The sequence below is a fragment of the Lissotriton vulgaris genome, unplaced genomic scaffold, assembly GCF_964263255.1.
Source record: "Lissotriton vulgaris unplaced genomic scaffold, aLisVul1.2 SCAFFOLD_744, whole genome shotgun sequence".
Taxonomy (NCBI): domain Eukaryota; kingdom Metazoa; phylum Chordata; class Amphibia; order Caudata; family Salamandridae; genus Lissotriton; species Lissotriton vulgaris.
The window spans coordinates 47,170-623,885 of NW_028241174.1; the positions used below are offsets into that span (position 1 = coordinate 47,170).

General features: G+C 46.3%; 1 protein-coding gene across 2 annotated transcripts; it reads left to right on the forward strand.

Annotated features, from left to right (window-relative positions):
• Positions 1–60,028: 60,028 nt before the first annotated feature.
• On the forward strand, positions 60,029–468,977 carry LOC147672094 (E3 ubiquitin-protein ligase TRIM11-like). Of its 2 annotated transcripts, XM_086948040.1 has the most exons (8): positions 60,029–60,445; positions 104,655–104,750; positions 421,113–421,343; positions 449,378–449,400; positions 452,785–452,834; positions 456,084–456,114; positions 460,058–460,080; positions 468,446–468,977. In XM_086948040.1, exons 1-8 carry the CDS (start codon positions 60,029–60,031, stop codon positions 468,973–468,975), a joined length of 1,401 nt encoding a protein of 466 aa, XP_086804166.1. In that variant the 3' UTR covers positions 468,976–468,977. The 2 variants fall into 2 exon arrangements, with proteins under 2 accessions (XP_086804166.1, XP_086804165.1); XM_086948039.1 differs by lacking the exons at positions 456,084–456,114; positions 460,058–460,080.
• The last annotated feature ends 107,739 nt before the right edge of the window (positions 468,978–576,716 follow it).

Genomic DNA, 576,716 nt, shown 5'->3' on the forward strand with positions numbered 1-576,716 from the left:
GTTCGAAATGAGGCTGCTGGAGCGCTGGCGTCTTCATCTGTTTTGCCTGTCTGATTCTGTTTTCTTTTTCAGGTTCTGTGGCTGGTCCTCGGGCTGCTTTCATTACAGTTTGGATCGTGGGCCATTCCTTCATTAAGAGAGCTCAAGTGCAAGCTCGTCAAAGTTATTTTGGTTCATCATTGGGTTTCAATGACCGTTTGTTTAATGTTGTTTGGAAGGGTAGGGGGGGTATGTTATGGAAGGAACTGATCCCTGCTTTGAATTCTTGGTTGGTAGGGGGGGTTTGCCCGGATGTTTTGGTTCTTCATTTAGGAGAAAATGACTTGAGTTCCATCAAGGGGGTTGTCCTGCTTCGGGCGATTAAAAAGGACTTGGCGTTATTGCATCAACAGTGGTCGGGTTGTCATGTCCTGTGGACTGAAATGGTGCCAAGGAGGGTTTGGAGGAATGCGGTGAAACCGAAGGCGGTGGATAAATCTCGGAGGAAAGTGAATTTGGAGGTTTCCCGTTTCTGCAGGGATTTGGGTTTCGGTCGTATCGTCCATAGTGACATCAAATATGATGCGGTGGAATTTTTTAGGGGGGACGGTGTCCATTTGTCCCGGATGGGTATGGACTTATATCTGCTGGAGCTGCGGGAGGTTTTATCTCGCTGTCTGACTGTGCAACAGTTTGTCGGTGAATAAGTGGTCGTTTGTGTTGTAGGATTTGGTTTCACCTTTTCTTTTCTGGTTTCCCCCCCCCATCCCCCCCCCCCTGTTTTTAGGTCTGTGTGGGGGGCAGAAAGGTGGGGCTCTCTCCGAATCAGTCTTTCACCCCACGGCTTTCTGGATGGCGGTTTTGCTATGTGATTGTCAGTTTTGGGCCAGGTTTGGACCCGTTAGTTGTAATCGGATCTTGTTAGGGGATGTTTTATACTGATTGAGGTGGGGTTCGGAGAATATGGGTCGGGGGATATGAGCAGTTGGTTTATAGTCGGAGATGTGATATTTTGTATTTGATAGGTGATGTTATAATGTTATAATGTTATTGGGGTTTGTATGGTTTTTGTGTTGGGTATGTACGGGTGGGGGCGGGTGTGATGGAGGGTGTGGGGTGGGGGCGGGGTTTGGGGTTTGAAATAAAAACGAACAAAATTTTGGTTGTGGTTTAGATTGTGAGGCGGTTGCCGAGTTTGTGTATTTGTAAATGTGCACCTGTTCCAATAAAGCGGCCTTTTTCACACTTCAATGGTTTTTGGGTCTGCTCACTCTCCCCCACCCCTCTCTCCCAAGGGGGGCTTGGGGGAGGGCAGCCGACCCCTGGGAGGTCTCCTCCCCCGGGCGGTTTGGGAGATCTGGGTGGGGGTATTTCTTCTAGCAGATTCCATTTGGGCGTTTTTGGGCTGGTTTTTAGTTGTATTGTGCGGCCCCCTATAAATGGGCGGGGCTCCTCGCTCCGGGCACCATTTTGGGCTTGGTGACCTGGTGGCCGGTTGAGCTTAGAATTTTTGTCCCTCCCTCCCTTCCTTTTTGGGGTTTTTTTCGAGTATTTATTTCCTTTTTGGCTGCTGTTTGGGACATGTGTGCATGGGGTTTGACGTTGTTCTTTTGTCGCTTGGGACAGGTGCGTGGCGGTTTTGCTATGTGATTGTCAGTTTTGGGCCAGGTTTGGACCCGTTAGTTGTAATCGGATCTTGTTAGGGGATGTTTTATACTGATTGAGGTGGGGTTCGGAGAATATGGGTCGGGGGATATGAGCAGTTGGTTTATAGTCGGAGATGTGATATTTTGTATTTGATAGGTGATGTTATAATGTTATAATGTTATTGGGGTTTGTATGGTTTTTGTGTTGGGTATGTACGGGTGGGGGCGGGTGTGATGGAGGGTGTGGGGTGGGGGCGGAGTTTGGGGTTTGAAATAAAAACGAACAAAATTTTGGTTGTGGTTTAGATTGTGAGGCGGTTGCCGAGTTTGTGTATTTGTAAATGTGCACCTGTTCCAATAAAGCGGCCTTTTTCACACTTCAATGGTTTTTGGGTCTGCTCACTCTCCCCCACCCCTCTCTCCCAAAGCTTGTTGCCAAGGTGATTAGGCATCTGAAGGCATTACCCGGACCGATGAGGGTCCGTCAAAAAAGGGGGTCTGTGGTGGTTTGAAAAAGATATATCGGGAAAAACTCGAGTGGGAACAGGCAAAGTTACGGGTATAGAGCATGTGGAGGTCTCAGGCTTTGTTGAATCCATATTCCCACCCAACAGTGAGATATACATGGTGAACATGTTATATTGACCTTTTACACAAAACGGATTGGTGAAAGATGGTACAGAACGGGAATATCGTCGTAAAAATATCGACTAACATAAATATCGCTGCAAAAATATATACAGGAAAAAATATCGATGACTAAAATATAGTCTGACCAGAATATCGACAGACAGGTAAGTAATATCGATAACATTAATATAGTTCTAATAAATATCGTTTACAAAAACATAGATTACAAAAATATCGTTTTTTAAATAATTATAAGTAATGTAGTGTTTTTAATGAGTATTTGTAGTGAAAGTAGTATTTTGTGTAGTATTTTATTAGTTAATGATGTATTTTATGTTGAATTTAGTATTAATAGTTCCGTAGCAGGTTGTGGGTTTATAGGGGAGTAGGGTGGGAAGTAATTTAAATATAATAAAATAATAGATTAATTAATTTTTTAAATGAATATAAATAGTGTAATAAATAATAGTTAATTAATTTCAATTAGTTAATTGATTAATAATTATGTAATTAATTATGTTAATTGTTTAATTAATTTTAGGTGTGTGTACTGGAATTTGTTAGTGAAAATGTAGTAAATTAATTACATTTTAATTGATTAATTATTTAATTAATGATTAATTAAATAAAAATAAAGGTTTCTTACTTTTTAAACGAGTAAATACATTTAGTAATTTTTACCCCTACACTATCCAACGTTTTCCCTACTGTTGCACCCTCTGGAGTGGGAATAGTAATTTTTACCCCTACGTTATCCAACGCTTTCCCTACTGTTGCACCCTCTGGAGTGGGAATAGTAATTTTTACCCCTACGCTATTCAACGCTTTCCCTACGGTTTCACCCTCTGGAGTGGGAATAGTAAGTTTTACCCCTACGCTATCCAACGCTTTCCCTACTGTTGCACCCTCTGGAGTGGGAATAGTAATTTTTACCCCTACGCTATCCAACGCTTTCCCTACTGTTGCACCCTCTGGAGTGGGAATAGTAATTTTTACCCCTACGCTATCCAACGCTTTCCCTACTGTTTCACCCTCTGGAGTGGGAATAGTAAGTTTGACCCCTACGCTATCCAACGCTTTCCCTACCGTTGCACCCTCTGGAGTGGGAATAGTAATTTTTACCCATACGCTATCCAACGCTTTCCCTACTGTTGCACCCTTTGGAGTGGGAATAGTAATTCTTATGTAACTATCAAAATAGGACTAGCTTGGTTGTGTTCAAAGGGAGACTCAGTACGTATGATGGCAAACCATTTGGTTTGGTTATTAAGCCCTCACCCACCGACCTAGTCGGTGGCATGCTTCATCATCGGGCCCACCACAGTGACACCGAATGCGTCCCGGGTGTGCTTCGACTCCAGATTACTGAGGAGCTGGTATACTTCTCTGAGTGTGCTGTGAGGGGGTGTATAAGAAAGTGAATTAAAAGCTATGCTGTGGGTCCCAGTGCCCGAGGGTATACAGAACTTTAAAAGCTGGGCCCACGCTAGCGTATAAAAAGGCAAGCGGACGCGGTGGAGCGAATTATGAACTCCCGCGTCCTATGTGGTCGACATGTTTCAGCCAGGCCTTTCTTGTTTTAAAACTGGCTTTCCTCAGGACCAATGAGAGTGTGAGTGAAAAATATAATTATTATTAAGTGAAGTGAGTTTTAAAATGTGTAGTTTTAAAACTACCTGTAGTCCTGCTGCGGTGTCACTCGGGACACCGCAGCAGGACTACAGGTTCATGGAGCTCTCAGACCGGTAATCTCGGTCTGCTCTCCCCTGCCTGGTGACCCATGAGGCTTTAACAGCTAATAGCATGTTAAAACGGAGGGAATCCCCTTCCATACACGTATAGCACCTTAGCGTGTGCGACACATTTTAAAACTCACTTCACTTAATAATAATTATATTTTTCACTCACACTCTCATTGGTCCTGAGGAAAGCCAGTTTTAAAACAAGAAAGGCCTGGCTGAAACATGTCGACCACATAGGACGCGGGAGTTCATAATTCGCTCCACCGCGTCCGCTTGCCTTTTTATACGCTAGCGTGGGCCCAGCTATTAAAGTTCTGTATACCCTCGGGCACTGGGACCCACAGCATAGCTTTTAATTCACTTTCTTATACACCCCCTCACAGCACACTCAGAGAAGTATACCAGCTCCTCAGTAATCTGGAGTCGAAGCACACCCGGGACGCATTCGGTGTCACTGTGGTGGGCCCGATGATGAAGCATGCCACCGACTAGGTCGGTGGGTGAGGGCTTAACAACCAAACCAAATGGTTTGCCATCATACGTACTGAGTCTCCCTTTGAACACAACCAAGCTAGTCCTATTTTGATAGTTACATATTAACTTGGGGATCCGGACTGGCTTATCTAGTCCTCTCTCTCCGTTTTGATTTGCTAATAGTAATTCTTACCCCTACGCTATCCAACGCTTTCCCTACTGTTGCACCCTCTGGAGTGGGAATAGTAATTTTTACCCCTACGCTATCCAACGCTTTCCCTACTGTTGCACCCTTTGGAGTGGGAATAGTAATTTTTACCCCTACGCTATCCAATGCTTTCCCTACTGTTGCACCCTTTGGAGTGGGAATAGTAATTTTTGCCCCTACGCTATCCAACGCTTTCCCTACTGTTGCACCCTCTGGAGTGGGAATAGTAATTTTTACCCCTACGCTATCCAACGCTTTCCCTACTGTTGCACCCTTTGGAGTGGGAATAGTAATTTTTACCCCTACGCTATCCAACGCTTTCCCTACTGTTGCACCCTCTGGAGTGGGAATAGTAATTTTTACCCCTACGCTATCCAGCGCTTTCCCTACTGTCGCATCCTTTGGAGTGGGAATAGTAATTTTTACTCCTTCACTATGAAATGTTTTAACTAATAATATTTATAATATTTAAATTAAATGTATGTATTATTGTTGTTATATAATTTTATGTGTTAAATATATGTATATGCACAGAATTATTAAGTTTTAATGAAAAAGTGTAGTTAATTTGTTAAAAATAGTAAAAAAATTAAAGTAATGTAATGTATTTTGTTAATAGTACTTGTATTTATTAATTATTTAATGTAATTATAATTAATTTAAAAAGTCGATATTTTTAACATCTATATTTATTACATCGATATTTTTGAGTCGATATTTATGTACTTACCTGTTTAGGTATGGGGTGTCGATATTTATGTAAACGATATTTATACAACTATAGTTTTTTACAACGATATTTGTGTAATCAATATTTAAACACCCTACCGTGAAAGATATATTCAATGGGCACTAATGCCGGACAACATCTACTAACGCATTGTTTGTTCGGCAAACGTTGTTAATTACATTTTTCACAAAAGCAAACACTGAAAAATATATGTTCATTGGTTGAAGGCATATTTTGTGCACAGTAAGCATACATAGCGAGCACTCTCCCAAACCGCATTATGTATTTAAAAAATACGATAAAAACTCAACATTGAAGTTTGCAGTGAATACATAGGGAGACAAAGAGGTGCAGTTAGTCATTGTTTCACACTATATATACTTTGAATTGGAATGATGTTTATTTAAAAGAACTAACCTCCAAAGGGAAAAGGCTGAAGTAACATCGTGTTTCAATGGATCCCATCTACTGACAAGGACCGTTATGCACAAAATGACATATATGTGATATGCTAGATTAATATTTAAGAAATGGTTTAGGTCCTGTATGTAATTGTCTCTTATGGTAGTACGGAGGTCAGTGTAATCAGCTTTATTCTGCATGTAGACCAGCCATTTGGGCATAGGTGGCATCTTGCTCGTTGAGACCATTCATCACTGTGTGTAAAGCAGCTGCTTCCCTGCTCTCTCTTCTCATTGGCAGTCATAGGCAGGGCCCCTTCTTCCTAATGCAATACAGTTCTTGGACTCTGATTGGTGGAACAGAAGCCCTCATTCGTCCAATGGGAAGTTGTCTCAGCGCCTAGTTTTCAACCAATCAGATGCACCTGAAGTCTTTATATTACCTTCTCTCTGTTGTGTGACCAAGAATCTCCAGTGAACGCCATGTCTGGACGAGGAAAGCAAGGAGGAAAGGACAAAAAATGCTCTTTCAGAGCTGGGATGCAGTTCCCTGTGGGTCATGTGCACAGGCTGCTCCGGCTGGGAAGCTATGCTGAGATGGTCAGCTCTGGTGCCCAGTATATCTGGCTGCAGTCCTAGAGTACCTGACCGCTGAGGTCCTGGAGCTGGCTAGTAAAGCGGCCCGGGACAACAAGAAGACTTGCATCATCCCCAGAGATCTCCAGCTGGCCATCCGCAATGACGAGGAGCTGAAAAAGCTGCTTTTCAGAGTCACCATTGCCCAGGGAGGAGTCCTGCCCAACATCCAGGCCGTGCTGCTTACCAAGAAAACAGAGATCCACAAGGCAGAGGGTAAAGCAAGCAAGTAAACATCCGCAGACCATCGTTGAAGTACATCCTAAACACAAAGGCTCTTTTCAGAGCCAACCACAGACTCCATCAGGGAGCGTATCCGTGCCAAGGTGTTACTCTGGTGGCTTCTTGAGCTCCAGCATAATTCCCACCATAGCCTCATAAGAGGGGAGGGCATGCCCAAGCCCTCAGCCATACACGTACATGTTGCCCCATCCCAAAGCCAAGCTTGAGGTCTACAATCTTATGTTTAAATAATATATACATATCTATATATTTATAAATGGTATTTATATCCGGACGTCTGAAACTGACATTATTCGTCATGTGTACTTATGCATTCAAAGAAAACTTGAGTTTCTTTTAAATAAGCACTTTTTTAGCATTCAAACAGTACTCTATTGATTTTATGGTTTGTTTTTAACATTGATGTACAGGTTTTAACGTGATATTTTAGGAATGGTATTTATATTTATATTAGTTCATGTAAAATTTACCGTTCACAGGATAAATATGTACCATAAAATCTGCTGTCTATTTTTATACCTTTACCATATGGCTCCTTGCACTTTGAGAAACCTGCAAAAATATTTGAAAAGAAATTGTGCAGATAGGAACCTACCTTCCTGTCGTAATTTGACGGCGATTGGGTTAGCGTTTCCTTCTTATCTTGACCACGTTTACGGAGGCCATTTTGTATCACTGGCTTCCATCTTTATGAACATGCTGCCTCGTGGTCAGCATGCCCCTTTTGTCCTTTCTCTGTACCAATGACCATCTGACTTGCCCAGCAACAGGCTATTTTTAGTACTGGTCAAGCTCGCACATGCGTAGTAAAATTCTTTGTATTAGTGGACGGTCATCGCTTAGGAATGTTCCCCAAACTGACCAGTAGCACTAAACTCCTCCCACATGTTGGCTGTGTTCCAGAAATGTCCTTATATGTACCTAAACTTAACAAATGTATCCCGCCTATTCTTTTTATTACTGTAGAGATGTATAAAAGAGGTCGCGCAGCGATGTTCGGTGTGATACTTCTTGCATTACCGAAGGGTGCTGTAGGAATGTACCACCACCCCATGGGGTCTTAATAAACTTGTCTTTTGCATTTTCCAGTTTCCGTGCCAATCTCTGTGTTATGATGTTGTGGAGTTTATGCAGAGTACGTAGGTCTGAAGAACCCAATACCACAAATTGGCGACCACTGTGAGAAGTTGGCCTGGTATATAATGCTCACTAATTCTAGTGATCACTTTGTACCATGCCAAGCAACCCTTATGATGATTGGTTGTAAGTCAACCTTATAGACCAGTTATCCTAGTGGTAACGTGGACAAAGCAGTCTTAGGCTAAACTCTGAAAGGCATGTGAAGCCAGCTGTTATACCATACACAACCCCCTTGAATACCAAATGAAAGGGACACCACACAGATATATATTGAAAATATATATTGATTTATTAACTATAAAATCCCCTGGACTCTTTATGAGCACAGAAGCACAAGCGTTAAATCACAAGACAGTTTAAAATACACAAAAGTTGCACAATATGGATGAGCCCTAGGGGCCACCTAAACCATATACTAAGAAAGTGGTATAAGAGATACCAGGGGGAAAGTGAAGAGGCCTAGGGCCTTGGGAATCGCTGGAGCTATTCGAGACTAGCAGTGACTAAGTCGGGAGAGGCCCACGGGACTCGGGTGCAGTGTTCAAAGTGCACGCACTTTCCAATACAAAGTCTATGGTGCGTAAAAAGTACAAAGTTAGAAAGTTAGGAACCTTCCGAGTGACCTACGGAGCTGAAACTTAAAACACAGGCCCTTGGGATGTGTACCAGTGCAGGAGCACCGGCGGAGCTGAGTTACCTCACCCACAGGAAGCGGGTGCACAGGGTCGAAGTAGTGTCGGGTTTCGTCACGCTGGTCGATGGTGCTTGGAGCTGAAGATGCTGCAGGCGGCTCGATGAGAAGAGTTCCGGTGGATCCAAGGGTGGATCTGAAGATGTGAAGACCTGAAAGCAGAGGGGACAGTGTTCAAAGTCACTAGCCAGTGACTACCGTGGAACCAGATTGGAACCAGGCGATGTCGGGTGCAAACAGGCGTTGTCGGGTAGCTTCTTTCTGCAGCCACGTGGATACCCTGGGGTCGAGGACGTCCAGGAGTCGGTCACGAGCTGTCCCACGCAGGCTTCTCGCTGTTGGCGGTGTCGGCACCTTGATCGGAGCAAACAGGCCTTGGCAAAGGCAAGCCAGGCAGAAGTTGAAAGATGCTCAACACTCGGACCAGCAAGGTCAGAGCGGGTGCTCCTTTTTACAGGAGCTTGGGTAGGTCTGGAGCAACCAGACCTGCTGTGTAAATCTTCGGTTTCGTCGCCAAGATGGCCGCTGACCACGTGGCTAGTGGCCGGGATGGCGCGTCGAGTGGCACAATGCAAAAGGGCCCCACGCAGATCGTGGAGATGCTGGAGGACTGATCTTCGGTGCAAGGGCTGCTCGGTGGTGGGGGTTCGCAGTCCCCAAAGCACAACGTCGAGGATGCCTCAGAAGCTGCACAGTCAGCTTTTCGAGTGTCTTCCAAGAGGTCCAGTCCCACGTCACTTGGTGCCTCCACGGGTCCCTTCTTCGCAGGGACTGTGGATCGGGCTCTGAGAGGTCTGGGAGTCTGGTTCTTGTCGGGCTCTGGGCTCGGGCTCCGGCGGGAGGCGGCGGCAAAGCAGACGTCGAGTTGCTGGTTGGTACCTGTGTTCACAGGGTGGCCACTCCTAGGCCACAAGGGAGATTCTCTTCAGTCTTCTGTGCAGCAGAATGTCGAAGTCCAGTCTTCTTCTTCGTGTAAAGTTGATTCAGGATGATCTGCTGTGCAATGGCACTGCTCCCACTCTTATTCCCAATCTGAGGGGTGGATCACCTACTAGGTCCCTCCTCTGGGAGGAACCAGGAAGGGGGGCGGTTACACCCCCTTTCCTTTGTCCAGTTCCGTGCCAAGCCTGGGTCTGGAAAGTCCCAGGACCGGTTTGGACTGGCCTATGCACGGGGACACCTTGTGTGCCCCGGGCATGTCTGATTCTATTCAGCCCTGTCCTACCCAATACACAAAACCCTGTCTGGGGTGGTGCTCGCACCTCCCCAGGCAGGAAACCCTTTGTCCAGGCCCTCCTCGCTGGAAGGACTCCCAGTAGCAGGAGGTCAGACATGTGTCTGTGGTGGCAGCATCCATTTTGTGATGCTGAGGCTCTGTTTAACTTTAACCGGGGTTAAGGCTACACACATGTCGTGTCCCTCTAGAAGGGTGGAATGCTATCCCCGTCGCCAGAATTGGCGAGGGGATAGTATTCCAATTCGTATGACACCTTACTCGACATGTTTTGATAAAGCCAAACCAAAGATAGCATTTAACCGCGAGGATTATAATGCACTTAAGAGTATATGGTATGGCAATATCCCGGAACAGCTTAGGGAGTGGTTCCCGACAGCTGCAGACAGGCTCAGCTCATGCTAGAGCACCATCTCACATATTTCCAAGCACTCTGCCTCCAGGATTGATGAGGCCTTCCATAGGAGTGGCTGATAGGAACATATGTGTCCTGTTTAGGGTTAGGCACAGGCATACTGTACCTAAGTAAGAGGTGATTACACCAACTTACCCCAGCTGAGTGATCAGCCAGTTGTGTCAAATATGGAGGCCAGGCAAGGGGTGGCACAATACATGCTGCAGCCCCTGGTAGGCCTTGGATACACCTATGCCCTGGGCACCTAGGGTGCACTAATACAGGGGCTCATAAGGTGAACCAGTTCCAATTCGTAATGCACCTAGGGTGCATTGGCAGTAATTTAGAGAGAGAACAGCAGGCTGTGGGTCTGATTAGCAGGCCCACAGCCACATTAAGTCAGAAACCAGTGAAGCAAAAAGCAAAAATTTGGGGTGACCATAGGATAGCAGACCCTACTCTCCTACATAACCACCCCTCAAACGCAGGGACATTAGACTAACCTTGACCAGTTGTGTCTTCATGTTCTAAGTGGAAGTACCTGGAGAGACCATCTGCGTTGCCATGGTCAGTCCCTGGGCGGTGCTCCACTGTAAAGTCCATCCCCTGTAGGGAAATGGACCACCTGAGTAGTTTGGGGTTTTCACCCTTCATCTGATTAAGCCATAAGAGGGGCTTATGGTCGGTCTGAATCTTGAAGTGAGTACCAAACAAGTATGGCCTCAACTTCTTCAGGGCCCACACCACAGCAAAGGCCTCCCTCTCTATAGCTGACCAACGTTTCTCTCTGGGGGTCAGCCTTCTGCTAATGAAAGCAATGGGCTGGTCCTGGCCATCTACATTAAGCTGTGAAAGCACAGCTCCCACCCCCAACTCAGAAGCATCTGTTTGGACAATGAACTCTCTTGAGTAGTCAGGACTCTTCAGGATAGGTGCAGAGCACATGGCCTTCTTCAGGTCATCAAATGCCTTTTGACAGATTTCTGTCCACTGAACCTTTTTGGGCATCTTCTTAGATGTCAGATCATTAAGAGGAGTCACAATGGACCCATAGTTCTTAACAAACTTCCTGTAGTACCCAGTCAGGCCCAAGAAAGCTCTGACCTGAGTCTGGGTAGTTGGAGGGGACCAGTCCTTGATGGTCTGGATCTTACTCTCCAGTGGTTGAACTTGGCCTCCACCTACAAGGTGGCCCAGGTATACAACCTTGCTCTGCCCTATCTGGCACTTTGTTGCCTTGATAGCGAGGCCTGCCTTCTGCAGAACCTCAAGCACTTCCTTCAGGCGGACCCGGTGATCCTCCCAGGTGGAGCTAAAGACAGCAATATCGTCCAGATAAGCTGCACAAAAGTCATCCAACCCAGTGAGGACTTGATTCACCAACCTTTGGAAGGTGGCAGGTGCATTTTTCAAACCAAAGGGCATCACCACAAACTGATAATGCCCACTGGGGGTAGAAAATGCTGTCTTGGCTTTAGACTCCTCAGCTAACCTGATTTGCCAGTAGCCAGCTGACAAGTCAAATGTGCTCAAATATTTGGCAGAAGCCAACTTGTCAATGAGCTCATCTGCCCTTGGAATAGGGTGTGCATCTGTCCTGGTGACAACATTGAGTCCTCTGTAATCCACACAGAACCTCATCTCTCTCTTGCCATCTTTGGTGTGAGGTTTGGGGACCAGAACCACTGGGCTAGCCCAGGGGCTCTCTGATGGCTCAATGACACCTAATTCCAGCATCTTTTGCACCTCAGTCTTTATACAGTCCCTGACGTGGTCAGGATGCCTGTAAATCTTGCTCTTTACAGGAAGACTGTCACCAGTGTCCACCACATGTGTACACCAGTTAGTCTGAGTGGGTGTCAATGAGAACATATGTCTGTATGCCTGTAGAACTTGTCTGCAGTCATGTTGCTGATGTTCAGTGAGGCTGCCACCTAAGGCCACACCATCAACTGAGCCATCCTCAGGGTTCTGAGTGAGCAGGTCTGGGAGAGGGTCACTCTCTTCCTCCTGTCCCTCATCTGTAGCCATGAGCAAGCCCATGTCTGCCCTGCTGACATATGCCTTCAATCTGTTTACATGGAGCACCCTGTGGGGGCTCCTGGGAGTTCCTAGGTCCACCAAGTAGGTAACCTCTCCCTTCTTCTCCAGAATTGTATGGGGTCCAGACCAATTGTCTTGGAGTGCTGCTGGGGCCACTGGCTCCAACACCCATACCTTCTGTCCAGGCTGAAATTCAACAAGGACAGCCTTTTGGTCATGCCAAGCTTTTTGTAATTCTTGGCTAGCCTCAAGGTTTTTGGATGCCTTTTCCATGTACTCTGCCATCCTGGAGCGGAGACCAAGTACATAGTCCACTATGTCTTGCTTAGGCTTTTTGAGAGGTAACTCCCATCCTTCCTTCACTAGACACAGGGGTCCTCTTACAGGGTGCCCAAACAACAATTCAAAGGGGCTGAAGCCAACCCCCTTTTGAGGGACCTCTCTGTAAGCGAACAAAAGGCAGAGCAGTAGGATGTCCCATCTTCGCCTGAGCTTTTCAGGTAATCCTTTAATCATGCCCTTTAGGGTCTTGTTAAATCTCTCAACAAGCCCATTGCATTGTGGGTGATAAGGAGTGGTGAACTTGTAGTTGACACCACATTCCTTCCACATAGCTGTCAAATATCCAGACATGAAGTTGGCATCTCTATCTGATATTACCTCCTTAGGAAACCCCACTCTGGAGAAAACTCCAAGCAAGGCCCTGGCCACAACACGAGCTGTTGTGGTCCTAAGTGGAATTGCCTCTGGGTACCTGGTGGCATGATCCACTACCACCAGTATGAATCTGTGCCCAGATGCTGTAGGGGGATCCATTGGACCAACAATATCAATCCCCACTCTTTCAAAGAGAACCCCCACCACAGGTAGTGGTATCAGGGGGGCCTTTGTTGTTCCACCTGCTTTACCACTGGCTTGGCAGGTTTCACAGGAGCGACAAAACTCCTTGGTGTCTTCAGACATGTGAGGCCAGTGAAAGTGATGGACAAGCCTGTCCCAGGTCTTGTTCTGGCCTAGGTGTCCTGCTAAAGGAATATCATGGGCCAAGGTGAGTAGGAAGCCCCTAAATTGCAGAGGTATAACCAACCTCCTGGTAGCACCAGGCTTGGGGTCTCTAGCCTCTGAATAAAGGAGTCCATCGTCCCAATATACTTTATGGGCACCTTGAGCATTCCCAGCAGCCTCAGCAGCAGCCTGCTGTCTGAGGGGTTCAAGAGAAGGACAGGTTAACTGAGCCTGCCCCAAGTCTGCCCTAGAAGGTCCCCCTGTCCCCAGAAACTCAACCTGATCAGGTTCAAGTTCTTCAGAGACAGTTCCTTCAGGGGTCTCAAGATCAGTTTCCTGTGAAGCCTGATCCTCACTTGTAGGGAGTTGGGAAGGCGCAGCCTTAACCCTCCTGTTCTTCTTCTTGGAAGGTCCTTGGTCCATTGTTCCAGGATCCAAGACCTGAGGTTCAGAGAGGCACTTTTTGGCCTGTGACCTGGTCACAGCAAGGACATGTGATGATATCCCTAACATCTCTGCATGAGTCCTGTACTCAACTTCTGACCATAGAGAGTTCTCCAGGTCATTGCCCAACAAACATTCTACTGGGAGATCAGCACTAACCACAACTTTCTTTAGGCCAGTTACCCCTCCCCAGGAAAAGTTAACAAGTGCCACACTATGTGTAATAGTGACATTGCTGGCATTGGTCACCAGGTAATTATCGCCTGACATGTATTGTCCAGGGTCCACAAAGTTAGGTGTCACCATAGTGACACTGGCACATGTGTCCCTGTAAGCTTGAGCCACTTTATTGTTGATCAAAGGTGTCTGTCTGTATTTGCCCAGGTTACTGGGACTTATGTCAGGGGTCAAATCTATGTCCCCTTCACAAACCAGCACAGCCTGTGTAAGGGTTCTGACTAGGTCAGAATCTCCTTCAGTTCCCAAAGTGATACCCACTAATCCCTTGGCTTGAGGACCAGCACTGCTAACTGTACTAGTGGGTGCAGGTGCCTTAGGGGCTGCAGTGCTGGGGGCTCCACCCTTTTTACACTCACTTGTCCAGTGAGAGGTGTTCTTACAAGTTTTACACCAGGGTTTCTTCTGACCTTCTTTCTTCTTCTTCTTGGAAGTTTGGGACCCACCCTCTGTCTCAGTTTGGGGCCCTGTTGAAGACTTCTGGTCTTTAGCTTTCTGCTCCCCACCCTTGTGGTCTGTTTTCTTCTGGTCACCACCCTGGTTCTGGTTCTTTTGCTTAACTCTGGTTCTTACCCATTTATCTGCCCTCTTTCCCAATTCTTGGGGAGAGGTCAAATCTGAGTCAACCAAATGTTGATGCAACTGCTGGTTCTGACAATTATTTAAAATTTGTTCTCTTATCAGCAAATTATACAATCCTTCATAGTCTGTAACCTTGCTTCCCAGCAACCATCCCTCCAGAGCCTTAGTGGCACACTCAACACATTCAGACCAGTCCTGAGTCTGTGTCTTCTGGGTATCTCTGAACATTAACCTGTACTGTTCAGTGGTTAAGCCTAACCCATCAATCAGAGCACTCTTCAGGACCAGGTAGTTTCTAGAATCCCCATCACTAACTGTGAGGAGTCTGTCTCGGCCTCTACCTTCAAAGGAGAGCCACAAGATTGTTGCCCACTGCTCCTGAGGGATCTGCTGTACTCTGCAGGCTCTCTCCATTGCAGTAATCCATTTATGGATATCATCCCCAGCTTTGTAGGGGGGCACAATCTTACTCAGGTTTCTGTTATCAAAAGACCTGTCTTTATCCTTGTGGATATTGCTGCCACCAGTGGGTTCTATTACCCCACTCTCTCTAGGCTGTCTTGCTCTAGCAAGTTTCTCTTGGGCCAGGGCAATCTCTAACTCTTGTCTCTGGACTCTCAATTCAGCCTCTCTAATTTGAGATTCTCTCAATTTGGCCTCATGTTCCCTTCTCTGAGGGCTAGTCATCCTTCTTCTGGAGTGACCATGAGAACCTCTAGAAGCATGGGAGTTGTCAGAGTCACCTGAGTGAGTCCTTCTCCTCCTAGGCTCCTGGTTAAGTCCACCTGGGGGTCTTAATGGGTTGTTACCAGATTCATTCCCAAGTTGGCTTAAGTTAGCCTGGTTCAGCCTACTGACCAGCACCTGACTATCTCTGTCATCATCTGACTCACTGCTTTCCACCTCCTCCTCTTCCTCCTCTTCCTCTACATCTACCTGAGGAGCTCCAGTGGTGGAGGCTTCCTCATCTACCAGGATGATAGGGGCAGGGGTGTCTACAGTGTCATCCTCTGAAGGATGGCCTCCTTCAGCATCCCCTGTGGGGTTTGCCTTAGAGGGCTTTAGAGTCTCAGACTGGTCTAAGAGCTCTCTTAGGTGGTCTGTAGTAGGGGAAGGCCCTGTCTTCAGACCCCTTAAGACACAAAGCTGTCTTAATTACTTAAAGGAAAAAATAGCAAATTTGGATGGTGCCCTTGGAGGGTCACTCTCAACAGGAGTAAGTCCACTGGACCCCTCTGCTCCAGACATTGCTCTAGTGTGGGTGGATGTGTTGCAATCTACCTACACTGGTGTTTACCTACTAAACCTATCTAGTAGTTGTAGCTAGGGTGTGCTACTCCCTTTGCTCTACAACACCTAAGTTCAGTAGAACTTAAGTATACTAGTCTTGTTTTATATGTACCTAGCAGGTACCTGTATGATCTTTCAAATTATAATCTCAAAGATTGTAATGGTAAAACAACAGCAAGCTCAGATCCCAATCCGCTGCTCACCAATGTGAGAAGTTGGCCTGGTATATAATGCTCACTAATTCTAGTAATCACTTTGTACCATGCCAAGCAACCCTTATGATGATTGGTTGTAAGTCAACCTTATAGACCAGTTATCCTAGTGGTAACGTGGACAAAGCAGTCTTAGGCTAAACTCTGAAAGGCATGTGAAGCCAGCTGTTATACCATACACAACCCCCTTGAATACCAAATGAAAGGGACACCACACAGATATATATTGAAAATATATATTGATTTATTAACTATAAAATCCCCTGGACTCTTTATGAGCACAGAAGCACAAGCGTTAAATCACAAGACAGTTTAAAATACACAAAAGTTGCACAATATGGATGAGCCCTAGGGGCCACCTAAACCATATACTAAGAAAGTGGTATAAGAGATACCAGGGGGAAAGTGAAGAGGCCTAGGGCCTTGGGAATCGCTGGAGCTATTCGAGACTAGCAGTGACTAAGTCGGGAGAGGCCCACGGGACTCGGGTGCAGTGTTCAAAGTGCACGCACTTTCCAATACAAAGTCTATGGTGCGTAAAAAGTACAAAGTTAGAAAGTTAGGAACCTTCCAAGTGACCTACGGAGCTGAAACTTAAAACACAGGCCCTTGGGATGTGTACCAGTGCAGGAGCACCGGCGGAGCTGAGTTACCTCACCCACAGGAAGCGGGTGCACAGGGTCGAAGTAGTGTCGGGTTTCGTCACGCTGGTCGATGGTGCTTGGAGCTGAAGATGCTGCAGGCGGCTCGATGAGAAGAGTTCCGGTGGATCCAAGGGTGGATCTGAAGATGTGAAGACCTGAAAGCAGAGGGGACAGTGTTCAAAGTCACTAGCCAGTGACTACCGTGGAACCAGATTGGAACCAGGCGATGTCGGGTGCAAACAGGCGTTGTCAGGTAGCTTCTTTCTGCAGCCACGTGGATACCCGGGGTCGAGGACGTCCAGGAGTCGGTCACGAGCTGTCCCACGCAGGCTTCTCAATGTTGGCGGTGTCGGCACCTTGATCGGAGCAAACAGGCCTTGGCAAAGGCAAGCCAGGCAGAAGTTGAAAGATGCTCAACACTCGGACCAGCAAAGTCAGAGCGGGTGCTCCTTTTTACAGGAGCTTGGGTAGGTCTGGAGCAACCAGACCTGCTGTGTAAATCTTCTGTTTTGTTGCCAAGATGGCCGCTGACCACGTGGCTAGTGGCCGGGATGGCGCGTCGAGTGGCACAATGCAAAAAAGCCCCACGCAGATCGTGGAGATGCTGGAGGGCTGATCTTCGGTGCAAGGGCTGCTCGGTGGTGGGGGTTCTCAGTCCCCAAAGCACAACGTCGAGGATGCCTCAGAAGCTGCGCAGTCAGCTTTTCGAGTGTCTCCCAAGAGGTCCGGTCCCACGTCACTCGGTGCCTCCACGGGTCCCTTCTTCGCTGGGACTGTGGATCGGGCTCTGAGAGGTCTGGGAGTCTGGTTCTTGTTGGGCTCTGGGCTCGGGCTCCGGCGGGAGGCGGCGGCAATGCAGATGTTGAGTTGCTGGTTGGTACCTGTGTTCACAGGGTGGCCACTCCTAGGCCACAAGGGAGATTCTCTTCAGTCTTCTGTGCAGCAGAATGTCGAAGTCCAGTCTTCTTCTTCGTGTAAAGTTGATTCAGGATGATCTGCTGTGCAATGGCACTGCTCCCACTCTTATTCCCAATCTGAGGGGTGGATCACCTACTAGGTCCCTCCTCTGGGAGGAACCAGGAAGGGGGGCGGTTACACCCCCTTTCCTTTGTCCAGTTCCGTGCCAAGCCTGGGTCTGGAAAGTCCCAGGACCGGTTTGGACTGGCCTATGCACGGGGACACCTTGTGTGCCCCGGGCATGTCTGATTCTATTCAGCCCTGTCCTATCCAATACACAAAACCCTGTCTGGGGTGGTGCTCGCACCTCCCCAGGCAGGAAACCCTTTGTCCAGGCCCTCCTCGCTGGAAGGACTCCCAGCAGCAGGAGGTCAGACATGTGTCTGTGGTGGCAGCATCCATTTTGTGATGCTGAGGCTCTGTTTAACTTTAACCGGGGTTAAGGCTATACACATGTCGTGTCCCTCTAGAAGGGTGGAATGCTATCCCCGTCGCCAGAATTGGCGAGGGGATAGTATTCCAATTCGTATGACACCTTACTCGACATGTTTTGATAAAGCCAAACCAAAGATAGCATTTAACCGCGAGGATTATAATGCACTTAAGAGTATATGGTATGGCAATATCCCGGAACAGCTTAGGGAGTGGTTCCCGACAGCTGCAGACAGGCTCAGCTCATGCTAGAGCACCATCTCACATATTTCCAAGCACTCTGCCTCCAGGATTGATGAGGCCTTCCATAGGAGTGGCTGATAGGAACATATGTGTCCCGTTTAGGGTTAGGCACAGGCATACTGTACCTAAGTAAGAGGTGATTACACCAACTTACCCCAGCTGAGTGATCAGCCAGTTGTGTCAAATAGGGAGGCCAGGCCAGGGGTGGCACAATACATGCTGCAGCCCCTGGTAGGCCTTGGATACACCTATGCCCTGGGCACCTAGGGTGCACTAATACAGGGGCTCATAAGGTGAACCAGTTCCAATTCGTAATGCACCTAGGGTGCATTGGCAGTAATTTAGAGAGAGAACAGCAGGCTGTGGGTCTGATTAGCAGGCCCACAGCCACATTAAGTCAGAAACCAGTGAAGCAAAAAGCAAAAATTTGGGGTGACCATAGGATAGCAGACCCTACTCTCCTACAACCACGAAGTGATTTATCGGTGACTCGGATGCCCGAAGTAGAGGTCGTGACGAAGGATTGGAAACTCGCCATGGACGCGTACGCTGCCACTGAGTGACCCGAGTCTTGGCACCCACTGTGTTTTTTTTCCTTTCCTTCTGATCTGACCTTCCAGGTGGCGCCGGTCCTCGACTGAGATCCTGATCGGTTTGGTTGTCGTAGAGTGCCTGTTTGGCTGATTCGGTTAAAGAACTTGGCAGCTGGAACCTGGATACTTGAGAATGTGGTAAGCTTGTGATTGGTAAGATAGTCTAACGACACTTACTGTGGCTTTTTGGATTTGTTTTGAGTTAGCTAACATTTGATTCTATGATTTGAGTTATATGTGGAGTGCACCTCACATAGGCAGGCAGTGTGGAGATATTTCTCCGATTTTGTATTTGTTTGAACGGCACATCATGTGAAAAGTCTATGAAGTGCCATTTTATGTAATATCGCATTTCTGTGATATTTTGACATGCCTGTTTTAAGCACACTTCAAGGAATGTGCTGTCTTGGAAAGGGTACCAATTATCGATTAAATTAATCTCAGCCGGCTCCCCCAGAGGGGACACCTAATCGCGAAATGTATGTAAAATTTGGCCTTCCCCCTATTATGTATAGTACATTGAGGCACAAATATACAAAATCCGATCATGAATTACAATGGCCACTACATGGGTCGTTTGATTTACGAAAAGTTCAATACGTGGAGCAATGTTTGTTTCAGCGCAGGTCTAGACAGGATATGTTTGATTGTGTGCGTATGTGGGAGAAAGCGGTGCATGAACGAATGAAGCGTGAACAAGCCTTGGCGGACAAGGAGCAGCGAAAGGCTGCTCGTGATAAAGCTTTACAGCTGGAGGAAAAAGAGTTACAGGAAAAGAAAGAGAGGGAGGCACGAGAACGTAATTTGCAGATTAATGGTCAATTTCCTATTCGGCGTCCTCTTTATCCTGTCCTTACTAATGAATCTGATGATTTTTCATTGTTAGACGGTTGCCCACCTCCGTACGTTCCACCTACGGCCCGACTGAGGATTCGGACGAAGACGATCAAGGGGATAGTCGTACCAGGCTAAGTGTTGATCAAGCTGCGGAATTGCGTGGGTTTGCTCAAAAACTTAATAAGAAATCCATAACTATTTCAGAGATTGATGAACAAATGCGTAAGTGGTCTGAACGAGAACGGTTGTATTTCCTGAGCCATTTTGGAGATGAAGTTGTAGAACGGTTTAGAAAATATTCCTCTGAGTTGGAGCCAAAGGATGCATCAGTTGGTCGTGAGAATTTGCGTAAAGGTATTTTTGTTCTTACAGATGCGGATTCGTTTTTCCAACGGTTGGTCAAGCTGCGGGATGAGGCGGGAAAATTGCGAGCGGCGAAAAAGGCATCAGACTCGGCTGCGTCTGGATCGACAGAGACATCCAAAGAGTGTTCTATCTTTGGAGCAGATAAGAGTTCTACAATTCATATTATGCCTATGCGAGAAGCTGCGCCTTTATATGTCCCTCCTAAAGAGCAAGGTACAGATGATGATAAAATGTCTGTGAATGCAAAGGGTTATTTTATATATAACTGGGTTTACACGCCGTGGAATAGGACGGATGTTATGGCGCTTAAGACTGCTCTGCCTGACCCTCGTAAAAATCCAGCAGCTTTCCATGAAGGAGTGGTAGGGGCTATTTCTTTGTGTGTTATGACATTAGTTGATATCGATCTTTTCTTTGGGCTAATATTGCCTCCTGATATGTGGAGGGCGATTCGTAAGTTTGACGATTGAACGATTCTGGGTGCAGATTGGAAGGACCTAGCTCAAGCCGATTTAGATAAGGAGCCAGCGTGTAAGCCATGCCAATTAATTTTAGATCTTCCCGGGGCTATTCTGAATAAATTGAAAACGCTTGTTCCCCCTAAAAAGATTGATTGGACTATGTTAGCTTCTTGCAAACAGAAACAGGATGAATCGGTTTCTGATTTCTTTTCACGTTTTGAGGAAGCATTCCATGATTACAGTGGACAGTTATTAACAGAGGACACGGGCAGGCATTTGTTCGTCGACAAGTACGTGGCAAATCTCCTACCGGAGATTGCAAAACGATTAAAGACTAGTGAGAGTTCCTGGACCACGGCGACCCCTGCTTCTTTATTGACCATGGCCCAGTATTATGAGCGACAGGAATTGGAGGCTAAGGAAAGTAGTGATAAGAAAGCGAAGGAGTTAAAGACGAAGGTGATGTTGGCTCAGGTTTACACTACAAAGCCGAGAGGGAATGTTAGGGGTAGACGCGGATCGTGAGCCTTCCGCTCGTTCCGATATTGCTCAGGACCAGTGTGCATACTGTAAACAGTTTGGACATTGGGCTTCAGACTGTCCAGTGCTTCGAGAACAGCGTAATCAGCGTGGTCGAGGAGGTGGAAGGACGCGGAATAGTTATTCAGGGTCCAGGGGTGGAGCCAATGATCGAAGTAGGTTTGAAGCGAAGGGTCGTGGTCAGGTTGATCATAATACTTTTGATCGACGGAATCAGTATCAGATAGCTGAGGGAGAGTTTACTGAGTCACAGGATTATGTGCATGCATAGGATTGCGTAGGATGGGGTGTGGAATGGGTTGAAGTACCAGTAGATCAAAGGGGTCCATATGTATCAGCGCATATTTTGGGTTCTACTGATCCGTTTCAGGTCGATACAGGAGCTACTCGTAGTGCTCTGTCCAAACACTTGGTTCCAAGGGCTCCTCTGTCTGGCGAAATAATTACATCAATAGGGTTCGATGGAACACCCTCTCTTAGCCCATTGTCGCAGCCCCATGTCCATTCTTGTTGTCACCAAACGCTCCAGATAATATCATGGGATTGGACATGCTTACATATTTTCGAGCAACTATACGTTGCGCTCCTAAAGGGGTGCGGGTTATATTGATGAAAATGACCCAGATGTAATGAGAGTGTGCCTCATGCAAGAGACCGAGGCATTAGCCTCTCTTCCAAAAACGTTATGGGCTACTTCGGACACAGATGTGGCACAGATGATTATCCCAATTATACGTATCACTGTTAAGGAGGGGGCATCTTTGCCTCGTGTACCACAGTATAAGATTTCCAGGGCAGGTGAAATTCCTTTGATGCATATTGTACATGACTTGATTATTGCAGGAGTGGTGGAAGAAGTACCCTATAATGTTTGTAATAGCCCTATACTTCCGATTTTAAAGAAAGATACAGATACTAAAATTTATTGTTTCATTATTGATTTGAGAGATATTAATAAGATAGTAGTGCCTCAGTACCCAGTGGTGTCTGATATTACCACCTTACTTACTTTGATTCCGCCCACAGCCACTACCTTTACTGTTATCGATTTGAAGAACGCTTTCTTTTCAATCCCCATCCATCCCGATAGCCGATATCTGTTTGGCTTCACATTAAATAACAAATCATATAGATTTTGTAGAGTTCCTCAAGGTTACACTGAAAGCCCTAGCATTTATAGCCAGGCTTTAAAAAGACAGCTTGATTCTTTTGATTTACAGTCTGGAGTGGCTCTTATACAATATGTGGATGATATCTTACTTGCAACAGACACGCAGGAACAATGTGAAGAGAACAGTCTTTCCCTGCTCTCTTTTCTTGCCCAGAATAATCACAAGATTTCTAGGAAAAAGTTACAATATTGTAGACCAAAGGTGACCTACCTCGGTCATCTTTTGTCTAAGGAGGGACGAGCATTGACATCTGATCGAATCCAAGCAATTTTAGATACACCAGTCCCTCGCACTCAGAGAGATGTTCATGCTTTCATAGGTTTAACATCTTTTTGTAGACAGCGGATAATGGGGTTCTCACACATTATAAAACCTTTGTTAGCATTGTTGTCCAAAACTACACCGATCCCCCTTGAATGGACAGATGAATGTCAGAATGCCTTTGAACAATTGAGACAAGCCCTTTGTTCTGCGCCAGTGTTAGGTACACCAGATTATACAAAGGTCTTTACACTATATGTACACGAGAAGGATGGGTGTGCATTGTCAGTCCTAGTGAAGACACACGGGGATAAACAGAGACCTTGCGCGTATTTTTCAGCAGTACTTGACCCCGTAGCACGAGGATTACATGGGTGTTTTCGAGCAGTTGCAGCAACAGCAGTGGCTATACGGCAGAATGAGGGAATAGTTTTGTCACACAAATTGGTGGTGTTAGTTCCCCATGCGGTAGACGCCCTGCTAAACCAAACAAAAACCCAGTATCTAACGAGTGCACGTTTAACAGGATATGAGCTAACACTGTTGGCGCCACATATTACACTGAAGAGATGTGCCACTTTGAACCCTGCTATTTTATTGCCGTATCCAGTTACTGAGGGCCAGGAGGAAGAACACCATGATTGTGTTTTCCTGACTGAAGAACAAACAAAGGGGCGTATTGACTTACAGGATACCCCACTTCCAGATGTGGATGGGGAACTGTGGGTTGATGGATCGTGTTTAAGGTTGCCAGATGGTACAACTTCTGCAGCCTATGCGATCACGACGCTTAAGACAGTGGTAGAAACAGCACGAATACCTCAGAAATCGGCCCAAGCAGCTGAATTGATAGCTTTAACAAAAGCCTGTGAATTGAGTGCTGGTTTATGTGTAAATATTTACACTGATAGCCGGTATGCCTTTGGAGTAGTGCATGATTTCGGCCTACTCTGGAAGGAACGTGGATTCATGACTTCACATGGAGTGCACATTATGCATGGAGAAGTAGTACGTGGCGATAATCAAATGCAGTGCACATAAGAAAGTGACAGACAAAGTAGGACAAGGAAACGCTTTTGCAGATCGCATAGCGAGGGAAACTGCTATGTTACAAAATATCTCGCCTATGTATGTGGTGAAATCACAGGCTGAGCGATGGCGTGATGCTAGAGAGGAGATATTAGATATTCAGAAATCAGCGTCTGAAGCGGAACTTGCAACCTGGGCAACGGAGGGAGTGTTGGATGATGAGGGTTGTTGGAGGAGCAAGGATATGGAGAGATGGAAATTGCCTGCCGCTTACTTGCAAGCAATGGTTCAAATGACACATGGATTGGCACATGTTGGAGCTCTTGCAATTACTAAATTGCTTACACGAGTTTGGGAGCATCCTGAGATTGCCAATACGGCCAAAAGAGTAGTGCAGACCTGTCTGATATGCTTACAGTACAATCCTGCTAAAGGGACGTATACTCCGAAAGGAGGGTTTGTTCCACCTACTGCACCGTTCGAAGTACTACAAATGGATTACATCCAGCTTGAGCGTTGCAATAACCTTAAATATGTCTTAGTGGTGGTTTGCGCTTTCAGTAAATGGATTGAGGCCTTCCCCACGAAGGATAATACAGCATTAACAACAGCTAAGGTACTGCTCAAAGAGTACTTCCCACGCTATGGTGTTTGTAAATTTTTGTGGAATGATAACGGTCCCCATTTTGTCGGGAAAGTAGTAGAGTATGTCCTGAAAGGATTGGGAATTCAGCAGAAGTTTCACGCTGTAATCCACCCGCAGTCAGCAGGTCTGGTAGAAAGGTATGATGCCACATTGAAGTTGAAGCTAGCAAAGATTGTGGCATCTACGTCTTTGAAATGGCCGGATGCCCTGCCTCTAGCATTGTTATCTATCAGATCAGTACCATATTCCCAAACTGGCCTCACACCTTATGAAGTGGTGTTTGGAAGGCCTATGAATATATGGGGAGTTCCTAAGCCTCGTTTGTTACATGATGTGCCTTGTATAATGATGAACGATTATTTGGCCCTATTAACAAATGATTTACTCTCTATTCATCAGCAGGTTCGAGAAGCGCTCCCCGATAATTCCATTGGAGAGACTCACAATCTCCGACCTGGGGATCATGTAATGATCCGAGCATTTGAGAGATCCAGCAGCTTGGAGCCGAGGTGGCGTGGCCCTGAGCAAGTGCTGTTGGCGACTCGAACGGCTGTGCGAGTCACGAACAAGAAGCGGTGGGTGCATTCTACTCATTCTCGTCATGTCTCTCCGGATCTGGTGAACCCCACTGTGCTGTCTGATTATCGAGACATCTTGGATGCAGAGAAGAGCCCAGCTACTAAGTCCACTGAATCGGAGAGAGCCTTCCCGGGCCACACTGTCTCTGGTGGAGAAAGATACAATCTACGGCCAAGGAAAGCAGCTATTTTGTGCGAGACTGGTTGAGTTACCGCTCTGGGGTTTGTGAAAACAGAAGCCGGGAATATCAAGGGGGGGGGGGGATCAGTTCTGACCAGTGTAGCGACACCCGTCTTGAATCTCGGAGAAGAAACCAGCGGCTACCTCGGAGCTCAGCACTCATATTTTTATTTTTTAGTTCTTTTTGAGACATTTGTACTTTGAACTATGGCACCTGCTACGATAAGAAATAAGAGAATTCTTGGTGCAATGCTTTTTGTTATGACTATTGTGGTAATAGCTGTAATAGCTTGGGTTGTAGAGCGATTGGTTCTAGCGAGAGACTATTTATTGCCTACTACTCCAATTCCATCTGAACATTTTCATTTTACTTTACCTTATCATGAAGAACGACATAGACAGACATACCTAAATAATAGTTTCATTCAAATTCTCCATCACACCCATAATATGACAAACACTTTGAACTGTTGGGTATGTGGAATGTTGCCTGGACATCAGAAGAAAGGAGGCACTCCGCTTATTCCTCTTCCGTTCTCTCATAATGGTTCTTGCAATGCTTGGTATACTCTTTTGTTTACCTTGAGATGGCCGACAAAAGGTGGACTGCTTTTCCGGCTTAACAAAGTCTGCTATAATGACCGAGATGGCTATCCGCAAGCAGAAGGAACTAAATTTGAATCGGAAGAATATCGACCAGATAATGCGTCGTCGCCTCGAATTTATACCAATCGAAGACACATAAATATGTCCAGTTTGCATGTGATTACGGTTATTGATACCAAAGCTGATTTATGTGTCCGAAATAAAGGTACTATCTCAGTAGGAAGAAGTGAATGTAATACTACTCTCACCTTTGACACTCCAAATGGTATCGCCTTTGTAGCTTCACGAAATACTTACTTCATTTGTGGAAATAAAGGTTATCACTGTCTTCCTATTGGCTGGTTAGGAACATGTTACATATCTTTTGTATTACCCCCTGTATTCATTGCCCCACCCATGTATCATAATGACTTTGTGGTATACCATGATTTTATACTAAATAGAGTGAAGAGAACATTAGAAATTGACAACGTCGACCAAACAGATACATCTTTACAGCAATATGTCGATTTTAATTTAGGCCTCTTTTCGTTTGTTGGTGCTGCCCTAAATAGTAGGAAAATAAGAGGGCTAACACGTGTTGTGGAAGCTGTCGCTAATGAGACAGTTTTTCCCTTAGGGAATTTGACTGAGGAACTTCAAATTACCAGAATTGTAACGCTTCAGAACCGTATGGTTCTAGATGTAATGTTAGCTGATCGTGGGGGTGCATGTCGCATTATCGGCAGTAGTTGTTGCGTGTATGTCCCTGATAATTCGCCTTCTGTATATGATGCTATTTCTAAATTACATAAAATAGCTGCTGAAATACATCCTGATAACGGTACATGGACATTTTCAGGCTGGTTCTGGACTTTGCTCAGTACTTGGGGTTGGAAATTGTTAACAATCCTTTTATAATAATTGGGATACTCTTCTTCCTTTGCCTATGTATTCAATGTGGCCCTGTGTTTTGTTCTATGTGTATTTCTGCCTGCATTCCATCCAAACGAGCCATTGCAAAGAATGAGCAAATGATTAATAGAGAGATAACGAATATTATGCTAATCAATACTGATGATGAGTATCCCGATTACGTCCATTATGAGGTAGCTTCAGCTAAACGCTAAAAGGGTCATCTGTCGTAATTTGACGGCGATTGGGTTAGCGTTTAGCTCAGCTACACGATTTCCTTCTTATCTTGACCACGTTTGCGGAGGCCATTTTGTATCACTGGCTTCCATCTTTATGAACATGCTGCCTCGTGGTCAGCATGCCCCTTTTGTCCTTTCTCTGTACCAATGACCATCGGACTTGCCCAGCAACAGGCTATTTTTAGTACTTGTCAAGCTCGCACCTGCGTAGTAAAATCCTTTGTATTAGTGGACGGTCATCGCTTAGGAATGTTCCCCAAACTGACCAGTAGCACTAAACTCCTCCCACATGTTGGCTGTGTTCCAGAAATGTCCTTATATGTACCTAAACTGAACAAATGTATCCCGCCTATTCTTTTTATTACTGTAGAGATGTATAAAAGAGGTCGCGCACCGATGTTCGGCATGATACTTCTTGCATTACCGAAGGGTGCTGTAGGAATGTACCACCACCCCATGGGGTCTTAATAAACTTGTCTTTTGCATTTTCCAGTTTCCGTGCCAATCTCTGTGTTATGGTGTTGTGGAGTTTATGCAGAGTATGTAGGTCTGAAGAACCCAATACCACATTCCGGTAAGCATGTCATGTAATCAAGACCCTGTAATGGCTACCGAGGCTTCATGAGGTGTCAATAAAGAATCATTTCCAGCATTTAAATGTGGTCTGTGCTCCATTCTTCACCATCCACCGAGGTTCGAATGGAGTGCTGCCGATATTAATACAGCCGGTTTTGGACTCCTCCGGCTCTACACGGACCCCCTCGAACTGGGCGCTGCTGCCACCAAGGAGTCACAGCTTGCAAACCAAGTATGAAAAAGGAACCCAGAAGGATTCACGGCGCAAGGCCCCCCAGCAAGCTGAAAACCACAACGACGGAACCCCGCAGCATTGGAGAGGTAGGCGAACACGGGTCAGAGGACGTGTTGGGCGCCTAATCTGGGACGAGTAACCTACGGGGGAAGCCAATGATCAATTGCGCAGCTGGGTGTGAGGTGTTGCATGGATACAAGGGGGAAACAGGCACAAGCGCACAAACTTCACCAAAGGTATCCAGTTCAGAGAAGACCAATAACATTTTCTCATCAAGCCAATATGACAACCAACGCGCTCAGAGACAGGGAAGCGCCGGTGGATGAAATGTTTGACAGCAACAAAGCACCCAATTTACACTCAAATTCCCACAATGCACCTGTAGCTGAACGAAATCCTACCCTAAGGGAAAAAAATCAGCAACTTGTAAAACTTATGAGGACTGAACAGAACAAATGGTGGGAAGCCAGATCCCTCCAGAATTATTTAGATGTTGGCAGGGTGCCACAAGGACTAAGGATTTTAATTGCCCCAAGTTATGAGACCCAACATAGAGAAATGATAAAACAATGGGAGGAAACTAACTTGGAATCATCAAGAAGACTATTAGTTACACTGGTCAAGTATGCGGAAAAAGACTGTGTGGTGTTAGCAGAACAGATTTAGGTAATCAATAGTGAACTGAGCACTATGGGGCAAACAGATGAATTATCCAAACTAAAAGAAGAATTGACCAAAAGGTTAAAAAAAGAAGACAAAATATGTGAGCGAAAAGCATTTAAACTCCATCGAGATAGAATGGATTACAAAAGTAGAAGGATTTTCACTTTTGCAAAGAAATATGACTCTCTTAAAGTCTCTAAGTATGGGGGGAGCTGTAAGAAAGTGGCTCTGTATATACTGGACCAAAGTAAGGTACAGTGTGCACAGAGTCCACAGTCCCCAGAGGTATGGCAGAGGCTAAAGTTAGATATAACCTTACTCCCTAAAGTGGTAGCTTGGTCGAGCAGTAAGGCAGTATCAGAGGACAGTGTAAAGTATTTGTTGTACACACTCAGTCAGCAAATGGTCTCAGACACTCAAGAACTGAACTCTAGGACAATTGTTTTGTAAATACAAATATATAGTTACTTTATTTTAGAACCACAGTAGGTATCAGAAATACTTTCTCAGAATGAGATGTTGCAATTGAATACTTTCAAATAACAGTAGTGTTCGGAATGCAATAGTTACAGTTGTTGCAATATGCAACACAAGTTTAAACACAATTTTTCATTGAGCTCAATGGACGTTTTTAGGTAAATACAATGAAATCATTTTACATATGTTTTTTTAACTCTGGTCTGGATCCTGGATTCAGGCCTGGTGCATTTCCTGAAACAGTTGAAAGACATCTTTTTTTATACAGGCGGTTTTTCTGGAATATTTGTAAGTTTGAAATTGGACACTTAGAAGATTTTCTGGTGAAAACCAGACAATGGATTCCTATGGAGGAAATGGAGTTAACAGTAAATCACTGTTATAATAATTTTTCAGGTTCAGTAGTGGGCTGAAAGATACAGCACTGGGATCTCTCCTGATAACAGGTGAGTAATTTGGAATTCGTTGTTGGGCGGATTTTTAGTGAATATTTTAAAGTTGCAAAACTCCACACTTAGAAGAAATTCCTAGTGAAACCCAGCCAATGTGACCCTATGGAGAAAATGAAGTTATCGGTCTTTGGGTAAGTACTCGGCTGGCAGAGTTAAGTTTCTGGGGGTAGACTCAGGGGTCTCCCAGGGTCAGGTAAGTACAGTTGCTTCACCCTCAGCAGCACAGGGGCAGCCGGGTGCAGAGTGAGTAGGTCCAATGTTAGCCTATAGAGTATAGGAGGCCTTCGGTTGGTGGCTGCTAGCAGGCAGACCACACGGTTGTGGGAGCTGAGCTCCTGGTCACTTGCACAGGGCAAGTGGGGAAGTAGAGTAGGGTAGTTGCTGAACTCCCAGACGCACTCGGGCCTTGGGCCTTCGGGCACCCAATGTTATTTAATGGGAGACTTGGAAGTTGAACAAAGGCTGTAGGCTCGGGGACGGAGATTTTTCAGGTGCGACCACCACTTCGAGAGGTAAGTTGGGATCTTGGAGGATAGGCAGACACCCAGGAGTTGGGCACAGGGGGTCGTGGGGCACCGTTTGCAGGGGTGTCTTTGGACGTCGGGAAATCTTACCCTCAGCTGGTCGCGGTTGGAGGGGTCCCTTGTTGTGAGGCTGCAGGCGTCATTAGGATCGTTGAGGAGGGTCTTTGGGCACTGGATTCTGGGTCACAGTCACCGAGGTGACGTCCTCATGGTCTTTGTCCACTCAGGCACAGGCCGGGCTTGGCGGTGCAGAGTGTGCTGGATTCGCAGTTCCTGGCTGGCACCAGGGGTTGTTGCTGTTTGAACAGAACCACTGCTCATGGGAGTCCCAGTATTTATATGAGCAAGGCAGGCAGGTCCTCTGGGGTTTTCGAGGTTGCTGTCCGCAGGAGACGCCGGGGTTTTATCAGGAGCAGGTTCAAGGATCAACAGGCCGGTAGGGCTGGGGCCAAGTCAGTTGGTGTTGTCCTCTTGTTAGCAGCTGCAAGGCAGGTCTCCTTGTTTCTTTTTCTTCTTTCTGGTTAGGGGTGTTACAGGTAGGGCAAGGGCAGGGACCAATGGGTCCCTGTCCTGGGGTGAGTACATCCCCTATCCTGTCACCCTCCAGTGGGAGGGGGCAGGGACCTAGCTCTGATTGGGTAGGGCTCCCTATCCTCAAGATGGCGGTAGCACAGGAGCTGTGCTTCACTTCACCTCTCCCACCTGAGGGGTGGGGTTGGCAGAGGCTGGCACACCCCCTTTCCTAACTTAGGGTTTCCCGCCTGTCTTCCCACCAGAGTTGGGGTCAGAACCAGTGGGGGCCAGTTGCTGAGTACAGCAAGTGTCCTGGAGAAGCTCACAAGGTGGCATGCCTTTGAAGCTTCCCCTGCCATATTGTTTCAGGCCCCCGAGAGCGGCAGGCACTCGACCCAGGGGTGCAGAAACATGTCTGGAGTTGGTTAGGTTTCAGGGGGCATCTCTAAGATGCCCTCTGTCGTGCATTTGCATTAAATCCCACACTGGCATCAGTGCGGGTTTAATTTGCTCAGAAGTTTGATATCAAACTTCTCAGTCTTCAGTGTAGCCATCATGGTGCTGTGGAGTTTGTGATGACAAACTCACACCACCATATACTCTTAATGACATCACTGCACTTACAGTGCCCAGGAATGGCCCTGGGTACTGTGGGGGCACAGGGCTCATGCACCTGTGCCCACACCACTGGCATAGTACACCCGCTAGAGGGGTGACTGATGTCTGCCAGGGCAGTGTGTTTGTGGGCATGGCACACAGGGATGTGTGCCATTTTGACTCAATTCAATTCATACAGCTTTATTCGGCACATATAAAATGACCATAAAAGCACAAGGGAAAAAAACCCACAAAAAACATTATACACAGATGTTACAAATTTCATATAAAGAGAATACCACAAAAAAGAATACAGACATGATTCTTAAAAGAGCATTCTTTTCCGTGCATTAATAGACTGATTTCAAAAAGTAGCAGTATAAAAACATATATCGACAGATTTCAAATTCATTAATAAACTCATTGCCTGATTAACTGTACGTACACTATATTTAACAAACATAGGTTTCAAATAGGCATTACGAAAATTCATATAGAGTTTACAGAATAGTAAAAAGTGCAAGGTGCTCTGTTTAAATACGCCATCACATAAACACGGCCCTGTTGGATGTTTCTTAAGGTTCGTGATGTGCTACTCCAAATCTCAGTCTGGTTAGCACAAACTCATGGGATGGCCTGGTCACCATAACTAGATATAAGGGAAAACCTTCCGTAATGGTATATCTACTGTAAAACATAACAGTGGACATAGATCCATTTACTAAAGCCCGCTTTCTGGCTCTACTAGCCAAAAATTTTGTTTTCAGCTCTGCTTTGAGCATCAGGTATGCAGCACTTGGGTCAGTTAAAACGTTTAAGTTAAATATTTCAGAAAAACAATCAGCAACGTATTTTAACCAGGGATTTTTTCGGTATTTATCCAGTGATAGACAGTCATCAATTATAGATCTATTAAAAGATTTTTCATCCTGGAGCCAAATAGAACGCCAAATGATAAGTGGCCTTAAAGATAATAGATCAATTAAGAAATTGATATCCAATTCCCGGTGGATCAGCTCAGTGGGAGCAGTGGGGGGTAAACACAAGAGCTTTTTTTAAAAAGGTGTTTTCCTCCTGCTGCATATTTTGTACACAGCTATGACCCCAAACACCAGCCCCTTTACAATGCTATTGTGACACATCTTGCTTGGTAGATTTGGAGCATGTCCTTAATACGTCTGTCTCCAATTTTTGCCGCAAATCTAAAAACACCATGGGCATTTTTAGCCATTTTATCTATACTACTATAATAAAGGAAGAACTTTCAGCCTTTGAGGCGGGTAAACTCGGGAACCACAGCGCCAATCCACACACCCGATACACCGTTGGAATCGTCAGGGTGTGTAGATGGTTATAGGCTATATAAATAATATAAAAAAACGTTATTTAAAAAATTAACAGTAAAAAAAAGTGTAGTCCCTCCGAAGTAGCGCCGGCCGCGACGTGCATGCTCACGTCAGGAGCGCGGGGAGGAGCAGCGTCCAGGAGCGCGACGAGGAGCGGCGGACATGGCGCGGGGAAGGTGCGTTGACGTGAGTAGCAGGGGGCAGGCCAGTGGCGCTGCGAGCAGCGGACAGGCGGGAGGAGCGGCGGCTGAGGTTAGGGGACCCATGTCGGGGCCGGTGGGGGTCGGGCCGGCAGGGGTCGGGGCAGGCGGGGGACGGGCCAGGTGGGGACCCGGGCTGCTGGACAATGTCGGGGCGGGCGGGGGGCAGGGAAGCCAGTTGCTCCCAGACAAGGTCGGGACAGGTTGCTAGTTACTTATAATATTACATTAATTTGTCAATTTTCTATCTTTTGAGAAGGTTATACCAAGATAGCAAAATTTATCTACTTGTTGTACCTTTTCACAATCAATAAAAAAGGTATTGGAGGATTTGCTTTTTACCCCACAGGTCATTGTGTGCGTTTTCCCCTTGTTAATGATCAGTTTTCTATCCTTGATAAAGATGGAAAATCTGTCAATCAGGCGCTGTAATCCAAGGGGGGTTCTCGAGAGCAGTATGGCGTCATCAGCGTATAGTAACACCGGCACAGAGACACCATTGATCTGGGGGGCATCAGCTTTTAAATTTTTTTAAATTACGTCGATTTCAATAATAAATAATATAAAAAGTAGGGGGGCCAGTACACAGCCCTGTCTAATCCCTCGTTTAACACAACATTTTGGGATACATTCGCCTTTGGTACCGTAGCGCGCACTACTTAAATTATTATTATTATATTATTATTATTGGGACATTTGTAGAGCGCTGCGATTACGCACACCGGCGTGTCCACGCGCTGAAAGTGGGAATAGGCAGATGACAGGGAACACAGGAGACTGCGCGAGCCATTATTTAGTGTAGAGATAGGTTTTTAGTTTTGCACGGAATCTAGTCTCCTCTGGTTCCAGACGCAGGTTCGTTGGCAGTTTGTTCCAGTTGGTTGCCGCCAGGTATCTGAAAAACCTGCCTCCCATGCGGGCCTTCTTAATTCTTGGGATCCTCAGTAGTCCGCCCCCTGTAGATCTAAGCGCACGTGTTGGTATGTACGCTTCGATCAAATTCGTCAGAGGGGCGGGTGCCCTGCCATTCAAGATGCGATGACAGGTGCAGAGGGCTTTATACTCCACTCTTCTCCTCACCGGGAGCCAGTGTAGCTGCTGGAGGGCCGCCTTAGAAGGCGCCCTTTTAGGCAGTCTGAGAATCAGACGCGCTGCCGCATTCTGCAGCACTTGCAGGCGGGCCATGCTTTTTTCTGGAGCCCCCAGGTACAGCAGGTTCCCATAGTCCGACCTAGCTGTCACCAGGGCATGAACCAGGGTTTGACGTGCTTCAAGCGGGAGTAAGTCCAGGACCTTTCTCAGCTTCTTCAGGATCCCGAAACAGACTCCCACCACCCGATTAATCTGGGGGCCAAATGTGAGCCCTACGTCAAACCACACCCCCAAATTGCGCGCCTCTAGGCACGGGGTTGGGGTAGGTCCAAGGCAGGAAGGCCACCATGCCGGCGACCAGGCAGACTGGGCTCTCCCCACCACCAGCACCTCTGTCTTGCTGCCGTTCAGCTTCAAGCAATTGTTGGCCATCCATTCGGCTAGATCTTTCATGCACGAACGGAAGCCATCGGCCGCAAGACAGGGCGCCTGCGATAGGGAGATCACCAGCTGCGTGTCGTCGGCGTAGGAGACCAGTTGGAGGCCATGGCTCTCCACAATCGAGGCAACAGGCGCGACATACATATTAAAGAGGGTTGGGCTCAATGACGAGCCCTGCGGCACGCCTTGGCCCAGAGGCACCCCCTTTGAATAGCAGTCTCCCTGCCTGACTCGAAAACTTCTCCCATTGAGAAAGTCTTGGATCCATCTCAGCGCGGTGCCAGAGATGCCACCTCTGTTCAGACACTGTAGCAAGATGTTATGTGCTACAGTGTCGAACGCCGCGCTGAGGTCCAGCAGGATCAAAGCCATAGTTTGGCCTGCATCCACGCCCTCTCTCAGATGTTCCATGGCCATGAGAAGGGCGGACTCGGTGGAGTGTTGTGGCCTAAAGCCAAACTGCGTCGCATGGAGCAGTCCCCTTTCTTCCATGTGCTTCATAATTTGGGTATTGACCACCTTTTCCGCCACTTTTGACAGAAAAGGCAGGAGGGAGATGGGCCTCAGATTTTCTAATACCTCGAAGCCTAAGTGGGGTTTCTTCCGGAGCGGGAGCACTACCGCCTGTTTCCACCCGTCCGGCAGCTTTCCCGATCCGAAAGATACGTCGAGGATGTGCCTTATATAAGGCTCCAAGACTTCCAGACTGTCTACCAGGCGTTTTGGCGACACTGGATCCCACGGGGACCCGAAGCAGAGATATAATGAGCCACCTTTGGCTTCAGTGTATTTACTAATCAGTAAATCGAGGTTGATACACTGATCCAGTGTTCCCCGACAAAATGCCCTCTCGCTGAACCCACTCTTCTAATCTAACCATCATAACTCTACTCATGATCTTGACTGAGGAGTCTAGAAGAGAGATGGGGCGATAATTTTTTACATCTGACCTGCTGCCCGTTTTGAATATCGGGATTATAATTGATTCTCCCCAGGTTTTCGGGGCCTCAGTACATACTGCAGATTTAAATACAATAGCCAAAAGAGGGCTCCACACCTCTGGGGCTGCTTTGTAAACATCAATAGGGACCCCATCAGGTCCCTGGGCTTTCCCCCCTTACTTGCACGTATGCCAAGCTCAACCTCATTAATAGTGATATCCAGTGGTAGAACGGTCCACCTACTAGGGTTAGTATCTACATAACAAAAATGTTAGAGAAATGTGAGACCCAGCCATCGCTAGGAACATTAGAAGTTAACTCAGGTATATTTTCCTCCCTCAGAAAAGGAGAGTTTACCGTAGCCCAAAATAGTGTATTATTAGATAGCTCAGCGACTTGGTTAAGAGAGTCCCAAGCCTGCTGCTGTAACTCACCCTTCCTACGTTTCAATGCTTGCTTGTACTCTAATCTTAGTTTAATAAGTAGATTAGTGTCCCTGGGTTTTTTGGCAAGTGCATATTTTAACTCAGTTAATAGGGTGGTGCACAAATGATCAAACCAACCCGGTCCATTTCTACGATGTGCACTTTAAGAGCTGGTGAACCTGGCACTGATAGATTTGTTAATACCGTTAAAAGCAGATAAAACCCGTTCGGGATTAGTATTATTTTCCAGGATAAGGGTGATATCTATCAAACACTCTTTAACAATAGAAGTTAATTTTTTAGCTTTCTCCCCTATCCATCTAAGTCTGACTCCGTTTGGTCTGTATGGTTCTGCATTGGTAACAATGGTTCCTACTCCAGCAGAACTTTCGCCGCAAAGGGTACATTGTAAAATAATACAATTGTGATCACTTAGAGAGCTCACTTCAATCCTGGGTGAAGCACAGTAGGGGATAGTATTAGAAGAAACAATCACATGATCAATGACTGAACTGGTCTGCCGGTTCTTGAAAGTAGGGATGGTCTGACCCTTTTCATCTTTGGAGAAACCCATAATTTCCATATCATAGCAGCCCATAAATTTATGTAATATTTCTCCATAGCTGTTATGTCTAAAATGCAGGTAATCCGTGCCAGCATTATTTTTGACCCCACAGACTTTTTGGGTTGACAGTTCACATAATGAAATATTAAAATCACCCACCCAAAATCCAAAGAAACATTTATTTCAACATTTAAATTATCAATGGTGCTAGCCAAGTCACTTACTACCGACGTCCTAGAGTTATCAAAGACATTGTTGTAGAAATGTACTAACAATATGTTACGACCTTGGTCCTCATGGAGCCAAAGAATCTGCGCATGTACTCCCACAGTCAAATACCTTTTTACTACAATTCGCCGGTTAATAGAGACTAATGTCAAAAGGCCTCCTTTTGCTCTCCCTGGTGTAGAACCTTGCGCCAGCAAATTATAGGAGGCAAACCCCTCGTAATTAACATCTTCCCTACTCCATGTTTCCTGGAAACAAAGAATATCATGGGTATTAATAAAGTTATTCCAACCCAGAACCGTCCCTTTATATTTCAATCCGGCAATGTTCCAGGTAACAATTGTTATGCCTTTAGTACCCCTTATTCTAATACTGTCCAATATAATGTCTTCATTTGGGCCGTCTCCCACATTGGGGTTTCCATTAAATATATCCCTACTATCATTAATCAGTTTTAAGTCGGCCATCGAGGATAGCTCCGGGTCCATAGGCTTCTCTCTTAATTCAATCACCTGGCTATTTGTGGACACACACAGGGGAGACCCACAGACCTGGGTATGTCAATCATTTGAATCCAGGGAATTCAGGGCTTGGTATCTGTTTTCCGTTGGGACCTCTAAAACTGGGCGATGAATAGGTGTAAAAGGTCTACTTCTATTGTTATCAAGGGGTGCTTTAAAAAGATGACTATAGAAGTAGCCAAGTAGGCGCGCACATATATTATTCTCATGATGAGTTAGGGAAGCTGCTCTTAACAGGACAGTTGCAACGTGTTGAGGGTGTTTAAAATTAACAATAACATAATCTCCCCTACAGATCTTTCTAGAGTTGCCAATCCAATTTACCCTTCTAGTGGTTAATATTTGATCAGAGTAAACAGTTGGAAACCCACATTGCTTATGCAACCATGCGATTGTTTTATTTTTAAGGGATTCATGTGATTCCTGTTGATGCTGGGTCGGGTATTTTTCAGTGGCAGGTACATTAGTTAAAACGACCACATAAGGTGCACAGTCGGGGGAGATTGATAAAACCTCTTTTCTTCACTTCTATCAACCCTGTCTTACTCTCTGGTGCTATTAATGCTATTTTTTTCTGACATACTATTGGCAGGGGATCGGGTGTAGTTACTTCAGTTACAATTAACCCCCCATTAGGTGGCTTTGATACATCTTTGCTGACTCTAGAACCCTTATCAACAGCCCTGTGTCTACCGGCCAGATTAATGTGGGTGTCCAAAAGGCCTCCTAGACTTAGCACTTCTGCTGAGATCAAATCTAGTTTAACCACTAGGGCTTTGATAATCTTTTCTATCTTAGCATCTACAATACTGACTAAAAGCTCAAATTGCTCAGTATTCATTTTAACTGTACCTTTCTTATCCACTGGCTCCACGTCACCCTCAGTACTTTTAGGTGGAGTTTCTGCTCTTTTGTTGTTACGATTTCCCCCCGTTTAGTTTGTACTTTTCCTACCTTCCTACATGCCCTCAGTGCTCTAGGGACCGGGGTATGCTGTACTGGGGTATCATAGGGTGTGTCCTGTGGATCCTGTTTAGACGCTAATTGGGCTGGCACTTCCATTATTGAAATCAAACAGAACGATTCCCTTGGGTCGTGTACAGGAGAAGCTTGGAATTAGCTATAACCACAATCAAATATAAACACACTAACTAAAGAAATTAATCAAAAATGAAGTTACATAACAATTTATTGAAACAATAAAAATACAATTTACAATTACACTGGAAAAAATGTTAAAAAACAATTAAAATACTATATAATTTTGTGACCAGCACAAAAATGAAGGACAGACAAAACTCAATTGTAAAACATACAAATTAGAAATTACAAAGCGTACATTCACAATTAAAATTTCAACGTCCCCTGGTTTTATAACCTTACAATCTTATATACACCGGGGGGGAAAAAAGATGAATTGTACAGAAAATTGCGTCAACGCGTTTCGGTGGTTTGCGTATTATTATGTGCCACCTTTATCAAGACTATTGATTTGTTGTCTGTCGTGTTACTGGATCCTTATGGTTGTCCTACAATAGATATACATACAGTTAATTGACTGAATTGAGAGAACACTATACTTTACAGCAATTCACAGGTACAATGTCTAGCCTATTAATAAACGGTATTATTTAATGGCTGCTCTTTATACGTGAGTTATATATTCTATTACTTCACAATTTTCTCTACATACAAACTCTCAGGAACACAGGGTCCCTCGGTTGTTGGAGCTTAATCTGGTTATGGTATTTGAGACTTCTCTAATAAAAACCTAAATTTCGACACAATGATAGAGACTGTTAGCCTAGTAGGCGTAGCTAGGTGAGGGCAGATACTAACGTGGCATACTCTCCCTAAGTCAGAAAAAAGATTGTGCTTATGGGATGCTAGGCATATGGCTCTCTTTACGCTCTTGCTAATTGTAGAGTATTAGTCTATGCAAAATAGAAGAAGGCATTGACTTCACATCTGTATGTGCATGTATCGGCTGTATCTCTGCTACTAAAGTTCAAAGAGACTCAAAAAAGCTTCGTGGGAGGTAAATACACTTAAAATTGTGTTTCCCTACTCAAGTTCTGCTTTTACCTGTTTGGTCAGGTGGGATTCCTTATTATGTAGGAGATAAAAATTCTTTCAGGATGTGAGGAGATATTCTTATTGGGCGGTAACTATCTGGAGAGAGAAGCTGAGCGCTATATTCAATTGACTGATACGCGGTAGGGAGGAATGTGAAATCGAATGCTTTATTGAGTTCTCACTGCGTTCTTTTAAATGGCGAATTATTCGTTAGCTATATTTATGCGCTCATAAGCGGTATAAACACACTTGAGTACTTGGTACCTGGGCTTGTGTTTCTGTATTTATCACAAAGGAGGGAGGAAGATTGATCTCTTGATCAGCGGACACAAATTACCACCAAGGATGGTGGAAGGTCCAGTAACAGCTTGTGTCCGGTACAGAGGATGCAAAGGGGAGGTTGCTGTACTGTTCCTATGTAGAAAGGAGGGAAGGTTTAGCTGTCATGACCAACGGTGTTTGAGTAGCACCTTGGGGCATCCATTGTGTTGGATGTATTTGCCTCACACAACCCGAAGGATGTCATGCTTCATCATCGGCGTTTGCTCCTCGCCGGGGAGGCGGTGCAATCCCCGACGGGCTCACCTCAAGAGGGGCTCTTTGGCAGAGATCTTTTATCCAACAGCCTTATGGTGAAGTGGGGGTGTGTGGGCAGGATGGTATGTGATGATTGAATGATTGCTAAAATGTAGCTAAGGGTACCGGAATTCACTTTATTCTGGGGGTCCCCTGGCTGCAATTAAAACGTGGGGCTAGCCTACTAGATGTCAACAGATTAGGTTGAGTGACACTAGAAAAGACTAGAAATCAAAGTGGTCAACATGTTTCTCGCTAGGGGTCGAGTCACCTGCGATTCATCAGGACCTTTACAAACAGTGAGAAAAGGGGGGAACATGCTAGTGTCATGTATGTGGTGCGTGTTACCTCTGTGGGGTCTCCTATGCCCGGGGGTCAGGGACTAGAAACCACATGAGGGTCGGCGGGATTGGATAACAGGGGCGAGCCCATTAGTTGAGGCTCTGCAAGCCCGTCTCCTTGCCGTGAGACCTACCCGTCGCCGCAGAGCTCGAGATTCAACTGGACAAACCCCTATTCTCATTCCGTCGCAATAAGACCATAAAAAACAGTCTAGGTCACACCTATCCCATCGCAAAAGAACAACAACTAACTCTGTCAGGAAACCTTGCTTCAGGTAATTTCAAATGTGGAACATGTTCCATTTGTCCACAATGTATTGTAGGGAGTAAACTTGAACACAATGGCAAGAACCTTAAACCTACTACTTTTAACAACTGTCGCAGCCAGAATGTAATATACTTGCTGCTTTGCCCATGCAATCTAGGTTACGTAGGCGAAACAGGTAGAGAATTGCGTATCAGAGTTCTAGAGCACAAGTCAGCGATACGTACTTCTAAAATCAATGCACCCCTAACAGAACACTACAAGGAAAAGAAACACTCCTGTGATGACATTAGATGGTTCATATTAGAGAAAGTGAGACAAAATAGAAGAGGGGGAGATGGAGACAGACTTAGGAAAAGAAGAGAGCAATGGTACTTCTGCTACCTTAACACAATAGACAAGGGCCTTAATACTAGAGAGGATTGGGCCAAATGTCTGTGAAGAATACTGAATAAACCCCCAACGATTGTTAATCCTGAAACTGGGATCCGCCAACAACATCCACACAGTCCCACTCCCTGGGACGAGGGAACAGGCCTTATAATACATGGGAGCCTTATGCTCAACAATCCACCAATCCCTGCCTAGTCTCCAACCTTTGGTTTTTCTTATTTCCCAGGGATTCTTTATTATCAGCAGGAATTTAGTGAGTCCTATACCCATATCTTGCGACATTTTTTCATGTCCGATTAAACAACTACAAACATATCCATTTAGTGATTAGCCAAGGCTAAATTCTTCCCTGCTTTTGAGCCTCATAACATAGGATCAACAATAATATACAACTTTAATACGTATTTTTTTCAGTATAGCCCCCATCCCTTGAGCAGACTAAAAAAGTGTTTTATTCCCATGTTTAACCTGTTTACAGAAACACAAGCCCAGGTACCAAGTACTCAAGTGTGTTTATACCGCTTATGAGCGCATAAATATAGCTAACGAATAATTCGCCATTTAAAAGAACGCAGTGAGAACTCAATAAAGCATTCGATTTCACATTCCTCCCTACCGCGTATCAGTCAATTGAATATAGCGCTCAGCTTCTCTCTCCAGATAGTTACCGCCCAATAAGAATATCTCCTCACATCCTGAAAGAATTTTTATCTCCTACATAATAAGGAATCCCACCTGACCAAACAGGTAAAAGCAGAACTTGAGTAGGGAAACACAATTTCAAGTGTATTTACCTCCCACGAAGCTTTTTTGAGTCTCTTTGAACTTTAGTAGCAGAGATACAGCCGATACATGCACATACAGATGTGAAGTCAATGCCTTCTTCTATTTTGCATAGACTAATACTCTACAATTAGCAAGAGCGTAAAGAGAGCCATATGCCTAGCATCCCATAAGCACAATCTTTTTTCTGACTTAGGGAGAGTATGCCACGTTAGTATCTGCCCTCACCTAGCTACGCCTACTAGGCTAACAGTCTCTATCATTGTGTCGAAATTTAGGTTTTTATTAGAGAAGTCTCAAATACCATAACCAGATTAAGCTCCAACAACCGAGGGACCCTGTGTTCCTGAGAGTTTGTATGTAGAGAAAATTGTGAAGTAATAGAATATATAACTCACGTATAAAGAGCAGCCATTAAATAATACCGTTTATTAATAGGCTAGACATTGTACCTGTGAATTGCTGTAAAGTATAGTGTTCTCTCAATTCAGTCAATTAACTGTATGTATATCTATTGTAGGACAACCATAAGGATCCAGTAACACGACAGACAACAAATCAATAGTCTTGATAAAGGTGATACAAACAAACAATGGTCCTAGACCTATAGATTTGGTACACTGCTCAAATCAGAAATTGAAAATTAATCAGGAAATAGCAACTTCCATTAGTCTGCTATCTTTAAAAGACTGAATCTTTTGAAAACAGAGACCTTACACCACGGTACTTTAGAAAAAATATATTCTTATTTAGTTTTTTTATACTCAAATTTTTACACAATTTTGTCAATTTTGTCAAAACATATAGGTTGCCCCAAAATAGGAGAGTGCAAAGAAAAAGTGTGATTTTAAAGGGGTGAGCAAGTGAGGTGAAAGGAAATAGCACAAAGTGGTTGATAAGAGACAAGTTTATAATTTAAACAATCAATACTGAGTACGCAATTCCATGAAATACCAGTATTAAACACCTAGCCAACAAACATCAGTTCATTTGAAATACGAATAACAACATTGTAGGGTTCTCATAGCAATGTCCACAGTTCTGCACTGCCTACAAAGTTGTGGAGGAACTGGTCTAAGGTGTATGTGTATAAAATGTCGACGTTTCGACTCGACTTATTCCCGACCGGTAATTTAGACCTGGGGATTGCGAGTCTTCATCAGGACAGGGAGCAAAAAACGACGAGGCAACCAGGGAGTATTCAATAACCCCTTTGTGGTAGAGAGCATGAGCCAGGTGATCCAATTTCACCAACGTCTCAAACAGGACTCCTTGTAGTATTATTTAGTCCATGTAAAGGGAGTCTCTTACGTGGATGCAAGGGTAGTACCTTGACTGTATATATGCCCAGCCTCACGAAGGGAAAAGTCCAAGTTATCACTCTGGAGATGTACCCTGACTATGTGCTGCTGAAGAAATTAATTCCAAAGAGCTTCCAGATATAATCCGGTATCAAAACAATTTGGGCGTCACCATCCGAGCCTCTCAGTGCTTCCGGATGTCGAGTTGTGGTGGAGATGAGTTCCACTAAGTACTGAGCGCCATGTCTTCGGGTACCGGGTCTAGCAATTCCGAGCCTCTCGGTGCTGCGGTATGTCGTCCGTGACATCTGGAAGCTCTTTGGAATTAATTTCTTCAGCAGCACATAGTCAGGGTACATCTCCAGAGTGATAACTTGGACTTTTCCCTTCGTGAGGCTGGGCATATATACAGTCAAGGTACTACCCTTGCATCCACGTAAGAGACTCCTTTTACATGGACTAAATATGACTACAAGGAGTCCTGTTTGAGACGTTGGTGAAATTGGATCACCTGGCTCATGCTCTCTACCACAAAGGGGTTATTGAATACTCCCTGGTTGCCTCGTCGTTTTTTGCTCCCTGTCCTGATGAAGACTCGCAATCCCCAGGTCTAAATTACCGGTCGGGAATAAGTCGAGTCGAAACGTCGACATTTTATACACATACACCTTAGACCAGTTCCTCCACAACTTTGTAGGCAGTGCAGAACTGTGGACATTGCTATGAGAACCCTACAATGTTGTTATTCGTATTTCAAATGAACTGATGTTTGTTGGCTAGGTGTTTAATACTGGTATTTCATGGAATTGCGTACTCAGTATTGATTGTTTAAATTATAAACTTGTCTCTTATCAACCACTTTGTGCTATTTCCTTTCACCTCACTTGCTCACCCCTTTAAAATCACACTTTTTCTTTGCACTCTCCTATTTTGGGGCAACCTATATGTTTTGACAAAATTGACAAAATTGTGTAAAAATTTGAGTATAAAAAACTAAATAAGAATATATTTTTTCTAAAGTACCGTGGTGTAAGGTCTCTGTTTTCAAAAGATTCAGTCTTTTAAAGATAGCAGACTAATGGAAGTTGCTATTTCCTGATTCATTTTCAATTTCTGATTTGAGCAGTGTACCAAATCTATAGGTCTAGGACCATTGTTTGTTTGTATCATCAGATACCCAGGTCAATACCTTCAGGGTCACCCCATTCTTGTAATGGTCTTGATAAAGGTGGCACATAATAATACGCAAACCACCGAAACGCGTCGATGCAATTTTCTGTACAACTCATCTTTTTTCCCCCCGGTGTATATAAGATTGTAAGGTTATAAAACCAGGGGACGTTGAAATTTTAATTGTGAATGTACGCTTTGTAATTTCTAATTTGTATGTTTTACAATTGAGTTTTGTCTGTCCTTCATTTTTGTGCTGGTCACAAAATTATATAGTATTTTAATTGTTTTTTAACATTTTTTCCAGTGTAATTGTAAATTGTATTTTTATTGTTTCAATAAATTGTTATGTAACTTCATTTTTGATTAATTTCTTTAGTTAGTGTGTTTATATTTGATTGTGGTTATAGCTAATTCCAAGATTCTCCTGTACACGACCCAAGGGAATCATTCTGTTTGATTTAGGTTTAACACCCCAATTCCCTTGTTTACTTCAAGGGGTTCCTCTCTCTTTTCATAACTTCCATTATTGATACATCATGGTTACCAAATTCGCTTCTATCATTTAATGGTAGTACAGCCAATGGGGTAGATGGTGTAGGGGATATAGCAGATGGGCTTCCCCGGCCTAACGATAATCGCCGCTCCTTATTAATTTTATTTATCACTTTCACTAGGTAGTTATCCAGCGTAGCTGACACTGGCGGAGTTTTTGCAGCTTTCTGTTTAGACATTATTAAGACTAGCGACAGATCCTAAAATATTATAAAAGAAAAAAAGCTATCATGAATTCCAAATTGCAATGATGATAAAATGTATGGCTCAAGTTCCAAAAGCTTAGTAGCTCAGTTTATACTCATACACGCTGGGGGGATTCAGAAGTCTCACTTGGCAGGTAATATCAATTCCTCTACTTATTGGCCCTAGATCTGTGGCCCAGCCCAGCCTCGGCCTGCCCCGGACTGCCACAGTCTGTCCCGCCCTTGTCCCGGGCTTCTCCCGCCGACGCCCGCGCGCGTCCCGCGACACGGGGACCGGTCTGCAATTTGAAGCGCCTCCGGGCGCGTGATTGGCGGTGGCGGCTGCTGCCGCTAGGGAGCCTGGGGCGGGTAGTCTAGCTCCTCCTCACAGCGGCCGCTGAGGTGGTGTAGCGGCGGCGGGAGGGAGGACCGAGAGACCCAGCATCCGACCAGAAACAAGGTGAGGTGAATAACTGCCCCCACACAAGTCAGGAATGCCATTTTTTCCAGTGTAATTGTAAATTGTATTTTTATTGTTTCAATAAATTGTTATGTAACTTCATTTTTGATTAATTTCTTTAGTTAGTGTGTTTATATTTGATTGTGGTTATAGCTAATTCCAAGCTTCTCCTGTACACGACCCAAGGGAATCATTCTGTTTGATTTAGGTTTAACACCCCAATTCCCTTGTTTACTTCAAGGGGTTCCTCTCTCTTTTCATAACTTCCATTATTGATACATCATGGTTACCAAATTCGCTGCTATCATTTAATGGTAGTACAGCCAATGGGGTAGATGGTGTAGGGGATATAGCAGATGGGCTTCCCCGGCCTAACGATAATCGCCGTTCCTTATTAATTTTATTTATCACTTTCACTAGGAAGTTATCCAGCGTAGCTGACACTGGCGGAGTTTTTACAGCTTTCTGTTTAGACATTATTAAGACTAGCGACAGATCCTAAAATATTATAAAAGAAAAAAAGCTATCATGAATTCCAAATTGCAATGATGATAAAATGTATGGCTCAAGTTCCAAAAGCTTAGTAGCTCAGTTTATACTCATACACGCTGGGGGGATTCAGAAGTCTCACTTGGCAGGTAATATCAATTCCTCTACTTCTTGGCCCTAGATCTGTGGCCCAGCCCAGCCTCGGCCTGCCCCGGACTGCCACAGACTGTCCCGCCCTTGTCCCGGGCTTCTCCCGCCAACGCCCGCGCGCGTCCCGCGACACGGGGACCGGTCTGCAATTTGAAGCGCCTCCGGGCGCGTGATTGGCGGTGGCGGCTGCTGCCGCTAGGGAGCCTGGGGCGGGTAGTCTAGCTCCTCCTCACAGCGGCCGCTGAGGTGGTGTAGCGGCGGCGGGAGGGAGGACCGAGAGACCCAGCATCCGACCAGAAACAAGGTGAGGTGAATAACTGCCCCCACACAAGTCAGGAATGCCATTTTGACTCTTTATTTGGTTCTGCACCAAGACACTCAGCCTGCAAAGGTAGTGTGTGTATGTCAGGGTACAGGGTGGGACAATAAGTACTGCAGCCCATAGGGGTCTTCTCTGGTCACTAGGCCCTGGGTACCTAGGGTACCATTTACCAGGGACTGACATGTGGCCAGCAATGCCAATGGGTTTTGGTTTCAACACAGTTTTAGGGAAGGAGCACAGGCCCTGGACACCTGATTGGTAGGAGCCTAGGGCACCCTCAGTCAAAGTACATCAGCAATTCAGCAAAAAGTGGGGGCATACCAAGGCAAGAAAGATGGCACTTTCTCACAGGAGCAAAAACTGCTAAACAAACTCATACAGAGGCAAGAGTGAAAGTTGGCATGTCGTCAAATTCTGAATTCAGCTCAGCACTTGAGAGCAAGGCTTAGGTGGAATCTCGCAAACAAAATCTAACACAAATACCAGCAAAAATACCAGCAAAAATCAGTCTGACAGAGGAGGTGGATTTTTTAGTCCTCAAGAGCAGGCAAACGCTGTGCCCCAGAGGTCAACAAATATAATAAGCAAGAACAGAACAACAAAGCACTGGGAAAGGAGAAGGGCCAAATGACGATCAATCAGGCAACAAGAAATAACAGAAATGCCAACCAAAATAGAATTGGAAGCAGTAATAGAAAATGAACAAGCAGCAAATCCTACAGTAGTTAATCTCACGGACGTTGTGCTCAATAAGGCAGAAGAACAACTGCTGTCCCTAGGTCTATCCTATTGCCCATTAAGCTCCTTCAATTATGCAGCTACGCCAATGGACATTTACAAGAGTTTTAGAAAACTGAAACTCAAAAAATATTTCTTGCAACAAAAAACTACACGACCAGATGAGTTAATACCTTAGCAAGAATCACAAGTAAATATGTCCTCCCAGCTGAATCTAACTCCTTCTGACCTGCCATTGCTACAAGATCCAGTAGGAGTGGGTAGGTCCACAACATAGTGCGATTGGCACAAACTGCATGAGGAACCCCTTGTGCGCAGAACCTACCGGGTACTGTGACGCCTGGTTTGTTCATTAGTCTGGGTAGTTCCAGTACTACCAGGTATTTGACCATTAAGGTCTATGGTGAATGTGAGTGTGCAGCCACAAATTCCACTTTTAGTTGTAGATAGTTTTTTTCTCCCACTCTTGTCCTGACAAATCGCCGGTAGAGTATTCACTTTGGCAAGAAACATGTTAACCAACCACTCTTAAGAGCGCCATAATCTGAGACGTTACCTCAGCCTTGAACCTTATAGCTTTGTTTTTACTTAGAGTAGGAGACCCCTTGATTAAAGTTGTTTTCTTAGGGACTCCCAACCCTATTTTACATTCACTACCAAACTGTACACACATCTACACACACAAGGCCCCCCCACCCGCACTTCACCTTATGGCTGTTGGAAAAAGATCTCAGCTAAAGTGCCCCGACTATAAGGGGCCCGTCGGGTATTGCACCGCTGACCCGTCGGGGAGCAGCCCAATGATGAAGCATGACACCGGACAGGTTGTGTGAGGGCATTATAATCCAATATAATGGATTCCCAACTTTAAACCTCAGTGGTCGGGTTGACTCCTAACTCCCCATGTCCTTGAGGAACAGCATCATCTCTTTGTGGAAACTATTGTCTTTGGGCCCTTATGCTGGACCTATCTAAAAGCCCACTGTCCCGTCTTTGATTATCATTGCTACAAGATATGCAGGACTTGATCACTGAAAATAGATCCACTATCAGAAGTTCAAATGAAGATGCAAATAACAGTGCAGCCGCCAATAAATCAGTTGAGGTAACACCATTCAAACCTCGCTCAACTTTGAATCTAAAAGACAATATTGACATGTTCCATGAACAAATCACAACCAGCTTTAAACAACCTAATCTAAAGATAAATAACACCACTAAACAGAACCAACAAACAGGGACTACAATATCATGTTCAAATGACCAAGCTTAAATCAGATCATGAAATCGGTATAAGAAATGCCGACAAAGGAGGCAACTTGTTACTGTGGAAAAAGGAACATTACTTAACGGTAGCTATGAGTCAACTGAGGGATACAGATTGTTATAGACGCAGTGTTCAAATAACATTAAGAACTTTTTATGATGACTATAAAATGAAACTTTTAGCGAGGAAACATGCGGATTTGTTGACACTTGATGAATTTAAATTCCTAAAAAATGAAAACCCAGTCACTCCCATCTTGTACTTTATCCCTAAAGTTGATAAAAATCTAGAACAACCATTTGTTCTGGAAAAAAAAAATCTAGAACAACCACCTGGAAGGCATATCATTTACGGCCGAAATAGCGTTCTTGAGAACACATCAAGATATGTAGATTATTATCTACAAAATCACGTACAGCAGCTCACATTGTAATATGGGGGATTTTCTCCTCAAGATGTTTAACTTCAGTTGGCAGAATGTCTTTTTCCTCATTACGCTTGATCAGGGCCAGACTGGGAAGTGAAAGCAGCCCTGGGAAATTTTGCCAGACAGTACAACACGTGAGAAAGTGGAAAAGGAATAGAAATGCGACTGAGAATGAATTCATTGTTGATCCTGCTGCTTTGCACTTCTGGGTTGTGGGTGGTGTGGAAATGGTACAGCCATGTTGCGTTTGTGCTTGATTCACCTTCTCGCCCTGGGGTAGGGCTTGCCTCCCGTGGGTTACAAGGCCCTCGCCTCATGATAATGGGGAAGAGCAGTGCCCCTGCCTCGCCTCCTGCTGGGATTAGCACTAATCTGATCATCGGACATGATGCTGAGCCCTGTTTGCGCGAATACTTCATTTGTTTACTCTGACATACTTATTTCCTACTGGTGCCTATTCTTCTCTTGAAACCTCTTAAACTACAAAGCAATTCAGTCGCAAATATCGTCCAACTCGCATGTTTCAAACCTTTGCGTGGATCCTCTGAACCACCCCACAAATAAATTAACTTCCACGTTCTAACACTGCAACAGAACTGGACCTTCTGTCCATGGGCATACCTATTGCGTCCAACGGGCATGGGTGCACATTCAGGATGGTGAGTGTGAGCATTCAGGACAAAGGGTCAAAATTCAGGACAAAAACTCAGGACACAATTTAGGGACAAAAGGTACGTTTTACAGACACATCTGAGGAGGTCGCACAATAGTATATAAGTGGTAAATAGATACCTGGGCTCAAGCAGTTTTAGCCAAAATTATGGTACTTTATGCACTACACCTGCTTTAACTACTTTTGCCAGAAAATTGGGAAAAAGACCCCCTGTAGAACTCCTAAAAATCTATAAAGCGAAGTGTGTTGCAGCTGCAATCTATGGGAGTGGGGGCTGGGGTTTTGCAGATATCCTCCCAATCCAGAGAGTTGAAAACTCTTTTCGAAGATATATTGTATGCTTACCAAAAGGTTCCTCTGCAAGCGTCTGCCATGCTGAGCTAGGGGTTGCATTTATCGCTGATCTGATCAGACTTGAACCTGTGCTTTTATGGCACAGATTGTGGTCAAAAGATGAGGCCAAACTAAATAGAGAACTTCTGTCAGATATTTTGAACGTGGAAGGAGCTATGAGGACACCATGACTAAGTTATGTGTATACTTTTTTTAAAGATCTTGGCCATCCTGAGTTTTTTAATGACCCTAGTACCTTAAGTTTACTTCGAGAAAAAACCTAAGGAAAGAAGGTATGCTGCTGCTAGACTCTAACAGAATTTTGTCCGAGATCTTAAAACCTACTGTTCTGCACAATTAGATGGTTTTAACCATTTGCAACATTCAACCATATTTAACCTATGTACAAGGTGTTTATGACTGGTTTTAACTGACTCATTTTAGGCTTGAAGTCTTCCATAGACTAGTCACTTTTCTGACAACCAATGACTGGTCTCAAAGTCTCCAAGCCTGCCCTTGTGATAATTCTTCCCCACAGTCCACAATTCATCTTACCCTCTTTTGCAAACTTTATACTGCTGTAAGGGTCTTGTACTTACTGCCTATCCTAAAATAATATGGGGTATGACAATTCCGACCAGCCTTATTGACTTTACAATTTTTAGATAATGAGCACACGTTTTTAGGATATTGACTTTCTTGTAAAAAATCTTGTCCCACAGGAAGCAACTGTCCATGATCTGAAAGACAGCCAAGAGATTTTCTTAGTTTAATACTGTTTTAACTTTTCAAATGTTGGAGTATTAACTTGTTTTTGTCCAAAATACTTTTGTATGAATTATAGTATTGTATTTTTATTGTGCTTTTATGATTGTCTGTTTAAACAATTGAATAAAGCTTTCTTGACTGACTGACTGACTGATAACCACTTAAGTACAAGTCCAAATAAGTTTATATTCGGTTCAGACAATTGTGTACTTCACGGTTTTTCAGTATGCACACAGCTTTGAGCTGCACTGGGTTGTCCAGTGTGACATTTTGTTTACAATTCATGGTCCTGAGCAGGCATGTTTTGTTATAGAAATGGTCTGGAAGATCTGCTCGGTAAGACATTGTGAGAAGGAAAGCGGCACGAATAGGATGGAGCTATTTGGGACTTGCAGTGCTGGACTAGAGTGCAGTCCTCCGAGTGACCAGCTTTACCTGTCAGATCGCTTCAGGTATTCCATGTCTGTCCAGCTGGTGATGACTGGTATAGTATTGAGTGATGGATAAGACCCATAGCGGAGAGGTCTTGAATTAGGGTAAGAGCATTAAGCAGGAAAAGAGAGTTATTAAGCAGCCTGCATGCGCTATGATTTGCTGCACACTGCTGAGTGTTTGGTATTATTGTGGGTCAGAGCGGTTGGATAGCGGTTAGATAGGCGTTGGCATTACTATATATTGCCCTAGCTAGCCTTATATATATTGGAAATAGTATACTGCTTGAGCTGTTTCATTTCTGTGAGCTGTAAACTGTAGATTCTCATTGATGCACAAAAGTGCTACAGACTCGAAACTGTATACACTGTTGAGGCATTATTGTAGGGCAGAAGGAGGCTCTGTCTTTTACATGCAGAACATTTTCTATGGAAATGGAAGCAAAATATCATCATGCAGTTTTACTGATAAATCTATATAGCGCACACATACAGATGTGTGGAAATGTGTTCAGCAAATATGTATCAAATTAACATCACCAAGCAAAGTGTGTTGATTTTTTTGATCCTATTAAAACTCTGTTTCCAGCACACTTCTGAATTACAAACACGTGGTCCATTTCTGGGTTCCTAGCTGCTGATATATTTTGAAACATTTGCACAGTTTAATTACAGATATTTAAAAGTTGTTGTGTGTTACAAACTGACAGCTCACAGCCTTTGTTTTCGCACCCCCTAGAATATTTGGGAAAATATTGTGCATTCTACAACACATTTGTCATTAGATATCAATTGTATTAGCTTCTAAAGCATAGTAAATAATGACTTTACTGTGCACCAGGATACAGCAATCTTTGATGGGGCTCTTCAATGATTCCCTCACATTCACCAAAGGTGCCTCATCTCTCCACAGCCCCTCTCTCACAAGTATTTAATTTGTTTTATAGCCCTTCTCATACCAGTTTAAGATATCATAGACTTTACATCGCACACACTTACAGAGACAATGAATCTTACGTATGTTAATCAGTCTATATAACATTGTACATAAGGCAAAGGGCACTACAAGATGTAGAATACATGTCACCTATACGGGTAGGCATTTTTTAAGAGTTCTTGGTCTGAAGAAGCACAAACTCGGGATGCAGAGTAACAAAATAATCTCAGTGACAAAAGTAGTAACCTACAGAGATATGCACATAAAATACTATTCTTTGATATGCATAGTACACATTCTTTGCAGCAGGCATATTAAGCCTCTGTGCTACCTTTGATGATTCAAAACTCCCATCTCGCTCCAGCAGGTACATTAGTCAGCAGACACTGGTGAACCACACCTGAATATAAGGTAGGCCACTTTTATAGTTGCCTGTAAACTGCTGTATATACAAGGAACCCTGCAGTGCCAGCCCCCAGTAAAAAAACTGCGCCTCCACCCTTTCAGCCTGCCAGGGAAACACTTGATGCTCGGTCCAGCCAGTCTGGCCTTGCTACGACCCTCCAATGGTGCCCCTCATGTTCACATAGACCCTCTCTCATATGTATTTAATTTCTTTCATAGTGCTACCCATCCAAAGTATGTAGGACAGGGTTTCGGAGTGTGTTACATCACACACATTAATAGAGACAATGACTCATATAAATGTGAAAGTCAATCTATAGGAAATGTTACTTAAGATAATGGGGGTTACAAGGTGTAATTATACTTTCCTCCATCATTCAGTCTTTCACAATTCATTCTGTCCTATCATCTGTGTGAACATCCATATCCCAACATATTCAACCATTTGCAAACCTATCCATCATGTATCCTTCCATCCATCATTTCAACCATCCATCCCTCCATCCCTTTCACTCATCCATCCAACATCCATATACTCATCCACCCACTCTTCAGCCATCCATCCATTCACTCATCCATCCAGCCATTTACCCTTTCACCCATCCAGCAATCCATTCACTTACTTATTCGTTCAAATAACTTTATTCAATTCATTAGAACCATAAAAGTTTACACAATAAGACATCTAAAAACAATTACGAAATTCGCACATATTCCCTTCCATAGATCTTAATAAACCAGCAAAATTAATCAATTTTAAAATCATCATAGCTATCTCCTCCTCAGTCTGTACAATTGACTAAAAAGAAAATTCTTAGTAAAATGAATAAAATTAGATTCATTTTCACACTTCATAACGTTTCCTGATTATAAATGCGGTTCTAATGAAACTAAGTACTGCACTAGAGATTACAGCTGTATATAGTGCCCTTAAAAAGGCATAACCCTCTTGATAAAAGCAGGGCCTAATAATGTTCAATATAGGTTTGATAAAAACGTTCTCTAGGGTATTTGTACAGGGAACAGAGCAACATAAAATACATTGTAGTCTGTTTGGCCAGATTATTACAAGGACAGGGGGATAGTCTTTCACACCAGCCAGCCTGTTTAGGACAGGCCACTAAAAAATGCAGTGTTCCCAATCGAAATCTGTTCAACAGAAAACGCGATTGTACATGCGAAGTGAACGACAAATAAAATTGCTGGGGACCTAATGCCCCATCATGTAACGTTCCCCTGCCCTGGTCAGACATCCTTAATTCAGTGCGGCATGCTTTTTTTATAATCATTTTCTTATTGGACATTATAACATTCCTCTAGGCCAATCTTATAAAAAGTATCCCTAACATAACGCAGCCAAGGGAGTGACATTGCATTATCCTGATTCATACCATCTTTAAGGATACTCCTAGTGAATGTCAACGTTTCTTAAGACCGGATTTTCGCCCATAGGTTAAGGGGTACAATGTTTATCCTATCTTTCACATATTCACATGAAAAAATGTGGTTGAAGTACTACTCGGAATCATTAAAATACTTTTTTTTTATTTGTTTTCTGAAACTTGAATCTGATAACTATTATGAGAACGCCATAATCCGGCCCCAAAAGTAGCAACAGATAAACATTTGGATTTATATAAAATTATAATTTCTGTAAACTGTTTATGTCCCAATTTACAGGCAAAACAAAACATCCCCTCTGTTATTCTACTGGTCTGTTGGGCCCTTGTCATAATTAGTTAATCCCAACTTAATTTGCTGTTAAAAATATTACCAAAGTAGGTAAAATTGGGCACCTTCTCAATGATTTTCACAATTAACTTCCTATTGTTAGTTTTTTCCGGACCACAAACCATAATAAATGATTTATCAACATTTACTTTGAGGTCCAGTCCTAACATAAAATCAGTGAAGGCGGTCAGGGCCTTTTGTAAACTATTAGCCATCAGGGTCATTAATACTGTATCATCCGCATAGGACAACAGAGGGACCGGTCTACCTTCTACTCTTGAAAATCCAGTTGCTATTTAGTCACAAATGACTCTAGACCATTAGTATATACAAGAAATAGGAAGGGGGCAGGATACAACCCTTGTGCACCCCTTCTGTGGAGGCAATGAGCCTGGTCTTCTCACCTCCTGGTCCAAAGCTCACAGCCACAGTGGTGAATTCATGTAGCCTGCGTAATAGGGTAATAAAGGGCTCTTCAAAGTCCATTTCGTCCATCATTGTTCATAGCTTTCCCCTACAAACAGTGCCAAATGCACTGGACAGGTCCATGAAGGCCAGGTGAATCGAGACCCCCCTGGCCTTCATGTACTTGCCCATAATCAGGGACAGGATCAGACACTGTTCAATTGTGCCCATCCCCTTTCTCAAACCATATTGGCTATTGGTTATTAATCCGGAAGCATTAGCCCATGACTCCAAACGTGCTAGAATCCCCCTCCCCACAACCTTACATGTGGCATATATTAAGGAAATTGGCTGAAAACATGTGGGGTCATTCCCATTTCCTTTTTTAAAAAGAAAAATAGGTACCACAACTGCTTCCTTCCATGAAGATGGGATTTGACCAAGTATTGCTGTCTTAAAAACATTTGACAGCAAGCATGCCCACAGGTGAAGATTACTTTTGATCAAATCTAAGGGTACCCCATCTGGACCGGGCGCTTTCAGAGATATACCATTATGTATTGTATCTTCCACCTCCCTCACGGAAATAATTTGGTTTAATTCATGAGCAGTTTAAAAATTAATAACTGTCTCATCCCTTTGGTCTTGTATTGCTATTCCACGTGTATTAACTATTTTTAAGAAATGGGCTTCCCAAACCTCGCCCAAATCAATGGCCCCTGCATCATTAGAGAAAATCAGACGATTTATAATCTCCCAAAAGCTCTTCGAGTCTTGAGGGAGCGAGCTTTCTCTAAGTCCTCCCATGCTATACTTCTTAATTAATTTTTTCCACTGTTAATAGCTTGTTTATAAGACTGTCTCTTTATTTTTATCTCAGCCATTATTTCGGGGGGCTATTTGCAGAGGTTGCCTAAGATTTCTGTGCGCCCTGGAAAGCTCTGCATTAAACCACCTAATTTCGGGGGTATCCCTTTTCCTAATTGACTTATTTAGTTTTTTAGCCACATTGGCACAGATAAATTCAAAGGACTGTATTATTATGTCAGGGGGGAGTCAACAGTTAGGCAGGTCATAAAATTACCTAAATGTTATTTAACAATGGCCTCCTCAAATTGCTTTGGGTCCACTAGATTCCATTTAAGCCAAACTCCTTTATTATGATTATATTTTATCAGACATGCATACCCCATCGCTTTCTGTGCTGTAACATTCATAGAGAGAATTAAAGGATTATGATCACTTACAGGGTTTGGTTTAACTGCGAAATAATCAACCAACCATGTATATTACTAGTAATTAGTATAAAATCAAATGTGCTCACACTTACTCATCCATCCACCAAGTCCCTCATCCTTTCACCCATTCACCCTTTCAGTCATCTATTCATTCATCCTCCCTTTCTCTCTCCATCAATCCTTTCACTAAACCATTCATCCTTCCTTCCATCCACCCATTCACCTACTCATCCACTCATAAATCCCTCCATTGACCCTATCACTCTTCCATCCTTTCACTCATGCAACCATCCTTTCTCTCATTCATCTACCCTTTACTCCTTCACTCATCTATCTATCCTTTTGTCCCTCTACCATCCCTTTCACGCATTCATCCATCCTTATACCCACCCTTTCACTCATCCGTCCATCCATTCACCCTTTCACTTATCAATTCATTAATCCATCTATTATTTCATTCATCCATCCATCCATCATTTTACTTGCCCATAATTCACCCTTTCACTCATCCATCCATCCTTTCATTCATCCATCCACCCCTTTACACATCCATCTACCCATCCACTCAAACATCCATCTATTTACCATTTCTCTCATCCATCCATCCATGCATCCACTCACTCATCGATCCATCTATCCTTTCTCTCATTATCCATCCATTCACCTTTCATTTATCCATTCACCCTTTCACTAATCCATCCAGCCATCCGCCCATCCCTTCACCTACTCACACACCCACCTTTTTAGGTTTTGCCTCGCCAAAAAGATGCGCTCTGCGCATCTTTTTTGCGCAGGCAAAAACCTAATGAGAACTGTAGTGTGGGTTTGGGTCGGCCCTCGTCATTCATTGCCTGGCTCCATAAATGGAGCCTAGCCATTGGACGAGGGGCCTGTCCGTCAATGCCGGACCAGACACGGGGGCGTTCCCGACATTCTTTGGCTTTTGCCGACGTCACGCGACGCCGGGAACGCCCCCGATTCTGTTCCGGCATTGCCGGCACCTCCCTTGCTCCCCCTCCCGCTTGTTTCCTGGTGCCCGCCTTCGTGCTCCGGCCGGCCGTCGTCAGCGTCTCTCCTCCCCCTTTCCCGCCCCCTCCCGCTTGTTTTGGTGCCCGTCTTCTGCTCCGGCCGGCCGTCGTCAGCTCTCTCCTCCCCCTTTCCCGCCCCCTCCCGCTTCTCTCTGATGCCCGCCTTCCGGTGAGACACTGTGATGAATGCGCGCTCCCGCGTCTCACTGACCTCCTCTTAATTTGTCTGTGAAATTAATTGAAATTTAGCACCTGGGGGATTGCGTGCTACCTGTAAATGTGAAGCAATGTAATTGTATGTTTTACTTTCACATTTCTGAATTAAAAAGTGTGTTTTCGTTTATGTGAACAGGCCTCTGACGGCACAGACGTGACTGTTCTCACTGGTGGTTACAATCGCGGTTCGAAGTGCGTTTCGTAGACAGCGCCTAAAGTGAGTGGCTTCGTGGCGCGGGCCGGGCGTCAGGGAACTGGAGGTCAGGAGAGTCTCAGAAGCCTCCTGTTCGGCAGACCTGACCCCGGCGGCACCGGGATCGGAATCCGCAGGGTTAAAAGGTGAACTTGCGGTAAACCTGCCCCGTCCACGGCCGGGCATTAAACATTCACGGCCATCTGAGCGGGAGGCTGTCTCGGAGCGGCGCTGTCTCCTGCCAGACCCGGTCTCGGCCACTCTCCGTTTCACCGATGCCCTGCCAGGAACCTCGTTAATGGCTTCACTCCTTGCCAGGCACAGCAGCTCCTGGTTGATGCTCGGTGGATCAATGCACCGGCTACTGCCAGTGCAACCTCCACGGGAAACGACCCCCATCTCGGCAATTCAAGAGGGCGGGCGGGTTAACGCACAACATGCAGGGCTCTCGGTCTAACGGGAGCTCGCAGGGTCCGATCCGATTCGGATAACTTGGGCCTGATATATATAAAGGGATCACTCTGGTGCGTTGATAAATCTATAGGGATCACTCTAGTGCGTTGATAAATCTATAGGGATCTTTGTGAAACCTATAAGTTAAAGGTTACATTTCTGGTGAAATAGATTAGCGGGTTAATGCACAACCTGCCGTCGCAATGTGTATATGCTGTGCATCTGTAAGGGCCAATCAGATTAACATAGCTCAGTGTGACAATATACCTGTTGTCGGAGCTGCGAGTCACCTACAGGTTACGGCCCACACCCTTGGAGAGGGAGCCCACGAGGTGGCGCATTAACCCGTCGGGCAGGTGCGTGTGTCTAACCTGCAAGTCCCAGAGTTTATAAGTCCAGAAAACAGCTCGTGCGCAGACCTGCTTTTGGCCCAAAGTTAAAAATATATATATAAATGGGGAGCGCGTGTTGGTCACTGGACACCCAGAAATTGGATGCTTTAAAACCAAAGTTAGAAGCAAGACCTTACCTCACCTTGCCGACGTCACAATCATCTGCAGTCCGGTCTGGACCCCGTCGGTTGTTAACCTGCTGGGCATCACCCCTGCACAGCAAGTGGCGTCGCTCCACCCGTCCTGCTCCGGTCTGCTCCAACACTCCGTGTAAACATCACCTGCTAGAGGTGCACCTTCGGAAATTACAGAAGGGGCATGGCCAGTGAGCATGAGGTCATTAGGGAAGACGCAAGCGTTTCAAGGACGACCCTCCCCTTTTGTCTTTCTCAGTCATACACTACGTGGCGGCTTTTACACTCCTCGGGCTCTGCAGTAGCCTGGCTGTTATGTCATAAACGAAGAATACCTTTTTACAGTGGCCGTTTGTAATGCAATGGGCTGAGCACGCTACATTCTAATGACTGATGTCATAGGCTTAGAATGCTACATTCCAATGACTTGTGATGTCATAGCTTACAACCCTGCATTACACTGGCTATGTGAGGTCAGACTAACAGTGTACCGCCGACTGGCTGTGATGTTCTAGGCTTAGAGCGCTCCCTTCCAACTGTTTGTGATTTGATGAGTTTAGAATTAATCATTCCATTGGCGGCTTGTGATGTCATCAGGTTAGAACGCTTAAATGTAATGATTGTTTGTGATGTCATGAGGTTAGACCGCGTCACTCCAACAGCTGTTTGTGATGTCATGAGCTTAGAACGGTGCATGTCACCGGCTGTTTGTGATGTCATTAGATTTGAACGCTTCATTGTAATGCTTGTTTGTGATGTCACAATCTTAACATGCTCCATTACAACTGGTGCTTGTGATGTCACGAGCTTAGACCGCTTAATACCCACGCCTGTTTGTGATGTCATATGCTTAGAACAATGCCCTCCATTGCTGTTGGAGATGTCAGAGGAGGTGCGTGGTGTATTGTACCGGCAGTTGGGTATTACCCAGACGAAACATTGCATTACTTCGTTTGTGAGGTCATAGCGGCGCTCCCGCAACTTTCACAGCGTGTAAGGTCAGAGAGAACAATACACTGTACTGGCTATTTTTTACTTCAGTTGGGGCATGTACATCCCACAAACAGCTGAGGATGGCAAGGGAAAGGGCAATCTCCATGCACCTCACTAGAGACACATGCTTAAATCTGGGGCTCTCTGTTACCACAGGCTCCCTGTGATGCAGAGTGCAGAATGCGCCGAGTGCAGGTTGTGAGTGTGCAGAGTAGTGAGTGCGCAGAGTGCAGAATGCGCTGAGTGCAGATTGTGAAGTTGTGAGTGTGCAGAGTAGTGAGTGTGCAGATTGTGAAGTTGTGAGTGCACAGAGTAATGAGTGCGCAGAGTGCAGAATGCGCCGAGTGCAGATTGTGAAGTTGTGAGTGCGAAGAGCAGAATGTGCAGATTGTGAAGTTGAGAGTACGCAGAGTAGTGAGTGCGCAGAGTGCAGAATGTGCAGATTGTGAAGTTGTGAGTGCCCAGAGTGTGAAGTTGTGAGTGCGCATAGTAGAGAGTGCGCAGAGTAGAGAGTGACTGCAGAGATTAAGCTAATGGCAATGTAAATGACAATGCCATTTATTTATCTGTTTTCAAAACCAACACAAATACAAATTGTCATTTACAATGCCAATAGCTCTAATTTTTCCAAAGGCAAAACCATTGCATTGTAAATGCTTGTTATATTAATGATGAGCTGAGCCTCTGTCTGCAGAGTTGCTGACAGAAGAGACCCATCAAGAACTCCACTCTTGTAGTTCCTAAAGCAAGGGGGGGAAGGGGTCACTATGCCCCTGCACATAGGTAATCTGAAAAAGTGGAAGTCTTTCATGATGCACGGTGCAAGGACTTTTGGTGACTGTGATATGGTGTTGTTTCCAGGGCTTTAAGTGGGAAGAAATAACTGGAGGTCTCTCCAAAGGGGGTGTTCAATGTAATTAAAGGCATGGCTTAAAACACCTAAACTGAAGATCTGTGCTTAGAATAGTGTGCTGCCCGACTGGTATTCTGCTACTTCTGTCATTGCATCCAGATATATAACACAACAATTAACTTTACACCTACAACAAACCAGGACTATTGGCTTTGTCAATGGTTGTTAGTTGCATAAAATAAAAAATCACCAACCATGGCGTCATTGACTATAATATTGAAAATGTATCAGTTCTAAAATGATGAGACTGTGAAAGACGTATAACTCCTTTCTTTTACCTTCTTTCACCGGCTTCTTTTGATGAACTGGATTCTCACGTAGCAGCATTGGCGTTTTTGTACATTTCTTCCATCTGACAGAATTTCCTGCCCTAGACCGAGGCAGGAGGAGGCCCACTTAATGCTTTAACAGCCCAGACTGCCCCATTGTCATTCTGTCTGTGGCAATCAGACGCAGACAGAATGACAATGGGCGGGGTGGGGCTGCTCTTGTGCTCAGAGGAGAAGTGCGAGGCGACCCCATCAGGGAGTTCAGACTTCTTGCAAAGGAACAGTGCGGTTCCCAAATGCCCAAAATCACGGCAAAAGGCGTCTGTAAAAGGGATCGTCACAGATAACGGACTTGAGGTCCAAATCACGACAGTCCTTGAAATTTATGGACGGTTGGTCATCCTATGGGTGAACCAGAGACCTGAGGGCGGGGACAGCCACATTGATTATCAGTGAACCATCACCTGTCTCTGCCTGGTACAGGATGAGACCAAAGGTTGCTCTGAGCGGGACACACCTTAAGTTACCACTGATAAGGATATACCTGTCAGAGGAGAGACGCCGGCACGGCTCAGAGCAGACATGGCGGCCGCAGACCCCAGGACCACGCTCTTGAAAGAAGCCACCTGCTCCATCTGCAGGGAGCTGTTCACTGACCCCGTGACCCTGGACTGCGGACACAACTTCTGTCTGTCCTGCCTCAGGACATACATGAGTGAAGAAGACCTGGAGAAAGCCTGCCCGGAATGCAAGCACGACATTGACCCAGAGAAGGAAATGAAGTCCAATAAGAGATTAGCAAACATGGTGGAGCTGGTGAAGGAACTGCCTATAGCGCCTAGAGGCCTCGCACCAGGAAGTCTGTGTGAGGAACACGGGGAGAGGCTGCAGTTCTTCTGTGAAACTGATGGTGGACTCCTATGTGTGGTCTGTAGAGCGTCCCGGCCACACAGCGAGCACCGCGTGACCCCCGTCACCGAGGCCGAGCAGGAGTACAAGGTAAGAGGGCTGGTGCCAGAATAAAGAACAGCGGGTCATGAGTGAGTAAACACACTTGATAGCGCCCCTGTCAAACTTAGGTGCTTCGAGGAGCTGAGCAGGAGTGCAGGGTAAGAGTGTTCAGAGTCTGAATTTAGAACCAAGGGTGTTGAGCGAATAAACGTTTTTGTGTAGAGCCCCTTTCACACTAAACTACTACAAGGCAGGGTCGGATTGGGATCACAGTTCGGCCCGGGCACTGACGAAAAAAGTGGCCCACATTCAAGAGGCGTGGCCCATATTTAAGGGGCGTGGCCCACATTCAAGGGGCGTGCCCTTTCATGAAACACCATTTGCACAGACAAGGAATGAAAGTGGGAGGATACTGTTCTTGCACACGACACAGGGCCAAGGTGACAATGGCCTACATGCTGAGCAACTAAAAAAAATAGCAAGGCCCCTTTTTGGCACAAAATTATTCCAGCTCTCCAGCACAGGAGCACCTGAAAAGCAGCGAAGCCCCTGCTATTACTAACCTACTCAGCCCTCCCCAGACCTTCAGCTCAGGAGCACATGAACAGAGGTAAGGCCCCTGCAATAAGTAAATTAATCAACCCTCCAGGCCTTGGGAAAATGTCCTGGCAGGGAAGCACAAAACACAGCTTTCTGGGTCATCCAAGGTAGCCAGGTAGCCAGGGGGTAGGCTGAGGTGAAGCTGGTGCTTGGGAAGTGCCTTCCCAGTGTGTTCTGGCAGTTTGAGTATTTACCATTTACTGTAGTATTACTCTTGTACCTGTGTATGGTACCCTTTTGTAATTTGCACAAGTCACTTTTCTCTTGTAACACACTGTTTGCTACCTCTCACTTTTGTTTCCTTTAGATACTTGCACAAGTGCCACTATTGCCTACGTAACGTTTGTTCTTGTGCTGGAGTGTCTGCCATTAATTGCAGTATTATACCTCTACTTGTATTTTGTACGCTTTTGTAACCTGCACACATATCTCTTTTTCCTCCTGTAATGTATCGTTTGCTCCTCTTTTATTTTGGTTGCTCACTATTGTCACTTTTGATTCATGTAACTTAACGTTTGCTTTTGTAATTTGTCCACTTATAATTTTCTCCTCATGCATTATTGCTGTTCTTAGTGTGAAGCGCTCTGACACCTTCGGGTAAAGTCTGCGCTATATAAAATCGCATAAATAAATAAATAAAACAAAAAAATTCCAAACATCACCAGGCCCCCACAGCAAGACCCATTCTTCCTCGCCCACTATGCCCTGAATGTGAAGGGCTGTGGGCGAGGTGTTAAGACTAACACCATTTCTGGGCTGCATGGGCCCCAGGGGGCCGAGGTGCAAATGGCTCAAAGGCCTGAGAAACACCTGGCCCCCAGGGAGGCCGATTATTGCAAACAATCACCCCTCCCCAGCCCAGCCTCAGCTTGATTGCTTGGCAGGGTAGGGGTGAAGGAGAGCCCACAGCTGACAATCGCTGTCTGGCCGCATAGCGAGGCTGCTTTCATTTTTCTGTCTCCGTGCACTCTGTGGGCCGTTTTTTTTCTCCCCTTTCCTCGTCCACTCTCTGTGGACTGGGACAGGGGAGAAAAAAAACGGCCCACAGAGGGCACTGAGGCACCGGCCCTTCGGTCCATTACTGAATGCCCGCCTTGCCAATCCGCCCCTGCTACAAGGAGCTGAGCAGAAGGACTAGGTAGCAGGAACCAGAGGCAGAATCTAGAACAGAGCATCATGAACAAGTAGACACACTTGTATAGCGCACATTTCACACTGAACTACTTCTGAGAGAGAGTGAAATATGAGAGAGAACACGCTATGTCCCATGGACTATCATTAGAAAGCTTTGAAATAACCAGTGCAGCTGGCCCCTCCTGCCCCTGGACCTAGGTGCCACTGCACCCGCTGCACCACTGACAGCTAAGCCCTTGGAATTAAGTTCACTTTGTGGCATCTGCTGTACCTGTTGAAACAGAGTAGGGAACAGCTAAACCATACAAACACAAAAAAGTGTTTGTGATGCACCTCCCTCAAAATAAAGACACTGGTCCTTAAATTATATCCCTCATTTATTCAAACAAACACATGAGACTTATGCCCTCGCAGTGTGCAACGCCACTGCCCCTGCTGTTTCAGAGAGGCGGTCAAGACGACCAACATAAACTTTGCCAACTGTAAGTTGCACAACACAATCCAAAAGTCCATAAAAAAATAATTATTGTTATTTGTTTATGGACTTTTGGATTATTAGGTGCTGTATCTGTTTGGCGCATAGTGAGAGTGAGAGCTGCTGACCATTGCATGCCCTCTCTGTGTACGAGGAAAGCTTGCTCTGCTGCTGCAGTAGCTGTGCCCATTGCATGGTCTCTCTTTGTATGAGGGAAGCTTGCACTGCTGCTCCTGCTGCCTATTCCATTCCCTCCTTGTGTATGAGGGAAGCTTGCACCACTGCTGCTCCTCATTGCAGGTCCTCTCTGCATAGGACGAAAGCTTCCACCACTGCTGCAGCCCATTGCATGCAATCTCTGTGTTTGAGGAACGCTTGCACAGCTGCTGCCCATTGCATGCCATCTCTGTGTACGAGGGAACCTTGCACTGCTGCTGCCCACTGCACGCCCTCTCTATGTATGAGGGAAGCTTGCACCGCTGCTGCCCATTGCATGCAATCTCTGTGTTTGAGGAACGCTTGCACAGCTGCTGCCCATTGCATGCCCTCCCTGTGTATGAGGGAAGCTCGCACAGCTGCTGCCCATTGCATGCCCTCCCTGTGTATGAGGGAAGCTTGCACCACTGCTGCTCCTCATTGCAGGTCCTCTCTGCATAGGACGAAAGCTTCCACCACTGCTGCAGCCCATTGCATGCAATCTCTGTGTTTGAGGAACGCTTGCACAGCTGCTGCCCATTGCATGCCCTCCCTGTGTATGAGGGAAGCTCGCACAGCTGCTGCCCATTGCATGCCCTCCCTGTGTATGAGGGAAGCTCACACAGCTGCTGCCCATTGCATGCCCGCTCTATGTATGAGGGAAGCTTGCACAGCTGCTGCCCATTGTGTGCCTTCTCTATGTATTAGGGAAGCTTGTACCAATGCTGCAGTAGCTGCTGACCATTGCACGCTCTACATAAATGAGGGAAGATTGCACTGCTGCTGCTGCCCATTGCATGCCCTCTCTGTGTATGAGGGAAGCTTGCAAAGCTACTGCAGTTGCTACTGTCAATTGCATGCCCTCTCTGTTTATGGAGGAAGCTTCCACCACTGCTGCTGTCCTGCACAGTCTTTCTTTATCCTTTTCACCGCAGCGGGAATTCTGCCGAGGTGTGGCCGACTGCCACACATGCGCAGTTTGGACGGCCCCCGGCCATCCGACGCACATGCCCACCGTGACATTGGACGGCCGGGGCCGTCCGACGCAACAAAAAGGTTAAGTAAAGGTGCACTGTTGCTGCATGTGCTGCACTTGTTTGAAGCTCATTTTTCTGTGCTGCTGACTATACTGTATCTCAGCTTTGTGACTGAGGAATACACAACTGTCCTCCAGTGCTGCTTCCATCCTGTTTGTGAGTGGGGGCTGTATTGTTAGTACTTGTGCTGTTCATATTGTGTATGTGAATGATGTGCTTGCACTGCTGCTACAGATGCTGTTGCTGTGTGTGAGAGAGGAATGCATTGTTACTGCTTGTTGTGTTCACATGGCGGCAAAGACCTGGAACGAGCTCTCGATCGACATCAGATGCTCACCCTCCCTGAACATCTTCAGGACACTCAAGACCTGTCTCTTTGACTGAACAGAGCTGTTTACTCCCCCTGTCGCCTTGAGACCCTCACGGGTGAGTGGCACACTTATAATTCCCCTGATTGATTGATTGTGTGTGTGTGTGTGCTGGAAGTGTAGTGTATTTGAGTAATGTGCTTACATTCCTGTGTGTGAGTGAGGGCTGCATGTTACTGTGCTTTTCATTCTGTATGTGAGTAATGTGCTTACACTGCTGCTGCAGGTGCCCTTTCTGTGTGTGAGAGGTTTGCAATATTTCTGATTGATCTGATTGTTCTGTTCACTGGCACTGACATTTTAGAGAGCTCAGCGATCCTCACTTCCTCACCCCATTCGCACTTCTGCTCCTGCAAACGCAGTCTTGTGCTCGGGATGATCAGCTGCTGCAGAGCAGGGCTGATTGGTGGGTGGGAGGAGCTAACCAGCTATCTGCCACCCTAGTTATCACGCTAACAATAGAGACTCAATGTGCTGAAAACATCGAGGGGGCAGCTGTGCTGGGAGCAAAGATCTGCTCCCAGTCCTCTTGCCTAATCCTACTGGTGGTTTACAGTCCCCCTCGAACGGCCCCAAAGTTCATTGAGCTCTTCGCCATGTTAGTTAGCGATCTCTGCTCTCTGTAAAAAGAAAAAGCTTTATTCGAGGTATATACTCATAAAAGCACAACATACATTTAAACACATCACAATTAAATATTTAAATCACATTTATACAAATACATATTTTTAAAACAGTTGTGCAAGCTCAATCAGTATAAATATTAACACATATTTAAAACAGGGATCAAGTCACATTTGTAGAAAGGGCCCTCCGCCTAATGGACCAAGCCCACCCCAAATACTTAGCTATACCCAGAACAATAGGCTCGTCAGTGGAGGTACAGATGATTCTCATTGCTTCGACACCACTAGATGTCCCAAGGTTCTTGCACACAGGAGCTAACCATACCCTCCTTGGGGTGGCATAGACATTACAAACAAATAGGAAGTGGCCAATGCTTTCATTGGCTGCCCCACACGCCGGGCAACACAAGGTGTTCGAACTCTTCCACCTGCCTGTTAGATATCTCAGGGGGAGGGAACCAGATCTCAGCTGGAAAAATAACTTCCTATCCATAGGGACAGTTATACTGTCCCAATACTGTTCTAACACGGGAGATGTTTTAATTTCCAGAAAACGACCCCCCATCGAATCAGATTTTGTACCCCTCCAGAGCCTACCATCTATCCAATCCCAATATAAAGTCTTGAGGGTATCTTTACTTGGAAAAACTTCCCCCGCGGGATTGTCCCAAAGGTTAAGGAGGCCAAGTTCACATAACATAGCCCTTACATTTTTCAACCATGATATTTTATGGAAGGTGTCAACTTTAATTGTTGCCAAAAACCCTTCTGCATAGTGCTTGATCTCGGGGGTGGTCCAAAGACGTCTCCAATATAAGATGGGACGCAATCGAGCTCGATCGCTAACAGATCTTCATCCAAGATCAAGCCTAAGCGGGATTAGTGGGGTGCTCTGGGGAAGTCCCGTAATTCCCCTAAAAAACCTGTTCTCTGCTATCTGTAGGGAAATATGCCTTTCGAAACCCCACAGCTCTGCCCCCTATAGGGCCTATCCAATTGCCTTGGCATCATATACGGCAAGGAAGGTTTTATGGGTTTTGTTTTTGATTTTTTATGCTCCACCCGTAGTGCCCCTGAAATTTGCTGGTGTTTCAAGACCGCTTTGTCTATGTGATGGGACCAACCTTGGCTATTTGCTATCTGTACCCCCAGGTAGGTAAACTCCCTAACTACCTCAAGCTCGATGTTATTTAGGTATATCCTAGGGCGAGGTTTTCATTCTGAGGAAAAAGCCATCAGCTTGGTCTTACCAACATTAACTTCGAGACCATGCTCCAAGCAGAACCCATCAAAGATATTTAAGGCACGTTGTAGCCCAGAAGGGGTCTTAGACATAATTAACGTATCGCCAGCGAACATCAGGATGGGGACCCTGAGGCCTGCTAACGAAGGTGCATCTACACTAGCATCTAGCATCCTGCCGACGATTCCGTTAATAAATAATGAAAAAAGCAAGGGTGCCATTGCACAACCTTGGTGAACCCCCCGTTCGACTGGAAAGTCGACGGAAGATTGTCCATTCAGACCCCACTGGACTTTGGCGAAATTGCTCTCGTGCAACCTCATGATTAGGGTGAGCAGTTCTGCTGGGATACCTATTTTATTTAAGACTGTCCAAAGCTTGCTCCTGGGGACCAGGTCAAAGGCAGCCCGTAAGTCGACAAAGGCGACGTACAGGCTGCCCCTGCCAAGAAGTACCCTCCCCCACCGCAGCATAGTGAAACGAAACACCTGATCCACGGTGCTAGAAGCCCTCCGGAAACCTGCCTGGTAAGGGGAGAGGGAATTATTCTCATCCACCCAATCCATACTTTGTTTACCACCATCTTCCCTATCACTTTTTGGATAGTGGCAATCAAACCTATTGGCCTATAATTAGCCGGGAGAGACCGATCACCTTTTTTATAGATCGGTATGATAATTGCTCCCTTCCATTGTTCTGGGACTAGCGCACCTTTTGCAATGGCATTCCCCAATAGGATCACATACCGTACCCACCTATTTTTATCATTTTTGAAAACATCCGATGGTATCCCGTCTAAACCCGGGGCCCTTCCCCCTTGTATAGAGCATATTGCAAATTCAACTTCTTTGGGGGAAAACAATTTATCAGTAGGAAATACTGCTGGAATCATTTCCCCCATCACCACCTCCTTTGTCTCTGCATATTAGGGTCTAAAATAATTTACCCAGGCAGCCTCAGCAACATTATTGTCTGGTTTATTTGGGATGCCACCTCTAACCCACTTCACTATTTTCCAGAAGAGTCTGGAATCCTTGGCTCCAGAGGCCTCCTTTAATTCAGCCCAATACTTCTCGTCCCACATTTTTTTTGCCAGGGAGATGCTTGCATTATAATGCTTCCTTGCTGCACTAATCGCAGCTTTATCCCTGGTTCTAATCGCACTACCCAAGGCTAATCTACCTGCCCTACACTGTTGATTAAACCACCTGGCTGGTTTGGGAGGTAATGTACGATTTGCCTTGCGTGTTCTCATAAAATGAGGTCTTAGAAGGGAAAAGAGATTGTTGTGGATGTCAGTAATTACCCTGGACCCTGGAACTATGGAACTTACTAACTCCATAGAAGCGAGAGCATTCTCCACCTCAGAACTAATGAAGTCCATGGATTCCGCATTCGCCAACACACATGGCCATTTCAGTCGGTGCATATCATTGGCCATGTCAGGGAGTAAACCATCGCTTGCCTGCAAATTGTGCTGGGCAGGCATCCACCAGTTATGGGTCACACAAAGGGGGTTTTGATCACTTTCTAACCTACCCTTAATTTCCATGTCACAAACCCTCTGCTTTCTGTATTAGTGCATGTTGGTGATGGGGGATTTTAATTTTCACTGGGATCAGATGCCCAGAGACTGCTATGCCAAACAGTTGGAAGAGGCACTATTTACCTTGGAACTCAAACAACTTGTAAATACCCCCTCATGACAAGGGTCACACCCTTGACCTGGTTTGGACCACCCACCCATCAGCCAGCCTGGCAGATATCAGTCCCTGCGCCTGGTCTGACAATTTTCTGATCAGGGGCCTGTTTCCACTCACGGATCGAGTGGCCAATCCTCACCTTGAGTGGAAAGTGCTGGATGGATGGAAAAAAATAAAAGAATGTGACCTTGTCGGGACCCTGTGTAAATCAGCCCAAATGAGGCTTGCACAGGGAAACCTTGACCAGGAAATCGAGTCCCTTTCACTTAAGCTGATTTTGTCCTAATTTAGGATTTTGTCTTAAATTAGAAATTTGTCTTACGGTAGGATTAGACAAATTTAAGTTAAACTTAAGTTTAATTTAAGACAAAATCCTAATTTAAGACAAAATCCTAATTTAGGACAAAAACCTAATTTAAGACAAATTCCTAAATTAAGACAAAATCCTAATTTAAGACAAAACCCTAATTTAAGACTCCTAAAAGCCTTCTGTGAACACCAAAAGTAGTAAGTTTAGGATTTCGTCGTATATGAGTTCTGTGAATCGGGACGATAGTGTTTTAAGCAGTTAAAAACAGTGTCAACTAAAAATATGTTGTCTTTTCACCTACTTCTCTCTTCAAGGGTCAAGGATTTGATTGCATTATTGCAGGATATGACAAAACAGTTGTGTGGGGAGCAGTTGCGCTGACATGGCTCGTGGGTGGGGGGCGGGGGCGATGGGGAGTCATGGAGGTAGTCGCAGGGGATGAATCGAGAGAGGGGTCGTGTTGGAGGGAGTATAATAAAAAAGTAATCTTACTTTGAGGCCGGGTACTGCATCTTCTCTGCTGCTGTTCTCCTGCTATTGACTCGGACAGGAACAGGAAGCAGGCAGCCAGGCTACCTCCCCTAAGTCAATCACAATGCTACAATGTAGCGTGGTGATTGGTCTGAACGCCATGACATGATGCTGCACCAGGGGCTGGAGGGGTGGGCATGTTCTCCATGCAGGCTGTAAAGTCACTTGAATGGAGAAGAGGAACGTGTGCATGACTGGTTTGGGCGGCCCGAGAGGGCAGACCAAATAGTCATTGCGCACTTAGGAGTGGGCAAACCACTCTTCCCCTGCCCTGCTCTGTTAGCAGGACAGCCCCGAAATAATCCTGCTTGCAAAGGAAACATAAAATGGTAATAAGTAAAAGTTATTACCATTTTATGTTTTTGCTTCTCGCACTGCAAGAAAGCAGTGGGGTGAGTCTCCTCCGCCATAGTGGAGGAGCCGTCACTGTTGGGGGGGCTGAAGTGTCTGTTGTGACCTTAAGTGTAGTGGTGTGTGTTGGTGTGTTGAGTAAGAATGTAGCAGAGTGGCGGGAGCACATTATGTCAAAAGAGTGCCGTGCAGTGAGATTGTGGCCTAAACAAAGGGGGAGGGACCATGTTCCTTGCTTGCATGAGGGCCCATGTTCCTTGCTTGCATGAGGGTCCATGTTCCTTGTTTGCATGAGGGCCCATGCTCCTTGCTTGCATTAGTGCTCCTGGCAGTCTTGGTACTGCCCTGCTTGATTCACTCAAGGGAATACATGGAACCAAACATGTGTGAAAGATACTTAGTGATTATCTCTCTTTGTGTAGCATTATGACGTGTGCATTATATAGAATTGGTGTCATTTATACATTTCGTACATCTATAGACGAATATAGAACTATTTTGTTTAAAACAAATTTCCTGTTATGTGTGGTTTTTGAGGATTTGTAAATATGCCTCGCTTTAGAATTTAACTCCATTTCGACAAAGATGGATACTTCTCTCTCTCTCCTCCCCTGACCTCTCCCTTCTCTGGCACCATTGGTCACCCAACTACTATGGGTCATTTCAATTAGTATAGTTTTTAGGTCTTGCTGAGTCAGCGCATGTGCTGCTCTTCGAGATATTTTGTAAGTGGCTTTTGGAAATTCTTCCAAAGGCTGTTACCGTCCACCAGCTTTCAGTTACGCACAAAAGCGGGCGTGCCTCGCTCCGCCTCTGCTATCTGCTGCGTGCGCATCCCTCCCAGGCTGAGCACAAAGCATGTCATCGCAATCGTGATCACTTTCGCTTTCACCGCTATAGCAATGACTTTCGCTTTCACGGCCGCGCAGCGTTACTTTTACGGCTGCGCGGCCAATGCTTGTTGTATTTAGCACTCAGATACTAGAGATGTTACTGTTACATGGTTTACAAATTGTAAGTATTTTGAATTGAAAAGATGAACTGAACCTGCTGTTGTCCAATGTATTATCAATTTTAGTGGCACATTCTCAAATCTGCTGAAGGGACTTTCTCTCTCACACCGGACCTTCTTGTATCACATAGAGCAGTGTTTCCCAAACTGTGGTCCGCGAACCCCCAGGGGTCCATGACACATTCCCAGGGGGTCCGTAGGCAACAGTTTCAAAAGCACAGAAATGTTTCTTGTATAATTAGCAGCTTTCCAGCAACAATAAGAGTGTCAAGAGAATGCCAGTGATTAATGTGAGAGTTTTGTTCAGTGGCTTCTTTGATTTAACTAATGTAGCACAGAGGGTTAATGTGCCTACTGCAAAGAACGTGTAACATGCATCTTAAAAGCAGTATTTTCTGTGCCTAGGTTCGTGGTTACTGCTTTTGTCACAGAGTTTCTTTTGTTACTATGCACTTCATAAGTGACAATCCTAATCTAGCAGAGGGACCTATAAACTGTCATCAAAGAGCTGCTTGCAAACTGCATGGTACCAGTTAGTAACTTATATTTTGTCCCAGTTATTCATTAACCTGATGCTGCTAAAATGATATATTTGAGTGGAAATACATTTTTAATGTTAAAGTCAATGCTAGCCACTGTGTTATGTTCTGAATCCTGAGTCAGTGCTTTTCCAGACGAAGCACTCTTTAAACATTTTATATACACACTGATTTACATGTATGATTCAATGTTTCTATATGTGTGTGATGTAAAGTCCTCTGACATCCTACAGTGGAATGAGAGATGCTATAAAACGAAATACACGTGACAGAGGGGCTATTACTTCAATATAAAATCCTAAGGGTCAGATGTACGATCCGTTTTTATATGCGCGAACGGGTTCGTGAACCCGTTTGCGCATGCAAAAACCTATTCGGCCATGTACATAGCCTATTTCGCGAGTCGCAATTTGTTTGCGACTCTCTAAATAGGTTTTGCAACTTGCTATTTGGAAGGGGCATTCCCTTCCAAATAGCGAGTCTCAAAACCATGTACAAATGTTTTGCGGTCGCAAAACAGTCACAATTACCACCTACTTCAAGTAGATGGTAATGCATTCGCAAATGGGAAGGGGTTCCCAGGGGACACCTTCCCCTTTGCAAATGCATGCAAAATTATTTTTTAATGGCAGGCAGTGGTCCCAGGGACCTCTGCCTGCCCTTAGAAAATGAAACGAAAACGTTTAATTTTCTTTTTTTTTTAAATGCATGGTAAACAGGTTGCATTTTTAAAAAAAAAACTGATTTATTTAAAAGCAGTCCGAGACATGGTGGCCTGTAGAGCCCAGCAGGCCACCATCGCTGGGAGGGCTGGCATTCCTAATGGGCTCGCAAATTGCGAGAGGCTCATTAATATTAATGAACCTCGCAATTTGCGACCCCATTGGGAATCCCAAACAGTGTTAAACACACTGTTGTACATTTCATTTAGTGACTCGCAATTTGCCACTCGCAATGTGTCGCCAATTGCGAGGCGCTAAATGAAATGGTCGTACATCTGGCCCCAAAACCCTTATGCCCAGATGCATCAACCTTTTTAGGAAGTGCAAATGGTGCGATTCGCATAAATCGGCCTTTTGCACTTCCTAAATTGGTTACTGGGATGCATCAAGCATTTTTTGGAAATCGCTTTTTTTGCGAGTTCCAAAAAATGCGATTGCTGTTAAGGAATCGCACATTTGCGATTCCTTAAGAGCAATGCATCATCCCCAAAACATTTGCGATTTCCAAAATTGCAAATGCAAATTACCACGAAGTTGAACTTCGTGGTAATTTGCAAAAATGTTTAAAAACGCATGAAAATGCATTTTTTAAACGTGTACGTTACAGGCACACATGTCCTTAGGACATGTGTGTATGTAACTCACATGTAAAAGTGCATTTCATGAGTGCAGGGGGGGGTCCTTTGGACCCCCCTCTCCACCCTTGAAAGGCTTTGATGCATTCCGAATTGAAATTGCGAATTCGCAATTCCCATTCATTCCTATGGGCATTTCAGCCCATAGGAATGAATGGGAATATCGGATTTGCTATTTGGAACTCGCAATTTTATTGGAATTCGGTAAAAATTGCGATTTTTACCGAATTCCAATAAAATTGCGAATTTAATGATGCATTGCCATTTGCGAATCCTTAATTGCGATTCCTTATTTTTCGCAATTAAGGAATCGCAAATGACAACGTTGATGCATCTAGGGGTTAGTACTTTGAGTATTTGTTTTGTGTGCACACATGTGTATTTTTTCAAATTACTGTTTTAATGTTTGGAATTTAACCCCTGCAAATTGCTTGGGGGTCCCCTGCTTCCAGTGGTGACTCAAAGGGGGTCCTCAGGAGTCAAAAGTTTGGGAACTACTGACATAGAGCATTCAAGTCTGTCGTCCCAGTTGCTACTAAACACACGTTGTACAAAAGGGGGTGGTGATGGACGGAGCATCTGAATCAATCAAACACTCACACCCAGTCAAAAGATCTGGGTTTAATCCATCACCGTACACACACGTTGGCCACTAGGTTGGGCTGCAACGCTGCAAAATTCTAGTGAAGTTACCTTTACCCACGTTATATTTTAAATCGCTCTCAAATGGTGCAGGAGTCACTGTATGCCTACTGCACCCTGTAGCAGCTCCAAGGCTATGCTGCGAAGTCGAAATGAATGACGTTTTTAATGTGGTTAACTCTAACTTTAGTTTCACAATATTTCTTATTCAGAATTCGTAGCAATGTTTGCCGCCCGACGATCTGACAGACCCACTGGCTGTTTTGGGGGATCCCGGGCTCTTCTGCGTAGTGTTCGGCAGTGATCTTGTCAGATAGGTTTACCTCTCTTCCTGTCATTCAGCATGGGTATGTGTGCGGTGCGGGAAGTCCCACTTCCGTTCCATGGCGTTGACCTCTCGCTGCCGCCCGTGATTGGCTTCCCCACTCAAAGAAAGATATTATTTGCATAACGGGTGACAATTCTTTACATACTCGTCACTAAAAGCAGCTCATCCGCGTGAGACTTTCCTCATCTATATTAAGTGGTCAATAGATTGCACACCATATTTCTCAGATACTAATATCTTCAAGTGCATCCGCGCCAGACATGCCTTGTTACAAGAAAGCTGCTAAGTTTTGAGTAAAGTTCATTTGCCAAGTGTAAAAGTACACACGGTCCGATTCCAAGTATGGCCGCGAACCTGCTTTCCCTACCTTTCTGAATGACCGCCACTCAGTCTGCAACCACTTTACTAACAGGTCATACATCACCTCTGGTTTTGTGATTTTAGTAGTCCTTATGGCATCTACAACAAGCATTGGCATAGCCAATAGGTCTCGCCTTTGGGACCTTATAAGTATGTAATTATGAAAGGGGTCCCAAAGGCGAGACCTATTGGCTATGCCAATGCTTGTTGCTGGAGGTGATGAAGCTTGCACACAAAATGTTGCTGATTTCAAGGGTCTTATGCTAGTTTAGTATGGTCTCTTTATTCCCAATAGTTTTGCTGTTGTTCATGTAAGTGATTCTTCCTGTCGCTGCCGTGTGACAGTAGGCCAGATTCAATATTAATATGAAATGTGATGGAGCAAGGTGAACAACAAAATTTTGTTCTAGCCTGTGAAGTTAATCTCCCATAATGAGTAATCAAACTAATAAGCATGTGGTGAAATTATTAATCAACTTAGTTTAAAAATGTAAACATCAGTACACACGGGATAAACTAATGTGCTTTATGTTGCAAACGCAAAAGAAAAATAATAAACTAACCTTGTCTATTGTCTTTGTCAGTATTAAATGCGGCTGTTTAACTAATGGCATGTGCTTATTATGTGTGCTTATGTTATGTCTTTTTGTGACAATAGCCTTTGGAGTTTGTGCAGTTCCTGGAGGAAGAGTAAATATAAAAGCTGCATATTCGTGCTTCTGCTAGGTAACACAATTAACAGGGTTAATTAGTAAAGGGGGAGGGTAACAGAATGGGTCTCAATTCTTTAATTAATTGATGTCTTGTGTTTGTTTAATAATAGTTTCCAAAGTGAGGCCTGAAAAAAGGGTCAGAAAAATATGGCTGACAGAGATGCAGACGTAAAACCTTGTCCAGAGTGGAGCCTTGCATTTAAGCAGTAGTGGAGATTTTTGCTGCACAAACATTATTAATTGAAAGAACAGTTCTTTGCTTGAATAGAATGTGCTCACGGAGAGAAGGCTCAAGGACAGGAAGAAAGTGTCTGCCAAGATTGGAAAGTAATGTTCTGAACTCAAGAGAAAGTAACTTTTCAGAGGAAACCGAGTAACGTGGAAATGAATAGACAATAGGGCTCATATGAAGCCTGGACTTGGTCAAAATTCAGAGATGACCTAACATTGGACTGACATGGGTCAGCCAATGAGAAGCCTGGATTTCATTGAAAGAATGTAAAATGTAGAAAGTTTAGATAAAAAAGGTATAAAACCTGACATCATGAGCAGGGCAAAAACTCTTGCTTCCCGAATCCTGATTGATGTGACGTGCTGTTGGACTTTTGGCGCACGTGAGGACAGGAGACTTAAATGATATTTTTATTTTCAGGTGAAGTGAGAAATAGACAGGGAAATAGATTTAGGGTATGGAAACTGTTATTTGCTAATATTTCATGTTTCTGATTTTGCTTTGATAAATGTCAGTATATTAATTCATTGCCTAATAAAATGCTGCTTTCTTATTTGCTAATAAAATAAAGATTCTAAAACGTAAATGCTCTTTCCTAATGAAGAATAAAGTCAATAAAAATTAGATTATAAAAGACAAGCTGGTCTTGTTTATTCATGGTCTAGTTACTATCAGTTGATCCAATCGCCTTAAGTGGTCTGATTTAATAAATGACAAATGCTTAAAACCATGGTAAAAGATGATAAACTGCAGATGTATATATAAATGTAAATATCATGTGAATAGTTTCATAAATCATACCACTAGATTCAGTTGCTCAAAAATTGTCTCATTGGTGTTATGGGCCTGTATAAGTGTTTCATGATTAATGGTGAGTATTGAGGTGATAGGTAGCGCATGTGAGACCGTTTTTCTACAGGAGCGCTGGATCACATGTAATGATGCTGCATTCATATTGGCTGAGAATATGAAACTATTGATCATTTGTAATTTGTAATTTGTATTTATATAGCGCATTATCACCAACGGTCTCTAAGCGCTTTGAAAGAGGGGTCTGCTTGAGGTTAATGGTGGGGTGGCGGTACTTTACTGTGAGCCCCAGGCTTCCTTGAACAGAAGGGTTTTGAGTTGTTTCCTAAATAGTAACAGGGAATGTTCTTTACGGAGGTTGTCAGGCAGTCTGTTCCAGATCCGTGGAATGATGGACGAGGAGGCTCTGCCTCCCATGGACGACAGGCGAAAGCGGGGACAAACTAGCATCCTGGCTTCCGAAGATCGGAGTACTCTGGTTGGGGCGTAGTTGGTTAAGCTGTTTCTGATGTATGTCGGTGCCTTGCCATAGATGGCTTTGTGTGCAATGCACAGACCCTTGAACTTAATCCTCTGTCAGATAAGGAGCCAGTGGAGCTGGCGCAGAAGAGGAGAAGCATGAGTGCGACGTGGGACTTTGAACACAAGCCGAGCCGCGTCGTTCATAGTGGTCTGGAGTCTGGCCAATTGATAGTCTGGGAGTCCCAAGTAGAGCGAGTTACCATAATCCAATTGTGATAAGATAAGTGCTACTACCACACGTTTGAGGGTCTCGAAAGTAAGCAGCTGGGCTAGTTTTTTGCAGCTGCCTTATTATATTGGAGCAGACCCCGATTATGGTGGATACCTGTGGCCGTAGGAAGTAAATCCCTGTGGTTTCTATTTTCATCACAAGTCAAATATATTGGCTATTGCTAGAACAGTGTGGAGGACTGCTGTGGGGGAGTGCCAATTGGAATACATTATGCATTAAACATTAAACATTAATCCCATTGAGTGTCACACTTGAATTCAAGAACCAATTGAACTTAAATTTATAAAAATATATCACAATTTATTAAGGTGCATCCCTGTTAGGGTTACACTCTAAATTAAAAACATTCGTTTAAAAAAAGGGTTAATTTCATCATAAAAAACAATACAAATAAACATAAAAACAGTCAGAAAGCAAGAGTCGACGCGGCGTTTTGGTGGCTTTGTGATGGTTGCACCTTCATCAGGACGTTTTGACTATATTGACTTGAAGTCTTTAAATTGAAGACTTTTTTTGGGAAGAAAGACTTTTCCTCAAAGTTGTCTTGAGCTATTGTTGTTCTTAGGGCGATACTGTGCCTTTTTAGAAATTTATTCGCTCGTATTTCGGCACGGAGGAGCCACCGTAGTTAATTAAGTGGTCTTGTCCAAATTGACCTTGTTGATTCCTTCTTCACATTGGAATCACAGAATAAAGACTTTGTATATATTCTGAAAGTGATGCGATGGATGATTGGTAGTCCGGTCTCAGGGGGTCACTCTCTCAATGCTTTGCCTTATTTTCTTAAGTCGGCCTCCCTGCTCCTCCGTGTCTTCATTGGATACGGACACGGAGGAGCAGGGAGGCCGACTTAAGAAAATAAGGCAAAGCATTGAGAGAGTGACTCCCTGAGACCGGACTACCAATCATCCATGAATGAATGAATGAATGAAGAGATTCTTATTGTGCGCAAACTTTGCCCAGTGGGCGTCAAGGCGCCTATATCAAAAATAACAGCTTGTCACCACATGTAGCATTCTATCATTGGTAGGCCCTCCTGAAGAACCAAGTTTTAAGTTCCTTTTTAAACAGGTCAATTGAGGGAAGCGTTTTTATCTCAATTGGGATGGAGTTCCAAAGCTGTGGGGCAACAACTGAAAAGGCCCTGGCTCCCCATCTAGTCAGCCTAAAGCGGGGCACGACAAGTTGGAAAAGTCCAGCGGACCGAAGACCTCTTGTTGGAAAGTAGCAGGTGAGTAAGGAACTAATCGCACTCGTTGATCCCTCCGCCAGTGCTCTATACGCCAAGCAGAGAATTTTAAAAGAAATTCTGTTCTGCACAGGAAGCCAATGAAGGTCTTTCCTGGCCTTGGTGGCAGATGATGTCTTAGGAAGAGCCAAAACAAAGCTTGCAGCAGCATTCTGCACAATTTGCAGCCGATGTATGAGGCTCCTGTTAGACTCCATATACAAAGAGTTGCAATAGTCTAACCTGGAGCCAACAAGAGCGACTGCAACCTGTTTGCGAGCCTGGGGGGAGAGATAACCACGGATTCTGTTAAGTATCCTAATCACGCCCCAGCACGTGGCCACGGTGTGATTAGGATACTTAATGTAGGGGACACACAAGGTCTTTGGTATCTGATAACACTAATGTTGTTGAAAGAACTCTGCTGAGGATTTTAAAAGGCATGCCTAGAGTCAGGCGTGTGACTCCAAGCTCCGGCGCTCACTGCCCACGGATGGGATTAACCTGCAAATCCCGGGCATGCATGGATTCAGGCGCGTGACTCCGAGCTACGGCACTCACACCCACTGATGGGATTAACCTGCAGATCCCGGGCATGCATGGATTCAGGCGTGTGACTCCAAGCTCTGGCGCTCATGGCCCACGGATGGGGTTAACCTGCAGATTCCGGGCATGCATGGATTCAGGCGCATGACTCCGAGCTCCGGCGCTCACGGCCCACGGATGGTATTAACCTGCAGATCCCGGGCATGCATGGATTCAGGCGCATGACTCCGAGCTCCGGCACTCGCGGCCCACAGATGGGATTAACCTGCAGATCCCGGGCATGCATGGATTAAGGCACGTGACTCCGAGCTCTGGCGCTCGCGACCCACGGATGGGATTAACCTGCAGATCCTGTGCATGCACGGATTCAGGCATGTGACTCCGAGCTCCGGCTGTCGCGGCCCTCGGATGGGATTAACCTGCAGATCCCGGGCATGCATGGATTCAGGCGCGTGACTCCGAGCTACGGCGCTTGCGCCCATGGATGGGATTAAACTACAGATCCCGGGCAAGCATGGATTCAGGCGCGTGACTCCGAGCTCCGGCGCTCGCAGCCCACGGATGGGATTAACCTGCAGATCCCAGGCATGCATGGATTCAGGCGCGTGAATCCGATCTCCGGCGCTCGCACCCTCGGATGGGATTAATCTGCAGATCCCGGGCATGCATGAACTCAGCACATGACTCCGAACACTGGCGATCGTGGCCCACAGATGGGATTAACCTGCAGATCCCGGGCATGCATGGATTCAGGCACGTGGCTCCGAACACCGGCGATCGCGGCCCACGGATGGGATTAACCTGCAGATCCCGGGCATGCATGGATTCAGGCGCATGAATCTGAGCTCCAGCTCTCGAGCCCAAGAATGGGATTCACCTGCAGATCCCGGGCATGCATGAATTCAGGCGTGTGACCCCGAGCTCCGGCGCTCGCGGTGCACGGATGGGATTACCCTGCAGATCTCGGGCATGCATGGATTCAGGCGCGTGACTCCGAGCTCCGGCGCTCGCGCCCACGGATGGGATTAACCTGTAGATCCCAGGCATGCATGGATTCAGGCACTGGACTCCAAGCTCTGGCGCTCGTGGCCCACGGATGGGTTTAACCTGCAGATCCCGGGCATGCATGGATTCAGGCGCGTGACTCCGAGCACTGGCCCTCGCGGCCCACGGATGGGATTATCCTGCAGATCCCGGGCATGCATGGATTCAGGCACGTGACTCCGAGCTCCGGGACTAGCGGCCCATGGATGGGATTAATCTGCAGATCCCAGGCATGCATGGATTCAGCACCGTGGCTCAGGCGCTTGCGGCCCACGGATGGGATTAACCTGCAGATCCCGGGCATGCATGGATTCAGGCACGTGACTCCGAGCTCCGGCACTCACGGCCCACGGATGAGATTAACCTGCAGATCCCGGGCATGCATGGATTCAGGCACGTGACTCTGAGCTCTGGCGCTCACGGCCCACGGATGGGATTAACCTGCAGATCCCAGGCATGCATGGATTCAGGCACGTGACTCCGAGCTCCAGCGCTCACGGCCCACGGATAGGATTAACCTGCAGATCCCGGGCATGCATGGATCCAGGCGCGTGACTCCGAGCTCTGGCGCTCGCACCCACGGATGGGATTAACCTGCAGATCCCGGGCATGCATGGATTCAGGCACGTGACTCTGAGCTCTGGCGCTCACGGCCCACGGATGGGATTAACCTGCAGATCCCAGGCATGCATGGATTCAGGCACGTGACTCCGAGCTCCAGCGCTCACGGCCCACGGATGGGATTAACCTGCAGATCCCGGGCATGCATGGATCCAGGCGCGTGACTCCGAGCTCTGGCGCTCGCACCCACGGATGGGATTAACCTGCAGATCCCGGGCATGCATGGATTCAGGCACGTGACTCTGAGCTCTGGCGCTCACGGCCCACGGATGGGATTAACCTGCAGATCCCAGGCATGCATGGATTCAGGCACGTGACTCCGAGCTCCAGCGCTCACGGCCCACGGATGGGATTAACCTGCAGATCCCGGGCATGCATGGATTCAGGTGTGTGACTCTGAGCTCCGGCGTTCACGGCCCACAGATGGGATTATCCTGCAGATCTAAGCGTAGGATAGCCATGGACTGGAAGTCACCCAGACTGCCACAGATAGCGGTCCGGAACAGAGATGTTATAGCATGGGCTGGGGTAGAGGGCAGAGCATTGGTGTGGGAAGAGGCCAAAGGTGTGAGATTGCGCTCAATTGCAGAACAATGGAGAGAGGTACTGGCCGAATTGGCGAATCCAAGGGGAACCAGCAGTGAAGGGGGAGAGGCGGAAGACGCCTTTATCTATGCCCAGCGCACACGATTTCCCAATGCCTAAAGTGACCGCCCTAGACAGTGCGAGGTTTGAAAGTACCCAGTCCTCGTCTGTAATGGACTAGGTGTAGGAATTAAGGTGGCCCGGGGGCGGGGGGTGTCACCCTGAGACCACTGCTCCCAAGATGTTTCACGATCCACTCTCCACAGTGTAAAGATGAATAGCTGCTCGCACACCACTCCTCTGCATGAATGGTTTAGTTTCTTATTATTTATTTTTGGTTCTCTTCTTTGTTTGTTCTTTTTGTCCTTAATTGGCTGTACTTTACTGTTTCAGTTCTCCTTCATACCTCGTATCGACTTACGATTCTGAATAAAGTGTTTGGAAGGTAAAAGTATACTCCTGAACATGGACAAATGTTATTAGTGCATCATGTTTTGTTTCTTTGGTTATTCTTTTAGCATCTAATGTAAAATAAGTAAAAATGCGAATAAAAATATATATATTTTTAAATGTATATACAGCGTTTTTCACAAAACTGTTCATATTTGTTTGAAAATGTATATGTTTTAAAGAAAAGAAAAGGAAAATAATAAAAATATATTTAATAAATACATTTGATAAACATCATCAGTACTACATGTTTTTCCATTTGGTATTCACTTAATTTTGTATGTTCTAGCTTTTTCTGCCCATTCCTGTATAGTTTATTGCCTTGCCTAGGCTTTCTTTCTCAATTGTGATTTTCCTTGTTGTAGGCAAGTCTATCTTGTTTACAGGGGCCCGTTGTTTTCCAAAGCACAACGTGATGTTCTCACATTATCCCCTGCTTAAGTAACACCTGTGAGGTGGGAAGATGCCTTCTACTGCTTCTTTGGATAAGGGATACTGTCGCATCGTGGCAGTATTGCACCTTGTTTCAGTGTTATCTTCACAGGCTCAGTTCCTCTGATGAGTCCCACATCATTTGGCCCCTTTGTCCAAAGTCTTTCTGGTGCCACTGCCAAATTCCTGTCTCTTATAGTACTGTCTTGTGCATGTTTTGGCACTGTTCTGCACTGCAATCCACTTTAATGGGAATGTCCATTTAAAATACCATTGTCTCAATTAATGGACTGTCATCAAACATCTCTTCATCAGATATGTCTTACAGTTTGACCCACTGATGCCCATGTCACTTGAGTCCTTTCAAATGCTATTGGTAATGCATATTGAGGTTTTATTTCAAGGGCCATTATCTTGAACACCATGTCAGGTTCTTCTATAGGATCTATAGGCCTCTCAGGTCTGAACAATAGCTCTTTAGGTATCTGCACTGTCTTTCCCAATAGTGCTGGTGTATGAGCTAACAAAGCATATATACCAGGCAAAAAAGCTTCTGTCAGCTGGAAATAGTGTTTGTAGTTTTAATGACACACTAGCGCCTACTTTAAAAACATTATTTGCTGAACTCTAGCAACTTTACTGTAGACTTGCCTGCCCTGGGGACACGGTCGACTCTATGACCGGCATCAGGCAGGACTAGCATAGTCAGAAGAGTCAGGCAGCGGCTATCTTTGTGTGGACTCGCGCTGCATGTCGCGCTACCGAGCGCTTATAACCAGGAAAGGTTCGTGAAAACCCCTGATTGCTTTTACTTGACTCCTGAGGCTTGAGCCGGGAGGTTGTTTATTTTAAAATTGTTCTCCGTTTCTTTCACGAATTTCCTGTGTGTCTCTCTCTCCCCCCTCCACTGAACCAATAGTGTTTGTAGTTTTAATGACACACTAGCGCCTACTTTAAAAACATTATTTGCTGAACTCTAGCAACTTTACTGTAGACTTGCCTGCCCTGGGGACGCGGTCGACTCTATGACCGGCATCAGGCAGGACTAGCATAGTCAGAAGAGTCAGGCAGCGGCCATCTTTGTGTGGGCTCGCGCTGCATGTCGCGCTACCAAGCGCTTATAACCAGGAAAGGTTCGTGAAAACCCCTGATTGCTTTTACTTGACTCCTGAGGCTTGAGCCGGGAGGTTGTTTATTTTAAAATTGTTCTCCGTTTCTTTCACGAATTTCCCGTGTGTCTCTCTCTCCCCCCTGCACTGAACCAATAGTGTTTGTAGTTTTAATGACACACTAGCGCCTACTTTAAAAACATTATTTGCTGAACTCTAGCAACTTTACTGTAGACTTGCCTGCCCTGGGGACGCGGTCGACTCTATGACCGGCATCAGGCAGGACTAGCATAGTCAGAAGAGTCAGGCAGCGGCCATCTTTGTGTGGGCTCGCGCTGCACGTCGCGCTACCGAGCGCTTATAACCAGGAAAGGTTCGTGAAAACCCCTGATTGCTTTTACTTGACTCCTGAGGCTTGAGCCGGGAGGTTGTTTATTTTAAAATTGTACTCCGTTTCTTTCACGAATTTCCCGTGTGTCCTCTCCCTCCCCCCTGCACTGAACCAATAGTGTTTGTAGTTTTAATGACACACTAGCGCCTACTTTAAAAACATTATTTTCTGAACTCTAGCAACTTTACTGTAGACTTGCCTGCCCTGGGGACGCGGTCGACTCTATGACCGGCATCAGGCAGGACTAGCATAGTCAGAAGAGTCAGGCAGCGGCCATCTTTGTGTGGGCTCGCGCTGCACGTCGCGCTACCGAGCGCTTATAACCAGACGTAAATGTCTCCGCGCAGCGGACGCGCATTGCGGGCGCGCCGGTCGCGCGCCGGAGTCTAGCCAGAGTCCTGCCCGTCTGCGCCCGTCCGTGATCGACCGGGGCAAGGGGCAGGACACCCTGGACCAATTAACACAGTTCTGGCAGCTAATAGGGAGTACTCCCAACAGCGTATCCTATACACACGCGCTACTCTACTAGAAATAGGTAAGACCCCCATTAAGCCATTTTGGCACTCCATGGACCCTAACGTGCTTCCACTACAATGTACTTTATGTAATCATTTATTCCAGACTGTTCCAAACTGCAACTCCCATGTGCCTAACCTAAAATTGATGCTATTAAACTGTAGATCCATGATAAAACATAAAGCCGAACTAAGGGACCTACTACAGAAACAAGACTTTGACGTTCTGTTTCTTACGGAAACTTGGTTAGAGGAATCTTCATCCCCCGATATACTTGAGACAGTGCCTTTGAACTACAGCTTATTGAGAATCGACAGACCCAAGCAGCGGGGTGGAGGTCTTGCTATGATTTTCAAAAAAGAACTGGAATGCACCCTTACTAATAATACCATTACTAATAGTGAAAGTGGAATATTCTCTATAAAAGTGAATCCGTTAATGACCATTACTGGTCTTCTCATTTATCGGCCTCCGGGCAATGCTACCCCTTTCTGTAACCAGCTCATAGAAACAGCCACGCAATTAGCCATAAAATATAACAACTTCATGATTCTAGGTGACCTGAATCTTCGCTTCGAAGATATCAATGCTAGAGAAGCCCAATTACTCAAAACAGCTCTCCACGCAATGGGAATTACATTGCTTTCTACCTTGCCCACTCATCAACATGGTCACCTTCTTGACCCTGTTTTCGCCACCTGGGAAGGTATCGAAATACACCCCCCCCCCGTTCCAATTATTTGGTCTGATCACTACATGATTACTTTCAATATACCCATTAACAAGACTATGAATAGTGTGAACAGACCTCTGTACACTAAGCGCCGTAACTGGAAATATTACACCCCTGAACGTTTCATCATAGAATTAAAAACCAACCCTCCTCCAACAGGACAACCCCTACAAGACACCTGGAACAACTACGAACTTTGGCTGAACAGGGCACTAGATAAAATTGCACCATGGACTTCCAAGCCCCCAGTCAGGAGAACAAAATCTGACCCTTGGTTCTCAGAAAAATTAAAAACAGCTAAAGCCCGCTGCAAAACGATTGAAAGAAAATGGAGAAAAAATTATTCTACTGAACTTAAGGAAACCTATAAACTGGAACTAAAATCTTATCAGAGATTAATAAGAGAGGAAAAAAGTATTTTTTATCAGAGCAGAATCGAAGAAGCCACCAATCCAACAAAAGAACTATTCCGGATCTATAAGGAACTGACAGACACCTCTAGACTTGATACTCAGGACACTTACTCAAATGAGTTATGCGAACAAATAGCATATTTCTTTGTCAATAAAGTAGAGAAAATTCACGCTACCTTTCCCATCCCCTCTACTTCTGGAAAGGAAGCGCCCCCCTCTCAAAAAACCTTCCTCACCGAATTCAATACTCCTGACAAAGCATACCTGTCTTGCATAATCAATAGTATCCACTCTGGCTCCCCTAACGATGTGTGTCCTCTAGAAATAAGTAAGGATATTATGGACCATACTCTCATGGATCAAATAAGCCAGATGATAACCCTCTCTTTTAAAGAATGCTATGTTCCGGAAGCTTGGAAAAATGCTCAAGTTATTCCTCTCAAAAAAAAAACCAACATCCCGGTTACCCAATTTCAAAATCTTAGGCCAATTTCTCTCTTGCCACAATGTGCCAAGATAATCGAAAAAGTAGTGCATAAACAACTGATGGCTTTTTTAGAATCAGAAAACGTACTCCACCCTACTCAATCCGGCTTTAGAGCCAACTATTCCACGGAATCTGCTGTTTTGTATTCCACGGAATATATCCGCATGATGGTGGACGAGGGAGAGACAGCAGCGTTGGTCATGTTAGACTTAAGCGCAGCTTTTGATACTGTGCTACATGCCACGCTGCTGTCCCGACTCTCAGACATCGGAGTGAAAGACCATGCTCTGGCGTGGATTAAATCTTTCCTTATGAAAAGATCTTTTCAGATACACTGCCCACCCTTTAAATCATCTCCTCGTGACGTGAGCCATGGGGTTCCACAGGGCTCCAGTTTGAGCCCCACCCAGTTCAATATCTATATGGAGCCCCTGGCGCAGGTCGTTGAGAACTTCGGGGTGGGCATTGTCAGCTACGCTGATGACACCCAGCTCATGTTTAAGCTCACTCCTGACACCGAGAAATACGCCTCCGATTTCTCGGACTGCATGGCTGCTGTAGCCAGGTGGATGGATAACAACTGCCTCCGGCTGAATGGAGAGAAAACAGAGGTGTTGGTGGTAGGAAATAAAACCTCTCTATGGTCGCAGGCGTGGTGGCCCACAACATTGAGCGACTGTCCCCACCCTGTTGAAAAAGTGAAAAACCTTGGAATTATGATCGACTCTGATTTGTCAGGAAAATCCCAAGTCAACAAAATAATAGGCAAATGCATCGGTACGCTAAAAAGTTTAAGAAAAATCATTGATCTCATTCCTACTGAAGCTAGAAAGACCATCGTACATGCGCTAATCACACCTCATTTGGACTATGGAAATGTTCTCCTATTAGGACTGAACCAAAAACATCTTCACCAGCTTCAATGCTTACAAAATGCGGCCGCTCGCATGGTACTGGGCTTACCCAAAAGAACATCCGCCAAGGCGGCCTTGTCCAAATTGCACTGGCTCCCTGTTAGGGAAAGAATCAAATTTAAGAGCCTTTGCTATGCCCATAAGATAGCCCACAACAAAGGTCCCACCTATCTAAGAGATCTTTTGACTATTCACCGCCCAACCAGAGACCTTAGGTCCTCAGGAATGTCACAATTCAAAATCCCACGTGTCCACAAAGCGAAAATAGGCGGCCGCTCTTTTCGCTACCTTGGAGCAAAACATTGGAATGCTCTACCTATTCATCTGAGAATGGAACCCTCAGAGAATCTTTTTAGAGCTAGACTGAAAACTCACCTCTTTCCTTAATAGCTGTCTTCTCTGACCATCCCTTATCTTTTCTCGGTGAGTTTTGTAGGCAATTAGCGCGGGGATACACAGTTGTGCAGCCAGGCGCTTTACAAATCTCTTATTATTATTATTATTATTATTAATCGATCTGCCTTGTCCCAAATCCTCGTGAGCAAGGAGTGACAACCTCCTACCTGGTGTACTGCCTGGCCTATAACATACCATTGACCCATCCTCCCAAAAAGAGATGGTCATATTTAACTTACTCATCAGTTCTCTTTCAAGAATGGTGCCTCAGGGGAGCATGACAATGGCTCTTCTAGCTGTGCGTCTCCTACTGTCATGCTCACTGACTTAGTGAAAGAACCCTTCTGGCAGCCCCAGAAAACCCTTGTGTGTCCATTGTCTTGTTAGAAAGTGTCTGTGCTCCTTCCTTTACACAAGATTTAGTGGCCCTAGTATTGGTTAAAAAGCTATAGAGGCGACCTTCAATGACTATCGTCACAGTGACTCCTTGTCCAATGACAACCAATGTGTATTACTTAGCTTTCATACAAAGCTGGAACTAGCTTTTATCAAATGTCTACACCCACCCTGTCAGTGTGTGCAAGGAATCCCCAACCTTTGACCAACACCTGGGTGATATTGGGGAGGGGGGACTTTAATTGCCAATACGAGCCTCTACCAAATATGAATGACACAACCCCTACAGAGGAGGATGCACATTGCACATTGGTCAATCCCTGATACACTGATTCCCCCCAATTGAGGCTTGGACCCCGCTGGCAACTCAAATCATTACATTTACACTGACCCACTGCCTGAGAGCATGTAATGGTCATACAGCCTAGGACACTCCCAGCAACCTAACATTTAATAGAGTGGGCCAAGCCTTTCTCCTTGATTATATTTTGGTGGAGACAAAGCTTTGGCATAGAGTTCATGACTTCCTTGTCCTCACACGCCATGACAGTGCTACAGCGCGGCTCCAGAAATAATTTCTAATCAATACTCACCATTTCACTGAAACCTTAAAACTCACAAATCATGCATCAGTGGGGCCCATAACACTGCGCATTTACCCTGTTCACTTACACTTGGCTTCAAGGCTTTGGTGAATCGCAATGGAGAAATGCTGTAATATTTGGTGGAGCGTCTAAACCTATTTAACTATTTATTATTTACACCTGCAGATTGTTACACTTTACATGGTTTTATTCAAACATTTAATTTATTCAGACACACCACCATAGTGGCAATGGATCTGCTAGAAAGAAAATTAGGCGTGGGAAAATCACAAGACCAGCTTTTAAAATTCCATTTTCCCAATTTTATTAACAACAAAACTTTATTATGTCTGACATTTATGCATTAGTAAATTCTTTATTCAGAAAAACTTAAACTTTATTTCAAAATGACCATTTTATTTAGAGCTCGGAAAAGAATCGCTTTATTTTAGAAAACAGTTAAAGTTTAGCAAAGAACAGATAGTTCCAAATTCATTCTCTCCTAACATCCCTAACTAACACCCTCATCTTATCCTTCAGTCCTGCAAAGCAAACAAGTAAAAATCATTAAAGTCTTACATCCAGGAATCGGTCAGCAATCGGGCAGCATCTCCAGTAGAAATCAGAAAAGCGACCCCTTCTACTCAAATCCAGGGTTTTTTTATACCCTAATTCCCTAACTTAATCTATCTAAAAAGTAACTGTCACTTCTTATTCAAAATTTCATTGGCCAATTTTCGGGGTGGGTGAGCATCATTTCACCATTAAAACATAATTTTCTCGATGGTTCAGCAGAAAAATAAAGGGTCTTTTTTTTAAGGCAGTCCATAGCATTACTATTTCTTCTAGTAGATACATTGGCACCCTTTCCCATGATCACAACGTCCAAGCGTCCATGTTTGGCACTCATCCTAGGTTCCGGGCTAAGGCAGCCTTGAACCTCCTCGAGCACAGGCAGTTCACTCTGACTTGCAGGTTTTGGCGCGCCTGCGCTGTCCAGCTTTTGCTCACTGTTTACCCGAACGTCCATTTTAACTAGGCCTCAGAAGCCACTTTTGGAACTATCATAGAAACAAACACAAATTCATGTTAGTTATTGAATTTAAACCCGTTCTGTTTACCTCCCACCTTACTAATGTTTCCCCATTAGTTGTTAACTAGCAATATAAGCTACACAAATGCGTTTTATACTTACATTTTCGACCTCTCCACAGCACAAACGAAGACTATAAGCACATTTAAATTGCATTTTGTTTATATTTAAGCTGTGCCTTAATTCACACCACAATAACAATACTTATTAGCTAGTTATTATTGCAACATGCAAGCAAAGTTAATATTCCCGTGTATAATAATAAAATAATGTGTGCATCTTACTCTATGGTTAGTTAATTTCACAAAACATACAATTAGTAAATATTAACGTTATGGGACATTAACTTTGAGAGGGGTACACAGAATTTTGTGTTTGCCACCTTGCTCCATCAATTCCCTCATCTGGTGATTCTATCACCAAGTAACTCTCAAAATGTTGGACAATTTAGCAGAACATGTTTCAAATTCTTTTGTTTAATGTCATCTATACTTTTGTTTCTTTCTCCTTTGAATATTTTGAAAAACTTTTCTTGTATTTATTCCATTTCTATTTCATTCTTTTCTCTCATTCTTGCCTGCTGTTCCTCATTCCTTATCCTTATTGACTTTCTAAAATCTCTTCTACCTTTATATATACAGCATAATCTTATCATGAAGACTACTATCACTAGAATCGTTATTGGAATTAGTATTTTACCTATAATTGAACTACCTATTTCTTGAAACCAATGCTTAATTGCTGAGAAACTTTTACCCAGCCTTTCAAGGACACCTTCAACCTCCAGTGGTTCAATTTCTCTATGCAAATCTGTAATATTTATAATATACTTTTCAATGTTCTGACTTTTATCTGGAATATAAGTACAACAATGTTGAACTTTCAAAATTCCACAGACTCCTCCCTCTTTTGCTAAAATTATATCAAGGGCAAGTCGATTTTGCATAACCATAGCTCTCAAAGCGACCATTTCAGTACTGACCATCAGGAATCCTCCTGCTGTGTCTATTGATAATCGATCAACGATTGTGGACAATTTTCTGATTCTATTTGCATTGAACGAAATTCCCACTGCTGGTATCAGTGCTCCAAATACATCACCTATTATTACTAACACACTTTCTCTTCTTTTTCGACTTAGAACTTTACCTATCTCATGCTTTCCATTAGTACCTCTATCTACATGGAAAATTTTAGGAAAGACCAAACCCACATAACATGTCCCATACCAATGGTCCGGGAGTCTATAATAGGCTCTATTCCCACAAATGAAATAAATTCCAGGAAAAACAGGATCATTTCCTCCTTTAAATCCCCAACCCCCTATAATTCTATAGGTATCTTCACATTGACTTGCACCCACAAAATAATTGTCATACATTGAATTATCTCTTCTAATGCAAAATGTTCCCAACATTGGTGCATCTATGTTGATTGCTACATTCACATTCTTGTCCTCAATATTCTCATCATCAAACGTATAATATTTTGACTTTGCATGTTTCATTTTCTCATTTCGTTTATAAGCAATTCTTCTTTCCTCAACCATGTTTAAGAATGTTTTCTCCTCAACTCTCATTTTACATGTCAAATTATGATTAAAAGCGTACTTGTGCGTTAACTCATCTACCTCTAGAAAATATTCTCCAATTACCTCTGCATGTTTTCTTTTATTCAATGTATTGTCAATCTTTAATTTTGCAAATATTTCATCCACATTAGAATAATGATATTCCAGTTTCCCAGTCTTATAAAACAAACATGCAATTACACAATTACACCACAAGTTACTCCATATGTAAGAGGAAGGTGGTGATAGGTCACCCCTTCTGACACTGATGCTGGCAATTTTACACAAACATAACAGTCATCAACATTCATTGTTTTAATGTACTCAAGCAGTAACTTTGAAAAAGTGTTCTTGGTATAATCACTGACGGACCTATTTATTTATTTATTTTGAAAGTTTTATATAGCGCGAACAAGATCTTTGCCGATATCAGAGCGCTTTACAAATACAGGAGGTAGGAAACAAGAGACATGGGAGAGATCAACAGTCTTTTGAGCATACAATACTTGTAGGTAAAAATTGAAAGGCAAAATAGGGTGGGTACATGGGGTGGCCTAATAATTGACTAAACCAATGATACAGATCGACAATCGAGCACACAATAGTGCAGATAGGTGTATATCTTCAAATAGAGCGAGCGTAAGAGTTCAAGTGAATTTAGTCATGAGGATAGCTTTTACTTCTTTTTTAAAGAATGTGGAGGAGGAGATAAGTCTGGTTTCGGGCGGGAGTGAGTTCCAGATCCTGGGTGCCATTCCTGAGAAAGAGCGCTTAAATGTTTTTTCCTTCCGGAATCTACGAGGTTTCAGGAGAAGATTCTTTGTGCTTCTAGTGGTTCTTGAGCCACCAGATATTGTCAGTTTCTGAGTGAGGTAGCCAGGTGAGTTGTGGTGTATAGCTCTGTGCGTCATGCAGGCAATTTTCAGATGTATTCTGGCTTCAAAAGGCAGCCAGTTCAGGGATTTTAAGTCAGGGGAAATATGTAAGTGTTTTTTTTGATCCAGTGATGAGTCTTGCTGCAGCGTTCAAAGAGGCTCTCATGGGTGCAGTTGTAGAAAGAGGGAGTCCGCAAAGGGCGACGCTACCGTAGTCTCAGCGAGGAATTACTAGTGCTTGAACAGCAGTTTGGAAGTCTTTGGCTGGGAGGAAGGGTTCAAGTTTCCTCAGGGTATTAATTTGGAAATTAGCTCCCTAAGTTGCTTTACTGATATCCTGCTGCATGTTGAGATTAGTGTCAAGTGTAATGCCTAAGGATTTCGCTGAGTCCACGATGGTAGGTTGGACATTGAGTGCAGATAGGTGTTTAAGCCAGGTTTGGGTGGTGGAGATTTTCGCGGGAGGTGAGATCAGAAGGAACTCAGTTTTCAGAGCATTGAGTTTGAGGTGATTATCGGCAAGCCATGATTGGGTGTTTCTGAGCGTTGAGTTAAGAAGTTTGATGTCTTTAGGGGATTGTAATTTGAGATAAAGTTGGGTGTCGTCGGCGTACATGTGAAAGTGCACATTAGAAGCTTGTAACAAGGTGGTGAGAGGTTCCATGACCAGATTGAACAATGTAGGGGATAAAGAAGATCCTTGTGGGACGCCTAAAGTTACAGGCACTGGTGAGGACATCAAGTTGTTGCTCTTGAAGTTTTGAGTCCTGTTATGTAGAAAGGAGGTGAACCATTTGAGAACAGTCCCAGATATGCCCATTCTGGTGTTTAACAGCTCGAGTAAGTTCTCGTGTTTGACAGTGTCAAATGCTGAGGAGAGATCAAGAAGGATGAGAAGGCAGGTATCGTTTTGATCTAGGATTTGGAGTGCGTCATCAATTATGTGTGTCATAGCAGTTTCAGTACTGTGCCCTGCTCGGAAACCTGATTGATGAGGGTTGAGGAGGTCAAACTGATCAATGTGATTTGTTAATTGGAGTTGTACGCATTTTTCTAAAAGTTTTGAAAGTGTCGGAATATTGGTAATAGGACGGTAATTGTTTAGGTAAGTAGGGTCCGCTGTTGGTTTCTTGAGAATAGGTGTAACTTGACCAATTTTGAGTGAATCAGGGATGAGCCCTTGTTGAAGTGAACTGTTAATAATTTTGGTCCAGAGTGGGAGGAGTAGTGGGATGAAGTCTTTTACAGCGTTGGCAGGAAGAGGGTCTGTGAGATGATTAGAGGGTTTCAATGTGTTGAGCAGTTTTAGAATTGTTTCTTCTGAGTAGGTGTCAAAGGATGACCATGCAGCATTGTTTTTCGTTTCATTGGGTGTTATGTTGCGAGGGTTGGAATAAAGGAGAACGTCATTGCGAAGATCACTCCTTTTCTTTCTCACTTTGTTTACTTTAACTCACATTTGGTTTTAATTTTGTTAAATTACTTTGAAAAGGAATCACAATAGCTAAAATTACCCACAATATCATTAACAGCCCCATAAATATTGTAAAGCATCTACACCATTTTCTAAAAATAGAACATTTAGTTTTATGATTATTCATTGCCATCTTCCCTAACACCGTTTCTTCGACCTTATGTCACCTATACATTTCACACCACTCAGCACTCTAACAAATTTTTCTTCAACCATGTCTCAAATTCTATTCTAAATGATACTATAATTAGATTTTCTAACAAGTTTTCTTCGACCTTATGTCAACTCCGACCTCTTCTACAAAAACCGTCTCACAGGACTTCAGACTTTTTACTTGAATATCATATACTTTGAACACCTAACTTTCCATTTCTTAGTAGACTTCTTTACTCACTTTTCCCAATTGGTTTTGGGTTGTACAGGTTTTCTTGACTGCTATTAACTTCATCAATTGGTGGCTGGACAATATATGTCCACTCAGGTGATTTGTACCTCTGATTTGGACGTCTTACTCTTTTAGGCCTTTGAATAGTCTCTATTTCTTTCCCAAAGTTTCTTTCTGACTGGTGATCTCAATTACTTGGTCTTCTTGCTCTTTTGTTTTGTTCACTATTTTGAATCTCAATCCTCCAGTTCCTTTAGGCCAATTGTCTCCTTTGCAGACTTTCTTAGTCTTCGGCTCTATTGTATTATGCTCCACTCTCCAAGCTTTTTTTCTTGTGCTTTTTCTTAATGGAGTTTCATCTGCACTGTGATCAGTTTCACTTTCAGTGTCTTCTACTGTATCATTTCTTATGATCTTCACAATGTCTTTGTCTTCATCAGTTTCTGTTTTTTCTACTGTTACTCTATAAGGAACACCTTCATAACTGGTACTTGGAATCCTTGTCGTGAGTTAGTTCCTCTTCCCCAGTTTCAGGATTTCCGTTCCTGCTTTCAGAGTCTTCAGATTGCTTTTCAGTTTTCTTCGTTTTATCAACTTTCTCTTCACTTTCTTTTGCGTCTTTACTGGTGCTTGTCTTTACCGATTCTCGATCTTCAGATTGATCTTCTGAATCTGGTATTTCAACAATCTCCCTTTCTCCTTCACCTTCAGACGCAGAACTGGCTTCTGATATTTCCAGATGTCGACGTTCCTGTCAACCTTCAATATCTGGATCCTTCTATGGTTCACCTTCAGAATCAGAGTCAGTTGTACTTTCACCATCGTATGGGTATTCAGGTTCAGGCACATGGATGGTGTGACTAGCATGAACCCACCTTTTCAGTCCAGCACACTTAACTGCAGTAGTACTGACCAAGATAACTTGACGTGGTCCTTGCCACCTTGGTACCAAACAATTCCTTCTGCGATAAACTTTCACTCGTACCCAGTCCCCAGGGACTAGATCATGAGCTGGCTTTTTCTTTTTGGAATTTGATTCAGTTCCCACCTGGTGGAGTACAGAAGTTACCACATCAGATAGATTATTGCAGTAATCCAGTATGATGTCATCATTAATTGTTAACAATTTATTAACTGGTACATAGGCCTGTCTCATCACCCTGCCCATCAAGATCTCATGTGGACTTAATCCAGTTTTTCTGTCAGGTATGCTCCTCAATGTTTTTAATTGTTCCATTCAGCTGTTCCACTACTCCTGAAGCCTCAGGTCTATATGCACAGTGTAGCTTCTGGCGAATGTCCAGAGCTTTGCAGACCATCTGCATTAATTCATTTTGAAAATGCGGGCCTCTGTCCGATTCAATCATCACCGGAAACCCGAAGCGTGGTATTATCTCTCGCAAGAACAGTTTATGTTTAACTCTTTTTATTTGAAACTGCACCTGAAAGGCAAGTCACACAGGGTAGACAGTACAACATCAGCATCCATAATGTACATAAGAAAGGTACAGATAGTGCACAGGAGAAGCTTTAAGAAAGTCCAGTACTCATTAGATCTGTTGCTGCGTTGCTCCGGAAGGAAAAGTGCGGCTTGTCAACCAGGTGAAAACTCCCAAACCCTCTCCCAGCAACTCCCGAAACCCCCCCTCCCCCTGCCCCCCCGTCCAGTGCCCAATTCAATCCCCTCCTGTGTTGCCTCATCAGGCCTCCGATCGGAGTCTCGCCCTTGCCCTCCAGCGCTAGACCTCGCCCTCCGGCTTCGAGAGGCGTAATAAGCGGAGGTACCGTGGGCACGTAAGTTCTCTGAATTCTGTGATAAGTAGAGTGCGGAATGGCTGCCACAGTTCCTCAAATTGATCTGTGTCCCCGGCTAGTGTGAGGGACATCTTCTCCATCCCCAACACCCCCCATAGTCGGTGGAGCCAACCTGTAGTGGAAGGGGTAGTTGCAGTGCGCCAGTGTATCAAGATGTTTTAGATCGCCGAGCCCAGTGCAATTGCCATCTGGCGCCCTCTCCGAGTGCATAGGGGGTATGTTAGGGGGTTGGGGAGCCCAAGTATAATGTAGGCAGGAAAGCGGGGCAATTCAGTGTGGAAGTGTGTATCTACGTCATCAAGTACCTGCGTCTAATACGGTCGAATCAGAGGGCAGTCCCATAGGATGTGCAGTAAGGTGCCTAATTGTCCGCAACCCCTCCAGCAACTTTTGTCTTTGCTATGATCCATTTCATGAATGCGTTCTGGCGTATAGTACCAGTATGTGGTCACTTTAGTCAGAGTCTCAGTCAGCCCTGAATGATATGCCGAGTGTCGTGCTCGGTAGGATATGTGGCTCCATTCTTTGTGGCTCAGGGTCCTGCCCAAGTCCCTCTCCCAGCGCTCCCTTCCCGGATTGTAAAGATGGGTTGATTGTGGTTGGAGGAATTTGTAAATGTCAGATATGAGTTTGGAGTCTGAGGTGCGAGTCAGGAGCCATTTCTCGTACGGTCGGAAGAGTCGGTCCGCAGTCTCCCTCACCTGCGTCTGTAGGGTCCAGTTGTGAACCTGAAGGTAACGCATGCGTTCCGTTTCAGGGCAATTGTATTCTTGTCGGAAGAGGGGGAAAGGGAGCACCCCCTCCGGGCCATATACATGGCAGAGGCAGCGGCATCCCGCCGATCGCCAGTGGGCGTAAACTCCCTTCGCCATACCCGGGGTGAAGTCTGGGTTGTCGACTAGAGGTGTTAGCGGTGAGGGGAAGGTAGTGAGATCGTGTACCACATTAGTGGCGTCCCACACTCGCAACGGGACCCGTGTAACAAATGAAGCGTAGTGATTAGCCGGACGGGCTGCTTTGTGAAGGAATGGGATTTCCTGAAGAGGACGTCCCGCTATCGCTTTGGTCCTGGAATAGCCAGGGTTTCTCGTCTTCCCACCTGCTCCATTCTACCTGACATCGCAGTTGCGCTGCTTGGAAATATTTGCGTAGGTCCGGTATTCCCAACCCCCCCTCCTCCGGGGCAAGCATGGACAGGTTCTTTCGCATCCTTGGCTTCCGGCCCTGCCAAATGAAACGGGCGAGATCTGCCTGCGTTTGCTGGAGCCACCCCGTGGGTGGTTGAAGCGGCAATGCACGGAAGAAGTATAGAACTTGAGGCAGAATCGTCATCTTCACAGCCGCAATTCTGCCCTAACACGAGAGGGGAAGGCTTCTCCACCGGTCTAGTTCCCCACGGACCTTCTTCTGGAGCGCGGCGTAATTAACCGCTGTCAATGCAGGAAGTGTGGAGGTCAGTAGGATCCCCAGGTAAGGCACAGCCTTAGACGCCCACCGGAGGGGAAGGGTAGTCTGCAGGTATTCCCTAGTGGAGGGTGTCAGGGAAAGGTCAAGGGCCAGTGATTTATCTGCATTCATCTTGAAGCCGGCCACTGCCGCAAACTTCTCTAGTTCCGCTAGGCTTGCGGGGAGGGCCGTCCGTGGATTATCAAGAGTGAGCAGGACATCATCCGCATAAAAGGCTGATGGTATGAGTGTAGCCACCGAATTTTATCCCTGTCACCGCAGTGTTGTGGCGGATCCTTTGGGCCAGTGGCTCCATGTAAAGGGCAAAGAGCAGGGGCAACAGAGGGCAGCCATGCCTCGTGCCCCTCTCGATAAGGAAAGCTCCGGGAGCTGTAGCTGTTAACTCGGACTACTGCTGTAGGAAATGTGTATCAATTGAAGATGAAGGTGCAGAACTTTTCGCCGATGCCAATTTTCTGCAGGGCCATCTCTAGATACGGCCAGTGGATGCGGTCAAATGCCTTTTCGGCATCAACCGCCAGTAGCACCCGTTCCCCGGGGGTTCGGGAGGCCTTCTTTATAAGGTGAGTGACCCTTTTGGTGTGGTCGAAAGTTTGGTGGTCCGGTATGAATCCCGCCTGGTCTGGGTCTACAAGGCCTGGCAAGTGGGGACTCAGGCGGGCCGCCAGAATGCTCGTGTACAGTTTGAGGTCGATGTTCAACAGCGAGATTGGATGGTACGAGCCACATTTAGACCTGTCTTTCCCCGGCTTGGGGATGGCTGAGAGAGATGCCCGTAGTAGGTCCTGGGGGATAGCCCCTGGCTCCACGAAGGTGTTAAACAGATGGGTGAGGATCGGGGCCAGGATAGTGCAGAAGGACTTATAGAAGAGACCCGTGAAACCGTCAGGTCCCGGGGCCTTCCCTGGTTTGATCTTAGCTATGGCCGATATCACCTCTTCTATGCGGATGTCTCTGTCGAGGTATTCCGCCTGCGAAGGCTCCAGAGAGGGGAGCGCCACCGAATCTAAATACTCGGCCGCCACCCGGTGGTCGAGGCAATCCCCGGCATAGAGAGAGGAGTAAAACTCTCGGAAAGTGTCCGCTATCTCTGCATCGTCCGTGACCGTCGCCCCATCAGAGCGAGAAAGCTCTTTCACCGTCTGTTGGTGCCGTAAGACTCGGAGTCTGCTTGCTAGCAGCCTACCTCACCTGTCCCCTCCCGTGTAGTAGGCATGTCGCAGCCGCAGGGCTGCGTATTCCGCCCAGTCTGTATCCAGTGCGGACAGGAGGTGCCTGGCCGTTTTAAGCTGCTTCCAGATTGGGGTGCCCCCGTCCGCTGGTGGATACGCTCTAACTCCCGCACCTGGTGGGTGAGTTTGTCACGCTTGAGCAGTCTATCTTTATTCTCCGCTGCAGAGATGGCTATAAATTGCCAAACTATTGAGAAACTCATCCTCCAAACCAGCCGGTCACTTAGTGGAAATTCACAGGGTGCAAGCCAGGGGTGCAGCAATGTATGGAGCTGAATTATGGGGTCACTGTAACTGTGGAGAAGTGAGTAAGGCAGAAAATAGTTTTATGTGACAGGTTCTAGGTCTCCATTCCAGGACCCCCCTCATCCCTTTATGACTGGATTTAGGAATCAGACCCATCGGGGAGGAGTTAGGTCTCAGACCCCTAACCTTCTGGCATAGACTATGGGTGATACCGGAGCTTGCAGCTTACAGAGAGGAATTGAAAGAAATATTGAGCATCCAGGAGTAGCAAAAATTCCTTGGTTCATCCATATAAAAGAAGAATGTTGTAGGATGGGTAAAGCAAGTCTATGGAGCAACCCTGAAGACGCATGTTTTTTAATCTCCCCCCGAACTAGTAAAAGCCTACCGGTTGAACAAGCTAGCAGAGGTGCAAGAGAGTCCGTCAACAGGACATCTGACGGCTACATTTCTATCTGTGAAGGATGACTATCGATTTGAGCCCTTCTTATATGATATTTACCCATTTCTGGCAAGAAAACTATACGTCCAGTTCAGACTCATTACCCTGCCGCTCCGTGTTCTTACCTTCAAATGCTCAGGCATGGCTGGGCTGGGGTTGTCCGGCCTGTAACTGCGAGGAAGAGTCAGAGCTCCATGTTATTTTCTTTTGCCCTGCTTACAAACTTGCGAAGAACTATTGGTATGTTCCATTGTGTAGGAATCTGGGGTTTGTACATTGTATTGAGGCATTTAGAATTCTAAAGCATGATACCGGTAAGCCCATTGTTTTTGCTGTATCGCGATTCTCGACTTCAATGTGGCGTAGGCACTGGTCTTTTGTAAACATGCCTGTGCAGTAATTAAATGCCCTGTGCCCCACATTTTATAGAGTTTTTAAAACTTTTTCTTAACTTTTTACCACTTTTAATTTCCAATCCTATCAAGTTTTTTAAAAAACTGTAAATTCCTTGTTTCCGCCATGGAAAGACATGAGACCGCCATGATACCAATATGGATGGTGGTGCCTGCAAGGGCCCCGCCTCCATATTGCTTTGCTTTTCTGCCCGGTATGCAATCAGGCGAATTGCCTACCGGCGGAGAACCGGCTGCTGGTCTACCCATCCACCGGGGTCCCTCCCGCCATCATAATTTGGCGGGGGAAAAGATATGCAGGCTGTGACTTTTGGCAGGCAGATCGCCACCGCCATACGGGCAGTGGCGATCCGCCTGCTATACTATTAGACCCCTAAGTCTTGTAAACATATTGATGGGTCTTATAAGGTGCTGCATTCCAAGGTTACTGTCTCCTGTTTTGCACCTTCCCTGTACATGTTTTTATTCATTTTAAGTTATGAACTTGTGCAGATCTCACTCTCTTACTGTTCATTTTTAGGTATCCTTTTATGGTGCAACAGACCAAAATAAAGTTTTTGGGATTGGATTGGCATATAGCATGACATTTTATTGGCAGTGCGGTGTACATTCCTACACTCAGCTGGTTCCCGATTGGAGGGGACTGTGCTCAATGGAAACCTAGCACACCCCGACCCTGGTCCTTCCCAGAGAAGAGCTAACCAAATTGTGCCAGCACCCGTTAAAGAAAGAGATCACCTTGCTGCACCAATATCGTGAAAAAAGAGCGACAGACTATTTAATCTAGGCTCATTTGAAAGACATTCCAAAAGAATTCAGGCTGTTCATAGAAGCACAGCTGGAGGCAGGGAAGATCGATACCCTTCTTCTACCTGCAGACAAAAGCTTCTGGCTACTGGCTGCAGGTCACCCGGTGGGAAATGCTTAAAATAATGAACAGCACTGAGTTTGGCCTCAATTTAATAAAAGAGGAAATACAAACCATCCGACTCATGGTAATGCAGCATTGACATGTGCTGACCTTAATGACTGCAATGGAGTGAGTGGTCTGCGCCAAGATCACCGCCGCCTGCTGCACATTCATTTCAGGGAACATTGACAACGGAACATTAGCATTTGCCATTTAGGCACTGCATAACCTCCAGAGAAGCATGCATGAAGAAGGGGGTGACCCTACCAGAAGGTTTTTCAAAATTGGTTTTCCTGGCTCCCAGGATGGATATCCAGTTTATGCAAATCACTGTTGCAAGTTATCATTGTGCTTCTATTGCGATGGTGCGTTATACAATTGCAGATCACCTGCTGTAAAAACCGAGTCCTGAAACTGGGTAGAACGCAAGTGATTAGGAAAGTTGCCATAGTCAAAAGCGAGCATAGGGAACAACAGGACCCAGGTTAAATAATGTGACAAATGCAAAAGTTAGATTGTGTAGTTGAAGAATCAACTAGAGGGGGGGATGTTAATAGGGAAATCAATGCGTATACCCATAAAAAGGAACTTTTTTCTTGGATAATGGAATCGCCCGTTCTGAACTCCACATCTACCTTGACACACAAGTACCTAGTGAGGTAGGCCCTGAGACCTATGCCTGATTGATGGGTCACAGGTGGGAGGGTGCATAGCTAGCAGGCAAACACTAGGGCAGGAAACTCTGATCAACCTCACAGATGTGCGCAGCAACATTACAATGGTCAGGGGACATTGCCTCAGTAAAGCACACATGGCTGGAGGGAGTGGGTGCTCTCCTAAAACCACCATAAAATCATATGCCACATGAGTTAGTAACTCACAGCCTATTAGTATCTAGCAAACATAGTGATAATGCGTTACCCATGCCGGACATCTGGACACGTTCACCACTGGCTACACTGTGTCCATGGAAGGTCAAGACCCACCTGTAGTAACCATTTGAACATTTAATTTATGACTCTAAGGCAGCAACCAACATTCCTCACCATATACGGTATGCTGGAAACCTTTATTGCTTGTTGTAATTGTGTATATAAGAAGAGCACAAACCCAATGTAAATTGAGACAGTCCTCAGACCTTGTCCCTGTAGTAACTGTTCTTCCAGCCGGACTGTTTAATTAAACAAACAATTCCTGTATTACCAAATGTTTCTTGTCTTCTGTTTTTTTAAGAAATTCAAACTGATGCAACATGAGTTAAATATAATAAATGGATAAAACACAATTGAAAATATATATTTGTTGTCTATGTTGCTCTGCATATAACATCAAAGACTGCTTTGATAGTTAATTCACTAAACTACTTATTTAAATAAATGACATTCTAAATCAGACAGACCAATAAGGCTGCTATTTTAAGACAGAGTAAAAACAGAACATCCTCTTTTCACCCTAGACTACATTTTTTTCCTTCAACCTTCACACCTCTTTCTACCTTATCTCTTGCCTGCTACACTCTTTATGTTGCCCATTTTCCTATACTTCTTCTCATTTTGCTCTCTTTCTCTACCTCTTATGTCTCAGTTTTTCCTCAAGTCTCTTTGTCTATGTCTACCTCTCAGTGCCTTAATCTCTTTCTAATGTACTTCTTTTTCTACAATACCTCTCTACCTCACCCCTTTGAGTACTGATCTCCTCTGCTTCTGTCTGCTTCTCTCTTCAGCTCCTTAAAACACTCTAAAGCCTTACCTATTTCTCTTCCTCTCTCTATCTACCCACAGCTTTCTCTTTCTGTCTCCGCTTTTCCTTTGCAGTGAGGGCTGAGCCTCGTTTGCGCACATTGCTATGTTAGCATAGGCTTATTACAAGTTTAAACACCATTTTACCTTTTGCTGCTTTTGCACACAATACTTCATATACCTGTTGTTGTAAGTTACGCTGCCTGAATTGTTTCACATGAGAAAGGCTTGTTTTCAGCATCCCTAGACTTACATTGCGACCTTAAACTGCACAGTGAGTGCTAAAGCCTCCAAGGTTATCATAACAAGGTATCTGTTGTTCGGACTGATCGGCTCACATTTTTAGACATAACATACATGCAGCTGCAGTCCAACGGAGATTCTGGTGCCTTTAATATTGCACTGAAGGCATGATTTCATGCAGTTGGAAGATTTTCCGTTTCCAGAGAGACAGAGAGCTTTTGCAGATCCTGATGTGATTCACTCTTGCTGATCTTAGAGGTATGGGGTCCCTTGCACAAGCCTAAGAGACCTTCTATATTTGATAAAACATAGTACCTATATAGGGCGGGTGTTATACTAGGCAATATAAGACATCTCTTCACCATCATTGTAATATGATTTCTCCTTTTGAGTTTTATGGAATTGTAACAATGCTGATCATATTATTTCAAATCATATGTCTGCTTAGAGCACGTTGTTAAAATAAATATTTTAACCTTTCCTGTGTCTCTTTTTATTCCTGTTGTGGATTGGTATGAGAGTATAACGAAAGAGTGTTCTTGCTTCCCACCATCCCTGAGTATAACATAAGTCGCATTTTCTGGGTTGTCTAATCATTGGTTCCTTTGCTATGGGACAAAGAGCTAATGTGACACTGTTGCTAGCTGGTTAGGGTTTCTAGGTATTGAGGTGAGGTTTTTGGTCCACCACAATTCTCTGAGGTCATGGATCTCTGTGCACAGTTCTGTGTAGGAGCAGAATCCCTGCAACACTTTCCTTCGGGCTACCTCAACATTCTCTATATATTTTACATTTCTCCTTACATCTCATATCTTCCTACATCATCTCCGTCCCTACCCCTTCTCCATCCACTTCACATATTTTGTTCTACCTTCCTCTTTAAGTCTCTGCCCATCTCTAATATCCTGTCCCATTCCATTACTCTTACGCAACAGGGAGCCAGGGAACAGTCTAGCCAACAAAGTGAAATAATATAAAGAGCAAAGGAACAAGGCAGGGAAGAGAAAGTAGGAGAAAGATATTACATTTTAACCAACAGAATGGGTGACATAGTCCAAGCAGTGCTTTGATTTTCACTGCTGAAGAAAGAACGCCAGTGGAGAAGGGTGAGATATTTGTGATAACATATATTTGGTAACTAAAGCTACAGTGTCACTAAACATTTTCCTACAATGGAAGAAACAAGTTGGTTAGTTACTGGTTTCTACCAAACAAATAGTTTTTGCAAGAAGAAAATCTGGATCCGAACTCCAAAAATCCTATAGCAGTGCTTGTTCAAGCTTTCTTTTGTTACTTTTTCGGTTGGCGTCCACTAGACAGCTTGAACTTTTGTTTGTTTTTGTGTGTGCCCGGTTCTGAAGATTTAAAATATAATTCATTATTGTTTCTCAAGGTTTAACATATCATTCATAATGGTTTCTGAATGTTTAACATATAATTCACTATTGTTTGACATTGTGAAGAGGCGTAATAAATTTAAAGTTCTTCCAAACAGAGGGCCCTAATGTACATATTGCCCAGAACCCTACAAATCCTGAAGATGCCACCACCTCTCTATCATAGGCCCTGTAAGGAGCAGTTGGTTGCTCCCACACTGAGGGGGGGGAGGGGTAGTACTGGTTCACTAGTGCTTGCTGCTTGTCTGTCTGCTGCCGGACCCTAACAAGCCGCCTCCACCACGCCGGGATCCAAGGAACAGCCCTGGAATGGATCGCATCCTTCCTCTCCGACAGAACCCAGAGAGTCCGCCTCCCTCCCTTCTGCTCAGCACCCACCAAAATCATCTGCAGCGTACCCCAAGGCTCCTCGCTCAGCCCCACCCTCTTCAACATCTACATGACCCTCCTCGCAGCCATCGCACGCCAACACAACCTAAACATCATCTCCTACTCCGACGGCACCCAGCTGATCCTCTCCCTCACCAACGAGCCCGCCACCGCCAGAGCCAGTCTCCAGGAAGGAATGAAAGACGTCGCGGAATGGATGAAGCTCAGCCACCTGAAACTGAACTCAGACAAGACGGAAGTCCTCATCTTGGGATCATCCCCCTCTGCCTGGGACGACTCCTGGTGGCCCCCTGCTCTGGGCACCGCCCCAAACCCACGGACCACGCACGTAACCTAGGCTTCATCCTGGACTCCTCCATCACAATGATCAAACAAGTCAACGCCGTCTCGTCATCATGCTTCAGCACCCTGCGCATGCTCCGAAAAGTCTTCTGGTGGATCCCCGCCGCCACCAATAAGACGGTCACCCAGGCACTCGTCACTAGCCGGCTGGACTACGGAAATGCCCTCTACGCCGGAACCACAACCAAACTACAGGAAAGACTCCAACGGATACAGAACGCTTCTGCACGAGTCATCCTGGACATCCCTCGACACAGCCACATCTCAGCCCACCTGAGAGACCTGCACTGGCTCCCCGTCAGCAAAAGAATCAGGTTCAGGCTCCTCACCCACGCTCACAAAGCCCTCCACAACATGGGCCCCAAATACCTCAACAACCGCCTTACGTTCTACACACCCACCCGTCAGCTCCGCTCCGCCAGCCTCGCCCTCGCCACCGTCCACGGATCCGCAGAACCACCAGCGGAGGAAGATCCTTCTCCTACCTGGCTGCCAAGACGTGGAACTCCCTCCCTACCCACCTACGACTGACCCAGGACCATCTCTCCTTCAGGAAGCAACTCAAGACCTGGCTCTTCGAGCAGTAGCAGCACCCCCACACCCCCTCCCCCCGTCCTCCCCAGCACCTTGAGACCCCTATGGGTGAGTAGCGCGCTTTACAAAATGACTGATTGATTGATTAATAGGCTGTTGTCTGTTCTCGCTGGTTATGACTACCTTCTCCCTGACACAGACCCTGTACGGAGCTGGTGCCTGCTCACTCTTGCAGACCCTGTAAGATCTGTTGCCTGCCTTCCACAGAGCCTGTAGGGATTGCAGCCTGCCTCTCACACACCCTGTAAAGGCTGCAGCCTGCCGATCACAGACCCTGTAAGGACTGCCGCCTGCCTATCACAGACCCTTTTTAAAGACTGATGCCTTTCTATCACAGAACCCTTAAGCACCGCAGCCTGCCTATCACAGATACTATAACGAGTGCAGCCTGCCTGTCCCAGACCCTGTAAGGACTGCCGCCTGTCTATCACAGACCTTGTAAGTACTGCAGCCTGTCTATCACAGACCCTGTAATGACTGCACCCTGCCTATCACAGAACCAGTAACGACTGCAGCCTGCCTGTCACAGATCTTGTAAGGACTGCTGCCTGCCTGTCTCAGACCCAGTAACGACTGCAGCCTGCCTATCCCAGACCTTGTAATGACTGCAGCCTCCCAATCACAGACCCAGTAACGCCTGCAGCCTGCCTATCACAGACCTTGTAAGGACTGCAGCCTGCCTAACACGGACCCTGTAATGACTGCAGCCTGCCTATCACATACCCCGTTAGCACTGCAGACTGCCTCTCACAGATACTATAAGCACTGCAGGCTGCCTATCACAGATAATATAAGGACTGCAGCCTGCCTATCACAGACCCTGTAAGGACTGCAGCCTGTCTATCACAGACCCCTTTAAAGAGTGATGCCTGTACCAAGGCTGCCTGTGCCCCTCTACAAGATTTAGTGGTAGATGTGACTGCTCTATAGAGGAAAATTGTGATGTCTTTTAAATGATATTGGGATGAAAAATGTTTTGAGGTTCTGCACACACAAAAAAGGCTGCAATAATAGGGCTGGTGAGTTTGAGGGGCGGTAGCTTGTGGCATATTCAGGAATCAATATGACTGTTCTGGTATTTTAATGTTGTTTTTAGTGCCCTAGAAACCACTATCAGGATATGTGTGGCTGGTACACGTGACATGGAAACATGTGGCCTGGTACTGACAATCACTACATGTGAAGCAGGAAGTTAAACTATGCACATATGTGGCCTAGTACACATGATCTGGAAACATGTGTTCCAGATACTTATATTTCAGATGTGTGCCTGATACTTGTAATCTGGATATCTGCAGATAAAATGTGTAATCAAGATATATGTGACGGGCATTTTAAATGTGAACATGTGCGGTTGGTACATGAAATCTGCATACGAATGTATGTTGATGTAGAGATTATTTTTCTATGAACAACTTCACTTTACAGATCAACAGTTGTCACTTTTGTGCTTTCCTCTTTACAGGTGAAGCTCCAGGACTGGCTGCGATCTCTGAGGAATGAGACTAAATACATTCTGGAGTCTAAACTCAAGGGAGAGGAACAATATAGCAACATGAGGGTGAGTGTACTGCCCTGTGTTCTTGGTATTTGTACACCTTTTATTCTGTATGTTCAGGTCTCTACATATGCCGGCCTAAGTTAGAGATTCCGAGAAGACGATGGTTCACCCTCCTAACTGGGTTTTGCCTCCACCAGGTTGACATATTGGCAATAGAGTCACTGCCCTGGGGGTCCAGGGATCCATAACTTTCCACGGGTCTTCATGCAAGTCGCAAATTAATGATTTACTCTTCCAGCCTTAACCCCTTCCGCGTGGATGACAAAGCCAGCTCGTCATGGGTGTTACCTGCGCTACGCGCATGACGAGTTGGCTTTGTCACGTAACCCGCGATTTTCGAATCTTCAGCGCACAGCGGGAAAACGCGGTAGCGCGGAAGCGGTTAAGGCAGCAATCACAGGCTTCCATGCTGTATTTTGGAGGATGTATGTACAGATCTAAGCCCACTGGTGCTGAGTGTGTGCATGTGTGTGTCTGTATTTGTGCATTTATGTGCATGTGTCTGTTGGTGTGTTTGTGGGTGCATGGTTCTAGTCATCTGTGGGACTGCATTTGTGTGTCTGGGCCTTCATCTGGCACCGCGACACTAGTCTCACCTACGACGTCATCCGGCACTGTCACCGAGCCGCTGCTCGCACCGCGGCCTGGGGGTACCACCACCGCACTGCAGCACCCGGCACAAGCGCTCCCGATTCCATCAGAGAGGAGCTCGAGCTGCAAAGCAAGTGACTTTGAGGGCCTCAACGCCCTGCATTTCTCACAGGTACTGTTTGCCTCCGTATCTGGCCCGCGACCAGCCAGAACTGTTGGATTTGTTGTTCACGGCGCCGTGATAGCCCCAGACGGAGCTACCGACATCAAGGAACTATGTTTGAAACGTATTTGCAGGATTTTAAGTATAATATTGGGGATTTTTATCATATTGGTCTTCTCTTAAAGTATATAAAAATATTGGCTATTTTTCTAAACTGGTGTGGTGTCCTTTTGTAGTGTGTACACTATATTACTGTTGGTTATTTGCAAATGCTTTACACACTGCTTCTAAGATACGCTTAGCTGTTCCTGCCAAGCTACCAAGGGAGTGAGCAGGGGTTATTTTAGAAGTGTAACTCCCTTATCCTGACTAGAGTGGTGGTTTTGTCTGGCTTTGGACCACGCCCTAGTCTACCAAAACTTCCATTTCTAACAATGCAGATATGCAGTTGTGTATGAAAATGTCCATGCATTTTTCTATCTGCGTTTTTACTGTTGCTCAGCAGTTAAAATTTGAACCCGAAATGTCAACAAGCCCAATGTTTGATGCCAGAAATCAGCTACAATGTTCCGGTGCATTAAGTATCAAAATGGGGCCAGCCCTAGAATATACTCGGAGTAAAGTTAGAACAGCAAATTAAATAATTTCAACATTTCGGTGTGTTATTAGGTGAATTGAGCCTTATTGTTGTTGACATTTGTACTTGTTCACCATTTTCGATCAAGTTTATGACTTTAAGCCTTGTGATGGTGCGGGCTTGTTTCAGAGTTTTCTGTGGGATGTGAAGTTCAGCTCATTGGGAAAGAAATGTTTGTCTCAGACCCGAGCTAGTCAGGAAAACTTTTAGTCATTGATGGGTCTTGAGGAACTATTGGACAGCTCAGATCCATTTAAAGTGATTATTTCCTGATCTTGATCGGTATTGAAGAACTACTGGATTAGCTTGTCATATGCTTTATACTTTCTCAGTAAAACTGTGCATTGTTGAACAACATAAAAGTAAAAACTGCTCGAGACTGAGTCCATACACACCAATAGGATTTGCTGGCCTTTGCCAAGGCTAGCTCACAGTGCACGATCTGTACCCCTTACCCAACAACCACGACCCCCCAAGGAAATCATGGAAACAGATCTAAAACCTTTTAGTCGGTAACTCATGCACGTTCAAAGTGAGACACAAGAAATACTCAGATTGGCATTTAAATATTTATTGAAGAAAAATAATTATTGCGTAATGTACGTGCGCTGCAATGATCAATAGACAGAAACAAAATAGTGTAAATAGCATTATGAGAATGGTGAAGATTATAAACAGTTCAACAAGTGTGCTGTTACATAGATAATACGTTTGCATATAAGTTCTGCTATATTTTCAGCTCCTGCCTAGTGCTCCCTATCCCAGTCAACTTAGGGTGGGTGAATCTGCCAGAATCCCTGAAGGGTGAGCTATCTCCCCCATTGCCTATGGGTAAGTGTCATCAGGGAGTCCTTCTTGATGGAGAGCTGGGCACCATCCCTCTGAGTAGATAAACAAGATTCATCTGGGCTGGAATTCCAACACGGGGCGACCTCGTCAGTGTCAGCAAAATCCTCCTCTTTCTAAACGAAGGAGTGATGCCCTTTATATACTAAACTTAACCCATGTTACCAAGCCAAAGCTCCAGTCAGGCCGACATTATTGATGCTATGACCACAGAGCTGTCGCAAGTATACAATATGAAATGACAACATTGCGCAGTAAACTTAGCCCTCTCACAGAGAATGTTCACGGCTCTTTCTGAAATGCCTACAAAGAAATGTAAACGTAAGGGATCACTGAAATAATATCGAGGGACAGAATATCGACGTGCAAAAATATTGTTGCCAAAATATCGACAGTCAGAATATCGAGTTGGTATCTACAAACAGGTAAGTACAAAAATATTGAGAACAAAATATTGTTTACAAAAATATAGTTTAAAAAAATATCGACTTTATTAAAAACAGTGTTAAATTAAATTAATATTAAAATTTAATTACTAAAATATACTTAAAAATACTTAAATTAACTTATAATAATTAAATAATTAATGACATTAATAAAAAAAATGTTTACAATCATATTTGTTAAAACATATATATATATAGTAACGTAATAAAATTCAATAATATACAATATTGTTACCGTACGATAGCAGAAGTGTAAAAAATACTATTCCCACTCCAAAGAGTGCAAGCGTAGTGAAAGGGTTGGATAGCGTAGGGGTTTAAATTACTATTCCCACTCCAGTGGGTGCAACAGTAGGGAAAGCGTTGGATAGCGTAGGGGTTAAAATTACTATTCCCACTCCAAAGAGTGCAACAGCAGGGAAAGCGTTGGATAGCATAAGGGTTAAAATTACTATTCCCACTCCAGTGGGTGCAACAGTAGTGAAAGCGTTGGATAGCGTAGTGGTAAAAATTACTATTCCCACTCAGTGGGTGCTACAGTAGGGAAAGCGTTGGATAGCGTTGGGGTTAAAATTACTATTCCCACTCCAAAGAGTGCAACAGTAGGGAAAGCGTTGGATAGCGTAGGGGTAAAAATTACTATTCCCACTTCAGTGGGTGCAACAGCAGGGAAGCGTTGGATAGCGTAGGGGTTAAAATTACTATTCCCACTCCAAAGAGTGCAACAGTAGGGAAAGCATTGGATAGCGTAGGGGTAAAAATTACTATTCCCACTCCAGTGGGTGCAACAGTAGGGAAAGCGTTGGATAGCGTAGGGGTTAAAATTACTATTCCCACTCCAGTGGGTCCTACAGTAGGGAAAGCGTTGAATAGCGTAGGGGTTAAAATTACTATTCCCACTCCAAAGAGTGCAACAGTAGGGAAAGTGTTGGATAGCGTAGGGGTAAAAATTACTATTCCCACTCCAGTGGGTGCAACAGTAGGGAAAGCGTTGGATAGCGTAGGGAAAGTAAATACTTCATATATTATGTAAAAATTTATAAATGAATATCTATTATTAATTAATTAAAAATAATTATAAAATTGTATACAATATAATAATTAATATATTAAAAATACTAATTAACAATAATTATTTCGATTGATCACCTATTAATACTAATTAATTAAAAAAATTACAATAAATTATTTAATAATGAAAAAGTATTTAACAATTATTTCAAATTAAAGAAATATAAATACATTTAATTAATTAATAAATTATAATTTAATTACTTCCCAACCAATTCCCCTATAAACCCACAACCCGCTACATAAAATAAATTATTAAAATTAACGTAATTAACAATTAATCAATTAAATTTAATTAATTGGCAAATAAATTTTTTATAATTACCCATAAATACTTCATTGATAATTCCTTCTAAATAAATACCAAATACCAATAAATACCAATAAATAATTTTACATATTTAATTAATTATAATTTAATTATTTCCCACCCAATTCCCCTATAAACTCACAACCCGCTAAGGAAAATAAATTAGTAAAATTTAAATAATTACCAATTAATCAATTAATTAAAATTAATTACCAATTAAAATTTAATTAATTAACTATTATAAATTAATTAACAATTAATTAAAATTTACTATCAAGAAATAAATTTAAATATTTAATTAATTATAATTAAATTACTTCCCACCCTATTCCCCTATAAACCCACAACCCGCTACAGAATTAAATTACGCAATAATTATGAAAACAAAAATCATTAATAAAAATTTATTATAACATAAATTCACACTTTTCACACATATAATAACATAAAAATACACAATAAAAAAATGAGATATTATTAAAAAATCGATATTTTTTACTATCTATATTATATACTTCGATATTTTTACTTTCTATATTTTTAACAGTCGATATTACATCACTTACCTTAAAAACCATATTTTGGTTATCTATATTCTATCCTGTCGATATTTTGTCCAGTCTATATTTAAAACTCGATATTATGTCTAGTCGATATTATGTCTGTGCACCAAACGTAAGCAAATGTGAACATGTAAGCTGGTGGTGTTCTCGCCCTGGCCTAATGTGACCACATGGCACCTGCTCCTTGGGCATAAGGTGATTAAAAAGCTTCCTAAATACTATGCTTAAAAATACAAGTTTAAAGTATTAAAACCTAAAAAGGATTGTGCTCTTTAATAATGGAAGAATAGTGAAAGCCAAATCATTTAAAATGGAAAAAGGTAGAATAAAAGGGAAAGTTTGTTTTATAAAGCTATTTTGGGTGTAAAAACATGAGCAAATTAAAAAGCTCCACAGCTTGAAACTGCCAGATTGTTTACATGTTCTGAGGAGTAGCCAAAATATTGCTGTTCCCAGCTGCTGCAGACGAATGTCCCGTTGACACCCCTCTCACCAGCTTCATGAAGCAAATTTGTTCAAATCCACCTTCCTCAGCAGTTGCTGAAGGTAGGAAGGGCAGTAGTCAGCTGCAGAGGATGAGCCAGGATCCAAATCACCAGGTGCTGAAGCATCCCAGGAAGGCTCATAATGTATGTTTAGAAGCAACAGCAATTGTGTAGTACAGATGAGACTATAGGAGACCCACCAGCTTTTCTATGTCCATAAAATGGACCAGTTGCATGTCCAAGGATATGTCCAGGGCACACTAGAAAGTGTACAGCTGACATCGGAATACAGGATGCAAGTGTAACCAGACGGGCTGGAAGAACAAGAACCAGTTGCCATTCAGTTCTTGAAGCAAGGGTGCGCCAAAGGACTGCATCCTTCTCTCACAACACAATAGCACATCTGGTAGTGCCAACCCCATTTGGCCGAGTGACTGAACATCCATTGCTGAGCAGATAGATTCAAATCAGAGCCCTGACAACTAGGAACAGGACTAACAGTAAGCCTCCAAAAATGCTTCCAAGTACGGAGTGTATGAAAGATGGAATAACTCAGAAGATCATCTGCAAGGTACTAACCAACCTGTGGCCAATTGTTTTTAAAAAGTGCATTATCCCTGCAGTATTAGAATTTTTGTTTAAATGTAGTGCACAAGTTCCCTGAAATGGCGTGGGAAGTTGGTGAGGAGTAGTGACTGTTTCTCAGAAGAGGACCCTGCAGCTTGAGGATCAAACATCTTCCTTGCAGACTCCTTACATCAAGAAGAGGCCTCACAGAAATTGCTTCTAGATGCGGCTAGAATGGCCTGGCACGCTACCCAGAGTCGCATTTGTCAATGGGGGGGGATACAACTAGTAAATCTCTGCACTAACACAATGCGTTGCACACATATTGCATATGTAACAGTCTGGAGGGGAGTCAGGCATGCCAGGGAATGGGCCATGACCCAGTGCTTTGCTACTTTTGTCACTGTGCTAGCAACCACCTGGGATGAAATTTGAATCACTCTGCGGGGTGTTGGAGGACTTGCCCATTCAGCCCCTGTCTGACTTAGACTGAAATGTGCTGGACAAGGACATCATCTGCAAGAAGCTGGGGTTAGCTATGCCTCAGCTCAACCCGGGAAGGCCCCCAGGTCCCAACGGTCTCCAAGTGGAGTTCTTAAAGATTATCAAGGACTGCTTAAGGACCCTCTCTGGAGTATGTTCCAGTGTAACATCAAAGTTCACATTTGAAAATTAGTATTGTAAGCCAAATTGTCGCATCCCTAACTGTGCGGGCAGGTGAAATTTGCACTTGTGTAAAATAGGTCAGAACAGCAGAAATGGTGACCAGATATGCAATCCCCGGCTTCATCCGGCAGCAGCATTGATCATTCAACATCAAATAACTTCGATTTGAAAGCAAACTGAAGACGACTTAAAGCAGCTGGGGTGTTGTATATTTCCTACGAGTCCCCCAGGACCTGCGTATTTGTGATGACTTAAACCGAGGCCTTGGTGTCTAAACAGACTCTGGACATCCCCGCAGGTTATGTCAGCCATTAGGCCAGCTAGCTCCACAGTGCCACCATTCTAGGTAGGTAGTTTCTGGCAACCACTGAACATGACAACCCTCTAGGGTTGTGGAAAACAGTACAGTGCTTTTCGCTCAGTCATTCGTGCTCACTTATTCTCTTATATTCTCTCAGGAAATTCACAAGATGGCAATTAGGATGTTTTCAATAAGTATTTATTGTCCAGCGACAGTCTTGTGTAAAACATATGTGCTGCGATAATCAGGAGACACAAGCATACGAAAGAAATTGCTAGTACCAATATAGTAAATAGTAGATACATTTCTACCATAGTGCTAATAAGATGAACATTAGCAGTTCAGATAAAGACAGTAGCACTTGCATATTCCAAATAGCGCCCCCTAAGTAATTTGCCTAAATGTACCTAGCCTGAACCTCCATAAAGGCTTTCCACTCAGAACTCCTACAAGTTAGATGCCCAAAACATACCATACGTAGCATTGATTTTGTAGCACTGGAAATGTGCATCTGTGTATATAGCCAAGAAGTCCATAGGGAAGCTCCAACCCCCTCACCTGATGGGTGAGAATGAAGGACCCCGCAAGGGATGTCAGACCGCTGCGTGTCAAAGATTAAGCAAGCAGGACGCTGTCTCAGCTTGGAAGGAATTCTCCTCTAGATTGTATGGAGGAGTGAGGGTCTTTTATACACAAATGTGATTGTAGTGAAGATCCTATATTCCCAATAGGCTCTGCGCATTGGAATAACATAAACGATAGTTTAGACGTAGGACTGAGGTTAACTAGGTCTCTATTGAATATGTTAGACTTAATTATGAATGCTAGTTAGCTCAGAGGTCACTAGAAGCTTTCTCGAGTGAACAGGAAGGAATCAACTTTCCAGAAAAGACAAGAAGGGATTAGTTTCTGACAACCGCCTAAACATGACAACTTTGCTCCCTCCAGAATAAGGAGTATATCTCCAGAGTCGCTGAAACAATAGATGGTTATTTCACTCAGTCAATCGTGCATGCTTAGTTTCACCAGGAGTGCAGAGAAATAGAGAGACGGGCGCTTTCAATAAAAGTTGTTATTTATTGATCAGTCCCCTTTCTCTTGCAAGACAAGTGAATTGCCACAATTGCATTACTTGTCATAAAGTAAAGTGCGTACAGTAAAAAGAGTATTATGAAATAATACTGTAAATAATTTATATGGTTTCTGAGCCATATGATACTTAAAACGGATAAAATACATACAATGATAAAAGTTGACTAAACGTGCTCAACGGGTGTTTCTAAAATACGCCTACCCCGGTGTACCTAACCTAAGCCTAGTACGTGGGAAGGAGTAAGTGAGTTAAGATAGTTTTGCCAAGAATCTGAATCAAGAATTCTCTAAGGATCTAATCAGCTCCGTACCTTGGTTATAGAATGAAGGAGGTCTTGTATCTCTCTCAGGACTCGATCTCCCAGCAACCCGCAAGGGTGACTGGAAACACTGGAGCTGGATTTCTCGGCAGTAGAAAAGACAGCGTCTCTCTCAGTGCATCAATGGGAGGGTCGGCTTCCTTCGGCACTCGTATCAGCAGGGCGTCAGGCAAGTAGATAGCCGATCTGCTCCAAACCACCGTGTGTTTGCTTAAGGCAAATGCTGGTATATTTATACCTGGAAGATGCCGAGTTTGACGTAAGGTTGGACATAAGACGTCACTAAGAACTTACAGTTCTTTCTGGACTCCAGGAGTACTTGGACAAATCAAAACAAAAGCAGGGGGGATTCCTGGGCTGCTGGAGGCTTGGTTTGTTTAAAGAACGCGTTGTACTTTCTAGGAGTCTAGGGGAGTAGCCTTGCCATATTTGGACTGCATTGGCTATGACTAAATATGGATATGATTCTTATGCCTTTATGAGGATATGATTTGTTATAACCACATAAGGGCATAAATCGGGAATATTTAATTAGGGTCCTAGATACGTTCACAACACCCACTCCACGTATAATGTCCATCATTACTAAATACTAAGCAATACTAACCATATAACGATGCATGTGTTTTCCAGCCCACCCCAAAATACAAAAAATGCATTTGAAATGGTATGTACACGAAAATGAGTATTATACTGCACGTTGTTTAAGCAGTGGTGTCATTCAGATAATGCATATATAGGCTGAATGAATTGCGAAAATTACATTTATGAAATGGCTCTTAATACAGAGGAGAAGGTCGAGACCATTTCATCACATATTTATACAAGACTAGGAATAGTTCTACTTTAAGCAGAGTACCATGTGCCAAAAAATAAGTAAATATTTTGGAAATCGGGAAAGAAAAAATAATTTTCGCTTTCAGGGGAAAAAATAGTTCCAATGTTTTTCAGAATGTCTGTTTACCAGAATTGAAGCCGAATTCAGAGTTCAGGGAACGCTGTGTGCTCGCTGTTTCAAAAGCTATTCTCGTTGTTAGGAGAGAACATCAAAGTAGATAGGCTTGTGAAAAAGTTGTCTACAACAGTAGGTGAAAGTGTGACCAAGTTTAAAAAAGCTGAAATAGTGCATATGTGAGAATCATTGCCACCATCAATGTCTAGGTCAGCAATGTTCACAGAAGGTTGTACCTGTGTGGTGCCGCTTTCATCTCGTACTTCACCGCCACCTAATCGTAATGGTGAAGTCTCAACGAATGCCGTCATCAGAATAGGTAGCCTCTGGGGACAACATGTTGCATGAGCCGTTACAGAACCAAGCAAAGTATCGATATCCATTGGTACTGCTGATGGTAATGTAAGACAGACGTCCAACACGCATTCTTCTCTGCATAGCAGACATTGAATCACAGGTAAGATGCAATCTTGCCAGATTGGTCTGAATGAAAGAAACCAGGTAGTACTCAGATCTCTTAGCCGGGCAAAGCCGAGGACATTAGTGATCCGTTCTCGGTATCGTATAGCCACGATTGTTTCTTCCATTGTTGCCTGAGTTTTGTCTGTGGCTTGACTTGCCATATCGAAGCAGAAGGAACAAAAATAAAATTCCTGCTACGAGTCCCAAGATGAGAGGCAGGCCGCCGAATACAGAATGCACAAAATTCGGAAAGATGCCCAGAACTGTTACAAAGGGTGCTAACAGTCCCAAAAATATTGTCTTAAATACATGTGCGATGCCACTGGTATCTGACATATTTAAGATTTGGCTTAACATTTCTACGAAATGCACGGGCAATTTGTCGATAATAGGGTATGTATCTCTGCCGCTGTCCTTGCAACTTGCAGATCATACGTCTCTCTGGACGAGGTTAAAGGCACAGTTGTCTGTAAAAGAATAGACTTCATTCTGCTCAAAGTATCAATTCAAATAGAAGAGATATTCAGGAGGCCATATTGCTGCATCCTTGTCTGGTTTTCTGCTTGGATACAATACTTGCATACAGCAAATGACCCTGGAAGTAACGCTCACGAGATAGGCTATTCCTGGCACCATGCCACAACAGCTGTGGTCACTTATTATAACGTAGCTGCCGTTGGAAAGCTGTCTGAAAAAAGGCTCTATCTGTGATGCAGGGGTTGCCGTGCAGGTGACATGAAAGGTTATTTGATGAACCATCGCAGGCTCTATGCAAGTTAATACCTTGACACAGAAGTGTACAGCTTAGTGAATTTTTACAGTTGTTACCACTAAGAAATACCTATTTTTTCCCTTAACTAGAACATCTATGTGTATAAGGTGAATTCCAGGTTGACTTGATGTTGTGTTGAGTAGCTTTATTTCGATATATTTGTCATATCATAAAAGCATTACAATACAAAAATGGATAAAAAGTACATTGCAATCTAACAGTACATTCCTCTCTGACAGTATACATTATGTGAAATCTACAATAAAATATCATACAAATAGATAATTTGCCCAAGAATAAAAACATGCTAGGGGCTGGATCAACAGAACGTATTACTGGAGAAGCGTTTTCCTCACAGATCTTATCCGCCATGCCCAGCCAAGGAATTTTGCCAGGCAACAGGCGAACAAAGGGCGAGCATCAGATTGTAATATACGTAGAGCCTCCAGATGCAATCTTGTGCCCAGGCTCCTACATAATGGTTTCAGCCATCTGTTCCTGGGCGCTACATAAGCGGGACACTCGAACAATAAATGGGCAATAGACTCGACCCTTGATTCACAGAAAGGGCAATACGGTATGGTTTGCAATGGTGGCTTCCAGCTCGATGTAAGCTGTCCTAAAGGTAGAACTCCCACCCTGAATTTGAAGTACAACGATCTATCACCCGGATTAAGAATCAAGTCCAGGTAGGGTTCTCTAGAGGGGAGATCCTTAAATGATAAAAACTCTACGACAGATCTACATAATTTGGAGTTGCTCGTTCTGTCGTTAGCCGCCCAAGACCAATATATTTTCTTGAGCATCTGTTTAGATGGAGCTGTTTTGTTATCCCAAGCATCTCCTAGACCCAATTCACAAAGGAGTCCCTTGACTTCCCTAAGCCTGCCGACCTTGTGCCAGCCGGGTAATGAAAGGAGTTCTCTTAGGGCATCAGCGTAGCTGGACAGTTCTGGTACATTCCATATCCGAGCCCATAATAAGAGGGGGCGTAGCCTGGCTTGCACGCCTATTGGGCATGTACCTGCATCAAGTAGGAGTGGGAGTGTAGGGGCACTGTGTAAGATCTTTGTGGAAATTGTTCTCGAGGTGTGTTAAGGTGGTGACTCTCTGTACACCCCACAATTCCGCACCATACAGTGCCGCACTCACCGCCCTTGCCCTATAGATGTCTAAAATTGCCCCTATGGGTTTGAGAGATGAGGCACGTTGTTCTTTTAGCAGGGCCCCTGTAACCCTCTTATGAGTCAAATAGATTTTTTGGTGGTGGGCCTTCCAATTCATGGAGTCACAGAGTCGGATGCCCAAATAATCAAACTCCTTTACCCTTTCGAGTGGGACTGAGTCTAGAGTGGGAGGGGTTACAGATTTCCTAGGGGGGTCTAAGACGAGGAATTTGGTTTTGCTTACGTTGATAGCTAGGCCCTTGGTGTCACAAAAGTCCTTAAAGCTAGAAAGCAACTTTTGAATGCCTACTGGGGTCTTTGAGATTAGGAGGGTGTCGTCTGCAAATAGGAGGGTAGGTATTTTTCTGCCAGCCAGGGAGGGTGCATCTGCTGGATGTTGGAGAAGATGCTCCACCACTCCGTTAACATAAAGTGAAAACAGAGTGGGGGCTAGCACACAACCCTGGCGGACACCCCTATCTACAGGAATGCGAGATGTTTTTTGCCCCTGATCACCCCACCTAATCTGTGCAAAGTTGCTTTCATGAAACTTAATAAGCAATCCCAATAAATAAGGAGGAATACCCAACCCCTCTAAGACATTACACAGTTGGTCCCGTGGGACCAGGTCAAAGGCTGTCCGTAAATCTATGAAAACTAGATACAAACTGCCCTTGCCCAATACGACCACTTTCCAATACAGCATTAAAAGGCGAAATGTCTGCTCGATGGTGCCAGTTCCTGATCTAAATCCGGCCTGGAAATCTGACAATATTTGATTTTCTTCAGCCCAGTGCAAAATCCTGCCTAAGACTACTTTGCCTGCTACCTTTTGGGTGGAGTCGAGGAGACTGATTGGGCGGTAGTTGGCTGGGTCGTCCCTGCAGCCTTTCTTAAAAATCGGGACGACCTCAGCGTCCCTCCAGGACTCAGGTAGGCAGCCTCCCAACACAGCCTCATTCAGGAGAGAGGCAATTGGTCTACTCCATACATAGGTGTTTTCCCTCAGCAGATCGCCTGGTATGCCATCTGGGCCTGCTGCCTTATTAGCAACAAGGCACCTGATTGCCCCTTCTATTTCCTTAACACTGAAGGGGTGTTCATTGACTATGGAGGCAACCGGTGGTCTGGGTGGGAGACCCGTGTTTGTTTGTATTGCACCTAAGGGGATGGAGTAAAGCTTTGAAAAATGGGCAAACCAAGCCTCCCCTGGGATGTTACAGGTCAGTTGTGCATCGGTGGGCTTGTCCCTGGCTCTCATCAGGCCCCAGAACCCCTTGGAGTCCTTTTTAGAACTCGCGACAATTAGCTCACTCCAGAAGTTGGAATCATGTGCTTTCCTTGCCAGGGCTAAAGTTTTTTATATGATTTCCTAGCAAGTCTGATTTTACCTGGGTCTTTAGATTTTACAGCTAAAATAAGTTCCCCTTTGGCAACCCGACATTCCGAGGAATACCATTTGTCTCTTGCCTTGGAAGCACCTCTCGTTGTGGCACTTGCCCTATTTTGTGGAATTATGAAAAAGTCGCTTAGGGCCGAGATGGTTTCTGTGAAGGCCGCAAGAACAGCATGTTCGGTAATATCCGATGTATCTAGACGCAACCTCATAGCAGTCATTATGGTCTCTGCTTGCGCCATCCTCCCCTCGTCCGCTGCTACTTTGGCCCATTTTAGCCGCCTACCACAGTTTGAAGGGACAAGTTCGTGGGATGATTTCCATGTAGGAGTGGTCTTAGGTAAGTTCCTGTCGTGCCACGGGGGGGTGAGGGTTAGGGACAAAGGGTTGTGATCGCTGTCGCAAATCAATAGGACTTCCATATCTTGGTGGAACGGCCAAAGATTGTGATTCAGCAAAATGTAATCTATTCTGGAAGTATGTCCCACCCGGTTGTAGGTGTGCGCTCCCCTGATGTCTGACTTGGAACGACCATTAGTTGCTCTGAGGCCGTATACCATACAGAGTGAGTTAATATCTATGACACTCTGGGTCCATTTTTTGATTGGATCTAGGGAGAGCATAGGGATGCCTCTCCTTGCGTCGTCTTCCCAGGTGTCCAAAATGTCCTCGCTGGCCAGGGGCTCAAAGCACCAGTTAAGGTCGCCTGCGAGGACTACAAAGGAGTTGATATTACAGGATCCAAGTTCAATATTTAGTCCTGTTGAGGATAACGTAGATGCCCCACCCCTGGCCCCCCTTAAATAGAGGTTAAACACTTCTAACTTCCTGGCCCCATGGCACTGTATTGTTATTCTCTGAAGATCAAGAGATTGAGTGGTTTTATGCCTTATGTTTAGACCTAATGCAATGCTAACCCAAATGAGAAGGCCGCACGACGGGCGACCTTTACTGCCCTGGTGTTGGGAGGCGGGAACAAAGTAAGTTGTGTAGCCTACCCTGTGTCTAGGTTCCACGCACCATGTTTCTTGTAGGAGACAGATATCAAAGGGATCCACGAAGGAAATCCACTCTGGATTATCAAAATTGCGTGCCAGCCCTGCCACATTCCAACTTAGGATCTTCAGCTGTGTTTTACCTGGAATGTCCTGCCTGGGCAAGGTGACAAAAGTAGGGGGATCAGGCTCCAATCCTGTCACTGCTATGACAGCTCTGTTTGACATTTGGGAGGGCTCGTACTGGTTCCGGGTAAATGCCCTAGGTACAATAGATCGCTTCCCATCGGGCAGGGCCATCCGATTAAGTGGCAAGGGAGACATTGGGGGTGCAACTCTCACGTGCTTTACTGCGTGGGAGTTCAACGCCCCCTGTGCTAGCGGGGAGTGTATCGTAGATTGCGGAAATGAGATAGAGTTAGTATCATCAGGTTCGGATGTCGGGCATGAAGAATCTGGGACCCCAAAGGCTAAAGGAGCCTTTGTAGGCGGTGGAGAAACAGCCTGCCTTAGGAGTCAATCAACTTCCTCAAGACAACCAAACCTGTTCAAAGTTGGTGCCCCAAGCCAGCGTCTAGTAAGATCTTGCTCCTTATTTAAGAACCCCCGCCGTGTCTGATGTTGTACCAGTGACCAGTCGCCTCCCGGAGTATGTGTAATGCGCGGCGGGTAAAAAAAGGACAAAGGCCTAGGTACAATGGGTGAGCCTTCGCCATCAATGGGCCATGAGCAAATATGGTGGGCCGTGTGTGGATCCTCAAATGTTACCACTATGCAGTCGCCAGGACTGGATTTCCTTGAGGTACCCACCCAGGGAACTCGTCGGACCATTAAAACTCTGCTTCTCCGACCATTTGGGATCGGTCTGTTCACATTGAGCCAGTGCATGATCTTATTCTTCAGGGACCAATGGTTCTCATGGTGGTCATTTTCGATCTGGGGCACACCCGTCAACACAACCACATAATCATTGGCTTCAGGAGGAAGATCAATGTAGCCCCCTCGAAAATTGCTCTTGTTGCGTGGGCCCTGGGTGGATTGGTGAACAGCTTTGCTGGCATTTGGCCTTGAGGAGACACCAGCATTGGTATGTGCAGGAATTTGGGTGGTAGGGAGCTTAGATGTCCTAGTTGGAAGATTAGAGGTTTTTCGATCAACAGCCATGGTTCGAGGTTTGGGAACAGGCCGTGTAATAGCAGGTGCTGGGGGGGGAAGTTGTGGGGTCTGTGGAGCTGGGTCTTTCTCTAAGAGGCCCTGATTTTCTAGACCTCGCAATCCAAGAGTAGCCAAGGCTATAATACTCTTTTCCATCTCTAGCAGATTATTTTCTATGCTAGATAATCTCAGGTCTAAGGGAGAGAGGAGCTTTTTTAAGGTTTCCCAAACTATACCTATAAACTCCCTATCCCTCCCTTCCTGACCCTCTGAGTGTAGTCCAACTTCCTCTGCATTTGTATTAGCAATGATAGATGCAGAGACTGCACCATCATTAACTTCCTCTCGGTGTACATGTTGCAAAGAGGCACACCCTCCTGAAGCGCTATCCACAGGTACACTTCCAACATTGAACTGATGTGCCACTGCAATTTTAGCCTTCTTACGTGAGTAAGCGGACCTAGAGTTACGTTTTATTTTGTGTATTTTACCTTTAGAATTGTTGCAAGTGGGTTTATCAGGTATTACCAGAGTAGGGGATTTAGTAGTGTTTCGCTGGTCGAGGATAGCCACGGGTGGATTCTGATTATCGGACTGGGTTATGGGACACAAGGATGGAGGTAAAACAGATGACGTCGGAGTGAAATGGACATCTCCATGCGTGATTACGCAGCGTGGAATGGCCAGATGCTCCGGAGTTATCTCAGATGCTATGTGACCCAAGGAGGATTTTTTAGAATTGGCAATGTCCTGGGACAATCTTTTAGCAGCAGCCAAGTCCAAGGAGACATGAGTTTGCAGTTTGGTGATTTCCTTGTCTATAGCTAAATTTGTGCGAGTAATAAAATCATCCATGGGGCCGTTTGTTTGCGGCCCCCCCTTAGCAGCCCTACTACGGGTGGCCCGTGTGCACATAACTAGACAAGGTAGGCAGTCCCCCTAAGCAGAAAAGGAGCTATGAAAGAGAACCAGGTGGCCGAGCAAAGGGCGATGGGGGATGGCCCAGTCCAGTCCTCTCCGTATTCGAACGGCCTCAAACGGCCCGCTCTTTGCCCGGTCTTCGCCCCGAGCGAGCCCGCGCGCTACCGCACAGCGGTTACTCCGCCCAGTAAAGTAGGGCTAGGGAAGGGCGGTGGGCGTGGCCGGCAGGGAGAGCGGCCACAGGTGTAGCACGCAGGGACTCCTGGGCAATGGAGTCCCTACTAGGCTGCTCGCAGCCCTGCCGGTATGCACAGGGGAACAAAGATATGCAGCACCCCTCTCGTCGGCCCACAGAGACTGCAGGCACAGCGGGACCCGCGCAGCGGGTCCGGCAAGCTGCGGCGTCCTACCGGTCCACAAAAATCCAAGGTGACAGGCAGCAGAAATAAGGGAGCCTCCACGTAGTTTCACCAACAGTCCGGTAGGCAAGGTTTGATGTATCCTTTACCCAACCTTTCATACAGCCCTGCTGGTATATACTTTTGGCAATATTGAAACTGAAAAGTCGTTATCGGAATTGTAATTGTACCATGTATTATCCATTCAATGACTGGTCTCTCTGACATTGTCAATGGTAATCGCTCAAGTTTTTCAATGCTCAGTACCGTATAGTCTGCTCCTTTTGTGCCAACGAGATTTGTTTATCTGTAAGGTTAAAGATAGAAAATAATGACGTAGTGTTGATTAGACGCCATGGCACGTAGCCTGAATGCAGGATTTGCAATGTCCAGCCTAGCTGTACAATAGAACACAATTGGGACTGGCCTTGTTGTAACATTAGCAAGTCCTGCTCTATTATATCAATAGCAGATGATACAAAGCTGTCCAGTAAATAAATTCTGGAGGACAGAGTCGTTAACCCATTGTCCACTACAGACAGGGATTTTTCAAAATTAATACGATCAATTTCTGGTATTTTTTCAGCAGTTTCAATTTGCGTCACTTTCCAAGCTTCATTGTAAGCAGCATATATACCGGCGTATATGAAACGTTTTTGACGCTGTTTGCGAGGTCCCAGTATGAAATCTCGCAAGTAAGCACCTTCTTTAAGTAAAGTCAAGTGTTGCTTAATTTCAGGCAGTGTGGATTTATGTAGCCACTCGAGGCAGAGTTTTCCTACACTATATGTTGTTATTATCCCTGGATGTTGTCTCTGGGAATATCTAGGGTCTGGCCTGTTCTGTTTGAACTCCTGTGTTTTGTTCAGGAATCTATCTTGACAGTTATTAGTGTCTGTGGGCCAGTTGAACCATTTTTGCCAATCAGGATTTGTTCTGTTTTGGTGTAAAATATGGGATAAGTCTATCTCCACATCTGTAGTGCTATTACTATCAGGTATGGGCTTTGGAATAGACAGTTTGTTTAAGTTTTTTACCTTGGCTTGGCCAAGACAGGTTGTTTGTTGAATGGTGCCATTCAGAAATATTATCTGTTCTGGGATCATGCAGGCTCTGAATAATGATTCTAAACCTTGTACCTGCCAGTCTTTTGTACCCCAGATGTTTTTTGTCTCAATGTTGTTTTTCCAAAATTCAAAACCAAATGTAGACATTTTTTCATAACATTTTTCAGAATAAATCAGTTTAGTGCTTGTCAACATGTTTTTCATTCCTGTCTTATTTCACATTTTAAAATAAAACATTTATAAAATGTTTCTGGATCACTGTTATTAAAACTTGAGAAGTATGGGAATTTCTCACAAAATGTTTTTGAGCTGCCTTTTGTCGGTGTTGGACAATGTTCCCATTGATTATAAGTAAAAACCTTTCTAGGATTGGCAGATTTATGCAAATAGTGATGCCCATAATGATTAAAGCAATACATTTCTTCATAATTTGATGAACCCTGTAAATAATCATGTTCTGTAAATGTTGCTGACATTTCTAAGTCTGACATCATATTATTAATATTTTCAAAGTCCCAATCATCAGAGAAAGTACTAGGTGATACAAAGTCACTTAAGGAAACCTTGAATTGATGTGGATACTTCAAGAGGGCCATTGATTTCGTAATCAGTTCTGTCCCATGTTATACCACCAGGTATAGGATTGGCTGTGATGTTCACTGATGACAGTTCTCTTTTTTCGATGTGAGAAGATCTGTGAGGCTTTAGGACCAAGTTGATGTTCTGACTTTCTGTGTCCATTGTACTATATTTTCCATCAATAAATCTACCCAAACTTAAAACCAAAATCAGCCAGAGCAGGAGGAAAAGTACACCTAACACAATCCATAATTCAATCCATGGTGAGTTCAGATATGTTTCTCCAAGTTGATGAAAGAGTTCTGCAATTATTTCTTTGAAAGTTTTGTTTGCTGGCTTGTCTCCATGTTCACTTGGATAATTAGAAAAGTCATTGAAATTGATGAAGTAGCCAGATGCAGTTCTGTCAATTGTGTGAATAGCTTCCGGATTTTCATTAGTCTTTGGATCTTTCTTTGTTTCATTAGTATAGTCCGATGCTACATCATTGTAGACAGGTGTTTCTTGATGAACTGTTGCAATTTGGGTTTCAAGAGGCACAAGTTCCATGGCTTTGTTGCAAGATTTTGGTCTTCTGCTACTTCTTGGGAGTCCACTGGGCCTACTACTTATTATTGGCCACATGATTGTGGTTTTACCAGGTCGATGGATACAACTCTGTTCTCCTTTTTACCAGCAAGAGGCGGTAGTACTACTGAACTTGTTCCGCTGACAGCTAAGACAGGTACTGCTTTTCTGTAAGAAGGCCCAAATTCCTTCTTCACCGCGATCTTTTCTCTGACCAGATCCCCAATCTTTGGAATCCAGACAGGTCTTGCTGGGACAGATGGTTTTTCTTCAGTGGCCGTAGGCGTTAGCTTTGTGTTACTTAGACTTCTTCTTGTTTCAATAAAGTCCTGTAAAACTGCCAAACGATCTTTGATATCAAAAGTTTTTTGTTTCACCACTGAAGTCTGACTATCGAGATCATGAATGATCATTCTAGTACCAAACAAAAGTTCGTACGGAGTGATACCTCCTAGAGAATTTCTTGGCAGATTATTAAGACTACGTTGGACACTTATTAGATGTTTGACCCACCCATCACCCGAACCTAATACCCTTGCTGTTATAGATTGCTTTATGTCACGGGTTTTTCTCTCCACTACCGCATTTTCCTCTGGATGGAATGGACTAGAGTACCGCAATGCAATGCCCATGTTGGTCATGGCCTCCTTGTAAGCTCGAGAGCTAAACGCAGGACCCTGGTCAGAATGTAGCATGCCATTTGCGTATGTGCCGTTAAAGACTCGCAAATCTTTTATAACAGTTCTGGCGTCAGCCGAGCGCTGGGGCCACATCTAAATGAATCTCGTCTTAATAGTTATGGGGTTGCATTCTTCCGTGTGGATGTCTGCGTATAGATAGCCTAATGCTATCTAATAGAGATGTCTGGGCAGGTATCTGGCCCGGTTCACAACTGCGATCTCTAGTGCAGTCCTGACAATTCATTGTAAAGTTATAAATTTGCACGCTCATCCCCGGCCACCAGTATTGTGATTGCAATTCTATTAGAGATTTCAAGATCTCTTGGTGCCTCAGACCCATTCCCTGGTGTGCTTCTTGAATCAAGTAAGCCCTCCGGTTCGTGTTTGGAATTACTCTGTCCCCCACTCCAGGGTTTCGAGCAAAAGGAACGGAGTTTGCATCAATTATGTATGTATTATTGCGTGAATAGTTGAGAGGTAATGCTGCATAGTCGCCTTTTAACGAAATTTGTTGTAAATACATGAATGGTAAAAGCATGTTTTTTTAAAAATGTTTGGATAAGGTAAGTATGGGTATGGGGTATATGTTTTGGGGTACTGAGGTATATGTTTTGGGGTGTTTGGGTATTTTAAGGGTTCATATATAGTTTTGGGTTATGGGGTAGTTTTAGGGTTCAGGGGTAGGTTTGGATTTTGGGGTAAAGGGGTATTTTAAGGGTTCAGGGCTAGGTTTGGGTTTTGGGGTACAGGGGTATTTTTAAGGTTCAGGGCTAGGTTTGGGTTTTGGGGTACAGGGGTATTTTAGGGTTCAGGGGTAGGTTTGGGTTTTGGGATACAGGTTTATTTTATGGTTTAGGGCTAGGTTTGGGGTACAGGGGTAGTTTTAGGGTTCAGGGGTAGGTTTGGGTTTTGGGGTACAGGGGTATATTGAGGTTTCAGGGCTAAGTTTGGGTGTTGGGGTATTTTAGGGTTCAGGGGTAGGTTTGGGTTTTTGGGTACAGGGGTATTTTTAGGGTTCAGGGTTAGGTTTGGGTTTTGGGGTACAGGGGTATTTTTAGGGTTCAGGGGTAGGTTTGGGTTTTGAGGTACAGGGGTATTTATAGGGTTCAGGGCTAGGTTTGGGTTTTGGGGTACAGGGGTATTTTTAGGGTTTAGGGATAGGTTTGGGTTTTGGGGTACAGGGTATATTTATACGGTTAAGATGGGTTAGTGTTTAAGGGTGTTGGGGTATTTTAAGGAGTAAGGGTGGGTTATGATTATGGGGTGCAGGGGTATTTAAAGGGAGCAGGGTGAACACTTGGATCTGGAATGTACAGAACCTTGGAAGAAAAAACAATGAAATATTGGGCACAACGCTCGCTCTTTTTTCCGTAATCCCGCACCCCCTCACGCCCCCAGCACACGCCCATAGCACACGATATGAGACATGGCATAAAGGGCGGAACGTACCACTAGCCCCCAGCGTTTGTAACGCCCCCAGTACACGCCCACAGGACAACGCAGACCCGCCCACAAGGGACTCTTTTGCTGCCACAGTTCTTTTACCTTTTAAATGTATATGGTGGGCGTCTGCATAGCCAATGTCCTTCTGCTGCAACTGCCCTTTCCAACGCTGTATTGGGTGTTGTGATTGGTGCTGTGTTTCCTGAGATTACCCACCTCAAAGTTTTGGGCTCTCTCTTTATTATATTAGTATAGATAATTTGATATAACCACACAAGGGCATAAATCGGGGATATTTAAATAGGGTCCTAGATACGTTTACAACAGCGGTGACTCATCACAGCCCGTCCTGGACCGGCGCTCTCAGTATTCCTCTGGCACCTGGGCACCGCATACTTTTTTTTTCCCTTCACAAGCCTGGCTTTGGAAAACTGGCATTTGCTCAGGCTCCTGAGTGAAAGGGCTCTATTCATCTCGCCGAGCGGGATGAATGTTAATCTGCATAAGGCCTCTTCATTGAGATGCGCAACGCTGCACCGGGGCTCTGACTTGAAGGAAAGCTTCGGCGGCACCAGCACACACAAGCACAGGGCTTATTTTTTTTGCAACTGGTCTCTGTTTTTAGGTCTCGCCTAGTGTTAGCAGGGAGCATGCACTGCTCTGGCCACGCGAGGGCTTCACCTAAAGTTAGCTTCAGGCGAGAGTAATGTTTTCAGCTGCAGTGGTTGTAGTAGCATTTGGTCGTTTTTTTTAAAAACACAAGCAGGGGGAAAAGCTGCTTCTACGGAAGTAGGCGACATTCTCAGTTTTAGGTGACACATAACATAAGCAAATGACGAGGTAATCTTACATCTGGCCCCAGATAAGGCTAAAGAGCTCATGTAAACAGAAACTTGCGGGGTCCGCTGTGATTACATGGAGCTCGCAGCCTCGCATAGTTCAAAGTAATGCCGCACGCATGGCTCTGTAGAAAACACCTCAAGAAACAGCCACTAAACTTAAGTGATGTGCTTTCAATCTGGTTTCTAAATTTACCTAAAGACAGCTTCAGGCAAGAGTAATGTTTTAAGCTGCAGTGCATGTACTAGCATTTGGTCGTTTTTTAAATTAACACAAGCAGAGGAAAAAGCTGCATTTACGGAGGTAGGCAACGTTCTCAGTGCTTGGTGACATATCACATGAGTAAATGATGCAGTAATCTTACACCTGACCCCAGATAAGGCTGGTGTGAGTTTCGGCCTGCAGAAGTCAAAGGGGCCTGTCCTTGGCAAACAGTGTTGTCTTTCCAGTAGCTCACTTCCTGGCCGACTAGCCCGCTGAGAGCATGCCAGAATGTACTCAGAGAGAGCATGGATTAATTATCTACATAAGACAGACTCAAACAAATTGCCTTGATGTAGACTGGCCTGAGAAGTTATTTATCGACATGATCATTATCCAAGGCAAGATGAAACAAGCAAGGGTCTCGCCTTTCATTAAGTTATGTACGATAACATTAGCAAAGCAAATGCCTTTAACTTAATAAAAGGCGCAACCCATTGCATTTTCAATGATTGTTTATTATGAAGTCAGAAGAGCGTTGGGAGTCCTTCTGCGGTTTCACTTACTCCTCTGATCTGCACTCTATTCGTCCTCCTCTCTCTGAGCATTTTTTGGATGACTCCGGAAAGGAATGAGAAGGACGTGTATCCGGATCCTGATGCCTATCAGGCTGTTTATTTGTATCATGGTTGCGCAAATTGTAGCGCTTTTCAGAGGACTCCTGTCGGAGATCCACTCCATGCTTTTGTTGTTTCTTTATTTTTCCTATTACCCCACTTCTTTTCAGAAGGCCCAGGTGCCTGCTTTGACTTATCCTTTTCAGAATTACTCTTAAGCTGTGGTTTATTAGGTCTGGCTCCCAAATTATCTCTACCTTTTGATCCTTAGGTTTCTTCAATAACTTTAGTTAGTTTCCTCTCCTGACCTCTCGGAGCTACCTGTGTGAGCCGCTGGCATATAGCCAAAACTGCTTCTTCTCCCTTTATATTACATAGCATAAGTGAGTATACTGTGGCAAAATAGCCCATAAGATGAATTCCCAAATCCATGGCAGGGTCTGCACCGTACATATTTTGAATCTGTTAAAGCACCTCAGGCAAAACAGCTAATGAGGGTGCACCATGAGTTGTGGTATAGACTGCAGCAAAACTGTGCACCATGTGGCTCTGGCTTCTACCAGGGGGGCCATCCTCATAGGCAGGCAAAATGTGAGAATTTTATATTTGTCTTGTGGTCCTGTATGGGGAAACACTGCTTCAAGTTGATTCAGTTTTTGAGCAATGCAAAAATTAATCTCTTCCTTTCTGATTGAATCTTTACCAATGACTGGATTTATGGTGAGTGGACTAATTCCAGGCATAGCCAACTGTGGTTGCGCAGCTTGAACAGCCCTGGTTGGGTTTGTCAGAGTTCACATCACATATTGAGTCAAACATCTATATATCCTGACTAGACTAGTTTATAGTGTATGTAATTCTGGTGCTGCAAGATTATCTGTATTAGGCCTGGGCGGAGTTCGCGGAGTGGGGCTTCGCGGAGCTACGCGAAGTGGGCGAGAAACTACGCCCACCTCCGCACTCCGCGTAGCCCCACTCCGCAAAACCACTGGCCGGCAGCCCCGCAACCCGCCTCCCTCCCGCCCTCCCTAAATACTTTAAAATAAAAGAACGCAATAATTTTAAAAGCACTTACCTTGCCGCCGCTGGCCGCCGCGTTCCCCGGGGCTCGTTCTCTTCCGTCTTCCGTATTTTGCAGTAATGCGCATGCGTGGGCGGCCGCGCATGCGCATTTTCTCGTGAAAATGCGCATGCGCGGCCGTCCGCGCATGCGCATTACTGCAAAATACGGAAGGCGGAAGAGAACGAGCCCCGGGGAACGCGGCGGCCAGCGGCGGCAAGGTAAGTGCTTTTAAAATTATTGCGTTCTTTTATTTTAAAGTATTTAGGGAGGGCGGGAGGGAGGCGGGTGGCGGCCAGCTACGCTCCGTCTGCGGAGCGTGCGTAGTGCCGCCTGGCTCCGCCAGCTCCGCAAAATGCGGAGTAGGCGGAACTACGCACACTCCGCAGACGGAGCGTAGCTGGCCGCCCACGGTTAATCTGTATCTGGTTAGGATGTGTAACTGGCTGAGACTGGCCGTGTTGCTACCTATTTGCCGAGGGGACCTAGTCTAACATTGTTTCTTATATGTGGGGCGTTAGTTCCATATGCTGCTTGATGGCCCAAACCACGCCGGTTGTGCAGTTGTCCTTCTTTACACAGTGAATTTCAGGTTGGAACAAATGTGGCAGGGTCTCCGCCATCCAGGACATCACCTCTACGTCTTGCTCAGGCTGCACCTTGGCACAGCCCTACCTTTTATCGTTGGGGAGCAGGCTGGGCCCACTGGACAGACTGGATTTAGTGTATTAGGCCAGGGTGGGGGCTCTTGCCAGCACCACATAGTCTGCCAGAAGGGCACATATGGTGCCCTCCTTGCATACTCCAGTTCAAGTAAGAAAAATGTTTCTCCGGGGAAAGTTTTCCAACATGCTCAAGTCAATAATGTTTATAGGTCTCAACCCTACAATCTTGCTTTAATTTTTTTCACAACACCATACCATTCATCATACCTTGGGACCCCGATAGTCAGTTATATGGAACAAAACAAAAACATCACTAAATTATAAAAATACACAATCTGCTTTTAATGAAAATTGTACATTCAATATAAATCAAACAGTAGTTTAAAAATCCTCATTGGAGACGAATTATACAGTACACATAATTAAAAAACACACAAATGTATCGAGATAGACGATCCTAAAAGCTAGAGAGCAAACAAACAAGTAAGTGCAAAATCATAAAAGCATCCTAATTTACGTTACTCCACATGGAACTCAATATAATTTCATGCAAGTGTCCATTAATCATCTTATCAATGTGGCACCTGTGTGGTTCCTTGGATGTAACACTTTGTGGTGTGTCGACGCGTTTCAGTGGCCTATGAGTTATTATGTACCACCTTCTTCAGGACAATATATAAAAATAGCTCTCTCCCCACAACAGCAAATATTTCCTAATTAAAAAACAATTAAACAGTAAATTATATTACAGTCACAACTCTATATCTCATGATTTTACAATACATCATTCTACCACCCCCCATCAATGTCAAGTTCAAACCAGCTCTGGGAGCCAATGGCTCCCACTCTGTTGCGAAACTGAACAAAGGGCATGAGAGTGTCGTGCCCACTGTCCAGCACCTCATCTGGGAGGGATCTCGGAATCATCCCAACTCTCACCTTAGGGTACTTAAGGGTTTACCTTTGGGTGGGTCCCTAGATTTGTCATGGAATTTGATTCTGATCTAACTCTGCATCCTCTTCAAACTATCCCGACCAAGTCATGCTGACCGAGTCGAAACGACCGCATTGAACTTCGCTTCAGGAACCAAGACTGCAACCGGATAGACTCTGTCTGCCCAGGACCTCTTCATTCTGCAAGTTGCTGCACCATCAGTGTCCATGCTCCATACAGGTTCCATGCTCAGCCTGTGGATGTCTAAATATGATGAAGGGGTTGTAGGAGCACTCCACTTGTTCTTGGTTATACAAAAGAATTGGTGCTATGGCACTACACTTGCTGTCAACCTAAGTGTGAGTCAATAAAAAACTGTTGCAAGTTGATCAACTTGCTGGTGCAATGCTACAACACAAATCTCTCTTAAAGAATTACAAAATTTTAAATTCATAATAAATTACACCATATGTTTTCAAATCAACTTCATATATATGTATCAAGGGTATAATAAATGCATCAACGTGTACATTATATATTCATGATTGAAGACACGTTTTGTAAATAAGCAATGTAACTACAAATATTTAGATACATAAACAATAGAGAAAATCATTCTTGTGTGTGCCCGATGCATTTCGGGACATTGTAGTCCTTCCTCAGGGGCCAACCTATAAAGAAAGAAAACTTTTAACATGCTTTTCTCGTAACATAAGTAGTTAACACATTGGCAACATTGCCCAGTTCACCATAATTTACCAAAGTTTCATGTTGAGTTAGGTTTGTGGAACATGTGTTTTACAAGAATCATCATACAGGTAACATTGTATGCGTTCTACTGTGGAATATTAATATAGTGATATCCTGTAACTGACTCTTATCACTAAATACAAGAAGGGGTGGTCCGAGTTGGTCGAAAATACTTTGAGATTATTTCATGTTAATACATATCAACTATCACCACAATTGTATTTCACTGTGGGTAAACTTAACTTATCAAGAGTAACGTATGCAGTAATCAAAAGTAAATTGTATTTATTCCATGTAAAGCAGTTTTCATTATACCTGTTACTGCATATAATTATTTAGAAACCATCAACATATTATCAATGTAATTGTAAAATCATTACAAAAATGGTGCTCTCAGTGAGAAGGGGAAAGGGAGTGAGGAGTATGTGAGGGACGAGGTAAAGGTGGTGTGACAATGGTACATCATAATCAAATCAAAACACCTTTATAATCAAGGTAATATATGTGTTCCCAAAGTACATCACACATAGGTAAAATTAATTCATTCTCTTGTTCCTATGGTGTGTAGGGTATGGCGTAGTCTACATTTTGACCCCGAGTACGTTAAAGGGTTAGTCTTGCCTCATGTTGGGGTCTTCATCAGGACATAGAGGAGAGCATAGAGAATGACGGACAGCGAATCTTGCGTCACGTCTTGGGCTAAAGCGTGCTCCTTTCCGTTTTGCGATTGGATTTCTTTGAAATGGAGAGAAGGTATAGTTAATTCTTCATATGGTAAATTCCTCTGTACATCGCGCACCTTTCTTGTACAACGCGGGGGCTGCAGTAGTCAGCGCACGTCGCTTCCTCCGTGGCAAGTATAATGAAAACTACTTTACATGGAATAAATACAATTTACTTTTGATTACTGCATACATTACTCTTGATAAGTTAAGTTTACCCACAGTGAAATACAATTGTGGTGATGGTTGATATGTATTAACATGAAATAAACTCAAAGTATTTTCGACCAACTCGAACCACCCCTTCAGGTACTTACTTATTGACCCAGGTCCATGAGTTTTGAGGGCCCACCCCTTTACAACTCTGACTCTTATCACTAGGCTTCACTCTTCACTCTTCACTGACAAGAGTAGAGGTACATATTCACCTGAAAGGTGCATGACCAAAAGAAAAGAAGGAGAAAACAGAAAACCCAATCCCAGTAGTGCGATTCCAACTGTTTCCATAGTAATAAACAGTGACTATTACCTCGTATATGGATGTGCCACTCTCGTTATATAAAGACAAATTACCATATATTGACAAAAAAAATGAACATGAGCAATCAATCCTCGATATTTCCCAAGGAACCAATACGTGACTAGACTGAAACACAGCTCACCTGACCGAAAGATAATTGCTATTCAAAGCACCACAAACGATACATAATACTGTGAAAAACCAACAGAGCACGGATGAAATGCGCAGACAATAGAGGCTTATGTAGGAAATAGTGAACAATGCTTACCGCGTTGGGCGAAGCCTCTGCTAACTTCCCCCAAAACGCGGCGAAATACAAACAAACCTAAAAGACAGGAGTTTCTACGTTAGGGAAACGGTATCACTGCCGCGTGCCAAGGCTTTAGCACACGACAGTGAATGACGTGATCAATTACACACTATGGCACGCAGCAGAATTATCGTTATCTATTGGTACCCCATTGTTCCACTGACAGTTATTACTGTTACCCTGGTAAGAACCATTAGGTTACTCTGGCAGTGTCAGTTGCTAGAGAGCTGTGGAGTCGTTCACTTGTGTAGGCGCTGTATTAATAAAGAGTTCTTCTTTGAACGCTTTTGTTGTATAGCATTGAAGGACTCTAGTGTAATTTTCCCGATTCCTGCCCTTATATAGCTATAAATCACCTTGTCCTTATATAGGCATAAAAATCATAACCATATTTAGACATGACCAATCCAGTCCAAATACGGCATGGCTACTTCCTAGTTCCGAAAAGCCTCAACGATTTCTTGGAAAACTCGGCTTCAGCAGTTAGAGACTTCCCCTTGCTTGAATATTGATTTGCCCAAGAACTCATGGAGTTTTCGAAGAACTGCCACTCTTTGATTACTTTGTTATGTCCAACTTTACATCAAACTCAGCACCTTCAAGGTATAAATATGCCCACACTTGCCATAGCAAACACATGGTGGTTTGGATCATTTCGACTATCTACTTGCCTGACGCATCTCGCTACAGCAAGTGCCGAAGGAAGCCAACCCTCAAGCAGACGCACTGAGAGAGACGCTTTCTTTTGTCTTGCCGAGAAATCCAGCTCCAGTGTTTCCAAGCTCCCCTTGCGGGGTGTTGCGAAATCGAGTCCCAAGACAGAGAGATACCGGACCTCCTTCATTCTAAACCAAGGTACGGAGCTGATTAGACCCTATGAGAAACCGTGGATAGATTCTTGGCAAAGGAATACTAAACTTATGCTACGCCTCACTTACTTCTTCCCTGGTACTAGACTTAGGTTAGGTACATCGGGGTAGGCGTATTTTAGAAGCACCAGTTGAGTACTTTTAGTCTTTATTTATTTATGTATGTATTTTATGGCTTAGAAACCATACCATGCTTTTACAGTATTATTTTATAATACTCTTCTTGCTGTAGGCAGTATACTTTACAGTCAGTATTACGATTGTAGCAGTTCATTTCTTCTGCATGAGAAAGAAGACTGTTCAATAAATACTTTTATTGAAAATGCCAGTCTCTCTATTTCTCTGCACCTCTGGTGAAACGAAACATGCACGATTGACTGAGTAAAATATCTATCTATTGTTTCCACGACTCTGAAGATCAGTTTTATCTTGGGGAAACAAAGTTGTCATGTTTGTGCGGTTGTCAGAGACTAATCCCTTCTTGTTTATTCCAGAAAGTTTCTAGTGACCTCTGAGGTAGCTGGCACTCACAATTAAGGTTAATTTATCCGATAGAGACCTAGTAGACATTAGTCCTACATCACATATATAGGATATATTATTCCAATGCGCAGATCCTATTGGGAATATAGGAACTACACTACACTTTCAACGTGATGTCTTCTTTATCACAAATGGCGAAGAGATGACGAACTAGCAACAGCCCCTCACTTTCAACTTTGAATTGGAGTTGTTGGATTAATATCTAGAGATCTACGATTCCTGCTGTTCAGTGAACCTGTTTGGTTCTCCGACTCACCAGAGGGAGGCATCATGGAAGCGACGTGTCTATTGTGTGTCCTTAAGGCGCCGGTCAGCTGTTTGCAGTATTTTGTGTGGTGAGAGCATTTCGTGTTGGGGCAGCACGGAGCGATGTGGAGCATTTGCTGGACCATGTTAGAATGATGACGTATTTCAGCACACGTCATCATTGGCACGCTCCTCTGTTTCCGAAACAACGCACTCTACTTCCCTGTAAAAGCAACGTTAAGCCACGCTAACGTTTAACAATGTCCGACGGCCAGCTTTGTTTTTTTGTTTTTTTCTCTTCAATCGGCAAGCAGTTAATGCGGCCAAAGCCTTGCTCCAATACTGCAATTAATTCAGAATCGCACGCAGCAATTGAAGCAAACACACCCCTTCAGCTTTGGCATCACTGTGTAGGTGTACATGCGCTTCATTTAAACAGTATTTTTGCCTGCATCTTCCGGTGACACGCACACTTGTTTCCGCTAATCCAGATCAATTATTTAAAAAGTATTTTTCCTTCTGCTGCTTAATATTCCTTAATACTCTTCATCAATTTAGGATTCTACTGTACTCAGCATGTGTGCTTTAAGCTCCTTGAATCTCTCACAACCACAACCTTTCCTTCCACTTAAGGGTGAACAATCAATGCCATGGAGTGAGTGGAAAGAGTACTTTTGCAATTATATAGAAACAGTTGAAAATAAAGATTTCACCTCCGATAAAAAAAGAACATTTTATTGTATTGCCTAGGTCCAGGTGGCCTTAAAACATATAATAGAATTGAAAAACAGTCAGAGAAGGAAATGATGTGTTTCAGCACGCTTTGGATGATCTTGATGCTAATTTTTCACCCATTGTCTGTGTAGCTGTAGGTCGCTATACATTTTCAAGAAGGAAACAGGGTAAAAATGAAAGCATTGATGAGTATGTGGCAGCCTTGAATACTTTACCTTTGACTTGTAGGTTTGGGCAATTACAAGAAGAATTCATAAGGGATCAAATAATAATGCATGCCAGCAATCCCAACATTCAAGACAAACCTTGGGTTAATGATGAGTGTCCATTAAAAGAGGTTGTAGCTTTAGTTAAAAAGGCTGAATTAACCGGAAGATGTGCAAAAGCCATAGTTGAAGAACCCGATGAAGTCAAGTTAATTAATTCATCTAAGGCTAACAAGTACAAAAGTAAAGATAACACTAATAAAACTAATATGAATTCAGATTCCAAAAGTGATTCAAAAGGCACTCCTGAAAAATCCTACTCTAAGAGTGCAGATAACGTATCCAATAAGAAGTGTTACTCCGTGGATCTCCTCTTCACCTTGCTGATTTAAAAAATTGGCCTGCTAGATACCAGAAATGCACTTATTGTGGGTTAGTTGGACATTTATCTAAGTGTTGTAATAGGATGTCTCACAAACAAAGTAAACCTGTTCAACATATTCAAGACGATGTGACTTCAGATGACTCGCAAGATTCTGAGTCTGCTGAAATCAATTACATATTTTCTATTGAATATGACATTCTAGAAATCAGTCCCACGAAAATAAAGAAGTTCATTTGTGAAATTTATATGGGTGGGGTATTGATAAATGTTGCTGACTCTGGCTCCCCGTTTACTATAGTCAATAACAACACATGGAAGCAATTTTTTGTAAATAAATTGGGATCTTCCCTTGAAAAATCCAACGTTATTGCCAAAAGTTACACAGGGGAAAATATGGAATTCATTGGCACTCGTGAATTGGAATTTGAATTCGTAGGCGGGAGAGCCAACTGCAAACGTTTTGTTGTGAGAAACCGGCCAACTGTTTTGGGGTGGTATGACCAAGCTGAATTGAGAATAATTCTTAAAACAGTATTGACCCTGCCATGTCTATCAGCAACAATTGTGAATTTGGTGATCAATTACGCATGCAATACCCTGAAGTTTTCTCTGGAAAGGTGGGGTTACTCAGTTGTTTTTAACACAAAATGGAATTAAAAGACAACTCTTAACCATGTATTCGTGAAGTAAGACACTTACCGTTATCCATCAGAGATGTGGTACAAACTGAATTTAATAATTTGGTCACCATCGGTATTATTAGAAAGTGGAATCTGCGGAGTGGATATACCATTAGTGGTTGTTAAACACCCTAATGGCAAGATCAGACTCTGCATTGATCTAAGAGATCTCAACAAAAACATTATTATCAACAAATGTCCACTTCCTCGCATTAATGTGAAATATTCACAGCAACCAAATACATGAAAGTGTTTTCAATTATTGATTTAAAATCAGCTTATCACCAGATACTGTTGCATATTGATTCAGGGAAATTCACTACTTTTATCACTTCAATAGGTTGTTATCGTTTCACTCGGGTACCGTTTGGATTGGCTTCGGCCTCAGCACTCTTTCAAAGAGTAATTTCAATCATCTTTGAGGATGCTGTCGGCATTAAGTTTTTCCAAGACGATATCCTGGTTATGGGCAGCAACCAAACGGAGCATGATGGTCCTTTAAAACATGTGTGTGAGATTCTAAAATGTAATGGATTAACTGTTGAACTAGATAAATGTAAGTTTTTTCAATCCAGTGTTAATTATTTGGGTCATTGTATAAGTCAGGAAGGCATCAAACCAAAAGAAAATGTCTAGTGGAAGCCATTCTCCAAGCACCTTGCCCCACCAGCAAAGATGATGTGAGAGCCTTCCTAGGTCTAACTGAACACTATTCAAAAATTTGCACAAAATGTTTCTTTCAAAACGTACCACATTTGACAACTTCTTAAGAACAAAGTGAATATGGCCGGGATACCCGTCACCCCCTCCCAACACAATCCCCAAGGATGGGAATACGGACACAGTTCTTGAACTTTTGGAAGGCGGGAGGGAGTTACCCTCCCGGCCGTATTTATTAAAATATGAAACAAAATTAAAACATTAAAATAACAGTTTCATATCATGTACAATTTTCCATTTACACATTACGATGTTTATTGGCTAACCTTAACACATCTCTAATACAAAGGTTCTCCTAGCCGAGTCTAAAACATCCTGCAAATGCATATTCTCAAAATTAAAATTGTACATCCTAACATTACGGGCCAACGGCAAGGTCGTAACCGGTGTCAGATCCCTAAAACCAGAACTCCCCCTTCACTTGTGAGGGGCGGGCGCACAGAGGACTGTACCTCTGTGCCAACTTCCAATTTCCCTTGTCTTAACGGGGGCCCCATATTTACTCGACGCCATCTTAGTGGTCGTCCGAGGACTCGTGTGAGGTGTCTAGAAGGTAGCGTAGACCCCCCTCCCACCCCACACTGCTTACCACATCCGCCGTCGCGGATGTCCTGGCCCCGGGAAATTCGTAGGAGGGGCCCGTAGCCCCTCCTCCCCTGGGAGGGGCCTATGACCGCCTTCCCTTTTGGTGGCCCCATCCTTAGAGGGTACCACCTCCCCGTGTGAGGGGCCAATGGCCGCCTCCCCCCGGGCGCTCCCATCCATAATGGGTGGCGCCCCACCTCTAGGGATCTTCCAATTACTGCTCACCGATTATGACCTTACCGCCCGACCAAAATAAATACGACGTTTTGAACCTAATGTGGACAGAATAAATGGTTATACTGGACATCTCACAATATAAACCTTTATCTACACAAATAACACATCTTTCAACTAGGCTGTGATATTCCGCCTAAAAACTTGCTAAAAAACAACCGTTTTATTGTCATAAGAAACAATCCAAACTTTATTAAACAACAACCTGCAAAAAGAGATATTATCACCGTCAATCGACTTTATTGCAATACTAATCGTTGCCATAAGGGGCTGGTGGGTGGGTCAAAATTGGCTCCTTGTTCCGTCCAGGGCTCACGTGCAACAAGGAGGTGCAGCTTCCAAGCACAGGAACAAGAGGATGCTTCCTTGGATTGTTGCTCCTTTTATTCTTCCTTGGGAGGGCGTGTACCCTCCTCTGATCCGCCTACAGGGCGTGGCCAACGGTGTAGGTGTCTAGGACAACCCCTCCTGGGCGGGAAAAGGCGCGCCCCGGCTACGCCGCTTCGGGCATACCAGCCGAGACACGCCTCCCGCCCAAAATGGTTTCCCGGGGGGGTCAGGGCACCCTACCATACGTTCGGGGGGACCGAGTGGTCGCCCCTTTCCATATGGCCGGGATACCCGTCACCCCTTCCCAACACAATCCCCAAGGATGGGAAGACGGACACAGTTCTTGAACTTTTGGAAGGCGGGAGGGAGTTACCCTCCCGGCCGTATTTATTAAAATATGAAACAAAATTAAAAAATTAAAATAACAGTTTCATATCATGTACAATTTTCCATTTACACATTACGATGTTTATTGGCTAACCGTAACACATCTCTAATACAAAGGTTCTCCTAGCCGAGTCTAAAACATCCTGCAAATGCATATTCTCAAAATTAAAATTGTACATCCTAACATTACGGGCCAACGGCAAGGTCGTAACCGGTGTCAGATCCCTAAAACCAGAACTCCCCCCTCACTTGTGAGGGGCGGGCGCACAGAGGACTGTGACCGCCTTCCCTTTTGGCGGCCCCATCCTTAGAGGGTACCGCCTCCCCGTGTGAGGGGCCAATGGCCGCCTCCCCCCGGGCGCTCCCATCCATAATGGGTGGCGCCCCACCTCTAGGGATCTTCCAATTACTGCTCACCGATCATGACCTTACCGCCACAGGCCGGATAGTTGACCGGCTATCCGGACCCCCCACAAACTCCTACTAAAGGTCATGGCTACACAAACTCTTTAACCAAGCTAGGAAGTCTCCTATGAGTAAGACATTCCCCTCCCGGGACAAATGGACCCTATCTTCAAGATACATGTGGTCCCCCCGAATACATCCATGTGGGATACAATGCAACTGGCCTGAACGAAACAACCTACTAAGTTTGCTATTTACTTTCTTTACCGACTGATTCAAAGCTGACACAGAGAGGGCCCCCCGCCACACCTTCCTAGGAATCATGTGTGACCATGCAATCGTGCACCCCGGAACCCTTCTCGCCAACCAACTCACAGTGGATAGAATTAACTCGAGAAGTACTCGTCGACCAATGGTCACCAAATCATTGCCCCCAAGATGTACTATGATTACAGACGGCGGTGACCTCGTCCGCCCTAACAGTCCCTCAATAAAACCTTGAAAATGGTCAATACAGAGCCCGCCCCTTCCGTGGAAGGTCACCCTGTACCCGTATTCCCCAGCCACGTGAATCATGTCACCTGCTTTGAATACGTCCGCGGCACGCCTCACGTATGAGTGGCCAACGACCCACACCACTCTTCCCTCAGCCGGTGATCTTTGACTGCTGGTCCCCAGGTGTCGGGTCACTTGCACAGTCCGCCCCGCAAAGCCTGCTCGCGAAACTGTAAACCAAACAGAAAACAAGAAGCGTGAGTGCATGACATTGGCTTCATAACATGTGCAACTGCACATACCTTTTATAACAGTTCGAGGACCAACGCCCCAATTGTTTCACCTTTTCAACACTCAGACCCCTGGCTGTAGCCTCTGTAGCAGCCCCTATCCGGAAGGAATGGGTCCCAAAATCGCTCGGGTTCAAGCCCGCTGCTGCGATTGCCATTGTTAACACCCGCTAAAACTGAAACCTAGTCAGTGGGGTGGCGTCGGTGTGCCTCAGCAAGCTTCCCCCCCATGATGCCGCCCTCTGCGCTAAATAATCCTCCACGCATTTCACCGGGCACATGGGGGACCCTGGAATCCGCTGGACAACCACACTGTCCCCGATCGCTCCCTGATCGGTTTTGGACCTGGCTATTGTGACAACCATCGTATCACCCTTGATTTGAATGTGTTCTCGACACAGACCTCCCGCCGCATCCTGCTTGTTCCTCGCTACCAGTTCGCTTACCCGCATAGCCCCATGGAATGCTAATGCAAAAGCGGCCCGGAACAGCACTGTCTCTGACTGAGATGAACATGTCGCAGGGAGTACGGACATTAACAGGGACAACCTCGCTAGCCCAATCGGGCGCCTCTCGTCCACTCTACGACCCTCAAGGCGTTGCCACCCGCGCAGTGCCTTCTTTACGAGAAAGGACGATGTGGGGTCCTGGATGCCATGCGCCTGCGCCATGAAGGCAATGGCGGCCCGGTGCCTATTGGCTGTTGCCACTGATCGGCCTGCCTGATGTAGTGATACCAGAAACTTCAGGACATACTCCTCCTGCCCCCAATGCTCCCCCCTAGCTGGACCCAAAAATGACCAATAGGAACGGAACGCTCCTTCGTATGCCTTCCTTGTCCCGGGTGCTAGACTTGCTCCCACGAGGTCTTGTAGTCCGGGGCACCGAGTGACCAGAGAGCTTCGGGAAATGGTGCCGCCACCAAGTCCGCAGAGGGCAGATAACCCCATGTGGGAACGAGAGAGTGCATCAGCCGCCTGGTTCCGTACACCAGGCACGTGTCTTGCCCTAAAGTGGACGTTTAGTCTCATACACAGTAGAACAATTTCTTTCAGCAATCTCAAAATCCACCTGCAGCGTGCTGCCTGATTATTGATACATTCAACCACGGTCATGTTATCAGACCAGAACACCACTGTGCGATCACGAAACCCATCCGGCCATGTTTTCAAGGCCACTAGAATGGGGAACAGCTCAAGAAACCCAATGTTACCTGTGAGCCCCCTGTCGTGCCACCACGTCGGCCATGTTCGCGCCGACCATCGATTACCAAAGATGGCGCCAAATCCCACACTCCCTGCCGAGTCGGTCCATAAGCCCAGCTCCTCGGAGGAAACTGGCGGCTTATTCCACACGACCCGGCCGTTAAAATCCGCCAGAAATGCCAACCATATGCGCATATCCTGGCAAACCTCTGCTGACAGTCGTGTGCGGTGGTGCCCTTCTTTGAGGCCAACCATGGCTTGTGCAATAGAGCGGGAAAAGGGGTGAGCCATCGGTATCACCTAAGGGCAAAGTTAAGCTGACCCACTGCTTGTTGCAACTGGTGGAGAGTTACTTTTTTCTCGCCGATGCATATTTCGAGCGAGGCCTTAAATTTCATTACCTTCTCCTTGGGCAAACGGAAGCACCCCTCCACAGAGTCGAGCTCAATTCCCAGAAACTCGAGTGAAGTAGATGGCCCCACTGTCTTTCCTGGCGCCAGTGGCACACCAAATCGTTTCATGAGATTGCAAAATTCCAGTAAAGCCTGTGCACATTCTGTGTCCCCGGCTGCCCCCAGAAACATAAAATCATCAAGGTAATGCATAACCTGCGTAAAGCCCGTGGCTCTGGTGAACGCCCATTGCAAAAAACTACTGAATTTCTCAAAATACGCACAAGAGATGAAACAACCCATTGGCATACATTTATCCATGTAGTAGCGTCCTTGAAACACAAAACCTAACAGACGCTGATCCTGCGGGTGTACCGGGAGCAACCGGAACGCTGATTCAATATCTGATTTAGCCATCAGCGCTCCGGGCCCCAGGCGATTCAACATGGCGACAGCCTCATCGAAGGAGGCGTACCGCACTGAACAAACTCCCGGGTCAATCGCATCATTCACCGAAAGACCCCTAGGAGCGGACAAGTTATGGATTAACCTAAACTCACCTGGGTCCTTCTTGGGGACTACTCCCAACGGTGAACAAATAAAGTTAGTAACTGGCGGATGCCCATATGGTCCAGCAACCCGACCTCGGGCCACCTCTTTTGCAATCTTTGCTTGTACTACCGCCGTATTTTGTTGAACCGACAGTTGGTTCCTACACTATGATTCCCCCCCGAAAATCCCCCGCCGGGATGCGGAAACCATATGAGAAACCGTCTCGTAACACCCCGGCGGAGATATGATCGGGGTATTCGTTCAGCCAAGGGATCATTGCCATGATGTCCACGGGAGTAGGTAGCGGTGCCCCTCGGTCGACATTAGACCTGTTTGGCCCCTCCTCTACCCCCTGTATCACCATTCTTGGCTCTGCACGAACTCTCGGGGTGTGAAGATTGTCCGCACCCTGCGCACTCATGCTTGAACTTGCATGTCCCTTGTGGCCTAGTGCACTTGCCTCTGTTAAAGCTCCAACAGACCCCTTTTTTACCCGAGTTCCCATTACTCTTTGTGTGTTGATCACTGCTGGCGCCCGCTCGAAAGGGCGCCGCCGAATAATGGTGGGAGGGCTCCGCCCCATTCCCGCCAAACGAAGACGACTTCGTCGTGCTCGGCATGAGCTGCTTCTGCCAGGAAATGGAGTCGAAACAATCCCACGTCAGAGATGAGTCGTGCTCCTTGGCCTTACGAAACTTGTTATCATAACCCAACCATTGATTGCCTTCATACGTTTCATAAAAATCCATTATACGTGTCTAGTAGCAAGCCAATTCAGTCAATACCTCGGGCCTACGTTCCCCCATGATCGCAGTGAACATTCCAAACGCCCTGGCCCAATTAGCGATCGTCTCATCAACCCTGAATCCCGCCATTTTTGCACGCCATACACTCGGATGCAAAAACTCCTTCTGACTTTTTACGTGCTCTATCTCATGGTGGTCGGTCAAGAGAGAAAACATGTTCACATATTTATCAGCCCAGATCAATTCTTTCGTGGCCATCGGGATATGTTGGACCACCCTTTCCCTTCTTGAGGGTAACGATCCCTCCCTTGCCATTGGCAACGGCTGCTTACCCGAATCGGTAGCTGGTCCTGCCATTGTTCCAGACGCCGGTCCTGCTGTTGTTCCCGATGCCGGTTGTTCCGAGGGTACCTGAGGGGAAACAAGAGGACAAGGTGCCTTCGCAGCATCCCTCGACTGCCGCAACTGCTTCATTAGTAACCTGGCCTCCTCGGCCGTGTCTCCTGGCGCCGCGGCACCCTCGGTGTTCTTGCCTAACCACGCCGCTAACTGGGCGGCCAACTCGGGAGGCATATCCCCCTCATTAACGGGTGTAACTACAACAGGGATCGGCTGTCCCGCGTTCGGGATCGGGACTGGGGCCTCTACTGGACTGACCGGGCTCGCCGGGGGTGACTCGACAACCGGGGCCTCCCCCCCTGCCGCCCTATTCCTGGCCCTTTTCCCTCTCCCGGCAGGGACTACTCCCGGCAATGCTGGTCTGATGACTTTCTTCGGTCTGCCCGTACCATTCATTGCCGCCATCTGCTTTTTCATGTTCGCCATGTCTTTCACCAGCATGCGAAGCATCTGTTCGGCCCCAACCTTCTTTCCAACCCTTTTGCCAGGCATCGTTCTCGGATATTCGACACTTGCTGCTCGACGAGGTCCTGGATCCAAAGATTCGGAATCACTGAAAAAGAGAAGCACAAAATTACAAGTTCTCAAAATTGGCTCCTTGTTCCGTCTAGGGCTCACGTGCAACGAGGAGGTGCAGCTTCCAAGCACAGGAACAAGAGGATGCTTCCTTGGATTGTTGCTCCTTTTATTCTTCCTTGGGAGGGCGTGTACCCTCCTCCGATCCGCCTACAGGGCGTGGCCAACGGTGTAGGTGTCTAGGACAACCCCTCCTGGGCGAGAAAAGGCGAGCCCCGGCTACGCCGCTTCGGGCATACCAGCCGAGAAACGCCTCCCGCCCAAAATAGTTTCCCGGGGGTCAGGGCACCCTACCATACGTTCGGGGGGACCGAGTGGTCGCCCCTTTCCAATTTTCATGGTCTTAGACATGCCAATTGGCATTTGACAACATAAAAAAGAATTCAGTAGTGTACTTTTTCTCAAAGGTTTTGATACTTCGGCTCAAATTATTGTAACCACTGACACAAGCAACAAAGGTCTTGGTGCTGTCCTTTCACAGAAAACAGATAACAAAGAATGGGTTGTAGCATTTGTATCTCATTCTCTAACCCCTGCTGAAGAAAAATATTCGGTAATTGAATGCGAAATGCTTGCTTGCTCCTGGGCACTCAACTATTTCAGAGTATATGTTTGGGGTTACAATGTAATCTTGCGTACTGATCACAAACCCCTCATCAAAATTCTTTCAGCTGCGGGGTTACAAAATGCCTCCCCCAGACTTAGCAAAATGTCCATAAAATTGCTTGATTATCAGTACACAGTTGAATACTGGCCAGGTGTCAAAAACAAAGTAGCAGACTTTTTAAGCAGACTATCCTTACCTAATGAAGGTATTGAAGATGAACATGATGACATTGGTAAAGTTGCCTTACTTTTTGATGTTGATTTCGTTGACATCACTAAACATGAATGGATGGATCACATGTTGAAAGACGACACTCTACAAAAAGTTTGCAAATGCATCAACACTCAATGGCCTAACAAGAAACTTCTTAAGGAGGAAACCAGAGTCTTTTGGGAACTGAGAAATTAATTGAGTTATGAGAGCAACGTTCTATTCAGATTGGGAAAAGCCATTCCACCTAACTCACTAAGGAAAAGAATACTTGATTTATGTCACATTGGTCATTTAGGCATCTCAAAAACTGCCAAGATTGCAATGACTCCGACAAAAGTATCAAGATAACCAAAGTTCCCTTACATCCTTTAACGTCTCCCAATATGCCTTGGGAAAGATTAGGGTTAGATATTGCAGGACCAATTGCAGGCCAGGATGGTGAATTGAAGTACATTCTAGTTGTCATGGATCATTTTTCTAAATGGCTGGAAATTACAATTGTTACCCGTGCCGACAGTGCGTCTGTCCTTTCATTTCTGGACAAGCTGCTCGTGTGTGAAGGATTTCCCAAATGCATTCTTACAGACAACGGACCTCAGTTCTCTTCTGATGCTTTTCTATCTTTTCTCAAGAGGAATGGCATATCTCACAACACTACTTCATTATATCATCGGGAAGGAAATGGACTTGTAGAACGCTTCAACAGAGTTTTAAAAGGGAACATTCAACTTTCCAGGAATAGTAATCTCAACTGGGAAGAAGAAATCTTTAAACTCATTTGGGCTTATAGAATCATACCCAATGTCAGCACCAAAGAATCTCCTTTTGTTCTTATGAGAAGCAGAAAACCCATCAGCAAGGACTTAGGTTGGATGGAGTTGTCAAAACGAATAGAATGGTCACCTGAAACCGTAAGAAATAATATTGAAAAAGCTCAACAATGTTACAAAGAATGGTATGACAATCAACATGGTGTCAAGAATCACTCATTCAATGTGGGTGATATTGTCAAAGTTCACCTTGAAAGGAAAGGAAAGAAAGGGGAAAGTAGATACTCATTACCCCTTCACATAAGCTAAGTATACAAATGTTCAGTCAAACTCAGTGGTGGTAAAGTATGGCACATGAACAGACTAGCCAAGTGTAGCCATGATGGCAAAAAGCAGTTTCAGCCCTATGCAAGAAATGCTAATATGGACATATGGGTTGATTATGACGGACCTTGTAATGTTTACAGATCTTCAAATGTGCATGATGAATTGCAGGCAAGAAACAGTAATTCTGATGAAGGTGTTTAACCCACTTTTTCTGCATTGACTGATCACCTCCCATCTGATCAGAGTGGTGAAACGGACCCACACTCTGACCCTGATGGTGTAGCTGACAAGTCAATTAATATGCATAATGAAATGTTTGCCAGTAACAGTGGTTACAATGATGGTACAAGGAGCGGGAGCTGGCGGGAACCTGGTCGTGCCTTGAGAGGTAGCTTGACTGATGTACCATCTGCATGCAGAGGATAGAGGATCCGGTTCCTCACACGGACCCCCTGCGGAGGCTGTGTGTGCTGTGCTGTGGGGCTGCGAGTGAGCGAGCAAGCTGGAAATCAAGCGAAGCGTGTCTGGGCTGCCAGCCACCAGTAGTAGTAATAAGCGGTAAGAGACGGGTCTGTGCCCAGCGGATGTCCTGCCTCAGCTAAAGGGAGGGGGCAGCGAGCGACGGTGGGCAGCTGGACTGCCTGCTGACAGCAACGATCGCTTGGGAAAGCGATGCTCCAGGCAGTCGGCGCCTCGCCACCATGACTCAGTAAGGGCGCAGAGAGCAAGCGGAGAAGTCCCGGCGCACGGCTGGGCTGAATGGATTCGGTGATGGGAAGGGAAGCCTGTTGAAGAGAGTTGCTGCACGGGTCGACGGGGCAGCGGCACAAGGGCGCATGGTATATGAGGAAGTGCAAGGAAATAGGAAATAACACCAGGAAAATAGACTCGAAGAGTGAAACAAAAACCCGGCATGCCTGACCTTAAAATGGCGGCTGCTAAGGACATCCAGCCTTGTGGTCAATTATAGTAGCCCCCCATTCACTGAGGTCAATGCACCCCTTTCCAAAATGGGAGCAGCAAATAAGAACAATGGAAAGAGGACTGCTATGGTCTTCTAAGTAGCCCCATGTAAAGGCAAGTGAAAGAGGACTACTCAGTAATAGAAAGAGAGAAAGGCAAACTGATCACAGAGAAGGCATGTAAAAGTGGCGGCCATCTTGAAATACTGTTTAAATCAAGGAAAATAAATAAATAAATAAATAAATAATAATTGGAAGATCACCGATCCTTGGGCCACCTCCACAAAATAAACAGAAGGTATCCTAAGAGAAATCAAAATCTAACCAGACAAGGAGGGTACTGGATCACTCAACAAGGTTAGTATTTAGCAACTACTTCTGCAACGCTCCCAACCTTTAAACTATCATGATGGACAACTACTTAGAGCCTGTAAGCATATCCTACCAGACTATCTAAGAATGCAGCAAAAAAAGACTCAAACATAACGTTATGAGGAAAATCCCAGACACGCTGATATCAGAACCCATATGTAACATAGTTAAAGGAACTATCGTGAATGACTTGATATTTTTTACAAGAAGAACCGCTAAATGGCGTTGGGCCATTACTAATATGCTCTCCATAAAATCTATAACCAATATACCTCATGGCACAAAAATTATGACCAAGGCATCACCAATATGCAGTGCAGACCTCTGCATAACCATGTATAAGACTGGGACAGTGCTGATACAAGCTACAAACTTCGAACTAGAAAAATTTGACAACGTATTCCCAAAGTTAAAAAGGTATGCAGAGAATGCAAGACCTGAACAACATCTGAGTCAACAAGAAGTCACTCCTAACATTGGGGTCACTACTTCCAGAGAAAACATAATAATTAGAGAGCCGCAGGAACCACAATAGTCAACACAAGTAACAGTCTCAAGAGGAATAGAAAGCAAGTCACTCGAATATGACACAAACAGTACAGAAATATCTACACACTTTACGGATAACGACATAGAAAATCATAGTGAAGAACCATCACCCCACCTCAATCAAGGAGCATCTCTGACGATGAGGTTACTCGCTGAAAACCGAGAAATACCAGATATAGAAGACACCACCCCAGTTATACACAATTCTACTCCAGCTCAAAGGACGTCTAGAACGACAAGAAATGTATCTCAACCAAAAATAAGATTAAGGGCACAAAGTTTGGAAAGCGCATCCAACAACGCTAATAAAAGTGGATCAGTCATCCGAACAAAAATCAAAAAGAAAAGGAACCTGATGAAGAGAACAGAACAAAAAACAGGAAAACAAAATGTGAATCCAGAAAAAAACGGGGGAACACACCCAAAACATCACCCCAGACCTTGAGAAAATTCAAAGAGCTTCATACAAAAATGGACAGCTTGGCGCTAGACATGATAAGCTCTATACAAGCGATGGAAAAGTTACATAAAGCTATAGAAGGCACCCACAAGAAAGTTGAGCACATCAAAGATCTAATATACAACCCTCAAAAAAAGAATAAGCAGACTGCGATGCCACTATCAAACAGGAATAATCGACCTGACAGGAAACATGAAGACTTAATAGAAGTAGAAACCCTATCCCTACTCCGGGAGTATGAGGCGACGGAACATAGGAGAGGGGAGGAAATCAGAACAGTCCAGATCAATACCAATAGAACATCAAGGCAGAATGAAAGGAAACCCAACCATAATAACTTACAACAAGTCCAGATAATCGCCAAACTGCTAAATCTGAACCCAAACAACGCTGGAAAGACACTGAAATGCCTTCTGATCAACTGTAGGTCCGCAGCTAAACATGCATCAGACATAGTTGACCTCATCATTAACCAAGAAATTGACATGACAACCCTCACAGAAACATGGCTATCGGAGTCATCATCTCCGGTCATAGACCTACTGGTGCCCCCCCTCTATAGCACTGTGAGACTCGATAGACAAAAAAAGTCAGGAGGTGGTGTAGCCTGCATACACTGTTCGGACATAGAAGTAAGCCAAATACAATCAGAACCACTCAAATCCTGCGAATACCTGGGTCTCAATATAAGATCGGCTCACAACCAAAGCTGCAACCTGCATGCAATCTATCACCCACCAGGTAACTATATATCCTTCATAGAACAACTAATGGAGATCATTACAGCAAATGCTAACTCCGACGCAAATAATACATTCCCAGGGGATTTTAATCTACACTGGAACGACAACAATGACAAAAAGGTCAACACTATTAAAGACTTCCTAGCCGAGCTAAACCTCTCCCAAATATGCGCACAGCCAACCCATGCGAAAGAAGCTACGTTGGATTGGATAAATTCAAAGAGAATACTTCAGTCCTATCAATAGAGAAGTGCGACTGGTCTGATCACCATGCCATAACCTTTCTGATTCCCACATGGAAAAAGAACAAGTACTCGCAACCGGATAAAGTAAAACAATTGATGCGGGACACTAAAGAACCGAACATTGAACGACTAATAGAAGGCTGCGAGAAGGAGCTATATCCACCTAACAACTTGAAGAACGTGAATGATCTAACGGACCACTACAATACATCAATAACGGATATAGTTAACACCACTATGCCTCTGAAACTAAAAAGAGTTAAAGAGAAGGATAAAAATCCTTGGTTTAACGGATCACTGAATGAGGAAAGAAGGAAACTGAGAGTAGCAGAGAGAAAATGGAGACAACACCCCTCATCTCCTGAACTGAAATCCCTCAGAAAAACCAGAAATTAATACAATAAGAAAATCCTCAATTCCAAAAAGGAATTTATTAGATCAGAACTGGATCTCGCCAAACATAGACTCCGGAAACTATTCAAAATATTAAAACAACAATTCAACAAGTTGGCAAAATCGGCCCATGAAACCACAAAAATACAACTAAGCGGCGAAGAATTCTCAACATTCTTCACCAACAAATCCAACACGTTGGAAAGTGAGCTCAGGAGTGCAGCGGATAACCTAGACAGCCAAAGACCCACAACGAGCAAAACCAACTCTACCAACTCAATAGTTAAGGAGGATAGGGCAAAAAATAAGGCACATTGGGATACGTTCAAGTTGCAGGACCAGAATAGCATCTCCAAAACGCTACTAGATATCAAACCTAAAAACCACTATAACGACCCTCTCCCAGCAAAATGCTTAAAGAAATCACCCATATCGTGATTCCAATTTGGACAAGAATTATTAACGCCTCTCTCTCACAAGGGATACTTCCAGAGTGCCTAAAAAGTGGGCAAGTCGTCCCCATTATCAAAAAACCAACAGCGGACCCGGCTGATTGGAATAACTTTAGACCGGTAACCAACATTCCTGTACTTGCCAAACTTATAGAGAAATGTGTACAAAAACAACTTAGCGAACACATAGACAAATTCTCCCTACTGGATGATTGTCAGTCGGGTTTCAGAACAGGACACAGCATGGAAACATCAATTCCACATATAGTCGATGATGCCCTCCAGGCCCTAGACCAAAATAGATCATGTTTACTCATCCTCCTAGACCTGTCATCTGCATTTGACACGGTAAATCATGCAAAATTACTGAACAGGCTCCAGCACAGGATGGGAATTTCAGGTAATGTGCTGAATTGGTTTGAATCCTTCCTCAAAAATAGAACGCAAAGATTCCTGGTCAACCAAGCGCTGTCACCTTCATGCCCTAATACGATTGAAGTCCCGCAAGGATCTACATTATCTCCATCATTGTTTAACCTGTATGTCAAACCGCTGACGGAAATTCTTCGAAAGTCCAAAATATCCTTTCATATGTACGCGGACGACACTCAGATATACATCAAGATCGCGTCCCTAGAAGACATCAGGTTAATGAACAAGGCTTTACATTCGACATTACATTGGTTAACAATCAATCATCTGAAGCTAAACACTCAGAAAACAGAATTCCTACTAATTTCTCCACCAAAGAACCACACAGAGGTCAAGGAATGGCCTAAAATTATCACGGCACTTAACTGTACCCCTACTTTAATTGAATCCGCTAAATCACTAGGAATCACACTCGACGAGAACCTTGATATGAAAGCCCACATCAAAGTAGTGGCTAAAAGTGCCAGTTTTCACTTGAACTACATTAGAAAAGTGAAACTCTTCATCTCTCAAGCAGATCTCAAACTAACAGTCCAATCATTGCTCATCTCGAGGATTGAATATGGTTGCTCTACTTTAGCAGGGCTTCCTAAAATATCCACAGCACCATTAAAAGCTTGCCTCAACGCAGCTGCAAGAATTATCACCGGCAGGGACGGCTCGTCCATGGGGTGTTTGGGCGCCGCCCCACTGCTTTCTCGCTGTGCGAGAAGGCAGAAACAAATGGTAGTTATTACCGTAATAACTACCATTTGTTTCTGCCTTCTTGCACAGTGAGAAAGCAGAAGTTAGAGTGGGCGGTGTTACTCGAGGGCAGGGGAGAGCGGCTTGCCCACTGTTGTTAATACTCTCTGTTTGGGCAGCCTCAGGCTGCCCAAACAGACAGTATTACCAACAGTGGGCAAGCCGCTTCCCCCTGCCACCTCCCACTCTCCCTGTTCTCTGGCAGCATACAGAGAGAGAAATGTGACGCAGTAGGGGCAGCCGGCCGAACCAATCGCAGCGCTGGCTGCGGTGGAGGGGAGGGAGGCTGCCTGCAGCCTTCCTGTTGACGAGAGCCCAGACGTCACACAAATTCGAAATACAGAACGGCGCGGCGGGAGTTGGGAGTCTGCAGTCTCGGCTCGGGAGAAAAGCGGGAAGCGGGATGCCAAGGTAAGTTTTATTATATTTTATTATTCCTGATCGCATGTAAAGTGCTCTGATACCTTCACGTAGATAATGCGGAAATAGCACCCCCCAAAAAAACGCTATGGTTGCTGAACATTTCTTTTACGATAAACACTTAGTTTTATGAGGGATCTGCAACTTGAACTGCACCCCACCCGCTTTTGTAATGTGGCATGCTTGTACTGCGTAATTCATAGTTTAGGATGACACTCTCCCTGTGAAAAAGGACAGGTCTGTCAGTTGATAATGAAGACTGATCTCCTCTTTCTTTTGGGGTCGGTGTGTTATTTTGCATTTTATTGCCGCAGGGTCTGAGTGCTTCTTCGATTTAAGAGCAGAAGTAGGAGAGTTGGAGACGCAGTAGTTTGTAGTGATCGCTCGTCTGGGGGGTTTCTTGCAAGTATTTCCACCATAGATGTCAGAGAAGCTCAGGCGGCGAACGAGAACAGACATTCCTTAACAAATATACACTGCTCTTTATTTTTACTGAACTTTGATTGCAAAGTATTTCTAACAGTGCTGTGCTGCTGTGCATATCTAAACACGTCAAAATCACCAACATCTTGTTCAGGCTGCTAGACAGGATATCCTGTAGGCTAGCGAAAAGGGAGGGACGCTGGCAATATATCAGTTGATGATTTACTATTAATTTTCCAAGTGTGTTAGGCTGACCGCAGAATTTGTCTACTGCAATTCCTGTGCGTTTTGAAGGCCAATAAAAAAAAATTATTTGCTGGAGAAAGAAGTCTGGCCAGTAGGCAGGAAAGAACTCTACAAATTTGAAAACGTGTTCATGGCTGAGTAAACATTTGCACGTTTGCAAGCTCTGAAAGTCCACTTGAGACTTTGATGAGGGATGGCTGTGACTGTGAGAGAGAGGGACGTGTGCCCCAGCTCGAATATTACACTGGGGCACACGTCCCTATTGTAACCTTATTGAGAGCAATAATGTGCACGACAATGTAAAATCCTGGTTCTTCAATAGTAATGTTACTCAAGAACTTAACTTAAGGATGTATGTATAAATTGTTGCTATCAAATAGAAAAATAAAATGTTTAGTCTGCCATAGACAGCCAAAACATGTTTTTCTGTGACTAAAACTGGTGAGATTTGCATAGGGTATGCATAGATTGTGTGGGTCATTATATTTTATTGCAGTTAGGATGCATTTATATTGCCCTTCATATCTCTGACAAAGTGGTACAGTTCATTAGTAGATGGGTATTGCACTGCATGGTTGGTTGGTCGTGGATACAAGGATGCTGGTTACAGTGAGGAATGTGTGTACAGAGGACAATAGAGTGGTCAGTTCAAACCGTGGACACAATACAAAATTGGTGACACTCATCCTGAACTTTTACGCCCCACTACTGTCAAATGTCACCAGCTGCCACTGATCATCGGCTCAAGAAAGTTCGACCATATCTCTCCACATCTGAAAGTACTAAACTGGCTACCGTATGAAGCCAGAATTCAACAAAAAATGGCATGCATCACACACAAAGCGCTTTACTACAATACACCAAGATACCGTGCCCAGAAAATTGAAATATCTGGAGGAAATAGACCAGCTAGGAGTGCCAAGGAGCTGGTTCTGAGATCACCCTTTTTCAAGAAGAAAAGAACTATGATAGATTTTATTTTATTTATTTATTTTATGTATTTTATTTAAAGAGTTTTATATAGTGCTGGCTAGACCCGAAGGTATCAGAGCACTTTACATGAGAAACAACAATGTAACAGAAAACGTTCAACAATAACACAATAAATCCCAAAAATTAGGCAATACAATTCGGAGAGGAGAGAACGGAGAGATAAAAGTAGTAGAGGGGACAGGGGAGGTGAGAACAAGAGCATAAGGAAAGGGACAACCGTAGAGACGAGAGACGAGAGGAAGTCTGTCTAAAGATCGACTGGGTAGGTGATGACCAAGGAGGGAATCCACGGTCCATCTCCCCTATAGCTAAACCAGGTAGCTCCATTGGGCGTCAGACAAAGTAGTTCGGTCTGAAGTGTCGAGGAAAGAGGTTCGCAGAAAAAACAGGATGGGAAGGAGAAACGGCAGAAAGACGAAGGAAAATCTGCCCAAAGACCGGCTGGGTATGTGATGGTTGAGGGGGAAGTCCCAAAACCCATCTCCTCTATAGCTGTCAGGTAGCTCCACCGGGCTACGGCCAAATAGCTAGGTCTTAATGGGAAACAGTTAAATAACATGGAGGGCAAAATAAATGGAGCATAGAGGGGAGGGAACAGGGAAGGTGAAAAAGGGAGGATAGGCGAGGAGACAAAATGAATCTGTCTAAAGGCGGACTGGGTAGGTGACGACCAAGGAGGGAATCCAGGGCCCATCTCTACTATAGCTAAACCAGGTAGCTCCATCGGGCATCAGACAAAATAGTTCAGTCTCAATACATTGAGAGAGGAGAGAAGTAGAGATATTGTAGAGAGTGTATTTCTTTATGGAAGGTTTGTATCTCTTAATTCTCTGTTCTGGAATTCTTAATGTGCATCTTTCAGGCACTGGCTTTGTAATTCAGTTACTGCCTTGATGTTCATGCCTTATGTTGTGGGTCCTATCTATGGAATAAATCCAGTTTCCTTCATCAACAATTTGTGGACAATTACTTTGTTGACATCATTGGATCATACTTCCTACATTTATTGGCAATGCTTTCAAGACCCACCGACTTTAAGAAGGAAAGTTTTCGCCATTAAATATTTCATCAACTTGAAGAAAGAAATATTTCGTAATTTCGGAAACAACTTGAACAAATCTCCACACCACTGAAGTACTGTGCTTTTAACTTTGTGTGGCAGATTAATTTCTTTTACGTTAGCGTTTCCTAACTGAAACCTCTCTTTGCGCTTTACGTTTCTCTTGCGCATTGGAAAGTTGCTCCATTTGACATTATATCCTTTTTTCACCTCAGCGCTTATACTCGACATCTTGCAGTATTTTAGTTTTATTTCTACCCTGGCATTTCACTTTAACTCTTCTACTTACTTGGTGCGACTTTTGAAACTGCCTGGGTGTTCCAACTCGCGCTGCGCCTGATTTCCACGAGCCTTCCTCTGCATTTCTTCGTGCGCTTGCCTCTTCATGACGCCTCGTCTATGACGTTTCTTTGTATTCGTCCAAAGTTCAATTCTCCTCGTCAGCACGCTACGCACCACGTCAAGGCCACGTTAATCCACCATTTTACAGCCAGTCGAAAAGAAAATTCGGCGTGAAGACAAAATCGGCAATCAACTTTGTTTGGAGAAACTTTCAAATGCTTTTTGCATACTTTGTTATTCTTCTATTCACTGCTGATTTTCCGTGACAAGCACACGTTTCTTCTACATTATTGGTGACTCTATCTTCATTTTTTTTTAAATTTATTTACATTCTTATTTTTCAGTTGTTCACATTATTTCAATATGTCATCTGATTCTTCCAATAATGTTATGCATCCTCCTCCTTTTTTACAGGTTCCAGGTAAACCTACAGTTCCTTGGCACAAATGGTTTAGAGTATTTGACAATTATCTGGAAGCTATTGATGCTACTAAATACCCTGCTTCCTGGAAAAAAGCTTTATTGTTTAATCATCTAGTTAGCGCTGGCCAAGATGTATTTGATAATTTACCTATGGTTGCAGCGCCATCTGGTGATGATGAAACATGGAACGTTTATAAGGAAGCTTTAGCCAGACTAGGTAGGAATTATGTGGACGAGCCTTCTGTTATGGTGGAAAGGCATGTTTTCTTTAAAAGAAAACAAATGCAAGATGAGTCTATAGAAGATTATCTCGCAGTTTTGAGAGTTTTAGCTGCTAAGTGTCAATTTGCAGATTATTTAGATACAGCTCTTAGGGAGCAATTGGTTTTCAATTGTTTTAATAAAAAGATCCAAGAGCGAATATTGACCTGCAAGAATCCATCTTTGGATGAGGTTATGGACATTGCTCGCAGTATTGAGAGGTCCGTAGTCTCTTCAAAGATTTTAACTCAGGAGGTTGCTACTAAACTCATGTCATCTGATTCATCCGCTGTTAGTGGTAATGATCCTACTGTCAGTGTTATTTCTACTAAACCTAGGAATACAAATGTACATTCTGATGGTAAAACTACACAATCTGATAGTAAAGGAGTGTGCTATAGGTGTGGTTCAAAGTACCATTATAGTAATAATCCAACTTGTCCAGCTCTGCGTAAAAGGTGCATCACATGTAAAAAAAATGGACACTTTAATACAGTGTGTAGAGCTTCTAAGTACAAGAAAAAAGTAAATGCTCTTGAAATTGATGAGGACGAATTGTGCAAAGCTATGAGTAATACTCTATCCACAATTGAGATTAACACTTTGAATAATAATACAACTAAGTGTAAGGGTCCTTTGTGTAGTATGCTAATCGGACCAATCAATATTAACATAATGGCTGATTCTGGTTTTCCGATTACCATCTTGGATCTTCGAACTTTTGAGAAATTCTGGTCCAATGTGTTACTCAAACCTACTGACGTTAATCCTAAGGCCTTTGGTGAGTTTGATATCACCATGTGTGGTTATTTCTCAGACTCGGTCAATTTCAGGGGAAGACAGATATATACTAAGGTATATGTGGCTGTCAATGGCCGCAATATCTTAGGTTGGCAAGATCAAGCCAAGTTGGGTATTATGCTCAAAAGTGGACATGCAGATCCTGTTGTATTAGGAGAATTTCCTGTTCTCTCCATTTCAGATGAGGTCCCATTAACATTTGATAACCCTATTTTGTCACAGTTACTGGTTAAGTATTCTACAGTATTCTCTGATAAAGTGGGTTTAGTTAATTGTTTTCAGCACAATATTATTTTAAAAGATAATGCCATTCCAGTAATTCAGAAGTGTAGACCTATCCCGTTGTCTGCTCGAGATGATTTAAAAAAAATGCTTGCAGACTTATGTGCTCAAGACATCATATCACCTGTGGAATCATCAGAGTGGGTTTCGGCTAGTGTCGTGGCACGTAAGAGTTCTGGTGAGATTCGTCTCTGTGCTGATTTGAGGGCACTCAACCGTAATATTCTTGTAGATTGCCACCCATTGCCAAGAATCCAAGAACTTTTAGCGAATTTGGGTGGTAGCAGATATTTCACCACTATTGACTTAAAATCTGCTTACCACCAGATTCCCCTTGCAAAAGAATCTCAACACCTAACTACGTTTGACACTCCGTTCGGAGTTTTTATGTACAAACGCTTGCCGTTTGGACTAGCTTCCGCGGCCAGCGTGTTTCAACGTCTTATGGATAAATTATTTGCTGATATTGAAGGTATACAGGCTTTTCAAGATGATATTCTAATTCATTCTTCTTCTCTTGAATCACATTACAGTCTTCTTGATTGTGTGTTAAAAAAACTTCAGGATGTTGGGATGACTGTTAACCAGAAGAAATGTAAATTTGTTACTCATTGTGTTGATTATTTGGGTCACAATATATCTGCTGAGGGTATAAAACCAAAGATGTCTTTGATTGATGCAATCAAGGATGCACCAAGGCCTCAGGATAAAGATGCTTTGCGTGCGTACTTAGGACTCAGTGAGTATTATGCTCGTTTTGTGCACGGTTATGCCCTAATTGTACAACCTCTCCGGGATTTGCTAAAAAAACATGCTAAATATATTTGGTCAACAAGTACACAAGAAGCTTTTGTTAATGTTAAAAAGTTGATCTTGGATGCACCTGTTATTCGAGCCTTTTCTCATGGAGAGCTCACTATCGTCACAGTAGATGCTAGTTCAAGAGGTTTGGGAGCTGTGTTGAGTCAAATGATTGGGGGTCAAGAATACACTATAGCCTTTGCTTCTAGAATTTTAAATAGTGCAGAGTCTAACTATAGCACTATAGAACGCGAGGCTTTAGCATGCTGCTGGGCTGTTGAGAAATTCCGCATGTATGTTTGGGGTTCTCGTTTTCAACTTTTCACTGACCATAAGCCTTTGATTTATATGTTAGGTGATAGCTTTTCTAATAGAGCTTCTTCTAGGCTGGTTCGATTATTGGCTAGATTACAGGAGTACAATTTCGACATCAAATATATTCCTGGTGGGAAAAATGTCAGGGCGGACTGTTTGTCTCGTATCCCTTTAGAAGTAACGGATGCTGAACCTGAGGTAAAGAGTAATGATTTTAATGTTGTTTTTACCATATCTGATTTGGCTGAGGGTGGTAAGCCTTTGGAAGTTGACTGGTCAGTTGCAGATGACAATGATATGTGTCTCCGTAGGGTTAAAAAATTCTTGGTGCACGGTTGGCCCTGTGATAGAAGTTTGTCGATGCAAGATAGATGTTTTGCTCAAGTGGCTGCTGATTTGTCTTTAGTTGACAATGTTTTAGTGAGGGAAGACAAAGTGGTCCCTCCTGAAGGTATTCGTTCTAAGATCATTTCACTTGCTCATGAGGGGCATTTAGGGATTTCGAGCACTGTCAGGAAGATTAAAGATTTATACTGGTGGCCTGGCATTGATGGACAGGTAAAGGACTTTGTTAACAAGTGTCCAGAATGTCTATGTTCTGATAAGCATTGGCGTTTGTCTACTTCACCTTTATGCCCTGTTGATTGGCTTGCTGGTCCTTGGCAAAAGTTGGGCTTAGATTTTTCAGGTCCTTTTAACTTGCTTAGTTCTGATAATAAATATTTGGTTGTAATTATTGATTACTTTTCCAAGTGGCTTTATTTTTCTTTTGTCAAGAGGCCAGATTCTTCTTCTGTAATTACGTTTTTGCAACGTTTATTCATGGTGGAAGGTTTTCCTATTGAGATCATAACAGACAATGGTTCTCATTTTGTTTCCAGTGATTTTGATAATTTTTTAGGTGGTGCCTTGGTTAAACATGTGTTAGTACCATTGTATAGTCCTTCGTCAAATGGTTTGGTGGAAAGGGCTAACCGTCTGTTGAAGGAAGGTGTTCAAACCGCTGTTTCTAATAATTTGGATGTTTGCAAGTATCTTTGTGAAAAGGTTTGGAGTTACAACACCACTCGACATTCTACCACGAATGTCACTCCTTATTTTTTGCTCAGGGGTAGAAAACCTGTTTCTTCTCTTAACCCTGCTTGGTTGAAGGGGAAAGTTAGTGAGAAATGTCCTGGTTTGGATATTCAGAAAGTCAGGAAACAGGTTGAACTCAAACAGGAAATGTATAAGAGAAATTTTGATGTAAGAAAACAGTTTACAATTTCTTCTTTATCTCCTGGTGACTGGGTTATCATTAAAAAGCCCATAAGAGTTACGAAAGGTAAAATCAAAATTTTCAGCGCCTGTGAAAGTTTTAAAAGTTTCTAAGATGGCTGTTATGTTACAGGGTCGTGGTTGGTGGAACACAAATGCTGTTGTGAAGATTTCGAAAGAACAAGCAAAAATAATTTGTGATAGGTCTGTTAAAAAGGCTGACTCTAGTTGGCTTGATTTTGAAAAGGTGTGTCAGAAAAATGAAATTGGAAATTCTTCTTCTCATGCTTCATTGGATTTTGGGGGTGGTGATTCTAATGCTGTCATTCGTCAAAATACGGAAAATATTGAAAATGTTGTTGGTAATTCTGGCGATCATGCACCAACTAGATGCAGCTCTCGTGTTAGAAATCCTGACCGTTCTGATGATTTTGTTTATTATTGAATGTGGTTTTTTTTGGGGTTTTTTTGTTTTGGTTTATTATAAGGAGGGGGGTGTGTAGAGAGTGTATTTCTTTATGGAAGGTTTGTATCTCTTAATTCTCTGTTCTGGAATTCTAAGGGCCCCATTAGGATGACGGGCAGACATTGTCCGCCCGCCACCCTATCGAAGAACGGGACCACCCGCCATAAGGGCGGGGGTCCCGTGGGGGCAATTAGGATGTGCCGGCCACAGTGGCGAGCACATCCTGTAGTTTTAGCATTGTGGCGGGCGGTGCACTCTGCACCGCCCGCCACAATGCTAAAATGCTTTTTCACATTTCCATATGCAAATGTGAAGGGGTACCATATGTACCCCCCCTGTGCTCCCCCACCTCTGCCTACACCAGGGGGGCCCGCAGGGGGTCCCTGCAGCAAACACCGCCTGCCTTTCCATGGCGGCATTGCCGCCGTGGAAAGGTACCTATAGCTGTGCATCATAATATGGCTGGCGGTGTCCATTGGACACCGCTACCATATTATTCCCTTTCCGCCACGGTCGCAAGGCGACCGGGGCGGAAAACAGGCGGGCGGTGTTTTTCACTGCCGCCATCCCCCCCGCCATCCTAATATGGTGGGGGGCATTTGTGCTTGCGATGTCGGGCGGATTGCGTCCGCCAGGACGGCGGTGGCCACCACCAGCCTGGCAGAGGCAATCCGCCCGACATCGTAATGGACCCCTTAATGTGCATCTTTCAGGCACTGGCTTTGTAATTCAGTTACTGCCTTGATGTTCATGCCTCATGTCGTGGGTCCTATCTATGGAATAAATCCAGTTTCCTTCATCAACAATTTGTGGACAATTACTTTGTTGACATTATTGGATCATACTTCCTACAGATATAAATAGAGGGAGGAAGCGGGAAGAGACGACAGGAGAGACAAGAGGAAGTCTGGCTAAAGACCGACTGGATAGGTGACGTCCAAGGAGGGAATCCCCGACCTGTCTCCCCTATAGCTAAACCAGGTGGCTCCATCGGGCATCAGGCAAAATAGCTAGCTCTCAAATGACGCGGAAAATTCACAGGTAAACACAGTGGGGACTAGGGCAAGGACAGGTGAGGGCAAAGGTTAGTAGTAGGAAAGAGGAGAGGAGTAGAGCAGGGAGGGGTAGGGGGTAGGTAGTTCAGTAAAAAGTTCCCATGGATCTGCTGCGAGGCATTCAGAAAGCAGGTCCGATTCTTCGCAGGTGCCAGAGTGGAGTTCTCCATGTGGTGCCGCTGAGCGGGGTCCGATGCAGACACTTCCAGGCTCTCCTCCTCCTCGGGTGTTTGGGGCTTTGCCCGGTGGGTGGGGGGGTAGGTTTGGTGTCTGATAGGTGCGGGAGGGGTTATTTTGGTGTCTGGGGGAGTCTGTTTGGCATTGCCCCCCCGAGGGTCTGAAGATTCCTGCACGAGATGACGAGGATCTTCCTCTTGAACCTCAGGCGGGACAGAGAGTGAAGACCGTGGTTGCAGGTTCGTGGGGGGTTCACTATAGTTCATTGTGGGTGAATTTTCTTGTCAGCTTAGGTCGGGTGTCTGAGGTTGGCGGCCATTCCAGGGTCAGGCAGCCGGGGCTCCGTGCGTGTTGCACTCCAGGGCCCCCATTCTGAGTCAGGGCCCCCATCTCAATGAAGTAGGTCACAGACGACCCACCGTGGAGGCTACATGTTCTTGGGGGGACCAAATCCAGGCAGTCGGAGTGCTTCAAGTGGAGCGTCCTTCGGGCGGCGGCCATTACGGGATCAGGCAGCCTGGGCTTCAGGAGCGTCGCTGGTGGTTCTCTGGCTGCTTTCTCCAATTTCAGTCCTGGTTCGTTCTGCATGGCAGTAATCTTAATGGAGAGTGTTATGTAGGCATCTGTGGATGTGAGGGGTTACCTTTACCAGATTGATGTGGGGCGAGCACCTGGTGGATATAGCTTTCTCAGGAGCAGCACCCAGAATATGGAACTCTCTTCCGCCAAACATTAGAAAAATAATAAACACAGCTACTTTTAAGAGGGAAACAAAAATATTTCTAATGAGCAAGTTCCTCCCATAGACAAGATGGCGCAGCTGTAGGACCATGTCATGGTCCTGTCCAAAACTTTTACTCTGGGGAAATGAAAGGAAAGTCGCCGGCTGAGTTGGACATACGCAAGGGCAATGCGACAGGTTTCAAGACCATGAGTCGAGAAGATGGTTTATAAAGGAGTAATCAACTAAAATTAATTTGCGCGAAGACGTTTCCCGAACATACCTCTGGCCACTGTATGTATTTATACTAACCTGTTACTTATAGGTCATAACTCTTTGGGAGATAACCTTTCAAACAGTACTATCCAAATTTCTGGACACAGATCTAGTAGAATTTAGAATGCTTAAGAAAGTTCATTTAAAAGGCAAGGAGGAAGTGTAATCTTCCAACATAATGAGTCTTGTCGCATATCTTACTCTTGCACTGCATAATTATGCTAACCTTGTAATTTGCTTGATCGTTTTGTTTTCATTCTTAGTACTACGTTGAACTGGGTATAGTTGCACTATACTAAACTTGTATCTATTCTACCTCATACAATGTAAAGCACTCTGATACCCAAGGGTCTTGTTCGTGCTATACAAAACTCTTTCAATAAATAAATAAATAAATAAATAAAATAAATAAATGGTGCTATCAATACTTCCAAGGCACCTACTGATCACTACCCACCTTCTCTGGGTGATAAAACGAGTTCACACTCAGACTCAGATGTTGGTGCTAACATTCACAGTGTCTCTGGATTATTCGGTAGACCCATCTGCAAACCCAAAACATTTGACTACTTTATTTGTGACTAAATGTTGTTTTGTGAAATGCTTTAGGAGGGGAAGATGTGTCGTAATTCTATAACTGCCCGGGTGCCACTATGGCACTCAGCAGAATTATCGTTATCCATTGGTCCTCCATTGTTCCACTGACAATTATTACCGTTACCCTGGTAAAAATGTTAGGTTACTCTGGTAGTGTCAGTTGCTTGAGAGCTGTGGAGCCGTTTACTTGTGTAGGGGCTGTATTAATAAAGAGTTCTTCTTTGAACCCTTTCAACATGATTTCTTCTTTACCACAGGAAGCTAAAGACAATGCTTGCCAATATCAATTGTATCAGAATGAACGCGTACTTACTTAAAGTTTGGCAAAACTATCACACATCGTGGATTCTTACAAATCTCGTGTAGCCGACCATAGCCATTGCCAGAAAAAAATAGGAAGATCGGTATTGATAGAAATAGGACTATGTTGAAGAAAAGGACGATTGCCATCTCTACACTATAAATTAGAACAGCGATGCTTAAACATCAGGGCTAGCACTACCCTATGTGGTACCCTACGTGGTATTCTTTTGCTCACCATGCCACCCCAGTTTAGACCTGGCCATATGCAAATTAGTCTCGACCCTATGCCTCATGGGATCACCCCAGCCCAAACTGCCAAGCCAGGTCCTCCCTGGACCGGAAACAAGCATCCTAGGACCGGTTTCAGGGTTTTACCCCTCTTCAGCCAGGATAGCTTGATTCCAGTGGTAGAGTGAGCCCAGGACCTATGGTGGCATGGTAAGCAAAAGAATGATGGATTTAACCCCGATCTCTTGACTGGGGGTGAATGTTTAGATTTGTTCTGCATTCCTTCCATCAATTGTGTGTCTTTTGCTTTCTCTTACAACTTCTTTAGCAGCAGGATCTACTTGAAGTCTTCCAATGGGGTCTTCTGTGATTCCTGACGTCACTTCGTACCTATGCACCTGGTTTTCCTGTGGCAGGTAATCTGGTCTCCTGGGTATCCACGGGTGGGGTGACTCTCGAACTGTCCATCTTTCACAGGGTTTCTTCCAAGTCTCTGGGAAGGGTCCTTTTTAGGTCTCGTGGCGTTAACCGCGCAAAAGCGCGGTCTCGCCAGAGACCTTTTGTCAGCGACACAGCTTTCAAGGAGACAGGAGCTGGCCGCACGCATCTTGAAGAAGGCGATCGGAGCGGGCCACGCTGTGGCCAACTCCTGTCTCCTAGAAAGCGCCAGCACACACACAGCCACACCTCCCTCTGCACGCATGCGCACACACAGAGACAGATACACGAGCACACATACACGCACACATACGGAGAAACCCCACCCTCCGCCGTCGTCGCACACATATACACAAACGCGTGCACACACACACACACACACGAGCGCACCGAGCCCCCTCCTACAACAAAGCGCCACTTACCGCCATTCTGGACTTCTGCAGCCTCCGCGGGGCTCTCCCTCGGGCATGGGAGCCCCGCGTCACCAGCACTGCTTCTCTCAGTGGCACTCCGTGGGCGCGTGCGCGGGCTTCCGAAGACGGAAGAATTGCACGCGTGCATGAGTATCGGGGTTTGTAGTTGTGTTGTTACTTTGATTGCAACACCAAGGAATGGGGGACAGAGTGGGAATGCCACTGGGGGGCAGTGTTTCTCCCGTTGGCAGAAAATGATTGAATAATGCCTTCATTCAATAATAAGAGTAGCGACCTATGGAAGTTTTCAGGTCGTTTTTATTTGATGAGAAAGTCAACGCTAAGCAAGCATTTGGGCATTAGTGGATTTGGGTTGAGCCCGCCCGTTTTCGGCGGAAGGCCTGTGACTCCTGATTTGAATTTTGAGTCCATAGTCCTGCTTGCGGAAACTGGAATAAGGCATGTTGATTACATAACTGGATGCAATGACTGAGGAGGTTCCTGGTGTATTGTTTTGTCCTACGCCGAAGTGAGCCTCTAGTGCAGGGCCAGTATCATTAGGTGACTGTAGCGCGACAAAGGTCTTTTAAAGGCACAGCTATAAAAATGGTGCATGAGAAGTAGTCCTTAAGGCCCACCCCTCGCAAGGAGGGCAAGCAGGGGTCACACGGGGTAACTAGCTATTAGTTGCCAGTGTTTTGGGCAACTAAACAGCAGGAAAAGTTGAGGGAGGCTGCTGAGTGTCCTGGGATTGTTTGCTCATTTCGGGGCTAGTGATGGTTACTTTTCAGGGGAAGGTTCGAATTCTTAGTTACATGTGGATACTGTGACAGGTTGCCCTTACTCATGCAACACAGCGATAAAGTTGCAATTTTGTGGAGTGTCGAACTAGGTTAGACTTGGAGCAGTAGGACTGTGGCCCGATTGACCTAGCGAGTTATGTAATCCAGGGTGATTGAAATACCCCGGTATGGAGTCCCTCTAGTGTGCCACGGTGGGAGTGCGGCTGGCACTTTGCAGTTACACTGCCCCTGGGCTAAGTCAAAATCTCTGCCTAGCCACCTGGGGGTGGGCTGGGTTCAGCTTAAGTGTGTACTCCCTTCTCCTGACTAGAGATGTGGGGTCATCCAGGCTTAGGCACTTTCCCTAGACTACTGGAAACTCCATGTACAAGATTGGTAGAGAATGCCTAGGATTTGTTTACAGTCCGTTTGCAACCATCCCACAGGGCAAATGTTTTAGGCCACTAGGTTTGTGGAGGGCCCTTGTGTTGGAGTTGGTTGAGGAGCTAAGGTCAGGCTAGGATGTCTCGCGCTTTTGCCGCAATGTTGAGTCCCAGCCATGAGCGGATTATATTAGGGTGAGCGAGCTGTGGATCAGGAAGCGCCCAGGCATCAGTAGCACTGGCCAGCTTACAGCCAGACGCAGTATCCGATGCAAGTGGCATCGGTTAGAATAGAGCCCTACCAAGTGCTTGGAGGCTGTTGGCACCAACCTTCAATGGATGCCATTGTCTAGTGGGCTGCTCTGAGCAGAGCATTTGCAGGCATCTTTATATAATTTACTCAGATAACTGGGACAGAAATTAAGTTTCTGCTACCTGCATTGGTACAGTTGGTCAGGAGTTATAGTCAAAAGGGATTGCGCTTCAGCCAGGTAATGTTAGCATCTATCCACTCCAAGTCGATTGTTTAAGGTCACCCTGGGCCGCATTTAAACAGCCCAGTATTAGGCCTTTGTGTTTGTCAGTTCCATATATTACTACATTGAACGGAATAGAAGGCGTGACCGTAGGTTACATCAGCAGAAGTTTCGGGAGAGCAAGTCTCTACACGTGGTCATGATGTAGGTTTAATTATTTTGAGTTGGCTCTTATTTGACATGGGGTTTGATGCTACATGAGGGATTTGCCGTGCCGCGGCCAGAGCACAGGCATTGGGTTTCCCAGGGGGCAGCAAGCGAAGGCAAGGCTCTTTCCAAATCTGGCACCAGAACACAAACCTAGTCAGGGCCAACTTGTCTGTTGGGTGACTTGTGTAGGCACTTGAGTTGCTGTCGCTCCATGTACGGGTGAGTTGGCTCCAATAGAGGTATGTATATATTGTTTCAAACCAGATTTGACACCAGGAAGGTGTTCAACAGGGTCTAGCATTCACAGAGGTCTGTGAAATTGTCTGTTTACCGGCGCAGATCAGTGCACTCTAGAACCAAGGTTAGGTGACACAGGGTGGTGATTCAAGATACACAGGTGGTGTGACGGCAACGTTAGACTGTCAGCTTATCCTGGGTAGGAGGTTCAATATCACCAACCTGAAGGGTGCCATGTGGCCAAACCAGTAAATATGTTTAAGGATGACATAGATGCCAGTCGGGAGAGCTGTGTCAAAGGTATTACCTCATTATCAGGCCTATAGCTTAGGTTCCTGTGCCGCATAAACAGCCCGGTATTTGGCACCTGCAGATCGGCGTCACGAGTCACTAAAATTACAACTGTACAGTGGGCGTACTTGCTGAGTGGGCAGCATTGCTACGGCCTCCAAGGGCCGATTTGTCAGAGACCAGTAACAGTGTGGGTGGCTTGCCCTTAGTGCAGTTGTTAGGGGAAGTAAAATTCCATGTAGAGGTAGTGTGCCAGTTACCTGGGTATAGTTCTTGCAGATACTGCATGATATTAATCTTAATAATTGCTTTAGTGGCAAGTGGAAAGCGCGAGATTCCCTCAATTTCAGCAACTGGTCACATTGTCAGCAGTGAAGCTGCCTGGGGGGTCTGGGTGCAGTCACCACAGATTAAACTGAACAGGCAACAGCTTGGCAGAAAAGGAGGAATGTTGAATCGATTGCCCACCTAGCAGTATTACTATTGCACAGGAGGATGTCAGCCTATGCTGGGTAGGAGGTTCCGCATCACCAACCAGATTCTCAGTTAGAGGTGTGCCCAGGAAAAAACTGTGAACTGCTTAAGGTTCTAATGAACAGTGCGGTTTGTGGTATCTTTTCAAGGGGAAGAGATATGTTAGGGACGCCATTGAGTACAACGTAGCACATTCAAGCAGGTGTTTTGTTGCAAGCTGCAACTGGAGTTTCCCTCATTATGCCAGCAACTGCGTTCGTGGCCAGCAGTACGCAGCCTGGGAAGTCTGGGGGTGAACACATCAGATTAAACTATAACGGCAAAATTACCGGGCAACAGGGGGGATAATGACAAGTACACAAAGACTTCCTTGACACTGGGAATCTTCGCGTCTAATAGGACTATTGCTAATATGCACACGACTACGTTGCAGGTGCAACAATTTGATCCCTGCCAAAGCAAACAAAAAATTCTTAGGGTCAGATGCACAACATACAACTGTTCACTCCAGCCTCACTGAAGGAAATCTGTTGGCAGAGGTATAGAACGGGACGCCAGAATGCGGTCATTGCACGGGCGACACAGCAGATAGTCTGCTGTCAGACGAGGGTGCTTGTGGGCGAGGAGGCCAAGCTAGTAGCAGAACCCATGCTAAGGCCCCCCTCCCCCCTCGGAATGCCTGAGAATGTGAGTGCAGTGGGATTTGCAATGTTTCAGGTATTTTTCCACCCACACAGGGGCAGAAGGGTACATTGCAGGTATCTGTATAGAATGGGGGGCAAGACCAATAGAGCATCAAGGGTCACTGCGAGGTAGCAGGTATGTGGGTTTCTGTGATAAAGCTTTAGTTAAGCAAGCCTGGTAGTTGGCGTAAGTTGCCACTACATATGGTTGCTGTGACTGCAAAAGTGTGCGCGATGCGAACAGTCTTGTTTGCCATTGGTTTATTAACCGCAAAGGTTTGTGCACGTCTGGTCAACCTCAATAAAGTGGGTGCACTCTGCTCCCGGGCCAGGTTACGGACTACTTCAGTGATGCATGACATGCCTCATCCGCATAGCCAGAGAATACAGGCCGGTTTTGGACGCGGTCTTCCTAGCAAGTGTGCTGCTGTCCATAATTGGGGAAACAAGCGTTAGGGAGCTCAAAATACTAGAAGTGCTGCAACTACTGGTTGGAGGAGGTGGGAGCCACATCAGCTTGCAGGGTGACTTAGCAATGTTTAAGAGAACTCCCTCCTGGGAAGCCATCACAGTCTTGAAGGGCAAGTGAGGCACTGGTACATCCCCAGAGAAGGTTAACCCGCTCCATGCGCAAGTCGCGGAGTAGGGGGCTTTGGCTTCAGTAGGCTTGGGCTACGTGTGAACAGTACTATGCGCAAGTTCAGACCTAAGCGGTTTTGGGTTTATCAGACCTGAGCTGATCCAAATGAAGGTGAGGCTATTTTGATGCTGATGAGGTCCACTTGTCTCAGGTTGTAAGGGACTATTTGGTGGTGGGGGGCTCAGTAGGCGATGGGTGCCGCCTCCAGAGCTGTGGCGGAGTTACAGGGCGATCTGGAAGCAGTCTGGGTACAGAAGGATACCTCTGCAAGAGCACAAAAAAGGGTGTCAGAGCCAAATCCCAGGAGCCTCAGGGGAGGGTCCTGGAACAATGACGTTGGCGCCCATTAGTCCTTCGGGCGGTTGTGGGCCTGAACAACCGGTGGCTTGCCTTGCTACGCTCCGCCCTGAAAGGGGCGCGAGTAATATGGGACCAATGTGTCATGTGATCCAGTAAGGGGGATCACCCCTATAAGGGCAGCACTGATTGGGTTTTCCACAGTGCTTGGCTCATCAGGCGGGCAGGGTAGCATAGGTTAGGACGGCTACCTGCCCTTGGATCGCCTGTAAGATAACACACCATAATTTGCATACTGTGTATGTAATAAACCTGCAGCCATAATTTTCTCCAAACAAAAAGTTGTGTGGTGTATTTATTTATGCATGCCTTTTCTAATTTGGTGCGTGTGGGGATCATCCTGCACCGATAAAGGAACTATGCGACTGCCCGCGACCCCCGCAGGGGGTCACCTCGGAGGGCGTCCATCATTAGTTTAATTTAGGCACCTCCCCATCCACGTCTTGGGACTCCAGGAGGAGTCCCCTTATAGAGGCGCGCTGGACACGTCCTGTCTGGCGCGCCATGAAATGGGGAGGGGTATTTAGCCCTCCCCTGCCATTGTTGGGCCTCTTTGCTGCCCGACTCACCGTCTCCCACCCTACCGCCTACCCGGCTTTGGGCAGGCAAGGGGGGTTTGAGGATGTTGTAATATTGTTCTTTGTGTTGCAGGCAGAGTTACAGGGCGATCTGGAAGCAGTCTGGGTACAGAAGGATACCTCTGCAAGAGCACAATAAGGGTGCCAGAGCCAAATCCCAGGAGCCTCAGGGAAGGGTCCTGGAACAATGACATCGGCGCCCCGTTAGTCCTTCGGGCGGTTGTGGGCCTGAACAACCAGGAGCTTGCCTTGCTACGCTCTGCCCTGAAAGGGGCGCGAGCAATAAGGGACCAATATGTCACGTGATCCAGTAAGGGGATCACACCTAGAAGGGTAGCGCTGATTGGGTTTTTCCACAGTCGCGTGATCCAGTAAGGGGATCACACCTATAAGGGTAGCACTGATTTGGTTTTCCACAGTGCTTGGCTCATCAGGCGGGCAGGGTAGCATAGGTTACGACGGCTACATGCCCTTGGATCGCCTGAAGATAACCCACCATAATTTGCATACTGTGTATGTAATAAACCTGCAGCCATAACTTTCTCCAAACAAAAAGTTGTGTGGTGTATTTATACATGTATTCCTTTTCTACTTTGGTGCGGGTGGGGATCATCCTGCGCCGATAATGGAACTATGCGTTAGTGCATAATGTCCCTTGGAGGGTCACAGCTGGAGCGGCGGCTTCTGTCTGTGGCCATTTTATGTGCGGCCGGCTGTAGGTCACGTCTCACCCTGGCACTCCATGAGTGCTTGACTCAGGGACAACTCACTCCACAACTCCAGTGGATATTTTATGCATGGCTCGGCCCCCCTTGTTTGATCTTTGCAAATTTAAACTGCTGGACGGGCAGGGATCAGGCTTCTTTTTGGGGAAATTTGTGTGGCTGCAGATCGATGTTTCATGATTAAGGCGCTCTTAGTAATCTGCGGGTCCCATAAACCAGTATCGCCCAACCGGATACCTAGATAATCAAACTGTCGGACCCTTTCCAATGTTTCAGAGCCCCCCTTGATGACCCCTCTTGCTTTGCCTCTCTTGCGTATTAATTTCACGAGCAAAATCTTAGCAGAATTGGTTGAAACTATCAATAGAGTTCTAAGGCCCTTCCTAGTTTTGTACAGCAACAAAGTGTAGTCCGCGAAAAGGTGTGTTGGAATGTGTTCTCCCGCCATGGTTGGGGGTCATTGACACAGTTTAATATGTAGGGGATGCAGTTGGTAATATATAGGAAGCTGGGGAACCGGGTTCAGGTATTGGCAGGGACGTTCAAAATCCTATGATTTAGGCCTAATCACGTAATCTCCCCCTTGCCTACCAAAAATAAATGTGTCTGTCTGTAACGCAACTGGTGCTCATGTAAAGCGCTCTGATACCTTCGATTCGAGTTCACGCTACATAAAACTCATAAAAAAATAAGCAAGAGGAAAAGTATAAGACAAGGACACACCCCTGAGGCGCGCCTTGTTCTATGGGGAACGCCTTGGTTAATTCTCCCTTCGCTCTGCATTTTACTTGTGCATAAATCCCCTCGTGGAGCAGCTGGATCAAATGCAGGCGATGAGGGGGGTCCCCAACCTCCGAAATACCTCCCATAGCCTCCCTCTAGGCACTAGATCAAACGTGGTGTGGAGGTCGATAAATGTTGAGGTCACCCTTAGACAGATCCACCATCTTCCAGTTCACCAGGAGAAAGCAGAAGGCCTGGTCATCCGCATTGGTCTTATCCCTGAAACCTGCTTGGAACCTCAATCACACAGATAGCAAGCGGCGAGATAATATTAATGCCAGATCAATTATTCTAGATCTAACAGCCTTTGATTTGACCCTAGAAGACAGGTCGCCAGGGTTTTAGTAATGTTCCTATCTGTGGATATGTTGCACAATTGTTTCCAAATATGTTAGCATCGGGCACCCTCACAACCATGTAGTAAATATCTGCTTCTTCTGTGTCACATCTTGGGAGGCTGCATGCACACCTGGGAACTTGATATTGATCCTTTTAGGGGAGAGATCACCCTATTCAGGCAGCAATACTGAAGTCATTTAAATCTGGAGTTCTTGGAAACTCGGCGGGTACTACTATGCGGGGTCTCCTTGTCCATGGGCCATTGTTCTCAAAGCCTAATCAGCTCTCCCTTGGATTGCTTGAGCAGCACCTGATATAACAAGCATCTGCAATGCAATAGATATAGGGCACAAGTCCTAAAAAAAGAAGTGTGGGGACGCTGATGTCACGGCAGACAGTGACGTCACAAAAGGTGGCTTGCACCATCAGACTCATTGCCTCCCCTCACTCACCCATTAGATGCGCTACCTCCCAAGGGTTTCTTTGAGCTGAGTATCATCTTTTAGCCAATCTTTTGGGCACACAACACTAGAAAAAAGATGAAATGTGAATGTGCAGCTCTGTTTACTCCAGTTATCGAGCTCCCGGTAAAATAAGTGGGAGGCCGCCGTCCACCCACGTGGTACCCTGACTCGAGCCCTGAATAGATCTCCCATTTATGAGAGTTTGAGCTATTGGCAATGCAATAGCTTAAACTCTCGCAAATACTATACCTATTGCATTGCAAATTACTAGCGCAAAAGGCGGCACTTTCACATTCATGGAGGCCACACCCCTTTCTTTAGAGAACCGCATCTCAAGAAAGGGGCGTGTCTGACATCAAAGTGAAACCACGGCATGGGACGCTTTGACAAAATGAGCATTAGTTTGTCGAGTTGACAAACAGATTGTTTTTTTGTAAAAGCGCCCATGCTGCATTGTGTGCCTCTGGTCCAGGTCATAGTGAGTCATTCAAGTCATACCTGCACTCACTGTCCACAATTTTAACATTGAGAAAATCAAGATAGCATTGATCCTAAACATTACGGACCTCATTCTCAAAGGCAGTCATGAATCTACATTCGGAGAGTCACTGCCTTGGATGGGTGGTGACTTGCTACTGTGAAATATACAAAATCTAGAAACCTGCACCAGTCATTTTGCTCTAAGCCTAATTTTTTGAAAGTTTTTGTAAATTCCCTTTTCTCAGGCAAAAATATTTATGCATGTTTTCACAAGAGCATACGAACAGATAAGTTAGAATTAGATGTGCGAATATGTTTCTGAATCGGTCCCTGCATTGTGAATTTATGCCCAACTTAAATCTATAAACGTACAAGGATACCATTGTAAGTAGGTTTGAAACATACATTGAGAGACTCTGAAAACCCTCTTAGGTGTCCTCCTATCCCCACTGGCCGAACATTAAGCTCTTGTCCAAGTAGTTGCAACGTCTGTGCTAATCATCCTATAGGTAACGGACTATCTCTCTGCCAATCCCTTGAACCAATTTAGCCATAAAAAGCCAGGTCAATGCCATGTGCCGGCCAGTCCCAGTGCTGAGAAGCTGTGTATGCCTGTGTCAGTCCCCAGAGCCCCCTAGTCCCAGTGGTGGCAGGCTCCGTGCCAGCCCAGTCCTCTCAACGAGCAGCTTTGTATTCCGCCCCATCTCTAGCATCTGAATCTCTGCACTCGAGAGGCGCAGCACATGAAAAGCCCGAGAAGGGCACAGGGCCTGTTACCAGCAGGGAGGCTATGGCTCCGAAATGAGCTCCCGAAATTAGCACGCATAAGCAGTGCAGAAATAGGCATGGCGGTGTCAAGCAACTATCCCAGCCTTCCAAGTGGAAACCTAACGGGAGCATTGCAGCACCACAGGGGAGGGCCTCACGCAGGGAGCGGCGCAGCCAATGAGATGATTATTTGTATTATCCCTTCGCAGGCAAGAGTGGTAGTGAATGAGACAACTTGCAAAAGACGAGTTTCGGCGTGAGATCCCGTACGCGTGCACATGTCCTGTCCGGTCCTTACACGTGCACATCTCCTGTCCCCCTTCGGAAGCAAAACTCACAACTAAAGATCTCGCCAAGGCGAGCAGTGCATGGGCTGCATCGCTAGGCGAGACCTAAAAATCAATCATTCTCTGCTTCTCAGTGGTTGTGCCCAGTCCCTTCAAACAACCATGATCTGGGGCTCTACTGTGCCTTCCTGGCCTCAAAGTTTGTATTGTAGCTACTAGTGTCTCATATAAAAAAAATGCTGCATTGGGATCTCATATTCACTTACTAGGTCCTGAAACTCCACTATTTTTCCATTCTCAAACAACTGCACCACAGTGTCCAACTGCACCACAGTGTCCAATCCTTTCTTCCTCCCAAATATATACAAATATATCACCCCTCCAAGCCCACACATACCGCAACTTTCTGACCAGAAGCCCCACCGTGAAACTGCACCCCTCGAGATGGAATAAGGATACATCCAGACCTTCACATTCCAAAGCACCCCAACAAATATCCCTCCATCTTTCCGCCCTCTGCACTTGCGGCACAAGATAGTACAATTCTAGATCAGGGAATACAATCCCCACCCCCTTTTGTCTGCTGCAAGTATAAGTTTGGCCGATGCAATTCTCCACCTCTGCGCTGCTCTGAATAAATGTAGGAGTAATACATCCATTTCACAAACCCACCTCTGGGTATCTGTATTGGTAAAGCAGCGAAGAAGTACAGCAGGCCTGGAAGGTGCACCCTCCTCCAGAGGGCTATTCTACCCAGTACAGAGAGGGGGAGTGTATGCCAGAATCGTACGGATTGTATAGGGAGAACTGTGCTGCTTTAATATTTTATTTCCGTCCAACAGTTCGCTATATCACAGCCTGAGTAGTTTGAAAGTACTCGGATCAGATGGAGGTTCATCGCCGATTTCAGGAGGTTTATTCCATCCGACAAGGGATCAAAGTGCTCCAAGGCTGCAAAGGCGCTGGCTACATCCGATCGCTTTCCTTATAGTGAGATATACAAGAGTGACCCATTAACTGGAAGGCCATGGTAACAATGTCCCTATTGTATCACCAGGGCTAGTGGCTCCAGCGCTATAGCAAGCAGCACTCGCGAGAGCGGGCACCCCTGCCTCGTGCCCCTACCAACTATACATTAGTGTGAAATGACCCGCCCAGCCAGTGCACGACAATTGTGACCATTTCAGGAAGCTGCTGCCCAATCCCATGCTCACCATAACTGTGAAGAGAAAGTCACATTGCAGGGAATTAAAGGCTTGTTCAATATCTGTAGAGAGTGCTAATGCCTCCGGATAGGTGGCACTGGCGGCCTTACATTTGGTACCGCGCTTCAGGTGAGGACAGACCCCGAGTGATGTGGGGGTATCAGCTGCCGTAGATCAATCTGTTTACTAAAATTATGCTGAGTACCTTATCATCCACCTCAAGTATGAAGAGTGGTCTGTAGGAGGTCACCCGTTCCTCATCCCTGTCCTTCCTAATCAGTGTCAAAATCAGCGCCTCACACATTGATGGCCAGAGTTAGCCCAGTATTGTAGATTCATTATACAGCTCTGTCAATAGAAGAGGAAATTCCTCTAGCCAGGCTGCATGAACTTCAATTGGAGGCCATCGGACCCGGGCACCTTTCCTCTGGCTCGGGATTTAAAAGCACCCGCACTTCCTGAAGTAAAATGCCTCCACCCGAGCAGGCTGCTTCCTCAACAGTTCGTCTATGTGTCATAGCTGCCAAGACATTGTCATGCAATACTTGAGTATCAGGAGCATCCCGCATAACATATAGCTGTGTATAATAGGCCCTGAAAGTGGCATTTATTTCTCCCTGTAGTTACAACTAGCTGTTGTCCTTCACCAGTTCGAATCTTTAAAATGGAGCAGCCCTTCTTACCGGATTAACTATCCATGCAAGCATTCTCCAAGCTTTATCTCTTTAGTTATGCTCCTTGGTGATATAACTACGACAATCAGATCCTTTTAACAGGTCTATCATTCAAAATTACTTTAGTCTCTCTTCGCACAACCCGTGTCTGGCATCCTAATCACTCACTGCTGTCTTCTCTAGCTTATTTAAGAAGTTCACTTTTTAAAGAATCTTGGGCAAGATGCACAAAGGCTTTTTGCGACTGCAAAACGTTTGATTTGAAGAATCGCATTCGCAAAAAGGCATTTTGGTGAGAATGAAACCCAGATTACCATTCTGTAACACTGGATCTTAATTTGGATTTGCGACCACATACCAAATCAGTATTTGAATATGGCGTTTTTAGGGATCCCTACCAAATTCTGATTCTTAGTAGAATAGATGAATGTTTTACAAACTACTGAAAGGTAGTGATAAGGCCTTTGCAAACAGGAAAGGCCCAGCACATGGGACCCCTCTCCCTTTGCAAATGTTGACATTTTTGAAGACTAGACAGTAATCCCAAGGAAAACATGTTGCATAAAAATGGCTTTATTTAAAAGCCATCATAGACATGGTGGTCTTCTTGCCCTAGAGGCCACCATCCCTGTGATGGCTGAGTATCAAGGTAGACCACAATTTATGACCTTCCTCATTGATATTCATGAGGTAGGTCTAATTGCGACCCAATATGATTTGGTAATTTGTGTACTGACCAATTAGTACATAGGTCAGTTGTCAAAATACCACACTCTTCACAAACATGCTGGTCACAAGTTACAACCCTTTCTTTTGTGAGTAGTGCTTCATCTATCTGGCCCCTTGTCACTAAGCTGTGCATGGACTCCAGCCGTGGCAGCCATACAAGGCCCACCTCGGCCGCAATTTTTAACATCTCCCATTCCATCCGCAGGGAAGATGCCACGCCCTTATTCTCAGTAAAATAATTGATAATGTTTTCCTCCAGTGTAGCTTTAAAATCCAGATCCTCTAACACCTCTACATTGAGCTTCCAAGTCAGAGTTGCCAAACAGGGGATATCCTAGTTGAATGACAACATTATTGGGCTATGATGGTGGGACACCCCCGCGCCGCACGGCCACCAGCTGCTGCGTGTGCCCCTTTGCCCTGCCTAACTGCCTCTCTGCCTGCCTCGCTGCCGCTGACCACGCCCCCTCCGCCGAGCGGCGTGGTCCGTGCTCGCCTGCCGGTGTTGCGCTTACTGTTTGTTTATTTCTGCCTTGGTCTTGTTTTTCTCCCCTTTGTGCCTGCTGTTATTGTAATTTTGTGCCCGTTTTTGCGTTTTCCTTCCTGTTTGCCCGCCTACCTCGCCGACCTCCGCTCTCCCTCCCCGCTTCCCGCCACCGCCGCTTACCACGCCCCTTTTCCCTTCTGTACCCTCCACGCTCCCGCCTCCCAGCTGCCCCGCCCACCCGCGCACTTGGCCTTATATGGCGACCGTGCGACGCAGGTGAGTGTGACCCACTTGTGGGACACCCCCGCGCCGGACGGCCACCAGCTGCTGCGTGTGCCCCTTTGCCCTGCCTAACTGCCTCGCTGCCTGCCTCGCTGCCGCTGACCACGCCCCCTCCGCCGAGCGGCGTGGTCCGTGCTCGCCTGCCGGTGTTGCGCTTACTGTTTGTTTATTTTTGCCTTGGTCTTGTTTTTCTCCCCTTTGTGCCTGCTGTTATTGTAATTTTGTAATTTTGTGCCCGTTTTTGCGTTTTCCTTCCTGTTTGCCCGCCTACCTCGCCGACCTCCGCTCTCCCTCCCCGCTTCCCGCCACCGCCGCTTACCACGCCCCTTTTCCCTTCTGTACCCTCCCCGCTCCCGCCTCCCAGCTGCCCCGCCCACCCGCGTACTTGGCCTTATATGGCGACCGTGCGACGCAGGTGAGTGTGACCCACTTGTGGGACACCCCCGCGCCGCACGGCCACCAGCTGCTGCGTGTGCCCCTTTGCCCTGCCTAACTGCCTCGCTGCCCGCCTCGCTGCCGCTGACCACACCCCCTCCGCCGAGCGGCGTGGTCCATGCTCGCCTGCCGGTGTTGCGCTTACTGTTTGTTTATTTCTGCCTTGGTCTTGTTTTTCTCCCCTTTGTGCCTGCTGTTATTGTAATTTTGTAATTTTGTGCCCGTTTTTGCGTTTTCCTTCCTGTTTGCCCGCCTACCTCGCCGACCTCCGCTCTCCCTCCCCGCTTCCCGCCACCGCCGCTTACCATGCCCCTTTTCCCTTCTGTACCCTCCCCGCCTCCCAGCTGCCCCGCCCACCCGCGCACTTGGCCTTATATGGCGACCATGCGAACGCGCAGCGGTCACGCGCAGCGGGCGCGCCGATTGAGCGCCGAAGGCGTGCCAAAGGTAAGCCCGTCTACGCCCGTCCGCGCCTGGACCGCGCCCAGTGCCAGGACCCCTGGCCCTCGAGGACCCCGCCCGACCCGCCTGACGTACACCGCCGCCACCCTCATCGCACTCAACACCGGCCGAGTCCCGGGATGCTACCGAGCCTCCCCACGACGCGTCCACGGACCCTTCAGCTGCAACACCTGCAAGTTCACCTGCATCCGGACCTGCCCGACACCAGCACCCGCCAAGCCGAACACCAGCAGCAACCACCTCAAGTGCATCCTGCTCAACACCCGCTCCGTCCACAGACACGCCATCGAACTCTGGAACCTCCTAGACGCCACAGCCCCTGACGTTGCCTTCATCACGGAGACCTGGATGAACGCCTCCTCAGCGCCCGACATCGCCATCGCCATCCCAGAAGGCTACAAGATCATCCGGAGGGACCGCAACGCCAACCAGGTGGGAGGAGGCATCGCCATCATCCACAGGGACACCATCCACATCACGACCAGCACCAACAACACACCACCCTCCGCCGAACACCTGCATTTCCAGATCCACACCGACCCGAATACCACCCTCAGAGGCACCCTGATCTACCGACCTCCGGGACCACGCACTCAATTCAGCGAGGACATCGCCGACTTCGTCAGCCCGCACGCCCTCCCCTCCGCTGACTACATCCTCCGGGGGGACTTCAACTTCCACCTGGAGAACAACAACGACTGCAACACCAGCACCCTGCTCGACAACCTCGTCAACCTGGGACTCAAGCAGCTGGTGTCCACCCCCACCCACCTCGCCGGACACACACTCAACGCCATCTTCTCATCCAGCAAAGACATCGCCTTCAGCCACGCCACAGAACTCCACTGGACGGACCACAGATGCCTCCACTTCACCTTCAGAAGAACGACGATCCACCACCACCAGCAACAGGTTGCCCGAAGAAGCTGGAACAAGATCACAGCCGACCAGCTCGCCGCTTCCCTGAGCCAGCACCCTCCGGCCAGCTCAGCGAACCCCAGCCAGGCCGCCGACAACCTCTCGAAGTGGATCAGCAAATGCGCAGACGAACTCGCCCCTCTGAGGATCCCGCCCAGCAGACCCGGCAGTAAGAGGGCCCCATGGTTCACCGACGAACTCAAGAGCTCCAAGAAGAACTGCCGAGCCCTCGAGAAAGCCTGGAGAAAGGAACCCACGCCGGACAACAGGACCACCCTCAAGCTCGCCACCCGGAAACACCACCAACTGATCCGCACCGCCAAGAGAACGGCTTTCAAGAACCGACTGGACAACAACGCACACAACTGCAAGGAACTCTTCAACATCGTGAAAGAGCTCTCCAACCCCAACGCCGGAAACAACGACATCACCCCATCGCAAGACCTCTGCAACTCCCTCGCCTCCTACTTCCACAACAAGATCGCGGACATACACAACAGCTTCAGCACGCAACCGACGCACGCCACGACCGCAGCAACGCCACCCACCACCACCCTCCGCGCCTGGAACCCGGTCAACACCGAAGACACCGTCCACATGATGAACTCCATCCACTCCGGATCTCCGACCGACCCCTGCCCTCACCACGTCTTCAACAAAGCCGACACTGTCATCGCACCCCACCTGTGGGACATCATCAACACCTCATTCGACACCGCCACCTTCCCCGAGAGCTGGAAGCACGCCGAACTCAGCGCTCTACTAAAGAAACCTACAGCAGACCCCAGCGAACTCAAGAATTACCGCCCCATCTCTCTTCTCCCGTTCCCAGCCAAAGTCATCGAGAAGACCGTCAACAAGCAGCTGGCCGCCTTCCTCGAGACGAATGAATCCCTCGACCCATCGCAGTCCGGATTCCGTGCCAACCACAGCACCGAGACCGCCCTCATCGCCGCCACCGACGACATCCGAGCCCTGATGGACAACGGAGAAACAGCGGCCCTCATCCTCCTAGACCTCTCCGCGGCTTTCGACACGGTCTGCCACCGCACCCTAGTGCAGCGCCTCACCAACGTCGGAATCCAGGAGAAGGCACTGGAATGGATCATCTCCTTCCTCGACGGAAGAACACAGAGAGTCCGCCTACCACCGTACAAGTCAGAGGCCACCAAAGTCATCTGCGGCGTCCCGCAAGGATCCTCGCTGAGCCCTACTCTCTTCAACGTCTACATGAGCCCCCTCGCAGCCATCGCACGCCAACACAGCCTCAACATAATCTCCTACACCGACGACACCCAGTTGATTCTCTCCCTGACCAACGACCCCGCCGCCGCCAGAGCCAACCTGCACGAAGGGATGAAAGAGGTAGCCGAGTGGATGACGACGAGCCGCCTGAAACTGAACTCAGATAAGACGGAGGTCCTCATCCTGGGCTCCTCGCCCTCCGCCTGGGATGACTCCTGGTGGCCCCCCGCCCTGGGCACCGCACCCAAACCAACGAACCACGCACGCAACCTGGGCTTCATCCTGGACTCCTCCCTCTCCATGACCAGGCAAGTCAACGCCGTCTCCTCGTCGTGCTTCAACATCCTGCGCATGCTTCGGAAGATCTTCTGGTGGATCCCCACGGAGACCAGGAAGACCGTCACCCAGGCCCTCGTCACCAGCCGACTGGACTACGGCAACGCACTCTACGCCGGAACCACTGCCAAGATCCAGAAGAGACTCCAGCGCATCCAGAACGCCTCAGCCAGACTCATCCTCGACATCCCACGACACAGCCACATCTCCGGACACCTAAGAGACCTGCACTGGCTCCCGGTCAACAAGAGAATCACCTTCCGCCTCCTCACCCACGCACACAAAGCTCTCCACGACCAAGGCCCGAGCTACCTCAACAACCGCATCAACTTCTACGCTCCCAAACGCCACCTCCGATCTACCAGCCACGCCCTCGCCACCATCCCACGCATCCGTAAAGCCACCGCAGGAGGAAGGTCCTTCTCCTACCTGGCCGCCAAGACCTGGAACTCCCTCCCGGCCGACCTGCGCCTGACCCAAGACCACCTCTCCTTCAGGAAGAAGCTCAAGACCTGGCTGTTCGAGCAGTAGCGGCACCCCCCCACCCCCCAGCACCTTGAGACCCTACGGGTAGGTAGTGCGCTCTATAAATGTTTTTGATTGATTGATTGATTGATGATCTGGGGGAGTTTTAGCAGGATACTCCGCATGTGTGACCCACCCATACAGGTATTGTACGACAAATTATCTTTCTGAAATGTAGCCCATGCATCCTAGAATAGTCTCTGTACTTCTTATTCTCAGGATTGCGCGCTGATGTTTAGTTCCAACTAATCCGTAGGATCTGCGCATTGTGTGGATAACATAAACTTGGGGCTTGGTGTCAATACTGATTTCGGATGCCCCCTCAGGATATGTTAGCCTATAGCCCTGCTAGCTCACAGTGCCACTGTAAGCCCCCCACACCTACCAGGGAGGGAATGGTTTCTGGCAACCACTGAACAGGACAACCCTGTCCCCTCATGGATAGTGGAAACAGTACAGTACCTTTCGCTCAGTCACTCGTGCTCTCTTATTCTCAGAGAAATACAAAGAGAATACACAGTGGGATGTTTTCAATAATATTTGTGTGCTGCAATGATTAGTAGACAGAAGCAGATAAAGGTGATTACAAGCACCAAGAGCGTAAATAGTAAGTAGAGTTCTACGATGGTACTAAAACAATGAATATATGCATGCATAAAAACAAGGCAGTAATCATGGCGTACTCCTACGATGCGAACCCTACTATAAGTGTACCTAGATTGTATGTAGGTGTAAAGCCAAGACTACCTCCAAGGGATGATCCAACCCTATTACCTGATGGGACAGAGTGAAGGACCCCGTCTTCGTTACAAACTGGACACCCTTCATGAGATGTCAGACCTCTGCGTGGTGATTTCTCAGCATGCATAGGCTCTCGTGTCAGTGGAAATGCCTCCTCTGCTAATCTATCGAGATGTTCATCTTTTATAATTAAAAGCAGCCTTGCAATATGCGTATTGATTAGTGATGTTATGGAAATGTAGATGCCCTGTCGCCCCATGGATGAGGATGGAGATTACATTTGTACATATTGTGAAATGTGACATTGATGATGTTTAGGGCATTGTGCTAATGTTGTGCGAAGCTAGATGTGTACACAAGTTTAGTTTCAGGGATACTAATCCAACATTGTTCTGCACACAAGTATGTGCAAAAGGTCACAACTGAAAATGTTAATTGTGAGGACAATGTAAGCAATAAGCTGCTTGCTACATGGGCCTAATTTGGGAATATAACAGCGCCCTCCAGAAGTCTGGACTGTTCTCCTGAGGAACAGGGTCAAGACTGATTTGCAATGGCTGGTTCTAAACTGGGGTGGCGTGGTAGCAAAAAACTATGGATTTAACCTATATCTCTAGACTGGAAGTAGATGCTTGATTTGCTCTGCATTCCGTCCATCATTTGTGAGTCTTTTTCTCCATGGGTCTCCAGTGAAGTATCCAACTGAGAAAGAAACAAGCCATTTTACAGACCAAAACAGAGGGCAATGGAGGGAATGGCCTCCCTCAAAAACCCAAGGGTCGTGCAGCATAGTCATTATGTGAGGCACTGTGGCATCCAGAAAAGGCTGTTGATCAACATCTGGAGCATATAAACCTTTAAAAGCTACATCCTTCCCTTCCAGCCTACTGTCCAGAATTACATTACTGCCTTCAGAATCTATAATGTCTAAGTGGGGCTGGAATGCTGTGTGTAACCAAGTGCACAGTATGACATACAATATACCTGAAAGACCACTGCCCCTTACAACGTAACCTCTTTAATCAGATCATCAATGATTTTCCCCCATTGGTCATATGTACCTTTTTTGGTTGACATGAAGCATTGAAAGGGAGTAGACATCAATAATACATTTGTGACTTGTGAAGACAATGTGACTCCACAGAAAGGACCAAGAGTTACCAAACATCGTTAAAGAGTTTCATTTTGGATTACCAGTATATATGCAAACCAAATGTAAGCTCAACAATACAGCAGATAATCCAGATTTTTCTATTGCTCACCCCTTGGGCTAAGCTTTCCTCAGATGTAATGGATCTGAGGGGCGTGGCTGAGGTTTAGCCATTATCTTTTGAGACTCCTTCCATTTTAGTTCTTTAAAGATGGGCAATTTGAATGTGACTGAGAGCTTGGGTTTCTATTTAGAAAATGTTCACTCACAGTTCTTCGCTGAGTGCTTAATATATCACCCGCCTGGAGTGTGGTCTAGTTTTTTGAGCACTATAGGAGACGCCCTGTTGCCATTATTACTCCAACATGCTAACTTCATCTTATTAGACGACTAATTATCACTTTGATGATCTGGAGAATCCGGATGCTAAACTTCTCAGAGAGATTATGACAATATTAGGCCTCTCTTAATTAGCAGTGGGTCCCACACATTCAGCTGGCCCCACCCTGGATGGGATTTGCACCAATTTCCATCTGCTGGTCTTGAATGAACCTGTGGTTCAATCATGGGCTGATCATTGGCTGGTCTCCATTATGGTGACAGTGGATGCTAGTCGACCATGCAACCCCCATTCTGACCAGAGCCCCCTCCCCTACTTTCGTAAATGTAGGAAAATTATAGTTCCAACCTTGCAACCCTTTGGATCCCCCACTCACGGGAAGGCTCCCAGATGATCTTGAATTGTTCAAACAGTGGATTCTGGATACCGCTAATAAACTAGCACCCCACTCCATCTGCCCCCTGGTACACATCAATTTTTCCCAAAGGAAAGCTCCACTTCAAGCCACATAAATGGCTCCTGGCTTTTAAACCAGAGGACTTGACTACGTTTAGGCTTGTCCAGAATTCATACCACAATTTGATTCAGGAAGCCAAAAAATGTATTTCACCAGCCAAGTAGAACACACTAACGTTGACTCAAAAAGATTTTTCATATTTCAAAATCTTTCCTGCAGCCTAAAGCCGTGTCAAGTTATATTCCCCCTTCACAGGCCCTGTGTCATAAGATTTGCACCTTTTTTAAGTAAAAATATTAATATTGTTGTTGTACAAGCTTTAAATATCTTGTGTCATAAAAGCTATAAAAAACACAAGTTATAATAAAAAGAAGTATAAAAATAGACAGTTCATGCTAAAGCTTATTGCTGTTATAGCAGTTAAATGCATACAAATTGTTCATCATAGCACGACTACAACGAAAGAGCAGTATAAAATTCAGCCGGTCAGTATTAAAATACAATTACTACAACATTACAATGGTACCACGTACTTAAAACAGTATAAAAAGGCTTGGCGCCAACAACGATGGGTGCCTAAGAAAGAGCTCCGCCGGAGCCGAGGCCTGAAATCCGTCCATCATCTGCCAGGCAACATTTGCGAGTGGCGTGAACGTCGGAAGAAAGTGAGCAGCACCCGACATTGATAGCGGAAGGCTCCGTGCAACTTCCGTTGCTGCGGAAGGTCGGAGCCCAAGGCAGCGGCTTGAGGAGTCCGGGCGTCGGAGGGCAGACACTCCTCCTATCATTTACGAAACTGCCCAGCTTTGCGGCCTGCAGAATGCCTGCTGTGAGTGGAGGACCCTCGCTCTGGCGTGCCTGTCACTTCCCCCCTACATCTGATGGGGGTCCACGCTATGGCCGCAAACCCCGAGCATTAGTGTGGACTCTGCGTGGAAGGATCGGCGGGGCCCGTGCGGCCTCTGAACTGCTGGGTGGGTGCCGGTCGTGGCGGGGCTTCGCCCGATAGGCCACGAGACGCTATAAACATTGACTTTGAGCCCGCTGGCCCTGGGACGCGCATGAAGCAGCGTTGAGGCCCTTTGAGGCCTGGAGACCGACTGTCCCCACAGGGAGCTGGGGAGGAGAGGGCCCGACCTAACTGAAGCAGAGGTGCGGCCTGGGGAGTCCCAATCATCAGAAAATGTGCTGGGTGAAACAAAATCACTCAAGGAAACCTTGAATTGGTGTGCAATCTTCAACAGCTCCACCAGACCAAGAATGTCATATTCAGTTCTGTCCCAAGCTATGCCACCTGATATAGGAATGGCTGTGATGTTTACTGCTGACAAGTCTCTTTGTTCACGATGGGATGATTTATGCGGTTTGAGGAGTAAGTTGATGTTCTTTCTTACTGTGTCCTTTGTACTATATTTCTCACTGATCAGCATTCCCAAGGTAAATACCATAGTCAACCATAGTAGAATAAAAAGTACACCTAACACAATCCATACTTCAACCCATGGTGAAACCAGATATATCTTTTCCAGTTGTTGCAAGAGATCTGTTATTTGTTTCTTGAAAGTTTTTTTAGCTGGAAGCATTTCAGGTTAATGAAGTAGCCAGAGGCAGTTCTGTAAATTGTAGGGATTGCTTCAGGATTTGATGAAATCGCTGCAACCACTTGATCACTTGTAGTATTAGTATACTCTGATGCTATTTCATTGTAGACAGGCGTTTCTTGATGAACTGTTATTTGGGTCTCAAGAGGCACTAGTTCCATGGCTTTGTTAAATAGTCCTTTATTCTGTACTGCTGAGTCTTCAAATATTATCAGTCTCTCAGTTTGAATCTCTTAGATCATAGCCAGATTCGGGCGTCTGCTACATCTTTGGAGTCCACTCGGCCTACGACTTATGATTGGCCACATGATGTGGTTTTACCAGGTCGATGTATACAAAACTGTTCTCCTTTCTTCCACCAAGGGGCGGCAGTAATACTGTTCTCGATCCGTGGATTGCTAGCACAGGTACTGGTTGTCTGTAAGAAGGGCCAAATTCCTTCTTGTCCGCGATCTTTTCTCTGACTAGATCCCTAATCTTTGGAATCCAGGCAGGACTTGCTGGGAATGGGTGGTTTCTCTTCAGTGGTTGTTGGCTTCTGCAATACTTTGCTTTGACTTTTTCTTGTTTCATTTAAGTCCTGCAAAACAGCCAAACGGTCCTTGATATGAAAAGGTTTTTGTTCTACCTCTGAAGTGTGACGATCAAGGTACTGGACAATCATTCTAGTTCCAAAAAGGATTTCATATGGAGTGATTCCCCCTAGAGAACTTCTTGGCAGATTGTTAAGACTATGTTAGACACTTATTAGATGTTTGACACACCCGTCACCCAAGCCTAGTACCCTAGCTGTTATAGATTGCTTTATGTTCCGTTTTTTTATCTCCACAACCAAATTTCCCACAAGATCGACTGGACTAGAATACCGCAATGCAACGCCCAGATTGGCCATGGCCATGGCCTCCTTGTAAGCTAAACGCAGGACCCTGGTCAGAATGTAGCGTGCCGACTGCGTATGTGCCGATAAAGACTTGCAAATCTTTTATAACAGTTTGGGCGTTAGCCGAGCACTGGGGCCACATCCAAATGTATCTTGAGCACAAATCCACTGCGACCATGATATATTTATAATTACCATCCCTCTGTAAGGGACCGCTATGGTCCAGGTAAACACAAGCTAATGGTTTATCTGAGATGAACAGGGGCGTCTGCGCAGAACGTTTCACTCTAGAGACTTTCATTTTTTGGCAGATTTCACATTCCAAAACATAGTTTCTGGTTTATTTCCTCATGCGCTGCCACCAGTATCGCTGTTTTAATAATGATACTGTAGCAGGAACACCTGCGTGTGCAGAGACGAGCCCTTCATGTGCTGCCAAAATGACTCCTAATCTATGTTCCATGTTTGGAATTACTCTATCCCCCACTCCAGGGATTCGAGAAAACTGAACATTATTTGCATCAGTTATGTATGAGTATTTGAGTGGAAAGCCTTTTGGTAATATTTTACCACTGTATTTGCTTGAAGCACTGACAGCTTGCATTATTTCAACGTCTATTTTCATTTTTGAACGAGTGATTGCAGCTACGGAAGCCGTTTGCATAGCTGCCTTCGCGGCTTCATCAGCCAATGAATTCCCTGCAACATGAACACCATCACGTTGATGACTCAGTGTATGGATCATGTGAGCTTTTTTTAGTTCTATTTGTCACTGAACTACTTGTTCCCAAAGCAACTTTTGCTTGATTGTGCCACCTTTCGCTTCTTTGAAACCGTTTTCAATCCAGTTCTGCAAGTATTCATTATAAGATTAAACGCAATAATAGGAATCGCACACTAAGAGTGTGGAGAATTCACGATCTGTATTTTTGAGCGCCATCTTGAATGCCTGTAGTTCAGCTCGCTGAGCTGTACAATCTCCGAGAGATTGTGTTTTTGTGACCAAATGGGCGGAATTTACCATCGTGCCTGCGACCTTTAACGATCACACACGCAGCACTAGCAGCTTGTTTACCCCCAATTACGGGCTGTGCTGATCCGTCAGTATAGATTATACATCCGTACTATTCTAGAGGCAGAATCTCAGTGGACAGAGGACATTCTTGTTCGTATTGTAGAAATACTTGTGTTTTCAAAGAGGTGTCAAAAACGTATTCAACGTCTGTCGCAGTAAGATAATTAACCCATTGTATCCATCTTGGATGTAAAGCCTTTGCATTTGGAATGCTCGCTTTTATCACTGCTTCTAAAGCAGATACAGGAGTAAAGACCATGCGTTTTACTTGTGCGAGGGCTCTCTCTTTTGCTACTGCAGTTTGAACCGCTGTCAGAATTTTTTCTGTAGAAGTGAATTTCATTTCTGCTTTTGTATACAAGTGTGATTTATATGCAATTGGTACTTTTTCCCTTTCATTAAAGGTTAAGTACGTGAATCCGTATCTTCCTGGAATGATTCGGATTACTAAGATGCGTATGTTTACGCGTGTTTGTAAATGTGTGGTTGCTAACATTTCTGTTTGCACTGAACGCAAAATTTCTGTGTGTTTTTGAGTCCAACTAATTTGTTTGAAATCTGGTTTGATTAATTTGTAGAGAGGTCTAACCCTTTCTGCATAATTTAGAATGTAAGTTCTTCCGAAATTTAGGAAACCTAGAATTGACTGTAAGTTTTTCAGCGTTTTTAGAGGTTGGAGCAGTGCACATTTCTCTAGACAGTTTGCTGCCAGGCTGTTGCCTTCACTTGATAATTCATATCCTAGGAAAAGGACGTTTAAGTGGGCAATTCTCGATTTCTTGAAATTGAATGTATACCCTTCAGAGGCGAAGCCCAATATTATGGTGTTCACCCTGTTCAAGTGCCTGTCCAAGTCATCGTCTGTTAGATAGATGTCATCGACATATGATAATGCTTCATCGTCATACGTTTGTAGTAACTCTATTGCTCTGGCTGAAAATAACCCTGGACTATTCTTGAATCCCTGGGGAGACGACAAAATTGACCTGAGTCCCCATACTCGAGAAAGCTGTCAAATACCTGCTTTCCGGTGCAATGTTTTGACAGAAGAAACCGTTAGGAATATCTAATGTAGTTTTATATTTTTTAAGCACAATGTTATTCGTTAGTGCTGCACTGTGTGCATTCTGTACTGCAAAAGTTTTGTAACAGGAGTTTAAATGTCTGTAATCCAAAACTAGACGATATGTATTGTCTGGTTTGGAATCAGGAAACAAAGGATTGTTCACTGACGAGGTGCATGTTTCAATAACCCCTTGGTATTCAAGTTGATCTCCCTGACTTGTTTTTAGCTTCTTGCTTAAAAGGATACTGCCTTTGTGCAGTTGGTTGAGTTTTTAACTAGATTTTATGTTGAGGAGAATCCTCATCCCATCCCACATGATTTTTATACAATGCAGTTGCCTGGGCGACTGCCCATTTCCTGGCATATGTGTATTTTTTATAAATTGGAATATGGTTGGAAAAGGCTGGCATAATGATGTCTTCACCATGTGGGCACTCCCTGACAAATTCAGGTGGCCAGTCTTGTTCAGTTAGAAGAATGTCATAGCCCTTAGAGAGCTTCTCCCAAAAGAGCCCTCTTATTTTTCTAGTAATGTCCCCCTCCATCCGGAGTGTTACTTCATATAACTTGTGTGGGGCACTAACCCTGGTATCAGCAGTATCAACTTGGATGTACTCATTCAAGTCCACTGTCGCCAGATTATCCTTGAAGATCTTGCGAGCTATGGTCACCTCTGCTGCTCTGTCTAACATTGTCTGAGCCCACTCCCACAAGATCCTCGGCATTTCTGATTTTTAGACCTGCTACCTTCTTTTTGGTGAATTGAGTTTTCTTATTTTTTGGAACGTGCTGATCGTCTTTGGACTTCACACGTTCTTCCTTTTGTTCTGATCGTCCTCTTCTTTCCGATTTCTGTGATGAAGTCTGAAAGGTACGAGAGGAATGTGTATCAGTATCTTGATATCTATCAGGTTTTCTCAAAATATCCCTATTTATGAGGCTATACCTCTTTTCAGAGGGCTCCTTTTGAGGAGACCTACCTCGGGATTGAGAACGCTTCTCTTTAGAAGTTTGTTTAGTGTTCTCCCTCTTCTTTTTAGGAACAGTGAGAGTGTTTTTAATAAAGACCTTTTCAGGACTTTCAGTCAGCTGGGGTTTTACTGGTTTACCACCCAAACTGTCTCAACCTAGTTCTTCATAGGATTTTTCGATTATTCTGGCTAGTTCTTGAGGTTGCTCAGTTACATCAAATTCTCTTAACTTTTGGCGGATCGCCACGGATGCTGCTTCACCCTTAATATTAGCTAGTATTATTGTTGAGACCTGTTTGAAATCTTTCAGTAATTTCATTCCTAGATTTAAAGCAGGCTCTGTCCTGTATTCATTTTGAATCTGTTTCAGGACATCTGGTATTACCGCCATAGATGGAACACCATGTGTTTTTGCGTAGATTGCAGGAAAGACTGTACCCCAAGTGTTGCAGACCTCCAGGTGTGGTGCGATCCCCATTGGTAAACAGATCGTTAAGATCCTGTGTTTCTCATGAGGGGTAGTATCAGGAAATACTGCCTCGATTTGAGTAAATTTTTGAGATATCCAGAATGGAATTTGTTCCCTTTTTGCAGGTAATTTACCAATGACTGATTGTATAGACTGTGGTGTGATTTTATTTGTGTTCCCCTGGTAAGGGGTGTGTTGTGGAATCCTTATAGGGGGTTAGACTGTTAGAGTCAGCATGACATATTCAACCAATTGTCTATGTATTTTGATTAGTTGTTTTAGTTGAACTAATAGTTCGGTACCTGTCATTTCTTCAATGTCAGGATGTAGTGTATAGCTGGCTAGCACTGGCCATGTTGCTCTTGGTCTACCTAGTGGTCCGAGCCTGGTAATGTGATTTTGATGTTGTGAGGCGCCTTTAAACCAGAGTGCATGCTCTTGGTAAGTTAGAGGAGTTTCAATATCCTCGAAAGGAACGTATTCCATTGGATGTTCCTCTACTTTGTAGAAGTGAAATACATGTGTTACTGAATTTGCGTCAGGGAAGATAATCCATGAATAGAATACCTCTGTCTGCCAATATTTGTGTGCCTCAATAACGAAAATTACCCTACCACCTCGTGATGATAGGTCATTTGTTATAGGTTTTATAGTGATGGTTTTCCTTAAATTTTCTGGGATGATTAAAGCATCCGGGTCATCTTGTTGGAAACATGTAACGTCTAAGCCTGGTACGGTATTATTGCCTGTGGCTCCACCGTTCTCGGTGTTGTTGCCGTTATTTGACATTGTTTAGTGAAAGTTGCAGAGCAAGTTTCAAGGAAACAAAGATAAGGTGCACAATATTTTGGAACATTGTATCCTTCAACGTTGAACAAACCAAAAACTAATACATAGGATTTTCGTCCTACTCTGTTATGGCGGATATTTTATCCTTTTACCCACTCCAGACATCTATTGGAGTATTTTACGGGAAAAAGGGGTATCTGAGAAAAGCACAACTGAGTTACTTAAGTATCTAGTGTTAAATTAGTGCCTTACCAAATGTTGGGCGCCATGTAGTGTAGTGACTATATTCCAAATAGGCTCTGCGCATTGGAATAATATATCCTATAGATTTGACAGAGGACTGAGGTCGACTAGGTCTCTATCGAATATATTAAACTTAATAGTGAATGCCAGCTAGCGCAGAGGTCACTTGAAACTTTCTCGAATTCACAAGGAGGGATTAGTTTCTGACAACCGCATAAACATGACAACTTTGTTTCCCAAGAATAAGACATGTATCTCTAGAGTTGTGGAAACAATAGATAAGTATTTCACTCGGTCACTCGTCAAACTTCGTTTCTGCAGAGGTGCAGAGAAATAGAGAGATGGGCGTTTTCAATAAAAGGTTTTTATTGAACAGTCTTCTTTCTCTTGCAAGTAAAGTGAACTGCTACAATCGTAAGGCAGACTGCAAATTATAATGCGTACAGTGAGAACAATATTATAAAATAATACTGTAAGAGCATTGTATGGTTTCTAAACCATATATAAATACATTCATAAATAACAATGGCTAAAAGTACTCAGCTGGTGCTTTTAAATTACGCCTACCCCAATGTGCCTATCCTAAGTCTAGTACGCGGGAAGGAGTAAGTGTAGTGTAGCATAGGTTTAGATTTTCTTTGCCAAGAATCTATCCAAGGTTTCTCTAGGTTCTAATCAGCTCCATACCTTTAGTTCAGAATGAAGGAGGTTTGGTATCTCAGTCTCGGGACTCGATTTCCCAACACCCCGCAAGGGAAGCTTGGAAACACTGGAGCTGGATTCTCGCCGGGAGAAATGCAGCCTCTTGATCAGTGCGTCAGCTGGAGGATCGGCTTCCTTTGGCACTTGCTGTAGCGAGCTGCGTCAGGCAAGTAGATAGTCGAACTGCTCCGAACCACTGTGTCTTGCTAGAGCAAGTGAAGGCATATTTATACCTTGAAGGTGTCTAGTTTGACGTAAAGTCGGGCATAATAACGTCAGGAAAGAACCCCAAGGGAATAGTAGTTCTTTGTAAAGTACATGAGTTCTTGGACAAATCAATATTCAAGCAGGGGAAGGTCCCTGACTGCTTAAGCCGATTTTCCAAGAAATCGTTCTGACGTTTTGGTATGGGTGGAAGTAGCCATGCCTGTATTTGATCTGCATGGGCTATGTCTAAATAAGGGAATGATTCTATGAATTGTACCTATATAAGGGCTTGAATCAGGAAAATTAACTCGGATCCTCAAACGCCATACAACCCCCTCCCCCCTCAACGACCACCCTCTTCCCTGCAACCTGCCCGTGGATTTAGAACTACACACACCCAAACCTGGCAGAGTGCCTCTCTCCCCCCAAAATGCTAATGACACACGGGGGAGAGTAACCCCCCCTCCCGCAAACACACCTCACAATTACTTATATTACAGCCATCCATCCTTAAACGGTACCGAGTCCCTTCCAAGTCACAACTATGTAACCCATCAGACTATATTTTTACATTAGGAACCCCTTGGTAGGAAGTCTTGCAATGATGGGTAGTCCCACTTCTCCCCCCTGTTCCCCTAATTGCGCTTTCAGCTGAGCGTGGGCTCTCCAATCTTGTAGCCCATAGCCATTAGTCCTGTTCGTTTAGGTGACTGTCCTCTTCCGCTGAGCCATTGTGAGCCACCTCCATTCGGCCATCTCTGCTTGCCCGGTTTACCAGGTTGATCCCACCTCCGGCTCCCCACCGTAGTCCAGCCTTCCATCCAGTCCCAGACTGCCTCCGGAGAGACAAAGCACCACGACTTGCCATCTAACTCCACCACTCTCAAATGCACAGGAAAGAGCATTGCATACTTAACCTCCCGATCCCTCAATTCCTCTTCACCACCTGGAAGCTGCAACATTAAGCCTGAACCTTGGCCGTGAAATCAGGAAAAAAGGCCACCTCATAGTTATCAATCTTATGGGGAGGATTGGAGCATGCAGTCTGCAGGATAATATCTCTCTGTCCCGATAGTTGAATACTCGGGCGATATGGGGCCTCAGGGTGCTGTGGGTATTGGCCAACCTCCTGGCACCCTGTGGGCTTGTTCGATAGAAAAGTAGCTGGACAGAGTGTTAGGTTTGAGGTGCTTTTTAACAAGATCTTCCACAAACAGGTCCGCCACCGGTCCCTCCATTTTCTCCAGAACCCTTAAAATACTAATGTTATTCCGGGGGGCACGGCCTTCGTAGTCGGCGAGCTGTTGCGACATTCTCTCCTGCTTCTTTTGCATTTTGAGTATTTGCGTTTGCAAATCCGATGTGTCCATCTGTAGGGCACTGGTAACTATCTTGATTTCCTTGACCATTTTCCGGAAATCAGCTCTGATTAGAGTGACCTCTACATTGACCAACTTCACCGACGCGCGCACCCTATTGATGGCTGCCATGACATCATGAAGAGTGGACTCCGGATCCTGTGTGGAGGCTGCTGCCCCACCTTCCCTTTCCGATCACGGCGATTCACCTCTCTCCTCCGCCTTGGACCACGCAAATCTGGCCATTTGCTTATGGGCGTTTCCCTTGGGGCCCTTTCCTCCCATTGTCATGACTATGCCCCACCAGACAGTCCACTGGGTAGGGGTTCAGGTCAGCCCCGCAAGTTCTGTTCCTACTGTGAAGCGCTCTGACACCTTCGGGTAAAGTCCACGCTATATAAAAACGCATAAAATAAAATAATAAAAAACAGCCCTCTCGCGCCGATGGAAGCAGCCAAGGCAGTGTGTAGTACTTCTGACGCCTTCGTCCCTTTTTCTGTGAGCCCCCAAGCGTCGGCCGCTCAGACCTCTTCACCCTTAGCCGTGGTCCTTAATGTGACCAGCGGGACCACAACAGCTGCCTGTGCGTAGCGTCTTCGCCCCCCCCACCGAGGCGCTCATGAGCAGTAATCTCTTGTGGACGGGCCAAGACTCTCAACCCTCCACCTGACCAGTACCCGTGAGGTACTTAATGTGGAGTCGCTCCACCACCAGCACTCATGGAAGCAAACTGTCCGCAAAACATGTGGGAGGCTCACGATGCAAGGCCACACTCACCTATTGTATTCCTGGAACACCTTCCCAGCCGCAAAAGGAAATCTGCTTCCACTGCCCCCTGCCAGTCAAAATTCAGGGGACCACCTGGGCCTCTCCTCTGAAAGACAGAGAGTCCTGGTCACCCGAAGGCCAAATCATGCAGTAAACCTCCTATCAGCCGATGGCTCTTGACTCTCGCACATTAATTTAAAACTGGCTCAGATCATACCTCAGTCCTCCTTCATGGGGCCCACTCCCTATTAGGTCGTCACACTGGGCCCATGTATTCGCGGCCTCAGCTCCCCTTATGTGTTGAGGGGGTCAGCCACAGTCACTCTCCCTCCTCATCCCCTGGTCCACAGGGTTCGCCAAGCCGTGTTTCCTCCAAAGAAGGCTGTGGGGGGAGAGGGGGCGCCAGTCAACGACCCCCCTGCAGACACCCGCAGCCTCCAAACACTCCCCAGTCTCACGCACCTATGGGAGGGCAGACATGTCTCCAGGCAGCGTCACCGTCACACCGCCTGGTGCAGTTCAGTCCAACATACAGGCCCCAGCCGGGACCTCAAGTAGTTCGCCGCCTCCAGACTCGTGGCCCTCGCACGCCCCGTCTATGGGCACCCAGGTCCAGCAGCGACCATCTCAGGAGCTTCCTCCTTTTCACCTCTCCAGAGTGTTGCAGCACTGGAGGGCAGCCACCCCCACTAAGCCTCCACTCTGCCTCGGATCGCGGCCTCGTACCCCACCGTCTAGGCCGCAGCGCCAGGGCCTCAAGTTCCGAAGCTGCTCACCAGGGCTTCCCGCCGCTACTAGCGATGCCGGGCTGACCTTTGTTGTTCCGCCGCCTCAAGCACCCCTTGTCCGCTGTCTGTGCAGGGAATGCCTTCACCCTGGATTCAAGCCTCGTCTTGTCCCTGGGCCGTAACTCACTCTTCTCGGATTCAGGGAGCCACCATCCCTGCCCAGCCCGAGTCGCCAGGGAGGACGACAACTCGGCTCACGCACTATGTTATGAGCTGAAAGTTCCCCAGAGGGTCTAGGAACGGGACACGTCCACTGCAGGACACTGTCTCTCGATGGATGGCACAGCATTTGGCAAGATAGTAGTCGGGAAGGGAAGAGCTCCTTCAGGCAGCGTCCATTCTCTACGGCTGCTAGTCACGGCCCCTCTCCCCCCCCCCATAAATTACTAATGTTACCTTACAACTCCCAGAATTCAGTGATTTGTTAAATGAACGTCAAAACTGGAAAATGAGTGCACCTTTGACATGGCGTCACCTGCTCGTTATAAGCACGTATTTTATATTTACGAAACTTACGAATGAATGGATGAATGAATTACAGCATTTATACTGCACACAATTCTGGTTAGGTCTCTTGATGCAGCCTGGAAATGTCAAGCTTTTGTAATAAACAGCGGAACTTATACTGGTGTCGATTAATCCGTAGAAAGTGCTGTGTTTATTTTGTTTTTTTTTGTTCCAGCGCTTTGTGATTTTAAAAGCCTGTCAATAATGCGCACTTCCACCTGTTTCTCTCCCATTCCTCACGTGCACTATTTCAGTAATGAGAGAAAATACCCCTTTAGGACCATCTAATTTTTCCTGAACTGGAAAGGTGTGAAATAATTTAATTTGAGGTTTACTTTTTTGTGGTTTGTGTAACATTAGTTAAGGTTTTTCAATAATTTACTTCCTTAGATTTGTCATTAATAACAAACTTTTTTATCCCAAATACTGGGGCAGGTTTTGGTAGAAACCTGTTCTATCATTAGTATTTTATCGGTATTTCAGTTTATGCAGTAGGGCCAATCTAGGACCTCACACTGTGGGCCCCTTCTGAATTTTCCGTCTTCTATAAAACCAACATTATTGTAGTAGCGCGCACTAGTGTACGCACGTCACGTGAGCCACGTGATGTGCCGCGCCCGCGCAGGGCTACGCGGCTGCGTAGTGAGTTGGCTCGTAAGACCGTTAGAGTCAGTTGAGGCGCGGCGCTCTTCAGAGGTGGACGTGTTAATAAATACTGTTAATACTACCTGATTGCAGCGTCATCATTGCTGGGTATTATACAACATTACAATGGCGACGAGGGTGGGATAACCACCCCCACCCCGCAGTGAACCGAAGACGACTAAGCAACCACCCTGAAGAGCGCGGCTGCGCCGAACAACCACAAGCTCCTCCAAAGTCCAGAACGGTGAGAACATGAGATATCGTCCACAAACCAAGGAACGAGCTGGATACCTTGGTGAAGATCGAGGGGGCTGACGCAGGTGGTTCCCAGAACCACGAGAACAAAGCAGAACGGAACAGTGCCCCAGGAAGCCCCAAGGGACAAACCAGCTATCAGCCCGTGATCAAGAGTGAAAGAATGAGTATCCAAACTGGATACGCGATGGCACCGGTGCAATTCCTACCCAGGCCAGGAGAACCGCTGATGAAGTGGGACGACTGGAAAGAGTACATCGACAACTTCATTGGCGTGCTAGAGGATGAGAGCGAAGAGACGTTCAAACCACCAAGGAAAAAACGAATCTTGCTGTTGAACCTAGGCCCGGAAGATCTGAGGGTGTATAAAAGCCTGGTGCTGAAGCAAAGGGATGACACGGATGACGATGTATACGCCCAAGCGGTCGAAGACCTGAGTGAACACTTCAGACCGGCGGTGTGCGTATCTGTGGACAGGTTCAATTTTCAGCAAAGGAAACAGCGGCCAGGAGAGACGGTAGAGGAGTATGTAGCGGCGCTGAAACGGCTGGCAGCCGCATGGAAGTATCACAACTGGGAAGAGGAGTTCATAAAAGATCAAGTGATAATGCACACCACGTGTGTTTCTGTGCAGGACAAGTTGTGGGCCAGTGGAGAAACCACCCTGAAGGACGTAATGGTCATTGTCAAGAGAGCGGAGCTGGCGAGGAGATGTGCAGAGGCAACTAAGAAGGAGACGGCAGCCAGCACCATGGTGAACAAGATCGACGAAGACGTGACCCGTAAGGACCAATCGACGAAAAAGGCCACGGAAAAGAATGGCGCCAAGTGGAACAGCAATGGCGGGCCTTCAGGAAGGAATGTAGGCGCCAACTGGAAACCATGCTACAGGTGCGGTAACTGGACGCACGAGGCGCACGAAAGGAAATGTCCGGCCTTCAGGGCCAAATGCCTGTACTGCGGCATAGTTGGACACTTCGAGAAGGTGTGCAGAAAGAAAACCTCCAAGAACTCGGTGAGACTCGTTGGCCAGGACAGCGACACGCAGGAAGACACACCGGAAGAGGAAGTAACCACAGTGCTGGGCATATACGATCAGGTACTGGGAGCGGATGTACAAGTCATGAGTGTGGATGGAAGAAGATCGATGAAGCCGGTGTTGGAGATGACTATAGGAGGAGTCATGATCAGTGCAATAGCGGACACCGGTTCGCCGTATACCATCGTCCAGAGGGCCGTGTGGGAGGAGAAGTTTGCACCACGGTTAGGGCCGGAGCTGGAGAAACTAGATATCCGCCCGGTCACATACAACGTAGACCGCATACCCATGGCGGGGTTCCGACCACTGAAATTCGAATTCTGAGGCCGATCGGCCCACTGCAAGCTATACATAGCAGAAAAAGGACCATCGGTGCTGGGATGGCTGGACCAGGGTGACCTCGGCATCAAGTTTGATCCGGGGGGAGTGGAACAGATATTATTGACGGACCAGGCAGAGTGGCCGGACCAAGACAGGTGGAAGAAGACATTCCCCAAAGTGTTCGGAGGCACAGTGGGGAAGCTGGAAAAGTTTGCACATAGGATCATCCTGAAGGACAAGGCGGTACCAGTGGCGCACTGAGTCAGGAACATCCCCATAGCGGTGCGGGAAGCCGTACGTGAGGAGCTCCAAGAATTGGAGAGGAAGGGTATCATTCAACCCATCACGTGTGCGGAATGGGTATCGCCATTGGTGGTGGTCAAGAAGCCCAACGGGAAGGTCCGGCTGTGCGTGGACCTCAGGGAGCTGAACAAGAATATCGTGGTGGAAAGATTTCCCCTGCCAAGGATAGAAGAGATGCTGGCCAACACCCAAGGAATCAAATGGTATTCCACCATCGACCTGACGTCGGCCTACCATCAGGTTGCCCTACATCCGGAAAGCCGCCGGCTCACGTCGTTCATAACCCCGTTCGGGCGTTACCAGTTCCTCCGCAGGCCATTTGGATTGGCGTCTGCAGCGGCAGTGTTCCAAAAACTGATGCACCAGCTATTCCATAAGAGCACCGACGTCCAGTACTTTCAAGACGACATCTTGATAATGGGCCGAGACAAACTGGATCATGATGCAAAACTGGAGAATGTGCTGCGGATATTGGAAGGAAAGGGCCTCACGGCGGAATGGTCAAAGTGCCGCATCAGTATGTCGTCAGTGACATATTTGGGACATGAAATAGGTGTGGAAGGAGTGACACCTAAGACGGAAAATGTCAAAGCGATCCGAGAAGCACCCCCCCAGTCAGCAAAGAAGAAATAAGATCATTTCTAGGCATGGCCGAGTACTATGGAAAATTCGTGCAACATTTTGCATCCAGAACCCATCACATGAGGCAACTCACGGAGGAAAACACTGAGTTCCGGTGGTCTGCAGAGACACAAAGTGAATTCGATGACATCAAGACAGCGATTGCAGAAGCGGTTCCCCTTCAAGGGTATGATCCCCAAGGCAGAACGGTTCTAACTACGGATGCCAGTGATAAGGGTTTGGGGGCAGTCCTAATGCAGGACAGAGGGCAAGGACTGATGGAAACTATATGCTTTGCCTCGCGCACGCTGTCGGACACCGAGAAACGATACAGCGTTATAGAGAAGGAGATGCTGGCAGTAGTGTAGGCCACAGCGAGGTTCCGGCAATTTCTATGGGGCATACGGTTTCTTTTGAGAACAGACCATAAACCCCTGCTCAAGGTGCTGACATCAATTGGGCACGCTGAAGCCACGCCAAGAATATCCAAAATGTTGTTGAAGCTACTGGAATTCCGGTATGATGTGGAACATGTACCCGGGACCAGGAATCAGGTAGCAGACTACCTAAGCAGAGCTGCTGCGATGGAGTCTAGTGAGGGAGATATGGCAGGAACCGAGGAATGGGTGGCGCTCACAGAAGACCAGGAAGAGACCATCAGCATCACCGAATGGAGAAAAGCGTATGACGAAGACGCGGTACTAAAGGAAGTGAAGCAGTTTGTGACGCAAGGATGGCCTGAGAAGAAAGCGTTGGTAAAGGAACTCAGACCCTACTACGAGGTTAGAGAGGAACTATCAATTGGAGACCATGGAGTGTTTGTGCACAGGGGGGAGAGAGTGATACCACCCACTGACCTCGTAGACCGATTACTGGATACACTCCACGAGGGACACCTGGGGATCTGCAAATTGAGGTTGAGGGCCAGGCAAAACTACTGGTGGCCGGGAATGGAATTGAAAGCTGAAAGACACGTCTGAGACTGCACCAGGTGTCAAGGAGCAGATAAAACTTTAAAACTTCTCCGACCGGAGATGGGGAAGTTTGAAATACCAAAGAACCCTTGGGAGGAGCTGCGCGTGGACATACTGGGTCCGGTGCTGGACATACAAGGGGTGCAAAAGTACGTGTGCATCATGATGGACAGGTATTCCAAATGGCCAGAGATTATGATAAGAGAGACCATGGACACAGATGCTATCATTAAGTTCCTAGCAGACACGTTTGTGAGAGAAGGCATCCCCAAGGTGATTCTTAGCGACAATGGGCCGCAGTTTAAATCCGAGAAGTGGAGCAGGTTCATGGAAAGGAATGGAATAAGTATCAGGCACACGGCTATTTATCACCCAGCCGGCAACGGCTTAGTGGAACGCTTCAATAGAGTGGTGATGGGATCGATCCAAGCTGCCATTGCCGAAGACAAAGACTGGGAGGCAGAGATTTGGCACATGATCTGGGCGTACAGGATAACACCCACCAACACAGGATACAGCCCGTTCCAAATACTCCGAGGCAGAGAACCTTTCACGCAGGACAATCGAGTATGGAAAGAAAAGACAATCACCAGTGAATGGTCACCTGCAGTGGTGCGAGCAAATCTGGCGAAGGCCCAAGCAACATACACTGAACACTATGATCGCAGACGGAATGTACGGGACACTGGCTTAGAGAAAGGAGAGTGGGTGCGAGTGAAGTTGGCCAATGTGCAAAGGAAGGGCGAGAGTAAGTACAGCAAGCCCATGCAAGTGAAGGAAGTGAGAGGCAGAGCAGCCCTACTGAGTGATGGCAACGTATGGTCACAAGACCGCATGGCAAGTAAGTATGGGCGGAAAATCCGTTCCGCTCGCGGATTTTGCGGATTTTCGGTAAATTCGCAATCCGCGAGATTCGCGAATTTCCCACGAAATCCGCAAATCCGCGAGCAGCGGATTTTATGGCTTGCTCGCACTGTTCGCGTGAGTTCGCGGCTTCCCAGTTCAACTTCGCGCCCCGCGAATAAGCGCTAAATTGCAGAAATATGATCTTAGCAAAACTGAAACTACTTACCAGGTTCAAAAGTTCAAGCTCATCATTAGTAGCCATTTCCTGTAGTGCTTCCTGAGGGGCCCCTCCAGAGTTCAGTTGCCTACTTGCAACTATTATGTGACCCTGCTCTGACCCTCAGAATAGTTACACATATGACACAAAGGTCCTGAATTACAGCTAAGGGAGACAAGCAGAAGCCAGGCTGGAAGTTCAAATCCAACAGTGACACATTAATCAGCCCCTAATTCATTATTGTCAGTTTGGGCAGGGCAGGTGTTGTAACTAATTTTGCAACAATGAAAGCACTTAGCAAGTGCAAAAGATCACTAATCAGGAAGCACTAAGGAAGCAGGTGCCAGCTAAAAAAATATTCTGTGACACATTAATCAGCCCCAAATTAATTCAGGTCACTTGAGGCAGGGAAGGTGTGCTTTGCTTTGCCACAATAATGTACACTGGACAACCAGAGGGTGCTGTGATGAAACAGAGGGTGGCATGGGTGGGCCAGAGGGTGGCATGAGTAGTCAGAGAGTGGCAGTGGTGACAGAGGGTGGCAGTGATGAAGAAGAGTGTCCCAAACAGGCTGGACAAGAAGAAACAACAAGTTCGCAAAACTTGCGACCCGACAGGTAAGTTCGCATTTGCAAAATTGTACAAAACCCTCGCGAACTGGCAGAAACCCGCGCGAACACAAAAAAAAACAAATCTGCAAATTCGCGAGAATTCGCGGATTTTTGCGGATTGCGAGTTCGCAAATCCGCAAAATTCGCGAACGCGAGATTCGCAAAATTCGCCCATGCTTAATGGCAAGGTGCAACAAAGTCGTGAACTGGAATCAGAGAACCACGGACTGGGAAGATGAAGGAACAGAGTTGGAAGAGCAAGAGACTCCCGAGGGAGTAATCGAAGAGAATGGAGAAGATGTACAGGCGTTGGAGACGAAAGAGCACGAGTTGGACGAGAGGGCCCGAGGAAGTAGGAGAGCAGGAGAAGCAGGCGCGGCCGCGCAAGAGTCGGAAGGAAGTAACAAATGTGAGAACACCAGCACCCCGGTTAGACTGACCCGAAGTGGCAGGGTGGTGGTTAAACCAGCAAAATACAAAGACTATGAATTGAACAGTGGACAGTGAGGACTATATTCCCATGTTGGGTAAAAGGGGGAGATATGTAGTAGCGCGCACTAGTGTACGCACGTCACGTGAGCCATGTGACGTGCAGCGCCCACACAGGGCTACGCGGCTGCGTAGTGAGTTGGCGCGTAAGACCGTTAGAGTCAGTTGAGCCGCGGCGCTCTTCAGAGGTGGACGTGTTAATAAATACTGTTAATACTACCTGATTGCAGCGTCATCATTGCTGGGTATTATACAACATTACAATTATGTTGTGTAATTCTGAGCGGTCTAGCTCTAAGACAGAATGTTGACCCCTTAAATCGTTAATCATTCTGTTTAATGCTATGATTGAATTATGATACAAAATACGAAAGCTTCCTGAATCTTAATCAGTGGTTACCTCGCCTTAGATTGTCCTGTACAATGCTATGACATCGTTTGTTTCCTTGCCTACTCTTATGTAGAACTGCATATACATTTTTTGCGGTATTTTGCGACATGAAACGTTGCCTAGTGGGTAAAAACAAACCCAGTTTACACAGCCGATATGCTAGTTTTGCAAAACGATGAGTGCTTGGGAATAGTGGACAGAGGGTGTTAGGCTCGAGTGGAGCCAGTTACATTAGCCAGCAAGAAGGAATGTATAACCGGGAAGACTGGATTGTGAACCTGTTTCTTAAATATTACCAGAGTATACAGTCCTGGTCATGTCGTTTTATATCAGTGCTGTCTGATCCCATATATGCTGTGATTGGGAGCGTTTAGGAACTGGCTAAACCCTGAACTAAATACCTGCCTTTCAGAGAAGGACTCTAACTTGTCAGGAAGTTTTCTCTCCCCATGTGCATCTTGGCACCCATGGGTATTTATTTATGCAGGGTATGGTTGTTCTGCAGCGACCTCTCGAGCCTCACTGATAATTCACTGTCTTTGGTACAGTCATATTGCCTCTTTTGGTGGTGTCAACATGCATTTTCAGTCGCCAATGTGTGGCTCCAGACCTGGTATGATAGTCCTCCTCTCTAGTTACTCAAGACCTTGATTTCAATATGTATTGAGAATAATGGTTTTAGGTTTCACGCCTAGCGTTGCACTGCCCAGCAGTGTCGTGCAGCACGAGACATTTAGTAGGTGAAAAACGGGGATTCAAAGCTGACCTAGGAATGGGAGAAGCACGAGCATGTGACTTTCCTTCTGTGGCACGTTATTGTCCTTTGCATGCGTGCTTTTTTTAATGCAAGCACGCAATAGGCCAAATACGGTCGCATTGCTCCGCCCATGGCCTATTGGTGTCTATTACGCACTTGGTGCGCGTAATAGACACCAATAGGCCATGTGGTTTCAGTTATTGTGCCCAGACACAGGCGTGGTAAGTGAAGCCACATGGCTCGCTGTGGCGTGCATGCACCACTCGCGAGCTTCTGTTTTTCTTTGGATATATTTCACTGTGAAGCAACCCGCAGGAGCTGGCTCCCGAGGCAGCCTTCAGCAAGGCGCAGAAATGGATCGAGGTGAGTGTCGGGCTGAGCGGGCCTGCCCTGGTTTTTTTTATTTACTCCCCACTTTTTTCTTGCTCACATTCTAGCTTTTTATTTCTTTCATTATTGATAACTCGCCTTCGGGGGGGCGTTGCCAACTGCCGGACATGGCGGTCGCCTTTTGAAGGAGCTCCGGACCCAGGCTGGAATAATCCTGCAGATACGCCGCATATTGCGATCACTGCGTCCTGTGACTTCAGGCGCAACATGAGCTGCTTGACGCTGATCGGAGGAGCGTTACCTGGAGTCCCGGTGTGATCCAAACTGTGGAGCGGGCAGACCGTGGCGGATGTGGCCTGCAGTGCGGCCTGGGACAGCCCAGGCCGCTGTGGTGACGAGTGCTGCAGAGGGTCGGCTCTGCTGTGAAGTGCGGTACGGCAAGGCGGCAGGAGCTCTGTGTGGCGCTGCGGTGAGCATGCGGTGCAGCAGACAGTAACCGGAGGAGCGCGGACGGCGGGGCGTGGCCGAAGCAGCTAGAGTGAGCTGGCCTGGAGCGCGCATCCTGGGTTGCGCCTACGTGAGCACTGAGGATTCAGCGAGGCCTACGTGGCCCTGTACGACTGTAGGTGTTGTGGCTGCCATCTGGTGTTACTTTTTATGTAGGCCTCAGAAGTTGGTCTGTGAGCAAAGTCGTCTGACCTGTTATGGATCATATATATATACATTAACCAAGGATTTCTTTGTGCGCGGGAGTTAATTTCAGAAGCTGGCCTTTCACCTAGGAATTGACCCTGCCAAGCCAATTTCCCTGCAAGATCGTTATTTACTTTCCCAATCACCATCCAAGACATTTGTTAACTTTTAAGTTTCTTTACGTATCTGTTATCTTGCACATTATCTGAAACTACTTTTCTTGACTGTTTCCTTATTTCATGGGTTACTCTTTCAATTAAGGGTTTGTTCGGGCCTTCCAGATTATTATTTAGATATGCCTAAATATTAACTTGTGGGTTGGGACACTGTAAAATGAGCTTTACTGTATGATGCTGTGTGATGTCATGTATTTTCTATTTGTTGAATTTTGGTGCAGGGGCGTGCATTTTAAATGTACCTTTTTGTGTATGAATAGGGATGTCTCGCTTAAGTAAAATTGAGCAGTTTCTTGAGTTGTACACCGTGTTGTATTGCTGGGATTTCTGCTACTAGCTGCAGCTAATAAATTTGACCTCTGACACCACCTAGAAGTATTCCGTGTCTCTGTATACCAAGGCAAGGGAACCTAGAGGACTTCGGGCGTGTCCCTGACGCCGCTGGGTACTTGAAAACCCGGTTCTTCAGTTGGCGCCCACGTGGGGCGACTTCAGTGGTACTGGTCCAAGCCCGAAGATTGCGAGGAGCCACGTGAGGAAATTCTGGAGGAGGGCCCCCACTTCATCGACCCCTGCATGTCGACGTGGACCAAAGGACTTTTCTGCGAGGCTTCCCGCTTTCCAACGGCTGCGAAGGACTGCTGCCCTGACTGTCGCCTTGTCTTGGACCCTCCGATTGATGTTTGTAAAGCGAGACGATTGATGGTCTTCTGGTGGCGTGACAGACATTTGGTTAAGTATAAGTGGGTCGCTCCCACGACTTTGTTTGATTCCTTGGTTTTGATTTGGTTGCTGCAGTACCCAAAGCCGAAGGGCTTGTATTTTTACGAGTGTATCATTTTTTGATTCCCTTTGAAGTTTGAAACCAGACTAATGAGCAAGATGCCTGGTCTTGGTAAATTTGGTAATTGGTTTGTTTGTGGTAGTAACAGGGATTCCCGATTGGAGGATTCATGTCCGATACCTCCGGTTGGAACTCCGACTTATGAACTTTACTCAAAACACGGAGTGGACCCTATTACTTATAATGAAGTATGGGTCCGCTACACTAAAAAAGATGGTGTTTTGCAATGGCCCCCACATGGTAGTTTTGAAACAGAGATTTTAGACAATCTAGAAGTTAAGCTATTTAAGAAGAAAGCCCGGCCGGCAATGTTTGACTCTTTCCGCCTTTGGCGTAAGGAAGCCAAACAGAGAGAAATTAAGCAAGCAAAGAGAGATAGGAAAGATAAAAATATGTCAGTACTACAAGCTGCTAGACAGTTTAAGGAAGATGGAGAAGAGCGTGCGAGTGAAGTCTTAGATAGACAGCGTTGCATGGCCATAGATAAATGTTATCCGGCCTTGCCATCTTCTCCTCCGAAAGTGATGGAAGACCCTGAAAAAGATCCTTTGATCTCTCATTTACTGAGATTGCCTCCTCCTTATGTGCAGGGTGCTACTGCGCCTCTATTACCCCCGGTTGTTCCACCCTTTGTTGTTCAACCTCCTGCTGTTGTTCAGCCACCCGGTGCTCCACAGATGGTTTTGCCTTCTCCTGCGCAACCCATTCTAGGGTCGCCAGCCTTGCTATCAGCTTTGCCTCAAACTCCTTTGCCTTCTGCTTCTGCATCTTCGATTTCTACTGTTCTTGTTCCTACACCTTCCTTGCCTCAGAATACTTATTCTCCTGTTCTTATGTCTGCTTCTTCTCCTTCTGTTCGAAAACGAATGGCAGAAACTGTTTCTAATTTATTGTCATCATTGTTTGGGTCACTGAATATGACCCCTGTTTCGGAACGTAAGCAGAGTCGTAGTCAGCTTCCTAGTTCTGAAGAACGGACAGTGTTGGATTTGTTGGCTCGTAGGTGGATTTTAAATGCTCTGAGGTATAATTTGCCAGCAGTTATGGATGTTTTCTTTCAGTGGGAACCGCCTAAGCAAAGGTATGTTTTTTATGTAATGTGTCATTTTCTGCGTCAGGAATGGGAAGATAATGAGTTGGGTCCGATTCCGCAGGATGTGCTCGATGTTCAGTCAGATTTTGCCAAAGGGATGATAGTGGAATCTGATGTTACAGATGCCGTAGAGACGATACTTGCTTTCAGATCTAGACTTTCGCCTCAGACATTGTATGAACCTGATTCCTCTGTTAGGAGGAAAGTGAAACAGTACCCTATGAGAGAAGTTCCTCCGGTATGGAAAGAAGCAGTTCAGGCTAATGTAAATCAGGGTATTCAGGCCGCTCCGGCTCATTTTCAGCGTGTATGGGTACATGTCCCTTGGAAGAGAGCAGAGGTCTTGGCTCTTAAGCACACCCTACCTGACCCTCGTAAGAATCCTGCAGGTTATTACAAGGAGTTGTCCCAGACAGTTGAAGCGTGTATTATGAATTTAGCTGACATTGATATGTTGATGGGTAATTTAGTCCCTCAACCCTTGTGGGCGAAGATTCGTCATGAGAATCATGCTGCTAAATTAGGTGATACCTGGGCGAATATTGTTGCTGCAGATGGTAGACAGGAGGGAGGTGCTAAACTTGAACCTCTAGTTTCAGAATTACCAGGTAGAATTATTAATCTGATGAAAACGATGATGCCCGCTTTACGAGTGAATTGGGATAAGTTAGCAGCATGTAAGCAGAAGAAAGACGAGAGTGTATCTGATTTCTTCACTAGGTTATAAGAGACGTTTATTGATCATAGTGGTCAGGATATGAGTGCGGAGGGTGGTCAAAGGTTGTTTGTGGATAAATTTGTCTTTAATTTGCTTCCCAAACTTTCTAATAAGTTAAAGGACTCTGAGAGTTCATGGGCTGTTTCTTCGTCAGCCCAGATATTGGCTACTGCACAATATTACGAGAATAGGGATAAAGACGAGAAGGATAAAGTGGAGAAGAAAACTTAAGAGTTAAAGACGAAAGTTATTTTGCAGCAAGCTTATCCGCCTCGTCAGAATCAGCCTCAGTTTCAGCAACCTCCACAATTTCAGAGATTGTTACAGAAGCCCGAGCCTTATGTTCAGCAAATCTTTCCTGGCCCTAATCAGTGTGCTTATTGCAGAGAGGAAGGTCATTACAAGAATAGTTGCCCGGCTTTGTGGAGAAGTGTGGCTCAGGGGTTAGAGGCGGCAGACCTGGAGCTTGAGTTCGGTCCGGGACCAGGGTTCAATTCCCCGCCTCGGCGGGTCTTGGGCTCAAAATTTCCGCGGACTCGTTAATTCTCGCTCCGGTGCCTTCTCAGCTCACGGGTTCACACTCTGCGACTCTGGGCAATAGCTTGCTTAATCTCCACAACGGCCCCTCGCGGCGGGATGCCTGGCTTTCACCTTGTGGATACCCTTCCAGGGCTATCTCACAGGGGAATACCAGGACGGGTTCCCTATGCAAGCGCCGAGATGCCCCAGGGTAATCGCGCGCTATATAAGACTTCATACTTTACTTTACTTTACTTTGTTACAGCATGCGAATGGTGTATCTGGTCAGAGAGGTCGTGGTAGTTTTCAGCAAGCTCCTAGGGGTAGGGGACGTGGTGTGTTTCCCCAGAATGAGTGTTCCGCTTCCCTACAGAATTCTGCGAATTATTTTGACAGACAGAATGTTCTGAGTGGTCAGTCTGCCCAGTATTATGTTGAGGATTACTATGTCGAAGGTTAGAGTTCTGGTTATAATGATAACTAGGACAGCCAAGGACAAAGTGAGGGAGTAGTGTCAGTTCCAGTAGACCAGAGTGGACCTTATGTTGAAGTGAATACATCAGGTGTGGTAGAACCTTTTCTTTTGGATACTGGTGCGATGAAGAGTTCTATTATGCACTCTAAACTTCCTGGCGCACCTTTGTCTGGCTTGACCAATGTTTCAGTAGGATTTTCAGGCGCCCCAGTTCGTAATCCGGTTTCTAGTCCTTTGTCCCCTTCGATTGGCCCTTGAGAATTGGAAGCTCCACTTATTTTAACGACTGGTTGTGGTGAAAATCTGTTGGGTTTGGACTTGCTGAAAAGATTATATGCGACATTACATTGTTCTCCTTCAGGAGTACAACTTACCCTTGGTAAGAAAGTGATTTCCCCAATGTATTTGTCTAAGGATTGTTTGCCACTGGAATTGCGTTCGCTTCCTGATACACTTTGGGCTACAGGTCCAAATGATGTTGGTCTTTTGCAGATTCCACCTTATGTTGTCCCCCTTAAGTTAAATGCTAGGCTACCTCGTATTCCACAATACAAGATCTCGTGCGATGGCGAGAGAGCTCTTTTAGCGATTGTTTATGATCTGGTTGAGAAGGGTGTCGTTGAGGAAACGAGAGGTAATGTTTGTAACAGTCCTGTTTTGACTATCCTTAAACGTACTGATGCTTCTCAGCCACCTGTGTACCGGTTTGTGATCGACCTTCGAGAGGTAAACAAGATAGTCGTGCCACAGTTTCCTGTGGTACCTGATGTCACTGCTTTGTTGACTTTGATTCCTGCTTAGGCAGCTTGGTTTTCTGTCATCGATTTGAAGAATGCTTTCTTCAGTATTCCTATTGCTGAGGAGAGTAGGGATATTTTTGGCTTCTCATTAGGAGGCCGAAGCTTCCGGTTTAAGAGAGTTCCCCAAGGTTATTGTGAAAGTCCCTCCATCTATAGTCAGGCGTTGAAAACTCAGCTTGGCGGTTTTGTGTTACCTGTTGGTGCTACTCTTATTCAGTACGTCGATGATTTGTTGATTACTGCTGATGATGAAAAGATTTGTAAAGAGGCTACTCTTTTTTTTAAAAATAATTTTTTATTGTTAACAGGCTGACGAAGAAAACAAACAAAAAAAATAATAATATATTAAAACACAATACATATATAATAGTTATCATACAAAACATATACAAAGCCAAGTCAATCTGGAAGAGAAAAAAAGAGAGAAGAAAGAAGAAAGAGAAATGAGGGCTAAAACAATAGAGAAAGAGAAATTTCTCTTTAACAGTCTCACAAGCTAAAATATTTAGCAAATGACAAATATCAAAGTCTTTCTTAAGTATAGCATCAACGCTCAACAAAAGTTCCCCAATTTTTTTCATGTTTTTTCATTGCTCTTATGCCCCTAATGTTTGCTAAAGCTAGCTCCATTGAGTGTATTTCAGTTACCAGTGCCCACCAATCCCAGACCTTTGGTGTTTCTGAGCTAATCCAGGCTCTTGCCAGAGTTAATTTAGCACAAGTCATTAGTATTGTAATCAAGGCAGCATGTGGGAGTGGAGCTGGATAAATATCTAATAAGACCGACGTGGCCGTAAACGTAGGCATCTGAATCTGTTTCATATTCAGAACTTTTTCAATGTCACACCAGAAAGTCTTGAGACTCGGACATGAGAACAGCATGTGTACCAAATCCGCTGCTTCGGTAGAGCATTTGGGGCATTTAGTACGATCGCTATAGGTATTATTAGGGGACCATTTAGAAATTCTTTCGGGGTGTAGTATAACATACATGTTGTTCTAAATTGTTGAAGTCTTAGGCCAGATGATCGTACTCGTTTGTTGATATTCGTAAAGGAGCTTTTTATCTGTTTGGAGGTTATATTTGATCCCAATATTCTACTCCATTTATCGGCAAGCTTACTGCAGTCATTAGATTTAAGGGCGATAAGGAATCTATATGCTTCACTTATTACAGATTTGTTTTTTAATGAGTGTAAACAGATCCAAATATCGCATTCAGAAACCTTCAAGATTTGTTTTTTGTTAATCAGATAATCATGTATCTGTAAGTATTTGTATCTCATATTTTCAGGTACACTATATAGTAATTTAAGAGTATTAAAATCCAAAAAGCCTTGTGTGTTATATAGATCCCCTAGAGTAGTGATGCCTAATCTGGACCATCCGCGAATAATATTATCGTTGAAAATATTTGGAAGACCAGGGTTACCCCACAGCGGTAATTTTGAATGAAAAAAATTAGTATTGCAAAACGAAAGAATATTGCCCCATATCTTTGTTATATCTCTAGCTGTCTTAAATTTAACCCTTTTGTAATAATTGGGGTCATTAGTTCTAAAAAGAAACAGATTTGAGTCAGATTTCAACATAAAATGATGGAAAAATAAAGCCCTTCCTTCATTGAGTAAGGAGCGTAAGCGGTTAACAAAAGCAGACCAAAAATATAATTTAAAATCAGGAAAATTAAGCCCTCCTTCGTGCGTGTCATTTTTCATAAAGTTTAATGATCTTCTTGCTTTTTTGTACCCCCATATGAAGCTACTAAATGCTCCATCAAGTTTCTTAAAAAACTGATTACTTAGCGCTAAAGGTATAGATCGAAATAAATATACATATTTGGGCAATACCTTCATCTTTATTAGGTTGATTCTGCCAATTATATTTAAAGGTAGTCTATGCCATTTTTTTAATAGTGAGCTGGTAGATTTAAATAGTTCGTTATAATTTATTTTATTAATATCTTGTAATTTAGCTGTTATTCTAACCCCAAGATAAGTGGCTATTTTACATATCTCGGGCACTATCACGAGTGGGGTATAGTTGACTATTATTTGCGTTTTTTGTAGATTTAATTTATAACCCGCTACCTTGCCATATTTCTCTGCCTCTAATATTATTCCTTTTTGAGCCTCGACGACATCTTCTGTATAAACCGCTATGTCGTCAGCGTATGCTGTTATTTTTAGTTCTTGTAGTCCTGATTTAAAAGGTATAATCTGAGTTTGAGATTGTAGGGCAAATAAAAAAGGCTCCAAAGAGAGTGCAAATAAAAGAGGTGATAGAGGGCAGCCCTGACGGGTTCCTCGTTGAATCGGAAAGTCTGAAGATGCCAGCCCCCCATAACTAGTAAAAGCAGTTGGTTTGTCATATAATGCTTGAATACATCTCAAAAATTGACCCCCAAACCCTAGTTTCGACAATACGCACCAGAGAAAGTCCCACCCCACTCGGTCGAAAGCTTTTTCAGCATCTAGTAAAATCATACCGAGTAGGGTGGCTTCTGTCTCTGCTACGTCCAATGCTTTTATGGCCGTGTTGACATGTATGGTAGTGTCTCTCCCAGTGATAAAGCCGTGTTGTTGTGGGTGGGTAATCATGGGCATAATAGGAGCCAATCTTAATGCTAGGATTTTGGCAAAAATTTTCGCATCTGTGTTTATCAAAGAGATAGGGCGATAAGACCCTCTCTCTTCTTTCGGTTTATCCTTCTTCAAAAAGAATATTATTTTGGCCCTATTCCAAGATTGAGGTGTTTTTCCGTCAAGACCTACAGATTGAATAACTTTCAGCAAGGGTTGTTCAAGCTCTGTTAAACATATCTTATATATTTCTAATGGTATAGTATCTTCCCCTGCTGCTTTTCCTGAGGGCAATAAAGCTATAGCTTGGTGTAATTCTACCATTGTTATCTCGTCAGATAGCAAGTCTATCTCTAGAATATTTTGAGTATCTATAGTATAATTTTCTATATATTTCTGTATGTCGTCTAGGTTAGGGGTCATTTCTGGGGTGTATAAGTTGCTATAGAAGTCAGCGAATTGTTCTAAAATATCTTGTGGTTTAGTATAAGTTTTGTTCCCTCTCCCCTGTATACTTGTGATCGTAGCGTTAGCTCTGTCCTCAGCGGTTTTATAGGCCAAGATTTTCCCGATTTTATCCCCCCCTTCATATTGAGTTATTTTGAATTTATGCAAACTGTTTAAGCTTTTTTTGATAAATTTAGACTTTGTTTCATTTTTAAGTGAGGTAAGTTTGAGTCCTATTTCTATGCTCGTTGACGAGTTAGACTGTAGAGCTGATGACAATAGTTCCTCTTGGGTAGTTATTTTTGACATCAAGATATCATTATTTTTTTTGATTCTATATTTTGTCTGATCACATAAGTTTGAGTAAAGCCTCTAATACTAGCCTTACAAGCGTCCCATACTATGGCGGGTAAGGCTGAATTTGTGTTTATGGTTATGAATTCTGTAAGGTGTGCTTTTAACTGTGTAATATAGTCTATGTCTGAGATTAAGTGTCTGGGAAAAGAAAATGGCCTAGACGTGGTTGTTAGACGGGACCTGGAGGGTCGGCCGAGGACAAGAGGAGAGGTCTCCGGGGAGAGCCGTCTCCAGCGATCATACAGACAAGTAACTTCCCCCCCACAGATGGACACCACACAAAGATAAGGTTTAACGTTCTTTATAAGCAATCTTGAAGTACGGTAGAATGGTACAAGGAGGTCAGGACTCAGGGGTCCCCTCGATTGTAGTCTCTTGGAGGGAAAAGGGGGTAGCGGGACAGTCTTGTTACCAATCTGGCAGTTGCGATGAGATGATGGGTAGCTCGCAATCCTCGAGCTCGGCGTCGTAGGAGGACGGGCCGCGGCAGCGCCAGCAGGTCCCGATGAGATCGAAGGTGGCAACGGTCCGCGGCAGCGCCAGCAGGTCCCGACGAAGATGGTAGTTACAACGAGCCGTGGCAGCGCCAGCAGGTCCCGACAAGGATGAAGGTTGCAGAGGGCCGCGGCAGCGCCAGCGGGCAGGACGACAGTTCACAAGGCAGGGCTGCGGCAGCGCCAGTAGTCCGTCAAGGATGAGTTCTTCACGGTGTCTCTCGACTCCAGGATACAACTGCCTTCCTGCTCTGGAGCTGCCCCAGTTATAGGTCTGGCGCCCTTTGATGTCCGGACCCTCGCACTTGGAGGTCGGGAGGTCCGGGATGAGGGAGTCCAGACACCCAGCAGGGGGGTGGAGCCAGCGCCCGGGGAGGCTGGGGGCGATCTACACCTGGCGGGGGAGAGCCATCGACACTCCTCTCTCCCATTGACCTGCCAAGTGGTCCGTTCACCTCCTGGGTGGATGGTGGTACTGGGATGTCGGGGCCTGGCCAGGCCCAGGGTTAGGGTCGAGCTGAGGCCACACGGCCTCGTGGTGCAGTGTCCAAGATGGCGGCTGGGCCCGGGCAATGGTGCTGGTGGATGCCCAGGCCGGTGATATGAAGATGTTCGGGGGCAGGCGTCCCGTGTGGGACGGGTTACGGGTGGCTTCTGAGGGTGGCTTCTGGAGAGTTGGTGTCCTGGCTCTGTCATGCGGGGAGGGAGTGAGCCCTCTTCTGGTGCCTGTCCAACAGTGGTTCTGATATTTGTTGTTTTAAATAACAAGATTATAGCGTTGTTGTCAGAAGAAATACGTGGGCATACGATCATGGAGCTTGTTTTCAATAGATTGTCACTTGTAAATGCCATGTCTAGCCTTGAACATAGTTTATGGGGTGCGGAGTAATAAGTATACCCTGGTTTGCTTGCATATAAATTTCGCCAAACATCTTTTATATTATGTACGGGACATATGTCAAGTATAGAAGCCCTGGTCTTGTGCATTCTTTGATAGCCCCCAAGTCTAGTTGTATCTATTCTATAATCCATAATGCAATTAAAATCCCCCATGATAATAAGTTCTCCAGCCCAATCTAATAGTTTAATATTCAATTGATCAAAAATAGTGGGATCGTCTATGTTACATCCATAGACCACGCATAGAACATATTTAACATTCTCAAAATATATCTGAGCAATGGCCCATCTACCATCTTTGTCGCAAGATGTTTGTATTGTCTCAGCCCTGAATCGTTTATCTTTGAGTATAGCAACTCCTCTTGTAGATTGCCCATAAGTTGAGCAGATGATGATATCATATCCTAATTGGTTAAGAAGTTTTTTGTCCTTCCCTGCGATATGTGTTTCAGATAAAAGAGCGACATGGGGATTATGCATTTTTAGTTCTTCTTTTATCAAAATTCGTTTGTTCTTACTATTTAACCCTGAAACATTCCAGGCTAGACACTTTATTTCATACATCTAAAAAAAGAGATAAGGAAAAAAAGAGTAAAGAGAAAAAACAAAATTAAAGCCTTACATTTGGAGCATATCTTGAATTGATCAAAGTATTGTCCATAATAACCACTTGTCCTCATGTATTGTGTTTTTCGGATACATTCAATATACAAAAAAATTCCAGTATCATTATTTAAGTCCTCCCCTTCAGCCTGTGAACGATTTTCTTTATTTTTATCTACCCCCCCTCAACCCCCCAAGGTGCGGAGAACACCCTCCCGCCGCCCACCTCCCCCCTAGCTCTCTCCCCAGCCGGGGAAGAGCCATCCCTCTGCATCTGCTGCCGCTGGATGGGCAGCTGGCTGGCAGGTCGGCACCGGAGACCCCCACCCTCTCTTCACTTAGACAGTCCATAAACCAAATGTAAAGAAAGTAAGTTTGATATTTGGCTAATACGTTATGATGCGTATAACCTAAAATGAGAATTGGAGCCAAGTTTGCTTATACATAAATTTCTAGTGGAAATAGAGTTTTTTATTTGGACAGTGTCTTAGTTTATATTAGTTCTTAGTTTTAGTATTAGTCTTGCTTGTACCAGCGCCGATGTCAGCTAAGTACGCTTCTGCTTCTTTTATATCCGTGAAGAAATAGGTACGTCCCCCTTTTATTACTTTTAAGCGTGCTGGTTCTTGAAGAAAGGCCTGGCCTCCACTGGATTTAATTGGGTCTATCAATTTGCGTAACAGCCATCGTCTGTCCATAGTTTCTTTACTGAGGTCGGAGCGAGCAAAGATTGAGATCTCACCAATGGTTACTGGGGTATTGGGACGGGCTCTCTGCCAAATAGCCTGGCGGAGTAAGAAGTTACCGAAAAAGACCAAGAAAGGGCCTGGAAATTGGCCCCCTCTGTTTCTCCGTACTAAAGGAAGACGGTGTGCGCTCTGAATTTGTGAGTCCCAGTCCCAGTCTGCTAGATCAGGAAAAGCTTTCTAAAACAGTCCCACTAAGTAGGCCCTCGGGTCAGATCCTTCTGTCCCCTCCGGTATGCCAAAAAGTCTTAAATTTGAGCGTCTCTGGCGGTTCTCCAAATCTTCAACTTTTTGTTGTAGGGTTGCAAGCTGTGTTTCATGTTTGTCAGCTGAGGATATTGTTTTGGCGCTTGTTTCTTCCAGTTCAACTACCCTTTGTTGTAGTTCCACAATGTCTTGTGAGACTCCTCCAAACTTAGCAGTCAGTTCTTGTAAGGATGATTGTACCTTGCTATTATCTTCTCTCAGCTGTAGATAATGTTCCTGAGCCTCGGCCCATTGGTTGCCTAGTAGTTGCAATATTATATCCAGTGAAGAAGCATCAGTTGGTTCTCGTCTAGGATTTGATTCCTCTTCAGAGACAGTTATATGTCGGTTTGTCTCCAAAATGGTGTGGGGAGATGTAAGTTCGTAGGGGGAGCCCCCAAGAGAAGGGGAAAGAGCGACATTTGTTGTAGTAATTGTAGTTTTTGTGGCCGAGAAAGGTATTTGCAGTTCAGACGTCTCACCTTCTATTATTGGTTTATCTACAGTAGAGTCATGCGATTCATGCAGCATTGATAATGATAATATTCGCTCAGAGAGATTATCCAATGATGTGCTAGGTGGCATATTGGATGATTTAGGCGAGGTAGTTGGGGAACAATTTTCCACATTATTAGTGTCATTTGTGTTGCTCTGTACAGTTTTGTTAGATAGTAGTTCTGTAGGGCTTGCCCCTGATAGTCTTTGTGTCATGTTTTTTACCAGGCCTTTTGCCTCGATCCATCTTCTTAATGGGCTTTTGTCCTGCAAAGCCTTTATCGAAATTTGGCTATTATTGGTGATGGGTCTATTTATCAATGAACCAGTCTTGACACATTTCTTTGCCCTAGATTTATTTTTTTGTTTGCGTCCTTTCTTTATTCTTATTTTTGTTACTATGCCAGAATTGTCCTCTTTCTCTCCTGTCTAATCTTCTGTTTCTGCGTCGCAATCTTCAAAAGAGCCTTGCTCAGTGAGATCCATTAGCTCTGTCGCCAATCCTGCCGCTAACCCACCATCCATTAGTTCAGTTATAGGAGCCGTAGTTCCTAAATCTGTGTTAACTGTTGGGTCTATTATATCAATGTTCTCCTCTCCAGAAGTATTTTGAATACCCGTACTTAAAGTTTCTGCTACTTCTGCTACTTTTGAGGTAATTGGCTCTTTAGTCGCTGGCCCCTCATGGCAGTTCTCCTCTACAATTTTAAGCCTCATTGTCGTATTGGTATATTGGACCCCAGTTGAGGTAGTTAGCTCCCCATTCACTGTTGCCTGAACTGCATTTATCAAGTCTCCCCCGTCTGCACATTCTTTTGTCATTACATTATTTTTAACTGTGGCTTTACCAGATGTCTGCCCAGTCTGCCCAGTCTTTTTCACATTCTCGTTTAAAGAAGTATTAGGCAATCTCAGTACCTGTTTTATGATGTCGCCGCTTTCCTGTCATTGTCCTCCCTTCATGTTAGAGACTGCAGTCGTCTCCGTGGATTCAGCGAGAGCGGCAGGTTTTACTTTTCTTTTTCTCTCTCCCTCCTTGTCAGCGGTTGGGACAGTTGAGGCGGCAGAGGCAGGGGCGCTCTCCCGTAGGATGTTCTCAGGCATATCCGAGGTCTGTAAGGTCAGAGGTGCCACTGGTGCCGCTGTTGATGTTGTCGGGTTAGGCAGGTTTGGCGGGTTTAGCTCGTTTAGCGGTGCTTGCACAGGCGGGGGAGGGAGGGGCGCCATATTTCCCGCTGGATGTTTACTATTCCTCGTAACACTTGGAGGATTTTTCGGAGACATTCTTCTTCGCCTCCAAAGACTCGATGCTTGCCGAATCAAACGAGTAAGGCCCGAAAAGCCGAGCCCTGAACCATTAAACAGACCGTAGATCGTCCGCCGGAAAAGTTCAGCAGTGGCGGTAATATAAAACATCCGTGCAGGGGTCCGGTCGCTGAGTTTGCCGACACTATTCCCCCAAGGTAATATCAGCTTCTCTTCTGCTTGCTTCTGCTCTTTTTTTTTCCCCCCGAAGTGGTTATCGCATCTCACAAGTATTTCTGTGAAGAGTAGGGAGAGAGACTCCGGGCGAGTTGCTGGTGCAGATCCTCACTCCGCCATCTTGGATCGTAAGGAGGCTACTCTTTCTTTGTTGCGGTATTTGTCCGACCTTCATCATAAAGTGTCACCTTCAAAGTTGCAATATTGTCGCCAAGAATTGACCTACTTAGGTCATCTCTTGTCGAAGGAGGGAAGGAGATTGACCCCAGAACGAATTCAAGCAATTACGCAAATGAATGTACCATCCACACAGAGAGAAGTGCGTGCCTTTTTAGGTATTACATCGTATTGTAGACAGTGGATCCCCAATTTTTCACTGTTGGCGAAACCTCTGTTAGCATTGACTCTGAAAGATACTCCGCATCCTCGTCCTTGGTCTGACGAATGTCAGAAAAGTTTTTTCTGAACTACGCGATGCATTGTGTTCGGCTCCTGTGTTGGGTACTCCAGATTATAGTAAGCCTTTCACGTTGTACGTGCACAAGAGAGAAGGTTGTGCGTTGTCAGTGTTGACACAACTATTTGGGGACAAGCAGCGTCCATATGCGTATTTCTCCTCTACGTTAGACTCAGTTGCTAAGGCATTGCCGAGTTGTCTGAGAGCTACAGCTGCAGCTGCTGTTTCTATCCGACAGTCTGCTGGTTTGGTATTGGACAATACGTTGATTGTGATGGTCCCACATGCAGTGGATACCTTATTAAACAGGACTAAGACACAGCACCTTACTAGTGCACGTCTGTCAGGTTACGAGTTGACATTGTTGGCTAGACATGTGCACATTAAAAGATGTAATGTGCTGAATCCAGCTACGTTGTTACCGATCTCTACAGAGACGGATCCCCAAGAACAGCATGATTGTTTGCTTCGTACAGAGGAAGAAACGAAAGCTAGAGTTGACCTCAGGGATACTCCCCTTGCGAATGTTGATGGTACCCTATGGTTAGATGGTTCGTGTTTTAAGCTTCCGAATGGTGAAACGACTGCAGCATATACCATTACAACTTTGCATACAGTTGTTGAGACAGCACGCATACCAACTAGAGCGTGCGTGTTGTCAGAAGGAAAGCGAGTGAATGTTTACACCGATAGCCAGTATGCGTTTGGAGTTGCCCATTGTTTTGGGCGTTTGTGGAGAGAGCGTAGGTTCCTTACTTCGCACGGAACCAAAATACAGCATGGGCAGTTGGTGAATTAACTTTTGGAATCTCTCACTCTCCCAAAGCAGATTATGGCTGTTGCCAGATGCGTATGTGCTCCCAGTGGTTACAATGGCTCATGGAATGGCTCACATTAGTTCGAAGGGAATATGCAAGTTGTTGGCTCCAGTTTGGCAGAATGATGGAATTCCGAAATGTGCAGAGAACGTGGTGAAACATTGCATGATTTGTCTGAAGTATAATCCTGGTAAGGGAACTCCAACTCCAGCTGGTCATTTTGCTCCTCTGACATATCCGTTTGAGGTGATACAGCTAGATTATGTGCATATGGAGAGATGCAAAAATTTGAAGTATGTCCTTGTGGTTGTTTGTGCCTTTTCCAGATGGATAGAGGCCTACCCCCTAAAGGATAATGCTGCCTTGTCTACAGCCAAGGTTTTGCTGAGAGAGTACTTCCCTAGGTATGGTTTGCCAAGAATTGTATGGTCGGACAATGGGAGTGAACTTGTGGGTCAAATCATGAAGAAAGTATGTGCTGGTTTGGGAATAAATCAGAAGTTCCATGCAGCGAATCACCCCCAATCTGCTGGACTTTTTGAATGTTACAATGGTACCTTGAAGCTGAAATTAGCTAAGGTACAAGCGAGCACTGGTCTTACATGGCCGGATGCTTTGCCGTTGGCTCTTTTGTCAACAAGGACGACTGTGCATTCTCGAGTGGGACTTAGTCCATACGAAATTGTGTTTGGTCATCCGGCCAATATTTGGGGTCTGCCTCATCCTAAAGAATACAGCAGTATTGAGTACCCTATGTTGGTGGATTACTTACATGACTTGACTGCTAAATTACGTGTTCTCCACCAACAGGTCTATGACAGTCTACCGACAGCAACTGCGGATCCAGGACACTCAATTCAACCCGGCGATTATATTCTCACAAAGAATTTTCAATGAACAAAGAATTTGGAGCCGATGTGGACTGGACCGCATTTAGTTTTGTTAGTGACTCGAACTGCTGTTAGAGTAGCTGGCAAGAAAAACTGGGTGCATGCCACCCATTGCGAAAAAGTTCCATTGCCCTTACCATATGACAAGTGGGTGAGGGGAGGTATAGCCGATTCTGAATGTGAAAAAACTCCTAGATGTGTTCCATTTAGTGATGCTCATTTGACATGGACACGGTCAGAATGCGAGGATGATAATATGCTGCAAGAAGCTGTTCCTCCACGTTTGAGATTAGACACTACCGAACCTGAACTTTTGTTTACGGACCAAACTGTGCCGACTAAATCACGTTACAACCTCCGATCTCGGAATAAATAAAGGGACTTTGAACATTTTTTTCCACACTGAGATCAAAAAGAGACAATTTCTTCGAGTATTTTGCATTTGACTTTTGTTTTTCTTTTTCTCTTGCTTTTTTCTGAAATTGTATTATGGTTTTCTGTTAAATTTTTGATTGGTTACCATTTGCCAGTTGCAGGGTCACGTAGGTGTACCAACGGTTCAGTTTGTGACCTGAGAAGTGGCAGTAGGTCTGCAGGACTTGCAGTGTCCCTACGACCTGCTAATAATCACAGCTGAAGTACTCTGTCAAGATTGTGTGAGCGACATTAGAAAATGGAGATTGTATTGAGGAATGACGATAAAAAGCAAGAGATGAAAAACTGATATTATAGAATGTTGTTCTCCAAGTGTGGTATAGCTTTATCTATTTTAATACTTTTATGTATTCTATTAGCTACTATATTCTGGTTTGTTTTTTCTACACAATTGACGTCTGCACCAACTTCTCAACCTACTCTTTCCTTTTCTACTGTTTCTCCACATGAGTTTCATACGTTACCTGAACATGAACTTATGCCACATACTACAGATAAGGGAATGCCATATTTGGTTTTGCCTTTTTTGCCTAACGGGTCAGTTTGGGCACTCCAATCAATGTTTATCTATGCGAATGAAGCCTCTCCTGTACGTTCCGTCAAAGACAATGCAAGTAATAATGCCTTGATACAGGGAATAGTTGATATGATTAGAGATATCGATGCGTATAATGCTATCCCTAGAGATGAGGTACGAGCATATGTCGGTTGGAATAAGACGACATATAGTGCTAGCTTGACGGAGAAAGAAAGGCAGCGAAGGTCTCCTCCTATTTGGATTGTACCCCACCGAGGTCATCTTTGTTTGCAAGGTAATGGTCAGAATCCAAGAGCTCAGCTTGGTAAGAGTGTGTGTGTTCACACATACGTTTATATGTCCCAGAAATCTCCTCCGTTCGTGCCAGCTAAGGGCACGTATTTTGTTTGTCACGATAGAGCATACACATGGTTGCCATCTGATTTTTCTGGCACATGTTATGTGGCATTTTTGCTTCCCCCTGCATACACTGCTGTTTCCGATTACCATAAGACAAGATATGGTAGAGGTGTAATCGATGCGAAAGATACTGTCGCACAAGAAGCTGGAGACTTCTTTATGAGTTTCCTTCCCTTTTGGGGTCCTATGGCTAATAGTAGGAATATTCGTCAGCTTACGAGAGTGGTTGAGGCCACTATAAATGAGACTGCAGGTGCCCTTAGCAATATTACAGCTGAGCTTCAAGCGGATCGCCTTATGAAATTACAGAACCGTTTTGTTTTAGATATTATACTTGCAGATAGGGGTGGGGTATGCAAATTGATTAGATCTAGTTGCTGCGTTTTCATACCAGATAATGCCCCGACAGTGTACCAAGCCATCTCTAGACTACGTAAGATCTCTGAGTCTATTCATGTGGACGAAGGAGACTGGTCGTTGATGGGATGGTTATGGGAGTCGTTGTCCAAATGGGGATGGAAGATTCTGACGTTTCTTGGTATGGCGTTAGCTATCCTTTTCTCGTGTTGTTTATGCATCCAGTGTGGTCCTGCCATTTGTAGTCTTTGCGCTACGATCTGTGTGAGAAGACCAGTCCAGAGAGAAGTGAAGGATAATAGGATGATGTTACAGCAACACCTTGATGACCTGATGAGAATAGATATAGACCTAGATTCAGATTGACATGAGTTTAGGGTATTGCCTACGTAATGGCAAAAGGAGGTTCTGTGGTTCTGTAATTCTCAAACCTGACTGCATTTTAGTCTTGCCCTCACGTAGGCCAGTGAAGTAGGCCCAACGAACAAGTGGCTTTGTCTTCTGAGTTCGTGCATATATTAATTTGGGTTTCTCTGACTCTGAATGAACTGCAGAGAGAGTAACCCTTTTCACCTGAAACTGACCTTTTGCAAAACCTGTTTCACTAGCTGATCGTTGTCCGAGTTTTTCAATCACTGTTCAGGACCTCGTTAACCTTTAGTTTCCTTGCGCATATCTTATCTTAAACAATATCTAAATGGTTTCTTTCCTTAAAACTTTCTTTTCTGAAACATGGGTTTTTGCCTTGTGTCGTGACTGCCATCTGGTGTTACTTTTTATGTAGGCCTCAGAAGTTAGTCTGTGAGCAAAGTAGTCTGACCTGTTATGGATCATATATATATACATTAACCAAGGATTTCTTCGTGAGCTGGAGTTAATTTCAGAAGCTGGCCTTTCACCTAGGAATTGACCCTGCCAAGCCAATTTCCCTGCAAGATCGTTATTTACTTTCCCAATCACCATCCAAGACATTTGTTAACTTTTAAGTTTCTTTACGTATATGTTATCTTGCACATTATCTGAAACTACTTTTCTTGACTGTTTCTTCATTTCTTGGGTTACGCTTTCAATTAAGGGTTTGTTCGGGCCTTCCAGATTATTATTTAGATATGCCTAAATATTAACTTGTGGGTTGGGACACTGTAAAATGAGCTTTACTGTATGATGCTGTGTGATGTCATGTATTTTCTATTGGTTGGATTTTGGTGCAGGGGCGTGCATTTTAAATGTACCTTTTTGTGTATAAATAGGGATGTCTCGCCTTAGTAAAATTGAGCAGTTTCTTGAGTTGTACACCGTGTTGTATTGCTGGGATTTCTGCTACTAGCTGCAGCTAATAAATTTGATCTCTGACGCCACCTAAAAGTATTCCGTGTCTCTGTATACCAAGGCAAGGGAACCTAGAGGACTTCGGGCGTGTCCCTGACGCCGCTGGGTACTTGAAAACCCGGTTCTTCAAGCTGCACTGATGGGCTGGGAGAGTTATCCGTGGATTATTGGCGGGGATTGTAATGCGGTGATGGATGTATTGCTGGATAGATCGCATCCTCCTCTGCATGGGACGGGTGTCTGTAAGCAGGCAAAAGCACTATGCGAGTGGGTGGAGGGATGGAGGTTATGTGATGTGTGGAGAATGAGGTACCCGACACACAAGGAGGACTCTTTCTACTCGCCAGTACACGTGCTACGCACACAAATTGACAGACTGTACTGCTCCAATATCATTGAAATGCAGGCACTGACCACCACATATTTAGCGAAGTCCTTCTCCGATCACAGCCCATTGGAAATGGTGATTGGATGGGGCTGGGTGCCCACCCCAGTGCCAACATGGTGACTATGGCCACAAATGCTGGAAGACGCAGTATTCCGCACTACCATGTTGGACACCATCCAGCAGTATTTTAAAGACAACAGCAAAACGGCGTCTACCAGGTTGATCGAATGGGACGCCTTCAAAACAGTACTCCGGGGGAAAGCCATTAGGGTGACAGTAGGGGCAAGGCAAGAACTACATAGGTCCTTGGTTGCCATAGAGGAGAAACTGGCTAAACTAGAACAGGAGGCTGTAATGAATGAGGATCAACAAGCCCCCCTGCAGTAAGCTAGAATCAGACATGCTGAACTGTTGGAGTCCCTCCGAGTCATAGACCACCAAAGATACATTCACATGACCCACATAGATGCTGAAAAGGCGGGGATATTACTGGCTAAGCTACTGCGCGATGACACCCCTACTGTGGTGTTTAATGAGATTACTACCGCCACAGGGGGTATAGTGTACACCCAGGGAGAAATTAATGAGGCCTTCCAACAAAACTACGGACAGCTTTATAGCACACCGGAGGAGGTAGTCGGTACGGCTGTAGATGAATTTTTAGCCGCAATACAATGCCCCCAAATTACGGAGGATGCTCGGAAGGATTTGTTGGGCCCGGTTACTCAATCGGAAATTAGGGCTGCCATTATGGGCCTCCTCCGTAATAATACCCCTGGGTTAGACGGCTTACCAGCCAAATTGTATTCCTCCTTTGCGGATATCCTTGTGCCCCCAATTGGAAATTCTTTATAGGGAGGCCTTGAAGGAGGGAGCTTTGTCCCTCACTACAGCGCAGGCACTGGTGGTATCACTCCCGAAACCGGGTAGGGGCCCCAAAGACATGGCTAGTTACCGACCCTTATCACTATTGACGACGGAGTACAAAATACTCAGCAAAGTCCTGGCCAACAGACTCCTGCCAACACTACACAAACTGATCCACATAGACCAGACAGGCTTTCTGCCAGCGCGTAGCACATCCCTGAATATCAGAAAGGTGCATCACCTGCTTACAGAGGCCCCGAACTGAACGGACTTTGCGGGCTGCATCTCATTAGATATGCGCTAAGCATTCAATACGATTAATTGGGAATATATATTCAGGGCCATAGCACGGTTTGGTCTGCCAGAGGAGTACATTGCTTGGATCAGACTGCTATACCACACTCCCACAGCTAGAGCGAGGACAGGAGGGCAAAATTCGGCAGAATACAAGATACATAGGGGCACAAGACAGGGATGCCCACTCTCGCCGCTTCTTTTTATATTGGCTCTTGAGCCATTGGCATTAAAGATCAGGGCAGACCTGCTTGACATGGGGATAACCGTGGGCGCTACCACGCATTTGTTCTCATCCTACTCCGATGATATCATATTGTACATGCATGACCTCCGTTCCCCCATGGATGCTATGGCTGCGTTATTCGCTTCCTTTGAAAGACTGTCAGGTCTCGCTATTAACCCGGCGAAATCAGCGTTTTTCTTCTTTAAAGAGCAGGAGGTTATGCAGGATTTTAGATTTGGGATGCTGAGTTTTAAGATCGCCCCCATACGTTCAAATACTTGGGCATCCATGTATATAGGACCCAGGTGGATATGTTGGAGGGCAACCTGAATAGAGCTCTGAGAGCCATAAGGTCCAGTGTTAGCTTCTGGACATCCCTGCCGTTATCGGTGGCAGGCAGGGCAGCGATCGCCAAAATGGTGCTCCTTCCGCGCCTCCTCTATTATTTTACGAACATACCGCCTATGCTCCCAAATGCCACCTTTAAAGTGATGAACACCTTACTAGTTGAACTTATCTGGGGCTCAGGCAGGCAGAGGATCAGCCTGAAGAAGCTACAATGCAGCACGTCTGGAGGGGGTCTGGGGGTGCCTGATCTAAGATCTTATTTTTACGTCTGTCAAATACAGTGGCTGTCCTACTGGACGGCAGGGCGCAACTTGCAGGAGATAGGAATGTCAGAATGAGATATAGACACAGGGACGTTACATACCCTTTTGTTGCCGCATAGTAACATACCACAGGACCTCCCCCCCTTCTACATACGGTGCTGCGATTCTGGAGGACCGCATTGCAATATGCAGGAGCACCCTCAACTTATGCTGGCTATGTACCTTTGCTTGCCATTCCCTTACAATGCGGTCGCCTAACGATGTGCAGGCTTACACCCTGGGCGGATGTGGCAGTCACTACAGTTGGGGACCTCTTTGGAGATGGGATGCTACTGGACCATGATAACTTTATCAAAGGAACGGGAGCGCCAGATCGTTTGTACCTCCTGCACGCCACCTTACTACAATATGTACGGAAGTATTGGGCACCGCAGAGACAGGAGCCCCCCATTAATAACCTAGTAAAAACACTGTACTATATGGGTAGGGTACGTCACCTCATTAGATGGTTGTATGTAGGCCTGTGCTTGCACGCGCAAATTGACCTGACCCCGTTACGCACTGCCTGGGAAGGAGATATGGACAGAGCACTTGTGGATAAGGAGTGGGAGAGGGTGCTAGAGTGCCCTAAAAAGGTATCACGGAATGCGCAATTTAAATATATCCAGATTATGGTCCTACACAGGGCATACCTCACATCCCATAGACTTGACTGGATGTACCCGGCAACGCGCCACCACTGCCCCAGATGCCAACCTGGATCCTGAAGCGGATCTAGCCCACATGCTATGGTCCTGTCCACGGATGGTTAGATTCTGGGCCTTGATCAGGGAATACAGAGCTGAAATCACAAACAGAGAGTTAGCTGACGCGATGGGGGATTGTTTCCTTGGGTTACGGAAGGGAACTTCTAAGCACAAAGTGCAATTTAGATTTGAAAATTTGGCGCTCCCTTTGGCAGGGCGAGCGATCACCATGCAGTGGAAGTCTAAGATGCCACCCACGGTGCACGCATGGCACAGTGAACTGTTGAGGTGGGGAGTAGCAGAGTGCGCTGCATTGCAGCAGGAAGAGGTTAGAGGACTGCGCAAGACCCCAATTGCACTGGACTGGGACGTCATGTTGGAGACAGGTAGAGCGTTGGACATACCCTTAGACACCAGTGTTAGCCATTACTAGGGTGGTGACTAGACCAGTGAGTGAGAGTGACATGGACCTAGGTGTCTGTGGAAACGAGACGGATGAATGGACAAAGATCGAACCAGTGCTGGCGGCCGAACCTGCAGAGGCTCTATATGTATAAATGCTCGATTGGAGGGCGGGTGTCACATGGTTCCGTTGTTTTTTTTTTTCTCAAGTATGATATGTTCTGTCAAGACGGCAATATAAAACTACGCAGTTCTGCTATGACAGACCAGGTTTACACAGCATATTGTCTCTCTTCCCCCGGCTAGGACGGGGTTATGTCATGGTGCTACAGGAAGATGATACCTAGGTTGGAAACACACGACAATGGTTTGCTGTGACATGTAACATGTGCACTGTGATAGTATGGTGTGGATAATGTTGTAAGTTGCATGATGCGCAGATATGCTGTTTAGTAAGCCTGTATACTGCTAAGAAAATGGTAAAACAATAAAAATATGTTTAAAAAAAAAATGATAACTCGCCTTCTTGATTTCCCTTCCTCTTCTCAAATACTTTTTTCTGTTCTCTGCTTCTTTTGTTCTACTTTCCATGTGTTTGTTTTGTCCCCTCTCCCACCTTCATCTCAATTTCCCTATTTTCTTGTTTCTTTTTATTTTCTCTTGTCTCTCCGTTTTCCCTTCTTCCCTTTTTCTCTTTCCCCGTTAATCGCTTTCTTTTTCTTCCTCTCTCCAGCTCGGCGGCTCCTTGCGTTCCTCCCTCGTTGTGCCCCTCCCTCCCTTCTCTTTTAGTACTCTCCTTCATCCTCACCCTTGGGGCAGCCCTACCTTCCTCTTGCTGACCGGAGAAAGTCAAGTTCAGTGTCTCCGCGCCTGCAGCAGGCGAGTACCGGGAGTTTCCCAGGAGGAGAGTTCCTGGAGAGAATGGTGGACATGACCGGGGTCACACATGTCACTGCCTCCAAACCACACCCCCCCCCCCCCCCACACACACACTCCCGGGCAGTGCTTACTACTGTCAGGATCTCTCCACACCCCTCTAGAGCTGCCCTGCCTTCGGGACACAGTCCTTGCCCGACAAATAATCGCGCAATAACCACTCCACGCATCAGTTTGCGTAAAAGGCCATTTATTAGGACAGGCATGACATTTACAATAAACATAACATCATTAACTTAAACAATCCCCCCAACATCCTGCCTTTCAACCGTCTACCACTCACGTGCTCCACCAGCCACTCCCAAATCACACCACAACCTCTTTGCATCTCATTCACTTCCCCTTTTCACTTTCCAACTCCTCGGTCATTTCCATCCATCGCACTCCCGTCTACCACTCTCTCCCATCCTGCACCTGTAACCCCCTCACTGGAAGGGTGATTCTGCCCGTCATGGACTCCCCACCCCTCCCAGTTCCCGCCACCCAGGGAACCCCTGGAGGGTGGTTACCTGCCCCACCAAGCGTGCACCTTTCGAACTCAGTCCCTCCTACACCAGATTGACTCATTCCATAGACAACTAATCAAGTCCCGCAGCTCCATCAGGTAAAATGCGTTTCCCATGTGAGAAAGGTGCACGCCGTCGTCCCTGAAAAGAAGTGGCTGAATCCCGACATGAGCCAGCACTTTGATACCCTGATCCGCACAAAAGAGTCTCATTGCCCTGTTCAATTTCCTGCGGGCCCTTTCAACGGCCGCAGGCTTGAGTGCACCCATCCAGATCATCCGTGGAACAAATTCAGTCCACACAATACAGGCGCCAGCCAGATTGCGTTTCATCACCTCCAAGTCCCTCTGCATCAAATGCAACAGTGACACCCCCGATTGCTTTACCGAGTCATTTTCCCCCCAGGTGGACGATAAGCATGTCCGGGCAGCCCAGCTGCAACACTTTCCTTGTTAGCCACGGCAACAGTTCACCCCATCGCATTCCACTCTTACCCCACCATTGTACTTCGTGATGGCTGCTCCTCAGGCCCAGGCTACGGCCGTACACCTGCCTGTCAGCGTATTTCGAAGCCCAGTGTACAAAAGAATGCCCAACGACCCAAGTGACCGTCTTGGGCCCCGGTCCACGAACACAACCTATGAAGAGAAAGAGAATAGTACCAAAGCATAACAAGAAAAACGCCAAGCAGCGCAGCCGTCCAAGCAGTGCACCCCGCGCCCTCACTTGTGCACATAGCGCTCACAGCACCGCGACCGTCTCCTGATCTCCTCCCACGACCAACCCAAGCCCGCCACCGCAGTGGCTGCCCCAATCCAAAACGAATTTGTGCCAAAGCGAGCCGGATCCCTGCTCAGTCTCTTCAAAGCCATCCGCAAAACTGCCAACAACTGAAATGACGTCAAACGCTTCCGCGACGCGTGCACAAAAATTTCCCCCTCTGACCTCCGCACTTGACCACCAAAACTCAGCCACTATCGCACCGGGCACACGCTCGCACACCCACTCTCCGACAACCAAACCCACTTGCCCCGCCCCAGCTGGTCCGTCTTGGAACGTCCCAACCAAATGCCCAATCGCGCCCCATCCACACGCACATCAGCAAACATCCGACCCGGCGCCCCACGGGTCCCCAGCAACTCTGACACATGAAATGCTCCGAAAAACATCCAGATCATGCACAGGCGAAACAGCGCCACCTCCTCCCCGTCATAACAACAGAAATGCAATTCCTGCAGAACCTTCTCCAACAAGTCAAACGTGACAGCCTCCCTTGGCAACTCCCCCCCACCCAACTCCGCCCGCACCCGCCCCCAACCCTTCAACATTCGACTCAGCAGATCCGATCTAGCCGGGTCAAAACCCAAATACACCATGCTGTAGAAAGAAACTCCCGCCAGCTTGCCAGCTATCGTCGTCTGCGACAACCCCCTATCCATGCAGTCCAACACAAAGCGCACCACCCTTTGCTCACACACCTCTTTCGGCAACGTCCCCACATCCTTCCCCAAACCCACAAAGTCCCCAAACTCAGTCCAAGCCAATCTGTACACCCGCCTAGTAGACTCCGCCAAAGACCTCTCCACCAAACCAACCACTCTCACTCCTCCCATGCCCAGATACCCTCCGGCACCTTGGTCTTGCAAGCCTCCGCTCCCGGCGCCAGCTCCCTGAAGCGCTGCCACTGCGAACGAGATAAAGCATCCGCAATTTTGTTACTTGCACCAGGCACATGTTGCGCGCGAAACAGCACATTGAAATGCAGACAGAGCAGCATGAATCTTCGCAGCAAGCGCAGCACTCGCAAGTCCCTTGCCTTCTGGTTGTTCACCAAGTCCACCACCGTCATGTTGTCCACATGAAACAACACCGACCTGTTCTTGAATTCTGGGCCCCACACCAGCAGCGCAACCAACAAGGGAAAAAACTCCAAAAACGCAATGCTCCTGCCCTGGCGCAGCCAGTGAGCCGGCCACTGCTCCGCACACCAGCGACCGTCCCAGAAGATCCCGAAACCTGCCGCTCCCGCCGCGTCCGAGTAGAGTTGAACCTGCCACACCATCCTGTCCCGTGCAAAATCCAAGGACACACCGTTGAAGTCTTCCAGGAACACCAGCCACACTCGCAAGTCCGACCGGACTCCCAGCGTGATCCTGACCCTGTGATGTGGGAGGGCCACACCCGACATGGCCATGCCAAGCCGCCTACAAAACGTCCTCCCAGCCCTCACCACTCTGCAGGCAACGTTCAACAATCCCAACAAACGCTGCACCGACCTCAAATCCAGCTTCCAGAGTTCAAAGCATCCTGCATCTCAGCCATCTTCGTCACTGGTAAACGCGCCTGCCAAGTTACCGAATCCAATTCAATACCAAGGAATGTCACACAACAACTGGGCCCTTCCGTCTTCTCCGGTGCCAATGGCACCCCAAAATCCTGTGCCAACAACTTAAACTGCCGCAGAGCCGTTCCACATTCGCCAGATCGCCCCGTGCCCACAAACAGAAAGTCATCCAAATAGTGAGACACCAGCCGGTGCCCACTGCGGTCCACGAAGGCCCACTGCAAAAAGCAGCTGAAAGTCTCGAAGAGCGCGCAGGAAATCGCACAACCCATCGGCAACACCATGTCCACAAAAATGGCCCCGTCAAACTGCATGCCAACCAAAGGAAAATCCGCTGGATGAATGGGGAGAAGGCGAAAGGCCGACTTGATGTCATACTTGGCCAACTCTGCCCCCCTCCCGCAGGACCACACCAGACCAATGGCATCATCCACTGACGCATACAACACTCTGGAGTCCTCCTCCGCAATGAAATCATTCACCGACCCACCTTCCGGCCAAGACAAGTGATGAATCAATCTGAATTCCCCATGCTCTTTCTTGGGCACCACCCCCAAAGGTGAGACAATGAGATCCGACATCGGCCAATCAGTAAAAGGACCCGCAATCCTGCCCTCTGAAACCTCCTTCTCCAGTTTACGCGCCACTGATAGAGCGCGCAGGTCACCCGGGTCACCGAATTGACCAATTTTTCCACGCACTGGGCCCTGGCGTGCATACAATGACTTAGTTTGCGTGAACCGGGTGATTCTTACACGCTACTATGAGTAATTCAGGGGGTGACTCTTACACCACTTACTATTCATGTACCTGACTTACCACAGGCACATTACTCCTGACGGATCAGGAGCTAGCAGTGGACAGGTGACAGGATTCCTTAAAAGGGAGTAGAACTCAAATACACTTTAGTACATTTATCCACACTTTATGCTGTAAAATGACCACAGACACCTGATGAGTTTTAAAGATTTATCAAGAAATTTTCAGAATGAATATGCCAAGACGATAAGCCCAATACAAAGTAACACATCAATCATTAAAACTAATACCACAATGTAACTATGGATTAGGGCAAGTACCATTAGGGTAAGCGAGAACACTACAGGGTACGAGAAGTAGGAACAGAGCTATTCACCATAAGTTTAAGCTAGGGCATGGGACATGACCAGGACCTAAAATTGTGTACTTAAACTAGGCTACTTATGCTATTCTTACTAAGTTCACTGCAACCATGCTAAAGGGAAGGGAAAAATTGAACACACTAATTTAATACGACACTTTAATAATATCCTACAGGTAGGGAGAGAAATGGAACATTTCTAATAAACCATTGTATATAAATTTCATTCAAAGGTGATAGAGCAATATCACAGGCAAGTGTGCTTTATTAAGAAGAGGAGAGAGATATAGGAAGACGTAAACCCACAGATTAATAATTACCTAGATAGGAACGAGGACTAACCCTGGCCACGGGTCAGTTTGGAAAGACGGGGACAAGGACCCTCAAGGAATGGAATACCGGAATGCGAGCAGGTACAGCTCACGGACAGTCAGGACAGGATACCACACAGGATTTTGGGTCAGGACTGGGCTCACCAAGGTACGACCAACACCCACAGCTTCGGATGCAACGCCTGCGTTACCCCTCTCTGCAAGTAATCCGCCAGTAACCCCGATTGGGTTTTCGAATTTTCCCAGCAAAGTGCTTCGCCAGTACTTAGGACTATTTCCACCCCTGGGAGTTTGTGGAAAGTATGGACAGAGTGCTCCGCAGCACTCAAGAGTGATCACCTATAGAGTTCGTAGGGTCAGTGGCAGGTCTGCTTCTCGGACAAGTCGGACAATTTCTCTAAGCTACACTAGGCCAGTTATACGGTTTGGGGACCCTTAGACCACCCACAAATGTTGCAAGTGACAGTTTCCCACATTATGATTGGTCAGGAGAGGTGATTTGGTCATTGTCACCTCCTAGAATTCAGTGTTCCCATCATCATTATTCAATTTTGCATACCCGCCCCTTGGGTTCACGTTCCCAGGCATAGGAATATAGAAGACAATGAGAGAGAGCATGTTACAGATACATTATTGCACAGTCAAGGAAAAACCGCCGTGTCTTCTAGGTGGGTTCTGAGGCGCATCGAGCTTCAGGAGCCAGCTGGCTGGTTTTAGCTTCTGCGCAGTGGGGTTTCTCCCATGTCACGTGACAGGGTTCAGAAGAGCTTCAAGTATGGGGCATCTCCCGTTTTCCCCGGCCCCCAGATACACGGTACATGAAAAGTAAGCGTAAACAAATTAGAATCATGCGTAAAAATGATCACACTGTATACCGTTATAGACTTTACTGCACCCCTTATTTCATAATATCTATAGCATTAAAGTTTAGTGCAAAAAGACAGATAGGCAGAAGCAGCGGTGGCAAGCAGAGAGCGTGGTGAGAGACAAGCGGCCATGCTTGCAACAGTGCGCATGAGCAATAAAGTCCCTCCAAAATGCGAGTGCGTCACATCACGTGAATATGACCGACGCATGCGCAGACTGGATTTCTGCAAAGCAGCCTTTTCCGTAGTGCAAGCATTGTTAGGATGAAAAGACACACAGGCAAGCCTCCTGGGGACACCCGCGTGTTGGGGAAAACGCTAAATAAATGACGGACAGGTCGATTTAATATGATTACAAGTTAGGCGAGGTTCTTGAATTAGAGCAAGTCGCTTTACGTGCGAATCCTTGCTCCATCACCACAACCTCCGGCAATTCCTCGGCGGACCGCAAATGTTATGTTATGTTATGTTAATATGTATTTATTAAGCGCTCGTACACCCGGGGGCTTCATGGCACTATAGAAACGGAACACAACACAACAGTTAAAAGTATGATACAGCTCAGCAATAGGCCTGCGAGAACAGCCAGGTTTTAAGGGAATGTCTGAAGCTAAGAAGATCTCCACTCAATTTCAATTGTAAGGGAAGCGAATTCCAAAAGGTGGCTGCAAGGTGGTCAAAGCAGCTGCCACCCAGGTGCTTCCTTTTGTAAGATGGAACAATCAATAAAGATTTTTGAGCAGAGCGGAGATTTAAGGATGGATTATATCTGAAGAACAGTTCCGTTATAAACTTCGGGGGGTGAGTCTTGTAAGGATTTAAAAATGATACACCCAGTTTTAAATGCAATTCGCTGCGCGACAGGCAGCCAGTGTAGTTGTTTTAGACCAGGTCTGATTGATTGCCATTTTGAAAGTCCCAGAATGAGTCTAGCAGCCTGATTCTGGGCCAACTGAAGTCGTTTTAGCTCTCCCACTTGGAGCCCCAAGTAGAGACTGTTGGAAAAGTCCAGTGGAGACAAAACGAGGGCAATTATGACCTGGATAAGGGCGGCCTGCATGAGAAAGCAAGCTATTTTCCTTATTTTTTTTAGTTGAAAGAAACTGGACGACACTACCGTGCCTACCTGTCTTTTCAAGGAGAGATCCTCACTAATTAATACTTCTAAGCTTTTGACTGAGGACGATCTAGTAGGTGGAGCCCCCATGCTAGATGGCCAAAAGCGTGGGCTCCAGCTTAGTTCACTTTGCCCAGGCAAGACCAGTTCAGTCTTGCCTGGGTTAAGTTTCAGATGGTTACAGCTCATCCAACCCTGAATGTTTGACATGGTGTTTTGAAATTCCTCCACCGAGTCCTTGGTGTTCAAGGGGAAGATGAGTTGCAGATTGTCTGCGTAATTGAAGATGGTAACTTTAGCATTTCTTAGGGAGTACAATAGTGGGCGCAGGTACAAATTAAAAAGTAAAGGTGACAAAGATGAGCCCTGGGGCACTCCACAAGTGGTGGAAATAGTGGGAGCTGTAAAAGGGCCCAATCTAACTGATTGAGTGCGGCCAGTGATAAAGGAACGGATCCAACTCAACGCAGGCCCCCTAAGGCCAGCTTGTTCGACACGGTTGACCAAGATGGTATAGTCAACCGTGTCGAATGCTGCCGAAAGATCGAGTAAAACCAGGGCCTGGTGGATTCCTTTATCCGCATTCCGCCTCAAAGTATTTTGTACCGCCAATATGACTGCTTCGGTCGAATGACACGAACGGAAGCCAGCCTGATTGGGCTCAAGATATTCTGTTTGTTCTATAAAGTTAGACACGTTTGCACAGACGTGGGCTTCCAGTAACTTAGAACTATAAGGCAGCAGTGATATAGGCCTATAATTTAACGGATCAAGCGGATCTGCTCCGACTTTCTTGATCAAAGGGATAAGCAGGGCCTTCTTAAGGCTGTTAGGAACTTTACCCTGTAGAAGTGATCCATTTAACAAAGGAAGTACGCCCTCCGGAATGGCTGTCCCCACCTCTTTCAAAATGTGCGGGGGACAGATATCATCAGGTGAGCCCGATTTAACCCTTGTAAAAAGATTGGACAAAGTCTTACCATCAATAAGGGGAAAAGTTTCCAACGTAAGAGGGTTATAGTAAGCGTCGTCAGGAGGAGGGGAGGACAAAGCACTAGAAATACTCTGTTTTATAGTACAGATTTTATTGAAGAAAAAAGAGTTCAGTGAATTGCAAAGATCCTGGGTAGGAGTGACTGATGGAGTAGTTCTGTCACTACTACTAAGATCGTTCACAATATTGAACAGATCTTTTGATTTGTTACGGGAGTTCAATATTTTCTCTGAAAAGTAATCAGTTTTTTGTTTTAGGACAAGTTTATGGTAATCTTTACGGGCCTTGCAATAAATGGCTTTATTCTCAGCCCAACGCCTCTCCCTGGGCCCCTGATATCCAATCCGAAAACCTTCAACAAAACCCCAGTACAAACGCAACGCCGCCTCCTTATCAGGGTACCGGGAGAGCCAAGGACCCATGGCCTCCACCTTAACTGGAGTATGGGCCCTTCGGTCCAGGCTGCCCCCTACCCTAGGCAACTTTCCACTGCTCTGACGGCGTAGCCAAGGTGAAGCACTGGGTGATGCCCCCCGCACTTCGCACACTCATGTTTAAATTTACTGGAGGGGCGGTTGCAGAAATCTTTATTGAACCCCCAGCAGGCCCCGGAAGTGACTGGCTTGTACTGTTGCCCTGCTGATCCAGACCACACAGCCTGGTTCCCTTGTCCACCTGCAGCTCCCTGGTTACCCGCCCCAGACTGGGCGGGGCGCGGCTATAAAGACCGATAAGTGACCGGAAGACCACTGGCCGTATGCGTAGACGCCACCGCCTGTGTCGAAGACATCCACTGCATCCAAAATTCCTGGTCCACGTCCCCCCACGGTTTGTCGGGATTAACACTGACCCTGGCCCGAAACTCCTCATCGTAGCTCAACCATGCAAAGCCCCCGAAATGAAGCTGAGCCTTCCTGATCACATCCATATACTTGAACAATGCAATAGCCCGATCCCCATACTTCTCACAATAAATACTCTCATAAATCAAGAAGGCCGACGTCCAATTCTCCATCGTGACCGGCACCCTCGGCCGCCTTGTCAATTCCCACTCCTCCTCTTTAGACCCCTCCTTCGCCTGAATCTCCCTATGCAAGAGCTTAAACACATCAACATATTCGTGTCTCCAGATCCTCGCCTTCGTTTTGTCCGACAAATGTGACCCCAGAGGCATCACCAGCCCCATGTACGGCAATTTCTTCCGAAGCTTCTCAACCCCTTCATCCTTCCCCTCCAAGTACTCCGCCTTGTCAGTCTGCGCGCTGGCCGTCGCGACCTGCTTAGTCTCATCAGCCTTCACAGGCACCACCCCACCTGGGGTCCCAGGCCGCACAGACCCATCCCCCACCCCCACCGACCAGCAGGGCTTTTTCCTTCCCCCTCTCCCCCCTTCCATCCAGGCGTCCCACCAAGCACCCTCACCTGACAAAGTTGCAGGAGCGTCCCTCTCCTGTCGCTGTGCGTCCGCCGGCTACGCCATCCCTCTGCTGGCCCGACTGGCGCCGTCCTGTGCCTCGTGGAAAGCACCAACCCTGGCCGCTGCCACCCTAGCCTTGCACACGCTTTCAGGTTCACGCAACTCACCCTCTTCCAAATCACCCTCCTCATCCTCATAGTCCAGCCACTCATCCTGCAAGTCCAGCGGCACCACTTCAGTCACAACTCTCTTTGCACCTTTCCCTTTCACTCCAGGCGTAAATTCACACTCCAACATCGACGGTGCCCGCTCCCTCGTTGGAGGGCAGGCCGCCGAGGGCGCCCCTGCTTCTTCGTCCTGGTGTTTGGAGGCCGTTTTGCTCCCCGCCGGCCCACCCCGGCCTCTGCCAGCTGCCCCTGCTGGCCTGTTCCCCTCCCCCCCCCGAGCCGTAAGCGCTCGGGGAGGCCCCGGTGCCACCAGGTCTCTGATCCATCAAGGCTGTCCCTGAACTTTCCACCCAGACCCACTGCCCTTGGGCCCCTGGGACCCCCTTTCCTCGACCCCGAGCCGGCCCCCGACCACACGCAGGTGCCTGGGCCCCATCGCCCTTGGACACCCCACCCGCCTTCGCCTCCCTGGCGGCACATAAGCGCTGCCACTCCTTCAAATATTCTGCAATGACGCCGCGCTGGTCGCGGGCCCTCTCCTCCTCGGTCATGTGGGCCCACCTGTCGAACATGGAAGACTGCCCTGACTCCCCCAGGCCTCACTTCCCGGGCACGGGTGCCGCAGCACTCCCCGCCGCCTGCCCTGCTCCCACCTGCTGCTGCGCCTTCAGAGGGTCCTTGCCCTTGGAACCCTGGGACCTCACAACCTCTTTCTGGCCCCCTGAAAGGTCGACCGGCTGCTCAAGGATAGCGAACCCCTCCTCTCCCCCGGACTCCTCCCCTGACCGCGTGAGGGCAAACTCCTCTCCAGCCGCCACCTCCCAATCATCCGAGTCCTCCCCCCCACTGCCTTCACTGCTCTCGTCATACCCTACCAACTGACCCAAGCTCCTAGACAACCTGGCCTGTGACGCCAACGGAGCCTGGCCCTGCCCCGACTCCCCAACTGCAAGCTTGGGGCCCATGGACCCCTCCCCTCCGGCCCCTTCCTCCTCCTCCGGGACCACATCCCCTGCCCCCACCTTGGCAGGGAGGCTCAGCCGCCTCCCCCCTTTCTTGGGTGCTTCCTGCGGCTTCCTCCCCTTCCCTTTCTTGGGCCCCCCCCTCACATGCTCCATAGAGCTCATCCATACAGGCTGCAACAACTGCAGCCACCCCTGTAGACGCTGACCTGGTCGCGCGGGTCATGCCGACCCACGCCTTGTCCAGAACACCGGGCTGGAGGAGATCCGCCCTCCCAGCCCGGCCAAGCACTATCAGGGCAGCCCGCACCGCCTCTGCATCAGGTGTAGCCATCCTTAAAATCAAGCGTTCGGACCCTCCGCGAGATGCGTGAGGTTTGGCACCCGCGCTCTGTCCGTCCGCGAGATGCGTGAGGTTTGGCACTTACGCGCACCGCACCGGAGCACCTGCGACGATAATTTGAAAATAAAGCTAAATAGCACCCCGCCTAACTGTAGATGCAGGAAACTGGCCTAATCGTCGCACTGGGGCACCAGTTACGACGTCCAAACACCCTAATTAGCACTCCGCCTACCTAAATCACACTCCGCCTACGCTCCATAACTGACTTCTCCCTGAGGCACCGGGGACAGGAAAAGGAAGTCGTTCCCCTCCTGTCCCCCTAAATAGCCTCCTAACTAACCCCTCCCACCCCTGACCTAACCCTAACTACTTCCTGCCGGTCCCTGGCCTCGCACGAACTCCCCGGGGAAAAGACTGGTCTGCCGACCTGCTTTCCCCCGGGGGCCGCAAAGCGCGCGCATCCGTGAGAAGCGCAGATCGAGTGAAGGCCGCAGCGGCGCCCGCTTCCCGGGACTGAGTCAGTGCCACGAGGATTCGCGATCCGAGGCAGCGCAAGGGCAGTGAGTGCTCATTCACCAGGCACTGCTGCATAGAATACCGTACTGTCGAGGCAATGCAGCACACGGGGTCTCATTCGGCAGTGCACAAGGGTCACCACCGGATGAATGGTACAGGGCTCCCCTGCCTGCAGCGTCTGTCAATTCAATTCAATAAACTTTATTCGGAAACATGTAAATCATGTCCATAAAAGTACATACATACAGAAAACATACTAAAAATGTTCAAGACAATCGCAATCACTAAGAAAGAAAATACAGTAGAGTACATATAATAAATCAAATAAGACACTTAAAAAGATTTAGAATAGGTAAAATGTTGTATAAAAAACATTAAAAAATCATGCTTTTCCTATAACTGATGGCCCTGAGTAAATAACTAGCTGTATAAAAACAGATGTCAGGATGATGCATGTTAAAAAGTAATTTCATTGCCGCTTTAACAGTTCTGGCTCCGAATTTAATAAATAAAGGTTTTAAAAAGAATTTACGACATTCGCTATACAAGTTGCAAGTAAGTAGAAAGTGCTCTGTGCTTTGTTCTGAAATATTGTCACACCGACATGGACCTGTGGGGCGTGTTTTAATCTCAGGGAATGCAACCAATAGATGGGCCGTACCCATCCTCAACCTGGTAAGAACAAACCTATGTTGCCCTTTAGTTACCTGAGTGAGGTATGGATGTAGGCCCACAAATTCATTCAAATGGTTATAACGTACACAGGTAGAAAGCTTCAGATCATCCGTGGCCCGTCTTTCTGCACAATGATTTAAGAAAATTAATTTCAGACTCTTTTTAGAGAGATCCGAAGCAGAACAATGATCTGATGCAACGTCAAACCCAAACACATTAGAAAAGGATTCAATAATGTATTTAATCCAAGGGATTCTGAGAAAATAGTCAAGACGAAGGCAATCCTCAATGATGGACCTATTAAATGCAACTTCGTCTTTAATCCAAATAGAACGCCACAACATCAAAGGTCTCAATAATAATAAATCATTTAGATGACATAGTCCTAATTCTTTATGAACCAGACTATTAGCAGTAGAAGTCGGGAGACACAATAATTTTTTCAGAAATGTATTCTCTTCTACCTGCAAAGATTCTGCCCTGGATACTCCCCATACCCCTGCTCCGTAGAGGGCAGCAGATAGACACCTGGCTTCGAAAATCTTAAGCATAGCTTTAGGTCTTCTGTTACCTAATTTACTTGCAAAGGCGAATATTCCATTTGCACTCCTGGCCATTTTATCACGCACCACCTTATGCTCGGTGTCCCAGCGGCCGTTTTTAGAAAAGTTGACCCCTAGGTAACAAAAGTTTTCCACGCACTGCACCTCTTGACCATCGATGAGATACCTATAGGGCTTTTTAGTTTTGACTTTACTAGCTCCACACTCCATCACATAAGTCTTGCTCTTATTAATGATCAGCTTTCTCTTTTCGATAAAGGCCACAAATTTATCTATCAGAAGCTGTAGGCCCCGAGGGGTCCTGGAGAGCAACACAGCGTCGTCCGCATAGAGTAACACGGGGATGGAACTTGTGTTTACTCTAGGGGCGTCCGCTGGTACCTCCTTTAGGATCGAATCAATTTCATTAATAAACAGAGTGAAAAGCAAAGGGGCCAAAACACACCCTTGTCTAATACCTCTCCTGACCCTAAATTTATCTGTGCATTCGCCCGAAGGCCCATAACGGACGCACGAGCTAAGCCTCTCGTATAGACGGGCCAAAAAGTATATAATTTCCCTAGGTGCTCCCATTTCTAGCAATATAGTCCATAATATGGCGTGGTCCACCAGGTCAAAAGCGCTGCTCAGGTCAGCGAAACATAGGTAGAGCGAACCATTTTTAGCTCGGGTGTATTTCCCTATCAGGAGCTCCAGGTTTAAGCATTGTTCAATGCAGCCTCTACCTTTCCTGAACCCGTATTGACAGTCTGTCATTATCTGATTAGACTCAGCCCACTCTTCTAATCGGACGAGGAGTACACGGCTCATAATTTTGACAGACGAATCCAGCAATGAGATTGGCCGGTAGTTTTTAACATTTCCTCGGTCCCCTTTCTTATGAATCGGGACTATTATGGATTCGGACCAGGTGCACGGGAAAGTATAGCGAACAGCAGCATTAAAAACTTTCACCAATACTGGTCCCCAAGTCTCAGGTGCAAATTTGTACATGTCGACTGGGACACCGTCGGGTCCCTGGGCCTTACCGCCCTTACTAGCCCTAATACAACTTAGGACCTCCTGCAAGGTGATGTCTAAATCAAGTACTGGCCAAGAGCAACTTGTCGGCAACGTTACCGTATTAGAGTTAAAAATACCGGAGAAGTGCTGTACCCACGACTCCTTACCCACGTTTGAGGTTAACACGGGAAGTTTATCGTCTTTTAAAAAGGGGCTATTTACTACTGCCCAAAAAAGGGTACAATTGTTCGATGCAGCCGCCAGATCCAGCCGCTCCCAAGCTTCCTCGCGTAATTCATTTTTCCTTTGCTTAAGAGCCAGGTTATAATCGGATCTAAGCTTGGCTACGACTGTTTTGTCTCTGGGTTTATTGGATAGTGCGTTTTTCAGTAACTTCAATGCCACAGTGCAGGCATTGTTAAACCATCCCCTTGCTTTGTTATTAAAATTTCCAGTCAGCCTAGAAAACTTACCACTAATAAAAACATTGATTTTCGTAAAATGAAAAGTGCAGGCCTCCAGGTTTGGTTTCTCATCGATAATTGATGTAATATCGTTTAAGCAGTGTGAGATAATGCAGTTAGAAGTTACTTCTGCTCTATCTCCAACCCACCTTATCCTGAATCCGTTCGGCCTATGTACCTCAATGTTTATAATAGGGCTGCTATCTGGAATTGTACAAACTTTCCAAAACCTAGTTTCGATAACAAGACAGTTATGGTCACTAACCAAGTAATCAACAACCTTGACATCAGAACTAAAATGGGCTAATTCGGAAGACATGCAAATAAAATCAATTACAGTGTTTGCCCCTCTCCCCACAAAAGTTGGCAAACTATCACCCTTCCCATCCTGTTCAATCTCTAGGATTTCCATATCGTAATCTAGTAGGAAGGAGTTCAGAGTATCTCCATAAGTATTATGTTGGAAATGCGTAGCTGGCTCTCCAACACGATTCAGAATGCCACACAACTTGTGGTTAGAGAGAGGACAAACAGAAATATTAAAATCTCCAACATATATGAACTCAAAAACTGCATTAGAAACTTTCATCAATTGTTTGATTGCGGTGTCTAATTCTAAAATAACCTTATATCTACTGGCATCAAAAACATTATTATACATATTGATCAACAAAATGTTTTTGTGTGCCTCATCAACTAGCCACAACAATTGGGAGTTATTACCCACAGTGATGTGCTCCTTCACCCTTGTTCGCATTTTCACGGAGGTCAGGATTAACAAACCACCTTTAGCCCTACCTGAGGTAGTAGCCGTTGCTGGTAACTCGTAAGCTACAAAGCCATCAAGGCCCTTAAAATTTAGGCACCAGGTCTCTTGAAAGCATATGATATCAAATGTTCTAATAAGTTCTAACCACCCCAATACTTCTAATTTAGAGGCTAGTCCTGCAATATTCCAGCTGGCAATAAGGCGGGATGTTGTTGGCCCCGCTAAGGTATTGCAGGGTAGACCCACATGCTTAGGCTGTATACTAACAGTAGTAGCAGTTATATTTGGGGACTGATGCAAATCAGATCCAACACCCCCTTCAGCAAGCTCATGTCTGACCTCTTGTCAATCGCAATTATTAAGACCAGACAGAGCATCATACCTATTATGTAGTAGCGTGCTTGGTACTAGGGGGAGTGCCCAGCGATTACGCATATTCAAGTGATTATCCCACCCTAATGCTGGTGTTTTCGGTAGAGTTACGTTTTGTTGTTCCCCATAGAAGAACTTTAATGTTAGGGGTACCACCGTACCTCTTCTACGCTGGGGTGGGAGAATATGTGTTAGGACATTAGGAAGTACGTCAGGGTGGGCAAACGTTACCACCACACAATCCCCTTTAAATCTTTTGGGGCGATTCCCTATCCAGGGAACACGTTTGGCTGATTTGATATCATGCGCCAGTTGCTGTATCCCACCAGGCGCTAACCTCATGTTACCAGAGAGCCAGTGAAGGGCCTTACTACACAATGAGCTAGATGACTCGGTGACACCGTCATCCGGCAGAGGTACATTCGCTAACACCAGTACGACAGGTGAGGCTTCCTCGATAAACTGCAGGGGGTCTGTTCCATGGACTTGTGCTTGGGGTGCATTTCCTATCAATGGACACTCTACTGTAGTTGCAGTATTATGGTTAACTATCGGGGCAGGCATATGCACTACGTTAGTCGTCACACCAGATGGCCCTTCCCCAGCTTGATTAGCCCTTGCAGTAGTATCTATTGTTGATAATAGAGTATTAGGACTACCTATTTCCTCAGTTAACTTTGTTTGCACACCCCCAAGTCGTTTTACTTCTGCCTGTAATTTATCTATTTTGGAGATCAGAGGTTTTACAATTTCGAAAAGTTTACCCTCAACAACCTCAAGCAGTTTAGTAAACATATCATCATCTCCTCTATTTCTTGTAATCCCTTCCCCTACAGCCTTTTGTGGAGCTCTAGAGGGGCCAGGGGATAATATTCTTTTTCTTTTTACTCTTGGCCTTTGTCCGCCCTGTTTCCGTTGGTTCTTCACACAGGCGCGCACCGGCCGTGGTGTATGCTCAGTTAATGGTAGCTCATCCTCCACAGGACCAGATACAGTTTCTGGGTCTGAGTCAGTAACGTTGTCAGAGTCTACCTCCAGAGTAACGGGAGATGCTAGCATAATCAGTGGCTGGCTGTCAGTCTCAATCCTAGATGATACGTTTGGCGAGACCCTATTTTCCACCAGCACGAAGGGGCTATCCTCTGCTGACTGAGGCAAAGTAGGGCTTAACCTACGCAAGTCTGGTGACTGGCTTAACCCAAGTGATTCCCTCCTTTGTTCGTTTATTTTCTTCACCGTTTGCACAACATAATTATCCATGGTGTTAGTGGGCAGAGCAACAGGTTTCTTTTTTGTCGCCATATCGATGTCACACAGTTCGCAAACAATGCAGCAGCAAGGTCTTACTTGTAGGCGCGTCTCTGGTGATCCAGGGGGTTGGGCCCTGCCCCTGCCTCCTCGTGCCGATGAGGGCCGTAGAGGGCCCGCCCTTTGCCCGGGCTTCGCCCCGGGCGCTCCCGCGCGCGACTCGCGGGGCGAGAGGCACTCCGCTGTTAAATCGCGCCTCCGGGCGCAGATGATGACGCTCCAGGTGCGCCGCTTGCCTCCGGGGCACCTGGGAAGTGTAGTCCCGCAAGTGGGAGAGCCTCGCTATCCCGGCCGTTGCCCTCACGGCGCTGAAATGGTGGAAATGGCGCCACAAACTGCCGTTTTCCGCTCGGCGTGTGTCTCTGTTAGAAGGTGAGCCCCCACTGAGCGCTCGGCGCTCCGCTGTTAAATCGCGCCTCCGGGCGCAGATGATGACGCTCCAGGTGCGCCGCTTGCCTCCGGGGCACCTGGGAAGTGTAGTCCCGCAAGTGGGAGAGCCTCGCTATCCCGGCCGTTGCCCTCACGGCGCTGAAATGGTGGAAATGGCGCCACAAACTGCCGTTTTCCGCTCGGCGTGTGTCTCTGTTAGAAGGTGAGCCCCCACTGAGCGCTCGGCGCTCCGCTGTTAAATCGCGCCTCCGGGCGCAGATGATGACGCTCCAGGTGCGCCGCTTGCCTCCGGGGCACCTGGGAAGTGTAGTCCCGCAAGTGGGAGAGCCTCGCTATCCCGGCCGTTGCCCTCACGGCGCTGAAATGGTGGAAATGGCGCCACAAACTGCCGTTTTCCGCTCGGCGTGTGTCTCTGTTAGAAGGTGAGCCCCCACTGAGCGCTCGGCGCTCCGCTGTTAAATCGCGCCTCCGGGCGCAGATGATGACGCTCCAGGTGCGCCGCTTGCCTCCGGGGCACCTGGGAAGTGTAGTCCCGCAAGTGGGAGAGCCTCGCTATCCCGGCCGTTGCCCTCACGGCGCTGAAATGGTGGAAATGGCGCCACAAACTGCCGTTTTCCGCTCGGCGTGTGTCTCTGTTAGAAGGTGAGCCCCCCGTACTGTCGAGGCAATGCAGCGCACGGGGTCTCATTCGGCAGTGCACAAGGGTCACCACCGGATGAATGGTACAGGGCTCCCCTGCCTGCAGCGTCTGTACTCACCCACTCTCAGGGGGAACGGAGCTCATCGGGTCTCTGGCCGCCAGGGGGGGTCTGCACTTTCTCTTGAGCATCTGAGCACTATCTGGAACTGTGTGCGGTTCCAGCGGATGCTGGAAGGCTGCGCACCATGGCACCTTTGCTGAAGCTCGGCTCCCTGGTCCTCCTCAGTTTATGGTGTTTGCGCAGCAGGATGTCCCGGGCGGTAGCGGTGAGCCCCCGCTAGGGCGCAGCAGAGCAGTGCAGGCCGAAGTTCTGCGGAGTCCATCAGTAGCCACAAGAGTTCCGTCATTGCAAACTCGCCCAACTCTAAAGCAGCTAGAACAAGGAACAGAGGAGTACAATGCAAGTAATTAGCAATGCGACCAATAACAGGGCTGGAAATCAGCAGATGGGCATAAAGGACAAATAATCTACATACAAACCAGAACAGGAGTGAACGTGCCCTGGCAGAGCATGGAATTTGGGAATCCAGGACAAAGCTAGGTACTGCATCAGAACAGAGATGAGCTATAGCATCAGAGAGCAAGAAAAGGACCAACATAACGTGAATATGCAAATTACACAGACAAAGGCCTTCAAGCGGACAGTCAGACCAGGTTCTAGCAAGGTCTTGGCAGTAAGACTATGCTGTGTGCCAAAGTGAGTTCTGCAGTAAACCCGGTGAAGGCAGGAGCTCCGAGTCCACGTGGGCGCCACCTGGTTGCAGGATGGCAGTCGAATGCTGATAAGTACACACCATCATTCAGTTTTGGCTGTTCACTTTGGGTGACCACCCTCCTTCCCCCACAGGAGAACGAATTTCTAATGACTGACATTACTACAAAAACGCGGAGCATCGCCATCGCACTCTCAGATTGTAGAGTTAGCTGGAGAAAAAACATGGGGCAGGTCTGCATGGCAGTACAGCCTTTCCATGTTGTGAAGAGAGCCTTCCTCTCAGCCGTTGTAGCCACCTTATTTGATTGTGTGAAGATGGATGTTACATTATGTTCCACTTTAGCAGGGGGGTGGAGACCCTCATTATCTTTATTTCTCTGTAACAGTTGTGCACATGCACCCAATGCTTAATTTGAAAATAAATAAATAAATATCGAAGTGCCAGGGCCTGTTTCAGGAGGCCACTGCAGGTTGCACCTCACATTGCCCCTGACAATGATGCCAATGACAGGATCGACACAACTACTAACAATCACACTCCTACAAGTGTGACAATTCAGACTATTCCAGGCCCCCAAAGCTAAAGTAATAATTGAGATGCAGGTATCAGTCATTTTTATTATATATTGTATTAAACAACTGTTTGCCTAATTTACAGATGAGCCTAACAGTGCCATCACATGGGAGACTGTTGGTGCCAAGCTCCGGAAACCACTGGCGCAAATTAAGCTCTGGACGCAGCTTATGTTTGTAACGGGATAAATTGTAGTTCTCGTCTGTACTTGTTGAAAGCCAAAAACGCCAAGAAATTCACGTTTGGGAAACAAAAATCCTGTCTGTATGTATCCGCAGATAGTGCCTGTTGGTTCTTCATTGTTTTCAGAACGTAGTAATTAGTACCTTTTGTGAAGCTGGTATGGGTCGGCCTGGCCGTGGGTGACGTATTAAATCTGTAACTAACACCAGATGGATGAACAGACTGTCTGGTCTTCCAAACCCGTCACTTCTAAGCTGCCACTGTGGGATCACACAGTGGAAATGAATCCAAAGTTTAAGCACATCTCCCTTCGCGTTACTCTCATTTCAGAACAATCGTCCTCTTTTTAGGTCCTTGCTCAAGCAGGGGTGAAGCACGTTGGCTTATATGCCACTTACTATGGCTTGTTTACCTTACCAGCCAACCTATTGCTGTTAAAATGTAATCCTGTGTGAATTTACTATTTGTATATATAGAACTCTAACTACTAGTATATGTAGTAGACCTTTGTACTTACTACCATTCCTATGTGATTTAAGAGTTTATCTGTTTGTATCTCTTCCCTGTGTGAATTTACAACTTGTACCAACTACACCAACACGGTCCACACACCACGTTTGACACACTCAAAGATGAACACAAACTGGACAACATCGAATTATACAACTTCCTGAAGATCAAGGTGGACGATCAGCAAGGCAGGCCTTAACAAACACACCCCCTCAATCCTGCAATACGCTACCAACCTAAACAAACTGGGGCACCAGGTAGCACACTTGTACAAAGCCCTAAGCCCCAAGTTCACCAAACTTAACAACAAGGTCACAACATACTGGGAAACACTCATAGGTAGAGAGCTCAGCGAGGAAGAGAGGATCGACCTCTGGACATCCAAGTCGAGGAAGAAAGTAACAACCACCCTAGACCAAACTAAATTCTGGCTGCTACACAAAGCATTCTGGACCCCTGCCCGCCTAGCTTCCATAGGAATCAGAGAAAGCGACTCCTGCTGGAACTGTAACAAACAAACAGGAGATCTAGCACACCTTCTGTTCACTGCACCAAGGTCAAGAAGTTCTGGAACACGACAGGCACACTGATAAATGACATAACAGGCGCCTCACTCCAACTTGAGTTCCACAGTCTGGCCATAAGCTTCATGGCTCCCTCAATTAAAACCAAAGAGGACAGGGACCTGATAGACCTGCTGCTGACGGCAGCAGCTAAGACGATATTGAACAACTGGAAGGACACAGCGAAAGCCACATTCAAGGCATAGTTCAACTGGATTACATTCCTAGGAGGGGCAGACACTGTAGTGTAGTTCCTAGTTTCCCACTAGGCCCTGCGCATTGGAATAACATAAACAGTAGTATCGACGTAGAAGTGCGGATCTTCCAGGCCTCTACTGACTATGCTAAACTTAATTGGGTGTGTTACCAACTAGCTCAGAGATCACTGGAAACTTTCTTCTCTGCATAGGAAGTGATCAGCTTCCCTGGCACAGACAAGAAGGGATTCAGTTTTCCAACAACCGTGCAACATGACAACTTTGCTCCTCAGATCAAGAGTCAATCACTAGGGTCGTGTGAAACAATAGACAGGTATTTCACTCAGTCAGATTAGTGCAGTGTACTTTCACAATATGTAGAGAATAGAGAGACGGGCGTTTGTCAATAAAGGGTTAACATTTATTGAACAGTCTTTCTTCTCATACAAGAGAAATGTATTGCCACAATTGCAAGACTTGTTATTATAAAAAGTACGTACAGTAAGATAAGTATTGCGAGATAATACTGTAAAAGCATTGATATGGTTTCTTAGCCATACAATGGTTTAAAAGTAATAAAACATATATACATTCATATATACATTAGGCTAAAATGCTCAACTGGTGCTTCTAACTACCCCTACCCCAGTGTGCCGGACCTAAGCCTAACACGTGGAAGGGGAGTAAGTAAGTAGCTTTAAGTTAAGTTGGTTTTGCCAAGGTTTGCTTCAAGAATTCTCTTCTAAGGGTTTAGTCAACACCATACCTCTGAATAGAATGATGGAGGTCTGGTATCTCCTTCAGGGGGAACTCGGTATCCCAGTCACCCGCGAGGGCAGACTAGAAACGCTGGAGCTGGATTTCTCTGTTCAGCGCGTCGAGGAGGAGGAGGGGGGACAGCGTCCGCGGGCAGCTTGGCATCTGCTGGGCTCTTCGCAGAGGGACGGCTGTTCAGCTCCTAAGCTCACCACACCATCGTTCGCGCTTTAGCAGCGATAATGGTATCAGTAGCTTCACCAACAGCAGCGGGGCAGCAGGCTGCAGCAACAGGCTGCATACAGCATACAACAGCTAGCAACAGGCTAAGGCAACGTTGGTAATATTTATACCTGACAGGTGCCTGGTTTGACGCAAGTTTGCTGGACATAAGACGTCAATTAAAGATGTCACTAGGAAGTGATAGCTATCAGTTGCTCATTAGAGTTCCATTACTAATCAAAACACAGCAAGCGGGGATTTCCAGGTTTGCTGAGTTTTTATCTTGTTGAAGAACTCGGAGTGTTAATCTAGGAATATCAGATAGTGACTTCTGCTCTGTCATTGCACTAATTGGTTGCAAAGGAAGTGGCAGAGAACTATTCTGGAATGTGGCTCTGTTCGTGTGAGGCCAGAGATGACTTTCTGAATATTGCACTTGAACGGTTATGCCAATATAGGGAATAAATGGATTTATAGCCGAATAGGGGCATAAGGTCACAGTATCGATCAGGAACCTAGATAAACACGCAACACCCACTCCACGTTTTCATGTCCATCAAATTACTAAAACTAGAGCAATTAGATGCATGTGTAACATTGCCCACCCCAAAATACATATATGCATTCGAAATAGGCGTATATTGTAATACGTGAAATTTAGGTAATGTACGTTTTTGAAGCATAGAAATCATTCAAAAATTATTGCATATGAAATCAATGAACGATTATGCAAAAAGAATTGCACATGAAGTATCTCTGAAACAGAAGAAGGGCGAGATAAATCATCACATATAAATGCATTGCAATAAATGTGCTAGAGGCTGATGTAAGTTTGTTATGTCTCTAGATGTGTGTAGAAATAGAAGTTTGAAGCTTCTGTTCTCTAAGAATAGTTTTTACATTAAGCAAATAATTGTTCGTGCCAAAAAAGGTCAATATTAAAAAATGTCCAATTCAAAAGAATTAATGCTTGAACGGGGAAATAGAGTTCCAACGCTTTTAGCAGTTTTTGTTGATCAAAACTGAAGACCGAATTCAGAGTTCATGGGAACGCTGTGTGTCGGAAAGCTTCTTAAAAGTTATTGTTTCTGTACGGGTGAGAACATCGTATCAGACAGGCTCTCAAAGAATTGGTCTACAAAATCAGGTGACAGTTCAACCAAATTCGATAGTGCTGTAACTTGGCAGGTGTGAGAATGATTGCTGTCATAATAGTCAGGAGCAGCAATGCTCACAGAAGGTCGTACCTGGGTGATGTTGCTTTTGTCACTCGCTCCACTGTTACCACCTAGTCGTAGTACAGGAGTCTCAACGAATGCCGTCATCAGGATTGGTAGCCGCTGGGGACAACACAATGTGTGAGCCGTTATTGGACTGAGCAAAGTATCGACGTCCATTGGTACTGCTGATGGAAGTGAAAGACAGATGTCCAACACGCACTCATCTCCGCATAGCATACATCGAAGTACCGGTAAGATACAGTCCTGCCATATAGGTCTGAATGAAAGGAACCAGGTCATGTCTCTCAGCCTGGCCAATCCAAGGACGTTAGTTATCCTGTCCCGGTAGCGCATTGCTAGGATTGTCTCTTCCATTCCCATGGGAGCTATGTCTGAGTTTCGGCTTGCCATAACGAAGCAGGACGGTCAAAAATAAAATCCCTGCTACAAGTCCCAAAAATAGTGGTATGCCGCCAAAAACAGAGTGGACAAAATTAGGAACGATTCCCAAAATTGCCTGAAAAGGTGTTAGCAGTCCCGTAAAAATCGTCTTAAATATGCCTGAGATGCTTGTGGCACTAGACATGTTAAGGAGTTGGCTAAGCATTTCTACGAAATGCACGGGGCAATTTGTTGATAAAAGTTCATGAACTTCAGTAGCTGTCCTTGCAACTAGAAGATCATACGTCTCTTTTGATGATGTTATGGGCACTGTTGTCTGCAAAAGCACAGACTTCATTTTGCTTAAAGTATCAATTCGTATAGAATAGAGATTCAGACGAGGCCAGATGGGAGTCACTGTGTCTGCAGGCCCACTCGGGAACAATGCCTGCAAACAGCATTTGACCATGGATGTTACGCTTACTAGATAACTTTTCCCTGGCACAAGGCCACAACATCTGTGATCCATTCTAAGAATGTAACTCCCGTTTGCAAGTTGCATAAAGAAGGGCTCTATCTGAGTTGCAGGAGTGACCAGCTGGTGGCATGAAAGGTTAATAGAATTTCCATCACATGCTCCGTGTAAATTAATACCCTGACACAAAAGTATACCACTTAGTGAGTGTTTACAGTTTTCACCACTAAGAAATACATTTTTGTCGCTGTCACTATAGCAAGAATGTGTGTATGGTAATTTCCATTCTGATTTTACATATCCTTTACCCAATTGTTCATACTGGCCAGCAGGTATGTACTCAAGGCACTTTTTAAATCGGAAAGTTGTTATCGGAATAGTGATAATTCCGTGTATTATCCATTCAATGACAGGACTCTCTGACATTGTCAATGGTAATCTCTCAAGTTTTTCGATGCTCAGGATTGTATACTCTGCTCCTTTCTGTGCCAAACTGATCTGTTTATCAGTAAGGTTAAAAATGGAAAATAATGACGTTGTGTTGATTAAACGCCAAGGCACATAGCCTGAACTAAGATTTTGCAGCGTCCAGCCTAATTGTATAATAGAACGTAATTGAGATTGGCCATGTTGTAACATTAGCAAGTCTCTGTCTATCACATCAAAGGCAGATGATACAATATTGTCCAACGAATATATTCTGGAAGACAGAGTCATTAACCCATTGTCTACTACAGAAAGTGATTTTTCCAAATTAATACGATCAATTTCGCGTATTTTTTCAGCTGTTTCAATTTGTTTGACTTTCCAAGCCTCGTTGTACGCAGCATAGATACTGGTCGCTATGAAACGCTTTTGACGCTGCTTGCGTGGTCCAAGAATGAAATCGCGCAAATCAGCACCATCTTTTAGTAAAGACAAGTGTTGCTTAATTTCAGCCAGTGTGGATGATGTTAGCCATTCAAGGCAGAGTTTCCCTACACTGTATGTTGTTATTATCCCTGGATGTTGTCTCTGGGAGTATCTAGGGTCTAGTCTGGTCATTTTTAACCCCTGTGTTTTGTTCAGGAATCTATCTTGACAGTTGTTTGTGTCAATAGGCCAGATTAACCACTTTTTCCAATCAGGATGTGTTCTGTTAAAATGTAAAATTTGTGAAACGTCTAACTCAATATCTGCAGTTGCATTTTCAGGTATTGGCTTTGGTATAGAAGGTTTGTTTAGGTCTTTGATCTTAGCTAGGCCAAGACAGGATGTTTGGTGTATTGTGTCATTTAAAAACATCATTTGTTCTGGTATCATGCAGGTTCTGAATAGTGCTTCAAGGCCTTGTACCTGCCAATCTTTTGTACCCCAAATGGTTTTTGTTTCAATTTTTTATTTTTCCAATAATCAAAACCAAATGTCATCATTTTGTCATAAAATGCTTCTGAATATATCAATTTAGAATTTGTCAGCATTGTTTTCATTCCTGTTTTATCTAACAGTTTGTAATAAAACGTTTCTGCATCACTGGTGTTAAACCCTGAGAAGTATTTGAATTTCTCAAAGAATGTCTTAGAACTGCTTTTAGGTGGTGTAGCACAATGTTCCCATTGATTATACATAAAAACATTTCTAGGCTGTGCAGATTTATGCAAATAGTGATCACCATAATGTGTATAGCAGAATAATTGCTCATAACTAGATGAACCTTGTAAATAATCATGTTCTGTGAATCTAGCTGACATTACTAAATCTGACATCATGTCATTAATACTGTTAAAGTCCCAATCATCAGAGAATGTACTAGGTTTTACAAAGTCACTTAAGGAAACCTTCAGTTGATGAGGATACTTCAGGATTTCGACCGGACCATAGATCTCATAGTCAGTTTTCTCCCATACTACCCCACCAGGTATTGGAATTGCTGTGACATTTACTGTTGACAGTTCTCTTTTCTTCACGTGGGATGATCTGCGTGGTTTCAGGACTAGGTTGATGTTCTGACTTGCTGTGTCCATTCAATTGTAATAAACTTTCCTAAAATGAAAACTAAAATTAGGCATAGTAGGAGTATGAATACCCCTGAAATAATCCAATGCTCAATCAACGGTGAATCCAGATATAATTCTTTGATTTGTTGAAGGAGTCCTGTTGTATTTTCTTTAGAATACTTTTTTGTTTCTGGCATCACTTCGGGGTCGTTTTGATCTTCAGAGAAGTTGTCGAAGTTGATGAAATAACCAGAGGCAGTTCTGTCAATTGTTGGGATTGTTCTTTCAATCTGTCTTTCGGTAGCATTTTCTGATGCCACATTATTGTAGACTGGTGTTGTTTCTTGACGAACTGTTTCAATCTGTGTATCAAGAGGCACGAGTTTCATGGCATTATTGCATAGTCCTTCTCTGTGCACTGCAGGCTGATCGAATGTGATTAGTCTTTCAGTTTGAACCTCTTGGATTGTTGCAAGTTTGGGTATTCTGTTGTTTCTTGGGAGTCCACTGGGCCTACTGTTGATTATAGGCCACATGCTTGTGGTTTTACCAGGTCGATGGGCACGACTCTGTTCTCCTTTTTACCAGCAAGGGGGGGTAGTACTACTGATCTTGTTCCGGTGACTGCCAAGACAGGTACTGCTTTTCTGTAAGAAGGCCCAAATTCCTTTTTCACCGCGATCTTTTCTCTGACTAGATCCCCAATCTTTGGAATCCAGACAGGCCTTGCTGGGGCTGTTGCTTGTGGTGCCTCGTCAGTGGTAGATGGCTGTTGCTTTAATTTTATGTTGCTTAAGGATTTTCTTGTTTCATTCAGTTCCTGTAAAACAGCCAAACGATCTTTTACATCAAAGTCTGTTGTTTTTTCTTGTACCACTGACATCTGACTATCGAGGTCCTGAATGTTCATTCTAATTCCGAACAATAGTTCGTATGGGCTGAAACCTTTTAGAGAATTTCTTGGCAAGTTATTAAGACTAGTCTGGACACTTATTAAATGTTTTGACCCACCCAGCGCCTGAACCTAATACCTTCGCTGTTATAGATCGCTTTATGTCTCGGTTTTTTCTTTCTACCACACTATTCCCTTCGGGGTGCGGCGGACAAGAATACCGCAGCCCAATTCCCATGCTGGCCATGGCCTCCTTATAAGCTCGAGAGCTGAAAGCAGGACCCTGGTCAGAATGGAACGTGGTAATTGCGTATGTGCCGATAAAGACTCGCAGATCTTTTATAACCGTTCTAGCGTCAGCCGAGCGCTGGAGGCCACATTTTTTAAGTCTGTTTAGCCTTAACTGTGTACAATGGGACGCGCTTCTCTTCTTTGATTGCGCAGATAGACCGCCTTATGCTGTCTATCAGGGTTCCTGAAACTACACTGGCCTATTCATTACTGCGATCTCTGTTGCAGTCTTCACAATTTTGAGCAAAACATTGAATATCTATGCTCATTCCTGGCCACCAGTACTCTGATTGTAATTCTTTCAGAGAATCTTTAATTGTTTGATGTCTCAGACCCAACCCCATGTGTGCTTCCAGTAAGAGGAAGCCCCTCCTGCTCCTGTTTGGAATTACTCTGTCCCCCACTCCAGGGATTCGAGCAAAAGGAACGGAGTTTGCATCGATTACGTATGCATAATTGAGTGGATAGTTCACGGGTAGTGCTGCACAGTCGCCTTTTACGGTCGTTTTTACTGCCAGCATGGTTTCCCCGTCTATGTATTTTTCTGTACGCTTTTTTGTGGCTGTGGAAGCCGGTTTAGTTGCTTCCGCTGTGGCTGTATTAGCCAATGAATTCCCTGCAACGTGAACGCCATCACGTTGAAGACTCTGTGCGTGAATCACGTGAGTCTTTTGTAGTTCTTTGTGTAAAAGAGCTACCTGTTTCCAGAGCAATTTATGCTTTATTGTGGCACCTGTGTCATCTTTGTAATCGTTTTCAATCCACCTCTGCAGCTTATTGTTGTAAGAGTTGACACAAAAATGAGAATCGCACACGATAAGTGTCGGGAATTCACGTTCTGCATTTTCGAGCGCCATCTTTAAACATCTGATTTCAGTTCTCTGAACCGAACAGTTTCTTACAGATTCAGTTTTTGTTACTTTCGGTCTGAATTTACCGCACAGCCAACGACCTTTAATAATCGCACATGCTGCATCGTAGGATTTTCTCTCTACGTTGAAATGCTGTACAAATCTATCTGTATAGATTATACAGGCGTATTGTGGGAGAGGCAGAATTTCGATTGGCAGAATATATTCTTCTTCATATTCTAAATCATTCAGTTCTTCAAATTGCGGAGCGAAATAGTATTTCACATCTTCCGCGCCTAGAGAATCTACACACTGTATCCATTTCGGATCCTGTGACACTGTAGGCAGCTTTACTGGGCTGAATAGCGCTTCGAAGGCGGATTCCGCTGTTAGGATATTAATCAGTTTGCCGTGTGCTAGTTCTCGTTCATTTGCTAATGCGATTTGCACTGCTTTCACAGTTCTTTCTGTGTGACTGAATGTTTTTTCTGCTTGTGTGTACAAGTGAGATTTAATTGAAATTGGTACCTTTTCTCCCTCATTAGAGGTTAGGTACGTGAATCCGCATCTTCCTGGGATGACTCGGATTACAAGAACGCGTGTGTTGTCACGTGTATCTAATTTTGTTTTTGCTAACATGTCTGTTTGCAGTGATCTCAAAATTTCTGTGTGTTTTTGAGTCCAATTGATTTGTTTAAAATCAGTTTTAATTAGTTCGTAGAGAGGTTTAACCCTCTCTGCGTAATTTAGAATGTAAGTTCTTCCGAAATTCTGAAAACCTAGTATGGATTGTAAATTCTTCAGTGTTTTTGGAGCTTGGAGTACAGCGCACTTCTCTAAGAAGTTGTCGGCTAGGCTTTTCCCTTCACTTGATAATTCGTACCCTAAGAATAGTACTGTCAGATGGGCAATTCGAGACTTTTTAAAGTTGAATTTGTAACCCTCTGCTGCGAACCCAAGTATAATGGTGTTCACTCTTTTCAAGTGAGTATCCAAGTCGTCGTCTGTGAGATAGATATCATCTACGTAAGATAATGCCTCATCATCATATATTTGTAGTAACTCTGTTACCCTAGCTGAGAATAGTCCTGGGCTGTTCTTGAACCCCTGTGGGAGTCGACAGAATTTTCTCTGCGACCCAAATGCAGAGAAAGCGGACAAATATCTGCTTTCCGGTGCAATGTTTTGACAAAAGAAACCATTAGATATGTCTAATGTCGTTTTATATTTTTTCCTAACTATGTTATTCATTAGGGCTGCACTATGCGAGTTTTGTACTGCAAAAGTTTTGCAACATGTATTAAGGTGTCTGTAGTCCAAAACTAGACGATATGAATTGTCTGGCTTGGAGACAGGAAACAAAGGATTGTTCATTTGAGAGGTGCATGTTTCAATCACCCCCTGGTATTCAAGTTGATCTAAAATCTCCCTGACTTGTTTTTTAGCTTCTTGCTTAATGGGATACTGCCGTTGGGCAGTTGGTTCACTTTTTAACTGGATTTTGTGAGGAGGAGAGTCCTCATCCCATCCTACATGATTTTTATATAATGCCGGAGCCTGGGCTACTGCCCATTTCCTTGCATATGTATATTTTTTGTGAATCGGAATGTGATTCGAGAAGGCAGGCATAATCACTTCTTCGCCACGAGGGCACTCCCTGACAAACTCTGGGGGCCAATCTTTTTCAGCTAACAGAATATCATAGCCTTTTGAGAGTTTATCCCAAAATAGACCCCTAATTTTCCTAGTCTTATCACCCTCTATACGCAATGTTATTTCGTATATTTTATGGGGCTCGCTAAGTCTGGTGTCGGCAGTTTCAACCTGAATGAATTCATTCGTGTCCACTGTCTCCAGATGACTCATCAAGATCTTGCGCGCTATACTGATTTCTGCTGCACTGTCCAACATTGTCAATGCCCACTCCCCGTTTTTCAACTGTGTCCTCAGTATTCTCGGCATGGTTGATTACTTTGATACTGGCTACCTTCTTTTTTGAAAATTGAGATTTTTTACTCTGAGCAGGTTCCTTGTCTTTGGACTTGGTGTGCTCTCCTGGGTCTGACCGTCCTCTTCTTTCCGAATTCTGTGGAAAAGATCGAGAGGGACGTGTATCAATACTTTGATATCTATCAGGTTTTTTCAGATTATCCCTATTTCTAAGGTTATATCTTTTCTCAGAGGGCTCCCTCTGGGGAGACTGGTGTTCTCGAGTCGGAGTTCTTTCCCTCCGTTGAGGAGACCTTCCTCTGGACTGGAAAACTTTTTCCTTGGGAGTGGATTGTTTATTTCCATCCCAGCTCTTTTTAGGAGTGTTTGAATTATTTTTAATAAATAATTTTTCAGGATTTTCGAGCAGTTGGGGCTTAACTGGTTTTCCACCCAAGCTGTCTCTACCTAATTCTTCATAGCATTTTTCTATGATTTTGGCAAGCTCAACAGGATCTTTTATATCTGTTTCCTTCAACTTCTGGCGGATCGCCACAGATGCTGCTTCTCCTTTTATGTTGGCTAACAATATAGCCGAGACCTGCTTGAAGTCTTTCAGTAATTTCATACCTAGATTTAAAGCGGGCTCTGGACCGTATTCATTTTGAATCTGTTTTAGCACTTCTTGTATTACCGCCATAGACGGAACACAGTGTGTTTTTGTGTAAATGGAAGCAAAGACTGTACCCCAAGTGTCACAGTCCTCCACATGTGGTGCGATTCCCATAGGAAGGCAGATGGTCAAGATTCTGTGTTTCTCTATAGGGGTAGTATCAGGAAATACTGCCTCTATTTGAGTGATTTTCTGTGCTAACCAGAAAGGAATTTGTTCCCGTTTTACGGGTGTTTTACCAAGACATGACTGTATGTTCTGTGGTGTAATTTTATTAGTGTTCCCCTGATGAGGGGTCAGCTGTGGTACATTAACAGCTTGTTGGACTGTTGCAGTCCGCATTACATATTGGACTAATTGCCTATGTATTTTTATTAATGTTTTTAGCTGTACTAACAGCTCTTCCTTTGACATTTGTAGAATGTCCGGATGTGGTGTGTAGCTGGCTAGAACCGGCCACGTTGCTCCTGGTCTACCTAGTGGACCGAGCCTGGTTATGTGATCATTATGTTTTAGGGCGCCATTAAACCAGAGCAGGTGCTCTTGAAATTTAAGTGGAATTTCAATCTCCTTGAAAGGAGCGTACTCTTCCGGAGGTTCCTCTATTTTGTAATAGTGAAACTCTTTTGTTGTAGCGTTTGCCGCTGGAAAGTTTATCCATGAATAGAATACCTCTGTCTGCCGATATTCGTGAGCCTCTATCACGAAAATTACTGTACCACCTTGAGGTGTCAGTCCGTTTTCTATAAGTTTTAAAGTTATAGATTTTCTTAAGTGGACCGGTATGATAATTGCACCCGGGTCTATGTATTCGGGACCCTGCTGAGTCGCATCTGCTGCGGCCCCAGTGGTTCCGTTTTCTCCTGGCATTGTATAAATGCAGGTTTTGCAGAGTTGGTCTCCAAGGAGACAAAGATTAGGTGCACAATATTTTGGAACACTGTATCCTTCAACGTTGAATAAACCAGAGCTTGACATAGGAATCTCTTCCTACTGAGTTCGGGCGGATTTTAACCTTTCACCCACTCCAGATGTCTATTGGAGTATTTACGGGAGAAAGGGGTCTGTGTGAAATATGCACGACTGAGTTACTCTAACGTCTTGCGTTAGTTTATCGCCTTACCAAACGTTTGGGCGCCATGTAGTGTAGTTCCTAGTTTCCCACTAGGCCCTGCGCATTGGAATAACATAAACAGTAGTATCGACGTAGAAGTGCGGATCTTCCAGGCCTCTACTGACTATGCTAAACTTAATTGGGTGTGTTACCAACTAGCTCAGAGGTCACTGGAAACTTTCTTCTCTGCATAGGAAGTGATCAGCTTCCCTGGCAGACAAGAAGGGATTCAGTTTTCCAACAACCGTGCAACATGACAACTTTGCTCCTCAGATCAAGAGTCAATCTCTAGGGTCGTGTGAAACAATAGACAGGTATTTCACTCAGTCAGATTAGTGCAGTTTACTTTCACAATATGTAGAGAATAGAGAGACGGGCGTTTGTCAATAAAGGGTTAACATTTATTGAACAGTCTTTCTTCTCATACAAGAGAAATGTATTGCCACAATTGCAAGACTTGTTATTATAAAAAGTACGTACAGTAAGATAAGTATTGCGAGATAATACTGTAAAAGCATTGATATGGTTTCTTAGCCATACAATGGTTTAAAAGTAATAAAACATATATACATTCATATATACATTAGGCTAAAATACTCAACTGGTGCTTCTAACTACGCCTACCCCAGTGTGCCTGACCTAAGCCTAACACGTGGAAGGGGAGTAAGTAAGTAGCTTTAAGTTAAGTTGGTTTTGCCAAGGTTTGCTTCAAGAATTCTCTTCTAAGGGTTTAGTCAACACCATACCTCTGAATAGATTGATGGCGGTCTGGATTCTCCTTCAGGGGGAACTCGGTATCCCAGTCACCCGCGAGGGCAGACTAGAAACGCTGGAGCTGGATTTCTCTGTTCAGCGCGTCGAGGAGGAGGAGGGGGGCCAGCGTCCGTGGGCAGCTTGGCATCTGCTGGGCTCTTCGCAGAGGGACGGCTGTTCAGCTCCTAAGCTCACCACACCATCGTTCGCGCTTTAGCAGCGATAATGGTATCAGTAGCTTCACCAACAGCAGCGGGGCAGCAGGCTGCAGCAACAGGCTGCATACAGCATACAACAGCTAGCAACAGGCTAAGGCAACGTTGGTAATATTTATACCTGACAGGTGCCTGGTTTGACGCAAGTTTGCTGGACATAAGACGTCAATTAAAGATGTCACTAGGAAGTGATAGCTATCAGTTGCTCATTAGAGTTCCATTACTAATCAAAACACAGCAAGCGGGGATTTCCAGGTTTGCCGAGTTTTTATCTTGTTGAAGAACTCGGAGTGTTAATCTAGGAATATCAGATAGTGACTTCTGCTCTGTCATTGCACTAATTGGTTGCAAAGGAAGTGGCAGAGAACTATTCTGGAATGTGGCTCTGTTCGTGTGAGGCCAGAGATGACTTTCTGAATATCGCACTTGAACGGTTATGCCAATATAGGGAATAAATGGATTTATAGCCGAATAGGGGCATAAGGTCACAGTATCGATCAGGAACCTAGATAAATACGCAACAACACCATAACGGCCAAACACACACAGACGCCCCACAAGAAATCCAAAATGTGGCGATCACTGGACAACTACCTGTCCTCACACAAACCGCCGTAGCAACAGCAACAAGCAACGCAACCACAGGTGCCTCAACTGAGTCATAGAATATCAACAAGACACCGCCCATACACCGCACCATAAAATATTCCTCCTACCCTGAGCTTCTCCACTCTCTCTTCTTCTCTTTCTCGGCCACTGGGACTAGGGGAGTGGGTAATCAACAAACGTGCGAGAGATAATCGAAAGGACATCAGGGGGGACGTAGGGGAAAACTAAAGACTATTGATACGAGGGCACAAACTAACGGAACACACTGCCAGAACTGGACAGCCACAGTCAGAAGTACTAATTGCCAAGATGATGGACTTGTGTTGCCTCACTATAACTTCCCCCCCAGCCCTCCCCAGGGCGTTTTCATTATTTTTCCCCTTGTGAATTACCTCCCATGTATATGTTACGCCCCATATAAATATAATTTTCAATAACATTTTACTGAAATATATCTTTATTGAGTGACTTTACACCTTGTACATTTGCATTTTTTGTACTGTTTGTATCTCTTATGTAACTCATGTAATCCAAAGTCCATATGTAACGCAACTGGTTCTTTTGTAAAGCGCTCTGATACCTTCAGGTAATGTTCGCGCTATATAAAATCACACTAAATAAAAATCTCAACCTTCCATTGGATCCTTGCTCTGCCGTTTGTCCACCGACAGGAAGAAACCTCACCCCTGGGATCTGCTCTCCCACCCAATAGGAAGACGCCTCACTTCAAATAGTCATCTGCTGTTCCACCAAAGAAAACACCACTGGAACACATTGTTTCCCTGGGATCTGATCTCCTACTACGAGAAGGCAGTTCTTAACTCTGGGGTTTGGTCTCCAACCAGAGAAAGACGCCTCACTTGCCTGGGATCTCCTGTCCTATACCAGTTAGACACCTCATATCTTCGGGATCTGGCCTCTGGCTGCAGGCAGACACCTACTTTTTCTGAGGTCTGCTCTCCCACCCCCCAGGAAGACAGCATACCTTCTGCAGGCATGTACTGTCCTACCCCCTAGACTTCTTAGTGTCTGCTCTGCCCCAGAAAGACTGCTGGTTTCCCGGATCTCTGGTTTACTACTGACCAGGGAGGCCCCCCTCATCTCTAGATCTGTGCTGCCACTCTTAGAGGCAGAGGAAGAGGCTGGGGTGCTCACACTATAGGCCACCGCATGGAGTAGAGGGGCATCTCCGTGCCTGTAACCCCCACTTTTGATCATGATGTCGATGTACAGTGGAAATCGGTGAGTACAAGAAATATTTTGCCCTGTAATACGACTTATTCACCCTGTTATATTGTAATTACATGTATATAGCACTTACTACCCCTGATGAGGCATCACATCGCTTTTTGCTGAATAGTATGCTACTCCAGAACCCAACAAGCATTTGCAATGCAATAGGTCTCGCATTATTAAAGTTTGAGCTATTGGCATTTTTAAATAATGCAACACCAATAGCTCAAACTTTAATTATGCGAGACCTATTGCATTGAAAATGCTTGTTTGTTTTTCTGCCTGTACACATTTAAATATGCATGCTTCATTGTGTTACCATTTCTAGTATATATGTGTGGCGCATGTCGCAAGCATTTGTAAAACCCCAGAATGGTGCATTTGTATGGTCCGTAAATTGTGGCAAATCGGGTGTAAGCTTTCATCATTAGGATTTAAGGGTTCTTACACTGTAGGTTGCGGCCACAGATAAGTAGAATGTGTCAACCAATCTTTACACATGATTCTGTGTTACCCTCAACTAGTGCTAGCATAGTTGAGAAGGGGAAAACTACTGTGCCGGGTGGGTCTACAGAAAACAGAACAGATGCAGTAAATCGCCATCCGAGATCTAGTAGAGTTAGTCTGGAGGAGGGGACCCAATTACTTTTGCCTAATTTGGACCTTCCGGCCGAGTCTTTACCATATGTTGTGGTCTTTGCCGGGGTTCCCCCTCTAAGCCAGGGGAAAAGCGAGGATCACACTGACTTAAAAAACAAATGCATACAATGGCTTAATTCAAACAGGCCACTTCCCCCCTAACACCTCTGGTGAAATATTGAATGTAAGAAGGGTGGACTGGATAGGGACTGGACCTAAAATTATCGCGGGAAACTGCGTAGTAATTAATTTTAGGAGTACCCAGGCAGTAGAATACATTTGCAACAGGTCACAATTCTGGTCACACACGCAAATTTTCCCTCTACATTTAACATATTTCTACCCTACCCACCATTGGAGACCTGGCCAGAGGAGAGGTATCCTACAGGAGGAGGGCCAGATTATTGTGCCACCAAAAACTAGACAGGGAATAATACCTTGGGAGGTCTACCAACTGCATTCCTCTTTACTCTTTCAATTTCCACAAAGAAATAGGTACAGCGTGTTGGATCAGGTCGAATGACGCCGGGCGTGGCAGAATCCTTTACCTCAAATACGTAGCGGTCACGGGGAATTGGTAGGTAATGTTGCCAGTAGTACCCCTCAGGATCAATTGAGTATTAGCACAGATAGTGTTGAATCAATTCCAAATAGGAGAGACAGGAGTAAGGGTGTTATATCGGCTGTCCCTGCAATGAACCAGAAGGTGATACAATTACTCTCCTGGAACATTGCAGGGTTACAAAAAAAAGTGGTCTTACCAGAATGGAATAACTTCATCGACAAATTTTACATTTGTATGTTCCAAGAGACATGGAGCTTGCTCCCCATATATAAATCTGGGTATTCTACTTTTTATACCCCTGCAATAAGTTCAGGGAAGGGTAGACCAGCAGGGGGCCTCCATGTTTGGATTAAGATTGCATTAAACTGGAACATCACTGTCCACAAATCAGCATCTGATGATATTTTACATCTTTCATTCCAAGGGCGAGATAGGGACAGCAAGATAGATTTATACATTGTCTATGCAAGGGGATCTGCTGGGGCTCAAATGTCACACACGATAACAGTTCTAGAGTCAGAAATAGCTAATAGACCTCCGCTATCCAAAACTATTGTAGGAGGTGACTTTAATTGCACCTTTGAACCCCTAAGTAGGGAAGATTTCCTGGGGATAGAGGAGGAAGATTCTAATGGTTTATACCTGCCCTGACATTAGAACCAATTAAAAAATGGTCCCCGGGGGCAATTCAGATCAATGCCCTGACCCTGGAATACAATATGGGAGTGCTAAATGGAAGGACAAGCTCTGATCCAGACGGGGCAAATACCTTTAACAGGCTTATTGGCCCATCAAGAATAGACTATATCTTACTGGACATTAATCTATGGCGAGATCTAATTGATATGGAGGTAATACCATCTCAGGATAGTGACCATAACCCATTGTGCATGAAGCTAAGGTGGGGGACAAAAAATGAAACAAGAATTAAAGCACCCCTAATGCAAACTAAGGAAGTTGTTCCCTTTAATTCCAAACGCAGACTAAAATGGGAAAGGGTGCAATCCCAGGAAGGGAACTTGAGCAAGATTAGTGAGCACTTAGTAGAGATGATCGTTGACCTAGAGCAACTGGCAGTGGAACCTGTAAGTCTACAGGGCCTTTCTTTCCCACTAGTGTACAAAAGTGCAATAGAGAAAGTGGGCCAATATTTCATCATACAGGGTAGTAGTGGCAGACAGAACTACACTCAGGTAAAATTAAGTAATCCTTGGTACTCGGCTCATTGTAGGGAGAAAAGGAAGGCGCTAACTGCAGCTTTGCTTAAAAAAATCCTTCACTAGTTAGAGCGGCTAGGAAGGACTACACCAGGTCCTTGGTGCTAGCTAAACGGGAATGGGAAGAATAATATTGGCAGGATCTTAAATCCGCTTTCCAGATGAAGAACTCTTTCCTATTCTGGGATCTAATCAACAAAGCCAGGAGGGGGGGCGCAGAGCCCATCTCGAATCATATAACGGAACAACAGTGGCACTCACATTTTTGTGAGCTATACGGCGATCAGTCGAGCCATGCTCTCTACCATTGGTACTTGATAGTGTTGGCAGATTACCCATGGTTGCCGAAGACCCCTTCTCCGTTAATGAGGTAAAAACGGCCATTAAACATCTGGCCCCGGGAAAGGCGGCAGGGCCCGATGGGCTCCCCGGGGATCTCCTTTTAAATGACCCTGTAACATGGGAAAACCTCATTTCCCTAATAATGAACCTGATTTCAAGGGGCCACCCAGTCCCGGATTCTTGGAAGGGGGCTGAGGTGGTAACAGTGTATAAAAAGGGGGGAGAGATGACCCTGCCAACTACAGACCAATCAGTCTGATAGACGTGATTCAGAAAGTGGTTGGCAGGGTCATTATCTCCAGGGTAGGGTCCTGGATAGAAGAGGAGAACATCTTTTCCCATTTCCAAGCGGGATTTAGACAGAAGGTAGGAACGATGGACCAGGTCTTCCGATTCTTTGCTATTTATTGGAAGACCGTGACCATCGGGAAGGGTAGCCTGTATTTGGCGTTTATAGATCTTAAAACAGCTTTTGATCTAGTGCCACATCCCAGATTATGGAATGTTCTACAAACAATGGGGCTCCCTGTCAACCTCCTTGATTTCATTATGAAATTACACGAGGGGAACTATGCAAGGATTAGATGGGTATCCCAGGGCCAGCTGACAGAGAGGATGACTGTGAGTAGGGGAGTCTGTCAGGGATGTGTGATGGCGCCAACTTTTTTCTCCCTCTTTGTGAATGGGGTGGTAGACCATTTGAGGGAGGACCCAGCCGACGCCCCATCCCTGGCGGGGGAAAAAACACCTACCCTGCTCTTTGCGGACGACACCCTCCTGATTTCTAAACCCCCTCTGGCCTTCAAAAGCTGGTGGACCGCTTCAGCTAATTTTGTGAGGATAGAGGTCTTATCATTAATACCTCTAAGACAAAGCTTATGGCTTTCTCCCCTTCTAAGAGATTTAAGAATAATGTCCCCCTTAATGGCACCATACTGGAGTTGGTAGACTCATTTGACTATTTGGGGGTAAGGGTCAATAGTCGTATGAATTGGAGGGACCATTTGGCCAAAATGCTTTTAAATCATAAGCGTGTATCTGGAGCGATCCTGCGGGAGCAGCGAGAGTCCACGAGCAAACCTGTAGCTCCGGCCCTTTCTGTGTATGAGGGTCAAGCTCTGCCCTCAGCACTTTACGGATCAGAGTTGTGGGGGTTCGAGAATACTACTGACCTAGTGATATCGGAAAATAAGTTTTTCCGTGAACTGGTGTCCCTCCCCACCTCCACTCCGTTAAAACCATTACGACAAGACAAGGGCAGGCAGTCATTAAGGGACATAGCTTGTCTGCGCGCATTACTTTACTGGGTTCGATTAGGGAGGACCCGAGAACTCTCAGATTACGCGGCTGTCTTGGAGGAATTACTCACACTTGATTTGAGCAACAAAATCAAGTGGTTGAATAATCTCAGACAGCTGGTTTTAAAATTAGGATTGTATGAAGTATGGGCTAGCCAAGCACCTCCGCCCAAGCAAGTAATGAAGAAATTATACTGGGATTGGGTACTGGAGGAGGATCTATGTAGAGAGAAAGGGGGTACCCTTTCAGAGCGGTTCCTAGAGTTTAAACCTGGAAGGAAACTTGAACCGTTTCTTGATTTTATACAAAAACCCCTGGATCGATTACTCTATTTAAAATTAAGATTTGGGACCCTCCAGGTGAACGAGTTTACGAAAGGGTGGAACAATTCAAGCTCGCCAGCTAAACCTTACCCTGGGTGTGCGGCTCCTAAAGAGGTTGTGGCTCATCGCCTCTTTGCATGTTCGGCATATAGGGGCGCAAGAAAGACATGGCTAATATATAGCGGATTTAAGATCCTGCCAATATTATTCTTCCCATTCCCGTTTAGCTAGCACCAAGGACCTGGTGTAGTCCTTCCTAGCCGCTCTAACTAGTGAAGGATTTTTTTAAGCAAAGCTGCAGTTAGCGCCTTCCTTTTCTCCCTACAATGAGCCGAGTACCAGGGATTACTTAATTTTACCTGAGTGTAGTTCTGTCTGCCACTACTACCCTGTATGATGAAATATTGGCCTAAAGCCAATAGGTAAGGAGCTGGGCGTTAGGTGTCACCGGATGGCCCTGTGAGTATTTATTACTGATACTTACTGAGGAGTCTTACCGGGCTGTTGTTGTGGCGGAGTCCGCTGTTCCTTTTGCTGTGCCGGCCACTTCGCCGCCACCTCTTGCGGCCCCCGCTTTGCGGGGGCCGCTCGTGGTCAATCGAACTTTGCTGCTGTTGCCGGAATCTGCCTGGACCCCAAGGACTGTTGAGCAGTCAGGAATCACCCGCCTTACACTCAGGACAGAGGCGGGACTGCGAGGACCAGCCTGCTCAGCGGCGCTGATCGGCCGCAGCTGGTCCTCTTCCCGCCCCCTCCTGCACAAAAAGATCTTGCAGAGAGTGTTCCTTGGAGGAGTCTTACCGGGACACGTTGGAGGGCTGTTGTTGCGACGGAGTCCGCTGTTCCTTTTGCTGTGCCGGCCACTTCGCCACCTCTCATAGCCCCCGCTTCGCGGGGGCCGCTCGTGGTCAATCGAACTTTGCCTATGTTGCCGGAATCTGCCTGGACCCCAAGGACTGTTGAGCAGTCAGGAATCACCCGCCCTACACTCAGTACAGAGGCGGGACTGCGAGGACCAGCCTTCTCAGCGGCGCTGATCGGCCGCAGCTGGTCCTCTTCCCGCCCCCTCCTGGGTTTTCTCTATAACTTTGGGCAACTCTAACGCGCACGTGGTACGCGCGCGGGACATAGCCCGGGGCTAAGCCCGGGCAAAGGGCGGGCCCTCTGAGGCCCTCCGAGGCCTGTAGAGCCTGGACTGGGCCCGGATCTCTGTCCTTTTTCATCTGACTCCTCATCCCCCGGTTGTGCTAGTTTCTTGCTATCGATCTCTACTGGTACTATTTCTTCTACCATCACCCCTTTGCGCATTAAATCTAGACTATCTAGTGGTATCCATTAATGCTAGGTACTGTTAATTGTAACTGTATCTGATACTAATTCAATCCTATTTTTTGCTGCCGTCTGCCATACTTGTTAAAAATCATGTCTGCCCGTGAAACTCGCAGTCAGACTGCGGCAAGTGCAAAAACCAAAAAATTAACAGGCACTTTGGATAATTTCATTCTTCGCACCAATTCATTAATTGATCAGGGAATAATCCTCATGGAAAGGAGGGTTTCGTTGGACCTCGCCAAAAGGTCCTCATTAGGCAATATAGCCCTAGCGCGCTCCCCGACCAAAGCTCTAAGCAGCTCTGACCCCCATCCTATACAGTCAGATGCCAGGCCCCACACCCCAACTAGAACCCAATTATCCCCCCTTGACCCCCCCACCCGTGATTGCACCTATCTCGACTCCCCTTTTGGTTAACAATCTATTATCAATACCAGTTGTAGTTCATCATGAGACTAATCGACCCCAAAAGGGCAGTTTGGAAGGTGCAATTCCCAAAACAAATCAAACAACTCACAAGGTTAATACTGTCAACCTAGTCTCTCAAGATATGTTGGAACATAACGATGGCAAGGCCGGTGCAAGTGGCACCATCGAAGAAGGGAGGGATCAATTGGGTAACAAGGACAACACAGGGAGTGATAAGGCTGAAAATGTATCCCACCCCCTACCAATGGGTATTCCAGATGACACTATCTCCAACAGTAGTTTGGTTAGCATCCCTGTGGACAGTAGTTGTGATGAATCCTCAGTGGATTTAGAGGATAGGAATGCCACATTTTTGAACTCCTTATCTGACCTTCTCAAGTCCCTACTTTTGCCCCTGGAAACTAGACTGCAGGGCATTGAACACCAGCTTGAGGCCCTTCATCTGGTACAACAACCCAAGGAAACTAATCATGTCCATGGGGCCTCCACTGCACCACCTCCTGCTCGTAGCCTTCCGACCAACTCCAAGAAGCATTCTGCAGGGGACCATCCCACCCCTAAGACCCGCCATCCTAAAATACCTATCCCTAGGGGTAATAAAGTTTGTACTAATCAGCCAACTACTGTTGCTCCCATTAACTCTCAGAGTGCAACTGATCCTATTACCCCAGCCCCCAAATCCTCCTTACCTCAGCTTGAGAAGTCAAATCCACGCCGGAACATCAGTTTACCACCAGACGCCTGTCCATATGTGATAGTCTTGACAGGCGTCCCTGAACTTGCCCCTGCCACCTCTGAACCATTCTGAAATAAAATAAAATAAAATTAAATTAAATTAAATTTGTCATTGGTTAGACAGGAACTATCCTTCGCCTCCCGAAATAAACAATAAAATGCTCATGGTGGCGAGAGTCCCTTGGGTAGGTGAGAAAAAGAAAAGCCTAAAGGGAGATTGTGTTGTTGTCACATTTGAGGACCCGCGATTAGTGGAGTACATTTGTTCTGGTCCCCCATGTGACAACAACACCGCAATTATGGTTAAACCCCTGTCACACTTTTATATGTCTACGGAACACCATGACAACAGGTGGAGCTGGTTGAGGTCCTCCATTACTGGGAGAGGGAGGAATAGGCGGGAGCATTCAAACTATCAGATCTCCACCAAGTGGGGTGGGAATGACGAGGAAGGTTGGAACCTAGTAGGAAGAAGAGCAGGGAGACCCATTTGGGTGGCCAACAGTTCAATGGGGATTGGTTGGGCCCTCAGCTTAACTATCCTTTATTCCCCTGTTACAATCATTACAGTGTACTGGAAGGGGTGGACAGACTCCCAATCCAGTCCCCTGGACAATCTGGTAAGAGAGTGGTGCCTTTTTTCCCACGGGGGTACGAATTAATATTAGTAGGGATGGCTAAACAAGCATGGGTACCACCAGCCCAGGCAGAGTAGAACAGGAATCTAGTACACCAAACACATCGAAGGAACTATCTGCAGCTCCTACCTCCATTAATATCCTGTCTTGGAACATAGCAGGTTTAAAAAAAAAACCTAGATAATCACGATTAGAATGACTTTATAAACACTTTCCATATATGCATGTTCCAAGAAACCTGGTGTCCCCTGCCACAATATAAAAATGGGTACTCAACCTACTTTATTCCCGCAGTTACGACTGGGAAAGGTCGTCCGTCTGGTGGCCTGCATATTTGAGTAAAGATAAATTTGAACTGTGTTGCCACTTTTCATAATATAAATTCTAATGACATTCTGCATATCTCCATAAAAAGCCCATCCAGGAGTACTATACTAGAACTCTTTTGTGTATATGCAAGAGGTTTACCGGGTGGCCAAAATTCGTCCACACTAGAGTTGCTAGATAGGAAGTTATCAGCCCTCCCTCCAAGATCCAAAATATTAGTGGGGGGGGGATTATAACTGTACCTTTGAACCCCTGGACGATGAAGAGACATTGGGTTTTAATTCCGAGGATTGGAGACAGATTATACCACCCCTAGCCCTTGCCCCCATTAAGAAATGGACTGCTAGAGCAATCCAGTTAAATGCTCTGGTTTTAGAACATAACCTACGGGCATTGAACGGGCGAACCGTCTCCGATCGCGATGGAGCAATGACCTTTAATAGGCTAGGCTGCCCATCCCGGATTGACTATATCCTTTTGGACATTCAGTCATGGGTCAATCTAGTCGATATGAAGGTTAGGCAATCAACAGATAGTGACCACAATACACTATGTATGGAAATCCATTGGGCAAACGGGATCAGCAAAAGTGGAAAGCCAGAGATGATCAGTAAAGAGGTCTTCCCCTCAAACTGCAATTGTAAGCTTAAGTGGAATGCAGTCAGGTGCGAAGAGGGGAAACTTAACAGTATTAAAGAACTAGTTTTGGCTGAAACTCGTGGCTTGGCATCTGTTGCTCTAGCAGCCCCTCATCCTTCGGGATCAAATTTACCGTGTATAAGAACCTAACAGATAAAACAGGAATGTTCTTTACCAAAAAACCTCAGGGGACGTCCTCGACACATCAAAAACCTAATAAGGGTAACCCCTGGTACACGGCAAACTGCAGGAACAAGAGGAAAGCTATCACGCTGGCCATAAACAGTAAGGACCCCATAGCAGTGAGAATAGCAGCCAAGAAGGATTGGGAGGAGGAGCACTGGCAGGAGCTTAAGGCTGCAGCCTGTGGAAAAAAATCCATTCTTTTTGGAAAATGATTAACGCTCTTGATAGAAGAGGGGCATGGCAGATTTTAAATCACATAACTGAGCACCAATGGTACTCCCACTTTTTAAATTTGTATTGCGAGGTCAGTGTTGAGGGCCAGCCAAAATCCCCAGTCATGGCTATTGAGAGTGAGTCTAGCTTAGAGCTCGGTACTAATGAAGAGTCTTTTTCACCTCGAGAAGTTCAGGACGCCATCCTTAAAATAATCCCTGGAAAGGCGGCTGGCCCAGATGGCCTGCCGGGGGACCTACTATTGCATGACCCCAAATTATGGGCTGACCTCATAGCCAGTTTAATGAATCTAATTCAGTTCGGTCACCCTGTACCTGAATCCTGGAAAGGTGCAGAGGTCATTACCATATTTAAGAAAGGTGATAGAGAGGACCCTGCCAACTACAGACCAATAAGTCTAATTGATACCATCCAAAAAGTAGTTGGCAAGGTCATCATAAACCGGACAGAGATATGGTTAATGGAAGAGGACATCTTGACCCACTTCCAGGCGGGGTTTAGGCGTAAGGGACCAGGTTTTTCGGTTCTGTGCAGTCTATTGGAAGTCAGTGTCTATTACAGGGGTAGTTTATACCTGGCTTTCATAGACTTGGAAACAGCTTTCGATGTCATCCCACGTGTTAAACTCTGGGAGGTCCTCGTGGATATGGGGTTCCCTAGTTATCTGTTGCAGTTTATTATTAAACTCCATGAAGAAAACTATGCAAGGATTCGATGGGGGAATCAGGGCCAATTGACCAGGAGGGTCCCAGTCAGTAGAGGGGTGCGGCAGGGATGTGTGATGGCCCCGACCTTGTTCTCCCTCTTTATAAATGGGGTGGTGGACCATTTGAGGGAAGACCCAGCGGATGCCCCTGTCCTTGCCGGGGAGAAAACACCCACACTCCTCTTTGCTGACGACACCCTCCTGATGTCCAAAAACCCCAAGAGCCTGCAAAAACTGCTTGATCGTTTTAATGTCTTTTGCAAAGACCGTGGGTTAACGGTGAACACTGCGAAAACGAAGCCAAAAGAAATCATAGGAAGGCTTGTCTCTCTCTGAATGGGTCCCCTCTAGAGGTAGTGGATGAATTTGATTATCTTGGGTTTAGGCTCAGTAACAACATGAGCTGGGAATCCCATTTGTGTAAAATGGTTTTAAATCTTAAAAGGGTCTCTGGTGCAATACTAAAGAATCAGCGACTTTCAATCAGTAGACCAATAGCCCCTGCCCTAGCAGTCTATGAGGGGAAAGCGTTAGCTTCTGCAGTTTACGGATCCGAATTAGGGGGCGCTGCTAACACCAAAGCACTGGTAGTGGCAGAGAATAAGTTCATGAGAGACATAGTCTCGCTCCCTCTCTCGACCCCTCTGAAACCACTATTTCTTGACATGGGCAAAAGATCGATCTCTGAAATAGTTCAACTCCGACCATTGCTATTCTGGGTGTGCCCTAGAAGGACCCCGGAACTAGCAAAATATGCTTTAGTGCTTTAGTGCTGGACGAGCTAATTAGTCTGAATGTTTCAAACAAAATAAAGTGGCTAAACAATTTAATGAAGCTTGTGGTATCTATAGGCCTGAGTGGCTCCTGGCCCTCCCAATCCCCCCCACCCAAACAAACAGTAAAAAAATTATATTGGGAGTGGGTAGAGGCCAAGGTTTTGCATAACCCAAACTGGGGTCCCTTAACGAATACATTTTTTGAACACAAGCTCCTTGTAAAGTTAGAGCCATTTCTGGATTTTATACAGACTCCTCGAGACAGAACCTTGTTTCTGAAACTAAGACATGGCATCCTTCCTCTCAAAAATTTTATGGAGGGGTGGAAGGATAGGAGGGAAGAGGATTTAAAATGCCCAGGTTGCCCATGTCCGGAAGAATCTCTAGGCCACTTTCTTTTTGCATGTAAAGCATACAAGCAGGCTAGAGTTAAATGGTTGAAGCCAGTCTGTAGAACGCTAGGAGTTAGGGACCATAGATCTGCTCTCTGCATTAATTTAACTAACACTACCTGTATGTTTATTGTCTGCGGGGTTGCTAAGTTTTTGGCTAGCGCCTGGATTATTTGGTCAAAGTTGTTGTCCCATCCCTGCTCAGATCACTGCTTAGTATGAATTTTAATTATGATATTTTCCCCTCAGCTCTTAATTGTTTGTAACGATGCCATGTTTTTCGGAGGAATTGTAATACTCGATACATTTTTCTATGTATTTTCTATGTTTGTACTTTTATGATATATGTATCGAAGAAAGTATTACAACAACAACAACATGATACTTCCTCCCTAGTCCTGATCTGTGGAGTAGCAAAGTTTCTGGGTAGTGCATGGCAGACACGCATGCGCAGGATAAAGTGCATGCCCCAATAGACGACTCTTTTTATGGACTTTTGTATGATGTTTTTATGTAATTATATATTTTTTTAATTGTATATTTTATCCTTTTTAAACAATTTTGTGCAAAATTTTTGTATTTTTAATCTATAGCTGAATGTATGTATGGTTTGGTGGTCTTTTTGGTACTGTAAGGAATGTCAAATTTTATGATAAAAATGTTATCGAATAAAGTTACTACTACTACATATGTTAAGCATACCGTCCATTTCCCTTTGTATTACTAGTAGCGTTCATGAACCAGTGCTCTTTATAAAATGGTCCCTTTGGTGGCTCTTGACGTTCTTGCCACTCAGGAGGGATTGAAGTCAGGTGCTCACAAAAATCTCTAAGGAAAAACACACGTTACAAATTTAACATCTCCAAAAGAAAAAGGGGGACCTGGGAGCCAGTTAATGGTACAGTGTCCATTCTCCCTGTAATTGCATCAAAACCAACAAGCATTGGCCTAGCCAATAGGTCTCGCCTTTGGGACCTTATAAGTGTTTAGCCATGCAACAGTTGATGTTGTTGCACCAAGGATATTGTGCTGGATAACTAAACACTTATAAGGTCCCAAAGGCGAGACCTATTGGCTATGCCAATGCTTGTTATACTTTGGGACTATCTCTGCGCCCTTCAATGACTCGGGGACTGGTGCACCACTAGCTATTGCATTTGACAAAACTAAAATATAGTGGTCCCAACTTGGGATATCAGCTAAAAATAGATCCCCTGGAATGCCATCAGGCCCTGCAGCTTTGGACAGTACTATTCGACCTATTGTGGTCTATTTCACCCAAGGTAAAAAAAATCATCATCAGAGGGATGGCTGCAAAAATCATCCACCTCTGCTGCAGACATGTCCCCAGAGGTTTTGCAGAGCTTCTGGAAATGGTTATGCCATTCCTGACCGGTTATGTAGTTGGGGGGTGAGTGGGCCTCTGAGCTACTAACCCCAGGTAACTGGGGACCAAAATAACTTGGTGTACTTTTCTGTGCTTGCTTTCTTGAGTTGCTGCCATCGGGATTCATCCCATGCCATTTTTGCAGAACGCAAAGTAGCCTTATAGCGCTTCCTGGAGGCTTTAATCAAGGAACAGTTCTTAGCTTTGATGGCTGAAGCTATGAACGAGCGCTCACGTCTACACTCTTTCGTGTACCATTAGCAGGTTCCTCGTGGTGGAATACTGGGCTTTCGATCCGGCCTTGAAGCTAAGAAATATGAGCTAAGTCAGTTGAAAATTCGGGAGTGAACCGACCACATCTTAAAATTGCAACATGGCTTCCAAGCTACTTGCCCCGAACCAAGCCAGCGACATGGACACGCATCATACCCCCTGCGGCATCAATCCACTTTATCTACTTTTCATGCAATTTTGGTATCACAATCAAAACAAGCCATTCTCTTGAGTAAGTTGGGCTCTCCTCGAGATTCTTGCCTGCTCGCCATAGGCCACTGAAGGGGTAAACCCAGTTAGCAATCAGATATTAAATACCTCCCTTTCTACAATGAAAGTTCCTAGATTCTGGAAAGTGGCAGTGGTTTACCTTGGTGGATCCTTCAGTTTTAGCCTATCTTGTTGCTTCCATCATTGGGCAAAATTTTGGAGAAAATTGTGAACGGTCAACTGGCTACCTACCGTGAGATGACCAAAGCATTTCATGCTTGCTAATCTGGCTTCAGACCCAAGCACTCTACCGAGCCTGTCTTGCTATAAGTTTTTGAAACCATTAAGATGACGCTGAATATGGGTATCAATGCTGTACTGATCCCATTAGATCTTTCAGCAGCATTTGATACTATTTCCCACTCTATACTGCTTCAGCGTCTTCTTGATGTAGCGTATTCCACATGGCCTGGTCTAGATATTTTTTGGCCAACAGAAAACAACTGGTTTCTATTGGACAGTATTCTTTGGCAGAGATCTGTTGCTTTTGGTGTCCTGCAAGGTTCTTCACTTAGCCCTTCCTTATTTAACATCTTTATGGCCTGTTTGATATCTCTGATAACGTCCTATGGAATTGCAACACCTCCTACGTGAACGAGACACAATTGATCCTATTTCTTGATAAAGATTCTCTTGGGTCTGAACTGATTTTCAAGAACTGTTTGCAAACTTCATTTGCTGGATGAAAAAGAAACATTTAAAATGCAACAATGATAAACCTGACAATTTTTATGTTCGGAAAGGCAAATCTGTTCTCCACTACAATGTGGTTGCCGGACTCTGTGCCACCTCCTTCTGCCACTCTAGAAGTGGCAGATAATGTGGGAATCAGGTTTGATAATGCACTTTCTTTCTCCACTGAAGCACTATCAGTGGCCGGTATGTGCTTTTCAATGATGAAATCTTTAAAAACATTTGTTGACATCCTTCCCTTAGCCACAAGGAAAACAGTTGTTTTATCCCTAATAACATTGAGGCTTGATTACTGTAATAGCCTTTATACAGGGAGTTCAAAGCAGTTGCTCCATAAACTCCAGATGGTCCAACACACAGCTACCAGACTGGTGCCTAAACTCCCTAAACAGAGCTCAGAGTCTGAACTTAAGCACTTATGAAACTGCACTGGCTACGTATTCATAAGAGAGTTTTATTATAGATTCAAGTTCTAGTTTTCTGAACATTTCACGCAATATGTAAAAAATATCTAATTGCCCTGTTGTGCCAACACAGAACTCAGAGGGCTCTGAGATCCTCCAATGACAACCTGCTGAACCCCCCGTCCTTCAGGCTAAAATCCTGTGGTGATAAGTCTTTCATGGTCTGAGGTTCCAAAGCTTGGACCAAACCTCCAGGTTCACTTTGGTTCGTTGAGAACAAAGCTAGTTTTAGGAAGAGTCTGAAGACTTGGCTCTTTCTTGCACCTCATACTCTCTGCCATTATATATTATAGTTGAGTTATACCTGCCTTGCTTCTTACTTTTTCATGCTTTCCTCTGTCAGTGCTCCATTGATGTATTATTTTGTTTAGACTAATAGATGTATTGGTTGTTTGACATTCCAACTAGATGCTCATGTCTGAGTGATCGTACGTAAATATCATATTCATTAATTCATTAATTATATGTGTACAGTTTTCCAAAATTTGTATCCGATTCTAATAGCTACAATGACTTTCCTCCAGTTCAGCATCCTTTCTCTTTCTTCTTATTCCCCTCCCTTCTTGGACTTCTCTTTTCATTTTCATAAACTTTTATCCCTTAAAGATTACAAATAGACAGATTGCACAATTGGCAAATATCAGATGGGGTTTCAAAGTGGAACCCACTATTCCACTTCCAAGATTTCCAAACCACTTGCCTACTGCAGCAAATCCATTTCCAAATACTTCCCATGCACATGTTGCTTGCAATTCAGGAAAATCTCCTTTCGAGTCTGCGATACACTAAATGTATTTCTTCACCTCCTCACTCTTATTAGGTATGTAGGTACAGCATTACTGGACCTTTATCAACTTACAAACTCCGCCCTCCTTTGCAAGGGATGTCTAATGCAAGACGGTTCTGCATAACCATAGACCTTACAGCTATCATTTTAGTGTCAACAGCTAACAATGAATTTGCAGTACTAGTAGATTACTTATCAAACATAGTGAACAACTTTCTAATTTTAAAATCATTCCAAACTACTCCTACAAAGGGAATCAATGCACAAAACTATTAATTATTATCCAACTATTTCAGCACCACTACTGCTTTGTTTGGTCCTAACTGGTAATCTCCACACCGGATCATCTAAATGTGCTACATGATACATTTTCGGGAAGGCTATTGTTAAGTGACGTGTGCCGTACCATCCTCAGGTCAATAAAAAATATGCATGATCTCCACAAGCATAATAAACTCCAGGAATAACAGGATCCTAACCTCCAATGAATAATGGCCAAGTTCCCTCATATTCGAAAATGTGATCACAATCACTTTTTTTCTGTAAATCTAGGGTGAACTGCAGATTTATATCTAAGCCCACATAATTTTCCTTTGTGTTTTCGATCTAAAATTAATATAGGCATATCTCCTGACTGCTGATGTTCCATTTCCTCTTTAGCCCATTTATTTTGATACTTTTGATCCTTTCTTGTTTTCAATTCAGTCTCCAATGCCCTTTTACTGTCTTCTACCAAATCTTAAAAAATATTTTCAACATTAGTTAGGGAACAGCTCAAATTATAGGGAAACATCCTTTACAACGCAACTTTTACCATGCAGTGCCTTTACGACGCAACTTTTACAACGCAAACCATTAATTTACTATCCAACACCTTCCCTACTATCCACGGGGACTGGAGTTGGAATAGTAAATTAAACTATTCACTATCCAGCGCCCCAAAGCACTATGCGTTGTAAAGGCATGCGTTGTAAAAACAGCGTTGTAAAGGCATGCGTGGTAAAAGCATGTGTTGTAATGTCATACATACCAAATTATATCTATGAGCAAAAGCAGTATCTAATGTCATAATAGGTTTAAAGAAACATTCAGCTCTTTGGCATTAGGGTGACAATTCAGATGATTAAACATAGGGACTTCAGAAAGCTCCAAATCATATTTTGAAAAATAATACTGAAAATCACCCTTTCTATATGAAAGGCTCATTAAAAGACTACATGTAATGCCATATGTAAGGGGTCTATGGTGATAGATAATTCTTTCTGCGGCTGTTGCAGGTAACTGTTTATGCACGTAGCCCTCCTAAGAGTTTATAATTCCAATGTATTCATAAAGCAACTTAAAATATGCATTTGTGGAAAAATCTCTTCTAGATGAATCCACATGTAATTATTGACTTAAAATCAAATGTGTGCAAACGATTGTCAGTAGGAATTGGTGTTCAGAGGGTAGTTTTAGATCTATGTTCAACTGAACTGAAAAATGTAGGAGAATGTAATCCTACAAACGAAACAATGAGTCCTACAGTTATACGCTCAAGACACCTGCTAATATAAGCCTACGTCTATTATGTTTATTGGTTTCCATGGCTTCTCTAGAATTAGACTGTTGAATACAAATGTGCAGCTTGAGGATCTCTCTACTGCATTTCTACTGAAGCAAATAACAACAAACTCCATAAATCGAATGATGAATTTATTTTAAAAATCTTTGTGAGTTGTCCTTCTCTATCTTCTTCTAAAATGAAACCCTTACGCTCCTCCTCCTGCAGCCTATGGCCTATGGACTCTTATTCATTCTTTTTACAAGGTTCATTCAATTTTCTTTACTGAAATCAAAGTTCAGTTCTAAGATCATGCTAATTACAACTCGAGTCAGTCTATTCAAAGCAATTTCAAAACACAATTCAGTATTGAAAACAAATTCACAGAGGTTCTACTGGGATCTCACAGTTATCCTCCAAATCACAAAATCCTCTTTCTTTGTCATTTGCGGCAAACTATGTCCATTCAGAGGGGTGAGTACCCTCGACAAGGTGCCCTAGCACTTTTTGATCTCTTGGGTGCTGCTCTTTCATCCTCACTGTCACTTGGGCCGAAATACTCAGTATCCTTTGGGATTGTACATGGTGCGCATTCTGTAGGCAATGGTGACTGATATCCCTTCTGCCGTATTACAAGTGCATTATATTATTATTATTATTATTATTTAGAGATTTGTAAAGCGCGCAGCTACCTCCGACGGAGGTGTCCCGGCGCTGGAGACAATATCTCATAAGGTTCAGAAGTGATCAGAAAGAAAAAGTGGGCTAGATCAGGGAAAAGAGCCAGGTTTTAAGTTTCTTTCGAAACAACGGCTCAGAGGTCAGGAATCTCAATTCTGTTGGAAGGTGGTTCCACAGTCTAGAGGTGGCCCCTGCAAAGGCCCTGCCTCCCGTTTGCGCTAAACGAAAACGGGGGCAGATCATAAGGCGGAGATGGTTAGATCTGAGATCTCGGGATGATTGTGAGATCTTCAGTCTGTGCCTCAGGTAAGTGGGGCCTCGACCATTGAGAGCTCTAAATGCCAGGGTCAAGGATTTATACGTAGTCTCACTGGGAGCCAGTGGAGTTTAATCAGATGAGGTGAGATGGAATGCCGGTAGGGGATATTGCAGATCAGCCTGGCCGCTGAGTTCTGTACTGTCTGTAAGCGATTTATGAGATTCGATGGGGCTCCGGCGTACAGACTATTTGCGTAGTCCAGATGGGAGGTGATGAGGGCGTGGACTACTATCTTGCGTGAGTCCATAGGCAGGGAAGGGATGATTTTTTTAATCAAACGTAGCTTTCCGAAACATAATGCTGTGACTTTGTTGATTTGGGTCTTGCAGGAGAGGGCAGTGTCAAATTGGAACCCAAGATTACGGGCCGTTTAGACAGGTACAGGAGGCGGGTCTAGTTCGGCAGGCCACCAGAGGCTGGAAGGGATGGGGGATTTCTGGTTAAAAAATAAGACTTCCGTCTTGTATGTATTTAGTTTCAAATTGTTTGACGACATCCAGGCTGCGATATTCACTAAGCAGTGTCGAAAGTTTAGCAAGGAGCTTTCAGAGTGATCTTTAAAGGAAAACACCAGCTGAGTGTCGTCAGCATAAAAGATCACTCTGACGCCCCAAGCTTCCACCACTTTTGCGAGAGGTTTCAGATAGACATTGAAAAGGAGCGGGCTAAGGGCAGAACCCTGTGGCACCCCCCATGTTAACGGTTTCTTAGTGGAGAAGAAAGAGCCCAGCATTATTTGTTGGAATCTATCCGTGAGGAACGATTTGACCCAGGCAAGAGGGGTCCCACCAACTCCCACTTCCTGCAAGCGTAAAAGTAGTGTTTCATGGGAGATGGTGTTGAATGCTGTGGATAGGTCGAGGAGGACCAGCATGACCTCCTCTCCCCTATCCGTGCATTCGCGAATCGACTAGAATACTTTATGTAGAGCAGATTCGTTACTGAAGTCTGGCCTGAATCCTGACTGTGACTCGTGGAACAGCGAATTTGTCTCAAGATAGTAGGACAGCTGTTCTTGTACCGCCTTCTCGAGTACTTTGGCTGGTTTGGGTAGGAGCGAGATAGGGCGGTAATTGCTCAAACATACTGGGTCGACACCTGCTTTTTTTTGAATGGGGATTAACACCGCATGTTTCCATACGGGAGGGACAACACCTGAGTATAAGGAGGAGTTCCAGATTTCAAGCAGGGGGTTGATGACTAGTGGGGCAATTTCATTCAGGGTCTGGGCCGGGGCTGGGTCCAATGGGAAACCTGATTTGCATTTTAAAAATAGATTAAGGGCATACTCCTTGGTAAGAGGTTTGAAAGTGGTGAATGCTTTTGTACAGGGAATGTCAGGATCTAAGGTGGCTTCTATCCGATTCTGAAAGATTGTTGCCGTAATGTTTGAGATTTTTTCCACAAAGAAATCAGATAGGTCTTCGCTAAGTACTTGAGAGGGGGTGACGGGCGCTGACAAAGCAATGGGGTTGGTAAACTCTTTAACGATATTAAAGAGGGCCTTGGTAGATTTTTTTGAATTAGTAATAGTTACTGCAAAGTATTTACTCATCGTGATGCGTTTGAGTTTATGAAACTCTTTGAGGGCCTGTCTGTAGAGAGTTTTGGTTCAGGATCATAAGTCCGACGCCAAAGGCGCTCCTGTTTTTTACATCGGCTTCTGTTTTCCCTTAATTCCGGGGTAAACCAGGGAGCTGAAGGTTTTGATCTACGGGAAGTGAGGGTCTGTAAGGGCGTGACTTTCTCAATGGCGGTCATGAGATCTTTATTGAATGTAATGACCGCTTCATTGAGATCGTCAGGGAGTGAGTCTAAAATATTCAGGTACGATTGTTCTAGGGCCTTATAAGAGATCTTGTGCCATTTTCTGCCTGTGCTCTGATAACAGATTCCTTCATAGGAGGGTGGGATAAGGACACCTCGAACGGAATCAAGAAATGGTCAGACCATGTCACAGGTGTGGAGGGAAGGATTTTACGCTTTGCACAATTAGAGAAAATTAGGTCAAGGGTGTGTTCCGCAACATGTGTGGGGCCCTTAACTCCTTGTGTCATATTTAAACTTAGCAAGGAATCTAGGAGGTAGGTGGCGCGACTGCAGTCACTAACATCAACGTGATGGTTAAAGTCTCCTAGTACCGTGAAGTGGGGGTGTTTAAGAGATAGATCTACGGTGACTGTTAATAGTTCAGAAATGGCAGACTGTGAGGTATTAGGGGGGATGTAAACCAGAATCCCTGAAAAAATAGCTGTAAAAGTGTCAGAGACGGAGAAATATAGTGCCTCTATGGGTCCTATATTCGTGATTTTTCTCGACGTGATCGAGAGGTGAGTGTGTAGGATTACCCCGATTCCGCCTCCCGACTGGGAACCTTCGCGGCTTATCCCTGTAAGGCGATAGCCCGGGGGCAAGGCCAGGGAAATATCTGGGTTGGAAGAGTCTTTAATCCATGTCTCAGTCAGGAACAGTGGGTCCCAGGGCGTGGACGATAGCAGTAGCCAAATGTCGCTTGCGTGGCATGGTAGAGAGCGACAGTTCAACAGTGCCATAGTGTTAGACCTGTCTGCCTTTTGGGTAGCCCCTCCTATTAATTATTTATTTTGTCCCCTTTTTGCCCCTCATTACCTTTCATTCTTTTTATGTCCACGAGATTTTTGAGGTGTTGGCCTAGGGGTTAGGTGTTCTTGTCCACATAGTCTTTTCTTGAGGCCTTGACGCCTTCCCGACTAGATTTACAACCCACAAAATGGTGGCCAGCAACTGCCACAACTGCCACCTTAGGGACTGGACCCATGGGTTAGCATAGGAAAGTTCCAGAACCATCTGGACCCTTCTGGACCCTCCTGGGACGGCGGAATGTTAGGCGACCATTTTGAGCAGTGATCAGTAGGTGTTGTGGAGACTGGACACAGGAGGAGTGAGGCAAAGTTGTCAGGGGAGAGGCGCATTAAGCTAAGGGTGATCGTTCTTTAGATCAACTACCTACTTGGATGACGTTCTCCCCCTGCTATTGGACCCAGCCCTTCTAACAAGGAGTGTCTCCAGTCTAACTGCGGGTGCCCAGCGCGCTTAGAGACAACTGGAAACTATTGAGGGAAGCGAGGCGCAAGAGTCCCTGAAAACGTGGGCCCACTCACAGTGTGGAAGAAGCTGTCGCGTTGGCCCCAGGCGTCTGCTAAGTCCCCCTTCCACGCCGAGGTGCGCCGTCATTGTGGTGCGCTCCCTCCGTGGTGGCTGAGGAAGAAGTGGGCAAGATCTGTGGTCGTGCTGGCGGAGGCGGGAGAACCCCGTAGAGGCTGCCGAGCAGACAGAGGAGTCGGCTTGAGTGGACTGGTCAGCTGTATTGCCGGGAGCAGGGAAGCACCGCAAGCGGCGTGGTGTCGTGACAGGAGGCGGAGCGGAGGTGTGGCTGAGGAAGAAGAAATCAGCTGCGTCCCAGGAAGAGGCCGTCCGCCCTTGAGAGAGGCGGAGAGAAGGCGGGGCCTAGGACGGAAGGAGCCGGTGAAGGAAGGGTTCCCGAAGTCTCGTTTAGTGCGGTGAGGAGAGTGTAAGACCCCCAGCCCCAGCGAGGACGGAGTCATCGGGGACAGGACATTGAACTAGCCAGCTGTCTCACCAAGTAAGCGGGGAGAGTGGGCGGAGATCGCAGGAGCTGCTGTGACGGATCCTTCGACCGCCGGCAGTCCCGAGAGAGAGGCAAGGGTGTAGGTGCTGTCTGAGTCTTGGGTTGGAAATAAGCGGGCCCATTCCTTAGTTGCCCTCTCGGAAGTTCATCAGGAGCGTGTGGAGGCCCGGGGTGTTGACAGGGTGACACTTTGGGCAGGAACCACGCTTGACTGAGGCCTTTTCATACTTGAATGCTGACAGACCCGAATTGGGGATTTTGTTACCGGTTGAAGCTGAGTGTAGCCATAAGACCGTGGAAATCCCCACCGCTCTTTCTACCTAGAGTGAATTAGTAAACTGACCAGTTAATGTAAATAACTTTCTACCTGTACTAACTTACTATTGTGAATTTTCTCCTTAAATGAACGTGAAATGTTTCCATTGTGTAACTGAACCATTGTTCTAATCTGCAGGCAGCCTTTCAGTTAACATCTCTTGGTTCCCGGAGATAAGATATCAGAGCTGTGGAAGTAGTATTGAAAATTGCCTTTGGCAAGAGGGGTAATGTAAAGAGATTCTGTTGATAAACGCACTGCTCCTCCTAATTTAAAGAAAGCTGAAATACTTTGTAAATGTAAATTGGACTAGGCTCTTTAGAAAAAGAAGTCCTGCTAATACTAGTGCTCTAGAAGTAATGTTTATAATGAGATGTATTGAATGAAGTGCAACTGAAAAACTCATTGAAGGAAGGATAAAGCTTTTTTACTTTTATAAAAAGAAAGGTGTAGTGTCATTTTTGGATGGATGGATGGATGGGCACTGAGTTACAGAGTGGCTGAGACACAAACTTTACACATGTACTTTGGAATTAGGCCTTCCTGTTTAGTGCCAAGCTACCCTATGTGACTTGGGTGTTCCCTAGGTCTAATATAATTGGTGTCTAGCGGTGGGATGAGAACTGTGTTTGCGTCCACTCTTTTGTAACAAGGTGTAGTCCATAGGCCTACCCTTGGAGTTTTCTCCTGGTGGACTTACCAATTACTTCTTTTGCTTTTTCTAAATTTCCTCCTGGTGGTGGGTGGAGGTAGCTTCAAATTGCCCCTTTTGAACCAATTCTTCCCGAGTGGTTGCCCTTATAATTCTCATAAGCAAAATGGAGTTTGCGCTGGACGAACTGGAAACCTATTCTGTAGCCCAGCTTAGAGATTTTTGCCAGAAGATGGGAGTGTTTTTTAAGCGTGGTGCTAAGAAGGGGGAACTCCAGACCAGTTTGAGAGCTTGGGTAGCAGCACATGGTGAGGGAAAGGAGTAGGAAGAGGGGACGGACCGGGACACAGTCATAGGGGTAGAGGGATTGTTCCATCCTGAGATGGAAAACCTACTCCCAGGACCTAGGACCTTCTCAAGGGGGGGCAGCAGTGTCTCCGGAAGAAGCTTAACCGAAGCTGAACTAGTGGACAGGAGGGAGAAAAGACAACTAAAGTGGGAGTTAGCCAGGTTGGAGCAGGAGAGGGAGGAACAGAGGATGGCTCATGAGTTAAAACTGAGAGAGCTAGAACTCAAGGCCCTACAGTTAGGACCCTCCACTTTTCCGAATGGTGGCAGCGAAACCAACGAATTAACCAGGGAATCCAGACCCTACCTACCCAAAGATATAGTTGCCAGCTACAGCCCAGGGGATGACATCGCCAAGTGGCTGGCTGCCTATGAGGTCTCCTTAAGAGCCCATGGGATCCAGGAAAAACACTGGGGGGGTGGTTTATACAAGTATATGCCTCCTACTGGTCGGGACACATTATTGGCCCTGGAACAGGAAGAGCAGACCTACTACCCCACCATGAAAGTGGCGCTAATTAAAAATTTTGGGATGACCCCAGAGAAGTATCGGCAAAAGTTCAGGGGGAGTCACAAATTAAGCACCCAAAACTGGGTGGTTTTCCTGGACTATGCAAGGAAGGCATTGGAGGGCTGGATACAAGGCAGCGAGGTGAGGGACTATGAGGGGTTGTACGACCTTTTTCTCAAAGAGCACCTACTCGAGAAATGTTTTCCCGAGCTGCGTCAACACCTGGTGGACAGCAAGCTGACCAACCCCCGGAAGCTTGCAGAGGAGGCAGACATCTGGGCAAGTACCCGGGTGTCCTCAAAGGGGACTGGAGGGGATTCCCAAAGGGTCGGACAGGGCGCCCCCCAGAAGAAGGAGGGGGGAGATAAAAAGCGGGAGTTCTCAAAAGGTCCCCAAAATAGTTTTCAGGGAAATGGGACAGGATTCACCCCTAAGGCTAACCCGCCCAGAAACCCTCATACTGGCCAAAGCCAGCAGCCAAGGGTTGTCCACTGCTTTGAGTGTGGTGGTGTTGGACACTATAAGGGAGATGTCAAGTGCCCAAAGAGACCACCCCCTCCCACCGGAGGAAAAGCCCCAGGAGTAGCTAGTGTAGTGCTCGGGGAGGAGTTGCCCTTAGATAAGGGGGTTGAGTGGGCGGGTGTCACCTTAGTGTCCCTGGGGGATCGGGAGATGGTTCCTAAGATCCAGGTGCCCCCAAATACTACCAAGTATGGGCAATGGATCACCATCAATGGCCAGAGAGGGGAGGCTCTGAGAGATACAGGAGCCAGTATGACTATGGTAAGGAGTCAACTGGTGTCTCCAGAGCAGGTGATTCCCAATGTACTCCACCTTGCCACGATGGCTGATGGCAGAATAGGCCACTAAACCTGTGGCCGAGGTTCCCTTTGAGTGGGAAGGGGTTGCAGGTTCACTTTGAGTTGCCGTAAGCTCTGCCGTGCCAGTCGATTGTCTGCTAGGGAATGAAATGGAGCACAATGCTTGGAGAGAGGTGGAATACCGGACTCATTCGGAGATGCTGGGTACACCTGACTGGGCCTGTGCAAGCACCAGGTCTGCGACTGTCCAGAGAGGGAGTTCGCCTGGGCTGGAGCCTGGAACAATGGCCCAGCCCACTGCCAGAAAGGGACAGACCCGAAGACAGGAGAAGCCTGCTTCGGCTTCCACGCCCCATGGGACAGATCGGCCACCTGCGGTGGTAGGCCAGGAGTCCGTGGAGGGGGAAGTAGTCTCCCTGGAGGACCTACCCATCCCTTCCGAGTGGCATGTGGAGGGAGGGCCTACCAGGGAGGAGTTCTGTAAGGGCCAGAAGGAGTGCACTACCCTTGAGGGACTGAGGCGACAGGCCAAAGCCCAGGCAGCAGGGAACGTTGCAGAGCACTACCACATTTACTGGGAGGACGGACTCCTCTACAGTGAACCCAAGGTACCTTTACCTGGTTCATCAAGGGACTTGGTAGTCCCTCAACGATACCGAGCCTTTCTGTTAGAATTGGCTCATGAAATACCCTTGGCAGGACACTTAGGTCTGGACAAGACCTTTGCCCGGCTTGTCCCCCACTTTTACTGGCCTCAGATGAAAGTGGCATCGGACACTTACTGTCGGACATGTGTATCCTGTCAAGCCAGTGGGAAAACAGGGGTGAAGCTGAAAGCTCCCCTGGATCCACTACCGGTCGTTAGCACCCCCTTTGAAAGGGTGGGCATCGACACTGTGGGGCCATTGGATCCACCAACTGTAATGGCCGGATTTTCTGCTTAGATGGGATCAGCCCCTAGGGGCCCCTCTAACCCAGCCAGAACGTAACCACATCCCTCCTCAGGACCATCTATCCAGGCACCTGGGTACCTACCTGAGGATGGGGAACTCGCAATATACAAGCTCATATTATCAGAAACACCACTAACTCTATAGGGATACTAAGAATACTCACTGATTACTAAGGATATCCATGCCCTACACCACACTCATACCTTATAGTCTCGCGGCCACTCAGACCCAGACTAATCTACCCTGGGGCAGATATGACACACAATCCGGCGTGTCTACACACGTGGGTCTGCAGCCCCAATGCTCTCCTTTACACACGGTCCGCAATCTGGCAGACCTCCACGCTGGTCTCCTCCCCAACGCTCTCATTTACACACGGTCCGCAATCTGGCAGACCTCCACGCTGGTATCCCCCCCAGAGTTCTCATTAACGCCACTTACCAATGACGACCACTTTCCTATGGACACCTATGGTTTTCTCTCTATATGTTAAGAAGTCTCTCTCACTATTCACTAAGGGCTTGCTACTACAATATTATTATGGGATGGCCGAATTACTTAGTGTCAACAATTCCCTAGCTCAAGGGCTCCCTGTTCTCCCTATTTATCCAGACTTACCGGATCAGGGGCAGCATCTGTTCTGGCTGTAACATCTGACTAGGAGAAAAAGGTTACCTATGCTTTGGAACAGAAGACGCTGTTTACAGGATTATGGGATGGTGTACTAACTTTATCCCTTAGTTGCAGGTCTCCTATCTCCCTAATTATTCACTATTACTTACCTGATCAGGGGTAGCATCTGTTCAAACAGTAATACCTGACTAGGAAATGAGATTACCCTCACTGTATAGGGACAAAAATATACACCACACTAGTTCACTAATTAAATGGGGTCACTTTATTGTAACAATGCTATAGACACATACACAGATCTGTATTATAATGGACACATCCACATGTAACTGACAAAGACTATAGATAGAACACACCGCTGCAAGGAAAAGGATTAGCAATACAAAAGCCTAGGGAATAAAGACAAGATTAAGATGTAAGTGTGAAGGGGATTAGTTCAGACTACCTCACCTATTAGAAGGAAGATTTCTCTCTGACTCTGGTGGGATCAGGGCTCTCTCTGTCTCTCCCTCCGTCACCACATCACCACGCCTCTGGTTCAATTGCTCCAGCTGACAGCCTTCTTTGATGCTCTCTGCACTGCTCTCTCTCTCTTCATCTTCAGCAATCATCTGCCTTCTTTCTCCATTCCAGAACTGCACTCTATTCTGCAGCTCCAGCAGACATCCTGTTCTCTCCTCTGCAAGAACCACTCTGCTCTGACTCCAAGCTGAACTGACCTCCAAGCTGAGCTGCACACAAGCTGGACTGAACACTCCTCCTCTCCTGTAGCTCGCTAATATGGATTCCTCTCCCCTCATGGAAATTTCCAACAGAGGGCTGCCTCCTACCGAATTCCTGTGCCAGCTCCCAGGCTTCCACGCAACCGCAGTGGCCAGATGCTTGTTACGTCTGGGCCCAAGAGAAAAACACATTCCACGGATAAGAAGCAGTCCTAACCGGTCTTCCTCTAGCACACAAACAGCCTTACTGTAAACTTTACCTTTACCCTGCAAGCCTTTCAGCTCCATCAAGATGGAGTCTATCTAGTTCTGAGCCTTATAGGCCTAAAAAGGATGAAATAACCCTTAGCTCTGTCAGAGTACCTACATAAACCATACCAATGTGTAATATAAAGTCAGGACCACAGGATCCAACCTCTACTATAAGCAAGAATGTCAAAGCCAATAGGCAATAGACAGATTAGAGTCAAGAATAAGGGATCTATCATCATATTAAGCAGCTATCCTCTTCTAGGTCTAGAAAAAGGGCTTAAAAGGGCCAACATAAGCTAGGAATACATATCCTAGATGTGAGCAAGATTAAAGTCTATATCACTGCTAAATAGAGCCAAAAACCCTGTCAAGACATTCCACCCTTAGACTTTATCTTGCGAACATCTAACAACAACAACATCCATATAAACAAATATCAACATAATCTATCAACAAATCAAAAACTAAAAAAACTCCCTAAAATGAATGACAACTTAAAGAAATTCAACCTGAAAGTTAATGTAGGGAATAGAAATCCAACAACCAACTAAAAACAAATCAAAGCACCCTTGACTTGAATGCTGAAACATATCTAAGATTTGATCTGATAACAACAGAAACTAACCAAAGCATCCTCAAACTAAATGTACCTCAACTTCTAGTGATAACTGGTGAAATCTAGTGATGTAGGGACTCATGTGTTGAATGAAAACAGCAAGGGGCCTAAATGGGGCCTACCTACTTCGGACAACTTAAGAACTAAATGTGCCTCAACTTCTAATGATAAAACAACAAAGTGCCTAAATGAGGCCTACCTACTATGGTCAACTTAAGCTAATGATAACTCATGAAATCTATTGGTGTAGGGCCTTGTATGTGGAATAAAAATAACAATGGGCCTAAATGAGGCCTACTGACATTGGTCAACTTAAGGAAACAGTTGGTGAAATCTGAGAAATAAACATGACAAATTGTTCTCAAGGTCCGGGCAAACATTAATAATAGATGTAGGACATAATCATACTAAAAGACACACCTCCCAGGACAACTTAAAGTCTAGGGTAACCACCCTTGGATCAATCAAAGTGAAAGTGTAATAACAGGAAAATAAAGACAACCCCATTCCTACAAGATAGCTGGTGTAGCACTAAGCATAGAAATATATAAATGTGATGTATATATAAAAGCACAATATCATAAAACAGTTAGCATCCAGGTTCTTCACACTGTGGAACACATGTGTGTACCACCATTTAAAAATTATCAATCCTTCATTGGCAAAAACTGTTTTGCAGAACACAGGAAAACTATAATAGGTGACTGCATCCTAAAAAGCAAAGATAGTACTTCATAAACATCAAAACCATGAAAACATTTCTTTTTGTTTAAAAGTGGGGCCTGTTCGTAGTGATTGGAAAGAAAAACATGGGAATACTGCAGGCCAAGGAATTACATAACATATTCCCGTTGTGGGAAACATTATCAAAATCCAATAAAAATGGGTTCATGTACAATACTATTGGCTTTGTCAAAAATATATCCAATGAAATTCTATGGGGTTTGTATCTGACCGCTGAGGCAGCCAACTGTAGAATATAGTTAACCCCTTCCATGCTCATGACGAGCTCAGTCAATGTTCAGCACAGGGGAAATTTGGGACTCAAGGCAGTCAATTTTTGGGGCAGTCAATTTTTGGGATATCAGTGTAGGTCACCACCCTGCATCTTCATCCGGTAGCAAGGAAGCACGTCCTCCACCGTTGATCCACCACCAATCCGGTCTGGTCTGGTCTGGTTCCATCTTCCAAAAATAATAAACTAACATAAAAAAGTGAAAAACAAAAAAAAGAGTGGGAGGGGGGTGGGCCGACGCACACACCGAACACCACAACCCAGCAACCTAGGACAAGAAAACAAGTATCATTAATCTTGCAGGATAAAATTTTCCATTTAAAAAGCACCCCAAGTGCTTTTCATTGTCGAAAAAAACCAACTTAATTAATTATAAACATTCTTCTAAAGTCAAGAAATAATCAAAATCATATACTTTTAAATTTGTTTGGGCAAAATCTAATTTTTAGATACACAGCCAGAAGGGCCTAGTAATACCCTAATCCTCTGTGAGACAGCCCCTCCCTTCAGAATACCCAGAAGCCAGGCTACAGTGTGAAGTAATTTGAATCACTGCCAAGTGCTGATCTCATTGCAAGGGGAAGGCGCTGCCAAGCACTCGATCCAAGCATCTCTAGTCTCTAATCAGGGAAGCCTACCCAGGCCTACTGTATCTAACGAACTCCAAGGGCCAAGAGTCTGCCAACTACTCTGCATGTGCAAGGATCCCTTATCAGCAGGCAATGAAGCTATCTGCGCCGACAGCCAGGAGGAGCGAGTTGACCCCCCCCCTTACATAAACATTCCGTCCGCGGAACAAAATTGGATGTTGGCCAATCATAACAAGACAGGCAGTGTTCGGAGGCTCTAGAGGGAAAAAGCCCCCCTTTACAAAACAGCTGGTCTGCCAAGGTCGAAAAACACATTCCTCGTAAGCTGTTCCCAGGCCACATTCTCTAACTAACGAAAGCAAATTCAAATGTGGTAAAAAGCAAAGTAATCTGTAACACAGTCATATGCAAGCAATTAAAAATAATTCTGGTACAGTGTACTGCTACTTAAAAGCTCCACTTTCTAAAAAACACTTTTGTCTAACTAATTCAGCTAGAAGGCAAGACATTTGAAACATGGGCATTTATTTAGCATGCAGATCAACACACAAAAAGGGGCAATTTGCTTCTGCACACAAGACTATGCATTTAGCATTTGAAAAAACGAATTATCATGGACTGTTGGGTTTAATATTTCTCTGCACATATATATATCAGGCAGCATGTTTAATGAACACTGCTTTTACCGTGCTAGGTATTACCTTTCTATCAACAGCTTGTCAAAGTACATAGGCGAGCATTGTAACTAAATGCAAATTAAACTAATGTAAAGGACACATAGCAATGCATTAAGATGGTAGTGTGTCATAGTTATCATTTTTAGTCAAAATAGAACAATATATTCTGCTCCACCCTAACTATACACACTACCATCCAAAAAATAAAAAACGAAATCACAATATACTTGCAGCTGTTGAAAGGGAAATAATATTAAAACAACATTAAATGCAAACACATTTCATCATTGATTTTTTTTTTCCAACCAGGGGCAACATGTAATTTTGCATTGCAGCATAATTTATCGTGCAAGCCTTTCAACTCAACCTAGTAAAATGGCCAAATTTATATATTATCAAACAGCCATTTATTTTCCAACTGAGTAGGTTAACTTACATCTGCATATTAAAACAACTACATTTGAAAAAAGGTTCAGCTTGCATCAGGGAAAAATAATAATGAGAACACATTTGTTTTAAAAGCACACGGTTGCCTGTCACTAATTAAAAGCACATGTTACTGTGCACTGTTGGGCAAGAAGAACTACTCACAATCTGTGATCATTCTAAAACACTGTTCTAGTTGGAAAACCCTCAAAGAAATAATTAATGAAAACAGCCCATAGCATGCATTCTAAACAGGCCATCTCCTTAAAATTTCACTCATTTTAAATCATGCATTCAAAAAATAATTCTCCACACGTCTGTGGATGCATATTAAGTAGCACATTTAAAAGAACACTGCTCTCTCCGTGCAAACCCTTATCTCAATCCGACTGGTTGATTTATAACTTACCGACCTCTAAGAGTCAGACACATGAAACATCAGCTCCAAGGCAAACCCACACAAATTCGTAGACGCAATTCAAAAAGAATGTTAAATGAACAGAGCCCTACGCTCAGCACAAGATGTTACCTTTCCATCAAGAAGCTGACAAAGCACATAGGCAGACTCAGAAACCAATAAAAGTCAAATCAAATCATCAACCATCAAACACTCACTGACTTTTATAGTCAGCTCAAATAACCATGCATGTTAAACAGCATGTTAGAATAAATACTGCCATCTCAATTCAAGATATTAACCCTTTGGCAGCTCAAACAAAATCACTTCCCAATGACCGTAGTACATGGGAAATTCAAGATAGTATCTCTCCACGTTTTTACATAACACGTACGCACATCTACAAAACAAATCCCCCAAGCATTTGAAAGAGATCCAGCTCTCTCCTACCTAACGCAACAACATGCTCAATCCAAGCCATAACCACATGGCGCTATTCACAAGCCATATTTACAATGAAAGTCAACAAGTTAAAAAAAATGACATGCTCCACACAAGGAATATATGCAAGGCGCAATTCACAAGGAACACAGCAAGTCAGAATGAGAACATGCTCCTCACAAGCCACAATTACATGGCGCTATTCACAAGCCATATTTACAAGACAAGCTCTTCACAAGTAATACAACCAAGGCGCAATTCACAAGGAACACAGCAAGTCAAAATGAGAACATACTCCTCACAAGTCACAATTGCATGGCGCTATTCACAAGCCATATTTACAAGACAAGCTCTTTACAAAGAACTCCACAAATCATATTACATTGAACACATTTCACATTGCACAGCATAAGCAGATGCAGCAAGCAATATAATGGGCAATTTAAAAGCATTTTTCACACACATTTGTACAATTGGACCATCACAAAGATGTTACTGGCTCCTTCATGTAATGTCATCCTTCAACCCTGACAGTTCAAACACCAAAATGAAAACCATGTCTTCCACCCTGCGTAAGTCAAATGCCATGATGTACTGCAATCTCCTCACACTGCAACTGTTCAAGCCCATAGGTCACACAGGCTACATAAACTGCAAGACTACACCAGATTGAACTGGCGCTCAGGGCACTCCCTCACAACACATGGGAACCTCTCCAAGCACATGGCCAGGTTACACAGGATTCGTAAACGGACGACTACACCAGATGGAACTGGCGATCAGGGCACTCCCTCACAACACATGGGAAACTCTCCAAGCACATGGCAGGTCACACAGGATTCGTAAACAGTCGACTACGCCAGATGGAACTGGCGATCAGGGCACTCCCTCACAACACATGGGAACCTCTCCAAACACATGGCAGGTCACACAGGATTCGTAAACAGTCGACTACGCCAGATGTAACGGCCGGATTTTCTGCTTAGATGGGATCAGCCCCTATGGGCCCCTCTAACCCAGCCAGAACGTAACCACATCCCTCCTCAGGACCATCTATCCAGGCACCTGGGTACCTACCTGAGGATGGGGAACTCGCAATATACAAGCTCATATTATCAGAAACACCACTAAATCTATAGGGCTACTAAGAATACTCACTGATTACTAAGGATATCCATGCCCTACACCACACTCATACCTTATAGTCTCGTGGCCACTCAGACCCAGACTAATCTACCCTGGGGCAGATATGACACACAATCCGGCGTGTCTACACACGTGGGTCTGCAGCCCCAGTGCTCTCCTTTACACACGGTCCGCAATCTGGCAGACCTCCACGCTGGTCTCCTCCCCAACGCTCTCATTTACACACGGTCCGCAATCTGGCAGACCTCCACGCTGGTATCCCCCCCAGCGTTCTCATTAACGCCACTTACCAATGACGACCACTTTCCTATGGACACCTATGGTTTTCTCTCTATATGTTAAGAAGTCTCTCTCACTATTCACTAAGGGCTTGCTACTACAATATTATTATGGGATGGCCGAATTACTTAGTGTCAACAATTCCCTAGCTCAAGGGCTCCCTGTTCTCCCTATTTATTCAGACTTACCGGATCAGGGGCAGCATCTGTTCTGGCTGTAACATCTGACTAGGAGAAAAAGGTTACCTATGCTTTGGAACAGAAGACGCTGTTTACAGGATTATGGGATGGTGTACTAACTTTATCCCTTAGTTGCAGGTCTCCTATCTCCCTAATTATTCACTATTACTTACCTGATCAGGGGTAGCATCTGTTCAAACAGTAATACCTGACTAGGAAATGAGATTACCCTCACTGTATAGGGACAAAAATATACACCACACTAGTTCACTAATTAAATGGAGTCACTTTATTGTAACAATGCTATAGACACATACACAGATCTGTATTATAATGGACACATCCACATGTAACTGACAAAGACTATAGATAGAACACACCGCTGCAAGGAAAAGGATTAGCAATGCAAAAGCCTAGGGAATAAAGACAAGATTAAGATGTAAGTGTGAAGGGGATTAGTTCAGACTACCTCACCTATTAGAAGGAAGATTTCTCTCTGACTCTGGTGGGATCAGGGCTCTCTCTGTCTCTCCCTCCGTCACCACATCACCATGCCTCTGGTTCAATTGCTCCAGCTGACAGCCTTCTTTGATGCTCTCTGCACTGCTCTCTCTCTCTTCATCTTCAGCAATCATCTGCCTTCTTTCTCCATTCCAGAACTGCACTCTATTCTGCAGCTCCAGCAGACATCCTGTTCTCTCCTCTGCAAGAACCACTCTGCTCTGACTCCAAGCTGAACTGACCTCCAAGCTGAGCTGCACACAAGCTGGACTGAACACTCCTCCTCTCCTGTAGCTCGCTAATATGGATTCCTCTCCCCTCATGGAAATTTCCAACAGAGGGCTGCCTCCTACCGAATTCCTGTGCCAGCTCCCAGGCTTCCACGCAACCGCAGTGGCCAGCTGCTTGTTACGTCTGGGCCCAAGAGAAAAACACATTCCACGGATAAGAAGCAGTCCTAACCGGTCTTCCTCTAGCACACAAACAGCCTTACTGTAAACTTTACCTTTACCCTGCAAGCCTCTCAGCTCCATCAAGATGGAGTCTATCTAGTTCTGAGCCTTATAGGCCTAAAAAGGATGAAATAACCCTTAGCTCTGTCAGAGTACCTACATAAACCATACCAATGTGTAATATAAAGTCAGGACCACAGGATCCAACCTCTACTATAAGCAAGAATGTCAAAGCCAATAGGCAATAGACAGATTAGAGTCAAGAATAAGGGATCTATCATCATATTAAGCAGCTATCCTCTTCTAGGTCTAGAAAAAGGGCTTAAAAGGGCCAACATAAGCTAGGAATACATATCCTAGATGTGAGCAAGAATAAAGTCTATATCACTGCTAAATAGAGCCAAAAACCCTGTCAAGACACCAACTACCGCTAGTCACAGGTTTATCCTGGTTCTGGTGGATCATGCCACGCGGTACCCAGAGGCCATTCCTCTGAGGACTGTCACTGCACCTGTTGTGGCGAGGGCCCTTATGGGGATCTTTACCCGAGTGGGTTTCCCCAAGGAAGTTGTGTCTGACAGGGGGACCAACTTCATGTCAGCATATATGCGGGCAATGTGGAAGGAGTGTGGAGTGACCTACCGGTTCCCCACTCCCTACCAACCCCAGTCAAATAGACTGGTAGAAAGGTTCAACAAGACCTTGAAAGGCATGATCAGAAGTCTGCCTGAGAGCCTGCGGAGGAAATGGGACGTCCTCCTACCCTGTTTGCTATTCTCCTACAGGGAAGTGCCACAGAAGGGAGTAGGCTTCAGCCCCTTTGAGCTTCTGTATGGGCACAGTGAGCGTGGACCTCTCAGCCTGGTGAAGGATGGATGGGAAAAGTCTCCCTGGAAGCCTCCCCAGGATGTGGTGAGCTACATGCTGGCCTTCGGGAGCCAAATGGCAAAGTTGTGGAAGCAAGCTTCTGACAACTTGGAGGCCAGCCTAGCAGTAATGAAAGAGTGGTATGACCACAATGCTCACCCGGTGGAGTTGGAGCCTGGCCAGAAAGTGTGGGTGATGGAGCCTGGGGAGCTAAGCGCTCTCCAGGATCGCTGGACAGGCCCCTTTGAGGTATTGGAGAAGAAGGGTAAGGCCACCTACTTGGTGGATCTTAAGACCCCTCGACAGCCCCTATGGGTGCCGCATGCTAATCGCCTCAAACCCCACCATGAAAGGCCCGAGGTCATCTTGATGATGGTGACTGATGGAGGAGAGGAAGCGGAAAGGGAGCCTCTCCCGGACCTGTTTTCGTCTCAGGAAAAGGATGGGTCGGTGGAGGGAGTGATTCTCTCCCCATCCCTAACTCCTGAACAGCGGGAGGACTGCCGCCAGATATTGGAGCAGTACTCTACTTTGTTCTCCCTTGTCCCGGGAAGGACCCACCTGTGTACCCATGATGTGGACACAGGAGACAGCCCACCAGTGAAGTCAAAGACCTACCGGCTGTCAGACAAGGTGAAGGCCAGCATCCACCGTGAGGTTACCAAGATTCTGGAGCTAGGAGTTATTGAACCTTCTAGTAGCCCCTGGTCCAGTCCGGTGGTTCTAGTACCAAAAGCTGCCCCACCGGGCACCACTCCAGAACTGAGGTTCTGTGTGGATTACCGGGGACTGAACTCAGTGACTAAGACTGATGCTCATCCGATCCCTAGGGCGGATGAATTGATTGACCGGCTGGGAGCTGCCCAATATCTGAGTACCTTTGACCTTACCCCAGGGTACTGGCAGATCTCCCTTACAGATGGAGCAAAAGAAATGTCAGCTTTCTCCACGCCCGAGGGACACTTCCAGTTCTGTGTGATGCCCTTTGGGCTCAAGAACGCCCCTGCCACTTTTCAGCGGCTGGTGAACCAGGTCCTCTCCGGAATGGAGGCTTTCTCCGCTGCTTACCTGGATGACATTGCCGTCTTCAGCAGCAGTTGGGAGGACCATTTGCAACACTTGCAAGCTGTTCTCCGGGCCCTGAAACAAGCTGGCTTGACAATCAAGGCCAGCAAATGTCAGATTGGGCAGGGGTCGGTTGTGTACCTAGGCCACTTGGTGGGTAGGGGAACAGTGCAGCCCCTCCAGGCAAAGATTGAGGCCATCATGGCCTGGGAACCCCCCAAGACCCAGACTGAGGTCCGAGCTTTCCTGGGCCTCACAGGTTACTACCGTCGCTTTGTGAAGGGGTATGGCACTATTGTAGCGCCCCTCACAGAGCTCACATCCAAGAAACAACCTCGACGGGTAGTCTGGACAGAGGCTTGTCAGCAAGCCTTTGTGAAATTGAAACATGCAATGTGTGCGGCACCGGTCCTGAGGGCCCCAGACTTCTCCAAGGAGTTCATTGTCCAGACAAACGCATCAGAACATGGCATTGGGGCAGTGTTATCGCAACTCAATGAAGAGGGTCTGGATCAGCCTGTAGTCTTCCTATCCAGGAGACTGCTTCCCCGGGAACAGAAGTGGAGTGCAATTGAGCGGGAAGCTTTTGCGGTGGTATGGGCTCTGAAGAAGTTGCGGCCATACCTGTTTGGCTCGCACTTCCTGGTTCAGTGTGGAAGAAGCTGTCACGTTGGCCCCAGGCAGCTGCTGAGTCCCCCTTCCGCGCCGAGGTGCGCCGTCATTGTGGTGCGCTCCCTCCGTGGTGGCTGAGGAAGAAGTGGGCAAGATCTGTGGTCGTGCTGGCGGAGGCGGGAGAACCCCGTAGAGGCTGCCGAGCAGACGGAGGACTATAAACCAACAACAGTACCAATATTGCCACACTACTTCAACTTGGACCAAGGATGATCACTCGAATCACTGACTGAAACAGTAACTCTCGGGAGATGTTTTGTCCGGAATAAATCCAATGAGTTTAATTATTTTTACATAACGAGCATCATATCAATGAGCAATTTTTTGTTTTTTAGATGAACACTTATTTCACTCCACATAAGTATGTCGAATAACGAAATTAAACAAACAAAAAGACAATACTATTTAGCGACAAACTTTCAACTTGCATTCAACATTCATACAGAACAACACACTGATATATATACACATATAGCCATTATACAAAAATATTTACAACATCAATTTTTAGAAAAACATGTATAGAAAAACATAGCATTGGAAATCAGCAAATAAAGAGTTTTGGTATGCTTGAGAGTCAATCGAGAATTCCTAATGCTGGGTAGAGGAGGTCTACGCGTTTCGATGACCCCTTGTTGTGGGGAAATCTCGTCAGGACCAAGCGCCTGTGAATGGAGAACAAAATTGGGTCAACCATGGGGACCGGACTCTGCCGGTCCCCCGATCTACAAAAAGGGATACAGTTTTATTGAGACCAAGTGTAGCCGAGACCTCATGGTCCTAACGGTTGAGACAGCACAAAGAATCTCACTTCAACAACTAGAAGAGATTAAAACTTTGGAAACTGAGATACAACAAAATCAACACATTCGGATGCGAAATCATTACTTGAGAAAGTCGAAAAGGAGATCCTAGAATTTAAGGATTACACGATAAACCAAAAGGAAAACCAGTTTCAAAAAGACAAGAAAAACTTCAATCTAGAAAAAACATATCCATATCTTCAAACAGATTTTTATTCTAGAGCAGACTCAAGGAGATATTTAGGAGAATATCAAGGACGATCAACAAACAAATTCATTTCTTTCTCAGACACCTCGTCAGCATCAAGCGGTAGTGAGAGTGAAAGCAATAATCAAAGGAGAGGTGGTGATAAAAGAGGATCATTCCAACAGCAACCAGGACCCTCCTCGGCTCCTTTTTTAGGAAGAGGCCAACCACAAAATCGAGCACGCCCACGGTACAACCAGCCATGGGAGATGTCGACACGGAGGCACAACTACAAGAACTGGTAGTCTCCCCAATCTTCAATCTGTCCGACAAAGTTCTCACTCCATCAGAAACTAGTATTTTAGAAAAAGGTCGCTCCTTTGTCCCCATGAGACATACTAACTTTGTGAAACTCAAAATGGAGGCACTTGAATTTTGTAGAAAAATAAAACTAAAATCTTTCTTCGCACAAACACCGGTCAATTTGCCATTAGAAGTCACAGGATTGAGAAAAAAGTCTACATTTTGCCCACCGGGAAACAAAGTAGCAAAAGAAATAATCACCTTTGAAAAAACCATCTTGTCAGCTATAACCAAAATGGAAGAAAGACGGAATTGGACTAAATTCAACATTTCACAAGCTGAAAAACGTGCGTTAGAGAATCTCAAAAAGGACACGTCAGTTATAATAAAACAGGCGGACAAGGGAGGATCGATTGTCGTATGGGACACTGAGAAATACATTGGAGAAGTGATGAGTCAACTTAATAACCCTAGGTGCTACAGAAAAATAGCAAAAAATCCCACTACAGAATTGCAACAACAACTTAACCCAATTTTGGAGAAAGGCTTGTCTGAAGGAATAATTGGGAAGAAAGAGTTTGAATATCTTAAATGTAACAATCCACGAATACCCTTATTTTATGTCTTACCAAAAATTCATAAAGACATAAATGCCCCCCCCGGAAGACCAATCGTCTCCTGGTGTGAGTCTCTGTTTGAACCAGTGTCAAAGTTTGTCGATTTTTTCTTGAAACCCTTCATGTCTGAGGTTAAATCATTCCTCCGAGACACTACTGATTTTATCAATAAACTTCCTACAATTCCATTTGAACAAAATGAGGATTTCCTAGTAACAATGGATGTCAGTTCTCTGTACACCCAGATCCCTCAGAGTGATGGTCTGGATGCGATCCAGTATTACTTAGACCAACGACCAAGACCTACTAGAGTACCAACAGAGTTCATCATGCAACTAGCTACATTGGCACTAAAGAAAAATTATTTCAATTTTAACGGAGATTTTTTCTACCAGATAAGCGGTGTAGCCATGGGGTGTCCTTTCGCCCCAGAATTAGCTGTATTATTTATGTCATTATACGAAGAGAAATTTGTGTACCAGTCGAATCCATTCTCTGGAAAAATCACCAGTTGGAGTCGATACATAGACGACGTCTTTCTAACTTGGAGAGGGTCCGAAGAGGACCTAAAGGAATTTCACGTGTGGCTTAACACAAGAACAGAGGAAATCAAATTCAGCATGAACTTTTCGAAAGTTAAAATGTCATTCCTCGACGTCGAGGTATATCCAACAGATGAAGGCTTGGTGACGACATTATACAAGAAATTGACAGACAGAAATAAGGCTTTACATTTCAATAGCAATCACCCGCGAAATTTAAAAGAAAACCTCCCCTTTGGACAGTATTTGCGGATCAAGAGGAATTGCCATTTCAAAGACGAATATATGTTCCACGCTGCTAACCTGACAGACAATCTAGCGTCAAGAGGCTATCCCATAAAACTACTAAGAAGAACAATGAAGAGAGTTTGGTGGATCCCCGAGATACACTACTAGTCAAAAGGACAAAACCAACTCTCAACAGGATAGTATGTGTCTCCACATTTTGCCCCAACTCGAATCAACTCAAGAAAACCATCTTACAAAATTGGCATTTGGTGGAAAATGTGGATGAGACACTAAAAGAGAAGCCATTATTTGCCTTTAAAAAGGACCGAAGCGTTGCCAACCATCTAGTCCGAGCAGCAATTAAGCAGAACCTACCAACAATTAGCACCATGCTAGGATTGCCACCTGTCCAGGGACATCACAAATGCGGGTCCTGCATTTGTTGTGCAAGTACGGAAGAAGGATGCTTGTTCCAACATAAACAATTGTTCTGGAAACATGAAAAGTTCACGAACTGTAAATCGAGATACGTGATCTACGGCATAAAATGTCCTTGCGACAAGTTATACATCGGCAAAACAAGTCAGGAGGTGAGATGCCGCATCACCCAACATAAATCACGGATAAAAAAGAAAGTGACAACTGCCCCACTTGTGAACCATTGGATCAGTCATGAACACACATTAGAGGATCTAAAATGGACAGTCATCGCGAAAATTGAAAAAGATCCCAGAGGTGGTGACATTGAGGCGAAATTATCCCGCAATGAAGCCATGCTTATAGTCAAGTTTAATACAGCGACAAATGGTCTTAATGAACTCTCTGAGATTTACCATTTATAAATACTTTCAGATCTATTAAAGATACATGAACACATTCGGGTTGCGGTTTCCTGCGCAGACCGTGAGCCCGGCTACACAAGGTCAAATGAAAAAACACATCGTCTCCTTGACGACGGACTTCCAAAACTACAATCCCCACAATCCCCAGAACCAGGAAGTGAGTTAAAACCAGGACACACGAGATCAGAGACACCGACTGGATGGTGCCGGCAGCTGCATTCATTGACAGAGACCGAAGAGCGTGGACCAGCCCGATAGACTCATCATACTAGAACCTAACAGGTATATCGAAACACCGTGGCAGAATAGAACCACCATTCATAGTCTTCCCACTGAAGACCTGACATGAGCCTTCCCTTCCTTTCAGGAAACGAAAAATTCAAAGAGGCGTTTCACCGTGCTACCCGGGAAACAGCACCCCATTCCATCTCCACGCTACGATAAATGTAAGTAGCTCCCGTTCCAACGATAGCGGCCACCGCCACCAGCTTAATTACCATGCACCCTGACTAGTCCTTCTATTCTTGTAGATCTCCACTTCCACCTGAATTGGTTAAACCAAGACTTGTTTATATCGCAACATGCGTTAAACTATGTGAGTATTCACGAATGAATGTGACAATCAGGAAAGTGCTAATGCTTTTTTTGAAGTAGTGGCTAAAAGAGGTTATGTTTTTGTTACAGTTTTACCTCCAAAAGAGAACCCAGCAACTGAAAGGTAGGATTAGTTTCCCTTACCCCCACTGTAGCGTCGAGAGGCAGAGTCCGGTCCCCATGGTTGACCCAATTTTGTTCTCCATTCACAGGCGCTTGGTCCTGACGAGATTTCCCCACAACAAGGGGTCATCGAAACGCGTAGACCTCCTCTACCCAGCATTAGGAATTCTCGATTGACTCTCAAGCATACCAAAACTCTTTATTTGCTGATTTCCAATGCTATGTTTTTCTATACATGTTTTTCTAAAAATTGATGTTGTAAATATTTTTGTATAATGGCTATATGTGTATATATATCAGTGTGTTGTTCTGTATGAATGTTGAATGCAAGTTGAAAGTTTGTCGCTAAATAGTATTGTCTTTTTGTTTGTTTAATTTCGTTATTCGACATACTTATGTGGAGTGAAATAAGTGTTCATCTAAAAAACAAAAAATTGCTCATTGATATGATGCTCGTTATGTAAAAATAATTAAACTCATTGGATTTATTCCGGACAAAACATCTCCCGAGAGTTACTGTTTCAGTCAGTGATTCGAGTGATCATCCTTGGTCCAAGTTGAAGTAGTGTGGCAATATTGGTACTGTTGTTGGTTTATAGTTAATTGATGGTGAGGCTTGTCCTTATTGCCAGTGAGCCCAGACCCTGTCTTGGTTTTGGAGCAGACGGAGGAGTCGGCTTGAGCGGTGCCGGAAGCAGGGAAGCGCCGCAAGCGGCGTGGCGGCGTGACAGGAGGCGGAGCGGAGGTGTGGCTGAGAAAGAAGAAATCATCCGCGTCCCAGGAAGAGGCCGTCAACCCTAGAGAGAGGCGGAGAGAAGGCGGGGCCTACGACGGAAGGAGCCGTAAAGGAAGGGTTCCCGAAGTCTCGTCGAGTGGGGTGAGGAGCGCCGGATTTCCATCCCCCCGTTCCCTGAACTGTAGTGGGGAAGAGTGTAAGACCCTCAGCCCCAGCGAGGACGGAGTCATCGGGGACAGGACATTGAACCAGCCAGCTGTCTCACCAAGTAAGCGGGGAGAGTGGGCGGAGATCGCAGGAGCTGCTGTGACGGATCCTTCGACCGCCGGCGGTCCCGAGAGAGAGGCAAGGGTGTAGGTGCTGTCTGAGTCTTGGGTTGGAAGTAAGCGGGCCCATTCCTTAGTTGCCCTCTCGGAAGTTCATCAGGAGCGTGTGGAGGCCCGGGGTGTTGACAGGGTGACACTTTGGGCAGGAACCACGCTTGACTGAGGCCTTTTCATACTTGAATGCTGACAGACCCGAATTGGGGATTTTGTTACCGGTTGAAGCTGAGTGTAGCCATAAGACCGTGGAAATCCCCACCGCTCTTTCTACCTAGAGTGAATTAGTAAACGGACCAGTTAATGTGAATAACTTTCTACCTGCACTAACTTACTATTGTGAATTTTCTCCTTAAATGAACGTGAAATGTTTCCATTGTGTAACTGAACAATTGTTCTAATCTGCAGGCAGCCTTTCAGTTAACATCTCTTGGTTCCCGGAGATAAGATATCAGAGCTGTGGAAGTAGTATTGAAAATTGCCTTTGGCAAGAGGGGTAATGTAAAGAGATTCTGTTGATAAACGCACTGCTCCTCCTAATTTAAAAGAAAGCTGAAATACTTTGCAAATTTAAATTGGACTGGGCTCTTTAGAAAAAGAAGTCCTGCTAATACTAGTGCTCCAGAAGTAATGTTTATAATGAGATGTATTGAATGAAGTGCAACTGAAAAACTCATTGAAGGAAAGATAAAGCTTTTCTACTTTTATAAAAAGAAAGGTGTAGTGTCATTTTTGGATGGATGGGCACTGAGTTACAGAGTGGGTGAGACGCAAACTTTACACATGTACTTTGGAATTAGGCCTTCCTGTTTAGTGCCAAGCTACCCTATGTGACTTGGGTGTTCCCTAGGTCCAACACATAGAATATGTTTTTATGGGTGCAAGATGACTATCTATAGGAGTGTGAGGGGAAAAGGAAAAAGGGCAGTTCGGACATTTAAACCGAAGAGGGTTAGTCAGCAAGAGGTTGCACGGTGTGGAAGAAGTGCAAGTGGTCTTTCCTAGATTGATGAGCTGTGATCTAGTCCAGCCCTGCCTCAGTGCTGGGAGAGAACGGGCAGCATGGCTGGCTCTTGGCCCGGAGCTGGCGCGGACGGGCACAGACGGGCACGCCCCAGGCGCGCCTTCGGCGCGCAAACGGCGTGCCCGCTGCGCTCGTCCGCTGCGCGTCCGGAAGATGCACATTTTTTTTATGTGTGACGGAGGACAGCAAGAGGGGGCGTGGCCTCGAAAAGGGGCATGGCCTGCGGGTTCGCCGGTGATGGCGGCAGGGTGTTTTGTTTAGTTTGTGATCCCGTGGCAGCGCTAAAATCCGCTGCACGGGCAAGGCAGGAGCGTGCTAGGGCCCCGAAATGAAGTGAGGGAAGGAGATCAGGTAGGTTTAAAATACACCACACAAAATTGTGACACTTTTAAAAGGTTGATGATCGTGCTCCCGGCTTTCCGCCTCAGGAGATTAGTCTCTGAATGGCGCTTGCAGTCAGCGTCATTTAAATGGTATCGGCGGGGGCGTGGCCTCGAAAAGGGGCGTGGCCTGCAGGTTCGCCGGTGATGGCGGCAGGGTGTTTTGTTTAGTTTGTGATCCTGTGGCAGTGCTAAAATCCGCTGCACGGGCAAGGCAGGAGCGTGCTAGGGCCCCAAAACGAAGTGAGGGAAGGAGATCAGGTAGGTTTAAAATACACCACACAAAATTGTGACACTTTTAAAAGGTTGATGATCGTGCTCCCGGCTTTCCGCCTCAGGAGATTAGTCCAACGACACTTGTAATATGGCAGACAGGATATTCGTCAAGTTTGTGATGAAGCATCCTATCCGCCAAGATCTAAATCATCCCCTTAGTCTCTCTCTCATTCTCTCTCTCTCTCTCTCTCTCTCTCTCTCTCTCTCTCTCTCACTCGGTCTGTCTCTCTCTCCCTCTCTCTCTCTCTCCTCCCCTCTCTCTCTCCTCTCTCACCCCTCTCTCGCTCTCTCTCTCTCTCATACCTTCTCGGCCAATCGTCCTCAGATATCACGATGGGACGCGCTTGAGGAAGGTATTTCTTTTTGGCAAAGAGGAGCGCCGGAGAAGGGCTCACTCTTACTTTTAACCTGACAACTTCTTAAAGCTCACCAAAATCGATCATTTTTAAAGTGTATTGCACCATTGCATTTTTGCAGTGCTATTACCTGTCCCTGGTCCCCGGTCCACCGCCAATCATTTGGTTTGAGTGGAGGGACGCGGGACGAGATTTCGGGCCCCGGAAGTGAATTACAACTTCCGGCCCCTTCCTCCGATCAGACACACGCAGCTGACAGCCCCATTCACTACAAAACAGATGCCTTGTAAGTCGCGCAGCGGACGCGCTTGAGGAAGGTATTTCTTTTTGGCAAAGAGGAGCGCCGGAGAAGGGCTCACTCTTACTTTTAACCTGACAACTTTTTAAAGCTCACCAAAATCGATCATTTTTAAAGTGTATTGCACCTTTGTATTTTTGCACTGCTCTTACCTGTCCCTGGTCCCTGGTCACCGGTCCACCGCCAATCATTTGGTTTGAGTGGAGGTATACAGGACGAGATTTCGGGCCCCGGAAGTGAATTACAACTTCCGGGCCCTTCCTCCAATCAGACACTCGCAGCTGACAGCCCCATTCACTACAAAACAGATGCCTTGTAAGTCGCGCAGCGGACGCGCTTGAGGAAGGTATTTCTTTTTGGCAAAGAGGAGCGCCGGAGAAGGGCTCACTCTTACTTTTAACCTGACAACTTTTTAAAGCTGACCAAAATCAATCATTTTTAAAGTGGTATTGCACCATTGTATTTTTGCACTGCTCTTACCTGTCCCTGGTCCCCGGTCCACCGCCAATCATTTGGTTTGAGTGGAGGGACGCGGGACGAGATTTCGGGCCCCGGAAGTGAATTACAACTTCCGGCCCCTTCCTCCGATCAGACACACGCAGCTGACAGCCCCATTCACTACAAAACAGATGCCTTGTAAGTCGCGCAGCGGACGCGCTTGAGGAAGGTATTTCTTTTTGGCAAAGAGGAGCGCCGGAGAAGGGCTCACTCTTACTTTTAACCTGACAACTTTTTAAAGCTCACCAAAATCGATCATTTTTAAAGTGTATTGCACCTTTGTATTTTTGCACTGCTCTTACCTGTCCCTGGTCCCTGGTCACCGGTCCACCGCCAATCATTTGGTTTGAGTGGAGGGATGCAGGACGAGATTTCGGGCCCCGGAAGTGAATTACAACTTCCGGGCCCTTCCTCCAATCAGACACGCGCAGCTGACAGCCCCATTCACTACAAAACAGATGTCTTGTAAGTCGCGCAGCGGACGCGCTTGAGGAAGGTATTTCTTTTTGGCAAAGAGGAGCGCCGGAGAAGGACTCACTCTTAATTTTAACCTGACAACTTTTTAAAGCTCACCAAAATCAATCATTGTTAAAGTGGTATTGCACCATTGTATTTTTGCACTGCTCTTACCTGTCCCTGGTCCCCGGTCCACCGCCAATCATTTGGTTTGAGTGGAGGGACGCAAGACGAGATTTCGGGCCCAGAAGTGAATTACAACTTCCGGGCCCTTCCTCCAATCAGACACGCGCAGCTGACAGCCCCATTCACTACAAAACAGATGCCTTGTAAGTCGCGCAGCGGACGCGCTTGAGGAAGGTATTTCTTTTTGGCAAAGAGGAGCGCCGGAGAAGGGCTCACTCTTACTTTTAACCTGACAACTTTTTAAAGCTCACCAAAATCAATCATTTTTTAAGTGGTATTGCACCATTGTATTTTTGCACTGCTCTTACCGGTCCCTGGTCCCCGGTCCACCGCCAATCATTTGGTTTGAGTGGAGGGACGCAAGACGAGATTTCGGGCCCAGAAGTGAATTACAACTTCCGGGCCCTTCCTCCAATCAGACACGCGCGGCTGACAGCCCCATTCACTACAAAACAGATGCCTTGCAAGTCGCGCAGGGGACGCGCGCAGCGGCGCGCCAAAGGCAAGCCCTCCTGTGCCCGTCCCCGGACAAAGGGCCACATACTCTAGCAGTCCGACGAGAGGTGTCCCCACGTACAGCGCACAGACACAGCGGAACTTGGCAGGACCCTTGAATCCAAAATGCAGGCACTCAATAGACACTGCAAGCAGCCCCCCCGGGTGCTCCCACTGTAACTTCAAGCTTCAACCAGGATCTGTATCCCCCCTTGCCCTTCCCTAAAACTCTTTCTGCTAAACTGTCACTCCATGCCTAAACACTCAACCGAACTCTGTATATTAATAGAAGGCCTTAACCCTGATGCAATATTCCTCACCGAAACCTGGCTTCAGGATGACGCCGACCCAGCAATCACCCAATCCTTACCAATAGGATACCTGATCCAAAGAGCGGATCGCAAAACCGGTAGAGGGGGGGGGGGGTAGCAATTATCTTTAAGGATCATTTCCAGTGCCGGTTTTCTATAGAGGAGTTGCCAGACTGCGAAAACATAAACTCTCACCCACAATCTCGCACTCTGGCCTATTGCTCTACCGCCCCCCCCCCTGGACCCCCCGGTCAATTTCTCAGCGCACTCCCGGCCATGGTCGCCAACTTAGCTCTCTCCCCTTCCAATTACACTATTCTTGGGGATCTTAATATTCATCTCGACGACCATGCTGACAACATGGCCAATGAGCTTGTATCTAGTCTCTCAGCCCTACAAATCACACAGAAAGGCTTCGCACCAACCCACATAAAAGGCCATCTCCTGGACTCTGTGTAACTCACGGAAACTCCAGATCGATACTCCTATCCCCCTCCCATGGACCGACCATGCTCTAATCCCTTTTTTTCTGGGTAATCCAACATAGCATCCCACTGAAGAGCACCACCAAGATACAAGACAGGAAATGGGCAAACCTCTCGGCCAGCCAGTGGTCCAATCTCCTAGAAAACACACTATCAACCCCGAGCACAGACCCAGAGAGTGCGAACCACAACTACAACCGCTGGATCCAATGCTCATTAGACACGCTTGCCCCCAAGAGATTCACCCTAAATAGACCTACCCCTAAAACTGCACCCTGGTTCACCATAAAATTGAGAGAACTTAAACAAATCTGTAGAAAGTTAGAAAGGAGCTGGAGAAAGAACCCAACAGAAGAAGGAAAATCAATCGATAGAGAGGCAATAAGGAATTATAAATCAGAAATAAAAAACACACAATCCTCCTTCTACGAGTAGAAGATCAGCGCAGCCGCAAACTCCCCCAAGGAGATTTTTCACATCACAAAAAACCTGATCTCTATACCACAAAAAGACCCCAATCCCGACGATGCACAAACTCGTAACAATCTTGCAGAATTTTTCCACAAAAAAATTGAACTAATTGCCCATTCCTTCCAGTCCTCCTCCCACCCCCCTTGACCCCCTCCGAGAATTCCCCATTTTAGATGAAGACTCGCTAATGGCAATCATGACTAGAGTGACCTCGGGATCTCCACTAGACCCCGCCCCTCCCCGATTCCTTCCTTCAGTCGCTAACATCATATGCCCAGTCATCTTGGTCACTATAAATGCCTCTATCCTAACTGGGACGGTTCCCCTTGCCTGGAAGTGCGCCCAGGTTAAGGCCCTCCTGAAAAACCCCAGCCTGGACCCTTCCAACCTGGCCAATTACAGACTTATATCCCTCCTCCCGTGGCTAAGTAAGATTACCGAGAGACACATAAACTCCATCCTAGTACAGTACCTTGAAATTAACAATCTGCTGCATCCATCACAAACAGGCTTCTGCCCCCGACTAGGAACAGAGACGGCCCTTCTGGCCGTAACTGAAGAGGCTCGAAGACTCATGGACCAGGGCGGCTCAGCAGCCATCATCCTGCTAGACCTCAGTACCGCCTTCGACACTGTAGATCACAAGATCCTGCTGAGCCGGCTAACAAATCTAGGAGTGACCCACTCAGCCCTCTCCTGGCTGCACTCTTTCCTTAAAGACCGGGTCTTTCAGGTCTTTGAAGGGAACACCTCATCCGACTGCTGGCAGCTCAGTTGTGGGGTCCCTCATGGCTCCTCCCTGAGCCCCACACTTTTTAATACATACATGGCACCCTTAGCCGATGTAGTTCTCCCATTCGGCATACAAATCATAACATACGCTGACGACACCCAGCTAGTGGTCTCACTGAACCACCCGGACGGCTCATCTTGGTCCCTTGGCATCTGCCTAGAGTCAGTAGCCAATTCGATGAAACTCTCCCACCTCAAACTAAATGGCGACAAGACTGAGCTCATGTTTTTGGGCAAACTACCTTCCCCTCTGTCTGGACATCTATGGCCCACCTGCCTCAACCCTATGCCCCCTCCTAAACAGCAGATCAAGAGCCTCGGCATATGGCTTGACAGCTCTCTGTGCTTTGGCCACCAGGCCACTAAGCTAGCTGCTACCTGCTTTGGCTTGTTGAGGATGCTTAGGAAAGTTCTCCCCCTGCTCCCTTTCAAAGCCAGAAGAATCATGGTTCAGGCTTTAATCCTCTGACGCCTCGATTACGGGAATGGACTGTACCTGGGCACCCCACAGGAAACCTTACAGAAACTCCAGGTGATCCAGAACAGCGCAGCACGCCTTTTGCTCCAAATTTCCCGGAGGCAATCGGCTAAACCTGCCCTAAGGACGCTACACTGGCTCCCCATTCGGGCCAGAATCCAATTCAAATCCATGTGCCTGGCTCACAGAGTCATGTGGAATACTGGTCTGGCCATTACACACTCCCTGATCACGCCCTATAAACCCTCAAGAAACCTCCGATCCAGCTCAGCCTTCCTTGCCACCACCAGGAAAGTCCGCCGCGCCAAATGGGGTGGCCGCTCTTTCTCCCTGAACGCCTCGAAACTATGGAACTCTCTGCCCCCCTCCCTCCACAGTGAACTAACATACTGGCCTTCCGTAAGCTCCTCAAAACCCACCTGTTCCGCAACATGCCCTAATTGACATATCGTCCCCTAGCAGTCCACAAGCGCTACGAGGCCTTACGGTAGGAACACGCTATATAAATATAATTTCATTCATTCATTCATATCACTCAGGCTGACACAGCATTAGGCCCTTCATTAGGGTCTGAATCTGGCTCAGCACGTGCCACAGGCCAAGACTCTCCTGTCTCTGCCTTAAATGTCAAATCATCAAGATCCCCCTCAAGCCGAGGATGTGCTGTTTCAGGTTCTTCCTGGTTCTCTGTGACTCATTCAGTCTCTTCCTGCTGCCTTTCATTTGCAGCTTGCACTTCTCGGAGAGGCACTGTCACATCATCAAGGGGACACTCCACTCAGTGAGTATGGGTGGCACGGATCCAGTCGGGGATACCGCCACACTAAACAGCAGTGTTCGTAACGGAAATGCCTTGATATGGACCTCTCCATCAAGGTTCCAGACATGTTTTCTGAACATAAGTCTTAACTGGGACTGAGGTATTGGCCCTGCTTCTTATGGGGCGGGGTGATAGCAGCACCAACCTGGTGAGACACAGAATGCACTGCATCAGCTAGTCCTTTGCAGTAATCAAGAACCATGTAATCTGTATTGCTCAGACGTGCATTTGCATGCACTGCTGGACAGTCCTGTTTTCTGATCAGTAATGTTGCGAAGGCTCATTAACACTGGGTGCAAAGCATTAGGCCACTTCAGAGACTTAGACGCACACAATTTGGTCAAACTGGATATCAACGTTCCATTCATCTTCTCAACAATGCTTTAAGCCTCAGGGTGATTACTGCAGTGTAGTCTTTGCTCCACTTGAAATACTGCACACAACATTTTCAGGACCTCGTTATTGAAATGAGTTCCTCGGTCTGACTCCAGCGAACTCTGATAACCGATCCTGGGTATTACTTCCCTCAACAATAACTTAGCTGCTGCAAAGCTATAATTTCTCCTGGTTGTCACGCACTCACTTGGTCCCAACCACAGAGACAGCACTGGAACCGATTCTGGACCTCGCATCCCTCTCAGGGCCACCCAAGATAATGAGACCAAATTCCTCAGATCACTCACAGCCTCTGGGGTCGAGTTGGGATAAAATAAAGAAAAGAGAGACTTGTGTTACCGGATCTGCTCAGTGACTGTGTGGGGAACTCCCAACAACTAAACTCGGAATACAGATTGGAGTTACTGGCGCCCGAAGAATTAAACTAGAAACACTGATTGGAGTTACTGGCACTCCCAAGGATTAAACTAGGAACACCAATTTCGGTACAAGGTTCATACATATATAAAACGCCTTCTGCTCTGAAGTGCTTTCTCTTGGCACTACTGTTCATCAGATTAACACAGAGCTAAAGTCTTTACATTGTGCACATTCACAGTGCTAAGGTTGCAAGAAAGGTCCCGCGCATGAACACACAAGAAGCGCTGAAGGAAATCACAGAGAGGGCAAGGTGGAAAAGTCTGAAGTCTTTGAAGATGCTGATACTTGGTCCTGCTTACTACTAAAGATGGATTAGTGCGCTTGCAGAGACTCAATGGAAACAGTAACAGTGGGTGCCAAGTACAATGGAATCAGGGGCTTTGGGGAACATCTGTCATGTTTTCATAGCATAGCATTAAAAGCCACAGGAGTTATACAACACAAGCCCCACGCGCTAGGCCCAATACACAGAGGACGCATGAGGGGGTCATTACACTGGTTATGTATACTTCCACCCAACGCGAGAAGATACACACAATCACTAGAACATACATTACACACAGGCATCTCGATGAAGTCCAGCTGCATCCTGATGAATGGCCCCCCTGATCCTTCCCTATGTTCATCTGCTGACACACAACACATCTGTGACACAATCCTTCATCCAACGATCTGAATCAAAGTTAAACTAAGTCTGTCACAACATTCTGACCATTGCATTCCTCCTAACCTGTAGAGGACCTTGGAAATGTCTAACCAATAGGAACATCAAACTATCTGGCAATACATGTCTACCATCTGCTGAAACCAAATGTCTTCATCTCGTTTGACACAGCCTGCTCTGATCCAACCATGCTGTTCTGCCTCAGATACTTCTCCCTGCAACCTTTTCACTTCCTCCCAAGTATCAGCTGTTCTTCACAAAAGGTTGTAATTGGTCTCATCTTCAGATCCATTTACATATTCACCATTAAATGTTTGGGGCCTGTAAGAACATCATTGTGCAACCTCATCAGCTTTTCGGTTGCCAGCTGTTTTAAAGTCCTCCGACAATCTCATGACATGCTCTACGTTCCGAGTAGGGGATCGGTAGGATGTCATGATTCCCCTCTGTGACCATAATAACTGAAGTCATGAGCAACACCAATACCTACTATTAGTAAATATAGTCACTCTTCTGTTCAGAAACCCATAAATCTCTAGTAAGAGTGCGCAGTTCATACACTTGTGCAGAAGACACCCCTTGAAGCCAGGAGTCTTTCTCTCCTATCATGACTGTACAGGTTGCATAGGTAGCAGCTCTTAGGGTTTCGCCATCGTCTCTAAAGTAGAACCCATCAACAAACAGTATCAACTCAGACATGAGCAACACCAATACCTACTATTAGTAAATATAGTCACTCTTCTGTTCAGAAACCCATAAATCTCTAGTAAGAGTGCGCAGTTCATACACTTGTGCAGAAGACACCCCTTGAAGCCAGGAGTCTTTCTCTCCTATCATGACTGTACAGGTTGCATAGGTAGCAGCTCTTAGGGTTTCGCCATCGTCTCTAAAGTAGAACCCATCAACAAACAGTATCAACTCAGACTCAATCAGGGGCTCATCTTGTATTTCTGGTCTTGGCTTGGTGCTCAGTGCCGTGACATCGAGACAGGCTTGCTCTAGTTCACCACCATCATTTTCATAGTCAGGCAGCGGAAGCAGAGTAGCAGGATTCAAAGAAGCACAATGTCGGTTAGTAATGTTCACTGCAAATATGATCTCTTCATGTTTTGTCAAACAACTGTTGGTCAAATGCTGAGTGCACACAGTAAGAGGATGGCCCATGGCAATTCTTTCACATATTGACTTTGACTTGACTATGCTAACACCTACTGTTGCTACAGCTTTAAGGCATTCAGGGGTGTCCTGCCGCTAAAAGATCAAGAGTAGCAGAAAGTAAGTAAGCCACAGGTCTTCATGTATTTCCATGCATCTGTGTAAGCACTGAGGGAGACAACAATTCCTCTCACAGCAGAAAAGCGTAAAAGCTTTATTATAATCAGGCTTTCCTCGTGCCGGGCACGACATAGAAGTTCTCCCAGCTCTCTGAACGCAATCAAGCAATCGTTATCCCATGGTACGGGATCAGTCACATCCTTATGTGTCAACATCTGTAAAGGCAAGCTCACTAGGGAAAGGTTTGATATCCACTGTCAACAGTAGCTCAACATCCCCAAAAACATCTTGATTTCTCTCTGGACGATTGGCTGATTCATTTTCAGAATTGAAGAGATTCTCTCGCAAAACCTCCCTTGCTCCTTTATCAATGTGAAGTCCGAGATACAGAACTTCTCTTTGGCAACACTGCAGCTTACTCGGGGACACTTTATGTCCATTCTCAGCCAAGTGGTTCAACAGTGCAATAGTTTCTTGTGCACAAGCTTCCTGTACTACACTAAGACAGAGTTACAAAGCATCACTAGAGACTCAAGGTTCTTTTTAAAGATCTGATTAAAAAATCGAGGAACTCTCTGTATACCCCTGTGGGACTCACACCATGCCAAAACACAGTTCTGGAAGGCGAAAATGTACTGGTTATCCTCATGCAAGGATATAGAGAAGAATTCCTGACTCAAATTGATAACAGTAAATCCCTCAACTCACATGGGATGTGAAATAGAATCACAGCTGGATTTCGTACAACAAGACAACAGGGAACAACAATGTTATTAATCTTTCTCAGAACCTGCATTATGCAGTACTTGTTGCTAGGTTTCTGCTGGATCATGTTGGGTGAGTTACAATGACTCCCCATTATCTATTTCAAAATGCTCAGCTGTATCTTTGACTCGAGCACAGGTGTAATTTCGGCAATCATTTCTGGCGTCAAACTGTCCTAAGGTGTTCTTGGATATTCATCATTAGGTCTAAGATTCCTAAGGACAGGGTTAACTCCTTTTATGAGACCTATGTCCTTTCCTGAGAAGTCCTAGACTTTTGTCATCACTGAATCTCGGTGATCTGGTTACAAATCATCAGTTGTCATCAAAGGGTACAGTCCAATGTCTGACCCATGTCAACTTGAAATCAACATCTTCATCATGAGTCTGAAACGCCACACTTTTTGATGTGCAATATATGGTGCAATTTAAAATGCACAAAAAAATCATGTCCCAAACGGTTCACAGGACTAATAATAATAATGCCACTTATAGAGGCGCATGGCTCTCAAGTGAGGATCCAACACAAGTGAAGTTGCCCAGCACATGAGGAAGACTCAACCAGAACCAAAACGCCAAGTTGTATGTTTTTTTCTGAAAGATATTTTGGAGGGGACCAGCCAAATTTTCACAGGGAAGGAGTTCCAGCTTTTGGGCACGAGAAGGCCAAAGGAACAGCCTCCTATTCTGGCTCTTTTGAATTTTGGTGTAATGGCCCATTTACCTTCCGCTGATCTTAGGCTCCTCGATGATACATAAGGTTTGACCGATCGAAGAAAGGGTCTTGAAAGCGAAGGGCCTGATAGCAACATCAAAGCGCTATGAAGGTGACTCTTTGCCTCATCAGCAGTCAGTGCAGCTTTATAAGTGCAGGTGTAATAGAGGTCCACTTGGGAAGCTGAGCAGAGCCCAAGCTGCAGCATTCTGGACCCGTCGAAGCCTGTTCAGATGGGATTGGGATACACCCAGATAGAGAACATTGCAGTAGCCCAGCATGGATATCACCAGGAGATGGATTACAGTTTTTGGGGCAGATTCAGGGAGGAGAGGTAGAATTTTCCTCAAGGATCTCAGCATCCCAAAACATTTCCCTTCAAGGGCAGTAATCTGGGCATCGAGGGAGAGTTTTGAGTTGAACCCCATACCCAGATTCTTAACCTTGGGCTAAAAAGGAGAGAGAGGACCGAGGCTATCAGTCCACCTTGCATATGACCAAATGTTGAGGTGGTTGCATAGAACCAATACCATTGTCTTCCTGGAATTCAGTTGTAAACAGTTCAAGTCCATCCATGCCACTACTTCTGACAGGCAAAAGTGGAGGGAGAAGGCCACTGAGTCGCTGCTCTCCGACAGTGATGAAAATCTGTATGCCATCAGCTTATGCAATAATGGAAAAAACATATCGCTCAATGACATCTGCCAGAGAGCTGACATGTACATTGCAAGGGGCTGGGCTGGGTGAAGAGCCCTGCAGAACCCTCTGCTGCAGTGTGTGCACCGACGAGTTTAAGGGTTTTTGTGAGACCTGAAACGTACGTCCATGCAAGAATGAGGTCAGCCAACGCAGAGCATTGCCGCCAATGCCACAGTTCATGAGCCTCTTGAACAAGATGTTGTGTGATATGGTTTTAAAGGTATCACTGACGTTTAGCATCAAGATAGCCCCCTTGTCAACCTCGTTCATGGTCTGCTGAGCTGACTCTGAGGCCAACAGCAATGCAGATTTGTTACTGTAGGAGGGGCAGAAGCCAGATTGAGTTTTACGCAAGCGATTGCTGACCTCCAGGTACCTGGAGAGTTGCCTATTCACATGCTTCTCAGAAATTTAAGAGAACTTAGGAAGTAGAGATCTAGGTCGATCATTTCCAGCTTAGCAGGGACGTGTAGGGGTTTCTTTAGAAAGTGTCCCACCATGGCATGTTTCCACCGCTGGGGTACACATCTGGTGGACAGAGAGAGGTTGATGAGTTCAATTAGTACTAGCTGAATATTTTCTCATCCCTGCTCTAAGGTCGAGTGGGAAATAAGGTTAACTGTGGATACAGATTTGATGGTAGCTCAAAGGGAAGCAAGCGCCTCAATTTGGATGGAGGAGAAATATTTGAGATTGACACTGTCCACTGTGAACCATGCCTCTCCATGAGTGTGGTTTCTGGCTTCCACCAAAAAGGAGGCGTAGATGTAAATGCTTTACACACTACCTCTGAAATAAGCATGGCCACTTGTGCCAAGCTACCAAGGGGGTATTTCAGTAGTGTATCCCCATTATCTTGACTAGAAGGTAGGGTCCCTATTTGGACAAATGTGCAAACCATTGCCAACTAGAGACCCCCATTTCTAACTGTCATTGTGATAAATCCGAGCCAAAGCCCTAAAGGGAATCAAACACAGGAAATTGCTGAAATGGATTCTGGTTCTAGGAGGAATTCTCATTAACTTACAGGACCTGGTTAGTATTAAATCTAGGACCATTTACATTTTGCTGAGGAATCGGGCCTTGATGAACTTGCATCACTGGAATTTGTTGCACATTAGGACTTCGCATTCTCTGTTATTTTAACCTAATTCTCGTTCGCTACTCTGTTGGGATACCCTAACTTTTTACAATAATGACATGGATTCGATTTCTTAATGTAGCCACATCAATTCCAGTAACCGAATCAGTTGGAACACCACAACCTCTACCCTGTAATGGGTAACCATTTCCACCTTGAATCTCAGTAACTTCTTTCTGATACATACCTTGCATAGCACCATTATTCCCTACATTCTCTGACTTCCTCTCTGTGCTGCTTTAATCTGGATCTGCATCTACTGCTCCTTCAAACGCTTCCGTTTCATTTCCATTTCATCACTGCAATATTTTACATACCTCAAGAACTAATCAATTGATTTATTCTTCCAACAAATTAAATGGTGTTGAATCGCAATGCTAATCTCAGTTCTCAATCTTGTCTCAAACCTGAGCACAACATTTCCCACATCTTTGGTTTTGAGATTTACCTTTCCACTCTGCTGTGTAACCACTTGCAACAATCTCTCATGAAAAGCCTGCTGTGCCTCTTAAGGCTCTTGGGTTGTTCTATCATCTTAACGGTATCTTCCCTTTCAAAAAGGTATTCACCTGTTGATACTTTTTCATCGCTAAAAGTGATGGAGCATGGGATATTGGATTTCTCTGATGATCTTTCTCTGGCCACTGTATAGCCACTTTACTTTCAGCCTCAAATTACTCGGTACCACAATGTCAAAAAGGGTGTTCAAATCTACTCACAATACTTGTGGAATATTCACAAATTAATCAACCTGAGTATACCACTCCCCTGGCATATCTCTCAGTTTGGGGAAATCATTGGCGAATGACACAAGATCACTTCTACTACAAGAGATGTGAACGTAACCTCAACCAGGCACTTCCCTCAATAGGAAATTTGAAGCGCTTTTTCCGTTTACTAAGGGTGGGGGTGGTTCTTTCTTCTCTTTCTTTTGATGTTTTATTTTGACCCACCTGCCTTCCCACTTGTCACACTCACTCCTTTATCTGGATGCCAACAATCAACTCTCTAATTTGCATTTTCATTTCAGTCACTCTCATACCGGTTATGCCATTTTCTGCACAACACATGCGATAAAGTTTTTGCAAATTTGTTTTTAATTAAATCTACATTATAACCTCAGGTTAATTCTGACAGTTTATCATGAGCTTATCCTGTACGCTTAGTAACATCTATGCCCATGTATATAAGTTCATTTTCTTGGTAGGTATCCAATCGGGAAAGATAAAGGATTTCTAATATCTCATTCACTTCTAATTTTAGTCGGATCACATTCACTGCATTTTCCCCTCCTGGAGACAGTTCTCTGTTCAATCCTGACCCTTCAAGTTCTTTTGGGGACTCATTGGAAACCCTAATCAGGTCATCCACTTCTCGTGAGTTAACACCATTTTGGACTCCAGAGGTATTGGGAACTATCCATTCCCGGGGACCACTGGTTGAAATATACTGAGGTGAATTCCAAATGGACAAGTGAGAAATGTGTGATCTGTGAGCTGATTCCTCTACAGGAGCGAGTCCTGTCTGATTTATTGTGGACGATACACAAGTGACTTAAGGTGTAGTCACCATATTCGGGACTAAAGGAGTACTCCCGTTCCCCACAATCCAGGGATAATAGGAACAGTAGTTGATGCATTTACTCCAGTAGGGGCAGGGTCTATCCACTTTATGCAAATTTATTTCCTTGCCAATAAAATTAAATGAAATAAAGGCGATCTGGCTGGTCCTACTATTTGGCTGTTAAGACCAAAAATTATCAAAGTCAGGTCCATTTGGATTGGTATTCTCAAGATACTCTCCATTGTTATTTGTACCTTTTCCCAAAATGCACAGATTGAGGGGCAACCTTTGAACATATGTGAGTCCGACGCTTCTGCCAACCCACATTTCTTACACTTAACTTGAGAGCCTTTTACTATTTTGGATAGCCTAAAGGGGGATAAATATGCTTGATGTACCGTAAAAATGTGATTCCTCTTCAGCCATGCTGGTTTAACTATGCTAAAGATATTTTTGGAAGAATCCTGCCATAGTAGATCACACTGTACATTTGGCATCTTTTTACTCCTAAGCTCTTTGGCGAGCTTAAAGTCCCCATCCACCACCTCTTCTATGGCCCAATACCAATATGAGACCTTCTTTTTTCCTACTGGCCTCTCTACCAACTGCTGCTCTATGCTGTTTCCCTCACCAATAGGTCTATTTTGTCTGACCTGGGACTGAACCCAGCTTTGTAGCTAAATATACTTGAATCTTGAGAGACCCGTACCCACTCTCCTCTTTAGATTTTCCCATTAAATACATGTTTTATTGCTAAAGAGATCTCCCTATACTCTTAATCCAGCATCTTTAAGTGGCATCGCCAGCTTGTCCCTAAGGCATTCAGGAGAGCCCGGAGAATTCCAGAGTGTTGCTAGATTGAAAAAGTAGTTGAGCCCTGTCATGTTTTTTAATCGTGCCCGTATTCTAGCAAATCCCTGTAGGACCTTCAATTTGACTTTTTTAAAAAAAATGTGGTCACCAAATTTAAACATAAAACCCTCCTCCGGCAGACCCGCCCCTTTTAACATATCTAAAAGCATGTCTCCTCATCCTACGTCGGCCGTAGTTTTTAGTAGCATCCGGGAGTATGTAAGTGGAAAGGCCCACGCATAATATTGAAGATCAGGTAACGCTAGACCTCCTTTCTCTCTCCTCCGCCTTAGCTTTTTCCAGGCTATCCTAGTAGATCTGTATACCCACACAAAAGAGTTTATTTCTCGTTGAAATTTTTCAATGGTACATTTGTCAAAATGTAGAGGGATTGTATTAACAAGGAATGTGACCTTAGGTAATATTGACATTTTAACAAGGTTTACCCTCCCCAAGATAGATAAAGGGAGATGGGCCCATGTCTTCATCCGCTTATTATTATTATTATTATTATTATTATGCTGTTTTATAACGCGCTCAATTACTGCCGGAGTATCCTGGCGCGAAGATGAAGAAACAGATTACACAGCCTACACTACAAAGAACAGAAAACTAAAAGGCTTTCCGAAACAGATGGGTTTTCAACCCTTTTTTAAAAGAGATAAAATTCGCAGTAGCTCGCAAGGATAGAGGGAGCTCATTCCAGGCCAAAGCGGCCTTCACCGCCACTGATTGCCCTCCCAGCGAGAAAGCCGGAAGTGCGGCACCCGCAGCAGATGTTGAGCGGCAGAGCGCAGAAGTCGCTTGGGAGAGTAGCGACTAAATCGTTTCATCAAGTAGGCGGGTCCTTGTCCATTGATAGCTTTGTGGGCCAGTGTCAAAATTTTAAAAGTAATCCTCTGGGAAACTGGCAGCCACTGCAGACTCTGCAGGTGATTCCTTACGCTAACCCGGCTAGAAATATTACCCAGCAATCTGGCGGTTGCGTTTTGGATCACCTGGAGACGTCTCACCATGTAAGCCGGGGATCCGCTCAGCAAGCCATTGGCATAGTCGAGGCGCGAGAGAATTAAATCTCTCGCTACTGACTCTCTTGCTGAGGCAGGCAGATAGGGGAAAAACTTCCGCAACGCCTTAAGAGTTCCGAAGCAGCCTCCTGCCAGCTTCTTGATATGCCCCTCAAACCGGAGGTCTTCCCCAAACCAGACCCCTAGGTTCTTGGCGAGGACATTGACTGAACCGGGCATCGGGAAGCCCGCCGGCCAAAGTGCTTCTCTAAAGTTAGGGGGGAATTGACCGTAGAGCAGTATTTCCGTCTTATCCTCGTTGCACTTCAGTTGAGCAGAGGCTAACCAATTAAAAACAGAGGATAGACAAATCTGAATCCGCTCTGTATCTAAGACAGCACTGGGCCAGGTGAACAACAGCTGCGTGTCATCGGCATAGGCGATTATTTTGGCCCCCAATTGTTCGGCAAGCTCAATCAAGGGGGTCAGATAAACATTAAAGAGAAGAGGGCTCAAAGTGGAGCCCTGAGGGACCCCAGTCGTGAGGGGCTTAGCCGAAGATGAACAAGGAGGGAGCCAAACCTGTTGCGATCGAGACGAGAGAAAGGAGCGCAGCCAGTCCAAAGCAAGGCCTGCGACCCCAATGTCAGCAAGTCGAGCGAGGAGGCGTTGGTGCGGCACCGTGTCAAACGCGGCAGAGAGTTCCAATAAAATTAGAGCCGCTCTGCCGCCACAGTCCAGACACTCCCTGACTGCCTCAGAGATCTCCACCAAAGCAGACTCCGTGCTGTGCGCAGCACGGAAACCAGATTGAGCAGGATGGAGATCCCCAGATGATTCCACAAACTTATTAAGCTGCCGGAAAGCCAGTTTTTCGCCTATTCTTGCCATAGCCGGGAGCAGGGAAATTGGCCGGTAATTGGCCAGCACTTCAGGGTCCGCTCCAGCCTTTTTCAGCAAGGGTAGGAGCTTAGCTTGTTTCCACTCGGCAGGTACTGTGGCTGATTTAAATGAAAGGCTGACGATATGCGTCACTTCCTGCACCAACACTTCAGTTACACCTGCCAACTCCCGCGCCGGACATGGGTCAGAAGGTGATCCTGATTTCAAGGATTTAATCACGGCCAGTGTGTCAGAAGCAGTGGGAGAAGTGAGCTCCGGGGAGATGAACACTCTAAAGGAGGGGAAAGATGGAGAGAGCCCTCCGAAAAGTGGCTAGAGCTAAGACTCGACTGAATAGCCGCTATTTTTTGCTCAAAGAACCCGGACAAGCTCTCACACCATGCTCCAGAAGCTGGAACCATCCGCTGCTCAGCACAGGGGGAAAGGAAACTATTAACAATTGCAAAGATCTCGCGACTGCTATTGTTAGCCCTTTCAATCCGGCTGGCAAAATATTCTCCCTTAGCTGTTTTAATGCTGGCATAATAGATTCTCTGCTCCCTCCGTAAAGTGGCCTTAGCTAGGGGGCAATAGGATTGACGCCAGGCCCGTTCAAGCTTTTTACAGGCCAACTTGTGAATGCGCAGTTCAGGGGAGAACCAAGGCTTAGAAGGGGAGGATTGAGCTCTACCATTGCTCCCCCCTTTAAAAGACACAGTCACCCCCGCTTCCACACACTCTCTAAAATTCAGCACCGCTTCAGCAAGATCAGAGCCTAACACGGGCCTGCACTCGGTCAGGGTGGTACCCAGAGTTTTTATGGTAATTTTCTTGGCACAGATGGTTTTGGCCCCCCCAGTGCCAGTTTTCGGAGCTGACCACGCAAATCTGATCAGCTGATGATCCGACCACGTCAGAGCTTGAGGTATGACATTCTCGGAGGACTCTTGTTAAGTTGACATCTGCTAATTTATCTATATCCTGGACAACTCTGACCCCAAGGTAACGATTATTATGACTTGTCATATGAACTGTACCCAAAATGTTTCAAGTCCTAATTTCAGCTTTTCCGGCATTTATCTCATATCCTGAGACCTGTCCAAACTCTTCCGCAAATTTAATAACTGCAGGGAAAATAGTAACAAGGACCGCTGATAATATCAGAATGTCGTCTGCATACAGTGCCACCTTCCTCTGCCAATCCTTATGTCTGAAAGGCTTGATATCAAGATCTTCCCTGAGCTTCTATGCAAGCTACTCAATATACATGTCAAACAACAGGGGGGAGAGTGGGCAGCTCTGTCGAGTCCCTCTGGTAATACTAAATACCTTAGTGAGACTACCATTAACCAAAAGCTTGGAAGACGGTGCCAGGTATAACAGTTGTATGGTACGGCAAAACCTGGCTCCCAAGTTAAATTTTCCCATAACTTCTGACAGGTAGATCCAATTTACCCTTTCAAAAGCCTTAGTGGCATCTAGGGTTAAAGCTGCCAGGGGGAGTGAATAAGTGGAATCGATGTCTATTGCACCAACCAGATCGCGGGTGAGGTCTGCCAATTGTCTCACAAACCCCTTTTGATCGGGATGAAGGATGTCCTTTGCCACCACCCCCAGCCTATTAGCTAAAATGGAGGTGAAGATTTTGTAATCAGCGTTTAGGAGGGATATGGCGCAGTTTGAACCACAGCTAGGACCATTTTTGCCCGGTTTTAAGATCAGAACTATGGTAGCATCATTCCATGATGCAGGTGGACTAGATCCTTCCAAAAATATTTTATTAAATAGTCGAGTTAATATTGGGATTATACTCTCCTCGAGTGATCTATATAATTGAACTGGTAGTCCATCGGACCCAGCACCTTTCCCTCTTTTACCGCCTGCCAGTACCTTCCTCACTTCTTCTTGCGTTATACTCTGTTCTAGGTCTGACTGCTGCTCAGCACTAATGGATGTTGAGGTAATTTTCTCCAACCATGTTCTCACCCTGGTATTATCCTCTATGGAGGTCTCTTTATATATCTCCTGAAAGTATTTCAAGAAGGCCTCCCTAATACCTTCATCCGAGGATGCGGAGGGTGCACCTTTACTCCCAGAAATTTCCTTTATGTGGTTTCGGAGCTAATCTGCTTTGGTTTTGCAAGCAAGTAATTTTCCGCTCCTTCCCCATACTCGAAATGGGCAATCTTGCTAGCCTCCCATCTTTGCATGAGCCTCCCCTGAAGAATGGCCTCCAGCTTTTCCTTCAGAGATTTATACTCGTGTAGGTCTTCCTTTTGGCCTGCCCCTACCAGGCTATTCATTCTTGCTTCTACTATCCTCATTTCCTGTTCTAAAGCTGAGATCTCTTCTCTATATTTTTTGGTCCTGTAGCTCCACCTATTAGTTATCGTACCCTTCAAAAAAGCTTTAAGACTGTACCATATTATATTAATATCGGCTGTACCCATATTGTTTTTCAAAAATAGACTTACTTCTCTGGAGAGAAAGCTTGTTTCCTCCTCTTCGAGTAACAATGTCTGATCAAAGAACCATGTTCTAGCCTGTTGTGTCTGTATACAGTCTAAAGTCAACAAAATGCCAGAGTGATCAGACATATGTGATGGCAAATCTTTTACTCTTTCCCTAAGACTATACCTGAGCAAGATGTAGTCAATTTGTGACTTATGTTTACATTTAAAATTCCTATAATATACCTCCAATTGCTGTCCTGACCTCTCTCTCCAGATGTCACTGAGCCCCAGTTGGGACATTATTGTGAAAAGGGATACCCTAGATCTTGAAGGAACTCTCGCTATGCTGTTGGAGGATTTATCTAGTTTAGGGTCCAAAAAAGTATTAAAATCTCCTGCCCAAATTACAGGCTCTGTAAAATCCAATAAGTGCAAGGAGATAGTATGAAGACTAGAGGGGTCGTCCTGATTCGATCCATAATAGCCGACCAAAGTAAGAGGGATACCCCTTAACATAATCTTCAAAATCAACCATATTCCCACTAGGCCCCCCTTATAATGTAGGGCCTGTGCTTTAGCTGGTTTTCTAAAGAGAATCAGCACTCCTCTAATGTTGGCCGTCTGGTTGGTGCAAACAAAAGAATCCACCCATTTCTGAGATCTTAGTATATCCTTTGTTTCTGCCTCAAGAAGGTGTGTGACCTCACGTGCATGCCATTCACATTCCAGGATAACATCTGAAGTATAGACAAAATATTAGGGTTCAGTGCCCCACTCCCTATCTTGACCGAGGCAGACACAATGCCTAACTCCTAGTGTATCGGCCCGTAAAACTAACAGCTCTAAGCAACCTAAAAGAATCAAGGCGAATGGGGTGTTTTTTTTGTTAGAAAATTCGAAGGTCCCCCTACTGGGAGGGGAACAGACCGATGCACAGCATGCGGACCGTAGTCTTATTCAATAGACATATTCATCAAGAGTCTGAATGTATGGTTTCCAGATTTTTTATTCTTCATGTGGTGAATATTCTTTCATATTCTTATTCATAGTGATGTTATAAACCAAAAACGTGTCACTACGCAATCAATAATTCAATCATTGTGATCCTCAACAAAAGATCCCCGATGCATTTCGGGCAAAGGCCCTTTCTCAAGGGAAATGCTCTACAAAAAGAAACAGATATAACCAGAATCAATAATATGTGAGAAGCTTGATATATACGATCGAATGCATTCGTGCATTAACCGGATTTAAAGTGACTAGACAGAAAGTGACGGTGGCTGAAACTAAGTGAAACGTGACATAGAATCCACCAAGGTGTATGACAATATCCGCAGTTGTGTGAAAGAAAGTAACCAAAGAGGTGCACGCGTACGAGAAGCGGGGTAAATCACAAACAGTGACCGAAAGCGGTGATAGTACAGCGTCAGTCGCAGTGCCTAACCCAAGTTGGAGTGTGACGAAACACGAGCGTGCTAAAGTGCGCTGCAGCGAACTTACTTGGAGAGGTTTGCAAGGTGCCTCGCGGCGTGCCAGCGGGGTAATGATACAGTGAGTGGAGGGTCTGACGCGAGTATAACTGTTATGCTGGACACAAAGGAAGGACTCAGAGCGTGAGGTTAATGAACAGGAAAGAGGGACCAAAGTGATGAGATAAAGTGGTGAAGAAAGGGTCGCCATGTTGGAAGGGACAAAAGAACATAGTGCAGCAAGGGATAATATTTACAGTAATGAACAATATGCAGGTAACAATGACATGAAATAATTATAGATAACACAAAAATTCAATTCGATCGTTCAGCCCGTTGGGCGCCATCGTGGAAAGGAAACGGATCCAAAAGTTCTCTCGTTTAAGTAAAGTGTTCTTGTTGTTGTAAGTTACTGGTACTTGTTCCAAAATCTGAAATTTGAGTTGAGCAACTGTGTGTCTGGATTCGGCAAAGTGAGAAGCAACCGTGGATTTGAGATTGTTGGTGCGGATATTGCTTTTATGTTCTAAAATCCGTGTGCGGATTTTTCTTTCAGTGTGTCCCACATAGCATTTACCGCACGGACACTTCAAGAGATAAATGACATTATTCGAGTTGCACGTAGCGTTCACTTTGAGTTTGATGGGGTGCCCTTTCATAGGGTGACAAATGACGTTACCAGTGATGCAGTTGTTACAATTGGAACAGTTATAGCAAGGTTTCAGTCCTTTGTATACCCTCTGTGTGTCATCAAGGTTAGGTTTTGATAGGATTTCTTTTAAGTTTCTGCCTCTTGTGAATGCAAAAATCGGCGGTTGGATAAACAAACCCCTGAAATCTGGTTCTAGGGTGAGGATGGACCAATGTTTTCGGATAATGGCTTGAAAGCGATTGGACGTCTTGGAATATTTGGATACTACAACCAAACGTTCTGATTGTTCTTTTGGCTTGGGTTGCAACAAGGCGAGCCTGCTTTTCTTGTCAATTCTTGCCATAGCAAGGTCCAGTATGGGTGTAGGGTATCCTCTGGCTTTCAACCTATCCAGTGTGTGTTTCATTTGTATCTTGCATTCATTCTCATCTGAGACTATGCGTTTGATCCGTAGAAGTTGGGCATAGGGTAGATTATTCTTGAGGCCAGGACGGTGGAAACTGCTGTAGTGAAGAGTTGAGTTTCTATCTGTGGGTTTCCGATATACAGTGGTGGACCAATCTCCTTGGCTCCTGTGGATTTCCACATCTAGGTAATGTATTAGACTTTCATTGTGTTCCCATGTGAACTGGATTCTTTGGTTAAATTGATTCCATGTTTCCAGAAAGGCATTCAAAGTGTCTGCGTTGCCCTCCCATAGGAGGAAAATGTCATCAATGAAGCGTAGATACAGACGGCCATGTTCTTGCCAGCTGGTCTGACTCAAGATATAAGATTCCTCAAATTGCTTCATATAGATGTTGGCATAGCATGGAGCTGCCGAATTTCCCATGGCAGTGACATTGAGTTGGAGAATCCATTTGTCTTTGATGGAAAAATAGCTGTGGTACAACGTAAATATAGTCAATTGCATTAAGAATAGTTTGAAATCCGCATCTAGATCAGATGAGGATAAGGCGTATTCAATGGATTCGATGCCTCCATCGTGTGGAATGGAGGTATACAGAGAACATACGTCCACCGTGCACATGATGAGTTGGGTATTTCTGAGCTTATTCATGATAGGTTCAATTTTGAGCAGAAAGTCAGTTGTATCTTTGACGTGTGATTTGGTAGCTAGAACAAAAGGTTGCAGATATTTGTCCAAAAATTTGCCGACGTTTTCGTGAAGGCTCCCTCTTGTCGACACGATGGGCCGAAAGGGGGGATGAGTAGGATGCTTGTGCATCTTAGGCAACATGTAGAGTGCCGGAGGTCTAGGGTTAGATGGTGTTAGAAATCTGCGGGTCTTGTCGTTGATGGTACCTTGATCGAATGCTATCTTGACAATGAGTGTTAAATCTTGTGAGTACTCCTTGGTAGGGTCTCCTGGTAGGAAATCGTAGGTATTTCTGTCATTGATGTGTATGTCTACTTGTTGATCGTAAAAGGTGGTGTCCATAATGACTAGGGCACCACCTTTGTCAGCATTCTGACAGGTGATGGTCGGGTCATCGGCCAATTTCTGGAGGATGTTTCTCTCCTTCCGGGTTAGGTTCCCGCGTTTTATGTTCGATTGGAAAGGCAGGTTCAAGATTTCTTGCTTGATCAAATTTTCAAAAGCGTCTATGATCTTGTGACTTTGTGGTGGCATAAATGTGCTATGGGGTCTCAATCCTTTGAGCATGTCTTCTTCCTGTGTGAAAACAGGGTTGGTGTTAGAAAAAAAGTGTTGCAAACGGATGTTGCGAATCAGTTTAAAAACACTGACTTCCAGTTCCAGAGAGTTGATGGTGGTGGTTGGAACAAAGGATTGACCCTTTTGTAGCGTGTTGATTTCATCCTTGGTAAGAACGGTAGAAGATATGTTGATGACCAGATTGTCTTGGGTGTTCAACGTCTGCCCTTGGTTTTCTTTTTGGTTTGTGGAGGTGTCTTTCCTGTTTCCTCTGCGGGTTTTTCCCCCCCGGGGTCTTTCTGTTGATCGGGGCCCGACTCTAAAAAATGAACCGAGGAGTCTGTGGAGGTACTCGGTGTTTGTGACTCAACATCTGGTGTTGTGCGAGTTGGTCTGGATCTACTGTCGTCATCTGAAGATGATGTTTCAGTAGCTGAAGCGGGATTATAGGGTTTGTTGGAGCGACGGCGGGCATACACCTCTGCCCAGGTGTATCCAAATATTCCAAGACGTCCAATCGCTTTCAAGCCATTATCCGAAAACATTGGTCCATCCTCACCCTTGAACCAGATTTCAGGGGTTTGTTTATCCAACCGCCGATTTTTGCATTCACAAGAGGCAGAAACTTAAAAGAAATCCTATCAAAACCTAACCTTGATGACACACAGAGGGTATACAAAGGACTGAAACCTTGCTATAACTGTTCCAATTGTAACAACTGCATCACTGGTAACGTCATTTGTCACCCTATGAAAGGGCACCCCATCAAACTCAAAGTGAACGCTACGTGCAACTCGAATAATGTCATTTATCTCTTGAAGTGTCCGTGCGGTAAATGCTATGTGGGACACACTGAAAGAAAAATCTGCACACGGATTTTAGAACATAAAAGCAATATCCGCACCAACAATCTCAAATCCACGGTTGCTTCTCACTTTGCCGAATCCAGACACACAGTTGCTCAACTCAAATTTCAGATTTTGGAACAAGTACCAGTAACTTACAACAACAAGAACACTTTACTTAAACGAGAGAACTTTTGGATCCGTTTCCTTTCCACGATGGCGCCCAACGGGCTGAACGATCGAATTGAATTTTTGTGTTATCTATAATTATTTCATGTCATTGTTACCTGCATATTGTTCATTACTGTAAATATTATCCCTTGCTGCACTATGTTCTTTTGTCCCTTCCAACATGGCGACCTATTCTTCACCACTTTATCTCATCACTTTGGTCCCTCTTTCCTGTTCATTAACCTCACGCTCTGAGTCCTTCCGTTGTGTCCAGCATAACAGTTATACTCGCGTTAGACCCTCCACTCACTGCATCATTACCCCGCTGGCACGCCGCGAGGCACCTTGCAAACCTCTCCAAGTAAGTTCGCTGCAGCGCACTTTAGCACGCTCGTGTTTCGTCACACTCCAACTTGGGTTAGGCACTGCGACTGACGCTGTACTATCACCGCTTTCCGTCACTGTTTGTGATTTACCCCGCTTCTCGTACGCGTGCACCTCTTTGGTTACTTTCTTTCACACAACTGCGGATATTGTCATACACCTTGGTGGATTCTATGTCACGTTTCACTTAGTTTCAGCCACCGTCACTTTCTGTCTAGTCACTTTAAATCCGGTTAATGCACGAATGCATTCGATCGTATATATCAAGCTTCTCACATATTATTGATTCTGGTTATATCTGTTTCTTTTTGTAGAGCATTTCCCTTGAGAAAGGGCCTTTGCCCGAAATGCATCGGGGATCTTTTGTTGAGGATCACAATGATTGAATTATTGATTGCGTAGTGACACGTTTTTGGTTTATAACATCACTATGAATAAGAATATGAAAGAATATTCACCACGTGAAGAATAAAAAATCTGGAAACCATACATTCAGACTCTTGATGAATATGTCTATTGAATAAGACTACGGTCCGCATGCTGTGCATCGGTCTGTTCCCCTCCCAGTAGGGGGACCTTCGAATTTTCTAGCTTTTGTGCCCACACTGTTCGGTCAGACAGTGTTAACCCGATTGCACGCTACAATCCATCACAACAAGACAAATCTGGTTTACCCACGCTGTGCGAGTTCCCACTAACTCTAGTGTTTTTTTTGTTCCCCGTGCTCCTCCACCCCGTTTTCCCTCCTCCCCTTGGAGAGCCCTACCCCCATTTATCTGGACTAGTTGTTGTCCAGGTGTGGTGTCTGTGAACTACCCCCTCTACCCCATGCACAAATGAAAATGTTAGCCTACCAAAGTGTATATCCCAATCCAGAAAAACAAAAATAATTATATAGATCAAACAGAGAAAATATTACAGATGTGTCTCCTTGTCCAACTTAAGAGGCCAAAAGAACCTTTATCTTCCCTTATTATTTATTTATTTATTTTTGTTAAGTTTTTCTTTTTTTTAGCATCTTCTACTTTTCTCTATTTATTTATTTACCCGGCCTCAAAGCTCATGAAGACACTAATGCACAAATTCTGTTCTTCCCAAGGTAGAAACCTAGGAGGCCCCTTCCCCAATGGTGGCCAGGAATTCATCTGCTTCCTGAACCAACCTGATATTATGCATTTTGTTGTTATGCATGATTTTTAGGAATGCCGGGAACTTAAGTTGTACCACAGCTTCGGCTTTCCTGAAGTTAGCCATCCTTCTACGAAGCTCCCACTGCCTCTCAAGAGTGTCCCTTGATAAATCCGAGCGAATATCAAAAGAAAAATCCTCCCTTAATGATTTTAATTTTAAAGCTATATTCAAGACTTTTTCCTTTACTGCATAGGTAAGAAAGTTGATGAGAATCTTTCTAGGTTTAGTCTTGCTTAGATTCAAATGAAAGGGGTCCCTATGCACTCTTTGTATGTCCTTTTCCAGGAACTCGGTATCCTCTTCCAGTGGCAGAACTTCCTTAAGCAGTTTAACCATAAAAGTTTTGAGATCTGACCCTTCTTTCCCCTCTGGTAAATTTAAAATGCGGACATTATTCCTACGCTAGGCATTTTCTAGCCTCTCCACTCTTTCTCGCAGGGCCGCCTCCCCTCTTTGTAAGTCATGAATTTTGGCTTCTGCATGCCCTAAATCAACCCTTAACTCATCCACCGAATGTTCCAGAGATTCGGTTCTGGCATTTAGGAGGTCTACCTTTTTTCTATGGTCTCGCATGCGTTCCTTATTTCTCCCTGATTAGCTGCTGAGACTGCGAAGCCTTGCTTGTCTTCTTTTAATGAGGTGAAAAGAGCTTGCATCGATACTAGTGGGGGGCACTCTGCTCCCCCTCCTGGCTCTGCTGCCGTAAGCCTGCCCCTCCTCAATCTATGCCAAAATTAGCTGCTGTTGCTAAGCTCGGAGGGTCTGGTTCTATCTTCCCCATTCCCCCTGTTTCTACTCTCCCTTTTATTCTCTCCCTAAACACCAAATTTTCTATAGGCACTTTTTCAGTGGACTCAATCATATTCCAAGACTCTCCAACTGTGCAATCCGTAGGGCCACTCAAGCTAGTTAAGCCGGATATGCTAGATAAACTAATATCAGTGTACTCTCCGTATTCAACCCCCTTCTTTATAATGGTCAGAACCTCCGGTTGTACCCTGAAAAAAGACCTCAATGAGGGGGTAATCTTAACCTTACTGTGTACAGGAACATTCTTTTTCCTCCTCCCTTTATACTTCTGGCCAAATATTCTCTGGGCAAACTAGTGGTGCTGGAAGTACTGGAAATATTTTTTGCTGTTTCAGCTTCCAGAGCCTTCACCTCCTCTAACTGGGTTCTTAGCCCCCCACTCTATTCTCCTTTTGCTTTACTTTAACTTTTGTTGCCTCCAGGCACACTCCCACGTTTCTTGCACTTTTTCCCTGTTTTACCTCTCAGCCTGCCCCGGTCACCACATTCCCCCTCGTCTTCACTGGCACCTAACTGTGCAATGTTTTCTATGCTTGCAATTTGAAGTCTCAGGGGATAGTCAAAGGACCCATCCTGCGCTCTACCTGGAGGTACCTGCAATTCCCTAGGTGCCACCTTTGATTTCTTTGGAGCTTCTGTAGCAGGTGGGGAGACCTAAGCTGCCAGAGAAATCGCCGCCAAGGCACCGCTGAGACGCCTGCTCTGCCTGTGCCTGCTGCCACGAAAAACCGCCTGATGCCGGCACTGCCACTGCTGACCCGGAGGAGCCCACGAGCCGCAGCTCTGTGGCCGCGTCTCAGCTCCTGGGTGGCCGAGCACCAACGCGAGAAACAAGGTGAGCAGGGAGTGTCTGACTCAAGGGGCATTCATCACACTCCACCACCTAATTCTGCCCATCTGCAACTCCTCCATCCACCAGGAACGTCAGGAGCAACCACAAAGGGGCCAGGAAATTAAGACACTCCTCAAAAACGAGGTAACATATTGCCAGCTATTCTGCAGCGAGGGCAGTAACACGTACACGTGAGGCTGCTCAACTTGCAAACGCCATGTTCTCCTCGGCGCAATGTCATCCCTGGAACAGTTATTGCACATGGGGCATAAGAAACAGTCAAGTTAACAGGGACACAAATCCCTGAACTCTCTCCCATAAGGTTTTGACTTGTATTCACTACGGCGGTGGCGCCCTCTGAGCTTCCACCAATAACAACAACACTTATTCAATTATAAGGAGGTGGACTGGTTGATAATAAAAAAAAAATCTTTATGAGGTTCCTGATTTCTCAATACAGGGTCTAATCTGATTCCTTCAATTATGTCAGAGCTCCGTTTTTTTTGTTCTGCCTCCCACCTAGCATCAGCACAGCTACGTACTGCCTTTCTGACTCTTGTCATCAAAGATTTTTCCCCATTAGTCATATGGCCCTTTGTTGGTTGACGTGAAGCATTGAAAGGAAGTAGACATTAATGATATATTTGTGAAGCCAATGTGACTCCACAGTGAGTTGCCAAAAATAGTTAAAGGGTTTATTTTGGAATTCCAATCAATCCAGTATATATCCAAACTAAAAGAAAGTTCAATAAGTACAGAAATGCAGCAGATAATCTGAAATATCTCAATAGATTAAGTCGCAATAGAATAAGAGAATTGTGACTCCACCACAATAATGACAGAGATTAATTCAAACAGGTGTTACATGAATAAACAACTTCTCTCTGCTAAACATAAGTCATTGTCTAGTAGGGCCGCTACTTACTTAAAAAACTAACAGGAGTATGCTTTGCCACCCTCAAGGCTTTCCGAAGGTTTTTTCCTCTGCTTCCGAGGGAGGCCAAAGAAATGGTAGCGTGTGCCCTCATCCTCTCTCGCCTTGATTATGCCATTGCTTTGTTCATTGGCATCCCGGCTTATCTGGTCAGGCGTCTCCAAATCATACAGAACGCCGTGGCTAGACTCCTATTTAACATTTCGCTGCGATCTTTGCGTGATCAGCACTGGCTCCGAGTGGCCCAGCGGGTGCTGTTTAAGGCTCTCATTTTATCTCATAGGACCATTCACGGTCAAGGGCCAGCATATCTGAGGAGACGCTTCATCCTGTATACGCCGAACCGTCCCCTCCGGGGAACAACCTTTACAACGAAGGTTTTACAACGCGGTTCTGTTACCACGCAACTTTTACAACGCAAGTCGTTACAACGACCCGCGCTGGGGGGCGCTCCAGGATAGTAAATAGTTTAATTTACTATCCAACTCCTTCCCTACTATCCACGGGGACTGGAGTTGGAATAGTAAATTAAAATATTTACTATCCAGCACCCCCCAACGCAAGTCGTTGTAACGACTTGCGTTGAAAAAGTTGCGTAGTAACGGAACGCGTTGTAAAAGTACGCGTTGTAACGTCGTACATCCGTATTTTAGCTTCTTCAAAATAGAACAGCCTGTTTTTGTACAGTCTGTTGGGCTACTATTGCAAAGCATTTCTTGTAAATATGACCTACAACTAGTATTTACAAATGTCTGTGGGCTGCCTTTTGTTTTTGTCCTAAGTGTTGACATGTGGGTTAAATGTGTGTTCAAATGTCTGTGGTTTGTGGTTTAACATTGATGGTACTTGTGTGAGTAAATAGCGATTGCGCTCTTTGTGTAAGAATGGCTAGCCTTAAGTGCGCTGTATTATGTGTTCTAAGTGTATGACCCTCTTCTGTAAATGTCTGGAATGAGCTCAATGTGTGGGTTATATTAACAGGCAATCACATCATATGAGTGAATTTGGTTGTTACTGAACTAAACACACATTATAGACCGATAGATTTAACTGCATTGAAATGCCTCAGTTTTTAAATAGACTGTCACCGTGCTTACATTTCCACACAAAAAAAGAAGCTTTCCAACAGCTGTGTTTTAAATGTCACTGAGAGGCAGCTGTCTTTTTGACTGTAGGCCACAGAGAGCAAGGGATGCTGACTCAGCTAGGATTTTAAGTTAGTGTCAGCCTGGTATGGAGGCTTGCATGCTTTTAAAAAGTTACAAAAAATCAGGTTCATTATTTTGGATAACAGGGAAATTGAAAAGTAGGGATTTCCTTTCTTAATGCCTTTTTACATAAGCACATCCGTGGTTCTGATGTTAAATAATGATAGTCCTTTAAAAAGTGGCGCAACATTTTTCATGTTTCGAGTTAGGCTTCTATGCTTAGGGTTATGAATGAATGCGTCTAACTATGATAGGCTAGGAATGAAGCTTGCTTTTCATATTTGGAATTATCAAAATGATTGGTTTTATTTTAAAAAAATGATATGCAAAAAAAGTTATTAAAAAAGATGTGCATTAAATTTGTTTTTTAATCTTTATAAAGCTGAATAATTATACTATGGACTCCTAGCATCAACATTGAATTTAATCAGTGTTGTACCTCAATATGAGGAAACTTACATGTGAAATGTCACTCTGCGCAGGCGTACAAAACTCATCTTATAAGGATGTACATTATACATTTCTGATTTCCCATTCCTGGTCTATCTAGAGCAGTGTTTCCCAAACTGTGGTCCGGGGGCCCCCAGGGGTCCGTGACACATTCCCAGGGGATCTGTAGGCAGCAGTTTTAAAAGCACAGAAATGTTTCTTGTGTAATTAGCAGCTTTCCAGCAACAATAAAAGTGTCAAGATAATGCCAGTGATTAATGTACCTGTTGGAGAGCGAGGCAAGTTTTGTTCAGTGGAAGCTTTGACTTAACTAATGTAGCAAAGAGGGTTAATGTGCCTACTGCAAAGAACGTGTAACATGCATTTAAGAAAAGCAGTATTTTATGTGCCTAGGTTTGTGGTTACTGCTTTTGTCACAGAGATTCTTTCGTTACTGTGCACTTCATAAGTGGCAATCGAAATCTAGCAGAGGGGCCTATAAACTGTCATCAAGAGCTGCTTGCAAACTGCATGGTACCAGTTAGTAACTTATGTTTTTTCCCAGTTAATCATTATCCTGATGCTGCTAAAAAGATTTATCTGGGCGGAAATACATTTTTAATGTTACTAGCCACTGTGTTATGTTTCGAATCCTGAGTTTGTGCTTTTCCAGACCAAGCACTCTTTAACAGTGCCTACCAGTATGATTGACATGTAATCCTTGTAGTCCCCTTTACCTTATGTAACATTTTACATACACACTGATTTACATGTATGATTCAATGTCTCTATATGTGTGTGATGTAAGTGCTCTGACATCCTTCAATGGTATCAGAGATGCTATAACACAAATGAAATCCATATGACAGAGGGGCTGTTCCTTCAATATAAAATACTAAGGGCCAGATGTACGATCCGTTTTTATATGGGCGAATGGGTTCGTGAATCCATTTGCGCATGCAAAAACCTATTGGGCCATGTACATATCCTATTTCGCGAGTCGCAATTTGTTTATGACTCGCTAAATAGGTTTTGTAACTTGCTATTTGGAAGGGGCATTCCCTTCCAAATAGCGAGTCTCAAAACTATGTACAAATGTTTTTCGGTCGCAAAACACTTGCAATTACCACCTACTTCAAGTAGATGGTAATGCATTTGCAAATGGGAAGGGATCCCCAGGGGACCCCTTCCCCTTTGCAAATGCATGCAAAATTATTTTTTAAGGGCAGGCAGAGGTCCCAGGGACCTCTGCCTGCCCTTAAAAAAGAAAAATAAAACGTTTCATTTTCTTTTTTTTTTAATGCATGGTAAATGGGCTGCATTTTTAAGAAAACTGCTTTATTTAAAAGCAGTCCCAGACATGGTGGCCTGCTGAGCCCAGCAGGCCACCATCCCTGGAAGGGCGGGCATTTCCAATGGGCTCGCAAATTGCGAGAGGCTCATTAATATTAATGAGCCCCCCAATTTGCGACCCCATTGGGAATCCCAAACAGTGTTAAACACACTGTTGTACATTTCATTTAGAGACTCGCAAGTTGCCACTTGCATTGTGTCGCCAATTGCGAGGCGCTAAATGAAATGGTCGTACATCTGGCCCCAAAATCCTTGAGTATTTGTTTTGTGTGAACACGTGTGTTTTTTTAAAAAATACTGTTTTATTATTTGAAATTTAACTCATACAAATTGCTTGGGGGTCCAGTGGTGACTCAATGGGGGTCCTCAGGAGTCAAAAGTTTGGGAACCACTGATCTAGAGAATACTCTTGGGATTCCTATCTTACAAAAAAATGTAGGATATTACATTCATGTTTAAGTGCCCCAAACACCAAAGTCGAAATTGGGCAAAATTCACTATTTAGAAGCAGGTCTGCCACTCAGAGCAGCTTTTAAACTGCTCTCAGGCTTTAATAAATGCACACATTTAGGTATAACACAAACAGCTGACCTCTGTACTGCTAGACAAGTATACCGCACACTGCTTAATCAATCAATCAATCAAGGCATTTATAGAGCGCACTACTTACCCGGAGGGTCTCAAGGCGCTTGGGGGGGGGAGGGGGAGTGCTGCTACTGCTCGAACATCCAGGTCTTGAGTTTCTTCCTGAAGGAGAGGTGGTCTTGGGTCAGGCGAAGGTCGGTCAGGAGGGTGTTCCAGGTCTTGGCGGCCAGGTAGGAGAAGGACATTCCTCCCGTTGTCTCTCTTCGGATGCGGGGGACGGCGGCGAGGGCGTGGTCTGTCGATCAGAGGTGGCGTTTAGGAGCGTAGAAGTTGAGGCGGTTGTTGAGGTAGCTCGGGCCTTGGTCGTGTAGGGCTTTGTGTGCGTGGGTGAGGAGACGGAAGGTGATTCTCTTGTTGACGGGGAGCCAGTGCAGGTCTCTCAGATGTCCGGAGATGTGGCTGCTCCGGGGGATGTCGAGGATGAGTCTGGCTGAGGCGTTCTGGATCCGCTGGAGTCTCTTCTGGAGCTTGGCGGTGGTTCCGGCGTAGAGGGCGTTGCCGTAGTCCAGTCGGCTGGTGACGAGGGCCTGGGTGACAGTCTTCCTGGTCTCGGTGGGGATCCACTGGAAGATCTTCCGTAGCATGCGCAGGATGTTAAAACAGGACGCGGAGACGTCGTTGACTTGTCTGGTCATGGAGATGGAGGAGTCCAGGGTGAAGCCCAGGTTGCGTGCGTGGTCTGTCGGTTTGGGTGCGGTGCCCAGGGCGGGGGGCCACCAGGAGTCGTCCCAGGCGGAGGGCGAGGAGCCCAGGATGAGGACTTCCGTCTTGTCGGAGTTCAGTTTCAGGCGGCTGGTCGTCATCCACTCGGCTACGTCTTTCATCCCTTCGTGGAGGTTGGTTCTGGCGGCGGCGGGGTCGTTGGTCAGGGAGAGGATCAGCTGGGTGTCGTCGGCGTAGGAGATGATGTTGAGGTTGTGTTGGCGTGCGATGGCCGCAAGGGGGCTCATGTAGACGTTGAAGAGGGTGGGGCTGAGCTAGGAGCCCTGAGGAACGCCGCAGATGACTTCCGTGGCTGCAGATCTGAACGGAGGTAGGCGGACTCTCTGTGTCCTTCCAGCGAGGAAGGAGATGATCCACTCCAGTGCCTTCTCCTGGATTCCGGTGTTGCTGAGGCGCTGCACTAGGGTGCGGTGGCAGACAGTGTCGAACGCCGCGGAGAGGTCTAGGAGGATGAGGGCCGCTGTTTCACCGTTGTCCAGCAGGGCTCGGATGTCATCGGTGGCAGCGATGAGGGCGGTCTCGGTGCTGTGGTTGGCTCGGAAGCCAGACTGTGAGGGGTCGAGGGATCCATTCGTCTTGAGGAAGGCGGCCAGCTGCTTGTTGACGGTCTTCTCGATGACTTTGGCTGGGAACGGGAGGAGCGAGATGGGGCGGTAATTCTTGAGTTCGGTGGGGTCCGCTGTTGGTTTCTTTAGTAGAGCGCTGAGTTCGGCGTGCTTCCAGCTCTCAGGGAAGGTGGAGGTGTCGAAGGAGGAGTTGATGATGTCCCGCAGGTGGGGTGCGATGACAGCGTCGGCCTTGTTGAAGACGTGGTGGGGGCACGGGTCAGTCGGGGATCCGGAGTGGATAGAGTTCATCGTGCGGATGGTGTCTTCTGTGTTGATCTGGGTCCAGGCGCTGAGGGTGGTGGTGGGGGGCGTTGGTGCGGTCGTTGGGAGCGTTGTTTGTGGGCTGAAGCTGTTGTGTATGTCCGCGATCTTGTTGTGGAAGTAGGAGGCGAGGGAGTTGCAGAGGTCTTGCGACGGGGTGATGTCGTTGTTTCCGGCGTTGGGGTTGGAGAGCTCTTTCACGATGTTGAAAAGTTCCTTGCAGTTGTGTGCGTTGTTGTCCAGCCGGTCCTTGAATGCTGTTTTCTTGGTGGCGCGGATCAGTTGATGGTGCTTCCGGGTGGCGAGCTTGAGGGTGGTCATGTTGTCCGGTGTTGGCTCCCTTCTCCAGGCTTTCTCGAGGGCTCTGCAGTTCTTCTTGGAGCTCTTGAGTTCGTCGGTGAACCATGGGGCCTTCTTGCTGCCGGGTCTGCTAGGTGGGGTCCTCAGTGGGGCGAGGTCGTCTGCGCAGTTGCTGATCCACTTTGTGAAGTTGTCGGCGGCCTGGCTGGGGTTCGCTGAGCTGGCGGGAGGGTGCTGGCTCAGGGAAGCGGCGAGCTGGTCTGCTATGATCTTGTTCCAGTTTCTTCGAGCAACCTGTTGCTGTTGGTGGTGTATCGTGGATCTTCTGAAAGTGAAGTGGACACAGCTGTGGTCCGTCCAGTGGAGTCCAGTGGCGTGGCTGAAGACGATGTCCTTGCTGGATGAGAAGACAGCGTCGAGTGTGTGTCCGGCGAGGTGGGTGGGGGTGGTCACCAGCTGCTTGAGTCCGAGGTTGGCGAGGTTGTCAAGCAGGGTGGTGGTGTTGCGATCGTTGTTGTTCTCCAGGTGGAAGTTGATGTCCCCCAGGAGGATGTAGTCAGCGGATGGCAGGGCGTGCAGGCTGATGAAGTCGGCGATGTCTTCGCTGAATTGTGTGCGTGGTCCCGGGGGTCAGTAGATGAGGGTGCCTCTGAGGGTGGTTCTGGGGTCCGTGTGGATCTGGAAGTGCAGGTGTTCGGCGGTTGTCAGGGTGTCGTCGGTGTTGGTCGTGATGCGGATGGTGTCCCTGTAGATGATGGCGATGCCTCCTCCCGTCTGGTTGCCTCTGTCTCTTCGGGTGATCTTGTAGCCCTCTGGTATGGCGATAGCGATGTCAGGCGCTGAGGAGTCGTTCATCCAGGTTTCCGTGAGGAAGGCGATGTCAGGATCTGTGGTGTCGAGGAGGTTCCAGAGTTCGATGATGTTGAGTAGGATGCACTTGAGGTGGTTGCTGCTGGTGATCGGCTTGGCGGGTGCTGGTGCGGGGCAGGTCCGGATGCAGGAGAACTTGCAGGCGTGACAGCTGAAGGGTCCGTGGGTTCGTCTAGGGGTGGCTCGGTAGCATCCCGGGATTTGGCCGGTGTTGAGTGCGCTGAGGGTGGCGGCGTCGTACTTCCGGCGGGTGGGCTGGGGTCCTCGGGGGCCAGGGGTCCTGGCACTGGGCGCGGTCCAGGCGCGGACGGTCGCAGACGGGCTTACCTTCGGCGCTCAATCGGTGCTCCTGCTGCGTGCGTCCGCTGCGCGGTCGCTCGGGGGGTGTCATAAGAAGGGGGACGGGAGGGCGGGTCTTCTGGGCTGGGCGAGCGGCTGGGCCAATGGGCCAGTGGTGGGCGGGGCCGCAGGGGGCCAGCGGCGGGAAAAAGTGGCGAGCGGCCGGCTCAGCTGTGGCTGGGCCGCTCGGGGGTGCTGAGGGGCGACGGAGTCGGCAGGCAGGAACAGCAGGCGAGGCGGCAGGCAGGATCAGCAGGCAAGGCGGCAGGCAGGATCAGCAGGTGAGGGGGCAAGGGAGTGACCCGGCCTCGAGAGGCACAGTGGTCCCTCCCGCGGCTACCAGGCTCTCCCCTTAAGAAGGGGGACGGGAGGGCGGGTCTGCTGGACTGGGCGAGCGGCTGGGCCAATGGGCCGGTGGTGGGCGGGGCCGCAGGGGGCCAGCAGCGGTAAAAAGTGGCGAGCGGCCGGCTCAGCTGTGGCTGGGCCGCTCGGGGGTGCTGGGGGGCGGCGGAGTCGGCAGGCAGGAACAGCAGGCGAGGCGGCAGGCAGGATCAGCAGGCGAGGCGGCAGGCAGGATCAGCAGGCGAGCAGGTGAGGGAGCAAGGGGATGACCCAGCCCCGAGAGGCACAGTGGTCACTCCCGCGGCTACCAGGCTCTCCCCTTAGGAAGGGGGACGGGAGGGCGGGTCTGCTGGGCTGGGCGAGCGGCTGGGCCAATGGGCCGGTGGTGGGCGGGGCCGCAGGGGGACAGCGGCGGGAAAAAGTGGAGAGCGGCCGGCTCAGCTGTGGCTGGGCCGCTCGGGGGTGCTGGGGGGCGACGGAGTCGGCAGGCAGGAACAGCAGGCGATGCGGCAGGCAGGATCAGCAGGCGAGGCGGCACTGCGGCAGGCAGGATCAGCAGGCGAGCAGGTGAGGGGGCAAGGGGGTGACCCGGCCTCGAGAGGCACAGTGTTCACTCCCGCGGCTACCAGGCTCTCCCCTTAAGAAGGGGGACGGGAGGGCGGGTCTGCTGGGCTGGGCGAGCGGCTGGGCCAATGGGCCGGTGGTGGGTGGGGCCGCAGGGGGCCAGCGGCGGGAAAAAGTGGCGAGCGGCCAGCTCAGCTGTGGCTGGGCTGCCCGGGGGTGCTGGGGGGCAACGGAGTCGGCAGGCAGGAACAGCAGGCGAGGCGGCAGGCAGGATCAGCAGGCGAGGCGGCAGGCAGGATCAGCAGGCGAGCAGGTGAGGGGGCAAGGGGGTGACCCGGCCTCGAGAGGCACAGTGTTCACTCCCGCGGCTACCAGGCTCTCCCCTTAAGAAGGGGGACGGGAGGGCGGGTCTGCTGGGCTGGGCGAGCGGCTGGGCCAATGGGCCGGTGGTGGGTGGGGCCGCAGGGGGCCAGCGGCGGGAAAAAGTGGCGAGCGGCCAGCTCAGCTGTGGCTGGGCTGCCCGGGGGTGCTGGGGGGCAACGGAGTCGGCAGGCAGGAACAGCAGGCGAGGCGGCAGGCAGGATCAGCAGGCGAGGTGGCAGGCAGGATCAGCAGGCGAGCAGGTGAGGGGGCAAGGGGGTGACCCGGCCTCGAGGCTTACAACAAAAATAAATATAAAAAAACAGAAGTTATTCTCTTACCTCTAAACTGGCAAACAGGGGAATAGGTCTGCTTTCCAGCTCTTAGTATCCAGGATCACTTTGAATTGGGGAAAGCCGCATGGAAAGTCTTACACACAAAATGGGACAGCTGGTAAAGGGTTAAAGGTAGAGTTCTACATTTAGAAGCCTAGCAGGGTTCACAGCAAGGTTTGCTTGACAATTTGACCTCTGAAACTTTTTGAAAGATGACAGGGATGCACTGATATGAATAAACGGCAATATAATTGTATATGTGAGCTCTGATTAACAGATATATTTGCCATAATACAGCACTAATGCTTTTAGTTTGAAGATTACTCTATAAAGCTGAGGCAATGGGATTTAGTATTGACTTCATATGCCCTCATGTTATAACTAGTATAGTTGCTGAAGGGATTGGTGGTGGTTATTCATATTTTTTGCTCGCTCAAATGTGCTAACTTTGTTTATGCACAGTTGCTACGAATAGTCGTTGATAGTGTTAACAGAAGCCAAACCTGTTTCAGGTTTCCTACTGTCAAAATGGGGGAAGGAGGCTAGCTCCTCTACAAATTAAGGGTAGGCAAATGTATGTTTTCTGTCTCTTTTTCCCAATTTCTTTGAGCCTGTCTAAACTGTCTGTGAAATAGCCATGAGACAATAAATTGACTATTCAGTAATACTGTTTTAAACATTGCTAGCAATAATAAAAGGAATACAATATATTTGCTATGTTATTGCCCATCCTGTCTGATGTTTTTATGAAAGGATAAGTAGTCTAGATTGCTGTTCCCTTATTTGATCTTTAAGGGGAACTAGATGTGGGTAGTTTTTGTTCTAAAATTCTCAGGTGATAACATCATTATTATTAGCTAGTCTGTGTAAATAAATTGACAGTCCTCATTAGAGCGGATGTGGCATAGTTTGGATTGTGAAAAGTAGAACGCAGAAAAGATGCCCATGTGATCCTAAGCAAACATTTTTGAAGGAAATATTATTTTATAGGAGTTTTGTTGGTCACCTCATGTTCTGCTGGAGAAAATTTACTCTTTATGTAATAAGGATCCATGTTAAATTAGTAGTTTTAGATTTTCCTGTTGCACCTATAACATGAGAGCATGGTCCTAAGCATACAATGTATGCTTTTATTAAGACAAATCATTTTAGAAGTGTCTGCAGTCCTGTACAAGTAATGTAAAATCTATAAGTAAAAGTGTAGCACATTTCCTTTATTCATGAGGTTCTTCAGATTAGGAATACACAGAGGTAAGGATTTGGAGTATTAATTAAGGGTAGCTTATAAAGCGCTTGGTTACGCAGCAGCGTGTCCCCGCGCTACAACTGAGAACTCTGTGCGAGGCTGGAGACCGAAGATCAGTTATCTGGAAAACAGGTATGTTTTTAAGTTTTTGCGGAAGCTGGATTCGGATGGATCAAGACGGAGATGGAGAGGGACGGAATTCCAGCTTTTCGCTGCCAGGTGACGGAAGGAGCGTCCGCCCATACGGGCCCTTTTGACCCTAGGAACCTGAAGTAGGCCCCCATATGAGGAGCGCAGTTCGCGTGCAGGTGTGTACCTAGTCACTAGGTTCTGGAGTGGAACAGGTGATTTCTTAGCCAGGATTCGGTGGCATGTGCAGAGGGCTTTAAATTCCACTCTGCTTTTTACTGGCAGCCAGTGGAGGGTTTTGAGAGCGGCTTTGGTGTCTGATCGTTTGGGTATTTTTAGGATGAGACGGGCTGCCGCGTTTTGTCTTACCTGAAGGCGATTCATAGCTTTGCAGGTGGTACCCAGGTAGAGTAGGTTGCCGTAGTCTAGGCGTGCTGTTACAAGGGCGTGTACCAGTGTTTTCCGCGCTGACATAGGAAGGAGGTTGAGGACCTTCCTTATGGTTTTTAGGACGCCAAAACAGATACCTGCAACTCAGTCTATTTGGGGTCCAAACGATAGGTCAGCGTCAAGCCATACGCCGAGGTTTTTGACTTCCTGGCGGGGTATGGGGGCTTCACCCAGGCATGGAGGCCACCACGCCGATGCCCAAGCAGATGGGTCCCTCCCCACAACGAGCACCTCGGTCTTGTTGCCATTCAGTTTAAGGCAGTTGGTGGACATCCAGCTAGCAAGTCCTTCCGTGCAATCCCTGAAACTGTCCATCGCAAGACCGGGTGCACGCGATAGGGAGATAGCCAGCTGCGTGTCATCGGCGTATGACACGATGCTCAGTCCGTGACTCACGGCAATTGAGGCCACTGGAGAGACATATAGATTAAACAAAGTTGGGCTCTGGGACGAACCCTGGGGAACGCCCTGTCCCAAGCCTATGTCTCTCGAGTAGTGGTCGCCTTGGCGAACATGGAAGCTTCTTCTTGTCAGGAAGGATTGTAGCCATTGGAGTGCAGCTTCGGATACTCCTCCGTTGTTCAGACACTGTAGCAAGTTGTCGTGCGCCACAGTGTCGAATGCTGCACTCAGGTCCAATAGGATGAGGGCCATGGTGTGTCCCTCGCCCACCCCCTGACGTAGGGTCTCAACTGCTGTTAGCAGTGCGGACTCTGTAGAGTGGCGGGGGCGGAAACCGAATTGGGTTTCATGCAATAGGGCCGCCTTTTCCACGAAGTCCATGAGATGTATATTGACCGTTTTTTCAGCCACCTTGGCCAGGTAGGGCAGGAGTGAGATTGGACGGAGATTTTCTAGTTTCTCAAAACTGATGGTAGGTTTCTTCCTGAGTGGCAGAACAACCGCCTTTTTCCAATCCCTGGGTACTGTCTTGGTGCTAAAAGATACATCAAGTAGATGTCTGATGTATGGTTCTAGTACCCTTAGACTGTCCGTCAGGCGTTTGGGAGTGGTTGGGTCTCGTGGAGAGCCCGACTTCACCGATCTACAGATTTTTAGAAGATCTTCCGTGGGAGGGGTAACAAAGTTGGTAAGTCTAGGTTTATCTCCCCACTCCCTAGGACATTCGACAAAGTCTGCCCCGGTTTTGGGCTGCGTAGGGAATGCTGAGTAGATTTTTGTTATTTTTTCTGAGAAAAAGTCTGCAATTTTGTCACACAGTTCTGGTGAGCAGTCATCAGGGACAATCGCTGAGTTTCCGTTTGAGAGCGTTTTGTAGAGTGCGAACAGCTCCTTTGTCGAGTTATCAGCCTCACTGATCCTAGTCGTAAAGTATGCTGTTTTCATCTTCCTAATTAGTCCATGATAGGTTCGTCTCATGGTTAGATAGTTAGATCTAGTTTCTTCGGAGAGAGTCTTGCGCCATACTCTTTCGGTTCTTTTCAATGCGGTTTTCTGAGCTCTAAGTTCAGCGTTAAACCACGGGGCAGTTTTGTTTGCGCGTCCCCCAGATTTGGTTTTTAGCAAAGGGGCTGTGCAGTCTAGTGCCTGATTAATGCGTGTGCAGAGGTTCGCATTGGCCGTGTCAGCATCCTCCCCTCCTGGGCCTCCTCCTTTCGTTAATTCTTCACAGAATTTAGACTGAGAGAAGATAGCCCATTTCCGTTTGAGATGGTACTTGACTGATGGCTGTGGGGGTCTGCTTCCAGGGATTCGTATGGAAAAAGGGACCATATAGTGGTCCGACCAAGGAATAGGAATTGGGGTCATAGCTTCCACTTCCCCCCAGTTGACAAATATGGGGTCCAGCAGATGACCCAGTTGATGGGTCGGACCTTTGACAATTTGGGTTAGTTGGAGGGCTTTCAGTGCTTGACAAAAATTCTTACTGACGTTGTCTGAGGGATTATCAAGATGTAGATTGAGATCCCCGAGTACCAGGAACCTGTCATTGCATAATGCGGTTTCCATGATTCCTTCAACCAGACTCTCCTCAAACCTGGCTACGGGGCCTGGGGGTCTGTATATGAGTATGCCCTTTAGCGTGCAGTTATTGTTCACTTTACAGTATGTCTGTATTGTTTTTCTCTTTTCCTCAGAATTTAGTAAATGAACACCAACCATGGCTGCTTGGGATTGGGTGACGAATTACTCTTGTCAGTTCACCAAAGAGTTCTTTTATATTTGCCAACAGGTCCAGGCTGCTGTTTTTTTACTCTCACATAGATTAAAGTGGTTCTTGGGTGCCTTGTTAATATATGGGGCGCCCCAAGACTAGGAAGTTTTCTGAGACTATCCTCTCTGTTGATAGATTAGTTCTGTGCCTTGTCTAAAGACCTTTTGTTCTGTCCACCAATAGATATGTGCTGCCTTACAACCATTGCCAGAGGGGCCCGAAAATCAGATTCAGCTTGGGGAGTCAGCACCAGTCCAGCTTGAAGCTAAAGTGAAGGTAACTAGTACAGGCGTTGCTGGCAACTAGGACCTCAGTGAAGGCGGAAGCACTGCGATGTAGAAGTGTGTACACCTGCCACTGTCTTGGGCGAAAGACGGGGTCACAAATCAGAAAGGAGAAATCGTGGTTCAAGTTTTTGATGCCCAGCTGAGAGTCACAGACCGACCAGAATGGCAAGAAGGCTTTGCTTGAGGTGACCCCTATTGAAACAAGGGTTGCTTCAGAGATCCTAGCACCAGGCCTTTGAATCCTGGTCCCAAAGTGAATGTAAATTTGCACCTTTGTTTGTTGGTCAAGATGCACCTGGGCACACTGGATGCAATGTGTGGCCCCAACGAAAGAGCAGTGCGCCAACAGAGCAATATAGGAGTTGGGGAAAGACTTGAGTTTAGGGTACAGGTGCTGTGTCTCTCGTGCCTGTTAGATTGAATTGAAGAAAACTGGTGCACTGCCTGAGACACTGGACAGGAGACTGAAAGCATTTGCCCTGGGTGGGTAATTGCCCTATCCTGAAAGAAGAAACGTTTCCCTTGAAACTGGGCTGTGATTCTTGAGTTGCGCCGCTCCACCAAGGAAACAACAAGAGCCTGCCTGTGAGGCTCAAACGGACACAGGGAGAAGACTCCTCTCTGGCTGGTTGTACAGCGGCTTCAATTTCCGCAAGGACATCTTTTTTTTGTTAATATTGTACTTTTTTGGTCATCCCATTTTTGAGGAGGAGCAGCTGTTTGCAGCTCTTCATCATAATTCCTATGACCCTTTGTGGTCCTCCTTGTCCCAAAAATGATTAATGTTCTAGCCCTCATAAAGGAAACACTAGAAAAGTCTAATGAAAATGTTTTTATCAGATATGTGCTGTTGGCTATTCTGAAATTGGAATGAATGGTCACTGAAATGCATAGGAGCCCTGAAAATGTTTTTACTAGATGGTTCTAGTATTTGCTCAAGACTAGAGAACTGATAATTCTGTTGGTGATAGTGGTCATTATTCTCTCCTGCTATCTGTATGTTAATTATGACCCAATGCTCTGTTCCCTTTGCACTCCTGCTTAGACCTTACATACCTGCTTAATGAAATGTTTTGAATGGAAAATGCCCACATAGCAATGAATTAGGATATTGATGCATTTATTAAAAGTATTGTGCAAAATAGTTTCTGTGTTCCTACTGGATCATAGGAATGTCTTTAGCTCATGCTAAAAGGACTATCTGTAACCAAATTTTGTATACCCATATTAGTCATTTTGCATGCTTACATGTGCCAGGACCTCCCCTTGGTTTTCTGCTATGTCACCCCGAGTGGGACGAGTATGCTCAGACGTGAGTCCTGTGCTCTCCATGCCACTGAAATCAAGCTATCCTGGCTGATGAGGGCAGAAAGCTCGAAACCGGTCCTTGGATGCTTGTTTCCAGTCCAGGGAGGATCTGGCTTGGCAGTTCGGGCTGGACTGTTCCCATGGGGCACAGGGTCAAGACTGATTTGCATATGGCTGGGTTCAAACTGAAATGGCATGGTGAGCAAAAAAACGATGGATTTAGGCCCATATCTCTGTGCTGGGGTTAATGTATGACATTGTTCTGCATTCTGTCCATCGACTGTATTTCTTTTGCCTATTTAAACGTAAGCATATATAAGGCTCCTGTTTTCTGTACTCCATAGTCTGCCTCCTACAGTTTCTGAGGGTACAGTGTGACTTAGTCTCCCTCATTTGAGGTCATTAAAATATGAATTTTATATTACAGCTTCTGTGCCAATCTCTCTTTGTTGGTTTAAAAAAAAAACAGGTGTATCAGTGAGACCCCTGAGAAGGTTTCTATGTTCTACACCCTTTGCTGAAATCATTGAACTTTAAACAAGTTAAGCCTGCCTTGTTGTACTTACAGAAGCTACCCACTGTGCTGGTGACTTTTACTGTTTTATCCTTTTTAGGAGTTGTCTGGGCACCGAGGGAAACAAGACCTGATTATCTGTTTATGTGTTCCTTGTTTTTATAAGCAACTGTATTGTTTGTTTTTTATTGTTATTTATTAAACTGATTTTATTATTATGGATCTGCGTTCCTTTATTTATTCATTTTATTTATTTTTTAATTTTATAAGGCGCACAGCTACCAAAAAGTTATCCCGGCGCCACTTGACAGATATTACATATTAAAACACCCAAGGTTATTAAAAATAATCTGCAATTTATTGGTTAAAGAACCAGGTTTTTAAAACTTTGCGAAAATTGCTGTAAATAGTTTCATTCCTGAGGAATGGGGGAGGGGAATTCCAGAGATGAAGACCCAGGTAAGAAAAGGACTGACCGCCCATACAAGACAGTCTGATCTTAGGAGCTGAGAACTTGGCCTGAGTAGAAGAACAAAGAGAGCGGAAGGTATGTAAGGATGGACAATGGCCCTTAGATATTGAGGGGCACTACCAGACTTCACTTTGAACATAAAGCTTAGGGCTTTGAACTTCATACAATTCTCAACCCTGAGACAATGAAGTTCATGAAGAGAGCTAGAAACCGAGGCCATTCTCAGAATCTGACAGAGCAACCTGGCCGCCGTATTCTGCACCACTTGCAATCAGCGTATCACGTCCTTATTGTCTCCTAGGTACAGGATGTTGCTGTAGTCCAGTCTAGATGTAATAAGAACTTGGACTACCATTCTTTGAGTAGAACTAGGCAACTTCCAAAGGATCTTTCTAAGCCATTTAAAGATAGTGAAGCAGGTAGATGCCACCTTTACTGCTTGCTGCTTCATTGATAGTTGGTTGTCAATGATAATCCCCAGATTTCAAACTTGGACAGTGGGTTGAGGAAGACTTCCCATTTCTGGCAGCCAGTGCTGAGGGCCCCAGAGGTCCTTATTTTATGGTGATTTTATCTACCGAATAAAGATTTGATTGATTGACTACCTCACCCCCATCCACGCCCTGAAGTCTTGAGTGGGATTCATTGATGGCTTAGTTTTTTCTTCTCCTCCTCCCTATTCAAGAGACACAATACAGAGCCCCATGGGGCTCTAATTGCCGATAACAGCATCAAAATTCACCAATGCACTGATGGCAAAACTCTGCTTGAAAGCCTCCTCAGCTACTGACATCCGGTGCCTCTGTTTGCACCTCAAGCAGACCTGGATGTCCGGCACTTACCTTCAGGTCAGCCACCAAGACAGAATCCCTGCTAGTTGCCAAGAACAAGAAGCATGGTACCAGTGCTCTCTACTGATGAAAGTGAAACTGTTCTTCCATAAAGGGACTTCAGAGCTGCGTTTCAAGACTTCATGGTCTCACATCTGAATTGTAGCAATGTCCAGGTCCATGGCCCGCGAACTCCAGAGTGCGCTCCCTTAAGAGCATCTTACAAGCTACATAAGCCTCATCGGGAGCCTGAAGAAATATTACTACCCTAAAGGAACCATGCTGGCTCCCATTCCCTGCCTGCAGTCTTCTCATAAAACCAACTGCATCATCTAAACCACCATCACAACCAGCACCGTAGAAACCTCACCATCTGTGTTGTCCCTGGCACATCCACAGCAAGAAGACCATTGGACTGGACAAGAAGAATTGCAAAAACAAATCTTGCCTCTGGAACCTATTACTTTTACTTTTGCTTTTGGTCAATGCTGTACAGCATCGTCAGGATGCTGTGGAGCTTGGCCAAAGGAATAAAAAATGTCATACACACACCTACAAATTGACGAGGGTGCTTTTTTTCTTTTACATTTAGGGGCCCTAAGTGGAGTGGTAAAAAAAGAAACACAAAAAAATAAATAGTGTGAAAGCGCTGTTTTAGACTAAGAGGCCAGCAGCAATGTGCTGTCTCGTCATTCCAAAAGTAAGACAGTTAAAAAAAAGGACCCATATCGGTGGTGGGGGGTAATGGCAAAGTAGGAGTAGCAGCAACAGGGATGGGAGGAGGAGTACACAAGAGGGAAAACAACACAGAGCAAGGGGCAGGGTTGTTGGCAGGGCAGAGATGTACACAATAGAGAGCTCGCAGCACACAATGGAGATAACAAGGTATAGCTGAGGTGGTGGATATTAGAGGGTGAGAATAACACGAGAGAGAGAGAGAGAGAGAGAGATAGATAGAAAGCACATGCACTCCTATGGAGTGCTTAAGCAAAAGGGAAAAAGTAGTTCTGTAAAAGTGAGCAGTGGAGGGGTTCAGTTTGAGAAGCTAAACAATGGTAGAGAGGCCATGCTCCAGGGGAGGGACAAACCAATATATGGACAAGATAGGCATCAAATGAGAATGAAGCAAATGAGTGTGACAATAAGGCCAACAAAAGGTAAACTATGAGTGGGCCCACCTAAGTTCTTGGAAAACCCTCAATAGGTCTTTTCCAACCAGTCAACTTGCGCTGTCTGACGGGCAAGACTTAAAAAACATGGCAACAAACCATCTGTGCACCAGGATTTGGAAGAACGTCTCCATATCCAACAGCAATGCCCCAACCTCACTCTAAATTAGATTAGAGGTGAAGACACTCCTCCATAAAGAATAATACAACGTAGTAAAAGTCAGTTTTCACTCTCTGAAACACTGATATGCATATTGACTGTATCCTTGTCTTTGATCCTATAGAGTGCTCCACTTCCTTTCAGGTGGGTAGGCACTGTACATTTACCACATACAGACATGCATATATAGGCTAAATTTTCCAATTTTACCCTGAAACTTAGCATCTCACTTAAGACCATCGGTGACTGCTTTGTTGGCCATAACTGGCACCACCAATAGGAAATATTTTGTGTGCACTGCTGCTGAGAGTTTTGTTCTTGTTCTGGGTGATTGAGGGAAACTTGTATTGCTGGAGTACATTTTCCATCTATACCTGGCAAGCAGCTCGTGGCATGTGACACCTCAAACGAATCATGGCATTTTACCCAACAGCATTTGTTTACTGTGAATTTGAGCCTATACTTTGAATGATAAATACAAACTACAAGACCCAGAATGCAAGTTGCTGTACTTAAACGATGAAAGTCTGCATAAGGGGTTCCAGGAGAAAGGACCACTTTGCAGCTATGTGTACCTGTTCTCTGCATTTAAGGGAAGGTTGCACTGTTGAGATTTGTGCTACATCTTTGCACTATTAATATGGCCAGGGACTACCTATACCCCCTCCTACCTTATCAAGCCCTGGTTAATGGCATGAGAAGAGTTTTTTTTAATATGGGGGTCGTGAAACCCCTGACTGTATTTATTAAATATAAAATTAAACAAAAATGTTAAAATAAACAATATTTACAAATAATTACGCAGAAAACATTGCATTACATTGATTACAATTGATAAGTACAGCTGTCAGATGGCTAACCTTAACATAACTCTAGTACAAAGGTATTTCCTATATGAATCTAACATACCATCAATAATCATCACAGCATTTACTTTTCGGCGTATCCTATTTGGGCCTATGGCAAGGTCACTAACTGGTGTCAGATCCTTATCAATTAACCACGCCCTCCAGCCAGAGTGCGCATGCGCAGAGGGCCCATTTACAGTGAGGGTACTCCCCCCCCTTGGTTACCCCCGTACGCTCTATTATCTCCATAAAGAGGGCCATTGCAGTTCTGCGCTGTTTACTGGTGCCATTGTGCACGTGCGAGGCGGCCAACCAGCCTAGAGAAAGCATGACTCCCCCCTCCCCCGCACTCATCCAGCCAACCGGGCTATAACTGCCCCTGAAGTTCTAGGAGAGACCACTTTTCCCTCTCCTTTCAAGAATGGTGCCGCCCTCTAAGGACATTAAATTTACTGCTCACCAATCATGATCTTACCGCCTGACCAAGGAATAGCACTAAATACGACGATTGATGACCTGTAAAAGGGACACATTTCTAAGGAAAAAAACCACCAAATGTTATACACCATACCACCAGAAAACATGCAAACCTGTGAAATAAAACACCATTAAATCTCAAAACCAATATATTGCTTATGGGGACGGTGGGTGGGGAAAACAATTACAGCCTCTTAGCGAGACTAGTGCGGCAGGCTGAGGAGCGAGGAGCCAAGACTCCTGCGCTCCCCCGCCCTTTAAACTACGCATCCTGCGAGGCCGGTTCTAACCGGCCTGGCGTTAGCTCATCTCGTGACCAGGAAGTGATTTGCAACACTTCGGGGTCACAACCGGGACCTGGGAGCAATTATGGTCGAGGCGCGCCTGTCGCGTGATTCGCGACAAGCTTGCATCTCTGGTCGTGGGAGGGGGGGCCGGTACGCCCGCCATACTTTTGGCATGGCCGATGCCGGCCCGCCTTTCTCTATGGCCACGACTACCTATAACCCCCTCCTCCCTTATCAAGCCCTGGTTAATGACATGAGAAGAGTTCTTTGGATATGGGGGTCATGAAACCCTCAGCTGTATTTATTAAACATCAAATTAAACAAAAGTGTTAAAATAAACAATATTTACACATAATTATGCAGAAAACATTGCATTACATTGATTACAATTGATTAGTACAGATGTCAGATGGCTTACCTTAACTTAACTCTAGTACAAAGGTATTTCCTATCCGAATCTAACATACCATCGATAATCATCACAGCATTTACTTTTTTGCGTATCCTATTAGGGCCTCACCGGCGTAGCTGGGGGGGTGGGGGGGGGGCGGTCCGCCCGAGGCGGCAAGATGTTGAAGGCGGTTGCCGCGCTGCACTGGCCTGTTGTGGCAGTCTTTATAATTTATTTGGGTACACTGACTGACACTACTGCCAGTCAGTGTATCCAAATAAATTATAAAGGCTGCCACAACAGGCCACGTTTGAATTGCCCCTGGAACCTTCCACAACTTCTTTCTCACTCAGCAAGCACTGAGTGCATCACTGCGATGTGCTTGCTGAGTGAGAAAGAAGTTGTGGAAGGTTCCTGGGGCAATGAGCACTCCTAAGTAACACCTTGGCGCAGGAATCAGTGCACTGCCACTGCAGGCAGCTCAGCTGAGGGGAGAAATAATTCCCGGAGCCTCAGGGGTGCTGCACCACACAAGAGTTCAAAAGGGCAGAAGCAAGGGACATCACAGGCCCCACCCGCCCCCTGCCCTTTTGAACTCTTGTGTGGCGCAGCACCCCTGAGGCTCCGGGAATTATTTCTCTCCTCCACTGCCTGCAGTGGCAGTGCACTTGCTGCTGACTCACCTCGACCTTGCCCCGTGTCTGCTGCCAACTTGAAGACGGAAGGGCTCGGCAGCAGCAGCACGTTCCCACGATGTGTGTACCGAGATCCCTAATGCGCGATGGGTGCCCATAAAGTAAGGTGAGGCCAGTGGTAGAAGTGGGGCGGGATCGGCATGGTACGGCGTGCCCCTACTTCTATAATTTAATGGATTCTGTTCCCCAACTTTTTTGTTTTAAACTCACATCCCAGGACGGCAGAAAAAGACAATAGATACGGCTAGGTGTTGCTGGCCGTTCGGGCAGAGAAGGAAAAGGCTTGTCTCTTGCTTCTTACTCAGAGAAGACAAGCGCGGTGTCCATTTCTCCTGCTCTGCCGTGGTCATCTGCCCTTCCCCTCCCTCTTTCCTACTCTTCCTCCCTCTGGTTTTATCTTGTTCCTCCTCACTTACTGAAAACCTTGACTTCAAGAAACGGTTATTGCACCTTCTTTCCTCGCCTTTAGTTTATTTGTTTCCCTGTGAAATGGATCCAAAAAAGTAAAACACTTTTACTGGACATGTCGTCTTTTTCGGACATGTTTCTATTCGAAAGTGCAGCCTGGGGATGGAGAGTAATAAAAAGTTCAAAATGTGAAAAATAACAATATAGAGCAAGATAGAGTGGTCGCAAAGTGGCCAGATTGATGTTATTCACACCCAAGACATTAACACCACTTTACAGAGTTTGCCAGTGAAACGCTACTTTTGTTTTCTTGTCTTTCTTAGAAAATTGTTTTCCCTGGGTGGGGAAGTGCACCTTTGCTGGAGGTACTGTGCAATATATTCTTGATGGGTGGATTAGAAAACAAATTATGTACCCCGCCTCTGTGTTCAAGGATGTGTTCTTGTTAAACTATACTGCTTACGTTTTGTAAGGATGTAAGCGTTGGACATTGAAACGGGTTCCTTCCAGGCCCTGTAGATATGTCCTTAACCTTTTAAGGCAAAAACACATTAATTTCTAAATAATGAATGTGAAACCAATAAGGTAGTCATGTTTCTGCTTACATTTCACATGCTTTACTTAAAAAATTAAATTCTCTATGAGTGTTTGCTTTTTCCAGGATGCTATTGCTTTTTTTTCAGGCAGAATTTTACTTGTGTGAGCAATTTGAATTGCGTCCAAGTGTTTATAGCGGGGCACATTTGGGTTGTAGTTGAAGGCAGTGCAAGTTTCTCTTAGTGGGGCAGTTTAGTGTTCAGTGTGGGAGAGAATGTGGCACTATGGCCAGAGCTGCCGAATTTGGAACTGGGGAGCCCGGTTCAGCCTTCATGACCAGTCCCCCAGACCATTCTCCTAAGGGAGCACATTCCCATGCTAGACCTTGGAAGGCCCCACAAGACCTTAGAAGTCATTGGAACCAGCAGGTGGACCCTAGCAGTGGCCAGGGTGGGTTAACCTTGAAGGCTTGACATCCGCAATTCATGCTGAAGTTCTGCTCCAGTCTTGCCGACAGGCCAATGACACATCACAGAGCAACAGTGACTCTGTCACTGACATCACAGGACCCTTGAGTAGGGTGGCTCTAGAGCGGTGCGATTAGTGCGATCCAGGTGCTGACTTCAGGTGTCATTTTTGCAAGTTTATTATGTTTCTAAAAGCACTTCCTGCCTCCTTCCTGACCTTCCGGCAATTTTCAGCAAATATATAAATGTCATGATAACTGGTGATTAATGTTCTTCCTAGAGGGAGATGGAGTTTTGTCAAGTGGAGGTTTTGACTTGTGGAAAGGTAGTGCAGAGAGTTTAATGTGCCTGCTGCAAAGAACATGTACCATGCAGATCACAAAGTGCAAATAAAGTAAATTGGTCAGTGGGCTTCTGCTTTTGTCAGTGAGATCCTTTTATTACTTCCAGCTTATAAGTCAAATCTTAACATAGAACAGTGAGCTATTAACTGTCATCTAAGAGCTGCATGCAAACTGCAGGGTATAAATTAGGGCGTTATGGGTTTCCCCCAGTCTTTGATTATCCTAATATTCCAAAAAGGGTTCATTTGGATAGCAATGAATTTTGGTTATTAAAGAGAACCCCCAACCATGGTATTATATTCTAAATTCAGAGTTTGTGTTTCTCCAGACCAATCACTATTAAACTATACTGGCTACTAGTATGGTTGTTATGTGACTCCTACACCTTGTAGTCTTTTGTCTTATGTAACATTTCCTATACAGTGATTTACACACGTCTGATTGATTGTCTCTGTGTAATGTATGTGATGTAAAGTGCTCTGACACCCTACACTGGTATCAGTGGAGTTGTAAATCAAATTAAATGCATCGGAGCCAGAGTGTGGTTATGGAGACTTGAGGGGCACTGTTAAAGGGTGGGAGTTTGAGAATCTGTGGTGGAGGGAGTCGCTGGGTGGCACAGGGATCCACCAGCAGTAAAGCCGTTGTTGCCCTTGAGGCCAGTCTGCCTCACCCATTGGTTACTCCATTGGGCTTGTTTGTATTTGTATTTGTAGGGGTATTTGTAAAGCGCGACGTTCGCTCCGGAAGGAGCATCTTGGCGCTGAGAATCCTTGATGACCGGTCTGGGAACGGAGAGGGATTAGATGGCTGCTTTAGTGAGATCATCGGGGAGGCTGAAGATCCAAGTCTTCAGAACCTTTCTGAATGGTTTTTCTTGCGTTAGTTGCCTGAGGTGTTTGGGCAGATTGTTCCATGCTTTGGTGGCCAGGTAGCTTAAGGTTTTAGCTCCCTTCGTCTTTAGATTATACTTTGCAGGCAAGATGAGGTTGTCCTGAGACGAACGGAGAGATCGCCTGGGGGTGTAGTGGGGAAAACGTTTGTGGAGGTATTTTGGCCCGGATTTATTAAAAGCTCTGAAGGCGACGATTAGAATCTTGAATAAAATTCTCTTGTGGAGAGGTAGCCAGTGTAAGGATCGGAGGGCTGCGGAGATGGAAGCTCTACGGGGCAGTTTGAGTACAAGTCGAGCAGCTGTGTTAAGCACGCTCTGGAGTTTTGTGAGAGTGCTCTTTTTTGCCCCTGCCAGTAAGCCGTTGCAGTAGTCTAGTCGTGAAATTATAAGGGCTACTGTTTCAGCAGTAGCAGCTGCAACTTACCAGGTGTCTGAAATGCATGATTTGCATGCATGCCAAACTAAGTTTATAAACTTCATGGTCTTGCTGCTTCATGCACAAGCACTTTTAACATATGTGGCCTGCTTTGGGGGCCACTGGAATTATGCAGCAACAGAGGACAAATTATCCTGCAGTGTTGACTAAATTATGCAGCAAAAAACAGGCCGCAGCGTAATGCAGTATATTTTCTGATACTGATTATTTTGACATTTTTACACATGCTAACAGTCTCTGTAAAGAGTTTGCCTTATTAGTACCCGTGTAACATACAAAGGCATCAGTGAGAAAGGTGATCAGTCAACCTTTGAAAAGTGTCGTCTACTTCGCAGAAACACATTTTCTATTAACTTTTGATCTGTTTGAGCTACAAACAATTTATTAGTTCAAATAATCAAATTATGCAGCAGATGATGCATTATGTGGCTAACATTGCAGAGCCATATTTATATAGAAAACATTTGCAAATTAGGATATTTTGCCATTCATGTTTGAACTGCTCTCCTGGAAAGAGGGAGAACTGCTAATGTCAGAAACTCCATGGCTCTGAGACAAATGGCTTCTGATTCCACTTTTAAGCATATTTGGGACATTCTGTGATTGGATATGAATCCCACTCTGTGAATGTATGTTAATGTCAATAACTCATAACCTTAAATAAACGTGTATCTATGGGTTGAATTAAATAATGTAATAATCAGTAACTGGGTAGTGAAATGCCAAACAAATACTAAAAATAAGAATAATTTGCTCTTTCTGGCCACTTCCGCCCACTGACCCAGAACTCAGGTTATTCCCGCCCTCTGATTGTCCGTCCACAGTTCCCCTACTTTTTTTTACCCCACTATATGTGACGTCGAGAGATCACAGACAGCCTCAGCCTCTTCGTGTTACCACTAAAGCTGTACTGGCCTCCGTAGCTTGTCTGACCCCGTTACCGCCCCTTTAAGACTTGGAGTGGAATCCTTGTAAAGTGGGGGTTTCTCGACACAGTGCAGACCTGGGTTATTGTGCTGCCCACCAAAGTGTCTGTATCCTCAGCTTTGAAAGCAATAGATGCCCCTTTGGGGGGTTGTGTGAATGTGTGCATGTTCCTCTTGTGCTAAGTGGTCCCTGACTGCAGTCTGCAACACCTGTCCCACATGGATGTAGAGCAGGCCGCACACTCGCACACGCATGCACACAGACACAAACCAACACAGGCTCAAAAGCAGATGTCAACATACACGCACACAGAACAGACACTTGCACTAGCATGCACACACGCAATGCAACAGCCACAGAGGGTGGTAGTCAGGCGGTATCTGCGTGCAGTTGCTGGAAAATTAATATTAAAACAAAAATCTAAGGCCTAGGCTACACTCTCACCTGAAGCATATTTGAAATGCTCCAGGCTCATTAAGAATGCAGTGTAATTTTTAACTTGTAGCCAGGACAATCTGTTGGCATGAGATCACTCACATCAGGCGTGCAATGTTCAATGTGCTTAAAGGGCTTCAGCTCCCCCACCCCCCGACATCCCTTCCGTCGTGTGTGTGTCAGATCTGGTTGTCTGAGACAGCTTCCCGCCTGTCCTCACCCAGCAGTGAAAGGCAGAGCTGGACACATCCGTGTCCTCCATAAGGCAGGCAGGGCCTCTTCAGTGCAGTATCTGGAAAATCTTTTAATCTGGTTCAGACACTTCTCTCCTAGGAGTGGGTCAAGTGACTTCAAGGTGGCTCCTGGGCCCTGGCACTGAATGACCAGGGCTCAGATTCAGAAGCCACTGCCCCCTGCCTCTGATCCTGCATCCCCTCATCCGGCCTTGGTACTGCCCCAACTGCAGAACTCAAGTTAGTCTAGTGATCAGGTGCAAAGGACTCACCTGTAGTATCCAGAAGGTGCTGCCAGGGGAACCATGGTCAAACCTAGTGTGGTGGACCGGTCTGCAGACATTGCTGAGGTCATGGACAGGGCAGATAAGGGACAGGGGACAAGGGCCCTGCACAAGCTGTGATGTTATGAGTGAGATGTCACAAACAGGGTAGGTAGAACTGATGTAAGTTTTGGGTTTCCTTCTGCTGCTTTTCCTTCAGCGGCATAGCTAGGTGGGGGTGGTCTGCCCCAGGAGGCACTCTTTTGCGGATGGGGGCTGTCTAGCTCTGGACCGTGTCATGTATGTGCATGTAACTTGCATGATCTAGGTAACTATTAGCAGAGATACTACATGTCTCTCGGACCTCATTCAGGTGCTAGCCGTCGTTTTTCCCCAGCAACCCCCCCAGGGCGGCGGCAATCTGAAGGATAGCCCCGGGCGCCACAAGCTCTAGCTACGCCTCTGTTGGGCCTACGGCAAGGTCACTAACTGATGTCAGATCCTTATCAATTAACCACGCTTTCCAGCCCGAGTGTGCATGCGCAGAGGGCCCGTTTACCGTGAAGGTACTCCCCCCCCCCCAGGAAACCTGTCCCCACAAACTAGGGACAGGTCTCTGCTGTCCCAAGTTTGTGCGAAGAAAGAGATTGCTGCTACATGTCGCCTGGCCGCTGCCGCTAAGCGTCCCTCTTCATTTAAAGCCCCTAAGTAAAGCAAGAGTGCCCCTGTGTCCTGCCATTTTTCTGCCCAATCCTTTCCCAAAAATGCACAATATGCACACTGCGCGCCGCTTCCTGCCAGAACAACCATGGCTGGGGCACCTAATGGAACCCCTCCCAGAGGGATTCCCCACAGGAACCACCAAGTCTGGGGCACCCTAAGTGACCCCCCTCGCCCCCCCCCCCCGAGGAACCACACCAGATGGACCGGTCACTTCCTCTTCTCCTCCGAGATGAGGAACTGGCACGGGTGCTTTTGGCAAATACTTCTCTTTTATTGCCCCTTTCTTGGGCCTAGCCCGCCTGGGAAGTGGAGCTAACTCCCCCCAGGGCTTGGGGGGCACTGTGATTCGCCTAGGCCTTTCTAAAGCCTCACCTTGACCTTCAACCCTCTCTTTGAAATCTGCAAGGCTCTGCCCAATTTTATCAACCTTCTTCCATCTTCTATCCATAGTCACAATCTTGCGCATCATTGTCTCCATTTGCTCCATGAGAGAGCGCTTCCTCCCACACTTTGCCTTACTGGCCATAGCTTCTAACCAATTGCAGGGTTACTTTGCAAGTATTTCCAGGACTGGTACACTGTCCAGGTCCTTACCTTAGACCTGTTGGAGGTACACAACCTGGCCGTAAGTACCCATGCAACTGGAGCCGCGCCACACCAGCTAACCTTGTGGTTAGGCGAGTCGTCTCAGCCTGTGCGGCTCACAGAAGTGGTGGAGGTTAGGCCTGTCAGTGCCCCCTTAAGTGACTCTGCGTATTGCACCGGATATTCCCACGGAGATGGGCTTTTTCGTGGTCTTGGCCCGTTACTTTGAACACTTCTTATGCTTGGCTTCTAAACTCAGTGACAATGAAAACAGATTAGGTGAAACCCGCCCCACCCGCTGGTCAACACCCTTTAAAATTGAAGCGCCTCAACAATTGCACATATACCACACCAAGCAATTTGATCACTCCTATATTGTGCCCAGTTTATGTCCAGGAGCGCTTGAATACTGTGAACCTTTCATAAAGAAGCACGAAATTGCAGCAGAAGTGAACACAGGATTTGAAAAGTATGTTCTTGATTATGTTATCCTTAAGCCACGTAAACTTTTCCTCCTTTATTAGTGCGTATATTCCCAATACCTGAAAGCGCCGTTTATAAGCCGTATTACAAAGCCTGTTTGTCAAATTTAAAATACGAGCGCGCTGCTCGCCTTAGACCGCGCGTTTCAAATAAGCTTGTACCGTGTGGGGTTACACCACGCGTTTACCAACAGCTGATTCCAGGTCTCAGCTCGCACTTCCAGCCCCTATACCAATGAACACTGCTCTAATGTAATTACAAAGCATGTTTGTCAAATACCAACTACGAGTGCGCTGCCCGCCTTACACTGAACGTTTTTAAATGTGCTTGTACCGTGTGAGTTTACACTGCGTGTTTACCAACAGTTGAATCCAGGTCTCAGCTCGCGCTTCCAGCCCCCACAAAAGCAACCTCTGCTCTAATGCTGTCCCACAGCCCTTAACCGGACAAGCGCTTACAGGAACCTGTAGCATACAGCACTCAGAGATGATGAAGTGTTGATAAGGTGTTTATTATTAACAAGGGCCCGCGGTAGCGGGATACAACTAGCGTCAACAAAGGCAGCTGTCATCTGTCAAATAGCACAGATGACGTCACATAAATACATTCCTAACATTCCACAGTGACGTGTATGACGCTGGCAATAGAAATAGAAAACATACTAACCTAACATTGTCCCATTACAGTATAACATACGACATCTCCCTTCCTCCATGAAAACGAAACCTGAATTTATTCCATAACATAGTCTTTCAGTCTGGTAGGCAATCTTATTACTCTGCCGGTTCTAGAAGTTTGCTCCCCACCAAGATGGTTACCAACATCACTCATACCGGTTACTGCATTTTCATTCCTCTCTGTTTCATTGTCTATCATGGAATCCTCCTGAACAAAAGTAGTACCCTCCAGGCTAGAGGAGAGTCTGGTGGAGTTCCTATTAGAATTCATCATCTGTCCTCGACTTGCACTTGAATGTAACACCTCTGAGCAACTAGACACATCATCCCATTCTAGGACACTCTCATCAAGACATCCGTCTCCCTCTTCAGCTTCTCTCATAATGATTTGTTCTTGGCCTGGTTTCAGTTTTACTACATCATCTTTACTGCGCCATCCTTCTCCTTCAACAAACACCGCTCCTCCTGACGCTTTACCAACTTTCATTGGTTTGCTGAGTCTCGACTCTCCTTTGCTCACCAAACCAGGCTTTTTCATTAGTACCCAATCACCAGGTGTGATGGTCTTATCCTTAGCTCTGTTTACCTTGTCAGCATACGTTTTATTCTGTATTTGCTTGCATATTATGTTCTCCCTCAAATTTAGTTCTTTGTCGCATATTTGTCTTGCCTCAACAGCTGTTTTCTCCCACACACCTACTTTTGGTGTCATGGCATTGTTGCATGCCCTTCCTCTCATCAAGAAAAACGGGGTAAACCCCGTAGCTTCCTTTGGCGTATTGTTGTACGCATTGATCTTGGTTTTAATAAATTCTTTCACATCTGCTCCATTTGCCACAGCCATTTGGATTCCTTCTTTGAAGAACCTGTTTATCCTCTCTACTTGGCCATTGCTCTTGGGACTGTATAGAGGAGTTTTTTCCTGTTTTATTCCACGTTTATCTAGAAATTCGACCATAGCTCGTGATACCAACTGTGATCCATTATCAGATACGATGACCTTTGGTTGCCCTTCTCTCTCAAAGATCTTATCTAGGAACTTTATCACTACCTCTGTAGTAACCACTTCCACGAATTTGTAACATACCCACTTGGTATATTAGTCCATTAGAACTATCAGATGTTTGCACTCATCAGGCAAAATATTGAAAGGTCCAGCAAAATCTATTGCCACCTTAGCCCAGGGGCCATCAGGGATTTGCACCATCTGTAATTCATTTCTCTCCATTCTCCAGTGTTTGTCAGATTTCAAGCATTGCTCACATTTGTCAATAAGATTCCTGACTTTGCTGTCCACCCCCGGCCACCAATAGTGCATTCTCAGGACATTCCTTGTGGCCGTGGTGCCAGGGTGCCCTCTGTGAGCCATTAGAATTATTTTCTGCCTGAGTCCCAATGGCGGTATAAAGGCTTCACCTCTCTTCAAAAACCCATTTTCAAGAGTCAACTCATCACTCACTTGTTGATAATTTCTTAGTTCTTTAGGTATGTTTCTCACATGTGGCCATTTGGATTGCACATATTCTTTCACTTTTCTCAACACATTATCTTCCTTCGCACTTTCTTCCCATTCTTCTTTACCAATTGATCCTTCACACATTACTGTTGCGTCGATGTGCGCAACTATGCACTCGTTGTCGTCCTGTTCCTCATCTTTTACTTCTCTCACTGGCAGTCTGGACAGGCAATCCGCTCTGCTGTTCTTTCCTCCCTTTATGTGCTCTATTTCGAAGTTGAATTCTTGAAGTTTCGACATTAGTCTGATTAGTCTGGAACTTGCGTTGCCATTGCCCCGACCCTTGCCGTCCATCATGTACACAAGCGGTTTATGGTCGGTTATCAGTTTGAATCTCTTGCCCCATAGATAGTCTTTGAGTTTGTGTACAGCCCATACACAGGCTAAAGTCTCCCTTTCAATAGTGCTGTAATGAATTTCTGTTTCATTTAGCTGTCTTGAAATAAAAGCTATTGTGTTTTCTTCATTTGCTTTCCTTTGGCAAAACACAGCCCCTATCCCTTCATTGCTTGCATCCACAGTTACTATATTGTCCAGTTGTGGATCGTATGGTTTCAGTGCTGGCGCTCTGGCTATTTCCTCCTTGATCGATCTGAATGCCTCAACTTGTTCGTCATTCCACTCGTATTTTACATTTTTCTTCAGCAGTTTCCTGAGTGGACTCACCATTTCTGCATATTTTTTGACAAACTTTGCATAATACTCACTCAGGCCAAGGAATGACTTGAGTGTATCCTTGTTCCTCGGTTCAGGAGCCTCCCTTATTGCACGAACCAAATCGTCCTTGGGCAAAATTCCTTCGGCAGTTAGGACGTGCCCTAGATATTCCACCTCTTTAGTCATGAATTTGCACTTGTCTCTGGCAACTGTCATGCCTTTGTCTCTCAAGATCCTCAGAACAGCTCCTATCAATTTTATGTGCTCACTTTCAGTTTTTGAATGTAACAAAATGTCATCTTGAAAGGCTTCTACCCCTTTCACCTTTCCAAACAAGACATCCATGAGTTTTTGGAAAACTCCTGAAGATGACGCCAGGCCAAAGGGAAGTCTTACATACCTAAATGCTCCAAACGGCGTGATGAAGGTTGTTAATGATTTAGACTTCTCTGAGAGGCACACCTGATGGTAAGCGGCCCTCAAATCTATGAGCGAAAAATATTTTGACCCTGCCGTTGACTGAAGGATATCCTGTATCTTTGGTAGGGGGTGACAATTTATTATAATGTTCCTATTGAGCGACCTCAGGTCCACACACAACCTAATGTCCCCTGATTTTTTTTTCTTTGACACCACAATAGCAGAAACCCATTCAGATTCCTCTGCTTCTTCAATTACACCTTCTTCCTTTAATTTTTCTAGCGCCTCCCTTAGCTCATTTCTCACGGATAAGGGCACTGTTCTTACCTTGTGCTTACATGGAATTGCATTCTCTTTCAATTTGATATCGTGACTGAACCCCTTTACACATCCAATTACATTTTTGAACACATCATCATATTTTTGAAAAACAGTATTTAAATCATTGTCTTCTCTCTCCTCACAAATACTATTCATCCACTCTTCCCTCAGTATCACTGGGTCTTTTGCCCCCGGGACCAAAACCACCCCCAGCTGGGCTAAGTCTCTCCATCCTACTAGTATTCTTCCCTTTTCTGCAACATAGACCTTTGTCTCAATCACTCTCCCCTTAAAGGTTACCGTGTCAATGAAATACCCCAACATATTTATGTCTTTTTCTCCAAATGCCTTCGGGTTCATATCGGACTCTGTCAACTCCACACCCTTCCACTTATCCTCAAAAAGGATATCTGATATAGTAGTGATTGGGGCACCTGAATCAGCCGTAAATTTCAGTTCTACTTCCCCAATCTTGACATCGCTAATAGGACCCTTTATCTTACCATCTTCCATTTCTATGTATAAAACAATATTCGCACACATTTCCTCATCAAAATTTCCTACTGTATTAATACTTGTGTTACCGCTACTTCTCTTAGTCTTGCACAGGGTTGAATAATGGCCATACCTCTTGCATTTAATGCATTTCTTCCCTGCAGCAGGGCAATTTTTAAAGTCTGCAAAGTGGTCACTTGATCCGCATCTAAAACAGCATAGCTGCTTACCTCCCACTTTTCTCTCATTCATGTTTCTTTCAATTGTCTTACCATCACCCTTCTTCTTTTCCTGTAAATAAAATACATTAGAATTATTCCCTGTTGAAGATAGTTCTTTAGTGGAAGTCAAAGATCTCTCTATACCTCTAGCAATATCTATGACCTCCTGTAAAGTTGGTCTTTTGCATGCCAACAGTCTTTCCTGCACCTTTTTTGTGTAACAATAAAATACAATCTGATCTCTGATGTATATATCAGTCATTTCCTCATACTCGCATTCTACTGCCAAGACTCTTAAGCATGCAACATAGTCTTCTACAGATTCTCCTTCTTGTTGTCTCCTTTGAGCAAACTTATGCCTGGCAACCATAATATTGTTCTCCTCATCAAATTGCCTCTCCAATCTCTTCAATGCTTCCTGATATTCATTCAGGGGAATAAATGTTCCAGGTGGACTTTCATATTCAGGCAGGCTGTCAAAGATATCTTGACCTGCTTTGCCTAATAGTCCGAATAACAAAGAACATTTCCTTTCTGCATCGAAATTTTTTCCATCTATAGAGACAATATAGTTTTCAAAAGCCCTCACCCACTTTTTCCATTTCATGGTGGGTTTTCCGGGCTCATCCAAGAAACGTGGAGGAGCACAAATATTATTGCATTCTGCCATTTTATTTATATTTAAAGGATATTCCCACAGAGTTTTTCACCTAAAATATTTCTTTCTTACTTCCGATTTAATATTCTGTGGCTTACTTGTGTTATTATCTTCACAATTCGTTTTTTCGTTTATTTACTTTCCTGCGCGTGTGATTTCCTTTTCTCCTGTGATTGTGCCTCAGCTGCTTTGAGTTTGTACAGCCGATGTTCAGAACTTAGCTAAAATGGCCGCACGCTGTTTACGTCGTGATGCGCTCCAATCAGCGCGCTCCCGGCATGCTTCACGCGTCTCAGCTGAGGTACCAGACTTGAGGTTCCGTGACGATTTGAACCCGTGTTTTCAACATTGTCGGAAATACATAATATTAGTATCGGCGAACCGCAAATGATCCATTTAGCATAGTCTGGTGTTTTCGCTAAGCTACGAGCAAGAGCACTCCTGTTACGAACACATTTCTGATCTACCCATTGCATCCATCTTAGATCATGGCAGCCATTTTGTGTTTCTTGCCCTCACATACGCAATAACCTCTGATCACTTCATTTCGATTAAGGACACGTAGCCTTAGCCGGAGATTCACCTCTTTCATGACACGTGCACCTTAAACCAGATCACGCTGTAGCTGCATGACTCGACAAAGGCTGCCTCCTCTGCCCGAGGCCAGTCCTGCTAAACTGGTCTTCGTGCCCATTGTCCTGATCACGGTTAGGCGGCCGAAGCCGGTAGCCTTGCCCATTTACAACCCACAAACATCTCTTATCCCGCTTTCCTATCTTCCACACCTGGCACCGTTCCTTTCTTTCTGAATCTTTATTAGGGGGAGGTAACGAAATTTACGATGAGGCGGTCCGGCTCTTGAATGCAATATTGACAAGGGATTGTGATGAACTAGTGGGAACCCCTCTTCGTAGATATTTGGTATCAGATTTTATCAACAGTTCCTGTGTACGCCAAATATTTATTGTTTATGACACAAAGGTTTTGGGAATGTACCAACATGTGAAGAATTCGCCTAAAGGCCAAAATTTAGTATATAAGGAGCAACCCTCTTTGTACAATTTGAACAGGCTCCTAGATACTGCCCATGTGTGGTTTCTGTGACTTCTGTGTCCCTGCAGTAATAAACCTTTGGTCTTTGACGCCACCATCGAGAAGCCCGTGTTTCTGTTCATTTGCGCACCAAGGCAGGTGGAACTCCGGGGTCTTTGGGTGTTGTTCCCTGACACCTCTGGACGGAACCAAAAAGTCCAGAACTCCAATTGGCGCCCAACGTGGGGCGACGTCATTCGGTACCGGTCCAAAAGCCTGAAGAGTTCGAGAAGCTTCGTGTGAAGATTCCTGAGGGAGGCGCCCCACTTCATCGATCCCGGCATATCGCAAAAGTGGCCCGAAGTTCTCTTCCACGAGGGTTCCCGTTCAGGACGGCTGCAGTGGGCCGTTGCCTTGACCGTCGCCCTGTCTTGGACCCGAGGTGCAGTCCTTAGTACAGCGAAACGTGACGGGTTTCTCCTTGGTGACGTCTTCAGTGCCTCAGTTAAGTATTTAGTGGTTGCTAGCTAGTTACTTCGTGAGGGTTGTTAAAATCCTTTCTGGTTCTTGGTTTTGGTTCGGTTTCGTAAGATTATCACTGGTTGTTCTGGTTACGATAATCTATTTGGTTTAGTTTGGGTATCGATACATCAGCTCGTTTTGGTAGGCCTAAGTTCTTGGTTCAGGTGCACATATCTGTTTCTTGTTTTGTCTGTTTTGTGTTCCGGTCTGAAAAATGGTAAGTCGGAGAAACTGTATGTTGTCTTGTTTTGGTTGCAACAGTGACTCACGATTGGAGGACTCCTGTCTGGTTCCTCCGATTGGGACTCCCCTATATGATTTGTACTGTAAACATGGTGTGGGTCCTATATCTTATAATGAGGTATGGGTCCGATACACTGAGAAAGATGGTGTCCTTAGTTGGCCACTGCATGGTAGTTTTGAACCCGAGATTCTTGACAATTTAGAAGCGAAATTGTTTAGGAAGAAAGCCCGGCCGGCAATGTTTGATTCTTTCCGTTACTGGCGAAAAGAATCCAAACAGAGAGAGATGAAAAGGTTAAAGAAAGAACAGAAAGAGAAAGAAGAGTTGACTCTGGAACAAGCAACTAAGCAGCTGCAAGATAACGAGTGTGAGAAAGCCATAGACGTGGCCATTAGAGAGCATAATTTAGCGATTGACAAGTGCTATCCTGCCTTGCCATCGAAAACAGCTAAGATACTGGAGGATTCCGAAAACGATCCTCTGCTGTCTTATCTGTTACGATCACCTCCACCGTATGCACAAGGTGCTACGGCTCCACTTGTACCGAATGTTCAATTGCCGGTTGCTGGACAACCTGGTATTCCTGCTCCTGCCCCTCAGAATCAAGTTCCCGTACCTCCTGTGATTAATGTAAATGTTCCTACGGCTCCTCCTCTTCCTGGGTTGCCGACTTCTATACCTGTGCCTGTCTCGCTTACACCTACTGTTCCACAAACTATTTTCCTCGATACTCCTACTGCTCCGCTATCTGTTCCTACCTCTACTGTGTTCTCCACGTCTGCGAGTTTGTTGACTCCACTTTCTGTTCGTCGAAGAATCACTGATTCTGTTTCTAATATTTTGTCTCCTTTCTATAAAACTTTGATTAAGACTCCTACTTCTGACTCTGTTCAGAGACGTAGTCAGCTTCCAAGTACTGAGGAACGGGGAATTTTAGATTCCATGGCTCTCAGATGGATTTCGAAGAGTAGGAGATATAGTACGAGAGATGTGCTAGACACATTTATGCAGTGGAAGGAACCAACACAACGGTATGTCTTTGATGAGATGTGCTCATTGTTACGTGACGAGATAGAAGAAGACGATGTTGAATCAAATTTAGAAGACTTAATTAAGGTTCAGAACGATTTTGCTGCGGGAATGATAGTGGGCCAAAATATAGAAGAAGCGATGGAACTGATTTTAAGTTATAGGAATGATCCGTCACTTCGTTCGCCGAGAGATTTAGAGAAAAGTAAGACGAAATTAAGCCGCCAATATCCAATGAGAGAGGTTCCTCCAATTTGGCGCGAAGCTGTGCAAGCTGATAATGTTCGTGGTATTGTAGCCGCTCCAGCGCAATTCCAAAGGGTGTGGATACACATTCCGTGGAAGCGAGCCGAAGTGCTAGCAGTAAAACAGGCCTTGCCAGATCCACGTAAGAATCCTGCTGGATACTATAAGGAACTAACACAGACAGTTGAGGCTTGTATAATGAACTTAGCGGACATCGATATGTTATTTGGCAATGTAGTTCCGCAACCAATTTGGGCTAAAATTCGTAGAGAGGATCATCAAGTTGCCTTAGGTGGTGATTGGGCAGCTATCACTGCAGCGGATGGTCAGCAAACAGGTGGTGCAAAACCCGAACCCCTAATTGCTAATCTTCCAGGTAGGATAATTGACTTAATGAAGACTCTGATGCCCGCATTGCGTGTTAATTGGGACAAGTTATCCGCATGCAGGCAGAAGAAAGACGAAAGTGTCTCCGACTTTTTCACGAGGTTCGAAGAGACTTTTGTAGATCATAGTGGTCAGGATATGAGCACAAAAGGAGGACAGAGACTGTTTGTCGATTAAATTTGTGCATAATTTATTACCTGAATTATGCAATAAATTAAAAGATTCAGAGAGTGCGTGGGCTGTTTCTACAACTGCGCAAATACTTGCAACTGCACAGTACTATGAAAATAGGGATAAAGAGGAAAAAGAGAAATCAGACAAGAAAACGAAAGATTTAAAAACTAAAGTTCTTTTGCAACAGGCGTATCCGCCTCGCATGAATCAGACCAAAACGCAACAGGGTTCGTATCAAAGGACAGATTATAGTTCACAGAGACCTCAATATCAGTGGAACCAGTGTGCGTACTGTAAGAAAGAGGGTCACTACAAGAATGAATGTCCGATCTTAGCGCAAAATAATGCAGCAGCAGCTCAGAGAGGTCGTGGTGGTTTTGTGCAGAATTCTAGAGGTCGAGGGCGAGGTGCTATGCCTCCCCAGACGAATGATCGTCCTTCCAATCACTTTGATCAACGAAATGGACAGTCGACTCAGCAAAATAGATCTCAGCAATATCTTGTTAAAGATTATTGTGAAGTAGATGAAGGATTTCAGCAAAATGGGTACTAGGACAGCCATGGACAGAGAGAGGGAGTAGTATCAGTTCCAGTGGATCAGAGTGGGCCTTATGTCGCAGTAGCAACATCAGGTGTAGTCGAACCGTTTCTGTTGGATACTGGTGCCGCAAAAAGTTCTATCATTCATGCGAAACTCCCTGGCGCACCTTTGTCTGGCTTAACAAATGTTTCTGTAGGTTTTTCAGGCGCCCCTGTTTACAACCCCATATCTGGCCCTTTGTCTATTTCTGTTGGACCGTGTCAATTGAAGGCACCCCTGATTTTGACGACAGGTTGTAATGAAAATCTGCTTGGGTTAGACTTGTTAAAACGACTATATGCGACATTGTATTGTTCTCCGGAAGGAGTACAGCTTACATTGGGTAAAAGAATCACCTCTCCGATGTATTTGTCAATGGATGCACTCCCGCCAGAGCTGCGTTCACTCCCTGATTCTCTTTGGGCGACTGGTCCTAATGATGTAGGCCTTTTGGAAATACCACCCTATGTAGTAACTTTGAAAGCAAATGTAAAATTTCCACGAATTCCTCAATATAAAATATCTAGTGAAGGTGAGCGTGCACTTTTATTGATTGTGCAAGATTTGATTAAGAAAGGTGTAGTTGAAGAAACTAGAGGAAATGTCTGTAACAGTCCGGTATTACCGATTTTGAAGCGAACTGATCCTACAAAGCCTCCAGTGTATAGGTTTGTTATCGACCTCAGAGAAGTTAATAAGATTGTGATTCCGCAGTTTCCTGTGGTTCCGGACATCACCGCCTTGTTAACATTGATTCCTGCTACAGCCACATGGTTTTCAGTCATCGACTTGAAGAATGCCTTTTTCAGCATTCCGATAGCCGAGGAAAGCAGAGATATTTTCGGCTTCTGTCTAGGAGGTCGAAGTTTCAGATTTAAACGCGCTCCACAAGGCTATTGTGAGAGCCCATCTATTTACAGTCAAGCATTAAAAAGTCAGTTAGATTCCTTTGTCCTTCCTCCAAGTTCTGCTCTAGTACAGTATGTAGATGATCTTCTAGTGGCTGCCGATGACAAGGAAACTTGCAAAGCAGCTACAATTTCCTTATTGCATCATTTGGCTAACTTGAATCATAAGGTGTCTCCTTCGAAAATGCAATACTGCTGCCAAGAAGTGACCTACCTAGGTCATCTCTTGTCAAAGGAGGGAAGGAAGTTGACCCCAGAGAGAATAAAAGCAATTACGCAGATGAGTGTTCCACGCACACAGAGAGAAGTACGTGCCTTTCTAGGTATTACCTCTTACTGTAGGCAGTGGATCCCAAATTTTTCTCTTTTAGCAAAACCATTGGTAGCTTTGACTGGGAAAAATGTTCCGAGTCCGGTGCCATGGTCTGATGAATGTCAGGAGAGTTTTACTGAATTACGAAAAGCATTATGTTCAGCTCCTGTATTGGGTACACCTGATTACAGTAAGCCATTCACGCTCTACGTTCACGAGAGAGAAGGTTGCGCGTTGAGTGTTCTGACACAGAAGTTTGGTGATAAACAACGCCCTTGTGCGTATTTTTCATCAACATTAGATCCGGTAGCTAGAGCGTTGCCTAGTTGTTTGAGAGCTACAGCGGCAGCTGCGGCTTCCATTCGACAATCTGCTGGTTTGGTGATGAACAACATGCTAGTGGTCATGGTTCCTCATGCGGTGGATACACTCATGAACCGAACGAAGACACAACACCTTACCAGTGCGAGACTATCTGGTTACGAGCTGACATTACTAGCGAGTCAAATTCAGATCAAAAGATGTAATGTATTGAATCCAGCAACGCTGTTGCCGACTGATCAAGAGTCGAGTGATTCCGAGCCACATGATTGTTGTTTTAGAACGGAGGAAGAGACAAAAGGACGTATTGACTTAAAGGATACTCCATTATCAGATCCAGATGGCACATTGTATGTGGACGGGTCATGTTTTAAATTGGAGAATGGTGATGTGACTGCTGCTTACGCAGTAACTACTTTGAAGACGATTGTGGAGACTGCAAGAGTGAGTCAGAATTCTGCCCAAGCTGCAGAATTAATAGCTCTAACAAGAGCGTGTGTTTTAGCTGAGGGAAAGAGAGTGAATGTTTTTACAGATAGTCAGTACGCATTTGGCGTGGCCCATAGTTTTGGCCGTTTGTGGAGAGAAAGGGGTTTCATTACGTCCCATGGGACTAAGATTCAACATGGTCAGCTAGTTAACGACTTGTTGGAATCTCTAACCTTGCCGACTGAAGTTGCGATTGTAAAGTGCAGTGCTCATAAAGCAATCACGGATGATGTTGGTCGCGGGAATGCTTTTGCTGATGAGACTGCTAAACAGACAGCTAGAGACATGATGAGCAGAATGTATGTTGCTACGTCTGCAAGATGGATTGCTGAATCTGGAATGTGTGAGGATACAATGGAAAGTGTGAAAGAGATTCAGAAAGAAGCAACTGAGGAGGAAAAACGTGTATGGAGAGAAAGTACGGGCAAGTTGGATTCGAATGGGTGTTGGATTGATTTAACAGAACAGCAGCGTTGGATGTTGCCTGATGCGTATGTGCTTGCAGTGGTGACGATGGCGCATGGAGTAGCGCATATAAGTTCTAAAGGAATCTGTAAGATGTTGGCTCCAGTCTGGAAGAATGATGGGATCAGTAAGTGTGCAGAGAGAGTGGTGAAAAATTGTATGGTATGCCTGATGCATAATCCTGGCAAGGGAACTCCAACTCCTGCTGGTCACTTCGCTCCTCCTTCCTGTCCCTTTGAAGTGATTCAGTTAGATTTCATTCACATGGATCGCTGTAATAATTTGAAATATGTCCTGGTGGTAGTCTGTGCTTTTTCCAGGTGGATAGAAGCATATCCACTAAAGGACAACACTGCCCTATCAACTGCCAAAATTCTTCTCAAAGAATATTTCCCTAGATTCGGTATGCCACGGATTGTATGGTCAGATAACGGAAGTGAGTTTATAGGGAAAGTTATGCAGAGTGTGTGTGCCGGCCTAGGCCTGAAACAGAAGTTCCACAGTGCGAACCATCCCTAGTCTGCTGGTTTAGTTGAGGGTTACAATGGCACCCTCAAGCTGAAACTAGCTAAAATACAAGCATCCACAGGTCTACCCTGGCCAGACGCGCTTCCTTTGGCTTTGTTATCAACGAGAGCAACTGTACATTCTAGAGTGGGGCTTAGCCCTTATGAAATAGTTTTTGGCCGCCCGGCAAATATTTGGGGTGTGCCGAGGCCTAAGGAGTTTTGTTCTCTAGAATATCCTATGTTGATAGACTACCTTTACGACTTGACTGCTAAATTGAGTCTTATTCACCAACAGGTTTTCGATGCTTTACCAAAGCCTCCGGAGAGTCCAGGGCATCAGCTGAAACCCGGCGATCAAGTGGTAATCAGGAATTTTTCGAGGACGAAGAACCTTCAGCCAAGATACATCGGCCCCTTCCAGGTCCTGCTTGTGACAAGAACTGCAGTCCGTGTAGCTGGTCGCAAGCATTGGGTGCACGCATCTCACGTCAAACGTGTACCTTTGCCACTTCCTTACGACGACTGGGTGAAGAAGGCAATTGGTGCCTCCGAATTTGAACGCACGCCAAAGTTCATCCCTTTCAGCGATGCCGAATTGATCACTGACACTCCAAACTCTGACTCTCCTCCTGAAAAGACTCCTTTACACTCTGAACATTTGTCCCCTGCATCAGAAAAAACTCTGTCATCTGCGAACTTGAACACTGCAACAGCTACCAGTGATACGCTATTTGCCGATCAAACAGTTCCTGCGAAGCAAAAATACGATTTACGACCTCGTAATATGGACAAATAAAGCAGGCAACTGCCCATTGTAATATTTTGAAATTTTGAACTTTTGCCTTCAGCCAGGAAGTTTGCTATTGTTTTATTGTTTTTAAAAAATTGCCTTGCCGTCTGGGTAGCCGTAGGGTCGTGGCTGTGTGCCTAGTTGAATCTGCGGGGGTCTGACACAAGGTCGATCTTTCTGTTGGTTCTTGTCATGCACGCACCTGTTATGTCTCGGAAGTGCTCTGGATCCACGCTGCTATTCACCCTGCTTTCCCCCTGTCACTCTCCGGGTGCCAGGAAGTACCGCTAACACCCAGAAAATAACTAAGAGGAACACAGGGGAACAAAACAAGGGTAGGAAGGGGAGAAAAAGACAGACACTCCACAGTCTTCGTCCACACTGGGGTATAAGGGTCTTCAGTATAACACTGCAGAAATATAAGAAACAATCATGAGAAGAAACCCCACCCAGTGCAGTCCCTGTAATATATGTGTTAAGTGTCGTTATGTACCTTATGGACAGTGTAAGGCCCCAACGAATCCAAAGGAACACAAGGAAAACGACCGGAATACTAATGAAAACTGGAACGGACTGTGTACTGAATGTCTGTACCCTTGAAATGCAACAAAACTTATTAGTATCTGATTTCCCCACATAAACCAAATCAAAACTCCTTGTGGACACTGCGCAAACACTCACCATGCACACCAACTAGGTGCGCCTCAATATCTACGTTGTACCCACATTAGGGTTAACCAGCACTCTAGGCAATGTGCCTGAAACATAAATGTGAACCTCCAAGCCTAGAGGCGAATTCTCGAACACAACTTAAAGAAAACACCGCAACCGCGGTAAACGATAAACAAACGGAATAACGCACAACAAGGTAACTCTTCCCAAAGCAAGCCGCTAAACGGAAGAACGGAAACACCTACGATATTTTGCACGCCAACCTTCTCCTAGCTCCTCGGACGCCGATGTGAACCCGGAACGGAATAACACACACTAACTGAACGCGAAGCACTTCCTGTAGGTTGGGGCGGGCTTATCACTCGAACGCTATTCAATAGCGCATGCGTGGTGTTAACGCATGCGTACTTGTGTCTCTGACGCTCTTTGCCAATAATAACCTGTCTAAACAACGAACTGCACTCTAGTTAGTCTTGTCTATAGTACTGCAAGCATGACAGAACACCCCCCCCACAACGCCCCCCACTGGTTTGGGCTTGTGAGGGTACCGCCTATGAAAAGCCCGTAGCAATCGGGGTGCATGGACATAAGACGCAGGTTCCCAAGACCTTTCTTCCACACCAAACCCTTTCCAGTGTATCAAATATTGGAGACGGCTCCTCACTCTCCTGGAGTCCAGAACAGCACCCACTTCATATTCCACATCAGAATCAACCGGTACTGCAAGAGGTGTAAGAGGAAGGCGAGTACCAGGCATAACCGGTTTCAATAAGGAGACGTGGAAGACAGGATGTATCTTCATGGACGGTGGCAGATTCAATTTGATGGCTACAGGATTCACAATCTTGAGTACAGAAAAGGGGCCAATATACTTGGGCTTCAATTTGCATATTCCTTTCAAGGTTAAGTATTTGGTGGACAACCATACCTTGTCGTCTGGCTGGTACAAGGGCCCTGTATGTCTATGTGCATCAGCATACTTCTTATACTCTGTCTTGGCTCTGTCAAGGTTGGTGTGTACATTAGCGTGGACCACCTGTAAATGTGCTACCATCTCTTGAACGGCCGGAATGGCACAAGGTCTCAATGGGGGGAAAGGCAACACTTTAGGATGAAACCCATATGAAGCATAAAAGGGTGTATATAAGGTGGAAAAGTGATGGCTGTTGTTATAGGACAGTTCTGCCAACCAGATCAGTTCATCCCACTCCTTTTGTTCTTGTAACAGTTGACATCGCAAGAATTGCTCAAGACATTGATTGACACGTTCTGTCTGTCCATCGGTCTGTGGATGGTGACTAGACGATAGACGCACTTCGATTTGCAATGTCTTGCATAGCTGTTTCCAGAAGTTAGAGATGAACTGGGACCCTCTGTCAGTAACCAAGACTGATGGAAGACCATGGAGACGAGCGATTTGTTGCAGAAACACCCCCGCCAACCCTGCAGAGGTAGGTAACCCTGGAAGCGGGATGAAGTGAGCTGCCTTGGTAAACATGTCAACTACTACTAACAAAGCAGTATTGCCCCTGTGAGTTTTAGGTAATTCCACAATAAAATCCATGGATACAGATTGCCATGGAGCTGTGGGTGTAGGAAGGGGTAATAACAAACCCACCGCACCTTCATGGGAGGACTTGCTCTGTGCACAAACATGACAGGTTTGCACAAACTGTTGTACGTCTTTGGCCATATGGGCCCACCAACAATGTCTCTTGATTAATTCTAACGTTCGCTTATACCCGGGATGACCTGCTACTCCATGATTATGGCACCAATCCATGACCTGTTGCTGTAAGGGCTCTGTGGGAATGAACACCCCTCCCTGTATGTACAGGAGATCGTCCGTGACAGTGGCCTGATGTTGCTGTGCTAGGGCTCTAGCAGTGGGTTCATTCTGTGCCTGTTTAACCTGCGATAAGAAGTCTTGTTCATTCTGTACTACTCCAATTAATCTGTTGGGGGAAATGATACATGGAGGCGTCTCTACTGGCGAGATTGGATCGAACCCCAGACGGGATAAGGCGTCTGCCTTCCCATTCTGCCTCCCTGCCCTGAAATGGATCTTGAAATCGTACTCATTAAAGAACTGCGTCCATCTCAACTGACGCATGGATAGAGCTCTGGCAGATTTAAGGTACTGGAGATTACGATGGTCAGACAAGACAGTAACTGTGTGATTCGTTCCTAGGAGATATTGTCTCCATTCTTCCAACACCTTTTTTATGGCCAAGAGCTCCCTCTCACCAACAGCATAGTTCACCTCCGCAGGTGTCAATTTGTGGGAATAATAAGCCACCGGATGTAATTCCCCAGATGATGCATCGACTTGAGAAAGTATCCCTCCCACAGCCACCTGGGATGCATCGACCTCAACAATATAGGGGCTGGAAGGATCAGGGTGCTTAAGAATAGGAGCCTGAGTGAAAGAGGTTTTGAGTAGGTGAAAAGCCCTATCTGCCGTCTCCGACCAATGAAACGGTACACCTTTCCTCAACAATTTCGTGATAGGAGCCACTAATTCTGAAAACTGATGAATAAAACGTCGGTAAAAATTAGCAAACCCAATGAACTGCTGGATTTCCTTCACTGTTTTGGGAGGGGGCCAATCAAGAACGGCTCTGACTTTATTCGGATCCATACTCAGACCAGTAGAAGACACTATGAATCCCAAGAAGGCCACTTGATGGCGATGGAAGAAACACTTGTCCAATTTACAAAACAGATCGTTCTCCTGTAATAGTTGAAGTACCGACGTCACATGCTCCACATGTTCCTCTAGCGACTTTGAATAGATCAGTAAATCGTCAATGTAGGCTATGACGTGTCTGTCCAGATGCTCCTTCAGCACCTCATTGATGAAATATTGAAATGCCGAAGGAGCATTACACAACCCAAAGGGCATCACTAGATATTCATACAACCCGTATTTAGTACAGAAAGCGGTCTTCCACTCATCACCCTCTCTTACCCGGACCAGGTGATATGCTCCCCGCAGGTCCAATTTCGTAAACCATACAGCATCTCTCACCTGGCCATTGCAGAGAGGAGATGAGCGGTAAAGGATACTTGTTCTTTATGGTGATGTCATTCAAGGAACGGTAATCAATACAACACCGTAAACCCCCTTCTCGTTTAGGAATAAAAAATAAAGCAGAAGAGGCAGGGGATCTGGAGGGTCGTATCAAACCAAGTTCTAGCATGTTGTCCAGATACTCTCTTAAGTATAGATTCTCTTTCTCAGTAAGGGAGTACACCCTGCTGGTAGGTATGCGTGCGCCAGGTTGGAGATCAATTCGGCAATCATACACCCTGTGAGGCGGTAAACAGGTTGCCTGTTTCTGATCGAAAACCGTCTGAAACCTTTGATACTCCAGAGGTAGGGTTACATCAGGTTGTTGTTCTTCCTGGGATGTGATCACAAGGGACTCCGCCACCACGGGTACTGTTGTATGTACGGGCGTGGCACAGAGTTTGTCAGCCGAAGTATGTGTACGTACGTTCTCTATAGGAGATAATTGTTCGTCTGGCATCGGGAATGTAATGCTAGCAGTCTGCCAATTAATGTACGGGTTGTGGAGACGCAACCAGGGAAGGCCTAGGACCACAGAGAACTGGGGAGATTCAATCAAATCAAACTGTAATCGTTCTTTATGTATAGAACCGATACGCATTTCTACAGGGATACTGGCATGTGTGATGGGTCCAGATCTTAAAGGACTCCCATCTATGGTGTACACTTCCTCGGGGGTCTCTTTAGGTTCCGTAGGAATGTTATTAGCTATAGCCCACCTATGATCCATGAAATTGCCTGAGGCGCCAGAATCAATCATTATCGACTGTGTTATGGACTGTGTCATCCAGGTTAGTATGGCTGTGACAAAGAAATGTCCTTTGTTGTTCACTAATGAGGAGACCATTTGAACCAAAGGACCCTGCGGTACAGTCTCTATTACCTTAGGGTCTTCTAGTTTTCCGACTTGCGTTGGAATTTAGGTTTAACAGGACATTCACGTACAAAATGTCCTGCTTTACCGCAATATAGACATAGTCGATTGACTCTCCGCCTTTGTCTTTCTGTCTCACTTAATGGACCCTTTAAACTCCCTATCTGCATGGGTTCGGGTTCTTCAACCTTGGTATCGGGTTCAATTTTCTTTTCCTTAGGACTATATCTAGTGTAGTCATATCTTCCTCTATCTCTCCTTCTTTCGCCCAATCTGTGATCTAATTTAACCACAAGATCTATTAACTCAGGACAAGTTGAGGGAGGATCAACTACATGAGCCAATTCGTCCTTGAGGTCCTCGCGTAACCCTTTATAAAAAAGAGCACTTCTCTTATTTTCAGGCCAATCCGCCTCTACCACTAATCGATTGAATGTGGTAATGTAAGTGACCAAATCTTTAGACCCTTGTTTTAGATGTAAAAGCTCCGTATCTGCAGCATGAGTAAAGGTGTGTTTGTCGAACATTTTTCTCAATGCTTGTCTGAACGCTTCATAATTTAATAACATAGGGTCATCCTTTTCAATTAACGGGATAGTCCAATTAGCAGCTGACCCCCCAAGATATGACAGTACAAACGCCACCTTAGCTTGGTCAGTGGGAAAACAGGCAGCCTTGCATAAAAAGTGTAACTGACATTGTGTCAGAAAAGCAGCGCATCTTGAAGGTTCCCCATAGAACCTTTCAGGTGGGGCTAAAGGAATAGACTGGGGGGTGACAACCTGTACTACTGGGGTTGTATTGCTGGCCCCGGCTCTATCCCCTTCTTGAGTACTCAAAGCAGCCAATCTGTCTGAGATGTTTTGGGTTTCTTTCTGAAGATTACCCACCATGCTAGCAACATCCTGCAGCGTAAGTTCCATGACACCTAGGAGACACTGTACATAAAGGCTTCGCGTTCTGTCATGCACGCACCTGTTATGTCTCGGAAGTGCCCTGGATCCACGCTGCTATTCACCCTGCTTTCCCCCTGTCACTCTCCGGGTGCCAGGAAGTACCGCTAACACCCAGAAAATAACTAAGAGGAACACAGGGGAACAAAACAAGGGTAGGAAGGGGAGAAAAAGACAGACACTCCACAGTCTTCGTCCACACTGGGGTATAAGGGTCTTCAGTATAACACTGCAGAAATATAAGAAACAATCATGAGAAGAAACCCCACCCAGTGCAGTCCCTGTAATATATGTGTTAAGTGTCGTTATGTACCTTATGGACAGTGTAAGGCCCCAACGAATCCAAAGGAACACAAGGAAAACGACCGGAATACTAATGAAAACTGGAACGGACTGTGTACTGAATGTCTGTACCCTTGAAATGCAACAAAACTTATTAGTATCTGATTTCCCCACATAAACCAAATCAAAACTCCTTGTGGACACTGCGCAAACACTCACCATGCACACCAACTAGGTGCGCCTCAATATCTACGTTGTACCCACATTAGGGTTAACCAGCACTCTAGGCAATGTGCCTGAAACATAAATGTGAACCTCCAAGCCTAGAGGCGAATTCTCGAACACAACTTAAAGAAAACACCGCAACCGCGGTAAACGATAAACAAACGGAATAACGCACAACAAGGTAACTCTTCCCAAAGCAAGCCGCTAAACGGAAGAACGGAAACACCTACGATATTTTGCACGCCAACCTTCTCCTAGCTCCTCGGACGCCGATGTGAACCCGGAACGGAATAACACACACTAACTGAACGCGAAGCACTTCCTGTAGGTTGGGGCGGGCTTATCACTCGAACGCTATTCAATAGCGCATGCGTGGTGTTAACGCATGCGTACTTGTGTCTCTGACGCTCTTTGCCAATAATAACCTGTCTAAACAACGAACTGCACTCTAGTTAGTCTTGTCTATAGTACTGCAAGCATGACAGTTCTGGGAACTCCCAGGGCTGATAGAGGCATTTTCATCTACGTACACATCATCAGTGGTCGCGAGCGGATTGTAGAAGATGGAGCTTCCTGCGCTGCAACGAGAAAATGTGATTAATGTTCGCAGAAACAGACTTTACAGAATTCTTCACAGCAAATGCTTTTTGATCAAATGTGCCATTACATTCTTGATTGTTTTGATAACATTGGTGGGTGGAATCGTTTTCGGTATAAGTTTGATTTTTGTGCCAGTAACCACAGTACCTCCCCTTGATCCTGCTACTTCTACTGTTTCTTCTATACACTCTTTTCACTCGTTTCCTGAACATGAGCAAGCCCGACGCTCAGAATTCATTAATAACACTTTTGTACAGCTCTTGCACCAACACCAACTGGTAGTTAACACCACAGACTGCTGGGTGTGTGGCTTGATACCCCACACTATGGATAAAGGTGTTCCTTATCTGGTTTTGCCTTTCAGCTACAATGGATCATTTCAGGCCCTTCAAACCATCTTTGCTTATGCCCTTGAAACCTATCCTCCGCGTCCACCACGTTCTACTAAATATAACTCTGCCAACAAAGCTTTAGTCCAGGGAATTATTGACATGATCAAGGACGTCAATAATACTCCATCATACCCTAGAGACGAATTGCAAGTATATTTAAGTTGGAATTCTTCAGAGTATCGCCTTAGTTTGGGAGAAAGCAAGCGTAAAAGTTCAACTCCAATCTGGGTCGTACCTCACCGAGGTCAGGTCTGTTTGCAAGGTAATGGGAGAAATCCGAGAGCTCAGCTAGGGAGGAGTGAGTGCGTAGAGACTTATGTGTTTCCGGCTAACTCTTCCCCTGCCTTTCTTACTGCTAGGGGTACCTACTTCATCTGTCGAGACAGACCTTATACATGGTTACCTGCAGACTTTTCAGGTACATGTTATATTGCTCAATTGTTACCCCCGACATATACTGCTTCATCTGATTACCACAAGACCAGAGTAGCGAGAGGTGTCTTCAGCAAGGAAGATACTGCTGGTCAGGAAGCTGGAGACTTCTTCAAAGGCTTCCTTCCGTTTTGGGGGCCTATGGCCAATAGTAGAAACATACGTCAGCTAACACGGGTAGTTGAATCTATTACCGAAACTGCTGGTGCCCTTAGCAATCTGACAGCTGAGCTTCAGGCGGATAGACTCATGACGTTGCAGAACCGTATGGTTCTAGACGTTATACTTGCAGATCGAGGTGGGGTATGCAGAATGATCCAATCGAGCTGCTGTGTCTTTATTCCCAATAACGCTCCAACAGTCTATGAGGCGATCTCTAAGCTACACAAGATTTCCGACTCTATTCACGTAGACAAGGGAAACTGGTCCTTCATGGAGTGGTTTTGGACTCTGATCTCAGCGTGGGGATGGAAGGTTCTGATGGTCATCGGTGTCATCTTAGTATTCCTATTCTCATGTTGCCTGATTATCCAGTGTGGTCCTGCTCTGTGCAGTCTTTGTGCTGCAACTTGTTTTAGGAAACAACCTGCGTTTGGAGAAAAGGCACGAGAAAGGATGATGATACAACAACATGTCTCTGACCTGATGAGCATAGAATTAGACTCTGACATAGACTGAGTAATTGCCTATGTAAGGGCAAAAGGAGGGTCTGAGGTTCCGTGACTATTTGAACCCGTGTTTTCAACATTGTCGGAAATACATAATATTAGTATCGGCGAACCGCAAATGATCCATTTAGCATAGTCTGGTGTTTTCGCTATGCTACGAGCAAGAGCACTCCTGTTACGAACACATTTCTGATCTACCCATGGCATCCATCTTAGATCATGGCAGCCAATTTGTGTTTCTTGCCCTCACATACGCAATAACCTCTGATCACTTCATTTCGATTAAGGACACGTAGCCTTAGCCGGAGATTCACCTCTTTCATGACACGTGCACCTTAAACCAGATCACGCTGTAGCTGCATGACTCGACAAAGGCTGCCTCCTCTGCCCGAGGCCAGTCCTGCTAAACTGGTCTTCGTGCCCATTGTCCTGATCACGGTTAGGCGGCCGAAGCCGGTAGCCTTGCCCATTTACAACCCACAAACATCTCTTATCCCGCTTTCCTATCTTCCACACCTGGCTCCGTTCCTTTCTTTCTGAATCTTTATTAGGGGGAGGTAACGAAATTTACGATGAGGCGGTCCGGCTCTTGAATGCAATATTGACAAGGGATTGTGATGAACTAGTGGGAACCCCTCTTCGTAGATATTTGGTATCAGATTTTATCAACAGTTCCTGTGTACGCCAAATATTTATTGTTTATGACACAAAGGTTTTGGGAATGTACCAACATGTGAAGAATTCGCCTAAAGGCCAAAATTTAGTATATAAGGAGCAACCCTCTTTGTACAATTTGAACAGGCTCCTAGATACTGCCCATGTGTGGTTTCTGTGACTTCTGTGTCCCTGCAGTAATAAACCTTTGGTCTTTGACGCCACCATCGAGAAGCCCGTGTTTCTGTTCATTTGCGCACCAAGGCAGGTGGAACTCCGGGGTCTTTGGGTGTTGTTCCCTGACACCTCTGGACGGAACCAAAAAGTCCAGAACTCCAGACTGACGCCTCAGCTGAGCGCTGTCACCGTAACGCGCGAAAGCTTCCTTGTCAGTTTCACACTCCGCTGCCGCCTGCTTTATTTCCTCTCACTCAAGTCAGTCCACACAGCGTGGCAGCCCGACAAGATTCTCGCTGATTTCTCACGCTGCACTTCACTTCCTTTCTTCACACGTCATGTGCCTTTGAAGCCTCACTTTACGCGCTGCTGCTTCTCAATTTACACAAGTTTTCCTTCATTCAGCGCTCTATTTCCAACGCCAGTACTCACTCCGTGTTGCTTCTTTTTTTTTCCTTTATTTCCCGCAATTACTCTTCATGGATCGTCTCGATCATCAATCATCGGTTGATCCGTCAATTACCTCCGCCGACCCTTGTGGTGACAAGACCCTCGTCGCCAATTGTAGCATACAGCACTCAGAGATGATGAAGTGTTGATAAGGTGTTTATTATTAACAAGGGCCCGCGGTAGCGGGATACAACTAGCGTCAACAAAGGCAGCTGTCATCTGTCAAATAGCACAGATGACGTCACATAAATACATTCCTAACATTCCACAGTGACGTGTATGACGCTGGCAATAGAAATAGAAAACATACTAACCTAACATTGTCCCATTACAGTATAACATACGACAGAACCGCTGATCTTTTCTCCTGCCCCCGACGCACTTCCTCGTGTAAAAACACCACTCCGACCGATCACAAACTTCTGCTCGGTCCGCTTGGGTAATCGCTCCGATTCCACCTGCATGAACAAGAAAATGAGATGAACCACAATGGAGATAACTGGCAATGGCGGCTCGGGCTTGAGACGTCTGACGCCGATGATCCCACGGCGCAGCTCTGAGTCAGTAAATCCCTTTCAACGAGGCAAACTTGCAGAAAGAAAAATAAATCTATTACAACCTCTCAGCGAGGCTGGTGCGGCAGGCTGGGGAGCGAGGAGCCAAGAGACAGACTCCTGCGCTCCCCAGCCCTTTAAATTACGCATCCTGCCAGGCCGGTTACCGGCCTGGCGTTAGCCCATCGCGTGACCCAGAAGTGATATGCCAGATCAAGACCGGGACCTGGGACCAATTATGGTCAAGGCGCGCCTGTCGCGTCATTCGCGACAGGCTTGCCTCTCTCATAGGGAGGAGGGAGGGGAGGGGAGGGGGAGGAGGGAGGGGAGGGGAGGGGGAGGGGAGGGGGAGGGGGAGGGGGAGGAGGAGGCGGAGGGGGCGGAACGCCCGCCATACTTTTGGCATGGCCGGTGCCGAACCTGCCTTTCTCTAAAGCAGTGTTTCCCAAACTTTTTTGACCTGCGGCTCCCTTGACCTGATGGGCAGTTGGCCGCGGCTCCCCATCATTTTTTACTGGTGGAGGAAGGTAAGCCGGACCTCGAGAGCACTTCCATTTGTCTCCCTGAAATGTATTGGGATGCGATGAAAGTTTTATAATCATATTGGTAACAAAATGAAAATATAGAAGTTGTTTAATAAAAGCTTTAATAATGGATTCAGTGAAATATGCTTTATAAAGTGAACCATAATTAGACTGATCGAAGCATTTCTGCCAACACCTTCTGTGAGTATGACACCTCCGAGCAGTCCAGGCATTTTAGCTAAAAGCTCTCGCTAGCCAGGAGTTGCGAGAAATACTCAGCATAAACATGTAAAAAAGGCAAACTACAAGCCCAAGAATGCACTACTAAAAAGCTAAAACAAGAGCAGCTATATGTGTGCCTGTTCGGTGCTTTAGGGAAGCTTGCATAGTTGCAGCCTCTGCTGTGTCGGTTTTTGGTCAGTTAATTACACTTTGTGAAAGTTTAAATTATGAAAAAGCCTACTAAAACATCTTCTATTCCCTCATCCTTTTCGTTTGTCCACCTCTTGTTGCTGCCTTTATCTTCAACATTCTTTTACTCCCCTCTCTCTGCCTTTAGGACCTGCTTTCCTTCTCTTCCCCTTTGATTCTTTCACACTTTGCTATACCCCCCGTGCATTCCTTCTTCCACCTGCTGCTTGCCCTTGTTTTCTCAGACTGAAAGTATAGTGTCAGTTTTAGTTTCCTGTATTTCCCATCCCTCTGCTGCACTCCTCTTCACAGAAATAAAAACATATGTGGCCCAGTCTGAGTTGATTTAACAGCCTCTCCAATGCCCAGGTTGCTGCAGTCTGAGCTGAACTTGCATATCAGCTCTTCAATGTTTCGTATGAGGTAAGCTCTAGGCTAGTAGTGTAAGAAATAAGGAAGGGTAGTACCAGTTCCAGAAAACGTGTGATACTTATTTAATTTGGGAGGGCCTCTTATGTTGTCACTAACATGGAGAAATATACTGAGGGACCTCCATGCCTGTCTCTAACATCTTCTCCTCCATCACAGTACCAGGCACTTTGCACCTAGACAAGATAAGAGCCCTTCTATAGACACTCATGTACAACATCAAATGCTTCCCACAAAGAATCACAACAAGTACAACACACTGCTAACCACTGTGTAGCGTGCAGCCTGTCTGAAAGTACTCTTTGACACCCCACATTAGGGAATGAAGCTCTATATATGAATGCTACAATACAACAGTTATAGGAACAGAGGTCCCTAAACATAAGAAAGTTTGTTATATATAGTGCCCATGGACAAAAGAATCATTTCCATCGGGGGTTTCGATGACCAGAACTTTTACATTTTATTTTAAGACAAACATTTCAACAGAGAAAATATATATATATAGGAATTACCTCTGCTGAAGTAAATTCAGAGCACAAGTTAAAAAATGTCAAAACAAGACATTAACAAACATACAGGCAAGAGACAATGACCAGTAATTATGTACAGCAATCCATGATCATAAACAGGCCAATATATATTCTGTTACATTTTAGTACAAGCATGAACCACCAGGTTGAAGATGAGCTCAAAGGCGAAGGAGAATGTGAACATGTAGAGTATCCTATACCATAAAGGAACCAAGGATGAATGTTCAGTTCCTCTATCATAATGCGAGTACAACATACATCCCTCAGAAAATGCTTTAACCCAAGTTCTGCCATGCTCTGATTAACTAATGGCCGGTGTTGATTTTAAAATCCAGTGGACAATGCAACTACAAAATATATCCGTCAGAAGGCAGGTTCCTCCATGTTCCAATGTCTCAATCACTTTCATTCTCTTTTCTTTTTACACCATTTTCCCCAGAGTCTATCTCTGTTTGAAGCATGCACCCACGTTTCTCCCCATACATTTCTATAATCTAGCATCTGTACAGCTTTCAAGTAGTCATTTTCCTATTCGGTTTTCATTTTCTTTTTTGTGCACACTTTCGTCTCCTCCACTTTCCTATTTCCACCTGCACACAGAAATGATCACTCCACTCACCTGTGAGCAGTGCGTTCTCTTTTTCTTTCTTTCTGTACATATTTTGATAGCTGTATGACCCCCTTCATGTGCAAACCCACGATTGACACGCTACCATTATCAAGGAGCGCTGCAGAGAGCCCGAGGATTGAATGTGCCTGTTTTGTAAACACCTTTATAAACTCGAGTAAAAATGTCACGAGTCTGTGTTTTCTCCCTTACATAACTCTTGTTTCCAAGGAAGCTTTACTGCGCCATCAATTTCATTCAAATGTACCTGTTAGCTTAAATTGTTCTGCGCGGAGCGTGTTACTTAAGATGCACTCCTGTTTTCCAACGAGAATGTGGGCCACTGCACATTTATTTAACGTGTCCCTTTCAAACTCGACTTGTCTAATTAAACCCGTTGATGAGCGTGCAGAGTGATTCACCCCTCTCCTACTTCGAATTTGTGAAGAGGGTCGTCTGAGGCACTGCAGAACACAGCGGGCAGCAATTACGTTGGACAGTCATGCTGCGTATGCGGAGGCTGCGTCTGTGAAAGCAGGTAGGCACTATGGCGGCATTGCGCTCCTGGGCCAAACCCCGGAAAATGCAGGCGGCATTTGTAACTCCCCCGTGAGTGAGTTGGGCTGGGTTTAATAAGCTTCACTTGCTGCATTTAGGTAGGCGTCAAAAGACGCATATTATTTTATTGCCCCACATTCTCACAACATGATTATAAACTTGCTCATCACACGGCCACCGCTATCTTTCTCACATCGTGCACGGCGCCCCTGGCTACTCCTAACGGCGCACTGGGGCGCCGCGGCGCACACTTTGGGAACCACGGCTCTAAAGCATGTTAAAATATGTAATTACAAAAAGCGATAATGTTTTCTATCTCCTGCTCGTTTCCTTTCTCTCATTCTTTACTCTTTGCTTACTTTTTGTCACTGTTTTTTCTCTTCTGGTTTTTTCCCCCTCTTTTTTTTCTAATAGTATTTTTATCTTTCAATTTCTTCACTTTGGTTCACACCATTTAATTGATATGTTATTCTTACCATTAATTATCCTGTCTGCACCTTTATTTTCGTATTTAATGTTCCTCTCTTTATTTTAGTCTTACTGTTTCATTTACATTTCATTCTTTTCAACCATGTATTTGACCTTCCTTTCTTAGCCTCCCTTTGATAACGTCACCGTTTCTTTTCGTTTCTTTCATGTTTTGTTTTCTATATTTCTCCTATGTCCCTTTTTGCCATGATTTAAACACATTTAATAAGGCTGAGTTAGGTTATGTACGAGCCCATGAGGCCTGCAGTGCACGTGCTCTGAGTGACACCGTTGAGCACATCACAGACGCCTCAGCTTTTTCCTCCAATGAGAGAAGCAATGGGTCCGGTTCAGAGGTTGTGCTACTCATATTTAAAAGGAATTCTACAATTTATTGGTAATACAAACATTAACCCCTTCCGTGCGGGGCGTATTTTCCACCTGTGATGACTCCGCCTTGCGCGGGCGGAGTCATGACGGAACGGTTCCGTCATCAGCACAGCTCAACCGACGCTGATGACGGAACCGTTCCGTCATCAGCATGGAAGTGGTTAAAAGAGTGGACAATGAAGGAACCACTCTGCAACAAATTAAAACAAGAGATAAACAATTAAAATAAATTGACATTCAATGTTGACCAGCAAAATTGAGACAGTAAGACATTGAACTCGTGCAATACTGGGTGTATATTCGAACTCTATTTCTGACACCTAAGTTGTGTACACCACAATACAGTATATCAACATAAATGTCTGAGTCATGAATTATACTATGTGGTGCGTCGACGCGTTTCGGTGGTTTTCCACTATATTGTCCCCCTTTATCAAGACTACTCTTGGTATCTGTCGTAGTATAGGGGCCAATGTAATCACCCTTAAGAATCCGTTTTTGGGCGTGGTGAAGTTTCAATTATTTTCATGTCAGAATGCGATGTAGGGAAAGATGCTGGCTTTGAATATCCACTTTAAAATTGCATGATTGAATCAGGCTAGAGAGGAAATATACTCCTGGTACGTCAATAATAAGACGTTAAATGTGGGCAGTCTGAAATAATTGAGCCCCAATAAAGCGATTATTTTCTTTTTTTATTTTGTTCTTGTTTTGTTAAAAAACCAGAGGCGCCTGTGTCGTGTCCTTGCGGTGTGTACTTATGTAGCACTATTCAAGGGCATAGGACTGCTTGCTTCTCCGGTTACATGAAACCCTTTTGATTAAAAGGCCAGAGGAGCTTGTATTGTATCTTTGCGATATAGATGGATTATTGCCCTGGTGTTACGCAAATGGTCTGCCTGTTCCTCTGGTTACATGGACAAAAGAAAAAAAGAAAATAATCGCTTTATTGGGGCTCAATTATTTCGGACTGCCCACATTTAACGTCTTATTATTGACGTCTAATTGGTGACTCTTGGTGGGCAGTTCACAATTCAATGTGTCATTATGGGTGGGCAGTGCACAGCTCAGTTGGGTCTGTGTGTATTAGCAAGGCATGGCTCAGTGCTGCTCTGTGGGTCCAGTACATACAACAAGAGCTTCCCTTACACCAGCAGAACAAGGAATTATACTTTGCAAGATATGACAATGGTTCATCACACACATAATCGTTTGACCAAAAAGCTTTTTGGCAGACAATCCGTGTAATAAAATAGCTCTAAAGCCCATGTGGAATATTTAATATATAAACAAAAAATTACCATACCAAATAAAGACACAAAATCACAATCTAACTACCAAAATCAACCATTACCTCCTCGTCCGTCTTCCTCACCACAGTAATTACTAATAAGCATTCTGCTCCTACAGAAACTCCAAGCAAAAGTTAACATACTAGTCTCCCTATCCCTCCAATATTTCCCCCAGTGGCAACCATCAATCACATAAAAGGAAAGGATACAAGATCCACACAACGACCTGTTTTTTTATTTCTGCACTACTTCGAGTGCTGTTCATGTTCCTGTTCTACAGGTAAGTTGGGGACGGTGGCCCTGCTTTAGCGGACTCTTGAGCCCCGTTTTGGGGGGGATGTGATGTTGTTTTCCTCTGTTTTTATCCCCCCTTGTTGGGCACATTATACATTTTCCCCTGTCCTGCTTTAGCGGGCTCACAGGGTCTTGCTTTTCGTGCCGGTAATGATTTCTGCTACAGACACCGAGTCCTGCCTTAGCGGACTCGGCGTCTTGCATGGGTGCCTGAATTTGTTTACTCATGTTGCCGAATCCTGCCTTAGCGGAATCGGCGTCTTGTCTGGGTGCCTGAATTGTTTACTCATGTTGCCGAGTCCTGCTCTAGCGGGCTTGGCATGTTTATTGGTGCCTCCTGATGCCGCCGTTATGCTTGGAGCGGACCCGGTGTGTTTTCTGGGTCCGCTGTGCATTTCACTACACACCTTCCTGATTGAAGCCACGGCGTTTGGTTTGCTGCTAGCGGTCATGTATTAAGGCAGGGCGAGGGGGGGCTGCATTCACTCATGGTTTATATCCGCTTCTGCTACAGTGTGTGTTTCTGTTTACTGGTCAAGCTACCGCATATGGGTTCTTACCGCTTGCCTCGAGGTAAGATCACCATGAATTGATGCACAAGTCAGCTGACGGGTCCGAACTGATCAGCGTACCAGTGTTTGTGTTGATAGAATGCAAATAGGGCACTTTAATCCTGCATTAGTGGTTTCCACCACTTGCGCTTACGCGAACTCTGAGTGTGTGTTGTGTTGTGCACCTTAAAAATTGTTCTCGTGTTCATTCACGAGGTTTGCATGCACTTGTTGTAGAATGTTATTATTCAATGGTGTATTCTATTTCTTCGGTTGTTCTCATTGAATGCACTGCATTTTCTGAAGCAGCTGTTCAAGGGGAATCATTCTTCTGGATCCTTACTTAACAAATTGGCGACGAGGATGGGATGAATTTATTAATTGAGAGGATCATTAGAGATTGTGTGTGGTGTGCCAACTCAGACAAAACTTTGATAACTTTGAAACCGGCTATGGCTGAGCCAATTATTCCCAAGGCACCTTGGCACACAGTTGCCATTGATATTATGGGGCCTATAGGCCCCATAATAACAATTGACATTGTTGGGTTTAGACCTCTTCTATTCAGATTTAAAGAAAGAGAGGCATATGGTAAATTGTATGTTTCAAAGAAAGGTCCGTCTGTTTTGGGATGGATTGATCAAGGGAGTTTTGGAATAATACTTAACCCTAACAGTGAAGATCCAGTAATGTTACTAGATGATAATACAGACTTTTGTAAGGAGATTTTGAGTGAAAATCCTAATGTTTTTAAAAAAGAGATTGGAAGGTTAAATGATTTCAAACATCACATTGTTCTGAAACCTGATGCTTGTCCAAAAGTACATAGGGTAAGGAACATCCCTATTGTATTGAGAAAGGAAGTTGAATCTGAGCTTGAGAAACTGGTTCAAGCTGATATCATCGAACCTATCGAGTCATCACAATGGGTTTCTCCCATTGTGGTGGCTCGACGCAGCAATGGAAAGTTGAGGCTTTGCATTGACCTTAGGCACTTGAATAATAATATTGTTGTGGACAAATTTCCACTACCCAAAATATCGGAGATGTTAAGTTTGATTAAGGATGCTAGTTGGTTTTCTACAATAGACTTGTCAGCCGCTTATCATCAGATCCCACTCACTGATGAGAGTAAACCCTTAACTGCATTTATCACCCCTTCAGGGTGTTTTCAGTATAAGCGGTTACCTTTTGGTTTAGCATCCGCAGCTGCCATCTTTCAAAGGTTAATGCATCGATTATTCAGCAAATTTGATAACGTGAGGTGTTTTCAAGATGATATACTTATTTTTGGAAAAGAGAAAGCTGTACATGACAATATCTTGAAAGAGGTTTTAAGTATCTTGAAGGAAAAATGTTTGACTGTGGAACATTCTAAATGTAAGTTTGGTGTGAGATCTATCACTTACCTGGGACATGTTATCAGTGGAGAAGGTGTTTCCACTAAGCCGTCTCTGGTTAGTTCTGTAATAAATGCTCCAAATCCTAGCAATAAAGATGAAGTAAGATCTTTTGTGGGTTTGGTGGAGTTTTACTCGAAATTTTTAAGAATTTCTCGAGTAAAATTTTCAATATCAGACAATTATTAAAGAAAAAATCTAAATTTGTATGGTCTGAAGAGTGTAATGAAGAATTCAATAATATTAAAAGTGAAATTGCAAAAGCACCAGCTTTGAGCGCTTTTGATCCCGAGTTGGACAATGTAGTAACTGTTAATGCAAGCAATAAAGGGCTTGGTTTTGTGCTTTCACAGGTGGATTCAGATGGTAAAGAGTATATAATTGCTTATGCTTCTCGTTCTTTGTCTCCCACTGAGGGAAAATTCTCAGTGATAGAGAAGGAATCTTTAGCCTGCATTTGGTCCTTAGAGCATTTTAGAGCTTATGTTTGGGGAAAACCTTGCACTCTCAGAACCGATCATAAACCTTTGGTGAGGCTTTTAACTACGGAAGGCTTATTTAATGCTTCACCAAGAATAGCCAGGATGTCTTTAAGGTTACAGGATTATAATTACAAAGTGGTTTATGTGCCAGGTAAAGAAAATGTAGTAGCTGATTTTCTTTCACGGATGCCGATAAATCTTTTGGATAGTTCTGACCATGAATGGGAGAATATTCAAGTTGCTTTGGTTCATGATCATGGTTTTCCTTGTATTGATAGGAGTGATTGGGATTTATCTTATAAGAAAGATTCCGTTTTGTTAGAATTATCTTCTTTTATTTCAAAGGGATGGCTTAATAAACACAATTTATCGGATGAATTAAAGCAGTTATGGGAGATTCGTGATGAGTTTTCTATTTTGAAGGGTAACATTTTACGAAATGGAAAGGTTATTCCTCCTTCCAACTTAAAAAAAAAATTGTAGAAATGTGTCATGAAGGTCACTGTGGTATAGTGAAGACTAAACAGAAGGTTAAGCAGTGGTTCTGGTGGGCTGGAATGGATTTATTCATTGAGAGGATCATTAGAGATTGTGTGTGGTGTGCCAACTCAGACAAAACTTTGATAACTTTGAAACCGGCTATGGCTGAGCCAATTATTCCCAAGGCACCTTGGCACACAGTTGCCATTGATATTATGGGGCCTATAGGAGCACATAATAAGTATGTTTTAACTGTTATCGATTTATTTCCGAGGTGGCCAGTTTTGAAAGTTGTTGAGAAAATTGTAGGAAGGTACCTCCTGACTATGGTTGCCCCCAACTTTTTGCCCTGTGTTTTAGCTGGTTTTTGACATAGTCGACCTATGACCCTGCCAATCAGGACCCCAGGCCTACTGCTCTCTCTCTAAATTGATGCGTGTACCTTAGGTGCATTACCCAATTGGAACTGGGCCACCCTGTCAGACCCTGTAACTCAGGGCATTGGTGGACCCAGGGCCTACCAGGGGCTGAAGCATGTATTATGCCACCCCTGGATGGCCATCTAAATCTGACACAACTGGCTGCACGACAGCTGGGGCAACGTAGCGTACCCGCTCGTTGCTTTAGGTATAGTAGCCCTATATCTAACCGTACAATGGACACCCGAGTTCCTATCAGTCACTCCTATGGCTGGCCTTGACAATCCTGAAGGCAGAGTGCTGGGAATCGTGTGAATTGGGTTCTGGCCCGAGCCGAGCCCGGTTGCAGCTTGCGGAACCAAGACCCAATGGCTGTTCCATGATAACGCGTACCATATCGGTAACTTCGGTATCGCGTTATCAAGACATGTCGAGTAAGGTGTCATACGAATCGGGATACTGCCCCCTCACCAATTCTGGCGACGAGGTTAGCATTCCGCCCTTCTAGAGGGACACGACATGTACGTAACTGTGAACCCCGGTTAAAGTTAACTAAAGCCTCAGCTCCACAAAATGGATGCTGCCACCACAGACACGAGTCTGACCTCCTGCTGCTGGGAGTCCTTCCAGCGAGGAGAGCTTGGACAAAGGGTTTCCTGTCAAGGGCGGTGTTCGCACCGTCCCAGACAGGGTTTGTGTATTCTGGGTAGGTAGGGCTTTGCGAGAAGGTGACTGCGGAGTGGCACCCCGGTGCTCACTACGCATCTGCCGGTCAGAACCAGTTCCAGGGGCGCCAGCCCCTGGCCTGGGGAAAGTCCGGCAGGGGAGAGGGGTGTAACTACCCCCCTTCCTGGTCCCACCCTTAGGGCAGGACCTAGTCATGTACCCACCCCTTTATTTAGGATAAAGGCCGGAGCGGGGACCCTTCCAATTTAGATCATCTTTGAATCAAGAACTACTTTCTACGAAAGGACATTCGAGACTCTTCTCAAGATTTCTCCCTTGTGACTAAGGAGTAGTCACCCTGCATCCGCAGGCACCATCTAAGAACTCTGCGGTTTGCTGCAAGTCCTTCCTCAGGAATCCGACGGCCGAGAACCGGCTTCCCTGGCACCTCTGACCTCTATCCACGGCATCAGCTCAGCTGTGATCTGTGGGTGCGACGAGACCTCGAGGGACCAGCCATCATCAAAACCTGCACGCTTTCTTAATCAGCACGACCGTTGAAGTAATTCTCTGGTGAGTGCTCTGGGGTCCGAGAAGCCCCGACCCTGAGCCGCTCCAGCACCGAAGTGCAGTCTCCCAGCATCTCCACGATCTGCGTGGGGCCCTTCTGCTCGCTGCTCAGCACGTTGTCTGGTCACTAGCCGCTGGCTTGTGCCCTTCTTTGACGACATCCGACAACCAACGCTGCTGGTCTGGCTGCTCCAGACTGGCCTTTGCTTCCATCTTTGAGAGAAGTACCCCGGACCCTCCTGGTCCACTCAAGACGCCATTTTAGGCCCACCACGTGGCCCTGAAATTTGCCAAGGCTTGTTGCCCCAATCCTGGGCCCAGCAACGCCGACAGCATCAACCTTCGTGGGACAGCTTGCACCTCCATCCTGGTCGCCGACAACGCCTCCTGGTCCGTGAGACTGCAGAGCCTAGCGTCGCCCACTCACCTAGTCGAGGTGACGGCCAACCGGTGCCTTCCTGGTACCCTCTGACTACTGGCTAGTAGTACGAACTTGGTCCCCTCTGCTTTCAGGTATCAACGATCTCTGATCCAGGCTTGGATCTCTACGAACTATTCATCACTGGTCGCCGGCCAGCAACTCCTTTTCTTCCGGCTCCTGGCTCGTCAGCGAAGACCCCGACGCCTGTAAGACTTGTGCAGCCGCAGCCCTCGTGGCTAGGTAACTTCGGCATTTCGGTGCCTGCATAGCCTCCTTACTCTAGGGTCCCGAGTCCCTCGCTTCCGACTTGCCTTATCGGGTCCGCCCGAGACCACTAAACTTTCCGTGTCCTCGGACACTTGTTTTAATTGTGCACTTGAAGTATTTTCCTAAGAGTTTTGGTTTGTGCTTAGTACCCTGTCCTCATAAAGAGTCCAGGGCTGTTGTGATTCTTAATAAATATTCTGTTTATTTTCAGAACACTTGTGTGGTGTCCTTTCACTTGGGGTTCAAGGGGTATGTGATGGTATAACAGCTGGCTTAACACGCCCTCTAGAGTTTAGCCCGAAGACTGCTCGTATCCACGCTACTAGGATAGCTGGTCTAAGGTTGACTTACAACCAATCACCATAAGGGTCGTTGGAACGATACATAGCGGTCGCTAGAATAGCGAACGTTGCATATCAGGCCAACTTCTCACATTGGTGAGCAGCGGTTGGGATTTGAGCTTGCTGCTGTTTTACCACGCGTATCCTAAGAACATCTTGTGAAAGATCGCATAGGTACTCCAGGTACATATAACCTAGCTTAGAATACTCTGAGTTCTACTGAACCAGCTGTTGTAGCTCTTCAAGGCTTAGCACACCTTGGCTGCAACTCTTAGCAAGGGCTCAGTAGGTAAACCCATAGTGTAGGTAGGTGCACCACTTACACCACACTAGAAACAGCATGTCGGACAAAGGCGGAAACGCTGAGTCTCCCCTCGTGTCAGTCGACCTTCCACAGGTCACCTCCAGATATGCTGCGCTTAGCTTTCATGAGATGCGACAGATCTGTACATCTCGAAAGATAAAGCAGGGTGCAAACCCTACCATTCCGTTTCTGATTGGTCTCTTGGAGACTTATGATGCCAGGAAGGCGGGTAACACCGACCCTTCTCATCCCGAAATGAAAATGCCTCCCCTCGAGGGAACCCGAGGTGACCCTGACCTTATCCATCTCTCAGCCGAGGGCGAAGAGGAGGACGAGGAACCAGAGACATCTGGGGACGAGGCAGACAAAGGTCCAGTCATAGTTAGTCAGCTAACTCAGGACAACTTAAGCCGGCACGAGATTGGTACTAGGAGACCCCTGGGGCCTCTCTCGGGCCAGCTTAACATTGGGAACGGACGAGTTAGGTCTCTGTCAAGAGGCTCTAACAGATCTGTTCGAACCAATGGCTCTCGAGGCTCTGCTCGAAGAGGGATGACATCGCCTCAGAGAAGAGTGTACGAAGCAAAGGAGCGGAAAGTCAATCTGCGGATCGAAAGGGAAGAACTTGCCCTAGCCAAAGAGAGACTCGCCTTTGCTCGAGAGCAAGAGTTGAGTGGGACGATTCCCACTGGTGGCAGCATTCCCCCACCGGAACACAGGAGTTTAGACACTAAGCACCTGAATAAGATAGTGCCCCCCTTTAAACAAGGGGATGACATCCACAAATGGATTACTGCTTTGGAGAGGGCCTGCACTGTGCAGGGTGTTCCCCAGAGTCAGTGGGCAGCTATCTTGTGGCTCTCCTTTGAAGGTAAAGGTAGAGATAAGCTCCTCACTACTAGAGTGGAGGATGCTAACAATTACCAAGTCCTGAAGAATACACTGGTTGATGGGTTTGGTTTAACCACTGAGCAGTACAGGATGCTGTTCAGAGACACCCAGAAGACTCAGTCTCAGGATTGGACTGACTTTGTTGATTGTGCCACTAAGGCTTTTGAAGGCTGGCTACTGGGTAGTAAGGTTACTGATTTTAAAGGATTGTACAATCTAATTATGAGGGAGCAAATCTTAAGTAATTGTCAGAACCAGTTATTACACCAGCACCTGGTAGACTCTGATCTGACCTCTCCACAGGAATTGGGTAAGAGGGCAGACAAATGGGTCAGAACCAGGGTCAGGCCTAAGAGCCAGGGTGGTGACCAAAAGAAGGGTGGGGATAAATCCACAGAGAAAACTTCTCAAGGGCCCCAAAACTCCAACAAGGGTGGTGGGTCCCAGAACACTCCTTCAGAACAGAAGAAACCTTATTGCCATACCTGTAAACAGGTGGGCCATTACAAAAGTGATGCCAAGTGCCCTAAAAATAGCAATAAGGAAAACATACCCCCAAGTAACACTCCCAGACCTCCTGTTACCACTAGTGGTAATCCCCCAGGTGGTGGGAGTGCCCCCAAGAATGTGGTGGGCATTACTTTGGGCAATCAGGAGGACTATGGCCTAGCCAGGTCCCCTGACCACACTCTTGTCTGTGAGACTGGCATGGGGTTTGCCAACTTCACTACTGGACCCCACATTTTGGGAAAGTATAGACAAGAGGTCATAGTGAATGGTCAGAAAGTTGAGGCATTCAGAGACACAGGGACCAGCATCACCATGGTGATTGACCATCTGGTCCCCTCTGCTCAACTGACCCCTGGTTTTACTTATCAGGTGACAGACATTCATGGAGTGAAGAGAAGGCATCCCATGGCAGTAGTCAAGCTCAGCTGGGGTAATGTCACAGGGCCCATGAGAGTGGCAGTGACAGATAACCTACCTGTAGATTGCTTACTGGGGAATGACCTGGAACTCTCAGCATGGGCTGAGGTGGAGCAAGAAACTCACTCCAGAATGATAGGCCTATCCAGACAGGTTAGTGGGGCAGTAATAGCTACAGCCCCAGTCCAAGCACCATTCCTCCCTGAAAAGGTTGGAAGGGCAGTGGTAGCCACTGCCCAGGCTCAGACAGACTTTCCTGAACAGGATAGGAGGGCTGTGACAGTCACAGCCCAAACACAAACTGAGTGCCCTCCTGAAAAGGTTGGCAAGGCTGTAATGGTCTCAGCCTCTACTCAAACAGATAGTGTTGTGAAGCCTGAAACAATGGATCACTCCACTCAGACAGAGAGCATTGAGGAGGAAGAGAAATCTCCCTCCCACCAGACTCTAGGAAAGGATCAGCCTCCTCAGGGAACTGATCTGACCCCTTGTGACGGAACTGCCCCAGAGGTAGTCAGGCCTAGCCTGGCAGAGCCCCTGATGTCAGTGGACCCTTCCAAGGTGGGACCCAGTCTGGAGCAGGTAACCTGCCCCTCTCTACCCTGCCTCAGTCAGCCCAGGGCTGAAGAGGTCAGGGAGGCCAGTGGTGGACCCCAAAGGGCCCCCTGTCCAAAAGAACTCCTTAATCAGCAGGTTAGGATCACTGAAGCTGGTAAACCTAGCCAAGTGAAAAGAAATCAGACTCCTGAGGGATCCCCCTTAAAAGTAGTTAGGGACCTCCCACAGCTGGACACTGTTGGGCACAGCCAAACATGGGGCCTAAAAACCCCAGACCTGACCTGTCCCTCCAGTAAGCCAAACAGAGGGACTCAGCCTCCAGCTTTAGGTAGCCAGAGGCTGACCCTGAGAGCTCAGTGCATCTCAGCTAAAAAAAGAAAGGCACACATGATGAATGGTGATTGGAGGAAGTTCAAGGGGAAGGACTGAGGAAAGGAAGCTCAGCTAGTATCCTGTTATCCTAATAAATGATTTAAATCCATCATTCTTCTGGATCCTTACTTAACAGTGTGTTATTGACTTCCCTCCCGGTCACTGGTGGGTCGCATACAAGTTCATTTCTCCCGCATGCCCCTCTCATTTGCATAATACAGAGTCCTGCTTTAGCGGACTGGACGTACCTTGCTTTTCGGGCCTCCCTGTTTTGAACGCCAGTTCCCTCTTCCTCCCCGCTTCATGGTGGGGAGTGGCTTCTTGTTATGGCGTCTGTAGGTGTCGGCTCTAGGTTTACGGCTCTTGGGATCATGCTGTGACATGCTTACATTGGGGCATGCTGCTCCCAGACTGGGGCTATTTTCTCTGGTTTCCATGGTAATGGTACGCTTTTGAGTTCTCCTACTTGCCATGGTGGTATTGCAGGTCATTCTTTATTTGTCTACTATGGAGGCTGATGCTGTGTTGGATTCAGCGGCCATGGAGGGCTCTACTAGTTCCCAGGACTCAGTCCCTTACCTTGCATTGATACAGCAGATGTTGATTACTGCGGTGGCGGCTACCTTGCTTGTTCAAGACTCGCTTCCTCCTCCCAAAAAGGGCCAGATGTGTTCCGGGTCCTTCCCATGACTCAAAGGGGGAGGTAGGTGTGGACCTAAATGGTCATTTTGTGCAGGGGGCGGGTCTTACGGATATTCTTCAACACTTCCGTTCCAACCTATTGTTTCCTGAGTCCGTTGTGGATGTGGTGGTCTCTCATTTCTTTGTGCAATTTCGACGTAAGGAGCCAGTGTTGTTGCCTCTCTACTGATCTGTTGGAGGCGAATGGAGTGATGTTGTTAAAAATAATTTCCCCCAGTTTCTGAGTAAACTATATCCTTTGTAGAACTTTGCAGTTAGTTTTCCTGCCTCTGTTAAGGTGGATGTTGGATTCTCTTGAGCCCTGGTTCCTTCTCTGCATCAGATGTACGTTGGGGCTCACTTGGGCTTTGCCTCTGACGTATGTTTTCGGTCCCTGGTGTCGGGACTTGCCCTCCGGTGTGACTTTGGTTGGGGGTCCGGGTATACTATCCGCCTACTTGGTGGTGGTGCCTTGGGCTTTTCTCCCTTTGTCTCTTCTGGTGAGTTATATTGTTTTTCTCATTGGCACCCCTATGGTCTGGATTCAATTTGGGCGTTCCTGTGTCTGCCCTGGTGAGGTTAGTTCTAGGTTGCTGGCTGGGTGGTCGGTCATTTGTTCAGTTGTCGTCCGTTTCCGTTTATTGCTTCTCGTATGGTCACTGCGAGTACCTGTCTGTTACCCTGGAGGTGGGGCTAATCTGGACGTATCTTCGATGCATGGCTGGTGGTCGGTGTCTCTGCTTTCTTGTTTCTCCATTTGTAGGGAGGTGAATGCTGTTCAGGTGGGTCGCTTGACGTTTACTGCCTTGCTGGTAGTTCGCCATGTTGGTGTCCGGAAGGACTCTCTTGTTGTCTTGTTCTGCTTCTCTCTTTAGGGGGGTGCGATGTTGGTTCCCTCAGTTTCCTCTGTCGACTCCATTGTTCCTGCTTGGCCTCCCTGTCTGTAGTTTCTCTCCCGCACCGGGGGAATGTGATGGCGGCCTGTCTATACAGGATGTTTCCCTCCTTGGGGTCTTTTCATCTGTTCCGTATGATATCTTGGCAGTTGATATGGTGATTTGAGTGTCCGATGGTGGACTTGTTTGCATCTTCGGTCCAGGCCACAATCCGTTGTTTCTACGCTTTTATGCCTTTTCCATGGGCTTGGAGGATGGATGCGATATCGTTCCAGTGGCCGAGGGGCCTGTTGTATGCCTTCCTCTGGTTCCCATGATTCCGGCGATTGTGCTGAGATTTGGGAGTGAGGGGGCATTGGTGCCTCTGGTGGTTCCGGGTTGGCTTCACCCCCTTGTGGTTTCTTCTGTTGTTGGAGGCGGCATTGCGTCCGGGTTGAATGTTGCCGTTCATTTTGTTTCCATTTGATGGGCCTCTGGTTCCTCTTCCGGTGTTCCGGTCCGTATTCCTTCTGAGTTGGCTCTTGTGCAGTGTTCCCTGTTCACGTATGATTGTTCATTTGGTGTTGCGGGTCCTTATCCCGCTGTGCGGGCGCCCCTATGCCTTTGTTGTCTTTCACTACACATTGGGTCTCCTTTGCTATTTGGTGTCTGCACTATGGTTTGGCTCCTGTTCGGGTCCTAGATATTTTTTAGGGGGTCGGTGTTGGTTGGGCTTGGCCCTTTCTACCCTCCATGTTCGGGGGGGCTACCTTAAGAGTTTTTTTTTTCCATGGTCTCCCTTTTGTGTCTGTGGGGCCTTTGAAGACTCATCTTTTCGTGTCTCTGGCACTTCTACGCCCTTGTCCTGTGTTTTCTCCTCCCTGTGGGACCTTCAGTTGGTGTTGAGTGCGTTTCACGGGGGTCCCTTGGGTCAGTTGGAGTAGGGGGACTTGCTGTTTTTGACGTTGTGGGGGTTTGGGTGCTCTTGCGTGCTCTTCCTTCTTTTGTGCCTAATTATGCTCTATATTTAGTTGGTCGGCGGAGGTGATGCTTCCTGTTGACTCCTTTGCTCAATTTTGGTTGTGTAGCGTGCCTTGGTGTATTATTTGTCTCGCACGGCTCCTTTTTCTGTGGTGGCCTATTGTTTGTCATTTTGGGTGACCCATTGGGGACTGTTGCCATCTCGTCCGCTCTCAATAGGTGGATTTGGGCAGCTCTCCTTTTGGTGTCTGTTTCTGTCGTTAGTTCCCTCTCGTCCGATTCGGGGGGCGTTCTACTTGTTTTGTTTCTGTTTCCGGGACCGCCTTTCAGGTTGTTTCCTTTTTATTTTTATTTTTATTGTGTTTTTATACCAGCAGACAGACAAGAAAAATAGATACCAAAATAAATACGCTATAGCTCCATAGATTGTAGAACATCAACAGCAATAGACACAATGATACATACACTAATATAACCAACAGAATCATTACTGCCCCAACCATTTCTCAATTGGTGACCATATTTTACGCCCGAACATTTTCATTCTAATACCCTTGAGTTTGTACAAAGAAGATTCAAAATGATATATAGATAACAATTTAGCTTGCCATTTTACAAAATTTGGTGGTTCCGGGTATATCCATTGCGAAGTACTACAAAATCTATATACAGACATGCTTAGAAAAACAAAAACTTCTGCTGTCGACCATTTATACAATGTACTCTCTTCCACACCGAATATAAACAGTTGTGCAGTTAATTTTACCCCAGTGCCCAGACTGTCCTTAAAAAAATCTCTCAATTTCTGTTATAAATTTAGAAGGTTTTGGACAAAGAAAAAAACATGAATCGTATCTGCAGCAGCTAAATTACAACGGCTACAATAGGTCCCCCTACCGGACTTCCATTTTGTTAATTTAGCTGGCGTGTAATACAAATCGAACACCGACATATAATGTTGGGATTGAAGAGAGCCATTTAATAATACACTATTGGCTATCTCCAAACTTCTTTCCAACATAATTCCCTCTGCACCCAGCTTATCTTGCCATTTCTTTTCTATAGCCAGAAGATCATCTTCCTCCGTTGCCAAAAGAAGTTGGTACAGAGGACCCATTTTAAGCCTTCTTTTAATTGCTTCAATAATCTCTATTTTATCTAAAAAAAGCATATTTCTTGACAACTTCTCTTCACAAAAACTTCGAAGCTGAAGATATTTGAAAAAATCGGCACGCTGTCATTTAAACTTGCCCAATAAAAAAATCAAAGGAGACAAATCTTTTCCCCTGAAACAAGTCTCCCAAGACCCGAACACCCCGCTCTTCCCATCTTGCCATCACCTGATCTTTAAAAATTTCAGGGAGAATAGGGCACTTATGGAATGGTGTATGCAATGTTAACTTAGTAAAGATTCCAAATTTCTTCTTCATTGCCCTCCAAACAAAATAAGCAGTCTAAAATATTTTAAATTTAGTCTTTTTGTAGTAGCTTGGTTCCACAATTCTGTTCAAACATTGTTTAGCCTGCTGACCCAGAAGCATCTTGTAGATGGAGGGGGCTGAGAATTCTTCAGTAAGGTCATCTGGTAAAAGCAACAACCCCATATGTTGAAATAATGCTATCCAATGATAAAATTGGAAATTGGGAATACCCCAGCCTCCTCTCTCCCTTGGTAACGTGCATTTTTTAAAAGACCGTCTTGCTCGGTGATATCCCCATAAAAATCTTGAGCACATTCTATGTATGCGGACAAAATAATGAGAGGGTATTAGGAAAGAAATAGCACAAAATATGTATAAACATTTTGGGAAAATAAGCATTTTTAATATATTAGTACGTTCAACCAGCGAGAATTTTAAATTATTTAATCTCTCTAATGTTTTATTTGAAACCAATTATTGGATCCAAATTAGCTGCAATGATGTTATTAACGTTAGCCGTAAGTTTTACGCCAGGGTATGTGGCCTCTTTGTTAGACGGGGACCCGGAGGGTCAGCCGAGTACAGGGGGAGAGGCCTCCGGTGAGGGCCGTCTCCGGCGATCGTACAGACAAGTAACTTCCCCCCCCCCACGGATGGACACCACACAAGGATGAGTTCAACACACTTTATATAAGATTCTTGAGGCAAGGTGATAAACGATACAGTGGGGTCAGGACACGAGGATCCTCCCAATTCTAGTCTCTGTAGGGGAAAGGGTAGCAGTGCAGTCTTAGTACCGGTCCGGTACAGGTGCGGCAAGAGGGAAGCTCACAATCCTCGAGCTTGGGGGTCCGCAAAGATGGGCCGCGGCAGCGCCAGCAGGCTAGGACGATGGTTCACAGCGAGGGGGGCCGCTGCAGCGCCAGCAGGCTAGGACGATTGTTCACAACGAGGAGGGCCGCGGCAGCGCCAGCAGGCTAAGAAGATGGTGCACGACAAGAAAGGCCGCTGCAGCGCCAGCAGGCCAAGACGATGGTTCACGTTGAAGAGGGCCGCGGCAGCGCCAGCAGGCTTCGGAGATGGTTCACAAGAAAGGCCCGCGGCAGCGCCAGCAGGCTTCGGAGATGGTTCACAAGAAAGGGCCGCGGCAGCGCCAGCAGGCCTCCAAGGATGAGTTCCTTACGGTGTCTCTCGACTCCAAGATACAACTGCCTTCCTGCTCTGGAGCTGCCCCAGTTATAGGTCTAGTCCCCTTTGATGTCCGGACCCTCGCACTTGGAGGTCGGGAGGTCCGGGATGAGGGAGTTCAGACACCCAGCAGGGGGGTGGAGCCAGCGCCCGGGGAGGCCGGGGGCGATCGACACCTGGCGGAGGGGAGCCATTGACACTCCTTCTCCCATTGACCTGCCAAGTGGTCTCTTCACCCCCTAGGTGGATGGTGGTGCCTCGATGTCGGGGCCTGGCCAGGCACAGGGTTGGGGTCAAGCTGAGGCCACGCGGCCTTGTTATGTAGTGTCTAAAGATGGCGGCTGGGCCGGGGCAGTGGTGCTGACGGGGGCCCGGGCCAGCCGTTACTGGGGTGTTCGGGGGCTGGAGTTCCGTTGTGAACGGGTCGTGGGTTGCCCCAGCGGGTTGCCGGGATCGTTCTTGGCGGGGATACCGGGAGAGCAGGGGTCCGGTCCCCGTCAGGCGGGGAGGGAGCGGGCCTTCCCCGAGGCCTGTCTAACATGCGTCCCCCCCAGCTGAAGGTAGGGAGAGTCACCCATCCTCTTGGGTACTCTCCTCGCCGAGGCGGAAGAAGCGTGACAGGCCGTCTGCGTTGGCGTGGTCCTGGCCTGGACGATGCTCCACAGTGAAATCCATCCCCTGCAGGGAGATGGACCATCGCAACAGTTTTGGGTTCTCTCCCCGCATCTGCATCAGCCATTGCAGGGGTCGGTGATCTGTTTGCACCCGGAAGTGGGTACCGAAGAGATAGGGCCGGAGCTTCTTGAGGGCCCATACCACGGCGAAGGCCTCGCGCTCGATGGTGCTCCAGCGCTGTTCTCGGGCCAGCAGGCGTCGGCTGATGAAGGCCACTGGCTGATCGACTCCCTCGGTGTTGAGTTGAGAGAGGACGGCCCCAATGCCATGATCTGAGGCGTCCGTCTGCACTATGAACTCCCGGCTGTAGTCGGGGGCCTGGAGCACGGGGCCGGTGCACATGGCGACCTTCAATTTCTCAAAGGCCGCTTGACAGTCCGGAGTCCAGTTGACTGTTTTGGGGTTTTTCTTGGATGTGAGTTCTGTGAGGGGCCCCACAATGCTGCCATAGTCCTTTACAAACCGCTGGTAGTACCCGGTGAGCCCCAGGAAGGCTCGGACCTCGGTTTGGGTGACAGGTGGTTGCCAGGCCGGGATAGCAGCGATCTTGAGCTGGAGGGGGGCCACCAGACCGCTCCCCACTTGGTGTCCCAGGTAGGTCATGGACCCTTGGCCAATCTGGCACTTGCTGGCTTTGATGGTGAGCCCGGCCTGCCGGAGGGCGTGCAGGACCTCCTGGAGGTGGTGGCACTGGTCTGCCCAGTGGCGACTGTATACAGCAATGTCGTCCAGATAGGTGGCGCTGAATTCTTCAAAGCCCGCCAGTACCTGGTTCACGAGTCTCTGGAAGGTAGCTGGGGCGTTTTTCATGCCGAAGGGCATCACCTTAAAGTGGTAGTGGCCATCCAGGGTAGAGAAGGCGGATCGCTCTTGGGCCCCGGGGGTGAGGCCGATCTGCCAGTAGCCCGCTGTTAGATCGAAGATGCTCAGGTAGCGGGCGGCCCCCATGCGGTCAATCAGCTCATCCGCCCGGGGGATGGGGTGAGCGTCGGTTCTGGTAACGGCGTTCAGGCCCCGATAGTCCACACAGACTCACCGGAGCTCGGGGGCGACGCCCGGGGCGGCAGCCTTGGGGACCAGTACGACTGGGCTGGCCCAGGGGCTGTCAGACAGCTCGATCACTCCTAGAGCCAGCATTTTGGAGACTTCGTTCTGGATGCAGGCGTGCACTCGATCTGGCACTCGGTACGCCCTGTGTCGAATAGGGGGACTATCCCCGGTGTCCACGTCGTGAAGGCACCAGGGGGTGACCCCGGGGATGAGGGAAAACAGGTCTGCGAATTGTAGCAGGAGATCTCGACAGTCTTGGCGTTGCTCCGGGGATAAGGCATCGGAGAGTCTGACCCCTTCCACTGAGCCGTCCTGCTCGAGGGTCCTCAGCAGGTCAGGAAGGGGCTCGGAGTCTTCTTCCGTCCCACTATCGGTAGCCATCAGGAGGCTGAGTTCTGAGCGTACGAAGTGGGGTTTGAGTCTGTTGGCATGGAGGACCCGTAGAGGGATCCGGGGGGACTCCATGTCGATCAGGTAGGTGACGGGACCCTTGCGCTCTATCACCTTGAAGGGCCCTGTCCATTTGTCCTGTAGGGCGCAGGGTTCAACCGGGGACATCACCCAGACTTGTTGTCCCGGCTCGAACTCGATGGAGGAGGCATGCTGATCATACCATCTCTTCATGTCCTCCTGACTGGCTTCAAGGTTGGCCTTGGCGAGTTCCCTGAATCGCCGGGTCTGGTTGCGGAGGGTCAGGAGATACTTGTATACATCCAGAGGAGTCTTCTGGGGGGCCACCTCCCACCCTTCTTTGACCAGGCTGAGGGGACCCCGAACGGGGTGTCCATACAGGAGTTCGAATGGGCTGAAGCCCAGGGATTTCTGGGGGACTTCTCGGTAGGCGAACAGGAGGCACGGGAGCAGCACATCCCATTGGCGACGTAGGGGTTCTTCTAGGCCCATGATCATCCCCTTGAGGGTGCGGTTAAACCGCTCGACCAATCCATTTCCTTGCGGGTGATAGGGGGTCGTGAATTTGTAGGTGACCCCGCACTGTTGCCAGAGAGACTTCATGTATTTAGAGATAAAGTTCGTGCCCCTGTCGCTGACGACTTCCCGGGGGAATCCCACCAGAGAGAAGATCCCCATCAGGGCTCGGCCTACCACGGGGGCCGTCACGGTCTGAAGAGGGATGGCCTCAGGATAGCGGGTGGCGTGGTCCACCAGGACCAGGATGAACCGGTGCCCTTGTGCTGTTCGGGGGTCCAGGGGCCCCACAATGTCTATTCCCACCCGTTCAAACGGGGTGGTGACGAGGGGGAAAGGCTGCAAGGGTGCTTTGGTCTTTTGGCCGCTCTTCCCGCTGGCCTGGCAAGATGGGCAGGCCCGGCAGTGGTTGGAGACATCATTCCGCATTTTGGGCCAGTAGAAGTGGGTCACCAGGCGGCTGTACGTTTTGTCTTGCCCCAGGTGTCCGGCAAGGGGCACATCGTGTGCCAGGTTCAAGAAGAAGTCTCTGAAGCGGAGGGGGACCACCAGCACCCGGCTGGCCCCCAGCTCAGCAATCCTTTGATCACTGTAGAGCAGGTCATTGTCCCAATAAATCCAGTGGGCCCCCGAGGTGTCTCCTGCGCTCTGGGCGAGGGCTTGCTGCCGGAGTCCCTCGAGGGAAGGACATGTTCTCTGCTCCTGTCGGAATTGCTCCTGGGTGGGGCCACCCTCTTGACGCCACTGGGCCAGTTTGGGAAGGTCCCGGAGCCGATCGAGTCCTTCTTCGCTGTGTTCCGGAGAACTGGCTTCTAGGGTGGCTCCCCCTGGGACGATCGGGGGAGGAGGCTCTGGCCATTCGGGTTCTTCGGGACTGGGGATGGCGCGGGCGGCCATGGACCGGGTGGTCACGCAGACCCATTCAGGGAGGCCCAGCATCCCCAGGTGCTCTCTTCTCTCGACGGCTGACCAGGGAGAACTTTCGAGGTCGTTCCCCAGGAGGCAGTCCACGGGGGCGTCATCGCGGACAGTCACTTTCAGCATTCCGGATACTCCTCCCCACTCGAAGGGGATGCAGGCCATCCGACATAGGCTTTCTGAGTTGTCGGCCGACCGTACGGGGCAAAGGATATTTGGCAGGATCTGGTCCGGGGTCACCAGATGGCAGCGGACTGCGGTCACACTGGCCCCGGTGTCGCGGAGGGCTTCAGCCCGGTGCCCATTAATGTTGACCCACTGGCTGTACTTCTGCGTGTTGGCGGGAAGGGGTGCCCGCGGGATCAGGTCTCTTTCCCCTAGGCAGACCAGGGATATGGCGGCTGGTTCCCACTCGGGCTGGTCTGGCTCGTACTCTTCAGTGTCTTCTTGGGTTTGCTCTTCTCCCAGGGCGGCGGCAGCGACCTGGCGGGGCATAGGGCTCTGGTTCTTCTGGCAGTTGGGATCATTGGCGTAGTGGCCGGGTCGCTGGCATCGGAGGCAGGTAACGTTGGCGCGGAAACCTGGTCTCATCGGGAGGCTCCCCTTGCCGGCCGGGGGTGGGGTGTTGCTGGCGGGAGCCACCGGGACGGTGTCTCTGCCCCGACCCTGGCCTCCTCCTCCCCCTCGGGGGCGATGGAGCCCTTGGGCGGCTCTGTTCTGTTCGCTGGGCCCGTTTCGGGGAACTCGGGTGCTTTCCCATCGGTCAGCCTCGACGGCGAGTTGCCGAGGTTCAGTCAGTTTACTGTCAAGGAGGTGCTGCCTCAGCTCGACGAAGCAGTTGTTAGAAAGGTGCTCCCATACAATAAGGTCAAAGAGTTGCTCGTAAGTGGTCACCTTGTTGCCTTTGGTCCACCCCTCGAAGGCTCGGCTAAAGAAGTTCACGTACTTCACCCAAGTCGTACCCGGGATCCGTTTGCTGTTGCGGAACCGCTGGCGGTACATCTCGGGCGTGAGTCTGTATCGAGTGAGGAGGGCGGCTTTCATGTGGTTGTAGAATGTCATCTGATGGTCCGGGAGTTGCAGCAGGGCGTCTCGCCCTTAGTTGACAAACCTCCCCCATAACCCGGCTCCCCAGTCGCTCCGGGGAATCCGGTGGGAGGTCATGGCTACTTCGTAGGCTTTGAACCATTGCTGGATATCATCGTTCCGGTAATATTCTCTGACGACATCCTTGGGGATGTGGACCTTGGGGTCCATAGTGACAGGGGGGCTCGGGTGCCCGGGGACCCCGAGATCTCTGTTCTGCCTCCGAATCTCTAGTTCCTTCAAGTTGCGCTCATGCTCGTAGGCTAGCTTTTTCTCTTCTAACTCTCTCTGCCTTTGTTTCTCTTCTCGCTCCTCTCGGAGCCGTAAGTGTTCCAAAGTTATTTTTTGTTCCGCCAATTTGAGTTCCCCATCTAAGCGAAGTCGAGCCAGTTCCAATTCGTGGAGCCTGCTCTTCTCTCGTTCTCGGGCCTCCTCTGGTGAGAGACCCGGTCTTCTTTCTTCTGTCGGCGCGGTGCTTGTTTCGGTTGTCTCGAGGCTTTGGTTTTGGGGTACGGCCGTACCCGTCTCTGCCCAAGATTCCAGGGCGTGTTTGAAGTCCTCTTTCGTGCTCAGTCCTGTGGTAGTAATGCCCAGTTCTATGCAGAATTGTTTTAGTTCTCTGTGGCTGTATTCTTCTAGTTTTTCCATCTGGAATTTTTCCGTTGTTCCGCTCTCTTTTGTTGTCATGGTGGTTGTGTGTCGTGGGGTGAGTTACTCTCTGTACGATTATGCGTTGGTTCGGATCGCGCCGCTGGCCACCAATGTTAGACGGGGACCCGGAGGGTCGGCCGAGTACAGGGGGAGAGGCCTCCGGTGAGGGCCGTCTCCGGCGATCGTACAGACAAGTAACTTCCCCCCCCCCACGGATGGACACCACACAAGGATGAGTTCAACACACTTTATACAAGAATCTTGTGGCAAGGTGATAAACGATACAGTGGGGTCAGGACACGAGGATCCTCCCAATTCTAGTCTCTGTAGGGGAAAGGGTAGCGGGACAGTATTAGTACCGGTCCGGTACAGGTGCGGCAAGAGGGAAGCTCACAATCCTCGAGCTTGGGGGTCCGCAAAGATGGGCCGCGGCAGCGCCAGCAGACTAGGACGATGGTTCACAGCGAGGGGGGCCGCGGCAGCGCCAGCAGGCTAGGACGATTGTTCACAACGAGGAGGGCCGCGGCAGCGCCAGCAGGCTACGAAGATGATGCACGACAAGAAAGGCCGCGGCAGCAGGCCAAGACGATGGTTCACGTTGAAGAGGGCCGCGGCAGCGCCAGCAGGCTTCGGAGATGGTTCACAATAAAGGGCCGCGGCAGCGCCAGCAGGCTTCGGAGATGGTTCACAAGAAAGGGCCGCGGCAGCGCCAGCAGGCCTCCAAGGATGAGTTCCTCACGGTGTCTCTCGACTCCAAGATACAACTGCCTTCCTGCTCTGGAGCTGCCCCAGTTATAGGTCTAGTCCCCTTTGATGTCCGGACCCTCGCACTTGGAGGTCGGGAGGTCCGGGATGAGGGAGTTCAGACACCCAGCAGGGGGGTGGAGCCAGCGCCCGGGGAGGCCGGGGGCGATCGACACCTGGCGGAGGGGAGCCATTGACACTCCTTCTCCCATTGACCTGCCAAGTGGTCTCTTCACCCCCTATGTGGATGGTGGTGCCTCGATGTCGGGGCCTGGCCAGGCACAGGGTTGGGGTCGAGCTGAGGCCACGCGGCCTTGTTATGTAGTGTCTAAAGATGGCGGCTGGGCCGGGGCAGTGGTGCTGACGGGGGCCCGCGCCAGCCGTTACTGGGGTGTTCGGGGGCTGGAGTTCCGTTGTGGATGGGTCGTGGGTTGCCCTAGCGGGTTGCCGGGATGGTTCTTGGCGGGGATACCGGGAGAGCAGGGGTCCGGTCCCCGTCAGGCGGGGAGGGAGCGGGCCTTCCCCGAGGCCTGTCCCAACACTCTTGATCACAGTTAATATTTTCTTATCGACCTGCTACAGAGTGTATAATTTGGGTCTTGGCTACATTTAGTTTATAACCAGAAATCCGGCCAAACGTTGCTGCAGCTTCTATAATAATAGGAAGGGAACTTGCAATATCGTTGGACACAACCGCAATACCATCTACGTAAGCGCAGATGTTGAATTCGGAATTTTGAATTTGAACAGGTTTAATTGCATCATTTTTCTCTAATGCCAAAATAAAAGGATCTCTATATAAAGCAAAAAGAAGGGGGGAGCAGGGACAACCCTGCCTCGTCCCTCTTTCTATCGATACCTTCCCAGATAATTTCCCAGCTATCCTAATAAAGGCCGCTGGTTCTTTATATAATGCCTTTATTGCTTTAATTAAAGCATCTGGAAACCCCTTCTTCACCAAAACCTGCCACAGAAAGTTCCACGAGACCCTGACGAACGCTTTTTTTCAGCGTCCAACAGGGCCACTCCCAGAGGAGAATTTTCTCCCTGCGCCCAATCCAACAAAGAGATAATTCTTCTAATATGGTCCGTGGTTTCCCTATTTTGTATAAAACCATGTTGTCTCAAAGACACCAGGCCCGGGATCATAGCATTCAACCTATTAGCTATCACCTTTGAGTAAATTTTGTTGTCCGAATTCAAAAGAGATATTGGTCTATATGACCCCATCTCTATAGACCAGGACTGGGGAGGGTTCCCTTTGAAGGCTTCTTGACATATTTCAACCAGCTCTAATCTCATACTATTCCTGAAACACCGGTAAAATTCTAAGGGGATATTATCTGGGCCCATTGCTTTCCCCTGGGCAAGTGCTAATATAGCACTCTCTATTTCCCCCCATCCTGGTGACTCTTGTAGGCTATTCTTTTGTGTTTCAGTCAATGTAGTTAGGATTACTTCATTTAAATATTCCCCGGATGAAGCCTCTCCTACGTCATCCGTGTAGAGGTTCTGATAATAACCTTGAAAGGCGGTCAACACGCCCTCCTTGGTCTCTTGAAGCACTCCCTGCAGGTCTTTTACTTTAGAAATATCTGTATAGGAAGCTTTTTCCCTTACACTTTTAGCCAAAATACGGCCCGTTTTATCTCCAAATTCATAAGCTTCCTCCTTATGTAACACAAATTGAGCTGCTATAGTATCGGCTATGGTTGCATAAGCCCTAGACCTAAGAATAGAGAGCTCCCTCTGGATTAAGTTGATAACAGCAGGTTCCACCCCAACCCTTATCGCCTCAGCCAACTTCTTCTCTGCCATGGACTCACCCACCCCAGTGAGCTCAGTAAAAAATCTCGGAGTCACCTTCAACAACAAACTAAGCCTAGAGACAAACGTCAATAAGCAGGTCAACTGCTGTTTCGCCCTATTGAGAGGACTCCGCAGACTGCTACCTCTCCTGCCCCCACAGACCAGAGCCGACATAGTCAGGAGCACTATCCTCAGCCGCCTGGATTATTGCAATGCTCTCCTGCTGGAATCCCCTGCCTATCTCATTTCCAGACTCCAAAGTGTCCAGGCAGCTGCAGCCAAAGTGGCACTTTCCCGTGAGCGAAGATCTTCTACCACTCTTGCCCTGGCCGACCTACATTGGCTGCCCATACACCAAAGGATCTGCTTTAAATACCTATGTATTGTTTTCAGGGCAGTTCACGGACTAGGTCCCCGACCACTCCAGAACAAATTTAAGTGGTACGAGCCCACCCGGTCTCTCCAATCCTCGTCCTTAAACTTCATTAGCATTCCTAGGATCAAGAAAGCAACCTGCGGGGGACGAGCTTTCAGTATAGCTGCCGCCCATCTTTGGAACAACCTCCTCATCGACATCAGAAAAACCAACGACCCTCTGACCTTTCGAAAAAAGGTAAAAACCTGGCTTTTTCCAAAAAATCCTCCCAAAACCCATCACAATAAATAAATTCACTCTGCTCCTCATCTTGTCCATGCTCCTGTCCCCACAAAGCTTTTAGCTATGCACCCAAGCGCCAGGATGCCCGCAGGGTTACAGAGCGCTCTACAAATGCTATAAATAAATAAATAAATAAATGAGCACTTTATCAAAATCCTGTCGATGTTTTAACAGGGTCTGCTTCCGTTTAAATCTAGAAAAGCTTAAAGTTTCACCACGAACCACAAATTTAAATGTACCCCAAACAATCGGTATGGGAGCGGTACCTTTATTTATCTAAAAAAATTCCCGTATCTTGATGGCCATGAACTGGCGGTATTCACCATCCAGCAATAATTTCCTATCAAATGACCATTGTTGAGGTTCTTCCCTTTCTCCCTGGTCAAGATCTAGCACAAGTATCATCGGGTTATGATCCGAAACTAGCTTGGGTTGAATCTCAATATAAGCACTTTTCAAAAATAGAGTTGAGATAAAAAAATTATTCAATCGTACAAATTTTCCATGGGGAGCCGAATAAAATGTAAAGCCATCATCCTCTGGAAATTTAGAATTCCAAACATCATATACGCCATGGTCCATAATCAAAGCTTGAAGTGATTTGTACACCAGCCTCTTTCTGCCCCTATATACATAATTAGATCTGACATCAACAGCTGCTTCCAAATTGATATGCATGTCACCACATAGTACCATAGGCACAGACCATTGAGCTAGTTCTAAGTTTAGGCAGTTAAATAACTCAGCATCATCTAGGTTTGGTCCATATACATTACAGAGTGTAAACCTCGTTTGGCCTACTTTGATCCCTGAAATAGCCCAACGACCCCATTTATCAGCCGCTACATTGAGAATACTTCCAAAACCTCGTCTTTTTAAAATCGCAACTCCTCTTTTCATCACTCTTAGTTTGGAACACACTATCAGTTCCATACCCATTGATTTTAAGTACCCTCGGTTGTGCCATGCGATATGCGTTTCTTGTAGACATAATATGTCTACCTGCAAAATCTGCATGAGTTTCCCCACGACCTGTCGCTTTTTAGGATCATTAAGGCCGCAAATATTTAAAGAACAAATTTTAATTTTCATAAATGGTGGCATAACTAATGATTACTTCAACCTTTGGCTGTCTCTGCTGTTGATTCATATTACAAACAACCAAAACATTACTTACAATTTGTACCATATTTATAGATATATCTAGCGCACTTTCTTGCTGTTTTATTTCTTTCTTCATTAACAGCCTCCTATCTGCTGGTTTTTTCCCCACCCCACACCTCCACACCCCCGTGACCCCCCCTTCCTCCCGCCCAGATACACAGCTACCCCCCTCCACCCCCCCCCCATCCCGCCCCATCCTATGAGGTCTAGGGACCTTCAGTCCCTGTAAATAATGGTTTACCGGGCTCCACTCCCCCAGTTCCAAGGGCCAAACCACGCAAACTTATTTATATACAATTTTGCAAACAGTGGAAAGAAATATAAAAAGAAAAACAACACTGCTGAAACCTGGGAAAAAGAATTAGAAAGTTCATTCAGTTCTCCCCACTAGCGCAATAACAACGTCAGAGTAGTCCCTTAAAGTATATGATTGAATTCACAAGATGCCTACAAATCAGCACTTGATCATCCCAATGTGTCCAAAAAATCTTTAGCCTGTACTTAAGACAAAACATTTTTCGTCTGGCCCTTAAAAGCAACCGTTAATTTAGCCGGATTCTGTAAAAAAGCTGCAGCCCCCTTTTTCTGAAATTCTGGGACCAGTTGACGGAGATGCCATCGCTTGGAGACTGTGGCTTGGCAGAAATCGGGTCTAACGAAGAAGCAGCAATCTTTAGCTGAGGCTTTCTTATCTGGTCGTGCACGTACAAAGATATCCTTACGAGCTCGGAAATTGTTAAGACAGGCCAATATAGCCCTCGGGAGGATCTGTTCCCCTTGGCGGGGGGTTTTAATTTTGAATGGAAACCGATGGGCCCTTTGAACCTCTTTGAACCAATCCCAGTCCGGCAGATCAGGGAATGCTTCTTCCAATAATTCCACAATAAACTTACGAGCATCAGTCCCTTCTTTCTTTTCTGCAATCCTCAAAAAACGTAGGTTATTCCTACGGGCCTGATTTCCATTTCAGACAACTTATGGCTCAGATCATCCCTATGCGCCTTAATTGCTTCTAGCTCCGTTTTTAGGTCTCGCTCGAGACCTATTGTAGCCAAGTTGCTTGTGAAGTGACCTAGAGCTGGGGACGAGCGCCGATTGCACCTCGTGGACGCGCCCCCTGGCCCCTCCCCCCCAGCCGTGCACATCTCTTGCTCCACATTCACAGTGGCAGCCTCTCACAATCACGCGCGCACCCACAGCCACACTCACCGAAGCCCACACACACACACACACACAGAGACACACACACCCCTGCCCCGTACTTCTGACGATAGTTAGATCTTACCTATTCAGGACTGCAATGGAAGTCCAGAGTGCAATCCCTGAGTGTAGCTTCTCGTTTTTTGTAGCCCCATGCATCCAGAGTAGTCCCTCTAGTCTCCTAGGGAACTCCGGCGGTGAAATCTGGAGCTGCGTACTGGTTTCGGTCGAGCTAGCGCTGGCGATTCTTGTTGGGATGGGGTGTACAAAATAAAAAAAAAAGGCGTCAGGAGCTGGCCGCGCGCCGACAAGCGCTGTGAGCGTGTACGGCGCCGGCGTCAGCTTCTCTCGCGTTAGCACAGGATCTGTGCACGAGCCAGCCGACAAGCGCTGTGAACACATGCAGCAGCGTGCGCTTGTTAAAAAGTGGTATACAACTGAAGCACACTGCCCATCTGATTGAGCTCCGAGTTTGAAAGTCCAGCTGCGTGGTGGCCAGTCTCCTTACAGCTCCCTTCCTCTTTGAAACCGAAGTCCCGGATACGGCTGAAGCGAGCGAGCGGCCGCCGCACATTCCGTGCCTGTGGAACGCCTCTCCGCCCCCCACCGACACCTGCAGTCCATCCGCCCATCGCGCGCTGGGGGCACACCCCCTCCGCCTTCCAAGCAGCGCCGAACTTCGGCAAGTTTGACTGCGCCGGGTTCGTTATGCGTCTAGGACCCGGGACACAAAGTACTGCTTGCGCTTCCTGTGGACAGCGCTGTGCAGCGGAGCTTGGAGTCTCTCCTGGTGCTTCCGAGGACTGGACATTTAAACCCGGCAGAGGGGAGCTTCATTCAGGTAAGCCCCGCTTTATTCGCACCAGTGGCCTCTTTTTCAGTGTGGTATGAAGCTGTGCTTGTTGTTTGAGAAACACCCTGCGCTGCCGGGTCTGTAGGGTCCACCGGTCTCTTTGTTTGGTAGTCAGATTAGTGTCCCCTCGCTGGGCAGATCTGTGAACTGCTCCTGCAGCAGGGAATATACATCTACACTTTCTGACTGGTGTCTGGACAACTGAGCACCTCACTCTGCTCCAGAAGTGTCCTTCTGTTGTGTCCCGCTTAGTTCTTGGCATTGCCAACGAGCTCGGCCATTTTTATATCACATTTTATTCCAAGTGCCACCAGTGCCTACGTAACGTTTATTCTTGTTCTATCGGGCATTTCTCAGGTCGGCCGGTGGAGATTCTTGGGGGCAGAAACTGCCGCTGGCGACTCTGGCACTTAACAGTTAATTTACAGCAGGCACCGAGGGTGCTTTAGAAGAGAGAGGGGAAGGGAGCGGGACTGGAGTGAATATTTTTGCCCTTTTTTGCAGTTTTATGTAGCGCTTACTCGACCCGAAGGCATTAGGGCGCTTTACACGCGCAGCAGTTTCCAGTAGGTCATAGGCCATCATGAACTGTTTCCGATCTACTCTCTGTACTCTGGAGGAGGGGGTAGGGCAAAGGAAGCAAATTAATGAAAGGTCGTATTCTCAAGTTAAAAACCCTCCACGCTAACGTGAGATTCACCCCAGGCCTGCGACCGTAGGCTACCGGCATCTGTGAAATAAGTTTTCACAGAAGCAGCCAGGTACTAAACTTATCGGATAACGGGGCACGTGTTTCTTTCTATTTTGTCTCATTGTGACTTCCGGTGACATTTGGCACATGATTCGTGGCTTTACTCTGAATATATCTGCGGTAAGAAAGGTATAACTTCCCCGAGCTTATTTCTGGAAATAGCTTTAGAAATACACTGTTTTTCTAAAAGCGAGTGTCAAATGTTGTCACGTCGTTGGCTAACAGCTAAGGCTAAACAATTTTTCAATACCCACGATACAGTCATGCTTCATGGCTGCTTGCAGGGCGCTTCAAAGCACTACAGGGGATTCCAAAATAAACGGAGAGATCAAGGTAGAGACGGGAGAAGCTCTGAGGGGTTGACATTGAAAGTTGGATTTTCTTTTCTCTCTCTCGATACATCGAGTCTGCTGAGCTGACCTTTCACCCGAGAATCGCTGGGGTGCATTGTGGTGAAGGAGGGAGCACCCTCGGACTACCCCGAGGAGTAAGTTTCTCTTCTGTTCATTTATGTCACTGAAGCACAGCGGTGCTATGCGAATTGGCCCGCCATCGCCATCGATAATAGAAGACGGACAGACTATGGATGCAATGGGCTCCTCACATCTCTGGGGCCCTGTGCCACAATACCTGATGCACTAGGGATAGCTTCGTCCCTGACTGGGCAGGACTGGACGTTCAGGGGTTTAAGTGGGATGAAAAAACTGGGTAGTCTCTCAAAAGGGCGTTATCGATGTAATTAATGGCGTGGCTAAAACATTTCAGATAAAAATCTGTGTTTTGCATAGTGTGCCGCCCGACTGGTATATTGCCTCTTCTGTCATTGTATCCAGATGTGTAATACAACATGTAACATTGCACTTACAAGAAGCAGGACTATTGACTTTACCAACGGTTGTTAGGCGCATAAGACAAATAAGACACAACAATGGCTTCGTTGTATAGAATATTCAAAATGCTTCAGTTCTGAAGTGATGAGATTGAGCAAGAACTAGAACCAGCCTCTTTGAAGTTACATCAGAGGCAGTGAAGGGTGGCACTGCTACAGAGTTACGATTTTTTTTACCACCCTGATGGAGAAGGCAAAATGGAGAGCCCGCTAGAGATGCGTCTCGGCACCTGCTTTTTAGAACTGCCAGTGCTGGTGCCAGTGCCTGTAGGACCCGGCCCACTTAAAGCCCCATGGACGTTGTTGTATTAGAGCGAGCGACAGGACGTCACGTAGGAGCGCAGTGCTTAGAAAAAGGGACTCAAGGCACCCAGTGTGATTTCCCTGATCCAGTGTATACCATGCTTGCTAAAGTGAAGTGACAATGAAACTTGTGTAGGGACACCTGGGCATGCGCCTAAAGTGAACTATGTACTTCAAAGGTTATTTTATCCATTGGTAAACTGCTGCATTTTGATGCATACACTGACATTTTAGCTCAGTGCACAGTGCAATGGCCAAGCGTTCTCGTTTGCTTTTAAATGTAATACATTGAGATTGATGTTTTAAACAATATAGTTTGAGTGGAATTTTAGGAGATGTTTATGAAATCGGAATGACCAACAGTTCTGCTGCCGAAGCCAACATGCTCCAAATCTGCTTTCTCCATCACTTGTAATGGCCATACAATATTGCACATTTTTTGTAGGCTATGAACTGAGAATGTACAAAGGGTCTTTTGAGAACGCTGCTGGTGGTTGCTTGCTTTACATCAGCATCCTGGTATTCTGAAAATCACACACTACTTTCAGATGTGGTCTCTAGTGATGACCTATTTGTAACATAATTCATAGGATGCCTCACCCTCACACCCCCGCACCATCACACCACCTCACACACCCTCACCCTCACACACCCTCACCCACTCACCCTCATACGCCCTCACACCCTCCCCGTACACCCTCACCCCCACTCACACACCCTCACCCACACACACCCTCACACTCACACACCCTCACCCTCACAGACCCTCACCCTTACACCCCCTCACAAAGCCTCACCGTCACAAAGCCTCACCTTCACACACCCTCACCCTCACACCCCTTCACACCCTCACCCCCACCCCTTCACACCCTTTCACACCCCTCACTCCCTCACCCTCATACCCCCTCACCCTCGCCTCCCCATCACACCCCCTCACCCTCACACCACCTCACCCTCAGACCCCCTCACCCTCAGACCCCCTCACCCTCAGACCCCCTCACACTCACACCCCCTCACCCTCACACCCCCTCACTATCTCACACCCCCTCACTATCACACACCCCCTCGCCTTCACACACCCCTCACCCTCACTCGCCCTCACACACCCTCACACACCCTCTCGCCCTCACTCGCCCTCTCACCCTCACACCCCTCACCCTCACAAACCCCTCACACCCTCACACCCCCACACCCCTCACCCCCCCTCATCCTCACACCCCTCACCCTCCCTCACCCACCCTCACCCTTACAGCCCCTCACCCTCACACCCCCTCACTCTCACACCCCTCCATCACACCCCCCCTCACCCTCACACACACCCCCTCACCCTCACACACCCCCTCACCCTCACACACCCTCTCACCCTCACACACCCTCTCACCCTCACACACCCTCCCTCACCCTCTAACTCTCACGCACCCTCCCTCACCCTCTCACACCCTCCCTCACCCTCTCACCCTCACACTCACCCTCAATCACTCTCACACCCCCTCACCCTCACACCTGGTGCTCTGTGTGTGTCGCTGTGTGTGTGTGTGTGTGGCGCTGTGTGTGTGTGTGGCATTGTGTGTGTGTGTGGCGCTGTGTGTGTGTGTATGTGGCGCTCTGTATGTGTTTGTTTGTGGCTCTGTGTGTGTGTCTCTGTGTGTGTGTGTGGCTCTGTGTGTGTGTGTGTGGCTCGATGTGTGTGTGTGTGTGGCTCTGTGTGGGTGCAAATGCAATAGGTCTCACATTTGCGAGAGATTAAGCTATTGGCATTGTAAATGACAGTGCCATTTATTTATCTGTTTTCAAAACAAACACATAAATAACAATTTTGTCATTTACAATGCCAATAGCTCTAACTTTTGCAAAGGCGAGACCGTTGCATTGTAAATGCTTGTTTGTATGGTCGCTTGATCTTCAAGGGCAGATATACGAGCCTCTGCTTCGGTGACCCTTTCAGCCGTTTCAGTCCCAATTTTAATTGCTCGTCTCACAGCATTTTTTACTTTGCTGCATGTTGCCTGCATGCGTGCGTTCTCCGCCTTACTCTCACTTCTATGGTTCATCATAGTCTCATATATTGTCGCTAAAGTAATTTCCTGTGGTGAATCATTTGTTAACTGCGTAGCTATTGCCTGTGGATGAGTGCCATTAACTCCATTTTCACACCCCGTCGTAGCTTCTACCAGATTCAGATTTTCCCCCGGAGGAGTAAAATATTCTTGCGAGGATCTTTTCTTCTTCCTTCGCCGTTTGACAGTGGTAGCCGTCACATTTGGAGAGTTCATACTTGCTCTTGAGTCACCTTCGGAGCTACTCACTGCACTTCCTTCATCAGAATCATAAGTGGCATTCGACTCCTCTTCCTGCGAGGCCTCAGACAGTGAGTAAAAGTGTTCACTCATATCATTTGGGACTACACCAACCTGCATCTGACCACATATATCAGAAAATTCTCTTTCAGCAATTAAATTATCATGACACTCTCTAATATTTTCATCTGTAGCCATTAAGGCTCCTGTTTCCATAGTTTGATTCTCATGTGTTAACTCAGACCAGTCAGCACAACGTTGCTCCGAGTCTATATTCATATCTTTTGATTGAGCCATTTGTCTTAATGCTTCAGCGGTAGGCTCCTCTGCAAATATTAAAGCGTCTGAGGAGGTCACTGCAGTAGACACCGTACTTTCATTCTCACCCTCAATTAGCTCAGTCAGTGGTCCAGATACAATGTTGCGGGCGTTCTGCCGCTTGAACATAGCAGGGAGAGTCTGTATCCCCAACCCGGCAGTGCCTCCTTGCTTACCCACTCGCGCTACGGGTCCCGTTTTACCCCTACTGTCTCCACCTTTTTTTGCTTTTATTATTGTGGGATTATTGATTTCAGTGTTATCAGTGTTATAAAAAGTCTCACCGGTCAGTGTGGGGTCCTTGGGTGAAGCTGGGCTCTCAGAACCTTCAGTAGCCGGTTTTTCTCTGCTCTTCCCACTCCGCGTGGTAACTTTTGGCGTCTCAGTCGGCTTAGTCGGACCATTCGGTGGCATTTTCCCTCGTCTTGCAGGACCCCCACGACCGCGAACCACCGGTAGGCTGTAGCAAAAGTGGAATATGGGCAGCCACAGAAGACTTTTCTTGTTGTGCAATAGAAACAACGGTCCAAACATTGGTGCACAATTATTACGGCCGAATCCTCCGAATTCCTCCAAACGCCGAACAGCCAACAGCCAAACAGCACTCTGAGACCGCGGGCTTCAGGGAGCGCCCTCAAGGTACAGTGTTAACAAAGTACGATGTTTCTTTGTCTCCCACTTTGGTTCAGTCGCTTGCTCGCTCGTTTTAGCCTCTAATCAGGGACAACATGCTCCATTCACCTTTCTCCAGTATCCTGTGCTTCCAGGGAGAGGTTTTAATCCATTCCGCCTGATGTTCGTATAGCCAGCGGCACAAGCGTTACCAAACGCGGCTACCGAGCATTACTCGTGCTCGGCTCAATCTGCTCAATCGGCTCGGCTCAGTTCGATCAAGTTCACGCCCTCATTCAGGCGCAGCGGGGTGCTCTATCCTCCACTCCCACCATGAGCCAAACCGCCCGAACAGAGGAGAAAATGCTGTTGCTGCCTTCCTTTCCTTTCCCCTCCTTTCGGTGCGAAGCCTTCCCACAACGCCGAAGACAGCAATTACATTTCCGCTCACTTTTTGCGGTGAGACGCTGTGGCCCGCTCCGACCCTCCGACGTTGCTTGACCAGCAGAGAACCCGGGGGAGTGGACAGAGATGCTCACACAGCCCACACCACGGCCGCCATCTTGCCTCTATACCAGGTTGTTTCCATGGGGGATTTTGCGGAACAGCCACTTGGTCTTCCCCTCATGCCTTCTTTTCTCATTACCAACTTGGGATTGGTGCTTCCGTTGCCTTTGCCTCTTTGCCTCTTTGGTTCAGTACTCATTGGTTTCTTGAGATGTGTGTCTCTCTCCTTTGTTGTCACTGGCGTTTTTTGTTGTGCTGCCCTCCGTGTGTGGGCTGTGTTTCCTATCCATGAAGCTGATATTGCTTTGGTATCTGCTCATTAGAAATTACTGTGGCGTGGAAGACAGACGAGGAGGTAATGCCCCGGTTACTTACCGGTAATCTTCATTACTCAGAGTCCTAGTCTTCCTTGCCACAGTATAGTTTCCCTTCCCTCCCGTCCCTCTGTTGTGGCTTCATGTATACAGCTTTGGTTTATAGGTCGTGGTGTGGATCTTGTATCCTTTTATGTGATTGGTGGTGGCCACTGGGGGCCATATTGGAGGGATAGGGAGGCTAGTATGATAACTTTTGCTTGGTGTTTCTGTAGGAGCAGAATGCACATTAGTAATTACTGTGGCGAGGAAGACTAGGACTCGGAGTAATGAAGATAACCGGGGAATGAATTGATCACTTATGCCAGTGACGGTCTGCTACTGTCTGTCAGACCTCCGCGGCTGACTCTTATCAGGATCATTCGGTTCTCCAACTCTGGTCGGAACACTGGCCAGCTGGCCAGCTGGGTTCAGGAAAGTGAGGATTTGTTTTATTCTTTCCATTACTCATCATTTTTCCTGCCGAGTAAGTAACCCCTGTTTTATCGCTCAGGGTAATTAAAGTAATCTTACTAATACACCTCTGGAACAGGTTGACATCTAACATACCAGGAAAATGTCCCTCTACACGTGTGCCCTATGTTTTTGTCCTGAAAAGAACCCCGTAGTGCAACAGGGGTTGACATGTTTTCGACCACTGAAGACACGTCTGCCTCGGTCGCTATGTACATGTACATGTATGAAACTTATATAGCGCAGGACTTACCCTGGGGCATCTCCGCGCTTGCTTAGGGAACCCGTCCTGGTATTCCCCTGTGAGATAGCCCTGGAAGGGTATCCACAAGGTGAAAGCCAGGCATCCCGCCGCGAAGGGCCAATGTGGAGATTAAGCAAGCTATTGCCCAGAGTCGCAGAGTGTGAACCCGTGAGTCGAGAAGGCACCGGAGCGAGAATTATCGAGTCTGTGGGATTATTGAGCCCAAGACCCGCCGAGGCGGGGAATTGAACCCTGGTCCAGGGCCGAAACTCAAGCTCCAGGTCTGCCGCCTCTAACCCCTGAGCCACACTTCTCCACTGACAGTATTATACTGTCTGATAGCTGAAATAGAGAAATTGACAAAAAAAGGGGGGGGGGAATGGCAAGTACAAGTGAGATGAAATGCCAGGGAAGAGAAAAACTGTCTCCAAAATCACCCATAGGTGTATATCCTGGATGGTTATTTCCAGAAATTCATTTGTGCGTCTGCCAAAATGCGCAGACAGAACCATCTAAAATTGGATAATAAAGCCTCTCACCGTAGTGAAGACACCAATATCCGTTCCAGCTTTCCAGAGACTGGTATTGTAAGAATCGGAGGAAGGAGAGTTTCTGTAGTCTACGAGGTCCCAGGTGTGGTGGTACACTCCTATACATGGATTATAAGATACATGTATGCTAGTATAAGTCAGGATATCAGTGGTTAGAAAAGTCCAGTTATCCCGAAGTAGCTCGAGAAACCGAAGAACAAGGAGGGGGTAGGGGTCTTGTAGAGTTACTCAACGTAGCTGTGAGTAATCCAGCGAAAAGTTTATTTATGTTCATAATCCTAAATCTAATTTGGGATTGATATTATCAGTGAAGCTAGGACAAGAAAAACATGAAACACAAGTGAGTGTGGTATCGGGTTTTTGGATTGCTCAAAGTTAAGACTATAAAGCAGGTTGGGAATGGAGAAATAAATTGTAAATACCTTGATATGGAGTGTATCAAGCCGTAGACCGGGAGGGGATGCTGGGTCAAATTTACGATATAGTTTATGCAACCCGATGCCGGAAAGTCTACAATAGTGGGATTAAAACCACTGTATTAGAAATTGTTGTTGGACAATATTTCACGTGGCAAAGTTATTTAATCACGTATCGTGTTAAGAGATAGACTCACCATAAGCGTGTTATCCCTCCTCCTAAAATTCCCGGTCGCCGTTTTCTGAATGCGGTGATGTGACCGGAAACAAAGTGAAATTAAGTAGTTTCCTAAACTGAAAGACTAGACCGAAAACCCGCATAGTAATGGCGGACACGGATATACTCTTGGATATCCGAGAGGTGTAAAGAGGAGTTATCCTTGGTAAAATTAAATGCCTTTGTATAAAAAGGACGCATGAGAGGTTTTTATTATGATAATTGACCATGAGTTGAGTCATGAATTGGGACCATAGATTGAGTCCGCGGAATTGTAAAGATCGAGTAGATGAGTTTAATCTGCTCAATAGTTTTCAATGTAGTATGTATTTAAAAGGTGATTGAAAGTACCAGTGTGTCATAGAGGACAAGTGAAAAACACCCCACTGATTGTGACAGTGAATAGATGACTTTTGCTGAACATACAATTGTTTCTGAAATCATTCAGAAAATGTGAGGTGACGTGTAATAACTTTACAATCATTCATGCAGATAAAATAGCGTCACACATTACATAGGAGCGGTGTTTTATGGAAATACATGATGGGTTGTGCAAATTAACTCAACAGCATTTCTTTCTATACTTTCTTCTTTTCTCTGACACAATAGTCACCAACCGACAGATGTACTCAATGTTAAAGAGCCTAAATGCCTAAGTACATGTGCATATGTTTTTATATAATGTAAGCACTCTATACCTATACTATTGTGCTTCCTTCCCAGCCCTGAGGAGTCGCAGTAAACTGTTCCCACGCGACGAAACACGTGTCGGCTGGCTTTTGGAACCAATAAATCTACATCTGATTCCTTAAACATACAGTTTTGGATTGCAATTGTCTTAATCAAACTCTATAACTTGAATCTTGCTGTAATTTGCCTACTATATGGTCATATTGCATTTTGTGTGTGCGAGGGCATTGTAGTTATTTATTGTTCTGTAGTTAGAAGTATAAACCACATTGGAACGGTTAAGGGGTCTTATCCGCTCGCCCTTACGCATCACAACCCTAACATTATTGTTTCATAACATCACGTTTACACTAGGTAGCGCGCCCATTCTATCTGAAGTCCGAAAAACCCCACCTGCTGTGTATGTTTTCAACCACCCTGGCACACATAATAGTGCCTATTTCGTTCAATTTGCAATACTGCCACTGTAAGGTGTGCTAGGGGAAATATAAATTGATAGTGTTCCCTGCAAAATTATGTTCTTCAAGTTTATGTGCCTCCTCACTTAGAGACACCGTACACCTTGTTTAATTGTTTTATGTTTCTGATTCTTTGCTAATTTGAATAATTTTGTGATTTTGTTGTAATATATGTTTTATTTTGGTAGCTATATTGTGATTATGTGCTTTATTTTGTATTGTCATTTTTGTTTATATATTAAAAACCACATGGGCTTTAGTTTTAATTTCTTAAACTGTGTGGGTGGGCAGTACACAATCAGGCTTGTGGGCAGGCGACATTGTACAGCTCAGTGAGGGCTGTGTGGGTGGGCAGACGTACTGCTCAGTAGAGTGTCCACAGCATCACCTTCTCCCAAAAACGCCTATAAAACTATTTCCAAAACAAAATTGCAAGCATCAACAGCAACTTTGCACATCAATCAATCATCACCTGCCTGCCCATCACCAACTAAGATGACCACTAGACCTAATTTAATTCTCTCACCAGGGGAAACACAGTTATGAAGTCCATCCCCACAGATCCTGCCCACACCACATCTAGAACCTGGGAGCAGAAACGATCAGTGCCACATTCACCCATATCAACGCCTTTCTCAAGAAACCACACCCCTACCCAGTCAAAGTGATAGAGAAGGCCTTCAACAAGCAATCCCCCTCGATGTCCAGATGTAGGTAGTTTCCACGTGCTGGAACTCCTCAGACTGAGTTGTTCGCCCTCGCCAGTGTGCGAGTGTTTCTGACGTCAATGCAGGGGTCTCACCACAGCCCCTTCTAGGTTTTTGCCAGAATGTAGACAGTTTTTTTACACTCACTTTCACCTGAACCCTGGCTTATGACCCCAATCCTGACCTTAGGGTTGGAATCTTCTAACAAACCCTTTGACCGTCCCCTTTAGAGTAGATGAGGATCCCCTAGTCCTGATGAAATACCATTAATCCTACTGGAGAACTTTGGCATGAAACATGTTGACCATATGACCTTTTCCACTATTCACAAATCACTTTGAGCTGCAGCGGGTGTAATTATCCTCGCCAGCCATGACTTTTACAGTTGGTTGTTTTAAACCATAGCATCAGTATCCAACAAATACATTTATTTTTGACACTCATAGCTATTTTTAGACGCACTTTTTCTCCCACCTCTACTCATCTCACATACGCCCCGACTTCTAAGGCTCCACAGCAACAAACTGAGAAGACCTCCGGCATAGAGCCCCCCTGTGGAGCCCGTTGGGCATTGCTGCGCTGACCCAACAAGAAGCTGCCCTATGACGAAGCTTGACACCTCTCGGGGTGTGTGAGGGCCCTTGCTGCTTATAGAAGCTATCCCACTCCCTCTCTCTTCTCTTCCCTTACCTGGAGATTTCCGGTGCACCCGCTGTCCCGCTCCTACTCCTCCCCACCCCGCCACCCTTTACCAGCCTTCTAGCCCACTCCTTCCAGGAACTGCATATCACTTGTTTCACCATCAACAAGCAACTCTTCTCAAATTACACCACCTGCTGGACAACACTTAATCAGGATGCAGAAAAGAACCACAGCACAAACATCACCCTATCCTAGCCTTCGACATCGGAACTATCCTAGATTGCGGAGAGACAGTGGTCCTCATCCTGCTCAACTCTCTGTGGCATTCAACTTTGTCTCCCACAACATACTCCTCAAAAGACTCCAAAAGATCGGCATCCAAGGACCCACACTCAAGTGGATCTGCTCTTTCCTCAAAGGAAGAATCCAAAAAGTCAGATTGCCACCCTTCACATAAGAATCCAGGAACTAGGGGGCATATTATCAAGGGGGGTTTATCTCCGCTTTTTTGGCTTTAAAAGCCAAGAAAGCGGAGATAAAATTATCTCCCTATTACCTAGCTGTCGCTAACACCAGTTAGCGACAGCTAGTAGGAGATAACGACCATCTTGGGCCCCACTTTGCATGTCAGTGATATTTATCACTAATGACATGCAAAGTGGGCGTACCAAGATGTTGGAGACTGAAAACAGTCGCTAACATCGCTATCTCCTATTACCAACTTTTGGAGATATTCGCGCTAAGCGCGAATATCTCCAAAAGCTAACACCTGCCCTGAGCAGTTCTTAGCCATGTTATACAATGGGAGGTGGATAACATGGCTAAGAGCATTAGCTCGGCAATGCATGAATATTGCGGACTTTTCAGCGATATTCATGCTTTGCGGCGATTTTTATCGCATTTGCGTTAAACCTTGGTAATACCAAGGTTTATTTGCGGTAAAAATCGCCGCAGCACAGCGGTAAATCTTTGTCTCTAACCAAGCAATAGCGATAATTATCGCTATTGCTTGGTAATATGCCCCAAGATCCCCAGAGTCCCCCAAGCATCGTCCCTCAGCCTTAACTTTTTTAATGTCTGCATGACACCTCTAACCGACACAATCCGATCCTTAGGCATGAACATCATCTTCTATACCGATGAGATGGAGCCCATGCTCCTGACGCTCATCATGAACACCAATAGAACCAACTGCATGACCATGGTAGCAGACTTGATGAGGACCAACTGCCTGAAGACTTCAGAATCAAGACCTCCCTATGGGACACCACCTGTATGCTAACTGAGCTAGGACCAACATTAACGCCACCCAAACCATGGCAGAAACCTTGGGATCACCCTGGATAAAAACATCAGCATGACAACACAAGTGAATGCAGTGAATACTGCCTGTTCCACATCCTATGATTGCTCCTAAATATCTTCAAATGGCTGCCACAGAGCACCAGTCGAGCCATCACGCAGGCACTTATCACGAGCAGACTCGACTATGTCAACGCACTTTACTTGGGAATCTCCAAGCAGCTCACACACAATCTCTAGACCACCCAGAACGCTTCCACAAAACTTGTCCTCAATCTCCCCCGGTGCACTCATCTTAGGATTTACCTGAGAATGAGTGAGATGCACTTGCACAATTGTTTGTACAGCATCAGTTATTTGATGAGTTGAATGATTGCTTGAGCAGAGGTGATTGGATATCTTTGTGGCTGCGCATCAGCAAGTGTGTTCTTGGACTGAGGGACAGAACTAATGAAGAAGGCTTACTGAGCAAAGCAGTGGCGACTGTTCTCATACCGTAAATTACGGAGGTTCTCTACGTTTCTATGATGGGTTTGAATCTCAAATGGTCTTGTATTCGGATCTAAAGATGTCTCCATTATTTGTGGATGAATTTCATTTTAAGACGTTTTATGAGCCTTTGCAGCTCCGCTCACAGTCTTTAAGTAGCTGAGAAAGGTAGAAGATCGGGTCTTCAAGTCCGGCCTGATACTGAGATTGCAAATCAATTATCATTAGTCCAATCTCTTCTATTATCCTCCTTAAACGTATCATTATCATCAGATTCAAGCGATCCATAATCAGATTTCTTATTTTATTCATCTCCTTTCTTGACTATCTTGCATGGGAAGGGGCGGGCTCTCTATCTTGGGTGAAACAGTTGACAGAAGATATGCAGATATTGTTAGGGATATAAAGTAATAAAAGGACAAGGCCGTCCTCCTGCCTGGAAATACTTAAGGTAGGAGGACCGCCAGAACTATTTCCAGCACCTGCCTCCCTCCCCAAAGTTTGCTTGTCAACCAAGTCTAGATGCTCCATCCATCAAAGGTAAAACTTTTATGTAGTTCCTTCGAACTATCACAGATATGATCAATCAGTTCCAGTGTACTTGGTGAGAGGGAGGTTTGGGTGGGCAGTGCACAGCTCAGTGGGGTGCTTTCTGGATGGACAGTACGCAGCACAGACCTGGTCTGTCTGGTGAGCAGTGAACACCTCAGTGAGCAGATTGATTGAGGAACTCAGGGATTGAGCAGTGCACAGCTCAGTGGGGGAGTTGCTGTGGGTGAATAGTACAGAGCTAAGCGGGGAGATGTGTGGGGGCAATGAACAACACTATGCCGCAGGTGCTGTGTGGGCAGTGCGCAGCCTAGAGAGGATCTGTATGGGTGGGTCATTACTGCTCTTTGGGAATGCAGGTGTGCAGTGCACACCTCCGTGGAAGGCTGCACCCGTGGCAGTGCCCAGCTCAGTGGAGGGCTTCAATTGTGGGCAGCGCCAAGCTCAGTGGAGGGCTAAGTGGGTTAGTAGTACACACCTCAGGGGGGGTCTGTGTGCTTGGGTATTATACAGCTCAGAAGGGGTCTGGGGGGCTGTGCTGGTGGACAGTTTACTGCTCAGTGGGGGAGGTGGGTGGGCAGTGCATAGCTCATCTGGAATGGAGGTCTCTGTTGGTGGTCAGTACACAGTTCAGTGGGGGAGGTGGGGGGACAGTGCAGAGCCCAATGGGCCCAGCCCGGACTCTACATATGGTGATGCTCATTGAAATCTTCCCAGAATCTAGCCATTATTTTTTTGATGTTGACAGAACAAGGTCAGAGCTGAGAAGCAGAAAATTGAGACTGAGATTGAACAGCTGCACCAGCTCCTGAGGGATAAAGAGCAGACGCTGAACCAGAGACTGGAGGAGATGGAGAAGAGGATTACCAGGGTAGAAAATGCAAATATCTCCAAACTGTCCAATCAAATTACTTCTCTCAATGCTCTCATAACAGATCTAGAGAAGAAATGCAAGGAGCCAGCATTGGACCTCCTGAAGGTGAGACACCACTTGGAAAATACAAGACAATGCAGAAGTACTACATTCATATGGTGTGTGAGGCGTTGAATGTCAGTGGAGAACATGTATGACCAACAGACAAGGCTAATTTACATTGACCTCCTGTGCCTGACAACCCAACAAACAAACAACAAAACAATACAGACAAGTTAAACTAACAGAAAAACTGCCTGCACTGACGACCCAATGCGCAATATACAGACTGATTCAGGGTAGAGGAGCCTTGTATACTGACACGGTATAAAGAACAGCTGTACTACGTCAAACGATCACATTCAGAATACCACACTGCGCTGTGTCACATAACCCCATTCAGAATATTACACTGCGCTGTGTCACATGACCCCATTCAGAATATTATACTGCGCTGTGTCACATGACCCCATTCAGAATATCACACTTCGCTGTGTCTCGTGACCTCATTCAGAATATCACACTACGCTGTGTCACGTGACCTCATTCAGAATATCACACTGTGCTGCATCATGTGACCTCATTCAGAATATCACACTGTGCTGTGTCGCGTAAACCCATTCAGAATATCACACTGTGCTGTCACATGACCCCATTCAGAATATCAGACTGCTGTGTCGCGTGACTTCATTCAGAATATCACACTGTGCTGTGTCGCGTGACCCCATTCAGAATTTCACAGTGGGCTGTCACATGACCCCATTCAGAATATCACAGTGTGCTGTATTGCGTGACCTCATTAAAAATGTTATGGATTATTGCTAAAAATCTTCTATGGAGATCAACAATAAACAATCTTAACCCCTTCCCTGCGGGCCATTTTCCCCCAATGTGCTGGGGGGAGGGGAGGCGCGAGCAGCACCCCGGTGCTCATGACGAGCTGAGCTCGTCATGAGCCCCGGTGGTCGTGTGCTCATGACGAGCTGAGCTCATCATGACCACACCCGGTTGTGTAGAACGCTTGCACAGCAAGGGAATTAGCCCAGCATGCGAGCGTTCCAACGGTCATGAAGAGCTCAGCTCGTCATGAGCACACGAGCACCGTGGCTCATGACGTGAGCTCGTCATGAGCATCGATGGAGTTAAAACTGTGTAAAATATAAATACATTTACATTTTATTCTTAAACTAAAATATCATGATAACACATTTGATAAATTACTAATAATGCTATTATCAATGAATTTAAATAAATAGAGTGAACACTGGTTGAGACTGCATATAATTACTACAGTGTGTGCAGTTTTGGTCAATCCTGCTATCACTGTCCCGCCTCCCCTTCTTTACATTTATCGACAAACCTTGTGTGCGTAGATGAAGAAAGAATCTTCCCATAGAAAGGTCACATTGTGAAATATGGCTACATACTTTGGTCTCATGCTTTTTAATCAGGTTCAGTGCTGTTTATCCAAATGGTAATTAAGCTGCGGTGCTCGAGGTCTTACATTTATTTATTTATATTATTTATAGAGCTCACTATAACCAGACTGATAGCCTGACTGTAGCAGCAATTGTATACACAGTAGAAAAAAGAACCAAGACTGTGCAGTGTTACATTATTTTGGAAACAGCCAGGTCTTCAAGGTTTTCCTGAATTTCCGCAAATCTGTCAAGGCTCTCAATTCAGACGGTATCCTATTCCAAATCTAGGCAGCCTTTACTGGGAAGGTACGACCCACTTGTCGAACCTCAGGAACTTGTGTTCCTTAATATGATTAGTGGCAACCGCGGCCCGTCGAGGAAGTTCCCTAGGGCAGACAGGAGCGCTGGGGAGGGGCAAGGTGGGGGGGCGGTGGTAAACACCGAAATATGAATAATGAAAAATTTCCTAGCTAACGTAAGGAAAAGTTTCAATTCTATTAAGGACTCTGAGGCGAGGATTATGCCTTCTTCCTCTACTTTATTCTACAGCAGCGAAGATACAAACAAAGACTACATCTCCTATGCAACCCTGGGAGTATGCAGTTCAACAAGGAAAAACCAGCAAACATCTGCAAACAACCAATGACAAGCACAGTCCAATGTCCAATCAGGGCCCAGGCAGCCCATACATAGTCCCTCTACAGTGTCCTCTCCTCCTCTTTCTGAGCGCGTAGACAGCCACTCATCCGCTCTTCAGGCATCCTGCTTGTTGGAATCCGAGCCTGAGGGTAAGAGGAAACACATTACCTGAGTAAGTAATGAGGAAAACCCAATCAAAGACAGTGCAGAATAAACCAACTTAAACCACATAAAACCATCATAGTATTCAATGAAGCATATTACTTACTGACATACGGGGAGGGATCTCCTCCAGGAAGCCGGGGCGGGATAATCCTCACCTCTGAGTCCTTATTAGAATTGAAGCTTTCCGTTACGTTAGCTAGGAAATTGTTCATTCTATGTCAGGACTGGAGGCGAGGATTATGCTTGTTCAAAGCTTGCCCACAACAACATCCGCCATATTCAAGACCGGTTTGAAATAAAACCTCTTGAATGTGGACTCAAAAGACCAGTCTGCCGCGTTGAGAATATCCTCAAGTCGCGCGCTGAGACTGAAGGCCTTTGAAGCCATGGCACCTCTTGCGGAGTGTGCCCTAAACTGGCTAAGGTTGATGCCTGCTTCCTGCATCACCCAGCGAACCCACCTGGCAATAGTGAGAGAGGAAACAGCCTTGAAAGGCTTTCTCAGTGAAATGAGAAGCTGCTTCTCACCCGGAGGGCGGAATTCCTCCGTTGCCTCCTCGTAGGCCTTAAGGCAACTCACCACACAGAGTTTCGGAGAATCCGCGAACTGCGGGTAAGAAATCGATCGAGTATGGCACTTAGTGTGTCTAAGCAAAGTCAACGTCACCCCATCCGGAGTGAAGATACTGCTAGAGACATCCAAAGCATGCACATCTGACACTCGCCTGCAAGAAATGAGGCACAAGAGCATGGCCAGCTTCGACGACAGCTCTTTCCTGGAGAGATATCTATTGTGCTGCCAGGACAAAAACAAGTTAAGGACAAGATTAATGTCCCACAGAGTGGAATAACGTGGTTCCGGGGGTAAAGAAAGGCAGATGCCTCGCAACAATCTGCAAACCAAAGAGTGTTCACCCACAGGAGCCCCATCCACAGGGACATGACCAGAAGAGACAGCCGACCTAAAGGTGTTAATGGACCGATGGGCCAGACCCTCCAAGGCCAACTGGGCCAAAAAATTCACTCTGTGGACCACTTCCTCGACCAGGGGATCAAAACCCTGTCGCAGACACCAATGAGTCCATCTGTGCCATGCCGAACGGTACCTCTTGACGGTGCTGTCCACCCACGCTTTAGAGATAAATGACTCAGCTTCTCGCGAAAGGCCAGGGGCTTCCCATCGACCCCGGAAATCCACCACGCCATGAGCCTCAACGAGTTCACGGACACCAGAAGGTGAGGAGACCTGCTCGGACTCAGGAGGAGCATCGAAAACAGGGGGAGTAGGATTGGAAAATCCCAAGAAAATTCCAGAAGAACTGGAAACCATACTTGTGACCTCCACAGAGGGGTGATCACCACCAGCTCTGCCGCTTGTCTGCAAACCTTTCGCCGTCACCCTGGTGATCATGGCAAATGGCGGGAAAGCGTAACCCTGTTCCGAACTCCAGTCCTGGAGAAAGCATCTGTCGCAGCCGCAAGCGGATCAGGCCTCCAACTGAACCGTGGAACCTGATGATCCAGTCTGGAAGCAAAGAGGTCTGCTGAGAAAGGTCCCCAGAGGTCATTCAGAGTCCTGAACACCGACTGGTCCAACTGCCACAGGCTGGAATACCGGAAGTGGCGCGATTGAAAGTCCGCTTCCAAATTGTCCCGGCCTGGAAGATACTCCGCCGTAACTGAGACCTGATTGTCGAGGCAATATTGCCAAAAACTCGCCGCTAGATCCGACATGGCTTTTGATTTGGTGCCCCCCAAATGATTTACATAGCGGACTGCTGAGATGTTATCCATCTTTAATACCACACTCGATTACACTAAATCTTTCCTCCAGCAACGCACTGCGAACGATCCCGCCAGAAGTTCCAAACAATTTATGTGTAACTTCTGTTCGTCTGAAGACCACAATCCTCCTGTAAAGAGATCTCCGCATCTGGCTCCCCAACCCAGCCTGCTGGCGTCTGATTCTATAATCAAGTCTGGGGCGGACCCGAAGATAGCTCTCCCGTTCCACGCCTCCATATGATCCAACCACCATCGGATTTCGGACCGTGCCTCTGCCGACAAGTCAACTTTGTGAGAATACGGGTACCCTTTCCGAAGGAAGTACCCTTTGAGGCGTTGAAGAGCCCTGTAATGAAGGGGGCCCGGGAAAATTGCTTGAATGGAGGCCGACAAAAGGCCTACCACCCGAGCCAGCTGACGGAGAGAGATCTGTGGCCTGGACAAAACTCGCCAAAGTTCATGACGGATTTTTGTTACCTTCCTGCCTGGAAGACCGAGCGTGGACGCTGTGGAGTCTATGACGAACCCCAAGAATGTATTGCTCTGGGTCAGTTACATCAGAGATTTTTTGTCGTTGATCACAAACCCAATGTCCTGAAGGAGGGACACTGCCATTGCAGGTGCTGCAACAGAAGATCATCGAGGTACACGATCATTCTGACTCCCCTGGACCACAGAAACTCCACCGCCGGCTTGAGCACCTTGGTGAAGCACCAAGGGGCCGACGAGAGACCGAAAGGGAGAGACGTGAACGTGTAACTGTGGGGACCCCAGATGAACTGCAGGAACCGCCGAGGCGGAAAAATCGGGACCACCAAATAGCCGTCCTTGAGGTCCAAGCGGACCATCAAATCGTGGGGTCTGAGCACATCCCTGAGAAGATGGATCCCTTCCATCTTGAAATGGCGGTAAACCAGACATTGATTGAAGTCGTAAAGGTTGATCACCGGTCTCTTTCCCCCATCGGTCTTGTCGACCAGGAAAATATTGCTCATGAAACCTCGGGGATGCCGAGAGGCGCGAGTAATCGCGCCCTTTGGCAGGAGCGAGGAAACCTCTTCGTCCACCAGAAGGGCGTCCTGAGCATAAAACTGGATAGGACGCGGAAGAGAACTTTGCACCGGAGTCCCCTCGAACTCTATGTGAAACCCCATCACAGTCTGCAGAACCCATGCATCGTGTGTGATGGTAAGCCACACTGGAAAACCTCAATGCCAATCGCCCTCCTATGTCTTGAGGGAAAGAAGGGAGAACTCTCACCAGGGCTAGAGGCTGCAGCACCACCACGGTATCCTCTCCCTTTACCCCTTTTTCCTCGTGTGGGGTAAAAGTTTCCAAACCTGGATTGGTCCTGGTAGTTTCCAGAGCCTCTCCGGTTGGTCTGTCGTTGTTGGCGACCGGCCAAGGGGCCCTGTCCTCGGCTGGCTCTGCGAAAAACACGGGGAAACACCTTCTTAATTGTGGATTGAGCACGGTCTAGCCATGTAAAGGTATTCACAAATTTACTGAGCTCTTTAACAAAAGGCTCGCCAAAAAGGCCACCTTGGGCAACCGCGCCCGCCTCAGAGTCCGCCAGGTCTCCCAGCTTTGGGTCAATTTTATTAAGGAGTGACCGCCGACATTCTGTGGAAAGGGCACAATTTGCGTTGCCCATAAAAATCACCACACGCTGTGCCCAGTCCGACAGGGTTTCATTAGAGCTGATAGAACCTGACTCCTTGGCCTCCTTGGCCATATCTAAGATTTTTGTGATTGGTCCCAGGGTGTCCAAGAGCTAATCCTGGCACTGCAGGCCCTCCAGGATCTGTCTATTCCTTTCTTGGGATCTCTGATGAATTTTTGAAGAAAAGTGCCCATCCTCGGGCCAATTTCAGGTGTCAGGGCCCCTTTCCCGTCCAGGGAGGGTCCTAGGACACTCCGCCTGCAAACAATTGCGAGCTTCTTTCTCCAGGGGGCGTCGAATATGAGCGGCCACATAAGCTGCCACTTTATCACCAGGGGCCCACTCCGAGGACCGTGGATGTACTATATCGTTGGGATCCAACATATCAGCCGTGCTCGGCGAGTCATGGGATGTCCCTGGGACCGAGACTGGGATGGAAGGTGGGGGAACCTGGCCGGGAGGGGAAGACGGTCCTGGGACCGGAGTGGGGGCGCTGCTGGTCTGCTGGCCATGAAGGCCTGCCTAAGATTATCAAAAGCGTCCCCATCCACACCTGCCTAGCAGGAGCGCTTAGATGGGGGGAGCCCAGAGAGTCCTGAGGCGCTGTCACAGATGGTTGTGATGGGGCAGGAGTAATCTGCTGGGATAATTTAGCAAAAGCCTGATCAATTTGGCGTGTAAGCCTATCCTCCAAAGGAGAAATAGCTTGATCTACAGCCCTATAAATAGAGGTATCTACCACCTCATAAAAGGCATCACCCCAGGGCATGTCGGCGAGGGGGTCCTCCTCCTCCTCCTGGTAATCATCGTAATATTCCATGTCTACTCACAGGAAGGTGTGAACAATATTAAACAGGGGGGGTACCCACTGGGCTGCAACAAGTAAGGCTTAGAAAAGGCTGGGTGGCAGCCAAACTCTTTGGGCCCCATGTAGGTAAATCTGATTTACCGACTCTAGAATACCGAATTTTACCGATTCGGTATTCTAGATTCGGTAAATCAGATGTAGGTATAAAATCGGTCATTTTTACCGAATCTGTATGATTCGGTAATTACCGAACCGGTAAATACTGATTCGGTAAAATTACCGATTTTGCAAGGGAGACAGGGTGTTTAACCCCTGATTGTGCCTTGTGCGCCATGTGGCACACATACATGCCCTAAGGGCCACATGGCACAGGTGTACATGCACAGATGTGCATGTACACAGGAATTCGTTATTTACCATGCAATAGTATTACATGGTAAATAACAAATCGGTAATGGCCTGTGGCACTGTTTGAAGTGCCACCTACATCTGTATTTACCGATTCAGTAAATTTACCGATTCAGTATTTTACAGAATCGGTAAATTTACTGATTCGGTAAATATACTGATTCTGTAACTGTAAGGTCCCCTACATGTCAAACTGCAAATACCGGTCGGTAACAGCCTAAATCGGCCGTAACCGACCGGTATTTGCCGTCCTACATCTGGCTCCTAATGTACAACGGTAAACCACCAATCAATGGGTTAAGCCCAGGGACAAGCTGGCACAGGAATATCACAACAAAACAACCCTCTCTCTGCTGGGCAACCGGCTGGGCAATGTCCCTTTATCACTTGTGACCCCCACAGTACAGACCACACAGGTGTGAAAAAACAGCTCAAAGCCTCAAATACAGGCTCTGCCCTTATAATAGAAAAAACATATTCAGGCACAGAGCATGGGGCACAAGACGCGCGGTATGCAGCTCGCAGGAATACCTCCGATACACCCCTCGGGTGTTCTCCTCAGCTGGGGATCCCCAAGTGACGCACGCATGACGTTTGAATCTTCTGAAGAGAGATCAAACGGTGCGCCGCGTCAAACTGCGCTCACACGACCTCTAAAGGCGGGAGGACCGGGAAGCGGGCAGCCAGCACCCGCCGCGGAGGTACGGGGAAACGCATAGCCGCGGCAACTTCTTCCACACAGCTTGCACGCTGCGGGGGAGGAAAAGAACAATGCGCATGCACGGAAACGCTAAATAATTAACCCAGCGAGCGCGCCAGCTACGAATAAATATTATAAAGCGCGCCAGCAACATTAACCTCACAAAGCCATTAACCCAGCGTGAAGCACATTAACACCACAGGGGGCAAAGGTTCCCGCGCGAAAGCCGCGCTCGCCAAGGAAACATTGCAATTAACCCATAACAGCTAACTCATAGGAAAAGCCTGAAGGGTACTTATCTTGCTGCGCAGCAGCGAAGAAAGAGGAGGAGAGGACACTGTAGAGGGACTATGTATGGGCTGCCTGGGCCCTGATTGGACATTGGACTGTGCTTGTCATTGGTTGTTAACAGATGTTTGCTGGTTTTTCCTTGATGAACTACATACTCCCAGGGTTCTATGGGAGGCGTAGTCTATGTTTGTATCTTCGCTGCTGTAGAATAAAGTTGAGAAAGAAGGCATAATCCTCGCTTTCAGTCCTGACATAGAATTGCAGGTAAGTAAGCAATTAAATTAAATAAATGAATTTCATTGCACGCCCTGAATCGCAAAATGCAATGCAGGGCGCTCTACGAAATTCGTTTTATTAATTTAATTGTTTACTTACCTGCAATCATCCATATTTGGGTGTTTACCACCCCCCACTGGAGTACCGGGTTTTTATGGACCCGGCGGTGCCAGGGAGAACACCTGAAAACTCAGAGTCATTCCTGTTTTGAACCACAGAAACAGCGAGTCTTCTTGGTGAAGTCAAAGATCGAATTTATTGGCTGCAGCCAGTAACAGATATCTTAGAAGTACAACGGCATGTATATTCTCAGGAGACTGCTCAAAGTTACAAAGCCAGCCTTCGTCTTTATACAAAATAATGAGCTTCGGGTACAAATTCCTTGTTTTACAGTAAAACCATACAAATATTTTTACTACAAAGGAAAAGCAGAGTCATGATGACAAGCACATATTTTAGTTCGTCCAACCCGTAATTGATTACCCGGCAAGACCTAGAATCTTCATCAGATATCGACGGACCCCCAATAAAATCGGGCACCTCCTCCTCGTAAAGCAAGTCATAAAGCAAGAAACAGGGACAGGTGTGTGTAAGATTAGGCATGAGTTGTGTGCGATGAAAGGTTTATGATATGTTGTGCCTTGATACTCATCTTGCTCGGCCACTGGGGAAGGACCTGGCCGAACAGGTTTGGCCTCGGGCAGTGGAGTCAGCTTGCCCAGGTCACAGAGGAGTCAGCTAAGGTGTACGTGTCCTTTGGACCAGGTTTTGGCTTCTAGTCATTTGGCTATGTGAGGGCAATCACAAAATGGATGCCGTTCACAAAATGGAACCCGAGGATTAGGAACGCAAATGCTAATTTCAGGGCGATCCCGTCACTCGATCGTGACGGAAATGCTGGTGTCTGTTGCTTAAATCATTACCGGTTCGCTGATACCAAAATCGTCATGGTGCGACGATGTTTTATGACACGGTCGAGAATTTTCAGTACCACAGGCCCTCCTTTTGCCCTTACATAGGAAAAACAACCAATACTCATGCTAATCTGAGTCTAGGTCTATGTCCACAAAGTCATTGAGATGTTGCTGTAGCATCATCCTATTACTTAGCTCGTTTCTTGATACAGGTTTCCTTACACATGATGTGACACAAAGGCCACATATTGCAGGAGCACACTGTACACATAGGCAGAACAGGAAAAGAATGGCTAAAGCCACCCCAATGACTATCAGAATCTTCCATCCCCAGGCCGATATCAGTTCCCAGAACCACCCCACCAGTGACCAGTCTCCTTTATCCACCTGAAGCGATTCGGAGATTTTATGCAGTTTGGAGATGGCCTGGTATACTGTCGGAGTGTTATTTGGGATGAAAATGCATCAACTTGATTGGATCACTTTACATACCCCACCTCGGTCTGCAAGTATGACGTCTAAGGCGGCTCTGTTCTGAAGAGTCATAAGGCGGTCCGACTGGAGCTCCGCAGTCAAGTTACTAAGGGCACCGGTAGTTTCAACTATCGTAGATTCAACTACCCTTGTCAATTGGCGAATGTTCCTGCTGTTCACCATAGGCCCCCAAAACGGCAGAAAACCTTTTACGAAGTCATCAAACTCTTGACCCGTAGTGTCGTCTTGACTCACGACACCTCTAACTGTCCTTGTCCTATGGTAATCTGCCGCGGCCGTGAAGGTGGGAGGCAACAGGAACGAAATGAAGCATGTGCCCGAGAAGTCACGGGGCAACCATGTATATGCTCTATCATGGCAGATGAAGTAGGTACCCTTAGTTGCTGAAAACGGGGGAGAGGTCTGAGACGGAAATTGTTATTGTTATTGTTAGTTTAGATTTATAACGCGCCCAATCACCTACAGGCCTCTAAGCGCATTGGAAATAGATGTTGTTACAATAACTTGGCTTCACTCCTCCGAGAGACACCACTACAGGCCTACATTGCGGTCAGGGCTCTTCTGAACAGCAGTGTTTTCAGAGATTTCCAGAACCGTAGGAGATTCACCTCCCTGCGTAGCCCCTCAGGCAGCTTGTTCCATAACTGAGGGGCCAAAACAGAGAAGGCTCTCCCTCCCTTGGTCACTAATTTGTAGCGGGGGCAAACCAGTAGCTGAGAATCCGATGATCTGAGTGTTCTCTTCGGGCTGTATACTTCCAGACGAGCTTTAATATATGCCGGCGCATGGCCATAAATCGCCTTATGCGCTATACAGAGGCTCTTAAACTCAACCCTCTCTTTAACAGGGAGCCAATGAAGATTTTGGAGTAAAGGGGAGGCCTTTGTTCGTCTGGGTACTCCAAAGATCAGTCGTGCGGCGTCATTCATTACGACCTGAAGTCTGTTTGTCAATATTTTTGGGAGGCCAAGATACAGGGCATTCCCATAGTCGATCCGTGAAATAACGGTTGCTGCTACAATTGAGCGCATCATAGAATGAGAAAGGAGGGGGGCTAACTTTCTCAGTTGCCTGATGATGTTCGTGCAGGTTCCAACAACGGTGGAAATTTGGCTGCACATTGACAGATCACAATCTAGTTTGATCCCCAAACTCTTCACATTGGCACTAGGTTTTGGGGCTGATCCAAGCTCTGTAGGCCAATACAGATCACTCCACAGTGAGGTGGTAGGTGGAATTACCAGTACCTCGGTCTTATCCGGGTTGATCTTTAGTAGGTTTTCCGTCATCCACCCCACGGTAAACCTCAAGATGTTTTGAGCTTGGATTTGTGCTGTCCCTGTATTATCAATGCTCAGCCCAAGTTGAGTGTCGTCAGCGTAGTTGAAGACTCTACAACCCATCTCAGCCAAGGACGCAATCAGGGGCTGTAGATAGAGGTTGAACAGAAGTGGGGACAGTGCGGAACCCTGCGGTACCCCGCACTCTAAGAACCCCACCTCCGATATCGACTCCCCCAGTTGTATCCTCTGTGTCCTTCTCAAAAGAAAAGATTGCAACCACTTAAAGGCCAAGCCTTTGATCCCAAAGGCCTCCAGTCTTCCCAGGAGCAGGTCATGGCTGACGGTATCGAACGCCGCTGACAGATCTAATAAAATCAGGGCGCTCGGTTTTTTGCTGTCAGCCATGCCTCTCAGTTCGTCTAGCACCGAGAGCATCACTAGCTCGGTGCTATGGTGTGCTCGAAACCCCGCCTGTCGTTCATGCAGTAAGCTATGGGATTCGAGGTACAGGGACAGGGACTTCAGCACATGCTGCTCTAGGACCTTTGCAAGGAAGGGCAACTGGGAGATCGGCCTGTAGTTCTTCAGGACAGCTGGGTCTGCGCCTGGTTTCTTCAGCAGGGGTCTGACACGCGCCTCCTTAAGATCACTTGGTAGGTATCCTGTTTCTAGGGACCTATTAAGGAGAGAAATAATCCGAGCTTCCAATAGCGGCCGTGCCACACGGAAGACACTAGGGGGACTTGGATCCGCTGGGGAGCCAGATTAGGTTTTACCCATTAGCTGCTCTAGGCTCAGCTCATCCATCTCAGGGAACTGTACCATAGAACAGTAAGCAGGATTATGAGCCTCAGAGTGTATGGTATCACTATTCACCATACTGTTCTTAATTTCCAGGATAATGGTCTTTACTTTATCTAGGAAATACCCCTGGAAGGTGTCGCAGTTTATGGGAGACTCCGAGTTCTCCTGTTTTTTGCTCAACTCCGATAGGATTTGAAAGGTCTCCCTCTGGGTGTTCCTAGCCTTCTGTAGACGAGAATCGTAATACTCCGCCTTAGCTTGAGAAATGAGTTTTTTATACAGGTGGAGTGAGTCTTTGTATTGGTTCTTTGCTGTATCCTGCTTAGTTTTCCTCCAAATTCTCTCCCGAGCTCGGAGTTTCCTTTTTTGTTCCCTTAACAGCGGAGTGAACCATGGGGCCTCTTTACCAGGTCCTTTGGTTAACTGAGTTTTTTCCGGTGCTATCTGGTCAATGGCTTTATTCAAGTTCTGGGTTAGGTCTGCGTATTCAATGTCCAGACTTCCATCTGTATTCATCAGACAGGCCATTTCCGGGAGCACCGAGGTCAAGGTTTTTAAATCAACCTCAATCCATTTGCGGGTCTTTCTGGTACCTCGGGGTAGATGCTTTAAATAGTCTTTAACATTTACCTCACAGGTCACCAGGTAATGGTCAGTCCAGACACAGGGAATCACATCCCTAAGGATAACATTTGGGTCAGTGGTCCATACTAGATCAAGCGTATGACCCTTGATGTGTGTGGGTACTTCCACGAGTTGACTAAAACTCAGAGCGGACATGGTAGTGTCCAATTGGCGTGTTGGCAGATCCCTTTGGAGTCTATCCCAGTGCATATTAAAATCTCCCAATATCACGATTTTCTTGTATCTTGTACATAGGTCTGATATGATGGGGGCAAATAAATCGTTAAAAAGTGGGGATGAGTTGGGCGGACGGTAGACCGACAAAATCACCCAGCAGGAGTTGATTAAGGAAATCTTTACTCCAACTAGATCAGCTAAATCCACTGTTTCGGATAAAAGTTTCTCCACGGATAAGGATTTTTTAAATAGAATCGCCACTCCACCCCCCCGTACCGACCCTGCACGGTTCTGCCATATAGCGTCATAGCCATTAGGGAGGGCAGCAATGATGTCCGGCATGGAGTTTTCACCCATCCAGGTTTCTGAAAGTGTCAGGACGTCTAAATCTCTATCCTGAAGTAGGGTGTAAATCTCCACATGATGACTGTGAAGGGACCTAGTATTCAGACTGGCTATCTTTAGCACTGGGTATTGTGTTTTAGAATTACTGTTGTAGGACCGCAGTATAGCATACTTTACCAGCCTAGTAATAACATTTAGATCGAGTGACAGCTGACCTTTATGTAAACAATGAAGTTCTTCCGAGGTATAGGTATACCGGTGGTCAGATGTCCGAGCCCCCGAGCCCGCCCGTGCGCGGACGGGCGCAGACGGGCTGGACTCTGGCGTGACTCCGGCGATGCTCTGGCGATCCCGCAGCGCGTGACCGCTGCGCGTGAGCATGGTCGACTTAAGTATTGGTCTAGCGTCCTTGTGACGACTAGACCATGCAGAGCCTCAGCCCCCACCCAAGATGTCCGGCGCTGTGGCAGTCGATAGTTTCAAACCAATGAAATGAAACTGCAAGCTACAAGCTTGTCAAGTGGCATGAGGAGCCGCCCCAACGCAGTGTTTTGTAGTTTTTTAATGTGCAGGTAAATGGCGATTTTAAGAACAAGGTGAACACATCAAATCATACAGAACACAATTAAAAAACGGGATCATTATAATCTATCTGTAAAAACTCCTAATGAGCGCTATGCGTTCTGTGCTGTCTCCTGGCTTGAAGGATTGCCAAGAATGTATTTTCCAAGTAGCCGGCTGCCTAATTTGCTCGGCTTAAGTACCGGTCTAGCGTCCTTGTGACGACTAGACCGTGCAGAGCCTCAGCCCCCACCCAAGATGTCCGCCGCTGTGGCAGTCGATAGTTTCAAACCAATGAAATGAAACTGCAAGCTACAAGCTTGTCAAGTGGCATGAGGAGCCGCCCCAACGCGGTGTTTTGTAGTTTTTTAATGTACAGGTAAGTGGCGATTTTAAGAACAAGGTGAACACATCAAATCATACAGAATATAATTAAAAAACGGGATCATTAAAATCTATCTGTAAAAACTCCTAATGAGCGCTATGCGTTCTGTGCTGTCTCCTGGCTTGAAGGATTGCCAAGAATGTATTTTCCAAGTAGCCGGCCGCCTAATTTGCTCGGCTTAAGTACCGGTCTAGCGTCCTTGTGACGCCTAGACCGTGCAGAGCCTCAGCCCCCACCCAAGATGTCCGCCGCTGTGGCAGTCGATAGTTTCAAACCAATGAAATGAAACTGCAAGCTACAAGCTTGTCAAGTGGCATGAGGAGCCGCCCCAACACGGTGTTTTGTAGTTTTTTAATGTGCAGGTAAGTGGCGATTTTAAGAACAAGATGAACACATCAAATCATACAGAACACAATTAAAAAACGGGATCATTAAAATCTATCTGTAAAAACTCCTAATGAGCGCTATGCGTTCTGTGCTGTCTCCTGGCTTGAAGGATTGCCAAGAATGTATTTTCCAAGTCATAAAGTTTCAGTACAGACACTCTTCCCTAACTCAGCTCTGGGATTCTTGTCATTTCCCTGCAGACATAGGTGACCCTGATGGGGTACGATCCAGATCGGGGAGGATCCCTTTGCTAACATGCTTTCACCAAGGCAACTCCATACCCTGTTGTGTTCCATCTACTATAAGCCTACAACTCATATCTGGGAATCGTTCTATACATGTCACTATCTCTGCTCATATTTGTGATTCCCACCACTAATGCCTTGTTGCTCGAGTTACTTTTCGTGGAACGTGGAGGATATGGTTCGATGGCAAACAGGAACATCGTTTGAAATGCCCATAAAGAACCATGGTAACTAAATGGCAGGACAAAATATGGGATACCTTTATCTGTTGTGTGTGGCATGAGTCCACACACCCAACAATTTGTCGTGCTCGTTATCAACTGGTGCTGGTGCAAGAGTCGAACAAAGGAATTATTTACGAACTCCAATCTTCTGGCAGACTCGTGTTCAGGAAGAGGGTGAAAAGAATGCGGGGAAACAAGAGAAGGAGGTGTGGGCTGTGCAGTGTGTGCAAATGTCACTCGAAAAGTGAATAAAGCATAACCTATTAAAAACATTATACTGCACAACATAAAAATGCATATTATTAGAAGTTGTGTTTTCGACATCATTGTGCATATTCTGGTTTCAAAGTTCATTGGTTTAGCAGGTCTCTCCATCTTGAAAGACTCCATCCTCTAGAATTGCTGCCCGCGGCGGTAGGGTGATTCTGCTAAGGAGTGCTTCTGTTGGTCCAGGGCACCTCCTTTAGACCAACCAGAACTGTTGACCTAACGTCTTCGGCTGCACCCCAAAGACTTTGGGCAGCCGCGGCTCTAGCAGCTGAACCCGGATGGCGGTTCGAAAAGAACAAAAATAAGCAAGTTTCTCAGAGAGGAGAGAGAGCTGCACTTTCGAAAAATAAAAACTATTTTATTTGTCCTTAGTCATAGTTCGCGACCTCAAATTGTAACGTGTTCTTCAAGGTGTTGTTTGGTCCTGGAATAAAAGTTCAGGCTCTATAGTGTTCAATCGCATTGACGGTGGCACAGATCCTTGCAGAATGTCATCACTCTAGCGTGCAGAGTTTGTTCCTTTCACCTGTGCATCACTAAAGAGCAGGAAGTGAGGCAAAGTTTCGGTCTCAGAGTCAGCAATCCCCTCCTGGACCCACTGATCGTAAGGCAGAGGTAACGGGACCCTCTTGCAATGGGTCCCGTGGATCCAATGTTTCCTTCCCTCCACTCGAACTGCTGATCTTGTGGACAGAAGCACTAGGTGAGGACCAGTCCAGCGGGGCTCATCATTCTTTGTCCGCTGGAAGTTTTTCACGAGCACATATGATCCAGGATCGATAGGGTGTCCTGGAGCTTCAGTAGCTTGAGGTAGAGTATCATGTACCTGTTGGTGTAAAACACGCAATTTAGCCGTCAATTCGTACAGATAATCAAGCAGTACAGGGTGCTCTAATTCACTGAATTTTGTGGGCCTTGGCACTCCCCAAATGTTGGCCGGACTGCCGAACACTATCCCGTAGGGGCTAAGTCCCACTCTTGAGTGGACAGTCATTCTAGTTGATAGGAGTGCCAAGGGTAGAGCATCGGGCCATTTGAGACCAGTGCTCGCTTGGATTTTGGCCAGTTTTAATTTTAGGGTGCCGTTATAGCATTCTACTAATCCAGCTGATTGGGGGTGATTTGCAGCGTGGAATTTTTGATCAATGCCTAGCCCTTCACACACTATCTTCATCACTCGTGCCACAAATTCACTCCCATTATCACTCCAGATCATTCTCGGCATTCCAAACCTAGGGAAGAATTCTTTGACAAGGGCTTTAGCTGTCGATAAGGCAGTATTGTCTTTCAGGGGGTATTCTTCTATCCATCTTGAAAAGGCACAAACAACAACGAGCACGTATTTCAGAATGTTGCACCTCTCCATGTGGATGAAATCTAGCTGCAAAACCTCGAACGGGTACGTAGGAGGAGCAAAATGACCAGCTGGAGTTGGGGTTCCCCTACCGGGATTGTACTTCAGACACACCATACAGTTCTTGACTATGTTCTCTGCATTCTTAGGGATTCTAGCGTTCTGCCATACTGGAGCCAACAACTTACAGATCCCTTTCACACTGATGTGTGCCATTCCATGCGCCATTGTAACCACTGCAGGCACATACGCATCGGGTAACAACCATCGCTGATGCTCTGACGATTCGACCCAACAACCATTCGCATCCAATTTACCCGTCCTTTCTCTCCACACCTTTAGTTTTTCCACTGTCGCTTCAGATTGAATGGATCTCACACTTTCAACTGTGTCTTCACACATGCCTCTATCCGGAACCCATCTCGCCGGACCCGCAACATACATTCGACTCATCACATTCCTTGCAGTTTCTTTCGCGACTTCATCCGCAAACACATTTCCACGACCAGCATCATCTGTTACCTTTTTGTGTGCACTGCATTTCACGATCGCAACTTGTAACGGCAAGGTTAGTGACTCAAGAAGCTCATTCACCAACTGACCATGCTGGATCTTAGCACCATGTGAAGTCAGAAAACCACGTTCACGCCACAAACGTCCAAAACTATGAGCAACACCAAAGGCATACTGACTGTCAGTGTACACATTTACTCGTTTCCCTTTCGCCAACACACATGCTCTCATAAGTGCAATCAACTCTGCAGCTTGCGCTGAATTATATGGGATACGTGCGGTCTCAACAATAGTGTGCAAAGTCGTAACAGCATATGCCGCAGTCTTATCACCGTTCAGCAACTTGAAACACGAACCATCAACCCACAAAGTACCATCACATTCTGTAAGAGGAGTGTCCCTAAGGTCTACTCTCCCTTTCGTTTCTTCTTCTGTCCTAAAGAAACAATCGTGCTGCTTTTCAGCATCCTCTGTCTCAACTGGAATTGGCAACAACATGGCTGGGTTGAGTGTGCTGCATCTTTTAATGTGGACATGGCTTGCTAATAAGGTTAACTCATAACCTGACAATCAAGCACAAGTTAAATGCTGTGTCTTGGTTCTATTTAACAAAGTGTCTACCGCTTTCGGAACCATCACGATAAGCATGTTGTCCATTACCAACCCAGCAGACTGTCGAATAGAAATAGCTGCTGCTGCTGTGGCTCTTAAACAGCTTGGTAATGCCCTAGCTACCGGATCCAAAGTCGACGAGAAATACGCACATGGAGGTTGTTTGTCCCTAAAAGGCTGTGTCAATACTAATAATGCACAACCTTCCTTCTCATGGACATATAATGTAAAGGGCTTACTGTAGTCGGGTGTAACCAACACAGGAGCCGAACACAGTGCATCGTGCAATTCGGAAAAACTTTTCTGACATTCTTCAGACCACGGAATGGGATTCGGTGTATCGTTACAAGTTAATGCCACCAAAGGTTTGGCCAACAATGAGAAATTCGGTATCCATTGCCTACAATATGATGTAATGCCCAAGAAAGCACGCACTTCTCTCTGCGTCCTTGGTACACTCAGACTCGCAATTGCCTGAATTCTTTCTGGGGTCAGTTTCCTTCCCTCCTTCGATAAGAGGTGACCTAAGTAGGTCACTTCTTGTTGACAATATTGTAACTTAGAAAGAGAGACTTTGTGATGAAAATCAGACAAATGACGCAACAACGACAACGTAGCCTCTATACAAATCTCCTCAGTATCTGCAGCTAAAAGCAAATCGTCGACGTACTGAACAAGGGTAGCGCCATCAGGTAAAACAATCGTGTCAAGCTGTGTTTTCAGAGCCTGGCTATATATTGATGGACTTTTGCAATAGCCTTGAGGAGCGCGCTTGAAGCGGAAACTTCGGACTCCTAGACTGAAACCAAAAATATCTCTGCTCTCCAAGGCAATCGGGATGCTGAAGAAAGCATTCTTAAAGTCAATCACCGAGAACCAAGTGGCTGAAGCTGGAATCATTGTCAATAGCGTCGTGATGTCAGGGACAACTGGAAACTGTGGCACAACTATTTTATTCACCTCCCAAAGGTCAATCACGAACCTATAAACAGGTGGTTGGGAAGCGTCAGTGCGCTTTAAGACAGTCAAAACCAGACTATTACAAACGTTGCCTCTCGTCTCTTCCATTACATCTTTCTCAACCAATTCATAAATGATCATTAGCAACGCTTTTTCACCTTCGCTAGAGATCTTGTATTGGGGAATGCGTGGCAATTTAACATTGTCTTTCAACGTCACAACATGCGGTGATATTTGCAAAAGACCTACATCATTGGGACCAGTAGCCCAAAGAGTATCCGGAAGGGAAGACAATTCTGTATGGAGTTTATCCTTACATAGATAGATCGGAGAGACCACTCGTTTACCTCGTGTCAGTTGTACTCCTGAAGGAGAACAATACAGAGTCGCATATAATCTTTTCAACAGATCCAATCCCAACAAATTCTCACCGCAACCTGTTGTAAGAATAAGGGGTGCTTTGAATTCACAAGGTCCAACAGAAAGAGACATAAGACTAGAAATTGGGTTCCTAATCGGGGGGCCTGAAAAACCTACTGAAACATTCATTTCACCAGACAAAGGTGCGCCAGGGAGTTTCAAGAGCATAATAGAACTCTTTGTAGCACCAGTATCCAACAGAAAAGGTTCTGACACACCTGAGGTAATCACCCCAACATAAGGTCCATTCTGATCTACTGGAACTGAAACAACTCCCTCTCTTTGTCCATGGCTGTCCTAGCAATCATTGCCTAACGTATTCTCATCCTCTGCATAGTAGTCATCAGCATAGTACTGGCTCGTCCTACCAGACGCATTATTCTGTTGATCAAAACTATTCATTGAATTCTGTGGTGGAAACGGACATGCATTTTGTGGGAACGCACCGCGTCCCCTACCTCTAGGCACTTGTTGAACACCGCGACCTCGCACACCTGTAGCGCCATTCGTACGTTGTAACAAAACCGGGCAACTATTCCTAAAATGGCCTCCCTCTTTACAATACGCACACTGATTGGGACCATACGGTGAACGCTGTTGAGAAGACTCGTTCCTTTGCGAGTTTCTCGAATACTGCTGAGGCTGCTGATAATCGCACTGCTTATTAGTGCGGGGTGGATACGCTTGTTGCAACAGAACTTTAGTTTTTAATTCTTTAGTCTTTTTATCCGCTTTCTCTAACTCATCCTTGCGTCTATTTTCATAGTACTGGGCTGTAGATAAAATCTGCGCTGACGTTGAGACAGCCCAAGCACTCTCGGAATCTTTCAACTTAGCACACAACTCCGGCAGTAGATTGTGCACAAATTTGTCGACGAACAATCTCTGGCCACCTTCAGTAGCCATATCCTGACCGCTATGATCTACAAAAGTTTCTTCAAACCGCGTGAAGAAATCGGGCACCGCTTCGTCTTTCTTCTGCTTACATGCAGACAATTTATCCCAATTGACACGTAATTCAGGCATTAAAGTCTTCATATAAGTAATTATTCTACCAGGGAGTTCGGCAATTAAAGGCTCGGGTTTAGCACCACTGACTTGTCTGTTATCTACAGCAGCGATATTAGCCCATGTATCACCTAACTCCTGATCGTGATCGGTGTGGCGAATCTTTCCCCATAAAGGCTGTGGAACCAGGTTCCCAAACAATATATCTATATCGGCTAAGTTCATAATGCACGAGCTTGCAGTTTGTGACAATTCCTTATAATACCCTGCAGGATTCTTACGAGGATCAGGCAATGTCTGTTTGAGAGCCAAGACTTCAGATCTCTTCCAAGGAACATGCACCCATACACGCTGAAAATGCGGTGGAATGGCTGGATTAGCATTTGCGTCCCCTTCCCTCCAAACCGGAGGAACCTCTCTCATGGGGTACTGTCGCGCCTTTTTCCTACCAGGTGCGTCACATCCAGACAGTGATCGAGAAGTGCCCCCTCTACTCCAATACGACAACAAGGTCGCAACCGCTTTTTCAACATCGGTGCCTACATTCATACCCTCCGCGAACGTGAACCGTACACGGCACAATTCAGACAGGTCATGTTCTAGATCATTTCCTACCAGATCTTCACGGAGAAGTACTCACATCTGTTCAAAAACATATCTCTGCTTCGATGCTTCTCATTGACGGAAGACTTCTATGATAGACTCGTCATCATATTTTGCAGTATCGACAACCCATTTACGTGCTAACCGATCTAGTAATTCTCTCTCTCGATAGTCAGGCAGCTGACTCTGCAACTGCCTTCGTTCTGTGTTAGGGGTCGTATTAGGCGACCCAAAGAAAGGTGAGAAAAGGCCAGTAACAGTGTTGGTCATTCTCTGTCGAATAGAAGGAGAAGCTGGCGGAAGGACAGGAGGAAAGACAGATTGAGGTAATGCAGAAGTGGAGACAGACACAGAAGGAGTATCAGGATAAACAGTTGGAGCAGTAGGCAAAGTCGTAGGGAACACAGATGGAGTGGTTAGCAGAAGCGGCGGCCCCTGAGGGGGCTGCGCCGGGAGAGTCGGGACCAGCTGAAGAGGAGCTGGCGGCTGTGGTAGAACCTGCAGTGCAGCAATGGGGTGTTGCACAACCAAAGGTTGCTGAGGTGCAGTAGCACTCTGCGCATAAGGAGGTGGTGAACTTAGTAGATGAGACATTAAAGGGTCTTGATCAACTTTTTCCTTTAATTCTTGTCCTTTACGTGGCAAAACTGGGTAGCACTTATCTACCGCTAACTTCCTACTTCTAAGCATTTGTTCGCTCTCTTGTTCTTCCTCATTATCCCTGAACGCAACGGCAGCTTGTACCATTGATATACCTCGTTTATTTTTCTTTGCTAATTTTATTTCTTTCTGTTTGGCTTCTTTGCGCCATATGCGAAAAGAGTCAAACATTGCCGGCCGGGCTTTCTTCTTAAAAAGTTTAACCTCCAAATTATCTAAGATTTCGGTGTCGAAACTACCATATTGGGGCCATTTTAAAACACCATCTTTTCTGGTGTATCGGATCCATACTTCATTATATGTGATGGGGCCTGCGCCGTGCTTCACATAGAGTTCATATGTTGGAGTTCCAATCAGAGGAACCTGACACAAGTCCTCCAATCAGGAATCCTTATTACAACCAAGACAAAACAAATTTCCAAGTCTGCTAAAACTAGGCATCTTCGCTCTCTAGTCTAGCTTCAAACTTCGAAGGATTATCGAATACAATAGTCTTGTGAATACACGAGTCCTTCGGTTTTGGCACTTGCAAGTTCCAATACAAAATAATCCAGAAGGATACCAAGAACTGAGAATCAAACTAAGGACTGGGAGACGCTCCGCTTATACTTAACTGAGGTATCGATGACGTCACCAGAAGACTCGTCTATCGTTTCGCTCTACCAATCATCAAGGGTCAAAACAGGGCGATAGTCAGGGCAGTAGTCCTTCGTAGCCGTCGGGATGCGGGGAACCTCGCAGCAAAGACCTTCGGAACCACGTTGACATACAGGTGTCGCTGAAGTGGCTGGCCGTCCTCCGGAATTTTCACACAAAGCTCCTCACGAACCTCTGGCTTGGACCGGTACCGCTGATACCGCCCCACGTTAGGCGCCAACTGGAGTACCGGGTTTTTATGGACCCGGCGGTGCCAGGGAGAACACCTGAAAACTCCGAGCCCTTCCTGTTTTGAACCACAGAAACAGCGAGTCTTCTTGGTGAAGTCAAAGATCGAATTTATTGGCTGCAGCCAGTAACAGATATCCTAGAAGTACAACGGCATGTATATTCTCAGGAGACTGCTCAAAGTTACAAAGTCAGCCTTCGTCTTTATAAAAAATAATGAGCTTCGGGCACAAATTCCTTGTTTTACAGTAAGACCATACAAATATTTTTACTACAAAGGAAAAGCAGAGTCATGATGACAAGCACATATTTTAGTTCGTCCAACCTGTAATTGATTACCCGGCAAGACCTAGTATCTTCATCAGATATCGACGGACCACCAATAAAATCGGGCACCTCCTCCTCGTAAAGCAAGTCATAAAGCAAGAAACAGGGACAGGGGTGTGTAAGATTAAGCATGAGTTGTGTGCGATGAAAGGTTTATAATATGTTGTGCCTTGATACTCATCTTGCTCGGCCACTGGGGAAGGACTTGGCCGAACAGGTTTGGCCTCGGGCAGTGGAGTCAGCTTGCCCAGGTCACAGAGGAGTCAGCTAATGTGCACGTGTCCTTTGAACCAGGTTTTGGCTTCTAGTCATTTGGCTATGTGAGGGCAATCACAAAATGGATGCCGTTCACAAAATGAAACCCGAGGATTAGGAACGGAAATGCTCATTTCAGGGTGATCCCGTCACTCGATCGTGACGGAAATGCTGGTGTCTGTTGCTTAAATCATTACCGGTTTGCTGATACCAAAATCGTAATGGTGCGACGATGTTTTATGACACGGTCCAGAATTTTCAGTACCACACCACCCTGCCTCTCCCCCACCCCGCATGTCTGCCCCATGGAACTCCCATCCACGGGCCGCGGCTGATTGGTGGTTGCAGATCGTATCGCCCTCCCCGGAGCATATCTTTTCAGTCTATGCTGCAGCGGTATAGAGCCCTTATTCTGAAGGGCCGTAAATACAACACATCGCCTTGAAAATCCTCTGCTCCACAGGGAGCCAATAAAGTTCCCTTGAACCCTCGGAAGCCGAGGATCTCCGTGACATGTTTAATACCAGGTTTGCTGCAGCCACCTGAACTCTGTACAGTCTCTTGACTGGGTAGTCAGGGTCTCATAATAGGAGAGGATTACAGTTGTCTAATCTACTGAGAATGACACTTCGCACAATTATTGCTTTAGCCTGATCAGGTAGGACAGGATACAGTTTTGTTGGTTCTCGAAGCAGTGCAAAACAAACTCCAGCCACTTTGTTCACATACTTTTCCAAGGAAAGACGATCATCATAAGTGACTCCAAGATTGTGTACTGCTTCTGAGAAGCATAACTCAGTCTCTGTAGGGAGTGGCCAGAAATTCTTTGCTACTGGCATCAAAATCTTGTTCACTGACCAGCATGAAAATTCTGTCTTATTCCCGTTTAGTTTAAGGGAGTTTGCACTCACCCATATACAACATCCACTAAACAGGTCTAGAAAGCTTTTACAGCATCTGTCTGATTATTATTAACCCCTTCGCCGCGGGGCTAATTCCCCCGCGGTGCGGGGGGGGGGGGCCGCGCACTGCGCCGCGGTGCTGATGACGAGCCCAGGCTCGTCATGCAGCACGGTTCTCGTGTGCTGGTGACGAGCCTGGGCTCGTCATGAGCCCGCCCGCGCAATGGAACGCTCAGCAGAGCGGGGGAATTATCCCCGCGTGTGAGCGGTCCACGGCTCATGATGAGCCCAGGCTAGTCACCAGCACACGAGCACCGTGCTGCATGACGAGCCTGGGCTCGTCATCAGCACAGAAGGGGTTAAAAGACAGAATCAGCTGCGTATCGTCTACATAATTAACCACAGAAGCGTGGTATGTCTTTATCAGGGAAATTAGAAGCTGCATATAAATGTTAAACTGCACCGGGCTCAGTGCTACACGTTGCCCCCCCCCCCCCCCTGTTTAATATGTCTAGAAACTGATTGATAAGGTGGTAGTGCCACCGTCTGACAGTGATCTTGCAAATAGGGTTTTATCCACTTCCATACGGTCCCACCAACACCCAAGGCCTTCAACCTTGTCAGCAGGGTGTGGTGGTTGACTGTATCGAAAGCGAGCGACAAATCCAGCAGGACAAGAACTGTAGACTGTCTGCCCTCATGTGGATCTCATACAATGCGGTCTCTGTATCAGGGCCCGGTCTAAAGCCGGACTGTTACTCCTCAAGCAAGAAGCAAGACTAAGAAGGAAGATAAGATCTTACTAACATGACGCTCCAGAATTTTCACCGAGGATGGAAGGAGAGAACATGGCCTATAATTACTTCAATTCAATTCATAATCTTTATTCGATTGTAGGTTTTACAATCATAAAAGTGCATTTTATAAGCACACAGTTAAAACCATTACACACAATTCATTTTCAAATGGCAAATAATGACACAGTAAACAGTACAATATATCAGACAATAGGAGCATGGGCAATATATGGTTAAAAATATAAATAACTGTGATCTTAAAAAGCACCAGCAATATTTTACAGCATGGTTAGCCATCCATGCTTTTCCTGAAGCAGATAGCTTTTTAAAAAAAATTACATACAAACAAAGTACAGTCAATATTCAGTAGTTGTAAGTAATAAAGTGCGGGTTTAATTTGTGTGAAACTCATTTTTTTAAGGCACGGTTTAAGGTATAATTTCCGTGGAGTAGAGTAATAAGGGCAAATAAAAAGGAAGTGTGCCAGATCTTGAGGAGACTTTCCGTCGCAGCCACAAGCTGGCAACACTTCGCCCCGTTGAGCACCACTTGGGAATGCCAATAGAAGATGATAGAGGTCAAAGCGGAACCTTGTTAGCAGAAACCGTTCATAGCTAGACATAGGCCATGTCAGGTAAGGTTCTGTTTGCAAGCATGTTTTTAACAATAGATGTTTCCTAACACTGACCTTCTGTATCTCGGCCTCTTCTCTGTCGGTACATCTTAACAAAACTATGGCATTCTTGACCAGGTTCACATCAGATTTTCTAATTGTGTTTGGGGCATAAAACAGATCCTGTCGACCAATTGCCGTTAGGCTGTCCTTTATGTACTTTACCCACGGTACCTTAAATCTCCCATCTAGCTGTAAAGCTTCTTTCAGTAGGGCATGTGTTAATGGAATTTCATTGTTTAGCCAACATTTCAACCAACATGTGACTGGGCTTACTGCTATTCTGTCACCTAGATAGGGGACCCCCAGCTCCTCGTGTACTGAGTAATTCCCAATACCCCTGGGCAGTCTTAGGATCTTTTTTAGGAAGTTATTTTCTGCGACCTCTAGGTCTTTAGTCTTGCGATAGCCCCAGAGCTCACTCCCATAACAGGCAACAGCAACGCTTTTTGCCTGGTACAATTTAAGCAATGCGGCCAACGGGCAATTGCCGATTTTTTTTGCAAAGCCAAGGATGGCCGCATTGACCCTTGTTGTTTCTCCCTTCTTTTTGGAGACTGCTGGGCCCCATGATAACTTGTGATCTATCAGGACCCCGAGGTAAGAGAAGGAGTTGGTTGATGGAATTTTCTCCCCATTTATACTGAAATGGCCAGGTTTCAGAATACCCTTACCTGCTTTCATAACGAAGGACTTGGAGTTATTTATACTTAAACCACGTGACTCCATAAATTTGTGGAAGGAATTTAATAGTTTCTGGAGGCCGATTGCTGTTCTAGAAATAAGAACAGCATCGTCGGCGTAGAGTAATACAGGTACCCCTTTGCGCTCGACTAAGGGGTAATCTGCTTCTACAAGTAAAAGAAATTCCTCCAGTTCGTTAATATACAGGTTGAATAAAAAAGGGGCCAAGATACAACATTGTCGGACACCCCGATTTATTTTAAATTCATCCGTTACATTAAGGTCTTGAGAGTAACGGACGTTCGCCCTTGTGTCTGTATGCAGATCAGCGAGGAAATTAACAAGGTTCCTCTCTACACCCATTCTCAGCAGAGTGGCCCATAATAGGCTTCTGTCTACACAGTCAAAAGCGGACGACAAGTCCATGAAGACCATGTAGACAGTGCCTTGTCTCGCCAATGTATACTTACTTAGAATAAGGTATAGATTCAGACACTGCGTAATGGTCGAATGATCTGGTCTGAACCCGTATTGTATGGGTGAAAGGATATTGTTTTCTTTAGCCCAGGTAGATAACCTGTTAAGAATTACACCCCCTACCACTTTAACTACTGAATTCAGTAAAGAAATTGGCCTGTAACATAACGGGCTACTGCGGTCGCCCTTCTTAAAAATGGGGACTATAGTCGAAAGACCCCAAATTCTTGGGCATCCAGTTGTCACTGCTGCATTTATTACAGCCGTGAGAACCGGGGCCCAAAAAGGGATACTAGACTTAAACAGGTCCGGCGGCAATCCATCCGGACCCGGGGCCTTGTTGGTAGTTAGACCCTGTATTCCCCTAACGGTCTCTTGTACTGTGAAACACAGTGGAATCGCAGTTGGAATTAAAAGGTCAGAGACTTCCCGTTGCTCATTGCTCTTAAAAATTGTACTGAAATGGGACACCCACTCCCCCTCTGGGATTAAGTTAATTACTTAAAACTGCTAGGTTTTCTGATGGCTTATTCGGCAGAGGCAGAACCACAGCCTTCTTCCAGCAGAGAGGTACTAGTCTTTTAGTGATTGATGACAGAGTAATATTAGTGTAGGCACCAACTCATCCATCCATTTTTTCTGCTGTTTAGGCGGAAGAGAGTCTAATTGGGTTTTCAGACGCTGAGGACAAAGCGATTGTTAACAAGATGACCTCTGTAATTGGCTAAAAGAATTCAATCCTCCAATGGGTGTTCTCACCACTCCTGAGTCTCGACATTTCCAAAGCATCTCCATCAGACAAAGAAGCAACAGTCATGGTGATGCTATCACTGGAAGGTGCAGCTTCCACCTCAGAAGAATTACCTATGTTCTTTTCAAAGAAGACCGCAAGATCATCACACGGCTGCTGAGTAGGAATAATATCATGTTTTAAGCCCTGCGGATTAGATAAGCCCCGGAAGAACTCAAAGGCCTTCTCTGCACTATTAGCGGCTGCTAAAATAGAATCGTGTAAACGCCGCTTCTGCTGTGTGTATCTCCTTTTTATGCTTATGTAATGTTGTTTGTCTTCTTTCATGTAAGACAACGGGGTTTCCTTTCTAATTGTCTGCACTCTAGTTTTTTTGCTTTTAATGACTCATTATACCATGGGGCAGATAGATGGGTACAGGCTTTTAACTTAATAAGGGGACTATTTTATCCCAAATCACCGTAATCTCTTCATTAAACTTTCTGCAATTAGTTTCAATTAAATTGTTGGGATCAAGACTGTTAGAAAAGTCAAAGTCTTGCCCAACAGAGTACTCTGGGATATTATTTTAAGCCATCCCCTAAAGATTTCTTAACCTGAATTATGTCAGTTTATTCATTTTAGAATTTGTTCTTCAAACTGAAACAATTCAAAGCAAAGTCCACATTTTTACATAGAACATAATTTAATAACTGAGGCTCTTCCAGGTCAAGTGTCACCAATTCTCCCTGAGTATTAAGAACCTCCTGTTATGAATGAAAACACCCTGGTATAGTAGACAGTGGTGCACTTTCCTGAGTACGGGTTATACCCAGTTCTAGTTTTGCAGCTTGTATGGATAGACATTTTCTAACTGAAACAAGAGACTTAAGAGTCTTATCCTGTGCTTTTTCTAAAATCCTTGTTTATTTACAGGTGTACATTTAATTCCATATAAGAGCGTTAGAAGTATATGGTATACTTTGAGCATGGACACTAGTTGTTTCTCTGGTATGTCATCAATTATTTCTAGGAATGCAGGAGTTTTATCCAGGTATGCCGCCTGATCTCAGGAACTCTAGACTATAATACATGACGCATTCAGAATATATCAGGCTGTACTCCATCTGCCCTCACTCAGAATGTAAAAGTTCGGCTGTCTTGAGGGTCCATTTGGGATATCACAAGCTGTGCTGTGTCATGTGACCCTATTCAGAATATCACAGACTGTCTGTGTTGAGGTGTGAGGTCGGCACCCTTGTGTCTCCTTAGATGAGATCCTTGCATTAACCTGAATTGAACAACTAATACCTAAACGTCTGCGAGAATTTAAAATTGATTGTGAAAACTGATGTCCTTTTATTTTGCAGGATGTCAGAAGCACCCTGGACAGGTAAGGCTAGTTTATTGTACTCCTCTCAGTGTGTAAGGAGCAGGTCTGGCTGCAGGGTGGAAATGTCAGTACTGAGCTCACACAGATCCACTCTGCTGCCAAAGAAATACCACCTCATAAAAGTATTATATGTTGATCACCTCATAACTACTCTCCCATATTCCAAACAGTGTTGAGGGCCGCTGGCTTGTTCTTAAAACATCCACAGTCTTTAAAAACTCCTTTTCATTCTAAGAAACTTTAATTGAGTTTTAAAAAAAATCCTTTGAGACTCCACAAACTCCTAGTCTCATGAAAATACCCCCTCACTCCAGGGAAACTCTCCTGTGTCCAGGAAAAGCCCCTTTGTCCACAGAAACTACCTCAACTTTTCCACAATCACAGAGAACTCAATACCTCCTTCAGTACTTTTCGACGCCGCTGCCAATCCTCAAATGTCCCTCTAGTGCTTTGAAACATCATTGGAAATGTCTAAAGCCCACATCTTCTCCTGTCTCATCTTTTAGTAAGGAGCCTGTGTGGGGCCGTAGAAGGCTCCATCTCTAGTTTTATGTCCTAGTTTAGGGAACATACATAACGTATTGCCGGTGCCTATCTGACTGCAAGTGGCCCCAGTACCCAGAGTTAAATTACCAATAGAAATGAGTGGACACAATTTGCAAACTTTTTCTGGGCAATTAGCAGCTAAATGAAAGCACTAATTCTGAGATGATGACTGGTATAGTAGAGAGACACATGCTCCATTTCTTCAAACTGAGGCAAAGTGATGTGGTGCTGAGTTACAATTTTATAATACATTTGTTATTCATGCTTAATATTTCACATTCAGAGGTTTATGCATAATGGTGCATTCACCACAGGTGCTTTATTCAGAAGGCGGTGCCGAAACCCGTCTCACCCACTTGTGATTAACACCAGGGCGTTCCCAAGGGAAAAGCTTTAGAGCAGTTATTACATTTTGAAACAAACCTCTACTCTTACGGTGATATGTGCACCAAACATGTAACGCGCTGCACATCAATCCATCGGTTGCAGTCCCGGGGAGGGCTTCAAAATAAAAACCTTTATGAAAACGAGAAGTGGCTGAAGTGCAGCAGTTTTTGAAAATAAAAGACACAACGTAAAATAGGCATGGATTATGTCGATATCATTCAGTGTCATAAAGATGCGCATGAGGGAATGGCACTCGAAGATTTTGCCCTGGGCTAGTGAAAGTCACAGTTGAATTAAGATGTCCTGCGTGCACTAGAACACTGAGCACAGAAAGGGGCTTGGACCTGTGTCTGAGTCACAATGTCATGTATTGTCCAAAATCCAGGTATAAATAAATCCACTGGTCATTCTATAAAAAAAGTTCACTTTATGCTTTCCCTTCAGTTCCACTTGTTAGATTTACTTCCATTAATCTGGATATTAATTCATCGGAATACGTTATTTTCAAGCGCTCCTCCAGTCCTCATTAACCCAACCCTGTTCCTCCAATCTGCTTTTAGTGGAAAGAAACCTTTTTTGTCCCTCAGTGACTTCCCATCAGCCTACAACATCCTGGGGTCAGCATCAAATAAATCCTCAACCCCTTGAAAGTGTCCAGAACCCTCACTTAAGACAACAAAGACGGGGAGAGAGAGATGGAGACTAAAATATTGAAAAATAGAAAAAAGGTGGAAGAAGAGACAAAGGCGACTGACCAGGAAGGGAGTGAGAAGGGACAAACATGCAGAGGGAGGTGGAGAAGAGGAGAGTGAAAGAGACACAGGCAGGAATTTGAGAGAAGAGCCCCTGCTTGACACAGGCACCATTTCAATTTTGGAGCTACCCTGGAGTGAATATCCAGTGCACGTGGTTTAGGATAATCTGAAAGCAGTTTTGGTCGTGACAGAGGGGCTAATCCTATGATACTTTATAGAATGACACCTGGGAGCAGCTCACAACAACAAGAGATAGAAGGAAAGTGGAGGACTCATCTTAGGGAGGTGTACGAAGCAGCCAGCAAGACGTAGTCAACCTAAAGGCTGTGGATTGAAATGAGATATCCACAAACAGAATTTGCTGCAGAGTCCAAGGTGCAGGACCTCAGAGACTCCAAGGTGCAGGACCTCAGAGAATACAGGGTGCAGGACCTCAGAGAATACAGGGTGCAGGACCTCAGAGACTCCAAGAAGCAGGACCTCAAGGACTCCAAGGTGCAAGTCCTCAGGGTGCGGGACCTCATAGCCTCCAGGGTGCAGGACAGATAAATTCTGAGGTGCAGAACTTCAGTGAGTCCAATGTGCAGGGTCCCAGTAATGCAATGATTCGAAGATGCAGGACATATAGAAATTCCAGGTTGAAGGCTTTCGCCGACAGGATGCAGGATTTCACAGATACTTATAGTCCGCACTACTGAGATTTTCACGAGCAGGACACCTAAGAGGGAGAGGGAGAAAGCAAGAAAGAGACAGTGGCACAGAAAGAGAGAGACCGACTGACATAGGAGACAGGAGATCGTGAGAGTGAGTACAAGATCAGAAGGCATATATAGAGAGTGAGAGAGAGTGTGTGAGATTATTCACACCTGCCTTTGAGATCCCCAGAACAGAAAGAGAAAGAGACAAAGTGGGAGTGAGAAAGAAAGAGTTGGTATTTGTGTGTGTGCGTGAGTTTGTGAAGACAAGTGTTATTCGGTTAAACATTGAAGCAACGAGGGGCAGAGCGAGTGATACAGATGTCGAGACAGAGATAGAGGGAGTGAGTGTAGTAACAGCAATTGTTCACAATGATCTTTGTGCTGTTAGTCACAGAGAGACAAAGTAGGGGATGGAGAGAGAGAGAGAGAGAGAGAGAGTGAAACAAAGTAGAGTGTGGCATATAGAGTGAGTGAGTGAGTGTTTGCAGTAACAAGGAATGTTTAAAGTTTCCTTTGGGATGCCTGGAGCTCTCTGAAAGAGAGGAAGTTAGGAAGAGATACTCATAGAGGCAGTGAGCGAGAGAAACACAAAGGGATGTGACAGAGTGAGAGAGAATCACACAGGTAAACAGATAAATAGACAGAAACAGAGATGGAGAGAGAGTGGCCGTGTGTGTTGGTAGCTGAGTTTTTCACTCTTTCCTCTGAGATCTTGAAGCTTGTATTATCAGGTGCTAATCCCTGCAAGGTTTGAAGCAGAGGGGCATTCAGAGTGGAAGGCAGAGTGTTTGACACTTTCGGAGGCCCCCTAGAGGTGCGGGTGTTGTGAGTGTGTGTGTGTGTGCGTGTGAGTGTAGTAAGACACATCAAGTGCTGTCCTGCAGGCCCTCCTGTGATTACAGTATTTTATTTCTAATACTGAGGTGTTTGTGTTGTTCCTTTTCATATCCCTTTACCTCTGTGTGTCTGTAACACTAACATGATTTGTGTCCCTTCAGGTGTGAGGTGGTGACGTTTCAGGGTCCAGAAAAGTTCAAGAAATATAAAGGTAAGTGGACTTGAGCTGACCGGCCCCATTCACCCCACCCCACGGATCTGTGATAAGACCCCTTCTAAGTCAGAACCTCTGTCCGTGGCCCAGAAAAGGAGCCATGAAAATGACGAACAATCCAAAGGGGTCCCTTCAGGGTGGAGCTCGATCATGACCACAGTGAAACTAAAGTGTGTGTGTGTGTCTCTCCCTGGAGCCTGTATAAGCTGGGAGAGGCTGCATAGTGTGAAGTTATAATCAGAGGAAGCCCCGGTCTGTGTATGCAGCCTACTGCACCTACTGCATCTACTGCACCCACTGTCCTGGGAGGGTTTCTGCATCCTTAGACCCTGTGTGTCTGATCATGTATAGGCTGCAGTGCTGTCCTCTCATGGGGAGAGGCTGCATAGTGTGAACTTTTAATTAAAAGCAGTTCTGCTCTACTCCGTGTACTGTAGTTTGCAGTGTAGTGCAGTGTAATCTCTAGTACAGAGCAGTGTTTAGTGCAGTGTGATGTCTGATGCTCTTTCTAGTACAGTGGGTGTTTCACACTATGTGCAGTCTGGTGCAGTCTGCTATCTAGGACAGCCTAGTACTGTGTTTGCTGTTTCATAGAGTGTGCTGTTTAATGTATACTGATACTGTGTGTTTTGTAGTGTTTATTGGCATTGGTGCAAGCTTCCCTGACTCTGAACATGTTTAGAAGTTGCAGAAGTGCAAGTGTCTGTCGTTCAGAACTGGTCTAACACATTCAGAAAGTGCACATTTTCCACACTCAGACCAGGTGTACATACATGGAAGTGCAAGCTTCCCTCTCTCAGAACAGGCCCTCCATTTGCAAAAGTGGTGCAAGCTTCTCTCACTGTGCACATGTCCATGAGATGCAGACGTACAAGCTTCTGTTACTCATAATAGTTAACACACTCAGAAGTGCAAGCTTCCCTCCTTCAGAGCTTGTCTAGGACATACAGGGGAGGTGAATAGGTGGCGCACGCAGACATACAAGCTTCCTACACTCAGGACAGGTCTCACACAGGCCAGATTTACACATACAGAAGAGCAAGCTTCTCTCACTCATAACACAGATGCACAGGTGCAAGCTTTATATATATATATATATATATATTACAAACACACGCACACACACACCAACACACACACTTATCTCTCTGATTTAAAAACATCCAAAATAATGGTAGGATGAAAATGGTGGCGGAAATGGCAGCTATATCTGGTTATTGGCATCTCCAGTAAACTATGGTATGTAGAGCGATGTGAGCTGTCTTGTGCACTGCACTGTCTTTTACAGTGCGCTCTCTAGTGCAGTGTTCCACACAGTGCAGGCTTTTGCTAGCGCTCTCATGCTCACTGTACTGTCATGTACAGTGTGCCCTCTAGGGCAGTGTGCCATACAGTGCAAGGTTCTTGTTAATGCTGTCTTGGGCACTGTACTGTCTTGCACAGTGTTCCACACACCGCAGTGCTCTTGCTAGTTGTACTGTCTTGTACAGTGTGCCCTCTGGGGCAGTGTGATGTCTACTGCAGCGAACCTTTCAACAGAGTGTGACACCTTGTACAGTGTACTGCATAGTACAGATTTCTGTCTAATACAATGAATCCACTAGTGCAGTGAGCTGTCTAGTGCTGTGTGCTTTATAATATAGTATACCATCTATTACTGTGTGGCATCTGGTGCAGTGAGCTCCCTAGCACTGTGTACTGTCTAGTGCAGCACTGGTCAGTGTAGTATAGTGTACTGTGTAGGGCAGTGTGCTCTCTAGAGTAATGTGTCATCTAATGCAGTGTGACACAGTGTGCTGCCTGGTGCCTATTGTGTTGTGCTTTCCAGTGCTGCATGCTGCCTAGAACTATGTGCTGTCTAGTACAGTGTATTTTTTTGTGCAGTGTGCTAATATAGTGTTAGCTCTAGTGCTCTTTTTTATGATCTTTTTTAGGTCGGGGTCAGCAGAACAAGAGGGGGAACGGCCAAACAGGAAGGGGAAGGGGGCGAGGCAACCAACCTCCCCAATGGCAAACATACTCCCTGCGAGTGACCCGCAGCAGGGGGAGACAACAATTGTCAATAGCATTGTAGTTAATCTATCTGACCATATTCTAACCAGTAGCGAGGAGAGAGTCCTGAACAAGGGGCTGGGCTTTGTCCCGACCCCCACCCATGATACCTTTAAATGTAGGGTCGAGTTTTACGATACTGTTAGAAAAATAAAACTTAAGAAGTTTTTTGCTAATAAAACACAGGAAGGTGTTGGCCTGTTTAATACCAACTTAAGACGACCTTCACAATTATGTCCACCGACTGGGACGGTGGGTTCTGAAGTGGCGGTGTTTGAATCACGAGTACTTCAGGAAATTGAGAACTTAGAATTGAGTAACACAAAAACATGTCAAAGGACGATTGGGATGCAGTAAAAAGTCTGCAAAATAATCCCTTACTGACTATGAAAAGTGCGGACAAAGGAGGAGCGGTTGTTGTTCTCAATACTATTGATTATGAAGCCGAGGTTTATCGGCTCCTCAACGTCCGCACTAACTACCAACCTTTGAATAAGGATCCTACTCATTAACTATTGAAAATCATACGCGAGATGGTCAGTGTGGCCAAAGAAAAGAAATGGATAACAGTAAGGGAGGCGGAGTTCCTGGTGAACGACAACCCCAGGACTCCAGCATTTTATATTTATTTATTTAATGATATTTATAGAGCGCGTGCAAATACCCGTAGGCGTCTCGGCGCTGGTATGCAATGCTGTGTATCCCTGATCAGCAGATTGGTATCTGGGTTTACTGGTTGAATAACCACGTCTTCAGTTTCTTTCTGAACTGGAGGAGCGTGGAACTTATTTTAATGTGGTTCGTTAAGGAGTTCCAGATTTTAGGGGCTGCGATAGAAAAGCGGCGATCACCCCATGAGACTGTTCTACTTCGTTGAACAACAAGTTGGTTCAGTGAGGAGGACCGAAGTGTTCTAGACGGGTTATAAGGAATTAGTAGTTTTTTGAGGAAGCGCGGTCCTTGATCTTGCAGGGTCTTATAAACTATGCATAATGCTTTGAATTTAGCCCTATTTTGTACACTCCCCAAGATACATAAGCCCACACGCCCTCCCCCGGGACGTCCTATCGTTTCGAAGATCCAGTCGGTTTTAGAACCCCTATCCCAGTTTGCTGATTTTTTCCAACGGGAAATCGTTTGCAAAAGATACGATGGACATTTTAAATATAGTGGGCGAGATGGAATTTGATTCAGGAAAAGAGTTCCTTGTAACCATTGACATCGAGTCACTATATCCTTGTATTCCCCAAGATGCGACTCTGGTGGCAGCAGCACGAGCTCTTGGGGATCAAGAATGGTTCTACGATGTGCCCCAAGCATTTGTACTCCAATGTGTAGAACTTGCCCTGACCAGAAACTTTTTCTGCTACAAGGATAAGCTGTTTTTGCAAACCACTGGGACATCCATGGGTGCTACAATGGCACCAAGCCTGGCTTGTATTTATGTGGGCCAGTTCGAAGAGCACGTCGTCTACCCTTCCACCAATCCTTTCCAGAGGCACCTCCGCCTCTGGAGGGGATATATTGACAATGTGCTCTGCGTCTGGTCTGGGGAGGAATCTGGTTTATTGGATTTCCTCAATTGGCTTAATAATCAAGATCCAAGTCTCCGTTTCACCTGGTCTTAAAGCCATGAATCGGCTGTATATTTAGACCTAGACATAGAAGCCAATGCAGGAATGTTACAAACACGGGTACACCAGAAACCCACCGACAGGAACTCCCTCCTCCTATATGAGTCCCACCACCCGAGGGCGTTAAGGGACAACCTGCCTTTGGGGCAGTTCCTCCAGTACCGTAGGAACTGTTCTTCTACAGCTGTTTACATGGAGCAAGCTCAAGGACTGAGCAGTAAATTGCAAGAAAGAAAATATCCTGCTAAAATCATTAGACAGGCAAAAAAGAGGGCACTGAATACCGCTAGAAGTGTTCTCTTGGAGGTCAACCAAAAGAAAAAAGATGAGTGCATCCCGGTAGTGAGGACCTATGACCCACTGGCCACTAAAATCAGGCAGTCTATTCGCAAACATTGGCCACTGCTGTCCAATAATGAATTTAAAATGCCACCCCGAGGTTTGCGTTCAAGAGATCGAGCAACCTAAAAGATAAATTGGTCCACACACGTGCACCACCAACTAAAACTGCACAAGTAAGTTCAATTCCCAAAGGACATTTCCCATGTGGGACATGCTCCGTATGTCCCTTAACTAAGAAAACTACAAGTGTGATATTACGATCAGGCAAAGAGTGGTTCCTTGGCCAGTTTAGTAACTGTAACACCACAAATGTGGTTTACAGGCTGCAATGAGAGTGTGGCCTGCAATATATAGGCCTCACTTCAAGAAAAATTAAAACAAGGATCCAGGAAACCCTCAGTACGATAAAAGCTGGCAAGCTGTCTACTAAACTAGTACACCATTTTTACACCACTAAACATTGTTTTACATGGACAGTACTTGAAAAAGTGGTAGGTGACCCGCACAATGTGGAAAGACTGCTAGTGTCTAAAGAGGCAAGGTGGATCTTTCAGGAAAAAGTGAACAACTGGGATTGAACTAACTTTTGGAGTGGAACAAGGTACATTAGGATTCACATAAATCCAACCCTAATAACCAGATTTAAGACATTACTTATGATGGTAACTATACAGCCTTTACAATTACTTGCTACACCGTTTTGGTATTGGTGAATGGAGGTGAAGTGACTCTGAGCTCCTTTTGGATACCTTGGCTATGTAGCCGTCTCCATCTCCCTTATTTCCGCTCTGTATAAGCAGGAATTTGGTTAATATTTGAAAAATAAGCCCATTGTTTGGATGCCACTATGGATTGTGCATAAATGTGTGCATTACGATATAAATGGCAATCATGAAACCATTTGGCCACCATCAAATCGATTTATAGTTGTCCGCCATTGGTGGCTCATTCACTGATCATTGATTGTGCCACTATGGAGTGTGCATAAATATGTGATTTGCGATATCCATGACAATCACGAAACCATTTGACTACCAGCAGATCTATTTAAAGATGGCCGCCAATGGTGGCGCATTAACTGATGAGTGATTCCATATGCCAGTCGTCGAAAATACTAAATGATGATTGATGTCATATGCCAGTCTATAGTACTAAATACCTCTAGACTATTAAATACTTGGTTGGTGACGGCATGTATCAGGTCGGGATGCACAGGTCTCTTCCCAGGTATTGATATGCGTGAAAACCGTGCCTGCATGTAGGTCCCCGGAAGCTTGTTTCCGGTCCAGGGAAGGCATGGCTTGGCAGTTCGGGCCGGACTGTTCCCATGAGGCACAGGGTCAGACTGATTTGCATATGGCCATGTCTGAACTGGGGTGGTGTGGAGTGCAAAAAAACGATGGATTTAGGCCCAGATCTCTGTACTGGGGTGAATGTATGACATTGTTCTGCATTCGGTCCATCACCTGTGGTTTTTGCATGTAGGTAGGCAGCGGTTTTTCCCATGAAGGTATGTTGCGGCGTATATAGGAGCTAAAGTTTTGTTGCTAGTTACGTTATTTTGGTTCACATATGAAATAGGATGAGACACTTTTGAATATGTGAATATACAAATTTTAATTGACGAAGGTGAGCGTATGATTGGAGCGTACGCGATGAGAAACGGAACCAGGGATCCCGTTCCAAGATGGCAGTGACGGTCTTGCGAGATTGTTTGTATCAAACATGAGACTTTGAGCGGGCGTAGTTGTAATTGAGTACGGACGCGGACTAAGCGCATTTGAACGGGTGGAGACAAGGCGGTTCGTTCATTTCAGATTGGTAAGAAGTGGGTGGCCTGGAGAGTAGACCCCGTCGGTGTCAATGAGTTATTAAAAGGAGACTCGAACAAGTGTCTGCACTTTTGACTCATGCTACTCTCTACCTCTCACTGTTTGATGTTTGCCTATTTGTAGATTCAGACATCGACTGGAAACGGAGGGCGACTCACAGGAGGGGTTTTGCCCATATTTTATACTAATCCTTACGGCCGGTAGGAGTCACCATGGCTGAGTAAGGGTAAATATGAGGAATTTTAATGTATTTTCTGTGCAGTAGTGTGTCTATAGGGTTGTAGCTTCGTGGGCATATTGTAAAGACCATGTATGTTTTTTTTTTTTGTTGACAGTCTCGATGAATGGTGTGTCCAGCATTGATGCAGTGGCAAGGAAATTACTGCCCTGAAGAAATTGCCTAAAAAGTATATAAGGCAATGAAACATGTTGGCTTGTGGTTTTGGGTACATGACTAGCACAACTACAATAATGACCTAGGTCTAGGGCATTCAATTTCTATCGAGCTGGGGTATCACATGTCGTAATCCATTACAAACAACCTCCCAATCCTTTTGAATGTAGGGTAGGGTATACGCCAGTCAGTAGCCCACCTTTAAAAAGCCCGTCCCCTTATCTAGACAGAGGAGAAACCCACACCAACATGTGGTTAGAAAAGAATTTGCAAAGGCAAGGGCAAGATAGCACCTCACGGGCGCACCACCACCACATGACTAGCAACCAAACCCCGCTTTTTAACCTGATAGGTTGCACGAAGTGAAAGAATAAAGGTGTTAGTTACGTGCAAGCCTATCTTTGCATTACACATTCTGTTTTTTAGTTTGTTTTGCACTTTTCCACTGCACTTATATGCACTTACACATAATTCTTTTTGGACACATTCATTTAAGGCTTGATGACCGCCAATGATAAGAACAGGGCTAAATTAGTGAGTACCGACTGTTGGAAGGCGGTGACCCCAGGGGTCAAGAGGGCTCTCCTAACCACCTGGAACCTCCTCTCCCACAATTACTGCCGAGTCTTATCGAGGGGGGAGTCCCCGCCGGGGAGGACTGATCGTACACACTGTCGACACACCACACTTATGAACGGACACTACACGTGATACTTTATCAAGAAAGACTTTATCAAGATTAAGGGAAGGAGCAATACACAGCGATCGAGGGATCGCAAAAGTCTCGTAGCGAGGGATCGGGGAAGCGGGACAGTCTTAGGAGGCCAGCTGGCACGCCACGTACCCTGCGCACAGTTCTCAATCCTCGAACTGGTGGGTACGGGGGCTGCCGATGGGACTTGCTGTCCTACTCGCTTCTGGTTCAAGACGATCGTGAGGGTAGCGTCGATGGTCCAGCCGGACCAGAGAGTTCGTCAAGCCGCGACAAGGTCAGCAGGGCTTTGGGCAGGAGTACTCCGTCATACTCGTAAGCAGATGGAGCCGCGACAGCGTCAGCAGGGCTTCCGAGGTTCAGGTCTTTGCGCTTCAAGAGGGAGCCGCGACAGCGTCAGCAGGGCTCCGATGGTTCTGTTCCGCGGGTTATGGGGTGAGTCGCGACGACGTCAGCAGGGCTCGGTGGGTCAGAGTCTGTTCTCCTCAAAGTCAGCCGCGATCAGATCAGCATGGCTTCCTTGTCCAAGATACAACTGCCGACTAGATGGGAGGCCGGCTGTCTTATAGTACCGGAGTCCTTTGATGTCCGGACCCTCAGAGGCAGGAGGCCGGAGGTCCGAGGGATAGGCACCCGACTGTCTGGGCGGTTGGGTCTTTGATGCTTTGGACCATGCGTCCAGGGAATCCCAGACGCCCATCAGGCCTGGAGCCAGCTCGCTAGGAGGTCCTAGGTGCGATCGAAACCAGCCCCCAAGGATAGTTCAGAGGTGGGAGGGAAACCAGTTCCTCGGAAGGGGCCGGAGGTGTGATGGAGGTCTTGGTTTCGGGTACTTGGGGAGTCGTTCACCCCCCGGGCGGATCTGGGCGCGTCGGACGCGCATGCTTGACTGTAGCTAGGAGTGGCCAGGGGCTGCCGAAAGGGAAGAAGGCGGCCGGCCGGCCGGGGTGGCCAACATGGAGTCTGATGGTCACGTGCACGGGTGCAGGCACGCGGTCTGGGGATCGTCTCAGGTCCGGGGTAGGAGTGTCAGGTACAGTTCCGGGTGGACAGGAATCAGTTCCACCCGTAGATCTGGAGCTGTGGGGAGCAGCGAGGACCACGCCACGAGGCCCGGTCCAACATGCGTCCCCTCCAGCTGAAAGACGAGGAGCTGAGGCGGAAGAAGCGGGACAGGCCGTCGGCGTTGGCGTGGTCGGCACCAGGCCGGTGTTCCACTGTAAAATCCATCCCTTGGAGGGAGATGGACCAGCGTAGCAGTTTAGGGTTCTCTCCTCTCATTTGCATGAGCCACCGGAGAGGACGGTGGTCGGTCTGGACCCGGAAGTGGGTCCCGAACAGGTAGGGCCTCAGTTTCTTCAAGGCCCAGACGACTGCGAAGGCCTCTCGCTCGATGGTGCTCCATCTCTGCTCCCGGGGTAGTAACCTTCGGCTGATAAAGGCTACTGGATGATCAATCCCCTTGTCGTCCACTTGGGAGAGCACGGCCCCTATGCCATGCTCGGAGGCGTCGGTCTGAACCACAAACTCTCGGGAGTAGTCAGGGGCCTGTAGGACTGGAGCGGTGCACATAGCCTGTTTCAATTCTTCGAAGGCCTTCTGACAGGCGGGGGTCCAGATAACCTTCTTGGGGTTGGCCTTGGTTGTCAACTCTGTGAGGGGGGCTACAATACTCCCGTACCCCTTGATGAATCTACGGTAGTACCCTGTGAGTCCTAGGAAAGCCCGCGCCTCGGTCTGGGTCGTGGGGGTCTCCCAAGCATTGATTGCGTCTATCTTGGGTTGGAGGGGGGCCACGAGGCCGCTGCCGACCTGGTGCCCTAGGTATACCACTGAGCTTTGTCCTATTTGGCATTTACTAGCTTTAATGGTGAGCCCAGCTCGACGCAGGGCGTCCAACACCTCCCAGAGGTGGTGCAGGTGCTTGGGCCAGTGAGCACTGAACACCGCAATGTCGTCTAAGTAGGCTGCACTGAAACTTTCCAACCCGGCCAGGACCTGATTGACCAGTCGCTGGAAGGTGGCGGGGGCGTTTTTCATGCCAAAGGGCATGACTCGGAAGTGGAAATGGCCATCCGGAGTGGAGAAAGCAAACCTTTCTTGGGCCCTCTCCGTGAGGCCGATCTGCCAGTAGCCACTGGTGAGATCGAAGGTACTGAGGTACTGAGCCGATCCTAGGCGGTCAATCAGTTCGTCGGCTCGGGGAATGGGGTGTGCGTCGGTTTGGGTGACTGCATTGAGTCCGCGGTAGTCGACGCAGAACCTCAGCTCAGGAACGTTGCCGGGGGCGGACGCCTTCAGAACCAGGACCACGGGGCTAGCCCATGGACTGTCGGAGGCTTCCACCACTCCTAGGTCCAACATTTTGTCGACCTCAGCCTTGATGCAGGCTCGGACTCGGTCTGGGACTCGGTAGGCTCTGTGCCGTACCGGAGGGCTATCCCCGGTGTCCACGTCATGGACGCACCAATTTGAGATGCCGGGAGTGAGGGAGAAGAGGTCTGAGAATTGTCCCAACAAGTGGCGACATTCCTCTCGCTGTAAGGGGGTGAGGGAGGAGGAGAGAATCACTCCCTCTATGGAGCCATCTTGGTCCTTTGCACACAGGAGATCAGGTAGAGGGTCTGTTTCCTCTTCCTCTCCGTCGTCGGTGGCAAGGAGTAACCCCAACTCAGACCGCACAAAATGGGGTTTGAGCCGGTTTACGTGTAACACTTTCAGGGCGTTCCTGGCTGATTTTGTATCAACGAGGTAGGTGACCTGGCTCTTGCGCTCTATCACCTTAAAGGGTCCAGTCCACTTGTCCTGCAAGGCACAAGGTTCCACTGGGGACATGACCCAAACCTGTTGGCCTGGTTGAAACTTGACCAGAGTGGCATTCTGGTCGTACCAGTGTTTCATCTCCTCTTGGCTGTCCTCCAGGTTGGCCTCGGCCAGCTAGCGAAACTTCCGCGTCTGGTTCCGGAGGGCCAGGATGTAGGAGAACACATCGGGGGTGTGCTCGGGGGGGCTGTCTCCCAACCTTCCTTGACCAGGCTGAGGGGACCCCGGACGCGGTGCCCATAGAGCAGCTCGAAAGGGCTGAACCCCAAGGATTTCTGGGGAACCTCTCGGTATGCGAACAGGAGGCAGGGCAAGAGGACGTCCCACTTGCATCGCAAGGGCTCCTCGAGGCCCATGATCATCCCTTTCAGGGTGCGGTTGAACCGCTCCACCAGGCCGTTACCCTGGGGATGGTAGGGGGTGGTGAACCTGTACGACACCCCACACTGTTGCCAAAGGGACTTCATGTACCGGGAAATAAAGTTTGTGCCTCTGTCGCTCACCACTTCCCTCGGGAATCCCACCCGGGAGAAGATCCCCATGAGGGCCCGGCCCACGACCGGGGCCGTCACGGTCCGGAGGGGAATGGCTTTGGGGTATCGGGTGGCGTGATCGACCAGGACCAGAATGAACCGGTGACCTAAGGAGGTCCGGGGGTCCAGAGGTCCGACGATGTCGATCCCCACCCTCTCAAAGGGGGTGCTGACAACGGGAAAGGGCTGAAGGGGAGCCTTGCGCTTGCCTCCGCTTTTGCCGCTAGCCTGACACGTGGGGCAGGACTTACAGTGGTGTTCTACATCAGCACGCATGTGGGGCCAGTAGAAATGGGTTACTAACCACTGGTATGTTTTATCTTGGCCCAGGTGTCCCGCCAGGGGCACATCGTGGGCCAGGTTGAGGAGGAGGCCGCGGAAACGTAGGGGTACCACCAGCACGCGGGCTGACCCTAGTTCGGCGGTCTTCTGTTCACTGTACAGTAGGCCGTTTTCCCAGTAAAGGTAATGGGAGCCGGACTGGTCTCCGGCGGCCTGGGCTGCGGCCTGTCGCCGGAGCCCGTCAAGGGCAGGGCAGGAGGTTTGCTCTTGGCAGAACTCCTCTCGGGACGGTCCTCCTTCTTGGCGCCACTGGACCAACTCAGGGATATCGGCTAGTGTGGGGACTGGCTCGACGGCTGGTCCGAGGGGACCTTCGTCGGATTCGCTTCCTTCGGTGGGGGGTTGATCGAGGATTGGGGGGTGCTCACTTTCCTCGGGAACATCCGGGGCTGCACTGGGGGACTCGGTCTCTCCGTTCCCGGGGTTGGACATTCTGGCGGTCATGACTCGGGTGCTCACACAGGCCCATTGGGGTAGGCCCAACATCTCTAGATGGGTCTTTCTCTCTACCTCTTTCCATTTGGAACTCTCTAGGTCATTCCCCAGGAGGCAGTCTACCGGCATGTCCGTTCGGACTGCTACCCGTAGATCGCCCGAAACTCCCTCCCACTCAAACGGGACTTGGGCTATCCTGCAGGTGCGGATGGAATTGTCAGCTGCGATCACTTACAGGAGGTGTGGGGGATGATCATGGACTCAGGGACTAGCGTGTATCTAACAGACGTGATGCTGGCCCCTGTGTCCCTAAGGGCTCCTACGCTGCGCCCGTTAACCTTAACTGTCTGGCGATACTTTTCTGTGTTGTCTGGTAGGTAGTCTCCTGGGATCATCTCGCTATTCCCCAGGGAGGCTAAGACCATGGCTGCGGGCTCCCACTCTCCCTGTTCTTCTATCTCTTCCTCGTCTAAGGCCACTGAGGTTATCTGTCTGGTGGAGGGGCCAGTGAGAGTGGATTTCGGGGTCATGGGACATCGGGGATCACCGGCGTAGTGCCCGGGCTGCTGACACTTGTAGCACGTGGAGCTGGGGCGGAGCCCCGGGGGCCCTGCGCTCGGGGCGGCTCTCATCGCAGGGGGCGAGCGGGGGGCCTGGTTTCTGGGGGGACTACGCTGGGGCCCTGACTGGGATCCCTGCTGCTTGCCTCGACCTCCCCCACCCCGCTGGCGGGAAGATCCTTGGTTGTTCCGTGGGGGTCTCCCCCAGGCCCCTTCTGGACTCGGGTGGCCACCCAGCGATCGGCTTCAACAGTCTTAGAGATGCTGTCGGAGTTCCACAAAGCAATTGGCGGACAGGTGCTCGTAAGCGACTAGGTCGACTAGGCCTTCGAAGGTGGTTACGTTGCTGCCCTTGATCCACCCATCCAGGGCCCGGGTGTAGTAGTTCACATAGTCCACCCATGTGGTGCCCGGAATCTTCTTGCACTCCCTAAACCGCTGGCGATACATTTCTGGCGTTAGGCCGTAGCGGAATAAGAGAGCGTCTTTCATGTGAGGGTAGGCGTTCATGTGTGCGGTCGGTAGGTCCAGCAGGGTGTCTCTTCCTTCGCTGAGGAAGCAGCTCCAGAGGCCGGCCCCCCAGTCCTTCTCAGGGACCCGGTGGGCTGACATGGCAATCTCGTAGGATTTGAACCTTTGCTGGATGTCATCCCCTTTGTAGAACTCCTTCACGACGTCTTTGGGAATGTGCACTTTTGCTTCTCGGGGGACCACCTGCTCTCCGAGTCTCAGTGGTCCGGGTGCCTCTGCTCTGGCTTTCAACTCGAGTTCCTTGAGGGTGCGTGCGTGTTCGTGCTCGAGCTGGAGCTTCCGGCCTTCATGCTCCCTCTGGAGCTTCTTTTCTTCCAGCTCCCCCTGGAGCCTCAATTGTTCGACGGCCAATTTCTTTTCTGCAAGTTTGATTTCGCCCTCCAATTTGAGGCGCGCCAGTTCGAGCTCATGGCTTCGGTCACGTTCTCGGTCGGCCATCTCTTCTGATGACCGCTCTCTCCCGGTGGCTGGGCTCCGGGTCGGTTGCTGGATTCTCTCACTGGTCGGTGTACCGGGTTCGGTCTGTGGCCTTCCTCCCTCGTCTTCGATCGGGGGAAGAGATGCTCCGGACTCTACCCAGGCGGTCAGCGCTTTCTGGAAATCTTCCTTAGTACTTAGTCCGGTACTCGGGATACTCAGTTCTTTGCAGAACTGCTTCAGCTCTCTATGTGTGTAGTCTTCCAGGAGGTCTTTGTCGAAGGTTGTCTTTACCCCAGATTCTGTAGTCGTCATTGTTGCTCTTTTCTTGTGTGTTTGCTGCGTGTAGGTTCATGTAGTGTGTCAGTAGTACGATCTTCAGACGTAGGTTCGTATCGCGTCGCTGCCACCAATGTTGGAAGGCGGTGACCCCAGGGGTCAAGAGGGCTCTCCTAACCACCTGGAACCTCCTCTCCCACAATTACTGCCAAGTCTTATCGAGGGGGGAGTCCCCGCCGGGGAGGACTGATCGTACACACTGTCGACACACCACACTTATGAACGGATACTACACCGTGATACTTTATCAAGAAAGACTTTATCAAGATTAAGGGAAGGAGCAATACACAGCGATCGAGGGATCGCAAAAGTCTTGTAGCGAGGGATTGGGGAAGCGGGACAGTCTTAGGAGGCCAGCTGGCACGCCACGTACCCTGCGCACAGTTCTCAATCCTCGAACTGGGGGGTACGGGGGCTGGCGATGGGACTTGCTGTCCTACTCGCTTCTGGTTCAAGATGATCGTGAGGGTAGCGTCGATGGTCCAGCCGGACCAGAGAGTTCGTCAAGCCGCGACAAGGTCAGCAGGGCTTTGGGCAGGAGTACTCCGTCGTACTCATAAGCAGATGGAGCCGCAACAGCGTCAGCAGGGCTTCCGAGGTTCAGGTCTTTGCGCTTCAAGAGGGAGCCGCGACAGCGTCAGCAGGGCTCCGATGGTTCTGTTCCGTGGGCTCTGGGGTGAGCCGCGACGACGTCAGCAGGGCTCGGTGGGTCAGAGTCTGTTCTCCTCAAAGTCAGCCGCGATCAGGTCAGCATGGCGTCCTTGTCCAAGACACAACTGCCGACTAGATGGGAGGCCGGCTGTCTTATAGTACGGGAGTCCTTTGATGTCCGGACCCTCAGAGGCAGGAGGCCGGAGGTCCGAGGGCCAGGCGCCCGACTGTCTGGGCGGTTGGGTCTTTGATGCTTTGGACCATGCGTCCAGGGAATCCCAGATGCCCATCAGGCCTGGAGCCAGCTCGCTAGGAGGTCCAAGGTGCGATCGAAACCAGCCCCCAGGGATAGTTCAAAGGTGGGAGGGAAACCAGTTCCTCGGAAGTGGCCGGAGGTGTGATGGAGGTCTTGGTTTCGGGTACTTGGGGAGTCGTTCACCCCCCGGGCGGATCTGGGTGCGTCGGATGCGCATGCTTGACTGTAGCTAGGAGTGGCCAGGGGCTGCCGAAAGGGAAGAAGGCGGCCGGCCGGCCGGGGTGGCCAACATGGAGTCTGATGGTCACGTGCACGGGTGCAGGCACGCGGTCTGGGGATCGTCCAGGTCCGGGGTAGGAGTGTCAGGTACAGTTCCGGGTGGACGGGAATCAGTTCCACCCGTAGATCTGGAGCTGCGGAGAGCAGCGAGGACCACGCCACGAGGCCCAGTCCAACACCGACCAGATATCCCGATGGTGGTGCGCCCGTGAGGGGCCATCTCGCCTTTTCACATTTTTTTCAAAGTAGTTTCACATTATTGTGTCGTCCATTTATTCAGACTGTCGTAGATGGGATGGAGGCTTTTTAAACTGGCTTGTAAACGGTGTACTCTCTACCCCAATTGCTTACAATAAAGGGGAGATAATTGTAAAAGTTGCAATACGACATACACGTTTGAAATTACATGATATTGCCCATGGGGACCCGGTCATTGTTGTTTGTATGACTATATGAGTGGAGGGCGACTAGGGTTCTGTCTTTCCCTCTGTGCTCCTTATTGTGTGTATGGTTTATCAAGGGCAAGACAGGCAGATGTATTTTGCACGATTGTAGTTTGGATAATAGGTCCTCCCTAATTCCTACCAGCAAGGAATTACCATAGTCAAGGCGACTAATTAATAGTGCCTGAACAAGAGTCTTCCTGGCGCTGAGTGGGATACATGGGAAGATCTTTCTCAACATCCGAATGGTCCCGAAGCAGGAGCCTGCAAGCGTCTTCACCTGCTCCTCCATTGAAAGCTGAGTATCAATCTTTATCCCAAGAGTCTTCGCCCAACTTCTTGGGGAGGGGGCCTCTCCCAATTCTGAAGGCCACCAGTCTGAGGACCACAGGTCCACAGCCTTGCCAAACAGGAGAATCTCTGTTTTTGAGGAATTTAGTTGTAAAAAGTTCCTCTTTATCCAATCTTCTATATTGATCATGCACTTTAAAATGGTAACTTTCGTTTCGGCTGGATCCTTCTCTATATGTACAATCAGCTGCGTATCATCAGCGTAGGATATCATTTTGAACCCACTGTTTCTGATGATTGAGGCCAAGGGGGCAATATAAAGATTGAATAACGTAGGACTCAGATAGAGTCCTGTGGTACCCCCTTGTCCACTGCAGCTGCTGTTGTAGATGGCACATAGGCATTGAGCGGAACAGATTAGGTTCAGAGAGATAACTCTGGATCCATTTCAAGGCTAAGCCTCCGACACCAATCTCTCGCAGCCTACTTAACAGAATGTAGTTGCCGTATAGTGCAGTGTATTGTGCAGTGTAGTGCAGTAGGCCCTTTTAGGATAGGTACTGTCTAGTGCAGTACAGTGTGTACATCCAGGTAACTGAAGTATAGTGCGGTGTATTTTATAGTACATTGTGCTTCTTTCCCGTAGGTATTGTCTAAAGCAGTGTAAAGTGCAGTGTGGTTCTTCGTGATTGGTCCTCTGTGCGGCAGCTTAAATCTCTAATTCTGAATTTCTTCTCTGCAGTGACGGTGACTCTGGATCCAGACACAGCGCATCCTTGGCTCCTCCTGTCTGACGGCGGGAGACATGTGAGAAGGACAGACACGCGGCAGCGCCTGCCAGACACCCCCAAGAGATTCACCTCCTCCTGGCCCTGTGTGCTGGGGAGCGAGGGGTTCACCTCCGGCAGACATTACTGGGAGGTGCAGCTGCTGCAGGAGGGGCTGGGATGGACTGTGGGGGTCGCAGCAGAGTCTGTGGAGAGGAAGGGAGGGGTCACATGGTCCCCTGAGAGGGGAATCTGGGCTGTGAAGGGGAAGGGGAAGGGGAAGGGGAAGGGTCAGTACAGGGCTCTCACCTCCGCTCCGGCCCCTCTGTCCCCTCGTGAGAGGCCCCTGAAGCTGGGGGTGTATCTTGACTACGAGGGGGGGCGGCTGTCCCTGTACAATGCAGACTCATTGGAGCTTCTCTACACTTTCCCCCGGTCCCCCTTCACACACAGGCTCTTCCCGATCTTCTGTCTCTACTGGGGAGCAGAGCTGAGGCTGGTGTAGGAGCTGCACCCCCCCCCCTTCCCTTGAAGATGGCATTCATGCTCCCCTGCACTACCCTTAGAGGTCCCTGGGGGTGGGGCACCCCTTGCTGGAGTCCTGTGGGGGAGGGGCTGTGACTCATGTGGGGGAGGGGCTGTGGCTCTTGTGGGGAAGGAGCGCCAGCTCACGTGGGGGAGGGGCAGTGACTCCTATGTGGGGGAGGGGATGTGACTCCTGTGTGGGGGAGGGGCAGTGACCTTCCATCTCCCAGCTCAGATTTAACCCCTTCTGCTCCTGATTTGTCATGTATTTAACATTCAGCACCGACTCCACGAGCACACCAGACTCCAAATACAGGCACTGTTACCACAGGCACTGCTGGGTAGTGACAAAGGCGGCTCCATTTTATATAACACTGAACCCAAATACAGGCAGTACAGACTCCAAACACAGGCACACCTTACTCCATTCATAGGCACTCCTCAGTCTAGTCACAGGCACTCATGTCTCATTAACAATAATGATAGCTCCAGACACAGACACTCCTGACTCCAGGCACAGGCACTGCTGGTTCAGTTACAGATAACCCTAACTTCAAATTCAAGCACTGCTAACTAAACAGACACTGCTGTCACTACATACTCCAAAAACTGGCACTACTCACTGAAATACAGATAACCCTAACTCCGGGCCCGGGTGTAACAGACTCCTGTCACGGGCACTCACAAATCCAGCCATATGCACTGCTAACTCCACGCATTTCTGAATCCAAGCAACCTAACTCCAGGCACAGGCACTGCTGATTCAAAGTGGGCACTGGTGATTCCAGTCACTGGCACTGCTTATTCAATGCACAGGCACTGCTGACTCCAAACACATGATTATTAATGTAAAACACTGTCATAACTTATTCCACAAACAGGCACTGCTCACACAGTACGCTGGCTCAAATCACAGGCACTCATGCCAGTCATTGGCACTCGTGACTGCTGTCACAGGCACTATCTATTCATTGACTAGGCACTACTGACCGGAAGCACATGCTCTGCTGATATAAGCACTGTTAAAGATTACTTCGCAAACAGACACTGTTCACTTAATTACAGGTAACCTGAACTCCAAGCAAATGACACTGCTGACTTCAATCACAGTCACTCCACAGGCACTGCTGACTCCAATCACAGTCACTCCACAGGCACTGCTGACTACAGCACTGCTAATGTTGATTCCAACCAGGCAAGGCTGATGCAAGAAACATATGATTCAAAAGAGGAACTATTGTCTTCAGTCTCAGGCACTGCTCATTCAAAATAGGCACTACTGATACCGGCACTACTGGCCTCAAGCACAGGCACTGCTGATATAGGCACTACTGGCCTCAACCACAGGCACTGCTGATACAAGCGCTACTGGCCTCAACCACAGGCACTGCTGATACAGGACATACTAGCCTCAACCACAGGCACTGTTGATACAGGCACTACTGGCCTCAACCAGAGGCACTGCTGATGCAGGCACTACTGGCCTCAACCACAGGCACTGCTGAATTAAATTACATATGCTGCTGTTTCCAAACACATGCACTGGTGGCGCAGTTTCAGCTAACCCTCAAGTCAGAGTCCGTACAGATTCCAAGAACAGGCACTTCTCACATGATTATAGATAATTCTTACACCAACCACAGAACACCACTGTCTCCAGTGCATCTAGTACTGACTCCCAGGCACAGGCACTGCTGCCTCAGTTACAGATCACCCTGACTCCAAATACAGGCACTGCTAACTCAATACACAGGCACTACTGATTCCACGCAATGGCACTTGACTCCAAGCCCAGCCAGTTCTCTTTCAAATCACAGGCACTGAACACTCCAAGAACAGTCACTCAAGACTCATTACAGATAATGCTGACTGGCAATACACTCACTGCTAAACATGGACACTACTGATGTGAAATACTGTCACTGCTTAATCTACAAACAGGCACTGCACACTCAATTACAGATAATCTATTTCCAAACAAAGGTACTGGTAACTCCAGTGACAGGCACTCCAGTCTTCAGCATGAGCACTACAGGCTTTCCTGAATTCAAACACAGGCACTGCTGACTCAATTATAGCCAACATTGATTCCAAACACAGGCACTACTGGGTTCCACAGGCACTGCGGACTCCAGGCACAGGCACTACTCACTAAATTATAAATACATTATCTTTAATCTAAATATATATGCACTCATAACTCCAGTACACTTCATTCTCACTCCAGAGACAAGAACTGCTCACTGAATTACAGGTAATTCTGATTCAGACCACAGGCACTGCTGACTCCAAACACAACCACTCCAGACTCATTACAGATAATGTTGACTCCAAGCCCAGGGGCACAATCACTTTTGATGAAAACACAGTCCCAGCCTAATCCATGAACAGGCACTGCTCACCCAGTTACAGCTAACCTTTGCTCCAGGCACAGGCACTACAGACTCTTATTGCAGGTACTCCTGACTTTAAACACAGACACAGAAACTGCTGACTCATGACAGGCACTGCTGATTCTATTCACAGGCACTGTAAACTCCATTGCAGCTAACACTGACACCAAGCGCTTGCTCTACTGAGCACTAAGCATATCTTCATACTCCACGAACAAGCACTGCTCATTCAATCACAAATAATGCAGACCCCAATCAAAGGCTGTCTTCATCCAGACAGAGGCACTGCTGACTTCAAACAAACCCTTTCTCACTCCAAGCTCCTCTGATTCCAGTACACACATTCCAGCCAAAGACTCCGCAAAGTCCAAGCACAGGCACTGCTGACTCAACACACTGTCTCCTGTAACGGCAACTCTGGCTTCCAGGCACGCTGACTTCAAGCAAAGCACTGCTGACTCCAGACACAGGAATTGGTGACTCAGTCACATTCACTGCTCACTCAATTATAAAGAATAATTTCTCAAAGCACAGGCACTGCTGAATCAGTAACAATTAACATTCACTCCACGCACAGGCACTGCTAACTGAATTACAGGTATTCCTGATTCCAAACATAGGCGTCACTCGGTCCAGTACGGGCACTGCTGCCTTAATTAAAGACAACCCTGACTCCAACCACAATCACCCCGGACTCAATACAGATGATGATGACTTGAAGCCCAGGGGCTCACGACTATGGGCACAGGTACTGCTGACTACGTACTGCCAATGCTGACTCCAGGCACTGCTGACTACATACTGCCAATGCTGGCTCCAACCAGGCACTGCTGACTACATATTGCCAATGCTGATTCAAACCAGGCACTGTTGACTACATACTGCCAATGCTGACTCCAGGCACTGCTGACTACAATCTGCCAATGATGAAGCCAACCAGGCACTGCTGAGTACATACTGCCAATGCTGACTCCAACCAGGAACTGCTGACTACATATTGCCAATGATGAATCCAACCAGGCACTGCTGAATCCAGGCCCTGCTGACTACATACTGCCAATGCTTACTTCAACCAGGCACTGATGACTACATACTGCTAATGCTGAATCCAAACAGGCACTGCTGACTACACACTGCCAATACTGACTCCAAGCACTGGAACTGCTGAATACATACTGACGATGCTTACTCCAAGCAATGGAACTGCTGCCTACATACTGCCAATGCTGACTCCAACCAGGCACTGCTGATTACATACTGCTAACGCTGACTATTTACTGCCAATGCTGAATCCATCCACTGGTACTGCTGACTACATACTGCCAATGCTGACTCCTAGCACAGACTTTTCTGACTTAATTATTGATAACCCAATGCTTGTAGTCAGCAGTGCCTGTGATTGGTGTTACCGATAATAGCCACTGCTGACTCCAGACACAGGGACTCCAAATTGTAAACTAGTCACTTCTGATTCCAAACACAGGCATTGCTGGCTGCAGGCACCGACACGCATGACTCCAAGTACAGGCACTTCAGCCTTAAGTCACAGGAACAGTGGCCTCCAGGCATAGGCAGATCTGACTGCAAGCACAGGCACTGCTGATAAGAAAACAGGCAGTACTGGTCCGATCACAGACACGGTTGACTCAATTTCAAATAACTCTGACCCTAAGCAGAAAACCTGCTAACTCTGAGCATAGACACCCTGACTCCAGATGTAGGCATTGCTGACACAAATGTAGATAACCTTGATCCCAATATCAGGCACTGGTGACGCCAAACACATGCACTTCTCACTTAGTTACAGATACCCCTGACCCGTAGTATAGACACTGCTGCTTCAAAGCACAGGCACTGCTGATTTAAAACACAAGTAGTTTTGATTCAAAAGACTGGCACTGCTTACCCTAGGCAGAAGCAATTCTATGAAAGACAGACACTGCTGAGTCAAAATAGGCACTGCTGATTCCATCCACAGGGTCTAGTGGCTTGAAGTTCCACTAATTCAAACGAGGCACTGCAGAGTTCAGAAACTCCTGATGGCAAGCAAAAGTACCACTGATTGAAAACCTAGGCACTGTTGACTTTAAATACAGGCACTCCGGACTCAAATCGCAGCTGCTGCTGACTCCAAGATCAGACTATCATCTTTCTCAGGAGAGGGACTTATAACTAAAAAAACCTGGTATTTCTCACTCCAAACACAAACACTCCTGACTCAATCACCACCAATTCTAACTCAAAGCACCAGCACACCTGACTGCAAGCACAACAAGCATTTGCAATGCAATAGGTCTCGCATTAGGAACGTTTGAGCTATTGGTATTGTAAATGATTTTTTTTAATTTATGTGTTGGTTTTGAAAATAGCGAAATTAATAGCTTTGTCATTTACAATGCCAATACTTTTAACTTTTGCAAATGTGACACCTATAGCATTTGTAATGCAACATGTTTTGTCTTTACGTGACTTAGATGTATTGATATTACAAATAACAATGGCTTTTATTTTTTTTAAATAATTAATACTTAAATAAAAGTTATTATAATTTATAATGGCAAAAGCTTAAACTTTTGTAAATAACTTTTGTGAAGATTATGTTCAGTGTATTTTATTGTGATGAAAATCCAAGAACAAAAGTGAAATATTAACATTTTTTTGTGATATTTGTGATAAAGCTTGAAACATTGAGAGAACGTATTTGAACCAGTTGTTGTTGAATGGTTGTACAGATTGATTCTGTGGTGGCGCTGAGTGATGTTGTGGTGGCGACGAGTGATGCTGTGGTGTTTAGTGATGATGTGGTAGCGCATAGTGATGTTGTGGTGCCCCTGAGTGATGCTGTGGTGCCCCTGAGTGATGCTGTGGCGGTACGATAGAGAGATCGAGGAAGGGCGATAGATAGATAGACTGAGGACGATAGAGTGAGGGCGATTGATAGATAGATAAATAGTGAGGGCGATAGATAGATAGACAGAGTGAGGGCGATCGATAGATAGATGTAGTGATGGCGATAGATTGAGTGAGTGCAATAGATAGACAGATAGAGTGAGTGCAATAGATAGACAGATAGAGTGAGTGCAATAGATAGACAGATAGAGTGAGGACAATAGATTGACAGATAGTGGGCGATAAATAGATAGAGTAAGAGCGATAGATAGATAGCTAGAGGGTGATAGAAGGCGATAGATAGATAGAGTGAGGGTGATAGAAGGTGATAGATAGATAGAGTGAGGGTGATAGAAGGTGATAGATAGATAGAGTGAGGGTGATAGAAGGCGATAGATAGATAGAGTGAGGGTGATAGAAGGCGATAGATAGATAGAGTGAGGGTGATAGAAGGTGATAGATAGATAGAGTGAGGGTGATAGAAGGCGATAGATAGATAGAGTGAGGGTGATAGCTAGATAGATAGATAGATAGATAGATAGATAGATAGATAGATAGATAGATACATAGTTAGTTAGAGGGCCATAGATAGAGTGAGGGCCATAGATAGATAGATAGATAGATAGATAGATAGATAGATAGATAGATAGATAGATAGATAGATAGATAGATAGATAGATAGATAGATAGATAGATAGATAGATAGATAGATAGATAGATAGATAGATAGATAGATAGATAGATAGATAGATAGATAGATAGATAGATAGATAGATAGATAGATAGATAGATAGATAGAGGGCGATAGAGTGAGGGCAATAGATAGATAGATAGAGTGAGGGTGATAGATAGATAGAGTGAGGGCGATAGATAGATAGAGAGGCCCGGACTGGTCGTTGCGGGCACCGGGCAATCCCCCGGTGCACCGCAAGGGTTGTGGCCGGTTTTGGGCCCCTGGGGGCCGTATTTGTTACAGGGCCGTTTTTGCAGCGTTGCTGCAAAAACGGTCCTTTAACAAAATCGCCTAAAAACCGGCCCTGGCAACGAGCTCAGCCGCACCCCCGGAACCCCCCCCCCAGGGGGGAGGGGGGCCGGCCGAGCACTTTGCCAGGGTCGGTTTTGGTTCCCAGTCCGGCCCTGTAGAGAGAGGGCGATAGATAGATAGATAGATAGATAGATAGATAGATAGATAGATAGATAGATAGATAGATAGATAGATAGATAGATAGATAGAGGGCCATAGATAGAGTGAGGGAGATAGATAGAGTGAGGGCCATAGATAGAGTGAGGGAGATAGATAGAGTGAGGGCCATAGATAGAGTGAGGGAGATAGATAGAGTGAGGGCCATAGATAGAGTGAGGGAGATAGATAGAGTGAGGGCCATAGATAGAGTGAGGGAGATAGATAGAGTGAGGGAGATAGATAGATAGATAGATAGATAGAGTGAGGGAGATAGATAGATAGATAGATAGATAGATAGATAGATAGATAGATAGATAGATAGATAGATAGATAGAGTGAGGGAGATAGATAGATAGATAGATAGATAGAGTGAGGGAGATAGATAGATAGATAGATAGATAGATAGATAGATAGATAGATAGATAGATAGATAGATAGAGTGAGGGAGATAGATAGATAGATAGATAGATAGATAGATAGATAGAGTGAGGGAGATAGATAGATAGATAGATAGATAGATAGATAGATAGATAGATAGATAGATAGATAGATAGATAGATAGAGTGAGGGAGATAGATAGATAGATAGATAGATAGATAGATAGATAGATAGATAGATAGATAGATAGATAGATAGATAGATAGATAGATAGATAGAGTGAGGGAGATAGATAGATAGATAGATAGATAGATAGATAGATAGATAGATAGATAGATAGATAGATAGATAGATAGATAGATAGATAGATAGATAGATAGATAGATAGATAGATAGAGGGCAACAGATAGATAGAGTGAGGGCCACAGATAGATAGATAGAGTGAGGGCGATAGATAGATGTGTGTGGTTGTGTGTGTATGGTTGTGTGTGTGTGTCATTGTGTGTGGTTGTATGTGTGTGTGGTTGTGTGTGGTTGGGTGTGTGGTTGTGTGTGGTTGGGTGTGTGGTTGGGTATGGTTGTGTTTGTGGTTGGGTGTGGTTGTATGCGTGGCTGTGTGTGTGGTTGGGTGTGGTTGTGTGTGTGTGTGGTTGGGTGTGTGGTTGTGTGTGTTTGTGGTTGTGTGTGTGGTTGTGTGTGGTGTGTGTTGTGTTTGTGGTTGTGTGTGTGGTTGTGTGTGTGGTTGTATGTGTGGTTGTGTGTGTGGTTGGGTGTGGTTGTATGTGGTTATGTGTGTGTGTATGTGTGGTTGTGTGTGTGGCTTGTGTGTGGATGTGTGTGGTTTGTGTGTGGTTGTGTGTGGTTGTGTGTGAGATTGTGTGTTTGGTGTGGTTGTGTGTGTTTGTGTGGTTGTGTGTGTGTGGTTGTATATGTGTGTGTGTGGTTGTGTGGTTAGAGAAGGATGTATGTGGAAGAAAGCAGCAGATCAGCACAGCAGAAGAGAACAGAGACTTGAGATTCCCCAGAAGTCTTTCTAGGGTGGCTGAGTTGAGCGGAGGGAAATTCTCCAGCTCGATAGGAAAGATGGTGGCGAGGGGAGAGGGATGAAGCTCCAGTTGGCGGAACGTTGAGTAAATATTCGCCACCTTCGTAGCAAAAAAGTTGGCCAACTCATCACAACGTTTCTGGGGGTCCAATGATTCATTAGGGGGACTAGGAGGTGTGACCAATGATTTGAAACATTTAAAAATTTCCCTAGGGGAATTAGAGGCAGAGGCAATTTTATCTTGATAATAGGAAGATTGTACTGTTTTTAATTTATTTTTATAGCACCTTATTGCTGCTCTGTATTCACTCTTACTATCCTCAGAGAAACCCTTCCTCCATTTTCTTTCAGCCTGCTTGCAGACTTGTTTGAGCACTTTTAGTTCTTGGGAGTACCAGGCTTTTTTGTTAGGGCTAATGCGATGGCAAAATTCTGTTTTAGGCAGAGTGAGATCCAACGAGGACTCTAGCCAACTATTAAATGAGGCATTCGCCGTTATGGGGTTAGCACTGAAGGCTGGGGGAGACCTATTCAGGTTAGCTACCCAGTTACCCAGGGAGAGTGTGGACCAGATCCGACTCAATTTTTTCTTAATTCTTACAGGATGCGCTTGGTCGGACGGTGTCCAAATAAAGGATAAAAGAGCATGATCCGACCACGGGACAATAACAGACTCTTCCCAACTGATGTTATCATGATTGGTGAAGCAGTGGTCTAGCATATGGCCTGCTTTATGAGTGGGACCAACCACAATTTGTTTGAGATGAAGCATCTCAAGACTTCCCATGAGGTCTTGCGAGGGGGGAGCATCAGGTTCGTCAAGATGAATATTAAAATCACCCAAGATAGAAAAATTGGGAGCAGTATTAATAAAGTTGGTAATGATATCTTGCAGATCTGTGTGGTCCTGGGGGACGGTACAGCAGGATCCCCGAGAAGGTGCAAGTGGGGAAGATGGAGATAGCGAAGGCAACACTCTCACATTCAACCAGAGGACAGCTAGTAATTCTACAGCTGAACGTGGCTTTGTGAATGATTGCAATCCCTCCCGCCGCCCACTCCCACGATCGTGCCTACTAAAAGCGTAGTTTGGGGGTAGGGCCCGAACTACCTCGGGGTCCGAGGTCTCATTCATCCATGTTTCCATCAAAAAAAGAATGTCAGGGTCTCTATCTTCCAAGAGCATGCATATTTCGTTCGCAAGTTTGGGAAGGGAGCGGCAGTTAAGAAGCGCAAGGGAGTACGACTTTGTTTCTCCGGGTTCTGGAGAAAGCTTTTCTGCTGCCCCGATGTTACAGTTACAATGCGGGCAACCGGTCTTTTGTACTCCTGGAGCAAATGAGTGTTCACATATAGACATTGTCTCTCCTCTCAGATTCCTCAACTGCTCCCTACTATATCTGATCTTACCAGACGTACTGTTTCCCAAAGTACTTGTCCCTGGCCCTGTCCTGGCGCGGACGGGCGCAGACGGGCTTTCCTTTGGCGCTCCTTCGGCGCGTTGGAGCCGCGTACGCTGCTCGCGTACGCTGCTCGCGTACGATGCGCGGAGACATGGCCGTCTTGCTTTATACTCCCTCAGCTAATAACAATAAGGGCTGGCTCTAATCAGTAAGGCTGAGCCTCTACAGTACAATCAACAAAAGAACAATGCCAATACTGATGTGTTCTTTACGAGCACTATTTTCTCCAAGGTACAGATGACCGTTCAATACCTGAGGTGGCTATTAAATAGCTGTTTATTCAAAATTATTAGCAAATGAACACCATTTATATTTTAGTGCGCCATTTCAGGTTATATTCATAACCATTGGTGAAAATTAGGACACAACAATAGTAAAAACATAGAACCAAATCATCACTCTTCACATGTATCACATTCGAACCACTTTCATTCAAACATCCATACTAAACACACACACCGGAAGTGAATGAACCAGTTAAAGAGATAGGGTCAACTATACAATTGAACGAAGATTCTTAAACATTCCAAAAATATATACACCACTGTTGTTTCATTTTTTGTTGAATAGTTTTCAAGTGATTATAACACTATATGGGTGTATACAGACAACACTGTGTACCGAATAGCTAGGTACCAAAGTAACCACAGTTGACCCTACGCGGTCTACGCGTTTCGAATCCCTAATGAATGACAGGATTCTCTTCAGGACCAAGGGAGGCTCAGTCAGAAGAGCAGTGAGGAGTTATAGAAGTGTGGAGTGGCTCCTCAAAAGGGAGTGGCAAAACGTCTCTGTATGGCAGTGTTAGATTCTTCAATTCGGGCGCAGCAAGGGGATGGTAACTGGGCAGAATTCCTGTACTTGTTGTCGTGCCGGTTCCAACAGGCTTAGTTAGTGTTATCAGCGTCGGGGGTAGCTTGCTTTACACTCCCTCAGAGCGCGTCCCAGAGACTGGTCCACCACTCTGTGTGCCTCCCCAAGATGGCCACTCGCTCTCACCGGCAGCCTCCGTGGGCTTAAACACTCAGCGCCTACTCGGCTGAATGCAGGCAGTGGTTGCGGCTAAAATAACACAGGTAGCGAGTTGCTGAACAATTTTACTGTTTTAAAAACGTGCAGAGAATATTTTTAAAAAGCGGGCAGAGAATTACACAGCTCCCGGCTTCCGCCTCAGGAGTAGTACTAGGTCTGAACGCGAGCGCCAAGGTAGCTTGCCTTATACTCCCTCAGAGCGCGTCCCAGAGACTAGTCCGCCACCCTGTGTGCCTCCCCAAGATGGCCGCTTGGTCTCACCGGCAGCCTCCGTGGGCATAAACACTCAGCGCCTACTCGGTTGAATGCAGGCAGTGGTTGCGGCTAAAATAACACAGGTAGCGAGTTGTTGAACAATTTTACTGTTGTAAAAACGTGCAGAGAATATTTTTAAAAAGCGTGCAGAGAATTACACAGCTCCCGGCTTCCGCCTCAGGAGTAGTACTAGGTCTGAACGCGAGCACCAAGGTAGCTTGCTTTATACTCCCTCAGAGCGCGTCCCACAGACTAGTCCGCCACCCTGTGTGCCTCCCCAAGATGGCCGCTCACTCTCACCGGCAGCCTCTGTGGGCATAAACACTCAGCGCCTACTCAAACTCAAAGAGAACAGGGAGTTAAAGAAGGAGGTGGGGTGGAGAGCAGCAGATTAGCACAGGAGAAGAGAACATGGTCTTAGAGAAGGAGGCGAGGTGGAAGAGAGCAGCAGATCAGCAGAAGAGAACAGGGAGTTAAAGAAGGAGGCGGGGTGGAAGAGAGCAGCAGATCAGCAGAGGGAGAAAAGAAGAGAACAGGGAGTTAGAGAAGGAGGTGAGTGGAAGAGAGCAGCAGATCAGCACAGCAGAAGAGAACAGGGAGTTAAAGAAGGAGGTGGGATGGAAGAGAGCAGCAGAATAGCACGGGAGAAGAGAACAGGGAGGTAGAGAAGGAGGCGGTGGAAGAGAGCAGCAGATCAGCTCTGGAGAAGAGAAGAGAACAAGGAGTTAGAGAAGGAGGTGGGTGGAAGAGAGCAGCAGCACAGCAGAAGAGAACATGGAGTTAAAGAAGGAGTCGGTGGAAGAAAGCAGCAGATCAGCACAGGAGAAGAGAACAGGGAGTTAAAGAAGGAGGTGGGGTGGAAGAGAGCTGCAGATCAGCACAGGAGAAGAGAACAGGGAGTTAAAAAGGAGGCAGGGTTGAGGAAAACAGCAGATCGGCACAGAAGAAGAGAACAGGGAGTTAGAGGAAGAGGTGGGTGCAAGAGAACAGCAGATTAGCACAGGAGAAGAAAACAGGGAGTTAAAGAAGGAGGCGGGGTGCAAGAGAGCAGCAGATCAGCACAGGAGAAGAGAAGAGAACAGGGAGTTAGAGAAGGAGGTGGGTGGAATAGAGGAGCAGATCAGCACAGCAGAAGAGAACAGGGAGTTAAAGAAGGAGGCGGGTGGAAGAGAGCAGCAGATCAGCACAGGAGAAGAGAACAGAACAGGGAGTTAGAGAAAGATTTTGGTGGAAGAGAACAACAGATCAGCACGGGAGAAGATTACAGGGAGTTAGAGAAGGAGGCGGTGGCAGGGAACAGTAGATCAGCAAGGGAGAAGAGAACAGAGAGTTAAAGAAGGGGGCGGGTGGAAGAGAGCAGCAGACCAGCCTGGGAGAACAGAACAGGGAGTTAAAGAAGCAGGCAGGTGGAAGAGAGCAGCAGATCAGCACAGGAGAAGAGAAGAGAACAGGGAGTAAAAGAAGGAGGTGGGGTGGAAGAGAGCAGCAGATCAGCACAGGAGAAGAGAACAGGGAGTTAAAGAAGGAAGCGGGTGGAAGAGAACAGCAGATCAGCGCGGGACAAAACAACAGGGAGTTAAAGAAGGAGGCGGGGTGGAAGAGAGCAGCAGATCAGCACAGGAGAAGAGAACAGGGAGTTAAAGAAGGAGGTGGGGTGGAAGAGAGCAGTATATCAGCACAGGAGAAGAGAACAGGGAGTAAAAGAAGGAGGTGGGGTGGAAGAAAGCAGGAGATCAGCACAGGAGAAGAGAACAGGGAGTTAAAGAAGGAGGCGGGTGGAAGAGAACAGCAGATCGTAGCCTGAGAAAAGAACAGTGAGGGCGATAGAGTGAGGGCGATAGATAGATAGAGTGAGGGCGATAGATAGGGTGAGGGCGATAGATAGGGTGAGGGCGATAGATAGGGTGAGGGCGACAGATAGATAGAGTGAGGGCAACAGATAGATAGATAGTTAGAGTGAGGGCGACAGATAGAGTGAGGGCGACAGATAGAGTGAGGGCGACAGATAGATAGATAGATAGAGTGAGGGCGACAGTTAGAGTGAGGGCGACAGTTAGAGTGAGGGCGACAGATAGATAGAGTGAGGGCGATAGGTAGAGTGAGGGCGATAGATAGAGTGTGGGTGATAGATAGAGTGAGGGTGATAGATAGAGTGAGGGTAATAGATAGAGGGCGATAGAGTGAGGGCGATAGATAGATAGAGTGAGAGCGATAGAGTGAGGGTGATAGATAGATAGAGTGAGGGTGATAGATCTAGTGATAGATAGATAGAGTGAGGGCAATAGATAGAGTGAGGGCGATAGATAGAGGGCGATAGATAGAGTGAGGGCGATAGATAGATTGATTGATAGAGTGAGGGCAATAGATAGAGTCAGGGCGATAGAGTGAGGGCGATAGATAGATAAAAGATATAGTGAGGGCGATAGATAGAGTGAGGACGATAGATAGATAGAGTGACGGTGATAAATAGAGTTAGGGCGACAGATAGATAGAGTGAGGGCGACAGATAGATAGAGTGAGGGCGACAGATAGAGTGAGGGCAACAGATAGAGTGAGGGCGATAGATAGATAGAGTGAGGGCGATAGAGTGAGGGCGATAGAGTGAGGGCGATAGATAGAGTGAGGGCGATAGATAGAGTGAGGGCGATAGTAGATAGAGTGAGGGCGATAGATGGATAAGGGACGGCAAGGGACGACGGTGGCATCATCTCCCGACCCCGCTTGGCGCCTACCCACTTAGTCGAGCGGAAGCACTGTGGCAGAGTGCTCTAGCACATTGACTGGATTGAAATTGATTTAATAATTTTAATAGTCCCAGCACTGACCCCGCACCCATCGCGTTTTAAAATTGATTTTAGAATTTTAAAAACCCCAGCACTAACTCGGACTGATCGTGTTTTAAAATTGATGTAAGAATTTTGAATGCGCATAGAGATTAGTGTGTGTTTACCTCTCCTTGTAATTTGGATGCACTCGCGCCTGACAGGGCTCAGTGAGGCTCCTACGACATAATTGGCTGTCTTTGCCCAATACTCAAGCCTGCCCGCCCTGGTCTGACTCGATAGCCTATACCGTTGAGCGGAGGGCGGGGCAGGCCAGAGCAAGACACGCCCAGGAAGGCGAGCGGTTAGCGCTCCAGCTCTCCACTTTACAGGGCTATTTAGCCCTCGTCGGCCCTAGCGTGCAGCGTTTGCGCGCAGTGGGGCGCCTTAGCCAGCGCCGAAGACAAGCCAAAGACCTGCCCGTCTGCGCCCGTCCGCGCCATAACAGGGCCAGGGGCCGAAGGCTATGGCATCACACAAAGATGTACGCCTAACCTACTCCGCACAGGTACTGCGAAATATCCAAAACCAATTATCCATGAAGTGCCTGACTAGGGTGGAGGATCGTTTAGAGGGTCCTTTTGCATGCCACCATTGTAAATATCAATTTGAAGCAGGCGCAGGGGCTAGAGACACCTCTGACACCCTCTTTAAACTTCGCCCACCCGACAATGGCTTACCGGCCTACTCCTCCATCGCTATAAACAAAGGGACTGCCCATACTCCTCTGGGTAATAAAAAGATCCCTACCTAAACACGCTGTAGAAGTGTGGGATCTAATTTCATCATAAGAACCTGACCTGTGCTTCCTAACGGAAACGTGGCTTAAACCTCATTCGGTCCCTGCCATAACACTAGGAATTCCTACAGGTTATAAAATCGTTAGGTTAGATCGTCCTATTAAAGTTGGAGGTGGAATAGCGATTGTCCATAAACAGGAAATTAATATCGCTGTATTGGATGAGATGTGTACTCCCGAATTAGAACTCTTAATCTTTAAAATTCATATTTCACCTAAAAAAAGTAGAAAGGGAGCATTAATATACCGCCCCCCCGGTCCATGCTCCAATATATCTGTAGTATTGATGGAAGCATTGGCACCCCATATACACGGCAATTCTGACTTCCTACTCCTAGGTGATTTTAACATCCACAGTGAGTTAGGCAACAGTACCGAAGTGCAGACACTAATGGCAGACCTGAACTCACTGGGTCTACGGCAGGTTAACATTGGGCCCACTCATCAGGCGGGACATACGCTAGATTTAGTTCTAACTAACTCCCTGCAGGTTGAATGTATGCCCCCCTATCAAGTGGAATGGACAGACCACTTCATCATTGAATTCTATACCCCCACTCCGATTTCGCATGACATAAGACATATTGCCTTATCAAGCAAAAGAAGACCTTGGCACAGATTAAACCAGCAAGATTTTACTAAATTTATTTTAGCACCCACACCTTGCACCAGTGAGAACATTGATACTGCTTTAAATAGATACGAAGAGATGCTTCTTAACACCATTGATGGGATCATCCCACCAAAAACTTTTAAGCCTAGACCTGCACGCAAACAGGAAATCTGGTTTTCAGAGCACCTGAGATTGCTCAAACAAGCCACCAGAAAACTAGAGAAAATATGCAGATCTTCCTGCCAAGACAGAGACAAGCAAACGTATAGAAGTTCCTTGACAGCATACCATAAAGCCATTTGCATGGTGCGGAAAAACCATATTGCTTCTCAACTATTGATGGCCGGAAATAACCCCAAAGTACTATATCAGATCTTAGAGACTTTTGTTAAACCTATAGCCTGCGAAAGCACGGATGTGGCCTCACAGCAATTATGCGACAATATCTCCCAGTTTTTCTCTCAAAAAATAGACGCCATCTATGATAAAATCATACACTCCAATCAAACTAGTAGGAATGTTAATGACCCTATTCTAAATACAGAAATACAGCCTCCAGTCATGCATTCCCTCTCTGTATTTCCCCCTATTCAGATTGAGGAAGTATTAGTACTCATCTCCCAGATAAAGAGTGGTTGCCCGATGGACATTGTCCCTACACGGATTATGCCCATTCTGGCAACGGATCTGGGTCCTACTATCCAGAGGTTGATTAACCTTTTGCTGAGCACAGGACAGATCTCGCAAGGATGGAAGTAGGCTCTGGTCAAACCGCTCAGGAAAAACACAGCAATTCCCTGGAATGAGCTAGCCAACCTCAGACCCATATCACTGCTCCCGTTTCTGGGAAAAATCACTGAAAAATACTTAAACAGAAAACTGTCCGAATACATTGAATCCTCAGGAGTGCTGGACCAATCACAGTCGGGCTTCAGGCCTCGGCACAGTACCGTGACCGCCTTGATGTCAGTCGCAGACAATCTTCACATGTACCAGGATAGGGGCTACTCCGTTATCCTGGTGCTGTTGGATCTGTCTGCGGCGTTTGACACCGTATCTCATTCCATCCTTACTGCTAGACTGGCCAACATTGGCCTGAAGCACGAAGCTCTGGCGTGGTTAAGGAGTTTTCTAGCAAACCGCACCCAGCAAGTTACCATGGGTACGTATCGGTCAGAGGAAGTTGAAATCTCCAAGGGGGTGCCACAGGGCTCATGCCTAAGCCCACGCTTTTTAACATATATGTGTCACCCCTGGCTAATATCATGAGGATGATACGCAACTCCTCTTCACCTTCAAGATCTTTACCCCTGAGGTGAGGAACTCCTTCTCCCAGGGCATGAAAGCAGTAGCCCTCTGGATGTCTACCAATTATTTGCAATGCAATGTTGGGAAGACAGAAGTCATGTTGTTTGGTGAGGCAAAACTACTCTGGACTCCAGATTGGTGGCCACAAGACCTTGGACCAGTACCTAAACCCAAGCTAACAGTTAAGAACCTGGGAGTCAGACTAGATCAAGAACTTACTCTCAAACAACATGGCAACCAGGTGGTGCGAGCCTGCTTCCATGTGATTGGCATGCTGCGGAAAATCTTCCCCTTACTTCCAGACACAGCCAGGAAGACACTGGTTCAGGCGCTAGTCCTGAGTCGATTGGACTATTGCAACGGCCTGCTCCTGTCTGTCAATGAGGGAGTCACAAAAAGTCTTCAGGTGGTCCAGAACACAGCTGCCCGTTTAGTTCTGAACGCTCCTCCACGCACGCCTTCCAAACCTCTGCTGACAAAGTTACATTGGCTATCTGTCAAACAGAGGGCCAAGTTTAAAGTATGCTGTACCATACATAAAAGCATCAATGGGATGGGCCGTGCATACCTGGCCACCAAATTCATCCCTTATATACCCTCCCGGACTTTCAGGTCTAGTGAACAAGGCCTTCTGTATGTACCTAGAGCAAAGAAGGCCAGACTTGGAGCTAAAGCACTTTCTGTAGCAGGACCCTCCCTTTGGAATAGTCTCCCTATATCTCTCAGGCTATGTACAGAACACTTCCCTTTCAGAAAGATGCTGAAGACTTTCTTATTCCAACACTAGACTAGAATAGCTGCACATACAGTTCTTCCCCTAAACCTATGTGGTAGGAGCCAAAGGCGCGGAGATACTCCTCCGGGAGTCGAAGCCAGCGCGGTACAAACCTGAAAATAAATAAATAAATAAATAGATAGAGTGAGGGCAATAGATAGATAGAGTGAGGGCGATAGATAGATAGATAGAGTGAGGGCGATAGATAGACAGATAGAGTGAGGGCAATAGACAGATAGAGTGAGGGCAATAGATAGATAGAGTGAGGGCCATAGATAGACAGATAGAGTGAGGGCCATAGACAGATAGAGTGAGGGCCATAGATAGATAGAGTGAGGGCCATAGATAGATAGATAGATAGATAGATAGATAGATAGATAGATAGATAGATAGATAGATAGATAGATAGATAGATAGATAGATAGATAGATAGATAGATAGATAGATAGAGGGCAACAGATAGATAGAGTGAGGGCGACAGATAGATAGATAGAGTGAGGGCGCTAGATAGATAGAGGGCGATAAATAGATAGAGTGAGGGAGTTAAATAGATAGATAGATAGATAGATAGATAGATAGATAGATAGATAGATAGATAGATAGATAGAGAGATAGATAGATAGATAGATAGATGGGTGTGTGTGTGGGTGGGTTGTATGTGTGGGGGGTTGTGTGTGTGTGGGGGGGTTGTGTGTGTGGTGAATCGCCCAGTGCCCGCTACGGCCAATCCAGCCCTGTTTAAGACCCACTGCGACATTCGGGAAAACACCACAGAACAGGAGTGCTGCCAAGAAACACTTCCAGCAGCTGCAAACGGCAGAAATAGTTTTACTTGGAGTGAGAGGTTTCGAGGAAGGGGTTAGAAGATGGAGCAGTAGAGGGAACAAGACAGGGAGGATGAGAGAAGGGAATAAGGGGACGGAGAAAGGGAGTGTGGGAGAAATAGAGGCATGAGGGTGAAAGAGATGACGAATCGTGGAGAAGAATGAGAACTCGATCTAGAGGGATGAGGGAACGAGAGTTGGCACGGGGAGCGATAGGGACGTGTCATTAGAGGGGTAGAGAAGCGATGGATGGGAAAAGGCAAGGGAGGTAGGAGCGGATATTTTTTGGGAAAAATTGAATAAAAAAAGAGCATGAGGTGAATGAAAGGCAGAATGAACGTAAATGCTATCGCAAAAATAGGAGAGGCAGCCTGCGAGAGGTGAAAAACGATAATGAGGGCACAGAAACAGAAGGGAGCGGGTGAAACAGAGTGGTAAGGGCCCGGGGCTGAGATTAAGCGAGTGATTGTGCCCTGTGCTAGGTTCTCAACCTTTTGGAGCAAGTGTGGCATGTTGCTTATATTTTTTGCGTGTGTTTAAGGCGGAAGGTGTATGAGTCAGGGGAGGTGGTGCAGCATGTGGGTCATGTCGTAAGGTTCTAAATTGTCCAATGGATGAGAGGCGCTTCGATGAGAGGTGCTGTATTGCTTTATCTGTGTTAGGTGTGGTGGAACAGTGAAAGCTTGGCTTTGGAGTTTGTTCCTTTGTGTGGTCTGAAAGGTGGGTATATTTATGTATTTTGTGATGGTAAGTATTATGAGGTGTTGTGCTCTGATGATCTTGTTGTGCTAGTGTGTGTGTTATGTTTTGCTTTCGAGGTGTAGTGGAAAGGACTGCTGATGTATATGTTTCATGCACTGGATTTGGTTGTGTACTATGGTTTGTGAGAGGAGGTTGTGACGTAGAGGGGGTGGTGATGTGTTTATGTGTAGAGTGTATGTTGTGTGTAGGAGGGAATCAAGTAGAGGTGAGAGTGTTTATCTTAGACTGGTTTGTTGCAAGAGTTACAAAGTGTGGTGGTGTTTAGTGTGTGTGTTGTTTGTTAGTGTTATTATGGTAGAAGGGAGAGGAGGGTTTTTGTTGGACAACTGAAGGATCATTATATGTTTGTTAGTGATAACAGGGGGTCAGTTAGGTGTAATTACAGCAAGGAGAGTGTGTCTGATGGGATGTAGTTATGTATGGTGTTGATTGGCGTTGTGTTAGTGATGAGTGTATTGGTTAGTGGTATAGGATCGAGTTGTGTACAGTTTGTGGGTTATGGTGGATATGTGTGGTAGTTGGGATAGTAGGGTGTGTAGATGTGGTTTTGTTGGGTTTGTGGTGCATGCTGGTACAATAATCTGTGCATAGTGTTGTGCAGTGTGTTGCTCTGTTTTTGGATGTGGATGGTGTGGGCTCTGACTCTTCCCTCTGACTCCTCCCCTCCAAAACTCCTTTTTACTCATCCAAAAGCCTCTTCCTACTGCTAGGACATAAAAATTTTTTACAAATCCTTCACTCTTTTATTCCTCCACTATCCTTTTCAATCAAAATTAACAGACTAACATGTTCACTTCTCAAATTCCACATTCAACTATACTAATATACTGCCCACATAACTGAATAACATTTCTACTACTCAAATTACTTCATATTTATACTACACTCATTTTCAACACTAATCCTTTATAGGTTCCGGAGTGGCATGCTACTCGCCAGAAAAGCGCTTCAGCACCCATCAGGGGTAACACGTGCTATATGAATGCAAATCTCTCTTCCCCTTTTATCCCTCCGCTATCCTTCTCACTCCAAGTAACAGACTAAAAAAAAAGAAATACTTCATATTTCACCATATTAATTCACCACTAATCCTTTATAGGCTTCCTGAATAGCGTGCATCAACAAGCGATAAATAAATACAAGCCTTTGTCCTCCTCTATCCTTCTGCTATCATTCCAAATCCAAATAACTGATTAACCTATCCACCACTTAAAATGTACTTGCATGTTTCACTATACTAATTCAAAACTAATACTCTATGGGTCCCAGAGTAGCGTGCTACTCGCCGAAAAAGCGCTTTGACATCTGGTCAGGGGTAGTAAGCGCTATATAAATGCAATTACAATACAATACAATACACCTTACCCCAATAACATTATAGAAAAATTACTGAGCAAGACAAAATATGCATGAACAAAGTAAACAAAGCAAAACTATAAGATTAATTCACCAATAGATGTACCTTCTAAGATCTATAACTTGCTGGCAAACACTTGGTTATGTTGTTTACTTTGACTCTGGAAGCTACAGTTTGACCTCTCCTGGGGTCCAACTCATTACCTAACAAGGTCTTACCATCACTAACATCACAACCTTCACCGTTCCTGCATTTGACTACTCTTCTCACATTCCACACTTTACAATTCTGCCCGAGTTCGCTGCTACTCTTGTGCTGAGTATTTTGTACTTCTGCTGTATTTTGTGCCCTGTAATTGTACTGTACCACTGTCACTGTATTGGTGTATTATGTCCCCTCGCTGGCCTTTCGCGACCGCCTTTTCCCGCTCTGTGAACTCCCCGCCGCTGCTCCCCTGCAGCCCACCCCTTTTTTTCCTCTGTACCCTCTCCCCCTTCTGATTCGCCACCCCGCTCCCGCCTCCCAGCTGCTCCTCCCTCCCACTTCGCCATTTATGGCGAGGACCGCGCGTACGCACAGCGGAAATGCGCAGCGGGCGCGCCAAAGGCATGCCTGTCTGCGCCCATCCGCGCCTGGACCACGCCCATCGCCAGGACCCTTGGCCCTCAACGATACCAGCCCACCCGACGGAGCTACGACGCCACCACCCTCCACGCACTCAACACCGGCCGGACCCCCGCCTGCCACCAAGCCACCCCGAAACGCACCCACGGACCCTTCACCTGCCACGCCTGCAAATTCACCTGCCTCCGAACCGGCCCCGCACCCGCCAAGCCTAGCACCAGCAACAATCACCTCTAATGCATCCTGCTCAACACCCGCTCCGTCCACAGGCACGCCGTCGAACTCTGGAACCTCCTCAACACAACCTCACCAGACGTCGCCTTCCTCACAGAAACATGGATGAACGCCTCCTCAGCCCCCGAGATCACCATAGCCATCCCGGATGGCTACTAGATCACCCGGAGGGACCGCATCAGCCAAACCGCAGGAGGCATCGCCATCGTCCACAGAAACACCATCCGCATCACAACCAACTCCAAAGACACCCTGACCGCCGCCGAGCACCTTCACTTCCAGATACACACCGACCCCAAAACCACCCTCAGAGGCACTCTCATCTACAGACCCCCTGGACCACTCACACAATTCAGCGAAGCCATCGCAGACTTCATCAGCCCGCACGCTCTCACCTCCTCAGACTACATCCTCCTAGGGGACCTCAACTTCCACCTGGAAAACAACAACGACAACAACACCACCACCCTGCTGGACAACTTTGCCAACCTCTGACTCAAGCAACTGGTGAACCCCCCACCCACTACGCCGGCCACATGCTTGACCCCATCTTCTCCTCCAGCAGGCACATCTCCTTCAGCCACTCCACCGGACTTCACTGGACAGATCACAGCTGCGTCCATTTCAACTTCAGGAGAACCACGACCCACCACCACCCGCAACAGGCTCCCCGAAGAAGCTGGAGCAAGATAACCGCAGACCAGCTCACCTTCCTCCCTTAGCCAGAACCCTCCCACCAACACGACGGACCCCAACGAAGCAGCCCGCAACCTCACACAGTGGCTCACCAACTGCGCCAATGACATTGCACCGCTGAAGAATCCCCCCAGCAGACCCGGCAGCAAGAAAGCCTCATGGTTCACCAACAACCTCAAAAACTCCAAGCAATCATGCCGTACCCTCGAGAAAGTCTGGCGCCACGACCAGTCAACAGAAAACATGACAGCCCTCAAGAACGCCATCCGCAAACACCACCAGCTGATCCGAACCACCAAAAGGACCACATTCAGAGAACGACTAGACAACAACACCCACAACAGCAAGGAACTCTTCAGCATCGTTAGAGAGCTCTCCAACCCCAGCGCCTGCAACAACGACATCAAACCCTCGCAAGACCTCCGCGACTCACTCGCCTCGTTCTTCCACCGCAAGATCACCGACATACACAACTGCTTCGGCGCACAGACCACGCACCCAACCACCGAACCAGAGCCCCCCACCGCCACCCTCTGCACCTGGACCCCGGTCAGCACCGAAGACACCACCGGCATGATGAACACCATCCACTCCGGCTCCCCAACTGACCCTGTCCACACCACATCCTCAACAAAGCCGACTCCATCATCGCACCCCAACTCCGGGACATTATTAACAGCTCCTTCACATCCGCCACCTTCCCGGAGAGCTGGAAACATGCCGAGCTCAGCGCCTTTCTGAAGAAACCCACCGCGGACCCCACAGACCTCAAGAACTTCCGCCCCATCTCGCTCCTCCCTTTTCCTGCCAAAGTCATCGAGAAGACTGTCAACAAACAACTCTCCACCTTCCTCGAGACAAATGGATCCCTCAACCCCTCGTAATCCGGTTTCCGAGCAAACCACAGCACCGAGACCGCCCTCATCGCTGCTACCGACGGCATCAGGTCCCTGCTCGACAACGGGGAAACAGCTGCCTTCATCCTCCTGGTCCTCTCAGCAGCTTTCGACACCGTATGCCACTGCACACTAATACAGCGCCTCAGCAACACCGGAATCCAGGGAAAGGCCCTGGAGTGGATCATCTTGTTCCTCTCTGGAAGAACCCAGAGAGTCCGCCTCCCCCTCTTCAGATCCGTGGCCACCGAAATCATTTGCTGCATCCCTCAAGGATCCTCGCTCAGCCCCACCCTCTTCAGCGGTAAAGGGGACGGTGGCAGCTTCTTCCCGACTCCGCTTGGCGCCATGCTCTGAGCATAAGTGCACTTTCATTGTTTTAATGCAGAAATCGGCTCCGTGAGCTTTGGAATATATTAGCTTGAAAGTTGTGTTAATTAATTATTGGTCAGAAACTGTTAGTGCTTATAACTGAATAACTAGTGGCACACTGTTTAAAAAAGACCGCATACCTACACGCATTGAGGGACCAGCTCCTACAGTAGCTTGACCTGTGCCTGCACGCCCGGTCCGACCCTCCATCCAATCACGGGTGCGGAAGGCGGGGCAGAGCCAGGAACACTCAGGGAGGCAAGCGGTTAGCGCTCTAGCTCTCCCCTACTCGAGGGCTATAAAGGTAGCGAGGAGGCACCCAACTTTGCGGTAAGGGGGACGGTGGCAGCTTCTTCCTGACTCTGCTTGGCGCCATGCTCTGAGCATAAGTTGTCTTTCATTGTTTTAATGCAGAAATCGGCTCCGTGAGCTTTGGAATATTTTAGATTGAAAGTTGTGTTAATTAATTATTGGTCAGAAACTGTTAGTGCTTATAACTGAATAACTAGTGGCACACTGTTTAAAAAAGACCGCATACCTACATGCATTGAGGGACCAGCTCCTACAGTAGCTCGACCTGTGCCTGTACACCCGGTCCGACCCTCCATCCAATCACGGGTGCGGAAGGCGGGGCAGAGCCAGGAACATTCAGGGAGGCGAGCGGTTAGCGCTCTAGCTCTCCCCTACTCGAGGGCTATAAAGCAACTCGTCGGCTACAACGCGCAGTGTTGACGCGCAGTGTGGCGCCTACTCCTGCGCCTAAGACGAGCCGAAGACTCCGCGACAGGACGGGACTAGGGGCAGGGGGCTATGGCGGTTTTTAGCGATTGTTTGGAGAGATCTAATTGCAACAGACTTACATATACCAGCCAGACACTAATGGATATTGGTAGGTACGCTTCCACACTGTGCACCCACAGGGTAGGAAACAACCTGGAGGGGCCGTTCTCTTGCTGGGGATGCCACGAGCAATTTACCATCAGTACTGAAACCTCACCATGTCTGTCAAGGTCTCGATTGTTGGCCCTTGCGAAACATCATGCAGAGCTGACTGACACCCCTCCTAATGGCCAAATTTTAAACTGCAAGAGGTTATTGTGCAATATCCGCTCCCTAGTTACACATGCTACCCAGGTATGGGATCTTATAACATCTGAGAGACCACATCTCTGTTTTCTAACTGAGACATGGCTGAAGCCACATACTGTCTCGGCCATAACACTGGGGGTACCGCTAGGGTACAAAATAGTGAGGATGGACCGCCCAATTAAAACAGGAGGGGGGATAGCCATTGTATTTAAACAGGAGATGGATGTTATAATTACCGAGACAGTGTGTACCCCCCAGATGGAGCTCCTGATCTTTACAATTAACCCTAGTTCAAGGGAAACCAGGAAGGGAGCTTTAGTTTATCGACCCCCAGGCCCATGTGGGAATTTTTCTATTCAACTTGTTGAAGTTCTGGCACCCCATGTGAAGGAGAATTCAGACTTCATCCTGGTAGGGGATTTTAACGTCCACAGTGAAATTGCTACCTGCGTGGAGGCTCAGACTCTATTAACCGATCTGGCCACACTGGGGCTTAATAAGATAAATCAGGGGCCCACACACTTAGCAGGTCATACATTGGACCTAGTGTTGTGCAATTCAACTGCCATAAAATGTGTGCCTCCCATCCAAGTGGAATGGACTGACCATTCCATCATTGGATTTTACACTCGCACCAACTATAAACCAAAGGGTACTCAGAGGGTCATGGCAGATATTAGGAGGCCCTGGAATAAATTAACACCAGAGGGTTTTAGGGGGAAATACACTGAACCCAACTGGGATGAATGTGGGGACAATGTTACCACTGCACTATGTAAACTCAATGAAGCAATGACAGTGACTATAAACCACGTTGTACCTCTCAGAACATTTAAACCCCGGCCTGCTCCCAAACAAGAAGTTTGGTTCACTGACGACCTTAGACAGTTAAAGCTAACTGCGAGGAAGTTAGAAAAACGATGGAGGGTCTCACGTAAGGCTGAGGATAAGGAGAGCCACAGGACCTCTCTAAAAAGCTATCACAAAGCCATTTGGGCTGCTCGGAAACATCATATAGCAGCCCAATTATCAGCAGCCGGTAAAAACGCAAAAGTTCTATATCAAGTCTTACAAACCTTCATCAAGCCCACTGCTTGTGAGACTGGGGAGATATAATCCCAGGAACTTTGCGATAATATCTCTCAGTTCTTCATTAGAAAGATCGAGGGCATATATGATAAGATACTAGCCTCCAAGGACAACACTAACAACATGGTCACAGTTGACCGTATGGTTCAGTCATCCTTTGGTGCAGTAGAGAACTGTGTCAGTAAGCTTGTAGAATTCCCTCCCATATCAATGGAGGAGACAATTGCCTTAATCACTCAAATAAAGAGCGGGTGCCCCATAGATATTATCCCGGCACGCATCATGCCTCTACTGACTAATTATCTGGGTGCTGGAATTCGGCACGTAGTTAATCTGTGCCTGAGTACAGGGGAAGTTCCCCCGGACTGGAAGCGTGCTCTGGTGAGACCACTGCGAAAAAACAATACCATCCCTTGGACCGAATTGACAAACTTGAGACCTATCTCACTCCTCCCTCTATTAGGGAAGCTTACTGAGAAGTTTGTCAATCGGCACCTGTCAAAATACATCGAAAGTGCTGGGGGGCTAGACCCCTCCCAGTCTGGGTTTAGGCCTAGGCACAGCACTGAGACCACCTTGCTGTCCGTCGCTGACGATCTTCATATGCTTCAGGATAGAGGCTTCTCCGTTATTTTAGATTTGTCAGCGGCGTTTGACACTGTGTCACATGACATCATGACCTCCAGATTAATTGACATTGGTCTGGGAGGCAAGGCGCTGGCCGGGCTAAGGAGTTTTTTCACAAATCGTACCCAAAGGGTCATCTTGGGTCCATATCGGTCAGAGGAGGTGGAGATCTCAAAGGTGGTGCCACAGTGCTCCTGTCTGAGCCCCACGTTATTCAACATCTATGTGGCCCCCCTAGCTAACATCATGAGATCCCACGGGTTCATCCCGGTATCGTACGCGGACGATACTCAACTCCTCTTTCCGTTTACAACGATGACACCTGAAGTACGTAACTCCTTTCCCCGGGGGATGAAAGAAGTGGCCCACTGGATGGCAGCAAACTTTCTGCAGTGTAACGTCTCCAAGACGGAGGTGATGCTCTTCGGGGAAGCTAAACGCCTGTGGACTCCTGACTGGTGGCCTCAAGATCTAGGTCCAGTCCCTGTGCCCAAATTGGTTGTGAAAGATCTGGGAGTAAAACTGGATCAGGAGCTCGCCCTCAAACAACATGCTAATCAAGTGGTCGGCTCCTGTTTCCATGTTATTGGGCTTCTTCGGAAGGTATTCCCCCTGTTACCTGGTACCACCAGAAGGGATCACTGAAATAATATCTACTACCAAAATATCGAGTTCCCAAAATATCGATGACAAAATATCGAGGGACATAATATCGACTTTCTATCTTCACTAAGGTAAGTACAAAAATATCGAATTTAAAATATCGAGTGCTAAAAATATAGACTGTCAAAATATCGATTTTTTTATGTCTTTAAAATAAGTTAAAACTATTATAATATTACATATATTTAATATAAACATTGTTAAAATTATTAAATAAATGTAACATTATTACATAATTAATGTAAATTTTAAAATTAATAATAATAATACATATATATATAAATACATGTTATTAATAAAACATATAGAATATATTTACCGTGGCATAGCAAAAGGTTTAAATTTAATGTAACCACTCCAGTAGGTGCTACATTACAGAGATCGTTGGATAGCGTAGGGGTAAAAATATACTATTCCCACTCCAGTGGGTGCTACAGTAGAGAAAGCGTACGCCTGTACCCCAAAAACCCAAAACTGACCCTGAACCCTAAAAATATCCCTGTACCCCAAAAACCCAAAACTGACCCTGAACCCTAAAAATACCCCTTTACCCAAAAACCCAAAACTGACCCTGAACCCTAAAAAACCCCTTTACCCAAAAACTGAAAACTGACCCTGAACCCTAAAAATGCCCCTTTACCCAAAAACTGAAAACTGACCCTGAACCCTAAAAATACCCCTTTACCCAAAAACTGAAAACTGACCCTGAACCCTAAAAATACCCCTTTACCCAAAAACTGAAAACTGACCCTGAACCCTGAAAATACCCCTTTACCCAAAAACTGAAAACTGACCCTGAACCCTAAAAATACCCCTTTACCCAAGAACTGAAAACTGACCCTGAACCCTAAAAATACCCCTTTACCCAAAAACTGAAAACTGACCCTGAACCCTATAAACACACAACCCGCTACAGAAAATAAATGAAAAAAATTAATTATTTATCAATTATTTATTTTTAATTAATTACCAATTATATTGTAATTATTTACCAATTAATATTTAATTAACAATTAGATTAAATTTACATAATTAATTAATTATAATTAAATTACTTCCCACCCTATTCCCCTATAAACACACAACCCGCTACAGAAAATAAATTACTAAAAATTAATTATTTATCAATGAATCATTTTTAATTAATTAACTATTATATTTTAATTATTTACCAATTAATATTTAATTAACAATTAGATTAAATTTGCATAATTAATTAATTATAATTAAATTACTTCCCACCCTATTCCCCTATAAACACACAACCAGCTACAGAAAATAAATTACTAAAAATTAATTATTTATCAATTAATAATTTTTAATTAATTAACTATTATATTTTAATTATTTACCAATTATTATTTAATTAACAATTAGATTAAATTTACATAATTAATTAATTATAATTAAATTACTTCCCACCCTATTCCCCTATAAACCCACAACCCGCTACAGATTTATATTACTCAAATATTATTAAATATTAATAACTTACCTTATTTTCGATATTTTTGTTGTCTATATTTTTTCTAGTCTATATTATGTCTAGTCTATATTTTTGATTCGATATTTTGGCTATTCTAGTCGATATTAGTCGATATTTTTGTTGTCTATATTTTGTCTAGTCTATGTTTTGTCCAGTCTATATTTTTTACTCGATATTTTGTCCAAACGATATTTTGGACTCGATATTATGTCTGTTTACCCACCAGAAGAACATTGGTACAGTCGCTCGTGCTGAGTAGACTGGATTACTGTAATGGTTTACTGCTAGCCACCAACGAGGGGATTATCGCAAGACTACAGGTTGTGCAAAACACTGCTGCACGCCTTGTTCTTAACGTCCCTTCTCGTACTCCATCGAAACCCCTGTTAACCAAACTTCACTGGCTTTCAGTGAAACAGAGGGTGATGTTTAAAACATGCTGCATCATCCACAAGTGCCTCACAGGGAAAGGTCCAGATTACTTGACCAAAAAATTCAATTTATATGTTCCCTCCAGATCTCTGAGATCAGGAGATCAAGAATTGTTATGTGTCCCCAGGTTCAAGAAGACTAGACAAGGGGGAAGGGCCTTATCAGTAGCCGGCCCGCAGTTGTGGAATGATCTCCCTATGGAAATCAGACTTTGCAGAGAACATCTTCCTTTCAGGAAAAAATTAAAAACTTTCCTCTTTCGCTACTAGGCTAACCACCTAGGGAGGAAGGACAAATGACTGGGCCCTTTTTTGCTCTTAGATGATGCTAAAGGCGCGGAGATACTCCTTTGGAAGTCGATTCCTAGCGCGGTACAAGTTTGCAAATAAATAATAAATAAATAAAACGTCTACATGAGCCCCCTCGCCGCCATCGCACGCCAACACAACCTAAACATCATTTCCCACGCTGACGACACCCAACTGATCCTCTCCCTCACCAACGACCCCGCCACCGCCAGAGCCAGCCTCCAGGAAGGAATGAAAGATGTCACGGAATGGATGAAGCTCAGCCGTCTGAAACTGAACTCAGACAAGACTGAAGTCCTCATCCTAGGACCATCCCCCTCTGCCTGGGATGACTCCTGGTGGCCCCCTGCACTGGGCACCGCCCCCAAGCCCACGGACCATGCACGCAACCTGGGCTTCATCCTGGACTCCTCCCTCACGATGACCAAACAAGTCAACGCCGTCTCGTCATCTTGTTTCACTACCCTGCGCATGCTCCGAAAGATCTTCCAGTGGATCCCCACCCAAACCAGAAAGACTGTCACCCAGACCCTCGTCACCAGCTGACTGGACTACGGGAACACCCTCTATGCTGGAACCACAGCCAAACTACAGAAAAGACTCCAGCGCATACAGAACGCCTCTGCACGACTCATCCTGGACATCCCCCGTCACGGCCACATCTCCGCCCATCTGAGAGACCTGCACTGGCTCCCCGTCAGCAAGAGGATCACGTTCAGACTCCTCACCCACGCACACAAGGCTCTCCACGACATGGGCCCCAAATATCTCAACAACCACCTCACATTCTACACACCCACCCGCCAGCTCCGCTCCACCAGCCTCGCCCTCGCCATCCTCCCACGAATTCGCAGAGCCACCGCCGGAGGAAGATCCTTCTCCTACCTGGCGGCCAAGACATGGAACTCCCTCCCCACCCACCTATGACTGACCCAGGATCATCTCTCCTTTAGGAAACAACTCAAGACCTGGCTGTTCGAGCAGTAGCGGCACCCCCCGACCCCCCAGCGCTTTAAGACCCTAACGGGTGAGTGGCGCGTTATACAAATATGTTTCATTGATTGATTGATCCTGAGTGACCACACTTCCTACATACCTTCACCACTTTAATGGGATGTCCAAATTTAGAATTACCTTTTACCAAGAAGCCAGGTTTGTTGATCCTTACAAAATAACTGATGCCGAAATCAGGAACCTTCACACACCACTGTTCATCAAACATCTTCTTCATTTTTCCTTGCTTTTCTCTCACTCTTTCGGCAACAACATTCAACTCCACATCATCAACATTCTTGCTGAACTTCTTTTTCCACCAAATATCTGACAGAGGATCCCTTCCTTTCAAAAGTTTAACACAGTAACCGAGTGAGGAGTGATGCAGTATGTCCATAATTGTCTCCTCAACACATCCCTCCAAGATTCTCTAGACTTATTTGCCATATGAATACCTTCCTTAAGTACATGGTTGAACCGTTCAACTTGACCATTCTTCCTAGGATCGTAAAGTGCAGTGGTGGTGACATGTTTGATACCATATTAACAGAAAAAAATCCTCCATCTCCTGTGAAGTGAGTTGCACACCATTGTCCGTTATCAACACTTCAGGGCATCCTTCTCTAGTAACAATGTCCTTAAAAAATGTAATAAGAAGTTGAGAAGTAGCATTGGCCACACTGGTAATTTTGAGTGATAATCTACTAAAACTAGGGAAAATGGGCAGCAGATGGCAGGCACTTGTAGGAGCCAGAAATGTCAAATGCCACTTTTTGCAAGAAAGCCAAGAAACAGGTTTGAGAGGGGCAGAAAACACCCTAAGCATTTTTCACTGTTTATGCACTCCCTCATCATTCTGTCCACCATTTTATCGAGACCAGGCCACCAAAAGTTGACGTTTCATAAAAGACATTCCTAAATGTACCTCGGGAGCAAGTTGTAAAGTTCTATTTTGCATCGCTACCGGTGGAATGATCTTGCCTCCCTTAAACAGTAAGTCACCCTCCTCTTCAATTTCATCAGAAACTTGACAATATGGACCCATCTCCGTAGTGGCACATTTCTCTTTGGGTCAACCTTCTCTCAAATACTTCATAATCAAATGGCATAAACATCATTACTCATATCTCTCTTCCATTCTACTTCAGACAGCCCCAATAATCCTGTGGACACAAATCCCTTACTGATGCAGCCATTTCAATGTCCTGCTCATCGTAAACACCACTGCCATCAGAACAAGGTGACCTTGAGAGAGAATCAGCTGTAACCTTGCTCTTACCCGCTACATACTCTACCTTAAAGTTGTATTCTTTGCAATGCGCTCGGTGGAATTCTACCCCCTTCCTGGAGATAAAATTCCTACAAGGGGCTTATGATCAGTCCTAAGCAGGAATCTACTACCCCAAACTTAGTTCCGAAAGTGTTCAACGGCGCAAATACAGGCGGAAAGTTATTTTTCTATTACAGCATACCTTCTCTCGGTTTCTGAGAGTCCTCGATGCAAATGCCACACGCCACCTTCCTTACCATTCCTCTGACTCAATACACAGCTTAACCCGTACAAACTTGCTTCCACAGTAATAACACACATTTTGTTCAAACAAAAGGATTTGAGGATGGGATCACATGCAATTTCTCTCTTTATTTTATTTATTTATTTATTTTTGAAATTTTTATTGCGCAAACAATTACCCTGAGGTGTCTCGGCGCATGTATGGGCTAGCAGGACCGCAATAGAGTTCACTGATTAAACAGCCATGTCTTTAAGAGCCTCCGGAAGCTCATCAAGTAGGGGGCGTTTTTGATACTTAGTGGTAGAAGGTTCCAAAGTTTTGGTGTGGCAACCAGAAAGCGTCTGTCTCCCCAAGTTGCCGTTCTTGTGCGAGGTACTGGTAGGAGGCAGGTATTGGCAGATCTCAACAGCCTTTTGGGAATGTACAGCTGAAATGCCTCAGTCAGAAACTTGGGTCCAACACCATGCACTGCCTTGTAGGCAATGCAGAGGGCCTTAAATTTAATTCGGCTCTCTACTCTAAGCCAATGAAGCTGGCGAATGGCAGGAGTAGTAGGCTGGCGGCGAGGAATGTCTAAGAGAATTCTAGCAGCCGCGTTCTGTATAGACTGTAGCTTAGACAGCACAAGTTTCTGGGTGTTAAGAAAAAGGGCATTTCCGTAATCGGTTTTGGAGAATACCAAGGTGGTAACTAGGGTCTTCCCAGCTGAGGTGGGGAGGTAAGGCAGCAATTTTTTAATTTTCTTTAAAATAAAGAAAGCAGAGGAGACAACCTTGTTGACATGAAGGTTGAATGTCAGCTTGCTGTCGAAGATGACTCCCAAATTCCTCGCCTTTTCCACTGGGACAGGTGGAGAGCCCAGCTGGTTGGGCCACCAAATGGAGGACCATTCTGGGGAGGGATCTGCTGGAAAGACGATTCCTGTTTCTCTTACCAAACAAACGTGGATTTCCTTGTCAACTCTAAGTGGTTCTGTTTTTGTGATAAAATTTTGAATTAATTTACTATAATATTGACATAATCCTGCGAATGACAGCAGCTTTTTTTTATTATCAGGTGATGGTGCCTTGACGATACCGTCTACCAAGAATTTTTTAAGCACAACACCATTGCCTGACAGTGTATGTCCAAGATAGTCCACAGAATCACAAAAAAATTTGCACTTCCCTGCCTTGTGTCAAACCCTACTTCTTCCACCTGTCATACACTTTTTTGACTGACTAAAGTGTTCTTTATTGTTCTTCGAAAAAATAAGTATATCATCCTGAAAACACTTGACTAAAGTGTTCTTCATTGTTCTTCGAAAAAATAAGTATATCATCCTGAAAACAATTGACTTTGGGCCAGATGAATGAAGCTAAAATGGGAATTTCGGCGTTTGGAACTCATTTGAGCAAAATGGTATGTATGTAGCAAATTTCAGTGCAAAAAAAGGATTCGCATATTTGCGATTCCTTATTTTTTTATTCCATTTAAGGAATCGCAAAATTTGCGATTCCTTAAATGCAATGTATGAAGCAAAAAAAATCTAATAATTGTCCCTAAGGAATTGCAAATTACCACCAACTTCAAGTTGGTGGTAATTTGCGAATTTATTGAAAAATGCCCATTTTTGCATTTTTCAAAGTGCCATGTGATGCACATACATGCCCTTAGGGCATGTATGTGCACCACATGTGCACGCATGCTTATTTCAGGGGTGCAACAGGGTGTCCTTTGGACACCCCTGCACCCTTGAAATTATTCTCAATTTGCGGTTTGCAAGTTGCGAATCGCAAATTGAGAATAATTTCACATTCATTCCTATGGGCCTCCTGGCCCATAGAAATGAATGGGAAATTATTCCTTAATTGCGATTAGCAATTTGCTAATCGCAATTAAGGAATTTTGAGAAATCGCTAAAAAATAGCGAATTCCTACATACATACCATTTTGCAATTCTCAAATAGCTATTCCTTAAAAATCGCTCTTTTGAGAATCGCAAAAGTGTATCTTGATACATCAAGCCCGAAATCACTTACATCCTTAAATATAATACATTACTCTTTGAAATACGGATGCCGCCGAGGCTAAACAAAAGGGCATCCATTTGAAAAGAAACAACCCATGTGGTGTTATGAAGGCAGTGCATTTCCTAGATATACTGTCAATTCAATTTGGTGATATGCTGAACTGAGACCCAATGTGGAGAAAGCATGCTCCTTCCAACATTCATACCATTGCATTGATGTTGGGTAGAGGATGGCAATCAACTACTAAATTTGCATTCAGTGCCCTCAAGTCTACACAAAGTCTTAGATTTTGATCTGGCTTGCGGGCTAAAACAATGGGAGAAACCCACTCTGATGACTCTATCTCCTCAATAATACCTACTTGATTAATTTCCTCCATCGTGTTTTTCAACTCTTCTCTCACGATGGTAGCAACTCCTCTAAGCTTTTGCTTGACAGACACCGATCCTTCTTTGATCCTGATCTTATGATTGTAGGAAGGTAGAATCTGACTATATGGTTACCCCCACTTTTTGCCTGGTGTTTTGCTGGTTTTCAACTTAGTTGGACTGGGATCCTGCTATTCAGGGTCCCATTCTATCTGTTTTCTCTATAAAGTGGATTCCATGTACTTTAGGTACATACTAGATTGGCTACTGGGTTACCCTTGTGAGTCCCTGTATATGTTACCTCAGGTACCCAGGGCATAGGTACCCCAGAGGCCTACCAGGGGCTGAAGCATGTATTATGCCTCCCCTGGGTAGGCTTCCAAAATGACACCCCAGGTCTGCACTTGCAGCCCTTAATATAGTATACCTATAGCTGCCTTCACATATAGACACACATTAACCTATAAGTCACTCCTATGGCAGGCCTTGACAATCCTGAAGGCAGAGTGCTTGGTTTTGTGTGAGAGGGTGACCTAGCATGAGCTGAGCCCCTCTGCAGCTTTCGTAACCATCTCCTTATAGCTGTTCTATGATATTGCATTATAATCCTCACGGTTAATGCTAACTTTGGTTTGGCTTTGGTGTCAAACACTTTGGAATACTACCCCCCACGCCAGTTCTAGCGGGGGGTAGCATTCCAACCTTCTAGAGGGAAAAGGCATGTACACATTGGTACACCCGGTTAAAGTTAAACAGAGCCCCAGCACCACAAAATGGATGCTGCTGCCACAGACACGAGTCTGCCCTCCTGCTGCTGGACAAAACGCAGGCAGGGGAGGCCTGGACAATAGGTTTCCTGTCCAGGGAGGTGCCAGCACCTCCCCAGACAGGCTTTAGTGTATTGAGGCAGGGTGGGTGGGTTGCATTCAGTGAATGCTTTTCAGACGCTGCCTGGGGCACAATGATTGAAACCAACCAATTTCCCAAGCTCCCCTAAATAAAACAGTGGGATAAAGTTTGGATAAATCAGCACTGTTGGAACACTCAGCAATGATAGACACAGGTTCCTTACTTCTGGGATTTAAAATGATGGCGAGCTTGGCCTGATCACGCCAACCCAACACATTCACACCTTTAATACCTACATAAAACTTAATGAGAGATGTTCTGTTTTTGAATTCAATCTCTAGTTCTTTGAAGCCTATAATGTCAATTTCGGATCCATCAAATCTCTCGGAAATTATGTTAGATTCTATGAGAGTATCTAAGTTTACTAAATCCCCAAAACACTGAATACAATATTCTCCAGTAATGATGGTCCAATGCGAACCAGAATCTGCCATTAGCTCAAGCTCTGAATTCGATATATATGCACAAGACATTTAAGGGGACCCACCAGATCTTGTGCCACAGAATCATGAGGACAACCATGAATGGAAACAACTATACTGGTTTCCACACAGCATGGCGTATCATCATGTGGATCTCCAGAAACACATGACACTTTTCCCTTGATGGAATTTACAGAAGTGCTTTTCTTTACACCCTCACACCTTTTGAAAAATGTCCCAACCGCCCACACTTACCGACTCTTTTTTCAATGGCAGGACAATGTGGAAAAAATGCTACACCTGACACAATGAAAACTCTTAGTGTTACCTTTATAACCAGAAATATTTTTAGAAGTTCAAGGAGTAGAGTAATACTATTTACATCTCCTGACAAAGGAGTTCTGGTGTCTTTGTTTAGAGATGTCATCCACTTTTCGACTGCTTTAAGGCTTTCGCTGCACTAATTGCAGCTTCTAAATGAGGTTCGGCCATTATCCACAACTGTTCTTGCACCTTTTTACTTTTGACATGGACTATAATTTGGTCCCTGATCATTTCATCTGTGATCAGACCAAAGTTGAAATTTATGGACAATGCGCACAAAGCTGTAGGAAACTCAGCAATGCTCTCTTCTTCCTCTTGAACTCTGGTATAAAACTTGAACCTATTAAGTGCTGCACTTGTAGTGAGCTCAAAACGGTTTTCTATTCCCAATATGACCTCATCATAAACGTTGTGATCACCCCAGATCTAACAGGGGGCAAGGTTCTTTATACCACTTGACCTTCCGATCCCAAACAATGCAAAAAAATGTTTTTCTTCCTTTCAGCCGACATTCTTTTTCCATCACTTGCTTTCATATACGTGATAAACTCTTTTTCCATCTAGTCCAAGAGATAGGTTGCTCCCCTTTGTTTTGCAAGAACTAGCTGAGTCGGACAAACTGCATAATGGTAGTCTTAGAATAAACTGACTTAGAATGGGCAGTTGGCGTAACGAATAATAAAATGTGGAAGAAAGTAGGCAACAAAAAACAGTAAAAAGCACCAAAAGATAAAATGTATGCATGCTTAAACTTGTTGTTTGGAGCCTTGACGCCCTAGGGCAAAGTTAGCGCTCTATAAGTTTAATATTCATTAATTTGTATAGGCAAAAATGTGCTTAAATGGTAAAATGAGTCTCACAAACAAAAAAGTCACCCACCGGACTGTTAGTCTTTCTCTAATATACTACTAGGTCTGTAGACTCCAATATGGCCAGCACAATGAAAGAAAACATGAAGGTAAAGAGTATCAAGGTGTGCCTATCACCGTAGATATCAACAGGCTCGAATTCTCCCTGGGTGTAGAAAGTAAATAGTTTGGTAATTTTTGCGGATGTAATGTGTTTTTAAGATGCATTTTTATGTGGAATTCTTCAGAATTCCAAATCATAATGAATAAAATTGAATTTAAATTGTATGGGTGTGCCAGTCACAATAGATATCAACAGGCTTGAACCTTGCCCGTTGCAAGAAACGAGTTGTTTAGGCAGCCTGATTGCATCTTGCCCAGTGTAGAAAATGGATGGTTTTTGACAGGCCAATCCAATATGGCTGCCGACGTGATGACACAAATTCGTAACACACGTAGCGTGAAAGTTTTTCCACGTTTGAAGCGTCACCACATGTTGCTAGAACGCGTTTTTACACTCACCGCCTGGGAGTCCCGTTGCGAAAGAACGTCATCGCCGTACAACTGTAGTCGTTGCTAGGGAGCGTCGTCACAATCACGGCCAGAGAGCCGAGTTGCAGGGGAAGGTCACCGCCGTGCAACTGTTGTAAAAGCACGAAATTGTTAAAAAATCCGCCTAAGGCACAAGGAAATGCCCATGATCGCAGGACTTTCTAGAAATTAGCCAGGATAACAAGAATACATTTTGATGAAGCTCCGAAGTTCTGTAAGAGCACAGGAACTCGGAAAATTAACAACCTGGTTCCGGAAGACAACACCGCACCTGTGCCGCAGTATCTGAAGTAGCAGGAATAGTCTTCTCCGCTCTTCGCCGCTTGTAAAGATTAAAAGATGCCTGGTAGGTGAATTTTGAAGATTTTATTGAGAGCGACACCTACGAGTATAAGCGCACTATATACGTGTTAATAACATAACATAACAAATGGCTAGAAGAGGATGAGGCTGAAGTTAGGTACTTATTCGGCCAGCTTCTTATTCGCAGGCTGAAGTTAGCTACTTATTCGGCCAGCTTCTTATTCGCTGATTGAAGCTAGCATCTCATTTAGTCAGCATCTTATTCAGTCAGCATTTTATTTGCAGGCAACATTTTATATAAAATGCAATCGTAAATAATTCAATTAACTCCATTTTATGGGACTCTGCATTGCCATACAATGAATATGTTGTTTTTGAAATACAAAACATAACACTATGACGTCTATTAGTATTAAGTCTGACACTAGCAACATTTCCACCAAAACATGGGACAACTTTGCCACCATCACAATTTAAGCAATGGACCACTCCTTTACAGAACCTGTTTGTAAGTTGTCTGAGCTGATCATAATTTGTGGCACCATATGGGTTGCCTTGACCTCAAACCATCCCGGGCAGTTATATTCTAATAAGTAATCCTACTTTCCCTATAAGAATTTCACATTTGATCACAATCATTTTAAAAACAATCCATCCTCCTACAAGCTCCAGAAGGACTAACACTGAGCCAAGCAATGTTAACACCTGTGCCCACTCTGCCACTTTCCAGCCAATGCTTTTCTAGGGAGTTATAAACGAATAAGTAACCATCCTTTCTCCCATGAAGATCAACTTGGCTCACTAATTTTCATATTGATCCTAAGAAAGGAAGCTCCCCTCTATACTTCTGATATGTAAATTGCCTGAGCCAAGCTAAATTTGTCACCACAGGTGGCACCAAACTGGTAGCCCTCACCTCAATGCATTCCTATACAGTTGCATGCAAATAAGTAATTGTGGATCTCTTATAGGAAAAACACATTGGCTCACAAATATGTATTTTGTTTTTCAAACATACCACATCCACCTACAAGCTCCATATGTATTCAGCCTGAGCCATGCCACGGTTCCACTTATGCCCACTGTGCCACTTTCAAGCCAATGCGTTCTCATGGAGTTATAAACGAACAAGTAACCATCCTTTCTTCCATGAAGATCAACTTGGCTCACTAATTTTCATATTGATCCTAACAAAGGAAGTCCCCCTCTATACTTCTGGTATGTAAATTGCCTGAACCAAGCTAAATTTGTCACCACAGGTGGCACCAAACTGGTTGCCCTCACCTCAATGCATTCCTATACAGTTGCATGCAAATAAGTAATTGTGGTTGTCTTATAGGAAAAACACATTGGCTCACAAATATGTATTTTGTTTTTCAAACCTACCACATCTGCCTACAAGCTCCATAAGGATTTAGCCTGAGCCATGCCACGGTTCCACTTGTGCCCACTGTGCCACTTTCAAGCCAATGGGTTCTCATGGAGTTATAAACGAATAAGTAACCATCCTTTCTTCCATGAAGATCAACTTGGCTCACTAATTTTCATATTGATTCTAATAAAGGAAGGTCTCCTCTATACTACTGATATGTAAATTGCCTGAGCCGAGCTAAATTTGTCACCACAGGTGGCACCAAACTGGTTGCCCTCACCTCAATGCGTTCCTATATAGTTGCATGCAAATAAGTAATTGTCTTATATGAAATACACATTGGCTCACAAATATGTATTTTGTTTTTCAAACATACCACATCCCCCTACGAGCTCCATATGTATTTAGCCTGAGCCATGCCACTGTTCCACTCGTGCCCACTGTGCCACTTTCCAGCCAATGCTTTCCTATGGAGTTATAAACGAATAAGTAACCATCCTTTCTTTCATGAAGATCAACTTGGCTCACTAATATTCATATTGATCCTAACAAAGGAAGGCCCCCTCTATACTTCTGATATGTAAATTGCCTGAGCCGAGCTAAATTTGTCACCACAGGTGGCACCAAACTGGTTGCCCTCACCTCAATGCATTCCTATACAGTTGCATGCAAATAAGTAATTGTGGATCTCTTATAGGAAAAAAACATTGGCTCACAAATATGTATTTTGTTTTTCAAACCTATCACATCCCCCTACAAGCTCCATAAGGATTTAGCCTGAGCCATGCCACGGTTCCACTTGTGCCCACTGTGCCACTTTCAAGCCAATGGGTTCTCATGGAGTTATAAACGAATAAGTAACCATCCTTTCTTCCATGAAGATTAACTTGGCTCACTAATTTTCATATTGATTCTAATAAAGGAAGGTCACCTCTATACTTCTGATATGTAAATTGCCTGAGCCGAGCTAAATTTGTCACCACAGGTGGCACCAAACTGGTTGCCCTCACCTCAATACATTCCTATATAGTTGCATGCAAATAAGTAATTGTGGTTGTCTTATATGAAATACACATTGGCTCACAAATATGTATTTTGTTTTTCAAACATACCACATCCCCCTACGAGCTCCATATGTATTTAGCCTGAGCCATGCCACGGTTCCACTTGTGCCCACTGTGCCACTTTCAAGCCAATGCTTTCCTCGGTAGTTATAAACGAATAAGCAACCATCCTTTCTTGCCTGAAGATCAACTTGGCTCACTAATTTTCTTATTGATCCTAATAAAGGAAGGCCCCCTCTATACTTCTGATAGGTAAATTGACTGAGTCAAGCTAAATTTGTCACCACTGGTGCCACCAAACTGGTTGCCCTCACCTCAAGGCATCCCTATATAGTTGCATGCAAATAAGTCATTGTGGTTGTCTTAAAGGAAAAACACATTGGCTCATGAATATGTATTTTGTTTTTCAAACATACCACATCCCCCTACAACCTCCATAAGGATTTAGCCTGAGCCAAGCAACAGTTCCACTTGTGCCCACTGTGCCACTTTCAAGCCAATGCTATCCTACGGAGTTATAAACGAATAAGTAACCATCCTTTCTCCCATGAAGATCAACTTGGCTCACTTCTTTTCATTTTGATCCTAACAAAGGAAGGCCCCCTCTATACTTCTGATATGTAAATTGCCTGAGCCAAGCTAAATTTGTCACCACAGGTGGCACCAAACTGGTTGCCCTCACCTCAACGCATTCCTATATAATTGCATACAAATAAGTAATTATGGTTGTCTTAAAGGAAATACACATTGGCTCACAAATATGTATTTTGTTTTTCAAACATACCACATCCCCCTACAATCTCGATAAGGATTTAGCCTGAGCCAAGCAACGGTCCCACTTGTGCCCACTTTGCCACTTTCAAGCCAATGCGTTCCTATGGAGGTTTATTCGAATAAGTAACCATCCTTTCTCCCATGAAGATCAACTTGGCTCACTAATTTTCATATTGATCCTAATAAAGGACGGTCCCCTCTATACTTCGGATATGTAAATTGCCTGAGCTGAGCTAAATTTGTCACCACAGGTGGCACCAAACTGGTTGCCCTCACCTCCATGCATCCCTCTATAGTTGCATGCAAATAAGTAATTGTGGTTGTCTTATAGGAAAAACACATTGGCTCACGAATATGTATTTTGTTTTTCAAACATACCACATCCCCCTACAAGCTTCATAAGTATTTATCCTCAGCCAAGCAATGGTTCCACTTGTGCCCACTGTGCCAATTTCCAGCCAATGCGTTCCAATGGAGTTATAAACAAATAAGTAACCAACCTTTCTCCCATGATCATCAACTTGGCTCACCCATTTTCATACTAATCCTAATAAAGAGATCACTTCTCTACACTACCTATATCTCAGTTCCCTGAGCCGAGCAAAATTTCCACAACAGGCGGCATCAAATGGGTCTCCTCACCTCAATATATTATGTCTGAATAGGTAATTGCATTTGCCTGATAGGAAAATCATGTTGCTTACAAATACATATTTTGTTTTTCAAGCACACTACGCCCCCTATACGATCAATAAGGATTAAGCCTTAGCCAAGCAAAGTTTTCACCTCTACCTACTGTACCTCCCTCGAGCCAATACCTATGGAGTTGTAGACTAATATTTAACTATCCTTTCTTCCATCAAGATGAACTCAACTTACACATATTTTTATTGATCATAATAAATGGAGCATCACACATGATTCATGCACACTTTAACACATTTTTATAAAGTTATGTTCAAAATACTAAGTATCAGTTGCGCCGTGGCATTTAAGATGTCCTGTCATCTGTCAATAAGGTACCTGCAAGGCTGAAATAATGGTAAGCCTTTATCCAGAAGTAGCAGGATATAGGCTCAAAACAGAAAAAAATGTTGAAAGATAGCTTGTGTGTTTGAAACCTGAGAAGAAACTTCACAATCAGTGCTAATGCTCAAGCTCCATGATGAAGATGTTTGTATACCTTGAGGCTCAAATTCTTGGACTGGTTCGTGGCTACGCGCTGATGCATGATAGCGGAAAATAGAGTAGCTAAAGAGCCCTCCCCCTGAAACCACAGATCAGTTTATTTAATTCGTACCCCGAGCAGGGGTAAAGCTGCCAGACCCTAAAATCGGGTCTGCTGAGCCAATGCTGGAGGAGTGGTGCGCTCTGCAAATTGCTGCTCCCCAGAGCAGAAACCCAGGACCTGTAATGATGGATGGAGCCGACGAGGGTGCATGAGCGTGATGTCGGCGCACCACGAAACATCGCAGCCTGGGGCCTGGTCCCTGGTCCCGAGAGGAAGGGAAGATGTCGGCATGGGGTCTCCCCCACCGGCCATGATATTCCAAGAGGAGTGTTGGGGCCCCGGAGCCCACATCACGGTGAGTCCGCCAGGCCTAGAAGGGGGTGCCGGGGACGTTTTGCACCTCCCCACAGAACCATGGTGGCGGGCGGATGCCAGAGGATCTTGAGTGCCCCCGGAATTGTGAACTCCAGTACAGCGGTGCTCCAGCCATCCCGGAGCGGCACAATATCCCTACTTCTCCTGAGATTGGTGCGGCCTGCCTGGTGAGGGTATGGCCAGAGCTCAGAGAGCCCCAAGTACATAGGTGTATCCTATTGACCGCAGTGCAGGCGTGAGAACCCACAAACGTGTACTCTGGGGTGGAAGTGGGGGGCCCACCTCCGGGACATCTGCTCTGGACACACACCTATTGGACAATAAATAGAGGTGGCGAGGGTGCGTGGTCCCTGCTGTGATTTGGCATGAAGTGCTGGGGCGGGGAGATGCCTACTCTGCCCTCCAGCACCTACCGTCCAGGAGTCAGCACCCTTGCGCCTGCCTACACTCAATAGCAAAGGGGGTCACGGAAATTGCAGTCATCTCTGTCTTCCGGGACTTTACTCAAGCCGTACAAAAACAAAGGCGATCCTTTCTTGATGTTAGAGATAAAGGACTGAAGTATGCAATGCTCTTCCCAGCTCAGCTACGGGTTGAGGCCGATTGAAAAGTCTGTTTTTTCGATCTCCCGAAGGCAGTGGCGGATTGGCTGGAGTGATGGAGAGATGCAATGGAATACAATTCCCGCTGATACTTGATCAATATGGAACTCTGACTACGAGACATACCCTGGCTTGGTGAGCTATGACGCCCGATTTGCCCTTTGCCCAGTGCTGAGATGAGAAGGAAAAGTTGGTGGCGGTGGACGTCCTGGAGAATTCTGACTGGTTGAGTCGTATGACGTTTCCTGTTTTGAAAGACACTGGTGACCGCCCCACTCGGGGAATAAACCTTGTTTGTTTGGGAGAATGGTGGTGAGGCGGAGGGATGGATCGCCTTTCCCCACATTTAGCTACTCGTAGTTCTTAGGTTGGGCGACAGGAACTCTGCAAAGTTGATTTCATGGGTAGTTTTAGGCCCAGAGTGCAGGGGAGCAAGGAGGGGTGGACGGGTTCGGGGGGTGGGGGTGTTCACTTGTTATAGTTCAATCGGCAGCTGCGGTTATAATGGCGATTGAAGGTAGGCTTACAACTGAAAAATCGTCATGGGCACACACTGGGATAATAGTTTTACTCTACTGAGCTAGAACGTAAATGGGTTTGGAGACAAGGTGAAACACACTTCAGTCCTACAATACCCCAAACCCCACTCCCCTGATGCCGTTTTCCTCCAAGAGTTGCACCTGGTCGATGACACTTGTAAAGCACTAAACAGATGGGGGTATAGGATAGTAGCCCATTCCAGTTTTACTTCTGGGTCCAGGGGAGTGTGCATTATGATCAAAAACTCCTTCCCCTTTTCCATGCAGTCTATGTGCTCCGATGAGTACATCACTATCACTGGTCAGTGGAAGGGCAGCACACTAACCTTAATGTCGGTGTATGTCCCACTCGGCTTACAGAGCCAAACGTTCACTGATCTGGGTACCCAACTGCTCTCGCTTTCTGAAGTTCTTTTACGGGTGGGAGGAGATTTCCATGCTGTGGCCTCTGGCTGCCTGGATTGTAACCCCCCCCGCAACATAGGCCCCTTGTGTCGCTGGCTTCCTGGAGGCCCTCTGCCTCTCGGATGTATGGAGGCTGTTTCATCCTAAAAGCATTTCAGCATACCTTTTTCTCAGGGGCGCATCATAGCTTTTCCCTAATTTACTACCTCCTTACTCGAGCTTCTCAACACACCCACATGCAGGAGATAGGGCACTTGGAGGGGAGTATCGTTGAGGAAGAGAGTCTGGAAAAAGGACACCTTTGGAAATTAAAGAGAGGTGAACATAAAGGTATAGCCACTGACAGGGCTAGAACTTGGGGGAGGGAGAGAGACGGTAGAGTATATGAATGCGGAGACAAAGCTGGGTAGCTACTGGCCTGGCTGGACAGGAAAGAAAGGGCCAACAGGCTTGTCCCAGAGTTGACGGATGATGCAGGCGGAACAATCACAGACCCCCTAAAAATTGTTAGTGAGTTTGCCGCGCATTACAGTGCAATATATTAATCAAACTTATCTTACCTCGAGGAGGACTCCATGGATCTCCTTCAAGATATCTGCATATCTGCCCTCTCTGAAGAGGATAAGAGTTTTCTAGAAAGTTTTTCTAGAAAGCGACATCACCAATGATGAAATAGCCCGAGCAATCAGGAACCTCCGGTTGGGGAAGGGGCTAGGCCCCAATGGACTGCCGATTAAACTTTATAAAATACGTCTAGATAAAGTAGGCCTGTATCTACAAGCCATGTTTGAAGAGAGTAGGAGCATGGGGTCACTCCGGCAGGACCAGCGTCTTGCTTCTCTGGTCATGATACATAAAGAGGGTAAACCTAGAAATAAATTTGCCTCCTACAGACCCATCTCCCATGTTTAATGCAGAACCTAAAATCCTTGCTAAACTGTTGGCCACTCGTTTAACTTGGGTGATAAGTACTGTGGTGCACCCTGATAAATCGGGCTATATGCCCCACCGAAACATGGACCTAAATCTGCAGAGGGTGCATGGAGTGTTGGGGAGGGTTGACACCATTAAAGAGGCAGCCGTGATTGTGTTCTCACCAAAATGGGGTTTGGGCCCGTCTACACAGCATGGGTTAGACTCCTCGACTTGGAGCCATTGGCGCAGGTAGCGGTCAACCATAAATGATTGGACTCATTAAAACTGAGTTGTGGTACCCGTCAGGGGTGTCTGCTGTCGCCACTGCTATTTCCCCTCTCCCTGGAGCCACTGGCGTTCTGGATCCGTAGGGAACCAGTGCTATTGGGCTACAGTGGTCTGCAGATTGGGAGGACCGCATCTCGCTCTATGCAAATGATATACTCCTCTACCTAGCCTCCCCAAAATGCCTCTAAGTTGTGTACTAGACATTTTCATGACCTTTGGTAAATACTCTGGCGGTTTGATTGATTGGAGTAAGTCTCTCATATATATCCTAGGAGGCGATTCTCCTGTTCTACCCAGGGACTGCCCAATGCAAACAGTGAGGTATGGCTTTCGCTACGTTGGGATCTTTGTCATCGCAGACTCTAAGCTCCGTTATGAGAGAAACCTGCTCCCACCCTTGCTGAGGTGAGATATCGCTGGTTGGAAGGCACTCCCATTCTCATTGCTGGGCAGAGCAGCTCTATTCAAAATTATGTCCCTGCCCCGTTTTCTATATGCCCTGCAAAATTACCCCGATCTTGTCCCTGTAAGATACTTTAGGGAAATTGAAGGCTTGCAGATGGAGTTTCTCTGGGATGGGAATTTCGTTAACTTATAAAAAATGTATTAATAATACCCTGAACACCCTTGAACGACTACGTGAGTGTTGGGAAAAACAAGCCGTTGAGCTTGACGACGAGGAATGGCGAGAGGCAGTGGCCTCTCCCCGAGAGGTGGTGATTTCCACTCGGCTACAACTGGTCCAACTTAAAATATTGCATAGAATGTAGCTGGTTAATATGAGTAGGGGGGGAGGGGGAGATTGTAGAAGACACTGTGGTCAGGTGGGCACTTTCCTAGCCATACTTTGGGAGTGTGAACAGATCCAGGATTACTGGCGGGGGTTACACGAGGTCATACGGGAAGCACTGCACAAAGACATAGTCCCGGAGGTTAAAAGGTGTCTCCTTAATGTTTGGGAACCCACTGATTTAACTGGTATGAAGAGGCTCTGTGCTACTCTGGGGGTAATGGTAGCCAAACGTGATATAGCATAAATGCGGGGGCGGGAACACCACCGACTCTGGACCTGGAAAAAGAACTCAGATTGGTGTATGTTCAGTGAGAAAGCGGTCTACGTGGCAGGGGATGTCCTAAGAAGTGGTCCTCTGTATGGTGTAAGCGGAATGCCTACCGGGGAGATATATGTGTGGCCCCTATGGTCCCCTTGGAGGATGAACCTCTGTCTCCTTGAAGCCCATTTGGGCGCTAGTTATGTGTCCCAGCTATCTATGATGTCTGAATGTACTCGCCATATGAATCGATACCATGTCAGTGCAAGCTGCGTTGCCGAATGTCAATGTTTTTTTTTTAATAAAAAAGATATCTAAACAAAAAAAAGCCTTGGATTCGTACTAGGCAATAGGATGTTGATTGGAAAATGTTTCTGTCTGGTTTGCTATATCCCTGAAATGAATACCCTTCATGAGAGTTTGTGTAGAGTACGTATGAAAAGTATACTTCTGTTGCAGACTCACACGCAATTAAGATGCCGCAACTGCTTCTCGACTAACACCTTCCCTGTCTTAGAGACAACACCAATAAAATACAGGGGCATATTAGCAAGAACCTCGTTAAAATTATTGCAGTTTTAGCTGCAGGAAACTGCCGCTAAAACGGCACTAATGGGCTTGCTAATATGCGTTGTAGAATTCCAATAGAAGCCCAGGTTAGATGTGCAGTACATCCAACCTGGGCTTCTATTGGAATTCTATAACGCATATTAGCAAGCCCATTATCGCCGTTTTAGCGGCAGTTTCCTGCTGCTAATACGGCGCTAATTTTAACAAGGTTTTTGCTAATATGCCCCACAGTCCAATACGTATTCAGACAGATACTGCCAGGTATTTGTATACAAATAGTCTCAGCCCCTTTATCACACTCGCCTTCGACATTGCCTCAAAGTAAAAGATGGACCACAGCAACTTCATTAAAATGTATTTCAAATCGAAGGATTTACTTTCCCAGGTTGTATTGATATTGATTATAAGTATGTTCTTGTTGATGTTAGTTATGCTTATTTATGTTGCATTCGGAGGAATTATTAGAAATTTGTAGTTACTGTCCAAATGACCAATGGACGAAATAATACTTGTAATTTGATGTCCTGCTGTCTGTGGAACTGATATGACTAGTTAATATACATGTAAACTGAATAATTTTACAATTTACAAACAGAAATGCCAGAAAACAAATCACTTTTGTATTCAAGTGCTTTATGTGGGGTTTTAGGGTACCAAATGAAGATATGAAAAATAGTTACTTTACAATCAGTTTGCTACTCCAGAAGTGTTGTTTCTATATACAAAGTGATGATATTTTAAACATTTAAACATAAAAAAATCCATTTCCGAAATATTATAAGAAGTAAAAATAAATAGCTCTAAATGATTGCTGCTACCAACAGAATTGTCATCAGAGTTTATATTGTCTTCATAGTTTGCAAGTGTTTTCTCCACTTCTATTTTTTCCATGCAGAGTATCTTTGTTGTACATATACCTCCATTCATTTTGTGCATGTTCACTTCAAGCAACTAATTTGCTGATTTAGTATCATTAAACGTTCTCATCCCCTGTAAAATGAAAAATTATATGTCAAAGTTTAAATATCAGGTGACCACGTTTAATATTTTACTTCAGTGTCTTTTCATTGCGGATGCATTTTTAGGAACTATTTAATGCCAGTCCCTGCCTAGTAAATCCAATCATCAAATTTAAGACCGAATGTAAACAGACCTTATCTCCACTATTGTTAGAAATGGTGGTCTCTAGTTGGCAATAGCAGGCGCCACTGTCCAAATAGGGACCCTTCTTCCTAAGTCAGGGCAAGTGGGCTACCCCCTTTGAAAACCGCTGCACAACACTGTGGTACCGTAGCATGAGCAGTTAGGCCTATCTCCGAGGCAGTGTTTAAAGCATTTATGACCACATACAATAAGGCATCAATGAAACCACAAAAGGACACAACTCAGGTAGGTATAGAAAAATAATATCTTTATCTATCTTTAACTCAAAACTCTCAAAGGATTTCAACAACTACAATTCACGTCAACCTGTAGGGACTCAAAAAGACAATAACGTATTCACTAAAGCGTGACACTGGCTGAGTTAAGGGCCGGGGCCTACTCGACCCGTTGCATATCAGATACCTGTCGTTGAATGGGGACACAGCACGCCACTTCTAGAAGAAGCGGAGATGGTGACAGGCGGACTCCCAGTGACCCCAAGTCTTGGAGGCCGAGGCCCGCAGCTTGCACCCACAATGATTCAGGCACTCTGGAACAGGCGGGCGCTCAGCGGCAGCACTACGCGGCTGAGGCGGCCCAGACTGGTGGTGGTGCTGATTCTCGTTGTGCAGCTCCGTGGTGGGCTCACAGCGGCAGCAGCTCTCTTGTAGCTGCAGTTGCCCACAGGACGATAGCGACAATCCTCAACAAGGGAGGACAAGGTGCGGGCGCACAGCGGCAGCGGCTCTCTCTCAGCTGCAGCAGCCCACAGGACAAAGCCCAAGGATACAAAGTTGCCAAAGGTGCAGTCGCTCAACGACCACAGCTCTCTCACATCTGCAGCGCCCCACGGGACAAATCACCATGATGCAACACGCGGCATCAAATGGGTCTCCTCACCTCAATGTATTATGTCTGAATAGGTAATTGCATTTGCCTGATAGGAAAATCACGTTGCTTACAAATACATATTTTGTTTTTCAAGCACACCACGCCCCCTATACAATCAATAAGGATTAAGCCTTAGCCAAGCAAAAATTTCAACTCTACCTACTGTACCTCCCTCGAGCCAATACCTATGGAGTTGTAGACTAATAATTAACTATCCTTTCTTCCATCAAGATGAACTCCACTTACACATATTTTTATTGATCATAATAGATGGAGCATCACACATGATTCATGCACACTTTAACACATTTTTATAAAGTTATGTTCAAAATACTAAGTATCAGTTGCGCCGTGGCATTTAAGATGTCCTGTCATCTGTCAATAAGGTACCTGCAAGGCTGAAATAATGGTAAGCCTTTATCCAGAAGTAGCAGGACATAGGCTCAAAACAGAAAAAAATGTTGAAAGATAGCTTGTGTGTTTGAAACCTGAGAAGAAACTTCACAATCAGTGCTAATGCTCAAGCTCCATGATGAAGATGTTTGTATACCTTGAGGCTCAAGTTCTTGGACTGGGTCGTGGCTACGCGCTGATGCATGATAGCGGAAAATAGAGTAGCTCCAGAGCCCTCCCCCTGAAACCACAGATCAGTTTATTTAATTCGTACCCCGAGCAGGGGTAAAGCTGCCAGAAGTGTCCCGGACTCTGCCGACCCTAAAATCGGGTCTGCTGAGCCAATGCTGGAGGAGTGGTGCGCTCCGCAAATTGCTGCTCCCCGGAGCAGAAACCCAGGACCTGAAATGATGGATGGAGCCGACGAGGGTGCATGAGCGTGATGTCGGCGCACCACGAAACATCGCAGCCTGGGGCGTGGTCCCTGGTCCCGAGAGGAAGGGAAGATGTCGGCATGGGGTCTCCCCCACCGGCCATGATATTCCAAGAGGAGTGTTGGGGCCGTGGAGCCAACATCACGGTGAGTCCGCCAGCCCTAGAAGGGGGTGCCGGGGACGTTTTGCACCTCCCCACAGAACCATGGTGGCAGGCGGATGCCAGAGGATCTTGAGTGCCCCCGGAATTGTGAACTCCAGTACAGTGGTGCTCCAGCCATCCCGGAGCGGCACAATATCCCTACTTCTCCTGAGATTGGTGCGGCCTGCCTGGTGAGGGTATGGCCAGAGCTCAGAGAGCCCCAAGGACATAGGTGTATCCTTTTGACCGGAGTGCAGGCGTGAGAACCCACAAACGTGTACTCTGGGGTGGAAGTGGGGGGGCCACCTCCGGGACATCTGCGCTGGACACACACCTATTGGACAATAAATAGAGATGGCGCGGGTGCGTGGTCCCTGCTGTGATTTGGCATGAAGTGCTGCGGCGGGGAGATGCCTACTCTGCCCTCCAGCACCTACCGTCCAGGAGTCAGCGCCCTTGCCCCTGCCTACACTCAATAGCAAAGGGGGTCACGGTCTATGCCAGCAGGATCCAGAAAGCAGCAGACGGAGAGGAAAACTCACCCCGGTGGGGCATGATGTCAGGCGGGAGAGGCACAAAGACTACACAGCAGAACAAGCCGGACCTATATACTTGAAAAAGCCAGCCATTCCCAAGCACCTCTCCCGGGATAGGCCTGCGGGGGGGTCAGAGGGGAACATCCCCCAACCTACCCTAAAAGACGTCATGGCGGTAATTGCCAGGGTGAAAATATCTATGGAGTAATGGGCAGACGCAATCATGGTGGAGATGACGCTCATTTGAGCTGACCTCACCAAAATGAGCAATAAGCTCAAGCAACTGGAGGTGACCTCAACTAGTCTTGTCGACGACGTCTCACAACTCCAATCCGAAATCCAAGACCTGACAGCCTTTAGAAAATTTGCCAAGGACAAGTTGGACGACTATGAGGGGCACTCCAGATGAAATATTGTAAGAATAATTGGGGTGCCGGAGAAGGTGGAGGGACGGGCACCAGATCTGTTCGTTGAGGATCTCATACTCAACCATCTACACCCTAAGGACCTGTTGCAATTCTTTGTGGTTGAGCGGACCCACAGAGTCCCAGGGGGCATCCCAAACCCGTCGCCCCTCCCCGTCCTATATTGGCTAGATTGATTAACGTTCGTGACTGGGACATGATCTTACAGAGTGCTAGGGTGGCGCCACCACTCAAATAGGAAATTGCAGTCATCTCTGTCTTCCGGGACTTTACTCAAGCCGTACAAAAACAAAGGCGATCCTTTCTTGATGTTAGAGATAAAGGACTGAAGTATGCAATGCTCTTCCCAGCTCGGCTACGGGTTGAGGTGGATTGAAAAGTCTGTTTTTTCGATCTCCCGAAGGCAGTGGCGGATAGGCTGGAGTGATGGAGAGACGCAATGGAATACAATTCCCGCTGATACTTGATCAATATGGAACTCTGACTACGAGACATACCCTGGCTTGGTGAGCTATGACGCCCGATTTGCCCTTTGCCCAGTGCTGAGATGAGAAGGAAAAGTTGGTGGCGGTGGACGTCCTGGAGAACTCTGACTGGTTGAGTCGTATGACGTTTCCTGTTTTGAAAGACACTGGTGACTGCCCCACTCAGGGAATAAACCTTGTTTGTTTGGGAGAATGGTGGTGAGGCGGAGGGATGGATCGCCTTTCCCCACATTTAGCTACTCGTAGTTCTTAGGTTGGGCGACAGGCACCCTGCAAAGTTGATTTCATGGGAAGTTTTAGGCCCAGAGTGCAGGGGAGCAAGGAGGGGTGGACGGCTTGGGGGGGGGGTGTTCACTTGTTATAGTTCAATCAGCAGCTGCGGTTATAATGGCGATTGAAGGTAGGCTTACAACTGACAAATCGTCATGGGCACACACTGGGATAAGAGTTTTACTCTACTGAGCTAGAACGTAAATGGGTTTGGAGACAAGGTGAAACACACTTCAGTCCTACAATACCCCAAACCCCACTCCCCTGATGCGGTTTTCCTCCAGGAGTTGCACCTGGTCGATGACACTTGTAAAGCACTAAACAGATGGGGGTATAGGATAGTAGCCCATTCCAGTTTTACTTCTGGGTCCACGGGAGTGTGCATTATGATCAAAAACTCCTTCCCCTTTTCCATGCAGTCTATGTGCTCCGATGAGTACATCACTATCACTGGTCAGTGGAAGGGCAGCACACTAACCTTAATGTCGGTGTATGTCCCACCCGGCTTACAGAGCCAAACGTTCAATGATCTGGGTACCCAACTGCTCTCGCTTTCTGAAGTTCTTTTACGGGTGGGAGGAGATTTCCATGCTGTGGCCTCTGGCTCCCTGGATTGTAACCCCCCCCCCACAACATTGGCCCCTTGTGTCGCTGGCTTCCTGGAGGCCCTCTGCCTCTCGGATGTATGGAGGCTGTTTCATCCTAAAAGCATTTCAGCATACCTTTTTCTCAGGGGCTCATCATAGCTTTTCCCTAATTTACTACCTCCTTACTCGAGCTTCTCAACACACCCACATGCAGGAATAGGGCACTTGGAGGGGAGTCTCGTTGAGGAAGAGAGTCTGGAAAAAGGACACCTTTGGAAATTAAAGAGAGATGAATATAAAGGTATAGCCACTGACAGGGCTAGAACTTGGGGGAGGGAGAGAGACGGTAGAGTATATGAATGCGGAGACAAAGCTGGGTAGCTACTGGCCTGGCTGGACAGGAAAGAAAGGGCCAACAGGCTTGTCCCATAGTTGACGGATGATGCAGGCGGAACAATCACAGACCCCCTAAAAATTGTTAGTGAGTTTGCCGCGCATTACAGTGCAATATATTAATCAAACTTATCTTACCTCGAGGAGGACTCCATGGATCTCCTTCAAGATATCTGCATATCTGCCCTCTCTGAAGAGGATAAGAGTTTTCTAGAAAGCTTTTCTAGAAAGCGACATCACCAATGATGAAATAGCCCGAGCAATCAGGAACCTCGGTTGGGGAAGGGGCTAGGCCCCAATGGACTGCCTAGATAAAATAGGCCTGTATCTACAAGCCATGTTTGAAGAGAGTAGGAGCATGAGGTCACTCCGGCAGGACCAGCGTCTTGCTTCTCTGGTCATGATACATAAAGAGGGTAAACCTAGAAATAAATTTGCCTCCTACAGACCCATCTCCCATGTTTAATGCAGAACCTAAAATCCTTGCTAAACTCTTGGCCACTCGTTTAACTTGGGTGATAAGTACTGTGGTGCACCCTGATAAATCGGGCTATATGCCCCACCGAAACATGGACCTAAATCTGCAGAGGGTGCATGGAGTGTTGGGGAGGGTTGACACCATTAAAGAGGCAGCCGTGATTGTGTTCTCACCAAAATGGGGTTTGGGCCCGTCTTCACAGCATGGGTTAGACTCCTCGACTTGGAGCCATTGGCGCAGGTAGTGGTCAACCATAAATGATTGGACTCATTAAAACTGAGTTGTGGTACCCATCAGGGGTGTCTGCTGTTGTCACTGCTATTTCCCCTCTCCCTGGAGCCACTGGCATTCTGGATCCATTGGGAACCAGTGCTATTGGGCTACAGTGGTCTGCAGATTGGGAGGACCGCATCTCGCTCTATGCAAATAATATACTCCTCTACCTAGCCTCCCCCAAAATGTCTCTAAGTTGTGTACTAGACATTTTCCCGACCTTTGGTAAATACTCTGGCGGTTTGTTTGATTGGAGTAAGTCTCTCATATATATCCTAGGAGGCGATTCTCCTGTTCTACCCAGGGACTGCCCAATGCAAACAGTGAAGTATGGCTTTCGCTACGTTGGGATCTTTGTCATCGCAGACTCTAAGCTCCGTTATGAGAGAAACCTGCTCCCACCCTTGCTGAGGTGAGATATCGCTGGTTGGAAGGCACTCCCACTCTCATTGCTGGGCAGAGCAGCTCTATTCAAAATGATGTCCCTGCCCCGTTTTCTATATGCCCTGCAAAATTACCCCGATCTTGTCCCTGTAAGATACTTTAGGGAAATTGAAGGCTTGCAGATGGAGTTTCTCTGGGATGGGAATTTCGTTAACTTATAAAAAATGTATTAATAATACACTGAACACCCTTGAACGACTACGTGAGTGTTGGGAAAAAGATGGCGTTGAGCTTGACGATGAGGAATGGCGAGAGGCTGTGGCCTCTCCCCGAGGGGTGGTGATTTCCACTCGGCTACAACTGGTCCAACTTAAAATATTGCATAGAATGTAGCTGGTTAATATGAGGAGGGGGAGGGGGAGATTGTAGAAGACACTTTGGTCAGGTGGGCACTTTCCTAGCTATACTTTGGGAGTGTGAACAGATCCAGGATTACTGGCGGGGGTTACACGAGGTCATACGGGAAGCACTGCATAAAGACATAGTCCCGGAGGTTAAAAGGTGTCTCCTTAATGTTTGGGAACCCACTGATTTAACTGGTATGAAGAGGCTCTGTGCTACTCTGGGTGTAATGGTAGCCAAACGTGATATAGCATAAATGCGGTGGCGGGAACACCACCGACTCTGGACCTGGAAAAAGAACTCAGATTGGTGTATGTTCAGTGAGAAAGCGGTCTACGTGGCAGGGGATGTCCTAAGAAGTGGTCCTCTGTATGGTGTAAGCGGAATGCCTACTGGGGAGATATATGTGTGGCCCCTATGGTCCCCTTGGAGGATGAACCTCTGTCTCCTTGAAGCCCATTTGGGCACTCGTTATGTGTCCCAGCTATCTATGATGTCTGAATGTACTCGCCATATGAATCGATACCATGTCAGTGCAAGCTGCTTTGCTGAATGTCAATGTTTTTTTTTTAATAAAAAGATATCTAAACAAAAAAAAGCCTTGGATTCGTACTAGGCAATAGGATGTTGATTGGAAAATGTTTCTCTCTGGTTTGCTAGATCCCTGAAATGAATACCCTTCATGAGAGTTTGTGTAGAGTACGTATGAAAAGTATACTTCTGTTGCAGACTCACACGCAATTAAGATGCAGCAACTGCTTCTCGACTAACACCTTCCCTGTCTTAGAGACAACACCAATAAAATACAGGGGCATATTAGCAAGAACCTCGTTAAAGTTATCGCAGTTTTAGCTGCAGGAAACTGCCGCTAAAACGGCAATAATGGGCTTGCTAAAATGCGTTGTAGAATTCCAATAGAAGCCCAGGTTAGATGTGCAGTACATCCAACCTGGGCTTCTATTGGAATTCTATAACGCATATTAGCAAGCCCATTATCGCCGTTTTAGCGGCAGTTTCCTGCTGTTAATACGGCGCTAATTTTAACAAGGTTTTTGCTAATATGCCCCACAGTCCAATACGTATTCAGACAGATACTGCCAGGTATTTGTATACAAATAGTCTCAGCCCCTTTATCACACTCGCCTTCGACATTGCCTCAAAGTAAAAGATGGACCACAGCAACTTCATTAAAATGTATTTCAAATCGAAGGATTTACTTTCCCAGGTTGTATTGATATTGATTATAAGTATGTTCTTGTTGATGTTAGTTATGCTTATTTATGTTGCATTCGGAGGAATTATTAGAAATTTGTAGATACTGTCCAAATGACCAATGGACGAAATAATACTTGTAATTTGTAATTTGATGTGCCTGCTGTCTGTGGAACTAATATGACTAGTTAATATACATGTAAACTGAATAATTTTACAATTTATAAACAGAAATGCCAGAAAACAAATCACTTTTGTATTCAAGTGCTTTATGTGGGGTTTTAGGGTACCAAATGAAGATATGAAAAATAGTTACTTTACAATCAGTTTGCTACTCCAGAAGTGTTGTTTCTATATACAAAGTGATGATATTTTAAACATTTAAACATAAAAAAATCCATATCCGAAATATTATAAGAAGTAAAAATAAATAGCTCTAAATGATTGCTGCTACCAACAGAATTGTCATCAGAGTTTATATTGTCTTCATAGTTTGCAAGTGTTTTCTCCACTTCTATTTTTTCCATGCAGAGTATCTTTGGTGTACATATACCTCCATTCATTTTGTGCATGTTCACTTCAAGCAACTCATTTGCTGATTTAGTATCATTAAACGTTCTCATCCCCTGTAAAATGAAAAATTATATGTCAAAGTTTAAATATCAGGTGACCACGTTTAATATTTTACTTCAGTGTCTTTTCATTGTGGATGCATTTTTAGGAACTATTTAATGCCAGTCCCTGCCTAGTAAATCCAATCATCAAATTTAAGACCAAATCTAAACAGACCTTATCTCCACTATTGTTAGAAATGGTGGTCTCTAGTTGGCAATAGCAGGCGCCACTGTCCAAATAGGGACCCTTCTTCCTAAGTAAGGGCAAGTGGGCTACCCCCTTTGAAAACCCCTGCACAACACTGTGGTAACGTAGCATGAGCAGTTAGGACTATCTCCGAGGCAGTGTTTAAAGCATTTATGACCACATACAATAAGGCATCAATGAAACCACAAAAGGACACAACTCAGGTAGGTATAGAAAAATTATATCTTTATCTATCTTTAACTCAAAACTCTCAAAGGATTTCAACAACTACAATGCACGTCAACCTGTAGGGACTCAAAAAGACAATAACGTATTCACCAAATCGTGACACTGGCTGAGTTAAGGGCCGGGGCCTACTCGACCCGTTGCGTACCAGATACCTGTCGTTGAATGGGGACACAGCACGCCACTTCTAGAAGAAGCGGAGATGGTGACAGGCGGACTCCCAGTGACCCCAAGTCTTGGAGGCCGAGGCCCGCAGCTTGCACCCACAATGATTCAGGCACTCTGGAACAGGCGGGCGCTCAGCGGCAGCACTACGCGGCTGAGGCGGCCCGGACTGGTGGTGGTGCTGATTCCCGTTGTGCAGCTCTGTGGTGGGCTCACAGCAGCAGCAGCTCTCTCGTAGCTGCAGTTACCCACAGGACGATAGCGACAATCCTCAACAAAGGAGGACAAGGTGCGGGCGCACAGCAGCAGCGGCTCTCTCTCAGCTGCAGCAGCCCACAGGACAAAGCCCAAGGATACAAAGTTGCCAAAGGTGCAGTCGCTCAACAGCCACAGCTCTCTCACATCTGCAGCGGCCCACGGGACAAATCACCATGATGCAAAGTAGCAAAGGGTGCGGGCACTCAGCGGCTATAGATCTCTCTTGGCTGAAGCGGCCCGGGAACAAACCACGATGATGCAAAGTAGCAAAGTGTGTGGGCACTCAGCGGCTACAGCTCTCTTCTTGGCTCCAGCGGCCCACAGAACAAATCACAATGATGCCATGTAGCAAAGGGTGCGGGCACTCAGCGGCTACAGCTCTCTCTTGGCTGCAGCGGCCCACGGGACAAAGGATCGTCTCGGCCCGGCTGGCACAGTGGTGGAAGCTCAGCGCCTACAACTCTCTCTCAGTTGCAGTGGTCCACACAGGTTCAGTGAAGGGCTCGAAGGTGCAGATTTTGGTGGGCTCTCAGCGGCAGCAGCTCTCTATCCGCGGCGGCGGCCCACACGGATCCAGCGGAAGAGTTGAAGGTGCAAACTTAGGTGGGCTCTCACGGCGGCAGCTCTCTCTTAGCTGCAGCGGCCGCTCGGGTTTAGCAAAAAATTAGAAGGTGCCCAGTTCCCAGTCCTCACAGTAGAACTAGAGGCTCCGGATTGCTCGACGGAGGCCTCACCTGCAAGTAGGATTCCTCGCACAGGAATTCCAATGGCTGACGGGGTGAAGTATAATGTCCCTGAGACTTCTGCAGGAGGCACTCTCAATTTAGACCCTCGGCAAGTTTGGTGAAAGTTTCAAAGTCCTTTCCTCTGTCCGCTCGGACAGAGTTTCGTCTTGACATCCAGGAGGAACACACTTGGACAAAGTTCCTGCACAACATTTTATACCTAAAAAGTCTTTGTTCTCTAAAGTTGCAAATGACTAACTCCAGTCAGAACCAGTTTGGTGTGGTTGGGGAGCACTTGGTGTGCGAGGCGACATCCTGCCCTTTCAGAATGAGGGGGTCTGCTATCAGACACCCAGTGGGTGGTGGAGCCATCACTCACCTTGCCAGACACAGCCCTGCTCGGGTCAAAGAGTCACCCCTCCCCATGCTCTGAATACCGATCTCTCTCTCCAGACAGGTCTGACCCAGCTGGCCCTGCTGCTCCAAAACCAGATGGCCAATACACATACTCGCAACAGCCTACAGCAAAGCTTAGGCAAGAAACTACGCATTTTCAGGAAAGCTATTTCAAAACATGTAATATATAAACAGTCCTTACTAAAAGGTGCCCCTCAATGTCCCGAGCATAAACAAATCAAACTCGAGGTTCCTAGGGCCAGATAGGATGATAGTAAGTAATCCTTATTCAGCCCATCCTGGCCTATGAGAATAGATCGTTTCGCAGTAGCGACAGTTAAATGGAGGGTAACTCACTATTGACACAGGCTACACAGATGTAAGCATTATGGTTATCCTTATTCATACAGTCATTTATATACAGGGAGCATTCGTGCTGTGGCACTGAGTAGCAGTGGCACGGCGCCCAGAACATCTAAATCCAGCCAATATAAAAGACAGGGAGAGTAGAGAGGAAGGGAGACCCATGCCAATGATGCCAGGTCTAACAGGAAAATGGATTACCGGTTCAAAGTGTGTATGTATATGGGCCCAGGTGAGTATGGTGTTTTAGAAATATCCTGAACTGGTAATCTTGCACCATCAGACCCACGCCGATGATGCCAGGTCTAACAACTATTAAGGAAGGAAATCACAAGATTTGTTGGATGAATTCCTATATTTGGGACTTCTACAATGGAAAAATAGTTTTGCCATTTTTTTGAATTGAGTTTGCTAACAGCTTCAGAACTTGTCTGAACTCCCCCTGCCAACTTATATACAGATATTTGCAGTCATAGGGACAACCTGTCAATATCAATGTTGACATTGATGGTGATCTGCACTAACTAAGACACTAGGTACTTGGTTTGTGATGTAAGTTCGAGACTGCCAAGCATCCTTGACTCTCCAGATAGCTTGGTTGAGCAGTCAATGCATAGCTTAAAAAAGGTGGTATGAAGGTTGACATGAGGTAGAGGATAACACAGTGATTGTATCTGCAATAATAACGGAATATCAAGACAAATAGAGGTACAATGGTGTTTCCTGGATGAAAAGGATATAAATATAATTAAACAACATAATACAATACAATTCAGTTGCAACACTGTACAACTAACGTACACACTGGGGACCTGATTCACAAAGGTAAACTTACATGGTTGTGTAAGTTTACTCTTTTTTGGTATTCACAAGCAAGAAGTTGATAGGAACATTACGACTGCTGACGCTCCATAATCTGGGCAGAGAATTCCGCACATAAAAAGATAGGACAGTCCTATCCTTTTAGGTGCTAAGTCCCTGTCCAGAATGCGGAGTCTATTAAATTACAATTTTATTAATATCAAAGGAGAGTAAACTACACAAAGGTGTAAGTTTACCTTTATGAATACGGACCACTGTGATCTGTTTGCAATATATAAATCTGAATACTGCCTTGTTTTATTATTTTTTTAAAATCTGTTTTTTAATATTTTACAAACAACGCAGGGCAAGCATACATCAGTGGTTAGCATTGGTACCGTACATCGTATGAGCAAATCCCCACATTCTTACCAAATGGACCCTTATTTCTTTACCGTTTTAATTTAATATTGGTTACTGGACTGCAGGCATCTCGATGTACTCCTGCATATGTTATTAGGAACAAATTGGCAGCCACTTATTGCCTACGTTTGACAGTGCAAGTCATATAAATAACAATAAGCCATCGGAATCAAACTCCCTTCCCCTCCCTCTGCAGCCGGTGTGTCCAGGTCCCTAATCTCCTATTACAGTAGTATTAGCAGTTCCTTTATGTCTTGTTTCTGGATGTTTGGGGGACAATACCCACTATTCCTGGTGCATCTCATAATACCCCAGTCATTCACCACTTGGCTAGGCCTATAGCTCCATCCCTGCTTTGTGAGCAATCAAGGGGAACACCTTGGGGCCTCTCCAGCAGGGTCCCCCTTCGAGTCAGTCTCTGGCATCTGTAATGCTATTACTAGCGCTTCCCATGCCCTTGCAACGTCCATCGCCTTTTCATCATTAGAACGTATAGCCTGTTGCAATCTAACTGTGCTCTCACTCCTAGCCCATTTAAGTAGTTCCGATTTCCACTTCCCTATGTTAGGCCCTCACCATGATTTCCATTGGCCCGTGATTTCCATTGGGCCGTGATTTCTCTTTTAGCTAGCAGTAGGCCTACGTCCAGAAACTTGCTCGTGATTTTCGTTTTGGGACTATGCGGAAACCAATGCAATATACAGGTGCCCATGTAAATTTCTATGAGTGCTCTGTAACTCCACAAAGCTGTTCGACTACCTCCTTCCAGTACGTTCTTAACTGTCCACAACTCCACAGCATATGATGTAGCTCCGTCCTTCCTAAGCTCCAGCGTGGGCACTGGGCAGTATCTATCTGAAAATACTGATTAATCTTGGCCGGAGTCAAAGAAGCCCTATGCAATATAAAGAATTGTATTAATTGAAATCTGGCATTCCTAGTACCCTTCCAGGCCCTCTGAACAAATTGCGCCCAAGTTGTTTCCGATATTTCCTTCCCAAGATCCACCTCCCATTTTCTTGGTAATTATTGCAGCGGCTGCAGGCCTTCTGTGACCATTCCGAAAAAGGGGGTGGTGATGGACAGAGCATCTGAATTAATCAGAATACTCGTACCCAGTCAACAGATCAGGGCTTGATCCATCACCGTTTTTTAGCTCACTGCACCATCCCAGCTCAGAACCTGGCTACATGGAAATTAGTCTGTCCCTGGCCCAGTGCATCATGGGAACAGGGCAGACCAAACTATCAAGCCAATTCTTTTACTGGAAAGGAAACAAGCTTCCGGGGACCTGTTTCTGGCATTACAACCGTCTTCGGCCCGGCTTGCTTGAATCCTGATGGTGCTGTGAGCGAGGGACTCATGTCTGAGCATACCCTTCCACGCTTATGGTGGACAAAACGATTCAGAAAAAGGGGATGGTGATGGACAGAGCATCTGAATTAAGCAGAATACTCGTACCCAGTCAACAGATCAGGGCTTGATCCATCACCGTTTTTAAGCTCACTGCACCATCCCAGCTCAGAACCTGGCTACATGCAAATTAGTCTGTCCCTGGCCCAGTGCATCATGGGAACAGGGCAGACCAAACTACCAAGCCAATTCTTTTACTGGAAAGGAAACAAGCTTCCGGGGACTGGTTTCTGGCATTACAGCCGTCTTCGGCCCGGCTTGCTTGAATCCTAATGGTGCAGTGAGCGAGGGACTTTTGTCTGAGCATACCCTTCCACGCTTATGGTGGACAAAACGATTCAGAAAAAGGGGGTGGTGATGGACTGGGCCAGGGACAGACTAATTTGCATGTAGCCAGGTTCTGAGCTGGGATGGTGAAGTGAGCTAAAAAACGGTGATGGATCAAGCCCTGATCTGTTGACTGGGTAGGAGTATTCTGCTTAGTTCAGATACTCTGTCCATCACCACCCCCCTTTCTGAATCGTTTTGTCCACCACAAGTGTGGAAGGGTATGCTCAGATGAGAGTCCCTTGCTCACTGCACCATCAGGATTCAAGCAAGCCGGGCCGAAGACGGCTGCAATGCCAGAAACTGGTCCCCGGAAGCTTGTTTCCTTTCCAGTTAAAGAATTGGCTTGGTAGTTTGGTCTGCCCTGTTCCCATGATGCACTGGGCCAGGGACAGACTAATTTGCATGTAGCCAGGTTCTGAGCTGGGATGGTGCAGTGAGCTAAAAAACGGTGATGGATCAAGCCCTGATCTGTTGACTGGGTAGGAGTATTCTGCTTAGTTCAGATACTCTGTCCATCACCACCCCCTTTTCTGAATCGGCCCTCTGTGACCAGTCTCCAGTAGAGCCAAGTAACCGCCTTAAACTTCCCCGCCGCCATGACAACATATTGGCATGCCAAAGAGGTCCGTGGTTCTGAAAGCCCCTCCCTCCAGTGGCATTGTATTGCTGAGATCAGGGCTGCATGCAGCAAATAATCCCCTCGCTGCAGATCATACCTGTCCTGCAGTGCTTGAAAAGGTAGTAATACCCCGTCTTCTTACAAGTCACCTATTACCTGGACACCCATCGTCTCTCAATCTGCAAGTGCCGACCAATCCCCCCCATGAGGGAGGGCAATACACATGCCCGAGGGAATCTCCGGGGCATATGAGCGGCTAATGCCAGCTCTGCGCTGGAACCGGTACCAACACTGTCTCAGCATCCGCGCCTCAGCGGACAGTGACCCAAGGTGCAGGCGTTGCTGTAATATTGTAAATTAGATCATGTGACGCAGAAGCCACCGACCCTCTGGACAGTCTGGGCCCCGAAACTCTTGAGCCACCATCTGAGTTAGCCACTGTAGCTGAGCCGCCAAGTAATAAAGTTCGAAGTCTGGCACCCCTAGGCCCCCATCTGCCTGCGTCTCATTATTGTAGGCAAAGCCACCCGCCTTCTGCCATGTCCCCATAGGAAGCCGCTAACCATTGTTCTAAGCTGCCTGAAGATTGCCCCCGGTATCCACAGTGGCAAAGTCCTAAAATAATATAACAGGCGGGGTAGTAGCTCCATCTTCAGGAGTGCCACCCTGCCAGCCACCGAAAGTGGAGGAGCACTCCAAAGAGCCAGGCATAGTATGTATGTATGTATGTATGTTTGTATCGCATCCTTATATAGCGCAAAAAACTGTCACCCAAAGGGTATCCTGGCGCTCTGACTCTACCTGACCAATTAAGCAATCACAGAGTTACACTGCCCTGGGGAAAAGATAAGTCTTCAAACCTTTTTTAAAGGGTCAGAGTTCTCCCAGGCTCCTAAGAGACAGAGGGAGTGAGTTCCAAAGTTTAGCTGCCGTGTAGCCAAAAGAACGGCCACCCATCCGTAGCCTCTGGATTCTAGAAACTACCACCAAACATGCAGAGGAAAAACGTAGGGGTCTGGCGGTGGAGTACCATGAAAAGAGCTCTTGCATCAAAACCAGCCCCTGACCATGAAGGGCCTTGAAAACTAAGCAAGATGCTTTAAAACAAATACGCTGCTGGACAGGCAGCCAATGAAGATCTTTGAGCGCCAAAGAGGAGGTGGCAGAGCGCAACCGAGAAAGGGCAAGCTTAGCTGCCATATTCTGTATGCGCTGCAGCTTACTGATAAAGGTGCTAGGTGCGCCCAGAAGCAGTGCGTTGCAGTAGTCTAACCTACTGAGAATGATGCCACACACTACCTCTGATCTAGCCTGCGCCGGAAGCATAGGAAGAATCTTACGCAGAGTACGGAGCAACAGAATGCAGGTGGCGATTGTCTTATTGACAAAAGCATCCAGTTGTAGATTTGGGCCAAACATGACCCCCAGGTTGCGGGCGGAGTACGCAGCCGCCACCGCGCCAAAGGAAGATGTTGGCCAAAAATCCGCCGGCAAAGGACGCGGGGTACGGTCTGTAGAGCAATACAGCACCTCCATCTTGGATCCATTGAACTGGAGGGAATTATGTCGCAAACAGTCTGTAGCAGCTGTCATACAACGATGGAAAGTCTCTTTAGACACAGCATCTTTGCCTTCAAAGGAAAGATGAGCTGCGTATCATCGGCGTAATTAATTACCGAGATGCCAAAAGATGTGATCAATGTAATCAGAGGCAGGAGATACAGATTGAATAATATAGGGCTGATTGCCGACCCCTGGGGCACTCCTTGCCCTACTCATTTGATGCCAGATCTAAAAGGCGGCAGAGCCACCACCTGATGTCTGTTATGAAGGTAGGAAACTAGCCAATCCTGCGCCAACCCAGCTACCCCGATCTCTTCCAGTCTGCTGATAAGTATAGCGTGGCTGACCGTGTCGAAGGTGGCCGACATGTCAAGCAGCACTAAAAAAGCTGCCCGACCAGTGTCGACCCGTGAACAAAGATCATCCAGAAGAACTACCAGCGCAGATTCTGTGACATGGGCTGGCCGGAAGCCAAACTGCGCCACGTATAGACAGATGTTGGTTTCCAAAAAGCTGGACAGAGACTGAGTGACACGTTTCTCCATGATCTTAACAGGAAAAGGGAGCAGCGAGATTGGCCGATAGTTCGCCGGGCAGGTAGGGTCCAGTGTGGGCTTCTTCAAAAGAGGAGAGACCACTGCTAGTTTCCAACATTCAGGCACTGTGGCGGTACTGAAGGACTGGTGACAGATAGAATAAAGAGGTGGGAAGAGTTCCTCTTGGAACACCTTCCAAAATTTATGAGGCAGCCGGTCCATTGGAGAGCCCGATGAAACACCCTTCACCAGAGCACAGAAATCCACGAGAGAAGGGAGAGTGAAACTATCCAGCCGAGGTTGGCCTGCTACTTCCTCTGGATCACCTGGAATAGATAGGGGTGCTGAAACCGCCGAGGTCTGGAGGCAAGGAGTGCCCGGGCTGGAAAGTCCACTCAAAATGGTGCCGATTTTGTCCTCAAATGCGGCTGCCAAGGAGTCACAAAGGGACGGAGAGGCCGGGATATTATTCGTGGCACAGGCTGGACGGGAGAGGTCGTTAACAATTTTAAACAAAGTCTGCGACTTGTTTGTTGCCTGCAACAGCATGTCCTCAAGATACTTGGCTTTAGCACACTTGATCTGTGCTTTATAATCCAAAAGTGACTGTTTGAAAAAGGCTCTATCTGGCTCTAAATAATGCTTCCTCCAAGCTCTTTCCGCCTGTTTACACCGCAGTTTCAGCTGAAGAAGATCATTAGAATACCAAGGCATGGCAAGCTTATGCCTACCCCTAGCTCTCCGCAAGGGAACCACTTTATCCAAGGAATTTGTAATTTGCTGGCACAGCCTTAAGTAGCTCTCTTCCACATTTTCCCGCAAGGAGAAGCCACCGGCTAACAAAGATAGTGGACTAGAATTTTTCAGGAGTCTAGACCATTACCTACTGAGTTTAGTAGAACCTGAGCTATTATCTCTCAATGAGTCAGCAGGGAGGTATAGGGAGAAATGGACAAGAGCATGGTCCGTCCAACATTGGATAGTTATGTCCCTAATCGTGGCTTGAGTGGCATCCGCAAAAACTAAATCTAAAGCATGGCCCTTCAAATGAGTCTGGGAGAGTACCAGCTATTGCAGCTGTATATTACTGCAAGCCTGGCAAAGATCTCTATAAGCTGTATCAAATGTCCCATTTGGCCACAAATTAAAATACCCCAAGACTATTAGCCTGGCATGTTTATTAGAGAGATCATAAAGAAGATCAGTCAGCTCAGGTAGAGTAGATAGTGTATTACCAGGTGGTCTATAACATAACAGCCCCGAATACAGAATTCCTTTTTGCCCTTTGAGAGAAAAGCCCATGAGTTCAAAACCTTGGACCTCCTTATTCTCAAACTGAGATATAGCCAAAGTGTCTCTAAAAATAAACGCCACGCCTCCACCTCTGCTCCCCACATGAGGATTATGCCTGATTTTATAGCTCAAAGGGCAGGCCAATCCAAGTTCTACATCACTGTCAGCTCGAGTCCATGTCTCTGTGAGAAAAAGCCTTCTCTATGTCCACCGATAGTGCCGCAGCATTGGGGGTATCCCCGTGATCTGCATTCAATATGCGGATGAGGCGTCGTATATTAATGTCCGTGTTCCAGGTCGGGATAAAACCCACCTGATCCCGATGAACCAGTTGTACCATGTGAGGTAGGAGCCAGGTTGCCAAAATCCTGTTTAAAATCTTATAGTCGGACGTCAGCATAGATAACGGGCGATACGCCGACCTGTCTAATGGGTCCCTTCCCGGTTTTGGAAGCGGGATGACGATAGCCTCTCTCATGGAAGTTGCGAGCCTCCCCTCTTCCCACGCCTCTTTATAAAACGCCAGCAATTTTGGAGCGAGTAAATCAATATAGGTTGAGTAAAACTCAACGGTTAGGCCATCTGTGCCCGGTGTTTTGTTGCGCGCCATGTGTTTAATGGCACCTCGTATTTCCCCCAGCTTGACGTCCTGCCCCAATAAGTCTGCTTGCTCATCCTCCAATCGGGGCAGTATTATATCGGCCAAGAATTCTACCACGGCTACGTCTGTGCCCCTCGACCGACTCCTATATAAGCCATCATAATACGCTAAAAACAAACCGTTAATCCCTCTCTGAGTGTAGACCGGAGTTCTCAACAAAGAGTTCAACGCCAAGATAGGTGTGCCCCAGGGTGCCAGGTTGGCTAACCAAGCCAGCAGCTTGCTTGCCTTGTCCCGATCAACATGCGCCAGTGCCAGATAAGACCTGTGATCATAACAACGGAATCTCTCCATCTGGGTCGCCACTTCCTCCCTGCCCCAGACAGTTCTTCCTGCACCTCTGGGTGCTCAGGCAACTCCCTATCCACCCCGCGCAGCTGGGTTTCTGCCGCCTCTACTTCGTGCAGTAATGTCTTCCGTACACCGCCAGTTTGGCAATGCATATCCCTCTCATCACCACCTTAAAGGTATCCCACTCAGTCGCTATATTAGACGCCGTCCCCTCATTGTCAGCAAAGTATTGCTCAATGAATGTTTCTATATCCTTATGGAAGGCCACGTCCTCCTGCCTTTCCGGTCGTAGGCACCACATCGGTATGGCAGGTCTCTCCTGATCCCAACTAATTGTTAGCAATAACAGATTATGATGTGATATTGTTCTTGACAAATACTCACTATTAAGTACTTTGGCATGTACGTCTGGCGAGCACAATATGGCATCCAAGTGCACATGCAGTTCATGCAATGCAGAGGAGAAGGAGTAGTCACAATCTTCTAGATGTTGCATTCGACATGTGTCTACAAGCCCCCACCTTTCCTGCCAGTCCCTTCTGGCTTTAGATATCCTGTGTACAGGCCGGGCCTCCGGCAATGGCGGATGTGACCTATCCATAGTAACATCAGTTATTGAGTTAAAGGCCCCTCCCAATATCACTGGGCCTGTGTTCTGACTGTGTTTTTGGCTCTATTTCTGAGTGATGGTGACTTTAAGCTTGCTACCATCATAGATCCCTATTCTTAGCTTGTTTTGGTCCTTTTAGGCCTCTTCTCAGACCTAGAAGCATAAACTAGAGGATAGCTGCTTTATATGATGATAGATCCCTTATTCTTGACTCTAATCCATCTATTGCCTATTGGCTTTGACATAATTATGTGTCCTTTCATCATCCTACCTATAGTAGAGGGTGGATTCTGTAGTCCTGACTTTATATTACATATTGGTATGGTTTGTGTATGTACTCTGAATTAAATCCTTTTCGGGCATACAAGGCCCAGAACCAGAGAGACTCCATTTTGCTTTCTGTCCCTGCAGACTGAGATGCTTGCAGGTTAAAGGTGATGTTTATAATTAATCCTGTTATGTGCTAGGGGAAAAGCAGCGGAGACTGGATCTTATCGAAAAGAATGTGTTTGTCTCTTGGGCCCAGACGTAAAATGCAGATGGCCACTGCGTTTGCGCGGAGAGCCTTGGAGCTGGCACAGGAATTCGGTGAGAGGTAGTTTCTGGTGGAACTTTCCACTAGAGGAGAGCATTCTATATTAGTGAAGTGCAGAAGAGGAGGCGTGTCAGTCATTTGGTGTTTGGAACAGAGAGCGGTCAGTTGGTCTTTGAAACAGTTCAGTTCAGTTGATTTTCTGGAATGGAGAGAGAAGGCAGATGATTGCTGGAGCTGGAGAGAGCAGTCAGATGAATCTTGGAATGAAGTTGGAACTGTCAGCTGGAGCTGCCAGTTTATCAGGATGCATTAAAGCAGTTACCAGTCAGATGGAGGAGTTGAAGCTGCCAGCTGGAGCAGTTGAGCCAGTGTAGTGAAGCCGTGGTGACGGAGGGAGAGAGAGAGCCCTGATTCCACCAGAGAGAGAGAGAGAAACATTCCTTTCTTATAGGGTGAGGTATTCTAAACTAGTTTGCTTTACACTTAAACATTAATCTTGTCTTTTATTTCCTAGGCTAGATTCCCTACTGTATTGCTAATCCTTTTTCTTTCAGTGGTGTGCAGTATAATCCATTCCCTTTTTAGCTATCTACATGTGGATGTGTTATAGTAATAAAGCTTTCCATTATAATAAAGAGACCCCGCAGATCTGTGTATGTGTCTATTCCCCTTTTACTTTTCAGGCTATGTGTGATATTGTAGTGTTATATTGTTGATGTTATTAGTGAATAAAGGAACCCCAGTTCTTAATGAACAGCTGTGCAGATGTTGTTTTTATAATAAAGTTAACCTTTCTTCTAGCCAGATGCTGTTATGTGAACGGATGCGACCCCCGTCCAGGTAAATGGTAACTGAGTAAGGGAGTAGAGGAGAACTTGTATTTGATAATACCCTTTGCATATTGTGATTTGTCCATTCTTGTGTACCACATAAAATATAACAATTACATCTACAGTAGATATTAGATGTATGAGAGAAACTTCCCAACAGAGAGAGAGAGAGCTGAAGGTATTCATAGGAAAGTGATCGTCGTTGTGTAGCGGCGTTAATGAGAGCATTGACTGTAGTCGATGTGTATACCCACAAGATTGTGGCTTGATAGAGCACCAGGGAGATACGATGTGTCGTGAGATCGCCTCTAGGGAAAGCGGCGTTAATGAGAGCATTGACTGAGGTCAATGTGTATACCCACAGGATTGTGGCTTGTGTCTGTATGAAATAGTGAGAGCACTGGGAGGATACAGTGTATATACCCACAAGATTGTGGCTTGAGAGAGCACTGGTTGTAGTCAGTGTGTAATGGTAAGTTATCGGAACTGCCCCCTTCACTATGAGTAGGAGGGTAGCATAGTCTGGGTCTGAGTTGCCGCAAGACTATAAGGTATGAGTGTGGTGTAGAGCATGGACGTCCTTAGTAATGAGTGAGTATTCCTAGTAATCCCTATAGATTTAGTGGTGCTTTTGATGATATGAGCTTGTATATTGCTAATTCCCCATCCTCAGGTAGGTACCCAGGTGCCTGGATAAATGGGTCCTGAGGAGGGAGGTGGTTACGTTTCGGCTGGGTTAGTGGTGTTCTTGTCTGATTCTATCTGGTCCGAAAAATCCGGTCGTTACAGCCTGTCAGGTAAGGTGTCAGTTTTCCTGACAGATGGTCAAAAAAGGCCATCTGGTCAACATTAGGGGCGTAGATGCTGCATAACTTTACGTCCACACTGTTCAGTTGCCCCACCACCACCATAAACCTCGATTCTGGGTCAGCAAATTGGCGGGTCATCTGGAAGGGTACACCCGCCATAACCCATATTAGTGTTCCCCTAGCAAAAGCTGAATACGTTGTGCAATAGACCTGCCCCACCATCTTCGCTGCAGTGCAGTGCCCTCTGCTCGATTAATGTGGGTTTTCTGCAGGAATGCAATATGCACCCCCCTCCGCACCAAATAAGCATGTACCCTGTGGTGCTTTCTCATTGTATGCATCCCTCTTACATTCCACGTTAGACATTTAAAATCAAGTATTGTCCCCATGTTGATCCTTTATCCCCTGGAACCTCCGTACCTTCTCCAAGGACACACCAGCATCCCCTGCATCTCCAAACAATCTACTCAACAGTTCCCAACAACCCCACCCCAGAACGGATCCCAACAAATCAGCACCCATCCAAACTCTCAACTAAATTGCTTCCTCGGTGCTACCAGGGAGCGCCAAATACAATAAAAGGAGGGGGGTGACAAGAGCCAGGTGACACCAAATCAGAGTAATCCAACCATCATACGCCTTACCCCTCACATGTCACAGCTCCCGCTATAGTTCCCTAAGTTAAGGGAGCCCTACCCCAAATACTCCCCCCCCAAGCCCCATCCTATACCCCCGTCACCATCTCATCATACCCCACAGTGTGATAAGAAAAGGAAGGGGGAGTGTCAAGAGACCAAAGCAACCTCCAGCCCTGGAAAAAGTCTTACTGTACTATGCATCGGCAATCTCATCAGCAGTCCCTGGTGTGACATGAGGCATAGTGATGCTCGCCGAGTCTGATTCTTCAGACGCCGTCCCAGCTGACCCCTTCTCAGAGTCAGTCGCTCCCCTCGATTTCAGTCCCTGCTCTTGCGATATCTCCGTCACTGCCATAAGTGCCGCTGATCCTTCTTTTTCCGTCTGAGATATCATTAGCCTCTGGGATCTGCGCCTCCATCTTCCGGAGCGCCATGGCCGGAGAGGACATGGCGCCCCCTCTGCAGCCTCCGGGCCACAACCAGCTTCTCCCTGTCCCACCCAGTAGGATTCCAGCCAGTCCCATGCTTCCTCAAGAGTGTTATAAAAGAAGGTTTTGCCGTCCATGGCCACTCTCAGCCGCACCGGAAACATCAGGGAGTATTGTAATTCTTCTGTACGGAGCGCTTTCTTTACTTCCAAGAAGGAGGCCCGCTGTCGTTGTACTTCGAAGGTGTAGTCAGGAAACAGCGTCACACTACCATTATTCACCCTAAAGGGGCCCACAGTGCATGCCCTATTCAGAAGAATGTCTCTGTCTTGTAGTGGAGCAAGCGTATCACCACAGGCCTGGGTGGCCTCCCGGGAGTCAACGGGCATGCCGGCACCCTATGCACCCTCTCCAGGGTAAAGAAAGGGGACAATCCCTCTGGGGTAACCTCCATCCTCAACCAGGCCTCCAAATAGTCCACCATACTGGCTCTTTCCACTCCTTCAGGCAGCCCTACCACCCGCACATTGTTCCTTCTGTTCCGCCCCTCAGCATCCTCCGCTCTCTTCTCCAAATTTCGAAAACGCTGATGCACTTCTCCCATCTGTGTCTCAAGAGCCTTGTGTGCAGGATCTAGGACTCCCAAAGTGGTTTTGGTTTGTTTTACTCGGTCTGCCACTTTTGCGTGGTCTGCCCGGAGAAGGTCCAACCCCACATACACCTGTGCTTTATCCTGCTGGAGGGCATCCCTAGTGTCTGTGATGGCCTTAAGTATTACCTCCACGTGCTGCTCCATCAACCCCTTAGGATGCGACTCCAACGCCTCCGTCTTCCGCTGATCCACTGCCTACTCCTCTTGTTCCGGGGGTGCACCCCCATGCTTGCCCCCTGGTTTTCCCATGACTGTCCTCTCCACAGGTCCAGCAATTCGACCAGCTATCTACTGTTTCTCCTCCAATCCTCTGCTTTCGTCAGAGATTTTCACGATGTTCCTCATTATTAGGCGTCCCCACTTTTCTCCTCAGTATAGGCTAGCCGCCACCCAGCTTCCAAGGCACATGAGTCACTCCCTTGGCTTCTCTTCTCTGGCCGTGACACCACACAGTGAGGCGCTCAGCCAGCCTCCTGGCCCTCCAGGCAGGCACTCCCCGAAAGTCACTCCTCAATATGCTTGGCCATGTCGGTGCAGAAGCTCTCAAAAGACATATGGCCATCCTCATCAAAGAAGTGGCCAATTGATCTACAACCCTCTTGGTCTCAATGGTGGAAGGTTAATGTGTCGAGACCTGGAGTGAAATCCATGTTGTTAACAATCTGTGTCAGGGGCAGGAAGGAAGTAAGGGAAGGAAGTAAGGGAAGGAAGTAAGCCCACAACTAGTTTCAGTCGAGTCCCAGGCCTTCAATGTAACACTTATGACAGGGGGGCTGTATCCTTTATGGTCGCTGAGTCTCTTGGAGGAAAGGAAGCTTCCACAGTGTCTGGCCAGCTATGGCTCTATTCATGAAAAGCCAGTGCTGTTTCGTTGCTGGACCATTGGAGGAGCTCTTGAATTTGGGTAGCTTGATATTAGCAGTGAATATTTGGTATTCTCAGGCCCCCTTAACTCAGGTACCTATAAGTCAGTTCTTGTGAATCCTCGGCCTCCAGCGGCATAAGTCCTGTCTGGTTTGACGGAGAATGCGTTTGTAATTGAGTGCGGCGGTGTCCTGGGTGGAAGTTGTCAGCTTGAGCCCTAAATGAGGAATTGAGTCTGCCGCTCACAGTATTGGGCATGACTGTTGCAGGGCCTCTACAGTAGAAAAGTGGAGGGAAACTCCAAGAACTTGTGACTTTTGTATATTGACCTTAAAGCCCACTGCTTGGGGGAAGGCCTCAAGCTCTAAAAGAAATGCTGGTGTTGAGACCTGGGTCTTCCAGTGTTGCGATGACATCATCTGCATATAAGCTAATTGTGTGCCTTTCTCCACAAAGCACAAGTTACTTACCATCGGTAACAATATATCTGTAAGAAACATTAGTTAGTTATAGATTCCTTACCTTAGAATTACCCGCAGGCATCAGTTTCTTTGGCAGCAGTACCTCTGTGCGTCGGAAGGTGGTGTCGGTCGGCTCCGCGTTTGTCGTTGGCTTTGTGGTCGCCGGGATGACGTTGCAGTAGCTAGTTAGACGCCGCCCTGAAGCGCTGACATCAGTTCTGTACATGACTTCCGCACCAGAAACACAGAGCCATGCAAGACACTGACCATTGGTGCACAAAACTAGGGCCCTGAAAGGATGTAATTAACCCTAGAAATCAGTTCACAGAAAGTGGAGGATGGGTGGGGCGGTAAGAAATCTATAACTAACTAAAGTTCCTTACAGCTATATCGTTACCGAAGGTAAGTAACTAGCGCATCTGAACGTTAGTTATAGATTCCTTACCTTAGAATAGATACCCCAGCAATACCAACCCTGGTGGATGAGTCTGCAAACCAAGATCACACCATAAAATCCTGGAGAACAGAACGGCCAAAGAAGCTGTCTCACCAGAATTGGCTGTCCAGGCAGTAGTGTTTGGTGAACGTGTGCAGTGATGCCCACGTGGCCACCTGTCAGATGTCATTCAGAGGCACTCCTCTTCCCAAGGCAGTAGTGGCTGCCGTCGCCCTGGTGGAGTGAGCACGTAGCCCCACTGGAGGGTCTTTTTTAGTTATAGAATAACAGGCCTTAATACACAACACGACCCATCTAGAAATGTTGCGCTTGTGTACGGCTCAACCCTTCTTTGCACCCACGCAGCCAACAAAAAATTGATCATCCACCCGGAACTGTTTTGTGCGATCCAGAAAGAAAGCAAGCTCACTTTTTGGGTCCAGAGGGTGGAGCCGTTCTCCTTCCGTTGAAGGATGGAAAGGCGGAAAGAATGTGAGCAAAGTAATGGTCTGCCCGATGTGGAAGGCAATGACAACCTTAGGAAGAAAGGATGGACAGGTCCGGAGAACCACCTTGTCTGGGTGAACAGACAGGAAAGGAGGATTTGAGGAAAGAGCCTGGAGCTCACTCACCCTTCTAGCAGAAGTGGCATTGAGGAAAGAGCCTGGAGCTCAATCACCTTTCTAGCAGAAGTAGTGGCTACCAGGAAAGCAGTCTTAAGAGTCAAGAGACGTAAAGGACAGTTATGAAGCGACTCAGAGGGATTGCCCATTAAGTAAGTCAGTACAAGATTCAAGTCCCACTGAGGCATAACGAAAGGAATTGGAGGAAAGAGGTGCGTTAAGCCTTTCAAGAAAGGGTTAACTACCAGGGAATTAATAAGAGAGGGCTGATCTGGCAGCCAGAGGAAAGCAGAGATGGCTGAAAGGTAGCCCTTGATAGTGCCCAGAGCAGAGCCCTGCTGGGCTAAAGAGAGAAGGAACAAGAGGACTTCAGAGAGAGGGGCAGAAAGGGGATCCACAGCCTTTGCTATGCATGCCACAAATTTGTTCCAACTGCAGGCGTATACCGTCTTTGTGGAGGGACGCCTGGCTGCCAAGATTACTTCACAGATTTTGGGAGGCAGGTCAAAAGACATCAACTGCCGCCGCTCAATCTCCACACAAGGAGGTGGAGACTGATGCTGAGACAGAAGATCCTCCCATAAAGGCAGTCGGCTCGGAGGATCGATGGCCATGTTGAGCAGCTCGGGATACCAGACTCTTCATGCCCAATCCGGAGCCACAGGAATGACTTGGGCCTGGTCACGCCTGATCTTCTTCAGCACTCTGGGCAGAAGTGGTATAGGCGGAAAGGCGTACAATAGACCCCAACTCTACTTGTGACGAAAAGCATCACCGAGTGAGTGCCGCCTTGGAAATTCCAACTCGTAGAATTGCTGAAATTCTGCATTCTCTTTGGTGGAGAATAAATCTAACCAAGGCTCTCCCCATGGTTGAAAGAGACCTTGCAACACCTCCGATTGAAGACGCCATTCGTGATCCATCATGCACCTGCAGCTGAGTTTGTCTGCCCTGGCGTTCAGAGAACCTTCCAGGTGTTGAACCATCAAGGAAATGCTGTCATGTTCCAGCCATGTCCAGAGACGAAGAGCCTCCTGACATAGGGTCCACGACCTCACCCGCCCTGTTTGTTGCAATACCATATAGCGGTGATGTTTTCCGTAAACACCTGCACTACTCTTCCCCGGACAGAGGGAAGGAATGCCTTCAGTGCAACCCTTCAGGTTTAGGGCAGACAAAACCTGAGCAAGCGTCAACATTTTGAACTTCTCCTTCCAGAGGAAGCGATTGACATCCCTGAGGTCCAAGATAGGACACAGGCTCTTGTCCTTCTTGGGAACCAGAAAGTAGTGGGAATAGCAACCATGTCCTACTTCTGGGAAAGGAACGAGCTTCATGGCTCCCTTGGCCAAGAGAGCTGTAACTTCCTGCTGGAGAAGTGCCAGATGATCCTCCGACATGCTGTGGTAACGAGGTGGCTTGGCTGGAGGGGTAGTCTTGAATGGGAGGGAGTACCCTCTTCAGATTATCTGAAAATCCCACCTGTCCGAAGAGATGGTGCGCCAGTGGGGGAGATGATTGCGAATCCTGCCGCCCACTGGCATTTGCTGGGCCTGAAAGGTAGGACTAGGAGGGTTTGGAGGCTGCTGCAGCGGGGGGATTGATGAACTGGCCTGCCCATTGGCCCCCTGAACCACGATGCTGGTTCCCATGTCCCCGGCCACACGAAGGTTTGGTGCCTTGCTGCGGCCTGTGGCCCTGGGTAGGACGTAGTAGGGCACCCCTTCCGTAGTCACGAAAGGGGCTAAAAGCAGACTTCGCCGAATGGAAGGAGAAGCCCAAGGACTTGGCCATAGCCCGTGAGTCCTTCGGTCTGCCCAAAGATGGCGTGCATCGCCTCATAGAACGTACGAAGCTGGGTGGGGGTAGCTCCGGGTCCCGGAAAGGGAGGGAAGCTCGGAGTCAACCTGTAGTGTAGTTCCTATTTGCCTTATAGGCTCTGGGCATTGGAATAATATACAATATATAGTTTTGGCATAGGACTGAGGTCAGTATGCCTCTATTGAGTACATTAAACTTAATTACTTATGTGTACCAGCTAACTCATTACAAACTTCTCAAATGAACAAGAAGGGATTAATTTCTGACAACCGCATAAACATGACAACTTTGTTTCCCTTAAAATCGGAACAGTTCTCAGAATTGTGGAAACAATAGATAACAGTTTTTGTCAGTCGATCGTGCATGCTTCCTTTCTGCAGAGTTACACAGAAATAGATAGACGGGCGTTTCAATAAAAAGGATTTATTGAACAGTCTTATTTCTCGTGCAAGAGATATGAACTGCTACAATCGTAAGACAGAATGCGAAATAGAATACGTACAGCGTTAGCAGTAAGATAAAATAATACTGCAATAGCATGGATTTTAGCTATGACATATATTCATAAATACATACATAAATGCCACAGGCTAAAATGTGAATACTCGTCTGGTACTTCTAGCTATTTCTACCCCAGTGTACCTAACTTAAGTGTAGTTTGAAGTAAGAAGTAGGTGCTGTTTTTCTATAGTCTAGATTAGCTATAGTAAGTATTGCCAATAGTCCCTCTAGGTTCTAGTCTGCTCCATACCTCAGAATGAGAGAGGTTGGAATCTCTTTCCGGGTCTCGATCTCTAACCCCGCGAAGGGAGTCAGAAACACTGGAGCTGGGTTCTCTGCAAGGAGGATGACAGCATCTGGTCAGTGCGTCAGGCAGGGACTCAGATTCCTTCTGATCTTGCTGTGACAAGCCGTATCCAGCTGTGTAGCGAAGCCGTGGTTTGCCAGGGTAAGTGCAAGTATATTTATACCTAGAAGGTATTTAGGAAGGCTAGCATTGACGTAAAAGTTGGGCAGAGGAATGTCATGAATGAACCCCTAAGGAATAGTTGTTCATGCATAATAAATGAGTTCTTGGAGAAATCAATAATCCAAGCAGGGGAAGTCCTAAAGGCTTTAGAGTCTGGTTTTCCAAGAACTCGTTGTGACATGGGATGGACTGATGTAAGTGACCATGCCTGTATTTGGTTTGCATTGGCAATGCCTAGATAAGGACTGGAATTCTATGCCTAAAAAAGGGCAAATGAGAGTTGTGCCTATATAAGGGCATGATTCGGGAAACCTATGTACGGGTATCTAAATCAAAACACAACAAACCCTTCAGGCTCCGCGTGCGGAGCCGTGGGAGTGGCACCATCCGCGTGCCTCTTCAGATCGGCTGATCAACGAGGAGAAGTCGAAGAGCGACAATCCTTCTTCGACTTCTTCTTATGCTTCGACTTACCCGACTCTGAGGGCGAAGTCTTGGATGACTTCGTGCCGGAATGACGATGGCTCCGCAATGGGTCCCTCGGCCTACCTCTGGAATGGGACCTTGATCGGCGCTGAACTGACTGCTGGTGTTCGATCAGCTTTCGAGACCGCTCCCACAAAGCTTTTGGCGTCAACAACTGACAGTCGGAGCACAACTTGGGGTCATGGTCGCACTCCAGGCACAAAAGACACACGTGGTGCGGATCCGTCACCGACATCATGCAAAGGAAGGATCCACAGGCCTTAACACCCTCATGCATCTTACGGAGTCAAAAACTTGAAAAGACGTTGCCAAAATTCAAGAAAAAGATAGTCAAAAAGTTACTGAGGTACCGCTCTTCCTGAATCTGCGCTGGCTGGCGCGGAAAAAGAAAGAACTGACATCAGCGCACGAGGGCAGCATCTACATAGGTGCCGCGATGTCCTCCCAGCGACCCGATGATGAACGCGAAGCTGACCGACGCCACCTTCCGACGCGCAGAGGTACTGCTGACGAAAAAACTTTCCGGATCCAGTCTGACGCATGGGGGTAATTCTAAGGTAAGGAATCTATAACTAACGTGTTTCTTTCAGATACTAAACCCCTCTAATCAGGGGATACTCCTGTACCCTTTGTGCCAATGGCTACATCTAAAGAGCGAATAGGAGGGGTGAGAGTGGAAACCTCTGCCTCATCCCTCTGGTGATCGGAAAGGGGGCTGACATGTGTCCATTTTCCCACACTACTGCTGATGGGCGGGTATAGTTGCTGAATATCCATTTTCTAAATCGGTCCCCCATTCCAAAGTGTTTGATGGTGGCTTCTAAGTATTGCCAGTGTACCCTATTGAACGCCTCTATGGCATCGATAGATAGCAGTGTGCGTTCCAAATCCTGATTTTGGGCCTTATCTATGAGATGAATCAGTCTTTGCATGTTATCGCAATTTTTTCAGGTTGCAACAAAGCCCGTCTGGCCTGGGTACACCAGTCCTGGCAGCATTGGGCCTAAACTTGCCGCCAAGTTCCCGGTGAAGAGCTTCAGATCCACGTTTATGAAGGATATTGGTCGGGAGGAGGCACATTGCTTTCTATCCCTGCCAGGTTTCAGGATTACAACTATGGAATCCAGGAGCATCATGGGTGGGACGTCAGCGGAGTCGGCAATTGCGTTATATAGTTTCGTTAATATTGGCCAAAAACACGTCTAGGCCTGGAGTTTTAAGAGGTTTGAGAAGGGCAATAGTAGAAATCACATCATCTATACGAATCGGGCTGTCCAGTCTGGGCACCTGGTCTGAGGTCAATTTGGCTAGGATTGCCCCTTGGAGGTATGCAAATGATCCCTCCCCAGGAAGTTGTACTGTGTAGCGATCAGCTTAGGAATCACGGAACGTCTGTGTTATGTACAAGACATCAGTGTGTTCAGAGCCAGTCTCGTACCCCACCGTTTGAACAGTGGCCTTCTGGGTTTGCGCCCATAGTTTGTTAGCTAGAAGCCATCGCATCTGTTCCCCCCGCGTAAATGGAATGTCTCTGTGACTGGGCAGCGTACTCCGCTCTGTCCATGTCCAGGTTAGCTAGCTGTGATCGCGCATCTTACAGCTGACGCCAGACCCATGGAGGCCTGTCCTCTTGTGAATGCAAACCAGCTTGAGCACTTGTTTAGAAAGATTGTCTCTTTTGTCCCTGCATATTTTGTTATCCACAGAGGAAATTGCAATAAGGGCCCCTTCTGCCACTACCTTGAGGGTTCCTCTGAGGGTGGTGTTGGGGTCGGTGTGCATCTTGAAGTGCAGGTGTTCGGCAGTGCTGAGGGTGTCATCGTTGTTTGTCGAGACTTTGAGAGTGTTCCTGTGGACGATGGCGATTTATCCTCCTACTCCCTTGGTGCGGTGATCTTATAGCCTTCTGAGATCGCTATGGCGAGGTCGGGTGCCGAAGAGGGGTTCAGCCAGGTCTCCGTCAGGAAGGCGACGCCTGAGGTGTTGGAGTCGAGTAGGTCCCAGAGTTCAACTGCGTGTTTGCGGGCGGAGCGGGTGTTGAGAAGGATGCATCTGAGGTAGTTGGGTTCTTTGGTGGGTGGGTTAGTGGGCTGGATGCTGGTGAAGCTGCAGTTCCGGCAGGAAAAGGGTCCTTGGTAGGGGTGGGCGGAATTTGCGGAATTGTGTCACGCAAATATCTGAAAAACGGTAAAAAATCTCTGCGAACACGCAGAAATTCTTCGAACACGCGGAATTACTTGTTCGCAATGCTTTTTTCCTGTTCGCAATTGCTATTTGCTTGCTCGGGGGGAAATATCTCACGAACACGCATTTTGAGAACGCAAACAAGCAAAAATTTTGCAAAGTGGCGGAAGGTAGAATTGTGGCCAATTTCGCGTTCTCCCAGGAACGCAAAATTGTACAAATTCTGCAAATTCCGGGAGTGGAACAGAATTCACCACCCAGGCCTAGTCCTTGGGTGAGCTTTGGGGCAGCCAGGCAGCAGGTACGTGGTCGTCCGGCGTTGAGTGCGTGGAGGGTGCTGGAGTTGTAGGGGAGATGGTCGTCGTGGCGTTCAAGGGGGTCAGGGGTTCTGGTGCTGGGCATGGGCCAGGCACGGGCGGGCTCAGTTTGGCTTACCGTAGGTGCGCCCTCTGTCCACGGCCATGCTGTGGCCACCATATAAGGGGAGGTGGGAGGGAGGAGCAGCTAGGAGGCGGGAGCGGGGTGGAGAATGGGTGACCGAGGGGGTGGGCCGCAGGGAGGCACGGGGGGAAGAGAAGGCATAGGGGTAACGGGGAAGGGGCACCAAAAAACAATTAACAAAGGTGCAACCAAAAGTAATTTAAAGCAGCACAAAACAGTCAACAAGTCAACACAAAGGATATAGCGCAATTCAGAAGAATACACGCAGGGAAGAGGGGTCGGCACACTTATTGAGTGGTACAGTGGCCACAGAGGCAAGCACACACAGACGCAGCTGTGCGGCGTGGGGAGCGGCCTAACCTGCAAGCAGGGTCAGGGGTCAAGGTGGGGCTTCCAGAACCCGTGGCCTCCGATGCCCTTAGTAGCAGCTCTGAGGCACTTTCCTGGAACGTGGCACAGTGGGCGCAAGTGGAACCATGGCATGGCTGAGGCTAAATTCTTATGGAGCTTGTAGGGGGATGTGGTATGTTTGAAAAACAAAATACATATTTGTGAGCATATGTGTTTTTCCTATAAGAGATCCACAATTACTTATTTGCATGCAACTATATAGGGATGCATTGATCAATCAATCACAGCATTTGTATAGCGCGCTACTCACCCGGAAGGATCTCAAGGCGCTTGGGGGAAGGTGTCCGCTACTGCTTGAACAGCCAGTTCTTGAGTTGTCTCCTGAAGGCGAGGTGGTCCTGGGTCAGCCGGGGGTGGATGGGGAGGGAGTTCCATGTCTTGGCCGCCAGGTAGGAGAAAGATCTGCCTCCGGCGGTGGCTCTTTGGATGCGTGGTACGGTTGCGAGGGCGAAGCTGGTAGACCGTAGCTGGCGGGTGGGTGTGTAGAAGGTCAGGCGGTCATTGAGGTACTCGGGGCCCAGGTCGTGGAGAGACTTGTGTGCGTGGGTGAGGACCCTCTTGTCAACGGGGAGCCAGTGCAGGTCCCTCAGGTGGCCGGAGATGTGGCTGCGTCGTGGATGTCCAGAATGAGTCGGGTGGAGGCGTTCTGGATGCGTTAGAGTCTTTTCTGTAGCTTGGCTGTGGTTCCGGAGTAGAGGGTGTTTCCGTAGTCCAGTCGGCTGGTGACGAGGGCCTGGGTGACCGTTTTCCTGGCTTCGGTCGGGATCCATCGGAAGATCTTGCGAAGCATGCGGAGGGTGTGAAAGCATGATGAGGATACGGCGTTGACTTGTCTGGTCATCGAGAGGGAAGAGTCCAGGATGAAGGCCAGGTTGCGTGCGTGGTCTGTTGGCTTGGGGGCGGTGCCCAGGGCTGGGGGCCACCAGGAGTCGTTCCAGGCGGAGGGTGATGGTCCCAGGATGAGGACTTCCGTCTTGTCTGAGTTCAGTTTCAGGGGACTGTTCTTCATCCACTCTGCGACGTCTTTCATCCCTTCGTGTAGGCTGGTTCTGGCAGTGTCGGGGTCTCTGGTGAGGGAGAGGATCAGCTGGGTGTCGTCGGCGTAGGAGATGATGTTGAGGTTGTGTTGGCATGCGATGGCAGCTAGAGGTCTCATGTAGGTGTTGAAGAGGGTGGGGCTGAGTGACGATCCTTGCGGGACTCCACAGATGACTCCGGTGGCCTCGGATCGAAACGGGGGGAGGCGGACTCTCTGTGTTCTTCCTGCGAGGAATGATATGATCCACTTCAGTGCCTTCTCTTGGATGCCGGTGTTGTCGAGGCGTTGGACTAGGGTGCGGTGGCAGACAGTGTCGAATGCTGCGGAGAGGTCCAGGAGGATGAGTGCCGCTGTTTCCCCGTGTCGAGCAGGGCTCGGATGTCGTCGGTGGCTGCGATGAGGGTGATCTCGGTACTGTGGTTGGCTCTGAAACCGGACTGCGAGGGGTCGAGGGATCCGTTAGTCTTGAGGAAGGCGGCAAGCTGTTTGTTGACGATCTTCTCGATGACTTTGGTGGGAAAAGGGAGGAGCGAGATTAGTCGGAAGTTTTTGAGGTCGGTGGGGTCCGCTGTTGGTTTCTTCAGTAGGGCAGCTCTCCGGGAAGGTGGCAGTGTTGAAGGAGGTGTTGATGATGTCCCGGAGTTGGGGTGAGATGGTGGAGTCGACCTTGTTGAAGACGTGGTGGGGGCAGGGGTCGGTTGGAGAGCCGGAGTGTATGGTGTTCATTGTGCGGGCTGTGTTTTCGGTGGTCACCGTAGTCCAGGTGCGGAGGGTGGCGGTGGGGTTTGTTGGTTCGGTGGTTGGGTGCGTGGAATGGTGCGCCAAAGCTGTTGTGGATGTCGTCAATCTTGCGGTGGAAGAACGAGGCGAGGGAGTCGCAGAGATATTGTGAAGGGGTGATGTCGTTGTTGCCGGTGCTGGGGTTGGAGAACTCCTTGACGATGCTGAAGAGTTCCTTGCTGTCGTGGGCATTGTTGTCCAGTCGCTCCTTCAGTGATTTCTTCTTGGTGGTGCCGATCAGCGGGTGGTGCTTGCGGGTGGCGTGTTTGAGGGCAGTCATGTTGTCAGTGGTCCGGTCGTGGAGCCAGGCTTTCTCGAGGGTTAAACACACTTTAGGCAAACACACACACGCAAAATACGGCGGAGGGACAGAGAGGCAGGCACAACGAGGCTGCGGGCAGCAGCGAGGCTAGGGACGCACACACAGCTGGTGGCTGTGAGGGCAACCAGTTTGGTGCCACCTGTGATGACAAATTTAGCTTGGCCCAGGCAATTTATATATCAGAAGTATAGAGGGGGCCTTCCTTTATTAGTATCAATATGAAATTAGTGAACCAAGTTGATCTTCATGGGAGAAAGGATGGTTACTTATTTGTTTATAACTCCATAGGAACGCATTGGCTTGAAAGTGGCACAGTGGGCCCAAGTGGTACCGTAGCATGGCTCAGGCTAAATCCTTATGGAGCTTGTAGGGGGATGTGGTATGTTTGAAAAACAAAATACATATTTGTGTGCCAATTTGTTTTTCCTATAAGACAACCACAATTACTTATTTGCATGCAACTGTATAGGAATGCAAAGAGGTGAGGGCAACCAGTTTGGTGCCACCTGTTGTGACTAATTTAGCTTGGCTCAGGCAATTTACATATCAGAAGTATAGAAGGGACCTTCCTTTATTAGGATCAATATGAACATTAGTGAGCCAAGTTGATCTTCGTGGGAGAAAGGATGGTTACTTATTCAAATAAACCTCCATAGGAACGCATTGGCTTCAAAGTGGCAAACTGGGCACAAGTGGGACCGTTGCTTGGCTCAGGCTAAATCCTTATGGAGATTGTAGGGGGATGTGGTATGTTTGAAAAACAAAATACATATTTGTGAGCCAATGTGCATTTCCTTTAAGACAACCATAATTAATTATTTGTATGCAATTATATAGGAATGCATTGAGGTGAGGGCAACCAGTTTGGTGCCACCTGTGGTGACAAATTTAGCTTTGTCTCAGGCAATTTACATATCAGAAGTATAGAGGGGGCCTTCCTTTGTTACGATCAATATGAAAATTAGTGAGCCAAGTTGATCTTGATGGGAGAAATGTAGGTTAATTATTCATCAGTAACTCCTTCTGAATCCATTGGCTTGAGGGTGGCACAGTGGGCACAGGTGTTAACAATGCTTGACTCAATGTAAGTCATTATGGAGCTTGTAGGAGGATAGATTGTTTTTAAAATGATTGTGATCGAATGTGAATTTCTTATAGGGAAAGTAGGATTACTTATTAGAATATAACTGCCCTGGATGGCTTGAGGTCAAGGCAACCCATATGGTGCCACAAATTATGATCAGCTCAGACAATTTACAGTTCTGTAAAGGAGTGCTCTATTGCTTAAATTGTGATGGGTGCAAAGTTGTCCCATGTTTTGGTGGAAAGGTTGCTAGTGTCAGAATTAATACTAATAGACGTAATAGTGTTATGTTTTGTATTTCAAAAACAACATATTCACTGTATAGCAATGCAGAGCCCTATAAAATGGAGTTAATTGAATTGTTTATGATTGCATTTTATATAAAATGTTGCCTGCAAATAAAATGCTGGCTGAATAAGATGCTGACTGAATGAGATGCTAGTTTTGTGAACGTGTGGTTTATGTTCTTTCTTTCCTTTCTTCTCCCCTTTTCTCCTCTTTCTTGCTTTTTCCCTCCTCCCCATTGTCTCATTTTCTATTTCCCTCTCTAGTACTCTTTTTCTTCCTCTTTCCTCACTCAAAAGGTAAGTGATAAAACGGGTTAGTCATGTGGCATCATTTGGGATCAAAGCGTGCATGTTATTTCCGTTACCCCAGCCGTTTGGACTGTCACTTTATAAAACTTCCTCTGTATACTATAGCACCAAGAGGCCTTATTGATCCAGAGCCACTGTGCAGGCGTCCCTGGAGGGCGAAAGGGCGCCGTAAGCTGCCATCGACCCTAACTGACTTTAGCACCACGTTCGGGACACAAGCACAGCTGTCCACACGCAGCTATTAATGTATAATTGGTCTAGTTACTTCCAGACAAGGTGATCAGGAAGGTGCAGCTAAACTTGGTACTGTAAAACGTCTCTGGAGCCTCCAGGCCAAGGAAGCACTTTCCTAGCTCCATTCATTAATTGTATTGCCCCTTTTCTGTAGTCTTGGACACGGTGCCCTGCACCACTTAAAGTACAGGTAGGTCAGTTGCCCTTGCCGCCTGCACCCTCTGACCAATGGGGTGTGAAAGCTGCCGCCTGCTATAGCATACGCTCTAATTATGTTTTGCAAGGTACGGGTGACGGCGATTGTGCATTTAAACGTAGAGCATAGCAAATAAAACACAATGCTGCCAATCTTAATCTTTGGCTGGATTCGGCTGAGTTAGGTACTCAGGCAGCTGCACTGAAAGACGTCCTCCTAGACATGAATCTCATTCAACAGATTCACCTCCCTACTCATGTAAAAGGGCATAGCCTTGACCAAATCTGGTCTCAGAACATTCCTCTGACTATTAATTCCATCATGCCTTGTATCTGGTCTGATCATTTCATGATCAAATTCACCTTGACCATTGAAAATAGTAGGAAGCCCCCGATCCACATAGGAGGCAAAACTAGAATCTGGAAGAATGTTGATATTTCTGCTTTCATTGGTACATTAACATCTTCCTGTCCTCTTTTAGATCAGGATACTGAAGAAATGGAAGCAGCATTTTCTAGGTGGCTACTTCAGGCAGCTGATGCTTATGCTCCTTGCACCAACTTTTCCCGCTCTCGCCCCAATGACGCTCATAGGTGGTTTACACCTCTTTTGAAAAATCTTAAACTTGAAGTCCGTCAAATGGAGCGCAAGTGGCGAACAGCCTACCTAGAAGTAGACAGAGTTAACTATTGTAAGACACGAAAGGACTACGAAAAACTCATTCAGGAACATAAAACTGACTACTTCTCTAAAAAGATCCTTAATGCCCATAACAAATCCAAAGAGTTGTTTAACATCGTTGAGAATTTGAGTGCTAGCGATAGAACGTCTCTCCCGGTAGCTCCTACTCAGGAGCTTTGCAATTCCCTAAATTCATTTTTTTCTGATAAAATTAGCATTATCAAACAAAGCATCCCCATCACTCAGTCTCCGCTCTTATTGACTGACACCCTTCACAATACTGCGACCCTAAGTTTGCTCCCCCCTGTGGACAGCACTATGCTGCTCAAAATCCTCGCCAAAGTTAAATCAGGCTCCCCTGATGACATCTGCCCCCCTTTCATCTTGAAAGAAGTGGGAACTAGTATTCCTGAGGGTATACTTTCTTTATTGAATGGTACGCTCACTCAGGGTAAAGTTCCCGAAAACTTTAAAAAAGCCCTTCTCATTCCCTTGATAAAAAAAGTAGGAGCTAACCCGCAGGACCTGCAAAATTACAGGCCCATATCCCTGCTGCCTTACTGTGCCAAACTTTTGGAGGCTCATGTCTGTAACAGCATCTCCAAATTTTTGGAAGAATCAGAGTATTTTGCACCGAATCAGGCTGGTTTCCGCCCATGTCACTCTACTGAGGCGGTTATTCTCTCGGTGCAGAACACTCTGAGACGGAATGCGGATGAAGGAATACATCAGGCTCTGGTGCTACTGGACCTCTTGGCTGCATTCGACACGGTCGACTATAACATCTTGGTCGACCGTGTCGAGCAGGCAGGTCTCAGGGGCCTGGCACTGAGCTGGATTCGATCATTAATCACTGGGCGTACTCAGGCTGTCAGACTGGGACCTTTCACTGCCCCCACCATACCTGCTACCTGTGGAGTCCCGCAGGGCTCTTCGTTATCACCCTTACTTTTTAATTTATATCTACGTCCCCTTCTGTACTCCCTTAGGAGGGCCAAAGTGACAATTTTCAACTATGCAGGCGATCTGCAGCTCATTTTTCCTTTAAACACCAAGGACGCTGTGGTTGAATTTCAAAATACTATGTCCCACATTTTAAACTGGATGAACTGCAGTCATCTGAAACTTAACCCTGGCAAGACCGAATTGGTCTTGCCGGGACGGAGTGCGCTTAGTTGGAACCCCAGCTTTTGGCCTTCCAGTATGGGAGCCCCTCTACTCAAGTCTTCCTCGGTCAAGAGTTTGGGGATATACATCAGCGAGGACCTTTCTCTCAAAAAACAAGTAGGAGCAGTTGTTTCAGCTAGTTTTTTCCAGCTGAAGAAAATCAAGAAAATCGCCAGCTTCTTTTCCCCAGCTGCCCTCACTCAGATTGTCATCTCCCTGGTTCTGTCCAGACTAGATTTTTCTAACAGTCTCTATTTTGGATTATAAATTCAAATCTGTTCTGAACAGGGGCCCAAAAATATGTTTGGCCCAGGGCCCCCAAAATCCTGAAGTTGTTTGGCACTGACAAGGAAGAAAAGTGAGAAGATACATTTTTTGCACAGGACACAGGGACAAGGTGACAATGGCGCCATGCTGAGCAACTAAAAAAACAGCAAGGCCCCTTTCTTGTCACAAAATTATTCTAGCCCTCCAGGGAAGGAGCACCTAATAAGCAGCAAAGCCCCTGCTATTACTAACCTACTCAGCCCTCCCCAGTCCTTCAGCTCAGGAGCACATGAATAGGAGTAAGGCCCCTGCAATTAGTAAATTAATCAGCCCTCCACAGCCTTCCAGGCCTCAGGGCAATGTCCTGGCAGGGGAGCACAAAACACAGCTGCTGGGTCATTGATGGTAGCCAGGGGGAGGCTGAGGTGAAGATGATGCAAGTTGCAAAGATCACCGGGCCCCCACAGCGAGACCCATTCTTCCTCGCCCACTATGCCCTGAATGTGAAGGGCTGTGGGCGAGGTGTTAAAACTAACACTGTTTATGTGCTGCGTGGGACCCAGGGGGGCCGAGGTGAAAATGGCTCAAAGGCCTGCGCAAAACCTGACCCCCAGGGAGGCCGATTTTTTCAAACAATCACGCCCTCCCCAGCAACCCTCAGTGTGATTGCTTTGCAGGGAAGGGGGTGAAGGAGAGGCCACAGCGGATAATCGCTGCGGCCACACAGTGAAGTTGCATTCATTTCTCTGTCTCTGTCTCCGTGCCCTCTGTGGGCCGTTTTCTTTTCCTCCTCTTTCCTAGTCCACAGAGGGCACAGAGACAGAGAAAGAGAAATGAATGCAGCTTCACTGTGCGGCTGGGAAAGGGGAGAAAAAAAACGGCCCACAGAGGGCACGGAGACAACGGCCCTTCGGCCAATGCCCGAATGTCCGCATTGCCAATCCGCCCCTGCACCTCAGCCTGCAACTATCAGCTCAACCTCAACCCGGCTCAGCATTCGAAGGAAGACATTCTATACTTGGAGCTAAACACAGGCAAAGTTCCACATCACATTAGGGATTCTTTACTATGACCTAAACAGGAGAAGAGCAGGCTACCACACCACCACCAGAAAAAGGGCAGGTAGGTCCATGCCCTAGATGTCCAAAAGCAAGGAGCCTAGACGCCTCCAGCACAGCCCACGTTCCCAAGGGAAGGCCTCAGAAGGTTGACTCCCCGTCCACCATCCTCAACTTGCGACACATCAAACAAAGGCAAAATACACATTCCCACTGGTTCAGGCAAGTGAAACAAGTATCAGGAAGGTTTGTGGTGGTTCTTAACAGCAACCCAGCAAACTCATGAGAAGACGGGAGCTCCAGTCCCCGGGTAACCAATGACGAGGGTGAGTTTGCAGTGGGTGCCCAGGTAGCAGAGGAAGAAACGGGAAGCAAAGCCAGGCTAACAAAACCAGTGCGTAGTTCAAGGCACAAGAGACAGGCCAGACAGGGTGAGGAAGAAAGGCATAAACGGAGGTTCGAGCGAGAAAGGGTGGGCAACCGGGAGTTAGATTTAGGGTAGGAAGTCGCATACATTTCATGAGGAGAGCGGGCCAGCCCCAGAGCGCAGTGCTGGGAAGAGTCAGAGGTAGATGAAATCCTACTAGCAAAACTTAGAGCCACATCCGGCAGTCGGCATAGCAGAAGGGCTTACTAAGATATAAAGGAGCAAGACAGCCTAGTGCTAACCAACCCACAATGTAGGAAAAACAAAATAACACCTTTGCATGCACATGAAGGAGGTAGCGACGAGGAGGGCTAATGGCAGAGACCATGAAGCAGAGGAAAGCATTTACGATTTTCTAAATAGAAAGAGGGAAAGATGGGACAAGAAACCGGACAGCCGTGGACTGATACGGGCCCACAAGCCACATTTCTCTACAATATTCTTAAAACAGGGATACCCACCAGTATACAGAGTTGGCTGGACAGTGTAGTCCGGTTACATACCAAAACCTGATGGGAGACACATGCTCATATACTCCACTCCCATGAGAAAAGGCTAGAGAAGGAAAGAGAAAAGAAGGAGCAAACCCAAAGAGAAATTGAAAAAGACTGCCCTCGTGGGGCTGCAATGGCTGCAATTGTGCATAGGCTGCTGGTCACCGTGGGGGCTCCACCGCAAAACTTTAGTGGGTTCCAAACAGGTAATCCAGGAGCATGGACAATTTATGGGGGCAGAGGCCAGGAAGATAGGCTGCAGGCAGACCCTAGAGAGTGCTACTACTAATATTTTTGCTTTTAAAAATCGGCACAACAGAAGTAAGGAGGCACTGATAGAATCGCACGTTGCTTTGTTTTTAAAAAAATACTACCAGCAGCTCTTGTTTTTAAAACTCACTCCTCCATTGCCGCTGCTCTGCCCCACACACCCTGGTCCGTCACGGCAAGTGCCGATTGAACGGAGGGTGTAGACGGGGACCGACGCTCCTACTTCCGGCTGGGGGCATTTCCGGCGCTTCCAGCGCTCAGCGGTCTAGTTGACCGGACGCACTAGGCTACTTAAGGAAATGTCAGGTCGAACGCGCGCAGCAGGCGCGCAGAGCGGGCAAGCCGCAGGCGCGCCTAAGGCAAGCCCGTCTGTGCTTGTCCACACCGGGACCGGGCCCAGGGCCGCACCCACTGCATGTTTCACACCAGATTCGGTGAGAATCTGCTATTCGAGAGGGGAGCTGCTTACACTCAGGCCGTTTTCCGGCCTGCCTTCCACTATCCGCTATGAACTTAGCCAAACCTTGCCTTACTTGTCAGTTAATTTTCTCCGACACACTGGCCAATACTCCCACTTTTCAGCGAGAGGAGAAGCCAGCCAACGGGATCATTAGGGCAATCTTAATCAATGCACAGTCCCTTATTAAACACAATCTAGAGACGGCAGAGCTAGTAGAAACTCAAAAACTCAGTCTACTTTTCATCAAAGAGACTTGGGCAGATGAAGCCTCGGATATCGATCTGTCATTAGCAATTCCAGATGGCTACTCAATTATCAGAGCAGACAGGAAGATGAAGCGAGGGGGCGGGCTGGCCATTATATATAGGGATGAGCTAAGAACTAAGGGTACTAACCAGAGTAGCAACCCAGACTGCGAGATTTTAGATTTTCAAATAAATATCTACAATTATGATACCTTCAGAGGCCTTTTAATTTATAGACCCCGAAGGCCAAGACCCCTCTGACTCAAATTTTGAGCCCTTTTTTAGAAAATAGCGTGAGGAACGATGACTTTACAATCCTAGGCGACTTTAATTTACACCTAGAGAACGGTGCAGACCCAAGAGTTATACAGTTGTCAGATGCCCTAATGAATCTAGATATGGAGCAATTAGTGAAGCAAACCACACACAAGGCAGGGCACACACTTGATGAGATCTTTACGTCCAACAAGTGTTTCCGTACACTCCTTGGTCCGACCACAAGGCAATAATATTTACACTAGAGGTAGGAAAAAACGATAAGACACAGGCGTTTTGCCGCAATCAGTCCACATACCTTGACTGGTCCAAAGTTGATGTTTCAAAACTAAAAAATCAGCTAAGTCAATCTATCCCAGTCCTGGACAGAGACTGTAATACTGCTACTCACCAAATTTCAAACTGGATACTTTCAGCCATGGAAACAGCAGTCCCTTATAAAAACAAACCATCTAGGAGAAAGACGTTATCCCAACCATTGTTTTTCGCATGTACTAAAAAAATAAAAACAGAACTGCAGAAAGCTTGAGAAAAAAAGGAGATCAGCTTACGAACAAGGACCAAAAGAGGAATATAAAACCTCTTTAGCTACTTACAAAAAATTAATATTGACCGAGAAAAGCAAATATTTCACGCAAAAAATAGAAACAAAAAATTCTAGCAAAGAACTTTTTGCTACAGTTAGAAAATTAACCAGCATAAATACCTCTATGCCCACGGAAATGAGCGCAGACTTCTCTAACATACTGAGTCAGTTCTTTGTAGACAAAGTATCCGCAGTTTACGAATCCTTCAGGGAGTCAGAAGCGGTCACACACAAGCAGACTAAATCACAGTCACAAGAGGAAAGTTTACCCTGTCCACATGGCCACAGCTTTCACTTTCAGCCCCCATCGATTGAACAGATCCTCCAGGTGGTTGGATCAACAAAATCTGGCATCAAATCTGATCCCTGCCCGCCAAAGGTGATGCACCTCTTCGATGACCTTCTGAGCGAGCAACTTTGCCTACTTTTTGCCAATATAATCAAATCTAATCAATTTCCTACACCCTGGAAAACTGCTTCAGTACTATCCCTTCTCAAAAAATCCAATCTAGATCCCCAAGAACCAGGAAATTACATACCGATTGCATGAATTCCATTTGCCTCGAAAGTACTAGAGAAGCTTCTGAATAGACAGCTTTCTCAGTTTCTTACAGAAGCAAATATACTAGATTACTCGCAATTCGGCTTCCGGGAAGGGCATGGAACAGAGACTGCATTATTCATGGAAACCGAGGAGCTTAGGAGTGTTCTGGATGCTGGGGGGAAAGCCGCCTTGATTTTGTTAGATCTAACGGCGGCTTTCGACACAGTAAACCACAACACTCTCCTCGTCCGGCTTATGGACGCTGGAGTGCACAGGAGAGCTCAGGCTCTGCTAGCGTCTTTCCTATCCAACAGGATCTTTACAGTGGAACTGGGAGAAGCCAAATCTAAAGCCTTCAGGTCCCCTTGTGGGGTGCACCAGGGGTCGTCACTGAGCCCCACCCTTTTCAATCTTTATGTGGCACCCCTGGTGGCTATAATCAGGAATTGTGGATTTCTCCCAGTTTCATAGCGCAGATGACACTCAAATAGTGGTCTCTATCTCTACCAATACCCGAGAGACAGCAACTAGATTCAAATACTGTATGGAACAGATCACTGGCTGGATGCAAATTAACTGCCTTGAACTAAACGGAGGTAAAAGTGAAGTGATGCTGTTGGGTTCTGGTTTGCAATCATGGTCCCATGACTGGTGGCCAGATAATCTAGGTCAATGTCCATCTCCAGTACACAAGGTAAAAAATGTAGGCATACTCCTCGATAATAGACTGTCCTATGAAGCACAAACTAATAAGCTATCATCCTCATTATGGTTTATCCTGAAGATGATCAGGAAACTTTTACCCTTCATTCCTCTGACATCCTGCAAAACAGTAGTCACAACGCTGGATTTATCACACCCTCAGTGTGATTGCTTTGCAGGGCAGGGGGAGAAGGAGAGGCCACAGCGGATAATCGCTGCGGCCACACAGTGAAGTTGCATTCATTTCTCTGTCTCTGTCTCTGTGCCCTCTGTGGACCGTTTTCTTTTCCTCCTCTTTCCTAGTCCACAGAGGGCATGGAGACAGAGAAAGAGAAATGAATGCAGCTTCACTGTGCGGCTGGGAAAGGGGAGAAAAAAAACGGCCCACAGAGGGCACGGAGACAACGGCCCTTCGGCCAATGCCCGAATGTCCGCATTGCCAATCCGCCCTTGCACCTCAGCCTGCAACTATCAGCTCAACCTCAACCCGGCTCAGCATTCGAAGGAAGACATTCTATACTTGGAGCTAAACACAGGCAAAGTTCCACATCACATTAGGGATTCTTTACTATGACCTAAACAGGAGAAGAGCAAGCTACCACACCATCACCAGAAAAAGGACAGGTAGGTCCAAGCCCTACATGTCCAAAAGCAAGGAGCCCAGACGCCTCCAGCACAGCCCACGTTCCCAAGGAAAGGCCCCAGAAGTTTGACTCCCCGTCCACCATCCTCAACTTGCGACACTTCAAACAAAGGCAAAATACACATTCCCACTGGTTCAGGCAAGTGAAACAAGTATCAGGAAGGTTTGTGGTGGTTCTTAACAGCAACCCAGCAAACTCAGGAGAAGACGGGAGCTCCAGTCCCCGGGTAACCAATGACGAGGGTGAGTCTGCAGTGGGTGCCCAGGTAGCAGAGGAAGAAACGGAAAGCAAAGGCAGGATAACAAAACCAGTGCGTAGTTCAAGGCACAAGAGACAGGCCAGACAGGGTGAGGAAGAAAGGCATAAACGGAGGTTCGAGTGAGAAAGGGCAGGCAACCAGGAGTTAGATTTAGGGTAGGAAGTCGCACACATTTCATGAGGAGAGCGGGGCCAGCCCCAGAGCTCAGCGCTGGGAAGAGTCAGAGGTAGATGAAATTCTACTAGCAAAACTTAGAGCCACATCGGGCAGTCGGCATAGGAGAAGGGCTTACCAAGATATAAAGGAGCAAGACAGCCTAGTGCTAACCAACCCGCAATGTAGGAACAACAAATTAACACCTTTGCATGCACATGAGGGAGGCAGCAACGAGGAGGGCTAATGGTAGAGACCATGAAGCAGAGGAAAGCATAAACGATTTTCTAAATAGAAAGAGGGAAAGGTGGGACAAGAAACTGGACAGCCGTGGACTGATACGGGCCCACAAGCCACATTTCTCTACAATATTCTTAAAAAAGGGATACCCACTGATATACAGAGTGGGCTGGACAGTGTAGTCCGGTTACATACCAAAACCTGATGGGAGACACATGCTCATATACTCCACTCCCATAAGAAAAGGCTAGAGAAGGAAAGAGAAAAGCAGGAGCAAACCCAAAGAGAAATTGAAAAAGACTGCCCTCGTGGGGCCGCAATGGCTGCAATCGTGCATAGGCTGCTGGTCACCGTGGGGGATCCACCACAAAACTTTAGTGGATTCCAAACAGGTAATCCAGGGGCATGGACAATTTATGGGGGCAGAGGCCAGGAAGATAGGCTGCAGGCAGACCCTAGAGAGTGCTACTTCTATTATGTTTGCTTTTAAAAATCGGCACAACAGAAGTAAGGAGGCGCTGATAGAATCACACTTTGCTTTGTTTTTAAAAAAATACTGCCACCAGCGCTTGTTTTTAAAATTCACTTGTTGTGCACACCATACCTGCTCTCACTCCTCCATTGCCGCTGCTCTGCCCCACACACCCGGTCCGTCACGGCAAGTGCCGATTGAACGGAGGGTGTAGACGGGGACCGACGCTCCTACTTCCGGCTGGGGGCATTTCCAGCGCTTCCAGCGCTCAGCGGTCTAGTTGACCGGAGGAACTAAGCTACTTAAGGAAATGTCAGGGCGAACCCGCGCAACGGGCGCGCGCAGCAGGAGAGCCGCAGGCGCACCTAAAGCAAGCCCGTCTGTGCCTGTCCGTGCCGGGACAGGGCCCAGGGCCGCACCCCCTGCATGTTTCTTTTTTTTTTATATCCTCATTTGCGTGCATAGCTCCAATCTATCAAAACCAAGAAAAAGACCACCACAGAGCAGAGAAGCGAATGGTCGTGTTCTGTGCTATCTCAGCTTATAGCTGGTAGGGGAATACATACGATAAGGAGGAAGACCAATTCCCTTCAGCACCATACACACAGACCAAACATGAGCTTGCTTCGGGCAGTGCCTTAGTAGATAGTGCCCGAATTATCGAGACCCCTTTTAGCACCAAGACTGTTAGTCATGGAAACTAGGATAGGCAATGCACACAATAATCATAGGACCTGGGGGGAAAAAAAAAACGCAGGTATTGCCGTTATCCAAGCATAGCCCAAAAAGCTCTCCTATTGGGATTTCCTACTCTGGCTAGATCTAGTTTAGAGATTTGAAGGAGTGACGTTCGCCATTCATGTACTGTCGGCGGTTGAGCATCTTTCCAGTGTCTACATATCTCCCTACGTGCCGCTAAGATGGAATAAAATATCAAGTTGGTTGCTGCGTTGCGGTTTTACTTTTAAGACCAAAAATAACAAGAGCTAGATCTATAGAGACAAGTTCACCCAAAGATTGTGATAGCTTATTCCTGATGGCTTCCCAATAATCCGATAGGTTTCGGCATTCTAAGAACATGTGTGTATCCGAGGCTGCGATTTCCCCGCATCTAGGGCAAAAGACTGGGCCTGTTAACGAGAACCTAGTTAACCTATGGGGGGAATAGTATGCCCTATGTATGGTAAAGAGGTGGTTCCTACGAACCCACGAGAGTTTAACTAGGTCCCAAAGCATTGAACAAGAAGCAGTCCAGAGCTCTTCCACATCCAAGCCTGGCATTAGCTCGGCCCACAGTGTTGTCGGTAGCTGAAAATTGACATCTATTTCATCTATTATTTTATTATACCAACGCGAAATTTCTTTCTTTGCCACTGGGCTGTCTAAAAGGCAAGTTCCTAAATCGCTATAACCACCTATAGGCTGCTTGTTACCTCGTGTTGGCTGCTCTTTATATGACGGTGACCAGCTGGAGATCTGGATATATTTAAATCTCGACAGACTTGGGCCTACTTTATTAATTAGATAATCCCAAGGAAGTAAAGACCCATCCATAAACAAGTCATCCCAACAGTAAATACCAGCTTCTTTTAGAGGATTATTAAGGGCATCTGTTGTCCATAAGGGAGGAGCGGGTAGGTTCCATATAGGAGCCTTCGCAGAGTAGTAGCCAACCTTTATCGCTTGCCTAACTTTGTACCATGTAGATACAATCCCTTGTAAAACTTTCAATTTTATCTTCTTAAAGAATTTGGGGTCACCAAATTTAAACAAAAAACCAGCTTGATTTACTCCTTCGCATTCCAATAATGTGGAAAAAAGAAGGCCCATCCCTGTTGATGTAGGGATTTTAAGCAACATACGCGTGTGCGATAGCTGAAACGCCCATGCGTATATTTGCAGGTCTGGTCCAGCCAGCCCTCCCTTCTCCCTGCGACGCCTAATTTTTTTCCACGAGATTCTAGGACTTTTACTGTTCCAAATAAAGCTAGTAATCGTGCTCTGTAGTTTAGAGATTAATTTTGGATAAAAAAAAGTGGAATTGAGTTAAATAAAAAAGAAACTTTTGGAAGGATACTCATCTTCACCAAATTAACCTTACCCAAAACAGAGAGCGGAAGAAGAGACCAATCTCTCATAAGTTTCCGACACTCTGCAGCTACTTTGTTGAATTTAAGAGAAGCAATCGAGTTGATATCCTTAACTATGTTCATCCCCAGATAACGAATTTGGGTTTTGGATGTGCCGTTATTATCAGTTGTATTAATATTCCAGGACATTGACTCTGTCTTTAGGGTGTTAATTTCATACCCTGACACTTTGCCAAATTTGAGGGCCTGTTCAATTATCTCTGGGTATGCTTCGTCATAATTCGTAGAAAAAATCATAATATCGTCTGCATAAAGTGCCACCTTTTTATCCCAGCCCCCGTAAATAAAAGGTTTAATGAGTATACTGTCTCTTAGGGTTTGAGCGAAGGGTTCAATATATACATCAAAGAGGAGGGGGGACAGGGCACAACCCTGTCTAGTTCCTCTCGTGACCATAAAGGACTCCGTCAAGCCTCCATTTATCAACAGTGAAGCGGATGGGCTTCGATATAGAAGATTTCTCGTTCTCCGAAATCTGTCCTCCACATTGAACTTCCTCAAGGCCTCCGACAGGTACAGCCAATTCACCCTGTCAAAAGCCTTGGTGGCATCCAACGTGAGGACAACCAGAGGGATTGCCTCCTTTATAGCGATATCTATCGAGCCTAGTAATTCATACGTAAGCTCACAAAGCTGTCTCCCTTTTATAAACCCTTTTTGGTTTGGTGCTATAATATCAGGAGCTACCCGGCCCAATCGATTAGCCAATATAGTTGTAAAGATTTTGTAGTCGGCGTTTAATATAGAGATAGGCCGGTATGAACCACAATCTGAGGAGGGTTTACCAGGCTTCAGGATGAGGGTTATGGAGGCATTATTCCATGATTCGGGTGGCAACTCGCCTTCTCTTAGAATTTGATTAAAAAGAGTAACCAGGACTGGAGAGACCACTGTGATGAGTTTTTTGTAAATTTCACATGGCAAACCATCTGTGCCTGCAGCCTTTCCACTCTTTGCTTTCCTTATGGCCTCCTCTACCTCTGCAATAGTTATTTCCCCATCCAAAGAGCAGGACTGTTCCGTTGTTAAAGATGGAAGAGAGATACCTTCGAGCCAACTAATTATGCCCTTCTGAGTAAGATTAAGGTTGTCCTGATATATGGATTGAAAAAAATTTCTGAAAGCTACTCTGATGTCATCATACCTAGAAAAGGTGCCCCCCGCTGATGTAACAGAAGATATATTATTACGGACCCGGTCAGATTTTGTTTTCCAGGCAAGTAATTTCCCTGCCCCCTCTCCATATTGGAAATGCGAGAGTTTACTTGCCTCCCATCTCTGCATAACACGTTTCTCTAGAGTTGCAGATAATGAAAGCTTTAATCTGTCTAACTCAGCGTATTTTAAGGCAAGGTTGTGATTGCCGGTTAGAGCGGTGTTGTCAATATCATTCTGAACTGCCAAAATATTACTTTCAATGGAAATTACTTCTTCTGTATACTGTCTTCTTCGATAAGCTGTTTTATTTTTAATGAGACCTCTTAGTGTACACTTAAATGCATCCCATATAATTCCTATTGAAGCTGTACCTTTATTAGTATTAAAAAAGTGGCGTGTTTCTGATTGTAAGAATTCAATATCCTCTATTGATGAGAGTAGAGACCTGTCAAAGGACCAAATTCTTTTAAGAGGTGTCATAGCCAATTTTAGTTCTAGCTGAACTCCAGAATGGTCAGAGAGATGCATTGGAGTGTAGTGAATTGAGGTAGTGTCCTCAGCTAGAGCTCTACTAGTGAGAATAAAGTCAATTCTAGATCTGTGTCTATATTTCGAGTTCCTGAATGAAAAAACTTGCCTTTGACCCTCTCTAAACCGCCAGATGTCAATGTAACCATATTGGTTCATTAAACCCAGAAGACAATTTCTGGATTTAGAAACGGTTTTTTGTCTACTGTTGGGGGATTTGTCCAGAAGTGGGTTCAAAGTGATGTTAAAGTCCCCTGCTTTAATCACCTGGTCTTGGAAACTAAGCAAGTGGTTGAATAGGGTTTTCAGTGCTGAGGGATCGTCAATATTTGGACCATAATATCCCACAAGTGATAACTTGATGTCTCCTAATTCTATTGCTACGATAGCCCATCTCCCTCCAGAGTCTACTTTATGATGTTTTATATTAAAGGTAACTGATTTTTTTTTAAGAATCGAGACCCCCCGTGTATTAGAACCTTGTGTTGTTGAAATCGAGGATTCTTTCCATCTATTCCTTCGGACCAACTCGAGCATCTCACTTTCAATTAAGTGTGTCTCCTGGAGGATAATGATTCCCGCATCAGCATCTCGAAGGTATTGCATGATTTTATTGGCACGCGGCTTGGTGCGGAGACCATTGACATTCCAGGATAATATTTTGAGTTTACTCATTGTGTTGTAAGTTTAAGTTATTTGGTAGGACTGACAATAAAAAAAAAAATTATGTGACAATTTATGTAGATTATTGCTGTTTGACTTAAGATAAGTGAGGAACATAGTATTCAAAAACTTATTTACACAAAAAGATTGGAGCTTATTCTTAGAAGTGTGGTTGTGCCCCCCAACCCCCCCATGCCTCCCCTCCCCTCCTTATCCTGGGAAAACCTTGTACTCACCAACCGGAAAATTTCCGGAAGTAAGTGCCCCTAGCTCTTCTCCATCTCGACCCCATGTGTCTCTAGTATTTATAGTGTGACTCGCCTTTAAACTTTATGCTTATCTTATGGGCAAGTATTATTGTGGTTTTTTTTTTCCCCTGCCTTTATCCCTTTTTATTCCTTTTTTTTTTTTCCCTTTTTTTTTTTTTAAATTGCCCAAGGTGAATTCACGTCTTCATTTACTCATAGTATATTATATCAACATTACCTAAATCAATGTGTTTTAAGCATTTAAGCATTTAGGTGATAAGGCTTTTGGGCATTCAGGGATTAAGAGTTGATGGCGACCTTTTGTAGCTCATTCTTAGTTGTTTCAACATCTCTCAGTATTACTCCCTTTGTCTCCTGCTGCCAAAGGATAATAAGAGATCATCTGCAGCCTGCACTGATTTTGTTGTCTAGCATAATCTTAAGAGATGCAGGGAAACCCATCTGTACTGTAGCGCCCAGTTTTCGAAAAGCGTCCATCCTTTGGCCCAGCTCCCACTGTTTATCCAAGGTGAAGCGGGACAAATCTGAGCGAATCTGAAAATTAAAGCCTTTGAAAGTTTGTGACTTAAGCTTAAGTGCTTGATTTAAGATATGTTCCTTCAAGGAGTAGGTATGAAAGTTTACAAGAATTTTCCTAGGCTTAGCCCGCTGGGGGTTACGCCTAAAGGGGTCCCGATGTATGCGTTGAATGTCCGCTGCTAACTCCTCAACTGATTGGGAAAGGTTTAAAGTTTCTTTTAGTAGGGTGATTATGTAACTCTTAATATCCGAGCCTTCACTTCCCTCAGGAACATTCAAGATACGTATATTACTACGCCTTGCGTTGTTTTCTAAAATCTCCATTCTCTCCGAGAGGGCTAGATCTTCTTTTTTTAATCTTGCAATATCTTCCGTGGTGCCCTCCGCCCTCATCGATATTTGGCCCACAGTTTCCTCCAATGCTTGTGTCCTCAACGTCAGGGTGCCTAATCTCTCATCAAGAGACTCGCAGAAACTCCTTATCTCTCTTTGATTAGAGGCTGACTCAGCAAAGCCTTGCTTTATCTCCGCAGATAATGCTGCAAACATAGTTTGTATTGAGGCTACAGAGATAGTTTCTGAAGATGACCCGACAGCATCACTTAATTCTTGAGGAATTTCCAAAGGGGGTTCAGAAAATATTCCAGCCTCGAAGTTATCTTCAATGTTCACTGTAAGGACACTAATGGGATTGCTACAGCTATCAGCTGGTACAGGAGGTAATGCCGTTTCAACCACTACCTTTAACATATGCGAGTTTATTGTAGCTTGGTCTGCTGTGTTTTTAAGCAGTAGACTCTCTACCTCCACCTCATCGGATGGTCGTAATGTATGAGAGAAGTCAGTACTAGCTGTTTGAAACTGACTGTCTAAAGAGTTGGCTGAGGTCTCAGGCACGGGGGACAAAACTTGCTCATTGGTTTCCATGGTCTCTGAACCGGGTTTGAAGGTATTGTTGCCAAACTGGGAATGTTCTTTTCCAATATTCAAGATTTGAGGAACAACCTTAAAATATGAGCGCAGAGATGGGGTGATTTTAGGTATGGGAGCTGTAGGGGGTTTTGCCTAACTGCGTTTCCTACCCCTTTTTGCCTTAACCTCAGTCGAAAGATAAGAGGATGTTTCCTGATCTAGATTTAATTCTGCGCCGGATTGGGGGCTTTTTCCTAGCTCACAAACCTCCCTACCAGCCTCCTCTTCAATAGCTTGCAACGCGCTTTTTGCTTTCTTTTTACGGGATATTCTGGCCCCCACCAACCCCTTTGCTGCGCTCTTACCTCTTAACTTCCTAGCAGACTCTGCAGCGCTCATGTGTGCCAAAGTGGATTTGCGATAATTTCTGCTGTTTATCTCCTCATTAACGTGCTTCTCAATTAATGTAGAGGATTCATTGGTATCGCCCTTATGTGAAGCACTCGTACACGGGAGAACAAAACCTCCGCCTGATTTTATGGCCGGTAAAGCTCTAACTCCAGGTGTCAATCTGTTTTGGTGAGCGGCTCCGTTAGTGCTGGAAACCCTGAGGAGACATTGAATCCGCCTGGCTCTGCGGAGCTCCAGGGCGGCTTGATTCCACCGTAGTCGCGCAGGTGAAGGCTTGGTTCGAGAAGAGCGTTCACCTCCTCGTTCGCCTCCACTGCAGCTGGTCGGGTTCACGGAGCCGCTGCGTCCTCCCTCCTGAGCGTTGAGATTTGCGCTGGAAACACGGCACATCGAGGTAGGAGGTAGGCGCGAAGATACCACTTGGTTGTTTTTAACGAAAATACCACTTGGTTGTTTTAAGCTTGTTTTAAGCTTTCACGCCTTTAACCCGGTTGTTTTAGGCTTTATCACGCTGCTGCATTAATCGCAGAGAGAAGAGCGAGTCGGTGTTGAAGCCGCTAACGGTCAGGCATCTGGGAGCGAGACAGAGCGGAGCACTGCTGCAGTCAGCCGACTGCCGCCATGTTTCCTCAATGAACAGCTGCTCCCCCTGCATGTTTCACACCAGATTCCGTGAGAACCTGCTATTTGAGAGGGGAGCTGCGTGCACTCAGGCCGGTTCCGGCCTGCCTTCCACCATCCGCTATGAACTTAGCCAAACCTTGCCTTACTTGTCAGTTAATTTTGTCCGAAACACTGACCAATACTCCCACTGTTCAGCGAGAGGAGAAGCCAGCCAACGGGATCATTAGGGCAGGCTTAAACAATGCACAGTCCCTTATTAAACACAATCTAGAGACGGCAGAGCTAGTAGAAACTCAAAAATCCAGAGACTTGGGCGGAAGAAGCCTCGGATATCGATCTGTCATTAGCAATTCCAGATGGCTACTCAATTATCAGAGCAGACAGGAAGATAAAGCGAGGGGGCGGGCTGGCCATTATATATAGGGATGAGCTAAGAACTAAGGGTACTAACCAGAGTAGCAACCCAGACTGCGAGATTTTAGATTTTCAAATAAATATCTACAATAATGATACCTTCAGAGGCCTTTTAATTTATAGACCCCCAAAGACCAAGACCCCTCTGACTCAAATTTTGAGCCCTTTTTTAGAAAATAGCGTGAGGAACGATGACTTTACAATCCTAGGCGACTTTAATTTACACCTAGAGAACGGTGCAGTCCCAAGAGTTATACAGTTGTCAGATGCCCTAATGAATCTATATATGGAGCAATTAGTGAAGCAAACCACACACAAGGCAGGGCACACACTTGATGGGATTTTTATGTCCAACAAGTGTTTCCGTACACCTGAGATTCTTTCAGTTCCTTGGTCGACCACAAGGCAATAAAATTTACACTAGAGGTAGGAAAAAACGATAAGACACCAGCGTTTTGCCGCAATCAGTCCACATACCTTGACTGGTCCAATGTTGATGTTTCAAAACTAAAAATCAGCTAAGTCAATCTATCTCAGTCCTGGACAGAGACTGTAATACTGCTACTCACCAAATTTCAAACTGGATACTTTCAGCCACGGAAACAGCAGTTCCTTATTAAAGCAAACCATCTAAGAGAAAGACGCCATGCCAACCTTGGTTCTCGTATGTACTAAAAAAATAAAAACAGAACTGCAGAAAGCTTGAGAAAAAAAGGAGATCAGCTTACGAACAAGGACCAAAAGAGGAATATAAAACCTCCTTAGCTACTTACAAAAAATTAATATTGACCGAGAAAAGCAAATGATTCACGCAAGAAATAGAAGAAGCTAAAAAGTTTAGCAAAGAACTTTTTGCTACAGTTAGATAATTAACCAGCATAAATACCTCTATGCCCACGGAAATGAGTGCCGACTTCTGTAACATACTGGGTCAGTTCTTTGTAGACAAAGTATCCACAGTTTACGAATCCTTCAGGGGGTCAGAAGCGGTCACACACAAGCAGACTAAATCACAGTCACAAGAGGAAAGTTTGCCCTGTCCACATGGCCACAGCTTTCACTTTCATCCCCCGTTGATTGAACAGATCCTCCAGGTGGTTGGATCAACAAAATCTGGCGGTACATCTGATCCCTGCCCGCCGAAGGTGATGCACCTCTTCGATGACCTTCTGAGCGAGCAACTTTGCCTACTTTTTGCCAGTATAATCAAGTATGAGTCAAACGGGCCTGAGACCTCTTTGTAGGGTGATCAACAGCATTTCAGATTTGCCCGGACGGTCCCGATTTTTTGATTATCTGTCTCGGCAAATTTCGGTGGATCAAGCATTTATCCCAATTTTTTTCTTTTAGAGACCCCACTGAACTCGTCCTTAAGCTGTGAGACTATATGGATGCAATATGGGTAGAATGGTTGTGACATATGGCCCCTTTGACTGGTTGTTCCATGTCTTCATTACACTGGTTTAGGACGAAAAGTTGGATTAATTTACGAGAGTGATTAACTACAGTGGACCCTAAGTATCTCGGAGATTATATTCCTGAGAGGATACATGTTCTCAGTGAGTATTACGCCAGGCAGTGGTTTGTGGCACCGGGTGAGGTGATGGTTTAATGTCAGCAGACGATTATATATATTGGACATTGGAATGTGGATATAGCGAGACTGATTGTAAATATTGTATATATTTCTTTGTAGATGGTTTGTGCAACAGTAGTCCTGATGATGGTCTTGGTGTGATTTATACAATAGAGACCGAAACGTCGACGCCCAGGCACCGTTTTGGGTTAAGAATCACCAACGACAGGATTGACAAAAAGAAAATGATGGACTAAGCTGACTGTATTTTCAGTAGCATTCTATATGTATATATTATTTGTACATATTATACCAACGGTGTAACACACTACAGGGAATTAATTGAATGTAGTAGTGTCTTTGTGTTGCCTTACTTGCGAAGAATTTAAATGTATATATTGATTTCAGATATGATATAAAACTTCTGAATTGCAATACCACGTTTTCTGATGTTCATTTGGAGTCATTGTACATAGATATGACATGATAAAAAGATTTAATAGGATAAAATAATACCTCAAGGCACAGTTTTTCTATGAATATTAATTACCCAGTCCCTTGGGGAATATTGGGTTGCCCTCCTCTAGTAACTTCACACGAGAATAGGCATTGTCTTCATCTACGCTGTTTGGGGAAGAATTGTGTCTTATCTACTATGGATATATGTCCTGCAGTGACTTTTCTCATTTGAAAATTGATTTATTTAAAGTTTTTCTTTGCCCAGAAGAAACCTTTCGCTGCAAAACTGCCCCCATGTTTTCAGTGACGTTCTGACACTTTTACCGGTTTATCCCCATGGCTTGTCTAAGTTTAATTGTAGTGTTGGTGATTTACTTTTATGTACATTACATTTGCCTTTATTGAGCAAAATTCATCGAAAATTGAGCCACTGCAGCCTTTGTCAGTTTAACGGTCTTTCACCGTTTAAATATTCAGCGCGTGTCACGCTCTCACCTGCTGCCTTCATCAGAGTTTCTGTGACGCCAATGTGGAGCTTCTGTGACGCGTCGTCCTCTCTGCCTGATCTACTGATGTGGTTTGGTGTCAAGAAACGCCGTGAACCACCCTGCTTTGCTTCACTGTGCGTGCCGCCATGTTTACTTTGGAGCGCTGTTTACGTCATTTGCCTCAACGTCGTTTGGAGTTCTAATGCAAACCTTTCTTGTGAAGAGCGTATCCTCACGCCACTGAAAGAGCTTATCTGATGAGCGTATCATCACGCGACTAAAAGAGCTTATCTTCAGGCATGAGAAGTGGATCATCTTGCTTCTTCGAAAAGCGTGTGTCCCGATGCTACTTTCACGGTGATATACGCACCTGCAACATGTTGTTGATTTGAAAAGCGTGTGTCTCGATGTTATGGAGTTGCAGCTGACAGCAAGACCACTAAAATCTTTCCCTCATTTAAAAACGAAGCTCCGTCATTAATCTAAGGTACTGTGCAATTCTCCCCATATAAATCACGGAGTCTTACGAAGCGCTGTCTTGAATCCTAGTATGTTCATCATTTTTATATGGTTATTTTTCGGGGGCAAGGATTGAGCTCCAGCGTCTAGATTTAATTGAATGCCTTTATGTGAACTATTTAGTGACCTGTGTGCTGTGTTTTTGCGAAGGGTCTATGTTTAATGCCACATTGTTTCGTTTTGCACACAACACACATGCATGTCATGTTTCCTACTAGTGCACGTCTGTGTTTTGTCTTTTCCACTTGCAGTCGGTTTTAGTCCCAGCTACTCTACTGATCATTTGTTTAAGTTAAATGTTTTTGGGTTGGGTCCCGTTTTCATTTGCTTGCAGTGGGTTTTAGTCCCACCTGCTTTATTTTCTATGTCCTTGCAATGGGTTTTTAGTCCCATTTCTTTGCAGTGGGTTTTAGTCCCACCTGTGTAATTTTATTGTTTTTGCAATGGGTTACAGTCCCATTTACTTGCAGTGGGTTTTAGTCCCATCTGTTTTATTTAAATGTTTTTTTTTGCGATGGATCCCAGTCCCATTTGCTTACTGTGGGTTTCAGTCTCACCTGTTTAATTTGCTATGGGTCCCAGTCCCATTTGCTTACTGTAGGTTTCAGTCTCACCTGTTTATTTGCTATGGGTTACAGTCCCATTTGTTTGTAGTGGGTTTTAGTCCCAACTACTTTATTTAAATGTTTTTGCTATGTGTTCAAGTCCCATTTGCTTGCAGTGGGTTTTAGTCCTACTTGCTTATTCACAATGTTTTTGCGATGGGTTACAGTCCCATTTGTTTGTAGTGGGTGTGAGAAGTTGGCCTGGTATATGATGCTCACTAGTTCTAGTGATCACCTTGTACCATGCCAAGCAACCCTTATGATGATTGGTTGTAAGTCAACCTTATAGACCAGCTATCCTAGTGGTAGCATGGACACAGCAGTCTTAGGCTAAACTCTGAAAGGCATGTGAAGCAAGCTGTTTTACCATATACAACCCCCTTGAATACCAAATGAAAGGACACCACACAGATATATATTGAAAATATATATGTATTTATTAACTACAAATATCCCCTATACTCTTTATGAGCACAGAAGCACAAGCGTTAAAACAAAACACAGTTAAAATACACAAAAGTTGCACAATATGGATGAGCCCTAGGGGCCTCCTAAACCATATACTAAGAAAGTGGTATAAGAGATACCAATCGAAAAGGAAATAGGCCTAGGGCCTTGGGAATCGCTGGAGCTGATCGGGACTAGCAGTGACTAAGTCGGGAAAGGCCCGCGGGACTCGGGTGCAGTGTTTAAAGCGCACGCACTCACCAATGCAATGTCTATGGTGCGTAAAAGTTACAAAGTTAGTTAGTTAGGAACCTTCCAAGTGACCTAGAGGAGTGAAACTTAAGACACAGACACTAAAGGTGTGTACCAGTGTGGGAACACCTGTGTTGCTGAGTTACCTCACCCACAGGACGCGAGTGCATAGGGTCGAAGTAGTGTTGGGTTTCGTCACGCTGGTCGATGGTGCTTGGAGCTGAAGATGCTGCAGGCGGCTCGATGTGAAGAGTTCCGATGGATACAAGGATGGATCTGATGTTGTGAAGACCTGAAAGCAGAGGGGACAATATTCAAAGTCACTAGCCAGTGACTACCGTGGAACCAGATTGGAACTAGGCGATGTCGGGTGCAAACAGGTGATGAGGTGTAGCTTCTCTCTGCAGCCACATGGACATGAAGAGGTCGAGGACGTCCAGGAGTCAATCACGAGGTGTCCCATGCAGGTTTCTCGCTGTTGGCGGTATCAGCAACTTGACTGGAGCAAACAGGCCTTGGCTAATGCAAGCCACACAGGAATCGAAAAAGGCTTATCACTCGGACCAGCAAGGTCAGAGCGGGTGCTCCCTTTTACAGGAGCGAGGGCAAGTCTGAAAAAACCATACCCGCAGTGTAAGTTGTAGGTTTCGTCGCCAAGATGGCCGCTGACCACGTGGCAAGTGGCCAGGATGGCGCGTCGAGTGGCATGATGCAAAAGGGCCCCACGCAGATCGTGGAGATGCTGGGGAGCTGATCTTCGGTGCAAAGGTTGCTCGGTTATGGGGCTTCTCAAACCCCAAAGCACAGCATCAAGGGTGCTTCGGGCGCTGCGCAGTCAGCTTCTCTGGGGTCTTTCAAGAGGTCCGGTCCCACGTCTCTCGGTGCCTCCATGGGTCCCTTATTTGCAGGGACTGTGGATCGGGCTGTGAGAAGTCTGGGAGTTTAGGTCTTGTCAGGCTTTGGGCTCGGGCTCCGGTGGGAGGCGGCGGCAAAGCAGATGTCGAGTTGCTGGATGGTGCCTGTGTTCACAGGGTGGCCACTCCTAGGCCACAAGGGAGATACTCTTCAGTCTTCTGTGCAGCAGAATGTCGAAGTCCAGTCATCTTCTTAGTTTCAATTTGATTCAGGATGATCTGAGGTGCTATGGCACTGCTCCCACTCTTATTCCCTATCTGAGGGGTGGATCACCTGCTAGGTCCCTCCTCTGGGTGGGACCAGGAAGGGAGGCGGTTACACCCCCTTTCCTTTGTCCAGCTCCTCGCCAGACCTGGGTCTGGAAAGTCCAAGGACCGGTTTGGACTGGCTTATGCACGGGGACACCTTGTGTGCCCCGGGCATGTCTGTTTCTATTCAACCCTGTTCTACCCAATACACAAAATCCTGTCTGGGGTGGTGCTCGCACCCCCCAAGGCAGGAAACCCTTTCTCCAAGCCTCCCTCGCTGGAAGGACTCCCAGCAGCAGGAGGTCAGACTTGTGTCTGTGGTGGCAGCATCCATTTTGTGATGCTGAGGCTCTGGTTAACTTCAACCGGGGTTAAGGCTATGTACATGTTGTGTCCCTCTAGAAGGGTGGAATGCTATCCCCATCAACAGAACTGTTGAGGGGATAGTATTCCAAACCGTATGACACCTTACTCGACATGTTTTGATAAAGCCCAACCAAAGTTAGCATATAACCGCGAGGATTATAATGCACTTAAGAGTATATGGTATTGCAATATCCCGGAACAGCTAAGGGAGTTGTTCCGACAGCTGCAGACAGGCTCAGCTCATGCTAGAGCACCATCTCACATGAAACCACGCACTCTGCCCCCAGGATTGCAGGGGCCTTCCATAGGAATGGCTTATAGGTTAACATGTGTCCAGTTAAGGTTAGATATAGGGATACTATATCTAAGCAAGAGGTGATTACACCAACTTACCCCAGCTGAGTGATCAGCCAGTTGTGTCAAATATGGAGGCCAGGCCAGGGGTGGCACTATACATGCTGCAGCCCCTGGTAGGCCTTGGAAACACCTATGCCCTGGGTACCTAGGGTACACTGTTACAGGGGCCAGTAAGGTGAACCAGTTCTAATTGTGTATGCACCTAAGGCCCATGGAGTCGATTTTAAGGAGAGAGCAATTAACCTGGGGCCCTGAATAGCAGGACCCCAGGCCAACTATGTCAAAAACCAGCTAAACACCAGGCAAAAAGTTTGGGGGTAACCATAGTCCGATATCCACCTTCCTACAGTGGGTCCTAGTCCCATCTACTTTATTCAAATGTTTTTGCTATGGGTTCAAGTCCCATTTTACTGTTGTGGGTTTTAGTCCCACCTGGCATCATGTCAGTTGTCCACACGGATCTCGTCTATTTTTGTTTTCTGCCCTGTTGGGTGTGTGTATTTTTGTTTTCTTCAGAGGAGCTATGCTAGGGTTACAGTCCTATAGCATTACAGTTTTGAACATGTTATGTGTTTTTATTCACATATGCTAGTTTACCGGTTACTTTTAGAGTCTAGGTTTTACATCCACATATTTAGCTTATGTTTTCTCTATTTATGTGTTTTTATGCTTTCTATGCTTAATATGTTCAGATTTGATGTATTTTTATTGCAACTTTTTGCACTGTTATCTCTTGCATTACGTAATTGTATTTTGCTTAGAGGTAATAGTGTTTAGACGAGGTTTCACCTCTACTCTTCCTCATCTTCCTTGTTCTTGAAATGAAGGTTTCTTTTGTTCTTTCTCTTTTCTTATTGCCTTCCATTGTTTCCTTCCTTTTAAAGTTCTGTAAGAAGAGAGGATGGTTTATATGGTGTAAGAAGGGAGGATGGTTTAAACGTTTTTTTTCCATTCTTCTTTCTTTGTTCTCTTTTTATGGGTGTTGTCTCTTTACTGTTCCTTTTTCCGCTTTTGCTCAATTTACTTACTTTCATTTCCTCCTGTTCTCCATTGCTGTTTTTAGCTTTTTGTTTAAGAAGAGAGGATAATGTGATCTTGGTATTCTCTATGCTATCCTTCTCTACCTCTAATGGAATGTTCATGTGATGCATCTATCAGAATGTTGGTGTTCTGCCTGAGAGATTACAGTTGGCTGGGCTGAGCACCTTGCTGGATGCTCCTGGTGGGGTCTCTCTACATAACTTGAAATAAAGCATCTCTGAAATACATCATCACTTGTGGACATTTCATCATTACAGTAGGCTTGCTCTTCATTCGAATATACCGAAGTAAAATTGGTATAGCAGCAATTTTTGATCACTCCTTGCTCTTGCACTTCGTTACCGATATCGGCATTTAATGTAGTATAGGAGTTATTTTGTTGCAGTTTTAGTTTTAAGCCAATCTTGTTTTTGACATTCGTTTCTCGTGGCGATTACCACGCGAAAGCGCGGTCTCGCCAGTGACCTATAGTCACCGGCTCAGCTTCCCAGGAGACAAGAGATGGCCACTCGCATAAATGGGATCAGAGCGGGCCGAGCTCGCGTGTGCACATCTCCTGTCTCCTGGCAGCTCTAACACACACAGCCACACCTCCCCCTGCTTACGCATGCGCACACACACACGAGCACACACACAGACACACACACGAGCGCACATAGACGCACGCACACATACAGAGACACCCCCCGTCGACGCACACATACACACATGAGCGCGCACACACACACGATCGCACCGAGACACCCCCTTCCCCCTACAGGACCCGACAGGTCCCCTTCGGCGGCGTGGCGCTCGGAGCTGGAGCTACCTGGAGCGACCGACGCACCAGCCGTGCCAACCTGCCAGAGCATGGCGAATAGAAGCTCCCTCACCATCCGGATCATGGAGGGGAAGAACCTGCCCGCAAAGGACATTTGAGTACGAGGCCGAGGGGCAGAAGTGCGTGAGTCGGTACCCAGGTTTTGAGATGTACCTGCGATGGGGATCATTGGAATGGAGACGCAGGCCGAGCCCAAAGAGCACCGCCATCAGCTTTACTTGACTAGCGCCAACAATAAGTTGACCGGCATGTATCGTTGTACATCATGGTTCGTACACTGTGTTTTCTCAGTAGAAGAGTTAAATGTGGTATTGGTAAGGCCAATTGCACCACCAGGTAAACCGCGCAATTCAATGGCCTCTGGCAGATGGTGTGGTACTTATAAGGAACCATTGAGCGCCCACTTT

Excerpts from the sequence above, each read along its gene's own strand:
- LOC147672094 (XM_086948040.1), top strand. The coding sequence starts at position 60,029 with ATGGCGGCCGCAGACCCCAGGACCACGCTCTTGAAAGAAGCCACCTGC. Across the intron at positions 456,115-460,057 it reads CTTGTAACCATTGACATCGA|AGAGTTCGTCAAGCCGCGAC; the intron begins GTCACTATATCC and ends CAGCCGGACCAG. Across the intron at positions 460,081-468,445 it reads GTTCGTCAAGCCGCGACAAG|TGACGGTGACTCTGGATCCA; the intron begins GTCAGCAGGGCT and ends TCTTCTCTGCAG.